A 576,716-nucleotide genomic window follows, 5' to 3' on the forward strand; every position below is an offset into this window, starting at 1 on the left:
CTATCCTTCTGGGTTTTCTAGTGTTGGGGCTTGGGGTGTGGGGTGTGGGGTTTTGGGGTTGTTTTTGGGGCTCCGCATCAGCTCTCCGAAAGGCCAGGCGAGGACCCGGACTGCAGTTAGTGCGTCCTTCTCCACTTAGAACGGTTGGCATGGAAAACTGCATTAGCTCTTCCCTCTCTTTTGGGTGTTATGGGTAGGGACCTAAAGATTGTGAGCCTGAATGTTAGGGGCTTAAATAACCCTGTTAAGCGCTCGGCCATCCTTTCCCTATTGGAGAATGCGGGGTGATGTCTGCCTGCTCCAGGAGACACATCTTCTCTCCAAGGATACTAAGAGGATGAAGGATAAGCATTTCCCCCTACAGCTATGGTCCTCAAGCCTGGTCAAGGAACATAGGGTAGCGATCTTTTTTAGCGCGCACGCACACTGCAAAGTCCTTTCTCAGGTCACTGACATTAAGGGTAGGTTTTTAGCGGTCCGCGTCCAATGGGGGAAGACGCAGCAAACAATAGGGTCACTGTATGCCTCGAATGGACGGCAAGAGCCCTTTTTGAGGATGGCCCTTGCTGAGGTTTTAGCGTCTCCAGATGCATCGATCCTCGTGGGCGGGGATTTGAATATTGTGATGGACAGGTCTGAGTAGAGGTCCTATCAGTCGGGAGCAATGTAGCAGCGGGAGAGGCAGTGGCTTCTTGAGGGAGGGTTGCATGATGTTTGGCGCATCCAGCACCCCCTAATGCACGATTACACCGACTATTCTGCAGCGCATAAGATGTACGCACACTTAGATCACTTCTTTGCCACGTCCTCTCTCCTTTCCCATTTAGCAGCAGCGGATATTACTCCGCACTCGCTTTCAGATCATGCCCTCATTTCAGTTCTTCTCACCTCCCATGGTCAGCGTCCGCCGCCACCCGGCTGGCGCCTCCATGACTCCCTGCTCCATTCGTAATGAGTGGTCACACGAATACGGGATACTATTACCAATTATCTTCCAGATAATGACCTGGAAGGCACATCCCTAGCGTCAGTATGGGAGGCACTGAAGCTAGTGGTGCGGGGGGAGTTTATTGTGCTTGCGGCAACATATGCACGATTACGCAAAGAGAAGCATGCTGAGTTAGAGCGGGAAGTGGGTGCCTTGGAAGCGATACATAAGAGGACGGGGCCCCGAGAGTTCGGAGGGAGTTGGAGACGAAACAACGCATGTTGAAGCACCACGATTTAGATAGAGCAGCACACGCCTTATTGCGTTTGCAACACAAATTTTACCTCAGCAGGGACATGAGGGGAGGATGTTGGCGCATAGATTGCGGGCAGAGGCTCAGTTAACGGCCATACAGGCCATTAGCGATCCTCAGGCAGTTGAACATACCACTGATGCTCTTGTTGTAGATTCCTTTCGACAGTTCTCTCAGGGCCTGTACAGGGGGAGGCAGTGGACACTTTGTGACCCCAATAAAGGTTTTTTCAAATGAAAAGAAGCCAAATTGTGATTAGGTAACCTGTTACCGAATTGCAATTTGGTTTAGCGAGTCTGTATTTGGAAGGGGGATGTTTAGAGCATTCCTTCCTAATACCGAATCACAGTGGTATGCATGAATGTTTTGCAACCAAAATACAACTGCAAAACATTCATATTTTACTGACACCTCGGGGGAGGTTGTATTCATTTGTAAATCGGAAGGTGTCCCCATGGGACCTCTTCCCCTTTCTGAATGTTGATTCTGATGTTTTTTAAGAGCAGGCAGTGGTCCAAAGGACCATTGCCTGCTCTTAAAAAGTGATACTGCCATGTTTCATTTTATTTTTTGTCACACCTCCAGTTTTCTTGTAATGAAAATGGATTGCATTTAAAAAAAAACTGCTCTATCAACAAACAATCACAGATATGGTGGTCTGCTGACCCCAGCAGACCACCATTCCTGTGATGGCTGCTATTCCTGATGGCTCGCAAAGTGCGACCTACCTCATTAATATTAGGAATCACTAAATTAAATTCAAAGAGTTTCATACATCAGGGATATCAATTTCCTAATTACGAATTGCTGAGAATCATAATTAGGAAATCGCTGACCCTAAAATCTGGCCCCCAAGTGTCATAAAGCAGTATCATTTTAAATTAAATGCTGTCAGCCCAAGGTATTTCGGAAAGACGTTTTACAATCACTGGCGTGTTTCATCTTGAGGAATCACACATACATTGAAAGTAATGATAACTTGTGGAAAAGTTATACAAACATTTTCAGTGTTATGGCTACTGTGAAAGCTTTACCCAAAGTTCCCCATGACCAATCATTCATTGTCAACCTTCCAATTAAAATCCAAAACATAGACGCATCCCTCATTTTCACTGAGAATTTCCAAGTTTTTTTGTTTAGTAAAATATGAGCTAATACTTATAACAATGTCATGATCTGAGGTGGAACGATTTGTCAGAGAACTTTCAACGATTGTCTGGTGTTATCCGCAGTATTGTACTCGTGAGAAACTCGCCCTTGGAAGTGAGGCAGAAGTTCGGTAAGAACTCAGGGAGTCAAAAAGTAATTTCCTTTTTAGGTGTCATTTACAGAAAGATCTAGCTGTTTGTCATAGACAGATCTATTGTGATCTAATATTTTAGCGTATACTTATAGTGGGCTTTGGGTCAGCTCAATACAGCCATTGACTTTTTGTCTGTTTGCTCTTCTAGCCCTTTTCTTCAGACATTGTCAGTCTCATCTCAGATACACCCAAAGGCTCACCTCCTTCTATCATCTGATTATGTGCACTTCCGCCTTCTATGGAGTCCTTGCATTCCACTGCATGAGGGACTATTTTTCTCCCTCTGATTAAGGATGCTTCCGTTGCCACCCACCCATCCTCTCTTTCTGCTCCAGCTACTACAGTATCTCTCTTCACTTGATCACATTGCTTGTCTAGTCTTAAAAAAAGGCACCCTCTCTCTCTGTTCTCTGTTGCATCTCTACTCAAAATCTATCGTTCAATCTCAACCCTGTCCTCTGATTATTCTCCTTATCCACCAATATTGGCTGTGTCAATACTTGTATAAATGTATTGGTAAAGCTAATATCAGGGGGCAGCCATCTTTAGAAACACTATTAAAAAATATCCACCATTGGTGAAAGTGAGTTTTGAGAGTTTCATCTTTATTTTAAGGAAACTATAGAAGTCCATGTTGGCGAGGCCAAACCTATCCGCCAAGGCTGAGAAGGGAAGCGGGTCATCATTGGTGTCATATAGATGTCTGATCAATGTAATTCCGCTGGAAGCCTATGTTTGTACAACCTGACTGTCTAGCTCTGTTTTACCTTTAGGGTTATGCCACAAAGAAGCCCATTTAGAATTATGAAGAGGTTCCGGCCGTCTTTTGTCCACCAATTTAAAAGCATTGACAGAGTTTATAAAGATTTGCAGAGAGTGAGACATAGGAGGTTTTAACATTGTAACAATAGAGCAGGGACTAAATGGCGATACCAACACATGTTCTTTGATTGTCCACTTTTGGTCCCATATTGGTGTGCAATCCAGGACAGACTTTCAGAGATGTTTCACTTACCCATAACTTTATGCTTTCCTGTGATAGCTTTAGGTCCCTATGCCTCCAAGAACGCTTTAGGACTCCATGCTAACGAAATGGCTCTTTTCAATCTTCTCCTTACTATTGCAGTGAAATTTATTCTTTTCGAGTGGAAATCATTCAATCATCTTTCTCACCACACTTGGTGGGAATGGGTCTCATACCTTAGAGGGGCGCACTCTCTGCATCCCCATTCACAATCCAGCACTGTTTGGCGCTCTATAGATAGCTTCATTGAGGAGAAAATTCAAGTTGGATAACTTTCACACACTACTGACCTAGGGTCGACCCAAACCCACTCACTTACTCTTGAATAGCTCCCCCCTCCCTCACACTCCCCTCTTCCCCTCAATGGTTTATAATTCCTTCCTACAAGTTTTTTTCTGATATACGTGATACTTTAGGTGAGTCTTGCACTCAATAACGAACATCCTACAATGTGGGAACTCTTCGTTATGCATAACCCTTGCTTTATCTACTCACACCTACGTCTTCGTATTATGGCGGGCTATAATTTTAAGTCCTTTTTCCCTGTATACCTTGATCTATGTGAGAAGGAATCTTTGTAAGGGTTATATGGAATGGGTTACATCTACTTGTAATGTTTGTATTACAGCAAACGTTATACTTGTATCGCATGTCATGTTGCTATATGTCAATACACTCAATAAAATACTTTCAAAAATAAGAAAAATATCCACCGTTGAGTTCACGATGTGCACACTCAGGTGTTCATCTTTGAATGCTTTATGGCAAAGACGATTCAAATTTGACAGCCTGTAAGTGCACAAGTATGCAACAGAGCCAGCTTAGAATGGTTTTTAGTATACTTCAAAAAATGAAACTATACCAAAACAAAGAAGCATTGGAAACGCTTATAGGTCTGCATCCATATATTGAAGGCACAACTGATTTGGTTTGCCAGTGCTCATTTTTTCTTGTGTCAGAAGCACTTGATCCACAAGCTTCCCCACCTCCTCAGTAATGGGATGAACAGGCATTTTCTAAATACTTTTGCAGTTTTTTTGTCGGGTTTAAACCCTGCCCTCAAGGAACAATATGCCATTGTCAGATTGCTTGAAGTCCAACTCTGAGGCCTTCTAATGACTACTGTCTTTGAGCGAGGTGCAACCTAATATTATGGGACTGTTCAGGCTAGGGACTCCTCATCTCCCAAAGTATATTCAGGGTCTGGTTGATCAAATTTTAAAAGAAAGTTCTAATGTATTTGTTGAGTAATGGCCTAATTTCTGTAGACAAAGGCACATAATTCATGGGTATTAGTGTTGCAGTTTGTTGCCAAGCCTGAATTACATTTACAGGTTTCATTATTATTGTCCAGACTTGCCTTCTTGACATGACCTTATGCACCAACAACTGTTTGTCAGTATTGTGGAAATGTTCTTAGAAAGGCTTATTCCTAAGTGGGCAGCTTCTATGTTCTTGTGATAGACTTGCCAACAAGTGTATTTTACTAATAATTGTTGGGAGCTCCGCACCTCGCATTTGCCATTGCTTCATGTACTCCTCTTTGTGGTGTGCAAGACACAGAGCTGGGTGTGGTGCATGCTTGTTGGAGGGCAGCGGTCTTGCTCTGGGGCATTTCTGTCTGCTTGGTACACTTGGGAGATTGGTGATTGGGCTCAGTATGAATCCTGCTTGCACTTGCAAGCTTCCATAGCATCCTGAACTGGCGGGCACCAGCTTGAAAGATCTAATATCTCCCAGTCCAAGATGGTGACCTGTCAGTACTGTTTTACCTTGTCTGCTCAAGCCATCATGGCAGCATTAGCTTCCTGTAGCTGTCCTTTTCCTTCCAGGTCTAATTAATGTTGTATAAGGGGAGAAGTTCCATTCTAACTAGTATTTCCCTAGTATTTCTGTTGAGGTGTTTTTGGGTCCTTTCTACTGAGTCCTGCCCTTAAGGAGTTCTAGTTTGGAGGTATTTTGTGCCATTTGCTTTTTGTCCCCCAGAAGTAGTTTCTTTCTAAAGATATCTCTTCATGCAGGGTGGCTGCTAGAAGGGATCGCCCTTCCTCTTGATTCAAGTTACTCACCTTTCAGAAATCTTTTAATTCAAAGGCTGCTAACAGTTGTGTTAGCCCACCCGATCAGCAACAACATTAATTTTATCTGTCAGTTGAATGATCCTCTCATAAAATCAAACTCTTTTTAGAATGCGACAGCTCTTTGTATATTTACTTCCAACAACCAACAGATCAGTCTTTTTACTTAGTTTGGAAAAGCCTTCTCTGATCTCTCAGCAGTTTCTCGTGGCTTCATGCGAACAGCGACCTAGTTTTCCCCTTGTACGGTCTCACAATTTTGTTCTCCTGGCTTTTTAAAATTTTTGCTTTGAAAAACCAATGGGTCCCTCCATAGAAGACGGTGTTCCCAATGAAATCAAGACTGGAATGGACTCTTGGATGTTTTATAAAACTCCCTCATTACGCATACAGACTTTTGAAGGCGGGAATCCCGGGATAAACCTACCTTGAGAGAACCATTTAAATCAAACTGACATGGTTATGCTTGTGAGATGTGCGTTCCTGCTTTCCTTGTGTGTCCGCCCCATAGAAATTTCCAACAGTGGCCTTTGGTCTGGAAAATTAATTCTGATGTATTTAAAACTTGCAAGCGACTCATCTGGCAGTTTCTCCTGTCCTCCGGTCAAAGGAGGATCATTCAATGTAGGGTGAAACAAACAACAAAACATTAATGCACTATGCCAACATGAGCACTGCAGCAGGCATTTTACCTCTGCAGTAATGTGGTGACTGTTTGTGCATGGGCCAACAAGCATGATCCCTTAATCTATATTGTTCATCTAGTGGTAGCAAAATTTAGACATGTTTTTAACAGACTGATGCCAGCAACTGATGACTGGAAATTGTACCAGGTAATTTGGAATTACATTTTTACCTGTTGGAGGATGCTTGCCTTGGCCCTCGGCACCACGGAAGAACCACAAATGCAACCATTTTTGTCCTAAAGAGTTCGCCTTGACTGAGTCCATAAAGGCACAGGCTTGATTGATGGGATGCTGGTCTACACTAGGCATTCAGTCTAATGCTAGCCTTACCCAAAAGATTAAGACAATCAGGCCGAAGTGGGCTTTTAAATGTGTAATAGCCCGCAGCTGAGCGAGGAAAATGTTTTTTTCTTAAAGTGATGATCTTCTGCCCAATCTAAATTGAGGGGTTCTTCACCCAGACCTATCCACATCCTGTCTTGCGGCTTGAAGCTGAAAGATTCTCCTAACCATACTGGTCTTTGTCATGTCAGAAGAAGTGATTGATATATGGTTGGCAACAAAGCATCCTCCCATAAAAACAGTCTATTCTAATCAGTGAGACAATGTGTTAGCCTGGCATGACTTGCATACCATGTACCCACTTTTGCATGATTTCTCAAGTTCTTCTTTGTCCAAATCACTGGCCAAGTGGAGCATCATATAAGCATGGTGAAGGGCTATCTCGAAATGGAAATAAGGTTCTCTCCATAAACTACCAGATCTGCTGCACAACTTGAAAGGTCAAGAATGATTTTTCTCTGATGTGTTTGTTTTCTAATAGATTTGAATTGCTTTACACTTTTTGATTGGATTGGATTCAAATCTCTAGCCCATGTATTCATTTTCATTGAGGTTGCTTAACCTTAATGTTTATGTTTAGTATGATCACAATGGTGGATAGGAGAGCTACTGGCACTTAGCACTGATACCCCATTTACCTAATGTGTGCCCAGTCAAGTAGTGCTGACAGTTAAGCCCTCCTTCATCCTGAAAGAACTATCTAAATTACATTATGCAAGAACAATTCCTATCCAATCTTTTTCCTGGCCTCTGTGGTGTGGAACAATGTGATAGAACTTACGTGTGTGAGCACATTTCTAGAGATACTTCACCTACAGCAATGGCACCTACCTGGTCCATGGACAATATCACTGGGACATCACAGAGCTGCTATCACAGAATATTTAAAGTTTTCCAGATTCTGTATAATGTTTCACGATTTTTCTAAATACGAAAATTCTCCTGTAAGATAGAGTATTGGTAAGAAAAAAAATTCAGAAGAGTAACTTCCTCTATTTAATTTTAAAAAGACATGCCTTATAGATATTCAAGAGCCTCCGATGGTTTTGTACACATTGGGATTCATCAATGGGATTCAAAAGGCATGTTTCAAGAGTATTGGTACTCGAGGTGGGTGATCGCAAACACTTTCAATGTGATGACAACTAAATGGCGGTACTGTTGGGAGGGGTTGTTGATGGGAGTGGGTGTAAAGGGTAAAAAAGAAAAAGAGTCAACCTGAGGTCCAGCTGCTTGTATCCAGCCGTGAGGGCAACAGCTTTGCAAAACAGTGCTCTCTCCCTGCTGCTGGGGGACGGGCGCGGCCAGCGGCTCCACTATCGTGCCGTGAGGGCAACAGCTATGAAGACTACAATCCCCAGGAGCCCCGGGACCCCCGTCGCACTTCCGATGCCAGCACCAGCGCCCGGAGGGGCTACAAATCGCTGGAGCGGCCGGAGCTCCAGGGGGGGACCAACCTGAGGTCCAGCTGCTTGTATCCAGCCGTGAGGGCAACAGCTTTGCAGAACAGTGCTCTCTCCCTGCTGCTGGGGGACGGGCACGGCCAGCGGCTCCACTATCGTGCCGTGAGGGCAACGGCTACGAAGACTACAATCCCCAGATGCCCCGGGATCCGCGTCGCACTTCCGACGCCAGCACCAGCGCCCGGTGGTGCTACAAATCGCCGGAGCGGCCGGAGCTCCAAGGGGGGGGCCAACCTGAGGTCCAGCTGCTTGTATCCAGCCGTCAGGGCAACGGCTTTGCAGAACAGTGCTCTCTCCCAGCTGCTGGGTGATGGGCGCGGCCAGCGGCTCCACTATCGTGCCGTGAGGGCAACGGCTACGAAGACTACAACCCCCAGGTGCCCCGGGACCCTCGTCGCACTTCCGACGCCAGCACCAGCGCCCGGAGGCGCTACAAATCACCAGAGCGACTCCCGTCCCGCGGGACGCGTGCGGGCAGCGCCGGGCTAAGACCTGGCAAAGGGCGGGCCCTCTGTGGCCCTCAGAGGCCTGAGGAGACTGGGCTGGGCCACAGATCTTGTTTCTGCTGCTAAAGACATCAATTATAAGTGAGACTTCATATGTAAAAAAAAAAAAAAACTTGGATGTTTTTGTAAAAGTGATCTGTAGTATTTCATATTGGTGATTGTTTTAATTCATTATTCTTTACCCAGAGTTTTACATTAAGCAGACGTGATGTCTAGAGGTAAAGTAGATAAACCTACCTCTGGGCTGGGTACCATGCATAATCTCCTAGTTAAAAAGGTCAATCAGATTAATAATGAGAGAAGGGCCTCTTTAGGACTGAGAAGTGCCCCACTACCACAGGATGAGGCGCCTCTCGCTGCAGTGGATACACCTATGCCTGATAATCCTAATATTCCTGCTATCAGTAACAGGGATGCCATAATGACTGTAGCGCAGGTACATGTAGAGACGCAGGAAGACCCTCTTGATACCTCAATTTGTTGTAAATAAAACTGCGATAATGTTAAGCATTCGCTGAAGACATATTGTTGTGTCTTCAGTGTAGTTTCCCACTCTTTCTGTGTTTTGCGGCCAGACTCCATTTTGTTTTCTGGCCTCCATCTTGTAGGCTACATCATGCCATGTGCTCGCCATGAGGCAAGTCCTACCTCACTGACCGTCACCCCTGGAGTTTGCCCAGCAACAAGCTATAAATAGTTCCAGCCTATCTGGCGCATGCTCAGTACGTGTAACATCTGTATCTGCTTAGAGGGGATTGGAATGTGCATTCAGGGGGCTTCATGAACCGTTAACTCCACCCATGTATTGATTGTGTTCAAGAAATGTCCTTATATGGTTGTAAATCATACTTTTGAGCTGTAACCGCCCACTTATGAGCCCCTTCTTTGTGTATAAAAGGGGACCGCGTGTCTGAGTTCTTTGTGCTACCTTGTACAATACTGAAGGGTGTTGTGTGGGTTGTAGTACCACCTTTAAAGGTTTATTAAACTTTGTCTTTGTATTTCCAGTTTCCGTGCCAATTTCTTATATAGTTTGAGGACTTTTTGCGTACAGAAGAGTGAACCTTTCGCATTTGCGGGCCTGGCTGAGGCCTGAACTCATCAATTGGCGCCCGTCACGTGGGGCTCATCGGCGACTCGGATGCTCGAAGGACTGGTCGTGACGAAGAATTGGAACCTTGCCGGGGACGTGATCACTGCCAGCGGCGCCTTTAGTCCTGGCATCCCGAGGTATTCTTCCTTCCCTTCCGATCTGACCGTCTGGGTGGCGCCGGTCCTCGACTGAGACCTCTTCTGTCGGTTTGCCGTGTAGTGGCCGTTTGGGCGAATTCAGAACTTGGCAGTTGGAATCCGGACGCTTTTGATTGGTAAGAATCGTTGTGCGATGCTTGCCCCGAGCCTTTGATAGTCTTGATTGTCAAGGCAGTTTTAGGATACGCTTGCCCCGACTAATTTGTTTGAATTTGAAATTGACTAGTCATTTGTGAATGTGTCTATGATTGTGATATATGAGTTGCAACCCATATAGGTGGGCAATGTTGGGAAATTTCTCCTGACCTATGAATTTGAACGGCGCAACGTTTTAAGTGCCAATTTATTGTAATATTGCATATTCTGCATTATTTTGAGACATGCCCGTTTTTAGCGCACTTCGTAAGTGGTGCTGCTGTTTTGGAAATGACCGGTTGGTACTTGAAGAATCACAGCCGGCTCCCCCGGAGGGGACGCCGAATAGGGATATGTATGTAAAGTTTGGTCTTTCCCCTATAATGTACAGCATGTTGTGGAGGAAATACACCAAGAAGGATCCTGAGTTGCGATGGCCTATGTATGGATCGTTCGATTTGAGGAAAATTGAGTATGTGGAACAGTGTATGTGTAAGCGGAGAGTGCGACAAGATATGTTTGAATGCATACGTATGTGGGTGAAAGAGGTGCGAGAGCGTGAGAAGCATGAGCAAGCACTGATTGAGAAAGAGCAGCGAAAGAGTGAGCGTGAGAAAGCGCAAGAGTTGAAAAAGCGTGAAGCTAAGGAGTTAGAAGAAAAGCAGGAGAAAGAACGGCGGTTGCAAATATCTGGCCAATATTCTGTTCGCCAGCCACTCTATCCTGTCCTTAATAAATCGGATGATGATTTTTTGTTATTAGATCGTTCACCCCCGCCCTACGCTGGCCCGTCTGCCCCGAATGTTATGTTATCGGCCGATCGTATGACTGATCTTCGTAAGATTGCTTATCGGGTCGCCAAAGATACTGTGTCTTTAATTGATGTGTTAACAGAGCTTGAGTCATGGGAGGATAGAGAAAGACTGTATTTTGTTTGTTTCCTTTCCGATGAAGTAGTGACCGCCTTTCGGAAATACTCCGATGTTCTTGAACCAGAGGATGTGGTAGCTGATGCTAAAGAATTACGTAAAGGTCTTTTTCTTTCTTCCCAGGTGCCCAATGCAGTTTGACGACTGTTTGCGTTGCGGGACGAAATGTTTCGACTCCGGGAAGAGGCACGGAAACGGAAGGCCGGCGACGAGTCTTCGGGCCTGTCTGGCGCCGGGAAGCAGTCACCCATCTTTCATTCAGATAAGATCGACACTGTGCCTGTTAAACCGATGCGGGAGGCAGCGCCTTTGTACGTTCCCCCTAAGGGAGCGGGTACCAGTTCGGATAAGGGGTCACCTGATGCTCAAGGGTATTTTATTTATAATTGGGTATATACTCCTTGGAATAGAGCAGATGTCATGGCATTGAAAGCAGCATTACCCGATCCCCGAAAGAATCCCGCAGCTTTTTATGAGGAAGTTGAGGGGGCTCTGAATTCTTGTACTATGACTTTGGCCGATATTGATTTGTTTTTCGGGCTTATTCTGCCACCAGATATGTGAAGGTCGATCCGAAAGGTTGACGATCTTCCGATATTTAAAGCTCGGTGGGCTGATCTTGAGGATGAGGACAGGGAGAGAAAACCAGCACAGAAACCGCCCCAATCGATTTTAGATCTTCCCGTTGCCATAGTCACTTAATTGAAAACGCTTATCCCCCTTAAAAAGATTGATTGGACTATGTTAGCATCCTGTAAACAGAAAGTAGACGAATCCGTGTCGGATTTCTTTACGCGGTTTGAAGAAACGTTTCATGATTTTAGCGGTCAGTCGCTTACAGATGACACGGGTCGACATCTTTTTGTCGATAAATATGTTTCAAATTTATTACCGAGTATAGCAGCTCGATTAAAAGCGAGTGAAAGTTCTTGGACTACCTCGACACCAGCATCCCTCCTGACGATGGCTCAGTATTACGAGCGTCAGGAATTAGAAGCGAAAGGGAGTGAGGAAAAGAAAACTAAGGATTTGAAAATGAAGGTAATGCTAGCACAAGTATATGGGCAACAGCGTAGAGGAAATGAGCGGGGTGGCAAAAACTTTTCTACTCCCTCGCAGGGTCGTACTGATATGGCCCGGGATCAATGTGCATATTGTAAACTGAAGGGCCATTGGGCATGCGATTGCCCGGTGTTATGTACACATCGCCAAGAGCGTGGGCAAGGGTCTGTAAGAGGTAGAGGAAACTTTTTAGGTCCTCGATACACCACGAATGACCGAGCTAGATTTGATTCCAATGTGCGATCCCATGATGGGTCTAATGTTTTTGATCGACGAAACCAATACCAAATGTCTGAATATACACCTCCCGAACAGCATGATTCTCAGTATGCATAGGATTGCGTAGGATGGGGAAAGGAACCAGTTGAAGTGCCAGTAGATCAGAGGGGTCCTTATGTTACAGCACATGTTTTGGGCTCTACTGATAAGTTCCTGGTTGATACAGGAGCTACTCGTAGCGCTTTGTCCAGCAAATTTGGTTCAGAGGGCTCCCCTGTCTGGCTCATCGATTACGTCAATAGGGTTCGATGGAATTCCTTCTGTTAGCCCACTGTCACAACCTCTTGCACTTTATGTTGATTAGTTTGCTGCACCATGTCCATTTCTACTTTCTCCAAACACTCCTGACAACATCGTCGGCCTGGATATGCTCAAGTATTTCCGGGCCACGATACGGTGCTCCCCTGAGGGAGTGCGTGTTATTTTGAATGATAATTATCCATCAATAGAGAGGGTGTACTTGATTACGGTAGAAGCTGCATTGGCCTCTCTGCCTGAATCCTTGTGGGATACATCCGATACCGACGTAGGACAAATGATTATTCCTCCAGTGCACATTAGTGTAAAGGAAGGAGCTGTGTTGCCGCGTCTGCCTCAGTATCGGATTTCACAGGAGGGGGAGGAGGCGCTTATACAAATAGTGCAGGATCTGATTAAAGCCGGAGTGGTTGAAGAAGTCCCTTACAATGTGTGTAACAGTCCTATCCTACCGATTTTGAAAAAAGACACTGACACCAGGGTTTATCGATTTATTATCGATCTGTGTGAAAGTTGAAGAAATCGATGTACATAGACAGCATTCATTCCCCTTCTTCTCCCACTCCTCTCCCTGTGAGCACCATGAATACCGTAAACTATTGACCGCATCACTCTGCCAGTGAGAGCCCATACCCCTATGCATATGTACCGCCATTCTAGGCACCATGGCCTTTCACCCATTGGAATCCCCGGCTTCTCTCCTGCGCGTATCTTAAACCCTCTCTCATGCATAGACCATGAAACCCTCTCCCTCTGCGCGACCCTACTGTGAAAGGCAACTCTCCTGCTTGACCCGCACAAAACCCCCCATTCCTTCTTGAAGAGGCATCCTTCGCCTTAGCTGACGTAGCCCTCCCCAGCTGCACCTGACTGCCCCCGCTCTCTCTTGTACGGGTCATAAGACCTCTCTCTCTCTGTGCGACTCCGACCCTGCGCGCACCCTGACCCCCCCCCCCCCTTTTCTCCTCACATGGGCAAGTCATAAACCTTCTTCTTCTGCAAAGCCCTGTCCTTGAGAGTCACGGCCGCGCCTGACCAACACCTCCTTTCCTTCCATGAATACCCCTCTGTTGACGAGCCTTCCCTCCGCGCTCGATTGTCCACGCAGCATGAATACCACTCCTTTGATGACCCCTTCCCCCGAGTCCGGCTGACCACACGTGTCCGAGGCCATCGCCTAAGCCAGGAGATACCCTTTACGGCCCTTATTGTATGAAGTCACTCCTCTTCAAAGGACCCACTATTGATCCTAGCCACCCCACCCCCTGGGCTATGATCAGGCGTACACATCCTAAACAGTTGACGGAACACTCAGCTGCGTGATTGCCCTCCCCTCTTATCAGCAGGTCAAGGGTCCCTGTTGTGAACACATGTGGGGTAGGATTGACACGAGGATTATAGGGTTATCTTTCCTTCGTTTCACAATGCTGTGACTGTAATGCCAAATGTTTTGTAAGGTATAAAAGCAAGAGTCTCAGCTCACTTGTTAGAGCACCTCCCGAAAGACACTGTGTTTCGTGTCCGAAATGACTGGCTCTCCTCATGAGAATTAAACTCTGTTCTTGATTCCTGCTTCCAGCGCCCGTCTCTTTATTTGGTAACTATTCAACATGGGAACTAAGAGGTGGTTTGCGCCAGCGGCCTGGGCATCGGTAGTAATATGGGCTCATGTTCCACAATTGGCGTCCCAACGCGGGGTCCATCAGTGACATAAGGTTCGGTAAGAGAGATCCAGACGAAGAAGTGAACATCTGAATGATCGGGGCATGCCTGCCTTGAGAGGGCCCTCGCCCGGCTGCCGATCGAAAAGAACTTCACCAATTCTGAACGGACCTCTCTTGAGTGACCTATTGTCCTGACTGGAATCCCACAGGAATGCTACATGGAGTAAGAGAACGATCGGGCGCTGGAGGAGGGAGATGAAGAACTGTCCGTATGGTCCGGTCCGGGTAAGATTAAGTAGGGTGTTTTTACGCCTGATTGGTAGGGTGGTTCTATCCACCTGATTGATTGATTGTTTGTATTGAAATCGGTATTTGTATACTGATATTGTTGGTATTGGTTCATTTAGCTTTGAATGCTACTTGACATATTGGTTCTCTTTTGAGAACGAGACATTCTCTGTTTGTAAACAGCGGCGAATAGGAACGTCGTCCCTCTTTGCAGATAGAGAAGGGTAGGTAATACAGACTTTTGTCCCCGTTGTAATCCGTCATGCCTACTTTTCTCCCCACTGATTGTTTGAAATCGATTAATAATCGATTGTTGCTCTTTGAGATCTTCCCTGTCTACAAACTGAGACGAGTAGAAATATTCTGTCTTCCTTTCTGGATAGCGAAGGGCAGGTAATGCAGACGTTTGTCCCCGTTGTAATCCGTCATGCCTGTTTTTCTCCCCACTGATTGGTTGGTTGCCTGGACATTGTTGTTCCAGGAATTGTTTCGTTTGAGGTATTTTCTGCCTGCAAACAACGTGGAGTAGAAATATTCTATCTAGTCTTTGCAAGCAGTAAAGGGTAGGTTATGCCCCTTTGTGAATTCGTCAGTCCTACCCACTCCCCACTGTTTGGGGGGTAGCTCGCATGGTCCGCCCAGGAGACTACCCTTATGGAGGACATATGCTCCCCGCTCATGGGCCATTTAATGGAAGTAGACCATCTGGTCCGTCCAGGAGGCTACCCTAGTAAGTGGAAGTACATCGCTCGGTCTGTCCAGGATGATACCCTAATGAAGGAATATATGTTCCCCTTTTGATCGATAATCTCGTTCCACCCCGGACCATTTATTGGAGGGAACTCGTCTGGTCCGTCCAGAAGTACCCCCCCTAATGAAAAGGACACATAAAAATATGAAGTGATCACCGTTCCCTACTAACAGAAAGCTTTAGCTCGAAACACGCTAAGGAAGAAAAAGAAAAAGAAAAAGAAATCAGGCTAAGTCAGTAACCCCCTGATGAGCTTTTGACTTCACTAAAAATAAGAAACATTAGAAATAGTTCGTAATAAGAAATATAAAATGGCGAAAAGTTTGACAACAAAAATAGCCACGAGGTAGCTAGGCTTCACTGCCTATTCCTGCTCCCAACATGTCTGCCTCACTGCCCGCCACGCCCAAATAACGGTCACATGAAATAGAAACAACTCAATAGGTACCTACCCCCATTCCGGAAGCTCCCGAAGTGCAACAGGTCCGCGGTTACGCCCATCCGGAAGGCGAGGCCTCGAGGCACGAGGGGCTCGCCTGGCCACGGTCAGTAGGAGATGATGTTGGGCAGGCGGTCTAGAGAATGGCCAGGACCTCTCCATCTCTTCTCTTCTGCTGCCCTGCAGGCCACGGGGGGAGGGAGCTGTCTTGCCTCAGCCGCCGACCACTCCCCACCCCCTCTCTTGCCTGATCTGGCCATCAACGAGGACCGGAGCCAAGGCGAGGTCGGACAACCCTGGGAGTTGCAGATAGTCCCGCCACATGTCGAAGCCCGGACGATTGTAGGTAGTCCCGCCACATGTCAGGAGAAAAAGGGGGGGATGTCTTGCCGCAGCCACCGACCCCCCCCCCCCCCATCTTCAATGGCTGGCACGGCCAATGTCGAAGCGACGGAGCCGAGGAACGGCGCGGGGTCGCTGGAAGGGGGAGGCGGCGCGAACGAGCCTCCCCCACCTCCCTCCAGGTGGAGGCTTCCAGCGACACCCCAATGCTCTTACTTAAAGAGGGTCAACATCAAAAAGCGGTCTTCTGCCCTGGACGGGCACACGCCCCATGTCTGTTCTTCTCCTCAACCTTGAAGATTCTATAAGAGCCGGGGGGCACCCCGATCCCTCCGCATGGGCGCCCCCGCCCCCTTCACTGGGAACCACGACGTCGGTGCAACTCCTGCCGGCGCCAGCCTCGGATTGGAAATGGCTAAAATGCAGCCACGGCATAGACTTGTTCAGTTCCGGTGGAACACCAGAATGACCCGGTAGGAAAATTGTTGCCGCCCTCCCCACTCTTTGACTAATGGTCCATATTGTTAGAACTGTTAACCACATGATTCAAAACTTTTTGAACTTCCAACGGAAGGCTCCGGTCCAATCACGAGTCATTGGAGACATTCTGACTATGCTGGAACTCGCCTGACCCCACCCAAAAATGGCGCCGACACAAAATGAGACGTTTTTGAATAAACTTTGTTGCACCCTGATTGCGCAGCTTTTTGTCCCGAGATATATATGCAGATTTTGGATAATGAAAGTAGATATGAAGGATATTGAGTATGTGCTTGGACAATGAACTGATTTAGGGTGGGTACTGATTATGATTTGGAAAATGAATTGGTGTAATTTAGGTAACGAATGAACTTGGATAATGAATTTATGAATTTATTAAAGATGAATTACTGACATGCATCATGCTTGCTCTGTAGGGAAGTTTAATGCGATTTTATTGCACTGCTGCACTTTATGCAATGAATTACCACAAATTTCGTTCTTCTTGTGTACAGTTTCAATCTGCTTTGTAGCCGGCCCACCGAGTTGCAGGCCTGTATTTGTACATCAACACTTTTTATTAAAAGTATTTTGAAAAAGAAAGCATGGTTGTAGCAGTTGCATTAATGAGTTTTGGATGTCTTACTACTGTGAGCGAAGAATAAGTATGATGAAAGATGTAGATCGAAAGGGATCAGATATTTAGCAGCTACATTGTGTGTCACCGGCAGCCAGAAAAGTGTTTTGGACACCCTTAAAACGACACCACGGAAATGCCACCTGACCGTCACCTTTGCACCCGACGAAGAGGGTTGCGACCAAGTAACTCATGTAGATACGCAGATCGTCAATGATTATCTATCTGACATTACTGGTCTCCTTGGGCTTAAACGCCGAGATGGTAAAGAAAGGCGGTACGTGGAGATAGGTCGAGTAAGAGGTAGGTAAAGGCATTTTCGGACTACTGCATGCTGTCCCCCCATCCCTTCTTCTTCCTCCCTTCTGCAGGTCACGTCAGAACGTCGGCTGAAGTGTGGAAGAGCGATGGTCGAACCACCGACGAAAAGGGAAAGAGGGAATAAGTGTATAGTCCTCATAACGATAAGTTTTAAAAAGACGTAGACTTAAACATGACTGTTCCTCCTTAGAACATAGCGACTGAGAGAATGGACTGACATAGAAACTGGACAGGTATTGAATGACGAAAAAAAAAATTGACTAGAAATGACGTGTTAAATAATGTGACTGGACGTTTGACTAGGTAGGGAAAGGACAAAGAAAAATATACGGGTAAGGGTTGCTACGACACCACCCGTCTAGGAAGTTAGAAATGTTGCTGATGTTCAAAATGCACTGCCCCCCTTTCTCACACTCTTATAGATATAGCCAAGCTGCCCGACTGTTCTCCCGATCAATACTTGCCGTTGCCCCAGCCTGGAGAACTTCCCACCAAAGGAAGGAACTGAAAATGGTTTAAGATCCAACCATGGGTAACTAGCACGACCAGGTTAATTTCTGATCGACCAACCAAGGTGTGAGTATTGGCAATTGGGAACGCTCGCAGACATGACAAGCGAGAAGAAAAAGGAGGGAAGGGTAGAAAGAGCTAAGCACGTAGATAAATAGGATAGTAAAGATACGTAGGACATATAAAACAGATCTTGTTGGCTAACAATTGTTTCCTGTCTTGTCGTGAATGTCTTATATATGTGTAATACATGTGCCGTCTTCCCTGTCTGAGTTTGTGTGTGTGTGATGTACGGATTTATGTCTTCCCTCTGTCTGTATCTTCGTGTTATCTGACCTTTGCTGTTCTGTGTTGTGAGCGCACTAAATGACCTATTTACGTACACGTCTCTCTCTCTCTCTATCTCTATCTCTCTCTCTCTCTCTCTCTCTCTACATGTCATACGTGTACCGAATGGCTCGTTTAGATTGCGGACGACTCTCGCTCTTTATGAGAGTCTCCCTATTTTCTCTCCTTCTTTTTGGTAAAATTGTGCCCCACCGGCACCAGTCTGATTTGATACATATTGAACGCGAAGGCGTTCAGCGAAATTGACCGAAACTAAAATGATTGAATCTCGCCATATTACTGCCTCTCCTTTCTGCAAAAATGAATGAACTTGAATTGGCTGAGAAGGAAAGGACAGGAAGACGACTAAAGTCCCCCAAATCTGGCCAGTTATAGGGGAACTGTATGTCAATGGCGCCTTGTGTCTGTTCTTCAGAGACGAACGCCAACGTCTAGATTGACCCCCAATGCCCAGATTGCCCCATCCCCTTTTGCACCCAAGCGCGAGCGCCCGAAGCATCCCCGCCCCATTTTTAATAGACCCCAGTCGCTGTCCCGAATATAAACATGATGACCATGAGTAACTGTTGACCCTCGAGAAAACCTTGTTTTGCCTGACTCTCGATAATGGCACCCCCGCCCTGTTTGAAAAGGTTAGCCAGTCCTGAAGGGAAATGCTCCGTAATGTTGAATATGATGTAATGCACAATTAATGGGAATATTATTTATCCTCACTTGAGTTATAAATAGGACAATGAATAAACCTGCCATGAACTCAGTAGGAATGCTGACACATGCACTACTTGGTAACGGACCTCTGACTGTGACCAATGAGCGTATCTCCCAAATGCGTAGAATTGAGGGAGGAATTCACATGCGTAGATATCTTCTTCTGCCATTTCTCTAAAACCTTGTCTTGTACCTATTCAAAGATTCACGATCACCGAAGGAGATGGGTCAGATGTGATGTACAGCCCGACTGCGGATCTTGGGACACGTGTGACCCCGACCAAAGGTGGAGCCGCAGAGCAACAGGATACGGGACGAGACCGCAATTTCAACGTGGAAAATGAAAAATGATGGGCCGCCTTGAAGCCCTCCGTCTGCTAACCCGCGTGTGCCAGGAGTCTCCGTCCCCCTTCTTTGGGCCCGATTGATGGGCCTGCCTGCTTGTTATCCTTTGCTCCCTTGGTCCCTTTTGTGTGTCCCAGGAACTCTGACCCAACTCCGCTCTCTCTCTTATCGACTATTTGAACCTCACTCACCCTCTTTTCCACGTGACTTTTTGCCAAAGGAAAGAACGGCATTCCAGTGGGAATGGGGTGTTGCCACGGAAAATGTAGGTGCCGAGCATAAGGCGCCGCCAAACGGATTGCTTAGGGAACAGGACTGTGGTCTAACAGCAGAGGACTGACCGCACCCTGCAACGCGTAAGGATAGAACCGAGCTGGACCTATAGCTCCACCGCCGGTGCTCAACAGCGCCAACGAAAGTACACGGACTAGAGCCTACCAGTGATGGCTCACTGATAAAAAGATACTGTGACGAAGAGATCTTGCGTATTGAACTGAATTCCGCTCTCAACTACCTGGTTAAAACTGTTCATTGGTCACATTTTTAAGTTAGAAAGATTTATGCTATGTAGTGCGTTTAATTGTCAGGAACACAACGAAAATGCAATTTCCTATGTGCTGCATTCTGCCCATCACCTCAACTGTCTATGATTATACGCCAAATGTTAGTATCGACAAAATGCTAATTCATCAGCGATGCCTGTCTGCCTGTAAACCCATCAATTGCAAAAATGACTGCTGTTATGTAAAAAGGGGCGACTGTGAAAGTTGAAGAAATCGATGTACATAGACAGCATTCATTCCCCTTCTTCTCCCACTCCTCTCCCTGTGAGCACCATGAATACCGTAAACTATTGACCGCATCACTCTGCCAGTGAGAGCCCATACCCCTATGCATATGTACCGCCATTCTAGGCACCATGGCCTTTCACCCATTGGAATCCCCGGCTTCTCTCCTGCGCGTATCTTAAACCCTCTCTCATGCATAGACCATGAAACCCTCTCCCTCTGCGCGACCCTACTGTGAAAGGCAACTCTCCTGCTTGACCCGCACAAAACCCCCCATTCCTTCTTGAAGAGGCATCCTTCGCCTTAGCTGACGTAGCCCTCCCCAGCTGCACCTGACTGCCCCCGCTCTCTCTTGTACGGGTCATAAGACCTCTCTCTCTCTGTGCGACTCCGACCCTGCGCGCACCCTGACCCCCCCCCCCCTTTTCTCCTCACATGGGCAAGTCATAAACCTTCTTCTTCTGCAAAGCCCTGTCCTTGAGAGTCACGGCCGCGCCTGACCAACACCTCCTTTCCTTCCATGAATACCCCTCTGTTGACGAGCCTTCCCTCCGCGCTCGATTGTCCACGCAGCATGAATACCACTCCTTTGATGACCCCTTCCCCCGAGTCCGGCTGACCACACGTGTCCGAGGCCATCGCCTAAGCCAGGAGATACCCTTTACGGCCCTTATTGTATGAAGTCACTCCTCTTCAAAGGACCCACTATTGATCCTAGCCACCCCACCCCCTGGGCTATGATCAGGCGTACACATCCTAAACAGTTGACGGAACACTCAGCTGCGTGATTGCCCTCCCCTCTTATCAGCAGGTCAAGGGTCCCTGTTGTGAACACATGTGGGGTAGGATTGACACGAGGATTATAGGGTTATCTTTCCTTCGTTTCACAATGCTGTGACTGTAATGCCAAATGTTTTGTAAGGTATAAAAGCAAGAGTCTCAGCTCACTTGTTAGAGCACCTCCCGAAAGACACTGTGTTTCGTGTCCGAAATGACTGGCTCTCCTCATGAGAATTAAACTCTGTTCTTGATTCCTGCTTCCAGCGCCCGTCTCTTTATTTGGTAACTATTCAACATGGGAACTAAGAGGTGGTTTGCGCCAGCGGCCTGGGCATCGGTAGTAATATGGGCTCATGTTCCACATCTGACTGTGGTTAATAAGATTGTGATACCTCAATATCCTGTGGTCTCGGATATTACGACACTTCTCACTTTGGTCCCACCAACTGCAACAACGTTCTCTGTTATTGACTTGAAGAACGCTTTCTTTTCGATCCCTATTCATCCTGACAGCCGATATCTTTTCGGCTTCACTTTGAATAACAGATCGTATAGATTCTGTAGAGTTCCCCAAGGCTATACTGAAAGTCCCAGTATCTATAGTCAGGCATTGAAACGACAACTAGATTCCTTTGTTTACCTGGCGGTGTGGCGCTTATACAATATGTCGATGACATCTTGTTGGCCGCCGACACCCCGGAGCAATGTGAAACATGCACTCTGGCCTTACTTACATTTTTGGCATCCCACAATCACAAAGTATCGAAAAAGAAACTGCAATATTGTAGACCAAAAGTAACCTACTTAGGTCACCTTTTGTCTAAGGAGGGGCGTGCACTCACGCCAGATCGTATTCAAGCCATTTTAGACACGTCAGTACCCTCCACACAGAAAGAAATTCGAGCCTTTTTGGGTCTCACCTCCTTTTGTAGACAGTGGATATTTGGATTTTCACACATAGTTAAATCACTGTTAGCCCTCTCGACAAAGGATACCCCAGTTCCCCTTCCATGGACAGATGAATGCGAGAATGCTTTTCACCAATTATGTCAAGCCCTTTGTTCAGCACCAGTGTTAGGTACCCCTGATTATACGAAGCTCTTTACGTTGTATGTGCATGAGAGAGATGGATGCGCGTTATCAGTGTTAGTGCAGATGCACGGCGATAAACAGCGCCCTTGTGCATATTTCTCGGCAGTACTTGATCCTGTTGCCCGAGCATTGCCTGGATGTTTTCATTCAGTTGCGGCGACAGCTGTGTCAATACGCCAGAGTGAAGGGATTGTCTTATCACATAAGCTGTTAGTGTTGGTCCCCCATGCTGTTGATGCCCTTTTGAATCAGACAAAGACGCAGCATCTGACTAGTGCTCGTCATACACAGGATATGAGTTGACATGACTGGCTCCCCACATAACTTTGAAACGATGTGCAACACTAAACCCAGCCACATTGTTGCCCTTCCCAACGACCCAGCCTGAGGCACAAGAGACGCATGACTGTGTCTTTGTGACCGAGGAGCAGACAAAGGGTCGCATTGATCTACAGGACACACCCTTTGCAGATGTGGATGGAGAACTGTGGGTGGATGGGTCCTGTTTAAAATTACCAGATGGAACCACTTCTGCAGCATATGCAATTACCACATTACACACGGTAGTGGAGACAGCACGCATACCACAGTAATCAGCTCAGGCAGCCGAACTGATAGCATTGATACGCACTTGCGAGCTTAGCACAGGATTATGTGTGAATATTTATACCGATAGCCGCTATGCTTTCAGAGTAGCGCATGATTTTGGCCTGCTCTGGAAGGAAAGGGGCTTTTTGACATCACACGGAACTCAGATTATGCATGGAGAATTAGTACACCAGCTTCTGACTGCACTGACACTCCCTAGAAGAATAGCCATAGTAAAATGTAATGCGCACAAGAAAGTGACAGACAAAGTGGGACAAGGAAATGCCTTTGTAGATCGAGTGGCACGAGAAACTGCGATGCAGCCTGGTTCCACTTCTATGTATGTTGTCAAGTCACAAGCTGAACGGTGGTATGATGCAAGGGAGAAAGTGCTAGAAATGCAAAAGACCGCTACTGATAAGGAACGAGAGCAATGGTCCAAAGATGGAGAATTGGACGATGAGGGTTGTTGGAGGAATAAGCAGATGGATAGGTGGAAGTTACCTACAGCCTTCGTACAACCTATGGTTCAGATGGCACATGGACTAGCACATGTTGGAGCTTCGGCGATTGTGAAATTGCTTGCACAAGTCTGGGAGCATCCAGATTGCTAGCACGGTTAAAAGAGTAGTACAGACTTGCATGATTTGCCTTAAATAGAATCCAGGAAAAGGGACACGAACTCCGGCAGGAGGATTTGCAACACCCACTGCACCTTTTGAAGTATTGCAAATGGATTATATTCAGTTGGAGCACTGTAATAATCTGAAGTATGTCCTGGTTGTGGTTTGTGCATTCAGTAAATGGATTGAGGCATACCCTACTAAGGACAACACTGCAATGACTACTGCTAAAGTGCTTTTGAAGGAATTCTTTCCTCGATTCGGTGTTTGCAGATTGTTGTGGAGTGATAACGGGCCCCATTTTGTGGCGGACATTATTAAGTATGTCCTGAAGGGATTGGGTATTGTGCAAAAGTTCCACGCAGTATTCCACCCGCAATCAGCAGGACTGGTGGAGAAGTATAACGGAACTTTGAAATTGAAAATTGCAAAAATACAAGCGTCTACTTCTTTGACTTGGCCAGATGCTTTGCCTTTGGCGTTGTTGTCTATCAGATCGGTACCACACTCTCGGACAGGCTTGACACCTTATGAGATCGTCTTCGGGCGCCCCATGAACATATGGGGGGTGCCCAAACCGAGTTCAGTGTATGATGTACCTTGTGTTTTAATGAATGACTATTTGGCTCAATTAACTGATAGTTTGGTTTCTATTCACCAACAGGTTCGAGAAGTACTCCCTGATCAGTCCACAGGAGAAGGTCATAACCTCCGGCCTGGTGATTTTGTCCTTGTGAAGTCCTTTGAGAGGTCGAATAGTCTGGAGCCGAGATGGTGTGGCCCTGAGCAAGTTCTTTTAGCCAAGAGAACAGCAGTGCGAGTGACGAATCGAAAAAATTGGATTCACTCAATCCATTGCCGGAAGGTGCAACCTGACCTGGTGGAGCCTGCTGTACTGACTTACCATCGAGACATCCTGACTACAGAGAAAGGCCGTGCTGTGGGACCTAACAATTCTGAGGAGTTCTTCCCGGACCAAACAACGCCTGCATCGAGTAGATACAATCTGCGACCAAGAAAAGAATCTGCAATTGTGTGAGAAGTTGTCAGAACGGTCCCTAGGTTTGTGAAACGGAGAGCCGATGAGGCAAGGGGGGGGGATCAGCCATGCATTAGAGTAGTGACACCCGTCTTGGCCCGAAGGTGAAGAAAACAACGGCTGCCTAGGGGTAAGAGTTCTGACAACACTTTAGAGACAGGAAGATATTGTGACTTTTTGTTCAAGATGGATAAGAAAAAAGTTTTTGGTTCTGTAGGGTTCATTTTTGTTATAGCAGTCATCGCTACAGTCATGTGGTTTGTTGAGAAGAAAGCTCCTGCCCGTGAACTGTATGTTGTTTCTACTCCAGTTCCTGATGAGCATTTCTTTTATACACTTCCTTACAAAGAACTGAAGCATCGACAGTCTTATTTAAATAACACTTTCATACAGATGTTGCATCATACTCACGTTGCTACAAATGCCACATAGTATTGGATATGTGGGATGATGCCAGCGCACCAAAAGAAAGGGGGAACACCGTTCATACCACTTCCCTTTTCACCCAATGGCTCTTGTAGAGCATGGTATACTCTGCTTTTTGCTACAAGAAAACCTACTGTAGGACGATTGATTTTTAAACTGAATAAAGAATGCCATCAAGATAAAGACGGCTATCCACAAGCAAACGGAACTATATGGGAGTGGGAAGAATATAAACCGGACAATGCATCAACTCCATATATCTTCACGAACATCAGAGACACTGTTGGACAGGAGAAATTTGTAATCTCTGTGGCCCAAGCACAAGCGGATCTATGTGTACAAAGTGTAGGCCATATTCCTGTAGGTGTTAGTGATTGCATTGTCGTGTTGAATATTGACGGTTTGAACAACAGTACTTTCCTTGCTTCACATAACACTTATTTTGTATGTGGGAATAAGGGTTATTATCGATTACCCGCCGGATGGTCTGGAGTATGTTACGTATCATTTTTATTGCCGCCTGTATTTCTGGCACCTGCATCTTATAAGGATTTGAAATTGTTGAGCAATGTAACTGTGAATAGATTTAAGCGAACTTTATCTGTAGATGATGTGGACCAGACAGACACTAGTCTGCAACAGTATATAGATTTCAATTTAGGATTATTCTTTTTTGTGGGACCCGCGCTGAACAGCAGAAAGATACGACGATTAACGCGAGTAGTGGAGGCTGTTACAAATCAAACTGCAGCAGCTATGGGGAACATTACTGAAGAGCTACAGATTACTAGGGTTGTTGCATTACAGAATAGAATGGTCCTTGACATTATGTTAGCAGATAGAGGTGGAGCTTGCAGAATTATCGGAAGTAGTTGTTGTGTTTTTATACCTGATCACACTCCTTCTGTGTACAAAGCTATCAATAAGTTGCTTAAAATTGCAGCAGATATACATCAAGAAAATGGGTCTTGGACGTTTTCCGGGTGGTTTTGGACACTAATCTCTACATGGGGTTGGAAGGTTCTTACTGGACTCTGTATCGTTGTTGCCATACTATTCACCTGTTGTGTGTGTATTCAATGTAGCCCTATGATATGTTTGTTATGCATTTCATTTTGTGTGCCCAATAAACAAACTGTTACGGACGCTGCCCATAAGAAAACTATAACTAGAGAGATAGCGGACATGATGAGCATCGATATAAACGATGAGTATCTAGATTATCCAAAGAAACCGAATGTCTTCAGCAAATGCTGAAAGGGTCGTCTGTTGTAAATAAAACAGCGATAATGTTAAGCATTCGCTGAAGACATATTGTTGTGTCTTCAGTGTAGTTTCCCACTCTTTCTGTGTTTTGCGGCCAGACTCCATTTTGTTTTCTGGCCTCCATCTTGGAGGCTACATCATGCCATGTGCTCGCCACGAGGCAAGTCCTACCTCACTGACCGTCACCCCTGGAGTTTGCCCAGCAACAAGCTATAAATAGTTCCAGCCTATCTGGCGCATGCTCAGTACGTGTAACATCTGTATCTGCTTAGAGGGGATTGGAATGTGCATTCAGGGGGCTTCATGAACCGTTAACTCCACCCATGTATTGATTGTGTTCAAGAAATGTCCTTCTATGGTTGTAAATCATACTTTTGAGCTGTAACCTCCCACTTATGAGCCCCTTCTTTGTGTATAAAAGGGGACCGCGTGTCTGAGTTCTTTGTGCTACCTTGTACAATACTGAAGGGTGTTGTGTGGGTTGTAGTACCACCTTTAAAGGTTTATTAAACTTTGTCTTTGTATTTCCAGTTTCCGTGACAATTTCTTATATAGTCTGAGGACTTCTTGCGTACAGAAGAGCGAACCTTTCGCATTTGCGGGCCTGGCTGAGGCCTGAACTCATCACATTGAGGAAATAGAACTGGTAAAGTCAGCGCCAAGACCGGTGAGAAACTGTAGAACACTACAGCTTAAACGGGGGGGTAAGCATAATAAAAAATGAGCTTAATCAGCTGCATCGGTCAGTAATGGCCCTATTTCAGGCCCTTGTCCTTCTGAGGGAAACGAGGATGGTATCAAAACACAATTTGAACAACTTAGCCTCTTGTTAAGCAACCTAGAAGGAAAAATGGTGGCAAAAATGGAAGAGCTGTTTAGACCCCTGTCTATCAAGCTAGATACCTTAGCCTTAGAGGTAGACAGACTAGGTGGTTTATTGTCAGCACACCTGTCATCGGCCCCGCCTGTTAGACCTAAGGCGGTGGAAACAGGGCAGGGTCCCTTGAGGGAGTCGGCACAACAGGTCTGCCGGCAAGTCATTGCAGCAGATAACGCTCCACCTAATCCCCCACCAAAAACTGTCCTGACTGCACCGACATCAGCAGATCAGGATGGCAGGCCAGATTTCAGACAAGTAAGAAGAAGCTGTTACATTAATCTCCCACCTGACTTCGCACCTTATGTGGCTGTCTTGACTAACGTTCCAAATATAGAAGACCACCTTGCCCAGTCACAAGGGGAATCTCATGATTCACTAAAAAATAAAGCAGTAGCTTGGCTGAACTCCAACTGTGGATTTCCAACTGCATATTCTGATCAAATACTTTCGGTGAGAAGGGTTAACTGGATTGGCCCATCTAGAAAGTCAATCAGTGGGGACTGTATTGTTGTCAACTTCAGACATCCCCAACATGCGGCAACAGTTTTACTAAGAGCATCATCATTATTGGCTGATGCAAATAGCATATGTGTCCGCCCACTTGGATATTTTCGCACTCACCTGCTCAAAGCCCCGCCTACACGCAGGAACTTTAGGCCTCTGTTTCAATCTCAGCCCCTGGCTCCAGCACCACCATACCTGTATAATGTTGTTAATCAAAATAGGAATGGGTTTATGGTGGACACACCGAATAGATTAGATCTTCTCTCAGGCCTTGAGGCATGTGATTGACGGGAGGGGTCTATGGGCCAAGAAAATGTAATCCCTGGTGAAGTGGTTCACATGGAGATTACGCAGGTGAAATCGCATGGAAATAATGTAATCTCCTGGAATATTGCGGGACTGGGCACTAAGATGACAGATTGTAATTGGGTCAGCTACATTAAGCAGTTTCAGATCATTTGTCTGCAGGAGACCTGGTCAGTGAACTGTGACTGTTTTCTTGAGGGGTATAAAGCTTTTTATGTCCCTGCGATAGCATCTAGCAGAGGTAGACCTAAGGGGGGCATGGTAACGTTTATTTCGGTGGCACTCTCTTGTAAAATACGTAGAGTTTTAACAGATAACTCTGGTATCATTGGCCTAGTACTAAGTGGAGATAACTGTCTGGTTGGTCTGGTGAATTTTTACAATGCAGTCAACACTTGTTCAGCTCCTAGTTCTACATTAGCACTAAATGTATTTATTAGTACTTCGATGAAGGAATGTCTCCATAATCTCATGATAATGGGTGATTTCAATGTTCATCCATGCGGGGACCCCCTGTTTAAAAATCTCTCAGATTTGTATTGTGAACGTACAGAGGGATTGCATCTGGAACAGACATCGGAGGGGGAAGCCTTCAATGACCTATTGACCAACTTGGTTTTATCACCGAGAACGGCATTGAGGGATCCTTTTAAGCGCTTTGAGATTCCCACTTTCCAGGGTCATGGGAAGGGTACCTTCATTGACTATGTTTTGCTTTCTGTATCAATGCAGACTTTAGTGGATTCTTTCATCGTTGAACACAGTGATTTCAGTGATCACAACCCATTGACTGTACTTCTGAGGGGTCCCTGGGTGGCCAAGGAAGGTCAGAATTGTACCACTGGTAGGTTGAGCACTACTGACGGCAGAAGACACCTGAAGTGGTCTATGATCTCCCCAGACCGGTTGTATAAAGACATTAAGGATCACTGTACTGAGGAAATTGCAAAATGTACTCAAGAAGAGCCGGAACCACGTCAGGTCCTATGTGCTTTCCAAAGTATTTCAGATAAGTATCTCAGTTGATGTCAGCTCCAGTAAAGCGTTCAGAGACCAGGGGACCAAGGGGACCAAGATGGTTTAATCAGGATTGTTCTAGGGCCTCACGTAATTTAAGGATAGCCCTGACAACAAAACCCGAATAAAAGAGAATATCCCACAGTGTGGAAAAGAATACAAGTCCGTTATTAATAGACGTAAGGAGTTTTTCAGAGAAGAGGCATGGAATGAGATTCTCGAACTCTCTACTTTGAAGTGTAGCTCTAGATTCTGGGCGGTAGTAAAAAGACCTTTTTTGACTCAGGACCCAGGGGATGGACTAGAATGTTGCATAACAAATGAGGAATGGGTAACACACTTCACGCAACTGTATGGTGGCACGTTGAATGTTAACTCCAATTCTCCTTCCTCTATTAGCGGTGACTATATTAGGTTTGATAGAGGAGAGGTCATTGAGGGCATAATGGGACTCACAGCCGGGAAAGCTCCGGGACCTGATGGGATCCCGCCAGACTTATATAAGTCTGATCCCAGTTTTTGGGCACCAATATTAGAATCGGTCTTTAACGCAGCTGCACAGTCATGGGGGGGTATCAACGATTGACCCAGTTTTTAAGAAGGGGGACAAGGGTAGCCCTCTTTGTTATAGACCCATTTCATTAATTGATTCTATGGTCAAAATAGTGGGTAGAATTCTACTGCAGAGGCTTTCTAACTGGGCGCTGGAAAACAGCATTATGTCCATCTCCCAGTACGGCTTCTGCAGTGGACGCTCTACCATCACACAGTGCCTTAACCTCTTTCTAATATTAAGCAAGTACACTGTTGCTGAGGTTCTGTGATTCTGAACTCGTTTCATAAAGGTCGTCGTATTGTGACGATTTTGGTAATAGCAGACCGTAAATGACGAGTGCAGTATGTCATGTTCGAGTGATGGATTCACTATGAAATTAGGGATTTCGTTCTGAACCTTCGGGTTCCATTTTGTGTACGGCAGCCATTTTGTGGTTGCCCTCACATAGGCTGATGACTACGGCCGTATGAGTCTTTGGGACATGTACACCTTTAGCTGACTTCTGTGTGACCTGAGTGAGCTGACTCTGTTGCCCAAAGCTAACTTGTTGAGCCAGTTCCTTGTCCGGCAGCTGGTCAAGATAGAGATCAAAGAGCAGGACATTGCTGAGTTTATGGTACACGCACACACCCTTCTATCTTGCTTCTCATCTGTTTCTGTTCCTTCTTTTATGGCCTGTTTATGGTGTGGGTTGTGGCCCTTTTATTATGGGTTCGCCCAGGCTGTCCGAGCAAGAATTTTGGGGCTTCCCGTGTAATTGATGGTGGGCTGGACGACTGAAAAGTGGGCTTGTCGTTATGTGATACCTTTTTGCAATGTCATCTGTGATTGGATAGTTTGTAAATAATTGGTGCTAGTCAGGAATGTGATTTTTAGCATAAAAGACGATGTCTCGCAATACGAAAAGTGTGCAGTCTCTAGCGAACCACCCGTGTCGTGCTTCGTAGACTTCTGTTCCTGTTTGCAGCCAATAAATTTGATCTTTGACGCCACAAAGAAGTATCCCGTGTCTCTGTATTCTAAGACCGGTGAACCCGAAGACATTGGGCGTGCCCCTGGCTCCGCTTGGTTCTAAAACCCGGTTCTTCAGTTGGCGCCCAACGTCGGGCGACTTTAGTGGTACCGGTCCAAGCCTGAAGATCGTGAGGAGCTTCGTGTGAAAATTCTGGAGGAAGGCCTACCACTTCATCGACCCCTGTATGTCGTCGTGGTCCGAAAGTCTTTGATGCGAGGTTCCCCGCTTTCCGACGGCTATGAAGGACTGCTGCCCTGACTGTCGCCCTGTCTTGGACCCCTTTTTGATGATTTGTAGAGCCAGACGATAGACGGGTCTTCTGGTTACGTCATCGATATTTCAGTTAAGTATGAGTGGAGCGTCTCCCAGTCCTTAGTTTTTGGATATCCTTAGGGATCTTTGATTTGGTACTTGCAAGCTCCAAACCTGAGGGACTCGTGTATTTGCGAGACTATCGAGTTTGATGATCCCTTGAAGTTTGAAGCTAGACTAGTGAGCGAAGATGCCTGGTCTTAGCTGACTTTGAAAGATATTTTGTTGTGGTTGCAATAGGGATTCCCGATTGGAGGATTCATGTCCGATACCTCCGGTTGGAACTCCGACCTATGAGCTCTATTTGAAACATGGTGTGGGCCCCATTACGTATAATGAAGTATGGGTAAGATACACCAGAAAGGATGGTGTTTCAAAATGGCCCCAACATGGTAGCTATAACACGGAGATTTTAGATAATCTGGAAGTTAAACTGTTTAAGAAGAAAGCCCGGCCGGCGATGTTTGACTCTTTCCGCCTCTGGCGAAAGGAAGCCAAACAGAAAGAAATTAAACTAGCGAAGAAAAATAAAAGAGAGAAGGACATATTGATAATGCAGGCTGCTATACAGTTTAAAGATAATGAGGAAGAACAAGCGAGTGAGCAGTTGCACAGGCAATGTAAAATGGCTATCGATAAATGTTATCCAGCTTTGTCAGCTCTTCAGCAGGGTGCAACGAAGGAACTTGAGAAAGATCCTTTGATGTCACATTTGTTGAGTTTGCCACCCCCTTATGTGCAGAGTGCTACAGCACCTCCGCAACCTTTAGTTGCGCAACCTCCAGTTGCTTTGCCTCCTGTTATTGCACAACCGCCAGCTCCTCTTCAGTTGGCTCCTATTCCTTTGGTGCAGCCTTCTCAAGGGCCGCCGACTTTGCCTCCAGTTCCGTCTCCAGTTCCTACGACTTTGTCTCCTGTATTTCTTACTTCCTCTGATTCTCCTTCTGGTACTACTTCTACGTATACTTCGTCTCATTCTGTTTTTCCTCCTGTTCTTGCGACAGCTTCTCCTTCTGTTCGACAGAGAATGAACAATACTGTTACTGGTCTTTTGTCCCCTTTCTTTGGGTCATTGAGTATGACCCCTGTTTCAGCGCGTAAACAGTTGCAAATCCAAATGCCTGGTCCCGAAGAGCGGGAAGTATTGGATCATTTAGCGCGTAAATGGGTTACTAATTCTTCGAGATATGATTTAGAGTCTGTTATGGATGTCTTCCGTCAATGGGAAGCACCAAAGCAGAGGTATGTTTTTGACATGATGTGTACTTTCCTTCGTGAAGAATGGGAAGATGGTGATTTGGGACAGACTCCTTCTGAGTTGTTCCGTGTACAGTCCGAATTTGCGAAAGGTACTATAGTGGGTCTTGATGTTGAAAAGCAGTTGCGGCATTGCTGTCGTTTAGAAATGCATCTCCTTCTCAGCCGTTGTTTGAGCCTGATTCTTCTGTTAGGAGAAGGGTGCGACAATATCCAATGAGAGAGGTTCCTCCGGTGTTGAAAGAGGCAGTTCAGGCTGATGCTAATGCTGGTATTGCTGCTGTGGTTGCTCATTTTCAGCGTGTTTGGGTACATGTTCCGTGGAAGCGAGCTGAAGTCTTGGCTCTTAAGCAGACTTTACCTGACCACTGTAAAAATCCAGCAGGGTACTATAAAGAGTTATCACAGACAGCAGACGCATGTATTATGAATCTAGCCGATATAGACATGTTGTTTGGGAATGTGGTTCCTCAGCCCTTATGGGGAATGATTCGTCACGTGGATCATGCGCAAGAGTTAGGTGATACATGGAATAACATTACTGCTGCCGATGGTCGACAAGGTGGTGGTGCTAAACCTGAGCCTTTAGTTACAGAACTTCCTGGTAGGATTATTAATTATATGAAGACTTTGATGCCCGCTATGCGAGTGAATTTGGATAAATTGTCTGCGTGCAAGCAGAAGAAAGATGAAATTGTGTCTGATTTCTTCACTAGGTTTGAAGAGACGTTTATCGACCATAGTGGTCAAGACATGAGTACGGAAGGTGGCCAACGATTGTTCGTAGATAAGTTTGTGCATAACTTGCTTCCCGAGTTGTGTACAAAGTTGAAGGATTCTGAGAGTTCATGGGCTGTTTCTTCATCGGCGCAGATATTGGCTACTGCACAGTATTACGAGAATAGAGATAAGGATGAGAAAGAGAAAGCGGATAGAAAGACTAAAGATCTGAAGACGAAGGTTCTTTTGCAGCAAGCGTATCCGCCTCGTAATAATCAGCGCGATTATCAGCAACCTCAGCAGTTTCAGTCTTCTCAACCGCGTTTTCCTGTAGGCCCTAATCAATGTGTGTATTGCAAAGAAGAGGGTCACTTTAAGAATAGTTGTCCGGACCTGTTACAGCGCTCGAATGGTGCTTCTGGTGTGAGAGGTATAGGTGTTCAGCAAGCTCCGAGAGGTAGGCGACGTGGTGCGATCCCCCAGAATGCACGTTCCTTTCCTCCACAGAATTCTATGAATTGTTTTGATCAACAGAATGGTGCGTCTGGTAGGACGACTCAGTACTATGCTAACGACTACTATGTCGAAGGTGAGAATATTGATGGTAATAATTACTAGGAGACCCATAGACAAAGAGAGGGAGTTGTGTCAGTTCCAGTAGATCAGAGAGGACCTTATGTTGAAGTGATTGCATCAGGTGTGTTAGAGCCTTTTCTGTTGGATGGTGGTGCTGCGAAGAGTTCTATCATGCACTCTAAACTCCCTGGTGCACCTTTGTCTGGCTTGACGAATGTCTCAGTAGGTTTCTCTGGCGCCCCAGTTTGTAATCCGGTTTCTAGTCCTTTGTTTCTTTCTGTTGGACCTTGTGAATTTGAAGCACCCCTCATTCTAATGACAGGTTGTGGTGAGAATTTGTTGGGACTGGATTTGTTGAAAAGATTGCATGCGACGCTACATTGTTCTCCTTCAGGAATACAGCTTACATTGGGTAAGAGAGTGATCTCTCCGATGTATTTGTCTAAAGATCGACTTCCATTGGAATTGCGTTCTCTCCCTGATACTCTTTGGGCTACTGGTCCTAATGATGTGGGTCTTTTGGAGATTCCACCATATGTTGTGACGTTGAAAGCGAATGTTAGATTGCCACGTATTCCTCAATATCGGATCTCTAGTGATGGTGAAAGAGCGCTTCTAGCGATCATCTATGATCTGATCGATAAGGGTATGATTGAAGAAACGAGAGGTAATGTGTGCAATAGTCCGGTTTTGCCTGTTCTGAAGCGTACTGATTCTTCGCAACCGCCTGTTAATAGGTTTGTGATCGGTCTTCGCAAAGTGAATAAGATTGTAGTTCCGTGATTTCCTGTTGTTCCAGATATTACTGCTTTGTTAACTATGATTCCTGCTTCTGCTACCTGGTTCTCGGTGATTGATTTGAAGAATGCTTTCTTCAGCATCTCGATTGCCGAGGAGAGTAGAGATATTTTTGGCTTCTCTTTAGGAGGCCGAACTTTCCGGTTTAAACGCGCTCCTCAAGGCTATTGTCAGAGTCCTTCGATCTATAGTCAGGCTTTGAAAACACAGCTTGATACAATTGTCTTACCTGATGGTGCTGTTGACGATTTGTTAGTTGCTGCTGATAATGAGGAGATTTGTAAAGAAGCTACTTTGTCATTGTTGCGTCATTTGTCTGACTTCCATCATAAAGTGTCTCTTTGGAAATTGCAGTATTGTCGACAAGAAGTGACCTATTTAGGTCATCTCTTATCGAAGGAGGGAAGAAGATTGACCCCAGAAAGAATTCAAGCAATTGCGAGAATGAGTGTGCCAACCACGCAGAGGGAAGTGCGTGCCTTTTTGGGTATTACTTCATACTGTAGGCAATGGATTCCAAATTTTTCGCCCCTTGCGAAGCCTTTTTTAGCTCTTACTGTTAAGGATAATCCGAATCCTATTCCTTAGACTGACGAATGCCAGAAGAGTTTTTCTGAATTGCGTGATGCGTTGTGTTCGGCTCCTGTGTTGGGTACTCCCGACTACAGCAAGCCTTTTACAATCTATGTTCAGGAGAAAGAGGGATGTGCATTGTCAGTCCTGACACAGCAGTTCGGCGATAAACAACGTCCATGTGCTTCTTTCTCGTCGACTTTGGATCCGGTAGCTAGAGCCTTGCCGAGTTGTTTGAGAGCTACAGCGGCAGCAGCTGTTTCTATCCGACAGTCTGCTGGTTTGGTGATGGATAATACGGTGATTGTGATGGTTCCACATGCAGTGGATACCTTGTTAAACAGGACAAAGACACAGCACTTAACTAGTGCTCGGTTGTCAGGTTATGAGTTGACACTTTTAGTGAGTCACGTGCATATAAAGAGATGCAACACGTTGAATCCAGCTACGTTGTTGCCGATTTCTGTAGAGACAGATGTCTTTGAACAGCATGATTGCTTTCTTAGGACAGAAGAGGAAACGAAAGGGAGAATAGACCTTAGGGACACTCCTCTTCCAAAGTGTGATGGTACCTTATGGGTAGATGGTTCATGCTTCAAGCTTCCAAATGGTGATACGACTGCGGCATATGCTGTTATGACTTTGCATACGATTGTTGAAGCTGCACGTATCCCACATAATTCAGCTCAAGCAGCAGAGTTGATTGCATTAACAAGAGCATGTGTGTTGTCGAAAGGGAAACGAGTGACTGTGTATACCCATAGTCAGTATGCGTTTGGTGTGGCTCACAATTTTGGTCGCTTGTGGAAGGAACGTGGGTTCCTCACGTCTCATGGAACTAAGATTCAGCATGGTCAGTTGGTGAATGAACTTCTTGAGTCACTTACATTACCGTTGCAAGTTGCGATCGTGAAATGCAGTGCACACAAGAAGGTTACTGATGACGTTGGTCGTGGTAATGAGTTTGCAGATGAAGTTGCAAAAGATGTGGCGAAAGATGTGCTGAGTCGAATGTATGTTGTGGGTCCGGCTAGGTGGGTTCCGGATAGAGGAATGTGTGAAGATACGATAGAGAGCGTGAAGTCAATTCAAGCTGAAGCTACAGAAAAAGAATTGAGTGTATGGAGAGAGAGTACGGGTAAATTGGATTCGAATGGTTGTTGGATTGAGTTGTCAGAGCATCAACGATGGTTGTTACCTGATGCGTACGTGCTTGCAGTGGTTACAATGGCTCATGGAATGGCTCATATTAGTGCGAAAGGGATTTGTAAGTTGTTGGCTCCAGTATGGCAAAATGCTGGAATTCCTAAGTGTGCAGAGAACGTGGTCAAGAATTGTATGGTTTGTCTGATGCATAATCCTGGTATGGTAACTCCAACTCCAGCTGGTCATTTTGCACCTCCAGCGTATCCGTTCGAGGTTTTGCAATTAGGTTTCATTCATATGGAGAGGTGTAACAACCTGAAGTATGTAGTTGTGGTTGTTTGTGCCTTTTCGAGATGGGTAGAAGCATATCCCCTGAAAGATAATACTGCTTTGTCCACAGCTAAAGCCTTGATTAAGGAATTTTTCCCTAGGTATGGTTTGCCGAGAATGGTCTGGAGTGACAATGGGAGTGAATTTGTGGGTCAAGTGATGAAGAGAGTATGTGATGGATTAGGTATTCGACAGAAGTTTCACGCTGCAAATCATCCCCAATCAGCTGGTTTAGTTGAGTGCTATAATGGCACCTTGAAGCTGAAGTTAGCCAAGATTCAGGCGAGCTCTGGTCTCCAATGGCCCGATGCTTTGCCATTAGCACTTTTGTCAACTAGGATGACAGTACATTCTCGAGTGGGACTTAGTCCCTACAAGATAGTTTTTGGTCGCCCGGCAAATATATGGGGAGTGCCGACGCCGACTAAATTTAGCGAAATCGAACATCCTGTATTGCTTGACTATCTGTATGATTTGACGGCTAAATTGCGTGTCTTACACCAACAGGTTCATGAAACACTGCCTCAGGCTTCTGAAGATGCGGGACACGCAATCGATCCTGGTTCGTGGGTCCTGGTCAAGAATTTTCAGCGGACAAAGAACGATCAGCCCCACTGGATCGGACCTTACTTGGTGTTATTATCGACGCGATCTACAGTGCGAGTGCACGGGAAAAAGAACTGGATCCACGGCGTACATTGTAAGAGAGCTCCCTTGCCTCTACCGTACGACCGGGGGTTCCAGAAAGGTATTGCCGATTCAGAAAGTGAGACCGTGCCTCGTTTTGTGCCGTTCAGCGATGCAGGTTTAATTGGGACAAGTTCTGAGCGTGAGAACGACGATATCCTGCAAGAAGCTGTGCCTCCATCAGTTCGCTTGGACACTTCCGAACCTGAACTTTTGTTTCGTGAACAGACATTGCCTGATAAAGGCCGCTATAATTTACGACCAAGAGTCGATGGACAAATAAAATAAAGTCTTTCCTTTGCTATTTTCTTTTAAGCTAAGCTCTCACATCTGAGGATCTATTTTGACTGATTTTTGTTTTTTGAACCGCCATCCGGGTTCAGCTGTAGGGTCATGGTATAAAGACTCAGAGCATACGGCCATGTAGACACAAGGTCGACGGTTCTGGTTTGTTCTAGGGCGTTCCCTGGAACATTCAGAGGTACACTGAGCGAATCGAACCAACTACCGCGAACAGCACGGTTAGAGGATGGAGTTTTTCGAGATGGAGAGACCTGTTGAAGAAACGAACTTTAAGACCAAATTTTGTAGAATATTGAGTAGGAAATGTTTTCTAATAATGTGTCTTCTGATGCTACTTAGCATAATGATGTTTTTGATAGGATATGTAACTTTCTCTTTTCAGGTGACGTTTGCACCCACTACACAACCCATACCTTCTTCTACTGTTTCTTCGCATTCTTTTTACCCTTTTCCTGAACATGAGTCCACTAGAAGATTGGAATTTATTAATAATTCCTTTGTTCAACTTTTGCACCAACACCAGCTAGTAGTGAACAACACTAATTGTTGGGTGTGTGGCCTTATGCCTCATACTACCGATAAAGGTATTCCTTACGTGGTCCTGCCTTTCAGTTACAATGGGTCTGTGTGGGCATACAGAACGATGTTCATCTATGCTTGTGAAGTCTACCCCCTGCGTTCTATGAAAGGCAATCCAAAGAATAGTGCTCTAGTCAAGGGTATAGTAGACATGATTAGAGGAATTGACTCGTATGAGACTATCCCGAGAGATGAGACACTAGCGTATATTGGATGGAACGTGACTGAATATGGTGTTAGTCTGAGTGGAAACCAGCGAGCGAAAAGATCGCCTCCGATTTGGATCGTACCCCATCGTGGTCATTTTTGTGTGCAAGGCAATGGCAAGAATCCGAGAGCTCAGTTAGGGAAGAGTATTTGCACTGAGACCTATGTTTTTGCGTCCCAGACTTCCCCATCGTTTTTAGCAGCCAAGGGTACCTATTTTGTCTGTTACGATAGAGCATATACATGGTTGCCCCCTGATTTCTCGGGCACATGTTATGTCTTGTTCCTGTTGCCTCCGAGGTATACAGCTGCGGCAGATTACCATAAGACGAGAGTTTTTAGAGGTGTCTTCAGTAAGGAAGATACCGCTGGACAAGATTTGGGAGATTTTCTGAAGGGTTTTCTGCCGTTTTGGGGACCAATGGTTAACAGCAGGACTATACGGCAATTGACGAGAGTGGTTGAGTCCACCGTAGTTGAGACTGCCGGTGCCCTTAGTAACTTGACTGCTGAGCTCCAGTCGGATCGCCTTATGACTCTTCAGAACAGAGTTGCGTTAGATGTCATACTTGCAGATAGAGGAGGAGTATGTAAATTGATTCAATCGAGCTGCTGAGTTTTCATTCCAGACAACGCTCCGACAGTGTACCAAGCCATTTCCAAGCTTCATAAGATCTCCGAGTCTATACACGTGGACGAAGGAGATTGGTTGTTAATGGGATGGTTTTGGGGATTGTTATCCACTTGGGGATGGAAGATTCTGATGATCATTGGGATGGTTTTAGCTATCCTTTTCCTGTTCTGTCGTTGTGTACAGTGTGCTCCTGCTATATGTGGCCTTTGTGCTACTTCGTGTGTGAGGAGACCTGTCCAGAGAGAGCTACTAAGTAATAGGATGATGCTACAGCAACATCTTAATGATCTGATGAATATAGACCTGGATTCAGACTGACGTGAGTTTAAGTAATTGCCTATGTAAGGGCAAAAGGAGGGTCTGAGGTTCTGTGATTCTGAACCCGTTTCATAAAGGTCGTCGTATCATGACGATTTTGGTAATAGCAGACCGCAAATGACGAGTGCGGTATGTACGAGTATTTTCGTCATGTTCGAGTGATGGATTCACTATGAAATTAGGGATTTTGTTCTGAATCTTCAGGTTCCATTTTGTGTACGGCAGCCATTTTGTGGTTGCCCTCACATAGGCCGATGATTACGGCCAAATGAGTCTTTGGTAGACGTACACCTTTAGCTGACTTCTGTGTGACCTGAGTGAGCTGACTCTGTTGCCCGAAGCTAACTTGTTGAGCCAGTTCCTTGTCCGGTAGCTGGTCAAGATAGAGATCAAAGAGCAGGACATTGCTGAGTTTATGGTACACGCACACACCCTTCTATCTTGCTTTTCATCTGTTTATGTTCCTTCTTTTATGGCCTGTTTATGATTTGGGTTGTGGCCCTTTTATTATGGGTTTGTCCGGCCTGTCCGAGCAAGAATGTTGGGCCTTCCCGTGTTATTGATGGTGGGCTGGGCGACTGAAAAGTGGGCTTGTCGTTATGTGATACCTTTTTGCAATGCCATCTGTGATTGGATAGTTTGTAAATAATTGGTGCTAGTCAGGAATGTGATTTTTAGCATAAAAGACGATGTCTTGCAATACGAAAAAAGTGTGCAGTCTCTAGCGAACCACCCTTGTCGTGCTTCGTAGACTTCTGTTCCTGGTTGCAGCCAATACATTTGATCTTTGACGCCACCGAGAAGTATCCCGTGTCTCTGTATTCTAAGACAGGTGAACCCGAAGACATTGGGCGTGCCCCTGCCGCCGCTGGGTTCTAAAACCCGGTTCTTCATTGCCCAAAAGGGTACTGTCCACCTTGCCTTCATGGATTTGTCCTCAGCTTTCGACTGTGTCAACAGGGGAAAGCTGTGGCAGTCCATGAGGGACAAGGGTGTTGACAGTGGGATTGTCAACTTTCTTGTTGATTTACACAATAATACTAGTGCTAATGTTAGGTACTCTCAAGAGTTATGTGTAACTGATCATTTTAACATTGGGAAGGGTGTGCGTCAAGGCTGCATCCTTGCCCCTTTTCTTTTTAACTTTTATATTAATGAACTAGACAGCGTATTGCAGAATGTAAAGGCTGACTGTCCTAGAGTCGGCAGGCGTGGTATTCCTGTTCTTTTATATGCAGACGATGCAGTTTTAATCTCTAGAACAGAGAGAGGTCTACAAGCTTTATTAAATGCTTTTAATAATTTTATGACTGATAGGGACCTTTTGGTCAACAATTCTAAATCCTTTATTATGCAAGTTAGCCAACAACCAAGAAGGAACTTCTTATTTAAAATAGATAATGTAGCAATACCCATCTCAAAGACATTCACATATCTTGGGGTCTCTTTTGACTCCAAACTTTGCTGGGGCCCACACCTTGACAAAAAGAAAAAGGAATTGGTAAGGGTGAATGCAACTATTTTTAACTTTGCATCAAAACTGGGGAAAAAAACCTAACAATGCCATGCTGAAACTTTATAATGCAAAATCAGTGGCAACTGCCGTTTATGGCAGTGAAATATGGGGTTATGTGGCCGGTGAGCAACTACAGATTGTTGAAAATTCTTTTATGAAACGCCTTTTATGTGTCCCAGCAGGCACATCTAATTTTGTAGTGCAGGAAGAGCTAGGGTCGCAATATCTTTGTGATATTTTTTCACTACACCCGCTGACTTGCTGGTTAAAATTGTGGTTGAATCAAGATATTCCATTGACCCCCCTGATTATGAGAGATTACTTGTCTCAGGATAAGGCAATGGGTACACCCTGGTTAAAATACTTGAAATCAAACTTTTCTAAGCTTGGCCGCCTGGATTTGTTTGAGCACCCGAATGGGATTGTGAAGGGTGATGTGGATGCAGTTAAGCGAGCCTTCTTTTTGGACATAAAGCTTAAAAGGGAAGGTGAGGAGCTCCTGAAACCAAGTGTAAGAAGATTTGTTATGTTAAAAACAGGTGATATGTTGGAGCCTTATTTGATGGGATCGCTGTCTTCCCATGAGAAGTTCCTGCTAACGAGGTTCAGATTAAATATTTTCCATCACTTGCTGTTTAGACCTAAAAATGCTGCTTTTATTAAACCTGCAGCTCCCTGTGGCTGCGACGGTGTGTCTCCACAGGATATGCTGCATTTTATATTTTTATGTAAATTTTATGAATACCCCCGCAAACGCTATCTGGTAGATCTTTTAAAGAAACTCAATTTTAACCAGATCAGACCAGCATTATTGTATCTGCAACTTTTGCACAGTGACAGTATTCTTCAAGTTACTGAATTTTTAAAAATGTCTATCAAGTTGAGAAATTGTTTGGACCAATGATGGTATCTTTGTTAATTTGACTATCTTTACTAATGAATTTGTTATGTATGAAATTTGCTGCACCCTGCACCTTTGTACTATCTACTCAGGTTTTATAATGACTGTGTGTCTCAATATGTTTTAAATTGTTTATACTGTAAATGCACTTTTATGGTTTGAATCAAAACCGAATAAAGCCTTTTGACTTTGACTAAATGATTATTAAAAGAGATCATCTAATGCAGACTGTGTAAGCAACAAGCTACCTCTAATGATTCACTTACTGTTTTAGCTGCCCAAAGCTTCCAGTTGGAACTCACAATACAAAGAGTGGATGTTCCTCTCTGAAGATTTGCATCACGCAATGCCACTGCTTGTGCCTTGGTTCACGAATATGAATAACGTGATACAACAATATTGAGGACTGAAATATCGAAAGGTAAGTGCTCTCCCCCTTTCTATTCAATCTCTTTATAAAGAACTGGGTAACACTCTTGCTAGCTGATGTGTGGATCTGCCACAAGTAAAGAATGGCCCATTCCTTTATGCGGACGCCGCCGCTCTTATTGCGCGCATTAGTTTAGCTCTGCAATGCCATCTTGACAGTTTTACCCTATTAATGGGGAATGTAGTGCTTTGAATCAATACAAATTTGTTATGAAAGTGGACTGGGGTGGAGCCAAATGTCGCAACATTCACTTAAGGAATGAAATTTTACCCCAAAGTAGAACGTTTTTCTACTTGGGTATTGTTGGACCCGGCCCTTTGGGCAGGTTCACCCCGAGACTTTTTGCTTTTTCCTAGCCTGTTTCTGGAACCTGGTGGTGGTGATTTTAGGCCTCTGTGCACTTTTTCACTGTGGTACAGTGTAAAGTGCTTGAGCTCTCTGTGTATGTGTGGTGAGTGACCTGCCCTCCCATAGGAATGAATGGTGAATATGTCCATGGTAGTTCCTGATGTGTGGGGAGTGCAGGGGCGAGTTTGGTATGAGAGAACTCATGAGATTGAATGCTGCTTAATGTATATGCGGCATGAGTGTGTCTAGTCTAGAAGTGCCACTTTTAGAGGTTTAGAAAAGGGGGTGGTGATGAACAGAGTGTCTGAGTTAAACGGACCACTCTTACCCAGTCCAAAGATCAGGGCTTGATCCATCACCGTTATTTATCTCACTTCCCCATCCCAGCTCAGAACCTGGCTATATGCAAATCAGTCTGTCCCTGGCCCAGTGCATCATGGGAACAGGGCAGACTAAACTACCAAGCCAATTCTTCACCAGAAAGGAGACAAGCTACCGGGGACCGGTTTCTGGCATTTCAGCCTTCTTCGGCCCGGCTTGCTTGAATCCTGATGGAGCAGTGAGAAAGGGACTCATGTCTGAGTATACCCTGCCACACCTATAGTGGCCAAAAACGATTTAGAAAAGGGGGTGGTGATGAACAGAGTGTCTGAGTTACACAGACCACTCTTACCCAGTCCAAAGATCAGGGCTTGATCCATCACCGTTATTTATCTCACTTCCCCATCCCAGCTCAGAACCTGGCTATATGCAAATCAGTCTGTCCCTGGCCCAGTGCATCATGGGAACAGGGCAGACTAAACTACCAAGCCAATTCTTCACCAGAAAGGAGACAAGCTACCGGGGACCGGTTTCTGGCATTTCAGCCTTCTTCGGCCCGGCTTGCTTGAATCCTGATGGAGCAGTGAGAAAGGGACTCATGTCTGAGTATACCCTGCCACACCTATAGTGGCCAAAAACGATTTAGAAAAGGGGGTGGTGATGAACAGAGTGTCTGAGTTAAACAGACCACTCTTACCCAGTCCAAAGATCAGGGCTTGATCCATCACCGTTATTTATCTCACTTCCCCATCCCAGCTCAGAACCTGGCTATATGCAAATCAGTCTGTCCCTGGCCCAGTGCATCATGGGAACAGGGCAGACTAAACTACCAAGCCAATTCTTCACCAGAAAGGAGACAAGCTACCGGGGACCGGTTTCTGGCATTTCAGCCTTCTTCGGCCCGGCTTGCTTGAATCCTGATGGAGCAGTGAGAAAGGGACTCATGTCTGAGTATACCCTGCCACACCTATAGTGGCCAAAAACGATTTAGAAAAGGGGGTGGTGATGAACAGAGTGTCTGAGTTAAACAGACCACTCTTACCCAGTCCAAAGATCAGGGCTTGATCCATCACCGTTATTTATCTCACTTCCCCATCCCAGCTCAGAACCTGGCTATATGCAAATCAGTCTGTCCCTGGCCCAGTGCATCATGGGAACAGGGCAGACTAAACTACCAAGCCAATTCTTCACCAGAAAGGAGACAAGCTACCGGGGACCGGTTTCTGGCATTTCAGCCTTCTTCGGCCCGGCTTGCTTGAATCCTGATGGAGCAGTGAGAAAGGGACTCATGTCTGAGTATACCCTGCCACACCTATAGTGGCCAAAAACGATTTAGAAAAGGGGGTGGTGATGAACAGAGTGTCTGAGTTAAACAGACCACTCTTACCCAGTCCAAAGATCAGGGCTTGATCCATCACCGTTATTTATCTCACTTCCCCATCCCAGCTCAGAACCTGGCTATATGCAAATCAGTCTGTCCCTGGCCCAGTGCATCATGGGAACAGGGCAGACTAAACTACCAACCCCAGTGTAAGAATTGGCTTTTGTAGTTTGGTTTGCCCTGTTCCCATCATGCACTGGGACAGGAACAGACTAATTTGCATACAGCCAGGTTCTGAAACTGGGATGGTGCAGTGAGCTAAAAAACGGTGTTGGATCTAGCCCTGATCTCTTGACTGGGTGAGAGTATTCTGTTTAATTCAGAGACTCTGTCCCTCACCACCCCTTGTTGTAAATATTTTTGTCCACCCTAAGCGTGGAAGGGTATACTCAGATGTGAGTCCCTTGCTCATTGCACCATCAGGATTCAAGCAAGCCGGGCCGAAGACGGCTGAAATGCCAGAAACCGGTCCCCGGTAGCTTGTTTCCTTCCCAGTGTAAGAATTGGCTTTTGTAGTTTGGTTTGCCCTGTTCCCATCATGCACTGGGACAGGAACAGACTAATTTGCATACAGCCAGGTTCTGAAACTGGGATGGTGCAGTGAGCTAAAAAACGGTGTTGGATCTAGCCCTGATCTCTTGACTGGGTGAGAGTATTCTGTTTAATTCAGAGACTCTGTCCCTCACCACCCCTTGTTGTAAATATTTTTGTCCACCCTAAGCGTGGAAGGGTATACTCAGATGTGAGTCCCTTGCTCATTGCACCATCAGGATTCAAGCAAGCCGGGCCGAAGACGGCTGAAATGCCAGAAACCGGTCCCCGGTAGCTTGTTTCCTTCCCAGTGTAAGAATTGGCTTTTGTAGTTTGGTTTGCCCTGTTCCCATCATGCACTGGGACAGGAACAGACTAATTTGCATACAGCCAGGTTCTGAAACTGGGATGGTGCAGTGAGCTAAAAAACGGTGTTGGATCTAGCCCTGATCTCTTGACTGGGTGAGAGTATTCTGTTTAATTCAGAGACTCTGTCCCTCACCACCCCTTGTTGTAAATATTTTTGTCCACCCTAAGCGTGGAAGGGTATACTCAGATGTGAGTCCCTTGCTCATTGCACCATCAGGATTCAAGCAAGCCGGGCCGAAGACGGCTGAAATGCCAGAAACCGGTCCCCGGTAGCTTGTTTCCTTCCCAGTGTAAGAATTGGCTTTTGTAGTTTGGTTTGCCCTGTTCCCATCATGCACTGGGACAGGAACAGACTAATTTGCATACAGCCAGGTTCTGAAACTGGGATGGTGCAGTGAGCTAAAAAACGGTGTTGGATCTAGCCCTGATCTCTTGACTGGGTGAGAGTATTCTGTTTAATTCAGAGACTCTGTCCCTCACCACCCCTTGTTGTAAATATTTTTGTCCACCCTAAGCGTGGAAGGGTATACTCAGATGTGAGTCCCTTGCTCATTGCACCATCAGGATTCAAGCAAGCCGGGCCGAAGACGGCTGAAATGCCAGAAACCGGTCCCCGGTAGCTTGTTTCCTTCCCAGTGTAAGAATTGGCTTTTGTAGTTTGGTTTGCCCTGTTCCCATCATGCACTGGGACAGGAACAGACTAATTTGCATACAGCCAGGTTCTGAAACTGGGATGGTGCAGTGAGCTAAAAAACGGTGTTGGATCTAGCCCTGATCTCTTGACTGGGTGAGAGTATTCTGTTTAATTCAGAGACTCTGTCCCTCACCACCCCTTGTTGTAAATACTTTTAGAGGTTGGCATATTTGTGTAATTTGTTGCTGGCGTGTGATTGGCTGGTGAGCCTGGCCCAGAGTGCCTGGGCCTGCTGGTGGATTGACTGTCTGGTTTGAGAATGACAGGGGCTGCAGATCAACCTAGGAGGTTGTCTGAGTCAGCCCGTGGATGAAAGGCAGCATCTGCTGCCAGCGAAGTGGGAGGAGATAGCCCCTGATAGTGAAGGGCTGTGCCTGCCTGACTACAAAGCTGGCTCCACCTCCCGCTGGGCGACTGTCACCTCTATCCCTGATACTGGAAGAATGAAGGAAGCCAGGAAACCCCCAGAGCCCCAGCAACACCCAGAACTGGTTTAGACCAGGCTCAGGGACCACTTGCACAAAAACTTCAAACGACTTCAAAGACGTTTTTCTGTATAAGAAGGGGCTGTGTCCCCTTCCATGTTGTTCTTGTTTCTGACTTGAATCTACCAGCCCCTGGATGCCTGGAGGACTTCTGGTGGACCCCTCTGCCTTGCCTGGGCTGATGGGGGACTTTGCTTTGCCCTAGGATCCCTTTTGGACCTTCTCCCTATCCCCTGGATGACTTTGCTTGTCAATAGAGCTTAGGAGCGCTTTATTTGCCTTTCCTAGCGCTTGGGAGCGCTCTGCCTATTTTCTAGCGCTTTGGAGTGCTTTAATGCCCCCAAGCGCTGGAGAGCGCTTTATTTGTACTTATAGCGCTACTTGGCCCCAAGCGCTTAATAGCGCTTTTATTTTTATTGTTTTTTTATCGAGGGTGCCACCCCTTGGATTGTGATTCCCCGTTTTTATTGGATTATTTAAGGCCGGTGCCCACCCGGCATTGCCCCGTGTTCTCACCGCCGCGGCCGGGGGCCAGACATGGACCAGAAGCTGCCCCACCACTCTGCAAAGCCGTGGAGGCAGGAACGAAGGGGCCGCGACCTGATTGGTCGAGCATCAAAAGGAGCCGCGCTCTGATTGGCCTTTGCCGTAGGCCTGCCCCCGAGAGCCGCGCTCCGATTGGCTGAATGGCCGAAGAGGCTGCACGTCAGCGGGAGGCTCGTCCCGAAGGCCGCGCTGGGATTGGCCCAGCACTCGTGGACGCCTGGAGGAGAAGAGGGTGAGAGCGGTAATGGCCGCCCGGGGCTCCTGTGATCTGGAGTGAGCCCCGGGAAAGAGAGGAGGACGTCGTTTCCACCTCCCCCTGCCGGGGGGAAGCCATGGTGTGCCCGTCCGGTCTCCCGTGAGGAGAGGGAGACCGGAGCTGCTGCGCCGAGAGAGGAAGGCGCCCGGGAAATGGCGGCCGGTGCCACCGGTGCGGGGCTCCCATTACAGAGGGAGAGCCCCGCAGGCACCAGCCAACAGTACGGAGAAGGCGGAGGGGGGCGCGGGGCACATTGCCGGTGCTCGCCCCCGCCACCAGTGAAGGAGCGCCAGAACAGTCCCCGAAGCTGGTGAGTCGAAGCCGGCTGGGAGGGGGAGAGGGGGAGTGAGGAGGCACATTGCCGGTGCCTTCACCCTGAGCAGCCCCACTTCATAGCGGGCCGCTCCAACATGGCGAAAGTTGTGCAGGAAGAGCCCTGAGAGGCTCCATGCCCGTAATATTGCTTTAGAGCCCTGAGAAGGCTTCCGGAGGGGCATGTTGTCTGGAGCCCCGAGAGGCTCCCTGAGGGAAGGTGTGTGTCCCGAGCCCAGATGGCTCCAACAACGGGGCATTCCTTTTGGTCACGAGTCCCCAGAGGGGGGACTCCAACGGTTGGGGGCATATGTTGTCACAGAGCCTGTGTGGCTCCAACGTGCGCAAAGGTCAGAGCCTGTGTAGGCTCCAACAGTGGGCGCAGTTTTGCTTCCTGAGGGGTAGTGAGAGCCCTGCCGCAGTTTTGAAATTCTCCACCTGCCCAGCAATTACTGGGCAGCTGCACCGTTTAGGCGCAATTTCAGGAGAGAGTCCCTGTGTGGGACAGAGAGGGCACAGTGGTGCCAGGCCTTCACAGCTGCGCAGCACTTAATGCCAGCTGCTACGTTTAGGCTTTCTTTTCTTGAGACTGGCGCTGCATGGCAGCGCACCCTGACATTGAGACTCAGGGCGTCTTAGCCCCAACAAGGACAGTTGACCTAGGGACTGCCACAGGTGGTGGCTTATGTGAGTTTTGCGCAATTGTATGGTTATTGTACCTCTGAATGTGTTTTCTTGCATCATGTGTTATTCCTGCACCTCTGAATATTTTTAGACATCATGTGATTTTTGCGCTATTGTATTGTTCTGGCACCTCTGAATGTTTTTAGGCATCATGTGTCTTCCTTTTCTCTGCGCTGCACCTCTGAATGTTTTAGGCATCATGTGTCTTCTTGCGCTGCACCCCTGAATGTATTTTATTGCATCATGTGCTCTGTTCTGAACATCGCTGAATGTGTAGGTTTATGCATCATGTGTTTCTCTTTACTACTCCTCTGAATGTATAATTATGCATCATGGGTAATGTGTTCTTTCCTAGACCCCTAAATGCTGTGTGATACTTAGGTGGTTGTTCTTTTTAGTACAGGTGGTCCTAGTGAGGTCCTGGTCCCCTGCGTGACATGCTCCTAAGGTGTTTAGGGTTGCGTAGGTGGTACTTACCTGTTACCAGTAGATACTTGTTGTGATTTCTAACTGTTACTTTGTGCTACAGTGATTCTATATTCTTTTATTCTAATTTCTGACAGTATTTCATTCCTACTAAGTGCTGATTATGACAGTGGCCCATGTGGCCCTGTCTTGTGAATAATCCCTTGTGAATATTGCCCGTGCCAGTTGGCACAATGTACATGTGTGATTCTATCTGATATGTTTTGACAATACAGAAGCTATTTTTATATAACCTTGTGTGGAGTTCCTTTTGTGGTGTGCCTAGTATGTTGTTGCTGTTGTGTGCTGGCGCAAATGCTTTACACATTGCCTCTGAGTTTAGCCTTACTGCTTGTGCCAAGCTACCAAGGGGGTGAGCAGGGGTTATCTTGGCGTGTGACTTCCTTGCCCTGACTAGAATGGTGGTTTCTGCCTGGCTTTGGCGTCAGCCTTAGCCTACCAGAAATAGCCAGTTATAACAGGTATTTTATTTGATAGTGAAGGTACATTGAAAAGTGCAGTTGAATCTAGAGGATTGCAGTTTTTATGATCTATTTTGGCACTTAGCAATTTTGCCAGAAAATTGGGGAATATCCAACTAAAAGAAATGTTATCTATTTATTATGCAAAATATAAAACAATTGCAATGTATGGCTCGGACATCTGGGGATATGCGAACATTGAATCATTGCAGGCGGTGGAAAATACCTTCTATTAAAACCTTTTAGCACTTCCCTCCAGTTGTTCAAATCATGTATGTCATTCTGAACTGGGGATCATGTAGGTGTCAAAAATATACCGAATCGGAAAATATGAATCGGTAAAAATCCGATTCTGTATTTACCTATTCCATATTTACCGAATCGGTATTTACCTATTCCTCATTTACCGAGTCCTTATTTACCGAATCGGTAATTAAGAAACGGTAAAAAAGGCCCATCGAGATGTAGGAAAGCCCAAAAATACTGAAATTCGGTATTTAAGAGTCGGTATTTACCATGGACTGAAATCAGGTGGTAACCAGGTGCAGGCTATAAAAAAAGGGCCCAGAATGCAACAGTGTTGCAAAAATGGCGGCATTCTATGTGATTGCGAGGCAACAAAGGCTACAGGCAGCAGGAGAGAGGGTCTGGCTAAAGGAGGAACAGGTCTACAGACAGAGGATCACCATATTCCAACTAACTGAGCCTGCGATACTACAGAGGTACAGGCTACACCCCAGGACCATCCTGGACTTAATTAGGGACCTCCACCCATACCTGGATCACACAACACCCAGGGCCCATGCCATCCCACCCCATGTGCAGGTGCTGTGTAGCCTACACCTGCTTGCCTCTGGGAGCTACCAGAGTGTGATTGCTGCAGTTGGTGGTGTACCCCAGAGCTGCCTGTCCGTTTCTTCAGGAAGTTCCTGGATGCCATGACGCAGAGAATGGAACATTTCATCGGGTTCCCTGACACACCTGCGGAACTTTCAAAAACTAAAACTGACTTCTATGGACTGGCACACTTCCCACATGTGATAGGCTGCATAGATGGCACCCATATTCCACTATGCCCACCTGCAGCCACTGAACACATCTACAGAAATCGTAAGTCGACACACTCCATCAATGTGCAGGTGATATGCAATGCTGCCAACATCATCACTGACATAGTGGCCAAATATCCAGGGAGCACGCACGACTCCTACATATTCCATAACAGCGGAATATACACACGTCTTGTCGCTGGAGATTTTGGTGATGGATATCTGCTAGGTAAATAAGTGTAACACACCCTGATATGAATGGCAGATGTATGTGTCATATGTATGTAACTCATGGACCTCTCATTCTCTCCTAGGCGATAGTGCATATGCCCTGCGTTCCTTTGTGCTCACACCATACCTCAATCCAACCAACAGAGCCGAAAGGCGTTACAATGTGGCACAGGTCAACTCGCAATGTAGTGGAGCGCACATTTGGACTCCTCAAGAGCAGGTTCCGCTGCCTCCACAAGAGTGGAGGAGCACGACAGTACACCCCCATCATGTGTAGCAAGATTATAGTGACCTGTGCATGTTGCACAATCTTGCCACCAAAGAAGGCACAGAGGTGGAGGTGACACATCACGAGGACATTGATGATGACCAAGAACATGCAGACCCCCAAGCAGCAGGAGCAGCAGCGACAGATGGAAGATTGAGACGGACAGAGATTACACGTCGGTATTTCTAGGTAATGTATGACACACAGACAGGAATAGAGTTTGAGAATTGTAGTTTAATATTCACTACATCTGAGACATAATAGGAAAGCGATTGTCCTTATATGTCCATCTGCACGACTGCGTGTGCTCAGTTGCTGTGACTGTGAGCAGTCCTGTGCATTCCTGGCAATGTTCAATGCTTACGCCCACGCACTAATAAATAATCGTAAATCATACGTTCTTATATAGCGCCTTTCACTGTAAGGTCTCAAGGCGCTTGCTTTGGGAACCCGTCCTGGCCTTTCTCTGCGAAATTACCCCTACTGGGCATCCCAAGGTGAAGACCAGGCATCCCATCGCGGTGGGGCCGTAGTGGAGATTAAGCAAGCTATTGCCTAGAGTTGCAGAGTGTGAACCCACGATTCGAGTAGGCACCGAGGAGAGAATTATCGAGTCCGTGGACATTTTGAGCTCAAGGCCCTGCCGCACCGGGGATTGAACCCTGGTCCCGGGTTTGACCTCTGCATCAGGGACTGCCTCCTCTAATCGGTGAGCCACACTTCTCCACTACATTCCGGGATTGACGTAACAGGGATTCCAAATCTTGGCTGGGGCCTGACTCAGCATTGCTGCGCCTGCCGCTCCTGCGCACCCCTGGTACAGGTGTGCTGGAGCCACTCCTGCTGGTGGACCCCTCTGTCTCCTCCACACCCATGTCACCAGCATTGCCTGTTTGAGTTGTGACCATCTGCTCCATCGCAGAGGTCACTCTTCCCATGCCCCTTGTCAAGTCTGTGCAGCAGTGCACAATTGCATCCTGCATGGAAATTAAGCGGCGGCACAGTAGGGATGTGGATGCAGCAAATCTGTTTAGTGCCTTGGACTGCTGCCGCATATACTGCCGCTCCCTGCGACGCTCAAGTTGATCCCTGTCCAACTTATCAGACAGTACACCCATGTAGGTAGAGATGTCCAACATCCCCTTGGAAATTGCATCCAAACTACAGGCAATGTGGCCTGTTCCCTTGTCAATGTTTGTCATTTTGTTGTTCATGCTGCGCACCTGCCTATGCACGGCCATCAGTACCTTGGCCTGCACGCGCTGTACTTTGACCATCGTGGCCTCCAGGCCGTGGAATACGCTCCCACCTTCCTGCCCATCGCCAGCCTCACGTGCCCTCCTGCCAAGGACACTGGTGCGCGCAGCGCCAGCAGTGATCTGTGATCTGACCTTGTCAGCCACAGGTGCAAATGTCTGATCTGCAACATCATCATCCTCCTCATCAGAGGTTTGCAGGATCCTCTTAGGGGGCACATCAGCCCAACTTGTCCATCCCTGCATGGTCGACCTGGAAGTTGGTTTGGGTGTAAGTGGTGTGCTTTCCACCTCAGGAGAGCCAAACAATAGAGGTGATAGCGGGACAGGTGTTGAGGCTCGCTCTGGTGTTGAGGCTTCCTGGGTTGTTTTGTTGCCTCCTTCTACAGAGCTATGACCTGTGCTTTGTTTCTCCTTCTCACTTCTCTTAGTTGCTGGTGCCCTCTCCTCCCTTGGTGGTGCGGAACTGCATGAGGACTCTCCTGTGGAATGAAATTGACATAGGGTCAATGTTGTTGTACACCTGTGTGTACTTCTTAAATAAATACTTTACACACCTTTGCCCAGTGTACATTGTGTGTTTGGAGATGTGTGAGGCATGCCTTGCTGAGTCTTGTGGTGTATGCATTGCATGTATGTACTCATGACTACGTCTCCCATGATGCATTGCTGGCCCCAAGTATGAGCTGTTGTGCAGTGTCATGACTCTACACAGTGGGGTACGGGTTCAGGGTAATGGTTGTGGATTAGGGTACAGGCATCTTACCTTTTTTCTTTGTTGCTCTGGCTGTACTGTCCAGGTCTCCAATCCCATGGATGCATTCTGGCTCCAGGGTTGTTTCAACAAGCTCCTCCATCTCAGAAAGTTTTGGTGCTTTGCTCCTACCACCTCCTGACACACCAGCATCTTTTTTTTGGGCAGCAATCTTCTTTTTGGTTATTATGCGCAGGTCATACCATCGCTTTTTAATGTCCTCGATCTCCCGGTGCGTCACACCAATGGCATTGACTTTGCCCTGTATGCCAAGCCATATGTTCCTCTTCACAGACTCTGCAACATGCAGAGACTGTCTTCCAAATATTTGGTTGTAGTGACTTACTATTTCTTCTACAGCCACCTGCAGTTCTGCTGGGCTGAACTTTATCTTTCTTTTGCGCTCCCCACCATCCTTTTGCCCTTCCTGGGACTCCATTCTGTAGCACTGCTTGGATCTGGATGCTCAGCTCCTCTCACCTCAGCTCAATTGTTTGTTCAGTTGCTGTGCACCTGCATGGGTGTGGCCACTCCCAGGCACTGGGGAGGGGTGCTTCATTGTGATTGGTTGGATTCTCTGGGCCTTGGTTGTGGGGTGTGTAGGGTATTCCTGATTGGTTGGCAGGCTCATATGTCGAATTTCAAACTGCTGTTTCGGTATTTTCCGAATCGGTATTTTCCGAATCGGTAAATTCCGATTCAGTAAAAACCGACTCGGTAAAACCCATTCATTCCTATGGGCCTCCTGGCCCATAGGTATGAATGGGCTTTACCGAGTCGGAATTTACCGATTCGGAATTTCGGAATTTACCGATTCGGAAAATACCGAATTCAGATACCGAGTCATTCCGAATCGGTAAATTTTACCGATTTTTTACCTACATACCATTTTCCGATTCTGAATTACCGATTCGGTATGAGTCGGTATTTAAGAATCGGAAAATACAAATTACCTACATCTGGCCCTTGGTGAGGATTCAACCACTCTTGTTATGGCACAAAATATGGACTTCAGAACATATTGACTTGAATCGTGCAATAGTTAAGGATTGCTGTGACTTTGAAATAGCCCTAAAGATTCCCTGGTTAAAGTTTATCAAGAATTGCCTGATAGATATGGGTCCTCCAAAATGTTATGAGCGACCAGAATCCTTGTAAAATATTTCAAGGAAAGGATTAAAAACAGAGTGTCTAAATCATCTAGAGGATTTGCGATTATGTGTGGAACTGCCCAAACCAACTGTGAAACATAACCAAATGGTCCTGACCACCTTTTCCATGCAACCATACCTTTTTAATGTTCTTAATGCTCAACATAGATTCATTTTAACATGTTTTAGTTTTAACACGTTTTAAATATTTTCCACAGCCTGATAAGTTTTCCAAACCCCAACGACTGGTCAAATGATTTACAACGTTGCCCATGTGACAATGTATCCAATCAATCAACCATGCACATTGCACTTTTCACTTTTCCGTAAATTTTATATGGATTTGAGAAGTTCTTTTATTGTACCTTTATTGAAATCACTAAATTTGAAACCGTGCAGGTCAGCTTTTTTTTATACTTGCAACTGCTCCCAAATGTTTACACATGTGTGGTACTTGAAGGTTCTTTAGGGCGACCCATGTAAGAAGAAAAACGATACTAGCAATATGTTGATTCATGAATTCCCGGTTATAATGTGAAATGAAGTTCTGCCCCTCTGATGTTAAAGTATTTTACCTGTTTGTAGCTGTTTTTATGAAATTGTAATCTTTATGTACTCTTTTATGATACACTTTGTGTGAATCGAATGAAGATATATTGATAAGGATGCCACTAGGAAAACAAAAATACATACTAGTAGCTGGAAAAAGAAATCAAAAGGAGGTTTGCAAGCGGGAGCAAAATAAAATGACCAGAAGTTGGCACACAATGAAGAAAGCAGGCATGCACATGTTTGCACGCAGCCTATACATTTAGTATACAATTTACATTCTTATAGTGTAACCATATTCTGCTGAGATTTCGGGGTTTTCTTTATCAATTGTGATAGTTTATAATAAGACTACATTTTGACGTAGCATACTGGAACTATGGCAGGTGCTCATTTAAAAGCTTAAGATTAGAGTGAGGGCTCACAAATCACGTTTCATATTAATATTAACCTAAAACCTGCAATGCATTGTCTCTTTCCATAGGTTAATAATGTGATGCTCAATAGGTCTATTATGGCATTCATTACACCCTAGGTGAGGTGTTTTTTTAAAAATGGTTTTCACTGGTTAAACAACACTGCACGATTACAGGTGTTTCTGGGTTTGTGATTACCACAGCTGGTAATGCTGCATCCTGTAATACCATATCTTTGTTGCCGCGTATTCTACCTACTCAGAGTAGGTGGAATTTGTGAGCTGAAATGGGTCCGAATTCGGGAAGCATGCAGTAGATAGTCCGGTAATACCAGGTTCTATATATTATACCCCATTTGTATCATTATATTTGTAATGACTTTTAAACAGGGTGATAAAACCTCCAGTTAGTGGCAATACCGCACCTGGTATTATCACAAAAGTTAAGTGGTCGACTCACAATAACTCCCCATAAAGGGTGTCATGTCTTGCAGTGAATGTCCCTATCCCTATCTCCTTTGATCATTGTAGATTACCTGTTTTTCTCACACTATTTAACTTTTCAGCTCTATGTGAAGAGTTTATTTAGTTTAAATACTTAATGCTGAGTGTGAGCTAAGATCAAACAATCTAAAATAAAACATGTACGTGGATCCAAAGCGAATTGAATTTATGACAGATACACTTTTTTGACTCTTTTTTTAATTGAGCAGAAAGAACAACCATAAATAACAACACTTAACTTATAAGCAGGGCAGAAAACAGTTTTTGAACAGGATATGATGGCCAACTTGATGAGGAGCAGCTGTCTGAAGCTGAACTCGGACAAGACGCTGCGATTAATTGCCAATCGCTCACTGATACATGATATTGTGTTTTTTCTGCTACCCTAGAAGAGAAAGCAGCTATGTCAGGCTTTCCAGAAAGATCCTGCAGTAATCGATACCAATTTCCGATACCTAGCAATTTGCACTTACCAAGAGTGCTACTAATTGATTGGGGCCCTTGATATTCGTCTTTACAGTGAGTTTGCAAAAATTGTTGGATTTTCTTAATGCTTAAAAAATATTAAATAGATTGCGGGCCACCCCGTTCTATTAGATCTTCCAATTAATTACATTTCACTTGTCTAAAGAAATCTACCAGAGTTGTGAAGCCTAAAGAGTTCCAGAATCTAACCTCCCAATCTGCCAAGGAAAGGCACTGATAGCTTCCCTCCTGCAGCCAAACTAAAAAACTATCAACAGGCGATTTGAAAGATTTACCCAGGACATTCCTCACAAAGAAACTTGTATCTAGTTTTTTTTTTGTAGCTTCGCTATTTTATGAACACTGGTAGACTGATCGTGATCCCCGAATCATCTGCTTGAAAAAAAAAACATATCTAGTGCCCTCTCCCCATTTAAATAACATGAAAGTGCATCCAATTAAGCAGCCTGATAAGAATACGAATATTGGGGCACACCAAGCCTTCTTGTGATTTCTCGAGTTGTAGAACACAAGGCTTAGGGGCGTGGCTACGGCGCCATACAAGATGACCACGTAGCGGTGAAACTCCGCCACACCGGACCTCCTCTTCAGCCTTTCCTATGGTCCCATCTGCGTCTTTCTGCCTATGAAAGACATATTCCTGCACCGCAATGTAGGCTGCCTCTAACGCGCTCCTTTTCAGCATTTTTTTCCAGCGCAACATCGTTCTGACATCCTCGAGTCTCGGAGCTGGTACCATCCGCCATTTTACATCGCAACTTCCCGTCACGAAGCAAAACGTCTCGCTCCTACACGATGGTCTCCTCAGGTTGGCTCCTTCTGAATTTTTTGAACTGTTTTTCGGACATTATATTGTGCAAATGGAGCATCTATCTAAGAATTCTGCAGCAATTTCCCAACATTAAGCCTCATTGTTTTTCTTTCATAAGGCATCATTGGACACTGCTTATCTGAATGAATGAAATGAATGAAAATTGCACTTGTATAGCGCTATCTACCCGGAGGCCTCGTAGCGCTTATGACTGAAAGCTTACTTAGCGCGGGCTCGGGCAGATCAGCAGAATTTAGCATACAAGTGGGTTTTCAGAGCTTTCCTGAAGGAGAGATGATTAGTGGTTCCTCGCAGGGGTAAAGGAAGGGTGTTCCAAAGCTTAGCCGCAGTGTGTGAAAAAGAGCGGCCTCCCCAGCAGGCTTTCCTGATTCTGATCGAGGTAGCCAGTTGGAGGGTACCAGATCGGAGGGCGCGGGACGGGGCGTAGGGAGTGACCAAGGGCTGTAAGATTGCAGGGCCCAGGCGATAGAAGGCTTTGTGTAGAATACACATGGCCTTGAATTGAACTCTAGCCGCTATGGGGAGCCAGTGAAGCTCCCTTAGGGCATTCCTTGCTGACTGCCAGCGAGGAAGATTGTAGAGTAGACGGGCCGCACTGTTTTGGGTGACTTGGAGCTTCTGAGTGACAAAGGATGGGGCTCCCATATAGAGAGCGTTCCCGTAGTCCAGGCGAGATAGTATAAGGGCCTGGACCAGGATCCTCCTTGCCTGAAATGGAAGCAGAGGGAGCACCTTCTGCAGCATCCTCATCAGTCCAAAACAGGAAGCTGCGGTTTTTGTGGCTTGGGCCGAAAAGTTCAAGGCTGTGTCAAACCAGATCCCCAAGCTTTTTATTTGGGGCTTGGGGACAGGGGGCGGGCCCAGACATGGTGGCCAGATGGATGTAAAGACAGAGGGAGAAGGATTACCCAATAAAATGACATCTGTCTTCTCCCCGTTAAGTTTTAAACAGGAAGATTGCATCCATCTGGCAACAGCCTCCAGACAGGGGCCTAAGGTGTTGGACGATCTAGCGTTGTTTATGGATTTTCTATGACTGCACAATGATTTTCAGTGTCTTGATACTGTATCCTCTCCATTTTTATGTATATCTGTCTATTTAAGCATTTTTCTCACTGGAATATGTTTTTTTCCAATGCTCTTCATTCTGATCATCTCCATATACAAGCTGACTCATTGCCAAGCAGTTCTTTTTGTAATTGTTATTTACTTATTGCCTCTTGTGCCATACTTACTGAGCTATAATTTTGCTTTCTGCCTCACGGAACTATTCCTCATTTCTACCATCTCTATTGGGAGGCTGTATCTCAATGTAATTTTGGTTTACTCGCTATATATGCGCCACACTGTTTTTTGGTGTATTTGCCCTTCTTTCAAGTATTTTAGGTGTCAAGGTCTCCTATTTTACTTTCCTTCTCACGCTGCAGTAGTTTTTTCCCGTCTATGGGCAAACTGTGCAAACCAAAGTTCGTTTTTGTCTCTTCTCAGCCTCCTCATGAGGCATCCACCTTAGCCTTCTCCAGTGAGTCTACCAGTGACTCTACAGTTATGGATCAAATGGCTGGTCTAGCTCCACATCGTTCTTCCTCAGCTCAGTCAACATCAAACAAATCTTCTCCTCCTAATGTTTCTTCTAAACGTTTGAAGCACGATCTTCCATCACCAGACAAGCCATCTTCTCCAATTTCTATGGAGTTACTTTTAGAGGAGATACGCGCTCTGCGTCCTTTTGTTGAGGAAACCAACAAAGACATGCAACTTCTGAAAGACAAATGGGCATCTATGGATACCAGGATTACGTCTGTAGAACAACAAGTTTCTGAGGTACAATCCAACTCTCAACGAATCTCTTCTCTGGAGAAGTCGGTCCTTGTCCTCCAGCAAAATACTGAGGATTTAAAAAACAGGAATAGAAGGAAAAATCTTCGCATTTATGGTCTACCAGAATCTTTGGAAGGTGATGACCCTGTGACATTTTTCACCTCTTTCATTCCTAAACTGCTCGACGTGCCTCCTTCCACCTCCCTCAGCATTCAGAGAGCTCATAGACTTGGCCCACATTCATCTGAGTCACCAAAGCCACGAGGAGTTCTTATGCTTTTCTTGAAATTTACAGATCTCCTTTCATTTCTTTCTGCAGCTAGGTCCAAGCGTCAAGTCTCTTTGATGGGCTAGAGAGTGTTCCTCTCCCAGGATGTTTCCAACATCATGGCATCCAGAAGAAAGGAATTTTTGAATCTTCATGCTCCTCTACGATCTACGTTGCTAGATATGGACTGTTTCATCCTTGTATCTTCAAAGTTACCCATCAAAACAGAACATGGACCTTTCAAGACCCTGGAGAACTTAAAAACTTCATTCATCTTCAATCTGGTGGTGCCATGGATACTTCCACCTCTTCCAGTGGCTGAGTGTATCATCTTTCTGATTGGCCTGTGATTGTTTTTCTTCTTATAGGCTGTCTGATGATGTTCTGTTCTCACGTTTACCTTTTAATATTGCATATATATCCTTGTCTCTTCTCTTGTGGTTTACTCTATTTGTTTAATTGTTCTGTCCATTCTGTTGAATATATTATCTTGTATGCTCCTATTGTTATTTCCCAATGGTTAATTGCCTTTACCTAAAAACTTTATTCATCTCCAATCTGATGGTGCCATGGATGCGTCCACCTCTTCGTGAGGCTGATCATCTCATACTCTATACTTGCTTATGTTGGATTTTTTTTCTTGTAGAATTTCTGTTGTTGTTCTATGCTCAGTTTCTCTCTTTAATTGTTTTGGATGCTTTTTTATATTATTAGTAATTCCATGATTATTTACGCATGCTTGTTTTGCATTTTATAGCACTTCTGTTGTTATCGTACGTTTAGATTTACCTTCTGGTTAATTTGTATACTATATTGATCTCCTTCCCATTGTTTTTTTTTTTCGTCCTCTATTCTCATGTTTGTTCACTGAGTATTTTAGAGTGTACGTCCCTATTGTCATTTTCTAATTGTCATTTACCATTTTATATCCTTCGTAGATTCATGAAGCTTTTCCCTTTGTCCCACCTGGCTCCTTCCCTGCAACACAGGTCCCTGGCGTATTTCCTTGAGTCTTCGTAGGTCAACTTGTCAACTTGTCAATTTTCCAATTTGTTTTTGGTCCTGGTGCGATTTGATTGCCTCCCTTTGCAAGTTCCGTCTTGTAGAGTGTTGCCACTTCCCCACCTCCCCGTGTTTATCTCTTCAGGTTTGTTGTTTTCAGTCATCCTTTGGATATGTAGTGTCTCTCCTTCTGCTCTCTTTTTTTCCTCCTTTCTTTCCTCTCCTTTCCCCTCCTCTTTTTTCTTCGATAATGTTTTCTTTTTTTCTGGCTTCTTGTTGTTCCTTTTTTTCGGATTTATGATGTTTTCATACTTTTTCGCAAATCTTAATGTTATTATGTATATCTTGTTTGCAAATTTAGAGTTATCTCGTGGAATGTAAAAGGTTTTAATAACCCCATTAAACAGCTGAGAGTACTTTCTCATTTATCCTCATATGCCCCTGATATTGCCCTTTTACAGGAGACTCACCTTAATGATCTTAAATCCCTTAAGTTAAAAAGGAACTGGGTTGGTTCAGTTTTATTTTCTCCCTCTTCCAATTAAAAAAAAATCAGTTGCTATTTTAATTAATAAGAAATTGAAATGTCAGGTATTATTAGAAGAAAAAGATTCAGAAGGGAGATGGATTTTGGTTAAATTACTGATTAATTCAATTTCTCTAACTGTTTTTAATATTTATGGTCCTACTCAACCTGACTGTTCGTTTTGGCCTTTAATTACTAGTTAATGTATGCAACACAAAGATGATTTTTTTCTTTTAGGAGAAGATTGTAATCAGTTTATAGATCTGTTCCTTGATCACAAATCTACTTTTTGCTTCATCCCTCACAAACCTCACAAGCAATTCTTGAACACTATACATCAAACACATCTCTCCGACTCTTGAAGACTCACGCATCCAGACACTTTGGATTATTCTTTTTTCTCACACCCTCATGCTTCTTCCTCTAGATTAGACTATATCTTTCTCTCTCAATCTCTCATTCAAAATCTTTTATACTCTTCTATTGAGCCTATTTTTATTTCAGATCACGCCCCTATTATAACAGATATTGATTTACTTCCACCTCTTCCCAAGCCTTCTCGCTGGTGCTTTAATTCTGCACTTCTTACTGACCCTATTTTCTCTTCCTCATTTTGAACTTTTACTAATCATAGCTTCCAAATTAACTCTAATCCTAACACTCCTCCTTATATCCTCTAGGATTCCTTTAAGGCTACTGCAAGAGGGTTTATTATTGATTTTGTCTCTAGAAAAAAGAAACAATTTCATCAAAAACGTAAGTCTTCTCTTGCACATATTAAAAAACTAGAACATCAATTCTATACCTCTTCCGATATCTGTATGTCCCCGGATCGTTTGCGTGCGAAGATCTCTTTCAACAAGTTTACCACGGATAATGCTTCTTCTATTCTTCTTCGTAGCACTGCACGTTATTATGGAGGTCGTAACAAATCTGGGAAACTCTTAGCTAATTATCTTAAATCTCGCAAGGAGTGTACTTCCATTGAATCCATCTTTTCTTCTGACAATGTTCTTCTCCATACAGATAAAGATATTCTTGAACAATTCCAACTTTTCTATCAACAGTTGTACACTCCAGAATCCCCTCCTACTTCTTCCATTATTCATTCTTACTTTGAAAAATTACCTAAACCCTCTACATCCCACCTTAATTTTTCAATCCTTGACCTTGGTCTTTCCTTACATGAACTTTCTACGGCTTTATCTTCCCTCACAAGGGTAAAACTCCTGGTCCTGATGGCTTCCCGGTGGAGTTTTATTTGCCTTTTTCTGACCTTTTATTACCCAAACTTTTATTGCTTTTTCAATCCTTTTACTCTTCTGGTAAAGCAGCAGGTATTTTTCAGGATGCCACCATCTGTTTCATTCCGAAAGAAGGTCGTGACCCCAATTTTTTTTCAAAACTATCGCCCCATTTCGCTAGTCAAAGTTGATTATAAGCTTTTTGCTAAATTACTTGCCTTACGTTTGGATTCTTTCATGCCCCATCTTATTGGAAAAGAACAATGCAGTTTTATTAAAGGGAGGCTCACTTCTGACAATTCTCTTTCTAAACGTTTTAACCACATCAGTGCTAAGGCAATTCCCCCCGAGTGCTGTTACTCCAGCATTCCCATTGTTCATGACGAGCTCAGCTCGTCATGAGCACACGACCAGTGTACTGCATGACGAGCTGAGCTTGTCATGAGCAGCGAAGAGATTAAATAAAGCCCCCTCTCTTTCCATTCCTTTGGCTGCTATTTCTGTCAATGCTGAAATTTTTTTTGACAGAGTGGATTGGTCTTTTTTATCTGCCTCACTTAAGTGGCATGGCTTCAGTTCCAAATGTATTTCTTTTATTTCTTTATTATACTCTTCACCCAAAGCTTCTGTCCTTGTGAATGGCCAACTCTCTTCTTCATTCACCCTTCAAAGAGGAGTTCGTCAAGGTTGCCCGCTCTCTCCACTCCTTTTTGTTTTAGCCCTTGAACCTTTTTTGTCCTCTATCCGGCAAAATACTTCCATTTCTGGTTTCCCCTATGGGGACCATCAATTAAAACTTTCTGCATATGCCGATGACATCCTCTTGTTTATTTCAGACCCAGAGTCATCTATGTCTCCTTTGTTATCTGAATTCGAAGCATTCTCCCTCGTTTCTGGTTATAAGATCAATTTGGATAAAACAGAAATTCTCCCCCTGACTAAGTTTTGTCTCCCTCACTTCTTCTCTTTCACTGGTTTTGCCTGGAATAGCACTAAGATTAAATATCTTGGGATTTGGTTTTCCAATTCTATTTCCTCCTCTATTAAATTAAATATGTCCGCTGTTCTCTCTCGAATTGATCAGTTATTTTCTTCTTTGAACCCTCTTTTTCTTTCTTGGTGGGGCGACTTGATTCCATTAGGATGGTGATCGCTCCTATTCTTATCTACGTTCTGTCTATGTTACCTGTGCATATTTCTGCCCTGTATTTCAAACGTATTGATTCCTCTATCTCAAAATTTCTCTGGAAAAATAAAAAGTCTAGAATTTCTCTTCTTTCTCTTCGCAGACCTAAATCGAATGGTGGTGTTCATTTTCCAGACTTTCGCCTCTATCACAAATCCTTTTCCTTCCGTCAACCTTCACGTTGGCTTTCATCAGAATCTTCTCCCTTCTCTCCTCTTTGGGTCTGTATTGAGCAATCCTTTTTATCACCCTTTTCTTTTGAGGAGATAATGCGTTTCTCCTCTAAGTCCCCTTATGATTCGCTTCCCTTGTTTAAGCACACTTCTTCTCTTCCTAAACCTTTATTCTCTTTGTCACTTACTTCGCGCAAATCCTTTCTACATTTATCCATTTGGTATAACTTGCTTATTCTTTTACACAATAGGCCTATTTGTTGGACCTCTTTGAGACTTAAGGGTATCATATGGATCCGTCAGCTTTTCGATGGTGTATAGCCTTGCTCCTTACTCCATTTTCAACTTCAATTTCATTGTCCCCGCTCTTTTCTGCAGAAATATGCTCTTCTTATGGAAATCATTCTTGATCGTTATTATTCTCTTCCTTCCTCAGCCTCCTTTACTAATCCTCCTCATCTTCTTGTACTACTCTCTACTCTTCCTAAAGCATCTCTTATCTATAAATTCTGTTCTTCCCCTAATCCGGACTGTGTCAAGTCCAAATTCGAACTTTCCTGGGAAACAGACCTGGGATGCACTTGGCCCATTACCCTTTGGGATGAACTCTGGTCCAAAATTTAGAAAATTTCCTGATCTGCATCTCTCACTCAATCTCTATTTTTTCTATATCACAGACTTTATCTTTCTCCTCTTTCCCTCTCTCGTTTCACATCTTCCTCTGACTCTAACTGTTGGATTTGTAAAACACCTAATGCTGATCTTCTACATATGTTCTTTTTCTGTCCTACGGTTTCCACTTTTTAGAAACAAGTTTGGTCTTACATTTCCCTTGTTTTCTCACTTTCCATCGCATACTCACTCCCTCTTCTTTTTCTCGGTAGTCTCTCAGAGTCTCTAACTCTTCCCCCACACTCACAGGGTCTCCTTGATCTTATGCTTGCACTCGCATTTCAACAAATATCTTCTAACTGGAAATCCCTTACACATGTTTTCATACAACATTGGTGGAACTCTTTATGTTATTTTCATAGACTTGATTTCTCCTTCGCTTCCTCCTGTAAGCCACCTCGTAATGTAGACCTGTATTGGTTACCCCTTACCACATACCTAGATCATTTAGCTCAATAGAAACCGGTTCTTATCAAATCCGAAAATTTTAAACCGCATTGAAAGATTTTACTCTCTCCTTCTTGTGTATTTCAATACTGTTTTACAGCTTTTCCTTATTGCAATGTTTTGCATATATTTTACAATTATTCCCCTTCCCCCTTAAAATCCCATAAAATGCTTTTAGTTACCTAGTTTGACATTAGCAATGTTGGGACTTTCATTTGATTTGTCTGCTTTATATTCTTCTTTGCTGGTGTCAACTGTTATCATTATTATTCTTAATAAAGCTTTTCAAACATAAGAAAAGAACACCAGGCTTAACACTCATAGATTTGTTGTTCCAAATAAAAATCCTCAGAGCTGAATCTAGTCCCTTGAAAAAAACTATTGGGGATTTTAATTGGAATATTAGGAAATTAAAATATTAACAATGGCAAGAGCAACATTGTTATCATTGAAATGCAGCCTAGTATGGTCAAAGGGAGAAAAGACCACCTATCGAGCAAACCTTTGATTTTACATAGCATTTTTCCGTATTTCAGATAGAGGAGGCTAGGAAAATATTTGTCACAACTTTACCAAGATATCTAATTGGAGACGCCATCCTTGCTCGAGACTGCAGTGAAATTGTGAGGTTGTCAGCTGTCACATTTATCTTGTGCCGTCCAATCCGAGTAAAGTCAGTAATTGTCTGAAAAAATTGCACTATATTATCCTCATCAGGCTGGAGATATAAAATCATATTGTTGGCAAATTTAATCCTCGCCATCCCCTCCATGGGGGGCCTTATATTTTCTAATATTGCAAAGTTGTATTGCCAAGGGTTTGATTAAAAAAAGTGAATAAAATCGGGGAAAGGGAGCACCCATGACGTGTTCCTCGTTTGCTCTTGATTGAACCTGCCATTTTGGAGTTTACCATCAACTTTTCTTGAGCCCCATTATATAAATTCGCTAGCATCAAAATAAACTGAAAAGGAAAACTAAATATTTGAAGACTATAAAACAAGGTATCCCAGTTTACCAGATCAAATGCCTTTCCAGCGTTGATCATCATAAATAAAGCTTTTATATGGTTTACTGAGAAAAAGTCTATTGCTTGAATGAAAAACTGGGTATTTGCACACAGTAATGAATGTGCCACAAAACAACGCTGGTCTACATGTATTAGCTGTTGCACTGCTGGCATTACACAGGCTGGAGCTTCAGCAGCAATTTAAACTGTGTATAAAGAGTCTGATTGGTCTGTATGAATATTCAGATTTTGCATTTTCATCTTTTTTTCAGAAAATAAACTATTGTTGCTTCTTGAAAAGTTGAAGGTGTCTTACCCACTCCTTTAATAAAGTCGAATAGATCAGCTAGTAATGGCATACGTTCACTAGGAAATATTTTAAAGAATTTTAGCCCATAATTTCCACAAACTTTAATATTAGGCATTCTTTTTAATGCTTGTTGAATCTCAGAGTGTGTTATCGGCTTCAACATTGCCTGGGTGAGAGTCTTGGATAGAGATGAGACAAAACAAGTCATGGTACTGTTTGATGAGACTCATTGGCATGTGTATCAAGTTTGACAAATATCAGAAAAGTGCTGAAGTAAAAGTTTAAAAATGTTATCCTGTTCTGTAACTATCTTCCCCATGATTGGATTCTCTAAAGAATTGATCAATCTATACTCATTCTTTATTCTTTTAGACCAGGTGAGAAACTTGCCAATATCCTGATTTTCCTCATAAATTTTATGTTGATAGCTATTTGATTTTTTATTTTTCTTCTAAGGTAAAAAAATCTCTAAGATTTGTATTTTTGCAGAAGCAACTGATCCAGGCTCTATCTCAGTCCTAGCGCTTTGCTTCCTTGCTTGATACCATTTCCCAATGCTGCCTGAAGGCTCACTACCCGTTTGGCATGTTCCTTATTTTGATTCCATTTAAAAGCTATAATCCTCCTCTTTAAAGTTGCTTTAAAAGTCTTCCACATTGAAAATAATGAAGCCTTCTTACAATTGAATAAAATGCTTTGTTCCATCCACCCACTGGAGATTGGAGAGCAGTGATCCTTTGAGTTGTCATCTAGGTATATCCCCAGTCTTTGAGCCAATATCAACTTTTAGGGAAACCAAAGAATGATCAAAAAAGCATTCATACAGATAACTGTCTGCCCCCTGTTTAATGATTTTGATATTTAAAAAAATCTATTTGAGATGCTGTTCTTGTTCTTTAAGAGAAGCATGTATATTGTTTAGCTTCTAGATGGCTTCTCTCCAAGAATCGATTAACTGATAGCTAGACTTAAAAAGCTTCTACTACTTTTTTTGATTTGGGCTTGAGCTGCTTTTTATTGTTGTTTGAGGTGTCTCCAGCCAGAGGTTGGATAAAACAGAAACCCCCTCTGCCCCCCAAATCAAGGGGCCAACAGCTCATCAGGTAATTTCATAGTTCTTTGTGAGAGCATCTGCATCATCACTTATTGGGCCATAATAATTTATGAGATTTAGATTTTGACCATTAATTTTCACTCTGAGTCACAGCCATCTACAATATGGATCTCAAATCACTTCCCAGTCAATACTTCAAAAAGTTTGTGACTCCCCTTACCACCGCATGTGCCGATTCGAAGAATACATGAGAGTTCTTTGAAGGGACTACCAACTTCGGAGTGTTACTCTTCAAATGGTTCTCCTGTAGGTAGTTGACCTCTGGCAAAAAGAGGCTAACCAACCCATCAGACTGCTGTATTTGTAAGGAAAAAAGTCTGAATTTTATTTATTTTCACAAAAGAAGACATCATAAGAACACTCTTAAAATCCCACTAAGCACCGTCCCTTTGCTACTTATCATCCTATCATTGAATATGATGATTGTGTTCTGTCCTCTATGAATCTACTCGTTTTTCAAGCCTAAAATAGGCTCCCCCAACCACCCTGTCTGCGTCCCCCTAGAACCCCTTGTGCACCCCAGAAGAACCCTTGGCGGGAACGGAAGAGCCCGTCTCACTCCCTTCCCCATTGTGTTTGCCCTTGTGTATCTTGGTTTGGTACTTAAGGTCATCACTCCGGTACTGGCTGCCGTGTGCAGAAGTAAAACCCCATCCAAACACCCTATCTTATCTTTAACAATATTAGCGAGTAGATGCATCCTAATACAGAGCTAATTTCCTCAATCTCAGCCCTCATTTTTATGCTGTAAGATTTATTTTGCCTCCTGAACCAACTATAGAATCAGAAAATGCCCTTTAACAAATACTTTTAATGTAGACTGTTGGACTATAGCCGCCTGAAATCCTTGATCCTTAAATTGAGTCAGCATTGATCTGAATTCACTCAGGCTTTTTGCGGCAGTGGGCGACATATCTGCAAAAATGTTAAACTGAAATTTGTGTGATGTCTTGAACCCTTTTGATTTCATGGCTGCTGCTAAAGTCGACTCCTTGATACGAAAGTCTCCAAAATTAACATGGAAAGTTTGTGGATATTTTGCGTTGGTCTATTGGTGAAATGGAACACGGTGGGCTGTCATAATCGAATGGCAATCTTTGTTAGGCAGCTCTCCTGGACTGACGTACCTTTGAATGTGATCTGGTATATATTTGATGGGATCTTAACCAGCTTCTTGCCCCTTCGGGATGCCCATAAAATGCCCATTTGATCTTCTTGACCTATTCTCAAACTCTTTGAGCTTAATCTGAGTTTCTTCCAGCTCTCAATTGTACTTGGCTTGAAAGTGCTGAAAATGTTTCTGGGCATCCTCGAGATCGGAGATTTGCTGCTTGGAGAGGGCCAGCTTTTTATTTAACCACAGTATATTATCATTGATGATCTCCAGCTGGCTCTTCACTTCTATGTGAGCTTTTTCTAGAGCATTTTTTAGCTGCCTTATGTCCAACAAGATTTCTCTCAATGTGTTGTGTGACTGGAAAGTATACGCAGCACCTCCCTCAATAACATTCTTTATCCATTTTCTGCTCCAATTGCAAAGTTATTTCATGTTGCAAGATCGCATTGCGGCTGGCTTTTTGCGATGCAGTCAGCCCTTTTGAAAAATCCTGCACTGCAGTTTCTATACTGAGAACATTGCTTACTCTGGTTGATAGACTTACTAATGGCGAATGTAGTACCTGTTGCGACTCGGATTATCTCTGGGGAGCTCGGTACTACCAATGCTGTTGACTTTGCCCCTTTCAGTCCAAACAATGGGTAGGAGGGTTTTTGCCCAAGGCAATTGCTTTGTATAGTCGCTAGAACTGAGGTTGAATTCTCTGAAATTTCAGGGCAGAATATCTCGCCTTGACCTGTTACTGCCTCCTGCAGAGGTCTTTCCTGTTTTTTTGAGGGCTCATTTGTATGGCCCGGTGAACAGCTTTTCCCCCTAATTCAGGTGAAGTCAGTGGCCATTTTGGGAACCATTTAGATGCATGCTCTCGTTACTCTCCACCATATCCCCTTTTCAATATTCTGGGCTGATTGGTACAACCTAGTTTTTTCCATCCCCGTGCTTTTGAAGCTTTGCACAGTTTTGAGATTTTAGTTGGGGTGCATGTTTTAAGGTCCCATCTTGTGCTGTTAAGTGTTTCATAACCCGTGTTTCAGTAGTTTCACAAGTCTTTTAGTAACAAGAACATACAGCTGGAGCCGGCTTTACAAATGTTGTAAACACCAGAAGATTCAATGCAGGAAAAGGGTGGGGGGAGGGTGTTGCAGACCAAGTGGCAGCAAGCTGCACCCAGTGCCAAGGAGGGTGCCTCTGCTACCACCCTGGCTCGACACCCTGACAAGGGCCTAAAGCACTCCTGGTGCAGTTTTAGAAATACCCCTCTGAACAATTCCCCCTCTTACCTTGGAGTATGCAGCAGGAAGAGGGGACCGAAAGCTCTCTGAATCTGCCCTAATTAACCAGGGCCAGCTGCTTAAAGTATGCAGGACTGCAGGCAAGCATGTAATTATTTTCCACCAAGCTAGCCCGTTTTCTATGTCCCAGTCCGTTTCCTTGAGTTGCGGCGTATCTCTCTGTGGCCCCACAACCTCTGGTCCGTGCGGCAGAATTATGCTCTAAATCCTCATCTAGGTTCTGCTTTCACCCACATACTGCAACTGTTGACTCACTACCTGGTACCGCCCACGAAGCCGAGAAATCAAAATACCAATAGTGATCTGCGGGTAGTGATCAGCGGGAGTCACCAAAGCACAGCACCAACCCTCTGCGAGGCGGTCAGCGACCGGACGTGTCCTCAGCCGAAGAGTATGATGGTACGCTATCCAACCTCCCCTCTGATCACAGAAACACTATTTACCATTTTCTGAACTTGTTTGCTTACAATGAGAGTTAAACAACCCTGCCCTAGAATTTAGGAGGAATATAACGTTTCAAAAACTGGACTATTCTGTTGACATATATAGGGATTTACATTTATGAACCCCATTCCCACAGCTGCAAAGAAACGAAACGTTTATGCATTTGGGCCCTCTGTGTTTTCTTCTGGCAGCTCAGGCCATAGATACATGGCTGCTTCAAGAAGACTCGCTTTATTGGATAATACTCTGAAGTAGGGTCTGCAAAATTCATGTAATTTGCTCTTGCGCAATAACACAAAATGTCAGTAAAAGTTTGCAATGCACAATCTATCAATTCATGCTATTCTTTAGTTCAAAATGTGTCCTTGTGTTAAGTTTTGGCACAAAGATACATTTCGTACAAATAAAAGTGCAAGAAACAAAAGCAGCACAAACCACAACCAGTCGCATTTTGTTGTTTTCACGTACTCACTGTAAATTTTTACTATGAATGGCACGTAATTACGGAAGACATCGTTTACATCGCATGCGATACAACGCATGCCATTACAGCGTGGTCGTTACAATGACCGCATTGTTACATCGCAAACCAATACAATGCAAGTTGTTACAACGACTTGCTGTAGAGGGCAGAAGGTGTTGGATTTAAATCCATTACCTTCCCTACTGTTACATAGACTGGAGTTGGAATAGTGAATTATACTATTCCAACATCCAGCGCCCCCTACAGCAAGTCATTGTAACCACTTGGGTTGTAATGGTATGCGATGTAACAACACGGTCATTATAATAACCGTGTTGTACCGGCATGCGATGTATCGCATGCGTTGTAATGTGCCATATTCGTAATTACACAAGGTGACGTAATGGCACAGTTTTTGGAATTTTGCATAGTGATTATAACATGAAATTCCTGAACTTACGTGAATTATACAGGGATGCAGCCCCAAAGTTAGAATTTAGCCCTCTGCAGGAGAGTTGGCTTCTTCTGTATCTGCATCTAGGAATCATTAATGAAAAAAAAAATTTGGGCAGGGTCAAACAGGCCTATAGGGCAATCAGGCAGTTTCCAACGAACTGGTCTGTCAAGTCATTGTATGGGGACTTTTTCAATGTGTTATGGTCTACTGGGCCGGTTTTTACAGTTAATTTCCATGATATTAAAACAAACATGGCCTCCAGTCAGCTCAAATCCATGCAGTCTTTCCATATCTTGCATAACACCTTTAAAGTATCTCTTCACAAATTTCAAAACTGCTCCAATTTCTAAAAATATGTGACTTTTTTCCACTTCCTAATTCACTAATGGGAGGCCACTTTTATATTAATCCCCGGGCCACTTTTTTCGTCCCAGTCTGACCCTTCCCTATCCCAATTTCTTTCTTTAAGGTTGGAAGCCTTTGTGCATTTCTTGAACTTTTTTTCCTTTGTGCATGTGTTTGTTGGCAAGTAGATCCTTACGCTGAAGCCGCTGTATCCTATGTTGACCACAAGCAAGGTACTTTACTACTTCTTTAAAAAAATATATTTTATTTATACAATGTCATGCTATCCAAGACAGACATAAAATAACAAGGAAAACAATGCATTTTGGGGCATGGTAGAAGTTTCGTATTTTGTCAGTCAGCATGAGGCCCAGGTCGGATTTGCATCCCACTCTAGCTATGGACAGGCCTATCACACAGTATTCTAGGACCTCATAATATTAGTATAGGAATGACCAAATATTTCAGCAAATTAAAATAAACTGTGGTTGGACTATGACATTCCATATCATACTCAATAGTCTGCCAGACAGATTAATTTCACCACTCCCACTTGCAGCTTATCATCTCAGTAGATGCATATTCAGTGTCAACTACAGCTAGCAGTAAAGTGACTCCCTATGCATGCACCATACATACCTCCTCTTACAAGTATTTCGCCTATTAATTTCTTCACTGTAGTGGGAAATCGAGTTCTCTTTTAAGAAGGGGTCTCAATCATGACAAAGGTCATGGTCAGTCTCTTCCAGTCCTTATTAGCCTTCTTCAGCCTGGATAGCTTGACTCCAGTGATGTGGAGAGCCTGGGACTCACGTCTGAGCATACCCAGCCCACTCGTGGTGAAAATTGCAAAAAACACAGTTGATGGACAGAATGCAGAACAATGTCTTACATTTACCCCAGTACAAAGATCTGGGCCTAAATCCATCGTTTTTTTGCACTCCACACCAACCTAGGTCAGACACTGGCTATATGCAAATCAGCCTTGGGTTTCTGGCTATCAGCCTTCTTCAGCCTGGATAGCTTGACTCCAGTTTTCACCCCGAGTTGGCTGGGTATGCTCAGACATGAGTCCCAGGCTCTCCACATCACTGGAGTCAAGCTATCCAGGCTGAAGAAGGCTGATAGCCAGAAACCGGTCCTTGGATGCTTGATTGCGGTCTAGGAAAGACATGGCTTGGCAGTTCGGGCTGGACTGTTCCCATGAGACACAGGGTCAAGGCTGATTTGCATATAGCCAGTGTCTGACCTAGGGTGGTGTGGAGTGCAAAAAACGATGGATTTAGACCCAGATCTTTGTACTGGGGTGAATGTAAGACATTGTTCTGCATTCTGTCCATCAACTGTTTTTTTTGCAATTTTCACCCCGAGTGGGCTGGGTATGCTCAGACGTGAGTCCCAGGCTCTCCACATCATCACTGGAGTCAAGCTATCCAGGCTGAATAAGGCTGATAGCCAGAAACCAGTCCTTGGATGCTTGATTCCGGTCTAGGAAAGACATGGCTTGGTAGTTTGGGCTGGACTGTTCCCATGAGGTACAGGGTCAAGGCTGATTTGCATATAGCCAGTGTCTGACCTAGGGTGGTGTGGAGTGCAAAAAAACTATGGATTTAGGCCCAGATCTTTGTACTGGGGGGAATGTAAGACATTGTTCTGCATTCTGTCCATCAACTTTGTTTTTTGCAATTTTCACCCCGAGTGGGCTGGGTATGCTCAGACGTGAGTCTCAGGCTCTCCACATCACTGGAGTCAAGCTATCCAGGCTGAAGAAGGGTGATAGCCAGAAACCGGTCCTCGGATGCTTGATTCCGGTCTAGGAAAGACATGGCTTGGTAGTTCGGGCTGGACTGTTCCCATGAGGCACAGGGTCAAGGCTGATTTGCATATAGCCAGTGTCTGACCTAGGGTGGTGTGGAGTGCAAAACAACGATGGATTTAGGCCCAGATATTTGTACTGGGGTGAATGTAAGACATTGTTCTGCATTCTGTCCATCAACTGTGTTTTTTCCAATTTTCACCCCGAGTGGGCTGGGTATGCTCAGACGTGAGTCCCAGGCTCTCCACATCATTGAAGTCAAGCTATCCAGGCTGAAGAAGGCTGATAGCCAGAAACCGGTCCTTGGATGCTTGATTCCGGTCTAGGAAAGACATGGCTTGGTAGTTCAGGCTGGACTGTTCCCATGAGACACAGGGTCAAGGCTGATTTGCATATAGCCAGTGCCTGACCTAGGGTGGTGTGGAGTGAAAAAAAACGATAGATTTAGGCCCAGATCTTTGTACTGGGGTGAATTTAAGACATTGTTCGGCATTCTGTCCATCAACTGTGTGTTTTTCGGTAAGGATTCATGTCATTATTTTGCTGTCCATTATCCTCATAAGCAAGGGTCTGTAAAATTAGTAGCCATTCAATCTTTGTTGGGTTTGAGTGGAACAATTATAACTGACTCTGGTAGTGGGGGAAGAGTACAGTCCTTATCATTTACTAATTCCAGGGTTGAAGATGCAGGACACGCAAGTTCAAATATTTCTTATAAAACTCAGCTGTAGGTCCATCCATACCTGGGGTATTCCTGTCTGGCAAAGTGCGTAATACCGGGATGAATTTTGCTAAACACAACTAGTTCAGCGAGAGAGAACCCACAAAGCTATGTGAAGACCAGACCCTCAATTATCTAACCAATCTGGGTACTGGGGAGTGGTTTTGTATTGATATACACTGGAATAGTACTTGGTCAGTATCTCAAGAATAGCAGGGCATATTAATAAGAACCTCGTTAAAATGATCGCCATTTTAGCGGCAGTAAACTGCCGCTAAAACGGCGATAATGGGCTTGCTAATATGCATAATAGAATTCCAATAGAAGCCCAGGTTAGATGTCCTGCACATCTAACCTGGGCTTCTATTGGAATTCTATAATGCATATTAGCAAGCCCATTATCGCCGTTTTAGCAGCAGTGTCCTGCCGCTAAAACAGCGATAATTTTATCGAGGTTATTGCTAATATGCCCCAGCATTATCTTCATGTACTAGAAAAACTCGTGCCAGATGGATACTGAAATTCAATTTCCTTGATCTGTGGATCTTTGTCCCGCTAATCCTGCTGCCAGTGGTCAAGGGAGGACCACAACCACCAGCCTACCCTGCTCTTTCAGGCGCCTAGCGCCCACCAACAGCGTCACCAATTAGCGCCTCGAGGCGCTTTGAAATCGGATGCGGGCTTCCGCAGCGCAGGTCCCGCTAATCCTGCTGCCACCAATCCAAGGAGAACCACAACCACCAGCCTGCCCTGCTCTATCTGGCGCCCATCAACAGCGTAACCAAATAGCACCTGGAGGCGCTTTGAAATCAGACGTGGGCTCCCACAGAAAATGACGCACGCAGGTGTGCCCGGGCAGCACCTGGGCGATGCCAAGGGCAGGCCCCTCTGCACCCGTCAGTGACAGGAAGCAGCAGGGCTGAGCCCCTCCTCTTCGGCTTGGAGTCCACCCACGCAATTGTTACCGTCTGCAGACATACACTGAATTTAACAGCACACATGAGCTTAGTTCACTGCGTGGCCCATTTAAACGCTGTAGCCCAGTTTTACATTTAGATACAGTTGCCTAGCTGTCAAGACAAGTGAACATTTTGTCTCTCTATTTCCTTTTGAGCCTCTTGTATGTGCATTTTTCGAAGTTTAGTATTCAGCATTTTACTCTCTGAATTCATATGGGACATTTTGGACTGTGTTGCAATCGTTCCCCGAACTACTAGAAACGGATTCAGGAGCTATTTCTACTCGGGGCACCAGCTAGAAGGATCGTTGGAGCAGAACATTTTCTTCACTTAACGTTCTGACTGTCCATAAATGGCATGACTTTAATAAATGGTTACACTTGGGGGGACAAGAACTTATAATCAAGTCACTCCTAGTTTTGTACTTTTATAACAAAGGTCGATTGATTAAGTAGTTCACTCGGAAGCCGAAACAAACTTAAATCTCAGGGGTATACTGTAGTGACAATGGGCAAGAAGACGGCCGTAGAGACTGCGACGGTAAAGAAGAAGTTAGCAAAACTCTGTAAGCCAGTTAAGTCAGCAGCAGATAATTGCACCCTAGCAGCAATCGACGATGTAATAGAAGAAGTGGAAACAATCTTAGCTGGCGAGAGGGACTTAACATCTAATGTTACTAAAAAGATATCTTCATATTATAACAAACAGATTAACCAAACACTGATAGGCCTCCCATTGATCCTATTATATGCCATCATGCTAACACTGAGAATGTTGCACATATTTCATCATCTTCCCCGAAACAAACCCAGAGCAAGCTTGTCGGCCCTACTCCCTCTATGTCGAGGTCAGTGGTGCCCGGTCAAGTTAGTATACCAACCTATGAGGTTCCAACAATACCCTGTTCTAACAGATACTCATTGCTAGAAATTAGACAAGAGGACCATCAGGTAATACAAACCTGAGATGCTCCCCATGAGAAAGCTAGTAGTAGGGAAATTGAGACCCAGATCGAGGGCGCAGACATCTACGCACTCATGGTAGCCCTACATCATAGACTAGATATCATACAAGATGAGATAAAAACCCTCAAGGATATAGGTGGACACCACCCACTTTGAACTACCTTTATCCCAAGAGAAGTGAGCAAAACACAAGAGAATAGTAAACCTACAAGGGGGAAAGCCACCTGTAATCAGATTCCAGGAATAGCGGATAGGTGCTTACCTAGATCTCTCTCTCACTCTCTGTCCCTGCCCCAATGGAGGCTGTCTGTAACAAGAACCTTTCAGCTTGTAACAACTTTTGCCACTCCTCACCAGCTAATTATTATAACTTCCCCACTAGCCTGGAGACTCGGCCCAGAATGCCCCCGTTTTTGCGCAATGGGTATTTAATATCAATCCCTCTGGCATTTACATTCAAAAGGGGCTAACCGTAGGGAACAGGAAGGGCTGTGTCAGAATTCCAGACCAGACTGGGAGGTTATAGGCAGCCAATCCCCAAGGGAATCTTATCCATTAACGCAACATATATTTAGACCTAGGGAAAATGTGTATATTATTTCCCTTACAAATGTCCCTATTCTAAACAACAAAACCAGAGAGGATGAAGAGTCCCTAATAAATAAAATTACGCCTTGGATTAGAAACAAACGCCAATGCTGTTTATAAAAAGATTTGAAATGCTAAAAGCCAAACGTCTTCGGCAAGAAACAGGGAATCTGGATGATATAAAACTAACTTTCCATTCCAAAAACATTGTAGACAATCTGATACCTATGAATTTAAGAACACACTCACTCTTCAAATCAAAATATCAGTTTTAGACTAACAAAAACATCAGTTGCAGAGAGAAATAGTTTATCGTCAGCACTTGAGGGGACTCACAATTTAGAATCAGTTGATTGACTATATGCACGGACTAGAGGGACTTCATCTAAGGGAAGCACACATAGGCATATAGATTTGAAGCCCCCGCGATTAGAGCGGGATTTGCATGCTTTACATGATGCCCATTTGCACAAAAACCACCAACAAGATCCGACAACAATCTCTACGAACACAGACAACCATAGACAGAGTACCCTAAGTAGAACCCTCGATAGGCCTTCCTCTGATATAGCTCCAAACACTTTAAAGATGCTGTCTTGGAACATAGCTTGTCTTCACCATACACTTTCCAATCCAGACTGGCAGGACTAAGGTAATAACTTTGACCTGTGCCTCTTCCAGGAAACATGGGCGTTAGAGCCTCTGTCCAAAGTAGGCTATAGAACCTTCCATATAGGGGCCATACCATCAAAGAGAGGAAGACCTTCGGGCGGGCTGATTATGTGGGTAAGAATTACTTTAAAAACCACTATAGAGTTAGTGAACTCTGGTTCCAAGGACATACTGGGGTTAAAGATGAAATTTGAAAATAGGCTACTCATACACCTTTTTACAATATAATGCAGTGGGGGTGTACAGAGGAATCATTGGGCATCCGACAGATTGAGGAAATGGTTGATAGCATTGAGCTGTCCTTGTGGTGGCGACTTTAACTGCTGTTATGAACTGAGGGGCTGGAATGGACATGATTAGGCATGGGGAATTCCTTTACTTGAAATAAACAAAAGGTGGCGTGCTCTACATCAACCCAAATCTTGCACTTTACAATTGAAAGAGGGCTAAGGGCATGCAATGGGAGGTTTCCATCAGACATTGGGTGTTCGAACACTTTTATTAGAGGAAATGCCACCTCCCGTATTGATTATGTGATGGCAAGCATAGCATATTGGAACCATATCCAGGAATTTAGGGTTGACAAAAGATGGGAGAGCGATCAATTCCCATTATGTGGGGAGTTGGTTTGCTAAACACCCATTGGAATTCAACAAACCAGAAAGAAGAGATTAGAAATCCATCAGTAAGTAACAATCGGAGATCTGTCAAATGACCAACAATATTATATCAGGTTGAGCCCCTCACTAACATATATAACAATTTCTGTAAGCTACTAACAGGCTATGCAGAGTCATGCCCAGGGTCCATACTGTTTACTCAAATTCATCAAAAAATGTCTGAGATTATAAAAACACAGCTGACCTAAACTCATAGGAGTATTAATAAACCAAGATCGCGACCAGAGTCTTCGAACCCATGGTTTAATAAGGAATGTGCCAAAGCTAAACGTATACTCTCTGAGGCTCTAACGACATAATCCAGATCAGAATTGAAAGATCTAACTACAGAAAAGTATGTATGACCGCCCTGAGTGCATGGGAGGATGCTAGCTGGGATGATCTTATCAGAGCCGCAAAAACTAGAGACCAATCCAAATACGGGAAATTACTAGCACAGGGGAATAAAATGAGCAAGGTGACCACAGATCACTTTTTGGTTCCCAGTACATGGCATAGACATTTTTCCATGCTCTATACCACACCAGACATACTCGCCACAGACTCACGAGTACTCACAGAGGTGTCCCTGCCTGAAACACATATCACACACCTCTAATTCAGCTTAGAGGATACTGAGCAAGCTATAGCCACCTTAAAGCCAGCAAAGGCGGCTGGTTCAGATAAAATTCCCAGTGATCTTCAGAAACACGCCCCAGATGTTTGGGCTCCATACATGAATCAATTGTGCAACGCAATAGCCAGGGGAGAGCCTATCCCAGAAACTTGAAAGGGGGCAGAGAAGGTCCCGATCCATAAAAAGGGTAGTAGGGACAATTCAGCAAACTATTAGCCCATGAGTATGATAGACACAAAGCTGGGAGGCACCCACATTTGCACCCTTACCTTTGCAGACGATACAATATTGTTGTCGCAAACACCGAGGAGTCTCTAGATAGCCTCGATAACTACTGCAAGAAAAAAAGACTTGAGATAAACCCTAGCAAAACCAAATATATGGCTATCAATCCACATAAAAACTTCCAGTAAAAATTCATATTGAATGGGGTGCTTTTGGAATGTGTCCCCAACTTTGAATATCTATGTGGGACACTTGACACAAAACTTACATGGAAGTCTCAAATAATAAGTCAAATACAATCCTAATGCAGAACTCTTTCCCTATAGTAAAAAAACAGCACTCTACCGTATCAAAGGCTATTACTCCTGCATTAGAAGTTTATAAATATAGAGCACAATCTGATACACTCTATGGATCTGAACTATGGGGGGAGAAAATCTTCAGCCTCTTATCATTGGGGAGAGTAAAATCTTAAGAATGTTTATACCCTGATGATCCCTCTTATATACGATATTGGGATAAAAAGACTAGAACACCTTGCTGTATGGAGGCTATTGGCCTATTGGATTAGAATTTGGACGACTGAGAATTAGAGACTTACAGGCAGACCCTGAGGAAGCTACTGCATCTGGATGTATTTGTTAATCTTCCCTGGTTAGCTCACATCTGTAAAGGGCTCACCGACTTAGGTTTGAGTCGCTATTGGGTAACCCCGAGCTTGCTGACCCCTGACTCAAAGAGAGAGATTAGGTCTATATATTGGGAATGTATGATGCACAAAGTCATTTTAAATCCTGAGTTAGGGAGATTGACTACCCAATTTCTGTCTTTTAAAATGACCCCGAGCTTTGAGCCCCTTGAAGACGAGATTGAACCACAGTTGGCAAAGTCTCGCTACATGAAATTCAGGTATGAGATATTACAAGTCAATGCTTTCACAGCTAAATGGGCAAAGTCCTAATTGACGGCAAGGGTTCCTAAATGCTCACTGTGTACACTAGGTGTTAATGAGGATATTGCGCATGTCCTATTCTTTTGTGCAGCATATGCTACCCCCAGACGTAAGTGGATCAATCCCTTGTGTAGAAGCTTGAACATCAGGAGCTATTTAGAGTCGCTCAGAATCTTAAAATCTGACAGTTCCTAACTTATTGTATTTGGCGCTAGTGCATTTTTGTTGGCTATCAGTTATATAAGATATAGGAATGAGCATACATTTTAAGATTTTTTTTTAAAACAACTTTTAGAACTTCTATATGTTTTTAACCGTTTTTTAAACAATTTTTAAGGTTTTAGATTAAATCACCTAATACTTTTATTGTCATTGGAGCCCAGGTTGGTGCTGCATAGGCTAAATGAGTAGTTATCTTTGTACTGTATTGGCAAGAACTTTAACTAAATCATGTTATTAGAGCCAAGACTAAAAGGAGGAAATTCAAACTGTATATAGGTCTTGTATTTTAGTCCCTTGCAATTGTAATATCTTTTAAATGCCCTTATTAGATGGATGAATATTGCAACACGTACAAAGATTTATTTTGAAATGCTTTGATGATTCTTTGAATCGAATAAAGAATTTTCAATTGATAATAAACTTTCACTGATTCTCTACACCAAGCCCATGGATAGAAACACCTTATTACACTTTGAGAGCAGCCATCCCAGAACACTCAAGGAGAATTTACCATACAAGCAATTAACAGGAAACCACTGAAATTGCTCAAAAAAGGAACACTACTTCCTGAATGGTGGAAATACTGTGCAAAAACGGAAGCAGAGAGGATGCCCTAGAACAATTTTGAGAAATTCCCTGAAATGGGCATGGGTTATGCCTCAGGAGAGTCTATTGACTCAGAAAGAGAGGTATAAAGTTACACCTTTAATATGTGTACTAACATTCTTCCTGACGGCTAACAAAGTTAATAATATTCTAAACTCGAACTTGAAAATACTGAGCACTTTTGACATCCCAAACCCTTATTCACATTCAGGAAAGATAAAAACATACAACAACATTTAGTGAAGATGGCTAGAGCAACAGAAGATAGATCTCAACCATAAATGCTAGGACTTCCACCATGGCTGGGAAAACGGCAGGTGTTTGCTATAGCCAGTCCGGCACTGATTTCCACAACTAGTGGGACACTATAAGTTTAGTAATTGTATGGCATGCAATTTCACCAAAAATAGCAAAGGTTTTACGATCAATTGGGAACATTTGGCACCAGAATGCGTTGTCTAACTGCAATACTAAAAACGTTGTTTATTATATCATGTGTCTATGCCAGAAAGCATACATTGGCCAAACTGCTCAACATGTAAAACACAGGAATTTGCAACACAGGTCCAGATTAAAATGCAAAACACAGGGAACTCCATTGGTCTCTCACTTTGATACAGCAGGCCATACTGAAAATGACATTGAATGGTCAGTTTTATATGTGACATCTAAAGTGTCAAAATAGAATTTTATTGAAATAAATCTGCAATTCTAATACAAAAAGAAACAAAGTATTCATTGAGCATATAATCATAGGTGTGAAATACATATCACCATCAGGAACCAACGTCATAATTATATAACCATATCAGAACATTTTATAAAAAGATCCATAGGTTTAAAACAAATAGGTCAAATATTATTAATAAAGAACAATTCATGGAGGCTTAGGCACTTCTTCAGTTCGAGGATTGTGTACTTGTGATTCACGGGCTGACATATTTGAAAAAGTAGTTATGGTTAGCCATAAGAGATCTCTTTTAATTGCAAGTGTAACTGGATAAACATATGCTCTATCAAGCCTGTGATTGTAACAACCATGCTTGAAACAATACTTGTATCCTTCCAAGATTTTGTGATTTGTTGAAAAGCAAGCACCAGAAGTAAATATACTAGATAAAAATTATTGGACTGAGATGACCAATGGTTGGAAGTACTACCTAGAAAAACATTAATAAAATTAAATGGGACTTGTGTATTAAAAATTATATTTATCTGTTGCCAAACCCTGAGCCAAAATTCATAAATAGGAGGACATTCAAATAGCATGTGTTTAAGATCTGCTGAGGGTTGAGGACAAGACCAGCAATTGAAGGGGACAGCAGAATCTATTTTATGTATTTTAACAGGCGTGATCAAAAGCCAGTTGCGCTAGCTGCTCTAGAAGATTTCCTTATTTCGTTCCAAATCTTATTCAAAATAGGAGTGGGAAAAGTAGTTTTCAAATCGAGTTGCCAAAGAAGCTCTTCCTCTATTGTATTTTTATCTTTGAGGATAAGTGTTAGATGCTTATATAATTGGGATGCAGACAGTAATGCATCGAATAACTTAGAAATAGGAGGAGAAGAACAAGGAGATACATGATCGAAAGATAATTTGTGATAAGAGGTTTGAGCTACCGAGGTGAGTAAATGGTATTTGTCCTCATACAAATGTGGGAATGAAAAAAGCAACTGTACTACCGAAAAGGGCAGACAAGTACCATTATGACAAAACTGAATAATCCATTTAAAACCTTTAGCGTGCCAATCCTTCCAAAAAATTATTCTATTATTTATTTTAATAGAGGTATTAAACTAAACTGATGAGCTTAAAAATGGATCCCTAGGAGTTTTATAAGAAATTAAAATGGGACAAAAAATCTTGCATGTGTTTTTAAAAATTGGAGAAGCTGGGAAAAGGGTCTAGAAGTAAAAGACAAACAATCCATCAGAGAAAAATGGTGCAAAAAGGATTTCTAAAGATCTGTCCATATGGGGTGAGTACAGAATCATTATCCTGTAATAAGAGAGAGGCTTGTTTCAGGCAAAAGGCTAAGTGATGTACATGGAAGTCCGGGAAGTTGACACCCCCTGCATGCTTTGGTCTTTTAAGTTTATGAAGTGACATCCTGGATTTTTTCCCATTCCATAGGAATTTAGATAAAATGGAGTATACCTTTTTGTATCGACATTAGGGGATATTAACAGGCTTATTTGAAATGTAGAATAAAAAAACAGGTACAAGCATTATTTTTATAGTATCAAGACGACTCCACCAAGATAAAAAATATAGGATTCCAACGAGATGTAAGTACAAGTAGGGCTGCTTGCAATGCCTTCAAGCTAAGTATGGGCGGAAAATCCGTTCCGCTCGTGGATTTTGCGGATTTTCGGTAAATTCGCAATCCGCGAGATTCGCGAATTTCCCGCAAAATCCGCAAATCCGCGAGCAGCGGATTTTATGGCTTGCTCGCACTGTTCGCGTGAGTTCGCGGCTTCCCAGTTCAACTTCGCGCCCCGCGAATAAGCGCTAAATTGCAGAAATACGATCTTAGCAAAACTGAAACTACTTACCAGGTTCAAAAGTTCAAGCTCATCATTAGTAGCCATTTCCTGTAGTGCTTCCTGAGGGGCCCCTCCAGAGTTCAGTTACCTACTTGCAACTATTATGTGACCCCGCTCTGACCCTCAGAATAGTTACACATATGCCACGAAGGTCCTGAATTACAGCTAAGGGAGACAAGCAGGAGCCAGGCTGGAAGTTCAAATCCAGTGACACATTAATCAGCCCCTAATTCATTAATGTCAGTTGGGGCAGGGCAGGTGTTGTAACTAATTTTGCAACAATGAAAGCACTTAGCAAGTGCAAAAGATCACTAATCAGGAAGCACTAAGGAAGCAGGTGCCAGCTAAAAAAATATTCTGTGACACATTAATCAGCCCCAAATTAATTCAGGTCACTTGAGGCAGGGAAGGTGTGCTTTGCTTTGCCACAATAATGTACACTGGACAACCAGAGGGTGCTGTGATGAAACAGAGGGTGGCATGGGTGAGCCAGAGGGTGGCATGTGGTGACAGAGGGTGGCAGTGATGAAGAAGAGTGTCCCAAACAGGCTGGACACGTAGAAACAACAAGTTCGCAAAACTTGCGACCCGACAGGTAAGTTCGCGTTTGCGAAATTGTACAAAAACCCTCGCGATCTGGCAGAAACCCGCGCGAACACCTAAAAAATCCGCAAATTCGCGAGAATTCGCGGATTTTGCGGATTGCGAGTTCGCAAATCCGCAAAATTCGCGAACGCGAGATTCGCAAAATTCGCCCATGCTTACTTCAAGCTAAAAGCTATAGAATCTTTAACAGTATTAGAGAACCACAGACCAAGATATTTAGGGCCAGATGCATCAAGCATCCATTTTGCGATTCCTTATTAGCGAAAAATAAGGAATCGCTAATAAGGAATAGCAAAATGGAATGCAACAAGCAATCGCTACAAAAATAGCGATTTCTTAGAATTCCTTAATTGCGACTCGCAAATTGTGAGTCGCAATTAATGAATACCTCCCCATTCATTCCTATGGGCCTAGAGGCCCATAGGAATGAATGGGAAGACAATCTCAATTTGCGAATCGCAATTAGCGATTCGCAAATTGAGATTGCGAGTTCAAGGGTGCAGGGGTGTCCAAAGGACACCCTGTTGCACCCCTGAATTTGATCTGTGCACATATGTTGCACACACACATGCCCTTAGGGCATGCGTGTGCGCAACATGAAACGTTGAAAAATGCACAAAAGTGCATCTTTCAACGTTTTTGCAAATTACCATGAAGTTGTACTTCGTGGTAATTTGCGTGCCCTATTAGCGAATTCGCTATTTTTGAAACTTTCATGCATTGCATTTAAGGAATCTCAATTTGAGATTCCTTAAATGCAAACAATCGCAATTTAGCGAATTCTCTATTAGCGATTTTTGAATTTGGGATGATGCATCCCAAATGCAAAAATACCGGTCGCAAAGGGGCAGATTCTGAGAATCTGCCTCTTTGCGACCGGTTTTTAGCTTGATGCATCTGGCCCTAAATCTTATCTTGATTCCAATGAAAGGAAGATGAACTTTAAATTATTAAAGGGAAGAATTTCATATTTATATGCATTTAATTTATAGCCTGAAACAGACGCAAATTTATCCACTGCTAATAAAAACGCTGGTAAAGATGTCTGTGGGTGAGAAAAAGCAAAATATCGTCCGCATGAACTGAAAACTTAAGATGAGTATCCCTATAAAAAAACGATAATTTGTGGATTAGAACTAATCTTTGTTAAAAAGGGTTCCAAAGTGAGTATAAATATTAAAGAAGAGAGTGGACAACCTTGTTGAATTCCCCTATAAAGAGGAACAAAATGGAGAAATAAGGCCTTCAAGAAAAATTGATTCTGGCAAAAGAGTAAAACAGCGAACATAGTTAATACATTTTGGACCAAAACTGCACCAGGAAAGCACAGAAAAAAATGAAAGACAAATTAACTCTGTCAAATGTTTTTTTCTCATCTAAAGCTGCAGCTGCCAAAGAAAAAGTATAAGATTTGGATTTACTAATAACAATAAATAATAATCGAATATTGTCCGAAAGATGTCTACCTTTAATAAACCCACATTATTCTCTCCCAATTAATTGGGGTAATAACTCATCCAAACAAAGAGCTAATATTTTCACGAACATTTTATAATCTAAGTTAATTAAAGAAATTGGGAAATAATTCTTACGCAATCTATGATCCTTATTGTCCTTGGACAGGAGACATATCAATGATTCTTGAAAAGAACCACCCGGTACTTGAGAGGATATGAAATAAAGAAAAGGTTGGTGTAACTTGGGCAAGAGAAGAGATGAAAATTTTGAATAAAATTCATTGGTGAAACCATCAGGTCCTGGAGCTTTGCCATGTTTAATTAAACAAATAGCATTAGAGATATCAAATATCCTCTTCCAAAATGGAAACATCAATGTCAGGATGTCAAGGAGAGGGGATGGATGACCAATAAAGAAAAGAATCTTGGGGGTCTGATTGAGCTTCTGGGGAATGAAGGGTCTGATAAAACTATGTAAATTCCAAAAGTATATCCTAATTTTTATGGATATACATTTTAGTACGTTCCTTTTTTGATTTTAAGACAATTGGGAAGATGTTTCCCCACTTTATTTTGACACCCATAATACTTTGCACTAACTTTTAATAGATAGGTGATGGCATTTCCTGTAGAAAGTGTATTAAAGTCAAATTTAGCATTCACTTGATCCTTTAAGATGTGTTTAGAGTGTGAATTATAAAAAAAAAATCTAGATGTTTGATACGTGAGCTAAGTACTTTAAATTTAGTGGAAGCCGATTTCCGTTTCTGGGAAATGAAGTTGATTATAAAATCTCTAGAGGCAACCTTGAAAACATCCCAAACAGACTGAGGAGACAGATCAGGAGGTTCATTTCCTTTAATACTGTGTTAGCAAATTGTTCAAAGGTGCATGTAAACTGCAGAAGAGAATTATTAAATCTCCACTGTCTAGTTCCCTGAATATGTGGAAGGAGCTCTAATTCCAAAGTGACTGGTGTGTGATCGGACATCAATATGGAACCTATATCAGAGTTAATAACATGTTGAGCAAGAACATTAGAAATAAAAATATATCCATCCGAGATTGGGAAAATGAACAGAGGAAAAGAAAGTGTATTCTCGAAGTGCATCGACAAGAGATTGTTAGGAAAATGTTGATGTAAATGTATTTGTGAGGGTAAGAATCTAGTTTTGGAATGCCTGTCTAAAATGGGATCAAAGACCATGTTACAATCACCACCAACAATCAAATATTCATCAATATAGGTCATCAAATTAGACAGCATTCCTGGCTAAAAAGAACTATCGGGACTAGTATGTGCTTAAAGATTAACAATAGTTAGAGGGATTTTATCAACCAATAAGGAAACTGAGATCCATCTGCCTTCCCAATCAACATCTTGAGTAAGTATTTGTATAGTGAGGCACTTATGACATAAAATAGCTAGCCCATTTATTTTACTGAGCCCGAAGAAGCAAAAACATTACCAACCCATTGTCTTTTAAGTTTAAATACTTCTTTGTCTGAAATATGTAATTCTTGCAACAAAACAATATCACCCTTTAAATTGGAAATATGAGACAAAACCCTTTGACTTTTTATATGAGAGCCTAAACCTTTAACAAGCCATGAAATACGTCTTAAAACCATCTATATTGCAATAATAAATTCAGAAATAATAAAACAGGTAATAATAACTAGTATTCTGTGAAGACAATATGAATATAATAAAATATAACCCTGAAAGTGTAATAACTTATGAAAATATATTGCATATAAGGTAACCATTCAAGCCAGAAAGAAAGAAGTAGAGGAAGGGAGTATAGACAATAGAGAAACAAAGATAAAAAAGTTTAAAAACAGAAGCAAAGTGAAAAGAATGAATAAAGAAAGATAACATCCTGATAAAAGCTGCAAAAAAGAAAAAAAAAGCCAAAAACCATATATAAAATTTAAAAAATGACATACCAGAAAGAGCACACACAATTCGAGGGTGGTGGAGCCACATAAGGGAAACGGTACATCAACTGGAACTCTTGGAACAGGAAGAAGAAGGTATACCATCAAACGTACAAGGAATCACATGTACGACGTATGCAAAAGATAATACCTTATAAGAGAATAAAAAAAGTTATACAAATATTAAACATATTACTAGGGCAATATTAAATACTGACAAGAGTCATTAAAATAATTTAAACATTAGGTCTAGGGATTTCCATATCCTCCAATCTACAATTGTCCAGAAATTGTTGAAGAAGACAAGGATCCTCATCGGATGTGGTCTTGTTTTTATAAGTAACCTTAAAAAGGCAGGAATGTATAAGACCAAATCTGGCATTGATATTCCATATCGCTAGCCTCATATCCAAACATTTCTTTCTTCTATCTGCAGTCGCATTAGCATAATCCTGGGAAACGTAGAGCCATGCCAGGAGATTCTACTCTTGACCCTGACTGCCTGTAAGACTTTCAAAAGATCTGTGTATTCTAAAAAAATACAAAATAACTCCTCGAGGTTAACTTGATGAAGACGCAGACTGTGGAACATGGTCTACGCGATGGGCCCTCTGGATATTCAATGGAGAAGTCTCAGGAAGGTCAAGACATTTTGGAAGAAAGGATTGAAAAAAGGAGATAGGATTGGGGCCCTCAAGTCCCTCTACTTATGCAATAAATGTGTAAAGTATTACGCCTTTTATGATTTTCAAGGTATTCAATCTGCTTTTGAAGAAGAGAAATCTGAGGCTGCTTAGAGGGAGCCTGACTGGTGGCAGAATGAAAAGACTACACTTTATTCTCTAAATGAACAACCTTGCTCTCCATGTGCAACCAGTTATCATTCAACTGTTGAAGACGAATGTTAGTGTCTTCCATGTATGGTTTAAGTGACCGAATTTCCTCAGTAAGTAGATACATACAAGTTAGAGGAGGAGATATAGATGGTGAAGGCGGGTCTTATTTTACTCTTTTACCAGATGAAAGTACAGATGTGCCAGATAGTTTGGACACAATTTTGGAGGTAGGAAGTGGTATACTTGATAGTGGTACACCTGTTATTAAATCCTGCTCTCAATCCACCATGTTATCTTGGAGAATGCAATACAGATGGAGAGGGAGTGTTGACAGAACGACAAGCAGGTTTGGTTCTCCCCATGCACAGATAGCAAAGAAGCAGAAACCAGCCAAAGTAAAAAGAGAGCCTCACAAGGTTACAGTAATACAGCTTAACTGAAAGAATTCACCTCAAGAACACTGAGGAGGTATAAAATTGATAATCTTTAGTGCAAGAAATGCACCCAACCACTAAAACATCCGGGAAAGCAACAAACAATTACTGCCACATGATAAAAAGGACCTGCAGTTCTTATTTTGAAAAAAACATTCTCGCTGCAAAAACAATATGGCGGACACGAGCCCTGAGGAACTCGCGTCAGCTCAAAGAATTGTAAACTGTGATTTCCCTCTTACTGCAAAAAATGCTTTAACAAGGAAAAACTGATGCTGCCAGCTTCATCCTTCGTTTCGGTTCCTTTCCGCACCGTTTAAGGGAGTCTTTCCGTAGGAGGAGGATTAAAACCACCCGCACCATCACAGAGATCACAGACGAGCGGCCATTCCCGCCGGTGTACAAGCCACGCCCACATATATAACACCTAAAGGAGTCAAAGGGATATCAATTGAAAACCTACTTCTGAGAATAGAAGGTCGTATGATTTAAAAGTTCCGTACCGCTACACAGGGGCTAAATGAACATGGTGAGATGTGGTAGTGAATTAATGTAGAAAAGGTTGCACAAGGATATGTTCTTGTTAACAATGGTGACCTTGGCAAATGTGCCACAGACATAAGATGTGCTGCTTTGTGATCATGATTATTGGAATTTTTTTTTTTGTTGTTGATTATGCCTTATTATTGTGACAGTTTTTTTTTACTGGGCAATACACATATTTGAGCTAAATTAAATGCATGAGCCTTAGACATTTCTTTTTTGAAGTACAAGACAATGATAATGTACATTTGCAAATATGAAGGAAAGGGCTGGACACAATAGATACTACTCAATATATGGGTAACGTCACAGAATAAATTCCTACATCCATATGCCCCTCCGATTGTCCTCACACTGCGAGGTTCAAGGATGATGAACATGCGATAGACCATACACTTAAACGAGTCAGAGAATCACAAGGCTAACTACTTTTTGTATTTAGAAGAATACCTCTATTCTAAATGGGAGATAGCTGACATTTTAAATCAGCCCTATTCCATAGAAGTAACCTTGGTAGAAATGGATACAATGGTCCAGGTCTTTTTTTATCACATGGTCAAAGGTTATGTCCGACTATGCCAAGTCTGCATAAATTAGATTAACTTGACTGTGACACACCCATTCCAGATATTTCCGAAAGAGAAGTGGAGATGCATGCTGAAGCTGAAGAAAGGGACTTGGTAAGACTATGGTGGTACCCACACCAGTAGTTTTTCTGATAAACGGGAGGCAGTATGTAGAAGTATCACATTATTTTCATAGGGCGACAGTTTGGCGCTCACATACCCAATGAGAGTACAGTGAGTATCACCATCTGATCCCATCCCAGCCAGAATAATGCCGGTGGTTGGCAGAACGCTCGGTCCTGGGATCCAGTGTCTTGTCAATCTTTCGTTGGCAGAAGGTCGAGTTCCTCTGGAGTGGAAAAAGGCACTGGTGAGACCGATCCGTAAAAACTCCTCAATCCCTTGGACGGACCTGTCCAACCTCAGACCAATATCCTTGCTTCCTTTTTTTGGAAAAATCACTGAGAAGCATGTGAACAAACATCTCTCGAACTTTATCGAACAGTCAGGTAGCCTGGATTACTCCTACTCCATCTTTAGGCCGAATTACAGAACGGAGTCAGCGCTACTGTCAGTCATGGACGATCTGCACATGTACCAGGACAGGGGTTACTCTGTGGTTCTGGTACTGTTAGACTTATCGGCTGCGTTCGATACTGTATCCCACAACATCTTGCTTAGACGGCTTGCAGAGATTGGTGTGGAGAGCATGGCATTGGCGTGGTTGAGGAGTTTCCTATCTGAACGCACCCAATGTGTCACCATGGGTGCGTTCCGCTCGGCGGAGGTAGAGGTCACTAAGGGGGTGCCACTGGGCTCTTGTTTGAGCCCTACTCTTTTTAATATCTACGTGGCCCCCCTGGCTAGGATCATGAGAGCTTTTGGCTTCATCCCGGTGTCATACGCGGATGATACACAGCTCCTTTTTCCTTTTAAATCTCTCCCCACTGAAGTTAAAACATCTTTCTCCAACGGTATGAAGGCAGTGGCTCAGTGGATGTCATCAAACTTCCTTCAATGTAATGTAGGTAAGACCGAGCTCCTGCTCTTTGGGGGGGGCCAAAATCCTATGGACCCCCGACTGGTGGCCGCAAGATCTAGGCCCAGTCCCTGACCCTAAACAGGTCGTGAAGAACTTGGGGGTACGTTTGGACCAGGAGCTATCCCTAAGCAGCATGGAAATAACATTGTGGGCTCATGCTTCCATGGTATAGGTTTGATTCGGAAAGTATTCCCTCTACTCCCTGATTTTACCAGGAAAACCTTGGTGCAGGCCCTTGTACTTAGTCGTCTTGACTATTGTAATGTGTTGCTTGCTTCGGCCAATGATGGAGTATTAACCAAACTCCAAGTAGTCCAGAATACAGCTGCTAGGCCAGTCCTGAACGCCCCCCCTAGACCTCCATCAAAACCCCTTTTGGACAAACTACACTGGCTATCAGTTCGCCAAAGGGTAAAATTTAAGATCTGCTGTGTAATTCACAAAAGTCTAAATGGATTAGGTCCCTCATACCTAACAGATAAATTTGTCCCCTACTTTCCCGCCCGCTCTCTTAGGTCTAGCAATCAGCTTCTCCTCCGAATGCCTTCTGTAAAAAGGACAAGACAGGGTGGCAAAGCCCTATCAGTGGTTGGCCCTACATTGTGGAATAGGCTCCCCCTGATGCTCAGGCAATGTCCAGAACATCAGATCTTTAGAAAAAGGCTGAAAACCTTCTTGTTCCAGAACTAGCCTCTCTCAGTGTTGATTGTGTTTTCAAACTAGGTTTCTGGTGTTTTGGGCGCAGATACTCCCTCGGGAGTCGATTGAAGCGCAGTATAAACCCATAAATGAATAAATATTAGAAGACATCATTATTTGCTTAGACGAAGGATAGAGAGACTTCGTTTGTTGGTATACAATTGTAAATGCCAGCAGGAGACAGGGCCATTACTGTGGTTGGGGTATGTCAATTTTCTTGTCTTTATCCCTTCACGTTTGCCCTCCTGCACTTGAGCTGACAGCAATGTGCTGAATGAATACTGTTCCCCTTTCTACATAGGATACTTGTATGGTTATAGCAGGGACTTCCTGATACTGACAGCCGACGGGATATTGTACACTGCAGGAGAACCCCACATATAACAAAAAAGTGGAAAAGGAGGAGATTTCAGATTAGGACACTCAAAATAACATGTGACTAGATATTGCAAGCTTAAGAGCAGCACTACCTTGGTCTCTCTTCTTTTTGCACGGTACCTGGGTATTCTTCAGCACGTGAGTGGGAAGTCCCAGGAGAGATGCACAATTCATTACGTACATCTCCTCCATTTCTTAAGGCATGAGAGGCATGTAGTCACATCACCACACTTGTTTAGCTCGGGAATTAAACCCCCTTCTTTCACCTCCGGAACCTTGCGTGTCGATATTCATCCTTGGGCACAAAGGATCATGGCTGTTTTTAACCAACACTTTTGGTATGTTTTTAATAAACACACAATTCTTTTTGGTCACTGCACCAGTATGTGATATATTATCAAATTTAAAATTTGATTGTGTTAATATACACATGATTGTTTTAATAATAACCATACTCATATAGGTTATTGTTTCTTTATGTTTTCAAATTAAGAAATCACTCACCTTGTATAGTCCTGAAGAGGCCAGAAGTTGCTTCGCAGAATCGCATCAACTTCTTCGTAAAGGAGTCCACAACAGATGTATAGGAATATTGATACAAGAAACACAAGTCTAAGCGCAACATTTATAATTTATGGACATTAGACTTGGGTGTAGACTGGCTACACAAGTGGATGACCTACAAGATGGACCCAGCATGAATAACAAGACAAGGGCCGCAATTGTTTTTTGATAAAAAAGTATATCAGGAAAGAGTGTATACTTTTTGGATATCTTTTTGAAAAATATGGATATTTCATCATTTGGAAATAGAGAAATGAAAATAAAAAAAATGATTTACAGCTATCTTGTGTATTCTTTTGATATAACTATTAAAAACGCAAGGTATATCATGCATAAGTGAGGAGAGGCTGTAGCCTTAAGGCTAGAGCGGTCGACCTCGAAGCTGGGTAAACGGGCTTGAGTCTCGGCAATGACACTCAATATCCTGTGATTCTGGCCAAAACACATAATCTCCCCATGCCTAACACAAAAATTAATGTGTCCTTGTGTAACAAAACTTGTGCTCTTGCAAAGCGCTCTGATACCCGATATGTTCGGGTCTAGTTCGAGCTAGCTAAAAAATTAAATAAATTAAGTGGTCAGATAGTAATTAATAGACTATTGTTGATGAAATAATACATGTAATCTATCCTTCATGGCCCAGCAGTATTTTGTTATTATTAATTTGTCCAAGGTCTAGAGGGGGTATTTGGGCTCCCCACCTGTTATACACCGCCAGCTGGATACCAGCTGGATACTAACCACACTGTTACTATGGCTAGAATGTCTGAAAAGCCATGCCAATATCTTACCAGATATTTACCCCCTTCCCATATATCAGGCCCTTGTATTTGAACTAAGAGACATAATTTACCTTTAGTGAAGTCTATGAAGGAATTACGAGAAGTCAGGATTTCTGGTAGAATATTATGGTGATTGGTGGACTCAAAGTCTTTCCCACGTTCAATATTTTACCTTTCCAGTGATTCGGTTATTGGTAATTTAGGCGCTACAATCCTCAGAGATGCACAATCTAATGATGTATTTTTTGGATGTTTCTCAATCTAAGCTTATCAGAATTAATGTTATCATAAAGTATCTATGAAGAACTCTCTGATCTTACACTTGCAACTTACATCTAGCAGCAAATGAGAGCAAAAGTGTCTTCGCTACACCTCAGGAACTCTCAGCATCAATGAAATCTGCAAGTAAGAGGAAAAAGTTTCTGGAAGCATATCTGAATCATTAATAGGTCCAGAAAGTTGGAGAGACCCACACCACCGTGAACATCCAGGTGTTTTATTCAGTATCATGCAGAGGGAATAAGAAGTTTTGGGCCAGAGACATCCTGTTTTTACGTTTAAGCAGCATTTTATGCTTCAAGAGGGAACTAATTTATGTCACATCGAAAAATTGTCCCTAATTAAAGCGACCACGGCTATCAATATATTCCATCTATAAGCGCTAATAGCATCTGACGGCCCTTCAGTTTCACCTCCAAAGAAAATTTAGTATCTCTTTGATTCATACACCGGATCTCTCAGCTCATCTGCTATGATATACTGATTGTCATCATCTCCCTCCTTTTATCTGTTCATCATTTGGATTGTGTTGAACAATATACAGCCAATTCAAGCCTCAGGATAGAAGACAGTGCACTTGTTTGCTATTATGCATTTTACAAGTGGTACTCCGTGAACCTCTTTTTCTCAACCAGTAGGATCCCCCAAGACATCTTTTAGACCAGTTACATACAGTGATTTCTTAGATGGAACCCTGATGAAGGCATTGCCGAAACGCGGGTAGAATAACAACATACCGTCAGTTTGCACATACAGTGTTCATCCATCACCAAATTGTTGAAATGTGATTATGATTTCGATCATTGAATCATATATTGTATATCTCTAGCTCTTTTGTCCTTTGTATAATAAATTGTGCAATATTGATTCATGTAAATATAATACTGAATGATTATAATTGATTACAACATCGAATGATCTATTGGATTATTGATACACACATATATACATAAAAGAAACGTAGACAAATATGTTTTTAAATATGACTTTATTTAATTAATAAATATCTATTTTGAATACACATTTGATTTATCATTATCGTTTTCTGATTGATTTGAAATTGTCATGCCCGCATAAATTGTAATCCACCTTGCCCAGGGGTTCCTTTACCATTTATTGGTAATTCCCTGTCTGGGCACATTTATCCTGAACACAGGGGCCCGGCTCTTTCCCAAATATAGGTCCAGAAAGTTACCTGTAGATCAGCAGTTAGTCTATACAGGATAAGACACCAAGAACAAATCAATACAATATAAACTTCCTGTCAGAACTGTGAGAGTGCTACCAGACATTCACCATGTCTGACATATGCAGGGTCAGCCACAGTTTCTCGAAAACTTAGCTCAGATTGCTAGGATCAAAGTATAAACAATTACTCAAGTGAGTGTTGTGCAAACCAAGTGTAGCAACAATTGGCCAGAAAGTATTAACAAGTAGTAGTACCATGTCACCTATTTTCCCCATTGGAGTCTAAAAATGACAGTCCAGATCAGCTGCAATATCAAAACTCCTAAATATTTCTTTGAGAAATAACGTGATTATTCCTCTATAAGTGAAGTAGAAGTGGCAACCCCATCAGATAGCCTAGAGCAGGGGTCTCCAAACCGGTCCTGGAGGGCCGGATCCATGCCAGATTTTTTGGATATCCCATTGAGATACATGTAGTAATTTTAAAAATCTGGCATGGATCCGGCCCTCCAGGACCGGTTTGGAGACCCCTGGCCTAGAGTATTTTGAAGGCACCAAGATGATGAGACTGGGGAAGAGGAAGTCCAAAGTGGCCAGCACCATAGGAGTGGAAACCATGCTGTGATGATTTCTACCCCACTCCCATATATCCAAACACAACAGTATTGGACAAATGCCCATCCAGGAGTTTGTTGAGTCATTTCAAAGCTGTCCTAGGCCTGTTACCACTCAAGCTTGCCCCAGTGAATCCCACTAGTGGGCTGCCTAGTCTACCCTGCCTCTGGCAAAGACAGATAAACCTGAATCTGTGCAGGGCCTGAACAAGAGAGGTATATCATCAAGAGATACAATGGACAATCAGTGGGCAAATTTGTATGATCTCAAGGAGTTGTTGCTCTCAAGGAGAAAAATCATCTTAGAACTGGAATCTGAAGGAATCAACCCAAACGACTGCTCTAGTGGCATTCAATGATGGCACACCCAGGGACGGCCTTCCATCCTCCTATTCTCAAGGAAGTTTCTCTGAAACATGAATTAGCATGGTATCTTAGAGTGACCAGATGCCCACCCGCACACACAATCACCCACACAAGTGGGCAGATTCATATTATGTGACCTTGCACTGCTCCACATGTTGAACCTGGTGTTTCTGAAAAGAACCATACATAGTAGCTACTTACGTTTTACCTGTTCTATTTAAAAGATGGGCATTGCACTACTCCTGCTGCGACCTGTTGTGTACAAGCCAATTGGGTTTGAAAATAATTGACCTCATATAGCCATGCTGTACGTATGCTTTTTTGTGAAGTTTGGTTTTGCAAACAACAAGCAAAAGGGTGGCATTACCATTGCTTGAGCATTTGACATTTGCACAGCTCTTAACACCATTATTATGACACACTGGAGCTTTCTCAAGCCGGGTGCGTTTTCATGCGGTGCTAGGTAAACCATCAAGCAATTTTCTCCCTTGTTGTTTGGTGTCTAATTGTGTGAAACTAAATGTAAATGTACAGGAATTTATATAGCGCAAATCACCGAGCGGTTTCTAAGCGCTTGCTCAGGGAACCCGTCCTGGTATTCCCCTGTGAGATAACGCCGGCAGGGTATCCGCAAGGTGAAAGCCAGGCATCCCGCCGCGAGGGGCTGTTGTGGAGATTAAGCAAGCTATTGCCCAGAGTCGCAGAGTGTGAACCCGTGAATCGAGTAGGTACGGGAGCGAGAATTGTCGAGTCCATGGACATTTTAGGACTCAAGACCCCGCCGAGCCGGGAATTGAACCCTGGTCCCGGGCTGACCTCTGTTTCCAGGTCTGCCTCCTCTAACCAGTGAGCCACACTTCTCCTCCAAACTAGTAGACAGCTTGTTCAATTTATACATTAGAAATGGTTTGTGAATGTAAAATAAGTTTGATCTTGACAAGATTTTTGTAGTCTTTTATGTGTGTGTATAGAGGTACCAAATAACTTTTCTGTGGCATCAAAAACATGGTATATATGTATAATTATTGCAGAAACAGATATTGTGGAATGGGTAGGCATTATCAGATAGAAAGGGGACACGATGAGGACGTTTATCCAGAAAAGATGCTCAATAATCTCACCAAAACTATACAAAGTTTCCTGCTGCTAGAGATATCGATGTATGTGGAATTCATTTACATGCTTTCACTCTTTCAAATGCTACTGAAACAAGCACATTTAAAAGGTGAGTGCTGACATACATATTGGCTTTGCTGTTGCTTGTTTATTTTTACTTAACCAATTTGAAATGGCCTTCGGCTGTGTAGAAACAGTAAATTAAGAGCTAAAATGGCAGCTGTTGTGTCATGGATGTGCATGCATGCATTGTGACGCTGTTAGTGCATGCCCACACATAGTGACCATCTAGGAATGTTTTTAACGGTTGCAAAATGGCAGAAATGTGCGTGCATGAATCACAATGCATGGTGCACATGCATCAGGAAGCATGGGGTGCGAGTCTTGGGACGCAGGTGCACATGTGTTGTGATGCACAAGCAGACATTTATGCTATTTTGTTTTACTAATTCAACAAGGCCTATGGTCATTTTTAGAATGGTACAGTAAAAATGAAACAAAAATGTGCAGGAGCTTGAAAACTGAAGCAAGCAGTCTAAGTAGTAGTAATGAGATGTTTTGTCATGTAAAAAAATGTATAACGACTAGCAGGATATGGGTGGTGAGCAAGGGGGAGTAATGGAAGCATGGAGGAGGGGCCGAGTGATGAAATAGAAAGCCAAAGAAAAAATTATGAATAATGCCAGTGTACTCCTGTGAAACTAGCAGTTTTTCAGGGTGGTACATCAGGGAAATCCCATGAGCTAGTACTAACACGGATGGACAATCCGTTAGTCATTGTCCAAGTGAAATATAGTAGCCAATGGCTAAAATAAGTGTCCTAAAACCCCTTCCTGTATTTACTTCTGTTTGTATATTGTGTGTTGAGATATGACCATGGCTCCTGTCAAACGACCATAGCTGTATATGCACTAGGCCTAAAAACTAACGTACAACGTGGGATTGGAATGACCTTTGTCAGAAAAGTGTAAGCTCACACATGATCGAAAACATGAGGGCTGGCCAAAACCGTCCTGCGCACTTTATATTGTACTTGAAACTTCCCCCCTGGCCCCTCCTCTGGCCAGCCCAGCCCCACCCACCTGGCCCCACCCCACTCCTAAGCAGAAAGGAAAACTAAAATGATAATAAAATTAGTTAGGCAAGGCTCCTCTGCCTTAGCGGAGGAGCCGCTGCTGCACCTGTTTCAAATGCAAAACAAAGAATCAATAGTTTTTCTAATTCTATTGTGGCTAGCCTGGAGCTGTGCCAAACTGAGATGAATTGCATTCAGCAGGGGGGTCATAATTTTCACAGCTGGTATATTGGACACCGTCTCCTACACAACAATCAGAACAGTGACAACAAATTGTAGAGTTGCGCAGCGTATTGGACTTACTGCTCAGCAGTAATTACTCCGACTGAGGGTCGGTTGCACTGACAGAATTTAGAGGGACCCCAAAAGAATATTATTAGACTTAAAAATCTGAAGCTAACTGTTATGTTTTGAGCATTCTAGTAGCTGGGCGTGGGTATGGGGTGGAGGAAGAGGCGGGGCACGAGCAGAAAAGGGACAGTTAGAGTAGGGACAGGGACGAGGAAGCAGTGTGTGAATAAAGCTTCTTGAACATCAAGTAGTGTCTGTCATTATTGCAAGCACGACACTACAGCTGGCGACGAGGATGGGTTGAAGTAACCTGCCATCCCCACATTGAGGAAACGAGTGCCCTGTCCCTGGGCAGCACCGAGAAGTAGTCGCCGTCGCGACACGTGTGCCCCCAGAGAAGATCGCCGCCTTAGGACCCAGGCCAGCGACAGCTGTGACAGCTCCACGATCCATCGATCGTGTGGAGCGCTGCTAAGTGAGTGCTGTAATAAGTTTGCTGCCGAGAAGTCACTTCGTGCGAAAACGGGAGCTCACCCCAGATGCGTGCAACTTGGCAAGGCGTCGGAAGTGGCAGCGAGTGAAGCGATAGGATTGCGAGCCTACCGTGACCCCTTTGTGAAGAAGCTCCAGAGAAAGCAAGTGGAGTGTGGCTGCTACAGTGCTGCTGACAAGATCGGTGGCCCGGTGAGTCTCAGTAACTGGATCGGAGCGAGGGGAATGAATGAAGTTGAAATCCCGCGGGAGCCGGAATTTTACTAGCGGCGGCCATCTTGAAGTCAGGCAGCCCACAGGACAATCCCTATGTGTAAATGGGAAGCGGCCATTTTGAAGTCAGGCGGCTCAGGGCTCCAGCAAACAAGCATTGGTGAATGAAAAACAAGCACTGGTAAATGCAAAAACAAGCACTGGCAGATGCAAACAAGCATTGGTAAATGTGAAACAAACACTGGTAAATGCAAGGACAAGCACTGGCAAATGCAAAATAAGCCTTGGTAACTGCGAAACAAGCACTGGTAAATGCAAAAGCAAGCATTGGCAAATGAAATAAAATAAGCATTGGTGAAAGATAACAAGCATTGGTAAATGTGAAACAAGCAGTGGTACCTTAAAAACGAGCTTTGACAAAATGACTGTCACCAGTAAAATAAAAGGTGACGTTACCAATCACGCTCAAGGATGTCAAATCCACCACCGCAAGAGAATGGCAACGCTACAGTGGCTACCTCGACTGAGCCTCGAATATCACATTTTCATCCCCCTGAACCACTAATGTTGGTGGCTGGTGGGAGCATGGGCCCTCCATGGCAGGAGTGGCTAGAAGATTTAAGGACTATCTTGAAGGGTCAAAGGTCACTATAGATAGAGAGAAACTCATTGCACTGCGTAATTTAGTTGGCAAAGAAGTCAGCAAAGTGATTAAGGAGCTGCCAGAAGATGACAAAGGGACTTATGCCACAGCAAAAGAAGCGCTGAATAAGAAATTCATACACAAAAGAAATGTGGACTATGAAAGGTATGTTTTTCATCAAGCTCGTCAAGACAAAGAAGAAAAGATGAGCACCTTCATCTCCAGGTTACGACAACTGTTTCAGTACTGCAACTTTGACGAGTTCTCAATGGAAGATGCTATCCAACTGCGAGTGATCGAAGGTTGTCACTCCGAAACACTCCGGAGGAGGTTGCTCAGAAAAAGCCATAATCTTGATGATATAGAAAAAATTAGAAGGGTACATGCTCAGGCGGAGGAACACGCCAAATGCAGGAAGAAGTGAGAGAAAAGAACAAGCCTTCTGGACGCACAGCACCAAGACTCGCAGGAGGTCAGGTGAACAGCAGAGAAGGTCTAGACCGGCCTCTCGTCATCAACACAAAGGACGCAGACGCTATGGGTCTAGCCGGAGAGCCAAAAAGGCCGAACATGCAAAGAAATCGGACAGGTCTAGAAAGTGCTATCGATGTGGGTACGATAATCGCATTCAGACGTCTGTCCAGCGATGGGTCAACAGTGCCACAAGTGTGGGCGAAAGAACCACTTTAAAGCAATGTGTGGCATATATAATAAAGAAAGGAGGGGTGAAACGCACCGGCGGCAGTCTGACCCCAGAAGACACCACACCAAAGCGGTGCAAGACCGGGCGATGTCATCCTCTGGATCATCCCGCTCCAGCCAAGACTCCCGTGAATCTCAGTGGACCAGGAGGTCACCGAAACGGTCACCGTTGAGAGAGTCCAGATCGAAGTCTGCAGAGTCTAATTATACTGATGAATATGTTTGCATGGTATCAGACCCTGATCAACTAAAAAGGTATCCCCCATTGGACATCAAAGTGGGGACTCATGCAACAAAGTTCATGCTTGACAGTGGGGCATCCCTGAACTACATGCCCGTCACAGAATATAACAAAATGAAATCACCACCTCACCTGAGCCCAGCACACGTAAGAGTCTTCACCTGGATGGCGAAGAAACCACTTCCATGCTTGGGCAAATTTTAAACAACTCTCACACATGAAGACAGATCGGTGACAGCCTATATCCATGTCATTGAAGGTCCCGAGGCAGAGTGCCTCCTCAGCCTGCCGACGGCGGAACGTCTCCGCCTTGTGGAGATCCTTTACAGAGTCAGTGATGATCCGGTCATAATTCGCAAGTTCCCTAAATTGTTCATGGGGCTTGGAAAAATGAACAAATGCCAGATCCGTCTCCACATCAATGATCAAGTGCGCCCTGTAGCTCAACACCCTCGACGAGTGCTGTTTCCTCTTCAGCAAGCGGTGGAGGAGAAAATTCAGGAGGTGTTACAAACTGACATTATCAAAAAGACATATGGTCCTACGCCATGGGTGTCTCCTGTTGTCATAGTCCCAAAAAAAGGCACTCCAGAAAAAATGCGTCTATGTGTAGACATGAGACTTCCCAATACTGCCATAGAGAGAGAGCGTCACCCAGGACCCCACCTGAGTGACATGATACCCGCCTTGAATGGAGCCAGAGTATTCTCCAAACTTGATTTGAACAAGGGCTATCACCAGCTGGAACTCCATGAGAAATCAAGATATATAACGACTTTCGCTACACATTTAGGTCTGTTTAGATACAAGTTTTGGCATTTCATCAGCTGCTGAAATCTTTTAAGAAATGATTCGGCAGACCATCAGACACATACCCAACTCGCTGAATTACAGTGATGACATTCTGGTATATGGGTCAAATACGCAGGAGCATGATAAGGCGCTGGATCGAGTATGCCATGCTCTTCTGGAGGCCAACTTGACTCTAAACAAAGATAAGTGTGAGTTCCCCCAATCCACTCTCAAGTTTTTTGGCCATGTGTTTTCGGAAGCTGGCATGAGGCCTGACCCGGAGAAAGTGACTGCACTCTACGCCACCAAGAGTCCTCAAGATGTCAGTGACATTCGTTCATTTCTGGGCATGGCGAGCTATTGTGCCAGATATATCAAAGACTATGCCACCATCAGTCATCCCCTGAGAACTCTCACCAAGCAAGGACAACCTTTTGTGTGGAGTTCCCAATGTGAGAGGGCCTTCCAGGAAATCAACCAGGCCGTTGAGGCTGCGGACAACCTGGCATACTTTAGCCCCAAGAGAAAGACTGAAATAACAGTGGATGCCAGTCCAGTAGGTCTGGGTGCCATCTTGACCCAGTGTGACAAAGACAATGATCAACGGCACATCGTGGCCTACGCCAGTCGCAGTTTGACAGAAAAGGTCTATTCTCAGCCGGAAAAGGAGAGTCTCGCAGTTGTCTGGGCTTGCGAGCATTTTCACCTCTTCATTTATGGTAAATATTTCACCATGATAACAGATCATCAGGCGTTGGTCACCATATTTGGCAACCCCAATGCCAAAATGCCACCTAGGATAGAACGGTTGGGCCTGTGCCTACAGGAATACACATACACAAACCCGGGAGAGGGAAGAATCCTGAAGACTACATGTCCCGACACCCTCAGGAGTCCAAGGCCTTGCCTCCGTCAACTGCTGAAGAATACATCCATTTTGTAGTAGGATCAGCCCGACGTCCGGCCATTCCCTTAGAGGCAATGCAGGAAGCCACTGGCCAAGACGGCATTCTTCAGAAGGTCATGCGCCGACTGCGCACTCATCGATGGAGACACGACAGTGAGGAAGAGAAGAACGATCCTCAGGTCCGCCAAGAAATGCAGGCGTTCAGACACATCTGCAAAGAGCTATCTGCCACCTCGGAGGGGCTCCTCCTGAGAGACCATCGGATTGTCATCCCGAGGCAGTTACGACAAGGAGTTATTAACCTGGCTCATGAAGGTCACCGGGGAGTGGTTGCAACCAAAAGAAATCTCTGTGAGCGAGTCTGGTTCCCCCTGCTTGATTCCATGGTGGAGGCCACCCTCAAAGACTGCCCTCAGTGTCAACTAGTCAGCCATGGAACACCCCCGGCCCCGCTTCAAATGACTAAACTAGCAAATGGAATCTGGCAAGAACTAGCCATGGATTTTTACGGACCCCTTCAATCGGGCAAGTATGTGGTGGCTATCATGGATGAGTACTCAAGGTTTCCGATAGCCCGATTTGTGCCCTCTACTAATGCTTCCTGCACCATCGCAGTACTTGATGAGGTGTTCGCCGCCTGGGGTGTCCCAAAGGAACTCAAAATGGACAATGGTCCTCCTTTCAACGGCCAGGAGTTTCGTGAGTTTGCACGACACCTTAATTTTAGACATCGAAAGGTCACGCCTCTGTGGCCACAGGCTAATGGCACTATTGAGAGATTCATGGCAACTCTGAAGAAAACATTCAAACAGGCCACGCTTGAAAAGAAGGACTTGCAAGTTGCCCTCAACGAAGTCTTGCGAGCCTACCGGACTACCCCACATGCCACCACAGGAAAGTGCCCGGCCACTCTCATACTGGGGCGACCCATCAGGACCAGGATTCCAACATGGGTAGGTGCTCTGCGACCAGTGTCTCCGACACACGTCCACCAAGAGGTGGCTCTTGCTGATCGCACCAATAAGAACAAGATGAAATAATTTGCGGACAATCGACGGCGAGCCAAGTCTCCTTCCTTGCAGATGGGGGACTGCGTGGTGGTCAAACAAGAACAATCCCGAAAGATAGATTGCACGTTCAAAGACGAACCGTTGGATATCACCCAACAAAAAGGCACCATGGTCACAGCGGCATCTGAAAAGAGAAAGATTACCAGAAATGTGTCCCACTTTCAAAAATGCACGCCGGTCCTGAAAGAGGCTCTTGAACAGGATGGAGACATACCGGACACACAAGGACCCAGTCAAGTGGGCACAACCCAAAGACTTGATCAGCAGACTGAGGCTGAAGTGGATGCTGGCTGAATGAGTCTGCGACCGAGAAGAAACATTCACAGACCTCACAGACTGATTGAAGAACTTGAATAAAGTTAGTTTGTTCTTTTGTTAACAAAGGGGGAGATGTTATGTTTTGAGCATTCTAGTAGCTGGGCGTGGGCAGAGTCATGGGGTGGAGGAAGAGGCAGGGCACGAGCAGGAAAGGGACAGTTAGAGTAGGGACAGGGACGAGGAAGGAGTGTGTGAATAAAGCTCCTTGAACATCAAGTAGTGTCTGTCATTTTTGCAAGCACGACACTACACTAACTAAGTTAAAAGAATTAATGTGTGGAAGCGAGTGTTAAAGTACGATACCGACAGTTTCTACTGTGCATGTTAAATATTTGTCAGACTTCCTTAGGGACATGAACACCAATTAACAATTTATGAAAAGTAGGTCTGCTGAAATTCGAAAATTATGTAAGCGTGGAGAATTAGATTTTGTACAATACGTTGCACAATGTTCACCTTTAGGGTGTGCAGATTAACGTTTTCACAATTGATGGAAACAATCATATAGTCATAATACTTTCTAGGCTAGGATAAGAGTTCACACAGAAGAGTTCAGTGAAGTCCAAATTCCCCCCTGCTTGGTAAGGCTGGCCAATTAACAAATTAAAGTGGTGGGGGCGTGGCTTGGACGCCATCAGAGATGGCCGCTCTTCCGTGAGCTGGACTGTTCCCATGAGGCACAGGGTCAGACTGTTTGCATATGGCCATGACTGAACTGGGGTGGTGTGGAGTGCAAAAAAACGATGGATTTGGGCCCAGATCTCTGTACTGGGGTGAATGTATGACATTGTTCTGCATTCTGTCCATCAACTGTGGTTTTTGCATTTGTCACCCCGAGTGGGATGGGTATGCTCAGACGTGAGTCTCATGCTCTCCACACCACTGGATTCAGGCAAGCCGGGCTGAAGACAGCTGGAATGCCAGAAACCGGTCCTTGGAAGCTTGTTTCCAGTCCAGGGAAGGCATGGCTTGGCAGTTCGGGCTGGACTGTTCCCATGAAGACAGCTGGAATGCCAGAAACCGGTCCTTGGAAGCTTGTTTCCAGTCCAGGGAAGGCATGGCTTGGCAGTTCGGGCTGGACTGTTCCCATGAGGCAGAGGGTCAGACTGATTTGCATATGGACATGACTGAACTGGAGTGGTGTGGAGTGCAAAAAAACAATGGATTTGGGCCCATATCTCTGTACTGGGTGAATGTATGACATTGTTCTGCATTCTGTCCATCAACTGTGGTTTTTGCTTTTGTCACCCTGAGTGGGATGGGTATGCTCAGACGTGAGTCTCATGCTCTCCACACCACTGGATTCAGGCAAGCCGGGCTGAAGACGGCTGGAATGCCAGAAACCGGTCTTCGGAAGCTTGTTTCCGGTCCAGGGAAGACATGGCTTGGCAGTTCGGGCTGGACTGTTCCCATGAGGCACAGGGTCAGACTGATTTGCATATTGCCATGACTGAACTGGGGTGGTGTGGAGTGCAAAAAAACGATTGATTTGGGCCCAGATCTCTGTACTGGGGTGAATGTATGACATTGTTCTGCATTCTGTCCATCAACTGTGGTTTTTGCATTGGTCACCCCAAGTGGGATGGGTATGCTCAGACGTGGGTCCCAATATGGATTCAAAGAGGGCCACAGCACGGAAACGACGCTCATCAAGTCCACAGAAGAAATAAGGACTATTCTCGATCAAGGAGGTAGGGCCGCCCTGATCTTGCTGGACCTTTCGACAGCATTTGATACGGTCCATCACGCCTTACTGGTGGACCGACTAGAAGAGATAGGAGTGAAGGGCATGACCCAAAACTCCTTAAATCCTTTCTCTCAGAAAGAACCCAAACAGTCAATTTGGACAAATTTGAGGCTGAAGTATTCTCCTTACCCTGTGGAGTCCCACGGGGTTCCTCACTAAGGGGCCGATTATGATAGCGGATTATACGCATCCTCCGGGCCAGCGGAAGCCACCGCCGGCCCTTGAGGGTGCGGATTATCCGCTGCGGACTGAGAAAAGACCTCCCGCCAGATTAGAATGGCTGGGGTATCTTTTTTCAGTCCGCCGCTTTTCCGCCGCGGTCGGCTTCCGACCGCGGCGGAAAAGCTCTAACATGGCTGGCGGTGTCTATCAGACACCGCCAGCCATATTAGGATGGCGTCGCTCCTATGCCTTTCCACGGCGTCATTTCCGCTGTGAAAAGGCATACAGTGTTTTCTTTGGGGGCCCGTTGCGGGCCCCCAGGGGTGAAGGGGGGTGGGGGGTGCACAAGGGGGGTACCTTCGTGCATGCAAAGGCAAACATGTATTTTTTAATATTGCGGCGTGTGCTGCCTCAAGCAGCACCCGCCGCAATGGTAAAAATACAGGATGTGACCGCCAGGGTGGCGGTCACATCCTAATTAGCACGGAGGGACGCCGCTGCCCCTGCGGACGGTCCCTCCTCCTCTGGGGTGGCGGACAGATGCAGGTCCGTCCCCCATCCTAATAGGCCCCTAAGTCTGATGGTTTTTAACATTTACGTGTCCTCCCTGGCTCCCCTTATTGAATCCTCTAGTTTTTTTTTACATCCTACGCGGATGACACCCAAATTGTGGTAGCGATATGATCTGAGTTGCTGCAGGATACCATGTCCAGACTAAAAGACTGTATGAACGCGATCGGAACTTGGATGGCAGAGAATTGTTTAAAGCTAAACTCCAGCAAAACGGAGGTTGTGCTTTTCGGCAACAATCCTATTTTCTGGACTCCAGACTGTTGGCCAAACTCCCTAGGACCACTCCCCACCCCGACAAGAAAGGTGAAGAACCTGGGAGTATGGATTGATGATACACTTAGTTTCAAGGACCAGGGGAACTCTGTGGACTCTACTACATTGTACATTTTTAGAACATGCAAACAAATACCTTTACTACCCAAAGACTCACAACAGACAGTAGTCACCGCATTAGAAATGTCCAGATTGGATTATTGTAATAGACTCTACCTCAAGCTACAAGAAGGAGCAATGAATAAACTACAAATGCTGCAAAACACAGCGGCCAGACTCCTCACGGGCACTCCTAAGTATACATCGGTCAAAGCAGAGATAAAAAAAAATTCGCTGGCTGCCAGTTAGGAAGCGCACCCAATTCAAGGCCCTATGCCTGGCATTCAAGACCCTTCAGGGAACAGGGCCAGACTTTTTAAAAGAACACTTAGGTGAGTACCAGCGGAAAAGAGCACTCCGGTCCTCAGATGCTAAATTGGTGATGATGCCCCTGATGAAAAAAGCTATCTGGGGCGGTAGAAGTTCAATTGCTAATGCTGCTAAAGCTTGGAATACCCTCCCAGTACATCTGAGACGCATGACTAATCAGATGGCCTTCAGGAAGGCTTTAAAAACTTGGCTTTTCACAAACGAGGTTGCGCAATACACCAATCGTTTGATCCCCCTTGAGATCTTCACCTTAGTGCCAGGACACCTTCGGGTAGCAGCTGCGATCCACAAATGCAAATAACATTAAAATTGCATTCTGACCATTCTATTAAAGCTGGTGTAGTTAGAGAAGTCTTAGGCATGCTCTCATTCCTCTTTGAAGCAGATTCTGGGGCCTTTTGTATGGCCACATAGAAAGCTTGGCTTTTGAAAGAATGCAGAGTCGTTCCTTGAGAGAACAGATATTTCTTTATTAACTTTAACTAAGCTCAACAGCTACTGGTAGGTAACATTAAGGTATTTCTCTGAGGATTGACATATTTAATTAGGAAATAGATATACATATTTATGGTTGAGCCTCGAAAAGTTACTATATTAAGAAATTGTTTCAGGTGGGTCGCTGAAGCAGACTGGAACTCAGGTTGAGGACTTAGAGCCAGTGGAGTCATCAATAGGCCTATGCTGTTAATGACAGAGAAGGCTGTTAAGACAACATGGTACAGTAGTACTAAGAGTATCATGAGAGTGGACAGGAGTTAAGAGGGGAATGGAAGGGATGGTGGTCCAGCCTCTTGATGCGCTCCTCTCCTCTACCCCTTAGTTTTCCAACAAGGCTTGGATTCCGTATTCCCTCTTTCTTTAAAAAAAAAAAAGATAGGCATAAACCTTAGGCACCAAGTAAGCCCTCGTCCAAAATGACTGGATTTCCACATGGCTCTCTGATGCCTGACCTGAAAGATGAAATGATGAGTGCCAACCTACCCACTCTGGTTACCTTTACATCGCTCATTATTGCTCATTCTCACCTCTCTCATGTTCCTTTTGACACTTCCAGGAGATAAACGATAAATGGAAATCATTTGTGGCTCATATTTTGTCACTCACTGCTGCACATTAAGTCTTTTGGAGACTATGCTAGTGTTCAGGCTGGGTCTTGGATGACTGCTGGAGTCAATTTGGGTGAACACATTTCTATTCACGTTACTATTCCATACCTTCTACTCCAATGGGCTAGCGTGTCCCTGTGCATTTCTATTGGGCCCTAAGTTTAAAGCGATCAATAGGTTTATCCCTCAGCTTCCAAGTCAACGAGGAAGTGGGAGGTTCAGCAGTTGGGAGATTGCCCTCTTGCTTGGGTGATAGGCATCCTTGTAGGGGCTTTCTCTTACCGCTGCCAATGATTTGCCACAAAATGAACCTAGGGTATTAAATTGCCCATAGCCCTTAGGATCTCACCAATTATCTCATGCTTGGGAGGGTGAGAGACAGGGGTGAGCACAAATCACCTCTGCAACAGTGTGATGAGACAAAAAGTGACAAGGCACAATTACATTGGTTGGAGACAAAAGTAGGCAAATCAGATAAATAGCCATATGCTAGTACAAGTATCAGTGATTCACTAATGCAGACAACTCAAAATGACTGTTATGTGGGGTGAACATTATTCTTGAACTTTTCAGGCTCAGAAAGCTTTTATGGAAAGTTAAAAACAGATAAAAAGGAAAGAGTAACAATGAGTTACCTGCGTATAGTGATCACTGCTTATGGACTCTGGTTTCCACTGATAGCTTGTGAGCACTAGTGAAAGTATATGCATTACGCACACAGGGCAAAGCATAGGAGAAAATAGAAGCAAAATTGTCCATGTTACCCATCTCCATGCAATGAATGCCCCTCTCCTGCTATGCCCCATGTCTCGCAGTAGGATCAGAGGGTTCTCCGGAGAAGTGCTCATCCTTACACCGGTCTCTCCCACTTTTTCGTGCCACCTACCTATCACACAAAAGTCCAGTACTGAAAACAGCAGCCATAATGACAAGGATGGAGGTGGTCATCCTAACCTGACACGTCAGAGATATGGCTAACAACTTATTCAGTCTCTAGTCTCTGCCTACAAAGTAGGCGTGACTGCATCAGAGTAAAGCACTCACAATTTCTACGAAGATTATGTTCTGTTTTCAGTAGCAGTTCTGTAAGCTGTACTTTAAGATCAGCTGATTCTGTTCCAGTTTGTTTACATAGGTCTTGTTAAGTAGTTGTTACTGTTCATGGGGAAGTTCAGAGTGGAACACTTTTCTTGAAGCCTTGTTGTCACTCAGTCACTTAAGAGAGATAAAAAGAAGGGGGGGGGGGAAGCGCTCTAAAAGGGATGTGACCTTTGAATCATTTCTTAGAAACATCCACAAAATGCAAGACCCGTGTAACTAAGGACGAGATCAACCACATGTGAAACAGAATCATCTGCTTGATGAATTCATAAATAGAGTTTAATTAGGCAAACAATATCCAAAATTCATCAGGCAACAAGGTATTTAACACTTTATGTAGCACCCCTACCCTAGACTTTAACCAATAAAACAGTTGGCAAGTTAAATGTAAAAGTAAGCAGTACCTTGACTGCTTGCTATGACTACCCTTGGAGAGTGAGATTTAAAAAGAGTTATTTATCTGGAATGCAAAAGTATCTTAGGCCCAGGACACCAATGGTAACCAACTGTTGCTCCTTCATCTCCATGTAACAATTGTGAAGTTTCTCATGGGGTCATGGTTCAATGTCTGTAGTTTTTTTTACAGGGCTCATTTCTGCTGGACATGACCCACTTGGGACGCTTCTGCACCCATGGTAGGACATCCGTCTTCCATACAAAGTTTTGACTGCCTATTTAACAGTGCATTATATTGCCTTGTTTATATGCTTCTTTCCGAAGTGGGTCTCTTAAACAGATCAGGGTTCTTTAGAACAGGCAAAGTTCTTGTTGTAGGCTAGGTGGATGGAATGCTGTTGGTCTTTGTTAGTGAGTGATAGCTAAGGTGTGCATCATGCTGGAAGTAGAGTGCATTAAGGCAACACCGTGACCCTTGACCCCACAGCCCACCATCCTAACTCAACCAGAGGCCGAGGTGTTAGCAACCAGCCAGAGACCCCCTATGACAGTGGAGCCAGCTTGCTCACAGACTCTGGATGGTGGCCACCAAGCATTTGCAGCCAATGCGTCTCTTCTAGAAAAGTAAGAGTGCGTCAGACGCATGCTGCATGTTCCTGCCACAGCTAAAACGCAGACAAAACTTCACAATAGTGAAATGAGGACAAATGAAACTAATAATGGTAACTAGCACACAAACTCAATAGAGGGATTACCACTACTCCTCCAGCTCTTGCACTACTGGGTGACTCCTGAATTCTGAGATAGAAGCACAAACACACTAACTCCCTGAGGAGCCTGTGACTACTCATCATCCTTATAAAGAAGAGACATAAAAGGAAGAGCTTCAGTGCATCAGAGACAAATGACCTCAGGCCTCACAGCGGAGACACAGTAGTCCCTGCTTGATCTGAGAACGAACAGGACCTGACAACAGTGTTTGGTGCTGCTTGCGCGTATACATATTTTGGGGATTTGCCTGCTTCTTGTGTTAATGCTATCAAGGCATACATAAATAAAAATATTCATCCTAAACTGATTTTACCTAACTAGCTTGTGTTTATTAAGTTGGTAGGCGTACAGCGTTCAAAATGAATAACCTAATTTATAAAATTGTGCTTAAAACAATTTTGCACAATGCAGCTAGGAAGTAGAGGATTCCATCCGTCAGAAATAGGCATGCAAAGAATTGCTTTAAGAGTGCAAGTGAGTGCTTGCTGATGCCAATGGTGTGCACATAGTCTGTGTTTTGCCTCTAGCAAGACCTACCTTACCTGAATGCTTTTATTAAAAAACAAATACCCAGAATTATCTTGAGTTCTGTTTGTCAGGCTGCTAGAAGAGTGTCAGGAAATACAAGATGAAAGGGTAGGAACTACCACTTGTCTGAAAGGTGTATGCATTTGTGTTCCCCCTATTCTGGTCATGCCACCAACTACTACTTGTAGGGTCATGCACATTTCACACACCAGATATTTGTGTTTCAGTTAACATGCACAAAAAAGACAAACCATCGCAGTTTAAAGCATGGAGTAATGGCTGCTTGAAGATGTTATGTTATGTTAAAAATGCTCTTTTATAGCGCACAGCTACTCCAAGGAGTGTCCCGGCGCTTTGGAAAAGAGCCTAAGGAATAAGGAGAACATAGCACAACAGACACGAAAAGAAAGAAAACAGAAACCAGTTACTGAGTGAAAAGCCAAGGTTGAGTCCTTTTCTAAAGGAAAGCAAATCATCAGTTTTCCTGAGCAAAACAGGCAGGTCATTCCAGCCTTGAGTCGCTAGAAATCGAAAGGAACGTCCTCCGATTCTAGTCAGACGGATAGAGGGAGTCAAGGCTTTGAATAGAGACGCAGATCGTAACGTCCTGCGAGGCACATAAAAAGCTAAGCGTTTCTGAAGGTATTTGGGGCCTATCCGATGAAGGGACTTGTAGGCGAAAGTGAGCGCCTTGAAAGCAATCCTTTTAGCAACTGGAAGCCAGTGCAGTTTCTTTAGCAGCTCTGTGGCTCCAGCTCTGCGCTGGAGGCCAAAAATGGCTCTAGCTGCAGAGTTCTGCACAATCTGCAGTCAGGCCAAAAGATATTTCGGCAGGCCAAGATAGAGAACGTTCGCGTAATCCAGACGCGAACCTATCAAGGCCTGCACGATGATCTTTCTGTGCTTCAGCGAGAGCAGCGGAAGAAATTTCCGCAGCATCTTTAGAAGGCCGAAGCATTTACCAGTCAGTCCAATGATCTGGGGACCAAATGTGACGCCATCATCTACCACAACGCCTATGTTTTTGGCTTTAGAAGAAGCAACATCCGGTAGGAACATGTCTGAAGGCCACCAGGTCTTCCAGCCAGGATCTGGAGGACATCCAAAAAAAAGCAATTCCGATTTATCGGAATTGCATTTTAAACTGTGGCGCTGAAACCAGGCAAAGACAGCTCCCAAACAGTCTCTAATACGTGAACCGTCGAAATCCCTGCCCTTATCAGATGTAAAGAGCAGCTGGGTGTCATCAGCGTAGGTTATGATCTGGGCACCAAAAGATTCCGCAACCGCCGCCAAGGGGGCCATGTAGATGTTAAAAAGCGCAGGGCTCAAAATAGAGCCCTGCGGCACCCCCACCTCCAGCTGCGGCATTTCAGCGGAAAACAGAGGTGCCCAGACCACTTGCCGGCGGCCGGTCAGAAATGACTTAAACCAATTCACCACCGTCCCTCGAAAACCGATCTCCTGGAGTCTTAAAAGGAGACCTTCATGGGGGACGGTGTCGAAAGCTGCCGACAAATCCAGCATAACCAGAATGGCCTTCCCTCCAGTATCCAAAACGTCTCTGATGGCATCGGTGACCTCGAGAAGGGCAGACTCAGTGCTAAAATTTGTGCGAAAGCCCGATTGAGAGTCATGGAGAATGTTATTACTCTCAATAAAGTTAGAAATAGAGCTATGCACGTGCTTCTCGGTCACCTTAGCCAAAGCAGGGAGGAGAGAGATAAGTCCGTAGTTAGCATGGATAAGAGGATCAAGGTTAGTTTTCTTGATCAGTGGAAGAATCATTGCCTGCTTCCACGCTTGAGGGACAACACCCGTGCTCAATGAAGCATTGAGCAGAGGATTAAGCAGCGCATTTAAAGCTGGCGCTACTCTACCTACTCTAAGATGTGTTGCACCAAGGAAATTTATATAGGTATGAATTATGTGCCCCATTGCAAATACCTTGCACATCAAAGGACTGCCATTTGGGGTTATTGCAAAACAGGTGTTTATAATTCTGGGTGAAGGTAGAGCAGTCCAGTTCATTAAGCAGCAATGGAAAATGTGCCACCACACTGTATAATTGATGTGCCACCGATTACTTGTTCTGCATAGGCAGTATCATAGTGAGGAATCAGGACTGTCTAGGTTGAAAGACATCCACTGTGATGCCACTGGTCCTCTCAATTGTGTCAGTTTCCAGAAGATGCAAAGTAGCAAATACTCTAACATTGGGAGGGAGCATAGGCGCATATAACTGGTGATCTGACTGAGCCTCAGTCCCTCTTTTCAGGATGGTGTGGTGAGATCCGATACCTCTTCACGATATTTCATCAAAGTGCAACCCTTTGCATAGATAGCTTCTCTTGTCTTCTCCATCTAATAAGGGAGTCGCACATACCACTTTGCAAAGTTCTGTGTTTCTCCCTATCTAGTTTAATGGTATTAATCAATAAGAACGTATATACAGTTATCCGGACATAAAATGGCACCTCCTCTGGTCGCAGTGGTCCTTATTGAATTTCATCTTTCACCAGGGCCGTATGGGTGGCTCAATTCTCTTGCATGTGTAATCATTAGCTGTATTTTTACTTTGAGGAGTCTATGCCATTTTGCTATTCTTCTGCTGTCAGACCCCATTCGGGGGGCAACAGAGACACAGCTGAGGTTCTTTGCCTCTACTGTTCGGGGTCCTTTCCTGCTATGTCTCTGCAAAACTGGTCTAAGTACAACCCTTTCAGCACTTTACTCTCTGTGGTAGTGCAGTCCAGCAGTTACAGTCTTTCTGGAAGGTTAGTGTGGGCGTACTTGAGCTCAACATTCAACACTACACCCAGAAACCCCATAAGACGATTGTCCAGCCCAGTGCTTCCATTTAGAAAAAGACAAGTAGTTCATTATACCAAAAAGCACAAACTACAGTCATGTTAAAAGCCTGACTTGAAGGTGTGAGTTCTATGTGCTTCAAAGTGGGATGCCAATCAAGGCACTCTACCCGATCGACACCCCACTATCCCTCTGTCAATGAAGCCTTAGGATTCTGGTATCATTGCACAAAGTATGTTGGGCTCTGGGCCTGGATGAGTCTCTCACCGTTCTCTTCTGGTGTGGAGCTTGGTTGTGCTTGTCTTTCCTGCAGGCAGTAGGTACATCAGCAGTGGGCAGAACTAGTGTGCCTGGGGCAGTCCCACAGCAGATATGTGGCTACCAGCTGCGTGGCGAGTGTATGGAGACCCGTGACAGGAGTGGAGTTTTCTGTCATTGACCCTCTTCCAAGCTCCGATGGTTGGGTGTCACATGTGGGTCTCGCCAGTTCAATCACTCAGGTCAGTTTCTGTCAGTCCTGTTGGGTCCCCCTGAGTAGAAGCAGCTGGCAGTCCTCAGCTGTAGGTGTGGGGCACCGGCAGTGATGACACACTTCTTGGTGCTTTGTTGGGGCAGGTTGGAAGTGACTCAGTCAGACACAGAATTCTTCGAATCCACAGCTGCCAGTCATTAACTTCGGAATGAGGTGCATTGAGGTGATTGCTTTGGTCTTCGGAGTAGTACTTCTCCTGGGGCTCTTAGAGGCAGTGCTGGGTACACTAATCACAGGGGCTACCATGGTGGGTTATAGACTATGCTTCTTCAGCAGTTGGGCCACATGGTCCAGGTGTGCAGCAGACTGGGGCCTTCCACACACAGTTGGTGCCATAGTGCTAGATGCTGTCATGGCCACAGCTGCATGATAATCTAGACACAAATACCTTGCCAGTGAAGAAGCTGGCAACACAGGAAGGCTGCTAGCATGCTTTCAAAGTGATGTAACTCCTCCTTTGAATACACATCAGAGATCCTAATCATAGTAATCATACAGTATGCAAGTCTCTGGTGAATTGACCCCTGCACTACAGCCAACTACTTCCAACGGTCAGCTGTTCTGGCAGGGTCAGTGAGCCCTTCTGTCTCCCTATGGCAGGACTCTTGGTTCCCAAACCAAGTCAATAATTCCTCCACCAGATATCCCTTCAAGCAATATCCCCTATTATCTGGGAAGCTGGCTTTCAGGCACCTGGTTGTGCAGTGGCCCTATATACACTCTGGAGAGAACTCCCTCCGTGGTTACAAGAACGTGGAAATGGAACAACAAGTGGGTCAGCAACTCCCACTTTCACACATAGTTAGCAGACAGGACATGTGGATTCTGTCTGCCTTTGCAGAATGCACTTGGGCCTGTTCTCATCTCACATCTCATGTAGCCTTCTAAGGCTGACATCCAAATTCAGCCATTGTAATGAGCGATGCTCTTCACAACAGGGCTGTCCCCAGTTTGCAGCACCAAGAATATAGGCACAAAGAAGCAGGATGAATCTGACCTTTGTGTATCAGCTGCACTGCTTGAGAGTAATCAGGAAGAGAGATGAAGGATTGCTGCCTTTCTAAAGAACCATTGGTACCCTGACACAATTACTATAGTCCTGCTATCCACCAAATGGCAGTCTCAGGAACACTAATCAGCAGCCCTTAGAATAAAAAAGGACCTAATCAAATTTCTAAGAGGAAGACTCTATTTCCCCACTTCAGTGTCTGAGTTCCCTCCCTGCAGTCTCAGGAATGTCAGCAATACACTTCCACTGTCTGGGAAAGCAGGCTCACCTCCATCTTGTGCACATGAACAGGCCAAGGGCTTCCAAAATGAAACTGGCAGGCCTGTGTCACTCTGGTTTACTCAGTCAATCTTGCACTGCATGGCAACTCCACTAGCATCCATGCATATGACCAGGCGCAAAGGATCTTGGCACTAAGATTCCAGGTTCACAGTTAGCAGTGACATTTTCTGTGAATGGGCCAGCAGTATCCCATTCACATGTAAAAGGCTTGGTCAAGCTATAATTACTTCAAAACACGGAATGCTCCCATCACCACGCTACACATGTGGAACCTGCGACAGGTACATACGTCATACTGTTCCTATGTGGACTTGCTTGGTGCAACCCTCTAGATCCAGGAAAATTCCATACACCATTGTTATTCAAGGGTAGACCTAGGCCTTCTTGCACACACTGAATTAGTGTAAGGTGGGGGCCAAAATCCCAAAAACAGGATAATAGATAATTGCAGTTTGGACACACAGAAAAAGAGACATGACTGTATACCTTGTACAGGACATTCCTGTTCCACCATAATCGTGGAGAACTGTGGTTCAATGGTTAGAGCGGCAGACCCTGATGCAGAGGTCCGGTTTGGGACCAGGGTTCAATACCCGCCTTGGCGGGTCTTGGACTCAATATCCTCTGACCTGATAATTCTCACCTTGGTGACTATTCTAATCATGGGTCCCACTCTGCAACTCTGAGCAATAGCTTGCTTAATCTCCACAACGGCCCCAACAGCCCTGGGATGCCTGGATTCACCTTGGGGGTGCCCAGGAGTGGACATTCCACAGGGAAAAACCAGGAAGGGTTCCTAAGCGGTATACGGACAGCGCCGGGACACCTCTGTTGGAGGTAGCTGTGCGCTTTACAAATGGCATTTACATTGTATTGGTGAGTCTATTGTTTTCTTTGCAACACAATGTGCACCCATTTTTAGGCCTGGCTACAGGAATCTTTAGCTGTCTGGCAGCACTCATGTCATCAACAGAATCTGAACATAAAAAGGAATACAAGTAATGAGGCTTTGTGTAAGTCGATTTCAGTGATTAGCTTGTTTGGGTGAGGTCTCTTGAGCTGTGATTATTCCTTTGCATTTTAAACCACCTACAGCAATTCATAGATGTTTAGAATTTTAGAAAACGACTTGCTAACAATATAGTCCCTCATATATTCTGTTTCTGATTTAGAACTCTCAGAATCTTCCCAAGGAGCTGCTGTATGTATAATAAATAGTCACTTCCCAATTACCAGTAAGTGGTGATACCTAGAAGTGGTGCTGTTGTCTTCCCCTGCCTCTTCCATGTCATAGAGAGTGTGTACTCGGGGCCACAAAGCAGTGGCATACTTAATTAACCTACTGAAAGAAAGCAAAAATAATTTGATTAATGTGAATATGCAAAGTTGTGTGTTTAAGTCAGACCCTCTCACATTCACTTTCAACAGGAGGCGATATTTCAGGGGGCCAGCTCTATTCATAAATCTCTGTTATTCTGAGATGGGGCAGTTGTGTTGGTTTTAACTGCTGATGCCTACAGGACCACGAATAATAGCCTAAGGCACTGAAACCTAATACAGCAGGGACCTATGCCTGACTCAATATGTATATCTACCTACAGTGTGTGAAAAACTTTCCAAGGATACAACTTAGGAATAGTTTTGTCAATTAATTTTTGATAGGTGGTTGGTTACATCGGGCAACAACTGTGTGGCACATTTTTTGGATCCCAGCTGCTTCAACTTTACGTAAAGAGCCATTATGGTCAGAATATAGGGAAGTTCTAAGTTTAAGTAACTGATAATAAATATCGGGGTGTACTTACCTGCTTCTTCCCCGGCACATGCTCTCAAAGCTGTGATAATAACTCTCACCATCATAACCTAGCACTAGGATATTTATTTAGCCAACCAATGGAAAAGAAGTAAAATCATTAAACATGTAAATTTGAATATGCAAATGTATGTGTTGAAGCTCCACCCTCTCTGTATCTGCTGTCCACAAAACTAGTTATTTTTTCATTTCTGAATTCTATTTTCAACACAAGGAGCTGTGCACATTTAAAATGTGTGATATTCTTAAATTGAGCAACCGGTCATGTGTGTTTAACCCCTCCCCTGCTGGTAATGGAACCACTCCGTCATCATCCGCGGTCGCGCTGTGCTGATGACGGAGCGGTTCCGTCACGGCCTGCTCGGAACGCCTGCGCAGTGCGGATTCTGCGCCTGCGCTGAACGTTCTATTGAGCGGGCAGGGCTGTGACGGAACCACTCCGTCATGAGCACAGCGCAACCGCGGCTGGTGACGGAGCGGTTCCGTCACCAGCATGCTCCCGCCGCGCGGCTGCCCCACCCCCTTAGCACTGCGGCGGAATAGCCGCCGCAGTGAAGGGGTTAATTGGTAACATATGAGCTCTCTAGTAACTTCCTCATTTACTGCAGCTTGGTACACTAAGAACTTCTAGCTTATAGGGATGCCTAGTTGTAACAACTTACAGTATTGCACCTTTGTTAAAAACTTTTCGAGGACTAGCTAGTGGCAGCTTGGGGCATAGTAGCATTGTGAAAGAATATGCATGGGCTTGTGCCTCACCCAAGAGGGACAGCTTACAGTTTTGTACCTTTATGAAGGAATCACACTACATTGTTGGCATTACATTTTGCATTGGTTATTTGCCGTAGTATCTTTCAGAATTCACACAGGTTCATCTAAGAACATTTTATGAAGCAACTTCTAGCCAGAGATTCTCTGCCCATGATGCAAACTATTTTGTTGATATCCTGGAAGCTTAAAACGGAAAACTGATTTATGTTTAGCACAAGGGCACTTAGTAAGTAGTAGTGATAGCACTACATACTTAAACAATGCCTTCACCTACTTCTCCAGGCCCAGGAGTTGCAATGAAAACTGTGATAATGACTACCAGCATCATAACCCACCATTGCCATATTTTGTAGCCTGCACAAGTGGAGCAAACATCATTAAACTAGAAAAAAGTGAATCTGCAAATGTATGTGATGAAGCTGTATGATTAGCCATGCTCAAAAGTGCAGCTCAGTTTTTTCCATTGTTCGATTACATTTTTATCAAAAAAGGCGTTCACCTTTTTGAAAGACTTCCAAAGAATTGTGCCTGCCTATAGAGTGACATCAGAAACTTCTTCCAGTATTGCACCTTCATACTAGTCAAGGACTTGTGCCGGACTTAAGAGTAACATGTACACACGTCTGTCAGTAATGTATCTTCTGAATACTCCTCAACGACTTGTCTCAGATTTAAGAGAAGCATCTAGTGATGGCAGACTCCAACACTTCTTGAAACACTTCTTTAGCTTATCAAAATATGACTTAGCATGAGTTGGTGATAAACTCTCTGATTAAACTTATTTTTGAACAGTGTTAGAGTGGAAAACGTAATGCGAAGAAGCTACACCACCACAGACATCAGCAGACAGTGTCATGGAGTTATACATGGTGAAAGAGCTGTGCAGGCCCAAGTTTAAAAATGAGGCAAGATAGGAGAAGAGTTCACTAGGTAATAGAGTGCAAGATCAGCAAGGTCTTAGATAAAGTAAAACTCATATTTACAAGCCTAAAATAATTTATGGTCATAGCACAAGAAGCAGGTATTCTGTGTTCTCAGTAAATTGCAAATGTGATTGAAGAATAGGAGCAGGAGATAGAGTTAGCCAAGGGTACACAGAATCTAATAAGAAGTCTTGGGGGGCAGAACAATAAAACACACATGCACACACAAGCATACAAAAGTAGTAAATAAATGGTTTGCTAAGCATTGTTAGAATTACAATAAAGAATGTGCAGAGGAAAAGGTCTAGAGTTTAGAGACACAGGTGATGGGATGTTCTGTAAAAAATATGTAATTATTGAGCAACCTATTATTTGTCCTTTTGTAAGACACATTGGGCCTTATTTATGAGGCTGTGCGTCACTTTTACGCAGCCGGTGCGTCACTTTTTGCAATGCACCAGTGGCGTAAAAAATGCGCCTTGTTGCGCCATATTTACAAAGTGACGCATTTAGGTAGATGCGTCACTTTGTAAACCCCTGCGCCACATTATACCTGCGCCAGGTATAATGTATGCAAGGGGGGCGTTTGGACGCAAGGACGGGTCGCAGAAGTGACGCAGTGAAATCTATGAGATTTCACTGCGTCACTTTTAGGACGCCGTTGCATCAAAATCTTGCGCCTGCTTCACAGCAGGCGTAAGACTGACGCAGGCCCTTTCACATGGTGCTTGCCCCATGTGAAAGGACGCATTGCTGGAGTTGCGTCACTTTTGTGACACACTCCAGTAATGCGTCACTTTTACGCTTACAGATACGTCAGAAACACTGACGTATCTGTAACTCCTTGCGACATGATGCGTCATACATTAAATATGGCACATCAGAGAAGTGACGCATCGCATTTTTCACGCAGCGAAGCGTCATTTCTCATAAATGAGACCCATTGTTCGTATGACCAGCTAAGGGACTGCCTGTGAGCAGCCATTTGAGACCTGCTGCTTACCTGTATGAAGGGCAACAAAAAAGGTTTGGATCCTGTCTCTGACTGGCTTGGACCTCAACTATATTACGAAAATGTTTCTCATGTCTCAATTGATTTGTATAAAGTTTCGTTTTTGGTGTTCCTGAATTTTGAGTATTTATTGTGTACAGTTCCAACACTTGTATATATTGCGCACATTTTTGTCTGAATGTTTACTTGATTGTTTTGATAAATGTGCCTTTGAAAACATACTGATAAGTTAACTTGAACAAAACAAAATAAAAATCTTTTCCAAACAACCCTGTGGATTACTCAGTACAGACAGGCTGGGTTCCTCCAAAATCACTAGAAAAGTAATCCTGACTGGCTAGTTTTTTCTGTTTCGTGATATAGTTGAGGTCCAAGCCAGTCAGAGACAGGACCCAAACCTTTTTTGTTGCCCTTCTTGTCGAGCGGGTGACTGCCCACAAGGTTATTGTTCTGACACTAAATGGTGGTCGAACCTGCCCATTAATTGCATTCAGGTCCACTGCGACCTGGCTACCCAGTATGGCTGAAAAGGACACAATTTCATTCTGCCTCTGTGCCTACCCTGCGTGGATTTCATTCAGCCTTTGGGCCTGCCTGTTGTGACTGGATCCCCGTTCTTGCTGGAGTGCACCTGCGCTATTGACATCTTGAGTGCCTTACCTTCCTTGAAGCGCTACTTCTTGCAGGACCAGCTTCGCGGGTCCCGCTTCGCGGCGCTTATTCTCTGTGGGCGCTAGAGAGCAGGAATCCTTCAAAGACTGTTGTGGGCGGAGAAAAAAGCAGGGCTGCGAGCGTGTCGGTACTCGGACTCCGATTCCCAGGAGTCCCTGCTGCTGACCTGACCCGAGTCACCAGGGCCGCTCTCCCTGTTTGCCACGCCCCCCTTAACTACTTCCCCTATAAATAGCGCACGTCATATCCGCTGCGCGGGAGCGCGCGGGAGCGTCCCGGGAGAAGCCCGGGCAAAGGGCGGGCCCTCTTAGGCCCTCAGAGGCCGAAGTAGGCTGGGCTGGGCCCACTCTTTTTCATTTCACATTGTTATCTCACTGCTTTTAATTTTGTTCATGTATCAGATATTGATTTTTGTTGTTTAGTTTCAGCTTCACATAGTTTATTTTGTTTTATCCGTTTTAGATATTTTTGCACCTGCATTAGGGACTGCCTCTGTTATTATTTTTTCATATTAATCATGACAGCAAAAAAGCTCCGTTCAGGGAGACTTTTGGTAGGAAGGGCTTGTGCTAAAACCAAATCTAACCCTCTTAGAAACAAGGAGGTCCAAAACCTGCAACTAAAGGGCCAGTGTCAATTATTCCAATTATGGGAGAAGCCTAAAGATAAGAATATGTCTACGGATATGGATGAAGCAGGTTCCCGTGTGGGGTCTCACAAGTTGTCACTGGAGGGTCCACATATGGGGAAAAATCAGATATGAGCTCACTGATTTGTGAGGAAATTAATTTAATAAAATCTACTGCTTCCTTTTCTCCTAAATTACTCGCCCGAGAGCCGAGTGTATGTTGCAGAATAATACTCTTTCTATGTCTGGGGTTAACCTGCTTCAAGAACTTGTAGTTAGTTCCAACCAAAGTGAATTGGGAAATGAGGACTCTCAAATGTTGGATATTGATCTGAATCTTTGTGGGCGCTACTTAGTAGATGGATCTTCGAAGCTACTCGAGGCTACTAAAACCCCGCTTGGCACCATTCCCTCAGGTCTCCGACTCTATAGTAGCACCCCTTCTATTAAATCCCAAGATATTACCGCCCTATCTAACAATTCAAATAGCGCTGAGCTGAAAATATCTGGCATCCACACAAATGTCTCTCCTTGCCCAGAGAGACTTGATAAACCGATCTCTGATTCCCTGATTGTTTTGGAACATTTGTTGCCCTCTATATTACTGCTATTGGGTAAATTTGTGGGTAGTAATGATTGTGTTCTGGAATCAGTTACCCAGATATTGAAGGTCCTTTTAAATTGGGAAAAGATACCTAGTATTGATCCTCAATGTGGTTTGGAAGGGCCTAAAACCGGTGGTGTTGTTTCGACTGGAACGGGTCCGTAGACTCCCCTCCTAATTCAACCCAGAACATCCCGCCTGTTTTCGTTGGAAACGAGCTTTTATCAAATGTGCCTTTGTCAGTCCCTAAATCTTCAGCATACAATTGTATTACGAACGTGGCTCTTGAAATTGCAGAAGATACTAGTAAAAGAGTTGATTTAAATTCTGGTAAAGAGTTTTTTCCTATCTTTGCCCAAGAGTCTAAGAAGAAGGGGGAAAAAGAAAAAATGGAAAAACCAGAAAAGCGTTGAGGAAAAAAGAGGAAACCTCTCTGCAGAATCAAAAAAAAGAGGCAGAGACAAATAATCTTTGATGAAGTTTTAGATCAGCATGTCAAGAATGATGATAATGTGTCCTTGCCGGTTATTATTGGAACTGAAGATGTAAGCCCGAAGCAGGGCACCAATAGGCAAAAAGATGAGGCTCTAGTTCCCCCTGCTGAGAACAATGATATTATTTCCAGTTGTACGAATCCTAATCTAGGAAGCCCCACTATCGGATCAGGGAGGTTAACGAACCCTTTTCCGATAGTGAGGATGATAAATTCTGCTCCGGGATTGATATCTGCCCTCAATCCTACTGCACCCCCCTTTTTTGCCCCGATTGAAGATGCAGTCTGCTCCAATAAATCCTCTGGAATCCCAATAGAGGATAGTATAGATACGTTGACACTGGATTTTCTCCCTCTCTTTGACACTGAATTAATAATAAATAGATTTTGGCTCCTTAGATGTTTTAAGGAGATGGAGAGTTTGAAGTTAATCCAAACTAGTAACATTGATCTGGTCTCTATTTTGAATACTGAGGCAGGTTCTTGTACTAGGGTAAGGTTCTATTCCAAACTTATAGTGAACCTCATTTTGAAGCAGGCTGAGAATCTTCAGAGTTGTGGGATAGATGTAATGGCTTTTTTTCCATCACTAGAGTTGATTCCTCTGATAAGAGGTCCTCTGGCTCGAGACAAGCCGGTCCTTCTTTCCCTTTCGAGGACTTAAGGATCAGCTTTTCTAAATTTAAAAGTCTAGTAACACATGTAATCCCTCCCCCTTTATCCTTAAATGAAAATAGAGTAGATGATGGTCAGCAATGGAGCTGGTTACCTGGCGCTTTATCAGGTAAATCTATGGACAATCCCAAACTATTTTCTCATCTTTAGCAGCAGCTTAAAAATTATTTCTTGGAATGCTGCTGGAATCAAGAACAGCCCTGAAAAGATGCAGTTTCTTTATTCCTTGGAGGCTAATGTGATCTGTATCCAGGAGACGTGGTGTGTGGACAAACTGATCGTGGGTAGGGATAATATCGTCCTGGAAGGAGGGGCAGTAGCCTCTAAGAGGGGACACGCTAAAGGGGGAATTGCATGCCTGTTATCCAATCGGATAAAGTGGAAATATTCACACCACTTAGATCCCAGTAACCTTTTCCAGGCTGTGACATTATTTATTTTTGACAATATGGAAAAGAAACACCCCCTGGTATTAATAAATGCATGTATCCCCCCTGATGACTGTTTTAATGGAGTGCTAAAACAAGTTTTTGTTTTTATTAAACAAATTAAGGATACAGTTCCCTCCCCCCATGTAATTTTGCTGGGTGATCTTAACTGTAAGGTTTCTAATTTAAGTATGGATCTATTTAGAAACAGGCTTAAGGAGGAATACTTTCAGATTCCACAAGCTCTGTTTCCAGTAAAAATCAGAACGAATAAGAGAGGGAAATTGCTCCTAAAAGAATTATCCGAAACCGAGGGTATTATAGCTAATGGAAGGCTTCCCTCAGATACACCGGCACTTTTTACACATAAATCCAATAATAGTGAGTCAATATTGGACTACATAATTGTTGATTATTGCTTTTTCTATCTTCTAAGTGATTTAGTGGTCTTACAGACTTCTTTTAGTGACCATAAGGCAATCGTTTTAACTCTCTCTATAACTCCGCCTCAGGCGGACCCTTGGACTCTTAACGGTGACCTGGTCAATTTCGGCGCTAAATCTGGTAGATGTTTCTGGAACTCAAAAGCCATGAAGGGTCTGGAACATGTTCTAGATAAAGCTCTTAGTGATCTCCGTAATTGGCCAGGGGCCGAACTGATGTCTTTTGAGGCTTTTATGAAGGAGGTTGCTTTGGCTGCAAGGAAATCTAATTCAATCGTAAAAAAAAAAACATACTCCCTAGTTCGGTCATTTCCTTAAATAAAGAAATAAATAAATTGGTGAGGGAACAATACTTGTTCAGATCCCCCGAAAGATATCGAAAAATAGCCCTCTTAAAAAGAAGGTGACGAAGGGACAAGCTTAAAATAAAAAAAGATTAAGAGGACTCTCTCTGGATCAATCTGCGTGAGGCAACAGTGAACGGGCACGCTAGATTGTTCTGGTCTATAATTGGGGAGGGCTGTGGAACAAGAGTTAGTCCCCGCCCTATCCATATATGTGGGCACACATGGGTCAATTATATTGTAAATTTATACGCCAGTAACAGGCCCGCGACAGAGAATGTGAGTCTTTTCAATGATAGAGATCCTTTAATAGATTTCCCGTCCGAAAAAACCATTGAATTGGCTATAAAAGAACTCCGTCTTTCAGGTGCAATGGGGCCTGATGAGCTCCCTATATCTGTTCTGAAGCAGGACCCAGTTTCTTGGAGTAAAATTTTGTTCATCATATTTAGATTTTGCTTCCTGAATAAATCTGTCCCTTTGTCCTGGAAAGGGAGCATTTTGGTGCCATTGTTCAAGAAGGGAGATAGGAATGAACCTAAGAACTATCGGCAAATCGCCCTTCTTGATGCAATTGGAAAATTTTTCTCCAAATGTCTTCTATATACTATAAATGACTGGGTGGAGAGGAATCATATTTTGCCTCTCGAACAGACAGGTTTTCGTAAGAGCCATGGTACATTGGACAACCTCACCGCACTGCAGATAATCTCTGATAAATATGTCAGGGTTCGAGGAGGAAGAGTATACGCGGCGTTTATAGATTTCTCCACAGCGTTCGACAAAGTGGATCGGCCGTTGCTGTGGAGAAAACTAGCGGCTTTGGGTATGCCTCCGCTCCTGTTAGAATTGGTTAAGGTCTTGCATTCGGATACTTGGAGTCAAGTCCTGCAAGGGGGGGAAAGGAGGTTATCCCAAATTATTCCAACTATTAACGGATTCAAGCAGGGCTGTCTTTTGGCGCCTCTGCTCTTTTCCTTATATATCTCAGATCTCCCTATGTCCTTATCTGCTTGTGAAGGTATTGCTCCGTCACTAGGGGGATCCCAAATTTCCTGTCTGTTATATGCGGACGATATTCTGATATTGGACCTTACGCCCAAGGGGTTAAATAATCGTCTTCATGCCCTACACCAGTTTGCAGAACTTCATTATTTAAAGATACATACGGCCAAAAGTCAAATTATGATTTTCTCAGGGAGGAAAAAAACAAAATATGAGAACTTTTGTTGGCCCGTAGGAGGTCATAAATTGGAGGTGGTTAAATCTTATGTCTTCCTGGGGAAAATAATATCTGATAACCTAATTGACAAGGTCCACATCGATAATAACTCCCGGAAGGCCTTGTCTCAGGGTAAAAGTTTGAGTGCATTGTACTCTGCCACTGGGAGAAGACATTTTCCACATATGCTAGAGGTTTTTAGGGCAAAAACCCCGTCATCCCTTCTGTACGGTATTGAAATAGTTGATATAGGACAATGGTGTTTCTTACATGTTGCAGAAGGAAACATTTTACGGTTTTTAGCCTCCACTAACACTGCCTGCACAGTGGCATCCCTGAGACTTGAGTTTGGCATCCGTAGTAGTTGGGTGCAGGGCTTCGCAGGGCTGGTGCGTTGGGTAACCTGCCTAGCCAGAGGAGATGTGGGTACTTTGAGATATCTAATGAAGTCGGAACTGTTGGGTACTTTGAGGGAGTTCTTGTAAAGAATATCAGGAAAGCTGTTGCTCTTTTGCAATTGGAGGAGAGCACTCTTTTCACTCTGTCTGCCGTACAGGTAAAATCACTTTTGAAACAGGCCTCGTGGGATCTCAGCTTTCGGCTGGACAGGGAATCTATACTTGCAAAGAAAAGAGTATCCCCCTTTACTGATACGTATGTATTAAAACGCATGCAACCCTATGTCGCCTGGAATATACCCCATGGTATACGGCGTTTCTGGCTTCGTTTGAGGCAGGATCTACTACCTCTTAATAAGCTTATGGCTAAGTGGTATGGTTGCTCTGCAACATGTAATTTTTGTAATTTGTCAATTCAGGACTTTATACATGTTCTTTTTGTATGTCCTCCACTTCGTTTAATTCGTTGAAAGTGGTTTAGACAAATTTGTTTGAAATTGAATATCCTTACAGCTAATTCTTTCTTATGTGCTTTATATAATCCTCCAAATGAAATGTTCTGTTTTAGCATTTTCAATTTTTTTAAATGTTTCTTAGACATCTATTAGAAGGTTTTATTTAACTGTGTTGTGCTGATTATTTAGCATTTTGGTAAAAACTTGTTAATGCTTGTAGTATTTGTATGAGAAATTTTAAATCTTTTATTTCTTTTCTTTATGTGGACCTCCTTGGAGATCCAAAACATAATAAACAAACTATGTAACAAACTATGTATGACACTTTGTCATTCAGCGAGGATCACATCCAGAAGCTCCTCTCTGACCCTACACTTTTTTCTTCAGTCAAACTCAGTAGCACGGCCAAACAGCTGAATGTTGCAGACAAACTTATCAGACTCCAAAAAAAACACGTGAGAACAGAACTCCACGGCCACTTTTTACTTGCTAATCTCAAGGCGGGCACTATTCCATGGGGCCTCCAGATCAAGAACGTCCCTGTGATATTCACAGATGACCCTGTCTATAGGAAGGGCTTCAGTTTCATTAGCACGAAATGCAGCAGAGATCTGATGGTGGATACTGTGGAAACTGCTCAAAGGATTTGTAAAAAGGAAGAAGAGGAAATTGAAGAACAGCTACGAGCCATCAAAGACAACCACACTGAGACCAAAGCCAAAATACTCCTAGATAAGATCGAAAAGGAATTGGCCACATTTAAGGATAACACCATAAATTTCAAAACCTCTAAATTCGAAAAGGACCAGAAGAACTTTAACATCGAGACAGTATATCCGTATCTCAAAGATGAGTTCTATACTAGGTCGGATTCCGCCAGGCACCTCAATACCAACCAGGGCAGATCTAGAAAGAAATTCATAATGTTCTCTGAAACTTCATCTTCGGAGTCCATGGAAGATTCAGATGCCGGCAAAGGTCCTTCGAATAGGAATCCTCAGAACAGAAATCCCCAGAAGAGGCCTTTTTTAGGACAGGGCCAACAACAGAAGCGGACGAGATTCAAACCTCAGTGGGAGATGACAACACGGAAACAACATTACAAGTCGTAAACTCATCTCCCATCATCAATCTTTCTAACAAAACATTATCCCAAGCAGAAAAAGAATTATTGGAACTTGGACTATCTTTTGTTCCAGGGACTGCCATGGACTTCACCAAGATCAAACTGGAGGTCATGGAATTTTTTTAGAAAGGTGCGCCTCAGATGGTTCTTCAGGGAATCGCCTAACCAACTCCAGACCGAGGCCTCAGGCTTGAGGAATAAGTCCACGTTTTGTCCGCCTAACCATAACACCTCGAATAATATCATCGCATTTGAACAATCTGTGATGTCATCCCTTAATGCCCTTGAGAAAAAGCGCCCGTTTGTACCCGCCAACCTGAGTAAAGATCAAAAGGCAGCAATTCGTGAATTAAAGAACCAACAGGATGCCATCATATGACCTGCAGATAAGGGAGGTGCCGTGGTCTTATGGTCCAAAGATCTTTATAGAACAGAAGGACGAAGCCATGTGTACAACCAGGAATGGTATCGCCGCATAACACAAGACCCCACATCACAGATATTGGGAGAAATCTCAGTGTTAGTGAAGGATGCCAGAGACAAAGGAATATTGGAACCCAAGGAGTCAGAATATCTCGTAAAAAAACACCCTCAGACTCCCCATCTTTACTTTCTCCCGAAAGGACACCACAAGATCTCCCGGGCAACCTATTGTGTCCGGCTGCGATTCGGTCCTTGAGCCTATCTCCCAATTCGTGGACATATTCCTGAAACCTCTGATTTCCAGGTTCTATCGTACTTCAGGGACACCATGGACTTTATCAACAAAGTCGAAGGTCTCAAGTTTGATCCATCGATTCAACTGCTGGCCACAATGGATGTGTCTTCTTTGTACACACAAAATCCTCAACAAGATGGTCTTGATGTCATCGAATTATATCTGGAAACTAGACCCCGTCCACAAAGGTTGCCGACTGAACTCATCATCTCCTTAGCCTCACTGGCCCTCAAAAGAAATTTCTTCACTTTCGAGGATGAAATGTTTCTGCAAGTTAAGGGCTCAGCGATGGGCTGCCCTTTTGCGCCCGAAATGGCAATTCTATATATGGGCCAATACGAAGAGAAGTATGTGTATAACAACAATCCCTAACGAGATCACATTGAGCAATGGCTCAGATATATAGATGACGTGTGGTGCGTCTGGAACGGGACACCACAATTGCTAGAGGAGTTTCATGTGTGGCTCAATAACAGAAGTCCTGACATCAAGTTCAGTCTGTGCTACGATTCTAAATCCTTACCATTTCTGGATGTGGAAATTATGGCAACATCTGATGGACTGTCCTGCTCCCTATATCAAAAAAAGGCTGATAAAAACAATGCGTTGCACTATGGGAGCTATCACCCTAGGAGTCTCAAGAACAACCTCCCTTACGGGCAGTTCCTCAGGGTGAGGCGGAACTGCTCCAGAGTCCAGGATTTTGACGTACATGGCCAGGCGCTGACCACCAAATTACAGGAAAGAGGATATCCACGGAAGCTGTTGAAGCATTCTATGAAAAGGGCCAGATGGACGCCAATGGAGCATCTCCTGGAAAAAAGATCCAGATCTCCCACACGACGAATCGTGTGTATCTCCACCTTTGGTCCTCACACCCATCCGCTCCGGAAAATCATTAGGAAGAGTTGGCACCTCGTTGAAGAAATCTTGCCCGATGTTGGTTTACCACTCTTCGCCTTGAAGAAAAATCGAAGTATTGGACAGCTGATAACATCGACACGTCCACCTACCAAAAAGGACACTCAAAGTACCATCTTCGGTGTCAGTCCAGTCAAGGGACACCGCAAATGCTGTACATGTACCGTCTGCAATCTCACAATGGAGGGTACCCTCTTCACAGACGGGACTAAATTCTGGCGTCACGATGAACATACGAACTGCAAAACAAAAAATACAGTGTATGCCATTCAGTGTCCCTGCAATAAGGTGTACATTGGAAAGACCTCACAGGAGGAACGACATAGGATCATTCAACATCGATCGAGAATCAACAACAAAAACATGACAGCACCGCTGGTGTCTCACTTCCTAGAACACAAACATTCAGAAAAAGACATCAGATGGACCGTTTTGGCAGTAATAAAGGGTGGTAGTGGAGATCTGGACACACGCTTGTCCCAGAAAGAGGTCTACCTCATTCTCGAGTTTGATACAGCCAACTCGGGTCTGAACGAACTGTCAGAACTAGGGAACCTGTAACTGTCCATTTCCGGTTAACATCAAAAGCTCTGGGGACAAGAAGCTCCTCCACCCCCCAGTTTGACCTATTCCTGCGACAACTGCAAATCTATATGGCCGTGCTGTCTGCTGTAATTAGTTTCTCCTCACTCCCCAGTCACTGACCCTGTCCGTTTAAGATGAAATCGAACCTCCCCCTCGGTGGCTCTGAACTACAAGTACCAGCCCCAGCGGCACTCCTGAGCTCGATCCGCTTTCCATCTCCACTCTTGGAGTAGTCCCAGTTCCGCTTCCCTTTAAAGAACTCCAGTTGGCCAGCGGCGTTACACATCACACGCGGAGGCCGCGGAATGGATTCAGTCGAGTTCCCGCCAGAGTGAGAACACAAAGGAATTCCACTACTGAATTCTAGCTGCAACATGCCAGCCACTGGCCTTGCACGTTTGGTAACCCCCTGTTTTAACCCTCTTTTCATTCAGTTTCCTATTGAAGGCAAGCAGTGCTCCTCCCTGACCTCTGGACTAATCACCGGGCGACCTAATTCCACAACACGTCTTTTCACTCGTTTTCAAGTTCAGGGAGGATTACACATAGCATCTTCAATTCACTATGCACCCTGTTTGGCCCCGTGTGGCCTTGGAGCCATCATCTCCACATATTATTGCTTTCAGAAACTCCACACCGTGTGAAGCTGCTTCTCAACCTTGCAGCCCCTGCGTGCATTCTGCAGGTACAGTTTTTTCATAATCAATATTCCAGTCAGAGAGGTCACTACTATGTTTTCGCAACACAATATTTAAACCAAATCCCCAATTTTTTTCAGAAATGAATTCACCCAGTGCACGTCCTGAGGAGAACCCATAACTCATCGGTGGTTCGAAACACGTTGACCCCCAACCTGTGACAAGGAAAAAGGGTGCAGCTAGGGAACAAACAATATCACTCTCTCTCTCCCTAGTTGTCCAATCCTAAAAACACCTAATCACAGGCCTATTAAGACAGGCAGGCAGTATCATTGAATCCCTGTGTCCGCCTGTCTTTTGGTTTATAACTTGAAGGACTGGTTCTTTATGTTAAATGTTTCTCATGTCTCAATTGATTTGTATATAGTTTCGTTTTTGGTGTTCCTGAATTTTGAGCATTTATTGTGTACAGTTCCAACACTCGTATATATTGCGCACATTTTTGTCTGAATGTTTACTTGATTGTTTTGATAAATGTGCCTTTGAAAACATACTGATAAGTTAACTTGAACAAAACAAAATAAAAATCTTTTCCAAACAAACCTGTGGATTACTCAGTACAGACAGGCTGGGTTCCTCCAAAATCACTAGAAAAGTAATCCTGACTGGCTAGTTTTTTCTGTTTCGTAATACCTGTATGAAGCTAGCCACTCTCCGTACTGTAACAGTAAACCTGCAAAGTCTTGACTTTTTCTTTATCTCAATTTCCCAGGAACAACAGCAGTACATTGGCCACTCTAAACTCTTTTTTATGCGCTTCAAGAATAGGTGTCCTTTAATATGCTAAAGTGTGCTACAGCATTTGCACATATAATTGGAGATGTGAGCTGAATGCGTAGCACAGTAAAGCCATACATAGTGGTACACCCAGTGAACTCATCAAATCCACCATCTACATTTACAACTGCAGACATTGCCTTATTGTGGCAAATGCTTCGAAGCTGGAGAGCGTAATTATGCATGCATGCCCATCTTTTTGCCATTCTAGACTTGGCGAAAGTTAGCCAATGCATAGGTTTTATATACATTTCCTTCATCTCTTCCCATCCTTTGTGAATCAAGCCCCTGGATGTTGTGAAAATATGATCCGTTAATTCTGCAAACTGAACCTAAACTGCTATGGGACATCCCAAAACATAGTATTATTGTTAACAAGGACTCATGCGGACTAGAAGCAACTGATCCTGTCTAGTCACTCTTTTTTTCCGACTACATTTCACAGATAAAACCAACAGTGTTTGCTGGAAAGACAAGAGAGAGTTTAAAACTAAATGTTCAAATCATAAAGTATGTTTATTGTACCTGTACAAAAAATTCTAACAAACACAATAATAATACTTCAGTTCAAGCCCAAACAATCAAGGTAAATGTATGCTTTGATTCATTGGTTTCCTTCCATTTATCAGTTTCCCAACAACAGTTGCAGATCCTCTACAGCAAAAGCCTACTTAAAAGAGAAACATAGTTTAAACTAGTAAAATGGTAACATTGTCTGTGAGAAACAAAATGCATTCAAAATAATCTGCATTTTCTGATGAAGTTTTCAAAGTAGAGTTTGTTTGGCACTGATGGCTTTAGAGGCACCTGTGTTCTTTTCTTTATCTTGTAGTGTCCATCCGTAGACATTCATACCCTTATAGGCACAGGTAAAATTCATCCTCCATCCATCTATTTCAGAAATACGCCCATCGGTATGGACACTTCTGCTGGATTACTCACACCAGTTCTCCTTTCGTAGAAACAGCAGTGTGTCATTATACCCAGCTTGGAACACAGATTCCATAGTTTCACGATTTGGTGGGAACAAAGCCTGGTTGAACCTGTGCAGGTTTGCTGGAGACAGCTGAAACAGACAGATTAATATGGATATGAGGGCATGTGCTTTACAAATTTTCCATAAAACCCCAAGCACTTAATACATTCAGTAGATTAGTAGTGGCATCATGGCCTCCAAGATGGAGACAGGAGCGCTGACTAACTGACATACTTTCAGGATAACCTCAGACTTGGTATATTAGTTTGACTGAGTTTTCATTGTATGTAAATATATCTTATGTGGCTACCCTGAAATTATAGGCACGGATCTGGCGTCCTGGAACCTACATTAGACACCCTTCATGGCCTAACCAGAAAGATGCTGTTCATTGAACTGGTCAAAAACAACAGGGGTATACCCAAATGTATACCCAAATGACCCTTATATACCTGGGCATAGAACGTAATTATAAGCAAAACAGGTGGTATAAAGGAATAAATACAAAACAGTGTTTTGGTAGTATATATTTAATTTACCCTCAGCGCACTTATTATTCACAGTGAATGTATGAAACAGAGTTAAATCCTAGATGCAGATAATCAATGAAAAACACAAATAAATGACATATATCTCACCATTCTATACATGAACAAGAACAACATGTAAATATAACAAAATAACACTACAAATACATCTTTACTAGTGTCTTCCATACAATTCTGGGCAGACCACTTGGAGGTAGTCCAGGTGACACACTTCAAAGTTAGTCAACTGATCCAATTTATTCTAGTGTAACACCCTATAGTTTTAAAGCATCACTATAGTTCTATTGACTTCTCCTTATCAGTGTCGTAGACGTGACCACGTTTCAGCCTATTATCTTCTTAGGCCTCCGCAGGACAGGGTTAATACATTACTGTACAAAATACACAACCAAAAAATTACTACCATCATACGCCATGCATGGATCAAGCTGGCCGAGAATCTGACGGCAGGTTAAGCAAACAATTTTGACCACAGGTATAGCATTGTTTTTCAAGCCCAAGTTATACCACATGTGAACAGATAATATCAATCGATTTAGTAACCGTTAAATTGCTTGTTGGCTTAAAAAAATTATCTTGTATGAATACTAAGAACCATAATATTAAAGTGCATTTTGTCATATCCTTCTCTCACCAGTTACAACTATTGTAAGACTATTTAAAATGTTGTGTCTCTCTGTATGACCCTTCTAAGCCTCTTTGGAGAACTGAAGGGTTGGTTCAGCAAAGCTCCTGAATCACCATCAATCAATATGTTGATAACTTTAACAGGGTCTGTACATTTTGTATCAGATCTTCGATGTTGGTCAATCAAATTTTTGCAAACCAAATCTTCTTTACAAAGAGTCTTAAGGGAAGCCTTGCCTTTATAAACATATAGACCACATCTCTTGATGATATCCTTGTAATTCTTCCCCCGGGTTTCTCTGATGTTCCCAACTTCCCTTTCAACAATAAAGGAGAGGGTAACCCAGGTGTGCGTCTCCAATGGAGCTCAAACAGCTTGAAACCTATCATTAAGTTAGGAATTAAATTTGCCCCAGATAATTTCACCATAAACTGCCAATTGAATGACCTCCTTAATAACTTAGTTATTGCACTCCACCTACCCATTGGCTTCAGGGTACTAACCTGCTTTTCTCTTGTCCCAATGCCACACACCACTAGATCAGAACTTGCAAACTGGGGATCGTCATCCAACACTAAATACTCCAGCAGCCTTTCCCAACAAAACATGCCTTCCAAGAAGCTAATCACAGAATTGGAGATTACATTCTGAATGATTCTCAACTCTGGTCAATTAGAATAATAATCTTTTTGAACTATAACATGGACAACTCTCTTCACAGGAACATGGAAAGAACTGATCCAAAGCTTTCAACAAGGCTATCCTAGAAAACCCACTGGTAGAGAGTCCGACATGGAAGCTTTGGCAGATCTGTCACGATTAAACACAGCACTGCTGCACCCTTTTTTCGACTATGTTGCCTAACCCCACCCACTAAAAATAATCCCAAATGTTCCTTATAATAAATGACATACCCGGATGCCCTAAAAGGCCATGTTAACAAAGCTACTACTCAAACATAAAGGAAGCATAATCTTTTCTCCTCTCATAAGGATAACACTCACCCACACTAATTCATCCTGGACCTTACCGAAAGATTTCAACTCACGCTGTAACTTCCACTCTTCTGGCCAACCCAAAGGGGTGTACTCTTGACTTTCCTGAAAACAGAGTCCGCTTCCCTAGCACAATCCCAAAGCTATTCCGAAAAAAAATCTGGATGTCTCCTATCGTAAACAGTAAAGGCTACCTCACATTAATAAACCATTCTCATTCACCTATCAAATAGCTAACCTGGAAGTAAAAGTTCCACCCCGGCTAGTAAAAGCATGTTCACTAAGAGTTTGCAGTCTATACAGAGTATTAACTTGGTCTCTCAGAGAAACGTTCTGAAATGCTCAGCTGCCCAGTTCTCTTTGTTTTTTTAACAACTTTATTTAAAGCATAACATGTAAAAGTCATGCATTGCGACATCACAATATGGACCAGCATGCAGCATGTAAATTATACCTATACAAGGTAAAGGCAGTTCATCCTGACTGAGCCTGACAACCTTGACAAATAGATGGGAAGCAGCTGGCAAAGTGCGGTAGTGGGTGTTCACATCTCCCATGGGCAGTCAAAATGGTGATGGAGTTAGAACAGTTGTGTTGTTTGGGATAACTGGCTTTAAGCATGGGAGGCTGACATATTGCAAATGCCAGAAACACGTAGAATCTTTGACAGCATCAAGTGTACGTCTCCCGATTTTTGCAGCCATTTCATATGAGTAATAAATGGGTACCAGCTTTAGTCAAATTTAGAGGCCCTGTAATGAACTAATGCTGTGAGGTTTTGCATTGCAAGAATTGACCACACGGTGCCCTTCCACATATTGAGATAGGGTGCCTGAGGTTGCTTCTACATTTGGGGTATACTCAGATGGGCAGCTAAGAGAAAAATATGAGAACAGCATCCGCATTGGTGTAGTAATGGGATATACTCTTTGGCACCCAGGGCTTCCCAACATCATGAGGTCATGAGGCAGTGTGACCCCCGTAATAGCCTGTATCATTAAAAGGACAACCTCTCAAAAGGACTGGATGCTTGGACAGAACCACTACTCCTGTAAGATTGTGACTCGGCTAATGCAGCCCTTCCAACACGTGGCAGAGCTGCTGAACATCTTGTACAGTCTTATGGGGGTGAGGTACCATCTTGCCATCAGTTTATAAGCATTGTCTTTATAACGCAAACATATAAAAGACTTGGAAGCTCCCAGCCATATAACTTTCCATGTTTCTTACGAGATCTGCACTCCCACTTGGTCACGTGAGCATGTTTTTTAAGAATGTAGTGGTAAAGCCAGGAAATGTGTCTGATATTGCTAGTTAACAACGACTCAACCTGCACTTCTTCCCTCTGAAACACCCTCCTAGCAAGAGTGCTCCCCACCCAATGAAGAGCTTGCGTGAGCTGATGTGTCTCAGTCAGTCAAACTAAAGTCATCAATCAGCGCCTCCCTCGGTCTCAGCTCCTCTTCCCTGTAAAACTCTTTCAAGCAAGGTGGACATCCTTGGTTCTTCAGTAAGAAGCCTGGTTCCGACCTCCCGAATGGGAAATCTGGATTTTTAGTTAGAGTAGTGAGGAGGAATGGGTAGGCCGGGAATACCTGTTACGCACTGTATGCCAATAGGACAGAAACATGGACGTTAAGGGCAGGAGAGGAGGGGCACATGACCAGGCCCTCTCCAGTAACCACAGGAGTTTCTTAAGTGGCATGGGAGAAAATGTTTGTTCCACCTGCACCCATGGTTTACTCGCTGGGTCATGATTCTAATCGAGGGAGGGACCGAGTTGGGTCACTGTTGGGAAGACCCCATCATGTGCGGGATGTGGTAGAGAGGCTAGCGCCACCTGAGAGTATTTCCCCCCAGACAAAGATAAGCATTTTTCAGCGGGGTAATGGGTGAGTGGAGTTTCAAAGGATGAGGGTGTGGGTTTGCAATACATATAAAAGGCGAGGCATAAAGTTCATCTTAAGACTATTGAACTGACCCATCCAAGAGATTTCCAGTTTCCCCAATCTATATAGGTCCTAGAATAGAGTTGTGATCAGTGGTGAGATACTGTATAGTGCCCTGGAATGTCTAGGTATGTTTGGCCCCAGGTAGCGAATAGTGGGTTCTGCCCAGGAATAATCACCCCTTGGATGGGACATCGTAGGTGGCACAGGGGTTGTTGCCACCCCAATACCCAGGGACCAGTTCTCTTTCAATGACTGTAGAGAGATTTTCTGTCTCACATAAACCCCTGGAGTCATGTGCCACTACACACTCTTTCTGCTCATCACACTATTTCAGATTTGCCACAAACCTCAACTGTTGACACCAATCATCACAATACATTGCTTACCCACCACAAAAGGTTTCAGAGACGGTAGATACACAATTTATTCTTTCAGCATTTTGAATATTTCTTTTTTGCTTTAATCCCGCAGAAATATTGCTTTTTTAAGTAATTATATAAAAGGCTTTTCTTCAAAAGAAGCAAAAGAAGAATCAGCAAACATTTGTGCCTAGAATTTGGTGAGCTCCAGGACGAAGAAAACAAGTTACTTACCTGTAACTTTAGTTCCCCAGTATTGGTAACTTTCATAGATTCCCATGCTTTGTATCATTCCCCGTCGTCGGAATGGGAGTCTCGGTAACAAAAATACCATAGCTGTAGGTACAAAAGACAATGGAAAAAGGCCTAGGCCTCATTCCCTTTTGTAGCATATTACTCTCTTTGTATAAAAGAGCCCAAACTTTGGCATCAGCCAATCAGAAGTGCCTCACCACTTAGAACCTTCCTGAAGGAACCTCAGAGCCTCAGATTTTCATAGCCGCTGTGTACTTAGACACCATATCTGTTGTAGGCTGAGCTTTCCCCGGGGAGGCGGGTGGGCGCATGGGAATCTATGAAAGTTACCAATACTGGGGAACTAAAGTTACAGGTAAGTAACTTGTTTTCTTACCCCAGTATTGGAACTTTCATAGATTCCCATGCTTTGTATCAGAGTGACAAGCAGTTGGCAAGATAATCACATTTTGCATCGTAAATTATAGCAATAGGCAACATTACATTAGATACAAAATGTGAAAGACGGAAGGTGGGAAAGAAAGGAAAGCTCACCCTTAGTGGAAGAGGTTCCTCAGGACAGCCTGTCCTACTGCTGCATCATCTTGTTGCAGAGATTCCAAGCAGTAATGCTTGGTAAAGGTGTGAACGCTGCTCCAGGTAGCAGCTCTGCAAATATCCTTAATTTGCACCCCCGCGAAGAGGGCTGTTGAAGAAGCCACAGATCTTGTGGAATGTGCTCGGATCTTTCCAGTCAGAGGTTTTCCTGCAGCCTTGTGACAATGTAGAATGGCACTCGTGATCCATCTCGAAACACCCTGTTTGGATAGCGGAAGGCCCTTACTAGGACCCCCGTAGGCTACAAATAGTTGAGAAGATTTTCGAAAACCTTTAGTACATTCCAAATAGAATTTCAAGCATCGCTGCACATCCAACGAATGCAATGCTTTCTCTGCTGGCGTAGAAGGTTGAGGGAAGAACGCCTTCAGAATGACCGGTTCATTCAAGTGGAAATCCGAGGGAACCTTTGGCATGAACCTAGGATTAGTCCTCATGATCACAGTGTTTCTCTTGAATTGAAGGAAAGGTTCTTGGATGGTCAAAGCCTGTAATTCTACAACACGCCTAGCCGATGTGAGAGCAAGAAGGAGAGCCAATTTCCAAGAAAGATATTTCATGTCAGAACGATGGACTGGTTCAAATGGACCCTTCATGAGTTGAGAAAGGACCAGATTCAAATGCCATGTAGGAGGGGGCAGTCTCACCGGTGGATAGACCCTGAACAAGCCCTTAAGAAATTGCTTGATTATCCTGGAAGACCACAAGAAAGGACCGGATCCTGTCCTTCTGAACCGTGACAAAGCAGCCAAATGGACCTTAATTGATGAATGAGCTAGTCCCGACTTGGCCAAGGACAGCAGGTAAGGTAGGATCTGATGAGGCTTGGAATTGAAAGGATCAATGCTTTGTTTCCTACACCAACAACAAAATCTTTTCCACTTAAGGCGGTAACTCTTGTTCGTTGAAGGAGCCCTTGCTTGGGACAGAACTTCCTTAATCTCCCTTGACAAGGGCAGGTTCACAAACTCTCGCTGCTCAGGAGCCATGCAGTCAGGTGTAACAACTGTGGATCTGGGTGCCAAATTTGTCCGCCGGACATCGTGAGAAGATCCGGCAGAATCCTCAAAGGTAAGGGAGGAGCTATCGACAACAGATGGAGCTCCGTGTACCAAAACTGCCTCGGCCAAGCCGGGGCTATCAGGATCATCCTGCACGGTTCCACCTTGATTTTCCTGATCAGTCGTGTTATCAGAGGAATGGGAGGAAAAGCGTAGACAGATGTCTTCGACCAAGCTATCGAAAGCGCATTTCCCAGTGAATCTCGATGGGGAAGCCTGCTTGCGTAAGACCGGCATTTCTTGTTGGTCGGAGTGGCAAAAAGATCGATGTCCGGCCTGCCCCACAGGCTGAAGACCTGCTCCAAGACTCTCTGATTCAATTCCCATTCGTGGCTGACTGAGGATGACCTGCTCAGTCTGTCGGCGTTTTCGTTTAGGACGCCCGGCAAGTGTTCTGCCTTCAGTGACATGCTGTGAAGGATCGCCCATTCCCAGACGTGCTGAGCTTCTTGCGACAATGGGCGCGATCTGGTTCCTCCTTCCTTGTTCACATAGTGCATGGCCGTGGTGTTGTCCGTCCTGATAAGCACTTGTGAACCTTCCAGGCGAGGAAAAAAAGCTTGTAGAGCCAGTCGTATCGCCCTGAGTTCCAACAGGTTGATGTGGAGGCATTTCTCCTGGGGTGACCAATGACCGCTGACATGTAGGTCTTGCATCACTGCTCCCCAACCCTCTAATGACGCGTCCGTTGTTACCACTTGTGGAGACGGGTCGCTTGCGAAGGATAAACCTTGGGACAAGTTGTTTTGATCTGTCCACCATAAGGCCTCTTCCTTCATCTCTGGAGTGACCATCACCCTGTCCTCGAATGAACCGTGGACCTGTTTCCACTGATTGTCTAGTTGCTCCTGCAAAGGACGCATCTTTAGTCTGCAATGGGGAATTAGTGGGATACACGACGAGATTACTCCCAGTAGAGACTTGTAGCGGCGTACTGAAAGATACTTTCTTGTTTGTAAGTCCTGGGCCATGGTTTGTAATTTCTGCCTCCTTTCCGGAGTAGGGAAGGCTCTTGAGAGCTTCGAATCCAAGATGGCTCCCAGGAAATGAGCTCTTCTGGACGGGACCAGGAAAGACTTCTCGTTGTTCAGAGTGAGTCCCAAGTTCTAAAATAAATTGGTACAAGCTTGAACAGCCTTCAACACTGCTTCTCTGGACGGAGCTTTCAGTAACCAGTCGTCCAGATAGGGGGAAGACCTGAAAATGGTTTTTTCGCAGGAAAGCTGCTATTGGCGCCAGCCCCTTTGTGAAAATTCTTGGGGCTGAGCGGAGTCCAAAGGGTAAAACCCTGAACTGGTAATGGCTCTTGGCTACTGTGAATCGCAGAAACCTTCTGTGCGCTGGGTGAATCGAACGTGGAAATAGGCATCCTCGAGATTGAGCGTGGCCATGAAATTCCCTGGGCTGATCAGCTTCAAGATGTCCTGGAGAGACACCATCCGGAAGGACAGAGAGATGATATAGGTGTTTAGCCCCCTGTGGTCTAAAATGGGGCGCCACTTCTCTAGCGTCTTCCTCAACAAGAAGAACCTGGAATAAAATCCTTGACCCCTTTGGTTTGAGGGGACTGGCTCTATCGTTCCCTTCCGGAGCATCTGTTGAACTTCGAGCCGAAGGAGACGCTGGTGTTTCGATGGAGTGGCTGCCGGGGGCTTGGGTGGAGGGACTTGCGTGAATTCCAAGGTATGCCCTTTCCGAATGATGTTGAGCACCCAACGGTCCGATGTTATCCTGGACCAGTTTTGAAGGTATTTGTTGACCCTGCCTCCAACTGATGATTTCCTGAAGGAGGGTCCAGTAGGAAGAGCCAGGAGGCCGCTATTGGCGCTTGGACGAATCCCTTCCTCGTCCAGCCTGCTTTCCTTTATTGTAAGGCCTGGAGTAGTTGGTAGATCGGCCCTGCCGCTGTTGATAAGGCTGACGGTATTGCTGGGAACCTGAGCCCAGGGTGGAATAGCGTTGCTGTTGGAAGGATCCTCTGTAATTACCACCCCTGCCTTTGGATATCTTGAAAGGAGACTTTCTGTATTGAAGGGTCCCCAAGGACCTGGCAGTCTCTGTGTCCTTCTTTATGTCTTGCAGGGTCTCGTCAATGAGTTTGCCGAACAATGCCTCTCCATCAAAAGGGAGATCCAAGACCTTGTTCTGGATCTCAGGCCGAAACCAAGTAGCCTTAAGCCATCCTTGGCGACGGAGTACTGTCGCTCCAGCCAATGAACGGAATGCCGTTGTTGCAATATCCATTGACAAGTCGATGATTTCCACATACGTCGCCTCTCCTTCCTGTAAAATCTTCTTTGCCTCAGACGTAGATTCCGGAGGCAGCTGGTCAAGGTACGGGGCGACATCGCACCAGAGCTGGCGGTCGTACCTACCCAGGATCGCTAGGGCATTAGCCGCTCGCACCAGCAAACTTGCCATCGATGAGAATCTCTTTCCCACGTTATCCAACCTCCGCCCTTCCTTGTCCGGAGGAGTTGTTAGTGGAGCAGAAGGGTTACGTGATTTTCTCTGCGCCGCCTGCGAGATCACAGAGTCTGGCCTTGGGTGACCTGTTAAAGCCGCAGGAGCATCGTCAGTCGCCTTGTATTTTTTATCCAGGCGCGGTAGCACCGGGACCACCGTCGCTGGGTGTTTCATAGCCTTTATGCCCTCTTTCCATAGGTGATCCACAATAGGAATGGACCTAGTAGTTTTCCAAAAGGGTTCCTTAAAATCATATAAGAAACAATCTGTAGTCACTTTAGGCATGGCCAATTTAAATCTTGCAGCAGCTCTCTCCATCAGCTGATGGACGCACCCAATGTCCGCTGGCGGGGAGTCCGCCGGGTCCGGAACTGGTGACGAGGGATGTTCAATGACAGTAGTCGTCGTCGACGCCCTCGTCGACAAGACCGTCGTCGACGAGACCGTCGCCGTCGACATCGTCGTCGTCGTCATCATCGACGTCAGCACCATCGTCGTCGACACGATTGCAGCCTTCATAGTCGATGGGACCTTCGTCGTCAGTGGCACCTTCGTCATCGATGGCACCTTCGTCGTCGATGGCACCTTTGTCGTCGACGGCACCTTCGTCGTCAACGACTCCGTCGACACCTTTGTCGCCGGCACATTCGTCGTCGGCATCTTCGGTTTCTCCGTCGACGGTGAGGCCTCCGCCGTAGACGGTAGCTTCGTCGACGAACCCCCTGTCAACGGTATCTTCGACGACGTCAAACCTGATTTCGGTGCTTTCGTTGACGGAACTTCTGCCCTCGACGTCTTCGTCGTCGAGGACTTTGAACTCCTCTCAGAAGACTGGGATGAAGGTGTTTTGAAGGCTGAGGCAGTCTTCTCACCTGTAGAAGGCGTAGTTGGTCCTTCCCTCTCCTTTACACTTTTGTGAGGAGATTTGCTGGGACCTGGGCTCTCAGACTCACTGGGGGTCTTTTTTGAGGCCTTTGAAGATCTTTCCAAAGAAGGTGAAGGGGAACCCCTACTCCTCTTCACTGACCTTCTCGTAGAAGACATCGACGCTGCATCCTCACTGTCACTTGAGACAGTCTCCTTCCTGGATTTAAGCTTTTGAAGCCATGTCAAGAGCCTACCCTCACGGTCCCGGAGGGTTTTGGTTGAAAAGGTGCGACAGATCTTACAGTCAGCAGCCTGGTGGTCAGGATAGAGGCAATATATGCAGTCCTTATGCTTATCCTCCACAAAAAGCCTTTTCTTGCCACAGGTGGAACAAGGCTTGAAAAGGGCTTTTTTCTTCTCAATTTCCGACATCCTGGAAGGCAGCAACAATCCTGAAGTGTATCTGAAAGATTCTGAAGAAAATCCTGAAGTAAATCCTTTTGAAGAGTAGAAGTTGAGCAGAGCTCAAAGGAGACTCCCTAAGCACAACATGTGGTAGAAAATCTGAGGCTCTGAGGTTCCTTCAGGAAGGTTCTAAGTGGTGAGGCACTTCTGATTGGCTGATGCCAAAGTTTGGTCTCTTTTATACAAAGATGGTGATATGCTACAAAAGGGAATAAGGCCTAGGCCTTTTTCCATTGTCTTTTGTACCTACAGCTATGGTATTTTTGTTACCGAGACTCCCATTCCGACAACGGGGAATGATACAAAGCATGGGAATCTATGAAAGTTCCAATACTGGGGTAATGTTAGGATCTTAGAGAATTGCTTTGACATTACTCAGTTTTGGCTTTATCCAATATTTGGAAATAGTATGCTCCAAATATTCAACTTTATTATAACAAATTTACATTTTCAAGCTTTAGTGTTAATGCTTTCTATGAGAGTGGTTTGAGACCTGTCTTGGGGATCCCGTCATACAAGTAATGATCCTTCCCAAACATAAGTATGTCGTCCTGAAAAGCAACATAACACTCACTAGGTGAAGAGCTTCAGTTTGTACTGAAACATGCCCCCTGATGTCTCAAGGGACTTCAAGTGTTTTGATCCAGCTTTCAGTACAATTTTATGATAGAAACTTGACAGGTCCACAGTAGAAAAAACAGCGTCTATGGCAATGTGAATATCGTTTCATGCATATTCGAGAATAAGGAATGGTCTGTTCAGATGGCATTATTCAGCCTGTGTAGACTGATACAAAGAGGCAAATCTCCAGAAACTGTTAAGAAAAATTTACTACAGAGGTGACCCAAGAAGACGACTTTATAGACTATGATGCCTCTATGACATGGGTCATTTAGGATCTTCTTGAGTTGTATTCTGTACAACAAAGGACCATATCACATGTGATGTCTTACAAGAATATATTAAGTGGTGCTTACAATTCTTGCACTATCCCAATTCTGTGCTAAGGACACTGTGCACCACATCTTAATTCTGAGGACTATCCATAGTGAGATGGTCTGCTTTTCCACTGCCTTGCCCTTCTTTGCTCAAGAGAACGTCACAAACAGCTGATCGTCCACCCGATGTTTCTTGGTGCAATCAATGTCAAATCTCCAGGCTCGCTTGGCTTCCAAGCAATGGAGTCTCTCCTCCACTTTTGAGGGATGAGGTGCAGAACGAATGCCAGAAGATTGATGGCTTGTCTGACATGAAGGGGCAACCCTCATGGGATACCTAGTTGCTGCTATTTCTCAACCTTACAGCAACTTTAAACAACAGAGCACATTAAAGATAATATTTCCCAAGAGCATTTGTAGAAACACAAGAGCCTTCTGACTTGGGATAAGTTTACCCTTTTCAAGATTGGAACAATATACTCCTTCCTGGACATTTCATAAAAGTTGCAAAACATAGTAAAATGCAGCCTATTGTCACAACCGCAGGGTGAAAGTTTATAGCCCCTGTTTCTGCCCTGAGGAAAAGCTAACAAGAAGGGAAATAAGTGAAATCAGAACCTGGTTAGCAGAAAACGGTCATGCCTATTTTTGACAACTAGAAGTTATGGCTCTGTAGTTGACACCGTCTTTAACATAAAGTAACACCATGCACAGGGCTTAGCTAAAGCAAGCCCTTCTCTGTCCATGGACCTCTGCCTAAAATGTTTTTCTTTCACCCATTTAAAATCTGCTTTGTGTATCTTGTGTGCTAAATAAGCCTTCCATTCCCATATTCTGGTTGGCGACCCTGATGTACTTAAGCCAAGGAATGTGTAGAGGGTGATCGGGAGGTCTTTTAAAATCTCCTTGCTGAGCTTGATGTAGGGTCTTAATAAAATATTCAACCAAAGAGTGAGAGAATGGAAGGCCACAGTGTCCATTAAGTAGTATGCTCCTAATTCCTTGTGTACTGAGAAGACGAGGACCCTTTGGGAAACATAAATGAGCTGCCTCAAAAACATATTTTCCACTGTCTGCAGCGCAACCCGGTTAACGCATCTCCAAAATTCACTCCCGTAGGCCACTTTTGAGATACATTTGGTGCTGTAAAGTTGCAGGAGGGCACTGGGTGGTCTACTGCCCAGCCTTGAGTAAAATCTAAAAACTGCAGCGCTTGTGCATATGAAGTCCTCTTTTTTTGTTCATTAGTGGGTGCCAAGTCAGAACTCCTTCGCTAATTTTATGATGGAGTTAAACCTATGGGTCAATGAGAAGAAATCTTTTGTGATGCTCGTTGGCTCAGGCTCAACTAAATCATCAAAGTGTAACTTAAAATCTTGCACCCGTCCAAAGTCCAAGGCGTTCTTTGACATCAAGTTGGGTTATGATCACTGAAAATGCTCATCGTTATACCAAAATAGGTGATTATTAATAAAAAGTGCAGAAACAAAGACAGAAATCTATTAAAAAAACTCACAAATCTCCCTACAAAAGTTGGATTAAAGTGTTTTCTGATCAGGGTATCTTGTCCATTGTGTGAACTAAATTAAATTAATGAGTTTAGGCTTGAGCCCTGTTGGCTGTGTTCCAGATGTATGCCAGACATTATAAGGCAGCTGGCATTTTGATACCCATTTACCCTTGGATCCCCACACAGGTGAAGGTTCAAATCTCCTACTACCACAATGTGTGCGTTTGACACTTAAAAATCTTTTTGGTTCCTAACAATTGAGCCCAAACTTTGAATGTTTTAGACCTCCTGCGGGAGAGGTTTAGCATTAGAAAAAATTAGGGATGACAACTTATTTGCACCTGAAGAGAATCTTATAGCCTTCAGGGTGGCAGCACCAGGGGAAGACACATTTATCCTTCCCTTAATTGTCAGTGAGACAAAAATATTCATCCCTCCCCGTTTGGTCTGCCCTCCCTGGATTCTAACGCTGGAAGAGAAAACATTATATAACTCTCTAAGAAATAAATGTTCACAGTAACCCACAGCTCCTGGAGGCAACTTACTGCCAATCTAGTAAAGATCAGCCACTTTAAATCATTGAACTTCCCTGCAAATTGGCAATGTTCCAGCTGATAAATTTACAGGCCTTCCCATTACTGGTGTCCATCAAACCTTCATTTAGCGGAGGAGAGGTGGCTGTCTCCACTTCCACCCATTGAGGTTTCAATTGTGCATCCCCAGTCAGTCAATCACAAGCATCCTATGTAGATAAAGGGGCAGAACTGTTCGAAAAACAGTTACGGTGGATTTAAAATCTGACCAGCCCTGGCTGGGGCATACTGACTCGGAATTTGCCTTAATCATACAGAGGAACACCAACCGGTGACTTGTAAAAAAGCCCTATGGTAGTGCCAGAATAGAAGAAACAGGGCCATTCAAAGAGAGGGGCCTGATGGAGGCTAAAATCCTCCCTGCCACATGCGGTCGGTTAAAATGTATAATCACACAGTCTCATTCCAGGGTTTCCTCGCCTTCACCAAGCCAGTTAACCCGGCATGCCGTGTTGATGTAGGCTCCAACGTGTGTCCCAAAAACAGTGTTCATGCCCAGCCAATGCACAACTTTATTCCTTAGTTGATAAAAAAAATGTAAAGCATCAGCCGCATGGGGAGGCACGTTACCCAATATTACAGCATAAGGCTTGGCTTCAGGGGGCAAGTTAGTATTACAGATTTTGATAAGGGGGTTCTCTCTTCCAAGTATCTGCTGCTTGACTTCATAGTGGCAGGCTTTAATCCTTGGGGCTGAATGCATTTCCCACCCTCTGCTTCAGCCCTTGCAACAGCTAATTAAGTTGGGTTAGCCCTAGCCAGACAAATACAATGCCCAGTAATAACAGCTGTGCCATGGGCCCTTCCTAGTTCAAAACCCTTTAACCCATCCTTGGCCCCAACTACATGCTGTGTAAGACACCTCCCAACAGTGGTAGATGAATAAGTGGGGACAGGTGTTGGCATGGGAACTCCCTTGGGTTGCGGTAAATATCTTTGTTTCGAGAGTTCTGCCTCAACTGCGGTTTAATGTTGGCAAATCGGCTCCAGCTTCGCATCCAAGATGCGACTATGGTAGCATCAAAGGAATGCATTAGGGCTTCAAGGTTAACATTCTTCTGAGCTGCAGAGTTAGCGACCCTTGTAATTTGACTCAAATTAGCCCTAGGCCGCTTAGATTTGCCACCGGGCTCCACACTCTTCCTCTTCCCTGCCGCTCTGATGCTCCTTCCCAAGTCTTCGGTAGTAACAGGCCATACCAAATTGTCAAGGTCACCTAGCGCAGCCGAAGAAGAGACTTCTAGGGCTGGGGACACAAATGAGGAATCCTCCCACCTTTTGCTCATTGGAGATGAAGAGGATGTCGACCCAGGGCCCGATCGATGGAAGCGGGCAAGGATACGCTGTGTGGCTCAGAAGACAGGGATGCTACGGGAGACTAGGCTAGCCTTCAAGTGGCTAACTCGATTTCTTTAACAATAATGCCCACCCCCATTGTCAAATAGGGGTCCATAGTGTTGACCGTTCTGGTGCGGGCATTAGGAACACAGGCAGGGGGCTTACGTTTCCCCATGCCAAGCTCCAAAGTTAACACAGGCTTTTCTCACAGGGACTAAAGTGATACCAAATCTCCCAATACGTCCTTTGGCCCGACAAAAGAAAAATTACTAGACCTCACTAGCTCCTTTCTTAAGCGGGGTATTCGCATGGGCCAGGGAAATTTCAATAACCTGTCAATAACCTGGCCACAGTTACACAAGTCACTCAGGGATAAACAAATAGAGCAACCAGGACAAGTAAGACCCAGTTGAAACAGGCAAGATATGGAATAATGAGGGCAAATCTCCTAACGGTTCCCTTAATGCAGGCTGAAGCAGGTGAAACACTGAATCTGCAGCGAAATTCCAATCCTGTTCCACTGTCTGGTTAGTAGTAGGAATGGACCAGCCGAACAGCTTGTAGCAAAATATGCATACGCACTCCAAAACCAGGGGGGGGCATTGCCACTCTTCCAAATGGGACCTCGTAGGTGGCAATGGAGTTTTCCAGCAATGGCTTGTGGGACCAAGATTCCCAGACTGCAGCAAACAGCATCAGCACCAGGGCAAATACCAGCAAACCAAAAAGTCAATTTATTCTCCTAACTCTTCTTTCCTAGAATAAAGTTTGAGACACTCCATCATAGTATTGACTTTATGACCATATCTGATCAAAGATTTCTTAATTCACAAACACATTCAAATTTGTGGCAATCTCCAGGGCAGGTAACAACTTGAAGTCTATAAAATGTTCACCCCAGGCAGTTTTCAAGCAATGCACATTTTGACTGACTGATTATCTGTATTCGATTACAGAAAAATAATCATAAAAGAATAGAAATTGAACAATACATTAGCATTGAATTGTTACATAACTAACTGATCAAATAAGAAACTGGCCATAAAAATCAGATATATCAGCTATTATATGTGCAACCAAGTTTAGGTACAAAACAGATGTTTAAAAAATAAGAGAGTTTAGAACATGCACAAAGCAAGGAATACAAATCAGATAAAATACTCAACCTACAGAATTGTTGGTTTAAAGACAACCTTAGAAAAATATAAAGTGCATTAGTGCTTAAACTCGGACTTAAAGTCAATAGACTTGAGCCAGCGTAGAGCATCTTTCAAAAATCCTCCCACTGTATAACACACAGCATGCAGTGGAAATAAAAATCAGGTTTCTATTGATGGAAACCGTACATTTTAAGAACAGGTATCAAATGTTTACATCTAGCACAGCTGATACACTTTACAAAAGAAAGGAAATTGAACCAGTATTTGGGTAGAGGATTCATCACATGAGCAAAATAACATGAACTTTGAGTCAAACTGACCCTGGGGGTAGCAAAGATAGATTCCGACGATGTTAAAGTGGAATTTGGTCAAGAATGACTGTTCCTAAACATTCTTCATGATGGATAAATATTTTACAGTGCTCATGCCAGTTTGAATTACGGCTAAATCTCTCAGGGCTGGCTTGATCAGCTTTCTACACTCTCTGTTGGCTGCTGCAAAACTCATGTAGAGCCCCCACACCTTAGCAGCATCTCCTCTCGTGATAGATGGTGGTGATGAAAACAGGGCAGGGCTAACCAGGGCTTCAGCAGTTGTCTTTATATAACTTAACCACAGGATCCTAAGCCCGATGTCGCAGGTGAGGCAATCAACAATAATTTTGTGGCTGAATAATGCTTTCTGGTCACTACATTATGAAATGCAGAAGAGGAGTAGAGCAAGCCCCACCTAGTCAACTTCGTAGGCCAGGCCCAGCTACGGGTGCATAAAATAATGTGGACTGCATAAACCTAGGCCCAAAAGGCACCTGATTAAGTGGTTCTCCTCTTGTTGTAACCTAGTGCAATGAAGGAATCCCCACATTGCAGCCCCATGTCAGTACTGGTACACATTTCAATGTATACATTTCTAAAAGAGGTAATACAGGTTTGCTGTCGACTTTTAGGGAGAAATCATACAAAGCCCCAAGAAAATAATTAAAGCGAAGGCAGAAAACTGCAATGGAGTAAAATTCACCCCAAGGTAGGAAAATTCAGTCACTCTTGAAATGTTTTTGCCCTTGATATAAATAGGTCTGACTTTAGTGCTTTGACCCCCAGACACCTTATAGTGAGGTGTGGTTATGTTAGCTTTGTGGTCTAGTATGAACATGAAGACAAAACTCTCAATAAGCCTCTGCAAACCATTTGGCGTATTGGAAAGTAGGACATCATCATCTATGTGAAGCAGTGATGAGAGTGGAGTCAGAATTCACCTTAGTGAGGACTTTCCCACTGGCTCTAAGGAATTAATTCTAGAAAGAATGAATTATATATGCTTATGAAATCAGCAGAATCAGTGTCAGGACACAGCCCTCTTGTACACCTTGGTACAGCCCAAAGTGCACACCCCTCTGTGCCACACCTGAACATTGCAGACATTCCCACAATGCAGTCTGCATAAAAAGATGGACCAAAGGCTGGGACTGGCCCATCTCAATTAAGATAATCCATAGTTTAGATCAAAGCGATACAAAAGGGGACGGTGGACGGAGCGTTTGAGCAAATCAAACACTCCCCCCCAGTCAACTGATCTGGGTTTAATCCATCACCATTCTTTAGCTCACTCCGCCACCCCAGTTCAGACATGGCTATATGCCAATCAGTCTGACCCTGTGCCTCATGGGAACAATCCAGCCCAAACTGCCAAAGCCATGTCTTCCCTGGACCGGGAACAAGCATCCTGGGACCGGTTTCTGGCATTTCAGCCGTCATCAGCCAGGCTAGCTTGAATCCAGTGGCAAAGTGAGCAAGGGACTCACGTCTGAGCATACCCTGCCAACTTAGGGCGAACAAAGCGATACAAAAGGGGTTGATGGACAGAGCGTTTGAGCAAATCAAACACTCACCCCCAGTTAACTGATCTGGGTTTAATCCATTACCATTCTTTAGCTCACTCCACCACCCCAGTTCAGACATGGCCATATGCAAATCAGTCTGACCCTGTGCCTCATGGGAACAGTCCAGCCCAAACTGCCAAAGCCATGTCTTCCCTGGACCGGAAACAAGCATCCAGGGACCGGTTTCTGGCATTTCAGCCGGCATTAGCCAGGCTAGCTTGAATCCAGTGGCAAAGTGAGCAAGGGACTCACATCTGAGCATACCCTGCCAACTTAGGGCGAACAAAGAGATACAAAAGGGTATGATGGACGGAGCCTTTGAGCAAATCAAACACTCTCTCCCAGTCAACTGAGATGGGTTTAATCCATCACCATTCTTTAGCTCACTCCGCCACCCCAGTTCAGACATGGCCATATGCAAATCAGTCTGACCCTGTGCCTCATGGGAACAGTCCAGCCCGAGCTGCCAAAACCATGTCTTCCCTGGACAGGAAACAAGCATCCAGGGACCAATTTCTGGCAATTCAGTCGTCATCAGCCTAGCTAGCTTGAATCCAGTGGCAAAGTGAGCAAGGGACTCACGTCTGAGCATACCCTGCCAACTTAGGGTTCTGCATTCTGTCCATCAACTGTTGTTTTTGCATTTGTCACCCTGAGTGGGAAGGGTATGCTCAGACATGAGTCCTGTGCTCCCACACCACTGGAGTCAAGCTATCCTGACTGTTGACGGCTGATAGCCAGAAACCGGTCCTTGGATGCTTAATTCCAGTCCAGGGAAGACATGGCTTGGCAATTCGGGCTGGACTGTTCCCATGAGGCACAGGGTCAAGACTGATTTGCATATGGCCATGTCTGAACTGGGGTGGTGTGGAGTGCAAAAAAACGATGGATTTAGGCCCAGATCTCTGAACTGGGGTGAATGTATGACATTGTCCTGCATTCTGTCCATCAACTGTTGTTTTCGCATTTGTCACCCCGAGTGGGAAGGGTATGCTTAGACGCGAGTCCCGTGCTCTCCACACCACTGGAGTTAAGCTATCCTGGCTGATGACGGCTGATAGCCAGAAACAGGTCCTAGGATGCTTGATTCCGGTCCAGGGAAGACATTACTTGGCAGTTCGGGCTGGACTGTTCCCATGAGGCAAAGGGTCAAGGCTGATTTGCATATGGCCATGTCTGAACTGGGGTGGTGTGGAGTGCAAAAAAACGAAGGAATTAGGTCCAGATCTCTGTATTGGGGTGAATGTATGACATTGTTCTGTATTTTGTCGATCAAATTTTTTTTGCATTTGTCACCCCGAGTGGGAAGGGTATGCTCAGACGTGAGTCCCGTGCTCTCCACACCACTGGAGTCAAGCTATCCCGGCAGATGACGGCTCATAGCCAGAAACCGGTCCTAGGATGCTTGATTCCGGTCCAGGGAAGACATGGCTTGGCAGTTCGGGCTGGACTGTCCCCATGAGGCACAGGGTCAAGGCTGATTTGCATATTGCCATGTCTGAACTGGGGTGGTGTGGAGTGAAAAAAAACCATGGATTTAGGCCCAGATCTCTGTACTGGGTTAATATATGACATTGTTCTGCATTCTCTCCATCAACTGTTGTTTTTCCATTTGTCACCCCGAGTTGGAAGGGTATGCTCAGACGTGAGTCCCGTGCTCTCCACACCACTGGAGTTAAGCTATCCTGGCTGATGACGGCTGATAGCCAGAAACCGGTCCTAGGATGCTTGATTCCGGTCCAGGGAAGACATGGCTTGGCAGTTTGGCCTGGACTTTTCCCATGAGGCACAGGTTCAAGGCTGATTTGCATATGGCCATGTCTGAACTGGGGTGGTGTGAAGTGCAAAAAAACGATGGATTTAGGGCCAGATCTCTGTAATGGGGTGAATGTATGACATTGTTCTGCATTCTGTCCATCAACTGTTGTTTTTGCATTTGTCACCCCGAGTGGGAAGGGTATGGTCAGACGTGAGTCCCGTGCTCTCCACACCACTGGATTTAAGCTATCCTGGCTGATGACGGCTGATAGCCAGAAACCGGTCCTAGGATGCTTGATTCCGGTCCAGGAAAGACATTACTTGGCAGTTCGGGCTGGACTGCTCCCATGAGGCAAAGGGTCAAGGCTGATTTGCATATGGCCATGTCTGAACTGGGGTGGTGTGGAGTGCAAAGAAACGAAGGAATTAGGTCCAGATCTCTGTATTGGGGTGAATGTATGACATTGTTCTGCATTTTGTCCATCAACTGTTGTTTTTGCATTTGTCACCCCGAGTGGGAAGGGTATGGTCAGACGTGAGTCCCGTGCTCTCCACACCACTGGATTTAAGCTATCCTGGCTGATGACGGCTGATAGCCAGAAACCGGTCCTAGGATGCTTGATTCCGGTCCAGGAAAGACATTACTTGGCAGTTCGGGGTGGACTGCTCCCATGAGGCAAAGGGTCAAGGCTGATTTGCATATGGCCATGTCTGAACTGGGGTGGTGTGGAGTGCATAAAACGAAGGAATTAGGTCCAGATCTCTATATTGGGGTGAATGTATGATATTGTTCTGCATTTTGTCCATCAACTGTTGTTTTTGCATTTGTCACCCCGAGTGGGAAGTGTATGGTCAGACGTGAGTCCCGTGCTCTCCACACCACTGGAGTTAAGCTATCCTGGCTGATGACGGCTGATAGCCAGAAACAGGTCCTAGGATGCTTGATTCCGGTCCAGGGAAGACATTACTTGGCAGTTCGGGCTGGACTGTTCCCATGAGGCAAAGGGTCAAGGCTGATTTGCATATGGCCATGTCTGAACTGGGGTGGTGTGGAGTGCAAAAAAACGAAGGAATTAGGTCCAGATCTCTGTATTGGGGTGAATGTATGACATTGTTCTGTATTTTGTCGATCAAATTTTTTTTGCATTTGTCACCCCGAGTGGGAAGGGTATGCTCAGACGTGAGTCCCGTGCTCTCCACACCACTGGAGTCAAGCTATCCCGGCAGATGACGGCTCATAGCCAGAAACCGGTCCTAGGATGCTTGATTCCGGTCCAGGGAAGACATGGCTTGGCAGTTCGGGCTGGACTGTCCCCATGAGGCACAGGGTCAAGGCTGATTTGCATATTGCCATGTCTGAACTGGGGTGGTGTGGAGTGAAAAAAACCGATGGATTTAGGCCCAGATCTCTGTACTGGGTTAATATATGACATTGTTCTGCATTCTCTCCATCAACTGTTGTTTTTCCATTCGTCACCCCGAGTTGGAAGGGTATGCTCAGACGTGAGTCCCGTGCTCTCCACACCACTGGAGTTAAGCTATCCTGGCTGATGACGGCTGATAGCCAGAAACCGGTCCTAGGATGCTTGATTCCGGTCCAGGGAAGACATGGCTTGGCAGTTTGGCCTGGACTTTTCCCATGAGGCACAGGTTCAAGGCTGATTTGCATATGGCCATGTCTGAACTGGGGTGGTGTGAAGTGCAAAAAAACGATGGATTTAGGGCCAGATCTCTGTAATGGGGTGAATGTATGACATTGTTCTGCATTCTGTCCATCAACTGTTGTTTTTGCATTTGTCACCCCGAGTGGGAAGGGTATGGTCAGACGTGAGTCCCGTGCTCTCCACACCACTGGATTTAAGCTATCCTGGCTGATGACGGCTGATAGCCAGAAACCGGTCCTAGGATGCTTGATTCCGGTCCAGGAAAGACATTACTTGGCAGTTCGGGCTGGACTGCTCCCATGAGGCAAAGGGTCAAGGCTGATTTGCATATGGCCATGTCTGAACTGGGGTGGTGTGGAGTGCAAAGAAACGAAGGAATTAGGTCCAGATCTCTGTATTGGGGTGAATGTATGACATTGTTCTGCATTTTGTCCATCAACTGTTGTTTTTGCATTTGTCACCCCGAGTGGGAAGGGTATGGTCAGACTGGTCAGACGGGAGTCCCGTGCTCTCCACACCACTGGAGTCAAGCTATCCTGACTGTTGACGACTGATAGCCAGAAACCGGTCCTTGGATGCTTAATTCCAGTCCAGGGAAGACATGGCTTGGCAGTTCGGGCTGGTCTGTCCCCATGAGGCACAGGTTCAAGGCTGATTTGCATATTGCCATGTCTGAACTGGGGTGGTGTGGAGTGCAAAAAAACGAAGGAATTAGGTCCAGATCTCTGTATTGGGGTGAATGTATGACATTGTTCTGTATTTTGTCGATCAAATGTTTTTTTGCATTTGTCACCCTGAGTGAGAAGGGTATGCTCAGACGTGAGTCCCGTGCTCTCCACACCACTGGAGTCAAGGTAGCCCGGCAGATGACAGCTGATAGCCAGAAACCGGTCCTAGGATGCTTGATTCCGGTCCAGGGAAGACATGGCTTGGCAGTTCGGGCTGGACTGTCCCCATGAGGCACAGGTTCAAGGCTGATTTGCATATTGCCATGTCTGAACTGGGGTGGTGTGGAGTGAAAAAAAACGATAGATTTAGGCCCAGATCTCTGTACTGGGTTAATATATGACATTTTTCTGCATTCTGTCCATCAACTGTTGTTTTTGCATTCGTCACGCCGAGTTGGAAGGGTATGCTCAGATGTGAGTCCTGTGCTCTCCACACCACTGGAGTCAAGCTATTCTGGCTGATGACGGCTGATAGCCAGAAACCGGTCCTAGTATGCTTGATTCCGGTCCAGGGAAGACATGGCTTGGCAGTTTGGGCTGGACTTTTCCCATGAGGCACAGGTTCAAGGCTGATTTGCATATGGCCATGTCTGAACTGGGGTGGTGTGGAGTGCAAAAAAAGATGGATTTAGGCCCAGATCTCTGTGCTGGGGTTAATGTATGACATTGTTCTGCATTCTGTCCATCAACTGTTGTTTTTGCATAGTTTAGATTAAAGCACACGGTCGAAACCACTATTTAAACCAACGAATGGAATGAAACGAAAAACCCTTCTAGCACTTGTATATTTTCCAATAAATAGCAGAAGGTTTACGCACTGCTCCTTGATCCCCAGACTTCTCTGAAACCATATTGCACCTACTGATGACACCAAAATGATGGGCCAAAGACTACTTCCTATGCAGGATAATCAGGCCAACAACCTTAACCCCTGAGTCCAATAAAGACATTGGTCGGAAACAGAAGGGATCCTGCCTGCTACCTTTCTTAAATATAGAGACTATGACAGCTAACTGCTAGGAAGCGTGAATTCTGCAAAGTACCTTACTGTTTAAAGCACTGGTAATAATGGGGGTCCACAAAGCTATATTTTCCTTGTAAAGGGACATTGGGGCCCCGTTAAGGCGGTTGACTTTCTAGATGTGCTGGAGGAGATGGCAGTCGTCACCTCTTCAACAATCAACCTGCTATTCATGGGAAATTTGGGAGGATCTTCAGTCAAATCCTCACTCTGGTCATGTTTAAAAGAGTAGGTACATTTAATATGAGTACTCCAGCTGTCTGCACTAATGTTGGTCCCTAATCTGTTACTTTTAGTGCCTATTAACCTTCTACCATTCACTATGACTCAAAAACCCTTGGTATCCCTTTCTTTGCAGATTCTTTTCAAGCTTTCCCATGTTTCCTCCTTAAGGGCATGCTTTCTTTATCTTATAGCCTTTGTATAGTCATGCCTAGCTTTAGCTACTGCAGTTCTACCCCTGAGGCTGCATTTAAGGACAAGGTGGAGATATTTATTGGCTGCTTGACGTTCCCTGTCAAACCAGCCTGGCTGGGTAGTTTTACAGTTTTTCCCTGGGCCTGTTAAAAGGTTTTTGATGAAAACATTTAGATCTTTGAAGACTTCGATTATGCCAACTTGAGGGTAATCAGTAATTAGAAAATGATCAAGGTTAGCCATTACAGTAGTCATCAGCAAGGTGGTGATATTCACCACGTGCCACCATAGCCTCAGACCATTATCCTTCGGGGTTAGGTCGGTCCCTCCTTTATACATGAGTGGTTGGAGACTATCCGGTAGGCAAATGCTAGTTCATTGTGGGGGTGGTCACTAAACCTGCTTTTCACTGTGCCCCCTCTTCAGCTACACTCGGTCATACCCTTAGAGATAAAGATATGATCTATATTAGTTCCTTGCCCTCAGCCTACAAAAGTGGGTATTTGTACATGGAGGCCAACCACAATTTCAGCCAGGTTGTAGAGGTCAAACAGCTTTAGATTGTGCAACAGAAGCTAGTCTCTCTGGTCTGCCCTGTGGCCAGACAGAGTATTATCAATAGCCATAAATGGATCACATCAGGCTACATTGTGGCCTATCTTTGTATTAAAATCCCCTGTATGATCAGATACAATTCATAAAATCCCCTGTATGATCACAAACAATTCATTCAAAATGAAACTACCCCTGTTTCTTAGAATGTCCAGAAGATAAAATAAGACCTGGATTTGACAGCACAATTTCGCCACAGGATTGTAGAAATTAATGAGGGAACACTGTCCAGAAAATTTGGATTCCAGGGTGGCTGAGGTCAATTGCAATTACCTTGAACAGCTTAGAAATTCAGACCATTGGAACCAGACCTCCCCCTCCATAGGCTCTGCCCCCAAAAGAATGGGTGACAGATAAAGCAATGCCAAATTTTGAGATATAATTGCACCAGTTTGGATCCCACCACTTTGCTTTTGAACCATCAATGTTCCAACATATCAGATGAGTTTGTGTGTCCTTGATTTGTGGAACCTCGGGGTAAATCGCCATACGTGCTAAGACTCCAGGTTGCAGCAAGCTCAGACTTAACGTACTACATCTGCAGGCAAAGGTCACTCACTGGACAGTCATTCTATGTCCTCTAAACCTGTTAAAGGGATAAATCTGTTGGTGGTGAGGATACTTGTGTGGGCTATTGGTCCAGAATGCCAAGGGGGCGGTACAGTCTTAATGGTCTGGGAGCAGGAAAGTTGTCTGTAAAAATAGCCCATTGGCAGGATAGTAATGGGTGTGTTCAGGGAGGTTCCAATGGGCATGTTGTGCACTGTGTGAAATCAACAAACCAGCTAGATGTTGATTCCTGCAATGTATCACCACAAAGTCCTCCCTATAGTGTTTGGCTAGGGGATCAATCCAATCGATACTCCTAACATGGAGGATCTCTTTATACTCTGAGAGGCTAAAATCAGAGTTGTTGGTTAGCCAATGGAAAGTCTTACTTTTTCAAATCATTATGATTATTTGTCCTAGTTGGAGGCAGACATGGGACATTTGTCAGGTCTGCAAAATAGGGGCAACAGTCAGGTGGAAAAGGAAGACGGAGCTGGTTGTGAGCATTCTCTGTTGAGGACAACTCTCCTGTCTTGATAGCAGGGACAGAGCTCTTAATTTTTAGGGTCTGTTGCTAGAGTTCCCGGCACCCAATAGATGGAATTCTGCCAACAGGAGCGATAGAATCAGTAGACGAGGTGGTCGTTGCAGTAAGTGCAGATCCCTGTACATGGGTCTTCATATGTTCTGCTAAGGCAGGGACATTGTTTACTGCCACCGCCTCCCCCTTACTTGTTCCAGGTTTGCGATTTTCTCCACCACGGTGGAGACACGAATATTGAATTGAGTTTTAAGCTTACCTAGCATCAGGGCCCAATTAAAGTTACTTGATTTCTCCACTGTTTTCCGCAGGGCCCAAGCATGGTTAAGGTTCGATGTAACTTGGCACATAGTTTTATTTTTATTTAATTGCTTACGGGGCCCAGCCATGCCATTACTGACACTCTAACTCTGTTGTTTCGTCTTAACGGAAGGGTCCCCTTCGCTAATGTGTGAGGAATCAGGGTCAGATATATCCTGTTTGGCGGTAGCAACCCTCCTAGTGAATTCACCCTCCACTAAACAATTTGGTTATTTGTGGCACTGAGAGGTTGGGAGGGTGAGGTAGGAGGGGAGATGGTCAATTATTCACTTTGATCCATGGACAGATGCCTTTCTGCCAGATCATTTTCTCTGGAGATAACCTCAACTGCTATGGCCATAAAGGAGTCCAATGTGAAACCTACTGGAACAGTAGAAGGTTTCACTTTATCTACAGCTCCCAGCAACTTCTGTTCCACCATGGTGCGAAAGAAACAAATTGGCATCTATTACGACCAGATTGTACAAAAAGGAGGTTAAGCCTTACATGCAATATCAGTCAGGTGACTCCAGCAGAACACCCATATAAACACTTAAAGGCCATGGATAGATACCTTCTTAATGAATCCATTGCTTTGCTGGTGGTGACCACAAACCCTCAAAGCAGTTTTATCCTCCAGCCAAGAGGGGTTGCTGAGCCCAGCCTCCACTGGGCGATGAATGGTGAAGACGGAAGCTCCTGCGTTTTGCGCAGTGGGGTTAGGGATAGGGCTATATAGTGCCTGTTGACTCTGCCCCTTCCTGCCAAGTCAACCCCTCAGAGTGCACTGGCTCGTGTAGACGTCTGAGACCTGGAGTTCACACCTTAGTCACAGTCCAAACTCCTGCAGCGCATGGCTAGGGGCTGCCCTATATAGCGTATGTTCACTCCACCACTCCTGCTGAATCAATTTCTCAGTCTGCACTGGTTTGCACATTCTGCTGGGACCTGGACTCCCTACTTTAGCCACAGTTCAAACAATCCCATGCAGCGAGGCTAGGGTCAGTGCTACATAGAAAAGTTGACTCCACCCCCCTCCTATAGCATCAATTCTGGGTTCTGGAGTCCTCTCCTTAGCCAGAGTCCAAACTGTGTACTTTTTATTGGTGGTAACCAATCATCTCCTTCTAACACTTCTTCGTATGCTACGAACATTTTGTACCAGATATTCTACTGGATGGGTGGTCCTCCAGGAGAAGAACGGAAAAGGTAGGTGCACAAATACTAGATATTTTAAGTACCTTGAAATAAACATATATGCGACTGATTAATTTGGGATAATTTCATAACAAAAGAAAATAATAAACATAGTCACCATTGTTTTACTGATGAATGGTTTCTAAACGTACTTTTCTCTGGGAGTTGATTAAAGTAAAGCTAGGGATAATTTTAAACCGTCGTATTCCCAACTTTGGAAGTTTGTAAGCATAATATGCCAAACCAGTGAGCAGGGCCAGGTCAGGAAGATTTTGAGATACACCTTTAATTTCTCACAGTATCTGAATGACTAGCTTTACTTCAGTGCCCCCGGGGCGTGTGCTCCTACACTTGGAAGAATCCTGGTTGTAACTGTAGAACTCTGAGGGTAGGAGGCATCATATTCTCCCTTTGCGCACACAGCGGTGTTCTACCAGTACTCTTGCGATACAGCAAAGCAGAAAACTCTAAAGTCACAATGCTGCTTCTCATGTTATTTTGTACTCCACTCATAAAGGATGAATTGTAGCGAAGCAGGAAGTCGGAATGAGTAGGAAGTGAAACCCAAATGTTATACAGATGACCGAATAGGATAGACTAATAGAGAAGTTCTCGATGGGGCAGCAGGTCAAATTGGGGTAAAGTACTGCAGGTTCACTTATATAATAACTCTTTAATGTCTAATAGAGTGGCAGTCTCTGCGGAGTGGCAGCCAAAAATGCTGACCCCTGCTCCTTGCCAGATCATTGACTGTGATTAAAGATTGTTCAGGACTCAAAGCACATTCATAGGAAAAGTTTATTCAAACATTGGAGGAACTGGTAATGAATATCAAAGGAGCAATGAAGGCAAGGTGTGTTGAGTATGGTCACTCACTCCAGCTGTTACCTCCTGTGAAAACCTCCCCAAAATCCATACTACACAACAGTGCTGCAACAAGTAATACATGTCTGTTCCACCCTTCCTAAAAGGTTACAATCCCAGCGGGTGCTAACGCATCCAGAACACCACAAACAGAATAAACTAAAAAGATGTGGAAGGGTCCTATGGATCTCGTAATTGTAATGGGACTGTTAGCTGTCATTATCATCCTAGTCAGAATGAAGAGCCAACTCATAATGATGGCCACTGAGGAGTTCCAGTAAGTCCCTATCTTTTTTCCCTCATGGGCCATGCACATTGTGCAGAAGGCTTTGGGCGTGCTGCTTGTGTCCACCAGGAGCCAGCACGGCACTTTCAGATCTATTTTCATTGTTACAGATACAGTCTGGTTGCTTAATTGTGTAATCTTTGCAAACTGTAGTGAGTTTCTTTGGGAGCTCTTGTCAAATACTCTCAGTGTTTAATTTGACAACATTTCTCACAGCAAGCAGTGACATCCTTTGCTACAATGTTGACTTAACTGCATGAATGAAACATTGCTTTTGAATAGGACTCTCAAACGTTCCTTCCTTGAGATGACTTGGACTATTTTCAGGTTCAGAGGCTAGCCAAATGGCAATGTTTGAACTCTGCCTATCCCAAAAACACGAACATGATCATGGTTATGTCTTTGTTCATGCATAGGATGCAGCCTTTCAGCCAATGAGCTATGTAATGCAGGTGTAAGGTAGGCTTGCTTCTGATCCTGGGTCCAGTTCAAGTCCAAAGTAAATTTGGATACCACAGGCATAAATGTATTAGTGCACTTAAGAAGTTGTCTCATATCTGTGCTTGGAAACACACACAAATACAAAACAGAAGGCAAGAGTGAGTGGCCAGTGTGCATGTCACCTTATGTATAGCATACTACAGCAAACCCAATTTGTGATTTTGGGCTTCAGTTGAGAAGAAAGGGTACAATTCATACCAGGGCAGATCTAGACAGTCTCCCCTCTCTTCCAGTCGTTCAGGAACATGTAGTGGTGCATGGTTGTAGACTGCTTAAGAGTAGAGGTGTATTAGGGTTGATTTCGTATTTGACTCAGAGAGAAGGCGGAAGCCAGGCTACACTCAAATTATACTGGTAATGGCCAGCTTTAAGCTTGGTTGATAGCCAGGATATTTAGGTCTGCTAAGCATTTTCTTAGGAAAGGCCGCAGACATTTACTTTCAAATGAGAAGCGCTTATCGCTTTTTTCATATCTGCTCAATGAGAGTGAAGGAACTGCTTCATTAAAGAGGTAGATCATGGTTTCAATCCTAAATTAAATAATTTTATTTTAAGGGCCATTTTGTGGGCCTTCTATCAATTAGATAGAATACCAGAAATGTAACTGAAGAATCACAAAATGTGAATAATATTTATCTTACCTTGTGCCAGTTTCATTAACTCAACCAAGACGTTATCAGAAACATAAAAACAACGTGGACCTTTGTTAATTCTGACACATATCATACTCGATCTCAGAGGACCAACCTTCTACGAAGTATACCTATCTGGATCTTCTACCCGAAGTTAGGCTCGTTCTTGGAATAACAAAAACAAGAAATATATAGCCTCTTTATCTCCTCTGTAGCTTCTTCTCGGTTTGAGGAAAGCAAAGATCATCATCTACAGTTTCCAATCCGAGCAACATGTTGAATTGTCCAATTAAAATGTAATTAATATGGTGGAGCGCTTATTGACCAACAAGTTTCTGGGATCCAACAGTTTGATCTCACATGAATATATTATTCGCTATATTGTACTGTAACATTTATATATTGCTATGCGCAAATGTTAGGTTACTACGAGTGCTATTACCACGCCGTAGGTTACAACACGGTCGTTACAACGACCGAGTTGTTACCACGCCTGGCTTTACATTGCAAATCGTTTCTACGACTTGCGCTAAATGGCCCGCTGGACTTAGGAATAGTATAAATTACTATTCCTACACCAGTTAGCGCACCAGCAGGGAATGTGTTGGATTTAAAATCCAACACATTCCGTGGTGTTGCATGCCACCTAGAGCAAGTCGTAGAAACGACTTGCGATGTACAGCCACGTGTGGTAACAACGCGGGCGTAGTAACAACCACTTTGTTACCTAACTGCGTGGTAACAGCAGCGTTGTAAACGCTGTTTCCCACTACGTACCCTCTGATTGGCTGTTAAGTGCATAATCGCTCAGCAAGCATGCTACACCAATGAGGAGTGCATGATCAGCAGTGTTGCATATGCTTTGATCCTACGTTGGATGGAAGCATCTTAGTATTTTGCGTGAGAGATCAGATAGATGCTCTTATTCTGTTTTGGGACCCAGCTCCACATATGTGATGGGGGAGGAGGTGTGACAAATAGGCACACAGGGGAAGGAGGCACAGGGAAGTACAAGGTTTTTCTCCCACATAAAGCTGGGAAAGAAGAGGTAGCTCTTACCTGAAAGCACGTTTAAATGCGTGTCTGGTAGGGTGGCGAATGCCACAGTTTCACTTATTTCTTTGTAGTTCACATAGTTCTCTATAGCACTAGTTATGTGCTTTTTCCTGCAGTAGCTTATAATTAATATCTAGGTCCTGAAGAAAGCCGGGTCAGGTGACCAGTACGGCTGAAACATGTCGACCGCATTAGCCATAGCCAGGAGATAGTAATATTTCTCACACTATCAGGTTATTTTAAAACATGGCATTTGGACAATCTCCATTAAACATATTTTTTGTCCAGATAGCCATTTTTAACTTTTTTTTACACACTTGAGCACTGTACTTCACTTGATATAATAGCCTTCCAGGAAACATGGGACCTAGATAATGAATTCTGTTTAGATGGCTTCTCTTCCTTCTGTGTGAAGGCAGTTCCAGGCCGGAGAGGCCGACCAAGGGGAGGCTTGTTACTCCTGGTCTCTTTGGACCTGGTAGGATCTTTTAATAGACTGGAGTTTGCATCTGATAATATATTGATTGTAGAATGGGGGGGTCTAACCCACACCACCATCCTGCTGATCAACTTTTATAATGTCATAGAGAAAGAAGTATGCAACTCTAATTTTATGGCCTTAGAACGTTTTTTAAATGAATATAAAAGTTCACATAGCACTTCTATCGAAATTGTGGTGATGGGAGATTTTAATATTCACCCATGTAGATGGGATTGCCTGGCGGACCAGCAGATGGGCCCTGCTGGATCCCTTGCTGTACATTTTGAACATACCCCACAGGGGGAAGCCCTAGAGGCTCTATTAGCGAGTCTTAACCTCTTTGAGGTAGATGGGTTTAGGGGCGAAGAGAGAATAGTAACATTTAAAACGAGGGAATCCGGCACAGTCATAGACTATATATTTGTCTCAGCTGGTCTGATCCCTGTAGCTACCTCATATACAGTTGAGGATTCTGTATACAGTGATCATAACCCCCTTGTCATGGTGATAGATCTAGGAGATATAACTATTAGACGCAATGCCGGTGGCATAACTAAAGACACCCTGAAACTCAAAGATCAATCCAGAAGACTTAACTGGGCGAAAGTAGTCCCTGACTCATTTATGCTGGATTTACTTTCCAAAGCAGAGACAGACTTTACAGTCTGCCTTGATGAAGCGGCCGATGGTACCAACATTATTGATTCTTTCGTATCTATTTGTAATAAGATCAATGAGGGCCTAAAAACTAAAACTAAATCCTTAGCATCCAACCACCCACGATGGTTTGATGGTAATTGCTCTAAAGCTCATAAGGCTTTACTGCATGCCCTGAAACAGAAACCAAGGAACAGGGAGGCAGTAGTTAGTCTGAGGAGCGCCTATAAGCAAGCCATAGCTTCTAGAAAGAAGGACATTAAAACCACAGCTTGGCATGACCTTAGTTCAACAGATACACTGAAGGATAGTAGTAAATTCTGGGGCATAATTAACCACCCGTATTTTTCCTGTACAGAGAATGCTGTATTAGACTGTGTGATTGCAGATGATTTGTGGGTTGCACACTTCAGTAAGATCTATGACAATGAGGCCACGGATACACTCTCGCCCACTGAATTTACATCTATTAATAGTCCCCGAATGTTACACTTTGAAGTGGCTGATGTTGAAAAGGCAATTGTGGATACATCCAAAAACAAAGCCCCAGGCCCAGATGGGGTGCCAGCTGACCTTTACAGGACAGAACCAACCTTATGGGCTAAGGTGCTCACTAATGTTTTTAACTCAGCTAGTACCAACGGTTTTCCCCCTTCATGGTCTACATTAACCATAATACCGGTGTTTAAAGAAGGCTCGAGATGTGACCCCTCCTGCTACAGACCAATCTCCTTAATCGACTCTGCCGTCAAAATCTTGGGCAGAGTGATTCTTTCAAAACTGGAGGATTGTCTGAAAGACGGAGGGGTTCTCTCTAACCTTCAATATGGTTTCCGTGCTAAAAGAGGTACATTAGATCAATGCCTCAACTTGCAAATGCTCATTAGCAAGTATACCCAGGCGAAAGAAGGCATGCTCTACATGGGGTTTATGGACTTATCATCAGCCTTCGATCTGGTTAATAGGGGGAAACTGTGGGAAATTCTGAAAAACTTGGGAATTGACCCTTGTTTAGTGAATTTTTTGGATACTCTCCACCAAGGACTGAAGGCCAACATTCGTGTTAACAGGGAAGGAGGATGCACCCGCTATTTTGACTCTAAGCGGGGTGTAAGGCAAGGGTGCATCTTGGCCCCTCTACTTTTCACACTTTATATAAATTCCATTGACAAACATTTGATAAAAGCCACTCAGGACATTCCGCTTGTGAGAAACTCTGCAGTCCCGGTCCTGCTCTATGCCGATGACGAGGTATTGTTGGCACGTACAGGAATGGGGCTGCAGAGACTTTTAGACTCCTTTGGTGGCTTCATGGAATCGTTAGATCTGAGTGTGAACAGTAAAAAGTCCCACGTCATGGTGGTAGGAAAGCGCCCAAAAACATATAGAATACAGTCTTTCTCTTGTAATGGTGTTGCCTTGTCAATTGTCCCTGTATTTACGTACCTTGGTGTAATCTTTGATCTAAAGGGAAGCTGGGCCCCTCAAATTAATGCTAAATGCCTTGCGGTTGCCAGATCGTCATCTGCTTTAATGGACTTTGTTAAGCGGTTAGGATCCAGGCCTATGGAGGCACTCTTATCCATCTATAAATCAAAATGTATATCTATTGCACTGTATGGGGCTTCATTATGGGGATATTTGCAACAGGAAAAACTGCAAAACATAGAGAATAAGTTTTTAAGGAATCTCTTAGCAGTTCCCCAATCAACGCCTGTCTATACTATTCATACCGAGTTGGGACTGAGCTTCATTTCCGACCTTATTCACTTAGCCCCTATAGCGTGTTGGGTTAAAACTTGGACCAACAAGGAGATCTCACTGAACCATGCCATCCTAAAAGACGTAATGGCACTTGATAAAGCAAATAAAATACCCTGGCTATGCTATATAAGAGATGTCTTTGCCAAACTGGGACGACCAGAGCTTTTTCATTCCCCGCACTTGTTGCATAAAAATGATTTGAAGTGGGTGAAGACAAACTTTATGAGGATGGTAGAGCTAGAACGAGAACAGCTGGAAATGTGTAAACCCCTTGTGAGAGCAAATTATGTTCTGAAAACTACTTCACAAATAGAACCATACCTCAGAATTGTTTCCATCCCACAGCATAGACATCTCCTGATCAGCTTTAGACTGAGCATTGTTCAATATACTTTGGGTATCTCATGTGTGTGGGGGAAACCAGACCTTACACCTCCTTGTAGCTGTTATAGTGTCTCACCCCAAAGCCTCTTGCACTTTATCATGTTTTGCCAGCACTTTTCGGATATCAGGAAGCAACATCTACTGCCTATACTTAGAGAAGCGGGATTCACCCAGGTTAAACCAGCACTGATGTTCTTACAAATGTTAAGTACACCGAGGGTGATGTTTGGGGTTGCCAGCTTCCTGGTGGCTGCTGTTCGTAATAAGAATAGGAGGTATGCCCTTATGCAATTGGAGATCTGATTACACCCCTTTTTCAATGTACAGATTATATCCCTCTGCTAATGAATTGTGAGATTTTTTACCTGTGGATGACCGCATCACCAACACTTGATTTTATGTCTTTTATCATGTATAATACTGTATACTATGTATGATTACATCTTTTTATGTATTTTTTATCATTACTGTGTGTAATATATTTGTGTGATCGCTTTTATGATTTTTATTAATCGAAATAAAGTGCTATTGACTTGAGTTCACATGGTTTGATACATCCACCTTGGCAAGAGCCTTTAGGAGCGTGAAACAGGTACCCAGTAGATCAAGCTGCCTCAACACAGTGGTCCTAGATCTAGTTCTCCTTGAGCTCCAGATGCCGAACTTCCGCCAATAAGGGTGGGCCGATGGACTCTACATTCTAGCCAGGTGGTGGGCAAACTATTTGAATTGGGTCCCTGCACCTTAGTAGCATTCAGCACTTCTCCGTTCTTTCAATACTGACTAACCACCTCTTATTAGTTGTTTTGGCACAGGGAAGTAGACAAGTGAAAGAGTCAGGGATCTACCTGGATGATCTGCATAATAGGTAGTCTAGCTTGGGGGCAGAAGGAGTAAAAATTGCAAAAAACACAGTTGATGGACAGAATGTAGAACAATGTCATACATTCACCCCAATACAAGGATCTGGGCCTAAATCCATCGTTTTTTTGCACTCCACACCACCCTGGGTTAGACACTGGCTATATGCAAATCAGCTCTGACCCTGTGCCTCATGGGAACAGTCCAGTCCGAACTACCAAGCCATGTCTTTCCCAGACCGGAATCAAGCATCCAAGGACCGGTTTCTGGCTATTAGCCTTCATCAGCCTGGATAGCTTGACTCCAGTGGTGTGGAGAGCCTGGGACTCACGTCTGAGTATACCCAGCACACTCGGGGTAAAAATTGCAAAAAACACAGTTGATGGACAGAATGTAGAACAATGTCATACATTCACCCCAGTACAAGGATCTGGGCCTAAATCCATCGTTTTTTTGCACTCCACACCACCCTGGGTTAGACACTGGCTATATGCAAATCAGCTCTGACCCTGTGCCTCATGGGAACAGTCCAGTCCGAACTACCAAGCCATGTCTTTCCCAGACCGGAATCAAGCATCCAAGGACCGGTTTCTGGCTATCAGCCTTCATCAGCCTGGATAGCTTGACTCCAGTGGTGTGGAGAGCCTGGGACTCACATCTGAGTATACCCAGCACACTCGGGGTGAAAATTGCAAAAAACACAGTTGATGGACAGAATGTAGAACAATGTCATACATTCACCCCAGTACAAGGATCTGGGACTAAATCCATCGTTTGTTTGCCCTCCACACCACCCTGGGTTAGACACTGGCTATATGCAAATCAGCTCTGACCCTGTGCCTCATTGGAACAGTCCAGTCCGAACTACCAAGCCATGTCTTTCCCAGACCGGAATCAAGCATCCAAGGACCGGTTTCTGGCTATCAGCCTTCATCAGCCTGGATAGCTTGACTCCAGTGGTGTGGAGAGCCTGGGACTCACGTCTGAGTATACCCAGCACACTTGGGGTGAAAATTGCAAAAAACACAGTTGATGGACAGAATGTAGAACAATGTCATACATTCACCCCAGTACAAGGATCTGGGCCTAAATCCATCGTTTTTTTGCACTCCACACCACCCTGGGTTAGACACTGGCTATATGCAAATCAGCTCTGACCCTGTGCCTCATGGGAACAGTCCAGTCCGAACTACCAAGCCATGTCTTTCCCAGACCGGAATCAAGCATCCAAGGACCGGTTTCTGGCTATCAGCCTTCATCAGCCTGGATAGCTTGACTCCAGTGGTGTGGAGAGCCTGGGACTCACGTCTGAGTATACCCAGCACACTCGGGTGAAAATTGCAAAAAACACAGTTGATGGACAGAATGTAGAACAATGTCATACATTCACCCCAGTACAAGGATCTGGGCCTAAATCCATCGTTTTTTTGCACTCCACACCACCCTGGGTTAGACACTGGCTATATGCAAATCAGCTCTGACCCTGTGCCTCATGGGAACAGTCCAGTCCGAACTACCAAGCCATGTCTTTCCCAGACCGGAATCAAGCATCCAAGGACCGGTTTCTGGCTATTAGCCTTCATCAGTCTGGATAGCTTGACTCCAGTGGTGTGGAGAGCCTGGGACTCACGTCTGAGTATACCCAGCACACTCGGGGTGAAAATTGCAAAAAACACAGTTGATGGACAGAATGTAGAACAATGTCATACATTCACCCCAGTACAAGGATCTGGGCCTAAATCCATCGTTTGTTTGCACTCCACACCACCCTGGGTTAGACACTGGCTATATGCAAATCTGCTCTGACCCTGTGCCTCATGGGAACAGTCCAGTCCGAACCACCAAGCCATGTCTTTCCCAGACCGGAATCAAGCATCCAAGGACCGGTTTCTGGCTATCAGCCTTCATCAGCCTGGATAGCTTGACTCCAGTGGTGTGGAGAGCCTGGGACTCACGTCTGAGTATACCCAGCACACTCGGGGTGAAAATTGCAAAAAACACAGTTGATAGACAGAATGTAGAACAATGTCATACATTCACCCCAGTACAAGGATCTGGGCCTAAATCCATCGTTTTTTTGCACTCCACACCACCCTGGGTTAGACACTGGCTATATGCAAATCAGCTCTGACCCTGTGCCTCATGGGAACAGTCCAGTCCGAACTACCAAGCCATGTTTTCCCAGACCGGAATCAAGCATCCAAGGACCGGTTTCTGGCTATCTGCCTTCATCAGCCTGGATAGCTTGGCTTGCAATTTTCACCCGATTGTGCTGGGTATACTCAGACGTGAGTCCCAGGCTCTCCACACCACTGGAGTCAAGCTATCCAGGCTGATGAAGGCTGATAGCCAGAAACCGGTCCTTGGATGCTTGATTCCGGTCTGGGAAAGACATGGCTTGGTAGTTCGGACTGGACTGTTCCCATGAGGCACAGGGTCAGAGCTGATTTGCATATAGCCAGTGTCTAACCCAGGGTGGTGTGGAGTGCAAAAAAACCCAAAAAAACGATGGATTTAGGCCCAGATCCTTGTACTGGGGTGAATGTATGACATTGTTCTACATTCTGTCCATCAACTGTGTTTTTTTGCAATTTTCACCCCGAGTGTGCTGGGTATACTCAGACGTGAGTCCCAGGCTCTCCACACCACTGGAGTCAAGCTATCCAGGCTGATGAAGGCTGATAGCCAGAAACCGGTCCTTGGATGCTTGATTCCGGTCTGGGAAAGACATGGCTTGGTAGTTCGGACTGGACTGTTCCCATGAGGCACAGGGTCAGAGCTGATTTGCATATAGCCAGTGTCTAACCCAGGGTGGTGTGGAGTGCAAAAAAATGATGGATTTAGGCCCAGATCCTTGTAATGGGGTGAATGTATGACATTGTTTTACATTCTGTCCATCAACTGTGTTTTTTGCAATTTTCACCCCGAGTGTGCTGGGTATACTCAGACGTGAGTCCCAGGCTCTCCACACCACTGGAGTCAAGCTATCCAGGCTGATGAAGGCTGATAGCCAGAAACCGGTCCTTGGATGCTTGATTCCGGTCTGGGAAAGACATGGCTTGGTAGTTCGAACTGGACTGTTCCTATGAGGCACAGGGTCAGAGCTGATTTGCATATAGCCAGTGTCTAACCCAGGGTGGTGTGGAGTGCAAAAAAACGATGGATTTAGGCCCAGATCCTTGTACTGGGGTGAATGTATGACATTGTTCTACATTCTGTCCATCAACTGTGTTTTTTGGCAGAAGGAGTAAAACATGTAGGCAGCTAGTGTAAATTAAATATAGGTGTGTACCCAAGGAATCTTGGGCAATCAGTATCTGTATCAACAGTGGTTTCTGAAGTCATTTAGTAAATACTACTTTCAAAGATCAAATAATGCCATATAAGACACAGACTATAAAAAGGAACACATTATTTCCAATGAAAGACATGCCGGATATACAGTCCTGTGAATCAGTTTTAATAGTCAGAGCTTCATAAATTGATGCATAGAAGGACTGGGGTAAAGCAGTGCTTGGTTCTCACATATGACACACAACAATTATAAACAATAAGTAACGGTGTAAATAAAAAACGTTGTAAGGTTGACTCCAAATGCCCGGAGAAGAAGGAGTCCTTTTCGACATGTGTCTCCTAATTTCAGAATGCATACATAACCACGAACATACGAAGAAAATGACACATAGAGAGAAAGTCAACAGTGGCGGCAGCTACTAATAAAGGGTGGTGAGGTCGGTGCGTGGGGGGGGTTAATAATATTTTAAAAAACGCACCTGACGCCGCTGGCCGCCTCCTGTGTCGCGTCGCTCCTGCTGGCCTCTTCCTGGGCCCAGCAGCCCTGGGGCATTCTCTCACCCAATCAGCCTGAGCAGGCAGGAAAGATGCCCCGCTGGGGTCATGGAGTCTGTGGGGTTTCTCCAGTCCAGCTGCTGGATGCAGCCAGGCAGGAGAAACCTAAGTTTGTATGTGTGTTTTGATCGGCCTGAGATGGCCGTTTAAACATTTATGCATACTTAGGGAGTGCACAAACACTCCTCCTCCCCCCCCATGCCCCGCCCCTCCAGGCACAAGCTGGCTCAGTGCCGGCAAACAAAAAATAAAACAATGATAGAGCATTGTTATATTTTTCATTTGCTGGCTCTGCGCCAGGCAGTGGGGCAACGATCATCAGGACTGATTTTGTTTTAAAAGCAGAAGAGAACAGTTAAAACGGAAGAACCAAAGAGATAAATTAGGATAAGGTCAGGGGAATTAATGTCAGAATATAAAACTTACTATATCTTGGCTTGGTACTTACATATAGGCCAGAGGTGTTAATGGCCTGAAAGAAATAGAGTAAACAAATCAGCGACTTAGATTTTTTTTTAACCGAGGGTTGAAGCATTCTAATGACGGCGATACAATGTGGTATAGAATGACGCCAAAAGCTCCATTACAAGCATGCTTCAGTCCTCCGTCGTACTAGTTAATAACTCTTTAGCCATATTTGATTATGTCTCCAATTTCCGGCTTTAAGTAAATCTCACATAAGTGCCACAACTTCATGAGAACTCACATTTTGACTTTCTGGTGTGTTCATATAATTCCTTCAGCTCATTAGAATTTTCCTCTCTACATCTTTTGATGGTAAATCGTTTGAGGGGGACTGATCAACGATTTTCACTTAAAACTCCTTAATGGACCAGTTCTAGAGGGTAGCTATATCCAGGCATACCAATCCCATATAATGATATGGGATATTGTCTTTAAAATTGTTTCTTGAGAATGATTGTTTATACAATAACTACTTATTCTTGCATCCAATGTAAGTGGTGTACAATTTTCATCATTCATTCTACTTATGTCATCTAAATTGTGAAGTAGTGTGGCTCACTGGTTAGAGGCGGCAGACCCGAGAGCAGAGGACGGCCCGGGACCAGGGTTCGATTCCCGGCGCGGCAGGTTTCTGGACCAGGGTCAGCGGACTCGATAATTCTCTCCCCTCGGTGCCCACTCTGATCAGCGATCACACTCGGCAACTCTGGGCATTAGCTTGCCTCATCTTCACTAACGGCCCCACCAGACCGCCGGGGATGCCTGGTCTCACCCTGGAGATACCCATTAAGGGACCATCTCTCAGGGAAGCCAGGAAGGGTTTCGCAGCGGTCGAAGCGCCTTGGGACCCTACGGGTAAGTAGTCCGCTATATAAATGCCTATACATACATACATACATAATTTGGTTTGGATAGTTTTTATGATATATTTCCTAATTCTATTGCTATTTAGATATTGTTGCATATGTACCACTAACATTTCTCTGAAGGTTCTAAAGGTGAGAGCCACAGAACAAACTGAATCTATTTACTAATTATAGGCCAGCTTGCTTGGGCTTTGTAGCAGCTCATTACAGCTCAAAGCAAGACTGTGGCATCTCTCTCCCCCCCCCTCTCTCTCTCTCATAGCTTAGCAACCATATTTCCTGCACCAAGTAACTAACTATGAGGTCAAAATGTTAAACTGATTTCCTGGAATAGATGAAATTGAGGTGTTTCCATTTGCTAAACAAATACTGTTTTCACGTTGGAACAGTCAAAGATAGCAGAGAGCAGAACGAGATTCCTAGTCAACTAGTCCAGTAGATTCGACAATCAGTTCACACATGCAGAGGAAGGAGCCCTAACTTTCCAGTAGTAAAGTAATGGGTGCTGAAACATTTGCCCCGGTGCTGTGTGAAGGAATACTTTTATGTTATCACAAAAAGTGATCAGACACACTTGTGCAGTGAGCAGGAGAGCCAGTGGCGGACGGTGACATTTGCAAGTGGTGGGGCGTAAAATGATTGTTCTCTCAGTAGAGGCCTGCTGTTAGATGCCTCTTGGCAGGGAGACCAGCTGCAGGTTTATTTTGTGAGAAAAGACCTGGTGCTGGGAGACTTCCACAGCAGACGCCATTTATCGGATGCTTTAAGAGCCCTTAGTTGTTTGTATAGACCTTCTGCTCCAGCATTTCAATGTTACTTTTTCTGTATTGTATTTGCATTTATATAGCTATTACTAACCCTGACGAGGCGTCAAAGCGCTTTTTTAAAAATTTAACATTCTTCCCACAGTGAGTGCAATGGTGTAACTAGCATTATATCCTTTCTCCTATAGGCTCATAACCAGGGCCACTGGTCTTATAATAAGACAGCTGTGATTTTCGCATAATTATAGATTGGCACAGACATTTGCCACATAAGCCATCATCTGGCGCATAATCTGCAGACTTTAAATAAAGAATGTGTTTCTAGCTCAAACGATTCCAAAGTTACTAAAAATGCATTGATGTGTTGTTGCGCACTAAAAGGCCCAGTGCAAAACTGGACTGGTCACCCTTTTTTATCTTAATGCTATATTTGGGTATTCCCAGTGACAATGCCCATAACTCTGAGCTTTAACGGCCAAGCCGTTGACAGCTGGCTGTAACGCAAAATGCAGTCCTGCTTGTTTTTTGTTTTTTTTTTAAAGCAATAGATAGCGCTGGCACCGCGTGATAACTAAGGCACTGCAATTTTGAGGAATGACTTCCTGCCGTGTGCCTTATGCCCGGGTGCTCTGATAGTGGGTTTTTATTACTGTTAGCAAAGATCTGCTTGGGTTGGTTCTGAGAATCCGCTTCTAGACGAGGTGTGAGATCTTCAAGGACCGCTAACTGCTAATGGAGGGTGCCTTGCTGGAGGCCTACTGACGCACGTACAGTATGAGGCCACTTAAGCAGCGTTTTGTCACCATATATACAGCCCGACATCGGCACCCAGCATCAACCCTTACCCAACTGAGTCTGCATCGGTGTAACAAGGAAAGCCCACGTTGTTTATGCCACAAGGCCGGCCTCAACCGTGCCAAACACCTAGAAGTTTTTATAGAGCAAAGGTCACGTATGGTACATAACTCAGCTGCACGTTCTGTTTTAGCACCTGCTACACGATTAATGCTCCCGGGGCACCATCTTCATCTATACAGCTGATTATTTATTTGATTAAACACTAATGGCTTTGCAGAGTGCACTCTGAAAACATAATTACCTCTTGGCGCTATTTATAGAGTTGCGTTACGAGAGTAAAATGTGCTACCTGCCGTATCTCTCAACTCGAAATGGCGTGCATTAATACATTTTCTGAATGTTCTTCAAGAGTTTGGCTATTGAACAAATCGTGATCCAGCAGGTTTGTTGAGATAAGAGGGGGCGCTCGCACAACACAAATCAACGTTCACGTGAAGCCGTGCACCAGGAAACATTGCACCTAGCCTAGGTCCTAGATGTCCCCCACGCAGTGCCAACTACAAAACCTACACAGCGGCGGCCGAAATAAATACTTGAGAGGTCGGGGGAGGGGGGGGGGGCCACGACCCACGGGTGGAGAATACAAATTTACCAGCATTAAAATTTTTAAAAGTACACGTACCTGAGGGCTAGGTTACCACCTCCGCTCTGGCCTGTTCTGGTGGGCCCGCTACGCTTGTTCCTGCTGCAGCCAGCAGGCAGCTTCCCTCCCCTACGCAACGCAAGGGAAGCAGCGCCGGCCAATCACTGAGTACATGGAGCAGGGCTAATACTGCCCATAATGAGACCCGGCTCCCCCGGGTCTCTGCCTGAGTGGGTGCAAGGAGAGGAGGAGGAGGGAAGGGCCTACTGCGTGGGTGCGCATGCGTGGGCAAGTCATAAAAATGACTTGTCCTAAATGCGCACACACTTCTGCTGCCCCCTGCCCTCCCTGCCACGCTGCTGCCTGCTATCTGCTAGCCCAGCCTGCCGGCTGCCACTCACTACCGCAGGGCAGGCCCGCCCCCCACACCCTTCCGCGATGACGTCACTATAGTTAGTGACTCCGACCGACGGCGACCTCAAGGCAAATGCATCATCATGACTCGGTAATCGTATGTATGCAGTGACGGTCGTACATGGCTAGTGGGGCAACGCCCCAACGACCCCAATGGACGAACCGCCACTGAGGAGAGCGCCATCTCTTCACTGCAGGTAAAGCGCACTTCCTAATGCTTTAAGGGGACTGATATTTGGGCTCTGTTGGACTCACAAGTCATATGGCTTATTTGGTAGATTTGCAATCAAAACCAGGGAAATAGAGCTCCTTTGTGTTTAGTTTACCAGGATAAAGCATGGCTTCAGATATATTGTGATTGCTTCCGGTCTTCAGCCTAGCTGATGAGGGGTAATACCTCGTAACCAGTCCCAGGATGCTTGTTTTCTGGTCCAGGGAGGACCTGACCTGGCAGTTCAGCTGGACTGTTCACATGGTGATTAGGGTCACAACTTATTTGCATATGGCTGGGTCCAAACTGGGGTGGTGTGGTGAGCAAAAAAACTATGGATTTAACCCAGATCTGTGACTGGGGGTGATTGTATGACAATGCTCAGCATTCCATCCTTAATTTTTTGTGTTGCTATAGTTGCCCTAAGTGGGAAGGGTATGCCCAGACATGGGTCCCATGCTCACTATGCCACTGGATCCAAGCTAGCCTGGTAGATAAGGGGTGATTCCCTTCAACCAGTACCTGGACCCTTGTTTTCCGGTCCAGGAATGACCTTGCCTGGCAGTTCCGGCAGGGCTGCTCTCATGGGGAGCAGGGTCATGACTGATTTGATATGGCTGGGTCTAAACTGGGAGAGCATGGTGAGCAAAAAAACGATGTTTTAAACCCAGATTTGTGGCTGAAGGTGAATGTTTGACATTGTTCATCATTCTGTCCGTCATCTTTTTATGTTGCTATAATTGACTTCAGTGGGACAAAATTGGTGTCAAACCCTAGAATCAATATGTGCACACAAATGCATTGTACAGGCTTCAATCCAAACGGAATATAGTCCTCAATTGGGAGTGAGCAGACACATACTTTTGTTTATGGGGAGCTGAGGCCTGAAACTATAGTGAGATAAGTTTTCAAATAACTCCCAAGGTTTTAATTCATTGAAATGGGTAATGGATTGTGGCGGTAGCTGCGACAAATCTGGTGTGTGCAGTCTTCATTACAGAGAGAATCAGAGTGCTGTATCTACAGGTAGGTCAGCACATATAACCATCACACTTAGCCATGAAGAAGGCAGTCACATGAGTTCGTTACAATGTTAAGAACACTGGAAAATTATGCATTCTTAAAGATTCAAAAGGTTTAGCAGTCCGTAGGACTCTTGCTAGGCCGGGTCTGGTGGCTCAGTGGACTAATGCGTCTACTGCAGGGGCCTGTGTTCGACCTCATGGTCACAGGTTCAAATCCCGGCGGGTCCACTCAGCCTTTCATCCATTTGGGGTCGATAAAATGAGTACCATTGAGTTGGGTAACAACAAACATCTGTTATTTCAGCGCCAAGAGGCCCGTAGTGGTGAACGTGCGCTTTACAAATACTCATGTTATGTTATGTTATGTTATGCTATATGAGGTGGTGCATTGCTAGCGGAATGGTCAGGGAAACAGTATTACTCTATTATTCCCATTTCATTCGCTTTGAACATGGGGTCAAGCACAGTTTACTTCTACACTCTCCCCTGCTTCAGTTTTAATGGCCAGGGGCTAGAAACAAGACATTTTTGGCTGTGCTACTTCATGTTTAGAGTAGTATGTTAAGGTAGTGCTTGTTGCAATCACATTTTACCGCTGTATTATGAAAACAGGATTCTGGAGATGGCAATTGTGACAAGAATATTTGTGCACATTTGTTGTGTGACATTTGTTATGGGTGGGTGATATGTTCTGTTATATTTTCTGTGCTGCTATGTTTGTGTGCAGCATTACTGCAATGCAACTTTGTTGTGTTGTACTGGGGTTGTGGCGTTGCATTCTATTTTTACTGCTTTGATGAGGTATGCCATGTCATGTTTTAATTGTGTCTTACATTGATATGTAAATTGTATTTTGTTATATTCAGTTGTTTACTTGAGATATGTCAAAAAATGCTGCTATATTTCAAGCCAAAAGTAGCAAATGCCTTAAAAGTCCCTATAACAAACAACTACTTAGATGGTAAAATAGTGCTGTCGCACCTCTTCAACCATTTAAGACACCAGTTAGTCCAAAACTGTGCACAGACTTAGGGTCACATTTCTGAAGCCCTTGCGTCATGCAAGTGTCACAAAGTAACACAAGGGCTTAAGTAAGATTTACTAAGCCATGCAAAGACACCTTGCATAGCTCTGCATGGCTTAGTAAATCAAGAGTAACACAAGATAGTGCAAATTTCTGCGAAGCGTTACACTGCATTAGGCAGATGTTCAATGAGTTGAGGATGGGTGTTCGGATGCATCCCCCATGGATTTTGACACAATCCCAGATGTACTAAGGGTAGTGAACCGGGGATTGTGTCAAAATGGTACATCTTCCCAACAGAGGCATAACAAGAAGAAATATCTTCTTTTCCTCTCGTTATTTCCTCCTTCTGTTTGTATTGCATTCTGCAACACACATAGAAACAGTAAAATGCCCCTTCCTGCACAAAAACAATCATGCCTGTAATGCAGGCACGCCTGCAACATGGTGTTTGGGCGCATGCATTGGGGCTAGGCAGCACACAGTGTGTCGGCAAAGGCAGGGATCAGGACTGCATCATATATTAGTAGATTAGGAGCATTCCTGCTCTCACCCTATCATGCGCACATCAAGTTGTCTTGCTGCGTTGCATTACATTCCACTAAATCTGACCCTCAGTCATAACTCAACGTCCTAGTGTTTGCTTTATGTGATATGGCCCTAAAAGTCTGTAGTGTTGATTATCACTTCATTATTTTGTCATTTTTACACTTTAGCACTGTCTCAGCAAAGGTTTCACTTCATTAGTACCAGTTTCACATCTCAAAACAGCTGTAAGTAACTGAAAGGTGGCCATTCAACGTTGTGAAGGACCTTTCACTGCACGGAAGCATGTGTTGCACCATTTTTAGTACATTTTAATCTGTTTCAGCTGAAAATAAAATGTGTTTTTTTGTTAAAATCTGCAGAATATGGAGCAGATGATGGATTATCTAGCAAATGCAAAAAAAATGATAGTTATGTTGAAAACGAAGCAGCTATAAAATAGCATAGGTCCCTGGCCACAGAATATCAACAGTGTCCTTGTGTACAGGGAGAGTTAACAGAGATACTGTAAGATGTCAATTTGCTTCTAATTCTCAAAAATTAAAAATACTAGTAAATGAACGGTACACATATTTCAACATACACCAGCAGTTATGGAAGCACAAATGAAGTACATTTTGTTTTATAATTCTGAGGTGTTATCAAAACAAAGATTTTAGTAGGATCAAAACAAATCTAACCCTATGTGTGGCACTGAAGATCTTGCCTACATGGGCAGCAAGCTACACCATATAGGGTGGTGTGTTGTTAGAAGGGTGTTGTCTTTGTTTTGTGAACCAATGTGGCAAGTATTTCTATGTTGTGCGTGGTGACCACCGATGTGCGGTTATAATGTAATGGGATGCAACGTGTAACAGAGTGGTGGATGATGAGGTGTGAGAGACACAGACACACAGTTTATGATTTTCCAGTACAGTGGCAGCTTTGAACAGCCATTATGGAATTGTTTTGCTGTGGCAGCTGAGAGGCCAAGAAATTAATTGGCAGGCCCCAATCTATATCTGACTATTAATAAGTAAACTGTGGCCAGGCCTGAAGCTATCCATCTTGCCTTTATGGACTTACCGTCTGCATTCAACAGGGTCAACCAGGTAAAACTGTGGACTCTGGTACTTACATTGGGGATAGATCCTGACATTGTGCAACTGTTGCGTGACTTACATGCCTCAACCTCAGCCTCGGTCAGATGTTCTCAGGGGGGCCTGCACACGAGCATTTGGCATAGACAGAGGGGTGAAACAAGGTTGCATCCTTGCCCCCTTTCTGCTTATTTTACACATAAATGGTTTGAAACAGGCTCTTCTTTCGGTGGGAGCCGAGTGTGCAGGCCACTACGTGCATTACTTTGTGCAGACGACGCGTTACTGATGGCAAGGACTGCACTGGGGCTACAACTCTCGGTGGATAAGTTTGTTAATTTTATGGTGACTCTGGATTTGGCAGTCAATTTTCGAAAAACACATGTGATAGTTGCGGGCCCCAGAAATACCTGTTTGAAAATATTCAAGGTGGGATCTCATATACTAACTAATGTTTCAACATTTCCGTATCTGGGGTTATTGTTTAACCACCAGAATAAACTGAAACCACTGATGGAATCAAAAATTACTGGAGCTGTTAAAGACATCAGCTGCCATTCAGGGATTAGCCAGTGCTTGTGGTCCTACCCTCCTCAAGTATTAATTTGTTGGATTAAAATATGGTCAGGCAGCAAATTACAGATAAATAAGCTGATCTTGAGAGACTGCCTGTCAATGGTGCATGCTACGAAGATCCCATGGATTGCATACATTAAAGAAGTTCTGAGAAACCCGGGGAGGGAGTACTGATTTCTGGGTCCATGAGTCTTGCTGAGATAACAGGTGCCAAACACACTTTCTTTCAACAAACGGCACTTAGCAGGGAGCACGTGGAGATCTTGAACCCTATGGTTAGAGGCTTCCTGCTCCTTAAAACTGTACCTGGGTTGGAGCCATACTTATGCAACCTGGAGAATGACAAGGAAAGATTCATATAGGCCAGATTTATACTTAATATGATACACCATCTTCTGGCAGTTCCAAAGGGCTGGAGCCGCCTGGACACTGGAGGTCCCTGTGGCTGCAACTTAAAATTTCCTAAGGATACCCTTCATTTTATTCTGTCCGACTGATATTTTACAGGCTTGAGGAATATATATATTAAACCTCTATTGGGAATTTTGAATTTTAAACAAGCATGCCCAGCCCCATTATTTATGAAACTTTTATCTGATATCAATGTTATATTTAATGTGTGATGTTTTCTTAGAGCTGCCACAAGAGCAAGAGACTCCATGTCTGAGTTATAGTGTAATTGCAGCCGTCCCTTTTATATCATGTGAGCTGCTGTGTGACTATGTTCCTTTCCTGTTGTTGGACCATTTGTGCACCATTTACTTATTTTACTCACTTTTATAGAATGTAGTATTTTAGTGTTTTTGTAATTTGTATTTATTAACTGAATTTATTTTGTTTGTGCTTTTATGGTTACAATTGAACCAAATAAAGTCTATCTGAAAAATTGGGATTAGCTGAACTCTCTTTTCACCTTTCACATATGCTATGTCAAATAAAGAATTTGCTGTATGAAGGGATTGCACATCTGTACAGGACATTGTGTCATGTTGTTCTTAAGTCAGTAACTTTCATGACATTTCCTATTGCTGTTATATAAGTGCTTGCCACTACCCAAACTTACCAGTAATCCAGAAGCAATCTTTAATCAGGAAACTCCTGATTCCAATATGGGGACAGTGATTTGATTAGCCTGTTGTGCTAGGGCAGAGTTATCACAAGTCAAGTACGATTTATATTGTATTGACATTGCTCCAGCCTATTGTGAAATATAACCTGGTGAGATATGGTATCTGCTCTACAGACTGTTATTTTGTTTGCAGAAGTCAGATAGTTTGTGTGTTAATGTGCTTGCTGCAGAGGAATGAAAATACACTAACTAGTAGTAGTGTGAAGCTGAAATTACCTGATATATCCTGCCATGTCACAAAGGGATTCAATAATAGGCTATCTTTTAAAAATGTTTTAATATCTAGGGAACCCTGCCAGGGTCAACACACTGAGTATTCATCTATCTAATGCATGATTATAGCAAATGCACTGCTGTTATGAGGTCTTATGTAATTAATTTACTAAATTAATATTATTTGGTGAACATTTGTGGTTGTGGTTTTATTGGAAGAAGTGTGGGAACACTGGATGGCAGGAATGTTATGGATCCTCGCAGATTCTGGTATTTTCCTTCAGAGAAATATGAGGAAAATCTGCGATTTAGGCAAAGTTTGGTGTTTGAAGGGCACTATGGTTAAGAAAAGGTTTTGGGATCCACGCAAACTACACCACCTCCAGACTTCACTAATTGCCTTGTTTTCAGAAATGTCTGGGCCTGGCAGGTTTCCCTCAGTGCAGACTGAGCCCTGGCCTAAATACCACAGCTACCCACATTGCCAGATTTAATCAATTAGCAAGGCAAAATCTAGATCTTTCCTTTTGTCTTAGGGAGCTTTTTCTTTCATGGGCGAAAGGTCAGTCACATAAGCGGGGTACTACTGTTAGCGGGAGAAGTGTAGGAACGCTGTGTGGTAGGACATTTGTGGATTCATACAGAATCCATTAGTGTGATCTGCTTTATTAGTGCCACTATGTAATGTCAGTATGCGCAGTATGCTGCACAAAACAGCAAAATAAAAAAATCAACCTTGGGACTCCTGGGAAGCATTTACCTTGCATGCCGACTTTGACTGTGGAAAAGAAAACGTTTCTTGTGTTTACCTGACACATTTTCCTTTCCAGTACTGTGGATGACCCACTAAAGTCCACCACACTGTGAAAGTAGTATGGTGGATGTCAATGGGTCGTCAACTGCCCTAAAGCAGTTAAAACCCACCCAATCAATGCAGTCTGATGTCCTGTCTAACAAGAATTGACAACAAGCTGCAGGGATATGAAGGTCACATTGCACTAACTTCTTTGTTCCCTGATCGAATGGGACTTCTTCAGTTCCAAGAGGACCCCAGGATCGTAAGCTTCAGGGACTGGGGAGCAGCAAAAAGCATTGTAGTCAAAGAAATGTGGCAGGTGCTGCTCATGGCCATACACAGCCAAGAGAACGTTTCAGTTGTCATACATAGACTATGTAGAAGAGTGCTAGAGAGAGAATACAAAATATTGAGAAGTACAAAGGAGATAAAAGGAAAGCTAGAGACAAGAGGTTCCAAAAAAAGAGAGATTTTGAGAAAGCAGAGTAAATAGAAATTGCATTAGACCAGGAGAGACTGGAATGGGAAGATAGATACAGCAGTAAACAGAAATTGATAGTGAGGAAACGTTTGAGAGAAAAAGCGAGAGCAGAGATTGGGTGTGAATAGAGAAAGTAAGAGAGAGCCTAAATGAGCAAAATTAGATCTAGGTGCCTGCAGATTAATGGTGAGTGGAAGTTTTAAGTAGAATGTTTGGCTTATTTTGGCCAAATCAATTGGCCCAATGTAATTCTAAAGCATAATTGTGCACATTAGGTTCTAAGAGGGATCTTGGGGAAGATCCAAAAATCACTTTGAATAGTGGTCTTTAAACTCCTAATAAGGTCTAATCGTTTTTACTTGATCCAAGTTGCTTTTTGCAAATTACTTAACAATAGAACCCATTTGCTAACTGTTACTATATGCTCTCGATAAGAAGTGCTGATGCTTTCTCTTTTAATACATATCAGCCATGTGTATATTTGCAGGTGTAGTCACTGGAAAGTACAACTTACTGGCTAAGAAGTTAAAGATCTATTAAGGAAGTGATTTGAGTTTGTAATGTACATTTAATTATGGCAGTCTCCTAAATGCTTCATAACATGATGCTTGACTTTTATCTGCACCTGTAGTAATGCATAACAATCCCCCTGCAATACAATAATTCCCATTTCTAGTACACATGGCAAGCGTAAATGTGTTCTACTTTCACCAACTAGAAATGCCCATGCTCATCAAAGCATTATCAGCCACATAGAGGGTGGCACCTTCAGGACTCTAAGCAAGAAGTCTACTGCACCTGAAAAAGTATAAAATGCCCATAATTCTGGAGGTGGAGGACTCTGCACCATCCAAATGGGAGATACCATGGAGATACCATGGAAGAAGCATCAAACAGAGATATTATCACAGAATATGTTCCTAGTTGCAAACTGTGAAATCACCACTCAGGGCATTAGGCAATGCTGCAACTAGTATCCTTAGTCAGGCCAGAGGCCTCAAATGGACCCATCCCAGGCTTGCACAACCATCTATACTTTGTTATGTTATGTTAAAGTATCTAATAAAGCGCACATACACCGATTGGTTTCTTGGCGCTGACTTGAAGTAACGCTGGAGCTCCATATATTTAGTTGCCTGCAGAATCTAGCTATAGGCTTGGGGAAATAGCCAAGTCTTAAGAAGACTACGGAATCTAGGGAATTCGGTGCAGGTTCTGATGTCCAAAGGAGGAGTATTTCTGAACAATTCTGGATATGAATTTTGGGCTATCACCATGCAAGGCCATAAAGATGAGGCAACCAACTTTGAATGCACATCTTTGTGGGACTTTACCATACCTACCTGTCTTGCTGGTCGATTTCTAATGAAGGTCTCCTTCTATACAACACTTTTGGCAAAACCTGCCTGTAACTATGAGGGGTGTATGCCAATGTCAGAGCCTGTTTCAAGCACAAGTAGTTTGATTGGTGTTTTTGATCTAATATAATTGAACTATTCAACTTTTGTAACAATCTTACCATGAAATTAATTGTGGAACCTTCCCAACTTCCAATGGAAAATGGCATTTCATTTTCACCTTTGCCTCATCTCTAAAATGTTTAAAACACACTGTTTGACACTAATTTCTCACCTCTGTGAGGTGATTTTAAATTAGTGGCCAGTCAACTGAAACTTCACTTACAAAATGTTTCGGAATTAGTAAAATCCATGCTTTATGAAGCGGATGAAATTTACTATCTTTAAGTGAGGAAAGGTTTATCTTTTTGGGCTTTCTAGGTGTGATGATTTCCTGATGCAGAATGTCCCAGGTAGGACATATTCAGCAAAATAATTTTAAGTGTGGAGGTTGGACTTTCACCAGCTGTGGGAAGGGGTGTGGGAGGGAGATTTCTGAGCTGAGGCCAGCTTATTTTTTTTAAAGAACAAAAAAAAGAACTTGATAAGTTTTGTATTGCACAAAACGTGCACAGTTTAGAAATTCCACAGAGTTGTGATACAACCTACTTTACATTCTTCTACTTTAAATCCCATTGAACTGATAGGATTTAAAGTTGGATTGTGAAAAGTTGATTAAGTGTGTTTTAATATGTACCTTAGAAAATCCACATATTCCTTCACATAGAATCACACGGTGTTCACCTTAATATTGAACCCAGAATATAGATGGCACAGAACATCAAGGACAAAGTATCAAAAATATTGACAGGTAATTAAGTATAGCTTTCTACACCGTACTCCGCATATATGTACCTATGTGATATATATATATATACTGTCAAGGTATGTAGATGATGAGTTAGGTGTAGTAAATCTATACTTCCCTACAAGCACTTGCCTTTAAATATTCTATCCTCAATGTTCTTGTATCCCAATATTCTGGGGGTTGGTATTTAGTAGTGCAACCAATATTTAGGAAAGAATGCACCTACACATTACAACTTTAACGTTTGCTCATACCTGGGGGCCATTCCCCCCCTACAAATATACTTCTGGCTACAAGCCTATAAGCAGAACGTTATTTCAGTCAGAGAAAGTAAAACAATTTTCTCTGCTAAACCAGATTATTATCCCATAGATTTTGCCTGCAGACATCAGAAACGCCCCCTCCCTGAACACCTTCAGGAAGACCCTCAAGACCTGGATCTTTGGCTAAACAGATCTGCGGAACCCCCCTCCCTCTCAGCGTCTTGAGACCCTCACGGGTGAGTAGCCCGCTTACAATTCCCTGATTGATTGATTGAAAAAGGTAAATGTTTTACACAATGCACCTCTGAAATGTCTGTTTGAACCTGATAGGATGGATATGCTTTGTTCATTAGAGAGAAAACTGCCCGGATGTCAAGTAGGAGAAATAATGACACCTATAAAAAATGCATATGGGTCTGACACATGTGAGAGACCATTCTATAATTAGATAAATTAGTTTCAATGAGTGGACTTGACTGGAGTGCAGCGTGAATAAACACTGGTAAGCACGACTTTAGAGAATCTCCCAAGTTGCTCTGTGAACTATTGCTCTATACTAATCAGCAGGCCACAAGCGTTCTAGGAATTTCGAACTGGTAATGAGCTAGGTTAACATTACAAGAGCACACGTGCCTGATCCACCCTCTGGAGACAGAGATTAAATCTTCAGTAATGAGATACATAAGAGAAATGATTTGAGGCAGCAACCTTGTTTCTAACAAAAGGTTTATCATTTTTACGCTTTTAAATACGAAAATAGGAACATGAGTGCTTTTCACAGTGAAACGTTTTACCTATGGAAACATACAATAAAATCACAGAAACACTGCTTCCTAATATTAAAATAGTCCATATAAAGTACAAATATAATCGATTTAGAAATTACCACTGTAATTATTTTAAGTCTAAATAAACACAGCATTAGCTTATTAGCATAATAATGTCATCCCATGCTTTGCCATTTGTTGCTGCAGCTGCCATTCACATATTGAACTTACTCATTCATCATTAACTCATCAACCCACTCGAATATATGATTCCATTCCGCAAACAAAAATCCCGCATACCATCACTCCGCATTTTTAAGTCCGCAAAAACCATTACTCCTCAAGCCATAATTCCGCAAATTTTTACAACGCATATGACTTCACTACGCATGCAATTACAACGCAAATGCATGTGTGGTGAAGTCATATACTTTGTAAAAGTACTTTATTTTTAAAAATATATATATAAATATTTATATATAAATATATATATATATATATACACATATATATATATATATACACATATATATATATATATATATTTTTAAATAAAATGAAACATTATTTCTTTAAAATTACATTATATTTAGAACTATATTAATATTACACACATATATATATATATATATATATATATATATATATATATATATATATATATATATATATATATATATATATATATATATATATATATATATATATATATATATATATATATATATATATATATATATATATATATATTACCTACTGGCGATAGCCAGTAGGTATATATAGTTAGGATTTTTTCTCTATGGAACTTTTGAAAATTCTATGTCTAATAACTTTGGCGTTTGTGGACGGAATCGGCTGAAATTTTCAGGAAAATGGCACATTTTGTTTCTGAGCAGTCCTTGAAAATTTGGGGGGGTTTCGTCAAGGGGGGGCCGAGAAAAAAGGGGGGTCCCAAAACGCGTTTTTCCCATGTTAATTTCCATAGGGCGGTTGGCCTCACTTTTAGCTCGAACGGCTGAATGGATTTCCACGAAACTTGGCAAAATTGTAGGGACTGTTAGCCCGATGTGCCTTTGCTAGGTCTCAATATATGTGCTTCAGTGGATTTTGAGAAATTAACGTTTAAATCAAGATATATATCTGTAACAGCGCTCCGGGCAGCTATCCGGTTAGCGAACTTTTCGCGTATCGGAACTTTGCGATGCGAAGCTGATTGGCCCTCCGGTGTCTGTCAACATTCTAAACAGTCCGGAGCGGCCGCCATCTTATCTCTCGGTAGGATCGAGAGAGAAGAAGAGGTGAAAAACGAAGGGGGAATTTAATGAAAGGGGGCAAGGTATACCTCTCTTGACCCCCTAGGAATGATGTTGGGGTTATTAAAGGGTCTCGTGGGGAAAAAAAAAATATATATATTTTTCACGGTAGAAGCGCTTCCCGAGCCGCGAACTGGGCCGCAAACTGGTAGCGAAACGGGAATTCGCCATTTTGTGTTTCGTTTTAATTAAATTACTAGGTATAAGGGGGTGCGGGAGACGTATCCTGATCCCTTATGTTTTCCGAATATGTTGATACATGTCTTCCAGCGGCTGTGCGTGAGCTTTTTTTTTTTTTTGTTGCGTGACGTCTGTTAACGTTCGATTCGATGGAAATCAGGAAGTGTTGACCGCCAATTTGTCACTGCGATAAAATATTTTGTTATAAATGAATCCTTATTGATAAACATTGTCTGCGCTATCTTGCCTTTTTTGTCCAATGCCACAATTTTGTCGTGCACGGCAGCCATTTTAGATGCCTTGACCAGGCCCACTCTCTGCACGCTGTCGATTCTCAGCACGGCTCCGCACCCTCGCAAGCATCTCCCCCACGCACTGGTCACCCCCGCTCTCTCTCTCTCATGCATGGGCCATATACTTCCCCCCATCTGCGCTGCTCTTCTCTGAGAATCACACCCTGTGCCCGCCCGACACCTCCCTTTCACCCTATTCACTACCGCACCCTCTGACACTCCTCTTCCTCTGTGTCCGATTGTCCAGGCCGGACCCAGGCTATCACCTAGCCCTGCGGATGTAGTTTATGGCCCCAGCTGTAGAGAATGCAGACATGCCAACCCTCCCGATTCAGGCGTGAGACTACTGATTTCAGTGCTAGTCTTTCGCCTCCCGATTCCTGCAAGGAAAAATCCGGGGGCATATTACCAACAACTAGCGATAATTTTTGTCTCTAACTTGTTTAGAGACAAAAATTATCGCCGCACATCGGCGAATTTTATCGCACATAAACCTTGCTATTAGCAAGGTTTATCGCAAATGCGATAAAAAACGGCCGCAATGCATGAATATCGCTGAAAAGTCAGCGATATTCATGTATTATCGAGCAAATGCTCTTAGCCATGTTATCCACCTCCCATTGGATAACATGGCTAAGAACTGCTCAGGTCAGGTGTTAGCTTTTGGAGATATTCGCGCTTAGCGCGAATATCTCCAAAAGTTGGTAATAGGAGATAGCGATGGTTAGGGACTGTTTCCAGTCGCTAAAATCTTGGCACGCCCACTTTGCATGTCATTAGTGATAAATATCACTGACATGCAAAGCGGGGCCCAAGATGGTCGCTATCTCCTTTTAGCTGTCACTAACTGGTGGTAGCGACAGCTTGGTAATAGGGAGATAATTTTATCTCTTTTTTTTTGGCTTTTAAAGCCAAAAAAGCGGAGATAAACCCCCTTGATAATATGCCCCACGATTCCTTGGGGGTTTCAGCTGACAGGGCTTGGTATTGTGTTACGTGGTAATTTTTCCATGAAACGTCAGAGGGTCGATTCAGGGGTTCTAGAAGAGGTGATAAACCATTTAAGCCTCATGAACAAGCGCATGGTCTTTTAAAGATTTGTGAAGTATTCGGGGCGGCGGTGTGTGTGTGCCCTCTTTCAGGAGCGGGCGGGGGGGCACTGCCAGCAACTTGCCAGGTCAGGTAGTGTTCAACACGTGCATCACCCTTTCTCTGCCTGCTATTGCGCTCCATGCTTCGGAAAGGTAAGAAAAAGAACGTGCATTTGAGTTTGAAATGTCCGATCCTGCAGCAGCACACTTCCAAAGCCCACACATGACAATAACCCGATTCAAGGCCCCATTCACCCGTTTTTAAAAAAATAGATAACACTCCAACAAAGTAAGGTTATAAAACTTTATTAACTACTAACTTTAACGAACGGAACAAAAACTAAAAACATTTAAACATTTCTCAACACAAAAAGCAACAATGGTTAGAAGCTGTCTTTTGTGCGAATAGTCCCAAGGCAGCACAACGTGCAGAGTTCTGGACGGCACCCAGGTGATGTCGCCTGGGTGCCGCACTGGTTTAGGGATCCTACAATGCTGCTCCGAAAATTGGCGTGGGGCGTCCCGGGTGGGGCGGGGGGAGGCCTCGTCAGTAGCGGTCTGTTGTGCGAATAGTCCCAAGGCAGCACAACGTGCAGAGTTCTGGACGGCACCCAGGTGATGTCGCCTGGGTGCCGCACTGGTTTAGGGATCCTACAATGCAGCACAGAAAAACAGCGTGGGGCGTCCCGGGTGGTGCGGGGGGAGGCCTCGTCAGTAGCGGTCTGTGTCCAGTGTCACATGGCTGACACAACATGTACGACAGGCACCCAGGTGATGTCCAGTAAACTGCCGCACTGGTTTTGGTATCCTACAATGCTGCTCCGAAAATTGGCGTGCGGCGGCCCGGGGGGGGGGGCGTGGGGGAGCCGGCGTGAACGGGCCTCCCCAGGTGGCGGCCATGTAGCTGAGTTGCGCTCGCTCTTGCGGCCACAGCGTCTCGCTCACCATGTTGTTGAGTTGCTCCCACTCTTGCAGTGCAGCGATAGGCGGCTGCCACATGGCTCTTAAAATGGCGGACAGCTCCTCGGTTTTAGGCCTGGTCCACTGAAATGGCCCTGGGACACTTTGGAACTCGGACGCTTGCCTGCTAGGGCTTGGGCTCCATTCTCGAAAAGCGTCCCCTCAGCCGTGAAGATTGTATAAAAGTCTTGGGGGCCCCCGACTCCCGCAGGCTTCCGGTGGGGAGCGGCTGCCATGATTGCTCGCGGAATGACCACGACGGAGCCACGAGATGGTGGTGCTCTCATGCTGACGCCAGCTTCAGTCTGAATGATCCAGAAACAAGGTGGGGCTTTCATCGTTTGGGAAAAAAAAATGTTGTAAACCAATGAAAAGTGTTATTTTTAGGTCATATGACCAAGCCTTCCATCTTTAGGAAACCAAAAGTAAAATGAACCAATGAAAAGTTTTATAAAGAAGTCACATGACCTGTTATGCGGCATAGGGCTACAAAAAGCGTAGAAAATCCGTTGGCACGTGAGGCGGCGTCAGTAGCGGACCGATGTGCGAATAGGCCGAAGGCAGCACAACGTGCCGAGATCCGGATGGCACTTGTTGGTGTCGAGCAAGTTGCTGCACTGGTGTGGCCATCCTACAATGCTGCGCTGAAAGACGGCGTGTTCAGCTGAGTTCCGGTCACTCTTCCGGCACAGTGACTCGAACGCGCCGAGATCCGGATGGCACCGAGGTGGTGTCCAGCAAGTGGCCGCACTGGTGTGGCCATCCTACAATGCTGCGCCGAAAGTCGGCGTGGGGTGCCCCGTTGGCTTATGAGGTGATGTCAGTAGTGGACTGATGTGTGAATAGGTCGGAACCAGCACAAGGCGCCAAGATCCGAATGGCAAGTCCTGGATGTTGAGTGCCTCAGTTGAGAGTTCTGAGCAGTGCTTGTAAGACTGTCTGAAGCTTATTTGCACCTGCTGCAGCTTCACTAGGTCCGGCGGAACTTTTTTCCTTTTCCTTTCTGCTTCTTTTCCTACAATGCGTTTCATCTGAAGACACGACCAGGTCCCTGAATGTGTGCAGGGGGACGCTATTGATTGAATGAAAATGGCGGCTTGACACAAAGCTGACTCAAGCGTTACTGTTGGTGCTATACAGACAAAAATTGGTTTTCAGTTTGTACATTCTTCAGGTTTTTTTTTTCCATCCAAGTCTGATTGAGAGTTTGTAGAAAAATGGCTTCAGATTTTCCACATACTACTCTTCAACATTTTTCCTAAATGTAACAATGTGAAACTCACTAGGAGAACGGCTGTTTCTGTTTCCTTTCAAAATGCTGCCACCAATATTTTCTGAATGGAAGACACCATCTTGTAGCATAAAGGGCCGAAAGGGGTTCTGGTCTGGCCGATGGTTGGTGGAGACATTTTGACTATATCTTGGACCTGCCCGGCCTCGCCCAAAATGGCGCCGGTATAAATGGGACTCGTAACTCCTTGCCCGCAAATGTATATCTAGAAAATGTTATTGTAAGTGGCCCTGTCGTATTTTAATTACAAAATGTACGTCCACCGATTCCGCAACTGTTAGACACCTTTGTTCTTGTCACCTAATGGCCCGCTCGTTACGTTCTTCTACAGTGTAAATGTCTCCTCATCATATACGATTTCAGTTTGCTCCGTGGCCGGCCCACGTGGTTATAGGCCCGTATTTGTATACTGACATTTTCATAATAAAGGTTTTTAAAACAAAACACGGTAGTAGTATTTACATTTGTAAAGTTTTTACTTTTAGTGACTGTTTTCGAATCAGTAAAAGGCAAGTGAAATAAAGCAGTCCAATTACATGACGGATAAAAGGTATAATATGTAGGAACGCAGTAAAGATAAATGGTCAAGGGCAGTTGTGTTTTTCATGTCTGCAACATAAAGTGATCGATAAGAATCTGATAATCAGGCGTATCGGCGACTAAGACAGCAGGCCGAATCTCTTTTACTCAACGGCTCCGTCATGGAAGGAAGAAACGCCCTTTTTCTCGAAAAAGGAATATAATTTACTTGCAAGACAGTTGTAAATTTTCCGGGAAAGTACATTAGCCTGGAATATTATAACATATGTTTGAAAAAAAAATATTGTTCGAAAATAATAAAAAGCGTAATTTTTAGGTCATATGACCAAGCTTTTCATCATTAAATTAACAAAAGTAAAATGAACCAATGAAAAGTTTTATTAACAAGTCACATGACCTGTTATGCTTACGTTACGCGCCGCGCCGCGCCTCGGATCACTTCCGGGTGCGCTAACGCGGCGTGTCATAAAACGCATTACGCGACAACGTAGGTCAAGAATATAGTCTAAATGTCTCCACCAACCAGCGTTCAGAACACAACCCCTTTCAGCAGTCCAAAAAGTTCTGTTAAATGACAACAGAGGGGACAGGCAACAAGAACCATCAGTCAAAGAGGGGAGGGCAAGTTCTTCTCTTCCGGGTCATGTTGGGGCGCTACCGGAACTGATCGAATTGGTAGTCTATAGTGTTTCTGGATGTTTCAGACTAAAGCTGGTGTCAGCATGAGACCACTACCATCTCGTAGCTCCGTCGTGGCCATTCCACGAGCAATCATGGCAGCCGCTCCCCACCAGAAGCCTGCGGGAGTCGGAGGCCCCCAAGACTTTTGTAGAATCTTCACGGCTGAGGGGACGCTTTTCGAGAATGGGACCCAAGCCCTAGCAGACAAGCGTCCGAGTTCCAAGGTGTCCCAGGGCCATTTTAGTGGACCAGGCCCAAAACCGAAGAGCCGGCCGCCATTTTGAGAGTCCTGTGGCAGCCGCCTATCGCTACACCGCAAGAGCGGGCGCATCTCAACTACATGGTGAGCGAGACGCTGTAGTCGCAAGAGCGGGCGGTAAACAGCTGAATGGCGGAAGAGGCACAGTGTAGCAAAAGCGGGCGGAATGGCAACTAAAACGATAAAGGGGCGCCCCACTATAGCTTGTCTTCAGGTCAAACGGATTGTGGGACGAGGTCCAGAATTGAAGAGTCATCAAAAGGCAAAAAGTTCCGCCGGACCCCGGGAGCCGGCCGCCTATGTCGGGGGCGATCTCAGGCTACACCAGTGCTATAAGACTTGGGGAGGGTGTCGGAGCCAAGCGTCTTCTCCGAGTCCATGGCCATCACACCGCCCCTCAGGGGCCTCCGTCAAGCTGTTTAGGGAGGTACCATATAACATTATTTTCAAATGCAGTCAGGTCCACAAACGACACTCACTTACTTTGAGAATAGTGAAGCTGCAGTAGGTGGAAATAAGCTTCAGACAGTGTTACAAGCACTGCTCAGAACTCTTAACTATGGCACCCAACATCCAGAACTTATGCTATTTGAGAATGGTAGTGACATCGAAGCATCTCAGGGACCAAAACCATTAACGTACTTTCACGTATGAAAATCTTACTTGGGGAGGGGGCAGGAGCGAAGCGCCCCCTCCCAGTCAGCGCCACCACACCGTATGTTGAAAATCTGAAGCCATCGTTCTACAAAGTCAACCAAACTTGGATTGAAAAATCTAGAAAAATGTACAAACTGAAAACCAGTTTTGGTCTGCATAGCATCAGTAGCAACGCTTGAGTCAGCTTTGTGTCAAGCCGCCATTTTGATTCAACAAAGCACAGGCATTGAAAAAGGCTGAAATTCAGAACTCTAAACTATGGCACCCAACATCCAGGAGCTTGCCATCCGGATCTTGGAGCCTTGTGCTGTTTTCGATCTATTCACACATCGGTCCACTACTGACATCATTTTATAAACCAACGTTATGTAAATAGTTTTTTAATAAAATGTTTTACCCTGTTTCTTTGCTGGTGTGTTGTCTATATTTTTAATATTTGCATAGGGTTTGTCGTTATTTTGTGCGGGATGGGTGATGGAGCCGAGCTGTCTTGCAGCCCTCATGGTGTGGAGCTCAGTTCATCTCACTATTTTCGTATTTCTCATGAAGGGTTGTTCCTAATATTTCTATTTTAGCGAGGTCAAAAAGAGATCCAATTAGTGGCCTACTGATTTTGCTCGATTACTTTTATTTTTTTACACGATTTTTCACTATCTGCAAAGACTAAACAGAGTATTGCGACTTTGTGCTTGTTTGTAAATAGAGAATGATCCAAAGAGAACCAATTCTAAAACAGTAAATGCTTGGACAACAATCAATGAAATGGAGAGACAAGGAGGCACGACGGATTACAACGGGGGTAAAGGCCTGCGTTAACTACCCTTCAGTATCTGCAAAGAGAGAGTACTACTAAGACAAAAGAGGGGAGGGGGGGGGGTGTAGCGTTCAAAGCACATCAGCGTGCATAAATACGAAAATGTTTTTATCTATCACGTACTTGACATTTTAAAGCTTTTCATATTTGCTATTAAAAAAACAATGAAATTCACAGAAAAAACCATAGGTTATAGTGGATATATAGTTAGGAATTTGCATTTACAAAACCTTGAAAATTCAATGAAAAAACCATTGGTTTTAGGCCATATATAGTTAGGAATTAGCATTTACAAAACCTTATTTTACTCGCATAAAACCATTGAAATTCCATATATAGTTAGAAGCGCTAACTATATATCGCGCACCCGCAATCCACTGCTGATGATGTCACATATTACATCATTCATGACATGGTCAGTGACATCACTGATGACATCACTGATGACATCTCAAATGACATCACTGATGACAACTCAAATGACATCACTGATGACATCTCAAATGACATCACTGATGACATCACTGATGACAACTCAAATGACATCACTGATGACATCTCATTTATCATCACTGATCACATCACTCATGTGATAATACAATGAACCTCTTCAGACTCTAATATAACCTTACATACACTCAGTATAAACAGACACTCACAGACTGTCACTCATCCATGGAGTTACTCACACACCTAGTCAGTCATGCAAAGAATCAATCACACCTCCATTTCCTCAACTATAAAGTTATACACATCTTACTTATTCAAACATATAATAACACATATTTATTCTCTTATATAATCCCTGATACAAGCTCACAGTGATCGATACAGCCACTCACACATTCACTGGCTCTTATGTTCAGTTATTTATATATCTCAACTCTCACATGTATTGTGTTTTACATACGTACTTACTTGCACATGTAGCAATGAGAAATCCATTCACTCACCAACACACCCATGCATAGTCAACCGCCCATATAGCTGTTTCCACATGCACTCTTGAACTCATACTCCTAGTGAATCAACTGCTTACACATCAATGCACAGAGTCACGCACCTCCCAGCCACCCACACACACACTCAGCCTCCCATTCAAATACTTGGGCAACCAATCAATAACCCATATGGCCACTCTTATAGCTACTGATCAACACATGCAGCAGCTTACACAACAACAAACATACTGATGCACAAATTAAGACAGTTTAGTCACTAACCCATGCACTCAGTGAGACACATTTAATCACTCACTCATACAGTCAGTCATGCACCTACTAAATTCTTCATCCAGACACTTATACATCCACTCATTCTTCAATATGTGAAACATATTTAAACTTTATAGACACATACAATCACTGGATGTTGTGATCAGTGATGTCATCAGTGATGTCATTTGAGATGTCATCAGTGATGTCATTTGAGTTGTCATCAGTGATGTCATTTGAGATGTCATCAGTGATGTCATCAGTGATGTCACTGACCATGTCATGAATGATGTAATATGTGACATCATCAGCAGTGGATTGCGGGTGCGCGATATATAGTTAGCGCTTCTAACTATATATGGAATTTCAATGGTTTTATGCGAGTAAAATAAGGTTTTGTAAATGCTAATTCCTAACTATATATGGCCTAAAACCAATGGTTTTTTCATTGAATATATATATATATATAAAAACATTTTTAGATATATTTAATTTTTATTAATTAATAATTACCCTATACACCCTAAAAACTAATCCAACCCTAGTCCCTTTAAATACCCCAGCACCCTTAACCACATGGCTGCTAGGCGTTTTCCCGTCCTGCGCTGAAGAACCAAAATGACCATTATTCATGACGAGCTGGCCTTGTCATCCGCGCACGGCAGGTAAGCGCCATGACGAGCCCAGCTCGTCATTAGCTTCGAAGGGGTTAAACACTAACCCATCCTGACCCTAAAAATACCCCTGTACCCCAAAACCCAAAACAACCCCTGAACCCTAAAAATACCCCTGTACCCTAAAAATACCCCTGTACCCCAAAACCCAAAACAACCCCTGAACCCTAAAAATACCCCTGTACCCCAAAACCCAAAACAACCCCTGAGCCCTAAAAATACCCCTGTACCCCAAAACCCAAACCTACCCCTGAACCCTAAAAATACCCCTGTACCCCAAAACCGAAAACAATCCCTGAACCCTAAAAATACCCCTGTACCCCAAAACCCAAACCTACCCCTGAACCCTAAAAATACCCCTGTACCCCAAAACCCAAAACAACCCCTGAACCCTAAAAATACCCCTGTACCCCAAAACCCAAAACAACCCCTGAACCCTAAAAATACCCCTGTACCCCAAAACCCAAACATACCCCTGAACCCTAAAAATACCCCTGTACCCCAAAACACAAAACAACCCCTGAACCCTAAAAATACCCCTGTACCCCAAAACCCAAAACAACCCCTGAACCCTAAAAATACCCCTGTACCCCAAAACTCAAAACAACCCCTGAACCCTAAAAATACCCATGTACCCCAAAACCCAAACCTACCCCTGAACCCTAAAAATACCCCTGTACCCCAAAACCCAAAACAACCCCTGAACCCTAAAAATACCCCTGTACCCCAAAACCCAAACCTACCCCTGAACCCTAAAACTACCCCTGTACCCCAAAACCCAAAACAACCCCTGAACCCTAAAAATACCCCTCTACCCCATAACCCAAACCCAGCCCTGAACCCTAAAAATACCCCTGTACCCCAAAACCCAAAACAACCCCTGAACCCTAAAAATACCCCTGTACCCCAAAACGCAAACCTACCCCTGAACCCTAAAAATACCCCTGTAGCCCTTAACCCTTAAATACCCCTGCACCCCATAACCCAAACCCACCCTTAAAATACCCCTGAACCCAAAAAACATATACTCCAAAACCCCAAACAAAAACCATATACTTACCTTACAACTTACCTTAAAACATATACTTTTACCAATCATGCTTTTACAATGATTTTCGTTGTAAAAGCATGCGTGATAAAAGCATATAATATATGAAGGCATGCGTTGTAAAAAAATGCGGAGTAAAGGTACCTGCGTTATCATGGAATGAGGAGTAAAGGAATGCGGAGTAAAAAATGCGGAGTTACGGTATTTTACCACCCACTCAGTAGCCAATGTATCCGTCTATGCACTTTTTCAGGAACACAACAAGATGATGGGCGGAGTGCTGAAACTTTTTACACCCTCACCCCAGACACAGATCTGGTTTAAATCCATCATTCTTTAGCTCACCATGCCACACCAATTCGGCCACCCAGCCATATGCAAATTAATGTTGACCATGCTCTTCATGGGCACAGTGCAGCTAAAACTGCCAAGCCAGGGCCTCCCTGGACCAAAACAAGCATCCTGGGGCCGGTTTCGGGCTATCACCCCTCACCAGCCATGCTACATTGAATTCAGAGGCATTGTGAGCTGGAACCCATGTCTGGGTATAGCCTGCGCACTTAGTACAAGAAAGCAAAAGATACACAAATGATGTATGGAATGCGGAAAAGATCAAACATTCACCCACAGTAAAGAGATCTGAGTTAAATCCATTGTTTTTTTTCTCACCATTTCACCCCAGTTTAGACCCAGTTATATGCAAATTAGTCTTGACCGTGCTCCCCATGTGAACAGTCCGACTCGAACTGCCAGGCTAGGTCTTACCTGGTCCGGAAACAAGCACCCTGGGACCAGTTTCGGGGTATCACCCGTCATCAGCCAGGCTAGCTTGAATCCGGCGCCACAGCGACCAAGGGACCCACATCTGGGCATACCTTGGCCACTTAGGGCGAACATAGCAACACAACAAGATGATGGGCGAAGTGCCGAAACTTTCAAATATTCACATCCAGTCACAGATCTGGGTTAAATCCATCATTCTTTAGTTCACCGTGCCACCCCATTTCAGATCCAGCCATATACAAATCAATCATGACCCTGCTCCTGATGGGAACAGTCCAACCAAAACTGCCAAGTCAGGTCCTCCCTGGACCAAAAACAAGCATCCTGGGGCCGGTTTCGGGGTATCACCTCTCACCAAGCAAGCTATCTTGAATCTAGTGGCACAATGAGCCTGGGACCTACGTCTGGGTTTACCCGGAGCACTAGGGCAAGAAAGCAAAAGACACACAAATGATGGACAGAATGCGGAACAAATCAAACACTCACCCCAAGTCACAGATCTGGGTTAAACCCATTGTTCTTTTGCTCACCATGCCACCACAGTTCGGACCAAGTCATATGCAAGTCAGACTTGACCCTGCTCCCCATGGGAACAGTCCAGCACGAACTGCCAAACTAGGTCCTCCATGGACCGAACACAAGCATCCTAGGACCGGTTTGGGCGTTTCACCCCTCATCAGCTGGGTCTGAACTGGGGTAACGAAGTGAGCTAAAGAATGATGATGGATTCATCACAGATCTATGACTGGGGGTGAGCGTCGGAAAAGTTTCAGCACTCCGTTCATCATCTCCTTGTGTTTGCTTTGCTCACACTAAGGGGGTCATTAGGATGGTGGACGGACCTGCGTCCGTCCGCCACCCCCGAGGTAGAGGGACCGTCCGCATGGGCAGCAGCGGTCCCTCCATGCAAATTAGGATGTGACTGCCACCCTCGCGGTCACATCCCATATCTTTAACCTTGCGGCGGGGGCTGCTTGAAGCAGCACCCGCCGCAAGGTTAAAAATGCATGTATTTCATTTACACGCACAAAGCGGCAGGCACCGCGCGGTGCCTGCCGCTTTGGTCATGTAAATGCAGGGGGGTACCATAGGCACCCCCCATGTGCACTCCCCACCCCTGACACCTTGGGGGCCCGCAACGGGCCCCCAAACTGAAAAGACCACATGCTTTTCCACAGCGGAAAAGCCGCTGTGTAAAAGCATGTTTCCTGCCCAATCCTAATATGGCTGGCGGTGTCTGATAGACACTGCCACCATATTAGAGATTTTCCGCCGCGGTCGGAAGGCGACCGCGGCGGAAAAGCGGTGGAAGGTTTTCCCGTCCGCCGATGATCACCCAGCCATCCTAATCTGGCGGGGGATCTTTGGAGGCACTGCTGCGGTGATTCCGCATCCTCCGGGCCGGCGGAATACGGAATTACCGCAATCCAAATCGGCCCCTAAGTCAGCAAGGTATGCTCAGACGTGGGTCCCTTTACTCACTTTGCCTCTGCATTCAAGCAAGCCTGACTAATGAGGGGTGTTACCCTGAAACCGGTCCCAGGATGCTTGTTTACAGTCCAGGAAAGACCTGGCTTGGTAGTTTGGGCTGATATGTTCCCGTGAGGAACAGGGTGAATCCTGATTTGCATATGGCTTGGTCTAAACTAGGGTGGCGAAGTGAGCTAAAGAATGATGATGGATTTAACCCTGATCTTTGACTGGGGGTTAGTGTTTGAAAAGTTCCAGTGCTCCATCCATCATCTCCTTGCGTTTAATTTTCTAATTTCACCTAAATATTAAAAGTTACCTTTAATCTGGCTTCAGCTGGGAACCTGGTTTGATGTAACATTTAATGTAATACCTCAGAGTACTATGTTTTGGTGATCCCCAATGGAAGTTAGCAATTAGCGTGTAGGCTAGTATAACTCAATGTTAGCCAATGTGACCACAAGCCTTGCCACGGTGAAAAAGATTTCTCCCTGCCAGGACATGTCAAAGATACAGGAAACATGTCTTCCTTTTTTATATTTAGCACCCTGCTGTGTGGGATGCTAAGACCTGCGGGGACTTATGAATTCTACGTTGAGTTGGCAATTTAAAATCTGCCCAACTTGGTTGAAATAGCAGATCTAGATCCATATTTTCATCTTGTCACTGTAGTGGTGGCACAATAAGTGCTGCAGTCGACTAGGGGCCTTTAGCTTAATATCCCTAGTCATTTTGCATTGTTTCAAGGCCTATTTCTCCCATTGACTAACACTGGGTTACCTTATTACATTTAATAATTGATAACATTGGAGTGGAGCAGATAGAGATATGTTACTTCTGCTCAAATAAATTGTGATTTAAAATGTTCTTTATTGGTAAAATTTGATGTTAAGACTCAATTCTGAAAATGCCACTGTTGGAAATGGCCCTTTCGGCAGGGTTATTTCAAACTTTTTCCCTTCCTCCTCCTCTTTTTTCTGACTTTGCGTTGTTGGCTTTAGGAATCTTGGCACTTTACCACTGCTAACCAGTGCTGAGAGTTCATTAATACCCTTTTAAGCTGTAATTCCTGATTGCAGAGGAGTGGCTGCTTTATGTTTCATATCTGTGGATTGGTAATGACAAATCTTCTTTATTGGAAAAGATGGATTCGGTATTACTAGTTTAGGAATATCAATATTAGAAAGTAGGCAGTTCTATGGTCTTAGCTCTGTGTGTGATTTACAGACTATCTCCAATACACGTATGAGTTGGGTGATGGCTACCCTTTGTGCATTCCCTCTAGACAGCTACGAACACAGGATACTTCAGAGCACCTGCATTCATCTGCATACTGATGGGTCTACTTGGGCAAAAGGGAAGAGAGGAGCGGACACCTACATTTCAATAGGCAATGCCTTGTTCTCACACAAAGCACTGACCGGCCCCCCAGCGGTAGCCTGGCAGACAGGACTGTGCTGAAAGTGCACTTCAAAAAACTTTCCTATGAAGTCACTCCCACTTTAAAGGCACTATTAAGTATAAGTGCCTGGTCTCTGACCCCCTCAAATCAGTTCACATTTGTGTCCTGAGGAGATTCAGCCAAGAGAGTTGTGCGGCAGGAGGGACTGCCACTTTGCAACTTGCTCTGCTATGTTGGCCTGCTGTCTCTTATCTAACAGTTAGAAGGATTGGATCTACTCTCTACAACATTTATCACTGCAAAGTAACTCCAAGGACATGTTGGCTTGCCCCTGGTCATGAAGTCTCAGGGCCATCAAAGACTTCACCTTCCGATCACTGCCATGGGACTCTGACACTCTTCAATGTGGCAGTTCAACTGTGACAAAGACTGAGCGCCCTGTTTTATGAAATATTGAGTGCTTCACTGAGGGACCAGAACCGCCCCGAGCTACAGGTGAGCTCTGTGCTTCGCTGCGGAAAAGGGATGCATTTCCATTTTCAAGCTGCAGACTGAGAAGCAGCTGTTTCCTGAGAGACATGCATGATTTCTCAGTGCACCAGCGAGAATTGCTGTGTTTGCGCTTTTAGACCATGTTCGCCATATCTAAGGGGTTCCTAGCAGCCATGATGCCCAAAAGAAGCCCAACGTCCCTGTCCCCTCACTATGATGAAGGAGGGCCAACTGCACTGTTACTCGGATGTTGGGAGTCTGCTGCAGTAATCCCAACCGCTGTACCTGCATCTAGAGCTGCTCGCCTCTGCACCCACGAGGAAGACATTGCCAACGCGGCCCCTCTCCCAAGCAAAGGTACTGTGCCTCCCCCAGGAGTGGCAAGGTCCCTGTAACTCTACCCTCGATATCAATCAATCAAAGCATTTATATAGCGCACTACTCACCCGGAGGGTCTCAAGGCGCTGGGGGGACGGGGTCCGCTACTGCTCGAACAGCCAGGTCTTGAGCTGCTTCCTGAAGGCGAGGTGGTCTTGGGTCAGGCGGAGGTGGGTCGGAAGGGAGTTCCAAGTCTTGGCTGCCAGGTAGGAGAAGGACCTTCCTCCTGTGGTGGCTCTTCGGATGCGGGGGACGGCGGCGAGGGCGTGGCTGGTCGACCGAAGCTGGCGTTTGGGAGCGTAGAAGTTGAGGCGGCTGTTGAGGTATCCTGGGCCTTGGTTGTGTAGGGCTTTGTGTGCGTGGGTGAGGAGCCGGAAGGTGATTCTCTTGTTGATCGGGAGCCAGTGCAGGTCTCTCAGGTGTCCGGAGATGTGGCTGTGGCGGGGGATGTCCAGGATGCGTCGTGCTGAGGTGTTCTGGATCCGCTGGAGTCTTTTCTGGAGTTTGGCGGTGGTTCCGGCGTAGAGAGAGTTGCCGTAGTCCAGACGGCTGGTGACGAGGGCCTGGGTGACCGTCTTCCTGGTCTCGGTGGGGATCCAACGGAAGATCTTACGTAGCATGCGCAGGATGTTGAAGCATGACGAGGAGACGGCGTTGACTTGTCTGGTCATGGAGAGGGAGGAGTCCAGGATGAAGCCCAGGTTGCGTGCGTGGTCTGTGGGTTTGGGTGCGCTGCCCAGGGCGGGGGGCCACCAGGAGTTGTCCCAGGCGGAGGGTGATGATCCCAGGATGAGGACTTCCGTCTTGTCCGAGTTCAGTTTCAGGCGGCTGTTCGTCATCCACTTGGCTACGTCTGTCATCCCTTCGTGCAGGTTGGTTCTGGCGGTGGCGGGGTCGTTGGTGAGGAAGAGGATCAGCTGGGTGTCGTTGGCGTAGGAGATGATGTTGAGGTTGTGCTGGCGTGCGATGGCTGCGAGGGGGCTCATGTAGACGTTGAAGAGTGTTGGGCTGAGCGAGGAGCCTTGAGGAACGCCGCAGATGACTTCGGTGGCCTCCGATCTGAACGGGGGGAGGCGGACTCTCTGTGTCTTTCCGGCGAGGAAGGAGATGATCCACTCCAGTGCCTTCTCCCGGATTCCGGCGTTGCTCAGGCGCTGTACTAGGGTGCGGTGGCAGACAGTGTCGAAGGCCGCGGAGAGGTCCAGGAGGATGAGGGCCGCTGTTTCTCCGTTGTCGAGCAGGGCTCGGATGTCATCGGTGGCTGCGATCAGGGCGGTCTTGGTGCTGTGGTTGGCCCGGAAGCCGGACTGCGAGAGGTCGAGGGAGCCGTTCGTCTCGAGGAAGGCGGCCAGTTGCTTGTTGACGGTCTTCTCGATGACTTTTGCTGGAAACGGGAGCAGTGAGATGGGGCGGTAGTTCTTGAGGTCGGTGGGGTCGGCTGATGGTTTCTTAAGTAGAGCGCTGAGCTCGGCGTGCTTCCAGCTCTCCGGGAAGGTGGCGGTGTCGAAGGAGGTGTTGATGATGTCCCGCAGGTGGGGTGCGATGACAGCGTCGACCTTGTTGAAGACGTGGTGAGGGCAGGGGTCTGTCGGCGATCCGGAGTGGATGGAGTTCATCGTGCGGACGGTGTCTTCGGTGCTGATCGGGGTCCAGGCGCGGAGGGTGGATGTGGGGGGTGGTGGCTCAGTCGGGACGTGCGTCGGTTGAGTGCTGAAGCTGTTGTGTATGTCCGCGATCTTGTTGTGGAAGTAGGAGGCGAGGGAGTTGCAGAGGTCTTGCGAAGGGGTGATGTCGTTGTTTCCGGCGTTGGGGTTGGAGAGCTCTTTCACGATGTTGAAGAGTTCCTTGCTGTTGTGTGCGTTGTGGTCCAGTCGTTCCTTGAATGCGGTTTTCTTGGTGGTGTGGATCAGTTGGTGGTGTTTTCTGGTGGCGAGCTTGAGGGCAGTCATGTTGTCCGGTGTTGGGTCTCTGCGCCAGGTTTTCTCGAGTGCTCTGCAGTTCTTCTTGGGGCTCTTGAGTTTGTCGTTAAACCATGGGGCTTTCTTGCTGCCTGGTCTGCTCGGCGGGGTCTTCAGAGGGGCGAGGTCGTCTGCGCAGTCGCTGATCCATTTTGTGAGGTTGTTGGCAGCCTGGCTAGGGTTCGCTGTGCAGGTGGGGGGGTGCTGGTTCAGGGAAGTAGCGAGCTGGTCTGCAGTGATCTTGTTCCAGCTTCTTCGGGGAACCTGTTGCTGGTGGTGGTGAATCGTGTTCTTTCTGTAGCTGAAGTGGACGCAGCTGTGGTCCGTCCAGTGGAGTCCCGTGGCGTGGCTGAAGGCGATGTCCTTGCTGGAAGAGAAGACCGGGTCGAGTGTGTGTCCGGCGCAGTGGGTGGGGGTGGTCACCAGTTGCTTGAGTCCGAGGTTGGCGAGGTTGTCCAGCAGGGTGGTGGTGTTGCGGTCGTTGTTGTTCTCCAGGTGGAAGTTGAGGTCCCCGAGGAGGATGTAGTCAGCGGAGAGGAGGGCGTGCGGACTGATGAAGTCGGTGATGTCTTCGCTGAATTGTGTGCGTGGTCCCGGGGGTCTGTAGATAAGGGTGCCTCTGAGGGTGGTCTTGGGGATGACGTGGATCTGGAAGTGCAGGTGTTCGGCGGGTGCGAGGGTATCGGTGGTGTTGGTCCTGATGCGGATGGTGTCCCTGTGGATGATGGCGATGCCTCCTCCGGTCTGGTTGACGCGGTCCCTCCGGATGATCTTGTAGCCGTCCGGGATGGCGATGGCGATGTCGGGAGCTGAGGAGACGTTCATCCAGGTTTCCGTGAGGAAGGCGACGTCTGGGGCTGTGGTGTCGAGCAGGTTCCAGAGCTCGATGGTGTGTTTGTGGACGGAGCGGGTGTTGAGCAGGATGCACTTCAGGTGGGTGCTGCTGGAGTTCGGCTTGGTGGGTGCAGGTGTGGCGTGGGTCCAGTTGCAGGAGAACTTGCAGGAGTGGCAGCTGAAGGGTCTGTGGGTGCGTCTCGGCGTGGATCGGTAGCAGCCGGGTGTTCAGAAGCAAGCGGTCACAGCGTTCTCCACTGACCTGTTCCAGCCTTTCCTGTATGGTGACTTTATAATATACTGTTAACCCGCATATTTATTAGTCGATCCCCTGCTGGGATCTTTTGCCAATTTACATTGGTCCAGCGTGACCAGAATTACCCGACTGAGTACCGGTATTCAATAGGGAATTGCCAACATATTTTGAATGTGCATAACTGAAAATGTATTCATTAGATTTTTGTCATTTTGGTCTTCTTTGGCCTAGTAGAGAGAGTAAAATTTTTCTAAACTGGTGTGGTCTGTTTGTGGTGTTTTCATTGTGTTATTGTTGCAAGTGATGCACAAATACTTTATTTATTTAATGTATTTATTTATAAAGTTTTTTATAGTGCGAACATGACACCGAAGGGTATCAGAGCGCTTCACATTGCGGAACAGGAAAAACATACTACAGGGAAATGGCAAAAGAGGTAACAGGTAAACTTGGTGTGGAAGGGATCACCTATCTACTAAGATGCACGCTCAATTTCCAATGAAACTCCAAGGTTTCTTCACAATCTTCAACTCATTAATGTAGCATCAATCCAACATTCCAAAATCATTTCATTGTTGTTTATTCAAAGTTTTTGATAAGTTCATAATGATATTCTTATGATGCATATCCACAATTTATAACAGTCTTTCGAAATACCCAATGCATTTCGGGTCCATCAAAAGAGACCCTTCCTCAGGGGTCTGTAAAGTAAATAATACAGGACCAAATTAGAAACTCCACTTTGATTTCAACGGTACACTATATACCATTAGTTTACGCGCAGAAAATAAGCTTGAAAGTGTGCACAGCAAAAATATATATATAACGCCTGTCAGTACATACATACGCAGTGTAAAAGATCAAAGGAAACCATCTCAAGTGCGAAGAACAAAGATGAAGAAGGAAAGCAGATGACTCAAAGTTCCCAGAATAAAAAAGTGCTCGTATACACAATGCGTGTTTCCGTGTCTAACATTCAAAGGTGCAATTAGATTACAATCCAAACGTTCTCCGTGATGAAAAAGGAAAAGAAACGAAACCATGAGTGCAAAAATCAAAACATGCTGCTGTACTTAATCTAGAGTTGCAAAAACTTACAACGAAGACCGGGTGAGCCGCGTCTGAGCGTTCTCGTTGATACACAGGTATACGGAAGTGCAACCAGCGTGAACGAATAGGATTTAACGAGAAAACGTAAGGCCCTGATCGAGTGCTAGGGGACATAATGGCTTCAACCCAAAAAGAAACGAGAAATAGAAAAAGGAAAGTCGACGTGTGTACGTCGTATAGAAAATAGCCCATGATAATGTTGTGGAAAAAGCAAAATTCATGCGAGACAGCCATGAAATGTCAATTAAGGCATTATTACCTTAATTGACATTTCATGGCTTGGCAGGGTTGAAGCCATTATGTCCCCTAGCACGTGATCAGGGCCTTACGTTTTCTCGTTAAATCCTATTCGTTCACGCTGGTTGCACTTCCGTATACCTGTGTATCAACAAGAACGATCAGACGCGGCTCACCCGGTCTTCGTTGTAAGTTTTTGCAACTCTAGATTAAGTACAGCAGCATGTTTTGATTTTTGCACTCATGGTTCCGTTTCTTTTCCTTTTTATCACGAAGAACGTTTGGATTGTAATCTAATTGCACCTTTGAATGTTAGACACGGAAACACGCATTGTGTATACAAGCACTTTTTTATTCTGGGAACTTTGAGTCATCTGCTTTCCTTCTTCATCTTTGTTCTTCGCACTTGAGATGGCTTCCTTTGATCTTTTACACTGCGTATGTATGTACTGACAGGCGTTATATATATATTTTTGCTGTGCACACTGTCAAGCTTATTTTCTGCGCGTAAACTAATGGTTTATATTGTACCGTTGAAATCAAAGTGGAGTTTCTAATTTGGTCCTGTAATATTTACTGTACAGACCCCTGAGGAAGGGTCTCTTTTGATGGACCCGAAATGCATTGGGTATTTCGAAAGACTGTTATAAGTTGTGGATATGCATCATAAGAATATCATTATGAAGTTATCAAAAATTTTGAATAAACAACGATGAAATGATTTTGGAATGTTGGATTGATGTTACATTAATGAGTTGAAGATTGTGAAGAAACTTTGGAGTTTCATTGGAAATTGAGCGCGCATCTTAGTGGATAGGTGATCCCTTCCACACCAAGTTTACTTGCTTTTTGATAGGCACGGTCAGACTCTGTGTGTCAGATGTGGCGCCAACAGAAATTCACAGAAAAAACCTTTATTTGAGTGCACTGGGATAACATTGTGTTATAAAGGAGGTAACAGAAAATAACTTATTTAGCTAATACCATAGAGTACCAAGATGCAAACAAACAGTATTTAGTAGGGCATAACAGACAACCCTGAGCTTTACAGTTGATATACCCAAAAGAATGTGGTAAGAGGGTCATTGAGAAAGCAGATGAGCCATGACCAATTAAGGCAAGAACTTGTTCATTAGGATCATTTTTACTTCATGTTTGAAGGCATCTGTGGATGGTATTCTGCGGACGTCAGGTGGGAGAGAGTTCGAGATTCATTGCCTTTAACTTAAGCCTGACTATTCTGTGCCAAGCAACCAGAGGGTGAGCACAAGTTAATTTAAGGTGTATATCTGACTTACCCTGATGAGGATTGTGGTCCCTACTTGGACAGGGTACATACCCCTGCCAACTAGAGGCCCACTTTTTAACAGCCATTATTGTTTTTTTTGTCCTCATCTCATCAATAAGCATCTTCAATTCTTAAAAAGAAGCCGTCGTTCGAGACTGTGCACTCTATGGCTGCTGCATTTGCTTAGGCCAAACCAGACCACCCTCTTTGTTGGGAGCTTGGTGTAATCATAGGACTAGGAGGAACCAAAAAGGAGCTATACCAGACTCAGCTCCCTACCCCAGGACACTAGAGCCTGCCAGATGTTCACACCACTCTCAATATCTCCCCCCTGTTCAAACTGGTATGGCAAAGGCAGCTTTTAACCAGTCCTCACACGTTGGGGGCCGCAGTTCTTTCTACTTTATACAGATTTCTTTTCGGGCTATTACCCGCTTGCGTGTGGCAGGAATTCCAGCGCTGTGCTGGACATTCCAATCGCAGGCGTGGTCGTGACGGAACCATTCTGTCATCAGCACAGCCCAACCATGACTGATGACGGAATGGTTCCGTCACAAGCATCAAAGGGGTTAAAACCAGGTATAACAGCAAGCCTCTATGTTCCTGCTGAAGATTTCTTTCAAGCGCGCCATCGTCCCCAAATATTACCAGGGAGACAATAGCCTTGATTTTAAATTTATAAATGCCACATAAAACATCCCCCACCCCCTCCAAAAAGCTCTGAGTTCGAGGCATTCACAGAAAATATGGATATCATTAGCATTGAGAAGGTTGCATCTGGATATTTGGGGGAGGATAGTGGTGCAAACTTAGAATATTAGCAGGTGTATAGTAAAGCCTATTAATAACAAAGAAATTGTTCTTTTTTAGGCTGGACGGTTTAACATATTTATAAAGAAGCTTCAGGGAGGGTTCATACAGGTCTTCAATATCAGACTCAAAAGGAGACTGATTTCATGTTGCATATCTTCCACCTACAAGATATTTTTATACCAGATAGAAATGTTCTTTCTTTTTAGATGTACTTCTTGCAAAGATTGCTCCGTCCCCCAATCTCCCCTTATGCCCTCCTTTTCTGCTATGAACAAAGAGGCTAGTTGCAAGTATTTAAATCTCGAAAGGCTACTTCCAACCTTCGTTCTTAAAACCTCCCAGGGGTACACTCCTTCTGAGGATATAAGCTCTGACCAGGTAGTAATGCCCGCCCTTTGTATTGGCATTGCAAGGCTATCTTTGAGGCATAACGGGGTCCCTGGGAAGTCCCAGATTGTGGCACAATCCGAACAGTACCCAATCCCCCATCTACATCTGACCTTATACCATAAGCTAAGGGCGGCCCTAAGAACTTTCAAACGCACCTTCTTGAAGAACCTAGGTGCCCCACATTTATACAGAAAGCCTTCTCCTCCACCACCACCCTCTGCCTTCACTATTTCCCCCAATAGCCTCCCCCAGGATATCTCTTCTGGTTTTACAAGTAACATCCGAATCTTTTTAAATTGGAAAGCGACAGAGTACCAGCCAATATCTGGAAGAGCTAGCCCCCCTTTTGGTGAGCCTGCATCTCAGCTTTTTCCACGACACTCTAGTGCCCTTATTTTCCCAGGTGAAACTTCCATTCTTACTTTGGATTTTACAGATATCTTTACTGGGGAAATCAAGAGGGATCACATTAAACAGGCATGTCAACTTAGGTAGAATAACCATTTTTACCAAGTTGACCCTACCGAAAATTCTTATAGGGAGATTTTTCCATCTGGTAAATAGATGGTCCACTTCTTTAATGGTGTTATTCAGATGAATCTGGGGGATTTTATCAAGATCTTTAACGATAGTAATACCCAGGTATTTAAACTCATTACTCATGGTACCCTCCCAGTTGTCAATGTTCCAACACCTCACCTCTGTTTTGGAGGTGTTGGCTAGATAACCTGAAAGGGAGCCAAATTCTTCCAACAGTGCTTCCACGTTTTGTATAACCACCCCAGGATCGTTGGTATAAAGTAACAAATAGTCGGCATACAGAGCCAACTAGCTACTATGTTGCTGAGATTTAAAGGGGGAAATTAGGACATCTGTTTTTATTGCTTGTGCACTATGTAAATATCGTACAACAGGGGAGAGATAGGGCATCCTTGTCTTGTTCCTCTTTGGATGTTGAAGCTAGAGGTTAACATGCCATTTAACAAGATTTTTGCGGAGGCTCCTTGGTAATAGTTTATCAAGAAAAAAGGGAACTACTGGTCTGTGAATGTTAAGACTAGAGGGGGTTGTCAGGGATCTTAGTGGTTATTCAGCAACCGCTAGTGGTGTGTTTTTGCTTACCTGTTGGCTGAGTGGTATACCAGAGTTAGGTGTCGTTGCCTATAATAATTTTTGTACACTGTCTTTACTAACAAATGTGCAGGACAGTTACTAGTATTACACATTTTTCGGTGAGTGTTATTAGGGGAACTCATTTTGAGAACTCTGCAGATTCCTCTTCTCTTTGACCTCTTCATCTGTGTAAGCTTTTGAGGTATGACTGTGGTCAGGGGGCTATTTTAGTCACAAGGTTTATTCATTCTCAAGTTTGTATGTAAGATGGGAGACGGACACACAGGGACAGGACTCTTGTGTGATTGTTGTGTTTACCCACGTTACAGAGCGGGGCCTCATCCACTGAGCAGGTGCCAGGTGAGGTGAGGAGTACTCCCACACAAAGCTGGGTGAGTACAAATACAGATTTTCAAAAATTGTTAACAAATGTACTATTTCATTGTTGGCACCACGGGGCACGATATTGTCTACTTTATTAGACAGTATTCTTGTTAAGGCTATGATCAATATGATTTTCGTCTATCAGGAATTGATGCTAATCAGTCTTACATTTATTTTGTAGGAAAGAAAATTGCACCCCCTGTGATATTCGCAATCAATATTCATCTCCGTATCACAGGCATTGGTAGGGTGTATTGTACCAATTATCCAGTGTTTGTTATTATTATTTTGCACAGTTCTTCATAATATTTGCAGTAGTAGCGCAATCACCATCTGGTCCTGACGAAAGCCTGGTTAATGAAACCTGTGTGGCTGAAACATGTAGACCTATTTTCCTATTGCTCTAGATAGTTATTTTTTCAAACTATCAGTATCTGGTTTTTAATCTTGACACTAAGATAGCGACCAGTAAAATTATTTGTGTCTTAGTAATCAATTTTAACCCTTTTTACACATTTCTTTACACTTTTTGCACTGCAAATCATCTCATCAGCACAACTAATCGAAATACTACTGTGGTCGGATCAATAACTGGTAATGATTGCAGTGTAGCCTTTTTCCCCCTGGATAGGGGTGGGTTACATGAGTCATACAATGTACAACTATTCCCAGATGACGATGCTCCGCCACTGTGGTGGGCTGATGGGATTTATTTCTACTCAGTGAAATTGGGTTTGCATTGATCTTTGATATCACAAATCTTTTTCCTTCTTGTCTTAACGTTCACAGACCGGTAGTTCCCTTTTTTGTTGTTTCAGTTGTGGATTGGGGATAAGATACTGCCTGGTCTTTAAATATTGTTTCCCTAGGACCCCCTTGTGTATAAACTTGTATGTATAACAGTTTATCAAGGCGTGAACAAAAATAGGACCAAATCCCATCTGCCTAAGTACCTCCCAGGGATATACTCAGCAGACTGTATTGAACGCCTTGGCAGAGTCTAGTGCCACTATGGCCAAGGGTTCTGATCGCCCCATAGCCAAGTCGATGTTACCAATTAGCTGGTGCATCTGCTCGTGGATATATCTCCCGGGGATGAAACCTTTTTGGTCGGAATTTATCAGCTGAGGGGCCAGCTTGACCAATTTCCCTGCGAGAACACTCATGAAGATCTTATTATCGGAATTCAGCAGGGAGATTGGTCTATAGGAATCTGCTTTTAAACAGCCATTATTGTTGACATTTTCTTGTCCCAACCATTTTTACCTACTGTCTGTGTCCAGGGTCACATGACTGTGAATGGCTCTGCTGTTAGGGATTTGTGTATTAATTCTTCACAGTGGCAAAAAGGGATTTATGTGTGGAGAGGATGTTTGGGGTGGAGCTGAACCCAGCCCCACTTACATTTCAAAGGGTTTGGGCCATAGCCCACATAAAAGAACCTGACACTAGACTTTCGACACCCAGACTTCTTGCAGCCTTGACAGAGGAAGGGAAGAACTTTCCAGAAAGAGATGTATAGGCAGTATAGGGAATCTCCCTACTTCAAAGGCTTGCACCAGATATATAATGGAAATCCAGATCTACTCATCAGTACTCTCCTGGACCTGTGGAAGACTTCAGAAAGACTGTCTGAATCCACCAGAAGACAATCATGCTGCTACCTGAATACTGACCTGCAGCTTGTCATGCTGTTCGAAGGAGAACTGGACCATTCTTCTTCAACCCAGAAATGCCAGAAGTAACTCCAAGAGGTAATTGACTGGCCTCCTGTGTGAGATACAGGGGTATAACAAGCTTCAGAGACCTTAAATTCTGCCCCTGGCCTCTGCTGGAGTGAGTCCTAACATCCCAAATGGTGCCTCCAAGGCACTGTACTCTTGGACTTGGTGTTAGAGGGGTTGCTCCTGCCTAACCCTAAAACTTAGGACTGAGAACATGTTTCCTAAAAAAGTGCCTTGAGAACCGACTATAGACAGGTACCTACCTGCCAGTGATCTGCCCAAGGTGCATCGCCAGTTTGCCAGCCTTGCGATACCTCTCAATATGTTCTTCTCTGCAGCAACAGTTACTGTTCAGCGGGACCCCTCAGCAAAGGTCCCAGGCCTCGTGAAGCCCTCATTGGTTACAGCCTGCAGTTTTGTCCCGCTAGAGATTTTCAACTTCCCAAAAGGGGAAAGGGTCCAAAGGTAAAAATCTTCAACATAACTCTGCCTAAAAGCTTACGGAAGATGGGGGCTACTCCTTGGACACAGTCTGCTGTCTTGCCCCGCTGAAATCTCCGTTCCCCAAAACTTTTCTTCAAAAAGTTTGAAGGTAGGCTCAGACATGACCCAATCCACCTTGTGTATCTGGCCTCTGCTCCATCTCGATTGGCCTTAACGTTTGACTTTGCCCCGCTCTCGGACAACCAGATACCCAAAGTTGGCACTTTGATCTTTTGAGTGCTATTTTACACTGAAAACTTGCAAACGTAATAACTCCGGTTCTACTGACTGGATTTAATTAGTTTTTGTGTCATTTAATTCATTACATTTTACAAAATGTTTCTAAACTGATTTAGAAGTTGTGTTGTGTTGTGTTTTCACTTTATTACTGTTGTGCAGTCCAGATGCAAGTGGATTGGGCCAGGTCTCGGTTTACCTTCGAACTTAGAAGACATTTCAAAGAAAAATGCCTGAGATGGTGAAGTTCAGTGGGACACGGCTGCCAGGAGTGTTTGAAGAGGAGGAGGCGTTGTCATTAGGGAGCCGCTGGATGAAGTAGCGGTGAAGATTTCTTTGTTGGGACATACACTTTTTGGGAAATCAAAAATCTCCAGCAGGATGAAGATGCAGACTGTATCCGATGAGGGAGCGAGGAGACCGGATAATCTTCCAAAGAGATGTTGCTGAACAGGATTTGTTGTTATGGAGAAGTAGGTAGCAGGAGCTACTGCAAAGTCAGGCCGACCGGCGATGCACCTTGAGCAGATGGGCGAGCAGGTAGGTCTCGGTCTCCTATCGCTTCTCAGAGCACTTTGTGGCACACAACTTTATAAGTCCCAAGTTTTTGATTTTGGCGGTTGGTGCCAGAACCTAATCCCCTTTTTTACTGTCTGGGAGGAATATACAAAGGCCAACTCACATTTGCACCTAGTCATGTGACCCAGGAAAAAGGCTTAAGGCACCAAATAGCTAGGACAAGAAAATTCTAACAAAAAGTGTCACTTACAGAATTGCGACATAAAATCCGAATTTACGATTAAAGAGGGTTTTAAAGTACAGTTCCTTAGAAACCAAACATGCTATTTATACCAGCATCCAAACAAAAGTTATCACTTATTAAATATAATAATGTAACTTAATGTTATCCGATGGGCGAGGTAGCCCTCACAGTAATGAAAAACAAATATGTGAGTTGTTCGCTACCAAGACAAGTAAAACTTGAAAGTACATGACTCACTTTTTAAATACAATGCATCCTGTCCTATGGGCTGTTAAGGGCATACCCTAGGGGTGAATTATAAGTATTAGGAAGTTTATTTTAGGCTTAGCAATAGGAATTAGGCAATTTAAAATGGCAGTTTAAAACTGCTCACAGGCTGCAACAGTTAGTTGATATATTAACTGATACGGTTTTCTGTCATGTTTCAAACTCACTAGAGTTATAAGACAGCTACCAAATGTAACCAACACTTAACTTTAGTGGACTAAAACATAAGGGATACTAATGAATTTTCACAAATCAGGAACCAAAGAGTCAGAAATTCCCCTGTTACAACTAGAAAAAAACTGTAGTCCCACTGCACTGGAATTCCAGTAGGCGGCATTGCTCTTTCAACGGTCAACTACTAGTTTTTAATAACCTGGTATAACCCTCATCTATGTCCTTTCTTCCCTCCTTTTTCTTCCCATTTCTTTATGTTTTTAGTATGATGTTGGTTTTGTATAAAGTTTTTCTCAGGCTTACAGTATTACTGTCCTGATGATGATCCCAGTTACCCCATGAATGGGATCGAAACATTGTCGACCATAAAAAACAGCGTGCACACAAATAACTCTACCTCTATGTGTCACGTTTGTTGCTAAGTATCATGCTTGTCGCATCATGTATAATTTGTATAATTAAGAACAAGCAATCTTTCTGTTTCGCCTGACTGTCTTGAATTTTGTTTTGGCTTTTCTATGATTTTTTGTTAAAATTGTGGGCACCTTTGACAAACCTGCCTTGCTGTTTGGATTGCCCGTGGATTCCTTGCATCTCCACCAACGCCTCGCGGAACCCGCTGCGCGGGTCCCGCTTCGCAGAGGGGCGCTCTCCTTCGTGGGCTGTTAGCTGCTGCTGGGGTAAGACAGGGGCTGAGGGCTGCGAGCAAGAGGGCTGGGACTACATTTCCCAGGAGTCCCAGTAACCCCGCCCGTTCCACCTGGGCTGCTCTCCCTCCCCGCCCCGCCCCCAACGACCGGGTGATCAAATACCGGCTTGCCCTGCACTTCGTGGGACACCTTGACAAACCTGCCTTGCTGTTTGGATTGCCCGTGGATTCCTTGCATCTCCACCAACGCCTCGCGGAACCCGCTGCGCGGGTCCCGCTTCGCAGAGGGGCGCTCTCCTTCGTGGGCTGTTAGCTGCTGCTGGGGTAAGACAGGGGCTGAGGGCTGCGAGCAAGAGGGCTGGGACTACATTTCCCAGGAGTCCCAGTAACCCCGCCCGTTCCACCTGGGCTGCTCTCCCTCCCCGCCCCGCCCCCAACGACCGGGTGATCAAATACCGGCTTGCCCTGCACTTCGTGGGACACCTTGACAAACCTGCCTTGCTGTTTGGATTGCCCGTGGATTCCTTGCATCTCCACCAACGCCTCGCGGAACCCGCTGCGCGGGTCCCGCTTCGCAGAGGGGCGCTCTCCTTCGTGGGCTGTTAGCTGCTGCTGGGGTAAGACAGGGGCTGAGGGCTGCGAGCAAGAGGGCTGGGACTACATTTCCCAGGAGTCCCAGTAACCCCGCCCGTTCCACCTGGGCTGCTCTCCCTCCCCGCCCCGCCCCCAACGACCGGGTGATCAAATACCGGCTTGCCCTGCACTTCGTGGGACACCTTGACAAACCTGCCTTGCTGTTTGGATTGCCCGTGGATTCCTTGCATCTCCACCAACGCCTCGCGGAACCCGCTGCGCGGGTCCCGCTTCGCAGAGGGGCGCTCTCCTTCGTGGGCTGTTAGCTGCTGCTGGGGTAAGACAGGGGCTGAGGGCTGCGAGCAAGAGGGCTGGGACTACATTTCCCAGGAGTCCCAGTAACCCCGCCCGTTCCACCTGGGCTGCTCTCCCTCCTCGCCCCGCCCCCAACGACCGGGTGATCAAATACCGGCTTGCCCTGCACTTCGTGGGACACCTTGACAAACCTGCCTTGCTGTTTGGATTGCCCGTGGATTCCTTGCATCTCCACCAACGCCTCGCGGAACCCGCTACGCGGGTCCCGCTTCGCAGAGGGGCGCTCTCCTTCGTGGGCTGTTAGCTGCTGCTGGGGTAAGACAGGGGCTGAGGGCTGCGAGCAAGAGGGCTGGGACTACATTTCCCAGGAGTCCCAGTAACCCCGCCCGTTCCACCTGGGCTGCTCTCCCTCCCCGCCCCGCCCCCCAACGACCGGTTGATCACCATAAGAGCCATAAATTAACGTGTGAATACTGCTGCGCGGGAGCTCGCCGGGAGAAGCCCGGGACAAGGGCGGGACCGTCTGTGGCCGTCAGGGGCCAAAGGGGGCCGGGCTGGGCCATCCCCCTGACAAGTACTCCACGGTTCCTTCTCCAGTAAGTGAAATCTGATATACTGTATCCTATTGGTGTGAAGTAGGGCAATGTCTGCCTCAACAAGTACTGCCAGCGCCCGTTCGACTACTCCACCGGTTGAGACTGGTCCACTGGCAATTGGCCCTTTGGATAAATTCTTTTTTAATCGTTCATCTTCAATTGACAAAGAGTTATCCTTGGCCGAGAGGCGCGCAGAGCGCAGACTATCAATTGAACTACTTAAAAATTCTACCGACAAGCACCTAACTCTAACGTATCCCACCCTGGTAACTCCATTATCTTCTGTAAATCTTCCAGTTGCCAACGAACAACCTGAAGGACAGGCACAAATAATAAATAAGGAAATTGTTACAGAATTGAACAATTCCAGTGGGAGTTATATTCACCCTACATTGCTCCCTGACTCAGGTGCCCAGGTTATCCTGGCTCAACCTAAGCTTGGGTCCAAAAGGAAAAGAACAGCCCCACCGAGAAAATGTAAAATTGTGGCCAAACCCCCTCAAAAGCATAGGAAGCTACACAAAACTGTGATTACCAGAGAGGCTGTTATTGAAGAAAACCATAGCATAGAAAGTGTTCCGAACGCAAACCTTGCTCCTTCGGATAGCCCAGACTCTCAAGAGAAAATTCGCCCTGAGTCTGCCTTACCAATTAACGATAAGTTGCTATCACTTGCAAATCTGCTCCCTGAGCTAGAAAAATTACTTAGCCTAATACTTACCCCGATAGAGGATAGAATTGCCAAGCTTTCTGATAGGTTAAACCACTTTGAGCAGGCAACATTAGATAACTTTTATTCTACAAAATCTTTGATTAAAGCTAATGCTAGGGTGGATGTAAGTACAAAGCCCCACGGCAATATTAACCTTGTCACTCAAGATAAGGGAAGAAGGCCTCAAAACAACCCCCCTTTACCCTCTAAGTCAAGTAACACCACTGTCAACACAGTTACCAAATCTACTGATTTGGTACACTCAGGCCCTGTTCAACTTCAGCCTAACACTACAAATCCATCTCAGTCTATGGTACTCCAGTCACAAAATTCATCTCCTGTTACTGGTCTAGGGGTTACCGTATGCCCCCTAGCGGGTAAAGTTCCAGTACCTACAAAAGTAACCAACAAGCAGATAGTTCCAAACAATCCTGCGGTCGGGAAAGGGGCTAATGTATGTCCTCCAGCGGGTAAAGTTCTAGTACCAACCCAACCAACTAATAACCAGTTGGTGTTGAAACCTGCACCCCGTCCTGTTCCTACAGTTTCCAAATCAATCCCACCTCCCTTGACAAAGCCACCACACAGAAAACCCCCAGTTAATCTTACTCCGGATTCCTTCCCCTATGTAGCAGTCCTTATAAATGTTCCACCATTACCTATAGGGCAGAGAGAAACCTTCCAGATGCTCAAAAATAAGATCATGCACTGGTTAAGGGAGAATCGACCTCTCCCAGGAGACATCGATGGGTTAATCATAGGGGTAAGGAGAATAGACTGGATAGGATACACACCGAAAAGTCTGGGTGGGGACTGTATTGTGGTCAACTTCCAAGATCCAAGGGTGGCGGGATGGATAACTAGGCAGGGATGGGGTACAAACAAGGGAGGTATTGGAATTGTAGATCTTACCTTTTTCTACCCCCGCCCAACCAGTGTACTGACTAGCCTGCTTAATGAACCCCTAAACCCCCCTACTGTACCATGGCCAATCACTTCCACACCAGCTCCACTATTTGGTCAGAACTATACCACATGTACAAACTATAATCCTCATGCTGGATGGCAGGACCCGGGATGGGGATGTTGACAAATCACTAGAGAGTTGAACAGTAGTAATGGAGGGAACAATAATGAGTCCAAGGGGGCCTGTGAAGATCATGTTGGTACTACTGTTACAATCTTAACTGTTGGTTACACAGAGAAGGGGAGTTTTGTTGCAGAGGGAGGTACTGGGATGGAAAATATAAATGCTAGTACTGTGAAATTACCCTTAACAACAGCTAATATGATTGTTGACCCCACTGATGATCCTGGGAAGGTCGTCAACAACATCGAAAGCCCAATGATTTCCCAAGTGCTCTCTAATATTAACAATCATGATGGGACTGAGTCTAGCTTTGGTACGCTTCTATCCTGGAATGTTGCAGGGTTGGGTAGTAAGTTAGACTCCCAATCTTGGGTGGAATATATCTGTGGGTTTGATGTTTGTTGTTTCCAAGAAACCTGGGCTTGTGACCCCCTCTTTTGTTTCGGTTATTTAAACTTTTCGATACCAGCATCGAAAGGTGGAAGGGGTCGGCCTATGGGAGGCCTTACTGTATGGATAAAACAGGACTTGGACATTACCATCAAAATGTTGGACCTGGGAACTAGCGATTTACAACTGCTAAGAATCTCCACAGATAAGGGTTCGTCAATGGATTTGTACAACGTTTATGTAAGAGGCAGTAATACAACCAATTCTTCCACCTTAGAGCTGTTGTCTGCCTGCTTAGAGACCAAGTCCCAAGATAGCAGGGTAATAATAGCCGGGGATCTTAATAGGACTTTTGAACCTCTAGACTGCACAAATGATCCCTTAGGGAAGGATGAGGACAATCTTTGGGGAGTACCATCTTTATGTTTAAACCCCGTCCCACGGTGGACAAAAGACATCCTATTACTAAATGCTATTTGTATGGAACATGGTCTAAGAGCACTGAACGGGAGAACCCTGGGGGATAAGGAGGGTAGTTGTACCTTTGATAACGGTAACAGCAGGAGCAGAATTGATTATATAATATGTAGTCTCCAGTTGTGGCAGGGGGTTATTGATATGGCCATTAGGCCTAGAGTAGAAAGTGATCATAACCCCCTTTGTGTGACCCATAGGTGGTGGAATGTTGGAGTGGGAAACTTGCACCTTAGGAATGATCAGATTCCAGTCATGAGCAACGACGAACGTAGGCTAAAATGGCCAAGGGTATTGGCTAACGAGGAAACCATGACCTATATCAACCATGAGGTCGATAGTGCAATTACCGCAATGGAGGCGGCAGATCCAATAGTTCCTGGGGCAAGGGATATCACTGATATCCACAACAAGTTATTTTCCCTCCTCAAACCATGTTTTTTGACCAAGAGTAAGAAAGGGAGGAAAACCCAGGATGTTGGAAGGTGGTTCAATCGCCAATGTAGATCTGCACGACTAGAATTGGGACAAGCTATTAGGAACAGGGACCGTGCTGCAATAAAAGAGACAAGGAAACTGTACAAATTGGCCATTTTTCAAGCCAAAAGAAAATGGGACGAAGACCACTGGGCCGAGCTAAAAGAGGCTTCTAGTAATAAGGACTCCAGGACCTTTTGGAAAATTATTAAGTGGGGTAGAGGAGGTGGCCCAGCAAAGCCTGATAATAATGTAGCTGAAGATGCCTGGGTTGACTACTTCAGACCACAATATGCCGAAGTCATGCACCCCGGGGTAGGTGAGGGCATAACGCCAGTCTATGCTATTGACAATTTGTTCTCCCCCAAAGAAGTAGAAATCGCGATTAGTTCCGTGAAATGTGGGAGAGCGCCAGGGCTAGATGGGATACCCCCGGATATCTTCAAGTATGATATGACGAGATGGGTGAGGTATATCTTTTTAGTAGCAAACGCCCTAGCCAAGGGGGGGGTGGTCCCCGACCTTTGGAAAGGTTCAATTATTATTCCCATTCACAAGAAGGGAGATCGCTCACTGCCTGCCAACTATAGGCCCATAAGCCTAATAGCAACCATGCAAAAAGTAGTGGGGAGAATGGTTGCAAACCAGCTTATGGACTGGGTTGACGACAACAACGCCCTTTCCCCATATCAAGCTGGATTTAGGCGAGCAACCAGCACCATTGACCAGGTCTTCCGCTTTACCATACTGCGGTGGAAGACGGTTTTACTAGGAAGAGGCTGCCTGTATGTCGCGTTTGTCGACCTGCGGGCGGCATTTGATCTAGTCCCCAGGTTTAAGCTATGGTTGGTTTTGCAAAAGCTGGGAATTCCTGTTGATTTGCTCACACTAATTATGCGTCTACATGAATCCAATTTCGCAAGAGTACAGTGGGGTGGGAATGGCGAGTCAACTTCGGACTTCCCCGTGGAAAGGGGTGTCCGACAAGGCTGTTCCATGGCTCCCTTACTCTTCTCATTATTTATTAATGGGATTGTCAAGCGAATGTTGGAAGCAAGCGTAGACGCTCCTTCGTTAGCGGACGTCAGGGTCCCGATCCTGATGTTCGCTGACGATACCTTTATCTTGTCTAAAACCCCTGCAGGGCTGCAACGTGCATTAAATATTTTTGATATTTTTTGCACAGAGCACGGGCTTGAAGTAAACGTGGGGAAAACGAAACTAATGGCCTTTACCCCACACCGTAGACTCTATCCCAAGGTAACCCTAAATAATTGCAAGTTAGACACTGTTAAGGAGTTTACATATTTAGGGGTACAGATAGCAGAGGGCGCTGGCTGGTCGCATCATTTGGAAAAAGTGGCCATAAAACATCAACAGCTTTCAGGTGCTTTGAGGGGAGAACACCGCAAATCCAAGACAAAACCGATTAAACCCGCACTTATAGTGTACGATGCAAAGGTCTTAGGTGCCACTTTATATGGTGCGGAGTTATGGGCTTGGGACAATCTTGCGGCCCTACAGACATCTGAGAACAAGTTCCTCAGAGGGATTACAGGACTTCCACAGAGCACCCCCCTAATACCACTGTTCCTGGAGCTGGGTAGACGCCCAATTACCGATAGAGCGCGATTGCGCCCTGTTCTCTACTGGAGACGTCTTTGGACAACTCCAGAGATCAGACAATATGCAGAGGGTTTTCTTTGGATAATTAAGGAAGACATCTTCCACAAGATAAAATGGCTTAAAAATCTAAGGGCCATGCTAATTAACCTGGGGTTTTCCAATCTTTGGAATAACCCAGTGGAAGAGGAGTTCCCAAGCAAAGAAGCCCTCAAATCACATTATTGGGATTGGGTGGGTGGTAATCTGCTGAAAGACGTTAGGTCTGACTCTATGGCTGGTCGTTTCTTGGAGACAAAAATTTTTCCTATCTTAGAAAATTATTGGGATACTATTACGGTACCAATGGATAGGAAGCTAGTCTTCCAGCTAAGATCCGGATCTATTCCCCTAAAAAAACTAACGACAGGTTGGCATAGGTCGACTAGTAGGTTATGCCCAGTTTGTGAAAATGCTGAGGAGAGTGTAGGCCACTTTCTATTTGTATGTAAAGCCTACTCATCACCCAGGAGATTATGGCTCACACCTGTATGCAAAAACCTGGGGACACGTGACAGTGCAGTGGCTTTAAGAATTTTGTGTACAACAACTCATGAATCGATAGTCATTGGGGTAGCTAAATACTTGGGATGGGCCTGGGCAATCAGGCGACGATTTTTGGGGGGGATCAGTTAATCAGGTTTTCCTTTTATCTTTATTGTCTAAAAATGTAAAACTACTTTGTCACATGTAAATTTTTTACGCTAATATTGTATGAGCTGCACAGAATGCCTATATGAATTTCTATTTGTAAATGTTATGTTTTTATTCTGTAATGTTCAATTTTATGCTGTGCTTTTATGAGAAATAATCTCGAATAAAGCTTGTACAACGTTAAAATTGTCACCTTGTCACACTTGTTTGTGTATTGCCTTGGATACAGGATTGTATCCTACTGGATATTGCAACTGTCCCTTGACAGAAAATTCATTTATTTGTATTAAATTTTCTATCCGACTGGACAGATTATATAGAATAGACTTTGTTCTATATTTACTGTTTGTTCTTATTTCGTTACTTCAACAAGGACCACTGTTCTATGTAATAATATTTCAACTGTCAAAGCATTCCTTCCCTTATCAGTCTAGGGAGACACACAGTGGACCAAGAACCGTTTTCCCTGGGGTCTTCCAATTCACTGCATTAAAATACTAAGGTTGACATCAAAATGGTGTTAGGATGTGGAGTTAGGAGTGTGTTCTTACATGAATCATGTGATATTCACTCATTTTGCAGCATGTTACTGAAGTAAAAACTCCTGCATGGGTCAGCCACATTGTTTAAGTGCTTTTAGAGTCTTTTTAATGTGAGGCTTGCACATGCACAATTGCTCTACTGATCGAGAGGAACTTTGGATGCATCCTCCAACCCTTACTGCCTACTTCTGATCTGCTTTAGAACTTCAGCTCAATTTGACCCACTTATTGTGGGTGTGGTAGTTTACTGGGGCTTGATGTTTGATTCCCAAATGTGAGGTATGAAAGTCTCCTATAGCTGAAAATCAATACTGATGAGAGAGTTCTGCAAATAGCTGATTAAGACTTAAGTATTATTATGTTATTGGCTACACTTTGGTAATTGCTGTGAACTGTATTTATAGGCAATTACATAAAATAAACAAACATATATATAATTTGACCTGGCCTATAGCTTCTTCCTATGTTTTTAATCCGTCATATACAGATATGCCCAACTACAGTATATAGCGAATAATAATTAATCAACTGTGGAAATTAGATCTGCCATTTCTTCCTATTAAGGCCTAACAGAACTGAAAAGATTGCTTGCTTGTTTACCAGTATTGAGCTATATGTGCAGTTTTCACTTAAGAGTCGCCCATAATCCAGTTTTTCTGCTCTTCTCTTAATTATCAAAATGATTTTTTGAGTAATTTCCCCCTTTCAGGAAACATCTGGAGAGAATTCAGCAAACTATGGCTTAGCTGCGGGCCTGCTATGATACTAACTGGATCATTCAGACACCCACCCAAACAGTAAATTGTGCAGAAATGAAGCATCCACACATTCTATAATTTATATGGATTCAAGATTTGGCTTATAAACCATATGCAATGTGTTGTTACCCCATCAGTAATGCTTTACGTTTGCAACACAGTACGAGTAAATTGCGTGATCCTACCAACAGCAAATGGCTAGTCGGGCAGGCACAAGGTTGTAAAAAGTAGCAGTAATACTTTACTGTATGTCTCGACCCTTTTTAACATGCAGAACCTAGGCACAGGCAAAAAGAAGCATAATTTACTCTCTCGGGATGTACATCCTGATTTAGAGTTGTGCTCTAAATGAGTGCCTAGGATAACAATTTTCAGAAAAGTTTCACACGGTATCTAGTTACATTAAGCAATACAAAAAGATCTGCTAAGAGGCAGCAAATTACACTTGAAGTCGACTGGCTGAATGCATTTATCAAAAGTTGTGAGGCACAGTTAACATTCAAGAAGGAGGAGAACATTACTGAAATCATGTAAGGCGATGACACAAGGAAGGCGCAGGATAGCTACTCATAAATATTTGCTACGCTTGCACAAGAAGAGTTTCTAAATTGGAGCAGCCGTTTGAAATTTCAAACACATCCTGACGATGCACAAGAGCTACAGGATTCAGAAGAACAATTAGGGTGCAAAACATATGCTGATACTCTTAAACAAGATATATCGAAATTAAAGCTAAGGAGGATCAGTCAGCAATGCAAAAATGTCCTGAGGAAAGGTGTCCTAAGGAAGCACTGATATAAGTGAGCACCTATAGGAAAACCAGATGTAGTGAGGTGGATGTTGAAGAGACGTTCCCAAAATTAAATTTGAGCATCAATTAAAGGTATTGTCTACTATACCCAATAGCATCATACTTGGCAGGATTACACATGCTGCAGTAGGGAATTTGAAAGCAGAAAATGTAAGTCAAGAAATGCAATGGTTTATAAGAATGGTCAAATCTTTAGTAGCATGAAGAGTAGTTATAACTATAAGTAAAGTACGTCAAAAGAGTTGCAAAGAAGAATAAAAAAAAATCCTAGCTATTGTGAAGGAAAGGTTCAATTCTATTAAGGACACAGAGGCAAGGATTATGGTTTACTCTTTCATTTATTAACTCAGCAACCTTAAACATCCATTTGTATCCATAGACTACAAATCCTATCAGTCTTTACATAAAAACCACAGAGACAGTCCCATATATCCAACATCATGAAAAAGCACTTTCTCTTTCTTTGAGCAAAACATCCTAAACTTGACTTTTCTTTCAGAATTCTTGCTTCTGGTCTGATCCTAAAGAAAAACTACAACCTACAAAGAATATTTTCCCAGACCCATCACTTATATCCAAATCCAATCATCAATATCAACAGACTTCGTAGCAACTATATATACAGATTATGCAAAGCATAATAATGGACATTTTTTGGAACTAAATATTGTAAGAGTCTTTGATGAACATTAGAATTGATAACAACCTTCACAACATACTTATCCAACCCCGAAGACTTCTTCAGACACAGGGAAGGCCATAGATTGTTCCCAATCGGGAGAGATCATCCTCGATTCCAAATCCTTAATATAATTGAAAATTCTCTTCACGATAGCTAGGAAATTCTTTATTCTATGTCAGGATCGGAGGCTCAGATCATGCTAGTTTAAAGCTGGTTGTCCACCAGTGAAACCATGTCAGTGATCAGCTTAAAATGAAAGGTCTTAAAAGTTGACTCAGAAGTCAAACCAGCCACTCTGAGTATATCCTCCAGGCGGTTCTCGAGGGAGAAGGCCTTCAACGCCATAGCTCCCCCAGTGGAATGAGCCCCAAAGGAAGACATAGCTATTCCTCCTTCTTGCAGGTCCCATCTAACCCATCAGGTGACAGTCACCGCCGATACTGGTTTGAAAGGTTTCTTGAGGGAAATAAACAATTGCACCATTCCAGCTGGTCTATATATTCCTCAGTCATAGTCTCAAATGCTCTCAAGCAACGGGCAACACACAACTTTGGATGATGCGGAAAAGCTGGGTAGTGAACCACTCTGATATTGGATTTAGTGCATCATGAAATAGTGAATGACACCCCTTCTGGGGTAAACATATGTGCAGTAATATCCAGGGCAGAAACATCAGAAACTCTTTTGCAATAAATCAGACATAACAGGATTGCTAACGTACCTGTTAACTCCTTACAAGATAAATACTGATTATAGAGGACTTTGGGAAGCCCCGGGCTTTTTGTCACGGATTGTCTTGCTTATCAGAAGAGCCAGGGCAGATTCTACCGCTAAGTGATATGGTTCGGCATGGAGGAGATGATCACCCTGGTGTTTGCAAAGGGATCTTGATCCCATGGGGGCAGATATAGTTGGCACTTTGTTGTCTGAATTGATTGACAAGAGATTGGCTTAACGCACTATCAACGCAAGCAGAATGGCAATCCCATTGGGACATATGCCTATTCATGATCACCCACTAATCTGTCGTCTCATAAGGGGTATTAGAATGTAGTTCCCACTGAGCCGTAGTACTTCTCCCTTTTTGGATAATAATCTTGTGCTCAGTATATTGCGCTTGTGGCAGGACAATCCTCCAAATCTTCAGTAGGATTGTCTTCTCCTGAACTAATTGGTGCAAGTTCCCATGAGGGTCTATCAATAGATGAGGAACCTGGGAAGTGGGATTGGAAAATCCATACAAAGTTCCAGAAGAACTGGATACCATACTGGCGATTTCCAAAGCAATGTCACCTGGATCACTTACACCTTTTGTCGCCTGACCTACACTGTGAGTCTGGCTATCATTGAAAATGGGGGAAACGCATATCCCCGAAACTGACTCCAATCTTGCAGGAAGGTGTCCGTCGCCTCTTCTAGAGGATCTGGACGCCAAATGAAGAAATGTGGAAGTTGATGGTTGAGCCTTGGTGCAAAGTGATCTGCCTTGCAAGGGTCCCAATGATCCACAATTCTCTGAAACAGAGATGGATCTAGTTTCCATGCACTGTAGTCCTTCAGGTGTCTGGATTGCCAGTCTACTGACTGATTCCTCAGTGGGAATTCCGCCATCACTGACAACTTGTGTTCAAGACAATTGTTTCAGAAGCTCTTGACCAACTACTCCCAGGCAGTTTATATATTTGACTGCTGATATGTTGTCCATCTTCAACAGGATGGTACAAGACACTTTGTTGGGTGCTAAACTCTTCAACGTGAAAGATCCTGCAAGGAGTTCCGGACAATTGATGTGGAGGGCCTCCTGTTGCTCTGACCACTGTCCTCTTGTACTAATATCTCCACAGCGTGAGCCCCATCCCTGACGACTGGCATCTGAATCGATATTCAGATGGGGGCTGACCCGAAGATGGCTCTGCCATTCCAGGCCTGCATGTGATTGAGCCACCACTAAAGCTCCATCAGGCCTCTGGAGAAAGGGCTATCTCATTGCGCATACGTCAGACCCCTTCAGAGGTGGTGCCCTTTAGGCGTTGCAGAGCCCAGTGGTGCAGTGGACCCAGAAAGATCACCTGGATCAACGACGACAGAAGTCATACAATCCTGGCTTGATGACGTAGGGCGATGTTATTCCTCTCCAATGTTTTGAGCAACTCCCGACGGATCAAGGGCATCTTTTTCTCAGGCTATTGAGGTACTGTCGCACTGTCTTGATCTCAAATTTCAGAAAAGCAATTTGGTGCACCGGGACAAAGTCTGATTTCTGGACGTTCACTATGAATCCCAGTTCTTGTAGTAGAGACCTGGTCATCTGAAGTTGGCAGACTAAAATGGAGTTTTCCTGGTGCATTAGGAGAATGCCATCCAGGTACACTGAATAGTCCGAAGGGCAGGCATGTGAACTCAAAAATCTGGCAATTCCACTCAAACTGTAGAAACCGTCGGTGGAGAGGAAAAATCAGAATGGTGAGGTAGGCATCCTTTAAAACGAGCTGCACCGACCCGACATTGGCAACATAACATCTCGCAGGAGGCGGATGCCCTCCATTTTGAAATAGCGATGTACTACCGATCGATTGAAATCTTTCAAATTTATGACGGACCTGAAACTTTGTCCTTCTGTACCACTAGAAAAATATTGCCCGGGAATCCCCTTCGGTGAAGGACAGAAGGGGTAATAGCTCCTTTTTCAAGAAGCTCTCTCACCTCTTGGTTTACAACCTGTGTCCCTTCTTGTGAGAACCAAGGGACCGGAATTGGAGTGTTGAAGGGGTATGCGGTAAAACTCTATGTGGAAACCTCTCAGGGTCTGAAGTACACACACGTCTCTTGTTATGGACGTCCAACTGTAACTTAACCACTGTAGTCGTCCCTCTACCCCTAGTAGGGAAGAAAGGATATCTCTTAGGGGTGGTGCCACCTGGCAGCTTACTGGCTCCTCTGAAGGCTCCTTTGCCGCCACATAATCTTCCAAGACCTCTTGAGGGGTAGAAACCTCCATATTTCTTGTGGTCTTGCAACTGAATGGGGCGCCTTGTATGGAGTTTATGGGGAGGTTGGACTTATAAGCCCAGAAGGCCCACCAAGAATTTGCTGGTTGAAGACCTTATTGATGCACTTTTGGGCCTTGGCCAAAGTTGAGAAGGTTTCTACAAAGTGCAATAGTGCCTTAATAAAGGGTTCCCCAAAGACCTCCATTCGCCACTAGGCCGGCTTCTGGGGTGGCAAACTCGCCCAACCTGGGTTCAATCTTAATCAGCAAGGAGCGCCCTATGTTCCATCGATAAGGCACAGTTGGCATTGACTAAGAAACATGAAGTCCATTGAGCCCAACTTGATAGCATAATGGGATCGATCATATGACCGGACTCCTTGGCAACTCCGGTAACATCCAATATTTTGGTGACTAGCCTCAACACATCAAAGACCTTATCCTGACAGGATCACCAGAAACAGTCTAGGCTTTTCTTAGGGTCTGTGGCAAATTGTATAATGTACCTTGCCATTATGGCATTGATGTCTGGGGTACTTACCACTTTATTAGCCAATGAGGGTCTGGAGTGCTCAGACCTCAGACCTCTTGGTTCATGGGCTACCTAATGTGGCTAGCACCACTCAGGATGCGAGAACCGATTCCGCAGAGCGGGGATGATAAGTATCTTCCTGGTTCAACATGCCCGGCATCCCTGCAGAGTCCTGCTTGCCTGTGTCTTCTAGCCTGGCTTTCTTAGCGCCGCCCTCCGGTCGCCAGGGTCTGTTCGGGCCTGGTTTATTGCAGAGTCCCCATCAGGGACGTCTGAACCCTACCCGGCATTGTCATCTGTTCCCTTTTGGGAGCAGGAATTGTCATCAAAGGTATATCAAGGCTAGGAATCATCCTGTACATTTTGGGTATCCTGGCACCATTTCAGGAAGGCCAGGCAAAGCCTCAGAAAAACATAAGATGAGGCAGCCGTCGCCCAAATATTGAAGTTCGGTTCGGCTTTACTCTTGCCCTCAGGGTCCTCCCGTTTATCAGAAAGAGGCTCAGGCCTTCCTCCTGGAAGGGAAGTAAACTGCATCTCACTGTCAGTTCATTAATACATTAACTCAGGGGTTCCAGAGCCAAAGAGGCTGTCCTCTCTACACAGTGAAAGAAGTGGGCGGGAACAGCAGGGCACGGCGTGCCCCTACTTCTCTCATTTAACAGATTCCGTTCCCCTACTTTTTTAGTTTAAACGTGCATCCCAGGATGCAAGAAATAGCCAAGATCTATAGATAAGGCTTGGAGTTCGTGGCCGTTCGGGGAGGCGGGACTCACCCCCCCCAGCAGCTGCCCTCTACACACTTTCTTACTCTGCCTCAGGCGCGCAATACCCATTGGCCTCAAAGGTGTGTAGCAGCCCGGGATGAGACACTTCCCGGGCCCGCTCACAGCCGCACCCGAGCACTTTACAGGTTTTAAAAGACCTTGTGCATGTTAATGGGGCTTTGTTGTTGTTTCACCCTTTCTAAGAGCCCCTGCAACTCGACTCTGCTGATTGCCTAAAGATTCACCCCCCTCCCGAAATTTGACTCTAGTTGCGCCTCTGCTCTGCCTCCCTCTCTTTCTGTCTTGCTCCTCCTCACTTATTGACTTCAAACAACAGTTATTACTCCCTCTTTCATCTCCTTTCCTTTATTTGTTTCTCCGTGAAATGGATCCCCCAAAAAAAAATCACTCTGGAAATGACGTCTTTTTGGGCCATTTTTCTATTCCAAAGTGCAGCCTTGTAGGAGAGAAAATAAAGGTTCAAAATGTGGAAAATAACGGAATAAAGTATACAATAATAAAAAAACGATATAGTGGGCTAGAAATCTCTCCTGTGGAAAGGAGCGTGATCAGTGTACTGAGAGTCAAGAGCAGGCCTTTCCTGGTTATGAACAACAAAGGAAAACCCTACCGATCTGTAAATAACACCTTGTTATGGGGAGGAGGGAGGAGGTGTGTTCATTGAGAGGTCATGACGTGTACGAACACAGGCTGCACATATAAATATACCTTCAGACTGCTCTGTCTTGCTGCAGGCCTCAAAGGGTTAGAATACCCTGCTACGAAGCATGCTAAATCTTTGAGGCACACGCATGCTGGACTGTGCAGAGCAGCTGTTGTGCCTTTAGTCCTGCACTGCCCCCACCGCTGTTTGCACTTCCAGACAAAGAGGGGCTTTTGTCTTCTGGGGGGTGTAATATGCTGCCAGAGTAGGGTTACCACATCTTAGGACCCCACAAATGGGAGATTTCACAAAAATAGAGGAAGGCCCACAATTCTAAAATAGCGAAGTGGCATAGAATGACAGCCCTCAGCAGCTCAGAAGACGCGCTGAGAAGACATATATAACATAATTTTTAAAACCAACATCATGCCTGTTCATTAAATTACTTACTTATAAAAGATGTTAACTAAACCTGCTCTGGAACCCCTAAAAAAGTGATTCTCACTGTTTACAGTTGACCCACTCTAAAACCGGGACATGAGCCAAATTTGCTGAAATCTACGGGGACAGCTGTTGAAAAATCGAGACTGTCCCAGCAAATCCGGGACATCTGGTCAGCCTATGCCAGGGTCACAGAGCCTTCATTCCATAGCGCAGTCCTGCTATAGTTGGAACCCACACATACACGCTGTTGTTCCTAGCGGCATAGATACTGACATCAGGGAAGGCTTGCATGACCATCAGGCATGGCTGCGTCCCTGCCTGCTCTCATATTATGCACTCTATCTAGGGGATTAATTAGATTGCCACACAGGAGACAGTGCTGAGGAATGGGCCTGTCAGGTCCTTTTCAGAATTGTAATTGTAGATGCTTTTACATAGCGCTTCCTACTCCTGACGAGTGTGGCAATCAGTCGTGGAGGGAATTTGGCAGCATTACGCCTCCTTGCATCATCTTATACCTCTTTTACTGTTCCAATCCCCCAAAACAAGCCTTTCTAAACCTTTCCCTCTGACTCTTCCCACTACACCTCCCTTTTACTCATTCCAAGCTCCAAAACAAAAAAGATTTCTAAATCCTTTCCTCTTCCATCCCTCCACTATCCTTTTCAACCCAAATAACAGACTAACATATCCACCACTCAAATTAATTTCATTTTTCACTATACTAATTCACCACTAATCCTTTATTGGTTCTAGAGTAGCATGCTACTCGCCGAAAAAGTGCTTCAACACCCCATCAGGGGTAGCAAGCGCTATATAAATGCAAACCTTAAAGCCCTTTTCTATCCTTACACTATCCTCCTTAATCCAAAAAACTGACTAATATATCCACTACTCAAATTACTTTCATGTTTCACTATACTAATTCACCACTAATCCTTTATGGGTTCTGGAGTAGCTTGCTACTCACCTAAAAAGTGCTTTGACGCCTCGTCAGGGGTAGTACATGCTATATAAGGAGTAGTTTCTTTTCTGTAACTCCAGTTCTGTAGTAGGGGTATCTCTGTTATAGTCATAATCTAGTGAATAGTCCCGCCCATGTGCGTGGACCCCGGAGCAATCAAAAATAATCTCTAAAGTGTCGAAAAAATGCAGAACTGCACAGACACTTAAGAGAGAATTTAAAGACATATAATGCAGCCTATAAAAGGCTACACTGTCAAGTACTTCAGCTAGAAATTCCACCAAAAATCCACAAAAACAGCAAAGCCTGTCCAGATTTCCTTTGTCTTCAGTACAAACCCCTCTGGAAGATAGAGAGGAAGGCATGGACAGACAAGCCCCATAGGCTGCCATTATGTGGCTCAGAATAGGATACTGTGCCTTTAAGAGAACTTTCCAGAACTTCACAGTATCCCAGAATGCCTTGCAGGTCTCCCTTACTTTCAGTTCTTTTTGAAGGCGTAACACGCCCGACCTGTAGCATTCTTTACATGAACATCTCTCCACCGGGGAGGAGGGCGGGCGCTTATGACTATAACAGAGATACCCCTACTACAGAACTGGAGTTACAGAAAAGAAACTACTCCTTCTGTAGTAGGGGATCTCTGTGTATAGTCATAATCTAGTGAAAAGAATGGCAAGCCCATCCCCACACCAAAACGGCGGTGGAGAAAAGAAACCAACACCACTATTGTGCGAACAAATTCCGCAGCGAAGCCTGCCCAACCTGAGCATCTGCTCTGGCATCAGCGTCCAGACAGTAATGCTTAGCAAAGGTATGAACCGACTTCCAAGTGGCGGCCTTGCAAATCTCTGCAATCGGCACATTACGGAGCAAGGCTGTCATGGCAGCTTTGCCCCTGGTGGAATGAGCCTTAGGCTTACCCCCTAAGGTCTTATTAGCTTTCTGGTAACATAGTTGTATGCAGGACACAATCCACCTAGAAATGGACTGCTTAGAGGTCGCAAGACCCGTCCTGACTGATCCGTAATTGATAAACAATTGGTCTGACCTACGAATATCTTTAGTCTTATCCAGATAAAATTTCAACACCCTCCGGACATCCAGGGAATGTAAGGACCTTTCCGCTGGAGATGAAGGATTCTGAAAAAACGTAGGCAAAGTTATAGTTTGATTGACATGAAAGTCAGAAATAACCTTGGGAAGAAATCTAGGGTGAGTACGCATAACAACCTTAGCAGCATGAAATACAGTATAAGGTTCATTACAACACAATGCCTGAATTTCACTCACCCTGCGGGCCGATGTAATGGCCACGAGGAACGCCGCCTTCCAGGACAGGTGCTGCAACGAAGCCTTATGAATGGGTTCAAAAGGCTCCTTCATCAAACTGGACAGCACCACATTCAATTCCCATGAAGGCGAAGGAAGCCTGACAGGAGGGAACACTTTCTTCAAGCCTTCCAAAAAGTCTTTGATCACAGGGATCTGAAAGAAGGAAGTCTGTGAAGGGCTTTTCCTGTAGGCAGTCAATGCAGCGAGATGAACCCTAATAGAGTGAACATTAAGGCCAGATCGCGCCAAATGTAGAAGGTAGGGAAGGATGACATCTTCCTTGCACGTCGTAGGATCGAAGTTCCTGGACACACACCAGATACAAAACCTCTTCCACTTGTAAGCGTATGACGTCCGAGTGGAGGGCCTCTTAGACTCCTTCAGTATGTCCATGCAATCGACTGGTAGATTCAAATGGTCATATTGCACTACCTCAGGAGCCATGCCGCCAAACTCAAGGATGAGAGGTTGGGGTGCACCATCTGCCCCCCGAACTTCGTGAGAAGGTCCGGCCTGCACGGCAACCGAATGTGTGGAAGGAGGGACCGGTGTAGAAGGTCCGTGAACCACCACTGTCTGGGCCATTCCGGGGCAATCAGGATCATTCGTGCCCTGGACCGGGACAGCTTGATGAGCACCGCCGGAATCAGAGGGATGGGCGGAAAAGCGTAAACAAAGCTGTTCGACCAGTTGATCCAGAGTGCATTCCCCAGCGTCCCTTGCTGGTAGTACCTGGAGGCGAAGTCTCGGCATTTGCTGTTTTCGGCGGTGGCGAACAGATCTACGTCTGGAGTCCCCCACCTTGCGAAGACTTCTCCTAGCACGTCGTCGTTTATGACCCACTCGTGGTTTTCCTGAATCAGCCTGCTCAGTGCGTCCGCCTGAACATTCTGTACACCTGGCAGATGGGTAGCCGTTATCGTCAATCCTCTTGCCAGAAGCCAGTGCCAGATCGTCTGCGCCTCCCAAGACAGGGTGCGCGATCTCGACCCCCCCTGCTTGTTGAGGTAATACATCGTGGTCGTATTGTCCGTCTGTACAAGCAGAGAATTGGTCCGGAAGGACGGATGAAAGGCCTTCAGCGCCAAGTGAACAGCTCTGAGTTCCAGGAAATTGATGTGATACGTGGACTCCGTCTGAGACCACGTGCCTTGGATCTGTAAGTCCCCCGAATGCGCTCCCCAGCCCTGGAGAGAAGCATCCGTCACGATCGTCTGAGTAGGAATGTCCTTGTGGAAGGGAACTCCTCTGAGGAGATTCTCCGCTGAACACCACCACGTCAGAGACTGAAGAGCATGCAGAGACAGTCGTATCTTGTCGTCCCAAGATCCTCTCCTCTGGTCCCATTGGTCCTCCAGGCACTCCTGCAGAGGTCTCATGTGTAGTCGTGCATGAGGAGTGAGGAAGATACAAGAGGCCATCGACCCCAGTAGAGAAGACACCGTCCTCACTGTTGTAGATGGAGCGGTCATAAGAGCCTGAGCCTTCCGAAGGATCGATCTCCGTCGCTCCTCCGAAGGAGACACGCTTGCTGACAGCGTATTGATGGTGGCCCCCAAGTATTGAATACATTGGACCGGGATCGGGACAGACTTGGACATGTTGATGTGCAACCCCAACTTGTTCAAGAGAACGCACGTCTTCCGGAAGTCCGCTTGGGCTTCTGAGAAGGAGGAGGCCTTGATCAACTAATCGTCCAGGTACGGGTAGACAAACACCTTGCCTTTCCTTAGGTGTGCCGCTACCACTGCCATGCACTTCGAGAATGTCCTGGGTGCAGATTTCAGTCCGAAAGGCAGCACCGTGTATTGGTAATGATTGGTGCCCACTTGGAACCGCAGAAACTTCCTGTGCTTGTGCGCGATGGGCACGTGGAAGTACGCATCTTGAAGGTCTATGGCACAAAGCCAGTCCCCCTGTTGCAACTGAGGATAAATCTGATGCAACAACAGCATGCAAAACTTTTCTCTGCGAATCCACTTGTTTGCCTGCCGCAAGTCCAGAATGGGCCTGAACTCGTTCTTGTCCTTTTTGCGAACCAGAAAGAACCGGGAGTACAGACCTCTTCCTCTTTGAGACAGAGGTACGTCTTCTATCGCCCTTTTCCTTAACAGAATATCGGCCTCCGCCTGGAGCTCGCGTAGTTGATACTGCGAGCTGACCGGAGGGATCGCTGGAGGAGGGCTGATGAACCGAAGACTGTATCCATTGCAAACAATATTCAGCACCCACTTGTCCTGAGTAATTTTTCTCCACTCTGCCAGAAAAGATTGAACGCTTCCCCCCACCGGAGTGGGTAACGGATGACGGGGAAGTAACCGCTCAGGGTCGAGACCCGGCCGGGCCCTTGTTCGCGGTAGAGGGCTGCTGTCCACCTCTACCCCTCTGACGTTTTTGGAAAGGTCTTCGGAACTGCTGCTGTTGTTGCTGCTGCTGCTGTTGTCCCGAAGACTGTCCTCTTCCTTTCCCTTGCGAGCCGAACCGCCGCTGGAACTGGCGGTAGGGTTTCTTGTCCTTGGGCTTCTCCAAGCCCACCGCCGTCAGGGTTTCTGCCTCGGCCTTCATCCGGGCCATCTCGTCATCTGCGTGTTTACCGAAGAGCGTGTCCCCGGAAAACGGCAGGTTGGCCACTCGCTGTTGCGCCTCAGGCTTGAGAGACGTAAGTCTGAGCCATGCATGGCGGCGCTGGTTGATACCATGGCAGTAGCCATGTGCAGCTAACAAGGAGATATCCGCCGCGGCACTGATGGCCTGGTTCGAGACCAGCATCCCCTCCTTGACAATTTCCATGAAGTCCTCCCTCCTGTCACGCGGCACAAGGTCCGCGAACTGCTCCATGGAATCCCAAAGCGCACGGTCATATCGTCCCAGTAATGCCGAGTCGCTGGAAGCCTTCATTGTGGTGGAAGAAGTCCCACATGCCTTCCTTCCCGCCGAATCAATCCAGCGGCTCTCCTTGTCTGGAGGCACGGTGGAGGACGGGGAGGTAGAATGCTGTTTCCTGGCCGCCGTAACTATTACTGAGTCGGGGACCGGGTCCATCCTCAGGAAGTCAGGGTCTGAGTCCGGCGCCCTGTACTTCTTCAAAAGTCTAGACGGGGCGGCCTTCACCACCGCCGGTGTAAGAAAGAGTTCTTGTGCTGGTTCAACCAGTCCCGGAACCAAGGGCAACAGAGGGCGAGACAGGTGCTTCTTGTGCAAAGTCTCGAATATCAAGGACGTCGTAGGTGTAGGAGCCGTCACCGTGATACCCAACTTCGCGGCCCCCTCAGGAGAACCTCCTGGAACGTACCGATGCCATCGATAGGAGACACCCTAGTCTCCGGTGAATCGGACAAAGTAGGGGAATAGGAGCGGGTCCTAGAGGACGTATCGGTCCTGGATCTGTGTCTCCTACGGTGCCGTCTGGAACGGGTGGAGGACCTGTGCCTACTCCTCGATCGTTCCCTCCGTCTGGAGCGAGACTTCGATCTCCTGGGCCTCGGCCGGTCCACCGGCTTCTCCGGGGTGGCCGACTTGGGCTTACGTGGTTCCTTAGACTTCGGAGTCTTCTTAGGAGGGGTCGGGAGATCGGGCAACGAGACCGACCTCGGCGGAACCGGTGGCGGCTTTTCAGGCAGAGGAGGCAAAGGAGGAGGGGTAGGAGTCCTCGGACACGGGCCCCTAGGTAGGGGAGGAGGAGGTGGAACAGACTTCTTTGGGGTATACACCTCCGAGTACACCGATCCCGGTGACCCACCATCCTTCCTGGGCTGCGGGGAGCCCCCCTCAGCCCTAGGCCGCGTAGTACGATCCTTCGGCGCCACCGACCGGTGTTCAGGCGTCGATCGCCGGCCCCTCGACGTCGAGCGACCCTTCGGCGTCGACCGTCTCCTCCTCTTCGGCGTCGAACGGCTGCCGTGTCTCGACGTCGACCCGGACCACCTCGACGACGACCCTCTGCGCCTTGACGGCGATCTCTTGCGCCTCGACGTCGATCGCCTCGACGTCGCCTTGGAGCGTCTCGACGTCGACCTCGACCTCCTACGCCTCGACGGTGAACGCCTCCGTCTCGCCGGCGAGTGCTTCTGCACCGACGGCGGGCTCGACGACGAGGATCCCCTCGACGACGATGACGCCTTGTGTCTTGACGGCGATCGACGGTACCGCCTCGGCGGCGAGCGTCAACGACGACGAAGACAGCGACTATGACAGAGTCTCTGTGTTCGACGGCGGCCTATGCAGGTCCCTCGACGTCGACGGGCGACGTTTTCTCGACCCAGAGCCCTGGGGAGATGGGGAGCCGGCCTTGGACTTCCCCCTCGACGTCTTGGTGGGTGCCACCGACCCAGACGGAGAATGGGGGCGTGTGCTGGGCTTCCTGCCCCCGGGGAGCCCCCCAGGGGCCTCAGCATGGGCAGATGAAGCCCCTCCAGACCCACCTTGCGTCTTCTGTCTTCTTTCTTCTAGTCCCTGAAGCCTGATCTTCAGTCTGTCCTTCAGGGTCCTGCCAGAGAAGCCTTGGCAGATCTCACACTCCTCAGGGACGTGGGAAGAGGGAAGGCAGAGGATACAGACCTCATGGGGGTCTGTCTTGGCCTTCTTCCTGGAGCACTCCGGGCATTTGTCAAATAATGCAGGCATTATGGACAACAAAAGGGTGCAACAAACCAAGAAGAAAGTCACCAAAGTACTTTAAAAGTACACAAAATCGAATTTAGTGAAAAAACACCAACAAAACCCTTGAAAGGGGAGAGCTCAATGCTCCAGGGTCCTGCTTGCAGGAGCCGGAAAAAAGAACTGAAAGTAAGGGAGACCTGCAAGGCATTCTGGGATACTGTGAAGTTCTGGAAAGTTCTCTTAAAGGCACAGTATCCTATTCTGAGCCACATAATGGCAGCCTATGGGGCTTGTCTGTCCATGCCTTCCTCTCTATCTTCCAGAGGGGTTTGTACTGAAGACAAAGGAAATCTGGGCAGGCTTTGCTGTTTTTGTGGATTTTTGGTGGAATTTCTAGCTGAAGTACTGGACAGTGTAGCCTTTTATAGGCTGCATTATATGTCTTTAAATTCTCTCTTAAGTGTCTGTGCAGATCTGCATTTTTTCGACACTTTAGAGATTATTTTTGATTGCTCCGGGGTCCACGCACATGGGCGGGACTATTCACTAGATTATGACTATACACAGAGATCCCCTACTACAGAAATGCAATTACAATACAATAAAAATTAGAGCGGAGTCAAAATGGGCAGATTGATTTTATTCACCCAAACACATTAGAAGCACTTTACTGAGTTTGAAAGTGAAGCGCTGCTTTTGTTTTCTCGTCTTTCTTTGAACAACATTGTTTTCCATGGGTGGAGAAGTGCTTACTGACTCGCGTAGGGGTGTCATGTTCGCAAGTATATTATTTTTGTAAAATCGCATGCTGCCTCCTTCCTGGCCTCCAGCAATTTTCTGTAACAATAAAATTGTACTCATAACTCCGGTGATTAATGTTTTTCTAAGAGATGGATGGAGTTTTGTCAAGTGGAAGATAAGATCCATGGACAGCCACCATAGCTTCAGAAAACTACCAAAGAATTGACTCTTCCTCACATAACCACCATAAGCAAACAGAAATATACAGCATATCCCTCTGTACAAAAGCATTTATTTGTACTATAGATTTATACCTATATATGCATATTGCTTTGTATAAACGTGTAGAATAATTGTTTGTCATTCATGTTTGAACTGCTCTTGTGGAAAAAGGGAGACGTGCTGATGACAGAAACTCCATAGCTCAGAGACCAGTGGCTTGTGATTCCACTTTTAAACGTATTTGGGACATTCTGTGATTAGAAACGAATCCCAATTTGTGAATGTATTTTAATGTCAATAACTCATTAAACCCTAAATACATGTGTATCCATTGTTTGAATTAAATAACATAATAAGTTGCAACTAGGCAGTGAAATGCCAAACAAACACTACAAATTAAAATGATTTGCTCTTTCTGGCCACACCTCTGATTCCGCCCACTGACCCAAGCCTCAGGTTATTCCCGCCCCCTGATCTCCACCCACAGTTCCACTACTTTTTTCCCCCCACTTCGACCACTGTCTCTACGGATGTGTCTATGGCATCCACTAGCTCATCTTGGACAGGGAGAAGCAACTGCTACTCTTCAACGGACTCCCAGTATTCGTCAATGACACCTGCCATGGCTGATCAGGTTACATTTAAGGTCAATAGGCAGAAATAATGAAGTAAAATGTGGTAATAACACTTCCTGGCCAGCCCAGGCAAATTTAGTTTAGCCAATGCTTGTTGACTGCTCACAGAGAAAAACTGTAACCTGGCTCTCTAAATGCTACGAGCCACAAGGGGAAATGCTGTGTGGAGGAAACCGCTTAGCTGGAGAATAAACTAAGGCAGAAATATGTATTGAATGCAGAATCGAAACGTCTTGTGTGTTCGCTATGCTCTTTGCCCATCTCTGACAGAGGAAGGAAGAAAGAACCGCAAGACGCCGAGACACACAGTAAGGAATGTGTGGAATGCGGCAGGGAGAGGCGCGTCTCCTTTTGTAAGAGACGCACACCTTCCAAGCCCCCCTAATGAGGATATCCAGTCACCGCGCAGGTCAAGAATGCAGGCGTGATGCTGGAGGTTGTGTGGGACAGCGAGCCTTCTTCAATGCTGCTGTACACTGCAAGTCTCGCTTTGCAAAGGCGAGATGTGCCAGTAATAAGCAGAGGGAATTGTTTGGAAGGCCGAAGGACCCACATCTTGGAATTCAGGTCCTGAAGTCCCCGGCTGGAATGTTACTCGTCGTACACGCCCCAGTTCAAAGCTGCAGCTATGGCACCGGAGCAGCCAGTTTCAAATAGTGACAGCACAAAACACGCCGCAGTATGAACAATGGTCAACAGTAGTCATTTCACAAGCCATACAATGTAAAACCAACACCCAATATTCCAGACATGAATGAGAAGCACTTATATGGCTGCTGAGTAACAAAGAAAGAGGAAGTGTTTTTCCATGATGTTGGTTTATTATGGGACTGATTCTATGGTTATTATGTTGGGGTTGTTGCAAAGACTCATGGGATTTGTAGTCTTTGGATACAAATGTTTGGTTAAGGCTGCTTAATAAATGAAATAGTAAAGCATAATCCGAGCCTCTGGCCCTGACCATAGAATTCTATCTTGCCCTGATCAGAGTAAAAGAAAAGATTTTAAAGTATGAAAAAATGTATTTTGCAAATCAAGAACTATGGTGCAATATCTGCCAGTCAGGTTAAAAAAAATCACACCTTAATCGAGTCATGATTCACTCTTAAGGGCTAAATACGTGCCATATTAATAACAATTGTGAGGTGCTTTATATTATTATTAACGGCTTTGTAGTACAAAAATGCCAGCCAAATGAGTGTCAACCAGATGTCGGCAACAGCAGACTGGCGGTACTAGAGGGTGTCCATCCAGCTGAAGGGCATACCTTAGATTATTAGATCCAAATAGAATAATTTCAGAACTCTGACATCCTTTAAGTACTCCCACAGAACTAGGAATCTGTGTCCGTTAATTCCAGTACTGCACACAAAGACATGGATAACTGCTAACAGTAGCATTCCTATTGTTTTATTATTCATAATCTGAAGGGAACGGCTAACAAAAGTATTATAACTGCCACCCCCTATATATCTGTTAAGTGTGAGGACTACACTTGAATTAAGGCCAAGCAGTTTGGTATTCCTCTTCAAGCGCGAGGTAAACAAGACAGTTACATATGTAAATGGCACGTCTAGAGTTTTGAGAAATACCAAGACTAACACAGTTCTCTTCCTGCGCATGCAGCCATTTCCCCTTTGGCTACTACTAGGCCCTACTTATGAGGCAAGTCTTTGAAATGGGGTGGGAACACAGGACCTGGCATTACTGGGTGGTATTACCACCAGTCCACTAGTAAAAAATTAGTTTTGGAGTCCAAATGGGGAATAAAGTGCAGCACCATCCCTTTACCAACTGTTTTGTTTTTAATTCTGGGCAGTTTTTCTGACACTTATTAGATTTATACTGAAAGGCTGATGATATTAACAGGTGTATTTTTACATGTATGGAAACACCCCTGTAATATCAAGGGGGATTCAGAGCTGGGTAAAACCTCATTCAGGTTTAAATAAATTTGATCTTTTCAGGGATTTACAGACTTTCCTGAGAAAGATAAGACTCAAATTCTTTTTCTCTGGTCAAGAGAATAATTCTGAAGAATTTAATCGTTCAGGATTGAAACCCAAGTCAGTTTTTACTCCCACCTTAGACCAACTTCCACCTCAGGTGGCAATTTTTGAACGGGTCATATATGACAAGTTCAGTAACCTGACCACATATGTACCTAGAACCACCTTTAACTTATCCTTGAACCAACATAAGGCACTTGAAATGATTAAAATGAACAAAGACATCACAGTAAAAGCATGTGATAAGGGGGGAGGTATTGTGGTGTATGATACATCAAGATACATACAGAAGATGGAAGAGATGTTGAGTGATTCTCGGTTCTACACCCGCATAACTAAAGACTCTACTTCCCAAACCAGAGCCAAGATTAAAAAATTAACAGACAAAGCGCTAAGAGAGGGGGAAATATGTAACAAGGAGTGGCAATACTTAAATATAGACAACCCTAAATTGGCAAGCATTTATGGCATTCCAAAGGTGCACAAAGATATCAATGATCCACCTTTAAGGCCAATAGTTACTACTATTGGTTCAATAACGGAACCTTTGGCAAAGTACATTGATGCCATCTTATGCCCTCACATTGCCCGAATCCCTGGATATGTGCAAGATACCAGACAAATAATAAACCTGGTAGAAAATACCAAATTCTGCAGCACTTCCCAGATACTAGTCACTATGGACATAGAGGCTCTCTACAGTAATATCCCCATCCAAGGAGCTCTAGAAGCCACACATTGGTTTATCCAAAAATACCAAATCCTTTGTCCATCTATTTTTATTCTGGAATGCCTTAAGATCGTACTAACTGATAATATCTTTGAATTTCATGGTAACATCTATAAACAACAGCAAGGAGTCAGTATGGGCGCATCTTGCGCCCCTACGATAGCGAACATATATATGTCCAGATTTGAGGACAAATATATATTCAACGAAATGGCGCCGTTCTGTGAATCTGTGACCAGGTGGTCCAGATTCACAGATGACGTCTTCTTTATCTGGATAGAGAATGAAGATACTTTGGAGGAATTCTTTTTATGGATCAATGAATGTGACACCAACATCAACTTCACCAAACATGTAGATAGAGCACAAGTAGAATACTTGGACGTTACCATTAAACACCAGGAGGGAATCCTTGCAGTCGACTTATTCGTTAAGCCGACGGCAAGGAATACCCTCCTACATTATGATAGTTACCATCCCACTGTGCAAAAGAATAGCGTACCATTTGGTGAATTCTTGCGCCTTAGACGAAATTGTAAGAACATTCTTGATTACGATGAAAAATCCATAATGATGAAGGCTAAATTCCTTGCGCGTGGGTACCCTAAGAAAATCGTAAGAGATTCATTTAAGCGGGCTCGCTTTTATGATCGACAATGTCTCCTTGAACCTAAAACAACTAAAGTGGTCCCGAATTTAATTTTTATAACCAAACACTCAGTCCTTAATGACAGAATAAGACAACTAATGTACGCAAATTGGCATATATTAAATGTGAATCTTTCGAAAACGGAGCAATTACCTAAACCAATCTTTGCTTATAAGAGGAACAAGTCCCTTAAAGATCACATTGTAAGATCGAGAATGCAGACACCCGGTTTACATGAACAACAGTCATCTTTAGACATGCAACCGGTAACAGGAACGTACAGTTGCAGCAATTGCAAGTCGTGTCAAACAGTGAAGCAAGGTCCCAGTCTCACATTTAACAAACAACTGGTAAAACCTAAGGATCTCAACAACTGTAGAACCAGTAATGTCATTTATCTTATTATTTGTCCTTGTCAATTGGGCTATGTGGGCCAAACAGGGAGAGCGCTCAATGTAAGATTGACAGAGCACAGATCAGCCATACGCATGAAGAAGTTAGCAGCCCCCATGGTTACACACTATCTGGAATATAACCATACTCCAGACAGTATGTCTTGGTACATTTTAGAAAGAATTCAAGTAAAGACCGGTTTAGACTTGGAGAAAGTCCGCAAAATGCGGGAAGTCTACTGGATTTTTCTTCTTGGAACAGCAACGAATGGGTTAAATGCGGAAATTCCATGGGAACAAGCACTTATATAAGATATATATGAATAGATAAGTCTGCATCTAGTCTATTTAGGAACTATAAGATCGAGGTGCAAGGACATCCATAGTTTATATCTTGACATTCTAGTGAATAACGTATTTTCAGAAGAAGAAGAAAATGTTTGTCATTATATATTTTACAAATTATGATATGTTTACGAGAAAGTTTATCATGTATTTGGTGCCAATAATAGGTCATCTTGGACTATTTTTCCCTCCTGTTGTTGCATTTATCTGGTTACCCAGCTTTAGCCTTTAAATTTCAATCTTTAAATGTCTGCAGATCGCTATTTGGATTAGACATCAAGCGACACACCATCATATGTTTACGCATTTACAGCCAATTCAGTTTAACTACATAGGTCATTCACCACCCTAAGATGGCCGGGTCCTTCTTGCGAGAAATCAGAGCCTTTTTTAGTTGCAACTACACTCGGTATCCTGTTCATAATTGGATTGATTCTATGGCAAACATACATAATTCAGGATTTGTATCTCTATATACAGAAATGCGGAAGCATAATCACTTTTTAAATATAATCACTGTTTTGGGCCATTTACATACATTAATAATTCAGTTTATTTTTATTCATTAATAGTTGGGTCCATTATCTTTTAGTAAAGTAGTCACTGAAAAACTCAATTTTCATTCCAGTCTTTTAAATGTTAAAGATTGAGAGAGTACTCTCATTATCATGAACACATTTAAAGATGGCGCCCATTCCGCTTTCAATTACCATTTACCTAGACTCCTCTGTCTTGCTATCCCTATCATCGCGATGCCTCCATCGTAGTATGGCACGAAAGCGCGTTCTGTGGGTTTAAATATCCAACATACACACTGGTTAGGTTGTAGCAGTTCGGTGAAGACGGGACTCTGCGACGGCCGGTTTTTAAGTAAGTAAGGACCCTATCCATAGACAGGGGCTCCGGTAGAATAGTTATCCCCTTAGATGCCGTAGGTCCCTTAGCCGAGGGTCTATAGGATTGCACATCTAGATACAAGTGGCGATCACCTAGCGAGTATTGAGCACGCCAGCAACATTTGCAGGATTCTAGTTTTCTAAGATGACCGCTTACATGCTAGACAGATAGGATGGCACCAATATTTCTGCCAGAAGTTTATTTGGGTGGCACAGTTTTAGTATTACTTTTTATCTTCGTTATGAGGATAACATTAGAATGCCGCTTCTGTTTAAGATACGCTTACCTGTCACAGCTGTAGATGATTATGGCAACTATTCTCAGGAACCATTGAGTTCTTACACCTTGTTTATTTCGGTTTTTTCAGGCAGGATTGGTTTCAGTGCGCTTTGCACGAACATAAAGTCAGCCATCATAGCCGATATACACTTAAACCTTGATCACAAGTAGGTACCACTGATTCAACTGCTACATTTTCAATGAATAGTAACATTGAACATTTAGTAAGTGTTATCTCGTTTTTATATTTTGACAGACAATTGTATATTTTGGCAGAACCCTACATCAGGGACATACCGCAAACTATACCTCGATATGTGGTGTTTAATCAAAGGACTGTGGCCCACATGCATCAAACATTTTTGGAGTCGCAAACGGTGCGATTCCTTAAAATCGACCGTTTGCGATTCCAAAAATGCTTTTTGAGATGCATCATGCTTTTTTAGAAATCGCAACTTTTTTGCGATTTCTAAAATTGCGATAGCATTTCAGAAATCGCAATTTTGCGATTTCTAAACTGCTATGCATCATTAGATTTCAAATTGCGAAATTTGAAATTGCAAGTGCAAATTACCACGAAGTTGAACCTCGTGGTAATTTGCGAAATTGTTTAAAAAAGCACAAACATGCATTTTTTAAACTGTAAAGTTATAGACACACATGTCCTTAGGACATGTGTGTATGTAACTTATACTCAAAAGTACATTTCATGGGTGAAGGGGGGGGGGGTCATTTGGACCCCCCTCTCCACCCTTGAAATGCATTGCTGAATTGCGATTTCAAATTGCGAATTCGCAATTCCAATTCATTCCTATGGGCATTTTAGCCCATAGGAATGAATGGGAATTGCGAATTCGCACTTTGTTAATCGCATAATATTTGAGAATCGGTAAAAATTGCGATTTTCACCGATTCTCAAATGTTTTGCGAAAATGTACATGCATCCCATTTTGCATTTCCTAATTTGCGATTCCCTAAAAATCGCAAATTAGGAAGTGCAAAATGAAACAATGATGCATGTGGGCCTGTATTTCTACCAAAATAGATCCTCTCACAGGTACTAATTTTTAAATGAAAGGTTTTGTTCACATTAGATCATTAAACAGACTTCGATGATCCTGTATTTTATTATATACTATTGCTTTAGATTCTAAATCTGTCCAGGACCTTCCCAGCCGTCGCCATCCAGATACTGCTTCCCTTTATCTCGCATAGAATCCTCATTATTATACTTAAGGTAGGATACATTGCGTATAAGCCATTCACAGTCAGTCGCTATCACTGTATTGGGCAACTTCTGCAGACATTTAAAATTAAAACGATCTCTAAATGGGCGCTTAGTTTGAAATTGTCAAAATTAACCCGAAATAATACAAACTCAGAGAATGTTGAATATAAGGATCAGACTAATAAGGTGTGTATATAGATAAAGAATGTATATATGTAAATATTACATGTTTAGGTTTAATGTAAATATGTAGATACTGATGTATATAGATAGAGCTTGTAGTCATCTAGGGTGAGGGTTTCCGGCACTGGGAGAGGGTGCTTTTGAACCATCTACAGAATAGAGAGAACTAGTGTAATATAGGTATAACTACTGTCACATATTGTCTATTATAGATTGTTCCATCTTTGAGAAAAATTAATTGAGTGTTTTCTACTATTTTAGTATCAACTGTAAAGAATACAAAACTCCTGATGAAGGCGATTCGCCGAAACGCGTTGGATCTAGTTTTGTATTGGTCATGAATAATCAGTTGTTGACTTATGTATCAATATATGTATATAAATCATTGTAATCAGATATATATCTATGTTTAGAATTTTGTATGAATTGTGTAAAAGTATATCAATGTTTATTTATGTATATATATAAAAAAATGTGAAAAGGAGAAAAAAATCACATAATCACTTGTGAGAAGTTTAAAAAATAACAATTAAAAAGAAGTTTTATAAATATATAATCCTTGTCACTCCAATCTATTTAATACCAATGTGTGATAGAGTTCATGAAACACACACATAACCCGGTGTATAGGTTAGTTTTCATAAAAATAAAACCTGCAATCGAACAGAACAGCATTTCTACAGAAAAAAGTCCAGGAATACTGCTCTACACAACTCGAATTGAAAGCATGAAGGTGAAACAATCATTTTTGCCAAGTCAAAGCACCCTGTAGGCTTTTGAAGAACTAGAAACATTGGCGGCTCCTCAGCTAAGGCGGAGGAGCGTCGCCCCACTGCTGCTGTACAGCAGTAAAAGAAGGGAAAAATAAAATGATATCGCAATCTTATTATCATTATATTCTTCCCTGCTGGGGCAGCATGAGGGCGGGGCTGCTCTGCTGACAGAGCAGGGGAGGTGTGGTGGGCACACTAAAGTGTGCATGATGTTTTGACCAGCCATCTCGGACTGGCCAAACTATTATGCGCACTTAAGAATGTTCTCCATACAGGCTGCATTAAAGCCTGCACTAGGGAACATGCCCAGGCCCCCAGTCCCTGTCTCAGCGCCAAACCACAGCGCTCACACCAATCACAGCCCTGCATTGCAGCGTTGTGATTGGTTCAGGGGTGCCTGGCTGCTTCACGTTCGGCGGAGGAGATATTACGTGGGACAGAGCGGCGAGGAGGTAAGTGAATTTTTCTTTTTTTTCCCAATTACATCTTCCTACTTCCTTGCCCCCGCCTCACCACCCCATATGTGTGCTGGCTACCATTGACTAGAAAACATTGCTCTGTTTAACTGACTCACCAGTATATCTTGCTTGGCAAATTTAAAATGAAAATCCAACAGTCCCTTGTCTTGTGGGCAGATATCCTGCCGACCACTGAAAGGTGAAATAGTCACAGTTCGGCCAACAGGGAGTACGGGGAGGCAATTGGTAAAACCTCCATCCATCCATTTCTGCAAATACAGAAGATACCTTTTTAGAAATTATTATGCACAACAAAAGCAAAATACCCCAAAAAACTCTGCATAGGATTGCATTTTAAATCACAACTCTTTGGTAGATGCCATTAACTAAGTGACAGATGCAATGGGAGCAAATTACAATTCACTCTTCTGAATGACATAATATTTTAATATAACAATTCAAATCACTCAATCGTTGAATAACTAGCCCATTAACAAATTTTTGCTTACCGCAGGATGCTTGAATGTATTTGTTGCGAGAAAACACTCACACATAGTAACTGTCTATGATTGGTGTCTCTCTTTCGCACTAGTAGAGTGGATATTCCATAATTATTATGTCTCTACTGTTATGTTGTGCACGCACCAATCAATATTGTATGCATTGTAGATGTTTGATTCATAAACTTAGCCTGACAAATTAAACTTCCAATAGGGATACTTCACATGGTTTGGTAGCTCATGTTGGAGCTCAGGTAGTAAACAATGCACATTTCGCACCAGTTATTTATTCTACCTCCGTTACTTTTCACACTGTAATCACAAACATTTTAGGTTTGCAGAATATGTCCCCTAAACCAGCTTATATGCTATATTATACTACATGTTTTATACAGAAAATGTATTACAATTCAAACTATATAGATGAGGAATAAATCCACATGCCTAAATTTAAAGAAATCATGTGTAGCGTGTGTTGACACAATAAGGAATGTGTTAGCATGTGATAGTCAATATGTGGGGAGATGATGCTGGATGTGACCATTTACAATGGTGGATGTTAGATGTATGAATGCAGGTTTATTGGTGTATGAAGGTGGATGTGTGGGTGTATTATGTAGGGTGTGGAGATATGTTTTGTGTGTTAGCTGGCATATGATGTTAATAGTTTTCACATATGATGACAGGTATGCTGGAGTACAATAGTGAGTGTGTTAACTTGTAATGGATTCTGTGGACATAAGATGTTGGTTGTGTTACATATGAGGTTGCTTGTGTAGAAGTAATTACAGAAATAATGAGGCAAGTACACTGGCATTTGATGATGTGTTTTGGCATATAATGGGTTGAGTTGTATGTAAGTGAGTGTAAATTGGTATGTTATATTTTCAGGTGGACATTTGATGGTGGTTGTGTTGGCGTATGATGGTAGATGTGTTAGCATAGGATGTTAGTGGTGTGGATACAGAATGGGGTATGCTGTTCGTTTTGTGTTATTACAATGTTGGGTGTGTTGGGGTATGGTGGTGGGTATAGTGAACAATCTACTTACCTTAAAGTGGATACTCTAACTGCAGATTCCTCATTTTTACAATAACCTCAGAAGCCAGACTGGATCTGGACAGCTGCAACACCAGTGCTCCTCTGCGCCCGTAGGTGGTGTTGTGTGGCTCCGCTTTGGTTCCATACCACCCTGGAAGTGATGGAGCTGCATATAAGCACCACTCCAGCGTCCTGATGTCAGTTTCTTGTCTCCTTCACTTTCTGCACCTTTATACACAGAGTGTAGAACAACTGTTGGCGACAGCATGCTTATCTCTAACTTGGGATATATTTAGATGTTAAAGAGGCCACCCCACAGAGCGAGTAGGAGGGATGCCAGTGAAAATGTGCAGTTAGATAGAGTATCCACCAGAAAGAGCATTAACAAGGGTAAGTAACTTGTTGTTCTGATGTCTATTTCTAACAGCAGATTCATCACCTTTAGATTCAAACAGTTACCAAAGCAGTACCTCCCAAATATGAATTAGAAACCCAGTTGAACTGAGACCAGTAGAAAACCCTCTCAGCAGTACTGTGCAGGAAGTGTTTTCTGGTCACAGTCAGTCCCACTAGATGAGTTCAAAGACAGAGTGGAACACCAAACACATTTTCATAAATGAATAACACACTCAAAATAGCTCTAACAAATAGGGATATACTAAACCAAGGTCTAGTGCATAAAATATGAATGGTAACCAAACAGAATGCAAAAATAAATGCAGCAGTGCCAGACATGGCCAGCAAAATCAACATGAAACTTCTTCACATGGTTAGGAAGATCCTAGACTCCTAACACTCTACGGCTGTTTCTAAGTCTCTGCTAAATTTGAGCAGAAGCTATAAATAGCAAGCACATAAATCGAGTTTCTTAAGATAGATCACACAGCATACCTTCTTTCAGTACAAAATATGTGTTGTGCTGTTTTCTATCTATTTTGCCCGGGAATGATAAGCAGTCCAAGGCTAAAGATAATGTCTCTCTTGCAAATTGGCATGACCTCTGGTGTGATAGTCCTATTGTGAAGCCCCTCTAACATATGGTATGAAACCTGGGTTTTTAAAGAATCTGATCGCCAATTTTATGTTATATTTATAAAATAACAAGTACTTGCAGCAAGCATCATCTAGAGTAAGCGAATATGACAATAAATGTGTCATCTTGATTCACATATAGATGAGATGTTCCTTCAAGTAAAAATGATTTAAAAAACATGTCAGCTAATACAATAAGCAACCACAATGTTATGACAGCATCCCATAACAACAACAAAGAAATGTCAGCCTAGAAATGAAGCAGTCATGATACTAACATGTCTGTGAATCTAAAGCCTAGAAAGGAAGCAGTCATGATACTAACATTTCTGTGCATCTAAAACTTCAAATTTTCTATTAAAAAAGATACAAGAATTCTAAAGCAGGCAAATAATGAAAATGGAAGAAGCCTAAATGGGAATTGTCACAGTGTTCACAGCTATTCAACTTGGGAGTGAACAGTAGTGCTTTGTGAATGTATGTACCAGCATGTGTCGGAACCTGGTGGATATCAAGAATATAAACCCCTTATGCCAATGGCATTGTAGTGGCCTTGGCCCTGGTGGAATGGGCTCTTAGGCCACTGAAGGCTGCTTTTAGGCTAGTTGTAGGAAGGTGGCTACCTGACTATGGTTTCCCCAGATTGTTTGCCTTGTGTTTAGCTGGTTTTCGACTTAGTTGGCCTGGTTCCCTGCTATTCAGGGCCCCAGGCTATCTGCTCTCCCTTAAAATGGACTCCATGTACTTTAGGTACATCACCAATTTGGTACTGGACAACTTGTCAGCCCCTATACAGTGCACCATAGGTGCCAAGGGCATAGGTGCATCCAAGGCCTACCAGGGGCTGCAGCATAGCTTTTGCCACCCCTGGCTGGTTCTTAAATTGACACAACTGGCTGATCACTCAGCTGGGGCAAGTTGGTGTAATCACCCCTTGCTTAGATATAGTATACCTATATATAAACCTATATCTGGACACATGTAAACCTATAAGTCACTCCTATGGCAGGCCTTATCAATCCTGGAGGCAGAGTGCTTGGTTTACGTGAGATGGTGCTCTAGCATGAGCTGAGCCTGTCTGCAGCTGTCGGGAACAACTCCCTTAGCTGTTCCGGGATAATGCCATACCATATACTCCTAAGTGCATTATAATCCATCGCGGTTATGTGCTAACTTTGGTTTGGCTTTATCAAAACATGTTGTGTAAGGTGTCATAAGATTTGGAATACTATCCCCTCGACAGTCCTGTCGACGGGGATAGCATTCCACCCTTCTAGAGGGAGAAGACATGTTACTTTACTAAAACGCGGTTAATCCTAACCAGAGCCTCAGCATCACAAAATGGATGCTGCTGCCACCAACACAAGTCTGACCTCCTGCTGCTGACCGAAACTTGGCAGAGGAGGCCTGAACAAAGGGTTTCCTGTCGCGGGGAGGTGCTACTCCACCCCAGACAGGAGATAGTGTATTGGGGCAGGGAGGGGTGAAAGAAACTAGACAGTGCCTGGGGCGCACAAGGCTTCCCCTTGCATAATCCGGTCAAACCGGTTCTGGGGCACACCAGCCCCAGTCCCAGCGCGACCCTGGACAAAGGGAAAGGGGTGTAACCACCCCCTTCCTGGGTCCCACCCATATTTATTTATTTATTTATTTGCAAACTTGTACCGCGCTGGGAATCGACTCCCGGAGGAGTATCTCCGCGCCTATGGCAGCATCAGAAAGCAAAAGGCCCTATCTTATGTTGTTAAATGCTTAGCCAGACTAATAATTAAACAGGAAAGTTTTTAGTTTTTTCCTGAAGGGAAAATGTTCCTTACATAATCTGATTTCATAAGGAAGTTCATTCCAAAGCTTCGGGCCTGCTACTGATAGAGCCCTTCCCCCTTGTCGTGTCTTCCAGAATCTGGGGACACATAGCAATTCACGGTCTCCAGATCTCAGGGATCTTGAGGGGATGTATGGAATGAATTTCTTGGTTAAATAATCGGGACCTTTACCAGTGAGGCACTTGTGGATGATGCAGCATGTTTTAAACATCACCCTCTGTTTTACAGTGAGCCAATGGAGTTTATTGAGTAGAGGTTTTGAGGGAGTCCGGGCCGGGGCATTGAGAACGAGGCGTGCAGCCGTGTTTTGCACAACTTGTAGTCTGGCAATGATCCCCTCATTGGCGGCTAGCAGTAAACCATTACAGTAATCCAGTCTACTCAACACGAGCGACTGAACTAATGTTTTCCTGGTGATATCAGGTAACAGGGGGAACACCCTTCGGAGAAGCCCAATAACATGGAAACATGAGCTTACCACTTGAGTAGCATGATGTTTAAGGGCGAGCTCTTGATCCAATTTAACTCCTAGATCTTTCACTACCACTTTAGGCTCAGGGACTGGGCCTAGATCTTGAGGCCACCAGTCAGGAGTCCACAGACGTTTGGCTTCCCCAAAGAGCATCACCTCGGTCTTAGAGACGTTACACTGAAGGAAGTTTGCTGCCATCCAATATGCCACTTCTTTCATCCCCTGGGCAAAGGAGTTACGCACTTCAGGAGTCATGATTTTAAACGGAAAGAGGAGTTGTGTATCGTCTGCATACGATACGGGATAAACCCGTGGGATCTCATGATGTTAGCTAGGGGTGCCACGTAGATGTTAAATAACGTTGGGCTCAAGCAGGAGCCCTGTGGCACCCCCTTTGAGATCTCCACCTCCTCTGACTGGTAAGGACCCAGTATGACTCTTTGAGTGCGTTTGGTGAAAAAACTCCTTAACCAGGCCAGCGCCTTGCCTCCCAGGCCGATGTCAACTAGTCTGGCGGTCATGATATCATGTGACACAGTGTCAAACGCCGCTGACAGATCTAAAAGCACCAGGATAACGGAGTAGCCCTTATCCTGAAGCATATGAAGATCGTCAGCGACGGACAGCAAGGCGGTCTCAGTGCTGTGCCTGGGCCTAAAACCCGATTGGGATGGATCTAGTCCCCCCGCACTTTCGATGTATTTGGATAAGTGCCGGTTAACAAACTTCTCAGTGAGCTTCCCTAAAAAAGGGAGGAGAGAGATGGGTCTCAGGTTTGTCAGGTCAGTCCAAGGAATGGAGTTGTTCTTCCGTAGAGGCCTCACCAGAGCATGCTTCCAGTCTAGGGGGACTTCCCCTGTACTCAAGGATAGATTGACTACCCGCCGAATTCCGGACATAGGAGGGACCTAGAAGGTAATCCAGCCCCCTAGATTGGTATAAGAATGGGAGCAGTGCCAACGCACTCAGATTATCCTGACTGAAACTTATGAAATTAAACTCTGGACCCTTCAACATCCTACTCGACGTAGAAGACTGAAGAGTCTCCCTTGTGGTCAAGGAGTGACCACCCTGTGCAAACAGGCACCATCCAGCACCTTGACATTTGCTTTGTTGCAGTTCCCGCCGGAACTCGAGTGACAGAGATCGACAAGACCCAGCGTGCCTGCCTTCTAATAGCCCAATCCACAGTCCATGCAGAGCTGAGACCCGTGGAGGCGACCTGAAGCGTGGGGCCAGCCATCTTGGAAAGACCACGAGGCGCTGACCGTGCAGCTTCCGAGGCTCCCTCGAAGCTGTGCATTGGGGTATGAGAAGCCCCAGCCCTGAGCCACTCTTGCACTGAAGCTCAACCCTCTACACTCACTGAGTGCTGCGTGGGGCCCTTCTGCATCTTTTGGCTCAACGCGTTGGTCCAGTCGCTTGCCCGTTGGCTAGCGGCCCCAGTACCGACGAACCTTTGAATCTAACTTGTGAGTCTGGTTGCTCCAGACTTGCCCTCGCTCCCCTGAAAAGGAGCACCCGCTCTGACCCTTCTGGTCTGAGTAAGAAGCAATCTTTGAATCCTGCGTGGGTTGCACTTGCCAAGGTTTGTTTGCTCCAATACGGAAGCCCACACCGCCGACAGCGAGAGCCTTTGTGGGACAGCTCGTGATCCACTCCTGGACATCCTCGGTGCCCCAGAGTCCACGTGGCAGCCGAGACAAGCTTCACAACATCGACCTGATTGCGCCCGACATTGCCTGGTTCCTTCCTGGTTCCACCCTGGTCACTGCTGAGTGACCCAGACTCTGTCCCCTCTGCTTTCAGGTCATCTACATCTTCGATCCACCCTTGGATCACACCGGACACTTCTCTTCTCGACGCCTGCAGCATCTTCATCTTCAGGCACCATCGACCTGCGTGACGAAACCGACACTACTTTGCACCTGTGCACCCGCTTCCTATGGGTGAGGTAACTCAGCAACGCCGGTGCTCCTGCACTGGTACACACCTCTAGTGTATATGTCTAAAGTTTCGTCCTTCTACGTCAGTCGGAAGATTCCTTTAACAGTAACTTTGTAACTTTTACGCACCATTGACTTTGCATTGGTGCATGTGTGTGCTTTAAGCGCTGCACCCGAATCCCGCTGGCTTTTCCCGACTTCAGCATTGCTAGTCCCGACTGCCCCCAGCGATTCCCCAGGCCCTAGGCCTGACCACTGTTCGATTAGTGATACTTATACCACTTTTTTGATATATGGTTTGAGTGGCCCCTGGGTCTCATCCATAATTGTGCAACTTGTATATGTTTAACTGTGCTTTTGTTTAAACGCTTGTGCTTCTAGACTCATAAAGAGTATAGAGGATTATTCTAGTAATAAATACATATATTTTTATAATATATAACTTGTGTGGTGTCCTTTCATTTGATATTACAGGATTGTGATTGGTAAAACAGCTTGCTTAACACGACCTCTTGAGTTAAGCCTTTAAGGCTGCTTAGTCCATGCTACCCTTAGGATAGCTTGTCTATAAGGTTGACTTACAACCTGACACCATAAGGGATTGTTTGGACTGATAGAAGGTTCCCCCAGAATTGGAGATATCATATATCAGGCCAACTTCTCACATTAGTGCATAGTAGATCTTAATGCAGAGGACTATCTACCTGAACAGGCACTGCGTTGGCCTTCCTTGCTCCTGAAACGTCAATAAAGACTTAATCATCCACCCAATTATCTTTTGTGTATTCGATCTAAAAACTCAACACCCTCTTTGGATGAAGGCAATAGAGGCTCTCCTCCTTTTTCGAACAATGGACAATGCTCCACTCCATCCTGATTGTTGCAATGCCACATGGCAGTAGTGTCTGTGAGAACCTGTACCAGCCTCTCCTTGGCAAATTGAAGGCTTTTAAGGGAAAGCTGATCGCCTGTAGCTCCATCAGGTTGATATGGAGTCGGACTTTCATTGGAGACTAGAGGCCTCTGATCTTCACCTTTCCTAAGTGGCCAGACCAACCTAGCAGTGGTGCATCTGTCACCACCATGAACTCTTGTTGAAGGAGGGTGCTGCAGGTTAGGTGGACATCTGTAAGTCACCCCTGCAAATTCTGAGTCATTGCCTGCAAAATCAGAATGGTGCTAGAGAGTCATCCCTGATGTTAAGTCCTTTTAGACCTAACGTCTTTCTGAGCCATCTATCTTACAGGATGAGGAAGAAGCACAAGGCCAAAAGACCAAGAAGCCTCGAAGCCATTCTCACTAAAGCCTAGGACTGTTTAAAACACTAGGCTCATATCCTGAGTGTAGACTCGCTGTGGTGTGGATAAAGCCTTAAGAGCTCCTGTGTCTAGCACTGCCCTACATAATGGAATCCTCTAACATGGGCTTAGGAGGGATTTCAAACTATTGATGCAGAACCCCAATGATGTCAAACGTTTGGCTGTTGTCTCGAGGTGGTCCACGAATCACTACAGCGAGCCCTCCTTTAGTAACCAGTCATTGAGGTATGAGAAAACATGTACTCCCAACTTCTGAAGATAAGGAGCGACCACTGCCATCACTTTCATGAATATCCATGAGGCTGAAGTAAGGCCGAATGGGAACCCATCAAACTGAAAGTGCTCTTGGCCTACTTTGAACAGCAGCTAATGTCTGTGAGACTGCAGGACGGGGATATAAAAATATGTGTCCCGCAAATATGAGGACAACATCCAGTTCTCGGATCCAGAGCACATAGAATCTGAGCCAGCGTGAGTAAATTTGAATTTGCGCATCCGTAGGAAGCATTCAATGATCGAAAGGTCCAGCATAGGCCACTGTCCTTTTTCAGCACAAGAATGGAGCATGAACAGAATCCCTCACCTTTCTCCAATTCCAGTACCAAATTGATGTAATCCTGGAAGGGTAAAATATGTGCGTACTGCATCAGTATTATCAAGTGCGTCTCCAAAATGCATTCTGGTGTGGAAATTAGCTGGGTTGGAAGAAAGAAATGGTAGGCAGTAACTCCTTTGAACTATCTTAAGAACCATTTGTCTGACGTAATGAATCTACAGCCAGGGAGGAAAGGTTGAATCCTGCCCCACCTGGTCAGGTATGAACTGTTGAGGAGAAGTTAAATTGGTTTTGTAATTGCTACAGAGGAGGAGGAATTACAGGACTCCTGTCCCTGCTGCCCTGTTCGTAGTCTGCCAGCGCCATGTCTGCAGCCCCAAAAGGACCAGACTGTCGACTGTACCACCACCTGGGAAGGCTGATGTTGCCTGTAGGCTAGTCCTAGGCAACATCCTCTGAATTTTGTGAATTGGGGAACTATTTCCCTGACACCAGTAACCTCAAAGTGTGTGCAGTGGCTCGGTTGTCCTTAAATCTCTTTAGCGCAGAGTCAGTTTTTCCCCCTGAGAAGTTTTGACCCATCAAAGGGCATATCCATTAAGGATGGTTGCACATTACTAGAAAATCTGGTCAACCTTACCCATGCCTACTTTCTAAGCATGGCACTGGTGCCAACAGCCCCTCCAAGGCAGTCAGTAGTATCCCAGCTTGTGTGGATTAGATACTTTGCTGCATGCTTTCTATCATGTATTGTCTGAGCTAAAGAAGCTGAGGTCCTCCGGACACACCAGCAAGGTCTAAGATCTGGCTGGCCCTGCCCCACAGAACATATGTGTACCTGCCCAACAAATAAACTGCATTAATGGAAATAAGGGTCGGGCTTACAGAAGAAAACATTATTCTGCCCTGTATGCATTCCTTTTGGATTTCCTAATTGAAGGAGTGGTCGGGAAGGAATTAGGATTGACCTTGTTAGTCAAGACCTGCATAATGAGGCTCTCAGATGCAGGGGGCTTCACAAGGAAGTCTGAACAATAGATGCATGTCTAGGTCACTGGGCTACTGGCAGACTGGCAGGCAGCAAGAATAAGGCTTTGACTATGTGGCCAACAAAGCATCAATGATGGCATAATTAAATGGCACCAAGAGTTCGGATGACACTGGCCCTGATTGGAGATTGTCTGTTAGAATATTTGTTTTGGTTCAATGAAAGGCAAATTCAGATCTAGCACCTCACCTGTCCACTGAATTACCACTGCAAATGAAGCACTTATTTCTGTTGGTGGCGGCCCATGTGGCGAGTCAAGCTCTATTTCAGGGGCGGTGTCTAGCCCACTGGCATTTTGTAAATCCAATATTAGTGAGAGGGGAATAATTGATCACCTTCATCCAGTGCATCAATATCTTGATGGTTTATGCATGTTTCTCACATAGGGTCAGCTTAAAAAGGAAAATGGGTACTATACTGTTAGACCTGACATCATTGGCTTGAGTCTCTCCTCCATTTTTTTCTATTTGCCTCCACTGTTTACGATGTTTTTGCTGGTATACTGCTTTGGGCACTGTGCCACTGCTGATCAGTGCCACAGTGCAAGTGCTCCCTATGTTAAATTACTGTATTGATTGAATTCCATGTTTGGCTTATTTGGTTTACTGTCAGTCCCTAGTCTAGTGCACCAGGAGTGCCAGGGCTTGTAAATACAAATGCTGCTCGTGGGCTTGCAGCACGTGTTGTGCCACCCACAAGAGCGGCCTAGTAAAAGTATGTCTGAAGGTCTGCCATCGCTAGACCTACGTGCAGTCTGGTACTGTCACGCTGACTGCGCACGTACACCTACTTGCAAGTCCCCAAACCTTCCCTTAACTTCATGTTAGTCACCCCTATGGTAGGCCTGAGGGCAGGGTGCATTGTAAGCATAAGGTAGGACAAGCCTGACAAGGTTGGCATGTCCTAATAGTGAATTACAGGCATATTCGTGTTTCACTATTGTAAGGTAACCTGCTCTCCATTAGTTAGAATGGGCTGCCTGGGTTATTAATGCTATAATCCTAGCTGGCTCGGGGAGCATGGTGCAATGTCGAGTTTGGTATCCCTGAACTCGGGGTTTAATCACGCATCCATTTGTGTGGATGGTTTTTGGACTCTGGGTTTGAAAATAGCACTTTTGGAAAGTGGCTATTTTCTTGTCTAACTATTTCTGGTTTCTGCTGGTTTGGTGTGTGTGTGACAGGAGCTGGGTGGCTCCAGAGATCTGCCGAGTCAGTGTGGGATGAGTGGGACATTTGCATTGAGAGTAGGGGGAGAGTAGCTTCTGATAGCCTGCCCTGCCTGATACAATGCTGGCTCCACCTCCTGCCAGGCGACTGATGGCTCTGTGCCTGCCAGGAGGCTGATAGCTCTGCTCCTGCCAGTGACAATACTGGCTCCACCTCCTACTGGGCGGCTGAGGACTCTGCCCTGCACAGTGAATAGGCCAGGTGCCTCTGCCTGGCTACACCCACAACAGACCCAGGATGTTGGGAAATTCCCCTGCATGGACAAAGGGATCAAAGCCAAAAAGGGGTATAAGAGAAGGACCCCTGAACCAAGAATTTAGATCACTTCTGACAAGGAACCCTGAACCAAGGACAAGAAGCCTGCTGATCCAAGGACTTGCCTACCCCTTCTGCCAGAGTGCTGTTTGCTGGGGGGAATCCTGCAGTGCTTCTTTATTTTTGCCAAGGAACCAGGAGAGAGGAACTGAGTGTGTACTCTCAAGCTTTGCTAAAGAAAATCTCCAAGGGCTGGAAGAGTGCCAGCCTCCTGTTGAAGTCACAGGGCTAAAGGACTTCATCTGCTAAAAGTGCTTGTTGCTGGAACTTGAGAATCCAGCACCTCTAAAAGAACCAGCAATCTCGACGTCGACGGACGTCGCCGAATCCAGCTCGACATCGTGAGTAACGGCTCCAGTGTCCCGCTTCCTCAACGCCGGCCGCCAGGCCGGATCGACGCCAGCAGCAACGCCAGTGACTAGTGAGTTCGGCTCCAGCTCCAAGTGACCTCGTGTCTGCACCACTGCTGATCGCACCGACTTCGTGCCCTCTCGACGCCGTGAGCGCTGCTCACTCTTGCAAAATCATCGACGACGCCGCCGTATCCTGCTTCACCTCGTGAGCGCTGCTCCTGCCTGACATCTGTCGACGCCGCTGCAGGTCACCCAGACTCCGAGGCCGGATCGACACCGTAGACGCGACGCCGGACATCTCGACGCCGCTGATCATCGTGTGCTTCACTTTTCCAAGGTACTGTGTTGTGGGGGTCTGTGCGACTCCGGGCTCGACATAGCGCTCCTCGCGGTCAACGCCGAACCTTTGGATTAACTTTGCCTCGACGTCGTGTGACTCCCGTGTGGGTTACATTGTTGCCAAGAACTTTGTTTTAAAGAAGAAGAGTTGCTTTTGATACTAAAGACTTTGTGCTAAGAAGAAACTACACTTGAACTATTATTTTTCCTTCCAAGAGTATTTATTAAGATTGTGATATATTTTTATTGTTATTTGGTCTTGTGCTAAGCCTTATATAAAAATCCTTATTTTTATAATACTACTGTGTCGTGTCCATTTGTAGTGTATTCACTTTATTACTGTATGTGGTCATAAATGCTTAACACACTGCCTCTGAGATAAGCCTGTCTGCTTTGCCAAGCTACCAAGGGGGTGAGCAGGGGTTATCTAAGTGTGTGATCCCCTTGCCCTGACTAGAGGAGGTGAGTCCCTATTTGTCAGAAGTGTAAACCTCTGCCAACTAGAGACAGCCAAGTCTTACATTGGTGGGTCAGCGGTGAGAATTTGAACTTTGCATTTATGACCCATGTGCAGTGATTAGTGTGCGCTACATAGTGAAAGCAGACCATAGCGCAGCCACAATCTAATTTGGAAGGATTCTATTTTTGTTCTCCGCTTTTTTGAAGCTTGATTTTTTGAACACTGCCAGTTTTGACCATGAGTAATGCCGGAAGCACTACCCCTGTTGTTGTGGAGGAATTTGATAGAGCAAAAATCGAGGATTACACGTTAAATCAATTGAAATACTTTTGCAAGCAGCTGAAAGTTCCTACCACAGGCCTCAAAAATAAGCCAAGATATCTCAAAGCATTGCAAGCCTGGTTAGAGGCCAGAGATCCCACTGATCCGGTGGTGGTACCGCCAGTGGAAGGGGATGAGGAGGCGCCAGTGAATGGGCCTGTGTCCTCTCCCGGTAGTAGTGTTTCCTCCAAAGGTCTATCCCCTGAAGAAAGAGAAGAAAGGGCGAAAGAGCGAGAATACAACATTGAAATGGCAAGGCTTAAGATAAATGGGCAGTTGGAGTTAGAAAATGCAAAAGGCAGAAGAGAAGCTGATTTGGAGATCAAAAGGTTAGAATTTGAGAGAGAGAAGTTAGCTTTGGAGCGTGAAACCAGGTTGAGGGAGTTGGAGATCCAAGCTAAGAATTTTAGAATTGAATCCCTCTGGTGGCAGCATCCCATCTGTGCCTGCCGAAAGTAAGTTTTATTTTCCCAAAGATGTGATCAAAGATTTTCAGAAGAATGAGGATATTGGTCAATGGTTTAAAGCATATGAGTTAGCATTGTTGGCTCACCAGGTCCCTGAGAAGAATTGGGGAGCAGGGTTGTGGGGTCGCTTTGTGAATGAGGGGAGAGATACCCTGTTAAGCATGCCTGTCTTATACTCATATGAAAGATGCTTTAATGTTGAGGTATGGCCTAACCCCGGAAAAGTACAAACAAGCTTTTAGAGAATGTAAGAAGTTGCCTGGTACGACGTGGGTTGAATATGTGTCATTTTTTTGCAGAGCCATGGATGGTTGGGTAAAGGGCAGGAAAGTGGAAAGTTATGTAGCTCTTTATGATTTGTTTGCTTGGGAGCACTTGTCTAATAACTGTTTTCCAGAGCTGCGCCAGCACCTTATTGATAGCAAGATATCTAACCCTAGAAAACTTGCTGAGGAGGCGGACCGCTGGGTCAGTACCAGGGTCCACAAGGGTCCAGTGGGAGACTCAGCCAAAGGTGGGCAGGGTCCCCAGCAGAAGAGTGGGGGGGACAAGGGAAAACAGAAGGAGTTCCAGAAAGGGCCCCAAAGTAATCCCCAAGGGAACCAAGGGAAAGGTTCCCAGCCTCCCCCTGTGAAGAAGCCAGGGGCCCCCGACAGGTAAACCTGTTCATAGGGGCCCAATGACCTGCTACGTTTGTGGGCAGGTGGGACACCGGTATTATGATCCCCAGTGTCCCATGAAGAATTCTAATGCACCACCATGTGCACCCCCCCGTCAGTTGGCGAGTGTAGCCCTGGGAGGGGAGGAGATGGTTGACCCTGGTGGGAGGGGTCCCGCAGAGATGTCCCTGGTCTCTTTAGGAGACATGGAAATGGTCCCTCCACCCCCTCTGCCTAGTAACACTAATAAATATACGCAGTGGGTGACCATTAATGGCCATAGAGTGGAAGCTCTCAGAGACACCGGAGCGAGTGTGACAGCTGTCAAATGTCACTTGGTGTCCAGAAAGCAGGTGGTTCCCCACGCATTCTACCCTATGATAGCTGCTGACAACTCCCAGAGAGAGTGTGAGGTAGCTCAGGTTCCCTTTGAATGGGAGGGAGTTTCAGGTACTCTTCAGGTTGCTGTGAGGCCCGCCATGCCTGTTGATTGTCTCCTGGACAATGATTTAGAAGACTCCCCTTGGGCTAAGGTGGAGAGGGAGACACATTTGAAAATGTTGGGTGTGCCAGAGTGGGTGTGTGCGACCACTCGTTCCATGACAGCAAGTAAGGGTGTTGATGGGGTCCCGGAGCCTGAAAGTATGGCCCAGGACCCAGCTGTGAAGAGAAGAGGCAGGAGGCGCGGGAAACCGGGCCCCATAGTTCCAGTGGTCCAGGAGGAGGTAGACCCTGAGGGGGATGCCCTGGAGCCCACAGGGGAACAAGTTGCTGAACTGGGAGACCTGCCCGAGCTGACCCATTGGCAGCAGGATGGTGGTCCCTCCAGGGAAGAATTTTGTGCAGAACAAAAAGTGTGCCCTTCTCTTGTGGGTATGAGGCAGCAGGCCTCAGCCCAAATTTCAGGTGATCAGTCAGGATCACATCTTGTGTACTGGGAGAACGACCTCCTGTATAGCGAGCCTAAGGCTGCTGAGCCTGGGTCAGCCCGTGTGCTGGTGGTACCCCAGCGCTTTAGAGCCTTCCTACTGGGTTTGGCTCATGACGTTCCTTTAGCTGGACATGTGGGGCAGGACAAGACCTATGACAGGCTTGTCACCCATTTTTATTGGCCTCAGATGAGAAGGGATGTAGACATCCATTGTAAAACCTGTCACACTTGCCAGGCAAGTGGGAAAAGCGGAAGGAAGCAGAAGTCTCCCCTCCAACCTTTTCCGGTTGTCAGTACCCCCTTTGACCGGGTGGGGATTGACATTGTTGGGCCCCTGGACCCCAAGACAGCCCTGGGCAACAGGTTCATCCTGGTCTTGGTGGACCATGCCACACGGTACCCGGAAGCCATCCCTCTCAGAACAGTGACGGCCCCCGTGGTGGGACGGGCACTGATGGGTGTTTTCTCCCGCATGGAGTTCCCCAGAGAGGTGGTGTCAGACCGGGGCACCAACTTCATTTCCAACTATATGAAGTCTCTGTGGAAGGAGTGTGGGGTAACCTACAAGTTCACCACTCCTTACCACCCTCAAGGTAATGGGCTGGTTGAGAGATTCAACCGGACCCTTAAAGGCGTGATCATGGGTCTTGAAGAACCAATGAGGCGTAAATGGGACGTCCTCTTGCCATGCCTGCTGTTTGCTTACCGTGAGGTGCCGCAGACGTCTCTAGGGTTCAGCCCCTTTGAGCTTTTGTATGGTCACCCGGTAAGAGGACCTTTGAGTCTGGTCAAAGAAGGCTGGGAGCAATCTCCCAGGAAACCTCCCCAGGATGTATACAGTTACATGCTGGCCTTTAGGAACCAGACTCGGCGCTTCAGAGACCTTGCTCAGGCAAATCTGGAGGCCAGCCAGGAAGAGATGAAGCAGTGGTACGACCGGAATGCCACTCTGGTCGAACTTCAGCCTGGTCAAGAAGTTTGGGTCATGTCCCCTGTGGAACCTTGTGCGCTCAAGGACAGGTGGACTGGACCGTTTAAGGTTGTGGAGAAGAAGAGCGATGTCACCTACTTGGTGGACTTGAAATCTCCCAGGAACCCCTTGAGGGTCCTGCATGTCAACCGTTTGAAGACCCACTTAGAAAGGTCCGAAGTGGGCATGCTCCTAGCTACAGATGCTGGAATGGAGGAGGAGAGTGAGCCTCTTCCTGACCTCCTGTATGCAAAAGAGCAAGATGGGTCAGTGGATGGTGTGGTCCTCTCTGACACACTGACCCTTGAACAGCAGCAAGATTGTCGCCACCTGTTGGAGCAATTTCCTGATCTGTTTTCCTTGGTTCCTGGTGTCACTCATTGGTGTGTCCATGATGTGGACACCGGAGACAGCACTCCTGTCAAGCACAAGGCTTACAGGGTGACTGACAAGGTCAGAGCATACATTAAGGAGGAGGTCCCCAAAATGTTTGCCTTAGGGGTGGTTGAGTCCTCTAGCAGTCCTTGGGCCAGCCCAGTGGTCTTGGTCCCAAAGGCTGCAGCACCTGGTGCTTCACCAGAACTTCGGTTCTGTGTGGATTACCGAGGACTCAATTCAGTCACCAAGACTGATGCGCACCCCATCCCCAGAGCTGATGAGCTCATAGATCGGTTGGGGGCTGCACGGTACCTTAGCACGTTTGATCTAAAGTCTGGGTACTGGCAGATCGCCTTAACTGATGGGGCAAAAGAGAGGTCAGCATTCTCCACACCAGATGGGCTCTACCAGTTCCGGGTGATGCCCTTTGGGATGAAGAATGCCCCTGCCACCTTCCAGAGGTTGGTTAACCAGGTCTTGGCTGGACTGGAGGATTTCAGTGCCGCCTACCTGGACGACATCGCAGTGTTCAGCGCCAGCTGGGAAGAACACTTGCGCCACCTCCAGGAAGTGTTGTTGGCCCTGCGCAGAGCAGGCCTCACAATCAAAGCCTGTAAGTGCCAGATTGGGCAGGGTTCTGTGGTGTACTTGGGGCACCAAGTAGGGAGCGGCAAGGTTGCCACCCTGCGACCCAAGATTGATACCATCCTGGCTTGGGCGCCGCCCAAAACCCAAACACAGGTGAGAGCCTTCCTAGGTCTCACGGGTTACTACAGGAGGTTCATCAAGGATTATGGTAACATTGTGCACCCCTTGACTTCGCTGACTTCCAGGAAGCAGCCACGAAATGTGATCTGGACTGATGCCTGTCAAACGGCCTTTGACACCCTGAAAACTGCAATGTGCACCGCACGTATACTCCAGGCACCCGACTTTTCTAAAGAATTTGTTGTCCAGACGGACGCTTCAGAGCATGGCGTGGGGGCTGTTCTAGCTCAGGTGAATGAAGAGGGCCGAGACTTGCCTGTAGCCTTCATCAGTAGGAGGTTACTTCCCAGGGAACAGAGGTGGAGTGCGATAGAGCGAGAAGCATTTGCTGTGGTCTGGGCGCTGAAGAAGCTAAGACCCTACCTGTTTGGGACTCACTTCCGGGTTGAGACAGACCACATGCCCCTCAGATGGTTGATGCAGATGAGGGGTGAGAATCCAAAACTGTTGAGGTGGTCCATTTCTCTACAGGGGATGGACTTTACGGTGGAACACCGCCCTGGTACAGATCACGCCAATGCTGATGGTCTGTCCAGATTTTTCCGCCTTAGTGATGAGAACTCCCCAGGGGAAGGGTAGTTCTCCCCACATTTCAGCTGGAGGGGACACGTGTTAGACCTGACATCATTGGCTTGAGTCTCTCCTCCATTTTTTTCTATTTGCCTCCACTGTTTACGATGTTTTTGCTGGTATACTGCTTTGGGCACTGTGCCACTGCTGATCAGTGCCACAGTGCAAGTGCTCCCTATGTTAAATTACTGTATTGATTGAATTCCATGTTTGGCTTATTTGGTTTACTGTCAGTCCCTAGTCTAGTGCACCAGGAGTGCCAGGGCTTGTAAATACAAATGCTGCTCGTGGGCTTGCAGCACGTGTTGTGCCACCCACAAGAGCGGCCTAGTAAAAGTATGTCTGAAGGTCTGCCATCGCTAGACCTAAGTGCAGTCTGGTACTGTCACGCTGACTGCGCAAGTAAACCTACTTGCCAGTCCCCAAACCTTCCCTTAACTTCATGTTAGTCACCCCTATGGTAGGCCTGAGGGCAGGGTGCATTGTAAGCATAAGGTAGGACAAGCCTGACAAGGTTGGCATGTCCTAATAGTGAATTACAGCCATATTCGTTTTTCACTATTGTAAGGTAACCTGCTCTCCATTAGTTAGAATGGGCTGCTTGGGTTATTAATGCTATAATCCTAGCTGGCCCGGGGAGCATGGTGTAATGTCGAGTTTGGTATCCCTGAACTCGGGGTTTAATCACGCATCCATTTGTGTGGATGGTTTTTGGACTCTGGGTTTGAAAATAGCACTTTTAGAAAGTGGCTATTTTCTTGTCTAACTATTTCTGGTTTCTGCTGGTTTGGTGTGTGTGTGACAGGAGCTGGGTGGCTCCAGAGATCTGCCGAGTCAGTGTGGGATGAGTGGGACATTTGCATTGAGAGTAGGGGGAGAGTAGCTTCTGATAGCCTGCCCTGCCTGATACAATGCTGGTTCCACCTCCTGCCAGGCGACTGATGGCTCTGTGCCTGCCAGGGACGATCCTGGCCCCACCTCCTCCCGGGAGGCTGATAGCTCTGCTCCTGCCAGTGACAATACTGGCTCCACCTCCTACTGGGCGGCTGAGGACTCTGCCCTGCACAGTGAATAAGCCAGGTGCCTCTGCCTGGCTACACCCACAACAGACCCAGGATGTTGGGAAATTCCCCTGCATGGACAAAGGGATCAAAGCCAAAAAGGGGTATAAGAGAAGGACCCCTGAACCAAGAATTTAGATCACTTCTGACAAGGAACCCTGAACCAAGGACAAGAAGCCTGCTGATCCAAGGACTTGCCTACCCCTTCTGCCAGAGTGCTGTTTGCTGGGGGGAATCCTGCAGTGCTTCTTTATTTTTGCCAAGGAACCAGGAGAGAGGAACTGAGTGTGTACTCTCAAGCTTTGCTAAAGAAAATCTCCAAGGGCTGGAAGAGTGCCAGCCTCCTGTTGAAGTCACAGGGCTAAAGGACTTCATCTGCTAAAAGTGTTTGTTGCTGGAACTTGAGAATCCAGCACCTCTAAAAGAACCAGCAATCTCGACGCCGACGGACGTCGCCGAATCCAGCTCGACATCGTGAGTAACGGCTCCAGTGTCCCGCTTCCTCGACGCCGGCCGCCGGCCCGATCGACGCCAGCAGCAACGCCAGTGAGTAGTGAGTTCGGCTCCAGCTCCAAGTGACCTCGTGTCTGCACCGCTGCTGATCGCACCGACTTCGTGCCCTCTCGACGCCGTGAGCGCTGCTCACACTTGCAACATCATCGACGCCGCCGCCGTATCCTGCTTCACCTCGTGAGCGCTGCTCCTGCCTGACATCTGTCGACGCCGCTGCAGGTCGCCCAGACTCCGAGGCCGGATCGACGCCGAAGACGCGACGCCGGACATCTCGACGCCGCTGATCATCGTGTGCTTCACTTTTCCAAGGTACTGTGTTGTGGGGGTCTGTGCGACTCCGGGCTCGACGTAGCGCTCCTCGCGGTCGACGCCGAACCTTTGGATTAACTTTGCCTCGACGTCGTGTGACTCCCGTGTGGGTTACATTGTTGCCAAGAACTTTGTTTTAAAGAAGAAGAGTTGCTTTTGATACTAAAGACTTTGTGCTAAGAAGAAACTACACTTGAACTATTATTTTTCCTTCCAAGAGTATTTATTAAGATTGTGATATATTTTTATCATTATTTGGTCTTGTGCTAAGCCTTATGTAAAAATCCTTATTTTTATAATACTACTGTGTCGTGTCCATTTGCAGTGTATTCACTTTATTACTGTATGTGGTCATACATGCTTAACGCACTGCCTCTGAGATAAGCCTGTCTGCTTTGCCAAGCTATCAAGGGGGTGAGCAGGGGTTATCTAAGTGTGTGATCCCCTTGCCCTGACTAGAGGAGGTGAGTCCCTATTTGTCAGAAGTGTAAACCTCTGCCAACTAGAGACAGCCAAGTCTAACATATACTGATAGTTGTGATGTGGCAACCTTGAAGCTTGAGTCAGGGGGGCTGAGACTTTGCTCATGCCCACTACCCCAGTGTAGGACTCAAACTCCAGCAATCCACAGTGCCTGAAGGTGATGCAAAGCTTCACGAAAAGGGGATGGGGCCAGAACATCCTCACGCTTTTAGTGCATCCTGGGTTACCGCAGCGCAGCACCCTTTGTGGCAAACTTGAGGCTTGAGTCAGGGGGGCTGAGACTTTGCTCGCATCCACTACACCCAAGCAGGCTCCAATGCCAGCAATCCACAGTGCCTGGAGGCATTGCAATGCTTCACGAGGGGGAGGCAGGGCCAGAACATCCTCTTTCTTTTAGCATGCCCCAGCTTCCTGCAGCATTGGACCCTTTATGGCAAACTTGAAGCTTGAGACAGGGGGTTGAGACTTTGCTTGCACCCACTATCCCTGTGCAGGCTCCAAAACCCGCAATCTAGTGTCTGGAGGAGCTGCAACGCTTGAAGAGGAGGAGACGTGGCCAGAACATCCATGCCCTTTTAGTGTGGCCCAGCCTACAGCAGAGTGGGACATGCGCTGGCCACGCCTCGGCAAAGCTCGGGCCAAGGGTGGCCAGGTCTGCGCCAGTCTTTGGCCGGACGAGGCTGGGCTGGGCCACCCCTCTGATGCGAGTGATCTGATTTAGAGATACAAGCGAGGCATTCTTTGTAACCTCCATATCAGAATGGGCAAGTGCAAGGCAGCTGAAAGCTCTGTATCGTCACATAAATATACACAGAAACCTACAAGTATTTACACTATGTTGGAACGAACGATAGAGGTTGTCTCAAAAGAAACTGCCTTAACGGAACACAGAATATCCTTAGGGCATGAAAGCAGTTTAGGTGGTTCAGCAAACAGCAATGGCCTTAATGCAGCTCAACCCGGCAGCCCAATGGAGGAGGCAGTTGTCAGGACATTGGGGAGACAATGCCCCCCATGGTTCTACCATCGCGCATGGAGCCACAACTGGCATAACTAATTTTGGCACCTGTCTGGCCCCACCGAGGCCCAACAGCCTGAATCCCCCCCCCCCAGAACCAACAATTAAACGTAAACAGACAAGTCCCTGTGTTCCACAGGGGATATCCCTTTCAGATCAAATAGTATCCAGAAGGGGTGCAATTCCAACGACTATGGGTAGTGTCAACATTAAGGAGATCTATAATAGATTTCCAACGATTTTGGAAGCACAGCTAAGACCTATAAAAGAGTGCCTTGATGTAATAAAAACTCATATAGTGACTGTGCTGAGACCTCACAATACATCTAATATTGGGACTAATTGTACTGTGGTTACAGATGAACCTGCTCCTTGCAAATGGCCCCCGGCAGGCATGACTGAAAAATCTGCCCGGAGCCAGGGAATCCTTCAGACTGTTGGCACTGCTTTGCTAGCCACACAAAATGTTATGTCTAACGGCACCTCGGGTCATCCTACTATTAGACACAGTGCAGGGGTTGGTGGCTATAGTCTTGTGCTAACAACAGCTGGTAACCTGAACCAAGCAGGCACGCTAAGCAGAGGAGGTACGCCTATGGATAACAACCTTAGTTCTACGATTTTATACCTACCTCAGCGGCCTCCCCATATTTCTTGATAATGGCAGGTGTGAGGGCCTTGAAGCATAATCAGGTGGAGGCATGGGATGAGCCAAGAAGTAAGGTTACTCATTGGCTTAGTGTGCACAAGAATTTCAGCACTATAGAAAGTTACAAAACCTTAGTGATGCGAAGGGTAGGCTGAATTGGCCCCTCCGGTAAAAACATAGCTGGGGACTGTATTGTTGTCATCCTTAAGAGCCCGCATAGTGTGAGGAAACCTTTGGGCATGTGTACATCGGGGAGAGAAGCTGAAACTAACATTGCTACATTACCCTTGCGATATTTTTACAAGCCACCCAAGAAAACACTATGACAACCTTAATATGATCAATGGTGTCAGCCATACCAAGGCTTCACATGTGACAACTGATATGCAGCTTTAGTAGACTACATTGAGGTTGATTGACAGACAGTCCCTAGGCTGCAGGCAAGGGGTGCATTGAGCACATCTGGATCCCCATTGCAACCTCAAGAGCACTGAAACTGGCACACATCTTATTAGTTGTACCCATAATCGAAGCTGACCTTGATTGTTCAGGTACAAACCCAAAGTCTCCTTGCTTCATCAATATTTTGCCAACTGGACCTACAACAATGTTGGAGTGCTATAAAACAGACCCTGCTAAGAGACCCCAATCGCCAAAACCTTTTAGATAAAAATACTAGGTTGGAACATTTCAGGCCTCCGCTACAAGATATTACACCCTGACTGGTAACTATTTATTAAGTCATATGACATTTTGCTAATGCAGAAAACTTGGGAGACCAACTCTATAGCTTTTGAAGGCTTTACAAGTTTCAGCCTACCGGCTGTTTCGTCCCGCGCAGGTCATGCCTCAGTTAGTTTGACTATCTGGATCAACTTACTACTCAGAAGTCATGCAGAGGCATTGAAAACTCTGGGGAGCTACTAACGAGCCGTCTTTTCAAGGCGGCATTAGCTTTATATCTCATTAATTTTTATTATAATGATTTTTTTAATGTGTCAAATCAACGATTCGCAGGATTATTTGACTATATATCAGCTATTATGGAGAGTAAATCTCATTAACAAATGCATCTTTGCTTGGTGGGAGATATTAATGCTAGATTATGTAGCTCTAGAGCCAGAAACGAGCCAGCAGCTCTCATGATGGAAGATTTGAGAGATAATGAGTTGGAGATCTAGCTTGCCTCCTCTGGTTTGCATGATGTGATAGAGGTGGGCATGGCCAGGTTTGCAGGGGATACCTACTTTCAGGGGAAGGAACAGTTCTTCAGTAATTGATTACATTTTCATTTCCTAGAATTTACCAAATCTCCAGCTATATGGCACCATTCTTAGTACCAACTTCAGCAATCACAATCCAATTGAGATAGGCTTGGAAGTGCCCCCCAGAGAAATTCCTCAAGCTATACCTACTCTCAGCAATCCATTGCCAACCACAAACAACCTTAGATTGCTCTGAAAACTGTTTGAGCCTTCAAAATTCCTGGGAAAAGTGGTAGCTGAGAATAAGAAGATGGTTATGCTGTGTTTAATGGAGAATGCTAAAAATGGGGAAATAGTAACCACTTTTGTGGCATTTTGTCTCTGGGTTAGACAATCTCTCGCAAAACCAAAGCACATCAGGACCCAGGGTGGCTTGATCACGACAGCTCTTTGGGTAACTGCCTTCTGCATCGGGCTCTTAATACGCATCCCTGTGATGGCGTACTCGTGACCACCCTGCGGTAGCATCACAAACTAGATACAAGCAAAAGAAAGAAGGCCATCATTACCCAACAGTGGACTATACTAGCAGATAATACCCAAACTAAAGATAGTAGGACCTTCAGGAGAGCTGTATCAGACATGAGATCGTTAGATCAGGTTGTTACATCTATCAGTTGCCATATAAAAGGTAAGGAATGGGTGGCACACTATGAGAAGATCTACGCAGAGAGCAACTCTAATTGTGGACAGTCAGCCCATAGGGATGCCAACACTTTGTTACATGTCTTCCTGCAGGAATTCATGGTTGCTATTCAGGGAAGTATGATGGGTAACGCACCAGGAACGGATGGTGTCTCCATTTATATAATTAAGTGTAATCCAAACCTTAGGGCCCCACTGCTGACAAACGTTTACAATAGCTTGAGCCACTCCACGATTCCAACCTCCTGGATGACCTCAATTATTGTCCCACATTTTTAAAAATGGAATCATTCTGAACCTAAATGCTACTGCCCTATCTCATTGATTGATATCCCTGCCAAAGTTTTTGGCAGAGTTGTATATAATAGAACATTGGAGTGAGTTAATGATAACATATGGCATGCCACTCAGTTTGGCTTCTGCAGTGGCATAGGCACTGTAGAACAATGCTTCAACCTACACATAATTATTGTGAAGTATACTGTGGCACAAAAGTCTTCCTTATACCTTGCCTTCACAGATTTGTCAATGCATTCGACTTACGTTAATCGATCAAAGCTGTGGCAACTCCTCATTGAACTGGGAATGGATCCAACACTTGTACACTCTTTAATATCTCTGCACTGGGGTTACAGAAGCCTGGGTTAGGTTTGGTAAAAATGGGGAAGTGTCAGATGAATTTAGCAAAGAATGGGTGTTTCACCGAGGGTGCGTGCTACCTCTACTGCTATTAATTTTGTATATAATTAATCTTAGCTCAGAGCTCACTAAGTGCAACCCTTTCTGCACTACTCTAAGCGGATGATGCTGTGTTAATCGCTCACACTTCGAAAACCCTGCGTACCTTTGACCATTTATTTGTGCATTTCATGACGAACCTTGATTTGTCGACCAATTTTGCCAAAACCTTTATAAAGTCCCAAAGGCCCAAAGCACACATAATTTTCATCTATCACAGTGGGTTGGAACACATTACTAAGCACCAGCACTATCTCTTACCTAGGGCTAACTTTAAATTCAACTGGCTCATGGGGTCCCCAAATTTCACAGAGTAGGGCAAGTTATGAAAAGCAGTAGGTTCACTCCTCAGTTTACCATGCCCGTCAGGTGGTAGTGCGCTTGCACCCATGTTACAAAAATATTCCGCCTAGTATGTCTCTATTGCAACTTAGGGGGCAGAAATTTGGGGAATTAGTGACCCAAAGACACTTCAAAGGGAAGAAAAATCACTTTTGCAGGAAAATCCTGACAGTCCCTGTATTGACTGACCATTCATTTTATTTGCCACTAGGAATTGGGCCTAACTTACTTAAGTGACCGAATTCACACTCGCCCAACCCTTCTGTGGTTATCCTTTATGAGTACGGAAGAAGCCTAACTTACAAAAAGCATAATCTCCGCCTGCCCTGTGACAAGTGACTTTCCATCCCTTTGTTGGCATATGTGAAAAAATCTTTGGAAGGGATTGGCCTAACGAATATCTTCTCTATTACAGCCCCATGCACTGCTTCAGGCAGGAAGTATGCGCATGCCCTAATGATAGAACATTGACAAGCCGAGAGGGTAATTGCAGAAGCTGGAAACCAAATGTTGTGAGCTAGCTGCACCTTGATCCTGGGGTTGTTCCCACCAGTTACTTGTGGAACATCAGCAGGAGCTGGGAGCACTCTCTAGTAATCCACTTTTGGGCAGGTACAATGAAATACTCTTTATTTTTTTACCACTTGGGTACCAGTATAAACTGGACTCCAGAGTATTTCCTTGTAACAATTTGTCTAAACATACAATGGTTCATTTTCTTTTTTTGTGATAAGCATAAACTTTATACTAAAAAGTTTTTAGTACTTCTAATGAGGCTTAGAAACTTCCGAAATTGCTTCCAGGCCTACCGCTTTTTACAAGAATGATCAGATAATGAAATTTGCCACTGTGTACGTTTGTTTCTTTGGGCAGCAGTATGTTCTAGGAGCACTATGCACTTTAATTAAACATGTGTATTTGACTTTTAAACTATTTGTATTTATTCATGGGATGATTTTAGATATTTTATCTGTGTTTTTATCGATATGGCGGTCATTGATTGGTTTTATTTTTGTCTGTATTTGTATACTTTTAAGGCTGTTTCTCAGCTGAATAATGCTGATTCTGATAGTCCCCTTGAAGTAAAGGCCCTAGGTTAGAGTCTGCTTGCATAATAACTGGTTGCACTTTTGTGATCTTGTACAGTGACATTGGTGGAGCCTGGGCTGACGTCAGGTCAGGATTCAAAATGGGTGTCAGTGCCATGTATTCTATCGGCACAGATGGAGTTGTTATCGACACTGGTGGAAGGGAACAGTCATGGATATTGGGGCCTGTGTGGAAGTCTGAACTTTAATTGGTACATTCCTGGTGACGGGTTCCTAGGGGTAAGACTGCATCGACGGAGTAAACCCACCTGTAATAGTTAGACTGGAGACCCTTTCAGTTCTCTGGAGCTCGAAGCCATGCCAGAGGGAGTCTGAATCGCACCAAAGATATGCAACAACATGGCCACTATCTGCTGCGGCGGCAAGGGGAACTTGCAAAGCTTCGAGACCAGCTGAGGAATCGGTTCTGGGTGAGATGTATCTTAACACACCTGCACCTCTCTCTTTCGTGCTACAGTAGAGGGACGCGCTTGAGAACAGTCCCAGACTGGGTGGCAAGTGCCCTACATATTCTCATAATGCCTCACATACTGCGCCAGAAAAAAACAAGGATACCTTATTTGCCTTTCTACCTACCATTATTTCCCCCATGCAACAGAGAAGCAAAGCATGGACCCACAGCCTGGTATCATAACAGACAAAATGAGAAATTATACAAAGTAAGGCAAAAATACAAAAGATCTAAAGGAGTTGTGGGAAGTGCGGGAGAGTGAGAATGATTAGCAGTACAAGGGAGATAAACAATGGCTGTAAAGCTATTCCTGCAAGATAGACTGCTTGACAAATAGATGAAAACCAGGAGTTGCAATTACATAATACAGTACATTCAGTGGTGGATGAGGAACTGCTATACAGAACTGGATTAAAGGGTACATAAGAAGATTGTCGGACTTACAACACGTAGGTCAAAAGTGAAGATGCTAGCTATAGAAATTAATAGAGTAGACATAAAACCTTGTTTAAAATTAGAAAACGAAGTGAATTTAGAACTCCCTTAATATTTCAGTTTGGTAAGAAAATTCTGGGCCACACAAGGAAAATTAAAAGAGGCAACAGAGACAGTGGTAAGATGTGAATTAGAAATGACTGGAGAGAACGGCTCTAAAGAGAACAGAATTATGAGAGAAACATTAATGAGACATAATCTGTGCCTGCCGACAATCACAGTGGTGGGATCTATTAAATAGCTCTGCTCTCACATTCTTAATGAAACAATGCATGATGATGAGTATACTTGTAGAGTGCATGAATGCCTGGGGATTCTTGGTGCTGAGAGTACACAAAGAAAATAAAGAGCCCCCTATTTTCAGAACAACCATTTTCTGAAAATGAGAATGACCAAAATAAACTTTGACATCACACACGTAGACAAAAGAAACAAGAGATAACCCAGCAAGGACTAAGGTGTTATGGGATAAAGGAGGTGAAAAGCAGCATGAACCACAACTCTAGAGATAATAAAAAGGGCATTGACAGCTGAACTGGGACTCACTATGGATGATACTGTCATCAGATTTTTAACAAAAAGATCAACACAATCTACTGGGGATCAATGTGACATTGACAGCTGAACTGGGACTCACTATGGAGGGTACTATTATCAGATTTTAATGAAGAAATCAACACAATCTACCGTTTCAATATGGATGTAACAGAAACACAAACATAACCTCATTATAGTGATCCACTCCCCCACTTTACTCACACCCAAGGAGCCCTAATGGCAGAATCACAAGAGAGTAACTCGTTGAGAACTAAAAAAATGGAACATACCCAACTGTCAAAGCTTTGAGAATTTCAGAGGTGCAACCACAGCCACCCAATTTCAAGACTGCCAAACCCTCCTCACAAAAACGATTCCTACAAACCTGTTCTCCAAGGGAATGTTCAGTCCTTTCCAAAGTCCCTCTGAGGGTACCTGATATGATTTTTGTCAAAAGACAATTTTTCTTTAAAAAGACCCATCTCTGGGATTGCCAGTGATCACCTTTTTAATGTGCTACAACTTTTAACCAGCTTTGTGCACTCCTAAAATATTCTCAAAACATTAAAAGTACTACAATAAGACCTGAAAGTTACCTCTCCTTTATACTCTACAGCTCTCATCCCTGCATATAATGGTACATAACTGCTTGCGAGGAGGACCTGCAACATTGAAAAAAGGAAATGTTATCTGTAAAATTAAGACTGTCAGCATACAAATCAAAAAACAGCCAAAGACAATAAAACACGTTTTAAACACAACAAAGAGAAGCTAAACAGAAAAATGAAAAGAAAACAAGCAACGAGTCATTAAGAGCTGTAAAATTGAGAGAAGGAGGCGATAAATAATGGTTGAATGAAATGTTCACACTTTATGGTGACCAAAGTAAGAAACCATGAATTGCAAATAGCCATCATTAAATAATCCCCACATAAATTCTACATTCTTTTCACTGGCATGACCTGTCTGAAGCCCTAAAAGCTAGAGATTCTAGGAAATTCTGGGCCTTGGTCAACAATGGGACGGGGGAACTTAAAACAGCAATCGAACCTAACATCGCCCCCTCGCTGTGGGAGGCCCACTTCGGGGCACTTTACCAAGACACTACTCTATGGCCAGACGGAGTAGTGCCAGTGCCCACAAGCACCTCGGACACGGCCCTGGAATTCTCTCTAGGGGAAGTGGTGACTGCTCTGGAGCGCTTAGCGCTGGGGAAGGCGCCGGGGCTGGATAAGCTACCGGGGGATCTCTTTAGGCATCACCCAGACATCTGGGGTCCGTACCTCCTTGTTCTTTTTAATGCCATCTTAGGAGGTATGGCGGTCCCCGGCTCTTGGCTGGGGGCAGAGATTGTACCGATTCACAAGAAGGGGTCCCCTCTGCTCCCGGCCAACTACAGGCCGATTAGCCTGATAGATGTACCCCAAAAGCTGTTTGCGCGCCTCATTCTCAACCATTTGCTGGATTGGGTGGAGGACAACGACATTATGAGCCCCCTGCAGGCTGGCTTCAGGACGAACACGTCGACCATGGATCAGATTTTCCGCCTCGTCCTCCTATACTGGAAGACGGTGACGTTAGAGGGGGGAAGACTGTACATGGTCTTCGTGGATCTGACGTCAGCCTTTGACCTAGTCCCGCGTAGGAAACTGTGGGAGGTTTTGGAAAAGTTAGGAGTACCCCCTCAACTACTCAGCATCATAACCAGGCTGCATGAGAACAACTATGCACAGGTGAGGTGTGGGAGGGATGGTAAGCTTTCGTCCAGGTTTCCAGTCCGCCGAGGAGTCAGACAGGGCTGTGTCCTGGCACCGACCCTCTTTTGTCTTTTCATTAACAGCGTTATATTACACCTAGATAACGTTAAGGACAATGATGCCCCGCTTTTGGCAGGCAGGAGGGTTCCGGCAATCATGTTTGCTGATGATACCCTCCTGCTTTCCAAATCCCCCATGGGGATCCAGAGGATCGTGAACGGATTTGGTCTTTTCTGTCACCAACACGGGTTGGAGGTGAACACAGAAAAGACCAAGTTCATGATTTTCAATCCTCCTAACAAAGCCAGACCCAACCCCACCTTGGGAACCGTTAGCCTCGAGAGGGTTTCTACCTTTATATATTTAGGGGTAACACTCCAGGAAAACCTCTCATGGGACTGCCAGATCAAGGGTTAAACTGTCCCAGCTATCGGGTGCTATCTTGAAGGTGGCAAATACTTCCACCTTCAAGCCGTTAAGCCCGGCCCTTGAAACATATAGGACTCAAGCTAAGGCAGCAGCCATGTATGGCAGTGAGTTATGGGGGTACAAAGCAGGGAAAGATTTGGCAGGAGTAGAAAACAGTTTTTTAAGGCGCCTACTTGGTCTCCCGCAAGGCACGCCACTTTTGCCACTAAGACTAGACATGGGTCTTCCCTCCATTGCTGAAGAGCTTGTGTCTAAGCCAGTGAAGTTCTGGCACCGGCTTTGGTCCACTGACGAACTACACCATTACAGACAGGACCTAATCCATGTCATGAGCCTGAACCGCAACAGCAAAATCCCCTGGCTCGCTTTCGTAAAGAACGAACTGCTCAGTATGAACTTGTCAGAACTATGGGACGATCCTACTCGAGGTTGCCAAAGGATTTCACGCAAAGCCTTGACCCACTTGTATAAGGACAAGAGCCTGGCACTTATGGTAAATGCTCACAATAGCGGCACCCTCACTGCGCGTTTTATGGAATCCAAAAATTCCTATGTTTTTGAACCTTTTATGGATTTTATTTTTCCTGTACTGGCGAGGAAATTGTTTGTGCAATGGAGGTTTGGCACACTCCCTACTAAAACCTTTACTTGTAAGTGGACTAAAGGGGGTGACAAACTGTGTCCATGCTGCAACACCCATGAGGAAGATGACTTACATATCATGTTTGTATGTCCTGCCTATCGTAGACCCAGGAAATATTGGATAGCACCGCTCTATAGAAACCTGGGGTTCAGGAAGTGCTTACAGGCATACAGAGTTATGAAAACTAGTACTCTGGGCCATGTTGTGTTTGCCATATCCACATTTCTAATGGCAGCATGGATAATCAGAAAGAAAATAGCCCTCCGAACCATGGTATTGTCTTGCATCCTCTATTCCTCGCTGGTCGAGAAGAGACTCTCTATATGTATTTAACATTGTATTTAAATGTATGTATTGTATTTAATTGTATCTTTTATGGTCTATATGGCCGAAATAAAGAATTTTTGGATTGGATTGGATTGGATTAGAAACATATAGCATTATATTTTTTCTCTACAGTTTAGACACAAACAGAACTTGTTAACATCGCAACATGGGCATGGCTACAATGCTTGGTATATTTAATTTCAAGTCACATTTCATGATATATGTTTTTGTCCAGTGATATCAGTGGTTAAATGGAATTAATGAGACAAGAAAGTACAGGCACTCTAATTAAGATTGAACCAGAAAATAATGTAATCAAACGTTAAAATAGAGGTTTGACGCCGCAACAAAATGGCGGATCCTTTTGTAAGCTCCGTACATCGGTGGGACTCATCTCCTGCTACGAGCCGTCCCTGCACTGTTTTTCTTCCCGGAAAAAGCATTTTTTGGACGTTGGAAGATGCAGTCTACATTTTGCAGTTGGTTGCGGCATTCTCCCATGCTGGACGCCTAAGTTGCTGCTATCTCCACATAAAACACGAGCGGCCGCCATTTTAGGACGCCGCGATCGCGTTTCTTCATGAGCCGGTAATTTCTTTGGAACTTTGATTCTCTTGAGGCCCCTATAATCGGCATCATGTTTTTACCTGCTTTTCCTCTGCTCTCTACAGTATTTTCCCTGTAAGTTGCTCACTTCTCCTTAGACTTGTGGATTTTGGTATTTTATCTCTTCAGGAAAGATATGACTGGTTACTATTTTATCTTGCTGCGTATGTTTTCCCTGAGGCATTGTTCTTTTTTCCTGCTATATTTTTCAGGATTTTCTTCATTGCCATCCACTAATTTCAATCAATGAGCGCTCAGGGATCTCTGTACTCTTTGGACTATATTACTATTTTCAAAGTTAAGAGGCCTCATTATTACTCAAGAAATTAAAAGATTTGATTTACTGGTCCCCTGCAACGAGTTGGGTATGCACTGACTTGTCTTTTTGCTTGAGTCTAGCCCTGCTTGCTTTGGTATCCCTTCTCATGCTGAAGATGTGAGCGGCCGCTATTAATAGCCGCTGAGCTCACATTTTTTCTTTTTTTTTTTCTTTTTCATTCGCTTTAATATCACACTGAGTTCTACTGTTTTTTTCTATTTTTTTTCTTCCGTGAGGAATATTTTGTGTGCATTCTTTGGTTTCCTTTTACGCCTGCACTCAGTTCAAATTCTAGTTTTTACTGGATTATTCTGCTGAGTTCTTCACAGAGCTTTCTTGATATTCCTACTATTATGACCAATGACTCACACTCTGCCAGGTCCTCCATCATGGGCACAAAGCCTAAGCGTCATAAAAATGACCCACCATCTTCTATCCATTCCTCTCAAAACCCTGTTCTGGACTCTATTCTGGATGAAGTACGTGGTCGCCAGCCTTTTATGTCTGCAGCGAATGAAAAATTGCAACAGATTGAGGAAAGGTGGATTGTTATGGAGAGTAAGGTACTGGACTTAGAACAACGTGTTAGTGGCCTACAAGATATCTCCACAAAGATTCCGATATTAGAGCAGGAAATTCATAGATTGAAACTCCACACAGAGGATTTGGAAAATCGTAACCGTCATAACAACCTACGCCTTTATGGTTTACCGGAGATTGTTGAGGGCCCAGACATGGTACTTTTTCTTCAAAAATTTCTCCCTGAGCTTCTGGGTCTTCCATTTTCAAATACTCCCATCAACATCCAAAGAGCACATCGCCTAGGTCGTCCTACCTCTAATGCCGCGAAACCACGTGGAATTATTATGCTATTCCTAGAATTTACTGAATTGATGACTGTCCTGAAGGCTGTTAAGCTCAAGCGCCGTCTTACCTGGTCTGGTCATAACATTTTTATTTCACAAGACATCTCCAATGCAACTAACGCACGTCTAAAGGAATTTCTAGCTCTACGACCTCAGATGAGACATCTCAATATTCAATATGGAATACTTCATCCTTGTCTCTGCAAGATTACTCACAATAGCTGCTCACGCTCCTCCGAAGATGCTGAAAAGTTAAAACTTTTTCTTCACTCCTTTTCTTCCGCTGGAATGGACACTAAAAATGATTTTCTGTGTCTTGCTCCCTTCTTTCTATCCGTCTATAATTAGCTTCTCAGCTCTACCTTTTTACATTCTTAGGTTTTTCTTTTATTCAGTATCTCTGAAATATATTGCCTTTATTTTTTGTTTCATTTCTATTCCCTCTTCTCTTACCTTTTCTCCTTCTCTTTTTTACATGCTTTCCCTCTCATTGAGGCTCTCGTTTTCCTATATTCATCTTTATGTGATCCGCTTTGCTCTGCATCACCATGCTCTCCCTTCATTGTTTCTTTTTCTTGTTTCAGGTCTGGCTGTTTTGCCATGATCTGTTTGTTCACTCCCTTCTTTTTTTTCTTTCTCTTTTTCTTTTCCTTTTCTTTTTTTCTGCTCTACTCTTCTTTTTTTGCTTTTCTACTCTTTCTGCTTTTCTTTGGTCAACTTTCGCTTCTGTCTTTGTCTTCCTATTAATGTACCCTGGTAATGTGGGATTTTTTTGTAGTATGTTCTATATGTAATTGTTTCTTGTGGTGTGTTTTTTCTTGTAGTTATACCCTTGAAGTGTATCGACTCTAATTGTGTTATGCCCTTCCATCCCTCTAATATGTGTAACTTTGTTACATGGAACGTCCTTGGTTTTGGGAATACAGTCAAAAGGCAAAAGGTATTGTCTCATTTATCAAAACTCAACTCTCAGATTTCTTTTCTTCAAGAAACTCACTGTACAGATGTTGAATCTCTTAAGTTGAAAAGGCAATGGGTGGGTCAAGTTATTTTTTCGCCTGCTTCCAATAAAAAAATGGGTGTTGCGATATTGTTTCACAAAGCTTTGGCAGTACAAATTTTATCTACAGAAAATGATGATGACAGACGATGGGTAATGGCAAAGATTGTAGTACAGAACAAAACAATAGTCCTATTAAATATTTATGGCCCTGTTACACCTGATCCTGCATTCTGGAATAATATTAAAATTCTTCTCTCTTCAATTGATTGCCCTAATATCATCGTTGCTGGTGACTTTAACCAATGGTTGGATCCTTTCCCTGATAGACTGTCTAAATGTAAATTTCAACCTGACAAAACTCATAAAACCTTTCAATCTGCCATTGCCTCTCTCTCCTTATATGATGTATGGAAAACCTGTAATCATGATTTGCGTAATTTTCTTTTTTTTTCCAATGTTCATCACAGCCGTTCTAGGATTGACTATTTTGGTTAGCAAACCCTTGCTCCCTCCTATCCAACACTCTGAAATTGGATCCATTTTTATTTCGGACCATGCCCCTGTTCATGCTATTTTGGACTTCTCACTCACCTCCTCTCATTTTAGCCGATGGAAACTTAATACTTTTTTGTTATTAGACACGATTTTTATCAAAGAAGCTACCACTTTTATTAATTAATTTTTCACTATCAATAATCCATTGGATACCTCTGCTTCTAATAACTGGGATGCTTTCAAGGCTGCATTTTGTGCCTTCACAATCTCCTATGTCTCGAAAAAGAGGAAATCCGCCAAGAAGAAATACGAAGATCAACTACAAAAACGTAAGGACTTAGAACATGTTTATTTTACTTCTCGATCATCTTCTGCCCTTCATGATTTGATCAAAGCAAAATCTGAACTCAATAAATTAGCAACCAATGAAGCTTGTAATATCTTGCTCAAAATTAAATCTAAATATCATGGGGGTCAGAATAAAGCAGGTAAGATGCTAGCTAACTATTTAAAAATGTAATCTGAACGTAAAAATATTGGCCCTATCCTTAATGAATCTATTAAGCAATTAGTCTCCTCAGACGAAGATATTGATGACGTCTTTCATGAATATTATAAATCTCTTTACTCTGAGGATACTTTTCCCTCCTCTCCCAATTTAACCAACTTTTTTCGGGCCTCCCTGCCCCATCTACCCTCCCTGATGAATTACTTGCACTAGAAAAAGACATCACTCTCCAGGAAATTTCTAATGCTATCAAATCTTTAAAAAAATCAAAGGCTCCAGGCCCCGATGGCTTATCTGTGATGTTATCTTTAGATGCTGAAAAAGCATTTGACCGTATTAATTGGCAATTTATATTCCATACTCTCCAATGGTTTGGTTTTGGGCCCTCTTTTATTTCATACATTAAACTTTTATATTCCTGTCCTCGAGCCAGCATTTCTGTTAATAATCACTTTTCCAATTTTTTTTCCCTCTCCAGAGGCACAAGACAAGGCTGTCCTCTTTCCCCTTTATTATTTATACTATGCCTTGAACCTTTTTTAGAACGCATGCGTACTAATTCTCAAATTACTGGTTTTAAACATAATTCTATTGAAACTAAACTATCTGCTTATGCAGATGATATACTAGTTTATATGTCTAATCCTGTTGAATCTCTTCCACATTTTATGAATGAAGTTCGACTGTACTCTAGTATATCTAGTTACAAACTCAACCTTTCAAAAACAGAAGTCCTACCTTTAAATTCTACATGCTATCAATTTATGTTTAATGACACTAATTTTGCTTTGTGCCCTTTGAAATTTAAATACCTTGGCATTTGGTTCTCATCATCCCTAAATGGCACACGTCAGTTCACGTTTCATGCATTATTAAATAAAATTCAATCGGTACTCCTCTCTTGGTCACCCCTGTATCATTCTTGGTGGGGTAGGTTAGATATCGTTAAAATGATGATTGTACCACGTGTTCTATATACACTCTCTATGCTTCTCGTCAGAATTAAAAATTTATATTTTTCACGTATTAACTCTATTTGTATAAAATTTTTGAGGAATAATAAAAACCCGAGAATTGCTTTAAGCAAACTCATTCGTCCTAAGGATGAGGCCGGTGTACGTTTCCCAAACTTTCAAGCTTATCATCTAGATTTTTTGATTACGCAATCTTTTGCGCTACCTTCCGATTTTTTGTCTACTCCCATCCCAAGATGGATTCTTTTTGAGCGTTTTTTTTTCTTTTAAACAAGTAGTTTTTATGTCAAATTGTACCTTTTTGTCCACTAATCCCGTTTTAAAATATTCCCAATCTTTATTGTGTAATACATTTTCCAAGGACTTTTCCCCACTTCAATGTTTCCTATCCCCTACTTTATGGTATAATAAATTTCTTAAATATAAAGACAAATCTTTTTACTACAAGTATTGGAAAGAGAAGGGTATTATTTTTGTGAATCAGTTGCTTCATAATTACTCTACTGTTCCCTTTCATACTTTGCAAACGATTTATCAATTACCTGACTCTTTTCTCCCTGAAAATAATATTATTGTTAATGCTATACAATCTCATCTAGCCACTTTTTCCCTTCCTTCTCACACACCATCTCTATCACCCACTACCCCTCTATACCCCTTTATACCCCTTATTTTCACTTCATAGACCTAAAGCTGCTCTTCTATATAAGTTATTATTGTCTAATATTGTTGTAAGTGCTAAGTTTCACACTGAGATTACATGGGAAACTGATTTATCCGTTTCCTTTCCTATTACAACTTGGGACAAATTATGGTCGAAAAAATTCAAAGTTTCTACTGCTGCCCGTATAACTCAATCTTTATATTTTATTTACCATAGAGCTCTCATTACCCTAGTTACTATATGTACATTTTCACCAATTTCTTCTCCATTATGCTGGTCTTGTTCTAATGAAATGGGCACGTTAAAACATCTACTTTATGATTGTTCTAATGTTTTATCTTTTTGGAAATCTGTTTGGAATACTTGCATGTCTATTTTTAACTTCAATGTTACTTTAACTTTTCAGAATGTTTTTCTAGGCTCTATATCACCTGAAGTTAATGTTACAGCTACTGTTTTCAGATTATTTGACCTTTTTATTGCATTATCTTTTAAAGTTATTTTATCATCTTGGAAAGATGATTTTAAATTATCTTTATTAACTTGGTGGAATTTTATCTGTGAGGAACACAGGATTTCTACTGTTTCCTTCTCTTCTCTATCTCACAAAATTGCATTTGATCTTCTTTGGCTTCCTTTTACTACATATCATTCTTCTCATTCTTCTTTACATTACCTTCTCTTTATCTCTTTACAGCTTTCTACTCACCTTTTTGATTATTCCCTTTTCTTTTTCTTTTCCCTGTCTTTCTTTCTCCTCTCTTTTTCTTTTTCTCTCTTTCTCTACCTCTTCATAACTTCTTTTCCCTTTCACCCACAATATTGTTATTTCACCATAAGTTACTTGCATGAGTGTTTTATTTTATTACACTGTATCTGTTTTATTATGGCTTATAAATCTTTTCTGTATTTAAAACTCAATAAAAACATCTTAAACAAAAAAAACGTTAAAATGGACTATTGGGGTGCCGTTTTCAAATAAAAGTTTGACGTTTTTATGTAGCAGTTGATTTATACTGCTCCACCACAGCCACTCTGACACATATTTACCGAACACCTAATAAAACAAGGCAGGGAAGAAGCAATTTATTTGCACAAGTTTCCTTCTACCATAGGATTGTCAATTGTGCTCCTCTACGGAATTTTCCGAATTCCATTACTCAATATAAATGCTAAATTAACAGCATTGGAAGACACACCATTTCTTGTCTTGCTCCCCTAAAGTATTTGTTTTGATAAAAGCCCTATTTCCAGCTCAAGAGTGGGGTAAAAGCAGTCAACACATAATTTGGTGTATCTTCGATTGATCATTTGTTAAATGTAAAAATGTCCGAGATGAGACCCTGGGGGCAATGCTAATATATAGACCGTTCAATATGGCATATTCCTTGACACCTTTTATATATTTGGTCCATTATCTTATGAAAGTATGATATGAAATAAATACCATGATTGTGCAATGACAAATACATCATGTCTAACATCCCCATCTGCTTCATGTGGCCCCTTTGTGAAATGTATCAATCAAGATGACTTCGATAGCCACTGATAAATTCATCCCATAACCTTCCTCCAACACTGTAACCTAATTTGGTTTAACAGTAAGGATGAAATTATCGACTCACTTCAATGACAGATGAATCACTAATGTCTGAGAACTGGGGCTACGATAAACATTGGAACAGGAAGTGAGCTACTCAAAAATAGTTTGGCTGCATGTTTACCATACATGTCACTGTATGCAAGAACTAGCTCCTCTCAAACTGGAATTAGAAAAGTGACATATGAGTGATTTTCATAGCGAAAACGACAGTGAAGCCTTGGTAAAAAATCTGTCTTTGATTTATTAGGATGCAATATTGAAAAAAGCCAAAGTAGATTGTCTGTGAAGAGATCTATCTTGAGAGAGACAGATGTATGTACTCCCTGAAAACTGGAAATGTTACTCACTTGGTGCTGGTGGAATACAGGGGCAGGGGTTCTGTCCTAGTTAAGGCCAATATGGTAAGGAAATGCGCCAAATCAACATTGTTACTATAATGTGCACTGTGTGTTTGCAACATCTCAATATCAAATTGCAGTTCTCTTGTTGCTTTTCTGAAATCCATGTCCCTAGGAAAAGGTATCCACTATGTTGATGGTATAGGGATTGGTGACAGAAACACATGTAAAACTGGTAATACTGTTGCATAGTTTATAAGAGGTCAGAAAGCGTAAGGAAGTTCATGTTTTTGTATCAACGGGATTTGTCTGAAACACAGCTTGAAATGAGCTACAATTTGATTCGTTTGACATACCACTTGAAACAGAATGTCATTGCTTTACTAACATAAAACTAAAAAACTTTTGTATAAAGAATTTGGGTGGTGTTCTCTAGTTGACCCCAAATGATTACCATATTGGGTGCAATAGATTTATATTCTAAATAGACTGGATGAACATTGAAGAATTTTATAAATATAAGGGTGAAAAGGGGCGTTCAGGTTCTTGAAGGCAACTGACACCAGTTGCCGAACGCCAGTGTTAAGTGACCTCTACACGTTAAGGAGGTGGCCCATGCATGTTGTGACTCGTCTGACTGGCAGAAGGGATACACAGTCCGGTGCCCAGTTTACATGCCCCCATATTCATCTTTGTCCACTCTGCTAATGATTACACCCGCATCTCCTCCAGGTGAGGGTTGTACTCGCTCTGCATGTATGCTAGATGGTTGCCCTCTGACCTTGTATTAAAGGCAGCACATAAACCAAAGATATGCATCAAATGACTATTTTCCACATTGTATTGTATTGGAAAGCGGCCTTTTTGATGAGTTTAGTAAGAATGACTGATTGTCTGTTGGTCTGTATTTAGCTAGGTCAGCCTTTGTAAGTCACTGTTTCATTAGAACTGGTTTAATGCAAGGAGATTTTAGGGAATTTCTGAATTTGGTAGTTGATAGAACTTGATGGTCCCTCTTTCAGCATGGCAGCTGAATGTTCTAGTAGAAGTTTTTTGAAAATGTTTAGAGGGTATGAAAATACCGATGAGACAGTCATGTATATAACCTTTGATTAATAATTGGTTGCTTTTTCTGTTATAGGGTTGAATGAGGACAGTTCAAGTTGTGTACTCAAGGTAGCTAGATTTGGTGGGGAGTGCACTGTGAATGTGTCACTATTTGCCTTCACAAGAAGTAGCTATAACTTCACCTGCATTTACTGTTTACTGTTCATACTAGTTCTAATAAAATGAGGGAAAAAACGAACACCCTCACAATCCACTCAGAAACTTAACGTTAGATTTTAACTGAAAGTGATTCCAAAAGAAGTGTTGAAAAGTGAAGTGAGGATTTTATTTTTCTTAAAATGTTTTCTTGAGGGCACATGTATTGTACAGAACACCCAGTGTACAACAATAGGGTGTGAAGAATACTCCATCTTACTAGGGAATGAATACTCCGGTCTTGCAGTCCATTTTGCAAAGAATGGTGATCTGGTAGTTTATTTTAATGATTCATTTGAGGTGAAGCACAACTACAACCATACCAGGATTAAGGTGGCAAATTAAATGGTGGAACATTGTTAGTATATATACTGTCAAGGGATGTAGATGGGTAGTTAAGAACAAAACTGCTATGCTTACCTATATATATTTATCTTGATAAAATAATGATAACCAATACTCATGATGAGGTAGAACACCCAGAAACATTCTCCTGACCAAGGTCATAGAAGTGGCGGATATACCAATTCCCATGGTGCTTTATAAAAGCCCTAGGGTGGTTGCCACATTACTCAGAGCCAAGTGCATTCAACTAATAATCTAATTTGGATGAAAATCATCTCATAGATTAGTGCCTTACTGGGCCCATGTCAAAGAGACTACCATGTTCAGCATGAACTTAGAGTCATTGTTGCTTTTGAAAAACCCAATTGTAGGCCTTCCTAGTCTATGGAATACCTCATCTTATTGCCAAAAGCCTCTCTTGCAACATGTCGCTGTTAAACGAGACGCAGCGGTTCATGAAGAAATTTTGAGCTGCTTTGCTTGTGGACCAGCTGGCACAGTGACACGGGTCTCCTGGTATTTCTGATGCAAGGGCTTTTTACCAGTGCCTTCCAGTATTTCCCAGCACTGGAAGGTTTTTCATGTTCATAGACCAAGTTCAAGACTTGAAGTAAGAATTATAGTGGTATCGCCCACATGTGGAGGGCTGGATTGTTAGCACCATTTTCGGTTCTAGGCTAAATGTGGTCACAGACACTGATGTCAGTCAATCGAGCTGGGGGGCGAATCTTAGGGCCATATTAGGGATTGCGGCTACTTCTGCGGCGGTGGTCCAACCGCCCTATTACAAGTAGGGCGGTCAGGCCACCATGGGACCGCTGCTTCTGCCACTGATGCGTTATCCCTGTCGGTCTTGCTGCGGCCCCTAATATGCTGGTGGTGCCGATGTGGCATTGCCAAGCATATTAGGAGTTTCCTCACCACCACAGTTTTCATGACGGTGAGCCTGCCATGAAAAGAAAACACAACAGGTGATGGACCGAATGGGGATCAATGTCACACACTCACCCCAGTCCAAAGATCTGGGCCCAAATCCATCGTTTTTTTGCACTCCACACCACCCTGGGTTAAACAATGGCGATATGCAAATCAGCTCTGACCCTGTGCCCCATGGGAACAGTCCAGTCCGAACTACAAAAGCCATGTCCTTCCCAGAACGGAATCAAGCATCCGAGGACCGGATACATGGGGCACAGGGTCAGAGCTGATTTGCATATCGCCATTGTCTAACCCAGGGTGGTGTGGAGTGCAAAAAAACGATGGATTTGGGCCCAGATCTTTGGACTGGGGTGAGTGTGTGACATTGATCCACATTCGGTCCATCACCTGTTGTGTTTGCATATTCCGCCCTAAGTGCGCTGGGGATGCCCAGACGTGGGTCCCAGGCACTCCACACCACTGGAGTCAAGCTAGCCGGGCTGATGAGAGGTGTTACCTCGAAACCGGTCCGGTCCTCGGATGCTTGATTCCGTTCTGTGTGGACGTATCTTAGGAAGTAAGCATATCTATGAATCTAATTAGAGGGAAGCTATAGGTACCTTTGGAAAGGACGTCAATATTCTCCTGTTGTCTTCACAAGAGACTGGGTAGGGTAGTGGAACTGTATATACTCTGCGATGCAAAATACCACACATCAATGTCATATGAACAGTAGCCCCCTGAATGTATTAAAGGTATATGTACACAGCTCTATTACCTGTGTTGGGGGTTTTCTGAGACTCATAAACAAATCCGGAACTTCAGTAAACTCCGAGTCCCCTAAAGAAATAAAGAGCGGACGCTATATCCCAAATAAACAACTAGGCATTAAAATATAGCCTGGATATCAGATCCTAATCTCGAACCTTGCGCGTAGTAGTAATCACTAACAAATGACAAGCGCTACACAAAACGTCTAGCTTCACAACAGCTAGATGACTCTAAACACCTGACAACAAACGAACAGAAATCGGAGACACAGGAGCACCGATGCCCGAACCCGACAAGGACCGCAACGCCACCACCGTGACCCGGAAGAAAATCAGGACTTCTCTGTACCCGGAAGGAACGCGAAGCGCTCTACTGACAGCGAGGAAGGGTTTTATGCTCGCAGCGCGCATGCGCCAATCTCCGCGCATGCGCTTCGAGTGTCACCAACACTTTGCCAACCAGTGTTGCTGCGCGAAACGCCAACCACGTCCCTGCCGTTTGTGCAGGCACGACAGTGCGTCAGCTGGAGGGTCGGCTTCCTTCGGCACTTGCTGTAGCGAGCTGCGTCGGGCAAAGTAGATAGTCTAACTGCTCCGAACCACTGTGTCTTGCTAGTGCAAGTGAAGGCATACTTATACCTTGAAGGTGTCTAGTTTGACGTAAAGTCTGGCATAATAACATCAGGAAAGAACCCCAAGGGAATAGTAGTTCTTTGTAAAGTACAAGAGTTCTCAGACAAATCAATATTCAAGCAAGGGGCGGTCCCTGACAGCTTAAGCCGATTTCCCAAGAAATCATTGTGACATTTTGGTACGGGTGGAAGTAGCTATGCCTGTATTTGGACTGCATGGGCTATGTCTAAATAAGGGAATGATTTATATGCCTATATTAGGTCATTGTGAATTGTACCTATGTAGGGGCATGAATCAGGAAAATTCACTCGGATCCTAAAACACCATACAGCAGTAGACGGCCTCTTAGCGTCCATGCAGTTCTGAGAAAGATTTAAATGTTCATACTGCACTAGCTCAGTGACGAGAGGTTGGGGTGCACCATCTGCCCTCTGAACTTTGTGAGAAGGTCCGGCCGACACGGAAGTCGAAAATGCGGTAGGAGTGACCGGTGTAGGAGATCGGTGAACCACCACTGCCGAGGCCATTCCGGAGCAATAAGGATCATCCTAGCTCTGGACTGGGACAGCTGATCAACACTGCCGGGATCAGGGGAATAGGCGGAAAAGCGTGGAGAAAGCTGTTTGACCAGTTGATCCACAGTGCATTCCCCAGGGTCCCTAGTTGGTAAAACCTGGAGGTGAAGTCTCAGCATTTGCTTTTTTCTGCGGTGGCAAACTGGTCGATGTCTGGAGAGCCCCACCTTATGAATATGTCTCTTAACACCTTGTCGTTTAAGATCCATTTTTGATTTTCTTGAACGAGCCTGCTGAGTGTGTCTGCCTGAGCATTCTGCACACCTGGCACATCGGTCGCCGTTATCCTCAGTCCCCTGGCCAACAGCCAGTACCAAATCGCTTATGCTTCCTGAGACAGTGTGCGCGATCTCGAGCCCCCTTGCTTGTTGAGGTAATACATTGTTGTTGTGTTGTCCATCTGTACAAGCAGGGAACTGGTCCGAAAGGATGGGTGGAAGGTCTTCAGGGCTAGATGAACATTTCTGAGTTCCAGAAAATTGATGTAATACGTGGAATCCATCTGGGACCACGTGTCTTGTATCTGGAGATGGTCCGAATGCGCTCCCCAGCCGTGGAGAGACGCATCCGTCATAATGGTCTGAGTTGGTATCTCCTTGTGGAACGGAACCCCTTTGAGAAGATTGACTGGTGAACACCACCACTTCAGGGACTGGCCAGCGTGTTGCGACAGTTGGATCCTGTCCTCCCAGCTTCCTCGTTTCTGGTCCCACTGATCCTCCAGACATGCCTGCAGCGGCCTCATATGTAGGTGTGCGTGCAGAGTGAGAAAGATACACAAGGCAATCGACCCCAGGCGAGAGGACACCGTCCTCACCGTTGCCGAAGGAATGGACATCAGAGCCTGAGCCTTCTGAAGGATCGATAAGCGTCTCTCCTCCGAAAGGACATACGCTTGCCCTGAGCGTATCAATGGAGGCTCCCAGGTACTGCAGACACTGAACAGGTGTCGGTACAGATTTGGACATGTTGATGTGGAGACCCAACTGGTACAACAGAACGGCCATCCTGTTGAAATGGAGCTGCGCTTCCTGGAACGTGGATGCTTTGATTAACCAGTCATCCAAGTATGGATAGACGAACACCTTGTTCTTCCTCAGGTGTGCCACAACTACCGCCATGCACTTCTAAAAAGTGTGTGGCGCAGACTTAAGCCCGAGTGGCAGTACTGTATACTGGTAATGGTTCGTGCCGACAAGGAACCACAGGAATTTCCGATGTTTCCTTGCAATGGGTACATAGAAGTACGTGTCCTGCAGATCTATGGCACACAGCCAGCCTCCTTGATGTCACTGAGGATAAATCTGGTGCAGGGACAGCATGCAGAACTTTTCTCTGCGAATCCATTTGTTTGCTTGCCGCAAAATCAGAATGGGCCTGAACTCGTTTTTGTCTTTTTTGCGCACAAGAAAGAACCTGGAGTGCAGTCCTTTTCCCCTTTGAGGGGGAGGGACCAGTTCCATCGCCCTTTTTCTTAACAGGGTATTGGCCTCCACTTGAAGTTTGCGTAACCGGTATTGTGAACGAACTGGTGAAATAGCTGGTGGAGGGCTGACGAAACGTAGACTGTATCCATTGCAAACAATGTTCAGCACCCACTTGTCCTGAGTTATTTTTCTCAACTCTGCCAGGTAGTCCTGAATGCTTCCTCCCACTGGAGTGGGTAACAAATGAGGGGGAAGTAATCCCTCAGGGCTTAGACCCAACCCGGCCCTTATTCCCTGATGGGGACTGTTGGTTGCCTCTGCCCCTTTGACGCCTCTAGTAGGGCTGCCGCTAAAAACTGCTGTTGTTACTGCTGTCCGACCCTGCACTCGTTGGAAACGCTGTGAAGAATAGCGTTGTTGGTAGGGACGGAAAGTCTAGCGCAGTTCTTTAGGCTTCCCCAAGCCAACAGCCTTGAGTGTCTCCACTTCCGCCTTCATGCGAGCCATTTCCTCGTCTGCATGGGCGCCAAAGAGCGTAGAACCTGAAAAGGGCAGGTTAGCAATCCTTTGCTGGGCCTCCGGCTTCAGGGAGGTAAGCCGCAACCATGTGTGACACCGCAGAGGCAAACCATGACAATACTCATGGGCTGCTAGGAGGAAGGTGTCCGCAACCGCACTGACGATCTGGTTTGAAACCATCATCCCCTCATCGAGGACCTCCTGAAAGTCTTCACGCTGGTCCCTAGGGAGGAGTTCAACAAACTTTTGGAGAGACTCCCACAAGGAGCGGTCATAGCGGCCCAAGAGAGCAGTCGAGCTTGCTGCCTTCATTGAAATGGCTGCAGTGCTGCAGACTTTTCTCCCTGCAGAATCCAATCTTCGGCTCTCTTTGTCCGGTGGAACGGTGGATGATGGGGCCGTCGAGTGTTGCTTCTTCGCAGCCACCACAATGACCGAATCTGGAGGAGGATCCACCCTCAGGAATGCCGTGTCCGAGTCCGGGGGTCTGTACTTCTTTTGAAGTCTCGATGGAGCCGACGTCACTGTGGCAGGCGCCAGAAACAGTTTCATAGCCGGTTCCTCCCAACTAGGCACTAAAGGAAGTAGCAGACGAGAGAGTTGCTTCCGTTGCAGCGTCTCAAAAATCACAGACGTGGAAGGGGTAGGCACAGACAGTGCGATACCCAGCTTCTCGCCACCTCTTAACAGCACCTCCTGGAACGTGGCAACGTCATCGATAGGTGACACCCTCCTAGGTGGAGTCTGACAAGGTCGGTGAGTACCGTCCACCACTCGAGGAATCCGTATCCCTAGTGTACCTGGACCGTGACCTCTCGTGGCGATGACGATGGTGAGACCTGGTAAAGGATCTGCACCGGCTGCGAGAGCAATGTCTCGGTCGGGACCGAGATCTCGGCCTTCAGGGCACGTCTGGGACCAGCGGCACAGGCTGAGGCCGCGGAGGTGGAGACGCCGGCAAGCGTGGTGGAGGAGGAGGAGGAGGAGGTGGCAGTGGAGGAGGAGGCGGTGGAGGAGGAGGCGGTGGAGGAGGAGACGGAGGAGGAGGCGTAGGCGTCCTAGGCGGAGCCACGGGTTGGTCTGGCACTGGCGACCTAGATGGTGAATAGGTCCTTGAGTACTCAGAGTCCGATGTAGGAATCACTCTCCTCCTTTTGCGGGCAGGCCTTGCAGAGGGAGGTCTGGAGGCAGTGTCCTGTGACGGCAAATGCCGGTGCCGCAGTGGCCTAGAGCGGTCAGAGGTGGATATGCTGACCACAGAGGGTGAAGAGCCTCTTGAAGACGAGCTCCAACGGCGTCTCAACGTCGAATTCCTTCTCGACGTCGACTTCCTTCTCGACATCGACTTTCTAGATGTCATATCCCCTCTCGACTTTCTCCGTGGCGTCAACGATCTCCTCGTCGACAGCGACTTGCGAGTGGATGTTGACGGCGAACGGAGGTGTCGCCTCGACGGCAAGCGCCGAAGCCTTCGGAACCCAGTTCGACGACGATGATGTGTCGACATCAACCTTGATGTCCTCGATGTCGACTTCGTCCGAGGACTCGACGTCGTTCCCCTCGACGTAGATCTTTGACGCCGTTTAGACCCAGAGCCCTTGGTCGACGGGGAGCATATCGTCGTCATACCAGATTTCGACTTCGTAGTCATCAACGTCAACCGGGACCGGTGCCGTTTCTGGGCCTTCTTCAGACTGGGGAGCCCCCCAGAGGCCGATGCATGGGTTGTGGTAGAGGAAAAACTCTCTCTATGCCCAGAGGTCCCACCTGCAACCTGTTGTCCCCTCTGCTCCAGGACTTGAAGACAGATCTTCTCCCTGTCACGCAGGGTCTTCCTGGAGAATGACTTGCAGATGACACAAGAGTCAGGAACATGAGAATTTGAAAGACAGAGTATGCACACCCTGTAAGAATCCGACTTGGCCTTCTTCCTGGCACATTGAGGGCATTTGTCAAATAAAGCTGGCATTTTGATAAGAAAAAAAAGACAGCAAAGGGAAGAGAAAGGCCCTAGACGTCGAATGAAACTCTTAAACTTAGAAAAAAGCTCACATATTTGAAGAAATACCAATAAAGGTAGAGCTCAATGCTCCAGGGTCCTACTAGCAGGAGCCTAAAAAACTTGCCTTTAGCTGTGCATCATGGGTTACCGAGGGTCTCTGGAGAGTTCCTTAAAGGCACGGTACCCAATTACAGATACATAATGGCAGCCTATGGGGCTTGTCTGTCCAACCCTTCCTCTCTATCATGACAAAGGATTTTTGTGAAGGGGAGTTTCTCTAGGTGTGTAACTAACCAAAATGTTACATTTTGATATTTATGGCTATCCTTTTCACTTCAGAATGAAGTACTGGCCAGTTTAGTCTTGTTAACTTCAGGCTGCATTATTTGTCTTTGATTTTCTCTTAAGTGTCTGCAGGACTGCAGAAGAGGACAACTTAAGAGACTATTTCAATTGCTCTGAGGTCCATGTACATGGGCAGGACTATTCACATCATTATGACTATACACAGAGATCCCCTACTACAGAATGCTCTCTATCAGATGCCTAGGATGATAGCTAGTAGCATGCAGTATGGAGTTACCGGCTGTTTCCTTACGGTGCAATTTGGTTTAAATTCTATTGTTCACAATATAGACCTGTACGTCCAAAAGATTAACTGTTTTCTCACTCACTGTAGCCGTGAAATTGGGATTCATTTCATTGTCATTAATTGTTGATACAAACTCCAAAGCACCTTCCTTTGTACCCTTCAAAACCACAAATAGGTCATCAATAGACCTGAACCAAATCATTACATGCTCATCTAGGATTGCCCCATATGTTGTTCTGAGGACCAGCTCTTCCCACCAGCCCATGTGTAAGCATGCATATATGGGGAGAAGCTGGCCCCCATGGCAACTCCACGCACTTGTTGGTAAATCTGATTCTGAAACATGAACAAATTGTTATTAAGGCAGAAACTCATTATGCTAATTAAGATTCTACTATGTTTCAACAACCAAATTGATCTATTGTTGAGAAAGTATTCAAGTGGTCATACCTGGTTTCGACTTCGTAGCCATCAACGTCAACCGGCATCCTTATGATTGATGCTTGTATAGAACGATGTGACGTCTAATGTCATAAGGAGATTGTAGCGGCCAACTTTCAGGACGGTATGATAGCAATCAGTTCCTGGATGGACCATAACTGTTTAAAATTGAACTCCGACAAGACGGAGGTCATGATATTTGGTAGTCTGACCCCGTCTTGGTCTCCAATATGGTGGCCTTCTGACTTAGGCCTTCCCCCTACCCCGGTCAATAAAGTCAGGAATCTAGGAGTTCTATTTGACAACAAGTTGTCATTTGTAAGCCATGCCAATGCGGTAGTCTCAGCATCTTTTTATACTTTAAAGATGATCAAGAAACTACTACCGTTTTTGCCAGCCAGTGCAGGCCAAACCCTGATGTCAACCTTGGTTCTTTCTAAGGTTGACTACTGTAATGGATTACTCTTAAATGCCCAAGAACAAGTTTTGAACAAGCTACAGCTTGTCCAAAACGCCGCCGCCAGAATTCTGACTAACACTCCAAAATTTCTCTCCATTTCCCCCATTATCCGACAACTGCATTGGCTTCCAATCAGGAGTCGCATCAAATTCAAGGCGTTATGCATCACCTACAAGGCCAGGAATAGCATGAGACCAGAATTTTTTTAATAAGTCTTGTCAGTCAAAACGCCCAAAAGAGCTTTGCGCTCCGCTACAGCCAATCTACTACAAATTCCGCGCACTAAAAAAGTGAACTGGGGTGACAGACGCTTTACGGTCGCGGCCCCTCGGCTATGGAATACTCTTCCCCTCCAAATAAAATCTTGTCCTTCCTTGATGAGTTTCCGGAAACAATTAAAAACATGGCTTTTTATTCAATAGGATCTGATCTCCCCTTGCACATGATCTGTACAGCGCCGAGACACCTCAGGGTATTTGTGCGCTAAATAAATTGCATAAATAAATAAATAAATAAATAAATTCTTGCCAAGTGAAATCACACATTCTCCGAAGGAAGTCACTTGTATCTTGTATGTAGGATGGTAATCTCTTCACGTGTTCTTGCAAACTGTAGTCTACTGGGATGTATTTTCTAATAGACTCTTTCGTGCAGAGATTATTGGTCTACCTGGAGGCTTGGCAAGATTTTTGTGAATTGTTGGTATAAAATAAATCACGGGCATTACTGTATTGTCATTCTTGAGGGCTTTGTGCTCATCCAGACTTATGAGACTGGCACTTATCTATGCTAGTAGCTTCACATAGAACTTATTGTAAGTTACGCGGGCTGCCAGGACACTGCTTTTTTCTAACAGTCCCTATCAATCAACTGAAGCAGAGCCTCTTGCATGTAATCTGGTTTGGGCCAGATGACAATGTTCCCGCCTTTGTCCGAGTTTCGTATTACGATTCGGTTATTTCTCTGTAGCTTGTCAATCAACTGTTGGTATTGGTAGTTTAGTTGGTTAAGTCTTGACCTGGTTCTCTGTATACGGCGATTCAAACTTTTCATTGTCAATGTTACTAGTTCATTAAAAATGTCACTAGAATCCCGAAGCATACTCAGAGACAAATTTAGGGAGGTAACTTGCAGCTATTTTCGCATTAACTGGCTGCCTACTGCAGCCAGGGCAACTGAGTGCAATGTACTGAAGGTGGTGACGTGTGGGGAAGGCCCGTCTAAAGTGGGTGGTATGAGGAAACAATCAGAGAAGGACCTTACGGAGGCAGAGAGCACATTGGCCAGTCTACAAGATAGGGGCTCTGTCATTGAGACGCGCAGTGAAACCTTGCTGCAAATCTAGCGCAGAGTGGGGTAAATATAGGACAGATTAGACAGCCTGTTCTGCCAGGAATACCACCAGCTACTGCACCAAGAAGCTGATAAAAAATCGGGAAAGCTGCTGCCATGGCTCGTCATGTGACAAGGGCCTGCCGATTATATTGACATTAAGTTGGGCAGATCGTGATTTCATCTCCACACAGACGGCCATCAACTCCTTCTTGTGCACCCAATTGGAAACTCTGTATAGGGAGGACAAGGTGTTTAATAGATCTGATATAGGATCATTCCTCGACGATCTGGCACTCCCACACCTCACTAATGGCTTAGGTGATGAGCTAGGGGGTGAAATTCAACTCAAAGACCTCCGGGACGTGGTGCCGAGCATGACACGATGCAAAGCCTCGGGTCCAGATGGTCTCCCGGTGGAGTACTTTCAGATGTTTGCAGACTTATTACTCCCTAGGTTGTTACAGACTCTACATGAGGGCAAGTGAATGGGGGCTCTCCCTTTCTCCATGCCGGAGGCCCAGATAGTTATGCTCCCCAGACCTTGCAAGGATCCAAATCTGCCTGGCTCTTACCGACCCTTATCCATGTTGGGGGTTGACACCAAAATATTGGCTAATGTACGGGCGCTGCGCCTAGGTAGGGTGTTCACACACTTGGTTCAGGAAGATAAATGCAGGTTTATGCCGAGTCGGGTAACCCACATCAATTTGCGGAGACTTCCTCATATATTACACTCCACAGCAGGCATGGATGTGCAGGTGGCTGAGGTCACCTTGGGTATTGAGAAAGCCTTTGATAGCCTGCGGTCGGATAACCTATGGGAGGTTTTAAAAAGAATGGGCCAAGGTACGGATTATATCTCATGGGTTTGTCTACTGTATTGTCAGCCTACGGTTAGAGTGTGCAGTGGTAAAGTGGTTTCTGCACTCATTACTATAGAGCGGGGCACGAGGCAGGGATGCCCGTAGTCCCCACTCCTTTTTGCACTGGTGATGGAGCCACTGGCGATCTGGCTGCAGCAGGACATGGCCCGTTGGGGCGTAACTGTGGATGGTCGTACACATGTCATATCTTTGTGTGCAGATGACGCTCTACTTTATATACATCATCCAGAAATGGCTGTGCCCGCCCTCCTGAACATATTGTCAGAGTGTGTGGCATTGTCGAGGTTGGTTAGCCAGAAGTCTGTTATGTTCCCACTGGCGGCTGTGGTTGGGAAGGAGATCGTGGATCTACCTGCCTCGGCATTTCGGTGGGAGCGTGACCATTTTCGTTACTTAGGTATCCAGTTTGCCCATACAGCTGAGGCCTATTATGCCTTGAATGTGGGAGCAGTCCTTTCAGGTCTGGAAGCATTGATACGCTTCTGGAACTACCTACCTCCATCTGTTATGTGGCGAGTAGCCAGGCAAAAATGGTCCTTCTACCGTGCTGCCTCTACACGCTGAAAAACTTCTTCTGCCGAATCTCCAATGCCACCATTACCACCCTAAACAGCTTTCTCGTCTCCCTAGTGTGGGCCAGAAAATGCAGCCAGGTGAAGCTGAAGATATTAAACTTAGATATGGACCAGGGAGTCCTAGACCTTCCAGACCTTCGCCTTTGTTACTTTGCTGGACTACTTCTATGTGCAGTAATGTGCCTAGGGGCCAAATACAGAGAAGAAACTATTGGCTGGTTGGGGCGCAGAGGCAGACCTTCCAAGATAACTTATGATGGGCTTACGGACCCCCCTGGATTGTCCACTTGTGGTCCATCAGGTTGCCTAAGCATGGGAACACACGGTCAATCTTATAATGCGAAGGGCCCCATATGCCCGGTCACTCCCCCTAAAATTGCTTCACTGCTTCCATCACATGCAAACGGAGATGGACTGGACCAGATGGTTTGACGGTGGCTGTGTGACTGCAGGCGATCTATACCTCAATGGAACTTTTCTCTTCTTTGCGGACGCAAGAGAATGTTATCAAGTCCCTGAGGGACATTTTCTACAATAAGCAAAACTATCATGCACTGCGTGTGAGATATGGACTGCTTTCCCTGAAGAGCCAGAGGAATCTCACACACTAATGACAATCATGGACCCAGGTTCCTCCAGGGGATTGATCTCCCAGCTGTATAAAGCCCTGAAGGCGATCCACAGGGTGGATGTCTTGAGGGTCCAGAGTAGATGGTTGGAGGACCTGCTGACACCTCATACCGAGGGGGAGTGGAAAAGGACGTTTACAAAGGTGCAGGAGATTGCCATAATCGAACCCAATTTCACTACCTGCCCCACACCTGCCTGACCCCACTCCGACTATCGCGCTTTGATCCAGCACGGGCTTCGGTGTGCCCCGGATGTGGAGCAGGACCGGCTAATTTTCCACATATGACCTGGGACTGTCCTCATCTCCAGACTTAATGGATAGAGATCCTTGACTTAATGTGAAATGTTACGAGAATCCCAGTCGAGGCATTGATCAAGCACTGCAACGTATCGCTATACACTGGACACACTCTACAACGCCTCGTCTGGCTAAATGGAATGCGGACATGTGTGAAAGGAGGTAGCGGAGGAGCGACGGCTACGTTCCATTTACCCAAGATGACAAAGCTGATCGTGACATGAAGACGTGGGGTAACATGCCCATGAGTGGCTAATGCCACTCATGGATGATAGGCCCAAACCATTCATAGTTGTCTTCTAACTGAACAGCTCCACCTCCAACGCAGATTCCCAGCATAGTCAAGCTGGGGGGGTCTGTAATATCTCAACCCTTAGGAAAAGTGTCAATTCAGTACACATTTTATACCAGAATGTTTAGATCTCAACGCATGCTGAGTGTGTGTGGAAAAGTGTCCCCTCATCCTTGTTGCACCATATTCAAGTTAGGCCCCGAACTTTATCATTGGAGTACAAACTCTTCAGCCAAAATAGTTCAGTAAGCATGATTCCAGAATATAGTGGTATTTTCACTGTTGCCTTATTTTTCCAGAATATAGCTGTATTTTCACTGTTGCCTTATTTTTCCACCTGTTGTTTTGTTTTGGCACGAACGGCCTTTTCACTAAAGCCTTTGCCATAGTCAATGTGTCATTCCCTTTCCACAACACAGGAAGTCAAGGTACCTGTAAATACCTTAAACCAAACTGTTCAATGGGACAATTGTTTTTTTCTTCAGTGGAGAGTATATCCAGTCAACTGCAACAATCTAATTGACTGGCCAATAATACCTCCATATATAAGGCATGAGGATGTTCCTTATTGTATTATCGGCTGAGTAGACTTTTGAATCCCCAGAGCACGGTCATATACACAACGTCAATCTCTTCAATGTAAAACTTTGAAACTCAGTACAAGATATTTGGGAAAATTAACTAAAATTGTGGGAGGGATATCATTCTAAATCAAGAAGCTCCATGCACCACATATATGAGGAGGGTACCCCAGGGCATAGCATGATCTTCAAAACTCTGCAAAACCACAGTAAAGTTGCATTTTATGGATTGTTCCTTGGTCCTGGAGATCTTCATACCCAATTAGTGAAACTCATCATTGTTTGTTTCAAGGACTTGCAGCGATGTAAGAGAAAGAGCGCCCAGCTGTGACGGCTGTGGGGTGTGTGTGTGCAAGGGCTAGTGAGCAGGAGCACATGTGTCTTGCAGGTTGATGGAAGTTAAGTCGTGGTTGAATTAGGCAGGTCCTTGATCATGTAGGGCTGTGAAGCATGAGTGAGGATCTTGAAATGGCATCTCTTCTGGATGGGGAGCCAGTGGTGGAGGTTTCTGAGGCGGGGGTGTTGTGGGTCGGTTTGGGGAGGTCCAGTATGAGTCTAGCTGCAGTGTTCTGTAGGGTCTGGAGACAACTGAGGACCTGGCTCGAGATGCCGAAGTAGAGTGCGTTGCTGTAGTCGAGGCGGCTGGGGACAAGAGCTTGGGTGACAGTCTTTCTGTTGTGGACTGAGATCCATCTGAACATTTTGCAGAGCGTTCCGAGGGTGTGGAAGCAGGAGGAGGCGTTGTTTCATGATCAATTCGCTGTTGAGGATGATGCCTAGGTTGTGTACATGGTCTGTTGATGCAGGTGTAGGGCCGAGTTCTGCTGGCCACCAGCTGTGGTCCCATATGGATGTTTTTCCTAAAGATCAGTACTTTTGTCTAGTCAGAGTTGAGTTTACGGCAAGTGGCTCTCATCCAGTTTGCTACATTGGTCATGGTGTCGCTGAAGTTTGTTCTGGTTGTGGATGGGTCTTCGGTGAGCGAGAGGATGAGCTGAGTGCCATCTGCGTAGGAAATTATGTTGAGGCTGTAAGATGTAATGATGTCTGCAAGGTGGGTCATGTAGGTGTTGAACAATGTGGGACTGAGGGATGATCCTTGGGGTACGTCACGTATGATGTTATTGGATTCAGAGGTGAAGGGAGGCAGCTGGATGCTCTGAGTCCATCCTGTGAGGAAGAAAAAGATCCATTTGAGGGCTTTATTCTGTATGCCAATAATGTAGACATTCTTTTGATGAGGGGGTGGTGGGATACAGTGTTGAATGCAGCAGAGAGGTCAGGCGATCAGAGCGGCAGTCTCCCCGTGGTCAAGGAGGGTTCCGATGGTGTCTGTGGTAGCGATCAGTATGGTCTCCATGCTGTACTTGGCTGAGAATCCTCATTGGGAGGCGTCAAGCAAGTAGTTTTGTTCCAGTATATTTTGTGAGCTGTTGGTTGATAGCCTTCTCGAGTACGTGGCAGGGTAAGGGAGCAAGGAGGTTGGTTGGGAATTGTTGAGTTCACTGGGGTCAGAGGAGGGTTTCTTTAGGAGGGGTCTGATCCCTGCATGTTTCCATCTGTCCGGGAGGCTGCTGTGGTGATGGAGGTGTTGAAGGAGCTAGTGAGTTCCTTGCTGATTTGGTTGATTCAGAGGTTGCTTTGATGGTGGGGGCAAGGGTCAGTTGTTGCTCTGGAGTGGATGGATGACATGATGGCCACAGTGGTCTGTATGGTGAGTGGAGAACATGTGGTGATCTTTCGGCTGGTGTTCGCAGGTTGGCCGAGGCTGTTGAGGTGGAGAGCAGTGGGTGGGGGGAAGAAGTTGCTGTAAATGGTGGCAATATTGCACTGAAAGTAGTCCGAGAGGGTGTCGAAGAGTTCTTGGGAGGGGTGGATTGTGTGGCTGCCAGGTTGGAGAATTCCTTGACTATTTTTAATAGTTATTTCCTGTGATTGGCTGCTGTGTCGATGCAGGCTGTGATGGCTGCTCCTCTGGTTTCCTTGATGAGCAGGTGAAATTTTCTGAGGGCTGCTTTGTAAGTGCTTCTGTTAGAGGGACTCCTGGTGGAGCGCCATTTCTCGAGTTGATAGCAGTTGCAATTGGTGTTTCTGATCTCCGGGGTGGGGGAGGGGGGGGTGGCTCCAGCCGGCTTGTTTTGAGATTTTATTGGTTTTTGCTGATTTCCTCTGGGGGACTTTGTCAGCGCGTTAGGTGATCCAGGTGGAGACGTTCTGGACGGCCTGTTTTAGGTCAGATGATGTCTCAGGTTCATTGATACTGAGAGCCTGGGTCCACTGTGCCTCTCTTACCTTTCCCCAGCTGCGGCTGGAGGAGATGTGATGCTTGGTGATGGTGTGCTGTGCGCCACAGATGGTGAAGTGAATGATGGCGTGGTCGGACCAAGTGAGTTCTGTGATTTGGCTAAATTTGGTTCTATCACTGAAGGAGAAAATTGGGTTAAGTGTGTTTCCAGCTTTGTGATTGGGCTTAATGACCAGTTGGGTGAGGCCAATGTTGCTTAGATTCTCCAGGAGAGTGCTACAGTTGTCCTTAGGGTCGTTGAAGTGGAAACTAAGATCACAGAGTAGAACGTAGTGGTTGGAGTTGATGGCTGGGGAGTGATGAGTTTGAAGATGGCGTTACAGAAAGCTGGTGGAGGTCCTGGGGGCCTGTATACGAAGGTGCCTCTTATCGCTGTCTTGTTGTCGGTCTGTAGTTGAAAGTTGAGGTGTTCCATGAGAGGTGTAGGGTGGTCGTTGGTGGCGATGCATCGTATAGTTTCCTTCAAGATGATAGCAATGCCTCGACCGTGTTTGTTGGTACAGTCTCAATGTATCATCCTGTAACCATTGTGTGTTGCAGTGGCGATGTTGGAGGTTTGTGGAGGGGCTGAGCCATGTTTTGGTGATGAAGGCAATGGTGGGGGAGAGGATGGTGATGGTGTCCCAGATTTCCGTGGGTGTTCTCAGAGGGCCTAGGCATTCAGCAAGATGCACTCGAGTGGTTCTGGAATGTTCGTGGTCTTCTGGGCGGGTGTGGCGTGGAATCCTAGGTGGACTGGCTGTCCCGTAGAGAAGTGGCAGTTTTGGCAGGTGAAAGGTCCTTTGGTTGCTCGCGGGAGGAGTTGCAGCATTTGCTGTTTTGGTGTCCGGGGTCCAGGGCCAGGAGCTCCTCATCAGTGTAATGATGGGAGGGCCAGGGTTCCTGGTGCTGGGCATGGTCCAGGCGAGGACAGATGCAGACGGGCTTGCTACAAGCCCCATTAAGTTGGCCTGGTGGGGTAGGAGTGCTGGGTGGCAGGGGAAGGAATATGGCGGGGAGAGGGCAAGGAATGCACAGAAAAGGCAGTTCATGAACCCCCCTCGCCCTCCTTACTCCTGCCCTTTCCTGCGAGAAATTCCCCACTTAACCCCTGTCACCACCTCCCCTCGTAATATACACCCAATACCCTACATCCCCCTTCCCCTCCCCCTGGCTCCCTGGCACCATGGCCCCACAGGCTAATATTAGCTAAGTAACACCCAGATATTACGATAAGGCTCATCATAAGTAGACGAAGTTTAACACCGTCCCCTCCCCATGCCTCTACTATACCCTAGGTATGGCCAATGTAACTTTAAAACAGGGCACCCACCCTCCCTCTTACCCCATACTGCAGATGACACATTGCAAAGGCGGTTTCTTTTTTTACATCACCTGCCACACCTCCCTACGGACTTATACGCTCCGGGCATAGCCCCCCAGTGCCTAGGAACCGGCATGGCCCCAACGTAATCAGACACGACATGGCCCCCTATAATATGTTACCGTTGACACGTCAATTCCCCCCCACAGCTCGACACATTTAACAACTGATGCTAAAATAGGCATGTCTCCCACCCTCCTCTCTTACTATCTCTTCTGCCCGCTCTACCATCTTCTTTTTTAATACTTTCTTCAATCTCCAAGGGGCATGCACCACACAATTTTTTGCTGCAATATCTAATGTGGTCATTGCATATGTGTGGCAGATGTTCCTACAATGTTATTTTATTTTAAAATTGCTAATGAAGAATTACAACACAAAAAAAAGTAGGTCTGGGGAGGGACGCTGGATGGCAGGAGAAGAAAGGAGGGAAACAGCAGGAGGAGGGCAAGAAACATGCAGGAAAGGCAAAAAGAAGGCAAGAAATGAGCAGAAGAGGCAAAAGGGCAAGAAATGAGCAGAAAAGGCAGAAAACAGAGCAAGGAACAAGCAAAAAAAGCACATGGAGGATAAAAAACGAGAAGAGAAGGCAGAACACAGAAGGCCACAAACTAGCAGCAGAGGCAAAAGGGGGCAAAAAACAAGCAGAAACTGCAGAAAAGAGAGGGAAAGAACAAGCAGAACAGGCAAAAAGAGGGCAAGAAATGAGCAGGGAAGGCAGAAAACAGAGGGCCAGAAGAGAGCAGAAGAGAGCAGAAGACGCAAAAGAGGGCAAAGAAAGAGCAGTGAAGGCAGAAACAGAGAGCAGCAAGCGATAAAGCAGCAAGAGGGTAGCGGACTGCAGGCAAGCAGGACAGGAGACCTGTTGCAGTGGAAGCTGGCATGAGGACCTGTTCAATGGAGTCGCACTGCGGCCTCAATTTAAGTATGTTAGGGGGAAGGGGCGCTGGGTTGCAGAGGAGGGAAATGGTGGGAAGAGGGCAAGAAACGAGCAGAAGAGGCAAAAAGAGGGCAAGACATGAGCAGAAAAAGCAGAAAGCAGAGGTCAAGAAACAAGCAGAAAAGGCAGAAAACAGAGGGCCAGAAAAGAGCAGTAGAGGAACAAAGAAGGCTAGAAACGAGCAGAAAACAGAACAAGAAACAAGCAGAAAAACAAAAATAGGGCAAGAAACAAGCAAAATAGTCATAAAATAGAGTGCCAGAAATTAGAAGAAGGGGCAAACAAGAGGACAGGAAATGAGCAGAAAAGGCAGAAAACAGAGGGCAAGAAAAAAGCAGAAAAGGCAAAAAGAGGGCAAGAAACGAACTGAAGAAGCAGAAAATCAGAGCAGGAAATGAGCAGGTAAGGTAAGGTAAGAACAAGGCAAGAAATGAACAGTGAAGGCAGCAAGCAACAAAGCAGCAAGAGGGTAGGACTGCAGGCAAGCTGGGCATGAGACCTATAGCAGGGCGAGTTGGCACGAGGACCTGCTCAATGGGGATGAGCTGTGGCCTTCATTAAGTAGGTCGGGGGGTGCTGGGCTGAAGGGAAACGGTGGGAAGAAGCCAAGAAATGAGCAGCAAAGGCATAAAGAGGGCATGAAATGAGCAGAGAACAAAGCAATAAATAAGCAGAAAAGGAAGGCAAGAAGCAAGCAGAAAAAGACAGAAAACAGAGTGCCAGAAATGAGGCAAATAGAGGGCAAGAAACAAGCAGAAAGGCAAAAAGAGGGGCAGAAACGAGCAGGAGAGGAAAAAGAGGGCATGAAATGACCAGAAAAGGCAGAAGACAGAGGGCCAGAAAGGAGCCGAACAGGCAGAAAGAGGGCAGGAAACAAGCCGAAAGGCAAAAAGATCACAAGAAATTAGCAGAAAACAGAGGGCCAGAAACAAGAAGAAGAGACAAGACATGAAACAAGTAGAAAAGGCAGAAACAGAGGGCTAGAAACAAGCAGAAGAACCAAAAAGAGGGCAAGAAATGAGCAGTGAAGGAAGAAACAGAGGGCAGCAAGCAATAAAGAAGCAAGAGGGTAGAGGAATGCGGGCAAGCTGGACAGGAGACATGTCGCAGGGGGAGCTGTCACAAGGACCTACTGAAGTTGGATTATAGCTCCAATTCACAAGGCATAGACAATAGCTTCAGTATTGTGAACCATGGACTGACAATGCACAAAACAATTTCAACAGGATACAGCCAAATGGAATGCAAATCACGTTGGAGGGAGAAAGTAGCAGAGGCTCATCCAGCTTCCTGTTCGTATAGACTAAAATCAAAAAGGGGAATGAACCACTAGTGTCTCTTATGCCAGAGTCTCTAAAAAATATTTCTGAGACCCTAAACCCCTCTGTCACTGCCCGCAGTGTATTTTTTCTGTGCTGGCGTGATCAGGTGAATAGTATCATCATCGGGTCTTTGCCACTTGAGCATCCCATTCTACAAGTGGTAGTGCATCCTACACCAGGAAGGGGACTGTCTGGGTGATGACAGTGGCATGTATTTAAAATTATCTCTTGTCCAATGGAAACGTTTTTCATAAACAATTTGAAAAGGATAAGGTTAAAAACTGGGCAGGGTTGATATGGGCAAACTATGAGACTACAACACCTGGTAATCAGGTTGCCATGTTTCTGCCAATATGAGCCCTAATGTGTCTTGTGGTTTTCATCAGTACCACAATAGTTAAAGACTTCACTGACATGCAAAATGGTGGGCACGTTAAGTCACTTGCCCATTTTCTTCTGGAAGAACACTTTACTCAGGTTATGGAACATTTCTCTATTCGACCTAGAATTGTTAGGGGAATATTGTGGGCTCTGGACATGGGAAACGCTCAGTATGCTGTTAAGCTGGATCGGGCTTTGGGCTGCGGTACTGTTAGTATTGCATCCCCTGCATAATCCAGAAAGCGCAGGGGACGTAGTGTGGAAGCATTATTATCGTTCTGCTGTTTGGGCTGGATTTGACCCGTCCTGCGTACGTTTTGCATCAGGGCCAAAATAGCCAAATAGAGTATTCTTTATCATCTTTCTACCAGAACCCTCTAACCTGGAGATCACTTTTAACCCAGCACATGGTAGGTTCCATCTCTTCTCCCCCTAGTTAATAAAAAATCTGTAAGATAAGGTATTGTGCACCCTAACCATCAGAGGAGGTGCAGTATATGGAAGAGAGATCCATGATATGTACCAAGCTCCAAAGCCCATTATTTGTGTGATTCTAAATAAGAAGCTTTATTCAAGGGGATCAGAGAATAAGTCAATTACTTTCGGTAATGCTTTTTCTAGTGCATACACTATCTAACCATGAAGGTAGCTAGAAAAATAGCCCCTAAGGTAGCCTCGTGTTGCCATTAGATACACCAAATTCATTGCCTATCACATCATTGAGCCAAAACAAGCATGAGGCTATCCAGGTAATCCCTGAGAGTCAAGGACAGAAACTGAAATAAAGAATACAAATGTATACACTGTTTGGGGGATGAATGTAAATAATTTAAAATTATTCTACAGGGAAGTCTGAGCAATCCAAAAATCAATTAGGAACACCTTATATACAGACTCATTTTGATTCCCCTTGTACAGTATTCAGACTAATGAAAATAGTCGTACAAATACCAATCCTTACTTTTAACTTTCTTTCTTAAATTCTTTTACACATTATTTTTTGGCATGTGATATATATAGAGCTTATGGTGATTACAATAAACATGTGACATTTAACAAAAACATCAATTCAAGACACATACAAATAACACAAAATTCCATACAGTAGACGGAACGAAATGAATTGATATGTATGAAGTCCTTATCAAAATGTAAATTGGTAGGGACCAGTACATTGATTTCTGCTGGTTCAATAAAAGGGAAGCCTGTACATTATTCTGATGGACTTTTTTTCAATCAGTCCTTAATTATCGAGCACCCCGTAGCTAAGCTCATTAGTCCATCGCAATAAGAATGGTAGACTTCACTCATACAATGTTGATACGTTTTGGTCTCAGTTTCTTTATTAAGGCCCTGGTAGAGTGTATTTTTATCAAACAACAAAATGACATTCATTACCCATGGGATGGGTTTCTTAAAACAGACTCAAACCAATTGGAAGAATGACTCCGCACTCGAATTTCTTGGTAGTTGTAATTTGCAGGAATGAGGTTTAGGAATGTGGTTGGTGCTGAATGTGAATTCCCTTTCTGAGCCACAGGGTTAAGTATAGATACTGACACGTGTTTCTTGAACATCAAGATTCACATTCACATCTGCACTCTTGTGTCTTTCATACTCGTGGTGGAAAAAATGTTTACTCAATTATGGTTGTCGAATAATCTTCTGTTTGTTAATGTCATTTTAATTCTCATGAAATTATTGTTTCTCATAATATTTCTATTATTCCGAATTATCAATATAATACATCAATTTTTCATGCTGCCCGATGCATTTCGAGTTACACAGCTCTTCCTCAGGGGACTTTTTGTCTGAAAAAAATATATATACGTCTTTTCACTTATGGTGTACCCAATACGATCAAAGCAAATTTCATTACAATGGCATAATCTCATTAATCACGTTCCATGAACACATAGTGCATGCAATAACTGGTATATCGATGTATCACCTTAAAGCCCTTCATTTTCGTGATTCTGTGCATGATTTGTGACTTCGTGTGTAAAAATGCGCGTGTGTCCGATTATCTGTAACACTAACCTGAACCCTTTTCACTCGGCAATGGTCGTGGAGCTGTAATGATAAACGGGGGCTGTTTGTAACAAATTATCTATGCAATAGCTAGTGAAATCTCTTCCCATTTACGATGTTCTATCTGTCTCTTACCGTGTGTAAATCTTCGTTCGATTTTGCTTATCTCGCTGTTGGCGTGCGTCGCTCTAGCTGTGACTGCGAGTCTCTGGTAGTACCAGTCACGGGGTGTATACGTACTGGTTGTCTACGCGCTGGGCGGGACACGCTGTTTTCTATGCCTCCTCTACGCTCGTTGTTCTGTTGCTATGGACGCTCTAAGTGAACGCGCTACTTTCTATCCACGCTGCTCTAAGCTCATTGTTGACCCAATCACGTGTGGTCCATAGAAGGGATGGTGCAGACTGGATTGGAATTGTGCGGACAAAGCCATGGGTGTGTGGTAATGGCCCGGTTGTGTTAGGAACGTGATGGTGTATTGTGTGATCAATATGTCATTAAAGCATGTCCAATGAAAACTACACATATCAAAATAGATCTGATGTGTCGTACTCGACACAGTTAACGCATGTAAAAAATTATTGCACGAAGCAACTGAGTTCATTCCGTTCATTTAACCCTTTCGGGTGTAAAGTACATAGGAAATTGATCCAGAATGTCTCTCTCCTCAATAAATGATTATTATTGTCTCTTCCAGGCAAGATTGCGACTGTTTCTAAGATGCAGAATTTTAGTTGAGACGGGTTATGGTTTGCTTCATTAAAATATGTAGCCACATGTGGAGCGTCCATAGCAACAGAACAACGAGCGTAGAGGAGGCATAGAAAACAGTTTGTCCCGCCCAGCGCGTAGACAACCAGTACGTATACACCCCGTGACTGGTACTACCAGAGACTCACAGTCACAGCTAGAGCGACGCACGCCAACAGCAAGATAAGCAAAATCGAACGAAGATTTACACACGGTAAGAGACAGATAAAACATCGTAAATGGGAAGAGATTTCACTAGCTATTGCATAGATAATTTGTTACAAACAGCCCCCGTTTATCGTTACAGCTCCACGACCATTGCCGAGTGAAAAGGGTTCAGGTTAGTGTTACAGATAATCGGACACACGCGCATTTTTACACACAAAGTCACAAATCATGCACAGAATCACGAAAATGAAGGGCTATAAGGTGATACGTCGATATACCAGTTATTGCATGCACTATGTGTTCATGGAACGTGATTAATGAGATTTGCCATTGTAATGAAATTTGCTTTGATCGTATTGGGTACACCATAAGTGAAAAGACGTATATATATTTTTTTCAGACAAAAAGTCCCCTGAGGAAGAGCTGTGTAGCTCGAAATGCATCGGGCAGCATGAAAAATTGATGTATTATATTGATAATTCGGAATAATGGAAATATTATGAGAAACAATAATTTCATGAGAATTAAAATGAAATTAACAAACTGAAGATTATTCGACAACCATAATTGAGTAAACATTTTTTCCACCACGAGTATGAAAGACACAAGAGTGCAGATGTGAATGTGAATCTTGATGTTCAGGAAACACGTGTCAGTATCTTTCTTAAAACAGAACCAGGTCAGTCCAGCCCAGGGTCTATTGAAATAGTACCATATCAAACATGCGTGTTTGTAAAGACTGGTTAACTATGCAACTCCTGATTTTGACTGTTTGTATTCATTAATAGAGTGCTTCAAAAAAGTTGTACATTCATCTGTTTATTAACCTTCATCATCCCACAGTATAATCATCCAAAGCAAAGATTTCCAATTACACATCTCTGACTGACAAGCATTATGTAACTCAAATACAGGACTTTTAGTCTCCTCTGGAACCCGTCAAAACACTTCCTTTTTTCTGCACAGCCAGCGTAAAATCAGGAACAATGAGCTCTGTTTTTTTCATATATTGGTACTCTCCTTCCTTGCAAATGAAGGATAAAGTAATGATCATGGTATTTGAGAAAACGTGGTATGAAAAGCCAAAGAGGAGGAGCAGATGGAACAGCAACTCTGCAAGCACATTTGTTTATCTTTTGTCTGCTGACAAACTACACCAAACAAATTCTGTAAAACATTTTTCTCCATGTACTAGACTATCTTTATTTCCAGCTACAGTAGCCAAAAGACATAAACTGCTTTGATAAAGTCATAATTGATGAGACATTTGTTGGTTGCTTTCAGAAATTACCTTATTTTAACTGTCATACTTCAGAATAATAATTTGCTCTGTATACCACAGATAACACTTTTTCTCCATGATAGTCTGATTTATATATTGTGTTATGTTATGTTATAAGTTTCGTAGAGCGCATAGCTGGCCCAGCTATGGGGCGTCCCAGCGCTGGCTGTAGCAGATATTGAAAAGGCAACTGATAGAGGGAACACTGGGCCTATACATTAGGAAAATTATGAGCTTTAATGGCTTTATGAAATGAAGTATGATTGTTGATGCTTTGGATACAAACAGGAAGAGAGTTTCAAAGTTTTGGAGCGAGGACGCGGAAAGAGCACCCTCCTGCTCGCACTTTCGTCAACCAGGGGACAACAACAAGATGCTGGCCCATAGATCATAGTTGATGGATGGGTATGTAGAGTGAGAGAAGATTCACCAAAATATCCAGAGAGTAGAGATTCAAGATTTTGTGAGCCATGCAGAGACAAAATCAATGCGTTTCTCCACCGGCAGCCAATATAGTCTGCGGATGGAGTTGGTTATGGGACAGGCTCTAGAAAGGCCAAGTAGGGTCCTGGCAGCCGCATTTTGGGCCCTTTGTTAACGTAGGATCTCAGCCTTATTTGCACCTAGGTAAAGTGAACTGGCATAGTTCAGCCTCAATAGAATAGAGGTCTGTGGGATCAAAGAAGCCCAACAGTGGTTTGAGCCCGCGAGGAGTTCACAGGAGTCCGAAACAGGTCCCAGCTACCATTTTAGTTTGGACCAGAAAGTTAAGGGCAGAGATGACCCATACTCCCAAGTTTTTAACCACCTGTTTAGGGGCGGTGAACATTCCAGAGTTGAAGGCCACCAGCGCTAGCTCCACTGCTTAGTGTCCCTCCCCACTGCAGGATCCCTAATTTGCTTGCATTTAACTGGAGGCAGTTGGCAGTCTTCCACTCTGCAATGACTGTTAGGTCGCTCCTGAACTTGAGGCGTCCTGCTTGGAGTCGTCAGATAATGTCACCACTAGCTGAGTATCGTCAGAATAAGATACCAGTTAGTCCTCTACTTCTGGCTACTGCCGCTAGTGGTTGAAGGTATAGGTTGAATAGAGTTGGGCTCAACGCTGAGCCTGTGAAACCCCTTGTTTGATAGCGTGTGCCTGGGAGCTGAAAGGGGGGCCCGACACCTGGAAGGTTCTCTCAGATAGAAAAAAGGCGATCCAGCCTAGGGCCGGGCCCTCAATGCCAGCCTCCCCCAGACGCTGCAACAGAATCTGTTGCGATACCATGTCAGATCCAATAATATCAGTGCTGACGTTCGCCCGGCATCTAATGCATCCCTCAGATGTTCGGTTACCGCGAGGAGGGCAGTCTCCGTGCTATGACCAGGGCGAAAATCATTCTGAGAAGGGTCAAGCAGAGTGTTATTTTCTAAGAATCCTGCCAGAATGGAGTTGATATAGGCCTTGGTGATCTTGGACACCCACGGCAGGAGTGAGATAGGGAGAAAACTCTCAGGTTTAGATGTATCCAATGTAGGTTTCCTTTAATAAGGTGACCACCATGACCCGTTTCCAGGCCCTGGGTACTACTGCCGTGGACAGGGACATGTGTAACAGCTGTTACAGTTGGTGACAGTAAAACCAGTTCTTTGACCACCCGCAATTAACTGTATCTGTTACCTCTCCAGTGAAGGGTCACTGCAGGCTTAGCTTTTGTGACACAAATTGACTGTGCGTCAACTAGGGGATGTGCGATGTTCTCCTCACAGCCACTGACTGCTGTTTTTAATATCTGTTGTTGTCTTGGTTTAATTTCTCAGCACCCAAAAAAGCACAAAGGATGGGTGTGTCACCTCTTGCAATTTGCACTCCCAATGTGCAAACTTCTAATCAAGCACGGACACCATGCCTTTTCAGGGTGTCTAACCTGGCTTGTCTCAGGATTTGGCTCCAGAGAGTTCATCACAGGAGGAGCATATTTGTGTAACTTAGGTACAACAAAGTTTTGGCTCGGGTGGCTGCTGATAGCCTCAGGGTGACTAGCTCAGAATTCCACACCCTCCTTGTGTAGTCTGAATCACTGAGAGGAGACCGGGTGATGACCCAGAAAATCCAGTCACCAAGTACCCTCAAGCAGACTGTCGACAAATCCTTAACCTGTCCTTAGTCCACATTGAGCCTATAAGTCCTGAGTGACCTTGGACCTAGTATATGGTACAAAAGGAGCATGGGAAAAAGGTCACAGAGATCTGTTGCAAGAAAGGGTTATCAGGATCACAACAGGCTTGGCTGCATGAATCAAGGAGACACGCTTGGTGGAACCAAAACAGCTAATCTCAAAAGGTCCCCAAAAACCCTCTGCCTTGTCAATGGTGCGGGGTTTCACCCAGCAAGAGATAACTATGGAGGACCCCACCTCTCCACGAAATGTGAAATAGCTAGTAAAGTGGTATGGGCAGTTAAGTAATAGGGCAGGCATATCTCCAGAGACAGATGACCAACTAGTGAAGCAAAAAGGCATCTGACAACGGGACCAAGGCACTGTCTCCACCCAGGCCTCAGTCCTACTAATGTCTCACTAAAAACTCTGTTATACTCCTGAGTTAGGCCCATGGAGCGAAGCAGCTTATTTCTTATATTGCCCTTACAAATAACATTTCCAAATGGGACCTTTTGCAAATATTTGCATTCACGACAATGTTGGATTAGTTTCTCTGAAAATAAACTTGTTTTACATCTAGCTTCGCACATTATCACAACGCCCAGAACATCATGTACAAGGTCTCGTTCCACACTACGTGCAAATGACATCACTATCTTCATCTATGTTAAAAGAGCGCGGGGACACACCAGCTGGTGTAACCAGGCGCTTCATAAACACAAACTAAACTAAACTATGTGGCGACAGGGCCATCTATATATCCATAACATCACTAATCTATGCACATATTGCAAGGCTGCTTTCTATTACAAAAGATGACCATCCCGATCAGGCCTCGAAAAATCCCCAGAGCCACTCGAAATTTCGAGTGAAATTTTAGCAGGTCAAGCTATTTTTAGCACTTACTCGACCCTGCTGGTGAGTAAACTTAAGCTGGAAGAAACAGGTGTTTTGTTCCTTCAGCAAGTGAATGAGCAATAAAGAGGCCTTTAAATCTTGTTTTGTCTTGACACATTTGCAGACTGCTCAAGGTCAGAGGTCAAATGTCAGTTGTCTTTTTACTAATTGTTGCTCATGTGTTTCTAGAAAATTAAGTTTACTTTTCTTTCTCTTATTACAGTCAATACTTTTTGTCAAGTGAGCTATCTGACAATTTCAAAACAAAATGCAGTAAAATTTCCTGGTTTTTTCCTCTCTAAAACAACATTTGAAAAGCTTGTAAATGAATAGTGCAAGTTTATGAGGAATTATGAAAGAACTTTTTTTCTGTAATTCAGAAGTGTGATGCAAACAAAGATTTAAATTGGAGGAAACCAGATCAGGACACTTTACTTGGTGATGTGCAAATTACAAATATTAGCAGAAACTTTATTTCCAAACATTGTACACTATATAGTTTTAAAACCACATGTCAGTGACAAATTCTGTGGCCAATGTGTCAATGTAAAATCTGCTGATTGCAAATAACAGTGGGATGCTACTTTATGCTTTAGTTATGTATTTATTAAAAGAGATAGTTTTTAAACATGATGTGAGAGACATTCCTGGCCAAGTCCTGATGACAATGCATTTAATGAACTAAGCCGCAAGTCTGCAGTCAAGTGTATCTTATATGTGGCTAGATTTGCAATCCATATGGAGCTAATGTTTAGTCTATTAAATCAAACTAAAGAGTTTTCTGTACAGCAGACGTGTTGAACTTGCGTATTTGAAAGTGCTCTCATATGTGATAAAGAAGAAAATGGTGTCTCAGTGAATTAAAATACTTGCTCAGGATCACATAATTTGAAACCAGTTTATGGGTCAAGAGCATTATAATTAGGTTGAGTAGATTATTTAAGTCACTAGACCTGAAGGTCTAGTAAAAAGTTCTGGATCTTTTGAGGCCTGCCAATAGATTAGTAGAGGAGGTACTTCCGCTAACACAGAGGGTCCTTGCATGATGAGAAATCACTATGCAGCTGTCTGACATCTTGTAAGGTGGGTCCAGTTCGTGGTCAAGACAGGTTCCTTCACTCTATCCCATCAGGTAATGGGGTTGGATCGTCCCTTGGGGGGATTCTTGTCTCTACACCTACACCCACTCTAGGTACACTTAGAGTAGGGTTCACATAGTAGGAGTACGCTAGATTACTGCCTTGTTTATATGTCATTGTTTAGCACAATGGTAGAACTATGTCTACTATTTACACTTCTGGTGCTTGCAATCATGTTTATCTACTCCTGTGTACTAATCATTGCAGCACATGGAGTTTATGCAAGAATAACATTGGTTCAACAAATATTATTGAAAAAGTCCCACTGTGTGTTCTCTGTATATCACTCAGAGAAGAGTAAGCACAAGTGACTGAGCGAAAGGTTCTATACTGTTTCCAAGATCCCTGAGGGGTCAGGGTTGTCATGTTCAGTGGTTACCAGAAAACCATTCTCTCCCTGGTAGGTCAGGGGGCTTATGGTGGCACCGTGAGCTAGCTGGTCTATATGCCAACATATCCTGCAGGGGTGTCCGGAATCAGTCTTGATACCAAGTCCTTAGTTTATGTTGTCCAAGCTATGCTCAGATTCTACGGATTAGTAGGAACTACACAACAGCTCTGTACCAGGGTCCCTGAAAAACGGACTTACCCTCCCCGCCTCTCCCCTAACCTCTACCAAGAGAAATGGAGCTGGAACAGGCTCCTCCAAAACTCACTCTCTCTCGCTCTCTCAGGGCTCAGCTCTATGGTTCCACCATAGCAGGAGTGGTAGTAGTGGAACCACAGAGCACATTCAGCACATTCTTTGGCACTCTCAGGAACAAGGGAGGAGGCGGCGTAAAAAACAAAGAAGAATTGTGACTGAAGTCTGTGGGTCACTACTGCTATATTCCCCGGTGCAGGATTGCTTGTTTCATGCAGAAGGACTGGTCACAGTTCTACCCAATATAATTTGCAGTGGATATTTAACAGCATGTATGGGACACGTCACACAGTTCTTCTAAAGCAGCCATATTGCAGTACATCAGGTATGGCTCTTCTAATAGTCTGTTACTAACTAGTGTCAAAGGGTTTAGTAGTCGTCCTCCTCTATGGTAAAGAAAATACCACTGGGTCTTGTTCTTGAAGGTTTATTGCTCACAGGGCAAACATGGAAACTCTAAGAGGCAAATAAATGCACTTTAAGCCTGGCATTAATATAAGATATTAAAGTATGCACGTTATGGCCATGAAACAGTAGGGTGGGGATATCACTAGCAGTCAGTCAATTAATTATGAGATGAAAATAGGAGTTTTTGTGACATTTTAATGCTTGACATTTTTGTAAAACAAGAGTGTTGTAGGGCTCAACATGTGCTGCTTCGACTCGACAACGAGGAAAGATTACAGACTGCGAGACCTTTAGCCTGGTAGGGAAAAATAACTTCATCAATCTCGTCCACGAAAATATGAAATAGTATTTGACTTTTTCTACCGACTCTGGCATTTGTATCACACCGGAGTCCACGAGTAGGGTCTGATTATAAATCTCCCGATAAAAGTGATTTGGGCAGAAGCAAGAATTACTTAACATGCACTTCATTTTTGGGGCCCTCTAAAAGAGGCACCTGGTTTCTTAATAATGTCCAATAAATGCCTACCTTTCACAGTAATACAACAATGTTGGTGGTAGCGTTTCTCAGAAAGAGAAAACGTCCGCACCTTCTGTTAACGACTATTTTCAATGATCAAGTTACGTGTGAAAGTTTGAAGCCCATTTTTCTCATGAACTTGTGTCTAAAACTGATGAAAAAGTGGTCAAATAACCAATGTGTAATGCAGAAATATTACTGATTCCAGACTCCACAGAGGGTCCTTGTTGCAACTTGGTTTCTTCTTAAATAAATGCCTACCTTTTAAACTTTCCACCAACACAAGCATAAGAAGCTATTTCTGAAAATTCTTAAGGAATACCTTCTATTACACCAGTCCGTATACATACTGAATATCACAATTAAGCAAAAAACGGCGTTAGCTCTGCTGTGGGCGAAAAGATACACGTTTATACTTAAAAAGCCGAATAAATATTAAATCTTCCTGGGTACTATTTCAGAAGTAGGGGCGCATACAGGAAAAACACAAACAGCATAAAATGCAGGAAAACAGGATTTGTTTTACAATTTAAGATAAATTAAAGTGCTTTGGGGCATTTTTAGAAGGCAATCTAGGACATGTGGGCATGCTATTAAACATGAAATCCAGGCATTCATTTCCATGATCATAGGCTATGTAACTTTATTACCTTAATGAGGTCGTCCCTGGAGGCAAAATTTGAAACCAAGCAATTTTCTCTGCCTTTGGTTCTTGTGATTGATATGTACAGACGATTCTCGGCTATCTTATGAGCATTCGGGGGAAGAATAGACTCTATACCTCCTCTAAAGATAAGAGAAACAAACATTATTCATCTTTAAATATTAAACAGCTACTGAATATTTAGGAGGAAGAGTGCTGAGTTTTATATAGTTAGCACAGAAAACATTCCACAGTCACTGGCTTGATTTTATTTATTCATGTTCTTATGTATAAAATGAGACAACTTGGGACAAATACATCAAAATGTGTACCTTAAACTATTCATAAAATCATAACCTGGCGTTACTGCACCAAAGTTCTGCTTTCTAACTTCCTCTGATAACTTGTATGTAAATTCTTTGCATTCCTGGAGAATAAAAAGAAATACGTTTTTTTAGTCAATGGACTGTAGCGTCCTCTGCGCATGCTCTGGAATAGAACAAAACAAATAATGAAGACATTAATTGGTAGTGCCCAGCCAAATAGATTTGCTTGGCCCTACGAGCTAAAGTCGGAGCTCAGCCATCAAACTGTCTGGCAAGAAAATAGTGCAACAAAGAACCCGGAAAATTACGATCAAGACTCTTGTAACTTCAAAAAAGTTAATTTATTTAATGTGTGGGAACGTTTCACTTTAGTACATTAAAGTGTATCACTATATTGAGTCTAATTTAATACATGTCTATTTTATTAGACTGGTTAGATTCTAAATATGAACTTAGAAGCATTCATAAACTGCCCAGCCCTGACTACGAAGGCAATCAGTTGTCGTTTGTACCTATATGTGCCCAACATTGTGATTATACAGTCACGTCGTACTCCATCAAATCATATATAAGAGACGTTTTGCACTGTGCTAATGTATTCTACTCAAATATAATTATCAAGGAAAAAGAGTCACGCTGTAGTAAAGTAACTGCCTAGTATAGGAAATCAGGTTATTTGGATGAGGGGCTAGGACGCCCCGCTCAGGCACAACCTCAATACTTGGCACGGTGAATCACAAAATTAACCTGTGCTTAACCTTATAGTAACTTGGGTCAAAGCAATCACGCTTAACATAGAGGCAATGTGTAAAGTATTTATGCAGTACAAAAACAGTAATAAAGTGAAAACACACAACAAGAAAAATATGTAACAAATTTATAAAAATTGAGATAATTTGAATACATAAAATGATACCAGGAAGATAAAAATCCAATCAGTAAAACTGGAGATATTGAATTTCAATGTTTTCGGTAAGTATAGTGCCTAAAAGCACCAAGGTCCACTCGCGGTCATCTGGTTGTGCTATACTGGGGGAAAGTCACTAAATCTGGATAACTGCGACATGCAGGCCGTATAAAAAAATCCCTCTGAAACATTTACCTTCTCAAAGTCCTGCACAAAGTGCACAGCTCGCAGTGAAGGAGGCTGTGAGGAGCAGGGAGATGGTGTGGATGCTCGTCGATGTACCGTCAAGGTCCGGTAGGGTGTTGCAGACGGTTGTTGCTGCAGCTTTATGTTGGAGGTCAGCGTGGGTTGTAGATGTAGTAGCACGAAGTGCAGATCTGGAGTTGCCACTCATCACTTGCAGTTTCTGTAGCGCGAAGAGTTGGGTTCATCGGAGCTTCGCACTAGAGCAGAGTATTGACGCTAAAGGGCCTGTTTGGTGTCAAGAGCCCTTAATTTCAGAATTTCCCCTTTTTTTGCAGAGTAGTGCACTCCGAGGCTAGTCAAGGGTCGAGGACCTGGGAGGCAACTCTTAGGAACCAGGCATTCACTCTATCAGAGGCCAGCAGGGCCCAGATAGATCCAGTTGCAGGTCTAGGCAGGTCCAGTTGCAGCAGGTCAGCTGGCCAGTTGCAGGGAGACCTCCGGAGCTTGTTGTGTTCCTGTAGCTCAGGACAGGTCAAGCAACTGACCCTTGGAGTCACTCAGGTTAGCCTTGGATTAGGGGAGAAGATCCAGTCGTCCTTCTCAACGAGCAGGGCAGGCCTTAAGCAGCAGGCCAGTCCTCTGGTAGCAGCAGGGCATTCCTCTGGTAGCAGCAGGGCACTCCTCTGGGGACCTTTTTGGTAAGGTGCCTTTGGCTGCATTGTGGCTGTTGGTATCACAGCGCGCTGCGCTAGCATTATTTTAAAAATTTCCCGTTTTTGCATTTTGGTTAGAATTATTTTGTCTTACCTTGTTTTTAACTTCCATTGTGCTCTGGCCCTATACTTGCACTATAATTGTGCCCCCACCGCGTTTTGGACGGATTACTTCACCTTCTGGTTGCCTGCTTGTGGCGCCGGTCGCCATCTTGGGGGGGGACTTCTCCATCACGTGCCACTTGCCTGAGCGTTCTAGCGCTCTGCAGGAGTTCAGGTGAGCTCCTATTTAAGGCGAGCATTTCCGCTGCTCTGCCTTTGGTAAGGTGCCTTTGGCTGCATTGTGGCTGTTGGTATCACAGCGCGCTGCGCTAGCATTATTTTAAAAATTTCCCGTTTTTGCATTTTGGTTAGAATTATTTTGTCTTACCTTGTTTTTAACTTCCATTGTGCTCTGGCCCTATACTTGCACTATAATTGTGCCCCCACCGCGTTTTGGACGGATTACTTCACCTTCTGGTTGCCTGCTTGTGGCGCCGGTCGCCATCTTGGGGGGGGACTTCTCCATCACGTGCCACTTGCCTGAGCGTTCTAGCGCTCTGCAGGAGTTCAGGTGAGCTCCTATTTAAGGCGAGCATTTCCGCTGCTCTGCCTTTGGTAAGGTGCCTTTGGCTGCATTGTGGCTGTTGGTATCACAGCGCGCTGCGCTAGCATTATTTTAAAAATTTCCCGTTTTTGCATTTTGGTTAGAATTATTTTGTCTTACCTTGTTTTTAACTTCCATTGTGCTCTGGCCCTATACTTGCACTATAATTGTGCCCCCACCGCGTTTTGGACGGATTACTTCACCTTCTGGTTGCCTGCTTGTGGCGCCGGTCGCCATCTTGGGGGGGGACTTCTCCATCACGTGCCACTTGCCTGAGCGTTCTAGCGCTCTGCAGGAGTTCAGGTGAGCTCCTATTTAAAGCTCACCTGACTCGCGCAGCGGTGACGCGCAGCGGTAGCGCCTGACTCGCGCCGGAGTCAAGCCAGAGTCAAGCCAGAGTCAAGCCAGAGTCAAGCCAGAGTCAAGCCAGAGTCAAGCCAGAGTCCTGCCCGTCTGCGCCCGTCCGCGTTCCGGAGGCGTTTTGGCGGCGGGTGGGGCCCGGGCTACCGAGACGGAGTTCTCGGGGCGCCTTTTCGATGCGGTACTCCTCCATGGAGCTGCGCTCCTTGCATGTCAGGGAGAGCTGCTGCCGCACTGTCTTTCCGGCCCGCCATAAGGGCAAGTTGCGTTGTCCGGGTTGTGGCTGGCATCCTACCCGGGTTTTGTCATCTACTCCGCCTATTGACATCGCTGGTGCGGAGTACGCCTGTATGCTGTTAAACACCAGGTCGGCTAGCTGCCATGCGCAACACATTTTTGAGCTCCTCGAGACTGAGAGACCACTCTGCCTTATGTTGACGGAGACTTGGTGGGGCGAAGTGTCTAATCCAGATGTGGCCATGGCCATTCCGCCCGATTATGACATCTTCAGGAAGGACAGAGCAAAGGGCAGGGGTGGCGGGGTTGCACTGATGGTAAAGAAGGGCACACCTTGTACCATCTTGCCCACTGAGGACATCCGCGGCTCTGAATCGCTGGCTTTTTCTATCGCGCTAGCGCCGCACCAATCAGTGAAGGGACTGCTAGTTTACCGCCCCCCCGGTCCGCTTGGGACGTTCTTTGCTGACCTTGATTTGGTGGTGGCGGGTCTAGCCCTGAGAGCAGAACATTGCTTAGTGGCTGGGGACTTTAACATCCGGATGGATGATCCATCGGACCCCGCCGCTATTAAGCTCTTGGAGGCTATGACGCCGCTGGGACTGACCCCACACCTACAGGGTCCGACCCACGAGAAGGGGCATACCCTAGATCAGGTTTTCTCGACTTCTCCGCTGGTAGTGAAAGAGATTCTCCCGGTCCTGTGGTCGGATCATTGGCTTGCCAAATTTGTAATCAGTGGCAAGGTTAGGGCGTTGAACCCTGTCCCACAGCAGAGGGGACGAGCCTGTAGAGCATTTAGCAGGGTGACCCCTGAGATGCTAGCCCAGGCTGCTGTGACTCACCCTTGCCCTCGGTCGGGCGTGCTGGAAAGCGACCTGGAGGCCCTGCAAAAGTGGCTGACGGAGAGGCTGAACGACCTGGCCCCTGCTCTGCCCCCCCGCCCGACATCTAAGCGGGTTTCTGCCCCTTGGTTTACCTCGGCTCTGTGGGCTACGCGGCAGCAGTGCAAGGTAGCCGAAAGGGCCTGGCGGGCACATTACGACAGCAAGGACAGGTCTGCCTACAAGGCTGCGGTTAAAGCTTACCACCGCGACATCCGCCTCGAAAAGAAAGCCTACTTCGCGGGGAGAATCGAAGCAGCTTCGAACTCCAGCAAGGAGATTTTTACGATCGTTCGCGAATTCATCTCACCCCGGACCACCGCTTTGGAAGTGGGCCCTGTAGAATCCTGGGCAGCAGATCTGGCGTGCTTTTTTACAGGCAAGATCAAACTCATCCAGGACTCCTTTCCTTCGAGTGGACCGGTTACGCGGCCGGTGCCAGAGGAGGGTATGCCCCCCTCAGTCATGCAGGGCGCCATATTGGCTGAGTTTCCATCTCTGCCAGCCTCCGCCTCCCTTGCGCTCATGGGCAATTTAAAATCTGGGTCTCCGCTTGACCCCTGCCCAGCTAAGCTTCTGGGTAAATTGGCGGAGGTGGTTAACCCGTTGGCTCACCCTCTTCTCAACCTTTCGTTGAGCTCGGGAGAGGTGCCGCCATCTTGGAAGCAGGCAATGGTGATCCCGTTGCTTAAAAAGCCGGGACTTGATCCGAAAGCCCCTGTTAATTACAGGCCTATTTCGCTGCTGCCGGCTTTTGTAAAAATCTTGGAAAAGCACGTTCAGTCGGTGCTCACCAACTTTTTGGAGTCTCATGAGATCTTGCACGACTCCCAGTCAGGCTTCCGCTCAAACCGCAGCACCGAGACCGCGCTCCTTGAGGTTTCGGAAACCATCAAAGGGGTGCTGGATTCCGGGGGCAAAGTCATGCTGGTGTTGTTGGACCTGTCGGCGGCCTTCGACACCGTCCCCCATGAGGGCCTGCTCGCAAGACTCTTTGAGATCGGCCTGCGGGGGACGGTGCTCAAATGGTTTTCTTCCTTCCTGGCCGGCCGCCGGCAAACGATCTGGACATCATCTGACACCGCTGTAATGCCGCCTTTGGGAGTCGGGGTCCCTCAGGGCTCTATTTTGAGCCCGACCCTTTTTAATATCTATATGACCCCTTTGGCGGCGGTGGCGGAGTCTTTTGGTGCCCGGATCGTGTCGTATGCCGACGACACTCAGCTCCTCTTCTCATGTGAGAGGGGGGCTGACTTTGACGGGGAGAGTATCCAGAATTGCCTTGGGGCTGTGTTCGCATGGTTCCAACTGCACAGCCTCAAGTGCAATTCCGATAAATCGGAGGTTCTCTTCTTCGGGTGCGATTCGGAGCCCAGCTGGCAGGCCTGGTGGCCCATCGACATGTTCCCTCCGTCCGGCTCTTCTCCCATGGCTAAAAACCTGGGGGTTAAGATGGACAAGGGGCTGACGATGAAAGCCCAGATTCTGGGGGTAACTGGCACTTGTTTTGGCTTGCTAAAAATGTTGCGGAAGTTTCTGCCTCTCTTGTCCGAAGATCACAAGAGGCTGACGGTGCAGGCCCTGATAGGCTCCAGGCTGGATTATGCCAACAGTCTGTACCTGGGCCTACCTGAGTATTTGCTGCAGAGGCTTCAAGTGGCACAGAACGCGGCGGCCAGGGCCATTTTTGGCCTAAGTAGACGCACCAGCGCCTCTGGGTTGTTGGTGAAGCTACACTGGCTACCCATCCGCAAACGGATTGCCTTTAAGGTGCTGACCCTGGCCTATAAAGCTCTCCATGCGGTGGGAGCCAAACATCTTCGAAAGAGACTCACTTTCTACCACCCTACGCGCGCGTTGAGATCGGAATCTTTACTTCTTGCGGCTGTTCCGCGTGTGAAGAGGGCTCGCCTAGGTGGCCGCTCCTTCAGTCTTCTGGCCCCACAGATGTGGAATTCTTTACCGCTCCCTTTGCGGGGGGCGACCAGTCTTCTTGAATTTAGGAAAGGCCTCAAAACCTGGCTGTTCTCTCAATAGGTTTGCCTGTAGCCCTGTTTCTTTTGTGGACTTTTAATCTGTTTTTATCTGTGTTGTGTTATTCTGAAACCTGTTTCACCTTACCTAAAGCGCCGGGATTCTCTTTTTGAGTAACCGTTGCGCTATACTAAATAAAAAAATAACATAACATAACATAACATAACTAAGGCAGGCTTCAAGCAGCAGGGTAGTCCTCTGGGGAATAAGGCAGTCCTTCTGTAGTGTTTGAAGGTTCAAGAGCTTACTGCAGTGGTGTTCTGAGAGCCCAATAATAATACCTGGTGCCAGCATTTGAAGATGGGAACATCCTGGGTTATCTTCTCATCTGATTTTGGACAGATCTTCTCTTCCCCTGCCAAGGCTTCATGAAGTAGGGGTGACAAAATGCTGATATCAGGTTCCTTTGTGGGGCCTGGAGGCAAGCTCTTTGAAGTGTAAGTGGGCCAGGGGACAGTTGCCCGCCAAAGCATCCTGGTAGAATGACCTATCCTGCCCACTCCAGTGCCATTTGTCTCACTGTCTCGAAGGAATATACAAACCCCAACAGCAGAGCCATTCACAGTCATGTGACACAGTCTCTTTTCCCCATGCGCCAAACGTTGTTTGCTCACGGGTGCAAACTTAGGACTCTAGATGGAGACCGTGAGACCTCTACTGTGGCCTGGCTAGAGTTGCATTTCTTCTAACTCCAAGACCAAGGCCTATGTTCACGTTCTGTGATCCATGATCTGAAGGGGGTGACGTGAAAAGACAACCAACACCCCCCCCCCGACAGTAAATGCTTCAGCCTTCAGCTGAAGTAAGGCACAAGTCCCCACTCTCCTGTGCTGTGAGGGCAAGACAGCTAAGCAAGTCTTCCTGCCAGGGAGCCTGTTGCCCAGAAAGAAATATAAATGTGTGCAACTCATCAATCTACAAATGTAAAGGGTATCTGGAGGAAGCCAGTATTGGCTTTAATTGTTGGAATTACTTGAAGCTTCCTGATACAGGTTTATTTTATTTGAGAGGTATTTTTGTAAGGGAGTTACCACCAAATATGCAAAGTGTGCTTTTAAAAGACAGTTACCCCCCAAAATTGCTTCCTAATGACTTTTTTTTCTTTTTGATGGGTACTGTAATGGAGCAACCAGCTGTGAAGTGTGTGCAGACAGTTATGAAAAAAACTGCCTTACCTACAGCGTGCAAAAAATCTATATTTTGGAAACTCTTTTTATCTCAAACCTTTTTGTGCATTCTGTAGAAGCCTGTTTTATACTGTGCATCGTTATCTCAAAGTCTGTTATGAAGCTGTGTGGTATATTGAATAAGCAGCTACCCACATTATCATATGCAATCTATTTATTGATGTCATAACTACACTTTCTCAATTGCTTTAATAGTCTTCTTGCTTTCTCAAATTTTCTTGAAAATGCACCATTTGCCCCCTCAATTTTCAAAGTTTTCTCAGGGGAGATAAAATACTAAAATACATCCCTAAGCCCCCACAAAATCTGAACAATTCTGAAAGAGCAGCCGTAAAGAAGCTACAAGAGAATGCAAATATTACTATCAAACCGAGCGGTAAAGCAGGTGGTATAGTAATCATGGATACTGATAATTATACCAACAAAATCCAAGAAATGCTCGAAGTAGAAGAACACTACAAGAAAACCAACAGACGAGCTTTATCCGAGCTCACTAGACAAATAGAACTGACAGTTAACAAAGCATTCGAAGAAGGTTTTATCTGCCAAAAAGAGATGGACTTTCTGATCAAAACTAATGCAGTTACACCAGCAATCTATGGGGTCCCAAGACCCATAAAAACATCCTAGACCCACCACTCAGACATATAGTGGCTTCCATTAACTCCAACAGAGAACCCCTCTCAAAATATTTAGATACTTTCCTATGCCCCCTTACCACTACTTATGACTCTTATGTCAAAGATACTGGTCATATCATCACCATCCTAGAACACGTCACCTTTAATGAGAACACACAACTCTTAGTTACATGCGATCTCTCTATACCAACATTCCCCAGGACCTAGCAATGGAAGCAGTGGCAGCGCTCCTTGCTAGGACACCGGGACAGAGACCAGATACATTCATCTTGCAATGTTTGGAAATAGTTCTCCACAACAACTTCTTTAAATTTAGAGAAAACTTATACCAGCAGATCAAAGGAGTCAGCATGGGGGCGTCTTGTGCCCCCAGCATCGCAAATATATTCATGGGCGAATTCGAATAAAAAAACATCTTTAACGAATTAGCCCCATTCTATGAAAATGTCACAAGATGGCATCGTTTCATAGATGACATTTTTTTCATATGCACGGGGCAGAAGAAATGTTAAAAGAATTTATGGAGTGGCTAAACCTTGCAGATCCGCATTTGAAATTGACGTGCAATTTCTCAGCCAAACAGGTTGAATTCTTGGACATTTGGATCCAAAATACAGAAGGAGAAATTACGGTAAGCCTATACCGTAAGCCCACTGCAAAGAACACCATCTTAGAGCACGGAAGTTATCATCCGCCGTGCCAAAAAGACTCTATCCCCTTTGGGGAATTTCTAAGAATAAAGAGAAATTGTACCAACATCAATGATTTTAGGACACATGCCAACAAACTGCAAGCTCGCCTATTGGATCGAGGCTACCCCAAGAGATTGGTTCTCCAATCATTTAAAAGAGCCAAGTACTATAACAGGGATGCCCTCCTAAACCAGACAAAAAAAGTCCGTAATCAAAATCTTGTCTGTGTCTTGAATCATACCACCTTAAACAATAAAATCAGACAAATTATAAACAAAAATTGGAAAATTTTAAACACCAACGATCATGAGAGAGAATTGAGAAAGCCTCTGATTGCATTCAGGAGGAACTCTAATCTTAGAGACAAATTAATCCACAGTAGGGCGAAACACAAAGACAAATCACTCCAACGTACCATGGATGGAAGACCCTTACCAAAAAAAGGGAACCACAAATGTGGCACCTGCCATGACTGTGATCAAGTCATTTTGGGTAATCTTTGGACCTACAGAAATAAAAGCGGACACTTCAAAGAAATGACAAATTGCAAAACCTCCAACGTAATTTACCTTATTTTATGCCCCTGCCGCCTAGGGTACATAGGAGAGACAGCCAGAGAATTTCGGGTAAGGTTTTCTGAACATAAATCAGCGGTCAGAACCAAAAAAAACAATGCTCCCATGGTAACACATTACATCCAATATGGCCACACAGAAAAGGACATGCGTTGGCACATCCTAGAACGAGTACAGAGTATCCCTGGCAAAGACATGACCAAATACAGGAAACAACGGGAAACCTTCTGGATTTATCATCTAGATACGATGCGTCATGGGCATAATGAAGAAATATGTTGGATCATCATAGACTAACCATCATGTTTCTGGATAGTACTCTGAAACACAGTCCAACTTATAGAGCCACCTGACTAACAATAATGCTGTACCAACGCATAGCACTCTGCGTCAATCACTTTAGCATAGGTCCCAATTCACTATCTCCTATTATCACAGGATCAGCTGCCTTGTTAGCATTTTGAAAGTCCAGGTCACCTATTCAATCGTATATGATAAGATTGTATTATATTCCCATTGTGAAAGCCTATGCACAATCAATTTCTAATAACTACAGTATGCATTAACTACATGCATGACGCTCACACACTGCACAAGATGGATCCAAACCTTCATATTATCCTTCATTACCTCTGTTAGACCATGTAATAAAAGCTGCACTGTCCGAAAACTTTTTTTTATTATCTTTGACTTCGATAATCAGTATTTGTTAGACTCTCCAACCCAACAATAAAAATTAAATGCAGTACATGTCTTGATTAAAGAGAACACCACGACACCAGTATCTCCCCACTATCACTTTATCTTAATAAAAACATCTTATGGCGTAAGTATAGGAACATTTAAACAACTAGACGAAGTCGACACCACGGGCAGTGGGCGCCATATTAGAGTGCCTTAAAACGTACACTGAAGAGTCTCTTATCAGTGTTTACCCTCTAGGATCCTACACAGTCCCACCTCTATGTTAACGGTTGGGACTCGGCAATCAAGATTCCGGTATTGGTCTCAGCTGCATTCAATCAGACGAGATCCTCACCACATAAAACACACTCAGCCAGGCTGCCAGTTGTCAGTGGCAGTGACATCGGCCGGAGGCGCCCCCTGTAAACCGGAATATCTTCGAAGTCAAAGTTAAGAAACTTCGCTTATAGATCATTCTCCTTCTTGCCTAAATGCACTCGAAGGCACACTACTATGGTAAAGTCACAATCTGCCACGAGCTATCTAGCGCTGCTTGTTAGTAATATGCACGGAAAGCATGGACTCCGCAAGCGCCGCGCAGAGTAGTTTAAGATACCCAATTTGAGTATCAGAAAGCCCATAACTGATTGCGGTACCATAAAAAATGACTAAGACAGCTGGGAGGTACATCAGCGTTTTTAACGAGAGCCCGGTCTCATTTAGAATATCTTATCCTGAGGGACATGAAGAACACTTAGAGTCTATCATATGCTAGCCTGACACTTGACTTCTGTCCTTTTTAAGCATAGTCTACCATAAAGGACTCTCTGGATACATAGTGTCGACACACGCATATACGCGTAGCATATGCGTGTTAGACATAACTATAAAAACACTGCCTGCTAGTTATGACATCCACAGTTCAGAGTATTTAACATCTCTAAACCCATACTTTATACCTTCTCTGAGGACAGTTTAGAGCCTGACACGTTTAGCATTGTCTTGCGAATTGAGAATAAGTGAATAAAGTATGACCATCAGGCACATAAGATACATCTTGGTATTCTGTCATTTCTTTTATTACAGGTCCCACAGTCATTAGAGGATACCTATATGGAGCCAGAGAAAGCACTACAGTTATATAATTAAAAAACTGACCACATACAGTGGATCTACAACACCTAGGTATACATCAACCATACATAGCACATACTCCAATACATATAACCTTTGTGTAAAATAACTAATTAGGTTCCTTCGTGCTTTGATTCCAGGTTTGCACATTTGTTCTTATGATCAGAACACTAGCGCCCAGTGATACCACTTTTTCTAAAACGTGTCTATAAAACTCTGACATAGACACAGGTATCTATAACTTGCCATTACTTTTTATTTGACAGTTCACATTAGATCACCTGGCAAGTCTTGCAAGGTTACACATGGAAGCAAGCAAATAAGGACTTAAATCTTCTTTTCATTTTTTTCTGCCAATTGTCCAAACACCCTGGGAAGCACAATATTCTATGTATTCTCTCACAAGCCTCTGCATGACTCTGGGTAATAAGGTATCTAGCTTCCTACTGCACTTCTCCTACCCGACTATATTTTCTAGACGCGGGCACAGGAGAGCAACAAGCACGTTAAAATAAGTAACAAATTGTCGGACTATGCGCTGTTTCAGTGATGCTCAGAAACTAATAATGGTACATATGTTCCCATTACAGATAAAGAGAACCCCTTGGTTTTAAGAGTATGAATGCATCTGTTTTATGTTCAGTCTTTTGTTGGCCCTGAAGAAGGTGAAGTAAAATAACTTTATCACCAAAACGTACGTAGGCCGTACGCACCAGAGACCCTCACACATAAACCAATTCAAACTTTGGAGAAACAAATGAAAGGATCAAAAAAGACCAACAACGCATATACAAAAAAAAAGAATGATCTAAAAATAATTGGTCTCAACGACATCTCGAGGAGTCAACTATAGGACATTTTTTCTTGTTTTTCATTTTCTTTCACTGTTGTGTATTGTGTCAGGTATGTTAGCACCACTAGGATGAAAGTTTGAGTACGTATGAATGTTGGTATGAGTGAAAATAACTGTACATACAAAGTGTAGGGGTTTTTGCTTTGGCATGATTTATTCTTGTATTTTAATTGATTAGTGCATATGTTTCCATGTCACTGTATTGTAATTTTTGATAAAATAATCACAAAAAAATGAGAAAAAACTCAATTGTCTTGAAAATGATAGAAAATAACTGAAAGAAATAAAATATCAAAATCAAGTTTAAGTGAATGTATTCCTGTTTCTTGCAGCATCATGTATGTAATTTTGAAGTAACTTTATTGCTCAAGTATAAAGAAATATAGGTCATCATAGAGGTTTCCCCTTTGTTTACTGTTGGTTTGCCACTCCCTCCTCTAGACCTACATAATTTTAGGGAGTACCCTTTTTTCCCATGTTTGCATCCCCTAGCTCGTCTGTCCAGTCCTGAAATGACTGACACGCCCGTGTCAGAGGGTCCACAGACCCCTCCCAGTCACCCTCACCCTCCATCTCCTGAAAATCAGGTGCAAAGGATGGAGCCGGATCGTAGAAGAATTGCACTTCTGCCGGCGTCAAATGCGGCATCGAGCGGCGCCGGTCCGATGCCAGATCCGGACCAAGGGAAGAACCAGGGACGGCGCTGGGGGCGACACCCTAGGGGTCGACGCCAGCGGGGTCGTAAGGTCAACCAGCGGAGACCCGTATCCTGAACCGGATCCAGCACGGCCCTGCAGCGCCGGGACCGAAGTCGCCGGCGGCGCCGGGCTGAAGCACCCGACGGCGCCGGGGCCGAAGCACCCGGCCCGCTTGGGCTCCCAGTCGGGACCGTGGGGCCCGTAGGCGCCGTGGAACCAGACAGAGGAGAGAGCGACCTCATGGCCATGAGGAAGGCATCGATCTCCTCCGGCGTCGCGTTCGGCCCAGGGACCGGTGGGTATGGAACATGCCGCGACACCTGCGGCTCCGGCGGTGTCGCCCAAACCCCTGGCCGCATCGCACGAGCATCGGGGGAGTCGGAAGAGCGATTTTGCCTCTTCGACTTCTTGTGCCTCTTACCTGAGGACTTGGAGCCCGACGAATGGTGACGACTCGCCGAGCTTTGACGACTGTGGCCCCACGACCGGTCACTCGACCCCCTCCTGGACCGGGACCGTTAGCAGCGCGGGCCGACTACCGGGTCTCGAGGCGTTTACTGGACCGCTCCCACCTAGCCTTCGACGTCAGAGCACGGCAGTCGGGGCACGACTTGTCGTCGTGGTCGGCCCCAAGGCAATAGAGGCACCGGAGGTGGGGATCGGTAAACGACATTAGTCGGTGGCAATCGGTACAGGGCTTGAACCCGGGCATCCCTACCGGCACCGAGAGTCGTAGAGAGATGAAAAAGGTTTGAAAAAAGTTTAGTCAAAAAGTGACTAAAGTACTGCTTTTTCCGGATCTGCGCATGCCAGCACGGAAAAAAGAAGAACGGACGTCTAAGTACTCCGATGACGTCATCACTGCGCCAACGACGCCGACGACAGACGCGAAGCAGCGGACGACGCCTACCGACGCGCAAAGGTACTGCTATGCAAAACTTTCCGGATCCAGTCTGACGCCTGGGGATATTCTAAGGTAAGGAATCTAATACTAACCTGCTTCTTTCAGATATGCAAAGGGAACTCTAACACAGGCACACGAGTGACGTTCGCAATCCCTTATCATAAGTCATTGTAGTGATAATAAGAATGATATATTGACCATTGACTCCATTTGGCATTATTGACTCCATTTTCTGTGCTGACTCCATCTTGTTTAACAGACTCAATTTTCTGTGCTCGCATGCAGCTGCAAAGTGGGGAGAGGATGTTTTCGCTCTTCACTTGTTTTCGCTCCTTACCGATCAGAGTGAACTGGAAAATGTTGTGTGGGATGCGTGCTTGGTAGGTACCTTTCAGGGAATGTGCGGAATGTACAGCTCTGTCTCGGAGTCGAAATACAGGAGCCAGGCCAGCTTCTGTCTTGACCTTGACAAAGACCAGTACGGCAAACTCGGTTTTCGCATCAGAAGAAAAGGGGCAAGGTTTCTAGAACCTTTGCCTTGCAGTGAGTAAAACGTATTAAAGCCGGAGAATGTTGACAAGTAGATTGGAGCTCACTTGCGGAGTAGACGTACTGTCACAAAACAAAAAGAACCTGAGTCCCGGTCGAGAGTCCAAGCCCAGCTGTCAAAGGGCTCTGCAGCTTGATTTGGCAAGGATGTCGAGTGAATGATCAGTGATTGAGGTGTTACTTTGTGTATATAATTTCTACGTTTCTTTGCTCTCTGCTACATGTATATATGCTACGTTATTTTGGTTGTGTGCTTAAGTTACTTGATATTTGTGAGTCTGCATTAACCAATATATGTTGCCTTCCTTTCCAAAATATTGAATTAATTAACATGTGTGTTCATTTTTTTTCCTGCCTTGCCTTAAGAGAGTGCTGGGTCTTGTTTTATCGCCTCGTCTTTTGGGATTGCTGTTTCACTTGACTCCTCTCAGGAGTGCAGGGTTTAGGTGTGTCCTATTGTGTCACATTACAAGCACTACAGTCATGCACACTAATTTTCACAAAGCGTGAAGCCATAGATGGCAGTTGGCCAATGTTTGGAAAGGTTAACCTTCATTAAAAAAAAAAAAAAAAAATACTTGCACAAAGTGACTTTCAATGACCGGACCTTCTACATTTCATTTACATGTGGAATCCAGGAGACAGCTCCACCCATGGTTATCTAAAAAAGTGCCTATACCTTACCTAAAAGGGATCAGTCCAGTGCTTAATTTGTGCCGGTGGTTTCTGGTGCTTAGCACCAGCACTTATTTATCAGGGCCCGGTCTAGACTTGAGGGCGACTGCAAACGTGTATCACATAATAAAATAAGTGTTCACATTCTCACTCTATCTCCGAGTCCCCGTGAAGAGCTGAGCCGATAATAAATCCATGCCTTTAGTCATTGTTGCCACTGAGCAAGCCACTGATTGGGCTGGATTTGGGCATGTGGGGTGCAGCAGCCGAGGCCATGTGTATAATGTTTTTTACATTGCCTGCCGCCGTCCTGCCGCCGTCCGCCTTATGATGAGGACACACAAAGGCACACAAAGACGCACAGGCAGTTCTGCACTATTATTTGAGGCTGTGTGTCATGCATCTGCTGGTGACCATAAGTAACCAACAGTTGATTTTCTTGAGCGTGGTGGTTGGCATGAACGTTACTGTTACAGGATGCAGGATTACAGAGCATGCCTGACAGACTCCTCGCGGCGGGATGCCTGGCTTTCACCTTGTGGATATCCTGCCGGGGTATCTCACAGGGGAATACCAGGACGGGTTCCCTAAGCAAGCGCATAGATGCCTGCGATGTGGGCGATTTGCGCTATATAAATACATGTACATTTACATTTACATTTCACTTCTCGGAAGCAGTGACTTGTTCGGAAATAAAAAGGTGTTGGAAGATCAGATGTTGTTCCATGGCTGGAAAGAAAGCACCCCACTTTGTTTCTTTGCTCTCTGATTTAGGCTTTGTGCGCTGAAGGATCAAATACTACCCTCAGTTCCATTCTCAGTTTTTGCCCTACAGTGTATTGGCACTGCAGTACAGCAGGCACTTGCCCCTTCTGTGCATGTAGTCAAACTGTGGAGTGCTGCAGAATTTTGACATACATTGATATTAACTAGTCCCTGGTACTATATAAAAAAATATATACATTTTGTCAGAAACAAAACCACTCGTTTTTGCAGATTATATTAAAAATAGTAACCCATAATTAATAATTTAACAGTGCTATTGAAGTACGGACATGCTGTTTTGTTAATACCGTTCTTTCGAGTAAATCTCATGCTTTTGAATAAAAAGGCGGCAGGCTGAAACTCGCCCGATGCTGAAATATTTCAGGCCTCGCAGTCAATGTCAAACTGTGGTTAGTCACTTTCTGTTATAGCCGGAGCTATTGAATAATAATAGCTGCGCGTGGTGAGACAAGTGTCCCGGCGCAGTGCCTGGCGCGGGTGTCATGCCTGGCAGGGAGATTTATAGGCAGGGTCGGATTGGGAACACAATTAGACCCGGGCACTCCCAAAAAACTGGTCCACATTCCCGGACCGTCCCTTTCATGAATCACACCATCTAGTAATTCTCATTGGAATCTGGCTGGTTATTTTGTGTTATTGTTCTTGTAGTTTTATATAGCGTGAACTCAGCCCAAAGGCACTGGGGCAGTGTACTTGAGCACCAGTAACATTACACAAGATACAATTTATTTGTCTTTTAGGTGAAATTATTTTATTTTAAGGGAGATTACATGATTTGCCCAGAATCAGAGGAAGCTGACCGGACACCAGGACTTGAACCGTGTTCCAACATCAGCAGCTCTGACTATGAGCTACATCCAATTTATTTTTTGCCCCTGGGAAAGGTGGTCTCACAGCGATGCTAATGAAAGAGCTCCCTATTCCCCCCGTCCCTCCCATACAAGGCCCAAAAGAGGTGACAACACCATGCTCCTAGTGAGGCTAGTTCTCTTACTTACCTCCTCTCCAGCTTAGGGCGATGACCTGAGATGAGTCATGGTCAATAAAAGTACACAGCTGCTGATTCTAAGGTGAGAATGGCCCAAAGGCACAAACCCCCTGCCCCCCCACCCCCCTTAAACCCTTCTGCGAGACCCCTGCATACTCCCACCCTCCCGACACCCGCCATGGCCTAAACGTGATGGCTGAGCGGGGATGGCAGGGAATGTTACACAAAGCTGGTGGGGGGATTGGGGTGCAGTGAGAATGCCCCAAATGCCAAAGCAACATCTGGCCCCCAGGCCCAATTGAAATCATGGCAGGGGAGTGCCTATGATTCTGGGACCACATTACAGTGGCATGGCAGGGTAAGTCTCTTGAGCCAGTTTACAGAGGCCCTAAAAAACGGCCCACAGGTGACCTTGGGGCACCTGCCCATCGGCCAATGCCCAATTGCCTGCCTTCCCAATCTTACCCGGTTCATAGCAGGTCCGGACTGGGAACCCAAAGCAGCCTTGGAAAATTTTGTCTGACCAGCCAACATAGGTTGCGTAGCGAGTGAGCCCGGCCACGAGTAGGGTTTGGGAAGTTTCTCCCCACACGAAAATTTTGGGGAAAATGGTGGATTCTACAACACATTTTTCAATATACATTCAATTGTGTTAGCTTTTAAAGCATAGTAAATGAAAAGCTTACAATGTACTAGGATATCATAGGACAATCTTTAATGGGGCCCTTCAATGGTTCCTTCACTATCAACTTCCAACAGTACCCATCATCTCTCCATAGCCCCTCTCTCATGTATTTAATTTTGTTTTATAGTACTTCTCAGACCAGGTTATGGTGTTGGAGCACGTTACATCAAACACACAGAGACAATGAATAATATATGTGTAAGTCAGTGCATAGAAAATGTTACGTAAGACCAAGGGCACTATGAGGTGTAGGCATTTTTTAAGAGTGCTTGGGCTGGAGAAGCACAAATCTGGAATTCAAAACGTAACACAGTGCTTAGGGTTACATTTATTAATAGGAAATGTACTTCTACCCAAACAAACCCTTTTTAGCAACATTAGGATAATGAAAGACTGGAAAAACATAACTTTCTAACCTGTACCATGTAGTTTACATGTAGCTCTTTGATGGCAGTTCATAGCTCACTGAGGTAGATTACTATTGTAGCATATGAACTGTACAGTAACAAAATGATATTTTGTTACAAAAGCAGTAACCCACAGAGAAATGCACAGAAAATAGATTTATGTGACGTGCATGGTGCACATTCTTTCAGCAGGCATATTAACCCTCTGCGCTACCTTATAGATGAGTTAAAACTGCCACAAGATAAAACTCCAGCTCACTCCAGCAGAAAGACAGATCTCCAGAGATATCTTGACAAGTTTATTGTTGCTTGATATACAAAGAACTCCGTTGCTACTGCTATAAAAAAGCAGGGAGGCTGGAAACGAAAGTGAGTGCTGTGTTATGCTGGTCTGCTGATTTTGTTACTGGGGGCCAACTGTGCAGCACTGCTAAACCGATAGAGCTGGGGCTGGATAGGAGTGGTCTGAAAGGTACCTAGTACGCTGCATGGCCCGACCTACGCTCCTGGGTTCTCCCCAGAGCTCTTGGTCTTCCCAGGGCGAGCCTGATGTTGTTCGTCAGTGATGCCGCTAATGCACTGTCCAAAGCAAATACAGCTAACTCAGAATTTGCCGGTGTTAATGCTTGAGTGAATTCACAGCTCATGAACACTGAGCGCTTATTGCTTCGCATCCTTTGAGCTGTGATCTCTGCAGGTCATGCCCTAACTCCGAGAAATTCCCAGTTAAATGTTTATGCTGTAAAGCGCGCACTCACATGAAACTAGGCTCACAGCTGGGTTATCAGTCAATGAACACCTTCATCAATCAATCAATCAATCAGGGAATTGTAAGTGCAAAGGGCACTACTCAACAGGGAGGGTCTCAAGGTGCAGATCTGTTTAGTCTTGAAGGTTTTCCTGAAGGTGTTCAGGGAGGGGGCGTGTCTTATGTCTCCTGGTAGCTCGTTCCAGGCCTTGGCTGCAATGTGAGAGAACTTTGGCAGTAGTGGGGTCTTTGGTGAGGGAGAGGATGAGCTGGGTGTCGTTGGCGTAGCATACAATGTTGAGGCTGTGTTGTCGCACGATGGATGCGAGGGGGGCCATGTAGATGTTGAAGAGGGTGGGCTCAGGGATCAACCTTGTGGAACTCCACAGGTTATTTTCGTGAGGTCAGAGAGCATGAGCTCCTGTTTTAAATGATTGTCTTTGAGTAGAGTGCAGACATTTAACTCTGAATTTCTCTTTATTAGTGCATGAGCTGCAAAGCTTTGTAAGAGGGATTTTTAATTCAATGTATCTGCTGAGAGTGTTTTCAGAAGATATTGGTTTATTTTGTGCCATCAGATATGTAAAAGTTGCATCTTTGAACTCATGACACACAATTAGACTAGTTAACAACAAGGGGGGACAAAGAATGGGAGGGACTAATATTTATCGGGGTCCAGTGTGCATGTCCCAATAAACTAATCACCAAAAATTTGCACAAAGTTCCCCAGGGAGTGAGATCTATGCGAGAAAGAGTGGAATGGTTCCCCTTCTCTGAAAGTGTGGTTGTATCTGGAAGGCAGGGGCAATCGTCCCTTGTCGGAATTAGGGAAACCTCACACAACCGGCTGGTCCTGTGACTACTGTCGCATTCCCAACCGGCCGCTTCGTATCATCATCGGCTTCCTGCTCCTGCGTCAAGCCGGCACTGCAATGCCTGACGGGCAGCACTTGGTGCTGCACTTTAACGGAGATCTTTTATTCCAGAGCCGATGTTTGAGTGGGGGTGAGGGGCCCTAATTGTGAAGTTGTGAGCGTGTGAAAGTGGTGATTTAAAAAAAGTTAGTACAGTCTACTCTGGGTACTTTTATTCCTGTAGCTGCCTACTTTATTAAAAATAAGAGGGGTATGGGATTTTCTACCAGTCGATGTGTGGGAAGCCCATTTCAACCCTCAATAAGTGCTCTGGTCAACATGTTTCATGCCATCAAGGCAATTCTTCAGGACCAAGAAAGTGCTCATAAACTCAAATCAGCGCCCATAATGGGCTGCGTAGTTAGATAGATACAACCTGGGGGGGTCGGGATCTGGAGCAGGAAGAGTTCCTGTGATATACTCCGCCCCAAGGTCGTTGTAGAGGAGTCTCCCCGGGCTGCCTGGGTAGGACCTACGTGGTCAATAAGTAACCCTCAAAGATGATTGAAGGAGCCGTTACACCTACGTCCATCCGACCGGCAGTCTCAGTCGAGCAGGCAGCCGGTCACAATTAGACTATGCTAAAAATGACAACACAAAGCACCTTTGCACATATCCCAGTATTTTCCTTTCCCCAAATCGGCACATTGAGCTCTGGAACATTTCACGTGTCCCTTTTTAACACATTAGGCATTTTAGCTCTTCATTTCAAAACTGTGCTTTAAATTCACTTTTTTGATTTCATCTTTTTGAAAATGTTACCTAAAAACCTAAACCTTACTTGATGAAGGCTTCCATGCTGAAATTCAGATCGGGTATTATATCTGGCTTTCAGCAGTGCCAGTTGAGGATGTGGGTGGAGCCAACAGAGTAAGTGGGTAAAGCTGGGAAAAGTGGGTGTTGTCCTCTGACAGAAATGTGAGCACCTGGACTTCATATTTCACAATTTAAGCACTGGCTCGTTCAAGGAGTCCAAAACAGTGCTTTAAATGGGAAACAATAAGTGCAGATACCCATTAAAATGAGCTAGAGGTGTAGTGAGGAGGTAGGGCTAGGGACGGGGCTAAGGGCAAACATAATGATACTTAACGACTTCTATAATAGTTGCAGCACACACCAAATTACACGATAAATGTGTTTATATAAACAAAGCAGGTTAACTCATTACACAAAATGAAAGCAAAATTTGATAATATGTTGACATTTCCTTTTTTTGCAATAGTTGCACCTTCTTAATGCCATATTGTTAATTGCTGTTGTTTGGCACAATACTATATATTTTTGAGCACATGAGTAGGAAGAAACTGAAAATATCCCCACTTCGAACCAAAGCTCTTATGGCACCAAGCAAATGAAGCAAATCATCCTGACCCTTCCCTGAAGATATCTCTTGTCTCTTCCATTGATCTTTCCATTCATCCTTTCATCCTACCATTTAGCTGCTGATGTCCACCATTTACCCTTTACATTCTGTCGTCTTTTCAGTTTTTCATCCATCATTCAGTTTTTCACCATTCCGTCTGTCAACCCTTCATATTCAAACCTATCCATCCATCTTTAAACCTATCCATTCATCCATCTCTTTATCCACCCTTTCACTCATCCATCAATCCTTTCGCTCGTCTATCCATCAACACTTTCACTCCTTTATGCCATGGCTTTTTTAATTGCCACTGCCAGGGAACTGCCATGATTCCTGTGTTTGCACAAATGCAGAGGATTGTGTGAATGTGGTTGACAGCACAGGGTCCGAATGGCCAAACCACAAACTCTTCTCCGCAGGGGCGTAACAAACACCCCCGCAGCCCCCGCAGTGCGGGGGGCCCCCACTCTCTTCAGTAAATGAAGGGGGCCCCGGGCCCCTCAGCACTTCAGAGAGCTGTGAGAGAGGCTTGCACTGAAGCAAGCCTCTCTCCCTCTAAAGCAGGTGCAGGCTGTCTGCAGCCTGCTCCGAGCCCCGAGCCCCGAGCCCCCTCCCTCTAACTGAAGAGAAACAAAGTAACAAGTTGCAATGTTTCTCTTCAGTCAGAGCTAGCAAGGCCCAGAAGGAGGATGGGGTGGGTGGGGGCCCCCCAGCAGGAGGCAGCACAGAGCAATTAGGACGCAGAACAAGTCATGAGGTCAGGTCTACCTAGTTGTGAGAGGGGAAATGGAGATGGTGTTCTTGCGGCAGGTTTTGAAGGCACATACCACACTCATGACAAGAGTATGGATGCAAATATACATGTTATTCATGAACTGGTTGCCATTTCCTAATGAAGAATGGGCACACGGGTAACAAGCTGTCCCACACACTTGCAAGACTATGTTTTGAATTAATGGTTTCAAGATCCTATCTTCTCAATGTTGTCAAATATTGTACTACTATTTCACAACTTTGGTTCTCATGTAACAACGCACCTTTAGCTGCAGCTCTCCACTGTGAAGTATTTTAAACAATAGCTTGATTCCTATAGGAAATCTTTGGGTTGGATATTTTCGAGCTTTCTGGTGAGGGTGGTGTGGAAAGTTTGTATTCTTTAGTGAATTTGCCTCTATAACATCAGTATATTGTTTCTCTGAATTGAAACTGTGAGAAAGGTGGAGTATGTCTTGAGTCGGTATCCCCTTTGGGAGTGGGGGCCCTCAGAGTCAGACTGTCAGCATTCTCAAGGGGCAAAGCTCATATGAGAAGGGATGAGGCAGCTAAATGGTGCCCTCAGGTAAGCGCTCTTGTTAGAAGCACCATGTGGGCATCCGGAGGAGGGTTCGTAAGGGGGGGACGAGAAGGGTGCAAGGCAGAGGGGAGAAGGGTGCAAGGCAGAGAGGAGATGGGTTCCAGGTTTGTGAGAAGGGTGCAAGGGGGAGGGGAGAAGGGTGCAAGGTAGAGAGGAGAAGGGTGCAAGGCAGAGAGGAGATGGGTGCAAGGCGGAGGGGAGAAGGGTGCAAGGCGGAGGGGAGAAGGGTGCAAGGCAGAGAGGAGATGGGTGCAAGGCGGAGGGGAGAAGGGTGCAAGGCAGAGAGGAGATGGGTTCCAGGTCTTGTGAGAAGGGTGCAAGGGGAGGGGAGAAGGGTGCAAGGTAGAGAGGAGAAGGGTGCAAGCCAGAGAGGAGATGGGTGCAAGGCGGAGGGGAGAAGGGTGCAAGGGGGAGGGGAGAAGGGTGCAAGGCAGAGAGGAGATGGGTGCAAGGCGGAGGGGAGAAGGGTGCAAGGCGGAGGGGAGAAGGGTGCAAGGTAGAGAGGAGAAGGGTGCAAGGCAGAGAGGAGATGGGTGCAAGGCGGAGGGGAGAAGGGTGCAAGGCAGAGAGGAGATGGGTTCCAGGTCTTGTGAGAAGGGTGCAAGGGGAGGGGAGAAGGGTGCAAGGTAGAGAGGAGAAGGGTGCAAGCCAGAGAGGAGATGGGTGCAAGGCGGAGGGGAGAAGGGTGCAAGGGGGAGGGGAGAAGGGTGCAAGGTAGAGAGGAGAAGGGTGCAAGGCAAAGAGGAGATGGGTGCAAGGCGGAGGGGAGAAGGGTGCAAGGCGGAGGGGAGAAGGGTGCAAGGCGGAGGGGAGAAGGGTGCAAGGCGGAGGGGAGAAGGGTGCAAGGCGGAGGGGAGAAGGGTGCAAGGCGGAGGGGAGAAGGGTCCAAGGCGGAGGGGAGAAGGGTGCAAGGTGGAGTGGAGAAGGGAGCAAGGCGGAGAGGAGATGGGTTCCAGGTCTTGTGAGCAGGGTGCAAGGGGGGTGGGAGAAGGGTGCAAGGTAGAGAGGAGAAGGGTGCAAGGCAGAGAGGAGATGGGTGCAAGGCAGAGGGGAGAAGGGTGCAAGGGGGAGGGGAGAAGTGTGCAAGGTAGAGAGGAGAAGGGTGCAAGGCAGAGAGGAGATGGGTGCAAGGTGGAGGTGAGAAGGGTGCAAGGGGGAGGGGAGAAGGGTGCAAGGGGAAGGGGAGAAGGGTGCAAGGTAGAGAGGAGAAGGGTGCAAGGCAGAGAGGAGATGGGTGCAAGGCGGAGGGGAGAAGGGTGCAAGGCGGAGGGGAGAAGGGTGCAAGGCGGAGGGGAGAAGGGTGCAAGGTGGAGGGGAAAAGGGTGCAAGGCGGAGGGGAGAAGGGTGTAAGGCGGAGGAGAGAAGGGTGCAGGGCGGACAGGAGATGGGTGCAAGGCAAAGGGGAAATGGGTGCAAGGTAGAGAGGAGAAGGGTGCAAGGCAGAGGGGAGAAGAGTGCAAGGCGGAGAGGAGATGGGTGCAAGGCAGAGGGGTGAAGGGCACAAGGTAGAGAGGAGAAGGGTGCAAGGCAGAGGGGAGAAGAGTGCAAGGGGGAGGGGAGAAGGGTTCAAGGCAGAGGGGAGAAGGGTGCAAGGCAGAAAGGAGAAAGGTGCAAGGCAGAGGGGAGACGAGTGCAAGGCAGAGGGGAGAAGGGTGCAAGGCAGAGGGGAGAAGGGTGCAAGGCAGAGAGGAGAAGGGTGCAAGGTGGAGGGGAGAAGGGTGCAAGGCAGAGGGGAGAAGGGTGCAAGGCATAGGGGAGATGGGTGCAAGGTAGAGGGGAGATGGGTGCAAGGCAGAGGGGAGAAGGGTGCAAGGCAGAGAGAAGGGTGCAAATCGGAGGGGAGAAGGGTGCAAGGGGGAGGGGAGAAGGGTGCAAGGCAGAGGGGAGAAGGGTGCAAGGCAGAGAGGAGAAGGGTGCAAGGTAGAGGGGAGAAGGGTGCAAAGCAGAGGGGAGAACGGCGCAAGGCAGAGGGGAGATGGGTGCAAGGTAGAGAGAAGATGGGTGCAAGGCAAAGGGGAGAAGGGTGTAAGGCAGAGAGGAGAAGGGTGCAAAGCGGAGGGGAGAAGGGTGCAAGGCAGAGGGGAGAAGGGGAGCAGGGTGCAAGGCAGACGGGAGCAGGATACAAGGCAAAGGGGAGCAGGGTGCAAGGCAGAGGGGAGAAAGGTGCAAGGCAGAGGGGATAAGGGCACAAGGTGGAGGGGAGAAGGGTGCAAGGCAGAGGAGAGAAGGGTGCAAGGTAGAGAGGAGAAGGGTGCAAGGCAGAGGGGAGAAGAGTGCAAGGGGAGGGGAGAAGGGTACAAGGCAGAGGGGAGAAGGGTGCATGGCAGAGGGGAGAATGGTGCAAGGCAGAGGGGAAAATGGTGCAAAGTAGAAAAGGGTTCAAGGCGGAGGGGGAGAAGGGTGCAAGGGGAAGGGGGAGAAGGGTGCAAGGCAGAGGGGAGAAGGGTGGAAGGGGGATGGTGATGAAGTTAAAAATGTGCCCCCCCCCTCGGAAATATTTCTGCGTACGCCCATGCAATACACACTACTTTGTGAGAGAGAGTGGGAGAGAGAGTGGAGTGAGAGAGAGTTGAGAGAGAATGGAGAGAGAGAGTGGAGAGAGATAGAGTGTAGAGAGAGTGGAGAGAGACAGTGGAGAGAGAGAGAGAGTAGAGAAAGAGGGTGGAGAGAGACAGTGGGGAGAGAGACAGTGGAGAGAGAGTGGAGAAAGAGTGGAGAGAGAGAGTGTAGGGAGACAGTGGAGAGAGAGTGTGGAGAGTGGAGAGGGAGAGAGTGGAAAGAGAGAGAGTAGAGAGAGAGAGAGAGTAGAGAAAGAGACAGTGGAGAGAGAGTGGTGAGAGAGTAGAAAGAGAGTGGAGGGAGAGAGTGGAGAAAGTGTGGAGAGAGTAGAGAGAGACAGTGGAGAGAGAGAGAGTGGAGGGAGAGAGAGAGTGAATAGAGAGTGGAGAGAGAGTGGAGAGATAGAGTGGAGGGAGACAGTGGAGAGAGAGAATAGAGAGTGGAGAGAGAGTGGAGGGAGACAGTGGAGAGAGAGTGGAGAGAGAGAGAGGGAGAGTGTGAGGGTGGAGAGAGAATAGAGAGAGAAAGTGGAGAGAGAGACAGTGGAGAGACAGTGGAGAGAGAGAGAGAGTAGAGATAGAGTTGACTAAGTTGAGAGATAGTATGGAGAGAGAGAAAGTGGAGAGAGAGTAGAAACTGACTGACTCAGAGACTGAAGACTGACTGACTGAGAGACTGACTGGCTGAGAAACTGAGAGAGAGAGAGAGAGAGAGAGAGAGAGAGAGAGAGAGAGAGAGAGAGAGAGAGAGAGAGAGAGAGAGAGACTGACTGACAGAGAGAGAGAGAGAGAGACTGACTGACTGACAGAAAGAGAGAGAGAGACTGGCAGACTGACTGACTGACAGACTGACTGACTGAGAGAGACTGACTGACTGAGAGACTGAATGACAGAGAGAGAGAGAGAGACTGACTGACTGAGAGAGAGAGACTGACTCACTGAGAGAGAGACTGTGATGGAATTGGGGTCAAGGTATGTATGAAGCTATGCAATGCCTCTTATGATTGCTATTGTCTACTAATAAAAATGTATTATCAAAATTTGCTTTTTGTAGTTACATCTGCTTTTGAAATACTGCATTGTCGCATTGTCTAATGTTTTAAAACGGAAATGAAAAGGAGTAGTGGATGCACTTTTGTCAAAACTGAACGATGAGTGGGCCCGATGTTGTATATTATGACTGGAGTCTGCATCAGGAAACCCACCAGGAATTGGTCAAACTTCCCCGGCGTACTGATGGCAGGGACCCTGTAATGAATGAACCACCACCTATGATAGCCTGCTGGCAGACTAAGCCCAACCTTTGACTCCACCATCCAGTGTTACTTATAACGGCTGGATTAGTTACAGTGGTGTAACAATAGCCCCACATCCCCCACAGTATGGCGGGTCGCTGGCCTGAGAGCTCTAGACTGGCACGGAGGATGGGAGGAGGGCCCCCTCCATGTAGTTTGCAGGGGGGCCCCCTCAAGTTTCGTTACGCCACTGCTTCTCCGGAAAAAAGAGAAATGAAGGAGTTGGCGCAAAAGCCGCGCTGCTACCGTGCTTTCACCAGGCCCGACTGGCCATAGCGGGCACCGGGCAATCCCCCGCAAGGGTGGGGCCGTTTTTGAGCCCCTGGGGGCCGATTTTGTTACAGAGCCGTTTTTGCATCAGCCTAGCAACGCGCACGGCGGCACCTCCAACCCCCCCCCCCCACCCCTCCCCATTGGGGGGGGGCTGGCCGAGCACTTTGCCAGGACCTGTTTTGGTTCCCAGTCCGGCCCTGGCTTTCACCCCTACACTCTCCGTGGGAATGTTCTGGCTTAGCGACCTCCATGTCTCTGTCTCTGACAAACACTTCTACAGCAGGGTTCGGTTCGCCTCCCCAGACATCAGTCCTTTCTTTTTTTTTTATCAAGAGCAATCTCGAGCCGCTATTCACTCGGCACATTAAGTAAAAGAAAACCTCGATTTGACACACTTTGTGCTAAACCATGTTGTCCCGCAGGATAGTTCAATACAAAAGTAGTCGAAAAAGAATCCATTCTCATTTACAAATTCGTATGAATGGCAGAAATATCAAGGAGAGAATAAAGTCTTTGTTTTTATAACACAAACTCGAACAGACGTACGTCAACAAACAAAAAAACATGCATAATCAGCCTATCTGCCTCTTTCTTCTTCCACAGCATCTCGGATTGTTCCTCTGCATAATGCCTCGCGTACTTTATCTGTAAAGTATGCTATTAGATACCTCTATCTTTTCTGGCACTGTTGAGACAACGGCGGCGACCAGGGATCCGGCGGAGGCTCCAGCAAATGCCTTTACAATTTTCAGCATGCTCTGTCCATGGCTACAGAGAGCCGATGCTGCCCCCAAGTGGTAGATACCCAGAAAGCCGCAGCCGGAAAAGGACACATTTAGATGGTTCATGCTTTTCACTGAAAAGAATGACAATAAACATAAAAATATGCCAATGAGTGACTTCCTTCAAACACCTGTCAAAACAACGATTACACTCTGATGCATGAGAGTTTTACATTTCAAGCTTTTGCTAATGGTACGTTTTACTTTTCTGGGCCTATTCAAAACACAACTATAATACATTCTTGAATTTAGGTATGTGTACAACGATTTTCGGCACTTTTGCTCATTTTATTGGTAATATGTGTCTCAAATACTCTTTGTTTCACAGATTACTGCAGAGGTCGAGTAATGCAAACAGAGAAATGTAGCGATCATAATTTAGTAAGACCGAGGAGTGCAATACATAGGAGGAATGGTGCATATTAAACGAGCAGAAAAATAGAAACTATTAAGAATGCTAAGAAGGCACAGAGAAATAGTCAAATACCATTGACAGAATGGCAAACACTAATCACAAAGCAGCATATGTTAAAAAAAAAACAGACGCGCCTCTTTATTACAACGAATATCATCATATATGTTAGAGTGAACAGAGGGGATCCAATTTACACAATCAGCATAACCCACATAATTGGAAAACGTGGAACTCACGTTTTAAATGGTTTCTCCAGAGAACATTTTCTCAAAGGATTCTCGCTTTCAATTAAAATCGAGAGCTGCGGAGCGAGAATACGGAAAATTAATAGCTAGCAATTCAAATCACTGTTTAAAACATTGCCTGTGTTCATTTTGTGAACAACAGCTGTACTTCATTTCCAGCAGCAGGCTTGTAAGAGCATTAGTGAAATTTCTTTCATTAAACGGAAGAATACATGTACCGAAAACTTAGCAACTAACAAAACAAACATTGGCAAAGCCAATAAGTCTTGCCTATGCAAGAGCTACTGACTTTGCCGATGTGTTTTAGCCATGTTGTACACCAGCATGGCTTCTGTTCAGCATGTGTAAAGGTTAGTGGCATAGAGGAGAGGAGTGTTGCAAAGAGTGGAGCAGAGTGGCGAAGTGTGTTGTAGAGTGTCGGGAGAGGAGTAGAGTGTAGGGGCGTACATTGGAGGGGTGAACAGTGGAGGTGCATAGAGTGGAGCGACAGAGTGCTGTAGAGGGCCAAAGAGTGGAGCAGAGTCATAGAGTAGAGTAGAGTCGTGGAGTGGTGTAGAAAGGAGTGGCATTGAGTGTCGTAGAGGGGGAACATCCTTTTCAACGCAACTTTTACGACGCAAGCCTTTACATCGCAAGTTTTACAACGCATGTCATTACAACGCATTGCGCTGGGGGGCGCTCTAGGATAGGGAATAGATTTAATTTACTATCCAACACCTTGCCTACTATCCACGGGGACTGGAGTTGCAATAGTAAATTAAACAATTCACTATCCAGCACCCCTCAACACTATGTGTTGTAACAGCATGCGTTGTAAAACTTGCGATGTAAAGGCGTGCGTAGTAAAAGCATGCGTTGTAATGTCATACAACAGTAGTAGAGTCGTGTATGGTGAAGTGGCATTAGGTGGAGTGGTGTATAGTGGAATAGAATGGAGTAGACTGGAGTGTAAGGAAGTGTCGTGTAGGGGTGGAGGAGCGTAGTCTGCAATAAAGTGTTGTAGAGTGGAGTTCGGGTCTGGTGGCTCAGTGGACTAATGCATTCACTGCAGGGGCCAGCGTTTGACCTCATGGTCACAGGTTCAAATCCTGGAGGCCCACTCAGCCTTTCATCCATCTGAGGTTGATAAATGAGTACCATTGAGTTGGGTAACATAAACATCTGTTATTCAGCACCAGGATACCTACGGGTGAAGGTGCTCTTTACAAATACAAATGTTATGTTATGTTATGGAGTGGCATACAGTAGTGTCATGGAGTGTGATAGAGTCATAGTGTAGTAGAGTCGTAGAGTGAAGTGCCATACAGTGGAATGGTGAGTGGAGAGGTCTAAAGTGAAGTGGCGTTGATGGGAGTGTGGAGTGGAGTAGAGTCAAGAAGCTTAAAGAGTCGTAGAGTGCAGTGGTGTAGAGGGGAGTAAAGTATAGTGTTATAGAGTGGAGGGGCGTAGAGTGGATTAAAGTGTTGTAGAATGGAGTGCCGTAGAGTGTAGTGGAGTAGAGTGGTGTGGCATTAAGTGTTAGAGTGGTGTAGAGTGGAGTAGAGTGGCACAGAGTGTCGTAGATTGGCGTGGAGTGTTGTAGAGATGAGAGTCACAGAGTGGCATGGAATGGCGTAGAGTGGAGTGGCATAGAGTGGGCTCGAGTGGAGTGTGGTGGATTGGAGTGTGGTAGAGTGCAATAGTGTGTTGTGGCATAAAGTGTTGTGGCACACGATGGAGTATGCATGTAATGGTAGTGCACTGTCATTACATACAACACATTTCCAATTGAAATTACCATTAACTACATTTGTACATACAGTTTTACTGATAAAACAATACAGCACACAAACGATCATGCGTAGAAAAAGCATCACCTAGTGTCCTAATTTATTTTGGTCATATTAAAATATTTGTTTCCACCACACTTAACAGAATACAAAAACATTTGCTTTATTTGTGCTTTCCGATTTCTGATATATTCTGAAATATTGGAATGCAAAAACCTAGGGCAACTCACATATATTCAACATTGACATAATATACATTTACATAAACATATAGGGACAGCAATACCATATTATAAACAAATACAAATATTATTTTATTCAAGCAATACAATATAAATATTGAATTATGGAATTTATAGACACAGTTCAATCATATCTGCATTCACTCTAAAACCATTCTACAAAATAAGAACAAGGTACACAGACAAGACAATGACAACGAAGTTATGATGAACTGATAATATCTCGCGTTTCGTAGTATATGATAAACACTTCATGAAAGTCGAAAGATGCTGGTCTATAACACAAGAGATAATATAATCATATAGCAATCAGTGGTTGGAACACAAATTTCTTTCTTCGAACGTTTCAGTATAAAAGTGCTGTTTTTCAGGAAATTGGATTCAAGCAAGCCGGGCTGAAGACGGCTGGAATGCCAGAAACCGGTCCTCGGAAGCTTGTTTCCGGTCCAGGGAAGGCATGACTTGGCAGTTCGGGCTGGACTGTTCCCATGAGGCACAGGGTCAGACTGATTTGCATATAGCCATGTCTGAACTGGGGTGGTGTGGAGTGCAAAAAAACAATGGATTTGGGCCCAGATCTCTGTACTGGGGTGAATGTATGACATTGTTCTGCATTCTGTCCATCAACTGTGGTTTTTGCATTTTTTCAGGAAAAGCCTCAAAAGACACATACGTGGTATCTGAAAATGTTAAAAAATATATATATAGTCCCAACAACAATTCAATGGATACAAATGAGAATTTAATGCTTTGTGTCTATGGATTAGAAAATATATAAATGTATTCATGAAAACTAAAGAATCTCAAGGTTATAGTTATGGCTATGCAATGTGTTTTGTTATGCTGGTGTAATCTCACAAATTGTTTGTTACACGAGCTGTGCAAATCGTTTCGCGTAATTTGAAAGGCAGAGTGAAAATTTGCCAAGGAAGATGGGCTTGTGTGGGAAATGTCTTGTCTATACCTATTTTGGCTCCAAACCAGTATACTGTGAGTGCATCTTGAGGCTTTTCTTTGCATGGTCCACCCATAGTGTGCAGGCTAAAACAAACACTGCAATGTAACCACTTATGTGGCCAGGACTATACTCGGAACGGAACGTGTTCTTCTACACATAATTTAAAATTAGCTCATATTACGAGATAGTGAGTCCAATGAATCCAGCAAGGTTTGTGGTAATTATCAAACAGAGGCAAAATTTTGAGCAATTAGAAAAAACACACATAAGCTTTCATATGGACTAACCAACCACACCAAAATGACAAAGACTGAGTAATAAACAAACACATGGGAACTTAAACAGTTGGAAATGTGATTTACTGTACAATTAATAAAGTTTGCATTAACAATTACAGTACATAATTTGCCCTCCATCTTAAAAATGCGTTATGCATTTAGCTCCTCCAACTTACTATGGCTTCCATCTGTCTCACCCTGCTGAGATGGCCTTACATGCAGTGTTTAATGACATTCTTCATGTTCCCCATCAGACACCACCCTGCATTCTACCTCTTCTGGATCTATCTGTTTCTTTTGACAGAGAAGACCCCCTTTCCCTGATATCTGCTCTTCACTCTCTGGGTACCCCAGTTTCTAATCTTTCTTGAATTTATTCATGTCTATTAAGTTGCTAATTTTCTGCATACTTGAAACTTCTTTGTTAAGATATACATTTTTTGCAGAATGGAAATTACCAGGCACAGAGTTTGATCATCTACTCTTTACACTTTTCCATTGTCTTCTTCTATTTGTTCATTTGGCTTTAGGCGAAACTACATGCCGACATCAATCAGAGTGATAGTGCAAGATTCTGGGGGACAATAAATCGACGTACTTGTCCTGCACACGAGGGAATATCATCCAACAAATCAGAAGAAGTTTGGGCAACTTACTTCGGAGACCATTTTCATCAAAATTACAATTCACAGCTTCGGGACCAAGGTCCACAGCAATTCCGGGAAGAGCCTCCCCCGAGACCAGGCAGAAAGAAGGGAGCGCCATAGTACCCTAGCAGCAGAGGGCAATGTGCCAGGTACCCCAAACACAAGTGACTACACTAAAGAAATTAAACAGCAAATAGGAAAGGGAATGAGAGAAGGGGCCCGGCCCCAACAGTATCCTGCCAGTCCTTTCCAAACAAGATGCTGATTACTGGGCTAATGGACTCAGCCCTCTCTTTACCGAAATAAGAGAGACAGGCCTACTACCACCCTCCTGGAGGGCCTCAGTAATTTCCCCAATCCTTAAGTCAGGAGATAAAACCCTACCAAACAATTACTGCTTAGTAGCTCTCTTGGACAATGAGGAAAAAGTTTTTGCAGGAATAATTCTAGAAGAGTTCCAATCCTGGTCTGAAGGAAAATCAATTTTCCCCCTAAATCAGACTGGCATTTCAAAATATGTTGAAACGGTGACAAATATCATAACCATGGCCATGTTGATAGACAAGGCGGAAACAACACAAATGCCAATACACCTATGCTTTATTGACTATAGGGCCGCTTTTGACAATGTAAATCGAAAGAGACTGTGGGCAAAATCGTCCAACTGGGGAATACCACAGCCACTGTTGAACTTGATAATCAACCTGCACACAGACACATGGATCCAATTAAAGCTGGGAGATGGATCGTTCCTGTGAAGGTGAATACCAACATCAAAGGGGCTCAAGCAAGGTTGTGTATTGGCTCCGACTTAGGAACCAGTTCCTAGCAGACCTCGTTCCGGCACTAAATGCGAGCAACAGCTCACACGCTCCAAAATTAGGGGGCTTAGCACTACCATGCCCTCTCTACGTGGACAACTTAGTCTTAATCAGCCAGAAGCAGGAGGGATTACAACATCTTCTAACCACCGCACAGGAATACTCTGAAGCCAACCGCCTAAGTACTAATTTGGAAAAAAACAAGACTATGACAATCAAGAAGAACTCAAAGAAGTCACCAGCCTGGTTCTGGGGGAACATACGCATTGAAACTGTACCTGAATACAAATACTTAGGAATGGTCATTGACAAAGGTGGCCACTTCACTATCCAAAAGACCTCAAACAAAAGAAAAGACATTGCCCTGGCAGTTTCACTAAGACATCTTAACTCCAAATCGAGTGGCCCGTCGCTTCTTCCCCTAGCCCAAGTCATACATGCAAAACTTCTACCGACAATAACCTATGGCAGTGAGGCACAGAGGGGCTGGGATTCTAAACTACTTGACAGTACAGTCCGTACCAAATTTTCTTCGACCTACAAAAACATACCTCACATGCAAAGATCAGGTTACAGTTTGGTGTCCAAAAACAGACCCTGGCAAGGCAAGGAGCATATATCATCTTTTGGGAAAAAGTCTGGACATCTGCATCAGGAACTCTCATCGTCACTTGTGGTTAGAACTACAACAGTAAACTTCATCACCTGCCACAAGCTAGTATGGAAAGCAGTTAAGCTCCTATCATGGATAAAGGACAAAGCTTCCTATCAAAACGGGCTCACAACTGGATGACTCTGAACACATACTCGACCCCTGCTGCTCAAAAATATCTAGCCTTGGGGTACGCTAAATCTATCAAAATTCCATTTTTTAAATATTGACTAGGCCTGCTACCCTGCACAAAGCACTTTCCGCATTGGCTGAAGGCTCAAACTGACTCCACATGCTTCTTATGTGGCACAGGAGGACATGTTGCACTTACTTTGCACTTTTAAGGACCTCAATAATGAACAGAAACAACTTTTAAAACAATTTTTTAACCGACGAGGCATTCGCACCCGGAGACAACTATGTTGGCATGCTTCGCACCTGAATCCCCACAACTGAATTGCTGCTTGGTGGAGTTCCTGAGACAGGCGGGGAAAAAATTGCCAGAGTCCTTGGAGGAGGCCCGAGCCCCACATTGCATCATCCTCCACATCGTGACTGCATAGCAATAAAATCAGCCTAAACAAAAAGGCTCTAAACAGACGGTCAGTGAATGCACTTACAATTACAAACTGAAATAGAAAAGAACTACTTATCTTAATTAAATTCCTTTAAATATTTATTAACAATATATAACTTTTAAAGAAAAAAAAACATTTTTATTTATGTGTCTGAAGCAATGGTTTTAAGTAACTATGCTAATAAAATAAACTTAAACTCATTTGGCTTTCATAAGAAATTTTATGCAGATAATACAGAAGTCTATTTCTCCTTGCTTAGGTTCACATGTGCTTCACATCTTCGCCTTCCTGCTTGTCTATCTGCCTTCAAAAAATGATATTCATCTCGTTTTCCCTACTTAAATACCTGGAAAACATAAATATTTGTAGGTCTCACCTAGGCAGCACTTGCGCTGTCTCTTTGAGACATGCTGTATTCAGGATATGGGCATAAAGCTCCACCCACTTTCTGCCCATCTTTTTAATTGTCTCCTGTCCCTCTCTTTTATAAATGGTGGCATTTCATTGGTCAATAGGCTTAGTAGTTTTTCCTTAGTACCGCCTTGTCTCTTCTTGTAACCTTCCATGATGACACACCCCTGTTACATGGGTTGTTACTCCCTAGGTTTTAATTACAGTCTCAAGGCACTATTTTCTTAAAAGGCTTCAGGTAGGACACAAACTTGGTTCTAATCTAGGCAGGCAGTGGTTACTTTGCTCACTAGAACATCTCACATTTATATGAAACCGTCGATAAATGTCCCTTCATCAACGCCACACAGAGTACAACGTAATCCGAAATTAATGTAATAATTCTTTGTCACTTTTCAAAGCTACTAAATGTATATATGGACATAGCTATCTGAATGTACTGGTAGTACTGTCTTGCATGCAAAACATTTTAGGAAGGTGGATTTACCATATCTTCTGCAGGTTGCAGTACCATATGTGACAACAGGAGGTCCGCAGTGCTGGTGCCTTGCTCACTAGGGACTTTTAGGAGCAGTTTGTGGTACTGCACTGAGACATGTGGTTGTGGTGCTTTGCTCACTAGGTACCTCTAGGAGCAGCTTACGATACTGCACCGAGACATGCAGTGCTGGTGCCTTGCTCACTAGGGACCTCAAGGAGCAGCTTGCGGTACTGCACCGAGACATACAATGCTGGTGCCTTGCACACTAGGGACCCCTAGGAGCAGCTTGCAGTACTGCATTGAGACATACAATGCTGGTTCCTGGCTCACTACGCAAGCATTTGCAATGCACTAGGTCTCGCACTACTGAAAGTATGAGCTATTGGCGTTGCATTATTATTTGAAACGCCAATACCTTAAACTATCAGTAATGCGAGATCTATTGCATTGCAAATGCTTGTTCTTTCCTGCTATTGTTTGCAACCCTTTTTTCTTTTGATTTCAACCTTTTTTTTATTTAGATGTCCTTCCCTCCGCCGTCTATTGTTCCCACAGAAAGATCTCGGATTGTTAGCATAATCCTTAATTCTCATTTTACCTTTCAATAAAAAAACTTCTTAGGATTTACATACATATGGCCTCGCTTTCCATTGTATAACATTATGAAAATCTGTGCTATTCTTCTTTTCCCATCTGCTAAGCTTCTTATTCCATTTTTCGTGTTGTCTTCCCTTCATGACTCTTCACTTTATGTAGACCTTCCACAGTATGCTCAACTTCCACTTCAATCTAACCTCCACTCTTCTGTTTGCATTTTATTTGGGATCAGGAGTGCTGGTCATATTCCACCTTATCTATCTAATTGGCATTGGTAGCACGTTCCAGCTCTTTTTCAATTCCATTAAGTGTATATTGTAGTGAAATGTACTGAAAGTCTTACTCCTTCCATTCTCATTCACTTTATTTTCATCAACCTACCTAACATTTACGCTCTGACGTCCAGATTTCCTAATTTGTATTCTGTCTCCGAATTCTACCTCCTTTTTTAAGTCCCTTGAAATGATCTTCACAACGACTGACAGTGTTTAAAATGTCCTTAAAAAAACATTTCTGTTGGGTTTTTTCCTTTTAATATAGTTTTCGTTCATTTTTGTGACGTGCTTGATTTTAATGGCTTTATTAAATTATCTTCACTGAAATCATGTACCTGATTTGTTTGTAACAGTACTTCTGATAAAATAATTATATACATTTAAATAAATTAATACATTTTTGGGGGAGCATTTAGCATATGATTATTTTGAACTGCACATATACAATTATTTCTCATGAAGTAAAGAATTAATGTTAAAAATGCAGTGCTCGTCGAGTTTATAATGCACACTGAAAGTAGGTATCTATAAAGTAAATGACCTCGTTGATAAATAATGACAAAATACACTTGTTGGAAAGCGTGGAGTGATATCACATTTGGTAAAACAATTATAAAATGTTAAATAGGCAATTATGTATACCCTTGAGGTAATAAATTAGGTAATTAATCACCTGGTATGATGAATTCAAGATGAATAAATAATTTATGAAATCATTAATTAGACGAATTGTTGTTTAGGCAATACATAAAGCAAAGGAAGTTAACTTATTGGACACATTTTTTTCAGCGTTAACTGTGCTGCATTTTTGTGAGGTGGTCATATTGTAGGAAGTTTCATAGACAATGCCGTGCTTAAAATGTAAAAAAATGTAACAAAAATAACAAGCACAGACTGCTGTGAAGGCTTCTCCACTAAGGCGGAGAAGCGTCTCCCCACTGCTTTTCTGCAATAAGAACTCAATATTATTATCATTTCGTTTTTTCCTGTTGGGGGCTTAACAGCTTTGCGAGCCTGGGCGGGGCTGCCCTGCTGATAGAGTAGGGGAGGAGCAGTTGTCACTCCGTAAGTGCTCATGAATGTTTGGCCAGCACACCTAGCATATTCTCCACACAGGCTGCATTACAGCCTGGGTGAATAACATGACCAGGCCCCCAGTCCCCGCCTGAGAGCTGATCCATGGCACTCAGACCAAATCACAATTGCAGCATTGTGATTGGCTCAGGGGAGCCTGAGTGCTTCCTCTTCAGGTGGAGGGACACAGAGTATAGACGCGACGAGGAGGACGCAGCGTGCAGCGAGAAGGTAAGTTTAATTTAATTTATGTACCCCCTTTTCTCCCTACCCGCCACACCCGATCTGTGCCAGCCGCCAGTGAAAGACTAGAGGCTAAAGTATTACTGAGGAGCCCACCCGGCATGAGCTCTGGAAAGCCAAGCTTGATGAATACCAAAATTATCTACTCTTTATTCCAAATTATGGCTCTTTCTTCAACCATCTTTACATTTCTGTCTCTTTAATTAACTTTTGCAGGTTCTTTCTTCTCTGTTCTCTACCTTTGGCACTGATTTCCTATCTTTCTCTCCCTGCTCCCTTCTCCCTTTTCTCCCTTTCTTCCTCTTGCTCTGTGTCAAAGTTCAGATTGACAAATTGGTGTCTGTGACCACTGTCTAAAATTACTAGCGCAAACTAAGCACTTAATGTAATTTTATCGAACTTCCATTCACGGTACGGTGTAGGGGATGATACAAAAAATACATACCTATGAGTTAAAAGCAATGTACGTGACAGAACCAGTGGTTGCTAGACAAGGGGAATTTGTGTGATGACCCGGGAGGCCTCAATGAAACAAGTTAACATTTCAGCAGGCCTAAGCAGCGTTTACTTATGGATTTGACATTACTCTTTGAAGTTCATTAAAACTACCTTGAACAATAGTATAAAGAAGAACTGAGTGATAAATGTAGGGAGCTCCAGGGCCTGATTACTAGTTTTGGCCGTGTTGGTTGCAGGCGACACGGCACCGACAGGCTCCCGTACAGTCAAAACTCACCACCAACCACCTACCAGACTGCAAGTATTTTTGTGGTCTAGCAGGTGGGTAGCGAGGCGGTCCTGCAGCAGTGCAGTTTAAAGACTATATAGTGAGCTTTAAATTGCAATGCCGTGGGACAGCGAGTGCACGTTCTTGCACAGTAAGAAATGCATCATGTCGTTCATGACTTCCTGTGTAGGGACTGGGGTGCAAAACTACAGGGAGGTACAATATGTGCTCCCCTGAATGCGCCCCGCGCACCGGGGTAGGAGGGCCTTCTTTCTTACCTCTCCGCCAGCAGTTTAATGGAGGAAGAACCTCCATGAGACTGCTGGTAGTGAAGAAAGTCGAATAATGCTTGGCTGTGACTCCGGGCACCATTAAGCAGATTGCGGCCCACAGACCGACCGCGCCACTGCCATGGATCTCTGATCACTGGTGATTACGGATGTATATTGGCGGTCCCACCACATTAGTAATAATAGGGCGGTAGAAAGACATCACCATGAGTTTGGCTGTCCATGGACCGCTAGGGCTCATAATCAGGCCCCTAGTCTCCATTTACCTTCATGAGCCAACATTTCCAAGCAACATAAGTGGGCACTAAACCACGTTTTTATACCTTTTAAAGCTTTTTGGTCTGTCTAAACCATGCAATAATAAAGGTTACTATCACCCAGCGAAATAGTAGCTAATTTTATTAGGTTTGGAAAGGTGAATAGCTGGGTTATACTAGGGGAATGGAAACGAATGATTAGCAGATGTTAAACATAAGCAACTAGCTGGCAAGGCAGCAGTGGGAGAGTGACTAGTCAAAGAGTAGCATGCTCAGTCAATCACCCACACCCTTTACTGCCAAATGGCTTGTAGAGAGAGGCAGGTCAAAAATATTCTTAAAGTTCCCCTTGCCTCACATGATGGAGGGCCTGGAACAAACCTAGAAGTCTCAAAGTCTCCAGAGGTGCTGGGCAATCCAGAAAGCAATATTTCACAAATGCAATATAGTTAAAAGACTAGGAGCCAGATGTACGAAGGCTTTTGAGGTCACAAAGGGTCAGACTGGCAAAATCAGACCTTTTGCGACAGCAAAAAGGCCTTTTGGTATGCACCAAACATAAATTGTGAATCAATAACGCATTAGAGTCACAATTTGTCTTTGTGACTACTTAACGAATCACTATTTGGAGGGGCTGCTTTAAAACCCCTCTCCCATAAGTAAGATTAATAATACGCAGCTCAAAAAGCTGTTCCTTGCTAGAAGACAAGCGTTGTGCGAAGAAACTGAATTTAAAAAAATCTTCATTAAGAGCTATGTCCCAATTGAGACGACAATGCTTGTTGAAACTTACCTCGTCATGGGAATGGGAGTTTGGGAAAGTGGTTGACATTTAGACCTCATACCATATAACAGCTACTTTCTTTGTCTCTTGGCCAATTTAGCACTGAGTGTGTTTATGTTTGCCCACGTACTGAGTTCTGTACCTAAACTGCTTTATATATTGTCTAGTAAATTTTATGTCTTTTTTAACCAAAATATTTTTGATTCCGGTGCTGAAAAAAAATATAATACCCACTCTTATAGACCTGCATTGTGCTTTCTCCAAATGTTGCATGATTTGGAAGCTAAGGGCCAAATGTACGACGCTTGCATTTTGCAAGTCGCAAAAATTGTGTCAAATTGCGACTTGCAATTTGCGACGCAAAATTCAATGCACAACAGTGTATCAGACACTGCTTGCGATTTCCAATGGGGTCGCACATTGCATGCCTCATCAAAATTCATGATGCAAGCACAATTTGCAACCCTATTGGGAATGGCTAGGACTCACATGGATGGTGGTTTGCTGGGGTAAGCAGAACACCATGTCTGTGACTGCTTTTTAAATAAAGCAGTTTTTTTAAAAATGCAGGCCGTTTTCCTTAAAGAAAAACGGGATGCATTTAAAAAAGAAAAATTAAACTTCAGTTTCATTTTTTAAGGGCAGGCAGGGGTCCATGGGACCACTGCCTGCTCTTAAAAAATATTTAAGCACCCATTCACAAAGGAGAGGGAGTACCCTGGGGACTCCTTTCAGTTTGAGAGTGGCTTACCACTCTTTTGAAAAGGGTGGTAAACTGCGAGTGTTTTGTGACCACAAATGTGGTCGCAAAACAATCATACATTGGTGTGAGACTCGCTATTAGGAAGGGACGCCCTTGGCATACCCCTTCCTAATCGCGAGTCGCAAACCATAGTTTGCGAGTCGCTAATAGGTTAGCGACTCGCAAAATATAGTTTGTACATGGGGTTGACCTATTTTGCAGTCGCAAACGGGCCAAATTTCCATTTTGGACCGCAAAAACCCATTGTACATCTGCTCCTAATTCTGCTGTAACAAACTTTTTTTTTGTCAAACTTTCTTTATTGAGTTTTAACAATGTATTTACAAGTAGATTGACAGCAAATCAATAAGTGTGGGCCATAACAGTCATTGAGAATCGTAGGATAAAACACAGTTACATCACGATAGCAGTCTTTCACAAACAAAAAAAGAAGCATAAGTAGAACAACACTGTCACAATCTGCAGAGAAGTCTACTAGATTCATTGCCCAACTAAATCCCCCTCACACCAAATAGTGCAAAAAGAATTAACGTGAGTGAGTTATATGAAGCAATTGAAAGAGTGGGAAGAACAAGAGCATCTAAAAGTGGGGAGAGCAAGGGAGAAAAGGACAGATTCACCAAAAGGTGGCAGAAGTCCCCTACCATCAGATCTGAAAAAGGTAGAGGCTCTAGTACAGGTGGGGCAGGAGAACAGCAGGAGGCCAATCAAAGGAAACCTCACCAGGGGCCCCAAATATATTCAAAATGTTCATAGTTATCTTAAAAAAACATCTGTCATCCTTTTTACGGTTATGGCTTACCAAAGCTGCATATGCCACTGGGACATTGAGGATGCCTCACTACTCTTCCAGGCCGCAGTCAACATGGCACTCCAAGGCACAACCACAAGATCGAACAATCTTGAGAGGTCTGATATTTGAGGGTCTCATCTATTACCCCCAATAGAGCAATAGCAGGAGTGGTTGGTACTAGATATCCTAGCACAACCTAAATCTGAGCCAGTATTTCGGATGAAAAGGTCTAAATGACTTGTGGTAATGGAGAAAAAAGGAAAGGGGCTAGGCCAATAGAGGGTCCAAGATGTCATACATCCCCTCTGTAAAGGAGAGCGCGTACTCCTCATACATTGTGTGCCCGAAAAAAAAAGCAGAAAAGCCAAATTTCATCCCCAAACTCTGCTTATAACAAATGAGGACAAAAAAAAAGAACTGAATGACAGAAAAATCCAATCCTACCAGATGTGTATAAAGGCCTCAGGAAACCTGCAGCCCATCCAACACAAATCAAAAGTGGATGGAAAAATCTTTTTAAGTTTAGTAGGGTAAAGGTGTCAATCAAGGAGCACTTTGTAATGTGCATCTCTCATTCCCATAGAGTGAGTAAATCTGGGGATATGCCTCCATACCTTGCGCCACTGCCCATCAGTAATCGTATTTCCAAGGGTCCGTTCCCAGAATGACATGTGGCGATGCCTGGCTGTGGGAGTTGTAGTAATCAGTTGTGAGTATAAAAACGAAACATAGCCCTGTGATCAACCCAAGCTTTTTACAAACTTTTCTATGGGTGAGAGTTCCCTAATGCCAGCTAGCTTCATCTCTGGTTGGCGTATCCAATGCTTTAATTGTTTGTAGCAGTCTCTCTCTGTGTCTGGAAGACCAAAATCTAGTTTACCATTTTTGAAAGCTAAGATGTCCCACCCATGCAATAATTTTTTTTAGTACTGAAGGCTAGAACACCCTGACCCTGTGATCCATTCAATGCTTTCAATAAGAAGCTTTAGAGGGCAGAAACAAGCCAGATCACCCTCCAATCAACATCTATTCATACAGCAACGACCTGGCATGAGCAGGCACTCTCCCAATTATATATTGTTTGTAGCATTACAGCGAGGAAGATATTTTTATCTATACCCACGGCCTGCTAATCATTAGCACACTACGGCCAAATCCTCCATGCCCACTGATTTTAAAACAATTACGAAAAAAGAGAAAAGAGAAAACATGACAGAAGACGGTCAGTCAGTTCACTCAAAGCATAACATACCCTATCTAATTAAGTGCATGTGTGCTAGTAAAATGTGTGAAGAGTAGAGAAAGTATCTTACGTGCGCACCACCAGAGGAGCTACTGGTCGGTTTTCACCAGCTTGCCCATGTTTTTAAAATCATCAATCACTTTCTCCAAAATCAAATGTGATGCGTCTAGTGAAAGAAAACAGCGTGTAAAAAGAAGAGATCAAGACCCCGTGAAAAAAATGAGACTGAAGATGTCTCTATTAAAATTGGGCTAGACTCACATTCAGCCTTGTCACTTTTATTCCAAACTAGGAGTCTGCACAAAGTTAAAAACACAGCATGTTGTAGACCACTTTGGCCATCCTTGAAGTGGTTTACTACATGCTGTGTTTTTAACTTTGTGCAAACTCATAGTTCGGAATAAAAGCGCAAGTCCTTGCCTCTACTAAATAGGACCAAGAACTATTTTTATCAAAGAGAATTCCTAAATAGGAAAAAATGGCACATAGGACAATTTTTCATTGTTTACGAAGCAGGTCTTTAAGCTCTTGGGGAATTTACCCACCACCATAATGTGATATTTCACAACATTAATTTTTGAGCCAAGATCATTCATAAAATTATTAAAACTGGATAAAAGCCTCTGTAGGCCCATCCCCGTTCTATACAGTAAAACACAATCATCAGCATATAATAATGCTGGTAATGTCCTTCGATCTATCAGGGGAGCATCGACAATCCCATTTTTAATGTGACTCTCTAGATCATTTATATATAAACAAAATAAGAAAGGGTCAAAAACGCAGCCCTGTCGTACCCCACGATCCATTTTTGTTGGGGCAGTGAGTTCACCACTAGCTCCATTTCTGACTCTCCCAGTCACTCCCTGATGCATTGCTGCTAAAAAATGCACAATAGGTTGTTCAATGCCCAAGGTCAACATCCTCTCCCAGAGCCCTCATCTATGCACCCAGTCAAAAGCAGATGTCAACTCCATGAACCCAAGATAAAGGGATCCAGGCTTGGCTATGGTGTACTTGTACTTTGACAATAGTGATTCAAAAAATATTCCTGCAAGGATTATGATAAAAATGACAACCAGCGTAAGTTTTCCCAGCTAATAAATGACATGCAGACTGTTTTGAAAGGGGGCATAGTATACAGTTAAAATCGCCTCCCAAAAGCACTATGAAATCCATATTTATCTCCTCATGTGTCTCGATAATGCAATTTCCAGTTCATGCGCAATACTAGTGTTTGAGGTGTTAAGGTTGTTATGATAAAAATTTACAAAACCAATGTCACATTGTTCCTGTATATAATGTTAATGAGCTGGAACTGTGGTGACACAAGCTGGATTTTTCCTAGTCTATCACTCAGTGTCGTTAAGACCAGAGTTAATAATCCTCCTATGTTATGTCCTCCTAAGGAGACTTTGGCTGGAGTTTGAATAGAGTAAAAACCATTTATGTGTACAATATCTTGCATCCAAGTTTCCTGTAGGCATACTATGCTGTATTTTCCAATGCAGGCAACCCAATCTTCTGATCCCAATTTATTCGGCAATCCAGCAATATTCCACAAAAGGCTGCCGTGACTGATTGATTTTTTATGCGTGATGTACTCTCTCTATATCACACTTGAAACTGAAACACAGCCATCTAGGGGATTCGACTCACCTGAAGCAGTGGGGCTAACTATCTTATACATAATAGGAGGAATTAAATTATCCAGGCCGCAAGCATGGACAGAAGGTAAATCTCCTTGCATCTTGACATTGAAAGTTGATAAAGGGTTCACTGTAGTTATTTGCACCACTGTACTCAGGAAGAGGAAAAGATGTTCGATTATACACCCCCATGCCTGAGCATGAGGCGGTGTATATGTTAAATCTAAATTCTTTTTGGCAAGAGCACCTAAGGCCTGAAAATTTAGTCAGACCACCTGCTGTAAGGGCAAAAAGTATTAAAATTTGGAATAGCAAAAACAGGCATCATTTGTTTAAGTAAGGAGACAGGCCCACAGCCTCTATTTCTCAGTGGCTTATAAAAGAAAACAAGTAGTACTGCTACAATAGTGCCCCTCAAGTTGTTATTCCAGGAGGGCCTTTCCAGAGGAGAACACTGATGTGCTCACAGCGCAATTTGAGTTGGATTGTTGCCAGGGGCTGGAAGGCTTCACAATGGAATTGTTAAACGCTTGGTTGCCCCTAACATGGTACAAAGCCTCTTTTACTTCCCTTTAGCGATTTTACAGGGAGCAGAGTTAATACAGAGAACTTTCTACTTATCAATTTCTTCCAACACTTCATTAATATTGTGTTTATGGATGATTTTGTTGAGCAGACTAATTTGTATGCAGAAAAGCATTTTAGGGACATCAGTGACATACTTAAGACCCATTCTAGAGCTACCCAGTGGACTGCTCCATTAGATGAAGTAGTTCTGGGGTTTAACATTTTGGATGGGACTGCCAAGAAGCTATTATTGTCTCTATATAGGTCTTCTAGTCCTTTGATGGCAAGTTATATTTGTCCAGCAACCATGAGTTGAGATAAGTGTTTGATTTTGCAGCAGATGCTGCATTTTGTGGAAAATGCTACAGTGTTGCCACAAGATCACTCTGACTGTGACAGTCATTTCACAGTTTTGCCTACCTTGACCATTTTGTTGATACTTTTTAGTGATCTATATTCAGGGTCAAGATATATCTGTGGACAAGTCTCTGGTCCTGTTCAAGGGCCATTTGGTTTTCTGACAGTACATACCAAGCAAGAGAGCGTTTATATGATTTTAATCTGGATATGTTGAGTGAAAGTGTAGAGTATATATGGAAGGAATTCTTCATTTGTACCCCCCTGGAAGTCCTTACACTTTTGGAGTCAGTGAAAAAATTGTGAGGTAACTTGGCAGAGCACTTTTTCCACAATGGTCGCCATTTATATGTGGACAATTTGGAATTTGTTCAAGGTGGCCCAGTGGCATGTGGCACAATCTGCTCTACTGTAATGGTAGCCCTAAAGAGCTTGCATGTAAGAAATTTCAATGGGGAAAGAGCAGTGCCTTGCGTAGTAATGAAACACTAGTGCTGAATTGTTTAGACAGAATCAATGTCCAAATGCTCAGAAATATTCAAGATGAAAGTACTGCATTTGCGGCTGTTGTAGTCTACAATGCACACAAACCAGTGTGCATTGTAGACTACAACAGGCACATGGGAGGTGTAGATAGAGTAGATCAAATGTTGTAGCATTAGAATTCTGCTAGAAAGTGCTACATTTGGCACACGAAGTTGCCTGTTCTTTGTTTCATTTACCCTCCTTCAGGCCTTATATTGTTATCAAAGATCATTCTCCAGATTCCAAGATCAGTTTTTTACAGTTTCAGCAGTTTGTAATAGGCAGCCTTGTTGCATTAAAAGAAGTAAGCGTTCCTAAAATCTGAGTGGTTGAGGATGTGCCTATACTGAAAGATCGTCACTTTCCTGAATACATTCCTCCCACAGCTAAAAAAGACTTTCTTTGTCAGAGATGTAGATCTGTGCCAGAAGAGCAATACAAAAGAGGACTACTATGTACTGCCCCAAATGTCCTTCTAATTCTGCCTTATCGGTGCCCACATGTGTTAAACTGCATCATATGCAACTCAAGTTTTGGGACCAACCATAAGAGCAAAAGGCACCTGACCATGGTCTGTGTTGCTATATATTTTCTGATTAGACACCAGGTTGCAAATATGTGATGGTTTTAGTTATGCCTGCTGTGCAGGAAATCATAGCTTTGGTTTGTCTTTTTGCTAATAGGTGCATTCATTTTAAATTTGAAAAAAAAACGAAACCTAATTTGCTGTTTTTAGTTAGATGTTTTATTATTTTCTGTACTTTATGTGTGTAATCTGTTCATTCTGGGAGTGTTTTAAAAACGAAAGTAGCATGGTGTTTCATGATGATGTTTGACTAGTGTTTGGCTGGTGGTGTGTGTGGACTGGCAGTAAGCTGGCGGTGTGTGTGTAGTGGTGGTTGACTGATGTGTGTAGTGGCAGTTGTCTGGCACTGTATGTGTAGTGATTTGCTGCTGGCATGTCTGTAAGTTGGTTGATGTCTGGGTGATTGGTCTTTTGATTGGTGTGTCAGTCCCGGGGGCAAATGTAAGTTGAGTCCCTTGAAAGGCATCATTTGTTGATGTCAGTGTGTGTCAGGCCTGCAGCTGGCGGTGTGAATGGTGTTCTGCGTGTGATGCAAGAGTGAATGGCCTGTAAACTTGTTGGTGCCTTGTCGTGGCTTTGTAGCTCATGAACTACGCCACATGCTCAGGTTAAGTATTGCGAAATTTCAATAATCGTATTAACAGTGATTTCTGTGTTTTCCTTTTCAAGAAATAATTAATTAATAACATTCACATTTGTAACTTTTCACTCACCCTTGTGTGTGTGTATAATTGAGTAGTGGTTGTGTGTGCAGTACTATTTGTCCGTTCTGGCTTTCACTGCCAGGACGTACATTGTCTTTAGAAAAAACCTAACAACCCCAGATATTTTTGTAAACTAGACACCAGGGTTTTCCACGGCGGTGTGCTTTGCACAGGTCCCACAAAGGTTTCTTAGCCAGAAGCCTTGCAAACCTTAAACATTTGCTAAAAACGTAATATGGCGACATAAAAAAAGAAGTAGCTGTGGTTTTTGGGCCTGGGCTAGGTAGTCAACAACAGATACTTACCAAACCTAGACATTTCACAAAACTAGACACCCAAGGGAGTCCAAGGTGATGTGCCTCATGTGGATGCCGCAATGTTATTTTACCCACGATGCCCAGCAAACTTTCAACTTAAACTTAAATCATGCATTTTCCCTAAATTTCGGTAACATAAACTTCTGGAAACTTCAGGTATCCACAAAATTCTGACCACTCAGTGTTAACCAACTTGTCCTGATAAAAACACTACCCCACTTGGGAGGATGGGCCTAGGGCCTGCGGCAGGGATGAATAATCCCCTGGAGTCTGTGATTGTTTATGCAGATATAGGACCAATAGCAATATCAAAGCACACTTCTGTAATGGCTAAATTAAATCTGGGCTTGAGGTAGAGAAGGGCACAGCACTGGCAAATGCACCCTACTACTGTTGAAAACCCAATCTTTTGAGAAAAAAAATATGACTAGACTGAAGAATATTATTCCATAAATGATAATGTAGAGGTCTCTCTATGGAGTCTGGGATGCCTTTAAGGCAGCCCTATTGCAACTTTATAAGCTTAGAGCTTTGGAAAGTTAGAAATTAGAACAAGAGCAGAAGGGCAAGGAAGGGAAGTATAGAGATAAACTCACTGTTACTAAGATGCATATATCCATAAATGTTAGAGGGAAGCTGAGGGCTGAATCCATTTTTATATGACATGGGACAATGGCGAGACAGCTGAGGGGTAGAAGAGAGGAAATACATAATAGAAATTAAATCTAATAAGGCAGATACTAAAAACACTGAGAAATAATAAAGCTACAGTGTAGACTATTTATTAGGCAACTTCTTAAAACCTATGAGACTTTGTTGCTCAAAGTCCTTTTTAAACACATGGACGATCATGACACAGTAAACCCCTCTGTGAGAGAAGCTGTAAAACTGATGACACTCAAATCGTGAAGAGACCATTTACTCTGCACCTTGTACAGGCGTATAGCCCTACTCAACACTGATGCTTAGATACACTCTAAAGCAGGGGTCCCCAAACCGGTCCTGGAATGCCGGATCCATGCCAGATTTTTTGGATATCCCCATTGAGATACATGTAGTAATTTAAAAAATCTGGCATGGATCCGGCCCTCCAGGACCGGTTTCGAGAACCCTGCTCTAAAGCCTTGGCCAACATGCTGGAGAAGATATTGGTAAGCCTGATCCACACAGACAAGAGAGGTTTCATTTCCTCTAGATATGCACACCATAATATCAGACGCAAACTTTACCTGCAAAAAAGCGTAGATAAATCCTGGCAATATTGGCATCCTTGGATACCAAAAAAGCTTTTGACAGGGTGGTCTGGACCTCTTGATATAATCCATGAAAATTATGGGTTTTGGGCCGCAGTTTATCTCCATGGCAATGACAATATATGTCCAAACATCAACTAAACGTATATGAAAAACAATCACGACTTTCACATGGGGCAAAAACAGACCCCGGGTTCCCCTGTGACTCCTGCAGCAAAGAAAAGCTAGAGAAGGCCTCATTCTCCAAGACTTACATAGATATTACTGTTGATACAGCTAATAATATCTGAGAGTGCTTTGGCATTTACGGACAACGCCACAGTGAGACAACCTATATGGAATATCAGTTGTCTACATGAAAATGAGAGATCCTCAAGCGCATATATCAGCATACTGGTCAATACCACCCTATCGAAGTGACATTAGAAGCTGGAGCTTACTGCTTTTCCCTTTTTGTATGCACCGAGCCACTTTAACAGCAGCTTTACCCCACCATTACTACCTAGTCCCTTAATACATCAGGAAGAGGAAGATTGAAGATGCTTGCTGTTCTCTTCCAGAATGACACTAAAAAAATCCTTCCAACAATGTAAGTCTGAGTTTCACTTAGTTGAGACAGAAAAACTTCACTATTCTCAGATCCACCATTGGAATATACACCGGCATGTGAAAAAAGGGGTGACAAAGGTTGAAACCACCTTTGATAGTGTAGTCAGAAGATGATTGTGACAAAAGGAATAATATCTAAACTGAGCATATTATAAATGGAGGTTCTCTCTTTTGACGTTGGGTTGGTCATAAGCAAATGGGAAATGGCCTAGGCCAACCAATAATCCCCTGGGAAAGGAGTTAACTAAAAAACAGATATTCATAATAGCAGTGTATGCTTTACAAATCGAGATCTACATTACAAAATAGTTTACAACTGGCAATACACCTCTGTCAAGCGTCACCAAATGTTCCTAGAATTTTCCGGTTTGTGTTGGTGGGATGCAGGAAAGTTGGGAGCACACTATATTTCAGCACCAGGACACCGGTTGGTAACAGAGCTTTATAAATGATATAAATAAATATATTTCCAGTAGGGGTGGCTTGTGCTCCTCTCATTCTGACAGATGTGGCTAAAGCGCTTGTAGTGGTGTTCCGCTTCCCCCTTCTCTTTGTCCCAGGAGTATTTATGCTAAGCCTCAGGCCAGGGCTATATATACACCTCAAAAATCCATTGCTGTGTCTTGGGACAGCTAAGCTTGCAATTCTCTTATTGAGGAAGAAAAGGAATAATACATTGCAGTCTATCTTGATCATGGAGAAGCTCACGTGAAATCTCGAAGGGACTCTCCTCTTTTTAAATGGCAGTGGAAACCATTGCTACTGTACTGGCACTCCTGTGCTAGCGCTACTTCCAAGGTTGAGATTCCAAGGTGGGGTTTCTCTGTCAATACGATTGGAAAAGATTGGAAAAGAGAGTTCTCAGGGTAATCAAGATTCAAAGCTCATACACCAATTAAAGATATGGGTTACATTTGTGGGCACTGTCAATAGAGTGCTGTCTCGCGACTTGTCATGCACACCGGAGGTTTGCCTTCTGGATCCCTTTCGGAGGCCCAAATCTCGCAGAATGGGGCATAGGTTCACAGATTTGGCTCTTCTTTTGGCCAAGAGGAGGATAGCCCTTAGCTGGAAATCGCAACACTCACCACTGGTGGTAAGGGAGTAAGAGGGGACTAACATATTCAGGCACCCAAAGCAGAGAAATGTATATATAGGCCTGAAGATCATATGAGGAGATCTGCGGGTGAGTTGCAGTGGAAAAATTGTACGTTTAGTGGTGCGTCTAGTCTTGGCCAATGCTACCGACCCCAAGAGCGTAGAACTCTAATTATCAGTGATTTCTCCCAAAATTACCCTCCATACTAAGCAATGTTTCATGAAAGGTCTTCATCAACAAATGTGGGTCACTTTTTCTTTCGGCGCCCCGGCCTAATTGTGTTCCCAATCTGACCCTGGTGTTAGTGGCTCACATTTGAAGATGGGAGGGAACGGCAAAGGGGGAAAACTTGAGGGCTGATTAAGAGAGCTGATTTTGACTGCTGTAACTTCTACTAGCTAATTTGTATGCTGATGGATAATGCATCCTCTATGTTAACCCCTTCCATGCTGATGACGAACCCCAGCCGTCATGCACTACGGTGCTCGTGTGCTGATGACGGCTGGGGTTCGTCACGGCCCGCCCCTGTTCGTGCTGTTTACAGCACACCAGGGGAATCGTGGCCGCATGGAAAGGGTTAAAAGTAAAAGGATTGCAAAAACAGTGGGCCACTGACAGGGCAGAAGATTCAAAGTAAATAAAGAAGGGGTGGAAAATGCTCAAATAGGGATTTGCTAGTTGCAAGGTTGAAAAGCATATTGATCAGCACAACAGGGAGTTGGAGTGTCACAGGTCAGATAGGTCAAGCTTGGTTAGGAGTTGGTAAAAAAAAATAAAGGGTGGAGGGAGAGGTTAAAAGGGGAGCTGCAGAAAGGCCTTTGACAGGATTGAAGGATGGGGTACCGGACTTGACAAAGGAAACAGAGTAGTGTTGTGTCGAATGGTTTTGTTGCAGGGAGGATTAAGGGTTGGGAGATGTTCGAAATGTTATTTACTAGTGAGGTTGGATAATGGTTAGCTGTAATGACTGTTGCCTAGCAAAATGTATGCAGACCTGTTTTATTAAAGCGTATTTAACACTAAATGGCTCTGCTCTGTGGTTATAGTGCACTGCCTTGCCTGAAGGTTTGCAATGGAATACACAATTCAGAACTCAGTTGGCATACACTAGCACCAGAGCTTGCTCTAGCCTGTGTGTGAAAATGGCCACACACCCTCTCCTCTAAAAAATAATGATTATTCCTTCCCGGTCATGCATTTTCTTCCTGTCACTATGAAGATTCTAGTGTGAGTTACATTTTATTCCCTCAGGTAAACTATGCCCATGAGCAGGGGCCCCGACCTGCTCCACAACAATAACTGATTGGAGGAGCTGAATTTTGACAAACTCAGAACATACCCTTTATCGTGCTGAATCCTTCCAGGGGCTCAGGGGATCCTACCCCTCAAACAAAGGAGACAGAGCACTATTGATGGGCTGCAGCCAGCCCCTCCGCAGGCCCCTCAGCTGAAAAGGAAGCAGCATGAGTTGGAGGGGTCCTACATTTTGCCTTGGTCAAAAAGCCATTATTTACTTCATCTAATAATATTTGAAAGGGCACCAGAGGTCACAAAACTAGTCGAGATGCCAGGCCACACAACACTGTCACAAAGACAGAAATATTGTAATTAGGAGCATGTGGCCTAACGGCTAGGGTGGCGACCTCAAATCTTGGGAACAGGGTTCAAGTCTCGGCAACCATGCTCAACATCCTGTGATTCTGTGCAAATCACTTAATCGCCATGTGCCTAACAAAAATGAATGTGTCCTTGTGTAACACAACTGGTGCTCATGTAAAACTCTCCTATACCTGATACCTTCGGGGCAAGTTTGCACTATATAAAACTCCGGGGAAAAAGGCAGATTAAAATAGATAGCAGCTGGACACCTGGAGAATAAACACAAAAGGTTCCCATTCGATGACTAAAGTCAGACCCAATAGCATAACTCATTACTCAGCAGAGTTTGGCACTACCTCCTAACTGCTTAGTGATGCAACAGCTCAGGAACTGGAGCTAGGGGATCCAGGTTGTGACTGCAGTCTAATTGAACTTCTTCAGCAGAACCATCAATCCTGCAAAGGTCCTAGAGAAGAAGTGACTTCCCTTCTCTGAAACAGAGAAACTAGTACCATAAGCTGTCCAATTAATAGATAATGAGCACCGGTAGCGATACTGGCCCTGCTGTGGCCTATCCGGTGTGCACAACCATGGGACAGAGGCACACACAAAAGGTGCCCACGTCACAAGGAGAAACACATTGGAGTCCCTGGGATTCCTACTGTGGCCACGGCTGTGATAAGCCTACTAGGTGGACCTGGAGCCTCTCGGACAGCAGAGTGAGTTGTAAGGATAAAGAGGGACCAGGAGCTAGACTATAAATAGGTCAGAGACTTGGGGTTCTCTGACACAAGCAGGGTGGAGATGGGAGACAGTACCTGAAGCAGCGTCTCAATTCTCTGCCAACTCACAGAGGGGAGTGTGCCGATCTGTAGGTCGATGGCAATCCCAGGCAGCAGCAAATAAGATGTTACATGGGACCACTGTGATTTGAGGCTTGAAGAGGGCCTGAGAGTGGACATTGATGCGCCCAGTGATCCAACTGAGGCCATAAGATCAGTTCGGGGTGCTGCAGCAAGGGTACACTGGTTATTTCTCCCTCTGTCTCCAATTTTTTTAAAGGAATGGAAAAGAAGAAGAAAATTGGACACTAATTAATGGTAAACACCTGGTTATGGGGTTGAATTGGCAAGTACCTTAAGCAAGCACACCGACCCCCTTGACTGAAGGGGCAAACTCTCTATGAAAGAGAAAGATATCACATCAAGCAAGTTAGGCAAAGATAAATAGTTTAGTAATTTACACAACCAAGCCTCACAGCAGCTATTGCTGATCATAAAGAAATAGCAGGCAAAACAATTAGGAAGACAGATGAAAAGCATCCCAATATATTACTCAATCCCAACCGCACTGGCCTGGCTTAAGTCCTTTCTGAGTGACAGGACCTTCCAAGTTTTTGAAGGAGACTCTGTCTCTTCAAGTAAACCCCTGGGCTGTGGGGTACCGCAGGGCTCATCGCTGAGCCCTACGCTATTCAACGTGTACATGAGACCGCTGACTGAGATCGTTCGTCCATATGGTATTAAGATCATTACATATGCGGACGATACTCAGGTGGTGGTCTCGCTCGTGCAAAAGAATTGCCAGCAAGCACAGGTTAACCTGACGACTTGCATGGAAGAAGTCAAATGCTGGATGACTTCGTCATGTCTCAAGCTTAACGGTAACAAAACCAAGCTTATGCTCCTCGGCCCCCCAGCTTTATCCACCATTGGCCTCTTATGGCCCATCAGCTTGGGTGCGCCGCCAACTCCTAAAGACAATAGAAAAAGTCTTGGGGTCTGGCTAGACAAATCCCTGACCCTTAACACCCAAGCAACCAAGCTATCAGCAACCTGCTTTGGACTCATCAGGCTGTTGAAGAAAATCCTTCCGCTTTTACCTTTCGAAGCCAAGCAAATTGTTATACAAGGCCTAATTCAATTCAGCAATGCCTTGTATCTAGGGGCACCTGAATATGTTTTGCAAAAACTTCAGTGGATCCAGAACTGTGCTGCACGCACGTTGCTCTAGCTCCCGCGCAGAACTTCAATGGAACCCAGGCTGAGGACTCTACACTGGCTCCCTGTTAGGGAGAGAATTACATTTAAGTCCATGTGCATTTCCCACCAAGCTTTCTGGAAATCCGGCCCCAAGATCAATTACCCTCTGCTCCTCCCCTACTGCCCCAATAAACAACTGCGTTCCAATCATGCCCTCCTTGCCACAGTTCCTCGCGTCAGGAGATCCAGAGCAGGAGGCAGGTCATTTTCCTATAACGCAGCTAAGCTGTGGAACTCTCTCCCTCTCCACCTAAGATCTAATCCTGACATGCCCTCCTTTCACAAGCAGCTCAAAACCTTTCTCTTCACTAAACACGACTAACTCTTAAGCTGACTGTATTATGAGGTACTATCCCTGTTCCCCAGCGCTTGGACGACCCAGGGTAGCAGCCGCGCTTAACAAAACTCCTATTCATTCATTTCATTCATTTCACTATGGAGAGTGACCAAACCTTCTAATGCCTGCAACAGTAAGTTAATACTACAAGGAATGAGGTACAGTCTTAGACATTGAGGATTATATGACAACTAGGAATAAAAAGAGTCTCAAGATGGAAAAAGTACTTGTGATAATATGCTCCAAAAATCAGGCCCTGAGGACTGGTTTTAGACGATATAACATAAGATGTACAGTACTCCTGAGTCCACCAATACAGGGAACGTAGAAATCTTTGTTGAGACACTGTTGACTAATCTGTTTGGATGGAGCAGTTTCTCCTCTGCCTCTATACAGGAGCGGGCACATAAATCCTTAGAGCTTAGGCCAGTAGCTAGGGCCCTCCTGAGACCTATCGATGTCTGGCTCTTAAACTATAGAGATAATGATATATTATTGAGATGAGCTCAAGAGAAAAGCGATCTAAACTTTACCCATATCTTCCATATCGCTATGTCTAGCTTTCACAATTGCTCTATAGTAGGCATGTTGCTTTTCACCACTGTCCCAAAAATCTCTGTTCCTGAACACTGCATATGGCCTGATATATCCAGCCCAAGAAAGATTCATTATTGAGGACATATGTCATGTCTTCGCAGACTGACAGCTAGGCACTAGGATCCTCATAAAGCACATGGAGGAGAGAGAGGGAACATCTGCCCACAGAACTCAGGAGGGACTAGATAAGAGTTGAACGACAATGAATATGGTCGTTGGAAGTTTCCTTGCTTGTTTTCCACTTTGACAGTTTTAATTTTTACATGTTATTTAAAATATAATGTTTAGAGAAGTGGGGTGCTATGATCAGACTGTATACTAAAGCACAGCCACCATCTACTATGGAAGTGGGAGATGCGATTGGCTTGCTTAGACCCTGAGCATGACTAGTTTTCCTGGCAGACAGTGGCATATAAAACGTTTGATGTTAATGGAAGAGGGTGGGATGACTTCACTGTCATTTGGAAAGGCAGTGTGGGTGCGATAATGGTGGTTTAACGAGGCTCGCAGTGGTGACTTTACACACTTCTGCACTAGAGGTCTGGACTAAAGACACAAACTACACAGTATGAACTAGTGATAATAAAATGTTACCATTCATAAAAAAAGTATCGCTAACGCACAACAATTAAAAAAATAAAAATAACAAAAAGACTGGGCCCCGGGAGATGGGGTACCCAGTGCCGAAATTGGCCCAGAGAAGGGGGTCACGTGGTGGCACCAGAAATAAAAAGGCTGTGCCCCAGGCGATGAGGTCCCCAAGGCCAAATTGAGCTCAGGAGTGGGCCACATGCCCCCCCTCTCCTAATAAATACACACAAAAAATCTGCCCGACAAGTCGCTTGGACCCCGCCCCCTTACTTCCCTACTCTGCAAACGCGCGTTTTGGTGCACTACTGGTTGGGAGATGAAGTCTCTTGGATGCTGAGGGTCTTTAGGGGACATAAAGCCCTCCTGTTACCCCCAGTAAGTCCTAAAAAGTGGAATTGTCGATAGGTATTTGGAGGCCACGGTAACTTTCTCCACCACTCTGTAAACGCGCCTTCTGGAACACTACTGTTTGGGGGATGTAGTCCCCTTGGGTGCTGTGTGTCCTTTGGGGCAAACAAGCCCTCCTGTTACCTCCAGTAAGTCCTAAACAGCTGGATTGCTGAGAGGTCGTCGGACCCCTACTGTAAAAAAGAAAAACCTTTGACTCTCTCCAATGCACTGCCCTATATTTTACCCTGTACCTCTCTCTGTATATCCACTATATCCACTCTTTGACTCATCCCAAACCTCATTCTACTACTGTGATGTCCAATATAACGCTTTCTAGACTCTTCCCTCTTTGGATGACCCCAAAACTCAATTTACTACTATGACCCCCTAATCCATTTCTAGAGATTCTTCCCTTTTCCATTTCTCCTTATACTCTTCCCAAACATTATCTTACTACTATGATCTCCAAATATACACTTTCTAAACTCTTCCCTCTTCTATCCCCCATTATCCTTTTCAATCTAACTAGCAGATTCACATGCCTGTCGTTCAAATTAGCTCCCATTTCACTGTACTAATCCACCACAAATGCTTTTTGGGTTCTGGAGTAGCGTGCTACTCGCCAAAAAGCCCTTCAACACCTCATCTGGGGTAATAAGCGCTATTTAAATACAATTGTTAACATACTTCTGTAACATCAGGAAAGTTTCAACATACCTCCAGAGATATATGAAAGGCATAGCTTTCAATCAGTAAACACACTTCTCCCCACAAAGAGTAAACCAGAACACATAAGTAGAGAGTCTGTTGCTTATATGCCTCTTTACACTGCACATGTCAGTGGTGTGTTAATCTGCATAAACAGAGGCTTTCCCTTTAGCATCTTAAGAACAATATCTGATCCAGATAGCAGATCTGTGATGTCTGGGGAACTGAAGGACTGACAATAACATGCATAAATGAATATGGTACGAACATAAATTGGTCAGAGGTTTATATAAACCTGCACCAGAAATATTGAGGTTAGGACGCTCTGTCACAATTTGGATAGGGACGTCAACTGTATCCTACGTTACAGACTTAGGTCCTGGGGAGCATTCATGGGCATTGTCTTGCACAGCCAAAGATGTGTGTCACATCATGAACTATGAACGAACAAAAAAAGCGAAGTATGGAAACATAAACACCATATGTTAGAGATTGGGTCTCTAATTGGCACAGGTATGCACCCCGTCGAAGTTGGGACCACAATCCTATTTAGGGTAAGTAAGATAATCGCTGAAAGTTAACCTTTGCTTACCCTCTGGTGGGTTGACAATGAGCTACATGTAAGAGGTAATGTGTAAATTATTTTTGCAACCCAACACACAGTAACACAATGAAAACACCACAAAAGGACTACACACCAGGTTAGGAAATAGACAAAAATGTTATAAATAAATGAAGATCAAAATGAAACAAATCCAATGAGTAGAAGTCGAGATATTAATTTTTAAAGAATAAAAGTAAAAATAGAGCCTAGAAGCAAAAAGCGCCTATGAGGATTATCTGGTCTTGCTGGACCGGGGCAAAGTCAAGAGTTCAGGCCGACTGCGTTGAAGCGCAGGCCGGATACAGGAGCCATGCACACCCACTAAACACAGTACCTTGATCCTGGTCACAACAGCGAGTTGCAGGAGGCACTTGAGGTGATACGTCGATTTTCTTCCTGCATGCAGTGGCAGCGATCCGGCGGTTCCCTCGACGATGCGCTGAGTCGATGGATCCGTAGACAATGCACCAGGATTCTCCACGCAGTTGAGAGGATGAGTCGATCTTCCCACACTGCAGCAACGGCGATGCATTGGCTCCAATGTGTTGGTTCTTTAAGGTGATGAACTGGTTCTGACTGCGATGCGCCAATTCTGCTTCTGCAACAGGGTGGAAGCGCTGGTTCTGCTACACGTTGGCTGGAAATTTCACTGGAGCAAGCACCTGGGTCCACTTTCAATGAACCAGGCACAGGAGCAGGTGATGAGACTTTGATATCCCTGAGTCTCAAGCAACAGGAGGCAAGTCAACATGCCCTTGGAGAACAATCTGGGTTCAAGTCAGGGTCCAACTCTCCCTAAGCAGGGTCCGAAAGCAGCAGGCAGTGGGGCAGCAAACCAGAAAAGTAGTTCTTCGACAGCAGCAGCCCAGCAGAGTGACAGTCCTTGTAGCAGCACAGCAGTTCGTCTGACAGAGGTTTCTTACAGGTCCAGAAGCGTCTAATTTGGTGGGGTAACAGACCCAGTACTTATACCCAGCTGTGCTTCTGAAGTGGGAGTGACTTCGAAGAAGGGTTTTTGAAGTACACAGAGGTCCTTTCTTTCTATCCCTTACTCCAAACTCACTACAGGGGGGGTGATCAACCCTTTGTGTGGGGACAGGGCACTGCCTATTCAGGTGTAAGTGTCATCTCCTCTCTCCCAATCTGTGCAGGATGAGCTATCAGGAAACAGATGGGCACTCAGACACACATTACCTTCCTTTGTATGTGGCTGGCTAGAGGGAAAGTACAAAGTCAAGCTGTCACCCACCCCAGACATATATTGGAGACAGGCTGCCGGCACACAGCTTTAAGAGCAGAGAAATGTCCATTTTCTAAAAGTGGCATTTCTAACATAATAAAGTCAAATCCAACTTTACCAGTAAAGAGAATTTGTCATTACCATTCTAAAGACACAAAATATGACAGGGCTACTAATTTCTAATCAGGAATTACAGCCTAAAAGTGTATGAAGTAATTCCCAATGTTAACCTATGAGAGGAGTAGGCCCCACAGTAGTAAACAAGCATTTGCAATGCAATCGGTCTCGCCTTTGGGACCTTATATGTATTTAGTTTTGCAGCACATTAGCCTGGGTGCTGAAACATCTACTGTTCTTTAATATGGAGGGAAAGTAATCACCAAACTGCGTGACACGCCAGGTATGGGAACACATGGAGAGAAATATTGACTTTCAGCAGGATATGGTATAGTCCAAAGCTCTGTTTTTAATATAAAATCAGGGCCTTCTGTGGTCCTATCGCTGAAAATACAAGATTTGAAAAGAATATTGTCTACAGGTGCTCATGGAAGACAATTTCTATGGACTGGAATCTAGAGAATGCTAAACTGATTCTGGTATTTTACTAACCTCTGCTGGTCGTTTTCTATCTAGAAAGTTAAATAGAGGCAGTTGCCAGAAAGATTTCAAAAGGAAAGTCCCTCAGCAGATAAGAATTCTGGCATCTTACTAACCTTTACTGGTGGTTTTCTATCAAGACAGTTAAACAGAGGCAGCTGAACAAGCAGAAAGCAAATCTGGTATTTTCCTGTGTCTGCACGTCCTCTCAGTGTTATGTTCTCCCTTCTTCGGTTTTGGGTTTCCTTCGATAAAGCGCCGGGATACTCCGTGGAGTGGCCGTGCGCTATAGAAGTATAAAAATAACATAACATAACATAACATACTGACCTCTACTGGTCATTTTATAGCAAGACAGTTAAATAGAGGCAGTTGAACAGAAAGAAAAGTCCCTAAGCGGAAGCAGACAAGTCCGAGAGCTGATCTCCAGAGCCCACAAAGTACATACACATATAAGTATATACCAAAGTATATACAAGAGGTCTCCAATGCTCGACCTAATAATGAATTTAGGTGTTGTTCACTACAAGGACATGTAAAATATAAAAGTGCATGTCCTGCATTTTACCTACACAGCACCTTGCCATTTGGGCTACCTAGGGGCTACCTTATGGGTGACTTATGTGTAATAAAAGGGATGTTTAAGGCTTGGCAAAGGGTTTTAAATGCCAAGTAGAAATGGTAGTAAAACTGCACACACAGGCTTTGCAGTGGGAGGCCTGAGACATGTTTAAATGGTTACTTATGTGGGTGGTACAATCAGTGTTGCTGGCCCACAAGTAGGATTTTTTTCCAGGCCCTGGGCACAGGTAGTGCACTATACTAGGGACTTACAGATAACTTAAATATTCCAATTGTGGATATAACAACTGTAACCATATATAGGAGGGAAGCGCATGCACTTCAGCTCTAGTCAGTAATGGTTAAGTGCTCAGAGTCCCAAGTCCAGCAAAAAGAGAAATTAAGCAGGAAAAAAGTCTGGGGGAAGACCACCCTAAGGCTGACAGGTCTAACACGGTACCACTACGGAGTTTACATACTACTCCACATTGCAGGATATGTATTCTCTTATTGATTACAGGTTTGTCATACAAGATGTCATTACATGAGTAAGGGGGACGCTGACATCAAGTGTGCACATACTTTGAACATGAAACAATCACTATTTGGCTGAAGCAGACAAAGAAGGCATTTCAGACCTGCAGTTACTAGACTCAGTGTTTAATGCTGAAGTGGGTGAGGCAATTACGGAATACTTTTGTATACAAGTGTAGGCTCAGTAACTGATTAAACTACAGTATAGGATACATTTAAACCATATAGCCAAGGGGTATGTATCGCCAAAAAATCTAGTACACTCATATCCATCCAAAGCAGCTTAGACAGGCTGGAGGTGGAAATTAGTGGGCTTGACATTCTACACTCTTGCTCAGGGATGATGTCACTTAAAGATATTAATTTGAAAAGTTTTATAAAGCGCGAACAAGACCCAGACAGGTATTAGAGTGCTGTACAAAATAACTAACATTGACATGAGAAAACAGCATGAGTACAATACAATAGGGAGACATCCGAGTTACCAGAAACATAAAAAGTAAATGGGGGTGCAGTGGGAAGATGAAGTAGCAAGTGGTCAACAGGTAACAGCCCTACTAGAAGATATTCACACTAAGCTGAGTGAGTACAATGAAGAAATGACATAAAGTAATATATTTTCAGAAATAGACAGTCACCAGAGCTTATGCACAGGGAGAGAGCCCCTGTAGAGCCCTGGCAAAAATACTTATGCCCAGAAGCGCACCAGGAAATATTATCAACATAGAAACTACAGAAGGACAAACGGTTCATGAGAACCCAAAGATAATAAAGTGTTTCAGAGAGTACTATGAATTGTTATACTCATCCCGAATACACAATGCAGAGCTAGATAGGCTCACAATGGCATGGATAGAAAACTCAGATAAAAAGATCGCTTTGATGCCTCTCTCAATTAAAGAAATACAAAACGCTATCAAACCATGCCAAATGGCACTCAACATGTGTGTCCAGATTCATAGTTAACTTTTCTAAAGAATACTGAGGGCGGTTCCGCACACCTTATCACCGTAACTGCCACACCGTGCAGTGATTTTCAGGGGGCATGGGACGGATGGGGGCCCTGCTAGGGGCTCCCAAAGCCACTTTCCAACAGGCTTTCCATGTCGGAAAGCCATACATGGAAAGCCTGTAGGAAAGCGACATCATAATCCCGACTGTGAAAATGCCATCCATAAGAGATTATGTGCGGCATTCGACTGGCCGACAGGTTCCTTGAGTCCGTCGGAAGCCAGTCGGTCTGACCAGTCGGTTTAAACTCCGACTGCCTTCATTGTAATAAGGCGGTTGGAGTTTAAACCTTGGATGTCGGTTGGAAAGCCTCCGACCACAATCAACCCCTAAGTGTACTCCATCTCTTTAAATGGTTCAAGGGTAAAAACTAGCATGGGCCGGTAAACAGCCTACGATAAGCTGGACCACTCTAACCCTTCCATACGACTGCAGCCATCTATTTGCATCTGACTTCAAATTGTATTTACATGCAGAATACGCACAGTTTGCACATTTCCAGCTCTTTGTTTCGCTACACCTTCTGCACTTTCCAGCTGAGAGGGAGACTGTGGTGTCTCTTGTTCTGGGAATGGCTATGCTTCTCTCTACAGGGTGGCTGAGCTTTTGCCTAGATCCAGAAAGAGGTACCAGATTCTCCTGGATTAGAATGAATCACCGAAGGAATCAATAAAAGTCTTCTCTAGTCCTTAAGGGGCATGGTGCATTAATGCACCTGGCTACCACCATCGTCAGAAAAATATGCAGGTTAACATTTGACAGAGCTGGCAACTTCATGCCTGGAGAATCTATTCGCAAATGGTATCTAACTCTTGATCATTATAGGGTTGCTGCAGGCATCTTACCATTTTTTTATATCCTCCTTTATAACAGAATACACAACACATTAAAATTGCATTCCCAGACTACCCAACAGAACCGATTCCCTAAAAGCACCAATCCGGGGAGGGTTGGAGCCAACTCTCAGTGAGAATACCACCCAGGCACAAGATGAGTAGATCTGCTGGATTGTAACTGGAGAAGAGCTTCATGCTGAATATTACAATCAAGGTCATCACACTGGTATTCACTGTATGGGGAGCTGGGGCTAGGGTCATACTTTAACAAATGTTTGGACATAGCATTTTGATTGGATTGTTTCTTGGAGGTGAATTCATTGTAATTCTTAATCAAAACGTCACTGTAAGAAATTGGGTTGTTAGTTGAGAGGGGCGAGAGTCCCAGTCAAGTAATAAACACATTCCAGGGTGAACCACAAATGTCACCAAATAAACCTCTGCTTAACCCTCTGGTAGCTTGGTACAAAAGCAGTCAGGTTTAACTTTGAAACAATGTGTATTTACGTAGCCTTCTAACAGTAATAAAGTTGAACCAAAACACAAAAGAAATCCTAAATCAATTTAGAACAATAGAGTAAATGTTACTAAATAAAATAACACCAAAACAACAAAAACCCAGTAAGCAGAACCAGAGATATGAATTTTTAACGTTTTCAGTAGAAAAAGCACCTAAAAACACTTTTTATTTTTTTTCAGAGTTTTATATAGCGCAAACTAGACCCGAAGGTATCAGAGCACTTTACATGAGCACCAGCTGCCTTACAGATGGTTACATTAATTTTGTTAGGCACGGGGAGGTTATGTGATCTGCCCAGAATCACAGGATGCTGAGCGTCCCTGCCGAAACTCGATCCTCGTCCCCCAGTTTCGAGGTCGACCGATGTAGCCAATAGGCCATATCCACTCACCCAGCACTAAGCACCAATTGAAGTTATCTGATCGTGCTACACTGGGTCAAAGTAAAAAGTTAAGGCCTACCGCAATGGAGTGCAGGTCAGATATAAGGATCAGGTTTGCCCTCATAGAAAGTTTACCTTCTAACATAGTCCAGTTTTCTCGTAAGAAGTACTCGTCGATGAAGTCGTCATCGGTCGGTTTGTAAGCTGGATCTTGGGAGGTACTCTTTAATAGTAGGTTGCTGAAGACTCAGGCCTCGTTCAAAACTTCGTGTTAGTGTTGTAGTCATCATCGATACAAAGAGCTGGTTGATGCCCTGCACTTAATGTTGGTGGGAAAGGCGAGGCAGTCGTTGTTGATGCAAAGAGTTCTGGGGTGAGGTCCAGAGTCTGTATTCAGGAAGGCCTCATCTGCAGTTAAATGCAGGACCTGCGCTGGCCTCAGTGAAGTCTGCTCATATTAGCGAGGACACCCAGGGCAGTTCTTTTCGACCCAAAATTGCCCAGAACCTCTGTTTTTTCACCTGGAATCTAGTTCTTGCATTTGGGCGTTGGAGGAGTACACTTTAACACCAGCTAAGGGTCCAAGAGCTGGGGGGCATCTATTGGGGTTAGGAGTCACTCCATCAGGGGCTACGAGCAGCGTTCAGGCATGTCCAGTTGGTACTAGTCAGCTGAGCAGTTACAGGGAAGGCCTCTGGATGCTCGTGGAATTACTGTAGCTTAAACAGGAGGTCAGTCAACTGAACATTGGAGTCACTTCTGGGGTCCTGGGTTCATAGCAAGAAGGTCCAGTCTTCCTTCAGGCTTCAGACACCACAGCAGTCCTTCTTCTGAGCCTCTACATGTCCTGGAGTGTTCTGATGAGAGGTTCTAAGGGTGCCGCATATATACCCTGTGCCAGGCTTTGTGTGGGGGACACCCCCTTTGTCTAATGCCACACTGGTTGAGGCAGTTCTTCCCTTTTCCTTGGGTTTGGCTCCAATCTGTCTAGGGGAGCAAAGGGCAGACAAGCCCATATGTGCACTACATTTGCCCGTTACATGGCAGGCCTCTTCTGAAGTCAGGAAGGGCGTGGACACAGCACTCAGGCTACTCTTCGAAGCTCAGGAAGGGCTGGGTAGAGCCCCCCACCCGGGCAACCTGTTCAGAAGAGGAACACCCTTCCTCTCACCCAAGAGCCTTTTGTCCCTATCTGGCAGGAATACACATAAACCCACAGGACACTCATTAACAGTCATGTGACCTTGAACACTGGTAGAAATGCATATTTGGTTTAGGCAGAAACATCACAACTTTCTAAAAGAGGCTTTTTTCAAATTGTAATTCAAAGTGCAACTTTTCCATTTAAAAGGAGTCTAAATTACAATTCAAATGAGTGGAAGAAGTATTTCTCTAGCTGTTCACAAATAAAAGATTTCACTAATTAAGTGTAATAAGGTAACCCAGTGTTAGTCCGTGATCGAGCTAGTCTTGCTGCTGTGAAAAACGACATTTTCACTGGAAAGACATGTAAGGCTTTTATACACATGTCCTACTTTTTAAATACTATGCACAGTGCCCTAAAAGCCTTTAGGGCCTAACTTAGGCGTGACCTATGCATTTTAAAATAGCAAGTTCAAACCAGGTATGAGGTTTGTTTTCCCAGGTCAAAATGGCAGTTTTAAAACTGTACTAGAAGCTGCAGTGGCATGCCTGAGATGTGCTTTTCAGTGCTACTTTAGTAGGTGGCACAATGAGTGCTGCAGCGCACTAGTGCACTTAATTTACAGGCCCTGGGTAAATGTAGTGCCATTTACTAAGGACTTATAAGTAAATTAAATATGCCAATTAAGGGTATACCATTGTTACCATGTTTAAGGAAGAGCACAAGCACTTTACCACTGATTAGCAGGAGTAAAGTGTGCAGAGTCCTAATACCAGCTGAAACGGGTTCAGAAAAAAAGGGTAGTGACTGCAACAATCTGGGGGAAGACCACATACAAGATGGTCCTATCCAACAGTCACACTGCTTCTTATTAAACAGTGATGCTGTGTTGCACTGCCTGATAATAAATACAAGAAGCCCACTTTACTAGAATTATTTCATAGCAGTTGATTTTGGAAACCTAAAAAATAACATCTGTCTCAAACAAACTAGTCTATGTTTTGAAACTACATTGTATAGCACCTCCTATACCTCTCTCGGCACAAAAAAAGCAATTTGTAGCATCAGTTGCAGACAGGTAGCATACTACTTTATGAGAGTGCCATATGTGAAAGTGTGTCTCACAAGGCTTATACAGGTTTTATTTAAGAATTGTGTTGGAAACACAGTTGTACTTCTATCTTGTTATAGTTGTTGTACTTATAAATAAAGTTGAAGCCTGGTGTGACATGCTTTAAAGGAGCAAACAATAGGCTGACCTGAATGGCCAGATGTGTTCCTTTGAACCTTACTGAATATGCAGGGTGGATACTGTGGGCATCCTTTTTGAAACTACAGACTCAAATCCTGCTGGAGTTTCAAATCCTGCTTGATAGGTTTCTAGGTTTACATATGAGACTTGGGGTGCACTTGAAATATAGAGCACAAGATGCCAAGACAATTCTTGTGTACCCACTGTCTGTTTGCTGAAGAACCCTGACTTTGTCCTACTGAATGTCTATATCTGGGTTCATTTTGGCTACAGGGGCTGCTTCAAACTGTATTTAGTGTTAGATGTAGGAGGACACTAGGATTACCAAGGTACATTGTGCCCACACTCCCCCAGCCCTCATAGCCCAAGCTTATTGGGCTTGAAGACTTTCAGCATCTAAAGAATGCTCAGAGTAGGTAGGATTGGCACCAGGAATGTCTAACCCATTGTTTAATGCATGTCTAAGAAACACTCCCACCCACAAGCTCATGTCAGGCATAAATGTGGCATCTCCAGGCACCCATTTCAGAACACTGCTACAGAACACTGCTGGACCCAATGAAGAATAGAAGAGGACTGAACCTGCTGTCTTTGATCTCAGAGGAATGCTGAAGCATTGGACCTGCTCCCTCTTATACCAAGAAAGAAAAATGGGCTCCAGGGTTCATAAGGCTGACCCCCTGTTCAAGCTACAGGCATTCAACAGGCTTCAAGAGGCTTTTCTTGCAACTGCCCAGCTGACCAGTGCAAATGGACCTCGACTGGACCATGCGGACAGCCTCTCCCTGAAACCCTATGAGTCTTAAAATGCGTCCCTTAAGGTCTTGGGGCTTTAGAAGTGTACTTCTCTGGTGGATTCGGACCTAAATGACTAACATCAGAAGTTTAAATATTTGACCAGGATGAACCTGCTTGGTGTATTCAACCCATGCTCTATTACAGTCAGCGTCAAATTGCACCTACGTCCCAATCTACCACAACCATTGACTATCAATGGCACTTTGTGCTTCTTGGCACTAATTCTACTTAAACCTTTAACAATTAATTTCTCTGGTTTCTCTCATTCGATTGTTGTCGTTTTATTTCAAAGAAAAGGACACTATTTTTCTAATACGGTTTGGGAATTTTATTGTACGCATTTTGTTATTGTTTTGGTATTGTATAAATAGTTTGTTTGTACATTGCCTTAAATTAAACCTGTGTTCTCTGTGCCACAGCTATGATGGGGTTGAGCTCAGGTTAATTTAGTGAATTTGTGGGTTCATCCTGACAAGGGTTGTAACTACTCCTTGAGATGGGTAGCCAACCACCCCTAATAATAATCCAATTTCTTAAACAATATCCATGGCTTCGAAGATTATCCTCTGACAAACCGGAAACCAATGTAATTGATTCAAAACTAAGAGATATGTTGGTATTGAGCAACTCTGCAAACCAGTCAAGCGGCCGAGTTTGCATCAATCAAAGTGTTTTCAAAGATTTTTGGAGAGCTGATAACATAAAGGTATTCCCATTATCAATCAGGGGGGGCTATCAGCCAGGCTCGCATCAAGATAGATTCCCAGATTGCGAACTGCATTATAAAGAGATGGGCCCATAAATGAAAGCAACAACAGTGAATCAGAACATACAGAAGTGGCAGGCACGACCATCAGTTTAGTCTTTGAAGGGTTCAGTGTCAGAAAGATCTGAGAATCCCACCAGTGAACCTGATGCAAGGTATGGTCAAAAAAAGAAGTAATATAAAGGTCTTGTGTGAGCCCAGGGGTACAAATAACCCTTTGAACATTACTCACTAGCAAAGAAGTGCAGGCGATGTTCTTCAAGACACAAGTACAGGAAGTAATAAAGGGCTAGGTTTGCAGTGAAAATAAGAACAGGTTTATGGTGCTTGAGAAAATGGACGAGGCATTAAGCAGTGGTCGGTCGAGGGAAGCGCAACAAATCTGCTCCTTCCAGAGTGCTGGTGGGGGTAGGGAGGAGAGGCTTTACATTTCAAGCTGGACAGAGGAAATAAAAGAGCAGCAACATCATCCTATGCAGATGGTACACAAATAAAATGGACTGTGCTGTGCAAAGAAAGGATTCTAAAATCTGCAATTCATGAGAAATATAAAAAGTCATGTAAATTGTAAACAGATGCTCCAAGCCCCACACACTACTGTGATCATGGGACTCAGTGTAGACCATCGGTAACCACACCAATGCAATTGTAACTTCTGGCTAAAGACCCTTGCTTCAAGGTAACCAAATCTGTAGCTTATTAACACACAAAGTGCCAAACAACAGTTTGCGATGTCCCATTACATAATAAGACTACCTTGTTCCCCATATACTCCCCCTCCCACTACTGTCAAAACACTCCTCCCTCCCGCTATCAAGGCAAACAGAACTGAACAGCAGATAGGCACATCCTCCTGAGCACAATCCCTTGTTGTTGTTCTTACCATATTCATTTACTTTCCATAAAGGAAGGGAGCCCTGGCATGACCTGTTAGTGGAGATAGAAGGAAGAGAACAGTCCACTACCCAGTTATTTTTGCTTACATACACAAATTCCACCATCTTGACATGCAGCCAATAAAGCAAACCGTCAAGCTTTAATTGGCTCCACTAATGCCTGGTGAGGGCAGAGGTGGCATGGCCGATTGGTACTACCCACCAACAATGTCTGCGGAACACTTGGCATATAAACTAGACAGGCTTTCAGTCAAGGAAGAGACTAGAGCTCATAGCAGTAATTATACTTCTCTACATAGCCTGGCAGCTGAATGTCTCAGTCTTGACACTACAGGTAGGATTTAGATGTCTATAAACTAGGAGACCGATGATTGGGACATAACCAAATCACATTTTGCAACAGGAGAGGGGGAGCTGGGTTGCAGCGGTGGAGCTTGAAATGGGAGTTGGGGTTGAAAAATGTAAAAAGAAGAAAAAAGCAGAATGGGGAGTTAAGGAAGAAGGAACAAACGTGCTGTGAGGGATAGGTGAGCAAAACAGAGAGTACAGTGAAGGTGGTAAGGACTTAAGCGAGGAAGCAGCGCACAAGGAAACACATTTACTTGTTGTATAGCATTTTAGGACCCTACTGTAATTTTCCCGATTCATGCCCTTATATAGGTATAAAATCACCATATCCTTATATAGGCATAGAAATCATAACCATATTTAGACATAGCTCATTCAGTCCAAATACGGCGGGGCTACTTCCACTAGTTCTGAAAATCCACAACGATTTCTTTGAAAACTCGGCTTCAGCATTTAGGGACTTCCCCTTGCTTGAATACTGACTTGTCCAAGAACTCCTGGAGTTTTCAAAGAACTGAGACTCTTTGATGACGTTATTATGTCCACCTTTACGTCAATCTCAGCACTTTCAAGGGATAAATATGCCCACACTTGCCTTAGCAAACACACAGTGGTTTGGAGCAGTTCCACGATCTACTTGCCCGACGCATCCTGCTACAGCAAGTGCCGAAGGAAGCCGACCCTCCAGCAGACAGACTGAGAGAGATGCTGTCTTTTCTCTTGCCGAGAAATCCAGCTCCAGTGTTTCCAAGCTACCCTTGCGGGTCGTTGGGAAATCGAGTCCTGAGCCTGACCTTCTTCATTTTAAGTCAAGGTACGGAGCTGATTAGACCCTTAGAGAAATCTTGGATAGATTCTTGGCAAAGAATACTACATTTGTGCTACACCTCACTTACTCCTTCCCTCGTACTAGGCTTAGGTTAGGTACATCGGGGTAGGCGTATTTTAGACGTACCAGTTGAGTACTTTTTAGCCTCTGTTATTTATGTATGTATTTATCTATGGTCTAGGAACCATACAATGCTCTTACAGTATTATTTTATCCTACTCTTTTCACTGTACGCATTATACTTTGCAACCAGTATTACGATTGTAGGAGTTAATTTCTTCTGCTTGAGAAAGAAGACTGTTCAATAAATACCTTTTATTGAAAACACCAGTCTATCTACTTCTCTGCAAACTCTGGTGAAACGAAGCATGCACAAATTACTAGGTAAAATATCTATCTATTGTTTCCACGACTCTGAAGATCAGTTTTATCTTGGGGAAACAAAGTTGTCATGTTTATGCGGTTGACAGAAACAAAATCCCTTCTTGTGAACTCGATAAAGATTCTAGTGACCTCTGAGCTAGCTGGCACTCACAATTAAGTTTAATATATTTCGATAGAGACCTAGTAGACATAAGTCCTACGTCACATCTATAGGATATATTATTCCAATGCGCAGAGTCTATTGGGAATATAGGAACTACACTACATGGCGCCCAACGTTTGATAAGGCACTAATTTAACGCTAGATACTAGAGTAACTCAGTCGTACTTTTCACAGAGACCCCTTTATCCAGTAAAATACTCCAATAGACGTCTGGAATGGGTTAAAGGATAAAATATCTGCCATAACTGAGTAGGACGAAAATCCAATTTATTAGTTTTTGGTTTTGTTCAACGTTGAAGGATACAGTGTTCCAAAATATTGTGCACCTTATCTTTATTTCCTTGAAACTTGTGCTGCAAGACATTCAAACAAAATGTCGGATACTAGAGAGGATAAGCCCAGGGAAAGTGGAAGTGCAGTAAATGCAAACCAACCAGGTCTTGACGTTACGGGTTTCCGACATGATGACCCGGAAGCTATAAACATCGCGGAAAATGTGCGGAAAACAATAGCAATAAAGCTCATAGAAAATGGCCTATCAGCAAGAGGTGGTAGGGTAATTTTCGTCATAGAGGCACATGAATATTGGCAGACAGAGGTATTCTATTCATGGGTTATCTTTCCACAAGCAAATCCAACAACACATGTGTTCCACTTCTATAAGATAGAGGAACATCCAGTGGAATACGCTCCTTTCGAGGACATTGAAATTCCACTAACTTACCAAGAGCATCAGCTCTGGTTCAAAGGTGCCCTACAACATCAAAATCACATTACCAGACTAGGTCCACTAGGTAGACCAGGAGAAACATGGCTGGTACTAGCTAGCTATACACCACACCCTGCCATTGAACAAATGACAGGTTCAGAACTATTAGCTCAGCTAAAACAATTAATTAAAATCCAAAGACAATTGGTGCAATATGTCATGCAGACTAACAGTCCAACCTGCTATATGAATTTCACAGCACACCCCTCATCAGGGAAACACAAACAAAATTACACCACAGACTATACAATCAGTCATCGGTAAATGACCCACAAAGAGGGAACAAATTCCATTCTGGTTAGCTCAAAAATTACTCAGATCGAGGCAGTATTTCCTGATAGTACACCCCATGAAAAACACAGGAATCCTACAATCTGTTTACCAATGGGGATTGCACCACACCTGGAAGACTGTGACACGCTCTCACCGCCACAATTTCTGGCCCCTCTCTGATTCCTTTGCCCAGATATACAGAGAAGACTTCCAAACTGCTTTATCCACCATGAAGAGTGGTTCCCCCAATGATCCAGCACCCATGTATATTCTACAGCATGTGGGACCTACCATCTCCCCCTTGGCTACGGATCTCATTAACGCCTCGTTTGATCAAGGGGTGGTTCCCCCTGGTTGGAAGCAGGCAGTAGTAAAGGCGCTACTAAAAAAAACAGAGCTTGATCCCCTAGACTTTGCCAACCTCCAACCAATTTCTCTGCTGCCAGGGCTTAGCAAGATCGCAGAGAAAATTGCAAATCAGCAACTCTCCGCTTTCTTGGAAACCAATAGGCTGCTTCGCACTTCTCAAACTGGTTTCCGCCCTGGCCAGGGCACTGAGACCGCTCTATTAGCAGTGGTCGAGGAGGCAAGGTGCATCTTGGATTCGGGAGGATCGTCCGTGCTGATCCTCCTGGATCTAAGTGCAGCATTTGATACTGTGGACCATAAGATCTTAGTCCAGCGCCTCTTCAATCTAGGGGTAAGGGGCACAGAATTGCTGTGGTTTACATCCTTTCTGAAGAACAGAACCTTCCAGGTCTGGGAAGGAAGCGCGCGTTCCAAGCCATTTCCCCTCCAGTGTGGGGTGCCTCAGGGCTCATCACTGAGCCCCACTTTATTTAATATTCATATGGCCCCCCTGGAGGATGTGGTCACTCCCTTTGGGATTAAAGTCATTACGTATGCAGACGACACCCAACTGGTCGTCTCGCTTTCCCTGGAGAAGGGTAACTCAGAAAACCTGCATAACTGCCTTTCCGAAATTTACGCATGGATGTGTGACTCTCAACTTAAATTGAACGGCACAAAGACAGAACTCATGCTTCTGGTCCAGCAAATGACATCTCTTCCTACCTCCATCTGGCCCTTGTGCCTGGGGCATCTCCCTACACCGAAGAAGGAACTTAAAAGCTTAGGGGTGGGGCTTGAGCAGGACCTATCCGTCAAGAAACAGGCCAAAAAGACTGCTGGCACCTGTGTGGGCTTACTCCGTTCAGCCCGTAAGATTCTCCCCCTACTTCCGGCACAATCCAGAAAGTTGCTTATTCAGGGTCTAATCCTATCCAGATTAGATTATAGCAATGCCCTTTTTTTGGCCGCTCCAGAATCAACTATCAACATCCTTCAGCGCGTCCAGAACTCAGCGGCCAGGCTGCTGATAGGCACCCCCCGGAGATCATCGGCTAAACCGGCACTCAAGGCCCTCCACTGGTTGCCAGTCCGGGAAAGGATCAAATTTAAGTCCTTGTGTATCACCCATAAATCCCTTCAGGGTAAAGGGCCCCCTATCCTGGGAAACATGCTCTATCCCTACAAAGCCACCAGGACTCTGCGCTCCTCCCATGGTAACTTGGCCACAGTTCAAAGAGTTAGGAAGGCCCGAACTGGAGGGCGCCGCTTTTCGGTCAATGCCGCGACCCTTTGGAACTCCCTTCCGATTAGTCTTCGATCCGAACCGAGCTACCTGAAATTTCGTAAACTCCTGAAAACACTCCTGTTCCCACAGGATCCATAATAAAACCCTATGCCCCCCCCCCAGTTCTCCTCGGCTATCCTCTGTACTCCAGCTCTGGGACGCTCCCGGGCAGCCATGCGCTTTATAAATCCTTTTTCATTTCATTCATTTCATTTCATTCACACTTGGGGTACAGTCTTTGCTGCAATCTAAACCAAAACACATGGTGTTCCGTCCTTGGCGGTAATACCAGACGTCCTGAAACAGATTCAAAATGAATACGGGGCAGAGCCTGCTTTAAATCTCGTTATGAAGTTACTGATGGATTTCAAACAGGTCTCAGCTATAATATTAGCTAATATTAAAGGTGAAGCAGCATCAGTGGCAATCCGCCAAAAACTAAAATAACTTGATGTAACTGAGCAACCATATGAACTGGCCAGAATAATAGAAAAATCCTATGAAGAACTAGGAAGAGATAGTTTAGGAGGGAAACCGGTAAAACCCGAACTAACAGAAAATCCTGAAAAAGTTTTTATCAAAAACACACTAACTACTCCTAAAAAGAAGTGAGAAAATACTAGACAGACACTTCTTAAAGAGAAGGGTTCTCAATCCAGAGGTAGGTCTCCTCAAAAGGAGCCCTCTGAAAAGAGGTATAACCTCAGAAACAGGGATAATTTGAGAAAACCTGATAGATATCACGATACTGATACACGTTCCTCTCGTACCTTTCAGACTTCCTCGCAGAAATCCGAAAGAAGAGGACAATCAGAACACAAGGAAGAACGCGTGAAGTTCAAAGATGATCAACACGTTCCGAACAAATCAGAAAACTTAATTCACCAAAAAGAAGGTAGCAAGTCTAAAAATCAGACATGCCGAGGATCTTAAGGACACAACTCAAGAACGGGGAGTGGGTCCAGACAATGTGTATGAATCACGTGAGTCTTTTGTAGTTCTTTCTGTAAAAGAACTACTTGTTCCCAAAGCATTTTATGCTTGATTGTGCAGCCTTTTGCATCTTTGAAACCGTTCTGAACCCAGTTCTGCAAGTATTCATTGTAAGATTGGATGTAGTAATACGAATCGCACGCTATAAGTGTGGGGAATTTGCGGTCCGTATTTTCAAGCGCCATCTTGAAAGCTTGTAGTTCAGCTCGCTGAGCTGTACAGTCTCCGATAGATTGAGTTTTTGTGACCATAGGTCTGAATTTACTATTGCCCCAGCCACCTTTAACAATCGCGCACGCAGCACTATAAGCTTGTTTACCCCCAATTGCAGGCTGTGCTGATCCGTCTGTGTATATTATACATCCGTAATGTTCTAGAGGCAGAATATCAGTGGGCAGAGGACATTCTTGTTCGTATTGGAGAAATTCTTGTGTCTTCAAGTAGGGGTCAAAACGTATTCAACGTCTGTCACAGAAAGAGAATTAACCCATTGTATCCATCTTGGATGTAGGGCTTTTGCATTTGGAATGCTTGCCTTTGTCACTTCCTCTAAGGCAGGTACAGGAGTAACGACTTTTATGCGTTTACCCTGTGCGTGGGCTCCCTCTTTTGCTACTGCAGTTTGAACCGCTGTCAGAATTTTTTCTGTTGAAGTGGATTTCATTTCAGCTTGTGTGTGCAAGTGTGATTTGTAAGCTATTGGTACCTTTTCACCTTCATTAAAGGTTAGGTATGTGAATCTGCATCTACCTGGGATGATTCGGATTACAAGATTGCGTTTGTTTACACGTGTCTTTAAATGTGTTGTTGCTATCATGTCTTTTTGCACTGAACGCAAAATTTCTGTGTGTTTTTGAGTCCAATTAGTAGGTTTGAAATCAGGTTTGATTAGTTCGTAGAGAGGTTTAACCCTTTCTGCGTAATTTAGAATGTAAGTTCTTCTGAAACTCAGGAATCCTAGAACGGACTGTAAGTTTTTCAGCGTTTTTAGCGGTTGGAGCAGCGCACATTTTTCTAAAAAGTTTGCTGCCAGGCTTTTGCCTTCACTTGAAAGTTCATATCCTAAGAATAGGACACTGAGGTGGGCAATTCTTGATTTTTCAAAGTTGAATTTATACCCTTCAGAAGCAAATCCAAGTATTATGGTGTTAAATTACGCAGAAAGGGTTAAACCTCTCTACGAATTAATCAAACCTGATTTCAAACCTACTAATTGGACTAAAAAACACACAGAAATTTTGCGTTCAGTGCAAACAGACATGATAGCAACAACACATTTACAGACACGTGTAAACAAATGCAATCTTGTAATCCGAATCATCCCAGGTAGATGCAGATTCACATACCGAACCTTTAATAAAGGTAAAAAGGTACCAATAGCTTACAAATCACACTTGCACACACAAGCTGAAATGAAATCCACTTCAACAGAAACAATTCTGACAGCGGTTCAAACTGCAGTAGCAAAAGAGAGAGCCCAAGCACAGGGTAAACGCATAAAAGTTGTTACTCCTGTACCTGCCTTAGAGGCAGTGAGAAAGGCAAGCATTCCAAATGCAAAAGCCCTACATCCAAGATGGATACAATGGGTTAATTCTCTTGCTGCGACAGACGTTGAATACGTTTTGACCCCTACTTGAAGACACAAGAATTTCTCCAATACGAACAAGAATGTCCTCTGCCCACTGAAATTCTGCCTCTAGAACATTACGGATGTATAATATACACAGATGGATCAGCACAGCCCGCAATTGGGGGTAAACAAGCTTATAGTGCTGCGTGCGCGATTGTTAAACGTCGCTGCCGCAATGGTAAACTCCGACCTATGGTCACAAAAACTCAATCTCTCGGAGACTGTACAGCTCGGCGAGCTGAACTACAAGCTTTCATGATGGCGCTTGAAAATACAGACCGAGAATTCCCCACACTCATAGCGTGCGATTCGTATTACTACGTCCAATCTTACAATGAATACTTGCAGAACTGGGTTCGGAACGGTTTCAAAGATGCAAAAGGTTGCATAATCAAGCATAAAATGCTTTGGGAACAAATAGTTCTTTTACAGAAAAAACTACAAAAGACTCACGTGATTCATACACTGAGTCATCAGGGTGATGGCGTTCATGTTGAAGGGAATTCATTGGCTGATGAAGCTGCGAAGGCAGCTGTGCAAATGGCTTCTGTAGCTGCAATCACTCTTCAAAAACAAAAATAGACAGCGAAATAATGCAAGCCGTCACTGCTTCAATAAAAGATAGTGGTAAAACATTACAAAAAAAGCTTTCCACTCAAGTACTCATATATAACTGATGCAAATAATGTTCCTTTTGCTCGAATCCCTGGAGTGGGGGATAGAGTAATCCCAAACATGGAACATAGATTAGGACTGATCTTAGCAGCACATGAAGAGCTAGCCTCTACACATGCAGGTGTTTTTGCCCCAGTGTCATCATTAAAGCAAAGATACTGATGGCAGCGCATGAGGAAACAGACCCGAAACTATGTTTTGTAATGTGAAATCTGCCAGAAAATGAAAGTTTCAACAGTGAAACGCCCAGCGCAGAAGCCCCTTCTAATTTCAGATAAACCATTAGCATGTGTTTACCTGGACCACTGTGGTCCCCTACAAAGGGATGGTAACTATAAATACATAATGGTCGCAGTGGATTCAAGCTCAAGATTAATTTGGATATGGCCTCAGCGCTCGGCTGGCGCTTGCACTGTTATAAAAGATTTGCGAGTCTTTATCGGCACATACGCAATCGGAACGCTACATTCTGACCAGGGTCCTGCTTTTAGCTTTCGGGCTTACAAGGAGGCAATGGCCAGCTTGAGTGTTGCATTGCGGTACTCAAGTCCATTCCATCCTGAGGTAAATTCGGTTGTGGAAAGAAAAAACCGTGACATAAAGCAATCTATAACAGCTAAGGTATTAGGTTCGGGTGACGGGTGGGTTAAACATCTAATAAGTGTCCAACGTAGTATTAATAACCTGCCAAGAAATTCTCTGGGTGGAATCACTCCATATGAAATCCTTTTTGGTACTAGAATGATGGTCGAAGACCTCGATCGTCATACTTCAGTGGTGGAACAAAAACCCTTTGATATCAAAGATCGTTTGGCTGTTTTGCAGGACTTAAACGAAACAAGAAGAAGTCTAAGCAACACCATACAAAAGCCAACGACCACTGAAGAAAAACCACCTGTCCCAGCAAGACCAGTCTGGATTCCAAAGATTGGGGATCTGGTCAGAGAGAAAATAGTGGTTAAGAAGGAATTTGGGCCTTCTTATAGAAAACCAATACCTGTACTAGCAGTCCCCGGATCAAGAACAGTGTTACTGCCGCCCCTTGCTGGAAGAAAGGAGAACCGGTCCATATCAATTGACCTGGAAAAACCCCACCATGTGGCCGATAATAAGTAGTAGGCCCAGTGGACTCCAAAGATGTAGCAGACGACCAAATCTTGCTACCATCCAAGAGGTTCAAACTGAAAGGCTTGTCACTTTGAAGAATCTGCAGTGAAATAAGATGGACTATGCAATAAAGCCATGAAACTTGTGCCTCTTGAAACCCAAATAACAGTTCGTCAAGAAACTCCCGTCTACAATGATGTTGCATCTGACTATACTAACATGTCAAGGGAACAAGCAGCCCCAGCGATTTCAGATAATCCGGAAGCAATACCAACAATTGACAGAACTGCATCTGGCTATTTCATCAACTTCGATACCTTTTCTGAGGATCCTAGTGAACCTGAAAATACTCCAACAAACAAAAATTTCAAGGAACAAGTAAGAACTTGGTCACCAGCTTGCAACTACATATCTGACTTCACCATGGGTTGAATTTTGGATTGTTTTAGGTGTACCTTTTCTCCTACTATGGCTCATTCTTGTTTTAAGTTTGGGAAAGCTGATAGATGGAAAATATAGTAAAATGGACACAGCAAGTAAGAACATCAACTTGCTCCTGAAGCCACACAAATCATCTTATTGTGAACAATGAGACCTGTCATCAGTGAACATCACAGCCCAGGTAGAGGAACGGCTGTGATACACGTAATAGGCTCATGGAGCATTATAATCAATATCAAAAAGTAATACAATCGCTTTCCTGTTTTTCTCCCTCCCCACGTCACAGGAATGCAAAAAACAAATACGTGTGTTTTTAATATTACATGTGTGTATTGTCCAGTCTTTGCCACTTTGCTTTACAGGGTGCACGATCACTTAAGGCATAATATATGTATGTAGAAATCGGCAACCCAGGGATGTGGAATTCCTATAGCCCGACGCCCAGGACATATTGTTTGGGGTCAAGGGCAACAAGTTTTAATGTGTATTTTGTCCTTGGGACAAGTAGACCCAACCACCTGCAGCACAAACCCTTTGGCTGCCAGTTTGCAGTGCCACATTAATGGTCAGGGAAGGGCACTGCCTGCAGTTAAGTTAATTTTTGTGTGTATTTGTTAAAGCTGTTAAAACTTGTATTTATGGTTCATTAATTTAAAGCCTTTATTATTAGGATGAGCGCTCTAGTAAATGTAAATTCTGACTGCAATACTGACAGTGGTTCCAGTATAGAAGTGTGTACACAAGGTTTCAAAGTTTAGCAATGTGAGGCTATGCATAATGCTGCCAGAAAGCTCTCTGATTAGATGCAAATATTTGCAGAAGCTTGAAAGAAAGATTAATGATCCTTTGCTTTCAATATAAAATGTTCCTAAAAGTAGGGGAAAAAAACATTTTGCTAAACTACTGTAAATTTTCAGGTACCATTTCTTTGCAGCATCATTTAGTAAAATGTGTTGATGCATGCTAGTATTTACCAAAACTATTCATATTGGGAAATCAGTGTAACCAGTTTCAATAAGATTATGGGAAACATAAAAATAAACAAGCATTGGCAAAGCCAGTAGGTCTGAAAGTAGGTCTGATATTGGTGGTCAGCTTTTTAGTTTTGGCAATGCGGGACTTGTTTTGGCATGGTATTTGTAAAACCTTATTGACGTGAGATCTGCCGGGCCCTCACCATTATAACAAAGATTGGCAAAAGCAAAAATTGTTTTTTGGTCTCAAAAAAGCACACACTGCCAAATTAGTTATTGGCGCTGAACAAAACTACTTTGTGTGCTGATATGCTCCTTGTGAAAGGTGCAGCATGCTGTCACTCACAGTGAAGCCAGTCGATACAGAGAGAGAGAGAATTTTAATAAACACAAAAGGTCATGGTTAACGCCAGACCAAATTAGTGGCCCAATTATTTAGGAAAGTCTCAAAAATGCACCCTTGTTATATGTCCTTGAAATAAGTGCAGCTATATGGCTTTCGTGAATTCACAAGAATTTACAGTAGTAGGGCAAGAAATTGTACTCCTAGAAAATGTATGTGAACTGAATTTAAGCATGAGCAAATATGCATGTGTAGATTTGCTCATGCGAAAACCTGATTGTTTGCAAGTTCATTTTCCCTCCAACCACTGTTTCCTCAACTCTAGAAGAAGGTTTACGCTTGCCATTATCGGGAGTACATTTCCAACATTTCTCAGTGTGGGGAAATATTAGAGAAGAGTTGCTGAACACCCTTAAAACATGCAAGTTAGTAGGTTTGCACAGACTCAAAAGGTCATTCCATCCCTGGAACTATTGCTTACCACAACCTTCAGTCCCAGTATGTAGATCTGCCGAAACTTGGCAACATAAAGGGATTGCTAGTATTCAAACACTACTATGGTATGAGCCCTGGCATAATCCAAGAGGCTATACAAGAGTTCTTATATAATGAGATTGCTGCCATAATTTGTCATCAAACTACATAGCACTAAAGGGACAAGTGGATTTTGTTACAGGACAAGTAGATTTATGAAGAAACCAGCCCATGGACAAGTAGATATTTGAATAAATTCCACACCCCTGGCAACCCTTCACTTTTTTCTAAGGTCACAGCAACCTGCAAGATAGTTATAGATTATTATGAGAATAGTATCTAATGTGCTTTTTCTCCCTCTAGGTCTTTAATATACGTCAATTGGGCGATGAGAGACTACAATTTTGAACTACAAACTAGGTACATATCACCTATAGTTAACTTCCTTTTTGTATAATACACTTTTACATTTACATTCATGTGAATAAGGTGGGGATCTTTGTGCAAACCCCGTCCCGAAGAAGGAGTTTTTCACTCCGAAACATGTTCATGTAGACGCACATATGAGGTTGATGTACATAATTATACACTAACAACCTCTCACTGAATCCCTTTTAATGATACCAGCCGGGGACTTAATAAAAGTTTATTTTTTCACCCCACGAGCCAGGTATTTTTTAACCATCACTTAACCCACCACTCACGTACATTCATTACCCCACACACATCCACACATAGTCCAATAATAGTGCTCCCGCGTAGTCGTCGGTCGCAGCACGCCGCATCCCAGAGAGGGGTGCGAAGACCCCGATGATGAAGCATGACACCATGGGGTCTATTGGTGTGTGAGGGGTATTTTAACCCCTTCCACGCTGATGACGAGCTGGGCTTGTCATGGCGTAGCCTCCTCGCACGCTGATGACGAGCCCAGCTCGTCATGAAACAATGTAAAATAGCAATTTCCAGCACAGGTGGGGAATTGCCTTAGCAGCCATGGAGTTAACAACACTGAGTGCTCCCCACCACAGTAGGGATCACCACCACCATCCAAGTGGATTCCACTTTGTTTATGAAAGATCCAATTTTTAGGCAGCTTTCCAATGGAAGCTACATAATGCTGAATGATCACAGCTGTTGTGGAATGATGCCAGGGACAGCCTATCACGTTAGTGTGTCAGCCAGGGTCACTTGTTGTATGCAAGTATTGTTTCCAAAAACTAAGACAGACGGGGAGTCGCCACTATGGCCTTCACTGAACATGTCTTCTATACAAATTGATACTTTAAGCAGAATGAAAGTCATTCTTTTACAAAAAACTGTGCCACTGACCTCGTCCAGAGAGACGTATGATCTGCAAGTTGCAAGGTCCTCTGCGGTGATACATGCATTATTATCAACAAACTGCCCCATACATTTCGCAGGGATACTAATTTTATTCCTTCTGCTTCGTTATGGCGAGCCCAGTCACCAGCAATACCCAAATTACCATGGAGAATGCTCTTCTGGCAATGCAGTATCGTGAACGCATAACACAGATCCTTGGCTTGGCTCGTTTGAGAGATCTGAATACCACATGGTTCTTGTCATTCAGACCAATCTGGCAAGATTGCATCTTACCTGTTCTACGATGCCTGCTTTTTGGAGAGGAATGCATGTTAGATATCTGTCTAACTCTCCCATCAGCAATGCCAACGGATGTTGACGCTTTACTTGGTCCGGTAACGGCTCATGTATTGTGTTGCCCCCAAAGGCTACCAATTCTGATGACGGATTTCATTGAGATCTCATCGACAATTCCAGCTGTAGGTGTGATACACGGACAAACAGGCACACAGGTACCATCAACTACGAACATTGCTAATGCGACTGACGCTGACGGCGATGCTTCTCATCTGTGTACGATTGATCTACTTAATGAAGTGGTTCAACTTTTATCTACTGTGGTAGACGATTTCTTTGCCAGCATAGACAAATTAATGTTTTCTCCTGACACAGAGAATAACTTTTGAAATAAGCACACAGCGTTCTATGAACTCTGAATTCGACCTTCACTTTTCAAAACAAACACTTCTAGCTTTGGAACTCTATTTTTCTACGATTTGAATTGACTTTTTTCCAAAACTGAACTTTGGCACAAAGCAATCTCCTTAAAGTAGAACTATTCTCAGAGAACAAGAATTCTTTGAATACTTCCTAGAAACAATATTGACATTATCCAGAAATCGAAAACACTTTATATATGGGATGGTCTCGACTTTTCTTCTGTAACTAAGAGCCATTTCATAAATGTAATTTGGAGATTCATTTGGTTAGCATTGCCAATATTGTATTATATGCTTACAATGAAATCATTGCTTTTTAATGCGTTCAATACAAATTCTCATTTTTCGTGTGCAACCATTTCAAATGCATTTTTTATGTATTTTTGGGTGGGATTATAATCACATGCTTTAGCATATGTTTTAACGCTTGAACTTAGTAATGTTGAACATAATAAACTTGGAGTGTGTTGTATTTGTATAGCGCGTATGCGTAAGCACATATGTTTTAACGCTTGAACTTAGTAATGTTGAACATAATAAACTTGGAGTGGGTGTTGTATAGCATTTTAGGACCCTACTGTAATTTTCCAGATTCATGCCCTTATATAGGTATAAATCACCATATCCTTATATAGGCATAGAAATCATAACCATATTTAGACATACCTCATGCAGTCCAAATACGGCAGGGCTACTTCAACTAGTTCCGAAAATCCACGATTTCTTGGAAAACTCGGCTTCAGCAGTTAGTGACATTCCCTTGCTTGAATACTGACTTGTACAAGAACTCATGGAATTTCCTAAGAACTGAGACTCTTTGATGATGTTATTATGTCCACCTTTACGTCAATCTCGGCACTTTCAAGGTATAAATATGCCCACACTTGCCTTAGCAAACACACAGTGGTTTGGAGCAGTTCGACTATCTACTTGCCTGACGCATCCTGCTACAGCAAGTGCCGAAGGAAGCCTACCCTCCAGCAGACGCACTGAGAGAGACGCTGTCTTTTCTCTTGCCGAGAAATCCAGCCCCAGTGTTTCCAAGCTACCCTTGTGGGTTGTTTGGAAATCGAGTCCTGAGCCTAACCTTCTTCATTCTAAACCAAGGTACGGAGCTGATTAGACCCTTAGAGAAATCTTGGATAGATTCTTGGCAAAGAATACTACATTTATGCTACACCTCACTTACTCCTTCCCTCGCACTAGGCTTAGGTTAGGTACATCGGGGCAGGCGTATTTTAGAGGCACCAGTTGAGTACTTTTTAGCCTCTGTTATTTATGTATGTATTTATCTATGGTCTGGGAACCATACAATGCTCTTACAGTATTATTTTATCCTACTCTTTTTACTGTACGCATTATACTTTGCAGCCTGCATTACGATTGTAGCAGTTCACTTTACTTGCATGAGAAAGAAGACTGTTCAATAAATCCTTTTATTGAAAACGCCCGTCTCTCTATTTCTCTGCACCTCTGTTGAAACGAAGATTGCACGATTTACTGAGTGAAATTCTTATCTGTTGTTTCCAGGACTTCAGAGATACAATTCTTATTCTTGGGAAACAAAGTAGTCATGTTTATGCAGTGGTCAGAAACTAAATCCCTTCTTGTGAACTCGAGAAAGTTTCTAGTGACCTCTGAGCTAGCTGGCACTCACAATTAAGTCTAATATATTTCGATAGAGACCTAGTAGACATAATGCGCTGAGCCTATTGGGAATATGGGAACTACACTACATACTCACATGGAGTGTTGAAAGAAAAAAAAGTAGTTCCCTGATTGTAAGATGCCAGGGAACTGTCATAGGATGGAAATTATGCTAAAGAAGCTATTTTCCTAGGGAGAGACAAGCACAAGGAAGGAAAGCCAGTGCATAAGGAGCAGGTAAATGAGATTTCCAACTAAGCCAATCTAAGTGAAGCAGCGGGCTGACCTAAAGCCAACAGTAAGTATTGAGATAACACACAACAGGTCTAACCATTAGGTGACCAGACGTCCCGGATTTGCCTAAACAGTCAAGGTTTTGAAGGACTGTCCCAGCGTCCCAACACTTTCTTCTAAAATGAAACAAATGTCTCATTTTTTAAGGGAGGGCCAAGTGAACCTGCACATTTATCACAGAAATTCCCTTGTTTAGACTCCCTTGCTGTGCTGCCTCGACTCATCAGGCAGCACAGCAGGATTTATTGATGTGTGGACAGGGCTGCAGAGCCAGTATGGCAAGGCCAGGCCCATCAGAAGGAGGACGCTGGAGCTTTTCACAGAACGGGTAGGGAATGTGAAATATATATTTGACTTATCCTGGTTGTTCCCTTGTGTCTGGACAAAGCTATACCTCTCTGAAGAGCTCTAATTAGAGCAAAAGACATGTAAGAGATTGCTTTTATTGATTTCAGATTGGCTTCGCTGGTATTGTACCGATTCAAAGCAGTAATACTGTGCCTGGAGTGGTAAAAGGCTTTTGTCATTTTACAGCTCGACATGGATGGCACTGTGCTAGTTCTATGCTTAAAAGCTTTGCTGTAGAAATGGAAAAAGCCTTTCACTCGTTCTATCTCGGTGTGGATGGCACTATGCTAATCCTATGCTTAAAGACTTTGATAGAAAAGCGGACATTTGAGGTGAGAAAATTTAGAGTGTCGCTGACGTTGAGGGTGCTCTATACAGGAGCTGCTTTCCACCTTAACTTGTGAACTACCCAGAATTCTCCACTTCTTTATTTGCATAATTTATACGTCATTCTGTACCTTAAAGGATATTGTTTAGATTTACACTGGGTGCTCCCTTGCGTCTGAAAAAAGCTATGCCTCTCTGAAGAGCTCTAATGAGAACAAAACGAGTGCCAGTGGTTACTTTTACTCATTTCAGGTTGGTTTGGTTGGCAATTTACCAATTCAAAGCTGTAATACTGTGCCAGGAGTTGTAAAAGGCTTTTGTCATTTTACAGTTCGGCATGAATGGCACTGAGCTAGTTCTATGCCTAAAAGCTTTGCAGTAGAAATGGGAAAAGACTTTGTCCCTTTCTATCTCGGAGTGGATGGCACTGTGCTAATCCTATGCTTAAAGGCTTTGATAGAAAAGCTGACATTTGAGGTGAGAAAATGTAGATTGTCGCTGGTGTTGAGGGTGCTCTATACAGGAGCAGCTTTCCACCTAAACTAGAGAACTACCCAGAGTTCTCTGCTTCTTTCTTGCATTACCTACTGGCGGTTGCCAGTAGGTAGTTATAGTTATGACCTACTTTCCATAGAAAAAGTGTTTTTTAATTTGTAAATAACTGTCGCTGTTTGACAAATCTTTCAAAACTAATGGAGTGGTCACGTCAGCAGCTGTCTTGCAAATTTCAGAGTGATCTATCAAGCAGGGGCCGAGAAAAAGGGAGGGTCCCTAAATGCTTTTTATCCATGTTAATTTCCATCGGAAACTTTAGACACGGCTACAGCCCGAACTGCTGAACAGAATTACACCAAATTTGACCAAATATTTTTTAGCTCTTGGCCAGAAATCACTCCTTTTGTTAAATGATGTAAATACGTTCAGTAGTTGTTGAGAAATTTAAAGAGCTCTGCAGTTGTACGTCTGGGGACGCCATGGATCTGCGACCCCTCCCGATCTCTTGCCTGAGATATGATTGCTCCAACACTTCAAACCATGCTACCGAGCCTCCCTTTCCAAAAAAACCTCTGGCAAGTCGCTGGATGCCACCACCACTCTGCAAACAAGCCTCCTGGAGCAATGGTAGTTGGGGAATAAAGTCCCCTTGAATTCTGCGGGTCTCTGGGATCCAGCAAGCCGTCTTGTTACCTCCAGTAGGTCTCAGAGACCAAGATTGCAGAGAGGACTTGAAGGCCTCGCCCCCTTTACTGAAGGTAACAGGAGCGGTAATAGCCCCAAAGGACATCCTTGAGGGCCAACTACCCCTCCTGCTACCTTCAGTAAGTCCCACACAGAGGGATTTGCTAAGAGGTACTTGGAGGCCACGCCCCTTTCTCTACCACTCTGTAAACATGGCTCAGCTTGTGGTGCACTACTGCTTAGGGGATGAAGTCCACTTTAGTCCTGAGGGTCCTTAGGGGCCAAGAAGCCCTCCTGCTACCTACTGTAAGTCCTACACAGCAGGATTCCTAAGAGCTGGTTGGAGGTCCAGCCCCTTTCTCCACAACATGATCACAAGTTGAAAAAACCTTAGAAATTCACTGAAAAAAACAAAGGTTGCAGGGACATTATAGTTAGGAATTAGCATTTAAAAAACCTTAGAAATTCACTGAAAAAAACAAAGGTTACATGGACAATTTAGTAAGCATGATATTTCACTCATACAAAACCAGAGAAATTCAGCAGTTATAGTTAGCTGAGCTAACTAAAACTCATACCCCCGCAATGCACTACTTATGACCTCATATATTACATCACTCATGACATGGTCAGTGAAATCATTGATGACATCACCGATGACATCATCCGGTGACTATGAGTGTTTCTAAAAAGTTTATGAGTGTTAACCCCTTCCATTCTCATGACGGAATGGTTGCGTCATGAGCACAAGTTCAAGTTTGCTCAAGACGGAACCATTCCGTCATGAGTACAGTCAAAGAAAATGCCTCTGCTGCAGGTAGCAGAGGGATTTCCGTTTTTTTGCCTTGGGAGGTGGGATAGAGCTTCCCCAACCTCTTGAGGCCTGTTAGGAGTTTTCATTGCAATGACGATCGCGCGCATGGCCCGCTGTCATCATTACAATGAAAAAGAAACTGAAACTTAGTTTCAGTTTCACAGTTTCAGTACTAGTGGGGCTATCTCAGCCCGCGAGCACCAAAACACATGGGAGAGGTATTGTTGGAAAGTGGGGGAACCTCCCCTTTCCAATGTTACCCTTTCCTAGTGGATTCCTGCTTGGGAACACCCCAGGAGGGCGATCTCCAAGCAGGGATCTACCCACTTGCACCAGGGAGGGGGGAGCGGCCCCTTGGGGAAGGGCCTTTGCTCTCCCATAGACTTTTGCCAGAGACAGTCTTTCGACCGCCCTGGAGTGCAGATGGGGGCAGTATGCCCCAATCTGCCCCCCAGGGGGGCAGAAAGCACCCTAGACGCCAGGGATTCTTTTTTTATTGGCCAGGTGTGGGGGCTGACCAGAATGGGCATCCCAATGCCCCCACCCTACCCCTGCAAAGAAGGCAAAATACTTTCTGACCCCCCCCCCCCCCAGGACGCAGATGGAGGCAATAGCCCCTGATCTGCCCCCCCCGGGGGCAGAAAGCCCACTCGGCATTAGGGATTTTTTTTTTTTATATGTACGGGTGGAGCCTGCCCAGAATAAGCATGCCAATGCCCCCACATAATAAAATGGTACAGTCTTTCTGCACACCCCGGAGCAGATGGGGCAATAGCCCCTGATCTGCCCCGGGGGGCATAAAGCCCAATAGGCAACAGGGATTTCTTTGTTTTTTTCATACGTAGGGGTGACTCGGGAGACTGAGGGGGAACGCTGTGGGGTAGGACATTTGTGCCGGCATGGTGATCCCACACAAAACTATTTGGAAAATGTGTTTTTTTCAGCTATATTTGAGGTTTGCAGGGGATTCTGGATAAGAAAACGTTGGGGCATCCACGTAAACCATACCTCACTGTACTCACCCGGGTGTCTAGTTTTCAGAAATGTGTGGGTTTGGTAGTTTCCCAAGATGGCCGCCGAGCCTAGGGCCAAAAACCCAGGTGACCTCCTTGCAAAACCAGGTTGTTTTGTGATAGGTAATTTTTATGTCTCCTCTATACGTTTTGGGCCCTTGCTTGTTGCTGGCACTTGACCCACCCACGCGAGCGAGGTACCATTTTTATCAGGAGACCTGGGGGAACACTCAGTGGTAGGTAATTTGTGGATGCATGCAGGTTCCAGAACTGTCGCACACAGAAATTTGAGAGAAACTAAATTTGAGGTTTGCAGGGGATTCTGGGTAGGAAAACGTTGGAGGATCCACACAAGCCATACCTCGCTGGACTCCCCTGGATGTCTAGTTTTCAGAAATGTGTGGGTTTGGTAGGTTTCCCTAAATGGCTGCCAAGCCCGGGACCATCATTGCTTTCATACCCATGTTTACCATTAACTGGAAGGAGGTTCAAAGCACAAAAAATAGCAAAAATAGACTATGTCCCAGAAAAATGTCAAAACTGTAAAAAATGTTGGTTTTCTGACAAATGTCTGCTTGGCTCTGAAAGCTGAGATGATGGTGATTTCAGCACTACAACCCCTTTGTTGATACCATTTACAGGGGAAAAAACAGACCCTTTCATCTGTAGCCCTTTTTCCCATTTTTAAAACAAAAACAAAAACATTTAGCTATATTTTGGCAATTTCTGGGTCCCCTCCAGGGAAATCAACAAACCCTGGGTACCTTTAAAATCCCCATGATGGTGGAAAAAAGGACGCAAATTTGGCATGGATACCTTATGTGTGCAAAAAGTTACAGGGGACTAAGCGCAAACTCCCCCAAATAGCCAAAAAAAAGGCTTAGCACAGGGGGGGGAAAGGCCTAGCAGCGAAGGGGTTAAATCAAATCAAATGACATCACTGATAACATCATCCACAGAATCTCTTATGCACTCATTCACACCCCAATATAACCTTTCATACACCGACTCCAGCTTCCACACTACCATTCTCAAAACCATTGATACTACCATACAATTCACTGATTCATAGGTCTATGCACACATCCACTCAGTCACTCATACAGCCACTCATACAGCAATTCACTCACTAATACAGCCACTGATATATCCACTCATACACCCATATAGCCACTCACACACTGTTATTCACCCATAGAGTTACTCACATACCTACTCAGGCACCCATAGAGTCAATTACACAGCCACTTACTCACATATACAGTTATATACACACCCACTCACGTATTCATTCAAATGCTAACACATACTTACTCACCCATAGAGTCACTCACACAAACACAAACTCACCCTTACAGCCACTATCACAATCCCTCACTCACACATACAATCATTCATATACTCCAACCACTCTCCTATACTGCATTTCACATATACAGTTACTCACCAATATATCACGAGTAAATCCATTCACTCACTGACACACCCATACACATTACACCAAATTCGGCAGAATGGTAGGTCTTGGTTCAGAAGGTGCCTGTTCTGTTATTTAGTGTAAATCCGTTCAGGAGTTTTGGAGATAGTAAAATAAATCCAAATTTGTGTATATAGTGGCGCAGAGCCTCCGAGCATCCGACAGTCCCCATGTCTGATTAGTTGATAACACTTCAACCAGTAAGTGTTGGCAGCCATCTTGGGACTCAACCGAGTCCCACAAATGAAAATGGGGCAGGGTAGGAATACCTTAAAACCCTAGCCCTGGGGTCCCTTAGGGACCCTGCCAGGGCAGAAAAGCATTTTTTGTTTCATTGTAGGTTTTATTCTTAGTGTGAAATCGTGAACCCAGGACAAAAGTTTTTTTTTTTATGTAGGCTACCACGCTTGTTCATAATGTATCTCCGGTGGGCCAGATCCAGGGGACATGTGGCAAAAAAGGAGGAGGGAGCACGGATCCCCCTTCCTAGGGCTCTATTGAGCCACGGGAATCTCCACCTCCCCGGGGCTTTATTATAACAATGGAGGGGCGCCACACAGACCGCTATCCAAGGACTCAAGGGAGACCCAGGTACCACCACCTCTCTGGGGGCTTTATTTTTAAAATGGAGGTCGGGGTGCGCAGACCTCAGCCTCATGGGGCTGTCTGAAGCCCCGGGGACCATCACTGTCCCAGGGCAAAATAAAAACAATATATTGTTTTCCCTGGGGACCATTACCTCCCCGGGCTGGCTAATGCTAATTAAAGTTGGGGGCCACACTGCTCCCCTCTTGGAGCCATTATTGGGCATGGGACATCCTCCAGAGCCAGATCCCTGGTTCCTGGGGTGCCCACCCCTGGGACATAGCTGTTTGCTTTTGCTTGCCAAGCAAGAGCAAACACTAACTGCACTCCCAGCAAGCAGGAGCTTTCAAACTGCTCCCGCTTGCTGGGAGCGGAGTTTTCATTTGTTTCCCTGTCTCCTGTCATGCAAGCAGGTAAACAGATGAAAGACTGCTCCCGCACACGGAGAGCTGCATATTTAGCAGCTCCCTGCGTGCAGGAGCAATGCCGTCTCTTGCAGAAGGTGAGGAGCCGGCAGAGAGCGTAGGGACATTGAAGCTCCTCCCACAGTCACCATCATAGCAAACTGAGTGCCCAGGGTGGGCTCTGGGGCACCCAGGAAGTTGTGGCTGGGCCCTGGGGAATTGGGCCCCGGAACAAAATTAGCCTGGGGACGGGGGCAGCACAACCCCCTCCCTTTGTTTAAACAACAAAGGATCCTAAATTCTTGGGCTTGGGGAAGGCAAAGCAAATGTGTTTCCTCTCATATTCCATGTTGAAATACAATCTGAAATAATTAATGGAAGCAACTGCATCCTTGATCTACTGGAGCTCAATTTGATCTGGGGTGACTGTGAAGAGTGATTTATTTCTCGTCATCTCCTGGTGAGAGCAGAGTCGATGATCCTTCCTTTCTTTTAATTACCTTGAGTATGCAAATACACAAAGTCATCTTCAAGCACAGCCTATTTGGCCATGCCCGTTTTCCTTAGTAGTATGTAAAAGTCTTCCCATGTTGATGGACAACCTAACAAAAGGCCCTGCAGCGTGTTTCCTGAAGATTTTGGTGACACGTTGAAGATGCAGCGGAATACAAGGAAATCTTTACCAAACAAAGAAGCACTTACTTCATTTAGTTAAGGTGAAGTACCTCTGTTTGGTGGAGCTTCACCTCTTTGTAATCTTGTGGTCTTCTCTTGACAAGTATTCATGTTGGCACAGATTTGTGGATGAAGATGCTTGAGGAATAATAACATTGCCGAAATTACATGCACATCTCATGGTCCTTTACGCAGCTGTAGTGTAGAATATGCATGCAACATTTACTCAACGAGGTAGCACTTACTAATTAGCCACATGAAAGTACTCTAGTTGGGTAGATGTTTTCGGCAAAACAGTGGACTCATCTTGGAAAAATGAGCTTCGATTCTTTCCATGGTGCTGATTACACAGCAATTAAACCTCAACAGGAAGCACTTACAAATATAAACATAGCAGGTGACCCAGTTGAAGCTCTGCTTCAGTAAAGCCCAAACAATCCTAACTTCTTGGGCTTGGTGAATACAAAGCAAGTGTGTTTCCTCTCATATTCCACGTGGAAAAACTCTATACAATCCTTAATAAAGGAAAATTCATCACTGATATACTGCAGTACAATCTGATGTATACTAACTGTGATGAGTGATTTCTTTCGTGTTGTCCCCTGGTGAGAGCAGAGTCCTTGGTTCTCTTTTTTAAGTACCCTAAGTATGCAAATAACCGTAATCCGTAGCACCACTCACATATCCATCCACAGACCCAAAAAGGGCATTCCCAGACCCACTCAGACTCACACACCCACTCACACAGGCACTCACAAACCTGCTCTCAAAGATGACAGGTTACAGTTAGGTTGAAAACGTTTAAAAGACATAGACAATCACTGAAGAAATCAAAGGTTACAGGAAAGTTATAGTTAGGGAATAGAATTTAAAAAACCCGAGAAATTTAGTAACAAAACCAAAGTTTACATGGACATTATACTTAGGCTCACATTTCACTTGTACAAAATCATCGAAATTCAGCGGGTATGGTTACCTGAGCTAACAACAACTTATGCCCCCCGCAATGCACTGCTTATGACCTCACATATTACATCACTCATGTCTTGGTGTGTGACATCACCTTTGATATCATCCACTGAACCACTCAGGAACCCACTCACACCCCCATACCTCTCTTACTTCCACTCAAACACCTACACAACCACTTACATGCCCATTCACAAACCCATTCAGCAACTCAAACACCCCCACTCACTCACTCATACAGCCACTAACACAGCCAAATCACCCACCCATACTGCCACTTGCACACCCACTCACTCACCCATACAGCCATTCACACTAGCATTCACTCATCCATGGAGCCACTCACTCGCTAATAGTCACACATACACACAACCACGCACTCACCAACAGAGCCACTCACTCACCCATACAGCTACTCACAAAGCCACTAACTTTCCCATACAGCTACTCACACATCTATTCACTGATACAGTTAACAACTTACATACCCATTCACACATCCATACAAACAATCCCACACCCACTTACTTGCCTCTACAGCCAGTCAACACACACTTACTGTGCAAAACAGCCACTCACACACACTCCCTTGCCCATACATCCATTCAAACAGCCACTAACTTACCCATACAGACACTAACATACCCACTGACTCACCCATAGAGCCACTCACACAGTAGAGCCACTCAGTCACCAAAACAGCCACTCACACACTCCCCTGTCCATATAGTCACTAAGGCAGCCAATCACTCACCCATATAGCCAATCACACTCAATCACCAATGAAGCCACTTACGCAGCCACTTACAAACCCATACAGCTACTCAAACACCCCCTTATTCACCTATACATTCACTCACACATTCACTCACACAATCAGCACTCAGTCACCCACACTGATACAAATAGTCAAACACGAACTCAGACAATAGTATCACTCATTACTAGTTTAGAATGAATATTAATTTAATTTATGTAGGTGCTTACTATATATCTTTAAGTCTCAGAAACATTTACGAAACACTTTCCCTCACTTGATGATGTCATCAGTGATGTTGTTTGAGATGTCAACAGTGATGTCACTGACCATGTCTGCAGAGACATTTGTTATAGTTAGCTCAGATAACTAGAACTGCTGAATTTCAATGGTTTTATGCAAATGAAATCTGAGCGTAACTGTAAGGTCCCAGTAACCCTTGATTTTTTTTCTATGAGCATGTGTGATGACCCTACTCAGTGACGACCGCCTGTAGGAGATAATTGTGCAATCTCTTTCCTACAACAAGCATTGGCATAGCCAATAGGTCTCGCTTTTGGGACCTTATAAGTGTTTAGTTATCCAGCACAATATCTGTGTTGCAACAACATCAAGTGCTGCATGGCTAAACACTTATGAGGTCCCAAAGGCAAGACCTATTGGCTGTGTCAATGCTTGTTTGGGGTAGGGACGGGATGAATACTTATTGCAAATTCACCAACTCTGCCCTAAATTAGCCTGTGGTGAGGGGACCGGAAAAAAAGCTGTAATGTCACCACACATAATGCAATAGGTTCACTGTGCGCACAACAGTGTAACATTTTCTGACAGTCTTTATTGTGATTTGTTCATTACATTCAGCATAAGATCTATTGTCCTGTTAGAAGAACACGGTTTCCAAAGATATATTTTATAAAGTGCATTGGAGGTTTCTGCCCCTATCAGAGTCAATTTTGTTTTCAGACAGCTAACATTTTAGAACGGGGCGTGATCTAACATTTAAAATATGTTACGTCATCCCAAGTGCATTTGTATGGCCCGAAAGAAGGGTGGCTATGCCAAGGAATGGCTTCAGGCTCTAACTCCCTCATGCATTTCAGATTGTAAATGCAGCCCATAAACGAGTAGGGTGGCATCAGTATCCAACTTACTGGAGCCTAATGGCGTGGGCAAAGACTCTTCTGTACTTATTGCATATGATTTACAAATGTTGTTCTTTGGCAGGTATTTGAAGGGGGAGCAGCACACGACAGAGACAGCAAGAAAACACACACTCTCATGGCGTGCTTAAAAAAGAAGAAAAAAAGTAGTTCCCTGAATGTGTGCAGTGAAAGGATACAAGTCATCTAATGAAAAGGAATATAAGGAAGATATGATCCAGAGGACAGACAAAAACAAGAAGGAAAACCATCAAATAGGGAGCAAGCAACTGAGCGTGACAATAAAACCAACTGTCGGTAAGCAGTGGGCTGGCTCTTCGGTCACTGTAAGATTTTGGTATGGTCCACAAAAGGTTTTTTGACAACTGACAGCTAAAAGCTGTCTGTGGGCAAAACCTAATAAGGATGTCGTAAAAGGTGTTATATATAAGTCTCATAATGTAACTTTGGGCACACTCATGCCTTGCATCCGTGGGCATTACATAGCAATAAACATGTGTGATTTTAGTACTTTTCTTTGAGACAACTGTCTTCTAATCACTGAGCAACTACCGCATTACAAATAACTAACACAACACCACAATTTTAACCACTGATGCGGAGCATCATCTAAGTGGCTCGAATAATATTTCAGATCTATTATCAGATTAGGGTTAGAGTATGTGCATGCAAAGAACAATCGCATTGTATTATTTCTACACTGTAGGTAGTACTCCTGCATCAACCATCCAATCTCTCAATAAAGATTGCGCATACCTGCTGCATGCAAATATAAAATGGTATTAAATAATCATAAATTAGTCTGAAAATTATAAGCCAACCAAAGATCCACTCAAGATGATGTTCACATGGAAAAAAGCCCACTTATTGTTTTAGCCTCAGCAAACAAGAAGCAAATAAAATCACGGTTTAATCATTAGGGCTGAATGAGTCCAAGAGTCTGGTCAGACATGATGGAGACGAGGCGGTTAAATGCCAAGGCGAGGAAGAAGAAGCATGTTTAGGAGCAGCCAGAGTGATTGAAAAAAGATACCTGTAAACGGCACAAGGTAGGGAGAGCTTTTCACCCTCTTCATGGGGATTATTTTAACCTCAGAAACAGAGCGCGCTGCGAGTCGTGCTTCAGCTGCTGTAAACAGAAACACGTAGATGTGCATGATGGAGAAAAAACACACAGGAACATGAAACTAGCGAGCAATCCTGTTGGGAAACGAGAAATGACAATCACAGGAAATTTCATGTACAAAAGCAGCCCAGAGGGATGAAGTCATTCTTAACCCCTTCAGCGCTGCGCGAATTTCGCTGCGGTGCTGAAGGTTCTAAAGAACCAATGGAACCATGACGGAACAGTTCCGTCATAAGCACAGGCCAACCGACGCTCATGACGGAACCATTCTGTCATGAGCATGGAAGGGGTTAAAAAGCATTGGCAGCGCAACCCACCTGGGAGTTGTGTGTGCGAGCAGGCGCGCAAGACAGGAAAAAGTGCTGTGCACGTCGCAGGCGCCTGTGTGCATGATAGTAAGCTGGTAGCCAGGAAAGTAGCACTTTTCAAAGCAGCTACTAAATGTCTCGGCCAGACCAACTCATGCGCTGGATCAGACCGAGACCTAAAAATGCGCTCTCCCTTTGACCAAAAGTTGTGCTTCCACGCTCTGGACTACCCAGCCCAGAAAACCCTAAGGCCACGCCCTCAGCGATGCCCGTATAAAATCAAGCAAGGAGTCAGTTTATAAAGTAGTGCGCGGGACGAGAGTGACTTATTCTAATAATCGATTCTATATAATCTATATATTTCTATATAATAATATTATTCTATATAATAATATTCTAATAATTGATTTTAAAGCAGGAGTTGTTTGAGAAGTGCATATGAATGTAAACACCACGAACTCTCTGTTACTTTTGAAATGCCAAAAAGAGCCCTGTAAGACGTAACAAGTAAAAGATAAGTGTGCAAGGAAATACGGCAGTTTCACTTGCCGTTATTTTCTAAATGCACGTTAAAAAGGCTAATAGCATAATTAGGAACGTTCCGCAAGCGCCAAGCCCCTATCTTGCCTGTGGACTCTCACCTGCGCCCCAGCCTCCGATGTTACTAATATCTCGGAACGAGGGTTGCCAAGCTGTCAATTTCGAAAAACGAAAGCTTTGTCTCACACTCAACGCGGAAGTGGAACAATACTGCAGAGCTGGCAGCCATCTTAGAGTAGTGACCTATCGTGCTGCAGTTGGAGCCAAATACATTAATTATTGCGCCCTTCCATTTACACCTAAAGAACATCCGCAATTCGCTCAATGTAACTATATTTTGTGAATTGTAGAGACCTGCTCTAGCTATCTTATATCAAAATTCGTATTTGATAATATTTCAATTCATACTGTGAAATTCGTATGCTCTTGAAATTAAGATATGCTTTTAAAAAGGTATGCTAGCATTCCGTTTTCTAACAGTTACATTTATAGCTGGAATTTATTTGGTGGTGTTATTGCACTTAACGAGAAACGCTTCAGTTGATAATGGATGACGGTCTCTTTTAAAAAGTGGTAAGGCAAGGGCGAAACTAGAAGTGGAAATATCTTGGCTTACATTGTCTACGACTACGACGAGCATTTGGTTGGTCTCAGTGTCCGCAACAATTACCTGTGCTTCAATAGTAGTCAATGCGGTAGTACATTCTCCCGAATTTTTTTCTAGTTCTTCTAGTTCAAAAAACGGTGGCAATGTATGCAATGCATTTCAGCTACTTAATTGTTCTTTTTTCCCTGCAGCTTTTCCACTTTTTTGTAACGCCTTCATATCCAAATGTAATTGTTGCTGACACTGAGACCATTCATTTCAGGCGGGAGACAGCCAAAATAAAGCCATGTTGCGCTTCGGAAATCGGGAGTCTCCCGTCTGAATCGGATCTTATGGCATAAGGCAATGAGAGATGTGGAAAACATGCAAACGAATGATATACATTTTTCACCACATTGTGGTGAAATGTATAAAAGTGCAATGTGTTTTTACCTGTCATATCTACTACTACCTACTACTGCTGATCTCATTTACTTGCAAAGCAATCTGATTCTCAAGGACTTTGTTTGAGATACATTAAAACATTTGGGGGCACATGCATCAACCTATTTAGGAAGTGCAAACGGTGCGAATCGGTAAATTCGGCCGTTTGCACTTCCTAAATATGTGTTTGGGATGCATCAAGCATTTTTGAGTAATTCGGTATTTTTACCGAATTCCAAAAATGCGATTGCTTTTAAGGAATTGCAAATTTGCGATTCCTTAAAAGCTATGCATCATTTAAAAAAAAATTGCGATTATTCAAATTGGAAGTGCAAATTACCACGAGGTTCAACCTCGTGGTAATTTGCGAAATTGTTTAAAAATGCTTAAAAATGCATTTTTTAAACTGTCCAGTTACAGACACACATGTCCTTAGGACATGTGTGTGTGAAACATGCACTTTCAAATGCATTTCAGGGGTGCGGGGGGGGTCCTTTGGACCCCCCCCTGCACCCATGAAATTTTCTAAGTGCCACTCGCAATTTGCTACTGCCTTCCAATTGACTACATTGATTCCTATGGGCCTCTAGGCCCATAGGAATCAATGTAATGCCATTCCTTAATTGCACTTCGCAATTAAGGAATCGCAATTTCCGAAAATTAAGAAATCCTAAAAACTTTTAGGATTTCTTGATGCATAGCATTTTGCATTTCCTAAATAGCGATTCCTTAATTTTCGCTATTTAAGAAATGCAAAATCCTAGATTGATGCATGTGGGGGTAAGTAACCAAATAAACAACCATCATGGCCAGCTGCTGATTGCTGCAATTGCCCTTTTAAAAAGTGGCAATGTTGTCAATACTTTTTAAACATCCTTTTTTGATGGACTGAGGATGTGCTTTTGTCTGAAACAAGACATGAAAACCTTACCTTTGTATATGTAATTTAGCGACGATATTTAGAATGGCTTCTTTGTTGTAATATATTTTTTTATCTCACCATCACTACAGACTCATGTTTACAAATATTGTCACAAAACTGTTATTTTAACAGATCAACCAGAGACCTATTTCTTTTACTAATAGGCAGTTGGAGGTTTTGGAGGTGATTCACAAAGGCATGTAAGGGTGCATAAAAGAGTATTCCAGTGCTACTCTTTATGGACTGATAAATACTTTTGTGAATCTATCCCTAGGACTTTGGAGAAATCACAAGTATGTTGAATCTCTTTTTATGGTCCTATGTCTTGAATCCTAAAAGTCTTTTCAGAGAGTGGAATCAGAATTACTATAAAACGTACTACATTGTTCTGCAGAACTGTTTTAAGGTCTCGGTCTAGGCAGCGCATGCGCTGTCTCGTCGAGAGATGCTGTATGCAGTATAGATGGGGAAGCCCCGCCCACTTTCCGGCTATCTTTTTAATTGGCTTGTGGATTTGTTTTTTTCTAAATGCTGCCTTCTGATTGGTTTAGAGGCTGCTAGTCCCGCCTTATCACTGCCATGTCTCCTTCCATGGCTATTGGCCCCTTTACTGCGTGTTTGCTGAGCACTACTTTGTGCCTGTGCCACCCCTCCTGCTGTCCCTGCCTTCTCTCCCGCCCCCCCACACATCTCACCGTGAGATCACCACCACAGGCCCGGGGATTCCTGTGCCACCCCTCCCGCTGTCCGAGTCTTCTCTCCCGCCCCCCACATCTCATCGTGAGATCACCGCCACGGGACCGGGGGATTGCCTCTGCTTGTGTGGGAACTGTGAGGGAACTGGCGTGTTATCACCACCGCCGGCTTGTGTTCACGCCATTTAAACTTTTAAACATTTAAGCCAGCTCAGGAGCCTCGGGAACCCTGTGTGCTGCACCCCTTACATCAGGGAAGAGCCGCGCTGGGATTGGTGCCCGCCTGGGGGTTGCCAGGCAACAAAGGGCTCGTCCCGGAGAGGAGCTGCTGGAAATTCCAGGAAGAGCAAGGCGTCGCCAAGCAACCCAACCTCCTCCCCCATTCAACTTGGCGAGGGGGCAAGAATCTGGGTGAGTCGGCTCTCAGACATTGGCAGTGAGAGCCGGCTCGTAGGAGCTTGTTTTCACAGCAGTCATTTATCAATGAAAACAGGAACGGGTAAAGCAAGAGCTCCCGCTCTCAGCATACCATAAAAGCTGCTTTTCACAACACACCCCGTCGTTCCTCGTGGGGAGTCCAGGCTGGGAGGGGGCGGTGCGGCTCTGTGTTTACCTCGCGCCTGCACAGGCAGATATGTACGTGCCACCGTGTCACTGCTGGCTTATGTTAAGAAGGATGGTAGGCAATGCTTAGTTATTATTCAAATTTTAATTGTATTATGAAATACAACACACCAGCAAAGCAGAAGTGATCGGTACTGGCTGCAGGCTGAATCTATATCGCGAACTGTCAACTGTCAAACTCAACTGTCAGCTGGCATTCTAGAATGCCAGCTGATGTCATGCTTAGCAAACGTGAGGGCAGGGACGAGCGCGGCGAGGACGGAGGCTTAAAGGGGACAATGGGGAGCAAAGGTAGTTGCCCAACACAACACATCTCCTTATGGAGGGAAACAAATTTGTGGTTCGTAATTAAGAGAAGGAGGAGAACCACAGACATAGTATGTTAGTCACAAACAAAGTCTTTGTACTTGCTGGGCTTCACAATACTTCAGCCACGTCTACTGATACATCCTGCTTCCTTCGCTTTGTCTCCTTCTTTTTCCTGTTCTTCTTCTGACTCAATGGTGCTCTCTGTACCAGTAAAACCCTCAGCATTGCTAATGACGGGTTCTACTTCTTTTGCAATAACTTCCTCAGGATCCTCTTCCTCCTCTGACTGGCAATCACTCACCCGCCGGGCGACTCGGCCGAACTGCTAGTGCTAACGTCTCTGTATTGCAGATGGACTCAATGTGCGCCTGGTCAGTACCAACCACATTGCCATTGGTTTGGGATAATGCGGGTGTGCAGTTCCCTTCTCCATCCGACTCTGATTCCTCATTGATCAACCAGTCAAAGTTGTCCTTATTACTAGTGTCCTCCTGTTCCTCATGTTGTGGCGATCCAGCAGTGCTCAGATCATTCGTTCTGTCGTCTCTTTCTCCCTCTGTAGATGTACAAGCTGATAGCGCGGATGCATGCCACACTTTCCCATTGTTAAGGAGGGCAGAATTGCAGAAGACTTTCTCCACTACTAACAGTTTAGAAAATCTATTTTGACCCTTTTCAACAAAACCACTTTTCTTCATTCTCACTCTGTCTCCGTCTTTGATAATGATTTATTTGCTCTTATGTTTTTTTATCATATCTTTCCTTACATGCACATTGTTTCCTTTGGATCCTCTCCTTTGCCGATGCACTCGACCACTCTGCTCTCCTTGCTGTTTTGAGCCATCAAACCTTGTCCTTTGGAAAAGGTGTCTTTCCTCTCATAAACTCGAAAAGGCTGATGTGTGTGCTCTCTCCTGGTGCAATCCTGTATGCCCAGATCATTTTGTACACTTCTTTCATCCAACACAGTCCATTGTTGTTAGCAAGTTGTATTGTACCTTTTATTACTCTATTGAAGCGTTCAACTGCACCGTTTCCTGTGGAATGATACACAGAAGTTATTTTATGTTTAATTCCATTCCTTTCCATTAACTTTTTAAACCCCCCTAATGTGAATTGGCTTCCGTTGTCACTAACAACAGTTTTTGGTATGCCTTCCCTCGTGAAAACTCTATCCAGGAATGTGACTATATCCTGTGTCTCAACTTTATGGCATTTCTTAAACTCAGGCCATTTAAACATTGGTCCACCATGACCACAATGTGTACATATTCTTCCTTTTACCTTATGGGTCCCATAATGTCTATGCCCACTCTTTCCCATGGCATTTTAGGACATTGTAATGATGATTGCAGAGGGGGTTTCATCCTAACCTGAGATTTGTCCGAATTTTTACACTGGATGCAGTTTCTCACAGCACGTTTAATTTCTAAGTCGCAGCCCGGCCACCAATACCAGCTCCTAATCCTGTGGGTTTTTTTTTATTCCCAGGTGTCCTTCATGGCATATGTCTAATATTCATTTCCTTAGTGCGACAGGTGGTATAACCTTGCCTTGTCTCAAAATGAGCTCACCTTCTCTGGACAATTCATTTCTGAGTTCCCAGAATGGTCTAAGCTCATTTCTCATACTCTTCGTGCTGGCCCAGCCACTAACAATGAGTTTGTGCACTTCTTGAAGTGTCTCATCTTTTAGGTATGCCTTATTCCAGTCATCATTTTGTATGCTGGGAAACTCTTCATTGATGCTTGCCACACAAAATTCCTCTTCCCTTTCCCCTGGCTCCTCTTGGCCTAGTAGGGGTAGTCTGCTTAGGAAATCAGCAACTCTGTTTTTTGCACCAAGCAGGTACTGCACATTATAGTTGTAATCTAGCAGACTCACAGACGGACGTGCCAGTCTGGGTGATGCATTATATAATCCGTTTACAGTAAGCACTTTTGTGAGCGGTTTATGGTCGCACCGTAAGGTGACCTTTTCCCCCCAGATAAACTGCCGAAAGTGTTCCAGTCCCCAAACATAAGCCAATGCTTCCCTCTCAATTACTGAGTATTTTTCCTCTGTTTCTGTGAGTGAGCAGGATGCGAAGGGTATAGTAGCTTCTTTTCCTTCACTGACTGCCTGTGTGAGGACTGCACCTCTACCACTGGCATCAGTAGTGACAATGCTGCTAAGGTTAGTGTCAAAGCCTTGCAGGGGTGGTGCCTCGCAAATATCCTGTTTGAGGGTATTAAAACTATTGTTGCAACCTTGAGACCATTCAAACTTGTTCCTAGACTTTAACAGTTGTCTAATGCTATAAGTCTTTGTGGCAAAGTTCCTCACGAACTTCGAATAAAATTCCACCAGTCCCTGAAATGCTCTGAGTTCATCTTTCTTCTTAGGAACTGGTGCCTCTCTGATTGCCCTGAGTAGCTCTTTCTTGGGCTTTATTCCCTCCGGTGTTACTTCGTGCCCCAGGTACGTTACTGTTTTTTCTGCAAACTTGCACTTTCTTTGCTCTGCAGTCATTCCACACCTTTCCAGTATATTTAATAGATGTACCAATTTCTGATCGTGGTCCTCCTGGTCTTTGCCCATTACAAGAATGGGCAAGACAAGAAATATGAGTACTTTTTTTATTCCTCTAAAAACTTCATGCATGAGCCTCTGGAATAGTGCTGCTGCCGAAGCTAATCCAAAAGGTACCCTCTTGAATCTGTAATACCCAAAAGGTGAAATAAAGATGGTAAGATGCCTGCTTTCGGGGTGCAGAGGGACCTGATGGTATGCCGCAGCAAGGTCTATTGTTAGGAAAACCTTCATGTTTTTAGTGAGGGAAAGTATCTAATTTATTTTTGGCAGTGGATACTGGTCCACCAGGATACTTTTGTGAGGTCGCGCAGGTCGATGCACAACCTCAGTTTGCCGTTGGGCTTCCTTGCAATGACCAAGGGTGCGACCCATTCCAATGATTCCATTGGTTCTATTATGCCCGCCTCTTGTAAATGATCAATTTGCATCTTCACTTCTTCTCTTAGTGAAAACGGAATGTGTCTCACCTTGTGAATGCTCGGGATAACGTTTTCTTTTAGTTTTCTTATATGTTGAAATCCTTTCAACATTCCTATGGTGCCGTTGAATACTTTCGGGAACCTAGCCGGAATTTTTGACTCACATACTTTGTCCATTTGTAAGACCATTACGGGATACGAACTGTTTTGATTAAGCGTGATCCCCAATATTCCTTGGTCCTTCCATCCCAGTACAGATGGACCCGTGGCAGAAATATATAATTTGCTGGTGGTAGTTCTGTCCTTGAAAATAAACTCAAGCTCTCTACATCCCATCAGCTGAATGGGTTCACCCGTGAATGTTCTTAGGGTAATATCTGCTGATTCCAATACCTTCCCTAGTTTATGTTGGAATTTCTCCTTCCATACGTTTCTATTGACAATAGTACCTACTGACCCTGAATCAGCTACTATCTCAATGCTCACTCCTCCTATGTTAACCACGCACACAGGTTTTTTCTTTTTACCTTTCTCTTGAGTGTCATTTTTAGATTATTCAGTTATATTAGTACACACAAGTTATACTCTGACTCATCAGATGAATCCACTTTGTTTTCATCATTCTCCTCCACTGACTTCACTCTTGCTTTTATTTTCCCATTTGAAAATGCCCCACTAGTCCACTATGTGTACATTTACTGTTCCTTGCAGGACATTTCCGGTCATTCGCTAAATGTCTGTTGCTACCGCAGCGATAGCATTTAAGTTGTCCAAAATTTCTTGTTCCCCCTTTATATTCAGTTTCTTCAGTAACTTTACCTTTGTTAACTTTGTGTTAACTTTGTGCTTTCTTGCTGCTACTTATTTTCACCACCACACTGGGTTAATCCTGTTTGCCTTTACCTTCATTTAGCCAGCTTTTGTACAACATCCTGTCATTTCTGCTTTTTTAACTATCTCGATCACTTCTTGGAGGGGTTTCTCACCTTTGGCCCACAAAGCATCCTTGTTGGACCTGGCCCTTTTGGCAGGTTGACCCCAAAACTTTTTTTGCTTTTTCCTAGCCTATTTCTGTAACCTGATGTTCGTGATTTTAGGTCTCTGCGCACTTTTTCACTGTGGTTCAGTGTAAAGTGCGTGTGCTCTCTGTGTGTATGGTGAGAGTGACCTGCCCTCCCATAGGAATGCATGGGGAATATGTGTGACCATGGTAGTTCCTGATGTGTGGGGTGTGCAGAGTCGAGTTTGGTATGTGCGAACTCGTGAGATTGAATGCTGCACAATGATTTTTGTGGCTTTATTGTATCTGGTGTGGAAGTACCACTTCTAGAAGTTGCAATGTCCGTGCAGTGAATGTGAATTGGCTGTCTGGCTTGTGATTGGCTGGAGCTGGCTGGTGTGCCTTGCTCCAGGAGTCAGGATGGGTCTGCCCCAGTGGTGAATGGAGAGATATGCATGTTGATGGCAGGGAGGAGTTGCACCTGGGACCTGAATAGGGCTGGGCCTTCCCTCTATAATGCTGGCTCCCCCCCTGTGGTGCGTCTGATGTCCCTAGCCTGTCCAGTGAAAGGGAGAGAGGGGCAGGGCAAAACAAAGTGCTCAGGAGTTCCCCATAACCAGTTGTAGCTTGTTCTCCCATTGCCTGCACCCTGCTAGACAAAGGATTTTGCTGTATAAAAGGGGGCTGTGGCCCCATGGAAATGTTCTTGTTTTTCCTAACTTGAAACAACCAGGGGCGTGCTGCTGCTGGGGCCCAGGGGAAGGCTTGCCTCTCTGGGCCCTGCCCAGCCCCTGGCTGCCCTGGATGCTGGAGGACTTTTCTGTGCTGTAAGCTGTTTTGCTCCACCTTTGTTCTTCCAGGACTGTTGGGACCCTTCTTGCTCTAGGGGTCATTCCTGGGGCCTTTTGGGATTTTAATGCCCCCCCCAGCGCCTCGTGGGTGCTTTATTTTTGTACTTTATGGCAGAGTGCTGTTTATATCCCAGGGGGAAGCGCTCCTGCCTTACATTTGCAGCACCAGGCTGCCATTTTTCTTTGGGGGGATCCCCCCCTGCAGCTGGTGCCTCGCAGGAGCCCACCCTGCGTCGGTGAATTAATTATTTATATCACGGGTGCCCACCCCGTTTTTATGAGTGCCAAAGCGGGTGCCCACCCCGCGTTATATTGTGAGTTATAGAGGGAGCCTACCCCTCGTTTTGAACCTCGAAGAATCACCGCCGTGGGCCCGATCAGCCCCACAGGAAGTCAGGCAGCCCTTTGCCTGGCGGTGGGCGGGTCTTCCCGTTTGACAGGAAGTCCCACGCACGCCGCGCCAGGAGAGGAAGGCTTCGAGGGAGGAGGTCGGGAGCCCACCCCGCCTCCTCGAGTGCCAGCAAGAAGGGGCCCGGGTGAAGTAGGAAGGCGGCCGAGGCCGCCGATGGCAGCACGGGGTTCCCATGATTGAAAGGGAAGCCCCGCGCCGTAAGAGAAGCTCGCAAGGGGTCGCATGGAATTAGTGATGGCGGAGGCTAGAGGGACATTGTCGGTGCCTGCCCCGCCACATGTGGACCGTGAAAGCTGTTCAAGCCCAATCCCAGCCGGATGACCTACACAACCGGAGAGAAGCGGAGATGCCGGAGTCCCCCAGCGAGGAGGAGACCAGAGGAGCCACCGCCCACACAGCAGCCTGGTGAGTGGGGAGGCCGCTGGGTGTGTTGTGGTTGGTGCCCCAGGGCACCCGGGCAGTGTTGCTAAGTCTCGGGCAGCCCCGCCATGGCGGGCTGCTCCCACGTGGGGCACAGAGTCAGGGCGGCCCCGGTTGCACAGTGGGCCGCCCCAACGTGGCCACATTTGGTCTAGAGGGTCCCGAGGCCCCGTGGCAGTCAAGAGCGGCCCCGTCTAGCAGCAGGCCGCTCCAACGTTTTGGGCATCGTTATGCAGAGCAGGATGGCTCCCACGATTGGGGCCATGACTATTTGCGGAGCCAGTGCGCTCCATGGGCGCAGAGTATTTCCTGAGCCTGAGTGGCTCCTAGGGGACCAGTTCTGTTAAAACACCAGTATTTGGGGGCATGATTTTAGGAGCCAGGGTGCTCCAGGGTTCTAGTTCATTTTCAGGGCTCCAATGTGTGCAGTGTTAGTTCTAGAGCCAGAGGGCTCCAACGCTGGGTGCAGTATGCATTTTCAGAAGCCTGGTGTGGCTGTACCACTTACCTAGTTGTTCTTAGAGCCAGAGGGCTCCAACATTTTGGCCGCAATCTTCTGAAGGGCCAGTGATGGCCCTGTTGCAGTTTTGAGTCTCCAGCTGCCCAGCAAGTAGTGGGCAGCTGCACCATTTAGGTACAATTTGAGAGCCCCTGAGAGGGGCAGAAGTGGCACAGAGGTGCCAGGCCTTCCACAGCTGCGCAGCACTTAGCGCCAGCTGCAACGTTTAGGCCCTGTTACTGTTCTCAGCTGCCCAGCAAGTAGTGGGTAGCTGCAATGTTTAGGCTTGCGCCGGTGGCGCACCCCTGACAGACGCTGCGTTGGCAGCGCGCCCTGACATTCTGGACACAGGGCATTTGAGCCCCTTCTTGGATGGCCAGTTGGCCCTGGGGGCTGGTATATGGATAGGGCACAAGGCCCTAATGTGATTTTTGCACAATGTGATTACTTACTATATTTGTGATGATAATTGCCTAATGTGATATATGTGCTAAAGGTGATATGTGCTTTAAATGTGGTGCTAGGAAATATAATGCATCTAGTATGTTTTACACACCCTGTATTGATACCTCTAGAGATGGTTTTACCTGTAGAGGTTTGTGTTAGTGAGATTGTGCTTCACTATGATTTACACCCCTAAATGTGAGTTATGCTTATGGGGTAGGGTCTAATGTGTTTAGACTAGTGAGTAGATTGCCTACTGTATTTATACTAGTTAGGCCTAATGTGAATTATGCGTAATGTGCAAAGCCTTTATGCCTGTGATACCTCTAGATGTGCTTTCATGCTTCGGAGGTTGTTTTGCCTAGTATAGTTTATACTAGAGAGGTTTTGTGTCCATGTGTGATCTATGCCTATGGTTATTAGTATTGCGTAGTGTGTACCTACCTGTTACCAGAGGTTACTGGTTGTGGTCTATAATTGTTATTTGGTTTTAGATTATTCTAAGTGCTACTTCTAATAAGTGCTGATTATGAAAGTGGTCCACGTGGCACTGTCCTGTGTAAATAATCCCTTGTGAATATTGCCCCTGCCAGTTGGCACAATGTATATTGTGTGATTACTATCTGATGTGTTTTGACAATACAAAAGTTATTTTTATATAACCTTGTGTGAAGTTCCTTTTGTGTGATGTGCCTAGTATGTTGTTGCTGTTGTGTACGCGCGCAAATGCTTTACACATTGCCTCCGATATAAGCCTGACTGCTCGTGCCAAGCTACCAAGGGGGTGAGCAGGGGTTATCTTGGCGTGTGACTCCCTTGCCCTGATTAGAATGGTGGTTTCTGCCTGGCTTTGGCGTAAGCCTTAGCCAACCAGAAATCTCAGTTCTAACATTGGTGATCAGCGGTGAGGATGAGGACTTGTGTTTGCGCAGTACCACAGCTGCAACTGGCTATGTTACCAAACTCTGCATTCTAGATAGTCACATGTTGGGGATTATTGTTTGTGATTTTGTTTTTCCTCAAAAGTGTCATTTTCAAATGGTGTTTCATGCGCTTTTATGTTTAGTGGCAGAAGAGAGTAAATGACAGGGTGGGACGCCAGTAGAGGGGGAGGTTCCCCTAGATAAGGAACCCCTTGCTGGGTCCAGTGACCAATCCCTGTTCCTGTCCCCAGAGGTGTGGGTAGATGGAAGAGAGGGAGTGTGGAGGAGAAAAGGCTAGCTCGGGAGGGTGGTTATTCCCTGAGTGTAGTGTGTGTGTCTGGATTCCCCAGTATGGTAGTATCCAGTGGTGGCAGCTAAAATGTGTCCAGTGCATGAAATTCCATTCCCAGTTCCCAGAGTATGGTGCCTGGTGCTCAGTAAGAGGGGTACAGGTTGAGAGTCAGGGGCAGTGAGGAACTGCCTCACCAGTCTGGAGGGAGAGTGTGTGGATGAGTGGTGTGTTGAACTGGAGGAGTTGGTGTGAGTTTTGTTTTGGTGATAAAAGGAGCTTGCACAGGAGGTGTACTATGGTGGTGTGCAGGAGGTCCTGCAAAGGCACTGGACGAGAAAGTGGACATCTGGCAGTGTGCTAGAGGTTTTGCGGAGGCATTGGGGAGTGATTCCAAAAGGAGTGACTTGTGTATCTGATGATCCTGTGTAGGGGAAGAGGTTCATGTGTAGCCCAGCTAGGTCCCAGTAGAATGGGAGGGGTGTAGGGGCCCACGTCCTGTCTCAGTGGAGGCGGAGTGAGTGTGGGACGGTGTGTCCCACGGTGGCCCGAAACCCTGTCTCAGGGCCTGGAGGGTTCCCTAAGGGAGCGCCAGGTCAGGGGCCTAAGCTGTACTTACAGGTCATTTGAGGAGGATCTTCCTTTGTCTAGAGGACGGAGAGTGTCTGTAACCAGAAATCCGGCGGTCCTGGTGTTGGGCAGTACCGCTCCTAAGTGGAGGGTGCAGAAGTCCTGGTTGAGGCATGAGAGGGGGAAAGAGTCCCCAGTGGAAGAACCAGTGGGTCAGGGGCCAGCCAGGAGGGCTGGGCCACCAGTGAGTGACCATGGTGATGCAATTTCTGTCCTGGGGATCCCTCCGCTCTGTCAGGTGGACAGGTTGTCGCGAGGTTAGAGCCAGGCATGCTGTCACACGACACAGTAATTGTGTGTCACCCTCAGGAGGGGCATGCGTGCTCCCCGTGAAGTCCTGGTTCGCTGGACATTTTACCATCTAGAGTGCTTGACCAATTGTGGGGCCTCTGGAGGTCGTTCCCCAAGGAGGGGGGAGGCCAGGTTCAGGTTCAGCTTGACCTGGAGGGAAGGGCATCTGTAATCAGTGTCCTAACCAGTTTTGCTTCTCACTGTTTATCTATTATTGTGCTTGCCTATCTGCTTGCGCTCACCCGCATCGCCCCCTCATTACTTTGTATGGGCTTGACTGTCTGCCGATAATGAATTGTAGCGTATCGCGGTATCATTTGTGGAAGCGTAGCGCGCCATTGCTGTAGTGACATCGCAGCGCCTACGAGCATTATTCCAATTACAGCTGCCCGTCTGCATTATTCACTGCTCGTAGCGCTTGAGCTTGTTAAGGCGCTTTAGAACCTGTCTACTGCATAGTGAAATAATTAGCGTCGCGCCACTCTCTGAAAGCGCGCAGCCAGGAGGATTGTCTTGTGCTTGGCTACATCTGATTATATTGGTGCAAAAGTGCAATTGTGCATAGCGTCCTTTTCAGGCTGTGCCTCCATTTCAGTTTCGTTTACTGTCCTGCTGCCATTTTGTGCTTTGTTGTTGTCCCTCCCTGCCCGGACCTCCGCCCCGCCTCCCAGCTCACCCTCCCTCGCCCCTCCCCCTCCACTATCCATATATGACAGATGCTATTGCGCGTAGCGTTAACGCGCAGCGGATGCGCCCCATGCGCGCCGAAGGTGCGCCAAAGGTAAGCCCTTCTACGCCCGTCCGCGCCTGGACCGCGCCCAGCGCCAGACCCCCTGGTCCTCGCAAACCGCACCCCTCCCGCATAACGTATGCCGCCTCCACCCTCCTAGCCCTCAACCCTGGACGCACCCCACAATGTTGCGTTGCGGCCCCAGGACACACCCACGGGCCTTTCGCCTGCCACTCCTGCAAGTTCGCCTGCATCAGGTCCCTCACCAAACCCTCTAACCCCAAACACAGCCCCGATTCTAACCACCTGAAATGTATCTTGCTGAACACCCGCTCGGTCCACAGACACGCCACTGAACTCTGGGACCTACTCGACACTGCATCACCGGACGTCACCTTCCTTACAGAAACCTGGATGAATGCTTCATCAGCGCCCGACATCGCCATAGCCATCCCGGACGCTTACAAGATCATCCGAAAAGACCGCATCAACCAAACTGGAGGAGGCATCGCCATCGTCCATAAGAACAGCGTCCGAATCACGACCTGCTCCGACGATAACCTCCCGACCGCCGAACACCTCCACTTCCAGATCCACACCGACCCCAGGACCACACTTAGAGGCACCCTCATCTACAGGCCACCAGGAGCCCGTAATCAATTCAGCGAAGACATCACCGACTTCATCAGCCCACATGCCCTCGCCTCCGAGAACTACATTCTACTGGGAGACCTCAACTTCCACCTGGAAATGATAAACAACAGCAACACCACCACCCTTCTGGACAACCTGGCCAATCTCGGACTCAGACAACTGGTTGACACCCCCACCCACCTTGCCGGACACATGCTCGACCCTATCTTCACCTCCAGCAAACACATCTACTTCAATCACACCACAACTCTCCATTGGATGGACCACAGCTGCGTTCACTTCAGCTACAAAACTACCACGATCCACAACCCCCCACAACCTATTCCTCGTAGAAACTGGAACAAAATCACCACTGACCAACTCCTCACCTCGCTCAACCAAAACCCTCCCGCCCTTCCTTCGGACCCAAACCAGGCTGCCACCAAACTCAAACAATGGATCACTCACAGCATTGACGAATTAGCACCCTTGAAAAACTGCCAGACCAAACAAGGTAACAAAAAGGCCCCCTGGTTCAACAATGACCTTAAAAAATCAAAGAAACTATGCCGTACTCTCGAAAAAACATGGAGAAAAAACCCTACCACTGACAACCTGACCACCTTCAAGGCTGCCACCCGCAAACACCACCAATTGATCCGATCCACCAAGAAATCAGCATTCAAGGATCGACTCGACAACAACGCCCATAACAGCAAGGAACTATTCAACATCGTCAAAGAATTTACCAACCCCACTGCAGCCTCAAACAACATCACTCCCTCCCAAGTCCTCTGCGATTCGTTATACTCCTTCTTCTACAACAAAATAGCCGACATACAAAACAGCTTTGAGAACACTTCAAAAGAACAGTCCACTCCACCCACCTCCGAACCTAAATCGCCCTTTAACAACCTTAGCGCCTGGAACCCAATCTCCACTGAAGACACCATCCGCCTAATGAACTCCATCCATTCTGGTTCACCTACCGACCACTGTCCTCACCACATCTTCAACAAAGCAGACTCCATCATCGCACCTCAACTCCGCTACCTTCCCAGAAAGCTGGAAACACGCCGAACTCAGCGCCCTCCTGAAGAAACCTACAGCAGACCCCTCTGAACTCAAGAACTACCGACCCATCTCCCTCCTCCCATTCCCTGCCAAAGTCATCGAGAAAGCCGTCAATAACCAGCTCGCCGCCTTCCTTGAATCCAACAATTCCCTCGACTAATCTCAATCTGGCTTTCGAGCCAAACACAGCACCGAAACCGCCCTCATTGCAGCGACAGACGACATCCGAACACTACTGGACAACGGGGAAACAGTTGCCCTCATCCTACTAGACCTCTCCGCCGCCTTCGACACAGTCTGTCATAGCACCCTCATACAACGCCTCAGTAACTCCGGCATACAAGGAAAAGCCTTGGACTGGATCATCTCGTTCCTCGCCGGGAGAACCCAGAGAGTCCGACTTCCTCCATTCAAATCAGAGGCCACCGAAATCATCTGCGGAGTACCACAAGGCTCATCTCTCAGTCCCACCCTCTTCAACGTCTACATGAGTCCACTCGCATTCCATCGCTCGACAACACAACCTTAACATCATCTCTTACGCTGACGACACCCAGCTGATACTTTCCCTTACCAAAGACCCTAACACCGCCAAAACCAACCTTCACGAAGGCATGAAAGAAGTAGCAGAATGGATGAAAAACAGCCGCCTAAAACTTAACTCTGACAAAACGGAAGTCCTCATACTAGGATCATCTCCATCCGCCTGGGACGACTCATGGTGGCCATCGGCCCTGGGCACTGCACCCATACCCACAGACCACACACGTAACCTAGGTTTCATCCTAGACTCTTCACTCTCGATAACCAGACAAGTCAACGCAGTCTCATCCTCTTGCTTCAACGTACTTCGCATGCTCAAAAAAATCTTCCGTTGGATCCCCTTCGAGACTAGAAAGACTGTCACCCACGCACTGGTCACCAGCCGACTGGACTATGGAAACACCCTCTACGCCGGAATCACGGCCAAAAAAACTGCAACGCATCCAAAACGCTTCAGCCAGACTCATTTTGGACATCCCTCGCCAAGATCACATTACCGATCACCTGAAAGACCTCCACTGGCTCCCCGTCAACAAGAGAATAACGTTCTGTCTCCTCACCCACGCACACAAGGCCCTCTACAAACTAGGACCCGAATGCCTCAACACACGACTGTCCTTCTACATACCCAACCGCCAACTAAGATCCTCGAATCAAGCCCTCGCCGCAGTTCCACACATCCACAGATCCACCATGGGAGGAAGATCTTTCTCCTACCTGGCGGCCAAGACCTGGAATTCTCTCCCCACCCACCTCCGCCTTACACAGAACCACATCTCCTTCAGAAAGGAACTTAAAACATGGCTTTTCGATAAATAATGCACCCCCTCCCACAAGCGCCTTGAGACCCTCTGGGTGAGTAGTGCGCTATACAAATTCCTGAACTTGAACTTGGGGTACCGCTCCAAGGTGGGAGGGTGCAGAACTCTGGAAGGGGGTGCAGAGGGAGGGCGTCCTTGCCTCTGACCCCAGTGCAGCCTGAGGGTTCAGACCCTAGGTTGGGAGATTAGGAAACTTCCAGGTCAAGAAGGAATCTCTGCCAAAGTAGATCAGCTGAAGAGACTGAGGGGGCTACCCTTGCTGTGTGTTCTGGGGCTCACCTGCAGTTTCTTGTTTCCACTAAGGTAGATGAAAGGGGGCTTTGCTGTGTGCTGTGTCCCTCCACCGGCTTGAAGAGCGACTGTGCTGTGTGCTTTGTACCTCCAAAGTGAAATAGCTTCCAGATCCCAGGTCGTAGACCAGTTGATGGAGAGAGGTCCTGAACTGGTGGGAGAGTTGTGTTCTGGTGGGTGCTTCCCTGGGGGTGTGCGGAACCCCAGAAGTAGAGGTAGGTTGAGGCATTCTTGCCCGTGACCTCTGGTCAGCCTGAGGGTATGGTCCCTAGGTTGAAGGATCAGTGGTAGTTGTAGCTACACTGAGAGGGAGAGTGGAGACTGGCTATTTTGTGCCAGGGGTTACTGCCCCCCACTCTGTGGATTGGTCAGGAACTGTGACATCTGGATGGCCTCGGGCCTGGTCCTGGCCATGGACAACTAGAGAGTGCCAGTGGGGTATCCTAGTTGGGCCAGAGAGCTCTTGTTGAGAGTAAACCATGTGTGTTCAGAGTGGTGTAGAACCGGAGGGTGTCCATGCCGTGCGTTCCCGTGTCCGTGTTTTGTCGCCCAAAGCAGGGAAGACCATCAAGGGAGTGATTGGTCTACCCTGCGTTTTGGCTGGAAGGGGGTTGTGTTGGACCTGGCCCTTTTGGCAGGTTCACCCCAAAACTTTTTTTGCTGTTTCCTAGCCTATTTCTCTAACCTGGTGTTGGTGATTTTAGGTCTCTGCGCACTTTTTGACTGTGGTCCAGTGTAAAGTGCGTGCGCTCTCTGTGTGTATGGTGACAGTGACCTCCCTCCCATAGGAATGCATGGGGAATATGTGTGACCATGGTAGTTCCTGATGTATGAGGTGTGGAGGGTCGAGTTTGGTATGTGCAAACTCGTGAGATTGAATGCTGCGCAATGATGTGTGCGGCTTTATTGTATCTGGTGTGAAAGTGCCACTTGTAGAAGTTGGCATGTCTGTGCAGTGAATGTGAATTGGCTGGCTGGCTTGTGATTGGCTGAAGCTGGCTGGTGTGCCTGGCTCCAGGAGTCAGGATGGGTCTGCCCCAGTGGTGAGTGGAGAGATATGCATGTTGATGGCAGGGAGGAGTTGCACCTGGGACCTGAACAGGGCTGGGTCTTCCCTCCACAATGCTGGCTCCACCCCCTGTGGTGCGTCTGATGTCCCTAGCCTGGGAAGTGAAAGGGAGAGAGGGGCAGGGCAAAACAAAGTGCTCAGGAGTTACCCATAACCAGTTGTAGCTGGTTCTCCCATTGCCAGCACCCTGCTAGACAAAGGATTTTGCTGTATAAAAAGGGGGCTGTGACCCCATGGAAATGTTCTTGTTTTTCCTAACTTGAAACAACCAGGAGCGTGCTGCTGCTGGGGCCCAGGGGAAGGCTTGCCTCTCTGGGCCCTGCCCAGCCCCTGGCTGCCCTGGATGCTGGGGGACTTTTCTGTGCTGTAAGCTGTTTTGCTCTACCTTTGTTCTTCCAGGACTGCTGGGACCCTTCTTGCTCTAGGGGTCATTCCTGGGGCCTTTTGGGAAATTAATGCCCCCCTCAGCGCCTCGTGGGTGCTTTATTTTTGTACTTTCTGGCAGAGTGCTGTTTTTAACCCAGGGGAAGCGCTCCTGCCTTACATTCGCAGCACCAGGCTGTCATTTCTCTTTGGGGGGATCCCCCCCCTGCAGCTGGTGCCTTGCAGGAGCCCACCCTGCGTCGTTGAATTAATTATTTATATTACAGGTGCCCACTCCATTTTTATGAGTGCCAAAGCGGGTGCCCACCCCCGATATATTGTGAGTTATAGAGGGAGCCTACCCCTTGTTTTGAACCTTGAAGAATCACCGCCGCGGGCCCTATCGACCCGCCAGGAAGTCAGGCAGCCCATTGCCTGGCGGCGGGCGGGACTTCCGGTTTGACAGGAAGTCCCGCGCATTGTCGGTGCCTGCCCCCGCCGCATGTGGACCGTGAAAGCTGTTCAAGCCCCATTCCGGCCGGAAGACCTACACAACTGGAGAGAAGCGGAGATGCTGGAGTCCCCCAGTGAGGAGGAGACCGTAGGAGCCCCCGCCCACACAACAGTCTGGTGAGTGAGAGGCCTCTGGGCGTGTTGTGGTTGATGCCCCAGTTCACCCGGGCAGTGTTGCTAAGTCTCGAACGGTTGCACAGTGGGCTGCCCCATTGTGGCCAGATTGGGTCTAGAGGGTCCAGAGGCCCTGTGGCAGCCAAGAGCGGCCCCGTCTAGCAGCAAGCCACTTCAACCTTTTGGGCATCTTTATGCAGAGCCAGATGGCTCCCACGATTGGGCCATGACTATTTGCGGAGCCAGTGCACTCCATGGGCGCAGAGTATTTCCAGAGCCTGAGTGGCTCCTAGGGGGCCCAGTTCTGTTCAAGCACCAGTGTTTGGGGGCATGATTTTAGGAGTCAGGGTGCTCCAGAGTTCTGGCTCATTTTCAGGGCTCCAATGTGCGCAGTGTTAGTTCGAGAGCCAGAGGGCTCCAATGCGGGGCGCAGTATGCATTTTCAGAAGCCCGGTGTGGCTGTTCCACTTGCCTAGTTGTTCTTAGAGCCAGAGGGCTCCAACGTTTTGGGTGCAATGTTCTGAAGGGCCAGAGAGGGCCCTGTTCCAGGTTTGAGTTTCCAGCTGCCCAGCAAGTAGTGGGCAGCTGACCGTTTAGGCGCAATTTGAGAGCCCCTGAGAGGGGCAGAAGTGGCACAGAGGTGCCAGGCCTTCCACAGCTGCCCAGCACTTAGTGCCAGCTGCAAGGTTTAGGCCCTGTTACTGTTCTCAGCTGCCCAGAAAGTATTGGGCAGCTGCAACGTTTAGGCTTGCGCTAGTGGCGCACCCTTGACTGGCGCTGCGTTAGCAGCGCGCCCTGACATTCTGGACAGGGCATTTGAGCCCCTTCTTGGATGGCCATTTGGCTAGGGGGGTCTGGTATATGGATAGGGCGCAAGTCCCTAATGTGATTTTTGCACAGTGTGATTACTTACTATATTTGTGATGATAATTGCCTAATGTGATATATTTGCTAAAGGTGATATGTCCTTTAAATGTGGTGCTAGGAAATGTAATTCATCTAGTATGTTTTACGCACCCTGTATTGATAGCTCTAGAGATGGTTTTACCTGTGCAGGTTTGTGTTAGTGAGATTGTGCTTCACTATGATTTACGCCCCTAAATGTGAGTTATGCTTGGGGGTAGGGTCCAATGTGTTTAGACTATGAGGAGATTGTCTACTGTATTTATACTAGTTAGGCCTAATGCGAATTATGCGTAATGTGCAATGCCTTTATGCCTGTGATACCTCGAGATGTGCTTTCATGCTTGGGAGGTTGTTTTGCCTACTATAGTTTATACTAGAGAGGTTATGTGTCCATGCATGATCTATGCCTTTGGTTATTAGTATTGCGTAGTGTGTACCTACCAGTTACCAGAGGTTACTGGTTGTGTGGTCTATAATTGTTATTTGGTTTTACAGTTATTCTAAGTGCTAGTTCTACTAAGAGCTGATTCTGACAGTGGCCCACGTGGCCCTGTCCTGTGTAAATAATCCCTTGCGAATATTGCCCGTGCCAGTTGGCACAATGTATATTGTGTGATTACTATCTGATGTGTTTTGACAATACAAAAGTTATTTTTATATAACCTTGTGTGGAGTTCCTTTTGTAGTGTGCCTAGGATGTTGTTGCTGTTGTGTGCGTGCGCAAATGCTTTACACATTGCCTCCGAGATAAGCCTGGCTGCTCGTGCCAAGCTATCAAGGGGGTGAGCAGGGGTTAACTTGGCGTGTGACTCCCTTGCCCAGACTAGAATGGTGGTTTCTGCCTGGCTTTGGCGTAAGCCTTGGCCTACCAGAAATCCCAGTTCTAACAATCATGTATACTGGGATTTGCTGCACACTTCACTATCTGGTCCCTTATCAAATCATCATATATGTTTTCAAATTTACATGCAATGGCCAAATATTTTAATGCAGAGACAAAGTCCTCAATACTCTCCTCTTTTCCCTGCTTACGTCTGTAAAATTTATATCTGTTTTCCACTACACACACAGTGGGCTTATAATAAATGTCTAAGTCTTCCATGGCATTTTCAAATATGTCTCCCTGTTCTCCTTCGCGTACCTTTTTGTTTATGCTGTTATACACTCTTAATCCGCCTGCTCCCAAGCAGTGCAGCAGTATCTTTTTTTTTTCCACCGCTGGTAGGGGTTCATCTGGCTTATCGAATGTATATATTGAGATTTTAAAAAACTCATGCCATTCTTCCCACTTTATTTGCGGTTCCCCTGTTCTAGTTAAAAACGATTGTGGGGGTGATAAGTTGTAAATGTTCCCAGATGCCATGTTGTGTGTGTTAATGCTGACACTACAACTCCTTTATATTAGAACATTTTCAATCTATTTATAGTCTTTTTATGACTTAATATGGGTATCTTAAGCTTGTGTACTTTATGAGTGTTCAAAAGCAAATTTGACATATCCCCTCAAGAAGGTTTAAATCTCCTTTTATTTCAGTGGTTAATGTCCCACTTGTTTTGTTTCTCCGAAGTTCCCAGTGCCCTGCTCCGCTGCCTCCAGCTGTGTTATTTCTTTATACAATGGCTCCGCAGGGCGAGCGTCGTGAGACGTCTCCCCCTGCGGATTTCGCGCAGAATGGTAGGGTCCAGGAGCGCGTTAGAGGGAGCGTCAGGGCAGATAGCATTGCGTAGTTGCTGAGGAGATTAGGCGTAGGGAGTTTAGAGAGGGGGTTTATTCTTTCTTAGCGGAATCCCACCCACCCTCCCAAAAAAAAAAAAAAAAAGCAGGTATTGGTGTATTGGCCTATATAGATATAATTATATAGATAGTTTGCCACTTCAGGATGCGTTTCCCATAACAGATGGCTTGAGGCGAAAAATCCCGAGGGAGGAGGAGTCTAGAGCGGGCTCTTCCAGTTATTAGTTAGATAGGGGGAATTATACAGAACAATCGAGGGGAAAAAATGGAAAGAAAATGTTGGGGAAGTCATGATGATTTCAATACAAGAAAAGAGATTATTTGATGGTTTTGGTATAAAGTCTAAATTTATAATGAAATGAAATAAAGAAATAAAGAAATGGTTTCGGTTCAACTGCCAAATTTACATGTTGATGATCTGTTAGGAAATTTATGAATAGACATATCCTGAATAAAGTGGCCTTTTCTGCTATAAGAAAGCGAGTGGTCTCAATTTGTGGGCGATGGCTCCGCAGGGCGAGCGTCGCGAGACGTCTCCCCCTGCGGATTTCGCGCAGAATGGTAGGGTCCAGGAGCGCGTTAGAGGGAGCGTCAGGGCAGATAGCATTGCGTAGTTGCTGAGGAGATTAGGCGTAGGGAGTTTAGAGAGGGGGTTTATTCTTTCTTAGCGGAATCCCACCCACCCTCCCAAAAAAAAAAAAAAAAAAGCAGGTATTGGTGTATTGGCCTATATAGATATAATTATATAGATAGTTTGCCACTTCAGGATGCGTTTCCCATAACAGATGGCTTGAGGCGCAAAATCCCCAGGGAGGAGGAGTCTAGAGCGGGCTCTTCCAGTTATTAGTTAGATAGGGGGAATTATACAGAACAATCGAGGGGAAAAAATGGAAAGAAAATGTTGGGGAAGTTATGATGATTTCAATACAAGAAAAGAGATTATTTGATGGTTTTGGTATAAAGTCTAAATTTATAATGAAATGAAATAAAGAAATAAAGAAATGGTTTTGGTTCAACTGCCAAATTTACATGTTGATGATCTGTTAGGAAATTTATGAATAGACATATCCTGAATAAAGTGGCCTTTTCTGCTATAAGAAAGCGAGTGGTCTCAATTTGTGGGCGATGGCTCCGCAGGGCGAGCGTCGCGAGACGTCTCCCCCTGCGGATTTCGCGCAGAATGGTAGGGTCCAGGAGCGCGTTAGAGGGAGCGTCAGGGCAGATAGCATTGCGTAGTTGCTGAGGAGATTAGGCGTAGGGAGTTTAGAGAGGGGGTTTATTCTTTCTTAGCGGAATCCCACCCACCCTCCCCCCCCCAAAAAAAAAAAGCAGGTATTGGTGTATTGGCCTATATAGATATAATTATATAGATAGTTTGCCACTTCAGGATGCGTTTCCCATAACAGATGGCTTGAGGCGAAAAATCCCCAGGGAGGAGGAGTCTAGAGCGGGCTCCTCCAGTTATTAGTTAGATAGGGGGAATTATACAGAACAATCGAGGGGAAAAAATGGAAAGAAAATGTTGGGGAAGTTATGATGATTTCAATACAAGAAAAGAGATTATTTGATGGTTTCGGTATAAAGTCTAAATTTATAATGAAATGAAATAAATAAATAAATAAATGGTTTTGGTTCAACTGCCAAATTTACATGTTGATGATCTGTTGGGAAATTTATGAATAGACATATCCTGAATAAAGTGGCCTTTTCTGCTATAAGAAAGCGAGTGGTCTCAATTTGTGGGCGATACAGTTTTTTTTTTCAAAATAGCTGCACGCACGTTTCCTGTGCGTCAAGAGATAGACTAGAATGCTGCTTTTCTTCTTTCAAAACGGTGCATCTATGTGTGCTGCGCAATCACGTTGCTTTGTCTATCTGCGTTCTCGAGTGCTGAGGAGATTACAACTTTTCCTCACGCATCAATTTCAATTTCACTTTGCCTCAGTAAAGTTCAATATGCGCCTGCACGCGCTGTAGTTTTCCCTCCTCCTCTGTTTTTTTTTACAGTTATTCTCACGCGTTCCCTTTTTAATCCTTACCGGTGCTGTTTTCGAACAGTAAAAGAAGTCTTTTAAAGTATGCCGATTATCTTAAATCTTCTCAGTTTTTTGTTCTTATGCGCAAGATCACACCAGTGGTCCGCTTCTTATTGCTGATTCACCAGATCTTATTTCTGTGATGCTAATTCTTCCTGCTTTTTTTCCAATGGAGAAGTAACGGCCCTGTAAGCCCCCTGTTGTTGGTAGGTGAAACCTGCCATCCAGTACGCCTGGCGATTTTTGCTTGTGTTTTTTTAAACCAGCAGGCATGCCTTATGTTAAACAGCTTCCAACAAGGAAAAGGAGCGGCATGACACAAGGGGCCATTGCGTAGCTGAAGCATTTTATTTGTTTTTACCAAACACACACATGCTTTATCTTTAACACCGCGCCTGCTTTTTTAAAAACATTTTATTTTACCCAGGACACCCTTAGTGCTTCATTTATAACACAGGTGCACACCAGAAGCGTGGGTAAACAAAAATTTTGAAGCCATGCCGCCATTCTTTTGCAAGGCGCTTCATGTTCTTTGAAGCTGTTTTTGCTTCCCCAGCCACCCCTGCTTCGCATTATGAGCCATCCCCCACCCTATGAGCATAAACTGAACCTTTCTATTCCCTGGTCTGCCCGACCCCCTCCTACACTCCCAACACCCCACCACACCCGCACTAATATTAATTGCTTATTCCACTTGTTGTGTTTATGTATTTAAAAATTAACGTAATTAATACATTTTTAAAAAAGCAGTTTATGGCTCTTGTGCAGTGGATACATGGAGAAGAGTGGTCAAAAGGTGTCCTGTGAGCTCAGGGTTTTGGGGGGGTTTATGATGGGGCTGATTGAGAGCTCTGGAGCTAAAGCTGAAGAGAGGATGAGTTTCCAACACTGCACACCAGTGGGCTCAGAAAGAAGGACAGACTACAGATGCATCCAATGCTTGGTCTCTGTGTAGAGCGAGCAAGGTGCTGCTCACATACATGACCACTGTAACTGTGGGAAAATGTGTGCGGAAGTCCACAGCTGTCCGAGAATGTACAGTATTGTTCTAAAAGAAAGCCTAGTGCTGACAGATATGTACGTGGTGTTTGTGTGTGCGTGCACCTGTGTGTGTGTGTGTTGAGGGGGAGTGAAGTGGAGAACATGAAACTGATCCTGAAGGAGAGTAAGAAAATATCAGTTAACAGGAAACTGATGAGACTTGTGAGATATGCAGATGGAGGAATTCTGAAGTTCGTGGGGGGAGAAAAAGGGGGGAGAGAAAAAGTGTGTAAGTGCCCGAACAGGGACTGACTGCAGAAGAAACCTGTTTGAGGGAGGACACGAGTGAGTAAGACACACTCCAGACCACTACCCTTTCCACAGACCTTAGTAATCCTTAGCTACATTTTACATTTTCAAAGTTTAACTTTTCATTTATTTGATTTGACTAACAAGCAATGTGAAAACCAATGACGGTATTTAATTTTAGGCATATGTTTGTTGTATGACATGTTTGGCGGCAATACCGTTCAGGTGGCACGTTGTGTCACTCACATGATTTTAATTTCTGTCTTTTAAGACACGCCCTTAATTACCTATGCTCATTTCACAGAAATTATTTTTAGTTGCGCTTCTTGAGCCTTGGCCTTTTTAAAGACCTCTGACTTCTTTCATTCCACTTCAAGACCTGGGTGAAACTGAGTTAAACATTAGGACCTGTTTGTCACTGTTTTTACTCACACATTGTTGCCATCTGCTTTGTGCATTAAGGCTGTGATTTGGCTGCACCTCATAGTATACCCCTACGTCAGAGAAAGTGGAATTTTCAACAGTAAATGTTGCTGTACCCACAATAATGTGCTGCATGGGTAAATTCACATAAGGTCCCAAAGGCGAGACCAATTGCATTGAAAATGCTTGTTTTTCATTGGAAAGGGTGTGCAGGGTTTCTGCACAAATTGATCTTTCTTGCTGTATAATGTAGTCAACTTTGCCACCTAATGTAGATTTTCTTAATAATTTATGTTTGGAAAGTCTTAATTTTATTAAAGACACAAAGGCAAGTATTATGCTTTCTTTTCTTGTATTTATTCAAATAGCAGCCAAGAAAAGATACCAAAACTACAGTTCCCAGAAGGCCAAGCAAACAACCGGCCAATGGGAACCCACTAAAACCAAAACATCATAACCAATCAGGTAGAGAAAGTAGGTATAACGTCATAACTGACTGCGAACAGTCCTCCTTTTTCTGGCGAGAAGATCAGGTAGAGTCAATTAAAAATTGAACAATGGAGAACTCAATTCAAAGGGCCAAAGTCCAGGAACAAAATTCTTGACCAACATCCAACCAGAATAGTCGAACCACAGGAGTCACGGAGGAGGAAGCCAAACTGGAAGAAGAGGCGTCATAAAGAGGCGCAGAGCACACTTGCGGAATATGAATTCCATGATGAAGATGCAGGAGGCAACGCTGGAGTCGCTATAGGGAGGGAGAAAGAACACAAATTAGTAGTGTTGAGGCGGGATAATACTCGCCTCCGTGTCTTTAATAAAATTAAGACTTTCCGACATAAATTATTAGGAAAATCTACATTTTATGGCAAGACCGGAGGCTCCTATTATGCTTGTTCAAAGCATATCAACAACCAAAGAAACAGCAGAGACTACTGGTTTGGAATAAAACGTACGGAATACATTATCATTAGTCCAATCCGCATATCTTAGAATGTCCTCCAGACGAGAGTATGCCCAAAAAGCTTTGGAGGCCATAGCTCGACTGGTGGAATGGACCCCAAAACCTGGGACGTCAATGCCCGCAAGGGACATGACGCAACAAACCCAACGGGCTAAGGGAGCAGAAGAAACGGGAAGGTGGGGCTTGCGAAAGGAAATGATAAGCTGGGAATGAGAGGACGTTCTGAGATCAACAGTTCTTTGTTCATAAACCTTGAGGCATTGACCTACACATAGTTTAGGATGGGAAGGGAAATAAGGATAAAACACAGAGTACAAATTAGTCTTGGTACGTTTATTAACTTGAAACAAAACTTCAGTAGGGGAGAACTGGCGAGCGGAAACATCCAATGCTTTAACATCGGAAACCTGTTTGATTGAAACAAGACAAAGTAGCATGTTAAGCTTAGCAGAGATCATTTTCAGAGAAAGGGCGGAGTTATCTGGCCAATCAGAAAATAACCTAAGAACCAAATTAACGTCCCATAAATTAAAATACTTAGCCAACGTAGGTTTGGAAAATTGAACTCCTCGTAGAAGGCAGCAAATGACAGGATGCACCCCGACAGGCTTCCCATTGATAGGACAGTGATTACGGGAAATGGCTGATCTATACAAGTTGACCATTCTATAGGACTTACCTTCACTGGCTTTAGAAGCCAAGAAATTGACCACAAAGTTTAGAGGGGCTGAAAAGGGGTCAATATGCCTCTCCATACACCAGCTTGACCATAGAGACCAATCAGACTTGTAAATGTAAATTTAAATGTATAGGCATTTATATAGCGCACTACTTACCCGGAGGGTCCCAAGGCGCTTTGACCGCTGCGAAACCCTTCCTGGCTTCCCTGAGAGATGGTCCCTTAATGGGTATCTCCAGGGTGAGACCAGGCATCCCCAGCGGTCTGGTGGGGCCGTTAGTGAAGATGAGGCAAGCTAATGCCCAGAGTTGCCGAGTGTGATCGCTGATCAGAGTGGGCACCGAGGCGAGAATTATCGAGTCCGCTGACCCTGGTCCAGAAACCTGCCGCGCCGGGAATCGAACCCTGGTCCCGGGCCGTCCTCTGCTCTTGGGTCTGCCGCCTCTAACCAGTGAGCCACACTACTTCACTTGTAGGCTTTGGAGGTACCTGGAGCCAAGGCTTTGCTGATAAAGACAAAAGCTTCTTGCGAAATGAGGAGGTCAGGAGGGACAGGCTGGAGACCTTCCAAGCGGACAGGATCAAGAGTTGTCCAGGATGAGACTGGGAGGAAAACCCAAGGGGTTCAAAAGCAGATCGTTGCAGACAGGAAGTAGAACTGGAAAGTCTACCGCCATCTCCAAAAGAGACGGGAAACAGATTTACGATTGCCAAAAAGGGGCCACTAAGACAAGGGAGGTCAATTGGCGGGGAACCTGAGAAAGTACTCGATTGATCATGAGGAAAGGAGGGAAAGCGTAATTGAGATGAAGGGACCAGTCTTGGAGAAACACATCTGTCACTAATGCTAGGGGGTCCGGCCTCCAACTGAAGAAGCGAGGTAATTGGGCATTGAGGCGAGAAGCAAAGAGATTGATATGAAAAGGTCCCCATTTTTGAGAAAGAGATCGGAAAACAGATGGAAGAAGCTTCCAATCGCTGGAGTCTCGAAGGTAACGAGAATGCCAATCTGCTATGGAGTTGCTATCTCCAGGAAGATACTCTGCTTTGAGAGAAAGTTTGTTTGATAGGCAATACTCCCAAAGACTCTTCGCCAGTTCTGCGAGGGGTTTGGACTTGGTGCCACAGAGAGGGTTTATGTAACACACCGCAGAAACATTTTCCATTTGAAGGTGAATGGAGCAGTGAACTCTGTTATTCGTGAGGCTTTGGATTGCAAAGGAGCCTGTCAGCATCTGTAAACAATTGATGTGCAATTTCGACTCCTCGCGAGACCATGTACCGCCAGTCGATATTGGACCACAACGGGGGCCCCAACCCGATTGGCTTGCATTGGATTCTAATACAAGATCTGGGGCCGAAACGAGGATAGTCCGCCCATTCCAGGCATCTAAATGGTCGATCCACCATTGGAGCTCGGGACGAGACTCCGGATCCCAAGAGATGAGGTCGGAATAGGCCAAACTTTTGTGGAGGTGACAAATCTTTAGACTGTGAAGGGCTCACCATCTGTGTTATTTAGTCTGTAAGCAATATTTTCTTTAGTGAGTCTTGTCTTACTGCAGACACAATGTGCTGCTATGCGCGCTTTCACTTTCCAAGCAGCCGGGACAATGGCGGACGTTTCTTTGCAATGCCATAGGTCTCACGTTTAGGAGAGTTTGAGCTATTGGCATTGTAAATGACAATAGCTTAAACTCTCGCAAATGCGAGACCTATTGCTTTACAAATATTTTTGGGGCGTTGTTTCCAAGTACACCATGCCGCGCTTGCACTTAATAGAGGCCACACCCCTTGCTTTAGACAAAGCTTGTCCAAAGATAGGGGCGTGGCCTCTATTAAGTGCAAGCATGGCGCGCATGGAAACACAATATTTGTAATTCAATAGATATCGCATTTTCGAGAGTTTAAGCTATTGACATTTACAGTGCCAATAGCCCAAAGTCTCATAAATGCAAGACCAATTGCATTGCAAATGCTTGTTTTATTCAAGATACGGAGGCGAGTATTATGCTTTATAATCTTGCCTTTAATATATTTATAGCAATCAAGAACAGTGGAACTACAAATGCCAAGAGGCTTAGCAACAGACAAGCCAATGGGATAGAAACATGTAAGTATAGTAAGTACCAATCAGATACCAGTAACCTGTATAAACCCTCACTGGACTGTGAACAGCCCTCTTTTCTCATACGAGGAGTTCAAAAGACCCACAAAGCAAAGGAAATATAGTTAACACAATAAAATAAGCTAAATTAAACGTAAAACGTTCTTGGCAAAAGTTCAGAGCAAGGAAACTCCTAGAAGATTCCCATCGAAAAGGAGGATGAACACCCTGGAGATTTGTATGCGTATTCGATGAAGTTGAGAAACTAGCAGGTACAGTGACGTCCTTCAGAGGAAGCAGGTGGCAATGCCGGAGCTGTTGTCAGGGAGGGAAAGAAACACTAATCACTCGCCTCCTTGTCTTTAATAAAATTTGGACTTTCATTCGTAAAGTACTAGGAATATATATATTTCATGGCTAGACCGGCGGCTCCTATTATGCTTTCTTATCTTGCTTTATTTGAGTAGCGGCAGTCAATATAAAAGAACAAGTCCAAGTCCCATTAAGTGAAGCGGAAGATAGTCAATGGGATGAAAAAATTTAAGATGTACAATAACCAATGGAATGGTAGCACTATGTATAATACCTAACTTGACTGCAAACAGTCCTTTTTTCTTGCTGCTCACAGGCAAGATAAGTGTTATACTTTTCTGCTTCATATTAAAATATCAGTTTGCCTTAATATTTATTAATGTATGCCCTCATACACTTTATTTTTAAAGTTTGTTTTCTTTCATTGGTGTTATCTCCCCGTTTACAGTGGTGTCGGCACGTTGCTGCATTCCTCACACGCGCTGCTCTACTTATGCGCTACACGACTCGACCCGCATTCGCCATTTCCCTGGTGCAGTTGGACTCGCATGGACGCTTTGCATTGCCTCCCAGTCTTCCTCGCATCACAGAGCCTCTCTCACCTTCAATAATTGTGTTTTTTCCCCAATAACGCTCCGGTGAGGTCCGCTGTTTTTATTTCCCATCCGACTCACTCAGAGCCAGTTTCTCCTCCATCTTAAGGCCGGGCCTCAATTTTTACATGCCCCTTTTTTCTCCTCACACCGGGTTTGGCCTTTACCTGGTGCACTTCCTCTGGCCTGCCCATAACAGTGAACTGTTTTTGCATCACATATTAACCCCCTCCGTGCTGGTTTCCAGATATTTTCTGGTTTTTAAGCATGAAAATAAATAGGTCTCCACTATTACATCAGGAGAATGAGGAAAAAATGTATTAATGATGGTTTGAGTGACTTTATATAGTCTTCTGTGGAACAGGCTGTCACATCCTGAATGGACAAAGTGACCACAAATATTGAGAATTTGGTCATTAACCTTATGTCAAAAAGATTTTGGCCCATTCTGTTGGGGAAAGCACAAAGTGATGGGTTATCCTTTACCATCTTTTGTTAACAACTCGTGTCTTGCTTTCTCTTCAGAACACCTGAGCAAGACTTCAAAACACAAGGATACAATGTGAACACTCTTCAGAATAGAATAGGACTCTACACCCCTTTAGAGTACCAAATTACAACATAAACAAAAGCCCAACACTCATTTGCCAAGTAAAGTGGAATATTTATTACAAAAAGTTCCCATATACCAAATAGCACTAATACACATGTAAAATAAATGCATATAGTAAATGTAGATACCCACAAATAAATGCATAGAAAGATAGCTGCATGTACACAACAATAACGTAATTAAAACTTGGAATACATCACTGGTTGTCTTTCTTGCATCATCCTGCCAGCATGACTGGTGATCATGTTGATGGACTCCACAGAAGCTCTTCAGCTGGGAAAGGCCTCTAGGCAGTGCGTCTATGCCTAAACAGAGTTCCTAACAAACCACCAAGAGGTGTCTTTTATGCTCTTACTTTATACTCTTATTAACACAGAGGGAGGTTTCTAGACGCTCCTCCTCCCTTCATCTGCACTGTAGGCGCTGGCTGCCCTCTCTGCATCGAGGTCACTCAACAGAACTGGTCATGCTCCGATGAGAGCTGAGGGAGATTTCTTCACTTTCTCATCCTTGGGTTACACAGCCTACACTGTCTGCTCTAGCAGTGTATCTCTCCTGCTTTGTGAAGTGAAAAACATAAACATTTCTGTGTGAGTCCAAGTAACCTTGGGGCCTGCCTGCATTCACAGCTGAAAGGGAGGGTCAGACAGACATACGATGAAACTGTGCTCACAAATTGCAAAATAAAGCTGCATGGAGTTAATGGTAAACACATGTTCTCAAAATATATATATATAAATGCCTGTAGCATTACACTCCACTCCTTGACCATTAACTAATAATTAGAAAGGTCATAGTTCTAGGATGAAACAAAGATATAATGTTAGGCACACATTGCAACCAGCAGCAAATAGATATCAAAGTACAAAGTATAATGAAAATGACACTTAAAATATAACAAAGTTGCCCAAAACGAGGCAACCATCCAATTAACCAATACCACCACCCCTTGTCCACATCCCACTTTACTCCTTTGACGAATGAATGAAAAGGCATTAAGATGCAAAAGGATGGATGTGGAATGGTAAGACAAATTGAAACAGCATAAACCTTCAAAGTCTGCACAGCCATGGTTATGTTTTTAAAAACAAATAATAAATAGCAGCCCTATTTTGTAAAGCAGCTTTTCTATTTTATTTCTATTTAAAAGATTTGTAGAGCGCGACAGCTGCCCCAGCCAAGAGGTGTCCCAGCGCTAACAGCAAATAGGCAACCACAACACAAGGGGAAACCAGAGCGACCTACACAGTGGGAGAGAGAAAAGTTTTGATAGCTTTTCTGAATTCGAGGAAGTTGCTGAGGCCTCGAATATGGAGGGGCAGTGAGTTCCAGAGAATAGCTGCTCTGTACCGGAAGGAGCGCCCGATGTTGAAGGGAAGCTGACGGGAGGGGACGTAAAAAGAAAGCAAATCAGGCAAAATGTTAGGGGAGGCAAGCTTCAAGATTTTAAAGGCTGTGAAAAGAGCCTTGAACTCAATCCGTTGAGCCACAGGCAGCCAATGAAGGCATCAGATTGTGTTAGTCGCCAAACAGACTCTGCGCAGACCCAGAATAGCTCTTGCTGCTCCGTTCTGTACTCTCTGTAGCCTGTTTACTTCCACCTTGTTAGCCCCCAGATACAGAGAGTTTGCGTGATCAAGCCTAGATGTAATCAAGGTCTGAATGATGGTCTGTCTGGTCGGGGCATCAAAGAAACCCAAAATAGGTGTAAGTCCGTGCAACAAACCGAAACAGGTGCCCGCCACCTTCTTCGTTTGGGTCTGGAAACTGAGAGAGGTGTCCATCCAAACCCCCAATTCTTTACAACCTGCTTAGGAGAGGGAGTGCCTAGATTCTTGGGCCACCAATACTCATTCCATAACCCATGATCCCTACCCACCAGCAACACCTTGTTCCCTGAACATCTAATAGCAATTCAGCTACTGCATGAGAAGTTTCATTTATATATTTCCTTTTACCATTAAACATGCAAGCTTGTTTATTATCCTAGTATTGTACACAGCTAACACAGGAACGCCAACTATGGATGTAGCTAGACTAATATATTCAGTTTTGGATAACAAGGTAATTTCAGAATCACAGTCTTTAGACAATTGAAATGCATCTCTAGCACAGAGAATGTAAAGCTGAATGCAAAGGAAACATCATTATTCCTAACTGTGTTAGGGCACGTGGTCCCCCAGACAGGTTTGCTGGAATGTGGATGTATGACGTTTTGCCACACAAAAAGAGCCATCCTTTGGGCAATTTAACATGCATTTGATGCTGGCCATTGAGTCCCATGGCTGTGGGTCCCCTCTGTACACTCCTGAACACTGTCCATACAGAGAAACATCCCATGCTGTGATCTAGAAGAACAGAGAACAAACAAGTATTATTTATTCTCGCAAATAATATTTATCAGCAGGCACATGTTCCCCTTTCTCCTCTGAAGGTCTCATTTCGACAAAGATGTTGTCTTTGCCAGTAGTTATAATTTCCACGAGTGCAGGGGGGTTTATTGGGGGATTCAATCCATACTTTGGCTCCTGGGTTTTTACTAGTGGAACCAAACCCTTCCTTTCCCCATATAGTAAGAAGTGCTGAGCCAGTCCCTTCCAAACGATTCCTCCATAAACTGGCATGATGACAATCTGAGCAACTCGATCTCCACGTTGTGGTTGCACTAATAAATCAGTGTCTCCACTATTCAACAGTATCAGTGTTATCTCTTCTTGGTAATCAGACTATTACCTCTCCCAAAACTTAGATGCCTTTCTAGGCAAGCCCAGAATGAGGGGCAATCAATCCAAAATGCCCCGGGAAAATCTGAATTCCAATCCCGGTTTCAATTAAAGCTATATCTCTGGGTTTCAGTCTGTGCATCTGTAAAGCATGTAAGTCAAGACCTGCAGGCTCTGGGAGTTGTCTCTAAGTAAAAGCTTGTGTTGGTGGCCACGTGAGGCTGAATCTGCCAAACTGGTGGCAACATTTGCATTGTTGGAGTCTCTGCATTTGTCAAAGGCCTGTTGCTTGAAATTAACAATTCATTGTGCAAGTTATCTCTCCAACCTTTTAATGACCCATCTGACAATTCTTTCTATCCACTCTATGTTGTGCTGTAGACAATAACCCCGAACTGATGTGTCTTTAAAATGAGAAGCATTGTCACTTTGAATTTGCAATGGAATACCATGATACAAAATGTAATGTAATGTAAGTGAACATTTATAAAGCGCAACTGTTGCTCCGGAAGGAGCCTCCTGGTGCTATGTGGAGAGATGGAAAGTCTTGCTCGCTGAGGCCTTAAATTAAAGATAGGCATAGGCTGTCGGTTACTCTGAAAATCCATGTTTTGAGGGACTTTCTAAAAAGGATTTCAGACTTAAGTTGCCTTAAGTCGGATGGCAGTTGGTTCCAGGCCTTGGGGCCTAGGACACTGATGGTTTTGCCTCCTCTTGTTTTATATTTATATTTTGGCTACCTGAGGAGGTTAGCACCAGAGGACCTCAATGTTCTGTTCGGGCATAATGAATGAATCTTTTTGCCAAATATTTGGGACCAATATTGTTCATGCCTCTGAAAGTAATTAATAAAATTTTAAAAAGAATCCTTGAGCTGGAGCCAGTGTAGGCTTTTCAGGGCAGGTGAAGCCGATGTTCTTCGAGGCAGTTTTAAAACTAGGCATACTGCTGCATGCTGCACTGATTGTATTTTTTTCAGTGTTTGCTTTTTTATGCCTGCGAGGATTCTGTTACAATAATCTAATCGGGAAATAATTAGTGCCACTGTCACTGTCTTTCTTGTGGCCACCGGAAGGAAATCAAAAATGTTTTTTAATGATTGAAAATCAGTAAGTTCAATGTTTTCAAAGTATTCTGCTGGGTGGCACGTTTACATGGAAAGGCTATCAAGTAGCCAGAGTAAGTATCCACCACCGTACATGCATACTGACACCACAGACTAATTGTCATTGGCCCAATCTAGTCGCTCTACCATTTCAGTCCTGGTAGCTTTCCCCTACCTAGCTGACCTCTCACCACCTGTGAGACTGGTCCGTGTTGTGTATGCTGAGAAATTGGACATTACATAATCGCAGTTGTGATCAAATCTAGGAGAATATGAATCCCTCTATTCTCTGCCCACATGTTAATGGCTTTCTCTGGCAGATGTCCACATTTATGGTGTGCCAACTTATTCCTTCATACCAAATCACAATCCTGTTTCACCACCTCAGCATCCAAAATGTTGGCTTTTTAATCTGCCAAGGAATTACACCACCATTCTAATGAGTCTGGTGGGCAGTGGGCATCTAAGTTATATACAGTAACTGTGCTTTGTGGTAACATCATTTCCCAGATCTCTTGCCACAACTCCTTACCTCGCATCCCAGAGGACTCTTGCATGTCAAGCACATCCTGTAACAACTCTATCTTCCACTGGGGTCTGCGCCTCCTGCTGGGTGCAACACTGCTGTTCCTTTGGGACCTACTCGGGCCCTGTGTTGTATGTACCACTTCCACTTGATTATGCTAGCTTCCTTCACATGCCCTATTCTATGGGTCTTGGAGGAACTCATCACTTATTGCATTATAGGAATCTCAGGTCTCAAAATCATATTGTGCCCCAGAGTCAACTGCTCAGTGTCCACCATCGCCCCATAACATGCATGCAACTGCTTTTTAAATGGAGTGTATTGCTCTACATCATTTGGTAATTTCTTTGCCCAAAATCCAAAAGGCACCCTCTTCTTTCTTTGCTTCAGCCACAAATTCCAGTTAGCATACTGCCCTTGGACTGTCACATTTAGTTCAACATCCACCTCTCGTACTGGCCATAATTCCAAGGCACGCTCTATTGCCTATTTTGATGCGTTAAATGCATTCTGTTGCTGCTCTCCCCACCCAAACTAATTTTTCTTTTGCGTACTCTTGTACAAAGAGGCCAAAATCTTTATCTTATTTTGCACTAATGTATTTAGCAATTCATTCATCAAATCATAAGAAACACCTATGAAAATTGCAATCTTTATCATATCCTCTTTCATTCTCTGCATTGCATTCCTCAGTGCAAACCAAGGTTAATCAGTTGGCGGCCAAACTGACTCAGTTGGGTACAACATAAGCAAAAGCCCAACACTCATTTGCCAAGTAAAGAGGAATCTTTATGACAGCAAGTTCCAATATATCAAATAGCAAAAATGCACATGTAAAATAAATGCATACAGTAAATGTAGATACCCAAGAATAAATGTGTAGAAAGGTAACTGCATGTACACAAGAATAAGGTAATTAAAACTTGGAATAAATCACCGGTTGACTGTCTTACTTAATCCTTCCAGTATGACTGTGGAGCCTGTTGACAGTCTCGGCAGAAGCTCTTCAACTGGGAAAGGTCTCTAGGCATTGCTTCCACCCCTAAAGAGAGATCCTGATAAAACACCAAGAGGTCTCCGTATTTATACTCTTACTAACACAGAGAGAGGCTTTGAGAATCTCCTCCTCCCTTCATCAGCCCTGTAGGTGCTGGCTGCACTCTTTGTGTTAAGATTACTCAACAGAGCTGAGCTGGCAGGCTCCGATGAGAGCTGAGGCAGATTTTTTCCCTTTCTCATCCCTGGGCTGCGCAGCTCACACGGTCTCTTCTAGCAGCTTATCTCACCGCTCAGTGAAGTGAAAAACATAAACATTTCTGTGTGTGCCCTAGTAACCTGAGGGCCTGCCTGTGTTTGCAGCTGAAAGGCAGGGCCAGACAGACATAAGATGAAACAGTGCTCACAAAATGAAAAATAAAGCAGCATGGAGTCAACGGTCAACACATGATCTCAAAATGTGTATATACATGCCTGTAGCGTAACACCATGTCAAAATCTAATGTTGCGTTAGTGAGCAGTGAAGTTCCCTCACACTCGGCAGAGGACATGGTTTCTCCCAGGCCTCCTACCAAGGAGGGGAATAACAATAATAATTTCTCCAATAACAAGTTACTCGAACCACATCTAAATGTAAAGCTAAAACAAAAAATATTAAGGGCCTTATTACAATGTTGGTGTGATGACATTGTTGCGGAAAGGAACCGCCTGACCTCAGTTTGGCAGTTTTGATCGCCGTATTTTGATACGACCGCCCATAGGGCTGTTGTAAGCCTTCATTTCTCCCAACATGGATTGGTTGTCGGAATCCGACATCATATTCCAGACTTTCACAAAGGACAAGGGAGACCCTACTCACAAGGAACCAGGGCGTTTACTTATATCAAAAACATTGGTTCCAGTGGCATATTCTGAATTAATAACTATTAATTGTTGTGCTCAATGGCAATGATTATTACAACTGAGGATTAAGAATGGCGGAAAGAAGTGCACTCACAATTATATTGTATACTTTAAACTTTATAGACTCTTACTGAGGACAATTTTTATCATACATAATGATTCATAGGAAAAACACAAACAGTACATAAAGGTGCAGTGTGTCCCAAGTGGGTAAAAAAACACAACAACCAAACTCACAGTACATAAAACATGAAAGCTCCAAAGGCACAGTGGTTTCTAACTAAATATATATATTGGAAAAAGACCCAGAAAAATTACAACAAATGTAATGAGTGAATCTACACAGTCATAGGCACTCTCTTATAAGGGTTCTTTTTCACGTGGGCGTCGACGGCGTTTCGACCCTATGGGATTGGGGTCTCGTCAGGACAGGAAATTATAGGACATCTGGTCTTTATTCCTATGAACACCCATGCGTGGTGAAAGGAAAAAGATTCAAACACTTACAAGTGACCCAGCCGGGCACACATGTAGTGGTCGGGAAAGCGCAGTATGTGGCGCGCAGTAATAGGGTTTAAAACGTATGATGATGTGGGTAACACCTGCAATGGGTGTACCATATATGAGATATCTCAAGGATATCCAATTCCGTGTTGCAGATTATATATCAGATTTGGTCCGTTTACAATTTTAGCAAGGGTGATACCTTGTTGCTGTAGAGCCCAGTCGCGTCTAACAGCTTCCCGCTTCCGTGTTACACGGCTCCTGGTGCCGTGTAACACGGAAGCGGGAAGCTGTTAGACGCGACTGGGCTCTACAGCAACAAGGTATCACCCTTGCTAAAATTGTAAACGGACCAAATCTGATATATAATCTGCAACACGGAATTGGATATCCTTGAGATATCTCATATATGGTACACCCATTGCAGGTGTTACCCACATCATCATACGTTTTAAACCCTATTACTGCGCGCCACATACTGCGCTTTCCCGACCACTACATGTGTGCCCGGCTGGGTCACTTGTAAGTGTTTGAATCTTTTTCCTTTCACCACGCATGGGTGTTCATAGGAATAAAGACCAGATGTCCTATAATTTCCTGTCCTGACGAGACCCCAATCCCATAGGGTCGAAACGCCGTCGACGCCCACGTGAAAAAGAACCCTTATAAGAGAGTGCCTATGACTGTGTAGATTCACTCATTACATTTGTTGTAATTTTTCTGGGTCTTTTTCCAATATATATATTTAGTTAGAAACCACTGTGCCTTTGGAGCTTTCATGTTTTATGTACTGTGAGTTTGGTTGTTGTGTTTTTTTACCCACTTGGGACACACTGCACCTTTATGTACTGTTTGTGTTTTTCCTATGAATCATTATGTATGATAAAAATTGTCCTCAGTAAGAGTCTATAAAGTTTAAAGTATACAATATAATTGTGAGTGCACTTCTTTCCGCCATTCTTAATCCTCAGTTGTAATAATCATTGCCATTGAGCACAACAATTAATAGTTATTAATTCAGAATATGCCACTGGAACCAATGTTTTTGATATCATATTCCAGACAGCAGAACCAAGCCCGGATTCGCGTAGTCATTTTAAGGATTACTATTCTGTTTCTGTTCCGACGGGCTCACAAAGCCTGTCGGAAGAGAGGCAGAATCTCCCCGCTGGTTTCCTTCTGACCGTCCTCATCGAAATTTGTCGGTCGGAGGTAAACCCAGGATGTAGAGTAGAGAGCTTCCGACCACTGGTCGGAGGCTTTCCATCCAACATCCCTATCTGGCCCTAGGTTGGTGTAATCTCCTATAAAAATTTCCCACATGAATGGCACAGATGATGACATGGGGGACATAGATTCTGAAAATGACAATAATAATGTGAGACTTTGATTCCCGTTCAAGTCTTCCTCACGGAAAAGCTAAAGGTTCTCTGTATAAGGATCCTTTTGCTGCTGTTACCAGTTTGGACTCTGATGGTTCACCTTTGTTTTATCCGAGTTTAATTCATCACCCTAACCCCACAGACTGGTTCCTGGCTGACGATGTGAGTGAGTACATAGCTGTTAGGCTCCGTTTGCCTCTTGATAAAATAACTAGGGTATTAGCTTAAGTCAGAATACCCCAGACCATACCCTCCCTAAAAAAATTCCCTTACTCCTACCATAGACCCTACTATGATCTCCTTGTTCTCAGTATTTGGCAAGGTCTCACGCATAAAGGTCAACTGGAACGGATATTTGATTTGGCTAGGTTTGCCAGATCGGATATGTTTTCTATAGATCAGGCAGTTCTATCTTTTTGGGTACAAAGAGCATTTTCCTTGTTAAGCAATGCCCATTCTGCCTTAACTCATGAACACAGAAAAGGTTTACTGCTCAAATTAGATCCAAAACTGGTTAACCTTGCCACCTCAGACACCAAATTTAAAGTGGAAGGCTCCTCTTGGGGGATTCTTCTGTCAAGGAACTGAGTAAAGAGGTATCTCCTTTCTCTTTGCTTGAAAAGGCCAACCAGTCTCTCACTATTTTTTTTCGCAACATGTTTTTGCCAGGACTGGTAGAGGCAGAAGCTGCTTTTCTGGCTGTAACTACCAACATCAGGGATCCAGAGGCTCCTACAATGTCTCCCATCAGGAATACATGACACAAATATTACCCACAAAGAGGCTACCATGGCAGAGGCCAGAAAAGTTCAAGATACAGTTCCCAAACTAGTATGTCTTTCTTCTGGCCTTCCTTCTATAGGAGGCCTTAATCTTCCATTACTTTCAAAATGGCAGTCCATAGCTTCCTATCCCTAAGTTTTAAACACTGTCCAAGGTAATGCAAGAGAACTTTACTGGTCTCCTTATCAAAAAGGAGTTTCCTCCTCCTCCAAAATTTTCCACAGAGATGTCCAACTTCATTTCCTTCTCACCAAACAGGCAATTCAGATAACTTCTCCCATCCCCTTGGTGTATTTCAGTTCTCTCTTTTTGGTTCAAAAGAACAAAAAGATGAGATCTGTGATCAACTTCAAACAATTTGTAGTTTACTGTCACTTCAAGATAGAAACCATTGTCCATCTCAGGGACTCCTAGCAACAACATGACTGGAGGGTCTACCTGGACCTTCAAGATGCCTATCTATTTGTTCCCATTCTACCAGATCACAGAACATTCCTCCAATTTCAATGGCAGGGTCAGACCTATCATTTCTCCTATCTTCCTTTTGGCCTTTCATCAGCCCCATGGTGTTTTACAAAAGAAATTTAATCAGATGTAGCATTCCTCAGAACTCAAGGCATCATGTTAATCATATACATAGACAACATTCTCATAATGAGTCAATCCATTCTTTCTCTTCAGTTACAAATTCAAACCACATGCCCTAGGTTTTCCAATCAATTCAGAAAAGTACAGGCTAATCCCATCACAACAAAGTTGGGTCTTCTTATAAATTCTTCTTCAGCCACTCACCATCATCCCTCAGCAAAAATAAAGACCACAAAATCAGAAAATATCCGAATTCTTTGAACGTCTGTCATCTCTCTCTGATCCTTAGCAAGGTTCATGGGTCTTCTCTTATTGTCCGTTCAAGCAATATTTCTAGGCCCTCTACACTATCGCGCCTTGCAAAGACTAAAGACCCGTCATTTACACAGAGGTCTAGCCTATTCATATCGCATATCGCACCAAGCCTTCCAGAGAGCGAGCCCTGAGATCAATCACTCACTTCTCTCCCCTTACTGTCCCGGTAAATCCCTTCGATCCACAAATGCATTTCTCGCTGCAGTCCCCAGAATCAAAAGGTCCAGAGCAGGAGGCAGGTCCTTCTCGCTCAACGCTGCTAAGCTCTGGAACTCTCTTCCCCTCTCACTAAGGTCTAACCCTACTCTCCCGCTCTTCCGCAAAGAACAGAAAACATTCCTATTTAGAAATTAACCCCCTCCTCATCCTCCTCTTCCCCCCCCTCAGAGCTCCTTTTCTACTATCAGCGCTTGGACGCCCTCGGGCAGCAGTCGCGCTCTACAAAACCCCTTCACTTCACTTCACTTCACTTCACATTCAGATTCAATACATCTGTTTCTTCACCTACTCGTGCTCATTGGGTTAAGTGGGTTATGTCCCTTGCGGATATTGTTACTGCCTCTTTTGGTGCCCATTCAGCACGGGGAGCCATGGCTTCCAAAGCTTTTTGGGCTGGTTCTAGTCTAGAGGATGTTCTGATATCAGCTGATTGGTCTAATAATTAGGCCTGGGAGGAGTTTGTGGAGATTTGCGAGTGACTAAAATGCTCCTCCATGCTAAGCGGAGCTCTGCAAGCAGTGGAGTGTGGTACATTGCACTGTTATTGCTGATTTGTAGCACCAAGCGTTTGTCCCATGCTATAAAATCAGCATTGGCCGCTCCACGCACAGTGCAAGAGGTTGCTGCTTCTTTCTGCCACGCCAGTAGATATTCGACGTGAGCAGTATTGACCATCTGCGACTGCCCACATGTAGAAATGTCGCCGGGAGGTGGTAAGGAGTGAAGTTTTATTGCTCAGGCTTAGCAACTTAACATTGGCGACGGCGAGCGAGGAAATAATTATGCTCCTCTCCGCTGAGTTTTCCGGATCTCCGTGCTCTGCACAGAGTGGGAAAAAGACAAACGGAGCGGAATTTCCTAACCAGGCTGAGTCTGTTTTTTGCACTTTCTATCGTAAACCTGTTGAAACTGCTTTTTCTATTAATATGCTTTGAACAATCATAATAGTAGAACTTGAATAATTTACTAGAAAGCCCAGAAATTCTATCCGTTGAGTGGAAATCATAATTGATTTTTCTGTATTTAAAAGGAAAACAAGCTCTGAAAGAAGGGAACAGGTGAGAGGAAGGTGGACGCAAAGAGTCTGTATGTTTTGACTCATAAATAGAACGGCGTCCAAGTAAATTATCAGTCTGGTGCCCAGAGAACAGAGGTAAACCACTGCAGGTTTCATTACCTTTGTAAAGCACCATGGTTTCCAAGAGAGACCGAAGCGAAGAGAGTAAAACTGGTAAGTTTATCCCTGCCATCGGAATTGAAGGAATTTTCTGTGGGAACGATGAATGGAAATAGTAAGGTAGGCATTCTTGCATGTCTAGCCCTACCATCCAGCAGTGTTCACGTAAAGAGTCTATAAGGTGAATTATAGTCTCTATTTTGAAGTGGTCGTACACCACAAACTGATTGAAGAGTCTGAGGTTCATAACCAACCTCATCTTTTTGTTTTTCTTCAGGACCAAGAACGGGGAACTGAAAAACCCATCTGAACGGGAAACCTGAATTGCCTGTTTTTGTGAAAGAGATTGAATTTCTGAGTAAATTAGGTTAGACATGTCTGTTGAAAACCTTGGAAGAGCGGGAAATGCACTTTGGAAAGGTGGTGCATAAAACTCTATAAGATAACCTTGTATTGTATTTAGAACCCAAGGATCCACAGTTAGTGTTTACCACTTTATAACTGAATACTGAAGACGGCCCCCACAGGCCAGAAGATATACTCACCTTGTTGATTATTGTTTCTGAAATTCTTTTGTCCGTGACCTCTGTAACCTCTACCTCTTTGGGGGTTGAACTCTGGTGTGTAGTCTTGGTAGGTGTAGCTTGAATTAAAGGAGCCTTTGGATCTCTGATTACATTAGGAATGTCACTTTAAGTGTCTCCTGCCTCTACCGGCCAGTGCAAAAACAAGCTTCAAAAACACCTTTTTTAACAACTGTTAGGCTTTGTAAATTGATGAAAAGGGAGTAACACCTTTGCGACGATCTTTGCCAAATTTTGAAAAGAAGGTGGACAAAGACTGGTAAATTGTTGAAGTGGAGGTAATGTTGGAGGAAAGTGAAGACCAAGACACTTGGATTTTAGTTTACTCCTAGTTTGCTTGTTTATGTGTGTATGCAACCTGGAAGATATAGAATCTCCCACATGGGCAGCGGGGAAACACTCCATTGAGTTTGAATGGTGAATAAGATTGGGATCGAACAAAGATGTTCCTTCTGCGTCTAGAACTGTTTTGGCTAAAAAGGATTCAGGTTCAGACTTTTTCGAAGGAGGAGGGTAAGTAGAAGGATCTTTGACCCCAAAAATATCTGTATTGTCATCTGCATCCCCTATGTCATCATAAGAATCCATAATATTAGAAATAACTCTTTGTTGGGGAGCATCCTAAATTTATTTTGACTCATTCTTACACTTAACATGCGTTTTTGTATTCCCCGCCTTAGAAGCATGCCTGGGAGGAACGACGTCCTCAGTCTGGTGTGAGAAAAGCTCACTGCTCAGAAGTGCAAAATCAAGACTGGGGGTCATGGCATTTTTCTTTTTGATAGATAAACACAGCATTTCTCATTTTCTGCTTTACCCCGCAGAACGGACCAATAACATCTTAGACATCATGCTCCTCATAGAATTTTCCATATTTGTTTACATCTTTTTCATAGAAGCCACAAAGAGCCTGTTCAACTGAGGAATACATTAATTAATTCAAGATATTTTTAAATGCTTCCCTATCATCATTGTCTTCATTAAGCAAAGGGGTGCCGTTTATTTCCATTTTTGTAAATATGGCAGAAAATAAGATTACAGGAGGCAACACCAGCGAGGGCAAATACAGGGGCCTACTGCCAAACAGGCCACAGAAAGAGCTGAAGGAAAGCAGAGCGATAGACTGCACCCTTCCAATTACAGAAAGGGCAAACAAAGGTGGGAGAAAGAACAAGAGGCAATATGTGATCGCGCAAACCAACCACTTGCAGCACAGAGTCACAGGGGCCACGCAATACAAAAATGGCACAAGCGCAAGCATCCTAAAATGGCGGACGCCACTGTGAAGAGAAGCACAGAACAGTGGGGCATATTACCAACGAGTAGCGATATTTATCGCTAACTAGGCTTAGCAACGATTTTTTTATCGCTAAGCATCGCCGGAAATAATCGCTGAGATAACGTGCTATTAGCAACGTTTATCTCCAAAGCGATAATTTTTCCGGCGATAGCGTGAATATATTGCAGAGAATAGAGCGATATTCACGCATTAGCGACGAAATGCTCTTAGCCATGTTATCCACCTCCCATTGGATAACATGGCTAAGAAGTGGTATGAGCAGGCGTTAGTTTTTGGCGATAGCGGGAATATTTCCATCGCTACGCCCGCCTTGCTAATAGGCGATAGCGACGTTAGCGACTGCTTTCAGTCGCTAACAGGTTGAGTACACCCATTTTGCATGTCATTAGCGATAAATATTCCTGACATGCAAAGCGGGCCCCAACCCGCTCGGTATCGCCTAAAATCTGTCGCTAACATCAGTTAGCGACAGCTTGCTAATATAGCGATAAAATTATCGCCGCTTAGCGGCCGAAACGGACGCTAAACCGGCGATAATTGCCTATCGCCCCCCTTGGTAAGATGCCCCAGTGCGCGCTGCAAAAGGAAAGCAATAAAATATCTTGCATATTTCAGATATACTAGAATGCCATAAATATAATGACCAGAATAGTTAGGAGGGTACACATCTTGACTGCAAGCAACAAGAAAAGAGGGCTGTTCACAGTCAAGTGAGGGGTTATACAGTTTACTGGTATCTGATTGGTGCTTACTATACTTATGTGTGTTTATCCAATTGCCTAGTCTGTTGCTAAGCCTCTTCTTGTAGGTCCACTGTTCTCACCTGCTGCTATTATATGGTGTTGAGCTCCACAACTCATTTCCTTCTGGTGCAAAAAAACCTTCTGTGCACTAGACTGGATCAATAGTGCAAATTTGAATTTTCCGTCTGTCCCGCCTCTTTTCTACCCCAAAATATCACAGCGCAAACATTGACCTCTTGCGGGGCGTTGTGTTTGTAAGTGTATAATAGTTTTAAAAGCACCTTCAGCCAGCGTTCCTAGCCTCTAGCAATTATCAGCCGTCAATAAAAATTTCAAGATAACTGTGATTAACTTTCTTCCTACACAAAGATCAGAGGTTTGTCTAGTGGAAGCTTTGAGTCATGGTAGGGTCAGGGTAGCGCATATGGTTTATACGCCTACTGCAAAGAAGCAGCAGATCACAAAGTGCATATAATTTAAATAGATCAGTGGGCCATTGCTTTTGTCTGAGAGATCCTTTTACTACTTGCAGTTAATAAGTTAACATCCTAGCATAGAACAGTGAGGTATTAACTGTCACTAAAGAGTTGCATGCAATAGATGAGAGTGTTACGATTTTTCCCTCGTCTTTCATTATTCCAATGTTGGAAAAAGGATTCATTTGGGTATCAACCGATTCTGATTATGAAAAAGAACCCCCAACTACGGTGTTACGTTTTAAATTCTGAGTTTGTGCTTCTCTACACCAAGCACTATTAAACTATACTGTCTACCAGTGTGGATGACATGTGACTCCTACCCCTTGTAGTCCTCTGTCTTCTGTAACTTTTCCTATACACTGATTTGCACACCTGTGATTAATTGTCTCTGTGTAGTCTGTGTGCGATGTAAAGTGTTCCGACACCCTACACTGGTATAAGTGGCGCTATACAACTAATTAAATGAATCTTAGAGAAGGAGTGGTGGTTATGGAGACCAGAAGGACACTGTTAAAGGGTGGTAGTGAGGGAATCCATGGCAGAGGTGGTCACTGGGGGAGAGGGGGCAACAACCATTGTCGCACTGGGCGCCACCAGCGCTAAAGCCGGCCCTGACCACTAGTTTACCTAGAAATGTTCAGTTAGGGAATAAAACGTTTCGAAAAAAAGTCACAGTGCCATGTAAAATATTTGCTCTGCATTTAAATAACGCATAGTCGTTGAATTTCGCAGTGCTGAAGAGCGTAAAATTCACATGCCATAAAAATGTAGTTGTTTACGCCCAAGATTGATGACCCTAACGTTTCATATTGTTGCTCACCACAAGTGAATAATGCAGCTTGGATCCAGAGTACTGCATACTGAAACGTGGTTTTTGTTCACACACCAGGGGGCACTCTTCCACCAAAAAACAACCTTCCCCAATCTTCAGTCGGCTACAGTCTTGAGGTAACCGTATATGCATTTGTTTTTTACCGCATTTGTTTGTTCTTGGAAATTAGAGTTTGCAGCTCTATACAAACTTCGTACCCCTAAACCAAAAAGGAAACTTTGTTTTCTATTAGGAACTATGTGCACTGTGTGTTGATTCTCGTGGGAAAATCCAGAAACCGTAGCAGTTGGCCAACTGGCCACTCAGATTTGAAGTGCACCCAGTCGTTTGGGGAAAACCATTTATTCAAAGGTGCATGTTTTCTGTAGCTGTTGAACCGCTTTTATGCTGCCAGTTCGTAAAAGTGCACAGTCAGGCTAGTTTTTCTGAAGGTCTTTGGTATCTGTTAATGTCCACTGCTTGTTTTTCTTGGAGCCAGGCCTCTGAGCTAACCAGGAAATGTTGCTTCTGTCAGATTAGATTTCATAATAATGTGGTTGTTTGAGTCCTGAACTGTTTCCCCAAATTTCATATTGTTGCACACATGAAACTACTACACTCTGGAGGAGTGAGAATACTGAAGTGCAGAAACGTGATTTCTTTTTTTAGCACCAGTGGGCACTATTCAACAAGAAAACAGCCTTTCCATGTCTGCAGTCAGCTGCTGTGAAATCACGACAAATCCATTTGGCAAACTTTAATCTCAAGAATTTCTTCTTGGAAGTTAGTGCAGCACTTAATGTCACATGCTTTCCAAAGCCTAAAAAATGAAATATTATTTTCTATTTTGTGCACTGTATGCTTACTTCCAGTGTCAGTTTATATCCAGAAACATTGGCCCCAAGCAAACTGATCACTGTGATTCAAAGCGTCCCCAGCCATTGCGAGGAAACCAAAAGTGCTTCTTTCCGGTAGGTTTTGTGCAATTGCATGGCAACTGGGTGCACTATCACTCTAGTTTCCCTAAGGATGGTAGACATCCCATGATGTCCATTGCTTGTGTTTACTGGAGCCAAGCAACCTACTAGCCAATCAAAGCTATTGTGGGACTTTTGCTTCTTGCCAAGTTAGGCCACAGAATAATGGGATTGGGCTGGTAGATCATTTGTAATTTGTTTAGGTTGTTGCAATGGTCCGGCCTTTAGCCATAGTACTTTCTCAGATGTCTCCTCTCTGAATCCAGAAGTTGACCTGCTGATTGTTTTAGAGTGCTGTACACTGTTGTAGAGTGGAGTTGCATAAAGTGGAGTGGAATGTTGTCAAGTGGAGTGTCTTCGAGTGGCGTAGAGTTAGAACAGTGTTGTAGGGTGGAGTGGTATAGAGTGGAGTGGTGTACAATACAATGCAGGAGATTGTCATAGAGTGGAGTGTTGTACTGTGGAGTGTCGAACAATGGACTCTTTTAGAGTTGAGTTTTGTAAACTGTGGTAGAGTGGAGGAGAGTGTTGTAGAGTATCGCAGAGTGGCGTGGCGTTGGGCCGTGGTGTGGTGTTTATTTCAGGGCACTACCTCCTTATGTGTGACTGACTCCAGGGCGCACATTAATTCACCCGTTTAATATACAACAACTATGTCCTCAGCTGCACCAACCAGTGACAAGAACCACAAATCAATCAATCAATCAGCAAAATTCGTAAAGCGCACTCCTCACCCGCTAGTTTCTCAAGGCGCTGGGGAGGGGGAGTCGCTACTGATCGAACAGCCAGGTCTTGAGTTGTTTCCTGAAGGAGAGATGGTCCTGGGTCAGCCGTAGGTGGGTGGGGAGGGAGTTCCATGTCTTGGCTGCCAGGTAGGAGAAGATTCTTCCTCCGGCGGTGGATTTGCGAATTCGTGGCACGGAGGCGAGGGCGAGGCTGGCGGATCGGAGTTGGCGGGTGGGCGTGTAGAAAGTGAGGCAACTGTTGAGGTACGCGGACAAAGACAAGCTGAGCAGATGGCATCTCAGTGGACAGCAGTGACATTCAAAATGACCTGCATTTATACATTCAGGGGAGCACCATTTAATCCAAGAGCAGTCTTGCCGGCCTGGCCCTCACCCTGAAATCAACTCAGCACAGAGTCTGCAGCCCAGTGGCCCCCGGTATGGCCACCCACTTCAAAGACACTCTTTGCTGGCTGAGCATGACAGTAATGTTTTTGATCAGGGGAGTCCAGTGGAGCACTGGGGACTGCAATTGGGGTAATATCAGAGTGTGAAGGAAGGTACAATGAGTTGGCTGAAAAAGTTGGCCTTTCACCTTCAGGTACCTGCATATAAAATAACACAGCAAACACCTTAAAATGAAAGATAAAATGAAGTAAAGTAATCAATGGGAAATGCACTCTAACATTATGAAGCATCATAGGTTAATGTTATCAATGCAGAAACAATTGAATCATGGCTGTGTGAGGTAAAGCCAACTTCTATATTTGTCCTGCCTCCTTACTTACTGTTTAACATCATGATACCACAATTGTTTTTTAGTAGGATGATCATCCTTGAAAGAGATAGTATGTTACTGACCTATTTAGGGTGTACGCAGCAGTTTTAATATCATTTTAGAGCTTCCCAATTGGTCAAAGGGGTGTCATTTCAGATATTTACCTTTTTCCATGGACTTCATTGCTTGGGTTTACTCATGAGAAAATGTCACTCTAGGTGTCACACATTTGATTGTCGAATGTCACTCATAAGTACACTGAAACCATGAAAAGGATACACATACGCTGCCTGAAAACATGGCAGCTATGCTTTTGTCACCCCCGGACTGCTTGGAGCCATTACAGGGTAGTGGAAGAACGTTCCGGAAACAGAGGTGGGGTAGTTTAGGGAATCCCTCCACTTCAAAGGCTGGCACTAGGTATACATATTGGACCTCTAGATCCACTCTTCAGTGCACTTCAAGACCTGTGGATATTATAAGAAGGAGGGCTCCCTTGTTCCCCAGAGGACTGCCATACCGCTTGAAGGCCTGCCATGTCCCCAGTAGGACTGTCCTACTCACTGAGAAGGAAGACTGCACCTACTCCCTTCATGAAAGGCCACACAAGTGACTCCAAGGGTCAGTTGACCTACCTCCTGTTCTGCACTACAGGGACAAATCAACCTCCAGAGGCCTCTCTGCAGCTGCCCAGCTGACCTGCTGCACTTGACGTGCTTGAACCTGCAATTAGACCTGCCTGAGCCCTGACGGCCTCAACTAGAGTGAGTCCCTGATCCCCGAGAGGTGTCACCCCAGGTCCTCGACCATTAGCTGTCATCAGAGTGCACTCCTCTACAAGAAAGGATAGAATCCTGAAGTTTTGGGCTTTTTGTGGCTACAAAGGAGTCCATCTGCACATTGACCCTGCCGCCTACGGCGACCACCAATGCAACGCTCTGGAGAATGCAAATGTTTGTGCACCACTTCGTGCTACAGCAACAACAGACCATGGTGACCACCAACGCAAAGCTCGGGCAATGAACGTCTGCAATGCTTGCCTGGATTTTTGCAGTTCAGCGACGACCTTCCGTGAAGCTAGGCCTGCTCTTCACACTAAAGAAATGACCAACCAAGGCGCTGCTTTACTCTCCGAGAGCTCTTCCACTGTGAATGGAACTCTTCGCACCAGACTTTGAGAAGGTAACTTTTTTAGCCGGGCTAACCTGTATCCAGCCCGCGCTCCATTGTGGTGCGTCTGAATTTGTGACGTTCCCCTGGTCCAGCACAATCAGATGACCGTGAGTAGCACTTTGTACTTGTAGGAGTTATATCTACTTAAAACTTTAGAATTGCATATCTCCTGTCTGCCTATTGGATTTTTGTTGTTCTGGTATCATTTTACTTATTAAAATTTTCTCTATTTTCTAAATCATTTCGGGAATTTTCTTGGGATATGCTGTCACTTTACTGCTTGTGTGCTGCATAAATACTTTACACTTTGCCTGTAAGTTAAGCCTGACTGCATTGTGCTAAGCTACCAGAGGGTTAAGCACAGGGTAATTTACTGACTTTTGTGGTTCACCCGGACATGGCTTCCAACCCCCAATAAAAAAACCTATCTTATAATAGTTAGTTCAATCAGTGCGTAGCTTTCCCATGTTGTTTGCCTAGTGTAAAAATAATATTTTGTTGCTTTAAAAAAATTCCAATAAAGTTTCCTTACCATTTGTATGTACTTCAATCAATCAATAAATCAATCAGCCAATCAAATTCTTTATTTGAATGTCACAGACAATCATAAAAGATTCTTTTAAAGTATCTATATATTTAAAATTACATTTATATCCCAAAAAACAGCCAGAATATGACCCCACTCATAGATCAAGACATTTACAATAGTACACTATTTATTTAAAAAACTACCAATCTAAAACATATCTCAGCAATGGGTACAAATTGCACCGAAAGAAAGGGCAACTCTGCATTGCTTAAAATTGTTTATCCTTAAAAGAGGTACTAATGATCGTGAACTAAAAGTTTTATAACATTTACAAAATAATTTAAAGGGCAGTAGAATTTGGGATGAAATATCCTCACAAATATGTATTTTTTCCAGATCACCAAATATCCAGTGGGAACACAACAAATGACAGATGGTGCCTGCTCTAAATCTCAACAGCAGAGCTCTGTCCCAATTGATGCATACATAAGACAATTATGACTCTGGATCTATATTGGTTTAAAGGCCAGCATAGTTCCTAAATAAGGGCTTTCTTAGATCCAAAATGTCCCATAGTGCACAGCGTCTGTTCATAAATAAATGTTTCACAGAATTCTTAGCATTTTTACATATAATCAGAGGATTATCAAATAAGGAGGATTTTCCCAGATTAACAACATTCTGCTTAACATATTCATGCAGGGGAATGTTCAAGCCCTGCTCACATCGAATACAATCATCAATTATATTTTTGCTAAAAGTTGCCCGAGGGTTGATCCACACTGAAAGGAAGCCATAACAAAAAAAGGCATATCTTAATAAGATTTGCAAGATAAGGAAAGGCCAATTCTTTGTTGCAAAAGCAATGGGGAGATGGGGCGTTTCTACTTGCAATGCCTGACAGTATGCGAAACTCCATATTCCACTACCATAATTAGTGGTAGGTACACATAGTTTAATGTATATACCTAAAAGAGTAGAGATTGGCTTGCATCTCACAGCATTGCAAACATTGTAAAGTGAACCTAAAGCTTGCATACACTTGGCAGTCCTATACCTTACATTTTCTGCCCATGACCCATGAGAATCAGGTACGAGACCTAGATATGGAAATCTGGACACGCTCTCTAAGCTATTCCCATTGATACAGACAGTGTTTAACAAATAGTGCTGTTTAGGGCCACAATCCATGGTGTGGGATTTAGGAAAGTTGGTTGACCAGTCTAGATTCGCAAAAAGCGCTTACCAAGCTATGTGGGGCATTTGGAGTTCGGTCAAGAAACACTGCATCATCAGCATATAAAAATACCAGTACTGGAACTGAATTGGCATAGGAGACATCTTGAGTTTATTTATTTTTATTTATTTAAGCTTTTATCGCGCACAGCTACCCACAGTGGGTTTCCCGGCGCCAGGGATAGACTGTAGAAGAAAGGACGGTGCAGCACCTGACTTGAGGCCATAACCAACTATTGGCTACGCTTAGTGAAAAGTAGAGTCTTCAGAGCCCTACGGAAGCGAAGTAGGTTGGTCTCTAACTTTAGTGCCAGTGGGAGGGAGTTCCAATATTTAGGGCCCAGAATAGAAAAGGAGTGGCCTCCCATTTTTGCCAGCTTACATCTTGGCACTGTGAAATTGCCAGTGTCCGATGACCTTAGTGAGCGCAAGGGTCTGTAAGGTTTTACCAACCCTTGAATGTAAGCTGGAGCGCTGCCCTGCTTGGCCTTGAACATGTAACAGAGTGCCTTGAATTTAACACGTTCGGGGACGCTCAGCCAATGAAGGTCACGCAAGGCGGCAGCGGCTGAAGTGCGTCTAGGGACGTTCTTTAACAGGCGCGCAGCCGCATTTTGTACAACCTGAAGCACATGTATGGTAGCTTTATCTGCGCCCAGGTAGAGAATATTGCCATAGTCCAGGCGTGATGTTACAAGTGCCTGGACTACGGTTCTGCGAGAGGAGAGGGGGAGCATCCACAAAATCTTGTGAAGCCACCGTAGCGTTGAGAAGCAAATGGCTGCAACCTTAGTAGCCTGTTGCTTCATAGTTAGCCTGTCGTCAATAATGACGCCCAGGTTACGAACTGCAGTGGATGGTGTAGGCGCATTTCCCAGTTCAATGGGCCAATGACGGGGGCCCCAGAGATGTTTGTTCCGACCCAGAATGACCACCTCGGTCTTCTCCCCATTCAGCTTGAGACAATTTCTCCGCATCCAGTCGGCCACAAGGATGAGGCCAGACTTGAGTGCGGAGGTATTGTTCTCGTCTCTCCCTGATAGGGAGAAGACAATCTGGGTGTCATCTGCATAGGAGAACAAGGTTAGCCCAGCCTGTTCAACTATGGACGCCAAGGGTTTAACATAAATATTAAATAATAAAGGGCTAAGGATTGAACCTTGGGGAACACCGCGGGTAGATGGACAGATGGTGGAAGCTGCTTTAGGGGAAAACACTTGAAAGGTTCATGCGCTAAGGAACGACACCACCCAGGCCAGGGCCTGGCCTGCCACACCTAGAGATTTCAGAGAGTCAATAAGGATGGAATGCGACACGGTGTCGAAGGCTGTGCTCAAATCCAGCAGGATGAGAGAGAGTTACAGCATTCAAAGAAATAATTGAGTTTATTGATTTGTAATATAAACAATATGGGGCTAGCACATACCCTTGTCTCACACCACAATGCAAGGTAAAAGGATCAGAAAGTTCACCATTTGGTCCAAATCTGGCCTTAGCAGACATATTCGGATGCAAATAGGCCAGAAAATTAAAAATGACAGAAACGATTCCCAACTCTAAAAAAATTGCCCATAGCGTAGCACAAATTACCTTATCAAAAGGGGAAGACAAGTCCATGAAAGCCAGTACAATAGATTCCTTTTAGCGATAGTGTATATACCTACTAACAAGCGGATATTCAGACACTGCCCTTCTCTGAACCACTATTGGCAGGGAGATTATACATTATTGTAGTGTATTCAAGCGCTTAATCAATTAAAATAACACTACCCATTATTTTAACAGTGGAATCAATTGAAGAGATGGGTGTATAATATTAGGATCAGTATGATTCTCTTTTTTAAAAAATAGAACAATTGTGAGCTTGACCAGGAAGAAAGGAGGTCAGTTAGATCTAATGTAATAAAGATGATAGTAAGTAAAGAAGCCCAAAAGTCTCTCCTGCATTTTAATATATCAGTGGGCACCCCATCTGGCCCCAGAGCTTTACTAGGGGAGCTTTGATTAAGGGCAACATTCAATTTATCTTTAGAGAAATGGAGCCTCACAATACTATTACTATAACAAATTAAATCAGCAGAGACACCACAATCAGAAGTTCTGCAATATATATTGCTAAAATGTGCCACCCATTGGTCTCCCGCGATATGACTACTCATAATGGAGGGTAATGTATTTTGTGCTCTTAGATCATTAACCTCTCTCCATAACACACTTGGGTTCTTAGAAGAGGCTGCGAAAGCTAGACGAACACAATTATCCCTTTGGATTTCAATCTTTCTTTTAGGCAAGAACTCTTTCTAAAGTGCCTAAGCCTTTGCAACTCCAGTGAAATTCCTGGGAGTAATGGCTAAGGTTCTCTGCAAATTCCTAATAGCATAAGAGCAAGATCTAGCCAATCAACGAGTAACTATAGGTGCAGGCTTAAGTAATGATCTATTTATTAATTCACATAAAACTTTATACTGACCACATAATTTGCACCCTAGACTATTTTCAGATAAACACATCATAAAAGTGTCTAAATTACATTTATTGAGCTGCTCAAAAAGTGAATAGGATCAGGCAGGCGCCAAACTTACCTAAGCCCATAATGTTGGGGCAACAGTTGTATAACAGCACAGCTTTTTCTGTGCCTCTCAAAAAACCCATGGTAATGTAAATGTAGCTACCAGGGTATTATGATCCCCAAAACTTGCGTCCGATGTGTCATACTTTACTGGATACTGTAACATCCCAAAGGTTATGAACATTTAATTAATTATAGAGGCGCACCATCTTCCGAGGAAGGTAGGAATCCTTGGCACAATATTGTTATCGATCTTATGAATATTTATAAGCTCTTGCGCCAATATAATGGCCTAGTTTGGCATCACTGCTGTCAGAGTGGTCATGCATGATAAATAAATACTCAGATTTGTAGAGCACAGATAATCACCCGTGAGGTTATCCAGACCATGTCCATTGTCATGGGGAGATTAACTGATTTGCCCAAGAATCCCAGGATGTTTAGCCAACGCCGAGACTCAAACCTGGATCCCCAGCTTTAAAGTCGGTAGCTCTGGCTGCTACATCAAATCATAAGTATCGGAAAAAGGTATAATGGTGCCTAACTCAATAGTTGGGATAGTAAATTCAGCGTTAAAATACCCACAAAGCAAAATAATAAGTTCTGATAATGAAGAACTATGCTTAGACACAAGTTTATCAAATATCCTAAATATAGAGATAAAATAATTGTTATTGGCGGAACTAGAAAAGTAATTTTTATGAAAGTTTCTGATGATCAGATTAAAACTGGGTGAACCAGCCATCTTTATTACTTAAATCTCAGTACTGTTAAAATCTAGGGGAATAATTTCACCTTAACCTCAAGCGTAGCTCAAATAGATAAAGCTCAATTTGGGAGCCTGGATATAGAAGGAGTTGCTGGGATGGAATGGCATAAGTAACGTTACATACAAGAGGAATAGTAACTGAGGTTTCTTGAATAATAACAGAATCATACTGATCAATCAAGGACATCCATTTTTTCTGGGCCAATTTGCTGTGGAACCTCTGCAACATTCCAAGACAAGAACCTAAAAACAGAAAAACTCCCCTTAGGTTTAGTAAGTGTAATATTACCAATAAATTCACATCCTGCCTATTTAAACTAGCTCAATATAAAAAATCTATTTCTGCAGATTTGATAATTGGACATATGGTGACAATAGGAATCCCCTTCAGGCACTGAATTCTTGATCACGCCCTCTATACGAAGGCTTAGCCCCAGATGGGTCAAGAAGTCCATCTCACCCAGGCATGATTTCCAAAGCCACAAATCTGTTAGCAAGAGGAAATACATCAGGGTCAAACACAGGGTGCAACAGATTAAGCCTGGAGGTGGGGGAAACAGTCAGACTGGATATAAAAACAGTTATAATATAAGGGGGCTTACAGAAATAGCCAAGCGGGAGGGGGAATATTTAAGAATGCCAATCTGGGATGGGCTAGGAGACTGTGCACTTTATTAAGATCTTTAAAATTCGTAACATGACAATCTCCGGTCAATACTTTGTAGATGGCCCAACCCAATTACACTCCTGACCATAAGTATTTAATTATTAAACATGGTGCTAAACATCATACGCTTGCATACCCAGTGTAACACCCCCTCAACCAATAACCCAACTTCTTACAGTAATATTTTCAATGTATTGTTCACCCACTGTGCTCGAAAATTATAATTTATTGCTTTAAAAAAAAGATCTCCAATAAAGTTTCCTTAATTTTTGCATATACTTACCATCAATGTCACCTGGACACAAAAGAGCGCTATACCCTGTAACATAAAGTAAAGATCATAGAACGGATACTCATCTGACATATAAGAATTCACATTGAAAAAAGGGAGTTAATTTTAGGAATGATAAGCGTTTTATATAAATGTGTTTTTGGCCCGTATGAAAGAGACCAAGTTATCCGCCATTATTACACCACTAAATAGAAGATACCAGTTTGCAGAGTTCATATTCACCCCAGCAGAGATCTCTTGACACTAGTGACAGAGAACAGATGTTCCATTGACCTCTAAAAGATAAAAGGCTGAGTGGAGAACCTACCAATATTCAGATCTACGACTATCAAGCCAAAACATAATAACCCTGGAGGGGTTCCATCCATGCAGCTGCTAGACTTACCTAAAGACTTACATAGGCTTGGAGCATGACAGGAAAGTAAAGGGTGTGCAACTGAAGAAGGGTGAACAGAATTTAAGAAGGAATCCTCACAGAGAAAATGCTCCTTTTGGTATTCTTCAAAAGAGAGGTGGTGTCTTCTTAAGAGCTACACTTTCAGCCACACACCACAACCAGCTCTTGATGGAAGAGTAAATGTTAGCAGGTGAGGTGATATTATTTGATCAAATTTGGAACCCAGATTGGCATACATTTCAAGTTCATAGACAATCGATGGCCTGCCCCTACTAACTATGGGGTCGGGGACCCCTAGTTGTTAATATGTTAATCAACTAAACAGAGGGTATACTGCCACCTTCTATCTGTGTGTTCTAATTATAGTCACAATTTAGAAAATAAGAAAAAACTGTAAAACAAGGTGTGTGTATGATTAAAACCCACGTGTTTAACCCACACCTCACTGCACCTTTTCTTCTGTGAAAAAAGGGGGAGGGGGGTTGGCAGTGCCTCACGTGAGCAACACCCGGGGGAGGATATGGCAGACTGGTACTCGCCTGGTTCCTCACGTTCTCATCATCAGCAACTGCCAACCGAAAAGAATGGGAATAAATACTGTGCGTGAAAAGAAAAGACTAAATGTGTTCTAAATGTTAGTGACCCACTGTGATATACCAAACCTCCTGTGCTCGAGATCTGGTCCCATCACCATAAAAAGAGCTGAGCTACCCTGGCAACTCCAACTTTATTCTGTGCCTTGTGCCTGCTCTAATTAAAAACAACCAACATGTTTCATCGCCAAATTCCTTTTACCGGCAATTTCATCAGGGTTATTGGGTCAGCGTGAATCCTGCACGTCTTAATTCTCCCTTTATTGTACCTGTGGTAACACATGGGATAAAATCACACACACACATACATTTACTCACTGTGTCTCGCTGGAATTGCAAACTGGCAACTGAACATTTAGCCATGCTTGTATCATTCATACATTACCAGGTGGCCTTATGCAGTTGAGCCTACCAGGCTCCCGTAGAAGAATCTGGGGTGGTTGGACCCTTTAGCACATAATAGGTTCCATGGCCCGCCCTTTGGTCGGTATCTAAAAAGATGGATACGGTTAGATAAAACGAGCATGATCAATTCGTCATTTAGATATCCCGCTCATGCACCCTAAGCGTTAATCGTTATGCGCTGCAGCCACTGTGCCCATATCATTGTATGCTGCAAGTCTCTGTGCAGCATCCAGACTGGCCAATCTTGCCAATTGCTATGTCCCCTATGTTGTTTAAATGATTGACTGGTGGGACCATTTCATAGTGTGCTGCCGGCTTCAGTAAGTTTCTGCCCGACTCATCTAGCCTGGTCAAGACTGCCGACTATAATGTCCCATTACATTGTTGACACATTTAGCTCTTACGACGTGTGCACCGTATTGTGCTGAGTTCTATTCAGAAAGGGCAGCGCCCAGTCGTTTAGCAACACGCCTGCCACTGAAGGACTATCCTGCCCTCGTGATTCCGTCCTCGTCTCTGTCTAATCTAATACGTGCCGAAATCGTAAGCAAAGCCCCGGGAAAGTGTAAAGTAGTTTCCTTACCGGTTGCGCGTACAGGTGTGGCCTCTGCTCACCCTTCGTCTTCGCGACTAACGCCGGTGTATATGTTTTAAACACGGCACAATGGTCACGTGTTAATCACGTGGGTCAGCCCAACCAATCGTCATGATCGGCACTGGGATTTTAACCGGCGGCCATCTTAGATCGGGGTAAAGTTCAAGAATGTCTTTACAATAGCTCGATGACGGCGCAATCTACATTCTGCAGCCTATCATGCTACAGTATCGCAACTTCTGACATATCTTGGCTTTATATGTGTGCTGGAATTCTTACAACCAGAATTCATTCTCAGTTGATAAATGAGCCTAAGGGGCGTTTTTAGTAACCGGGGGAGGGGGCATTATTAAAAAGCTGAATTTTATGAATGCCATCCGTGAGTGATGATACTGCCCCACATCTCTCAGTAACTATATTGGATTTTACACGGCGGCCATTTTAGACCGGGGTAATATTCTAGCTGTGTCTTTGAAATAGCTCGATTACAGCCTGTTTTAACTTATAGTGAAATTTGGCTGTAAGAATTCCCGAGCACACACATACAGTCAGGACATCTCAGAATGTGCAGTATTGTAGAATGAGAGGCTGCAGTATATAGATCGCGCTGTAATCGAGCTATTTCAAAGACACAGCTAGAATATTACCCCGGTCTAAGATGGCCGCCGTGTAAAATCCAATATAGTTACTGAGAGATGTGGGGCGGTATTATCACTCACATCTCTTAGATTTATAATTGCTGTACTAAAAATCAGAGTGCTATGTGGTAATCCCACTTGAAAAGCTGCACTTGAATTTCAATTGATACTATCTGATCCCCTGGTGGGATGTGCAATTCCAGGTCCAAAGGTAAAAATGGGGATTTAAACTGACAACATTAAATGTCCAAATGTGTCTAGAAATTTAACCATGTATTTGGCCTGAGCTGTATGTGGTACCTTGTGATATCAATGTATCCCTGAAGTCATAGTGGAAACAAATATACCCAATTCACTGTAAAAGACAAATTAAATGGGAAGTACAGTGTGAAAGATACATGGGGGTCTTACTATGAAAAGTGTTCCAACATCTGATAATACAGTTGTACCAGTGTCCTATACCCCGGAGGCAGGGTGCTTTTACTTAAGGCTCAACACAGATTTATCATAAAACTGCACAGGAAATACATAAGTGTATTATCAAAATACTTTATTTGGCTGATTTAACTATCAAAGTGTCCAATAAAATATCAAAATGATATATTAAAATCAATTAGTATAAATATAAAAGCATATAGTCGTAAAATCAAATTCTCGTTATATTATTCATCATGTAGGACTTCACAGTGCATAGTCACAGTGAAGCACAAAACAAGAAAGTAACTACTAAATTTCTCTGTATATGTGTATAGTGATCCTCGTAGAATTTAAGATCAGATCAGATTGACTAGTTAAGAATATAACGTGGCAGGCCCAAGTAAAGCGCAAAATTCATAAAATGCAGAGGTATCAAAGAATAAGCTTGACCCAAGAGTTCAAACAAGATGGACAATGTACCAATGTAACACAGCATGGTACAGAAATTGATCAAAATAGGCACTTGCAAACATTTTTTTAGAATCTGATTTTGGTACATTTAAAAGAGATCACAGCAGTCAGTGGACCGGCTGGGTCAAGTGGTCTACAACTTGAGAACGAATCGGGTTTTGGAGCATGCTACTGTTAACAAGTGAGAATCAGAGATTCAGGGTTCGGTAGGGTGGCTTATTTTTTAAATACCACAGATTCAAAACCGGTTAGGTCAGGAGCGTCCCTCGTTTGAAATAGACATTTAATATGAAGCGGGTTACCGAAAATACCATTGGACTGAAAGTGTCAGTTTTTAAAATTCGCTGAGCAACTGAATAAAGGATAATCCGCACGTTCAGGCATATCAGGTGTATCCACTTCCGGTGGGAGCCGCAATACCCTGAGCAGAAGAACAAAGTGTGTTCCTCTGTTTCAGCGGCAGGGGCGGCTGGTGACATTTCAAAGTGGTGTGGCGTAAATACTGCACTGTGGCTAGCGAACCAGCCCGAACCACTCATGGGGGTTCCGGGGGTCTCCCCCTAGAAAATTTTGAAAAAAGAGTGGGCAAATGTTGTAAATTTGAGAAAGAAAATAGGTGGCTTGGCGAACACATCTCTAGGAGTAGCCAGACAAGTCTCTTTGCACTTGCACAGATACCTCTCTCTCCCTGCATTCACATAGGCACAGTCACCCTGCACTCATACCCCCACATGCATCAATCTAGGATTTTGCATTTCTTAAATAGCGAAAATTAGGGAATCGCTATTTAGGAAATGCAAAATCCTATGCATCAAGAAATCCTAAAAGTTTTTAGGATTTCTTAATTTTCGGAAATTGCGATTCTTTAATTGCGAATTGCAATTAAGGAATGGCATTACATTGATTCCTATGGGCCTAGAGGCCCATAGGAATCAATGCGGTTTTGCATTTTTTTTGTTTTGCACTCGCAATTTGTTGATGCATTTCAAGGGTGCAGAGGGGGGTCCAAAGGACCCCCCCCTGCACCCCTGAAATGTATTTTCAAGTGCATGTTTCACACACACATGTCCTAAGGACATGTGTGTCTGTAACATGCATGTTTAAAAAATGCATTTTTTTGCTTTTTTTTCAATTTTCGCAAATTAACACGAGGTTCAACCTCGTGTTAATTTGCACCTCCTATTTTAGAATTCGCATTTCTTAAAAAAATCATGCATTGCATTTAAGGAATCGCACACATGCGATTCCTTAAATGCAAACGCTTTTTTTAGAAGTGCAAAATATTCCGAAAAGTTTCATGCATAGCAAAAAGTGATTTTGGAATCGCAAACGGCCGATTATTCCGATTCGCACCGTTTGCGAGTCCAAAATCCTTTGATGCATGTGGGGGATAGACCCTTTACTCACCCTTCTCTGACAGATCACTAAGCCAGCGTTCACCCATCCGCATCACTCACCCTGGACTCACACAGGCACATCGCTCACCCTGGACTCACACAGGCACATCACTCACCCTGGACTCACACAGGCACACTGCTCAACCTGCACTCACACAGACATCACTCACCCTGGACTCACACAGGCAAATCGCTCACCCTGGACTCACACAGGCACATCACTCACCCTGGACTCACACAGGCACACTGCTCAACCTGCACTCACACAGACATCACTCACCCTGGACTCACACAGGCACATCGCTCACCCAGGACTCACACAGGCATATCACTCAGCCTGGACTCACACAGGCACATCACTCAGCCTGGACTCACACAGGCACATCACTCACCCTGGACTCACACAGGCACATCGCTCACCCTGGGCTCACACAGGCACATCACTCACCCTGGACTCAAACAGGCACACTGCTCAACCTGCACTCACACAGACATCACTCACCCTTCGCTGCACTGCACTCAATAGGTTTAATTTATCACAGCCTGTCTAAGTATTTGTGATACTATTTAAAAAAGTTTAAATAATCCATTTTAACAATAATATACAGAGAATTCCTTCAAGTACATTGCTCACGGTGACCATAATATGCCATATAGACAAAGCATTAAATAACAGTGGAAATCATAACACCCTTATAGCATTCTGATTCGGTCCTGTAAAAATTGAGTCATTCAAATGTTTGTTTTATGGAAAATAATTATAAAAAAAAAAAAACTTATGTGAAACAGGAAACAGACAAAAATTAAATTATGTCTCTGATGAGCCCAAATAGCATGGCGGCGGCCCACTTGACCCTTCCCCGGAGCAGCCTATGATGGGAGGCAGAGTTCGGTTTGGCGTGATGGATTTATTTTCGCCCCGTGGACAGTAACAGTCTGCGCCCCGACTACTGTAGGAAATTGATGCAAGATGGATGGCTCTCCGGGCCGAGGTGCCGTGGGTGACTTACAATTAGTGCGGGACATCTGACCTCCTTGAGATGAGGAGCCCTGTCGGCCTGTTTATATTATGACTTAATTTAAAAAATAAAGAGAATTTTGAGAAAAAAAAATAATCTTAAGTTATCTGAATCTGGGGAAGAAACTACTGTAGTGCCACCCTAATTGCTCTTAACTTCAAAAAGCTGATGTGAGGTGTTTTTCCTGTTGAGACCAAAGACCGTTGTAGGTTATGCATCTCGCATTCGTTTTCCATCCCCAGAAAGATGTATCTGTTACAGATGTTGCCTAAAGCCAGGGCAAGTAGAATAATTCCGCTTGAAAATGATTGACAGCAAGTCCACCAGTCCAGAATTAGCAACAGGCAAGATGGAATTTTCAATCTAAATAGATAGATGCCCAAAGTACTGATTCCACTTACTCCACTGAAGGGGTTTCATAAATTAGAGAACCCAGGGTCCAGTTAAATAAATGATGCCTTAAGCCCCAAAAAGTTCAATAAAGCCTTCGTTAGTTTTTTAGTTTTTTTTTTTAGAGTTCTATATAACGCGAATTAGACCCGAGACATTGGGTATCAGAGCGCTTTACATGGTGGCACCAGTTTCGTTAAAGATGGACACATTCATTTTTTGTGAGGCACAGGGAGATTAACAACAACAACAAGATGTCTTTATTTAGATATAAAACAAATATCTTTAAAAGCAAAAATTTCCGATTCATGTCGATTACAAATATTAAAACAGTACAGACAGTCAAATACACAGCAGAGATATGCATAATCATCTTCCTTGCTCTCTTAGTTGCAAATATCATTTAAACTGGTCCCCTAATCTATGATACATACATAAAACAAATCATGGTCCTAAAATGCTGTTTAGCTTTTCTTGTCTCTAATTACCTAATAATTTTAGGATTATTTGTTTTAAAAGCGTTAAAAAAAAAAAAAAAAACGGGTTAGGGGAAGCTGTCGCTGGTCACTTTTGTTTAAAATTGCGATATGCCTGCTGGATAAGGTTTGTCAGTCTTATGTTTAGATCTGTGTTGTCTGGGCTCAACGCCGCAATAATGGCTTGCCTACAGGACCGAACACCCAGCCGATTCCATTCCCCCCTCAGCTTAAACCTGCGTTGGAGACCAAAAGCTGGGCATATGCAAACCACGTGCAGTAGCGTTTCTGCTGCTTCGCCGCACCCTCTACATAATGTATCCTCCTCAGTACGGCGCCAGGCGGGTAAATTATGCAAGAATCGGCAGTCGCCCATTCTAATTGCTGTGAAACTGCGTTTTAGGTACAGTGAGTAAGGGCTGGAGAGGTAGGAAGCAGGGGTTAGGCGATTATAAGAATTAATAACTGCCCATGAATGGCTTCGTTTTGCAAACAGTGCTTTGTCACTGATGAGTGATAGCGTTCTTACACTTTTTTTAATAGCGAGCTTAAAAGCTGACTGACTGGGGTTAAGGGCCCAGAGGCCGTCTGCTGACATTTGTTGAATGTAGTCCTTAAAAAGACGGCCAAATGTACCTCCTGGGTTTTTCACACTTATTTCTTGCCAGACTAAGGCCTCTAGTGTGCCTGGGTTAGATTGTCTTAGTTTATGGCACAGGTTAAGTAATACCCCAATACAGGGAGATTAGGTGATTTGCCCAGAATCAATAAATGTCGAGTGTCATTGCCGTTGCTGAACAAACGGCTGTCTGTCACTTGGCATATTTCGATTAGGGCCTGGCTCATCGTTATATGATGTCTTCACAGTCACGCTGCAGCTACCGATAACCCCAGAATGTTCCCTTCAGCCAAAGAGTACACAAAAGTCTGGCGAGTCATGACAGACCTTTGATCAAATACTTGTATCAAAACATACCAATTAGGAATATGTGCTAAAACAATATGAAAGACGTAACAATACATGACAATGATTTCCAGATATTTCACCATGGTGGAAACACTGACGAAGTCTAGCCAAGGATGTTTGCCCCGTGGTTATTGCACCGCGTTGTTTTTTGTTTACGAGGGCCCCTCGCACCCTGGCTCCCCGGCTTCCGACCCTCCGGACAGCCCTTTTGCCACCTACATCTGCCCAGTCACAGCTCGTGGGCGGTGGGGGGTCGCAGCTCGCAGGGGGGGTGGACAGGGAATTAATATAAATAAAACTAAACACTTACCTGACCTGCTCCCCTTGGCGCCTTCACAACGGGACAGGAGCGGACTGGCAGCCCCTCTCAGCCAATCCTGGCGCTGCTAGGGCTTAGGGCAAGGCTACTTTTTGCCCCCTTCACGCCCATTAGGAGACCGAGGGGCTCCTAATGGGCATGTGCAAACCAGTTAAAACACAAGTGCGCATGAGTGGGCACGGTGCGAAAATTCGCCCTCCGTCCCCACTCATGCGCACTTGTGTTGTGCTGCTGCCTGCCCCTGGTGACGGTCTGACAATCATGCCAGTCAACATGACGTGGACCGCCCACCCCCTTCAGCCTCTGAAGGGGGTGGGCGGTCCGACGTCATGCTGACTGACATGATTGTCAGTGCTCCCTCGGCGTCTTTGAACTTAAGTAAACTGAGTCCGTTTATTTAAGTTCAGAAACGCCGAGGGAGCTGCGGGCGAGGGGGCGTAGCCCCCACGCCCCAATGGAGGCACTGTGCCTGTTCAGAGGTCAAATTGCAGGCTGGGTACGAATCGGAAATCTGGCCTTTTTCCAGTTGCTACTGAATAACTTCAAGGGCAAGCTGCCTAGGCGGAACCTCACATGTAAACGTTTGGCAAAGGGTGGTGTAATGGTGCACTTGAATATTTGAAAATGCTGATTTATTTTAAAATCAAGAAACTGTTTAGTTAACTGCCCTTTTGTCCCCCTTGTGGCTTGCTGGTATACATGTAAGCTCAGGTGGTTGATTTTAAGTGGGTAATCTCAGACTTGCAGTATTCCCCTGAGTCCTCCCACAGATTGAGTAGGCCTACCTTCATGAACCAGCTAGAAACAAAGCGCAGCCAGTGAACCCTCAAGGCGCTGCCCATTTTCATCAAGTCTCCTAAGGAGTCCCTATATTATAGTAGCTTATGAGTTGACCAGATGTAAATCCAGTATGTTACTGATTTCAGCTGTGCCGCATCCGAAATATGTTTTATAACTAGATCAAGGAAAAGTAGAAAAAGAGGAGTGCTGGTCGGACCCAGGATTAATAATCTTACAAAGTTATTCTCTGCTATAGCCAGCTTCTGGGTGTCCATGTAACCCCAGACTTCAGCTCCAAAGAGGGCTGTTTTTTTAACTTTGATGAGAAACTGTATAGGGTTGGGCCCTTAATCAGTGAAGCTAGGCCCTCTATAACAACTAATAACACCAGAAGTGCCAGTACCGATATCAATTCATGCCTTCATTCATACGCCAAGATCACACAATTCAATTGTCAGCAGTTATCAATACATCTCGTTTTACACTCATTGCTCTACAATATCAGGACTACTTGACTGAACGATTAGGTCAGTCTAATGACGATGGATGTTCAAATTTACTCATTCCATTTTCCTCTTCGGTGCAGGTTCTATGCTACACTACTATTTTTTGGTAACTTCTTTCTTTCACTTTCTCTAGGGTAGAGTATGATATGGACTCATATTTATATCGCTCATGCCTGCTTTACTACTTTTCTTCCCTTGTCATTCTTAATAGGGGAGTGCACAATAGGAACTCACCTTTACAATGCTAGCGGCAATTCTTCTACTTTACTGCACTTGGCTGATATACCACAATTTGATTGCAAGAGGCATAGACATGACTCTTTTTTTCTTCCTGGAGATTGATCACAATACAATGCTATAAGCATAAAAGGTATACATAAGATACGTATATCCACATACTGTTGCAGGTTGACTTATATTCTTTGTATATATGTGATTGCAGCCTTGAAAAAGTCACTTTTGTGACGAAACATGTGTCAACTCATTTCTGGATTTAACGCAAGCTGCATTGAAACATTTGGCTCCTGACTTTTGATTTTGATTACTTTGGAATAAGATGTAGTTGATTGTTGATTGTTGATTGAGTACTTTGGTACATCAATTTCTCATAGAAGCACAGAGGTGTGAAACCAGTGTGTTATGTGCATATAGGGTAATCAGATGCATTAGTACCATATAGCACCACACCAAAAATAATTTTTCGCGACTCTCTCTACAAAGATATTAACACATGCCAAACAGAGGTGCAGTTAATAAACCACCAAAATCCTCTCTAGTTTTGCACTGTGTATGCCTGGGTGTGTCAGTGTCTTCATTAGTAAGATTCTGGGTGTCTCAGTGTGTGCATCAATGTGTGCCTTGGTGTCTTATTGGATGCATTTGTGTTTGGAGGAGTTTGTCATTGTCTGCATTGCTGTATGCCTGAGTGTGTCCGTGTCTGGATTCTAAGTCTCTTGGTGTGTCAGTATATGCATCACTGTGTGCCTGGGTGTGTAAGTGTTTGAGTCAGTGTGTGCCTGGGTGTATTAATGCATGCATCAGTATGTGCCTGGGTGTGTTAGCATATGCATCAGTGTGAGCCTGAGTATTTCAGTGAATGCATCAATGTGTGTCTGTATGCTATGGTGTGGCAGTGTCTCTATTGGCATCTCCCTGGGTATGACCGTGTATTCCTGGGTGTCTTATTGGATACATTAGTGTTTGGATGGGTGTGGCAGTGTCTGCATTGCTATATGCCTGTGTGTGTCAATGTCTGCATAGCTAAGTATCTGGGTGTCACAGTGTGATTGTCAGTGTGTGCATGGGTGAGTTAGTGGATATATTAAGGTTTGACTGGAAGTCTCAGAGTCTGCTCTGCTGTATGCCAGGGTGTGCCAGTGTCTGTAATGGAAACTTCTGAGTGTATCAGTGTGTGCCTCAGTGTGTTATTGGTTGCATTAATGTTTGACTAGCTGTCTGGGTTTCAGCATTGCTGTATGCCTGGGTTTGTCAGTGTCTGCATTGATAAGTCTCTGGTGTCTCAATGTGTGCATCAGTGTGTGCCCGGTTGTCTTTTTGGATGCATTAGTGTTTGGATGGGTGTGTGGATGTCCGCATTGCTGTATGCCTGGGTGTGTCAGTGTCTACATTAGTAAGTCTATGGGTGTCTCAGTGTGTGCGTCAGTTTGTGCCAGGGTGTGGTATTGGATGCATTAGTGTTTGGCTGGGAGTGTCAATGTCCACATTGCTATATGGCTGGACATGTCAGTGTCTGCATTGTTAACTCTCTGGGTGTCTCAGTGTCTGCATCAATGTGTGCCTGGGTGTGTTACTGGATGCATTAATGTTTGATTAGCTGTCTCAGAGTCTGCATTACTGTATGCCTGGTTTTATCAGTGTCTGCATTGGTATGTCTCTGGGTGTCTCAATGTGTGCATCAATGTGTGCCTAGGTGTCTTATTGAATGCATTAGTGTTTGAATGGGTGTGTTAAAGTCTGCATTGCAGTATGCCTAGGTGTGTCAGTGTCTGAATTGGTAAGTCTGTGGGTGTCACAGTGAGTATGTCAGTGTGAGCATGGGTGTGGTATTGGATGCAATAATGTTTGACTGGCAGGGTCAATGTCTGCATTGCTGTAATCCTGGGTGTCCCAGTGTCTGCAATTGTAAGTTTCTGGCTGTCTCTGTGTGTGAATCAGTGTGTGCCTGGGTGTCTTATTGGATGTATTTGTGTTTGGATGGGTTTGGCATTGTCTGCATTGCTGTATGCCTGGGTGTGTCAGTGTGTGCATTGTAAGTCTCTCTGTGTGTCAGAATATGCATCAGTGTGTGGCTGGGTGTGTCAGTGGTTGTGTCAGGGTGTGCCCGGGTGCATTAAGGTATGCATCAGTATGTGCCAGGGTGGGCTTGCAGATGCATAATTGTGAGTCTGGTTATGTCAGTGTATACATCAATGTGTGCCTGGGTGTGGTTTTGGATGCATTACTGCATGCTTGGGTGTGCCATTTTCTCTATTGGTATGTCCCTGGGTGTGTCAGTGAATGTGTCCGTGTGTGCCTGGGTGTCTTATTGGATGCATTATTCTTTTGATGGGTGTGTTGGTTCCTGTATTGCTATCTGCCTGGGTGTGTCAATGTCTGCATTGCGAAGTCTCTGGGCGTCACAGTGTTTATGTCAGTGTGTGCATGGGTGTGTTATTGGATGCATTAATATTTCACTGGCTGTCTCAGTTTGTGCATTGCTGTATGCTTGGGTGTGTCGGTGTCTGCATTGGTAAGTTTCTGGGTATCTCAATGTGTGCATCAAGGTCTGCCTGGGTTTTTTATTGGATGTGTTAATGTTTACATAGCTTCCTGAGTGTCCGTACTGCTGTGTGACTGGGTTTGTCAATGTCTGCATTGGTAAGCGACCTTTGACCCTGCTTGCAGGCAGGCCGCCCCCACACCGCCACTCATCACCTGTTGGCCGGCGGATTGCTGATTCCTGTGCCCCTTGCTGTGGCCTCCTGGTTCCTGGGCTTCCCTCGCCCTGCGCACCAGTTTTCCCCCCCACCCCCTACCGCTCCCATCCCGGCCTTCCCACTGCTGCCTCCCTGCGGCCCCGCCCCCCAGCACACCCATTGGCCTCCCCGCTCCCGCCTCCCAGCTGCTCCTCCCTCCAAGGCCTCCTCAAATACAGGCCGAGTGACAGTAGCGGAAGCAACCTTTGACCCTGCTTGCATGCAGGTCACCCCCACACCGCCACTGGTCACCTGTTGGCAGGCAGATTGCTGACTCCTGTGCCCCTTGCTGCCGCCTCCTGGTTCCTGGGCTTCCCTCACCCTGTGCACCAGTTTTCCCCCCTGCCCGCCACCGCCACCGCTCCCGTCCAGGCCTCCCGCCGCTGCCTCCCTGCGACCCCGCCCCCAGCACACCCATTTGCCTCCCCGCTGCCGCCTCCCAGCTGCTCCTCCCTCCCAAGCCTCCTCATATGCAGGCTGAGAAGCGGGCCCGCCGCTGGCGCGCCGAAGGCACGACAAAGGTAAACCCGTCTGCGCCCATCCCCGCCTGGACCGCGCCCAGCGCCAGACCCCCTGGACCCAGCGAACGCCACGACACCAGAATCCACTACGACGGCAGCACCATCCACACACTCAACGCCGGCCGAAACCACACCTGCTTCCAGGCCGCCACAAAACGGACCCACAAACCCTTCTCCTGCTGCACCTGCAGCTTCACCTGCGAGAGAACCACCAAACCTCCAAGGACTAGACCCAACCACCTCCGCTGCATACTCCTCAACACCCGCACGCAAACACGCCATCGAGCTCTGGGATCCGCTCGACACCTCCGCCCCAGACGTGGCCTTCCTGACCGAGACCTGGTGGAACGAGTCCTTGGCGCCCGACATCGCCATAGCCATCCCGGACAGCTACAAAATCCCCCGCAGGGATCGCGCCAACGGAATCGGAGGAGGAATAGCCATCACCCACAAGTCAAACCTCAAAGTCGCCACCCACGTAGACGACACCCTCAACAACGCCGAACACTTGCTCTTCCGGATCCACACCGACCCCAAAACCACCCTCAGAGGAACACTCATCTACAGACCCCCCGGACTCCGGGCTCAGTTCAGTGACTCCATCCCCGACCTCGCCAACACCCACGCACTCGCCTCCACAGACTACATCCTCCTCGGTGAGCTGAACTTCCACTTCAAGAACAACAATGTCGCCAACTCCGCCACCCTGATCGACAACCTCGCCAACCTCGGCCTCAGACAACTCGTCACCACACCCACCCACACCTCCGGCCACACACTTGACCCCATCTTCTCCACAGGCGACTACGTCGCCTTCGATCACACCACTGAACTCCACTGGACCGACCACCACTGCATCCACTTCACCTACAAGAAACCAACCACGCACCATCACACCCAACAGCTGCCTCGCCGCTGCTGGAGCAAAGTCACAGAAGACCAGCTGCTCACCTCCCTCGCCAAGAACCCTGCCACTGACCCCACCAACTCTGACGCTGCAGCCCACAACCTCAGACAGTGGATCAACGACTGTGCCAAAACCCTCACCCTGCTCAAGAAACCCTCCAACAGCCACACCAACAAGAGAGCCACATGGTTCACCAACGAGCTCCAAACGCGCATGCCGAAAACTGGAGAAGACATGGCTACACGAACGCACACCGGACAACCACGCAGCCCACAAGGACGCCACCCGCAGACACAACCACCTCATCAGACTAGCCAAGAGATCCTCCTTCAAAGACCGCTTGGACAACAACGCGCACAACAGCAAAGAGCTCTTCAGCATCATAAAGGAACTCTCCAACCCCAGCGCCAACGACATCCCGCCCTCACAAGAACTGTGCGACTCACTAGCTATCTTCTTCCACCGCAAGATCGCTGACATCCACGACAGCTTTAACACCATGACCGCCCGACTACGCCAGACTCCACCCCCCTGTGAACACCACTACCGCCAACCGCCTGACCTCCTCGTCCAACGTCAACGACGACGAGACACGCAAAGTCATGAACTCCATCCACTCAGGATCTCCGTCTGACCCGTGCCCACACCACGTATTCAACAAAGCAGACGCAGCCATCGCACCCCAACTACGGAAGGTCATCAACATCTCCTTTAAAACAGCGACATTCCCGGAAAGCTGGAAGCACGCCGAAATCAACGCCCTCCTCAAGAAGCCCAAAGCAGACCCCAAGGAACTCAAGAACTTCCGGCCCATCTCCCTGCTCCTGTTCCTGGCAAAGGTCATCGAGAAAATCGTCAACATGCAACTGACCCGCCACCTGGAAGACAATAACATCTTGGACCCGTCCCAGTCCGGATTCAGACGAAACCACAGCACCGAGACAGCCCTCATCGCCGCCACAGACGACATCAGGCGCCAACTAGACAATGGCGAAACATCAGCCCTCATCCTCCTGGACCTGTCAGCCGCTTTCGACACAGTCTGCCATCGCACTCTACAGACATGCCTCCTAGAAGCCGGAATCCAAGAGAAGGCCCTCGACTGGACCGCGTCCTTCCTCACCGGCAGAACCCAGAGCGTCCGCCTCCCACCCTTCCGATCCGAAGTCACCGACATCATCTGCGTTGTCCCCCAGGGCTCATCCCTCAGCCCGAAGCTGTTCAACGTCTACATGGCCCCCCTTGCACTTGTGGCCCGCCATCATGACCTCAACATCATCTCATACACCAACGACACCCAGCTCATCCTCTCCCTCACCAAGGACCCACACACCGCCAAAACCAACCTCCATGAGGGAATGAAGGCCTTCGCTGACTGGATGAGGAGCAGCCGTCTGAATCTGAACTCAGACAAGTCGGAGGTCCTCATCCTCGGATCCACACCCTCAGCCTGGGACGACTCCTGGTGGCCGACCATATATGGAACAGCACCAACACCCACCGACCATGCACGCAATCTAGGATTCATCCTCGACTCCTCCCTCTCCATGTCTAAGCAGGTCAACACGGTCTCCTCCTCCTGCTACAACACCCTCCGCATGCTCCGCAGGATCTACAAGCGGATTCCAACCGAAACAAGAAGAACGGTGACACAGGCCCTCGTCAGCAGCAGACTGGACTACGGAAACGCATTTTACGCAGGAATCCCAGCCAAACACCTACGACAACTACAACGCATCCAAAACACCTCCGCCCCCCTGATCCTCAACATCCCTCGTCGCAGCCACATCACCGCCCACCTAGGAAACCTGCACTGGCTCCCCATCAACAAGAGGATCACCTTCAAGCTCCTCACCCACGCACACAAAGCACTCCACAATTCCGGACCAGCCTACTCAGCTTCCACACCCCCACCCGCCAGCTCCTCTCCTCCAGCCTCGCCCTCGCCGCTGTCCCCTGCATCCAACGAATGACCTCCTGCAGCAGATCCTTCTCCTACCTCGCCGCCAAGACCTGGAACACCCTCCCTACCCACATACGGCAGACCCAAGATCTACTCACCTTCAGAAGACTCCTCAAGACCTGGCCCTTCGAGCGGTAGTAGCACCCCCTCCCCCCCCCCCCCCCTTCTAGCGCCTTGAGACCCTCACGGGTAAGTAGCACGCCCTACAAGTACATTGATTGATTGATTGTAAGTCTCTGGGTGTCTCAGTGAGTGTGTCTCAGGGTGTAGTATTGGATGCATTAGTGTTTTCCTGGGAGAGTCAGTGTTTACATAGCTGTGTACCTGGCCATGTCAGTCTCTGCATTGGTAAGTCTCTGAGTGTCTCAGTGTGTACATCAGTGTGTGGCTGGATGTGGTATTGAATGCATTAATGTTTGATTAACCGTCTCAGTGTCTGCATTGCTGTTGAAGGCCAAGTTTATCAGAGTCTACATTGGTAAGTCTCTGTGTGCCTCAATGCGGGCATCACTTTGTGTATGGGTGTCCTATTGGATGCATTAGTGTTTAAGTAAGTGTGTTGATGTCTGCATTGCTGTATGCCTACGTGTGTCAGTGTCTGCATTGGTAAGTCTCTGGGTGTCTCAGTGTGTGCATCAATGTGTGCTTGGTTGTGTAATTAGAGGCATAAGTGTGTGGCTAGGAGTGTCAGTGTCTACATTGCTGTATGTCTGGGTGTGTCAATGTCTGCATTGGTAAGTCTCTGGGTGTTTCAGTGTGTGTCAGTGTGTGCCCGGGTGTCTTATTGGATGCATTTGTGTATGCCTGGGTGTGTCAGTGTCTGTATTGTAAGTCTCTCCTTGTGTCAGTATATGCATCAGTGTGTACCTTGGTGTCAGTGTTTACGTCAGTGTGTGCCTGTGTGTGTTAGCATATGCAGCAGTGTGAGCCTCGGTATGTCAGTGTATGCATCAGTGTTTGCCTGGGTGTGTTTATGAATGCATTGCTATATGCTTGGGTGTGTCAGTGTCTGTTCTGGTATGTTTCTGGGTGTGTCAGTGTATTTGTCAGTGTGTGCCTGGGTGTCTTATTGGATGCATTAGTGTTTGGATGGGTGTATTGTGGTATGCATGGGTTTGTCAGCGTCTGCATCTGTAAATCTCTGGGTGTCTCAGGGTGTGTGTCAGTGGGTGCAAGGGTGTGGTTTTGGATGCATTTATGTTTGGCTGGGAGTGTCAGTGTCTACATTGTTATATGCCTGGACGTGTCAGTGTCTGCATTGGTTAGTCTCTGGGTGTCTCAGTGTGTGCGTCAGTGTGTGCCTGGGTATCTTATTGGATGTATTAGTGTTTGGATGGGTGTGTCGTTGTCTGCATTGCTGTATGCCTGGGTGTGTCAGTGTCCACATTGGTAAGTCTCTGGATGTCTCAGTGCATTTGTCAGTGTGTGCCTGGGTATCGTATTGGATGCATTCGTGTTTGGATGGGTCTGTCATTATCTGCATTGCTGTATGCCTGGGTGTGTCAGTGTCTGCATTGGTAAGTCTCTGGGTGTCTCAGTGTGTGCGTGAGTGTGTGACCTTTTGTCTTATTGGATGCATTCATGTGTGGATGGGTTTGTCATTGTCTGCAGTGCTGTACAACTGGGTGTGCCAGTGTCTGCAGTCTAAGTCTCTCCATGTGTTAGTACATGCATCAGTGTGTGCGTGGGTGTATTAATGTATGCATCAGTATGTGCCTGGGTGTGTTAGCATATGCAGAAGTGTGAGCCTGGTTGAGTCAGTGTATGCATCAGTGCCTGGGTGTGTTTTTGGATGCATTGCTGTATGCTTGGGTGTGTCAGTGTCTGTTTTGGTATGTCCCTGGGTATGCCAGTGTATGAGACACTGTATGGATAGTTGTCCTATTGCATGCATTAATGTTTGGTTGGACGTCTCAGTGTCTGCATTGCTGTATGCATGGGTTTGTCAGTGTTTGTATTGGTAAGTCTCTGGGTGTCACAGTGAGTATGTAAGTATGAGCATGGGTGTGTTATTGGATGCATTCATGTTTCACTGGCTGTGTCACTGTCTGCATACCTGTATTCCTGGGTTTGCCAGTGTCTGCAATGGTAAGTTTCTGGGTGTCACAGTGAGTATGTTAGTGTGAGCATAGATGTGCTATTGGATGCATTATTGTTTGACTGGGTGTGTCAGTGTCTGCATTGATGCATGCCTCGGTGTGTCAGTGTCTGCATTGGTAATTTTCCGGGTGTCTCAGAGCGTGCATCAGTGTGTGCTTAGGTGTGTTATTGGATGCATTTATTTTTGGCTGGTTTTGTCATTGTCCGCACAGTTGTATGCCTGGGTGTGTCATTGTGTGTCTGCATTGTTAGTCTCTCTGGGTGTCAGTATATGCATCAGTGTTTGCCTGAGTGTGTTATTGGATACATTAATATTTGACTAGCTGTCTGAATGTCTGAATTGCTGTATGCCTGGGTTTGTCATTGTGTGCATTGGTAGGTCACTGGGTTTCTCAATGGGTGCATCAGTGTGTGCCCGGGTGTCTTATTGGATGTATAAGTGTTTGGATGGCCGTGTTGATGTCTGCATTGCTATATGCCTGTTTGTGTCAGTTTCTGCATTGGTAAGTCTCTGGGTGTCTCAGTGTGTGTGCCAGGGTGTGTTATTGCATGCATTTGTGTTTGGATGGGTGTGTAATTTTCTGCATTGCTGTATGCATGGGTGGGTCATTGTCTGCATTGGTAAGTCTCTGTTTGTCTCAGTGTGTGCATCAGTGTCTGTCTGGGTGTCGAATTGGATGCATTCATGTTTGGATGGGTTTTTCATTGTCTGCATTGCTGTACGCCTGGGTGTGTCAGTGTCTGCATTGTAAGTCACTTGGTGTGTCAGTAAATGCATCAGTGTGTGCCTGGGTGTGTCAGTGTTTACATCAGTGTGTGCCTGGGTGTATTAATATATGCACCAGTATGTGCCTGGGTGCATATGCAGCAGTGTGAGCCTAGGTATGTCTGTGTATGCATCAGTGTGTGCCTGTATGTGTTAGCATATGCATCAGTGTGAGCCTGGCTATGCCAGTGTATGTTTCATTGTGTGCCTGTGTGTGTTACTGAATGCATTATTGTTTTGCTGGATGACGCTATGAATGCATTGCTGTATGCCTTCATGTGTCATTCATTCATTCGGAATTAAACGGAAGGACGTTCCGTAGGGAAATTAAAACCTGGCCTTTTTATCCAACAATAACCTGTGAATGTGTTGTATTCTGTCCACTTTTCACTAGCGCCTGGACGCCTCGGCGGCAGTGCGCTTTACAAATATTTTCATTCATTCATTCATTCATTGTCGGTATTGCTATGTCCCTGGGTATGTAAGTGTATTTGTCAGTGTAGTACTGGGTGTCTCATTGGATGCATTAGTGTTTGGATTGCTGTATGCCAGGGTTTGTCAGTGTCTGCATTGCTAAGTTTCTGGGTGTTTCAGTGTGTGCATCTGTCTGTGCTTGGTATGTTATTGGATGCTTTATTGTTTGGCTAGCTGTGTCAGTGTCTGCATTGCTATATGCCTGGATTTGTCAGTGTCTGTACTGGTAAGTCCCTGGGTGTCTCACAGTGTGTGTTAGTGTGTGCCTGCATGTGTTATTGGATGCATTATTGTTTGGCTGGGAGTGTCAGTGTCTGCATTGCCGTTTGACTGTGTGTGGCAGTGTCTGTAATGGTAAGTCTCTGTGTGTCTCAGTGTGTGTGTCAGTGCCTGCCTGGGTATGCTATTGGATGCTTTAGAGTTTGGCTGGGTGTATCAGTGTCTGCATTTTAAGTCTCTGGGTGTATCACTGTATGCATCACTGTGTGTCTGGGTCTGTTAGTATATGCATTAGTGCGTGCCTGAGTGTGTTAGTGTATACATTAGTATGTGCCTGGGTGTGTTAGCAAGTGCATCACTGTGAGCCTGGGCGCGTCAGTGTATGCATCATAATGTGCCTGGGTGAGTTATTGGATGCATTAATGCTTGGCTGCGTGTGTTGGTGTTTGCACTGCTGTATGCCTTGGTGTGTCATTGTTTGTGTTGGTATGTCCATGGGTGATTCAGTGTATACATCTGTGTGTGCCTGGGTGTGTTTTAGTGTACGCATTAGTGTGTGCCTTGGTGTGTTAGTATATGCATCAATGTGTGTCTTGGTGTATGTAAGATTGTGCATATGAGTGTGTTAGTGTATACATGGATATGTGCCTGTGTGTGTTAGCATATGCATCAGTGTGAGCCTGGGTATGTCAGTGTATGCATCCGCATGTGCCTGTGTTTATTAATGGATGCATTATTGTTTTGGTGGGTATGACTATGTCTGCATTACTGTATGCCTGGGTGTGTCCATGTCTGCATCTCTAAGTTTCTGGTTGTCTCAGTGTGTGCCTCTTTCTGTGCTTGGGTGTGTTATTGGATGCTTTATTGTTTGGCTAACTGTATCAGTGTCTGCATTGCAATATGCCTGGATTTGTCAGTGGCTGCACTGGTAAGTCCCTGGGTGTCTCAGTGTGTGTGTTGGTGTGTGCCTGCATGTGTTATTGGATGCATTATTGTTTGGCTGGGAGTGTCAGTGTCTGCATTGCTGTATGCCTGGGTGTGTCTTTGTTTGTATAGGTATGTCCATGGGTGATTCAGTGTATAATTCTGTGTGTGCCTGGGTGTGTTTAGGTGTACGCATTAGTGTGTGCCTAGGTGTGTTAGTATATGCATCAATGTGTGCCTTGGTGTTTTGGTGTATGCAAGAATGTGCACAAGTGTTAGTGCATACATGGATATGTGTCTGTGTGTGTTAGCATATGCATCAGTGTGAGCCTGGGTATGTCAATGTATGCATCAGTTTGTGCCTGCGTTTGTTAATGGATGCATTATTGTTTTTTCGGATATGTCTATGTCTGCATTACTGTATGCCTGGGTGTGTCCATGTCTGTAATGATATGTCCCTGGGTGTGTCAGTATATGTGTCAGGGCATGCCTGAGTGTCTTAATGGATTCATTAGTGTGAGGATGGGTGTGTCAGTGTCTGCATTGTTGTATGCCATGGTGTGTCAGTGTTTGCATTGGCAAGTTTCTGGGTGTTTCAGTGTGTGCATGAATGTGTGCCTGGTCGTGTTATTGGATGCTTTATTGTTTGACCAGCTGTGTCAGTGTCTGCATTGCTATATGCCTGCGTTTTTCAGTTACTGTATTGGTAAATCACTGGGTGTCTCATTGTGTGCATCAGTGTGTGCCTGTATGTGTTATTGAATGCATTAGTGTTTGGCTGGGTGTCTCAGTGTTTGCATTGCTGTATGCTTGGGTGTGCCAGAGTCTGCATTGAAAGTCGCCTGGTGTCTCAGTGTGTGCCTGGGTGTGCTATTGGATGCATTAGAGTGTGACTGTGTGTCAGTGTCTGCATTGCTCTATGCTTGCGTGTATCAGTGTCTGCACTGTAAGTCTATGAATGAGTAAGTGTATGAATCAGTATGTGCCTGGGTGTGTTAGTGTATCCATAAGTGCGTCCCTGGTTATGTCAGTGTATGCGCCAGAGTGTACCTGGGTGTGTTATTGAATGCATTACTGCTTGGCCTGGTGGGTCGGTGCTTGCATTGCTTTATGCCTGGGTGTGTCAGTGTCTGTATTGGTATGTTACTGAGTGTGTCAATTTATGCATCAGTGTGTACCTGGTTGCGTCAGTGTATACATCAGAGTGTGTCAGCGTGTGTTAGTGTATGCATTAGTGTGTGCCTTGGTGTGTTAGTGCATGCAAAAATGTGCACCTGAGTGTGAGTGTGTATGTGAGTGTGTGCCTGGGTGTGTTAGCATATCCATCAGTGTGAGCCTGGGTATGTCAGTGTATGCATCTGTGTGTACCTGAGTGTGTTATTGGATGAATTATTTTTTCACTTTTTGTGTCTTATCTGCATTACTATTTGCCTGCTCTGTCAGAGACTACATTGATATGTCCTTGGGTGTGTCAGTGTATGTGTCAGTGTACACCTGTGTGTCTTATTGGATGCATTAGTATTTGGATGGGAGTGTTGGTGTCTGCATTGTTCTATCCTTGGGTGTGTCATTATCTGCTTTGGCAAGTTTCTAGGTGTCTCAGTGTGAGCATCTCTGTGCGACTGGGTATGTTTTTGGATGCTTTATTGTTTGACTGGCTGTGGCAGTGTCTGCACTGTGGTATGCCTGGATGTGTCAGTGTCTGCAATGCTAAGTTTCTGGGTGTCTCAGTGTATGCAACACTGTGTGCCTGGGTGTGTTATTGGATGAATTCATGTTTGAATAGTTGTCTGAGTGTCTGCATTGCTGTATGCCTGGGTGTGTCACTGTTTGATTTGGTAAGTCTCTGGGTGTCTCAGAGAGTGCATCAGTGTGTCCCAGGGTATGGTAATGGATGCATTTGTATTTGGCTGGGAGTGTCAGTGGGTATATCAGTGTGAGCATCAGTGTGTTATTGGATGCATTAATGTTTGGCTGTGTCAGTGTCTGCATTGCTGCATACCTGGGTGTGCCAGTGTCTGCATCGGTAAGTGTCTTGGTGTCACAGTGAGTATTTCAGTGCGAGCATGGGTGTGTTATCGGACGCATTAATGGTTGACTGGCTTTGTCACTGTCTGCATTGCTGTCTGCCTAGGTGTGTCAGTGCCTGCATTGGTAAGTCTCTGGTTGTCACAGTGAGTATATCAGTGTGAGCATGGGAGTGTTATTGGATGCATTGTTTGACTATCTGTGTCAATGTCTGCATTGCTGTATGTCTGGGTTTATCAGTGTCTGCATTGGTAAATCTCTTTGTGTCTCAATGTGTGCATCAGTGTGTGCCTGGATGTCTTGATGGATGCATTAGTGTTTGGATGTGTGTGTCGATGTCTGTGTTACTGTATGCCGAGGTGTCTGCATTGGTAAGTTTCTGGGTGTCACAGTTAGTATGTCAGTGTAAGTATCGGTGTGTTATTGGGTGCATTAATATTTGACTGGCTGTATCAGTGTCTGCATTTCTGTAGACCAGGGTGTGTCAGTGTCTGCATTGGTAAGTGTCTGGATGTCACAGTAAGTATGTCAGTGTGAGAATGGGTGTATTATCAGATGCATTAATGTTTGAGTGGCTGTGTTACTGTCTGCATTGCTGTCTGCCTGGGTGTGTCAGTGTCTGCATTGGTAAGTCTATGGGTGTCTCAGTATGTCAGTGTGAGCATGGGTGTGGTATTGGAATTATTGCTTGACTACCTGTTTCAGTGTCTACATTGCTCTATGCCTGGGTTCCTCAGTGTCTGCATTGGTCAGTCTCTGGGTGTCTCAATGTGTGCACAAGTGTGTGCCTGGCTGTCTTACTTGATGCATTAGTGTTTGGATGTGTGTGTTGGTGTCTGCATTGCTGTATGCCTAGGTGTGTCAGTGTATGTATTGGTGAGTCTCTGGGTGGCACAGTGAGTATGTCAGTGACCATAATAGTGTAACCGTCGAACTATTGGGCTGGGGAACCAAAAGGAACACCTATGGTCAACCAATCCAGGACATTGCAGCAGAAAGACCTAATGGGATGAGGGTGAAATGGATAAAAGTTGACCCCACTCAATTTGTAGCCAACGTGATCACAAATTGTTGCAGAGAGGTTGAGTACTGCTTGTCCTCTAATCCATGCCCACGAACCTTGTTATCCAACTTCCTAAACATAACAAAAATGATTGAGAAATCCTTGACACACAAAGCTCGGAAATTAAGGAAGGTCAAGGCGGTGTGGTTTGATGACCATTGTGCTCAGTCACTAAAAAGGCTGAAAACTTCACTTGATGCTACACCAAGAGACGCTAGCAAGATCAGGGAAGAGCGTCACAACTACAAAACTGCACTCTCCACCAGGAAGAAGGAATTGCAGGACGAGGTATGGGCAAAATTAGATTTGGCTGCAGATACCAAAGATCACAAACTTTTTTGGGGCACTGTAAATAGTCCGTTCCTGGAGAACGATAACATTCCTGAACTAACTTCGCATGTCAGTTGCCGGGCTTGGATAGCACACTTCACAGGGATTTTTAACTCTGATTTTACCTCTGGTTTTACTTCTGATTTTAATTCCAATGTTTTAACTGACACACCAACCTGTTTTAAATGGGAGAAAATATTGTTTTCTGTGACATTAAGCGAGGTGATTGAGGCAATCGAGAAGAGCAAGGGGGGGAAAGCCCCGGGACCGGATGGGGTCCCTATGGACTTTTACAAATTTGAGATTACCCTATGGGCCCCCATTTTGACCCGTTACTTTAATGCTGCAATTGAAGATAAGTTACCGACTTCATGGGGACAATCAATTATAGTGCCACTTTTTAAAAAGGGCTCCAGGGCAGAAGCACGAAATTACCGCCCAATTTCACTTTTGGACTCGTCGTTAAAGATTCTGAGTCGTGTACTCTTGGTGAGACTAGAGTCCTGGGTGGAAGACAATAACATTCTTTCACCTATCCAGTACGGGTTCTGAAGGGGTCTAGGAACTATGGAGCAGTGCGTGAACCTGGAACTTATTATCGGCAAGTACACGAAAGCCAAGGAAGGGAATTTGTTTATGTGCTTTGCCGATTTAAGTTCGGCATTTGACTTGGTGGAACACGCACTGCTCTGGCCAACACTACTTGCCATGGGCGCACCACCCGAAATCATCCACCTCCTGGCTAGAATGTACAGTAGTCTCTCAAGCAAGGTTAGATTCGGAACAGACGGTGAATGTACCCCCTTTTTTAAAATTGGCAGAGGGATCCGACAAGGGTGCGTGCTAGCCCCTCTTTTATTCTCCCTTTTTATCAATCAGGTTGACCAATTTTTACAAGAATCTTATGCTGATGCCCCTATTATTAATGGAAAGCAAATACCCGTCCTTTTATATGCGGACGACGCGGTCCTGATTTCCAGGACCGCGAATGGGCTGCAAAAGTTAATCGAGAAGTTCCATATTTTTATTCAGGGCAGAAAGCTCAAAATCAACAAGGGCAAGACAATGACTATGACCTGTGGAAAGAAAATGAAGAAAAACAAGACATTCTTTTTAGATGGGGATAAACTCGAGGCTTTCCAATACTTCTGTTATTTAGGTATTACCTTTTCAGGAGATGGGAGATGGGTAAACGAACAATCTTGTGTTGACCTGAAAATGACCAGAAATGTAAATTGCATCTTCAGATTTGCCTCAAAACTGGGGGGCCGTAGAATCCGAGAGATGATCTCCATCTATAATTCAAGGTGTATGTCCTCTGCCCTGTATGGAGCAGGGATATGGGGATATAATCCTCAGATTGCCCTGTCCATCCAGCAGGAGGAAAACAAGTACCTAAAACGACTATTATGCCTCCCCGTTTCTGCTTCAAATGAGATTACTCACAGAGAGTTAGGCATAAATTACGTTACAGATTTGATTGCATTGCGTCCTCTGTCCCCATGGCGGTCCATATGGGCTAAAGAAGAAACCAGGTTTACCCAGGAAGTAATTATGGATTGTATTAAACTTGATCGTCACTCGAAAATCCCCTGGCTAAAACACATTCAATTTTGGTATAAGTCCCTCTTTGGTCAGGACATTTTTAAAGATATATTAACAGAATCAGTTTTAACAAAGCGTGACCTCAAATCCACTTACCTGGACCATGTAAAAGGGACCAGAATGAAGGAGTATGCAATGCAAAGTACGTTCAAATTATACATGGAATACAATCTTAGCACAGGTCTCTCCTCCTATCTCACATTTGTCAGTATAATTCCCATCGCTTTGTTCTAGCTCGCCTGAGGCTGGGAATAGTTCACCATTTAGTGGCTTTCCCTACAGCAAAAAAAACCGGGATATGTCTGTGTCCATGCGATGGGAAATCTAAACAGAGCATCTGCCACTTTTTACTTTTTTGTAATTTCTATACTGGTTTTAGAAAGTTTTATCTGAAGCAATTATTCTTAGATCATAGCATGTGCAATACAAGAGCCGCAATGCAATTGATGTTTGACTTGGCCTCCCTGGATGTGTGTTATCGTGTGGCCACTTATATCCTAAAATGTATGTGGCAAAGGAAATCAATTATAATATGACTTCTTTCCCCCCGAATACCCCCCTGGCTGCTACATTTTATGTCACAAATGTGTCCTATCCTGTCTATGATTTATTGTTCGAGTTACATTGTTTGCACATGTATCTATTTGCAATGCACTTTATACTGCATATTTGCACCTGCCGAAAGTACCTTATGGTACTGATTGTCTCCCGGTTTTTGCACTTTGCACTGGCGTTTTGCACAAACCTTTATCGTGAACAAATTGCTGCTAAAATGTTTAAAGTGATCAAACAGATTTCGCACTTTATTCTTAATTCTGCATATTTGCACATGTCAATAGCACTTTATGCATATAATAGGTCTCTTGAATTTTGCACTTTAGATTTGCGTCTTTTGCACTAACTCTTTCCATAATAACTGCTGCTAAAACGTATATAGTGACCAAATTTAACTTTGTACTCAAATGAGACACACCTTGTATTACAATTGAACTAAAACAAGACTGGTGTATGGATATTGATGTAATTTTAACTGTTTCATTATCTATAACTCACATAAATATGAATTTGAAACTGTATTTATGTATGGTGCTACATGGTTGTACTTGTACAAACCGAATAAATTATTTTGAAACTGAAACTGAAACTGAGTATGTCAGTGTGAGCATGGGTGTGTTATTTGATGTATTAATGTTTCACTAGCTATGTCAGTGGCTGCATTGCTGTATGCCTGTGAGTTTCAGTGCCTACATTGGTAAGTTTCTGGGTGTCTCAATGTGGCATCAGTGTGTGCCTGGGTGTCTTATTGGATGCATTTGTGTTTGGATGGGTTTGTCATTGTCTGCAATGCTGTATGCCTGGGTGTGTCAGTACCTACATTGTAATTCTCCCGGTGTGTCACTATATGCATCAGTGTGAGCCTGGGTATGTCAGTGTATTCATCAGTGTGTGCCTGGGAGTGTTTTCGGATGCATTACTGTATGCTAGGGTGTGGCAGTGTCTCTATTGGTATGTTTCTGTGTGTGACATTGTATGTGTCAGTGTATGCCAGGGTGTCTTATTGGATGCATTAGTGTTTGGATGGGTGGTTCCATGTCTGCATTGCTATATGCCTGGGTGTGTCAGTGTCTGCATTGCTAATTCTCTGGGTGCCACAGTGTGTATGTCAGTGCGTACATGGATGCTTTTTTGGATACATTAAGGTTTGACTGACGGTCTCATTGTCTGCATTGCTGCGTGCCTGGATGTGTCAGTGTCTGCATTGATACATTTCTGGATGTATCAGTGTGTGCATCAGTGTGTGCCTGGGTGTTTTGTTGGATGCATTATTGTTTGGCAGCTGTGTCAGTGTCTGCATTGCTGTATGCTTGTGTTTGTCAGTGTCTGCATTGGTTAGTCTCAGGGTGTCTCAGTGTGTGTGTCAGTGTGTGCCTTGGTATATTATTGGATGCATTAGTGTTTTGCTTGGGGTGTTTATGTCTGCATTGCTGTATGCCTGGTTGTGTCAGTGTCTGCATTGGTAATTCGCTGGTATGTCAGTTGTGTATCAGTGTGTGCCTGGGTATGTTATTTGATGCATTAGTGGTTGGCTGGGTGTGTCACTGTTTGCTTCAGTGGCTGCACTGGTAGGTCTATAGGTGTGTCACTCAGAGTGTCAGTGAGTGTGTTATTGGATGCATTAGGTTCGCTGTGTCGGTGTCTCCATTACTGTATGCCTCGGTGTGTCAGTGTCTGCATTGGTAGGACGCTGGGTACCTTAGTGTGTGTATCAGTGTGTGCCTGCATGCGTTATTGGGTGCATTTTTGTTTGACTGGCTGTGTCATTGTCTGCATTGCTGTATGCCTGGGTTCATCAGTGTCTGCATTGTAAGTCTCTGGGTATCTCAGTGTGTGCATCAGTGAGTGCCTGGGTGTCGCATTGGATGCATTAGTGTTTGGATGGGTGTGTGGATGTTTGCATTTCTGTATACCTGGGTGTATCTGTGTCCGTATTTGTAATTTCCTGTGTATGCCAATGTGAGCCTGTGTGTGTTATATGATGCATTATTGTTTGACTGGGTGTTTCAGTGCCTCCATTGCTGTATACATGGGCGTGTCAGTGTCTCCATTGATAAGTCTCTGAGTGTGTCAGTGTGTGCTTCAGTCAGTGTGCCTCGGTGTAGTATTGGATGCATAGTGATTGTCTGGCTGTGTCAGTGTCTGCATTGCAGTATGCCTGGGTGTTTTAGTTTCTGTATTGTTAATTTCCTAGGTGTCTCAGTGTGTTCATCTATGTGTGCCTGGATGTGTTATTGGATGCATTATTTTTTTGTCTGGGTGTCTCAGTGTCTGCATTGTTCTAGGCCTGAGAGTACCAGTGTCTGTAATGGTAATTCTCTTGGTTTCTCCATCTGTGCATCAGTATGTGCCTGGGTGTGTTATTGGAAGAATTGGTTTTTGGCTAGGTGTCTCAGTGTCTGAATTTCTGTGTGTCATATTGTGTCAGTATATGCATTTTAAGTCTCTGTGTGTGTCATTGTATGCATCAGAGTGTACCTGGGTGTGTCACTGTTTGTGTCAGTGTGTTCCTGGTTGTGTTAGTGTAGGCATCAGAATGTGATTGGGTGTGTTAGCATATGCATCAGTGTGCACATGGGTATGTCAGTGTATGCATAAATGTGTACCTGGCTATGTCATTGGATACATATTTTTGGGCTGGGTGTGTCTTTGTCTGCAATGCTGTATGTCTGGGTGTGTCAGTGTCTGTATTCTTATGTCCCTGGGTGTGTCAGTGTATGCATAAGTGTGTAACTGGGTATGTCGGGGTATACACCAGTTTGTGCCTGGGTGTGTTAGTGTATGTGCAGGTGTGTGCCTGGGTGTGTTAGTGTATGCATCAATATGTGACTGGGTGTGTTAGCAATGCATTAGTGTGAGCCTGGGTATGTCAGTGTATGCATTAGTGTGTTCCTAAGTATGTTATTGGATGTATTACTGTGTGGCTAGGTGTATCTCCATTGCTGAATGCCTGGGTGTTTCAGTGTCTGTACTGGTATGTTCCTGATTGTGTCTGTGTATGCATCAATGTATGCCTGGGTGTCTTATTAGATGCATTAGTGTTTGGATGGGTGTGTCGATGTCTGTATTGCTGTATGCCTGAGTGAGTCAGTGTCTGCATTGTTAAGTCTGTGGGTGTCTCAGTGTGTGCATCAGTGTGTGCCTGGGTGTGTTATTAAATGCATTAGTGTTTGGCTTGGTGTATAAGTATCTGTATTGCTCAATGCCTGAATGTGCCAGTGTCTGCTTTGCTAAGTCTCTAAGTGACTCAGTTTGTACGGCAGTGTGTGCATTGGTGTGTTATTGGATGCATTAATCTTTGGATGGCTTTGTTAGTGTCTGTCTTGCTGCATACCTGGGTGTGTCAGTGTCTGCATTTGTAAGTCTCTGGGCATCTCAGTGTGTGCATCAGTGAGGGCCTGGCTGTATTAGTGGATGCATCACTGTTTGACCGGATGCGTCAGTGTCTGCATTGCTGTATGCCAGGGTAGGTGAGTGTCTACATTGGTAAGTTCCTGGGTAAGTCAGAGTCTGCCTGGGTGTGTTATTGGATGCATGTGTCAGTGGCTTTATCGGTGTGTAGTTGGATGTGTCAGTGACTGTATCGATGTTTGTGTAGGTGTGTCATTGGCTGTATCAGTGTGAGCCTTTGTGTGTGAGTACCTCTATCTGTAGTACCTAGGTGTACTGATGTGTGCCTTGTTGTGTTACTAACAATAACTGTCCTTGGGTGTGCATCCTTAAAACGTTATGACACTGCTCTGCAAGAACTAATTAGTAAAGTACATTTACCCAATAGATGGTGCGAATCAAATGCATTAAAAGAAAAAACTGAAATATATATCAGTTTTACAATTAATAGAATAACAAAAGTAACTTACAATTTCAACAATGCATAAAGACATAATTCTGAGAAATAACTAGATCTTTCTCATAGTAGAAAGGTATATAATAATATAAATAAGCATTTCATTTTTCCTATTTTACTGTTCTGTTTCTTTACTCATACACCATAACAATGTACTTTTTAAACAGTCATCATTGAAGAGTGGGGAAAAAAGAACCATAAAGATTGTGGAGGGAAAACTGCACACTATCTCATTGCAATTAAGGAACACTGTGCATTCCACTCACTACAAATAAACAAATAAACATAGCACAACTCATTTAACTATTTAGTAACATAGTTATATGCGCAATCACTTTAAACACATGCAGGTATATCTTTACACCATCAAGCACAAAAGAAAGTGATTTCACTATACCTTCAGGGGAAAAGACTTCAGCTAAATATGTGTAGTGTAATATTTGTGGCTTACATTTACCAAGCAGCACTGCCAAGAAGTATTCCCTTGGAACAAGTGCCAAAAGGAACCACTTAAAAAACAATTCATGAAAGGGTTGTTTTTTTAAGGGTTTTTATTACAGTGTGTTTGTACACTGTAATCTATGCATTTTATTACCTTGTAATGATTGTAAGTAATCATACAATAATCTTGACATTAACACTTAAAAACAATTCATGAAAGGGTGTAAAACTGAATGAAGCAGGAGATACTAGGTGCTGCCGAATATTCCACCTCTACAGCCCTCTAGGGAGACCTTCGTCAGCTGCAGCCATCATAATACCTTTACAAACAAGAACGGTCGTTAATGTATAGAGATCAAAACAAGGCGATGCAAATTATAGACAACAATCTTGTGATGGTTTTACCACTTTAACCAAAGTAAGATAGATAGAGACTAGGCTTATGGCCTTGGATTGAGACACGGTTCTCTATAAATGAGTCAGTATTGGCATTTTCATTCTGCTGTTCAAATACCAATTGCAATTGTCTCTGTCCCTCTGCCAACTGGGTTATCATATCCTGTACTGTTACAGGTTGTGTCATCTTGTTTCAGACGACAGTTATCCCACTTCTGACACCACTGTGATGGTTTTACCACTTTAACTAAAGTAAGATAGATAGAGACTAGGCTTATGGCCTTGCATTGAGACACGCTTCTCTATAAATGAGTCAGTATTGGCTATTTATTTCAGAACAGACAGTTGGAGTGCAGCAATGTTCACCACGAAGAATAAACTACTTAATCCAGTAGTATCCTTTTTAAGTACCAGTCTTTCAGGATGAGCTAATTCCGCCGTCCATGCTGCTTCCTCTCTGCTACTCAGGCCGGTACTTCCCAAGGGCAAGGCAAACCGAGAAAAGAAAGGACACTACAGTCACTTATCTGTCCTAGTTACTTATATTGTCTAAGGTGCTCCCCTTCACCAGTTTTCTAGGATCACCACAAGTGAGTTAAGGAAGGTAGTAGGTTGAATGGATGGAGGTAACAAGGAGGGTGAGAATCATTCCATGCACTTATTTACGCCAAAACCCCCACCACCCCTTTGCCTCCAACCTCTGTTTCCACCCTTCTTTCCCCGTCACTCGCCTGGGGCTACGGTCCCTGGTGACCGTAGCAGTCGGTATCTCGGCGTCCTGTGCCTTCAGGGAAATACCGGATACTAGCGCGGTGTATATTGGGGTTCTTTTCGTCTCCTCCCGCGTCTGGGGACCCTCCGACGTCTCCTTCTTCGTTCTCCTCACTTCGTCCGCCTCCTCTGTTGCTTCCCGCGCTCCACCTGATGATCCCGATCTCCTCCACCTGAGATAACCGGCGTTACCTCTCTCGTCCTCCTGAAACGCTAGAGTGCTGAGTGTTGCGTTGTCGGGCGCCCAGACGGGTATTTGCCAATAACCTTTGGTCAAGTCGATAGTAGACATGACCCTAGCCGTTCCTAATCTCTCTATTAATTCATCTACTCTGGGCATGGGATAATTATCGAATTTAGAGTTAGCATTCACTTGGCGGAAGTCTATGCAAAACCGGATGCTTCCATCCGGTTTGGGCACTAACACAATGGGAGAACGCCACTTACTCTTGGATGGTTCGATTATACCCGCTTGTAACATCTTTTCCACTTCCTGTTCTACTGCCTCTCTTCTAGCCTCAGGAATACGGTTCGGTTTGATATTCACCACCTTTCCAGGCGGTGTGATGATGTCATGAGTGACTAAACATGTCAATACCGGGTAGCCTGAACTAAGCCCTTGGTATTGGTTCAACAGTTGTTCTAACTGCTGTTTTTGCTCAACAGACAGCTTAGGTCCCATGGTCGGTTTATCGTCTTTCCCAATAACTTCAAAGCTTTGCGGTAAGTCTAGCTTTTTATGAATGGTCACCTGACTGATTGTTTGGACTGGTCTCTGGTCCGTATTGATAACATCGGGTTCTTCCCATTTCTTGAGTATGTTAATGTGATAAGTTTGCCCTATTGTATTGGTATGAGGGACAGCAACCCTGTAGGAAACTGGAGTTACTTTCTGGACTACAGTATAGGGTCCCTGCCATGTTGCCAACAATTTCTTATCTGAGGAGGGAAGAAGTATTTGAACTTTGTCCCCTACTGCTAGTTCTCTCATGCGGGCAGAGCGGTCGTACTGAGTTTTCTGTCTATCTTGTGCCTTTTCCATGTTCTGGTGAACTGTGTCCCACAGTGTAGCTAAGGTCTCTTTCAAAGTTTGTATGTAACCCAATAGAGGTTTGCCCTCATCTTCCTCCTCTGTCCACTGTTCTGCTGCCATATCTAATAGCGTGCAGGGTTTTCTCCCAAACAAGAGTTCAAACGGGGAAAAACCAGTGGACTTTTGTTCATGTGTTCGAATTGCAAATAACACTAAGGGCAACTTTCGGTCCCAATCTTTTCCTGATTCTCCTATTAGCTTATTGAGTATAGTTTTAATAGTCTTATTGTACCTTTCTACTAGCCCATCTGTCTGGGGGTGATATACCGCCGTCCGAATTTGCTGAATGCCTTGAACCTTACATACCTCCTTCATTAGCTTGGCCATAAAAGGAGTACCCTGGTCTGTCAACAACTCCGCAGGAAATCCTACTTGTGAAAAGAAAGACACCATAGCTTGGGCGACTGCCATCGTAGTCATACTTGTGAGAGGAATGGCCTCAGGGTATCTTGTGGCGTAGTCTACCAGGACTAGTATATATTGGTGTCCCCTAGCAGATGGAAGTAGAGGTCCCACTAGATCCATCCCGACCCGTTGAAATGTAACATCAATAATGGGTAATGGTTGTAAAGGCACTCTTTTGTCTGTGGAGGGGTTGACTAACTGGCATTGGGGACAAGTGGCACAAAATTTTGCGGTCTCTCGATACACCCCTGGAAAATAGAACTTCTCTAACAGGTACCTCAATGTCATCTCCTTTTCATAGTGTCCTCCCCCTGCCTGGTTATGAGCTAACTGCAGTACCTGTTCTCTGAAGGCCATGGGCACCAGTAACTGCTACGTCTTAACTCCTTTTCCTTCACTGACTCTGTACAACAATCCGCTTTTTACAAAGAAATATGGTCCTACCTTTTCTGCTTCAAACTCCTGCACTTGACTCCAGGCATTCGTGAGAGTACTGTCATCCTTCTGGTCTGCACGAAAAATCGGAGCCGGAGTATTTCCATGTTCTGGAGAAGAGAGCAGACATGAGGCAAAATTTTGACAGGCAGAAGTATATCTTTCTTTGTCTCTTCTCTTTTCATTTTTAGATTTCTTTTCCCTATCTTGAGGACTAGTTATATTTTCACTTGAAAACGGAGCTTCCTGCAACCACTCCGTTCCTACCTCTTGATTGGATACCGCCGTCAAATGCTCATCAAACTTGGGTAGGTCAGTACCTAACAGAATAGTTTTGGGTAATGTGGGAACCACTCCTACCTTCCTTACTTGGGGATCTCCATCTATTTCCAACAATACCTCTGCTAAAGGATACTCTTTAACGTCTCCATGTACGCAAGAAACTAAAACGGTTTCCTCCTCACAAATAGATTGTAAGGGTACTAAATCTTGCACTACTACGGTTTGATGGCAACCGGTGTCCAATAGGGCTTCAATGGTTTTACCATTAAGACAAATGGTCTTTTTGTATCTTCTTCTAGGGACCTCAGTGACTAGTACTCTACCTCGGGCCCACCCCAACTCCATGGGTTCGGTACCGTCATTATTCAAAGGACAGTTACGTGAAATGTGCCCCCACTCGGTACATCTGAAACATTGGGGACTCATGTTAACAGGATTATTGACTTTTGGAAAGGGTTTTGGACTAATTTTGGATGTAAAAATGGGACGTTTCTCTCCGCTCTCAGTGGAGGCTCTCGGGGTAGGTTTGGGAAAAGCAATAGTTACTCTGCCTGGGGGAGCCTTAAAATCTGGGGATCGATGATATGCACAAGCCAGCTCAATGGCTGATTGAGTTGTCAGTCCTGGATGCTGCTTTAGCCACGCTCTGGTATTAGTGGGCAAAGCTTCCAGATATTGCTCGAGGTAGATGTGTTCAGTGACCTCCTCCATTGAGGAAGCATGAGGTTTCAACCACCGATTTCCCAGGTCTCGGACTCGATAATACAAGGCTCGGGGATTATCTCCGGTAACCCACTTTTCCTTTCGAAAGCGGGACAGATAATACTCATGGTCACAACCCAATCTTTGTAATATTGCTTTCTTTATGTCCTGATAGGGGGTCACTCCAGCCGGGTTAGCCGCTTGATATGCTGCTTGTAATTCTCCCGAAAGGAGGGGTGCTATATATTGGCCCTACCGCTCAGGGGGCCACGTAGCAGTGGCAGCTACCCACTCAAAGTTAGTGAAGAAGAAATCAGGATCTTCTCCTTCCTGAAACTTCTGTTACACACTCCCGGGTATGTTGGGTTGTACGCGTGTATTAGAAATGACATCCGTGAGTCGTAGAATGGCTGTATCTTGAACTTTCTGATTATTAGTCAGTAGAGCAGCGTGTTCTTTCATCGCGGTTTGAAAAGACTCTTTCTTTTCGGGCATTTTCATTCTGCTGTTCAAATACCAATTGCAATTGTCTCTGTCCCTCTGCCAACTGGGTTATCATATCCTGTACTGTTACAGGTTGTGTCATCTTGTTTCAGACGACAGTTATCCCACTTCTGACACCAATGTGATGGTTTTACCACTTTAACCAAAGTAAGATAGATAGAGACTAGGCTTATGGCTTTGCATTGAGACACGCTTCTCTATAAATGAGTCAGTATTGGCTATTTATTTCAGAACAGACAGTTGGAGTGCAGCAATGTTCACCACGAAGAATAAACTACTTAATCCAGTAGTATCCTTTTTAAGTAACAGTCTTTCAGGATGAGCTAATTCCGCCGTCCATGCTGCTTCCTCTCTGCTACTCAGGCCGGTACTTCCCAATGGCAAGGCAAACCGAGAAAAGAAAGGACACTACAGTCACTTATCTGTCCTAGTTACTTATATTCTCTAAGGTGCTCCCCTTCACCAGTTTTCTAGGATCACCACAAGTGAGGTAAGGAAGGTAGTAGGTTGAGTGGATGGAGGTAACAAGGAGGGTGAGAATCATTCCATGCACTTATTTACGCCAAAACCCCCACCACCCCTTTGCCTCCAACCTCTGTTTCCACCCTTCTTTCCCCGTCACTCGCCTGGGGCTACGGTCCCTGGTGACCATAGCAGTCGGTATCTCGGCGTCCTGTGCCTTCAGGGAACTACCAGATACTAGCACGGTGTATATTGGGGTTCTTTTCGCCTCCCCCCGCGTCTGGGGACCCTCCGACGTCTTCTCCTTCGTTCTCCTCACTTCGTCCGGCACCTCCGTTGCTTCCCGCGCTCCACCTGATGATCCCGATCTCCTCCACCTGAGATAACCGTCGTTCCCTCTCTCGTCCTCCTGAAACGCTAGACCGCTGAGTGTTGTGTTGTCGGGCACCCAGCCGGGCGCCATCTTGGAGTTCTCAGCGCAATCTATATCACAAATCTGTCCTATAAGAAAAAAGTGTCCAGCCGGACACTGATTTAATCAATGTAGACGCATATAGACAAATGAAGTGAACAGTAATACAGTGGGATACAGTCCTGTATCCGGTACATAAAACAAATACAACACGACATGGGGTAAGAAGTTGCAGGCAATTGGTAAAAGGAGGAGCTAGTTACAAGTGGAATTCCTCTAGCTAACCTCATGTAGTATACACATTTAGGTTTATATATTAGCATTTTATGTGTCACTACATAGACTGTCAACGGCGTTTCGATCCTACAATTAATAAGGGCTCATCATGAGGACAAGAAATGTATTGCCAAATCATACAAGCCTGTAGAGAAGGGAGGCAAGGGAACAAGGGACAAGTTTTAGCCCTTTGGCCTGCATAGCATTGCATTTGCTTGTGGACCATGCCATACTTAACGTGAAATCTTTCACACGTGCATGAAATGCTGTTTGTGTCACACAATCTGCCAACAAAATTGTGTGAATTTTGTGAAAAACCATAGGGGAGTGCATGATAGTGTCAATAGGGTAATCGCCATCGGGGCATGGGCTGTGGGTAACGGTGTGATCCGAGGTAAGGGATCTCACCTATGAACTGCTTGTAGCGGAGATTGTCAGGGTATAACCTGTGGTATACGCTTCCTAGGGCGGAGGTAGCGGCCTATGGGCATCAAGCATCTCGTTTAAGGAACCTGTGGGAAGGTTAATCAATTATCCAGGGTCAGGAGAACGGAGCATGCTAATGGTTAAGGGTGCTCGTTCGCATTTTTACCTGTATTGGAAGTAAGCAGAGCGCAGCAGTGGCGGTCTGGGTAGGGTTACCACTGGAGTGGGTACTCAGGGAACCGGACATCAATCTGTATATTAAACAAGGGATTGCATAAGCTACACGACTAGCCCAAGGGTGGTGTGGCTAGAATTTCAGGCCGAACGAGTCTTACCAGGTATTTTTAAGTGAGTTGAGTATATGGACAATTCCTCTCAGCTACGGGAGTCTGTTCTTGGACCGCATTAACGGCCTGTGTGTGTCAATTGCCACGTGATTGAACCTGTGGGATAGGCAACCAAGGAGGTATCAGGGGTGAGGAAAACAAATCTTGCCTGTGAATTAGGGCGCAAGAACGCCTTTTTACCTGTTAAGAAAACCGCAACAGTGGCGGTTGTGATTTTATTGCCGCTGTGGTTGATGGGAAGGGAACCAGAACATCAATCTGGACATTGTACAGGAATTTATATAGCGCAAATCACCGAGCGGTTTCTAAGCGCATGCTTAGGGAACCCGTCCTGGTATTCCCCTGTGAGATAACCCCGGCAGGGTATCCACAAGGAGAAAGCCAGGCATCCCGCCGCGTGGGCCGTTGTGGAGATTAAGCAAGCTATTGCCCAGAGTCGCAGAGTGTGAACCCGTGATTCGAGTAGGCACCGGAGCGAGAATTGTCAAGTCCATGGACATTTTAGGACTCAAGACCCCGCCGAGCCGGGAATTGAACCCTGGTCCCGGGCTGACCTCTGCTTCCAGGTCTGCCTCCTCTAACCAGTGAGCCACACTTCTCCACATTGATCAAGGGATAGAGTGAGCTGCACAATTGAGGCAAGATGGCGTGGCTAGAAGGAGGCTAAACAAGTGGGAGCCTTACCGGTTAACAATTAATTAATTAGCGGGTTACGAGAGTTCCTCAGCCAGGGTGGCGATATGTCTCAGTTTCAGTCTACCCGCCTAGTAACCTAGAGAGAAAGAATTGGGTTTGAGCCAACAGTCCGTATGTTAGAAGTAGCGGACTTGGAATGAGATTAAAAACAATTTGCTGCAAGGGCGCTAGCTTACCTAAGTGTCAATGATGGGACAGCCTGGGGTACTTCTGGCTCGATGGCGCGATGCGGGTGAGTGGCTGTTGCTCGTGTGAATGATTGAACAATGGGAGCGGCCATCTTGGTTGTGAACGCGTAGCACGATTTAGCGTGCGTGGCTAGATACGGCGGCCATCTTGAGAGTGGCAGGTAATCGAGCGGAAGGCAATTGCATGGCCAGTGGTCTAAATTATTGTTTTGTTCGGAAAAACAGTTTGGCGATAGTGAAAGGACCAGTGGCTGCCATGATAGGGCGGAGTGGTCAACAAGAGTCATGGTAACATTTGTATACCAATGGGTGACCTGAATCAGAAAGGGTACTACTGTGAATGGGCAAGGTTTCAAGGAGTAAACCCACCACCAAGGAGAGTATGTTCTGCCAGTGGAATAAAACATGTGATATATACATTAATTCAAGGGGGGACAAAAACTATGAGAAAAAATAAAATATTATATAAAACAAATGTCATTCCTAGACTTATTATGTTGATACTGAGTTAATGAGGGAAAATTCAACTGTTCACAGCAAGGAAGTCCAATCCCCATTCGGTTGAGTCCAGTTTTGATGCTGTCCATGAGTATTATCATTTTTAACTCTTCTTTGTTGAGTAGAAGAGACATGTCACCTCCACGTGGAGGCAATTTGAGAGCTTTAAGCACAGTCCATTTGATGTCATTTTCTGAATGACCTTCTTGCACGTAGTGATCGACCAGAGGCGCATTTGGGGTTTTGCAGCGTACCCTGCTCCGATGTTGCCCAAGCCTTGTCTTGATCTTTTGTTTAGTCTGTCCAATATATATGTGTGGGCATGGGCATTGGATCAGATAAATAACATCACTTGTGTTGCAGTTGCTAAAAGATTGGCATTTGATTTCAACATTATTAAACATGAAGGATTTGCCTTCCACCGTGTAATCACACACATTACATGAACCACACTTAGCATGTCCTACAAGGGGTGCTGTATTCCAATGTGAGTCTAATGTGAGGCGTGTGGGAGGATTGGGAAGGCTGCCCTCACCAGATGATCTTTAAGGTTAGAACTTTTGCGAAAGGCAAATATCGGGCGCTCAATCTTTAGTGTGCCAGCATTCAATAGGGACCAATGTTTCAAAATTGACTTTCTTAGAGAGTTAGAGGCCGGTGAGAAGGTTGTCTCGCAAGCAATCTTTGTGCTGGAATCCTTTTGTTTTGGACAAAGGAGGGCCTCTCTTGGACAGTACCAAGCCCTTTTTGCAGCCCTGCGGACAATTTTGTTAGGGTAACCTCTGTCTTTAAGTTTGGTGGACAGTACAGAAACTTCCTTAAAGTAGTCCTCTTTGGCATAGCAATTCCTGATAATTCTGAGGAATTGTCCCTCAAAGATTACTAGAATAACTGAACAAAGTGTTACGTTCTGGTGGTTTTCGGTAAAGTCTGGTGTGGAGGCAACCTTCAGAATAATAAATGGTAAGATCAAGGAAGGAAATTGAAGAGCTGTCTACTGTGCTGGTGAATGTCAAGCCTGAGCAATTATTGTTAAACCAAGGAATAAATAGTTGCAAAGTGACAAGGTCCTGATTCCAAATAAGGAAAATGTCATCAATATATCGTCTCCAAATGGAGATAGCATATGAAAATGGGTTGGAGGAGTCAAGTATAGTATGCGTCTCAATGTAATCCATAAACAGTATGGCTAGATTTGTGGCAAGAATAGCACCCATGGATGTACCCTTTACTTGTTGGTAAAATTACTGGTCAAAGGTAAACAAGTTTTTAGTGAGACATATCTCCAGAAGTTGCAAGATGAAAAGCGAAGGACCTCGATGTGGTCTAGGTCTAGAGTCAAGAATGCTTTGTATCACTAGCATGGCATCAATCTGAGGTATATTCGTGTATAACGACTCAACGTCTAGTGTACACAACAATTGATTACCGTCAGAAAATGGAAATTCTTCAATAAGGTTGACCATCGCCATACTATCTCTCACATAGCATTGGGTGACGATCACAAAATCTTTTATGAAATAATTGACAAAGTGACCCAGGGGTTCCAAAATAGAGCCACAACCAGACACTATAGGTCTTCCTGGAGGATTGGTGACACTTTTATGGACTTTTGGGAGGGTATAAATGACAGGAGTTCTTGGTGACTTAACATTGAGAAAAGAAAATTCTTTTTGACTGATGAAACCAGACTTCAGGGCCTCTGTCGTTATTTTGGAAATCATGCCCTGTAGTTCCTTAGTGGGGTTGTTGGGTAGTCTTTTTTTTTAACTTTGTTTATTGATTTTTGTCATATGAGGTACAAAACAATTCAATATATGAACAATCACACAGTACGGCAGAGACATAAGGAATAACAGTCATTATAGTGTGCAGTAATTAGAGGCCGCTACAGGCACGCATCCATACTCCGTCACGTTAGAGAGGCACCCTGCATGGCCCACCCACAATACACTCTTCTTGGGCAGTACATGGGCATATATCACATTTTAACCTCGCAATGTACTGTTACAGCATATATTACCAATCTATGGGGACAGCGCAGTAAGTGAACCAAAATGGAGCGCTGAAACAGCTAGTGAGGACATATTCCGCAGTGTGTGTGCTACCCGTTTGTGCTAGGCATTAGAGTGCCGATTAGTTTTTCCCCATGGATCCCAACATATCTATGATGACCCACCCTGTCTAGTCTCAAAAAGCAAGTAGGACTCTGTACAGTGATCTCTGAGTGTTCAAGCAGCAAGTGTCTACAGGGTGTCTGTGTCTGTGCGCGTAAGTAAGTAGCATGTCAAGGGCACCCAGAAATCTGTCGGTCTCGAGGTAGGTGGTAGCAACTCGGCATATGTCGCCAGTTCCTGACAATAAACAAGATCATTTAACCTATCCTTAAATGTAGGAGCCCTCCCTCTACCCCATCTACACGCCACACGTCGTTTAGCCAGGAGGAGCGCAAGCGCAATATATTTATGGTGCACAGCCTGGATTGGCTCCACATATCCCAGTAGTGCTAGAGCCGGGGAGGGGGCAATCTCTTTATTAATCATGTCTGATAATGCCGCAAAAACATGCACCCAGTAGTTCTGTACCTCTACCAAGACCATGCTAAATGTAGAAAATCAGCTCCTGGAGCATGGCATCAATCGCAAGTGTCCGAGTCTCTCAGGTGGTGCCGATGCATGCACGCAGGGGTGAAGTACAGCCGGTGAAGATACTTATAGTGGATAATTCTAAGCCTGCTGCTCGCTGAAATGCGCTCTGTTTGGTGTGTGCAAAAGTTCCATTGCCTGTCCGTCAATTCGATCCCCAGTTCCTGGCTCCAGTTCGCCCTAGCCCTTGGGGGGTAAAATTCCCGCAACCCTTGGTCGGCTTTATAGATAATCAACACTAATTTCCTGGCTGTCCCGCCTAGCAAGATCCTGTGCAGTGGCGTAAAAATAGGAGGTTCATTGGGAAAGTCTGCTGTGAGTGCTCTAAGGCCTTGTCGCAGCCGAATATATAAAAAGATATCTAACGGAGAGTGCGGTATACCCATGAACATTTGCTCCCGGGATTTAAACGCACCTTCATGGTAAAGGTCCCCCCACGTCTTGATCTTGGTGCGATCCGACAGTCTGTGAAAACCGCCTACTGTAGCAGAGGGATGGCAGGATGGTAGACCAGTGGTAGAAGAGGCGAGTACAGCAAGTTCGTACCTAACATGCCACATATGGGAGACCAAGCGTTGTTTGTGCTCATCACCGTGGACAATGACCTATCTCTGCCCGGTAGTGGGACATACAGTACGCCCTCTATGGGGACTGGATGCGCTAGCCAATGCTCTGCCGTAAATTGAGGCATTTATCAGGGCTGATGTACCCAAAAAAATGCATAGTGTGCTTGCGCACTATAATAGTAGAGCTCGAAGTCGGGAACTCCAAACCCTCCCTGCGCATATGGTCGCGCAAGTACCTCCCATTTCAGTCTCGGGTTTTTGCCACCCCAAACTAGTCGAATCAATTCTGACTTTAATCTTTGAAAAAAATATCTTCCAGGATAAAAAGGGATGTTAAGGAATAGGTATAGCAGCTTTGGTACCATTTTTATCAGTGAGTCTCTGCCCGCCATATAAAGAGGCAAAGCGATCCAGCGCGTAACCGTGTCCGAGATGTGGACCATAGTCGTCCCATAATTGGCTCTCATCAGTTCTTCTCTGTCCTTGGTTATACGAATCCCCAGGTATTTAAACTCATCGGTACTCAGGGTATAGGGTAATCCATAGGGAACTTAGCTGTCGCCGTTGTAAGGGGAAAACAGCACGATTTGCTCCAATTTATTTGAACTCCAGAGAGTCTACAGAATGTTATGAATACCCTAAGGATGGGGTTCATGTTCTGCTGGGGGTCTCGGACATACAGTGTGATGTCGTCCGCGTACATAGAGACTAGAATTTGTTGTAAATTGCACTGCAGAGCCGTGTCGTTATGACGCTGCTTCAGTTCGGCCGCCAATGGTTCCACTGCGATCGCAAAAAGTAGGGGTGACAGTGGACACCCCTGTCTAGTGCCTCTCATTATGTGTATATCCTGCGACAATTTCCCGTTAATAGCCACCTTGGCCGCGGGTGATTCATACAATAGCCTGATCCTGGCAAGAAAGATAGGGGGGAATCCCATGCGTTCCATGACTGCAAACACATAATCCAATTCTAGGGAGTCAAATGCTTTTGTAGCATGGAGGAATATGGCCGCCATGGGTAACTCTTCAGAAACAGTATTCAAAACCGAAAAAAAGTCCTCAAATTATGCGACGTTGCACGGCCAGGCACAAAGCCTGATTGGTCAGGCGATATTAGGTTCTCCATGAGGAGATTGAGACGCGTGGCTATAAGTTTAGCTAGGATTTTGACATCGGTGGTAAGCAGCAACAAAGGCATGTAGGAATCTCATTGCTGCTGCGCTTTCCCTGGCTTTAGAAGCAATGTTATAATGGCCATTCTCATAGAAGGGGGTAGGTGGCCCATTTCAAGGGTGTCTTCATAAACTTCGTGCAGCACGGGGGCCATAAAATCAATATACGTTTTATAGAATTCTATGGGGATAACATCCGATCCGGTGGCCTTGCCCGATTGCATATGCATTATAGCATCTCTCACCTCGTCTAACTCGAATGGGGTGCTTAGGAAACGCTGTTGTGTGTCACTCAACCATGCCAACGACAAGTCTGCCAGATATTCAGTGAGGTCTAGTTTGGCTGTTCTAGTGGAGGTGTATAATTTAGCGTAGTGAGCAGTGAAGGCATTCATGATATGCGTCGTATCCCGATATAGTCTCCCATCCTCCCCATCTATTTCAAGCACTACGTTCACCGGCCTCATCATTTTTATCGTTGCTGCTAGTGCTTTGCCAGGGCGTTCGCCATCCCCATATGTACGTGCCGACCAGTATCGGCCTTTGAATTTTGATTCTCTAATCGCTTCATCTTTATATTCCGTGAGCTTCTCCCTGATTTGGGCGCGCATTGTTGCAGTGGGGTGCAATGCCAGGGACCTCTCCAATCGCTTCAATTCGTGTTCGAGAGTGGTGAGAGTGTGCTGTATGCTTTTTAGGACTCCCGCACCCTTCAAAAATCAGATCCCTCTCAGAGTTACTTTAAAAGCTTCCCAAATCACCTTGATACTGTCTATGGACCCTTTGTTGCGCTGGAAAAAATCTAACACTTCTTCCCGGAGCTCCTCCTGGAAACATGTATCAGGTAGCATTGTGGGTTACAATCTCCAGGGTTTTTTTTGGGGACCTAGGTTATCTGCAGCTAGGGTTAGTTTCACTGGGGCGTGATCTGAATAGGTTCTGGCTAAGTGCTGCACTTTGACAATCATTGGACATAGTTCTCTTGACATAAATATGTAATCCAATCGTGCCCATGACGCGGCTTGTGCAGTGGTGTGTGTACCTTCCTGTATGTCAGGGTGCAGATGTCTCCAGGTGTCTACCAGCTCGTATTCTTGCAATATCGCTCGCAGCTCGGTGTGTGACTTGGTGTAGTGATGTGGGGCAGGATGTGATCTATCCATCGCTGGATCGTATGTCACGTTAAAATCTCCTCCCCAGATGATGCGATCTGGGCTTGTGACTAAGATTGTGGCCCAAAAGTCCGTAAAGAAGCAAGGGTCATCCACATTGGGGCCGTAGCAGCTGACAAAGGTTAGTGAGATGTGTCCCATTCGTCCCCATGTTATGCAATATCTCCCAGACGGGTCACTGTTGCTTCCTGCTACCTTAAACTGTGCACCTCTTTTTACTACTATCGCCGTACCTGTAGAATAGGAAGAGTACGATGCAAATACCCTGTGTTCTGCCCATCGCCGAGCAAATGCATTGTCGACGTTTGGTTTAGAGTGAGTTTCCTGTAGGCAGGCCACATGTATGTTATGCCTGTTTAGATACGCCAGTACTTGGCGTTTCTTACGTGGGTCCCCAAGCCCTCGCACATTCCAGGTGATAATGTTTAGCTCAGTCAAGCCCATTGCGGGGACCGAGTGCTGCTGCTAAATTGTATGTGAGTTAGGCTCCTTAGAACAGCCCCTCCCAGTCACCAAAAAAGCAGATTTAGAGTCTTGTAACATGGAGCGTACCTTGCCCGGCCCCCCACCTGCACTTCAGCGAACGTTCTCTGACCAACGCATACATGTTGTATGCATACAGAACAGTGTACCTCATAACAACCCCCTCCCCTCCCTTTCCCATTGCTTCTCGTGATTTGAGTGAGTCAACATCCATACTAGAGTTACTGATAAGCAAAGAGTTCCTGACAAATGATACCACAAAATGAGTGTCCCCATTCATCTGCCCCCAATTCCCTCCCCCCACCCACTGAAGCATCCCCAACTTGCCAGTACGAACCCCCCCCCTCCCTCAACCTTTCGGAACAATCCCATGAACTCCCAAAAACACAAACCATAATGGGGGAACTCCCGCAGGGGTACAGCCAGAGGGAGCTTCACTGTCACCTCCCGCACCTCAAGCCCCACTACCTGGGTGACCCTTGGGCTCCGTGTGAGGCGGGGAAGTGGGCCTAGAATACATTACCACCGGCAGAGTTCATGAAGCGGTCTGCGGCCTATAAGGTTCCAATTTGGGGTATCAGGCCTCCTCGTCCATTTCTTGGGCATCATTTTGCTGTGAAGGGCTTCCACCCTCGGCATTCTGTGATAATCTTCTTATAGCGCGCAGATAGTCTTTCACCTGCTGTGGATTGGTGAAAACTCGCTGTCGTCCTTGGTGTGTTACTCGCAGTCGTGCAGGGTACAACAGGGCATAATCAATTTGGGCTGCGCGTAGTTTCTTTTTCACGTCAATAAACTTGCGCTGATCTTCCTGTACCATCGGCGTGAAGTCCGGATATATTGAGAAGGAGACTCCATCGTATGACAAGCTCTTTCGGGTGCGCGCTGCTTTCAGGGCTACCCCACGATCTCGATAGTTCAACAGTCGTGCAATAATGGGCCACGGTGGGGCTCCAGGCTTGGGCCGCGGTCCAAGGGATCGGTGGGCTCTCTCAACTATAAACTGCGAGGAGAATGCCTCTGTACCAATCGCAGTAAGCAGACGTTTTTCTATATATTCCTCCATGCGCCCAGTGTTTGTGGATTCTGGAATGTCCGTTACGCGGATGTTATTGCGCCGGCTGCGAGCTTCCAGGTCCTCATTTTTAGCTGTGATCAAGTGTAGGAGGTTGTTCATTCGCGCCAACTGTGTCGAGTGGGATGCTGTGACATCATCATTGTCAGAGATTTGTCGTTCTGCCTCTGTGATTCTCTCATCGTGGAGGTCAAGCTTGCGGGCAATGGCGTCCATCCTAGAAGAAATACGGTCTACTTTATCCACAACTGTGGCAAACCCCTGACGTATTTCCAATAATATCTGCTGCATGTCCATGTCAGGTGTCACTGGATTGTCCCCTGCTGTTTCCGCTCTGGTCGATCCCCCAGCACTCGTCGTTGGTTTCGGGCCTCTTTTCCCTGTGGTGTCAAAGCTGAGCTTTGGTTGGTGGGCATCTAGTTTACCCATGGCGTCGCCGCTGTCTGTGACCAATCAATAATAAGTAGGTTAGTAGCCCTTCTTATCGCTGGCCTAACTGCCTTCCCACCGCGGAAAGCTGCTGCGGCCATCCAAAGCACAGATATCACTGCGTGTGCCCTCGGCGCCGTCCAGGTTCCAGATGCCGTTGAGTTGGTGTGCATGGGCACAGTCGGAGGGTGCCTGAGGCGTAATGCGCTCAGTTTGCAGATCGCTCAAAGCCTCCCACCACAGTGGCGCCCGCCATCATCAGTCAGCTAGATAAATGACAATATGCCCCTCCACTTTCCCCAGGTGTATATCTGCGGCTAGACGGTGCTAAGGGGGCGCCTCCCAAGTCTTTTTAAGCAGAGTTCCTAACGGTCCCTAGACAGCCGCGAGGGGGGGTCATGGTTTTGTAGCCCCCGTCGCCTGAGCATGCACCAGTCATTTGCCTGTCAATCGCGCAGTGCGGGGGGGGGGGGCTCTTCGGTGCTCTCCCGAGTTCGATCACGGCAGATTCATGCCAGAGTGGAAATGCTCGGTTCTTATCCGTCCCCACCTCCCGTGTACCTTCTTTCCACCCTCGATGCTCCTGATCTGGGGAACACAGCGAGAGGCACTCGCGAGCAGGGCCGGCGCCGATGGGAAGTTCAAGGCCCTTCGCGTCCGTTCCAATTCCGCTCCGCAAAAGGTGAGGAGGGCCCACACTTATTCACGCTTCTGGAAGGTTGTTGCTGTCTCAGCCTTCAAGTGCCGTTAAGTGTGGCCTTGTAAGTTGCACCGTAACGGATCACGGAGCTGCTCTTGGCTCTGTGGCCGGGTCTGATACAGCCTGTACCCCTCGTGGTGAGCCGCGGTCTCTCATAGCCGCAGTGCGCCGCCTCCCTCGCCTCGCCCAACTTCAGCCAGGGCTCGGTTGCAGCTTCCGGACCTCACTAGCGCTCGCCTCTGCAATGGATCGCCTTCAAACTTTCACAGAGGCCGGGGAATATATTAGTGCATGTCGTGCCGAGTTTACAGCAATCTCAGTTAATAAGGATAAATTAAGCATATATTATCCAGGCTGCAGGAGCCTCACTGCAGGGCGGCCATACTGCGTGTGCCCCCTCTAGCGCCCCCCGGGTTGTTGGGTAGTCTTGTGTAATGGTCAGTATTGGCTAGCTGTCGCAAAATTTCATTAGAATATGCTTCTTTATCTTGGAGGACAATGCCGCCACCCTTATCGGCACTCTTGATGATGAGTGTATCGGCTGTTTTTAGGGTTTTTATCGCTTTTTTCTCTTCCAGTGGCAAATTATGAGGAATATATTTCCTTGTTTCCTTAAGGGATGTAAGGTCTTTAGTAACCATTTTCTCAAATGTAATTACTTCGGGTGGAACCATACCCGCTATCGGAGAAAAGGTCGAAGGGGGCCTAAATGGTGTGTTAGAGATGGTCATTGGTGCGGGATTTATTTGGAAAAAGGCCTCTAGTCTTATCCTTCAAAAAAATCTAAGGATCTCAGTATGCAAATCCAGAAAATTAGTGGGTATAGTAGGTACAAAAGAAAGACCCTTTTTGAGAAGAGATGTTTCAGACTCAGAAAGATTATATTTGGACAGATTAAAAATGGGAACAATCTGTTAATTAGAGGGATTGTTAGTAGGGTGTTTTAACATTGGTAACATTTCTGGCGGGTCTGCCGCTCTCCTGGTGGGTTGTACCAGCAGGGTACTCGCTTCACTCTCTCACGAGTTGGCGGTTCTGATTGGCCTCTGGCTAAAAAATTACTCTTGTTTGGGCCTTGATTTCTACCTGAGGTACCAGGATTTTCTGAGGAATCAGAATTGTCTGAGGAATCAGAATTGTCTGAAGAGTCAATGGAGGAGTCAGAGAAGCCTACCAATGTTTGGCCTTGATTTAAACGCCCCCACGGTCTACTGTTACGAGGGTTATAGTATGACCTGTTGGTATAGAAATCTTTCTGAAGATAAGGATAAGTTGTCTCAATATGATAAGATTTAATGTCTTTTTTTACTTTGTTTGTCTTTTTATTTTGTTCTATCCTGTAAAACTCTTCTACAGTCTTTTGGACTTTGTCAAGTAGTATTTTGGCATCAGGGACTAGGTTAGTCTCTTGGATTTTTTTCTCAATGGTATCAATTTCTATTGCTAGGGATGTTAGGGTCTCTGTGGCAATTTCAATACCCAACACGAGCCAATGTCTGGAACAAGTGGTGCCAATAGTACTGAATTTATGAATGTATTTGGAATTGTCCGTAAATACCCCTGGGATATTTCGAATTTGCAGACCAACCGGTATTATATCTGCTTTTAAATATTGCCTCAGCATCAAAGTCATTAACTCAAGGCGAACTTGCTTTTTCCGTAGTTTTTCTAACTGGTCTGGGAGTGGAGAAGTGATGATGGAAGGGGTTGTGTCAGTGGAATCAGAGAAAAGGGAGGGACCTTCACAAATCTTTCTTATGTATTCATCTGAATACAACGGGACAGAGTCAGACATGCTATACTAGCAGGGGAGGGATTGACGTACAAGGGTATACAGAGGAGAACAGGTTATATATACAGAAGTACAGAAGGACCCACTTGGAAAGGAGAGGTGGGATGGGAACTAATCCCTTGCAATCCGGCAATTGCGCAACATACAGTATATAAGCAACAAGGGAACCCTTAAGGTAATCAAGGACCTGGGGTAATAGTTTTACAAACAACAACAGTCCTTAATGTATAGAGATCAAAACAAGGTGATGCAAATTATAGACAATAATCTGTACTATAAGAAAAAAGTGTCCAGCCGGACACTGATTTAATCAATGTAGACTTATATAGACAAATGAAGTGAACAGTAACACAGTGGGATACAGTCCTGTATCCGGTACATACAACAAATACAACACGACATGGGGTAAGAAGTTGCAGGCAATTGGTAAAAGGAGGAGCTAGTTACAAGTGGAATTCCTCTAGCTAACCTCATGTAGTATACACATTTAGGTTTATATATTAGCAATTTATGTGTCACTACATAGACTGTCGACGGCGTTTCGATCCTACAATTAATAAACGATCATCATCAGGACAAGAAATGTATCGCCAAATCATACAAGCCTGTAGAGAAGGGAGGCAAGGGAACAAGGGACAAGTTTTAGCCCTATGGCCTGCAACGTATTGCATTTGCTTGTAGACCATGCCATACTTAACGTGAAATCTTTCACACGTGCGTGAAGTGCTGTTTGTGTCACCCAATCTGCCAACAACATTGTGTGAATTTTGTGAAGAACCATAGGGGAGTGCATGATAGTGTCAATAGGGTAATCGCCATTGGGGCGTGGGCTGTAGGTAATGGTGTGATCCGAGGCAAGGGATCTCACCTATGAACTGCTTGTAGTGGAGATTGTCAGGGTATGACCTGTGGTATACGCATTCTAGGGCGGAGGTAGCGGCCTGTGGGCGTCAAGCACCTCGTTTAAGGTGCCTGTGGGAAGGTTAATCAATAATCCAGGGTGAGGAGAACGGAGCATGCTAATGGTTAAGGGTGCTCGTTCGCATTTTTACCTATATTGGAAGTAAGCAGAGCGCAGCAGTGGCGGTCCGGGTAGGGTTACCACTGGGGTGGGTACTCAGGAAACCGGACATCAATCTGTATATTAAACAAGGGATTGCATAAGCTACACGACTAGCCCAAGGGTGGTGTGGCTAGAATTTAAGGCCGAACGAGTCTTACCAGGTATTTTTAAGTGAGTTGAGTATATGGACAATTCCTCTAAGCTACGGGAGTCTGTTCTCGGACCGCATTAACGGCCTGTGTGCGTCAATTGCCACGTGATTGAACCTGTGGGATAGGCAACCAAGGGGGTATCAGGGGTGAGGAAAACGAATCTTGCCTGTGAATTAGGGTGCAAGAACGCCTTTTTACCTGTTAAAAGAACCGGCAGAGCGCAACAGTGGCGGTTGCGATTGGATTGCCGCTATGGTTGATGGGAAGGGAACCACCTAAAAAACAATTCATGAAAGGGTTGTTTTTTTTAAGGGTTTTTATTACAGTGTTCTTCTACACTGTAATCAATGCATGTTATTACCTTGTTATGATTTTAAGTAATCATACAATAATCTTGACATTAACACTTAAAAACAATTCATGAAAGGGTGTAAAACTGAATGAAGCAGGAGATACTAGGTGCTGCCGAATATTCCACCTCTACAGCCCTCTGGGGAGACCTTCGTCAGCTGCAGCCATCATAATACCAGCAGCCTGTGAAGATTTGAGTGAGAGTTAATCACTGTGCAAAATGTCAAATGTTTGTCACTGTAAAAATGTGTTCTGTGGGTCTGTTAGAAATGGGATTTCTGGTTGGCTAAGGCTTGCGCCAAAGCAAGGCAGAAACTACTACTCTAGTCAGGGCAAGGAAGTTACACGCCAAAGATAACCCCTGCTCACCCCCTTGGTAGCTTAGCACGAGCAGTCAGGCTTATCCCATGGCCATGTGTAAAGCATTTGCGCACGCACACAGCAACAACATCCCAGACACACTACAATAGGAACTCCACACAAGGTTATATAAAAAATAGCCTTTGTATTCACATAACACATTAGAATAGTAAACACATAATATACATGGTGCCACCTGGCACTGGGTCATATCTACAAGGGATTATATACACCTGACAGGGCCCACTGGGCCACTGTCAGAACTATCACAAAGCATACTTAACAAAAGTAAAACAGATTATAAACATACAACCAGTAACCACTGGTAATCACTGTTCTTAACATCAGCCTGTAATGTAAACTACATTATGCACAGTAACACATCAGGCACGAATTACATTCTGCGTCAACCTCACCAGCATAAACACATTATGTAATCCTCTCACAAGTCTAAACACATTAGACACTAACCTCCTAAGCATAACTCACATTAGGGGCATAAATCACAGAGAACATAATCTCACTAGCATAAACCATAGTATGCAAACCAACCTCATAATTATAAAAACCAGTTAGAGGTATCAAACAGGGTGCATAAAACATACTACATACATTACATTTCCTAGCATCGCAAGTATATGTTTGCCTGTGTAAATACATCTGTCACTGACTGTACCCATTTTTGAGTGCGTGTTTGATAGTTTGTGAGTGTGTCAGTACCTGTGTGAAGGACTGTATAGGACCAGAGTATACGTGTGTGAGTATATTTATGAGTTAATAATAAATATATTTATAACTTTGCAAGTACCTTTTATTAACATATTAGAATACCATTTAAACAAAACAACCAACAATCATAACATACCTTATTTAACTATCGACAAATACAGAAACAGACTGAAACCTGAACTTTTGATTAACTACTGTAGGAACTCACCCTTATACATACACTGCTTCTGCCTATGTACTTTATCTCTCTAAATTTATAATGGAGGAGTAAACCAGGTTAAAAGTAATGTTTTTAAATAAAAACAGGCTAAACCAATGTAAAGAAATATGAATAAGAATGAGTAGAAGTTGAGTAATACAGACCCAAAAATCTTGATACTAAACAGAATGAAAACACTGGCTAAAACAGTGTTGTCTATGAAGAAAAAAAAGAAAAATAGCCATAGTGATAAAAGTTACTTTTGCAAATGGAATCGTACGTCTACTATTGAGCCCTACTTTAATGAAGAAATCTACTTACAAGATAATGAATCAATGTATGCAGTTGAAAGAACTGGCCGATTTTATGAAGTAAAAGACAGTAGTTGCATTGCAAAGGAAGAGATGGTTCCTAGAAATGTAAAAGAAGAGATAGGTGAAGAGGTACAAGGAAGGTGTAGACATGCTACTGTTTATAAATGGGAGTGCAGTAGTATTTTTAGCATTTGCCAGGAATAAATTGATACATGAGGACCCCACCCATGTACTTCCAGTGCTGCTATTTACTTTACATATGCAAATATTGAAACAAATCTGTACTGGTATCGTCGTCATGTTGAGCTTAAGTGCATGTTGTGAAATGTAGGTGCATCAAATTGGTTTCTAACCCTGAGTTGTACAGAACATCCATGGAATCCCTTACATTACTTTCTGAGGGAAGCAAACTCTAACAGTAGAGGTATCATCTACTGAGCTCAAGAAAGGGCTGAGAGGTACAGTTGTGTATTTTTCCTTAAATTTCAAATACAATATTGAAACTGTGGGTGTAGAGAGAGATTTGGAAAAACCGCTTGTTATTCTAGTGAATAGTGTGCCCAAGAAAAACAAAACAATATGGCAGGAACTAATGGATGTAAATAAGGTGAAGAAAACTACATAATATATTAAAGACAATAACACGTACTATAAAGATATACACATGGCAGTTGCATAGAGAAAGAAATGTCACCTTCAAGTGGACAGTTTAAAAAACTGCATGGAAGTAGATATATGGGCATAACAGTATCCACCCACTACATTCAAAAGAGGTTATTGGGGATACTATTGAACTGCATCAGATGAAACAAGTTAAAAGAACTCCAATGAGTGTCTGGAGAAAAGTTTAGAGGCTTAATATTTTCCTCAACTATTTCAAACTGAACTAGATGGACGGTATGATGACCACCCTGTACAAATACCAGCAGCAGAGTACAAGTCAACAAGATTATATTCTGAGGAGATTTTATATGCCATATGTATCCCATCTGTTGTTTGAAACAAGTTGATTCTTCTCAGTTCTTTTTTGGAAAAAAAGAAAGAGTAGATAACTGCTAGAAACGCCTTCTTAAAAAACATCAGCACTTTTAACAAACATTTCAAAAGTACCCCACACAATCCTCCCAGCAGTAGCCAGCAGGAGTGACACCGTTTCTGACTAACTCTGAATTTTAATCTACACTCCTCTGAGGTTAATTTATATTTACTGACAAGGGCCTTCTTTATAGTGGGGCACCTCACCCTCTTCCCCTTCTGTAGAGCCAATTCATTGTCCCTCCCCTCAGCATGAATATTACTACAAAAGCACCTTTGCAATCTCCCTCAGACTTCGACTGTACCTCTACAGCTACGTCTTATGTCAGAAATAACCTGTTTGTATCAACCCCTCCTTAAAGTCAGGCACCAAGTCTCTGAATATATGAACTCTTTCTTCTGCACTGGACACAGTAGTGGTGCTCACACCATTTTTTCCGGACTTTAACAGCTATTTGTCCTTCAAGTGCACCTCCTTGATGCTCCAGTCAACAAGACCCTTTTCACCTCTAAGGCTCTCTTAGCCTCGCCTTTTCTCTGCTCTGCACCCAGCTGAGCCAGATGCAGTCTCAGGTCCCACAGGGCCTGTCTATCCTTAATGTCTTCATGGGACTGGGTTCAGGAGGAGATAGTACTTCCTCCACCACATTTAATAGAGAAGTATCTCTCCAGTGGCTCCCCTCTCTCCTCTGAAGACTTTACCCACGTATTTCTCCACTCTTCTCCCTCCTTCTAAAACCCACTACCCTTTGGTGTCCTTATTCTGAGGTCAACTACAATCAGGGTGCTTCCATTTCAAGAGTGCTGGGGTAGTCCTCTTCAAACTCTTCTTGTGGTGCAGATTGCATTCTGCAGATGCCCCTAGGTTCTAAGTGCAAACTAGTACTCAAACTTGGACGCACACTTGAGTAAATTGGTATGTGAAAGGTCTTTTAGGTGTGTGTGAGAGTGCTTTTGTGAGAATATAACTGGGTCTGCAAGTGCCTCCCTGAGTGTGTGTATGTGTGCAAATTAAAAACTTTTAAATGGCATTCTATAAGCGAACATCCACTTCTAAATTTAAATGCATTCATTCATACTGGCATAATGAAATTATTATACATTCAGTATAACAATTCCTCTTTCTCCTTTTCTGCTCACTGTGTTTAGTTAATATCCTCATTTAAGCAACCTTCTATTTTCTCTTCTAGGATACTGTCTAGAAGATACACACTTTCTATCACCTTACATACACTCCCAATCTGTTTTCTAAATATACTTCTATGTACTTAAACAAGCCGCGGCCTGGGCAGGTAAGAGCTTTGGAGAGGTGGGGCCAGGAAGGGGGATATTTCGACACTTGACGATGAAGGAAAATTAGTTATTTAATTTTCCTTCATGGTTGTCTGTCGAATCCCCCCCAACATGGCCCCACTGCTCTTACCTGCATGGGCAGCCGCTGACTTCAACCTAATTAACATACCCGCAAAACCTCTTTGCTGTTCTCTCAGTTTTATTTCTATTTCTGGTAATATCTGTTTTAATTTGAATTCTCCAGTCAGAACTCCTGTAAACCATCACCTCTCTCAGTAACAAACCTGGTAAAATGGCTACACCTCACCATGTGCACCTACTTATGTTGCTCTAGTTAGCGAATCACAGGCTTCCTTTATCTTTTTTTTATACCATTTCTAAATGGTCAGTATTTCTTTAACCCTTTCGATGTTTCCTGCAAAGAAGACCAATTTGGTTGAGTTTTTTCATGACTCTGTGGATCTACCGTGACACCTCGTGTCACTTTGCAGAAAGTTTTGCGTATTTACACGGGGGTCGTGCTGGCGCCCACGATGGCTCTGCGGATCTCATAAGTGACCAAAAAATGTATTCAGGCATTCTACTGCCCATTGAACATGCTTTAACCTCATTTATAACATACACAAAGGGTCAGAAAACCTTACACCGGCACCTTCATTAATATGCAAGTATCTTTTCATTGTTTTTCTGCTCACCACGCCACACTAGAGTGGACCCAGCCATATATAAATGAGTCTTGACCCTGCTCCCCATGGGAACAGGTCAGCCTGAACTGCCAGGCTAGGTCCTCCTTGGACCAAAAACAATCATCCAGGGATCGGTTTTGGGGTATCACCCCCTCATCAGCCAGGCTACCTTGAATCAGCTGAGCACTTTTTTTTTATTTAATGAAACTTCGTCAAACAGTGCCAAAGTTATAGCCTAACCAAAAACCGCTTTTCCTATGGATAATAGGTACTAACTATAACTACCTACTGGTGACTGCCAGTAGGTAAAATATATATATATATATATATATATATATATATATATATATATATATATATATATATATATATATATTACCTACTGGCGGTCGCCAGTAGGTATATATAGTTAGGATTTTTTCTCTATGGGATTTTTGAAAATTCTATGTCTAATAACTTTGGCGTTTGTGGACGGAATTGGCTGAAATTTTCAGGAAAATGGAACATTTTGTTTCTGAGCAGCCCCTGACAATTTGGGGGGGTTTCATCAAGGGGGGGGCTGAGAAAAAAGGGGGGTCCCAAAACGCATTTTTCCCATGTTAATTTCCATAGGGCGGTTGGCCTCACTTTTAGCTCGAACGGCTGAATGGATTTGCACGAAACTTGGCAAAATTATAGGGACTGTTAGCCTGATGTGCCTTTGCTAGGTCTCAATATATGTGCTCCAGTGGATTTTGAGTAATTTAGGTTCAAAAAAATATATATATCTGGGCGGAGCCTAACCACACATCTGATCTGATTGGCTGTCAGCACTTCATCCAAGAAGTGTTGGCAGCCATCTTGAGACCAATATACATGATAGCACCTCATTAAAAAGCATTGTAGTTAATAGAGGGTTTTAGGACTTTAGTTACATTATAAATCATTTGTTGATGGCACCATACTCGTTTTAGGAATTGTGGTGGGTTCTAAGGTGATTTTACCATGTGAAAAAACCTTCTGCTGTGATATCATGAATATTGTTTGAAAGAAAACTAATATCTCATGATTTTCCCACAGTGGTTTGGAAGGGGATCTATAAGCTAAACTGAAAGCATATTTTCTGTAAATTCACATTATCTTTCTCAGTCATGTGAAAATGAAGTCTGACATTCTCAGTAAAACATGTACATCCAACAAGGACAGAGACTGTCAGTTGATTCCTTTGTGTTCTACTGCAGCCTCCTAGAGTGTTCTAAAGAACAACTAGAGCGCTAACAGTCCTACTTATTACAAAGGTATGGCACACCTGAAGCCATCTTGATTGGAATAAAGTGGTAACTCTTAAAACATTTAATTTAAAAAGAAACAACATGAAGGGGTATATTTTGCCATAGAAAGTATGATTCGTGCTGCAGAATGAAAAATTAGGGCACATTTTGAGTGACTTCTCAAATCCTTTTCTATTTCATTAAAACATTCTGACATGCAGTCTCCCAAAATGGCCACCAGAGACAAAAGAGCCCAAATGTAGCCCAAATATCACCCAGATGTAGCCCAAGTATAGCCCAATGACAGAATGTCCCAGAGTGTTCTAAAGAACAACTAGAGCGCTAACAGTCCTACTTATTACAAAGGTATGGTACACCTGAAGCCATCTTGATTGGAATAAAGTGGTAACTCTTAAAACATTTAATTTAAAAAGAAACAACATGAGGGGGTATATTTTGCCATAGAAAGTATGATTAGTGCTGCAGAATGAAAAATTAGGGCACATTTTGAGTGACTTCTCAAATCCTTTTCTATTTCATTAAAACATTCTGACATGCAGTCTCCCAAAATGGCCACCAGAGACAAAGGAGCCCAAATGTAGCCCAAATATCACCCAGATGTAGCCCAAGTATAGCCCAATGACAGAATGTCCCAGAGTGTTCTAAAGAACAACTAGAGCGCTAACAGTCCTACTTATTACAAAGGTATAGCACACCTGGAGCCATCGTGATGGGAATAAAGTGGTAACTCTTAAGACATTTAATTTAAAAAGGAACAAAATGAGGGGGTATATTATGCAATAGAAGGTATTATTAGTGCTGCAAAAAGAAAAATTAGGGCACATTTTGAGTGACTTTTCAAATCCTCTTCTATTTCATTAAAAAATTCTGACATGCAGTCTCCCAAAATGGCCACCAGAGACAAAAGAGCCCAAATGTAGCCCAAATATCACCCAGATGTAGCCCAAGTATAGCCCAATGACAGAATGTCCCAGAGTGTTCTAAAGAACAACTAGAGCGCTAACAGTCCTACTTATTACAAAGGTATGGCACACCTGAAGCCATCTTGATTGGAATAAAGTGGTAACTCTTAAAACATTTAATTTAAAAAGGAACAACATGAGGGGGTATATTTTGCCATATGAATTATGATTAGTGCTGCAGAAAGAAAAATTAGGGCACATTTTGAGTGACTTCTCAAACCCTCTTCAATTTCATTAAAAAATTCTGACATAGTCTCGCAAGATGGCCACCAGAGACAAAAGAGCCTAAATGTAGCCCAAATATCACCCAGATGTACCCCAAGTATAGCCCAATGACAGAATGTATCAGAGTGTTCTAAAGAACAACTAGAGCGCTAACAGTCTTACTTATGACAAAAGTATGGCACACCAGAAGCCATCTTGATTGGAATGAAGTGGTAAGTCTGAAAACACTCAATTTAAAAAGGAACAACATGAGGGGGTTAATTTTGCCATAGAAAGTATGATTAGTGCTTCAGAAAGAAAAATTAGGGATCATTTTGAGTGACTTCTCAAATCCTCTTCTATTTCATTAAAAAAATTCTGACATGCAGACTGAAACATGCACTTTGAATACCAGCAGCAGACGTCCCTGGTGAGCAGTAGCTTTACTACAGTGATCTAATGTGCAACTAGAGTGCTAACATTCAGAATTTATGGCAAATGTGTGACACATCTGAATGCCTTCTTGATGGAACCAAAGTAAACAAGCATTGAAAATGCAATAGATCTCGCCCTCATTTAAGTTAAAGCCATTCTGTTTGTAATGAGGTGGCTTTTTAGCTTTGCTTTTATTAGTGTTTTTTCAACTTTCATGTAAATAACGCACCGTTTTCACCAAATCGACTTTGCCCAAGCACACCCTTCCCTTCGGCCAACAAATCCCAAAAATTCGGCACACCTGCCGATCCACTCTCCCTACAGCTCACCCAAGCCCCGTCCCTCTAGCGCAACTGGAACATCCCAAATTCACCTTCTCCATGCGCACCAAAAACTCCCATTGAATAACATGACAATTCGCTACTCCGCACAAAAATTGCTCTTTAAAGCACTTCCACTGCTCCGATCCGCTTCAAACTCGGCTGGACACTAGTTCCAGCGATTCCCTAACGTCTCACCAAAAATCAGCTCAATCCATTCACTGGAACGGGGACGAATTTCAACCCGAATACGCGCCCCCCGCAAACACAAAAAAAAGCCATAAAACGGCCAAATCTCGACCAAAAACCGCCAAAATCCCTCAAAACCTTGCCAACACCAATACGCACGAAACTGAACCGGCCCCTCAGCCCTAGGCTCCGGGAACCCTACTTAATTGACCCAAAAGCCCTAAAAAAGCAACATAATACACACGAAAACGCCCTAACAACCCTAAAATGCATATAAGTATATGTATGCATGCATTTATGTTTGCATTTATATGTAGATATACAGATGATATATGTTTATATATGTATGTATATATATATATTCACTGAAAAAACCATAGGCTATAGACCATATATAGTTAGGAATTAGCATTTACAAAACCTTGAAAATTCACTGAAAAAACCGTAGGTTATAGACCATATATAGTTAGGAATTAGCATTTACAAAACCTTGAAAATTCACTGAAAAAACCATAGGTTATAGACCATATATAGTTAGGAATTCGCATTTACAAAACCTTATTTTACTCACACAAAACCATTGAAATTCCATATATAGTTAGTTGCACTAACTATATATCGCGCACCCGCAATCCACTGCTGATGATGTCACATATTACATCATTCATGACATGGTCAGTGACATCACTGATGACATCACTGATGACATCTCAAATGACATCACTGATGACATCACTGATGACAACATCCAGTGACTGTATGATTCTGTAAAGTTAAAATATGTCTTACATATTGAAGAATGAGTGGATGTATAAGTGTCTGGATGAAGGATTTAGTAGGTGCATGACTGACTGTATGAGTGAGTGATTAAATGTGTCTCACTGAGTGCATGGGTTAGTGACTAAACTGTCTTAATTTGTGCATCATTATGTCTGTTGTTCTGTAAACTGTTGCATGTGTTGATAAGTAGCTATATGAGTAACTATATGGGTTATTGATTGGTTGCCCAAGTATTTGTATGGGATACTGAGTGTGTGTGTGGGTGGCTGGGAGGTGTATGACTCTGTGCATAGATGTGTGAGCAGTTGATTCACTAGATGTATGGTTTCAAAAGTGCATGTGGAAACAGCTGTATGGGCGGTTGACTGTGTGCATGAGTGTATTGGTGAGTGAATGGATATCTCAGTGCTACATGTCAAAGTAAGTACATATGTAAAACACAGTACATGTGAGAGTTGACATATATAAATAACTGTGCATAAGAGCCAGTGAATGTGTGAGTGGCTGTATGGATCATTGTGAACTTGTATCAGGGATTGTATAAGAGAGTTAATATGTGTTAGTATATGTTTGAATAAGTAAAGTTTGTATAACTGTGTAGTTGAGGAAATGGAGGTGTGATTGATTCTTTGATTGACTGACTAGGTGTGTGAGTAACTCCATGGATGAGTGACAGTCTGTGAGTGTCTGTTTACACTGATTGTATCTAAGGTTATATTAGAGTCTGAAGAGGTTCATCGTATTATCACATGAATGATATCATCAGTGATGTGATCAGTAATGTCAAATGAGATGTCATCAGTGATGTCATCAGTGATGTCATTTGAGATGTCATCAGTGATGTCATCAGTGATGTCACTGACCATGTCATGAATGATGTAATATGTGACATCATCAGCAGTGGATTGCGGGTGCGCGATATATAGTTAGTGCAACTAACTATATATGGAATTTCAATGGTTTTGTGTGAGTAAAATAAGGTTTTGTAAATGCGAATTCCTAACTATATATGGTCTATAACCTATGGTTTTTTCAGTGAATATATATATATATATATATATATATATATATATATATATATATATATATATATATATATATATATATATATATATATATATATATATATATGTATATATATATATATATATATATATATCCAACAAAGTTTGCCCTGAAGCATGAAGACGCTACTCCACAAAAGAAAGTTCATCAGAACTATTTATTTTTCAAACTGGGTTGCACATCCAGATTATTTCAATCCCTTTCAGTCCCTTACGCGTTTCAGAGCTCCTGCTCTTTCATCAGAGGGGGAAAGCCACAGTCTCCGGTCTCTGCATGCTGCACTTGTACTCATTTGCATATTCCTTAATTGGCCCACCTGGGAGCCTCATGAGTGTGCCTCCTGGGTTTTGTAGTTCGTGCTGCAGAGCCTCTCCCATTGACTGCCTGCTGGCTATTATGAATGTTTTGAGCCCTCCAGTGGGCCTCCGAGTGTGAGCCCAGTTCGTGCTTTTAATTCCTTTGTGCTGCTGATAGGAATTCTAGTAGTTAGAAGCCTGCAGACCTTTGGTTCTTAGGCGGTGCATCTTCCACGGCCAGGCTGCCGTGTAAAAATCCAACAAAGTTTGCCCTGAAGCATGAAGACGCTACTCCACAAAAGAAAGTTCATCAGAACTATTTATCTTTCAAACTGGGTTGCACATCCAGATTATTTCAATCCCTTTCAGTCCCTTACGCGTTTCAGAGCTCCTGCTCTTTCATCAGAGGGGGAAAGCCACAGTCTCCGGTCTCTGCATGCTGCACTTGTACTCATTTGCATATTCCTTAATTGGCCCACCTGGGAGCCTCATGAGTGTGCCTCCTGGGTTTTGTAGTTCGTGCTGCAGAGCCTCTCCCATTGACTGCCTGCTGGCTATTATGAATGTTTTGAGCCCTCCAGTGGGCCTCCGAGTGTGAGCCCAGTTCGTGCTTTTAATTCCTTTGTGCTGCTGATAGGAATTCTAGTAGTTAGAAGCCTGCAGACCTTTGGTTCTTAGGCGGTGCATCTTCCACGGCCAGGCTGCCGTGTAAAAATCCAACAAAGTTTGCCCTGAAGCATGAAGACGCTACTCCACAAAAGAAAGTTCATCAGAACTATTTATTTTTCAAACTGGGTTGCACATCCAGATTATTTCAATCCCTTTCAGTCCCTTACGCGTTTCAGAGCTCCTGCTCTTTCATCAGAGGGGGAAAGCCACAGTCTCCGGTCTCTGCATGCTGCACTTGTACTCATTTGCATATTCCTTAATTGGCCCACCTGGGAGCCTCATGAGTGTGCCTCCTGGGTTTTGTAGTTCGTGCTGCAGAGCCTCTCCCATTGACTGCCTGCTGGCTATTATGAATGTTTTGAGCCCTCCAGTGGGCCTCCGAGTGTGAGCCCAGTTCGTGCTTTTAATTCCTTTGTGCTGCTGATAGGAATTCTAGTAGTTAGAAGCCTGCAGACCTTTGGTTCTTAGGCAGTGCATCTTCCACGGTCAGGCTGCCGTGTAAAAATCCAACAAGGTTTGCCCTGAAGCATGAAGACGCTACTCCACAAAAGAAAGTTCATCAGAACTATTTATTTTTCAAACTGGGTTGCACATCCAGATTATTTCAATCCCTTTCAGTCCCTTACGCGTTTCAGAGCTCCTGCTCTTTCATCAGAGGGGGAAAGCCACAGTCTCCGGTCTCTGCATGCTGCACTTGTACTCATTTGCATATTCCTTAATTGGCCCACCTGGGAGCCTCATGAGTGTGCCTCCTGGGTTTTGTAGTTCGTGCTGCAGAGCCTCTCCCATTGACTGCCTGCTGGCTATTATGAATGTTTTGAGCCCTCCAGTGGGCCTCCGAGTGTGAGCCCAGTTCGTGCTTTTAATTCCTTTGTGCTGCTGATAGGAATTCTAGTAGTTAGAAGCCTGCAGACCTTTGGTTCTTAGGCGGTGCATCTTCCACGGCCAGGCTGCCGTGTAAAAATCCAACAAAGTTTGCCCTGAAGCATGAAGACGCTACTCCACAAAAGAAAGTTCATCAGAACTATTTATTTTTCAAACTGGGTTGCACATCCAGATTATTTCAATCCCTTTCAGTCCCTTACGCGTTTCAGAGCTCCTGCTCTTTCATCAGAGGGGGAAAGCCACAGTCTCCGGTCTCTGCATGCTGCACTTGTACTCATTTGCATATTCCTTAATTGGCCCACCTGGGAGCCTCATGAGTGTGCCTCCTGGGTTTTGTAGTTCGTGCTGCAGAGCCTCTCCCATTGACTGCCTGCTGGCTATTATGAATGTTTTGAGCCCTCCAGTGGGCCTCCGAGTGTGAGCCCAGTTCGTGCTTTTAATTCCTTTGTGCTGCTGATAGGAATTCTAGTAGTTAGAAGCCTGCAGACCTTTGGTTCTTAGGCGGTGCATCTTCCACGGCCAGGCTGCCGTGTAAAAATCCAACAAAGTTTGCCCTGAAGCATGAAGACGCTACTCCACAAAAGAAAGTTCATCAGAACTATTTATTTTTCAAACTGGGTTGCACATCCAGATTATTTCAATCCCTTTCAGTCCCTTACGCGTTTCAGAGCTCCTGCTCTTTCATCAGAGGGGGAAAGCCACAGTCTCCGGTCTCTGCATGCTGCACTTGTACTCATTTGCATATTCCTTAATTGGCCCACCTGGGAGCCTCATGAGTGTGCCTCCTGGGATTTGTAGTTCGTGCTGCAGAGCCTCTCCCATTGACTGCCTGCTGGCTATTATGAATGTTTTGAGCCCTCCAGTGGGCCTCCGAGTGTGAGCCCAGTTCGTGCTTTTAATTCCTTTGTGCTGCTGATAGGAATTCTAGTAGTTAGAAGCCTGCAGACCTTTGGTTCTTAGGCGGTGCATCTTCCACGGCCAGGCTGCCGTGTAAAAATCCAACAAAGTTTGCCCTGAAGCATGAAGACGCTACTCCACAAAAGAAAGTTCATCAGAACTATTTATTTTTCAAACTGGGTTGCACATCCAGATTATTTCAATCCCTTTCAGTCCCTTACGCGTTTCAGAGCTCCTGCTCTTTCATCAGAGGGGGAAAGCCACAGTCTCCGGTCTCTGCATGCTGCACTTGTACTCATTTGCATATTCCTTAATTGGCCCACCTGGGAGCCTCATGAGTGTGCCTCCTGGGTTTTGTAGTTCGTGCTGCAGAGCCTCTCCCATTGACTGCCTGCTGGCTATTATGAATGTTTTGAGCCCTCCAGTGGGCCTCCGAGTGTGAGCCCAGTTCGTGCTTTTAATTCCTTTGTGCTGCTGATAGGAATTCTAGTAGTTAGAAGCCTGCAGACCTTTGGTTCTTAGGCGGTGCATCTTCCACGGCCAGGCTGCCGTGTAAAAATCCAACAAAGTTTGCCCTGAAGCATGAAGACGCTACTCCACAAAAGAAAGTTCATCAGAACTATTTATTTTTCAAACTGGGTTGCACATCCAGATTATTTCAATCCCTTTCAGTCCCTTACGCGTTTCAGAGCTCCTGCTCTTTCATCAGAGGGGGAAAGCCACAGTCTCCGGTCTCTGCATGCTGCACTTGTACTCATTTGCATATTCCTTAATTGGCCCACCTGGGAGCCTCATGAGTGTGCCTCCTGGGTTTTGTAGTTCGTGCTGCAGAGCCTCTCCCATTGACTGCCTGCTGGCTATTATGAATGTTTTGAGCCCTCCAGTGGGCCTCCGAGTGTGAGCCCAGTTCGTGCTTTTAATTCCTTTGTGCTGCTGATAGGAATTCTAGTAGTTAGAAGCCTGCAGACCTTTGGTTCTTAGGCGGTGCATCTTCCACGGCCAGGCTGCCGTGTAAAAATCCAACAAAGTTTGCCCTGAAGCATGAAGACGCTACTCCACAAAAGAAAGTTCATCAGAACTATTTATTTTTCAAACTGGGTTGCACATCCAGATTATTTCAATCCCTTTCAGTCCCTTACGTGTTTCAGAGCTCCTGCTCTTTCATCAGAGGGGGAAAGCCACAGTCTCCGGTCTCTGCATGCTGCACTTGTACTCATTTGCATATTCCTTAATTGGCCCACCTGGGAGCCTCATGAGTGTGCCTCCTGGGTTTTGTAGTTTGTGCTGCAGAGCCTCTCCCATTGACTGCCTGCTGGCTATTATGAATGTTTTGAGCCCTCCAGTGGGCCTCCGAGTGTGAGCCCAGTTCGTGCTTTTAATTCCTTTGTGCTGCTGATAGGAATTCTAGTAGTTAGAAGCCTGCAGACCTTTGGTTCTTAGGCGGTGCATCTTCCACGGCCAGGCTGCCGTGTAAAAATCCAACAAAGTTTGCCCTGAAGCATGAAGACGCTACTCCACAAAAGAAAGTTCATCAGAACTATTTATTTTTCAAACTGGGTTGCACATCCAGATTATTTCAATCCCTTTCAGTCCCTTACGCGTTTCAGAGCTCCTGCTCTTTCATCAGAGGGGGAAAGCCACAGTCTCCGGTCTCTGCATGCTGCACTTGTACTCATTTGCATATTCCTTAATTGGCCCACCTGGGAGCCTCATGAGTGTGCCTCCTGGGTTTTGTAGTTCGTGCTGCAGAGCCTCTCCCATTGACTGCCTGCTGGCTATTATGAATGTTTTGAGCCCTCCAGTGGGCCTCCGAGTGTGAGCCCAGTTCGTGCTTTTAATTCCTTTGTGCTGCTGATAGGAATTCTAGTAGTTAGAAGCCTGCAGACCTTTGGTTCTTAGGCGGTGCATCTTCCACGGCCAGGCTGCCGTGTAAAAATCCAACAAAGTTTGCCCTGAAGCATGAAGACGCTACTCCACAAAAGAAAGTTCATCAGAACTATTTATTTTTCAAACTGGGTTGCACATCCAGATTATTTCAATCCCTTTCAGTCCCTTACGTGTTTCAGAGCTCCTGCTCTTTCATCAGAGGGGGAAAGCCACAGTCTCCGGTCTCTGCATGCTGCACTTGTACTCATTTGCATATTCCTTAATTGGCCCACCTGGGAGCCTCATGAGTGTGCCTCCTGGGTTTTGTAGTTTGTGCTGCAGAGCCTCTCCCATTGACTGCCTGCTGGCTATTATGAATGTTTTGAGCCCTCCAGTGGGCCTCCGAGTGTGAGCCCAGTTCGTGCTTTTAATTCCTTTGTGCTGCTGATAGGAATTCTAGTAGTTAGAAGCCTGCAGACCTTTGGTTCTTAGGCGGTGCATCTTCCACGGCCAGGCTGCCGTGTAAAAATCCAACAAAGTTTGCCCTGAAGCATGAAGACGCTACTCCACAAAAGAAAGTTCATCAGAACTATTTATTTTTCAAACTGGGTTGCACATCCAGATTATTTCAATCCCTTTCAGTCCCTTACGCGTTTCAGAGCTCCTGCTCTTTCATCAGAGGGGGAAAGCCACAGTCTCCGGTCTCTGCATGCTGCACTTGTACTCATTTGCATATTCCTTAATTGGCCCACCTGGGAGCCTCATGAGTGTGCCTCCTGGGTTTTGTAGTTCGTGCTGCAGAGCCTCTCCCATTGACTGCCTGCTGGCTATTATGAATGTTTTGAGCCCTCCAGTGGGCCTCCGAGTGTGAGCCCAGTTCGTGCTTTTAATTCCTTTGTGCTGCTGATAGGAATTCTAGTAGTTAGAAGCCTGCAGACCTTTGGTTCTTAGGCGGTGCATCTTCCACGGCCAGGCTGCCGTGTAAAAATCCAACAAAGTTTGCCCTGAAGCATGAAGACGCTACTCCACAAAAGAAAGTTCATCAGAACTATTTATTTTTCAAACTGGGTTGCACATCCAGATTATTTCAATCCCTTTCAGTCCCTTACGCGTTTCAGAGCTCCTGCTCTTTCATCAGAGGGGGAAAGCCACAGTCTCCGGTCTCTGCATGCTGCACTTGTACTCATTTGCATATTCCTTAATTGGCCCACCTGGGAGCCTCATGAGTGTGCCTCCTGGGTTTTGTAGTTCGTGCTGCAGAGCCTCTCCCATTGACTGCCTGCTGGCTATTATGAATGTTTTGAGCCCTCCAGTGGGCCTCAGAGTGTGAGCCCAGTTCGTGCTTTTAATTCCTTTGTGCTGCAGGCTTCTAACTACTAGAATTCCTATCAGCAGCACAAAGGAATTAAAAGCACGAACTGGGCTCACACTCGGAGGCCCACTGGAGGGCTCAAAACATTCATAATAGCCAGCAGGCAGTCAATGGGAGAGGCTCTGCAGCACGAACTACAAAACCCAGGAGGCACACTCATGAGGCTCCCAGGTGGGCCAATTAAGGAATATGCAAATGAGTACAAGTGCAGCATGCAGAGACCGGAGACTGTGGCTTTCCCCCTCTGATGAAAGAGCAGGAGCTCTGAAACGCGTAAGGGACTGAAAGGGATTGAAATAATCTGGATGTGCAACCCAGTTTGAAAAATAAATAGTTCTGATGAACTTTCTTTTGTGGAGTAGCGTCTTCATGCTTCAGGGCAAACTTTGTTGGATTTTTACACGGCAGCCTGGCCGTGGAAGATGCACCGCCTAAGAACCAAAGGTCTGCAGGCTTCTAACTACTAGAATTCCTATCAGCAGCACAAAGGAATTAAAAGCACGAACTGGGCTCACACTCGGAGGCCCACTGGAGGGCTCAAAACATTCATAATAGCCAGCAGGCAGTCAATGGGAGAGGCTCTGCAGCACGAACTACAAAACCCAGGAGGCACACTCATGAGGCTCCCAGGTGGGCCAATTAAGGAATATGCAAATGAGTACAAGTGCAGCATGCAGAGACCGGAGACTGTGGCTTTCCCCCTCTGATGAAAGAGCAGGAGCTCTGAAACGCGTAAGAGACTGAAAGGGATTGAAATAATCTGGATGTGCAACCCAGTTTGAAAAATAAATAGTTCTGATGAACTTTCTTTTGTGGAGTAGCGTCTTCATGCTTCAGGGCAAACTTTGTTGGATTTTTACACGGCAGCCTGGCCGTGGAAGATGCACCGCCTAAGAACCAAAGGTCTGCAGGCTTCTAACTACTAGAATTCCTATCAGCAGCACAAAGGAATTAAAAGCACGAACTGGGCTCACACTCGGAGGCCCACTGGAGGGCTCAAAACATTCATAATAGCCAGCAGGCAGTCAATGGGAGAGGCTCTGCAGCACGAACTACAAAACCCAGGAGGCACACTCATGAGGCTCCCAGGTGGGGCAATTAAGGAATATGCAAATGAGTACAAGTGCAGCATGCAGAGACCGGAGACTGTGGCTTTCCCCCTCTGATGAAAGAGCAGGAGCTCTGAAACGCGTAAGGGACTGAAAGGGATTGAAATAATCTGGATGTGCAACCCAGTTTGAAAAATAAATAGTTCTGATGAATTTTCTTTTGTGGAGTAGCGTCTTCATGCTTCAGGGCAAACTTTGTTGGATATATATATATATATATATATATATATATATATATATATATATATATATATATTCACAGAAAAAACCATAGGTTATAGTGGATATATAGTTAGGAATTTGCATTTACAAAACCTTGAAAATTCAATGAAAAAACCATAGGTTATAGGCCATATATAGTTAGGAATTAGCATTTACAAAACCTTATTTTACTCGCATAAAACCATTGAAATTCCATATATAGTTAGCTAACTATAAGCGCTAACTATATATCGCGCACCCGCAATCCACTGCTGATGATGTCACATATTACATCATTCATGACATGGTCAGTGACATCACTGATGACATCACTGATCACAACATCCAGTGATTGTATGTGTCTGTAAAGTTTAAATATGTTTCACATATTGAAGAATGAGTGGATGTATAAGTGTCTGGATGAAGAATTTAGTAGGTGCATGACTGACTGTATGAGTGAGTGATTAAATGTGTCTCACTGAGTACATGGGTTAGTGACTAAACTGTCTTAATTCGTGCATCAGTATGTTTGATGTTGTGTAAGCTGCTGCATGTGTTGATCAGTAGCTATAAGAGTGGCCATATGGGTTATTGATTGGTTGCCCAAATATTTGAATGGGAGGCTGAGTGTGTGTGTGGGTGGCTGGGAGGTGCGTGACTCTGTGCATAGATGTGTAAGCAGTTGATTCACTAGGAGTATGAGTTCAAGAGTGCATGTGGAAACAGCTATATGGGCGGTTGACTGTGCATGGGTGTGTTGGTGAGTGAATGGATTTCTCATTGCTACATGTGCAAGTAAGTACGTATGTAAAACACAATACATGTGAGAGTTGAGATATATAAATAACTGAACATAAGAGCCAGTGAATGTGTGAGTGGCTGTATCGATCACTGTGAGCTTGTATCAGGGATTATATAAGAGAGTAAATATGTGTTATTATATGTTTGAATAAGTAAGATGTGTATAACTGTATAGTTGAGGAAATGGAGGTGTGATTGATTCTTTGCATGACTGACTAGGTGTGTGAGTAACTCCATGGATGAGTGACAGTCTGTGAGTGTCTGTTTATACTGAGTGTATGTAAGGTTATATTAGAGTCTGAAGAGGTTCATTGTATTATCACATGAGTGATGTGATCAGTGATGACAAATGAGATGTCATCAGTGATGTCATTTGAGTTGTCATCAGTAATGTCATCAGTGATGTCATTTGAGATGTCATCATTGATATCATTTGAGTTGTCATCAGTGATGTCATTTGAGATGTCATCAGTGATGTCATCAGTGATGTCACTGACCATGTCATGAATGATGTAATATGTGACATCATCAGCAGTGGATTGCGGGTGCGCGATATATAGTTAGCGCTTATAGTTAGCTAACTATATATGGAATTTCAATGGTTTTATGCGAGTAAAATAAGGTTTTGTAAATGCTAATTCCTAACTATATATGGCCTATAACCTATGGTTTTTTCATTGAATTTTCAAGGTTTTGTAAATGCAAATTCCTAACTATATATCCACTATAACCTATGGTTTTTTCTGTGAATTTCATTGGTTTTTTAATAGCAAATATGAAAAGCTTTAAAATGTCAAGTACGTGATAGATAAAAACATTTTCGTATTTATGCACGCTGATGTGCTTTGAACGCTGCCCCCCCCCCCTCCCCTCTTTTGCCTTAGTAGTACTCTCTCTTTGCAGATACTGAAGGGTAGTTAACGCAGGCCTTTACCCCCGTTGTAATCCGTCGTGCCTCCTTGTCTCTCCATTTGATTGATTGTTGTCCAAGCATTTACTGTTTTAGAATTGGTTCTCTTTGGATCATTCTCTATTTACAAACAAGCACAAAGTCGCAATACTCTGTTTAGTCTTTGCAGATAGTGAAAAATCGTGTAAAAAAATAAAAGTAATCGAGCAAAATCAGTAGGCCACTAATTGGATCTCTTTTTGACCTCGCTAAAATAGAAATATTAGGAACAACCCTTCTTGAGAAATACGAAAATAGTGAGATGAACTGAGCTCCACACCATGAGGGCTGCAAGACAGCTCGGCTCCATCACCCATCCCGCACAAAATAATGACAAACCCTATGCAAATATTAAAAATATAGACAACACACCAGCAAAGAAACAGGGTAAAACATTTTATTAAAAAACTATTTACATAACGTTGGTTTATAAGATGATGTCAGTAGTGGACCGATGTGTGAATAGATCGAAAACAGCACAAGGCTCCAAGATCCGGATAGCAAGCTCCTGGATGTTGGGTGCCATAGTTTAGAGTTCTGAATTTCAGCCTTTTTCAATGCCTGTGCTTTGTTGAATCAAAATGGCGGCTTGACACAAAGCTGACTCAAGCGTTGTTACTGATGCTATGCAGACCAAAACTGGTTTTCAGTTTGTACATTTTTCTAGATTTTTCAATCCAAGTTTGGTTGACTTTGTAGAACGATGGCTTCAGATTTTCAACATACGGTGTGGTGGCGCTGACTGGGAGGGGGCGCTTCGCTCCTGCCCCCTCCCCAAGTAAGATTTTCATACGTGAAAGTACGTTAATGGTTTTGGTCCCTGAGATGCTTCGATGTCACTACCATTCTCAAATAGCATAAGTTCTGGATGTTGGGTGCCATAGTTAAGAGTTCTGAGCAGCGCTTGTAACACTGTCTGAAGCTTATTTCCACCTACTGCAGCTTCACTATTCTCAAAGTAAGTGAGTGTCGTTTGTGGACCTGACTGCATTAGAAAACAATGTGATATGTTACCTTCCTAAACAGCTTGACGGAGGCCCCTGAGGGGCGGTGTGATGGCCATGGACTCGGAGAAGACGCTTGGCTCCGACACCCTCCCCAAGTCTTATAGCACTGGTGTAGCCTGAGATCGCCCCCGACATAGGCGGCCGGCTCCCGGGGTCCGGCGGAACTTTTTGCCTTTTGATGACTCTTCAATTCTGGACCTTGTCCCACAATCCGTTTGACCTGAAGACAAGCTGTAGTGGGGCGCCCCTTTATCGTTTTAGTTGCCATTCCGCCCGCTTTTGCTACACTGTGCCTCTTCCGCCATTCAGCTGTTTTCCGCGTCTCGCTCACCATGTAGTTGAGATGCGCCCGCTCTTGCGGTGCAGCGATAGGCGGCTGCCACAGGACTCTCAAAATGGCGGCCGGCTCTTCGGTTTTGGGCCTGGTCCACTAAAATGGCCCTGGGACACCTTGGAACTCGGACGCTTGTCTGCTAGGGCTTGGGTCCCATTCTCGAAAAGCGTCCCCTCAGCCGTGAAGATTCTACAAAAGTCTTGGGGGCCTCCGACTCCCGCAGGCTTCTGGTGGGGAGCGGCTGCCATGATTGCTCGTGGAATGGCCACGACGGAGCTACGAGATGGTAGTGGTCTCATGCTGACGCCAGCTTTAGTCTGAAACATCCAGAAACACTGTAGACTACCAATTCGATCAGTTCCGGTAGCGCCCCAACATGACCCGGAAGAGAAGAACTTGCCCTCCCCTCTTTGACTGATGGTTCTTGTTGCCTGTCCCCTCTGTTGTCATTTAACAGAACTTTTTGGACTGCTGAAAGGGGTTGTGTTCTGAACGGTGGTTGGTGGAGACATTTAGACTATATTCTTGACCTACGTTGTCGCGTAATGCGTTTTATGACACGCCGCGTTAGCGCACCCGGAAGTGATCCGAGGCGCGGCGCGCAGCGCGTAACGTAAGCATAACAGGTCATGTGACTTGTTAATAAAACTTTTCATTGGTTCATTTTACTTTTGTTAATTTAATGATGAAAAGCTTGGTCATATGACCTAAAAATTACGCTTTTTATTATTTTCGAACAATATTTTTTTTTCAAACATATGTTATAATATTCCAGGCTAATGTACTTTCCCGGAAAATTTACAACTGTCTTGCAAGTAAAATATATTCCTTTTTCGAGAAAAAGGGCGTTTCTTCCTTCCATGACGGAGCCGTTGAGTAAAAGAGATTCGGCCTGCTGTCTTAGTCGCCGATACGCCTGATTATCAGATTCTTATCGATCACTTTATGTTGCAGACATGAAAAACACAACTGCCCTTGACCATTTATCTTTACTGCGTTCCTACATATTATACCTTTTATCCGTCATGTAATTGGACTGCTTTATTTCACTTGCCTTTTACTGATTCGAAAACAGTCACTAAAAGTAAAAACTTTACAAATGAAAATACTACTACCGTGTTTTGTTTTAAAAACCTTTATTGTGAAAATGTCAGTATACAAATACGGGCCTATAACCACGTGGGCCGGCCACGGAGCAAACTGAAATCGTATATGATGAGGAGACATTTACACTGTAGAAGAACGTAACGAGCGGGCCATTAGGTGACAAGAACAAAGGTGTCTAACAGTTGCGGAATCGGTGGACGTACATTTTGTAATTAAAATACGACAGGGCCACTTACAATAACATTTTCTAGATATACATTTGCGGGCAAAGAGTTACGAGTCCCATTTACACCGGCGCCATTTTGGGCGAGGCCGGGCAGGTCCAAGATATAGTCAAAATGTCTCCACCAACCATCGGCCAGACCAGAACCCCTTTCGGCCCTTTATGCTACAAGATGGTGTCTTCCATTCAGAAAATATTGGTGGCAGCATTTTGAAAGGAAACAGAAACAGCCGTTCTCCTAGTGAGTTTCACATTGTTACATTTAGGAAGAATGTTGAAGAGTAGTATGTGGAAAATCTGAAGCCATTTTTCTACAAACTCTCAATCAGACTTGGATGGAAAAAAAAAACCTGAAGAATGTACAAACTGAAAACCAATTTTTGTCTGTATAGCACCAACAGTAACGCTTGAGTCAGCTTTGTGTCAAGCCGCCATTTTCATTCAATCAATAGCGTCCCCCTGCACACATTCAGGGACCTGGTCGTGTCTTCAGATGAAACGCATTGTAGGAAAAGAAGCAGAAAGGAAAAGGAAAAAAGTTCCGCCGGACCTAGTGAAGCTGCAGCAGGTGCAAATAAGCTTCAGACAGTCTTACAAGCACTGCTCAGAACTCTCAACTGAGGCACTCAACATCCAGGACTTGCCATTCGGATCTTGGCGCCTTGTATTTTTGTTTTGTTTTTGATGGAGGGGAAACAACAAAAATCAGACATTGAAAAAGGCTCAACAGTGCAGGGCGCCTTGTGCTGGTTCCGACCTATTCACACATCGGTCCGCTACTGACATCACCTCATAAACCAACGGGGCACCCCACGCCGACTTTCGGCGCAGCATTGTAGGATGGCCACACCAGTGCGGCAATTTGCTGGACACCACCTCGGTGCCATCCAGATCTCGGCGCGTTCATTCAATCAATAGCGTCCCCCTGCACACATTCAGGGACCTGGTCGTGTCTTCAGAAGAAACGCATTGTAGGAAAAGAAGCAGAAAGGAAAAGGCAAAAAGTTCCGCCGGACCTAGTGAAGCTGCAGCAGGTGCAAATAAGCTTCAGACAGTCCTACAAGCACTGCTCAGAAATCTCAACTGAGGCACTCAACATCCAGGACTTGCCATTCGGATCTTGGCGCCTTGTGCTGGTTCCGACCTATTCACACATCAGTCCACTACTGACATCACCTCATAAGCCAACGGGGCACCCCACGCCGACTTCCGGCGCAGCATTGTAGGATGGCCACACCAGTGCAGCCACTTGCTGGACACCACCTCGGTGCCATCCGGATCTCAGCGCGTTCGAGTCACTGTGCCGGAAGAGTGACCGGAACTCAGCTGAACACGCCGTCTTTCGGCGCAGCATTGTAGGATGGCCACACCAGTACGGCAATTTGCTGGACACCACCTCGGCGCCATCCGGATCTCGGCGCGTTCGAGTCACTGTACCGCAACAGTGACCGCAATTCAGCTGGACACGCCGTCTTTCGGCGCAGCATTGTAGGATGGCCACACCAGTGCGGCAATTTGCTGGACACCACCTCGGTGCCATCCGGATCTCGGCGCGTTGTGCTGCCTTCGGCCTATTCGCACATCGGTCCGCTACTGACGCCGCCTCACGTGCCAACGGATTTTCTACGCTTTTTGTAGCCCTATGTCGCATAACAGGTCATGTGACTTGTTTATAAAACTTTTCATTGGTTCATTTTACTTTTGGTTTCCTAAAGATGGAAGGCTTGGTCATATGACCTAAAAATAACACTTTTCATTGGTTTAGAACATTTTTTTTTCCCAAACGATGAAAGCCCCACCTTGTTTCTGGATCATTCAGACTGAAGCTGGCGTCAGCATGAGAGCACCACCATCTCGTGGCTCCGTCGTGGTCATTCCGCGAGCAATCATGGCAGCCGCTCCCCACCGGAAGTCTGCGGGAGTCGGGGGCCCCCAAGACTTTTATACAATCTTCACGGCTGAGGGGACGCTTTTCGAGAATGGAGCCCAAGCCCTAGCAGGCAAGCGTCCGAGTTCCAAAGTGTCCCAGGGCCATTTCAGTGGACCAGGCCCAAAACCGAGGAGCCGTCCGCCATTTTAAGAGCCATGTGGCAGCCGCCTATCGCTGCACTGCAAGAGTGGGAGCAACTCAACAACATGGTGAGCGAGACGCTGTGGCCGCAAGAGCGAGCGCAACTCAGCTAGATGGCCGCCACCTGGGGAGGCCCGTTCACGCCGGCTCCCCCACGCCCCCCCCGGGCCGCCGCACGCCAATTTTCGGAGCAGCATTGTAGGATACCAAAACCAGTGCGGCAGTTTACTGGACATCACCTGGGTGCCTGTCGTACATGTTGTGTCAGCCATGTGACACTGGACACAGACCGCTACTGACGAGGCCTCCCCCCGCACCACCCGGGACGCCCCACGCTGTTTTTCTGTGCTGCATTGTAGGATCCCTAAACCAGTGCGGCACCCAGGCGACATCACCTGGGTGCCGTCCAGAACTCTGCACGTTGTGCTGCCTTGGGACTATTCGCACAACAGACCGCTACTGACGAGGCCTCCTCCCGCCCCACCCGGGACGCCCCACGCCAATTTTCGGAGCAGCATTGTAGGATCCCTAAACCAGTGCGGCACCCAGGCGACATCACCTGGGTGCCGTCCAGAACTCTGCACGTTGTGCTGCCTTGGGACTATTCGCACAAAAGACCGCTTCTAACCATTGTTGCTTTTTGTGTGGAGAAATGTTTAAATGTTTTTAGTTTTTGTTCCGTTTGTTAAAGTTAGTAGTTAATAAAGTTTTATAACCTTACTTTGTTGGAGTGTTATCTATTTTTTTTAAAACGGGTGAATGGGGCCTTGATTCGGGTTATTGTCATGTGTGGGCTTTGGAAGTGTGCTGCTGCAGGATCGGACATTTCAAACTCAAATGCACGTTCTTTTTCTTACCTTTCCGAAGCATGGAGCGCAATAGCAGGCAGAGAAAGGGTGATGCACGTGTTGAACACTACCTGACCTGGCAAGTTGCTGGCAGTGCCCCCCCGCCCGCTCCTGAAAGAGGGCACACACACACCGCCGCCCCGAGTACTTCACAAATCTTTAAAAGACCATGCGCTTGTTCATGAGGCTTAAATGGTTTATCACCTCTTCTAGAACCCCTACATCGACCCTCTGACGTTTCATGGAAAAATTACCATGTAACACAATACCAAGCCCTGTCAGCTGAAACCCCCAAGGAATCGTGGGGCATATTATCAAGGGGGTTTATCTCCGCTTTTTTGGCTTTAAAAACCATGAAAGCGGAGATAAAATTATTTCCCTATTATCAAGCTGTCGCTAACACCAGTTAGTGACAGCTAAAAGGAGATAGCGACCATCTTGGGCCCCGCTTTGCATGTCAGTGATACTTATCACTAATGACATGCAAAGTGGCGTGCCAAGATGTTAGCGACTGGAAACAGTCCCTAACATCGCTATCTCCTATTACCAACTTTTGGAGATATTCGCGCTAAGCGCGAATATCTCCAAAATCTAACACCTGCCCTGAGCAGTTCTTAGCCATGTTATCCAATGGGAGGTGGATAACATGGCTAAGAGCATTAGGTCGATAATACATGAATATCGCTGACTTTTCTGCGATAATAGCAAGGTTTATCTGCGATAAAAATCGCCGATGTGCGGCGATAATTTTTGTCTCTAAACAAGTTATAGACAAAAATTATCGCTAGTTGTTCGTAATATGCCCCCGGGTTTTTGCTTGCAGAAATCGGGAGGCGGGAGACTAGCACTGAAATCAGTACTCACACGCCTGAATCAGGAGGATTGGCATGTCTGAATTCTCTACAGCTGGGGCCATAAACTACATCCGCAGGGTTAGGTGATAGCCTGGAACCAGCCTGGCATCTAAAATGGCTGCCGTGCACGACAAAATTGTGGCATTCGAAAAAAGGCAAGATGGCGCAGCCGCTGGAAGAGATATATCAACATATATCAGCCTCCTCAGCCACCCTCAGGAAACATAGGGGATTAGGATATGTCTCCCGCACCCCCTTATACCTAGTACTTTAATTAACGAAGCACAAAATGGCGAATTCCCGTTTCGCTACCAGTTTGCGGCCCAGTTCGCGGCCCGTGAAGCGCTTCTACCGTGAAAAATCATTTTTTTTTTATTTTCCCCACGGGACCCTTTAATAACCCCAACAACATTCCTAGGGGGTCAAGAGGGGGATACCTTGCCCCCTTTCATTAAATTCCCCCTTAGTTTTTCACCTTTTCTTCTCTCTCGATCCTACCGAGAGACAAGATGGCGGCCGCTCCGGACTGTCACGCAGCAAAAAAAAAAAAAAAGCTCACGCACAGCCGCTGGAAGAGATGTATCAACATATATCAGCCTCCTCACCCACCCTCAGGAAACATAGGGGATTAGGATACGTCTCCCGCACCCACTTATAACTAGTAATTTAATTTACGAAGCACAAAATGGCGAATTCCCGTTTCGCTACCAGTTCGCGGCCGCGCTTCTACCGTGAAAAATCATTTTTTTTTTATTTTCCCCACGGGACCCTTTAATAACCCCAACAACATTCCTAGGGGGTCAAGAGGGGGATACCTTGCCCCCTTTCATTAAATTCCCCCTTCGTTTTCCACCTCTTCTTCTCTCTCGATCCTACCGAGAGACAAGATGGCGTCCGCTCCGGACTGTTTAGAATGTTGACAGACACCGGAGAGCCAATCAGCTTTCTGCGCGCAAAGTTCCGATAAGCGAAAAGTAAGCGGACCGGATCGCTGCCCGGAGCGCTGTTACAGATATATATCTTGATTTAAACGTTAATTTCTCAAAAACTACTGGAGCACATATATTGAGACCTAGCAAAGGCACATCGGGCTAACAGTCCCTACAATTTTGCCAAGTTTCGTGCAAATCCATTCAGCCGTTCGAGCTAAAAGTGAGTCCAACCGCCCTATGGAAAACTCAATGCAAAAAACGCGTTTTGGGACCCCCCTTTTTTCTCAGCCCCCCCTTGACGAAACCCCACCAAATTTTCAGGGGCTGCTCAGAAACAAAATGTGCCATTTTCCTGAAAATTTCAGCCGATTCCGTCCACAAACGCCAAAGTTATTAGACATAGAATTTTCAAAGTCCCATAGGGAAAAAATTCTAACTATATATACCTACTGGCGATAGCCAGTAGGTAATATATATATATATATATATATATATATATATATATATATATATATATATATATATACATATATATATATATATATATATATTAACTAGTAGGTAGTTATAGTTAGGATTTTTTTCAATGTTAAATCTCAAAATTCTATTTGGAATAACTTTGGCGCCGGTTGACGAATCTGCCTGAAAATGGCCTCGCGGCGCCCCGGTCCTTCCCTGAAAGTTTGGGGGGGATTCGTCAAGCGGGGGCCGAGATAAAAGGGGGTCCCAAAACGCGTTTTCCCCATGTTAATTTCCATAGGGCGGTCGATTTCACTTTTAGCCCGAACGGCTGAATGGATTTACACCAAACTTGGCAAAATTGTAGGGACTGGTAGCCCGATGTGCCTTTGCTATGTCTCAAGATATGTGCTCCAATGGATTTTGAGTAATTTTGGTTAAAAAAAATATATATATCTATAGGCGCGCTCACACGACTTGCGCGCGGAAAGCTGATTGGCTCACGGGTGTCCGTAAACATTCTAAACAGTCTGGAGTGGCCGCCATCTTGTGTCTCGGTAAAATCGAGACACAAGAGGTGGCAAAAACAAAGGGGCAAATGACCATAAGGGGGCAGAGTAGACCCCCTCTGACCCCCTAGGTTTGATGTGGGGGCTAAAATAGGGTCCTGCGGAGCATTTAGAAAAAAAAAAAATTCGATTTGCGCGGGGGGGAGCGCCCGGTACGCGCACCGGGGAGCGAAGTCCGGGGAAAATCCAGGACCATATTTATGAAGGCCTTGTGCTGTCAGTTTTGCGCCGCCTGTGCGTCACTTTTTGTGACGCACCAGCGGTGTAAAAAATGCGCCTCGTTACGCTATATTTAAAAAGTGACGCTGGTGCGATGAGTCACTTTTCTGTGCGCACTCCTTATGACATTCCAGATGTGTCATATTTAATGTATGACGAATCATGTCGCAAGGAGTTACAGATACGTCAGTATTTCTGACATATCTGTAAACATAAAAGTGACGCGAGGCTGGCGCAAGATTTTGACGCAACAGCATCCTAAAAGTGACGCCGTGAAATCTCATAGATTTCACTGCGTCGTTATTACCAAGCTTTTTGCGGGGGAATGCCCCCTCTGCATACATTATACCTGACGCAGATATAATGTGGCGCAGTGTTTTAAAAAGTGACCCATGTACCTAGATGCGTCACTTTTTAAAAATAGTGCAACGAGGCGCATTTTTTTACACCGCTGGTGCGATGCGTCACTTTTCTGTGCGCACTCCTTACGACATTCCAGATGTGACATATTTAATGTATGACGAATCATGTCGCAAGGAGTAACAGATACGTCAGTATTTCTGACATAAAAGTAAACATAAAAGTGACGCATTGCTGGAGTGCGTCACAAAAGTGACGCAACTCCAGTAATGCGTCCTTTCACAAGGGGAAAGCACCATCGCACCAGCAGTGTAAAAAAATGCGCCTCGTTGCGCTATATTTAAATAGTGACGCATCTAGGTAGATGGGTCACTTTTTAAAGCCACATTATATCTGCGTCAGGTATAATGTATGCAGAGGGGGCGTTCCCCCGCAAAAAGCTTGGTAATAGCGACGCAATGAAATATATGAGATTTCACTGCGTCACTTTTAGGATGCTGTTGCGTCAAAATCTTGCGCCTGACTCACAGCAGGTGTAAGACTGATGCAAGACCTTTCACATGGTGCTTTTCCCATGTGAAAGGACGCATTACTGGAGTTGCGTCACTTTTGTGACGCACTCCAGCAATGCGTCACTTTTGTGTTTACAGATACGTCAGAAATACTGACGTATCTGTAACTCCTTGTGATATGATTCGTCATACATTAAATATGACACATCTGGAATGTCGTAAGGAGTGCGCACAGAAAAGTGACGCATCGCACCAGCGGTGTAAAAAAATGCGCCTCATTGCGCTATATTTAAAAAGTGACGCATCTAGGTAGATGGGTCACTTTTTAAAGCCCTGCGCCACATTATATCTGCGTCAGGTATAATGTATGCAGAGGGGGCGTTCCCCCGCAAAAAGCTTGGCAATAGCGACGCAGTGAAATATATGAGATTTCACTGCGTCACTTTTAGGATGCTGTTGCGTCAAAATCTTGTGCCTGCCTCACAGCAGGTGTAAGACTGACGCAAGACCTTTCACATGGTGCTTTCCCCATGTGAAAGGACGCATTACTGGAGTTGCGTCACTTTTGTGACGCACTCCAGCAATGCGTCACTTTTGTGTTTACAGATACGTCAGAAATACTGACGTATCTGTAACTCCTTGCGACATGATTCCTCATACAATAAATATGACACATCTGGAATGTCGTAAGGAGTGCGCACAGAAAAGTGACGCATCGCACCAGCGGTGTAAAAAAATGCGCCTCGTTGTGCTATATTCAAAAAGTGACGCATCTAGGTAGATGGGTCACTTTTTAAAACCCTGCGCCACATTATATCTGCGTCAGGTATAACGTATGCAGAGGGGGCGTTCCCCCGCAAAAAGCTTGGTAATAGCGACGCAGTGAAATATATGAGATTTCACTGCGTCACTTTTAGGATGCTGTTGCGTCAAAATCTTGCTCCTGCCTCACAGCAGGTGTAAGACTGACGCAAGACCTTTCACATGGTGCTTTCCCCATGTGAAAGGACGCATTACTGGAGTTGCGTCACTTTTGTGACGCACTCCAGCAATGCGTCACTTTTGTGTTTACAGATACGTCAGAAATACAGACGTATCTGTAACTCCTTGCGACATGATTCCTCATACATTAAATATGACACATCTGGAATGTCGTAAGGAGTGCGCACAGAAAAGTGACGCATCGCACCAGCGGTGTAAAAAAATGCGCCTCGTCGCGCTATATTTAAAAAGTGACGTATCTAGGTAGATGGGTCACTTTTTAAAACCCTGCGCCACATTTTATCTGCGTCAGTTATAATGTATGCAGAGGGGGCGTTCCCCCGCAAAAAGCTTGGTAATAGCGACGCAGTGAAATATATGAGATTCACTGCGTCACTTTTAGGATGCTGTTGCGTCAAAATCTTGCGCCTGCCTCACAGCAGCTGTAAGACTGATGCAAGACCTTTCACATGGTGCTTTCCCCATGTGAAAGGATGCATTACTGGAGTTGCGTCACTTTTGTGACGCACTCTAGCAATGCGTTACTTTTGTGTTTACAGATACGTCAGAAATACTGACGTATCTGTAACTCCTTGCGAATTGATTAGTCATAAATTAAATATGACATATCTGGAATGTCATAAGGAGTGCGCCCAGAAAAGTGATGCATTGCTGTTTTCACGTAGCGATGCGTCACTTTTCAGAAATGAGGCCTCCAGTTTATTCACTGTGTCACCTCTACAACCCTTTCTTGTGTCAATACGTCCCTTTTGCATACATTACACCTGACGTAGGAATAATGTGGCACAGGGGTTTACAAAGTGATGTATTTACCAAGAAACGCCACTTTGTAAATATGAATAAATAAGGTGCATTTTTTATTGGAATGTTGTGTCTCAAAAAGTGATGCTTTGGTGGCGTTAAAGTGACGCATGGCTTCATAAATGAGGCCTTCTACCTTCAACTCCAGCAATGCATCTTTTCTTATCCTTCAACACTCCTGTTCTTTTTCAACATTTTCATTGAATAACAACATTCCCCATATTCACTCTTCTTCTTATAACTTTCTTTCCTAACACTCACCTTCTTTCAGTCCTCCTACTTCACTTCTTTTTTCCTCTCATACCTTTCTGTTCTTTCTTACTCATTCTCCTTTCAATTATCAATGCACTCTATTTCACTTACTCTTTTTCATTTTTTTAAGAATATAGCTCTTTGATGAGAATTGGAGGTAGTTCTGAAAAGAACTTTTGGTTTTCTTCTTTTTTCAAAACAGGAACAAAAACAGGGAATGGAAACTGCTCAACAGGAGCAAAATAAAACAAAAAAAATTAGGGGTGGGAAGGGCAGCGATGGTTCTCCAATGCTCGAACCATGAGCTGGACACTTTGCTCCCCAAAGGTGAGGAGTTAATTGCAGTATCTGCATCTGACGACCCCATGGTTAAATGCAGGTTGAATGTTTGGCACCTGGTCCTGTGATTGCCCCCTCCCAGAAGAAGTTGCTCCTCCGGTTGATGTAGAGGCCCCATCACTGGGAACCCCTTGTGCAAGAGCCCTGACACTTTCCCGGGCAAAATTCTGGGGGTGCTTCCTCTCCACATGCCGGATCATTGTGAAGTTCCCAAAATAGTACTTTTTCAAAGGGTTTCCTCATGACAGCTCTTCTTTGCAGATCTTGCACTGCACTTTTGGAGCATTTACCTTTTTTAGTCCAGGTGGGATTATAAAAAATTTCCAAATGAAATGTTCCTTAACTTTTCGTTGAGGAGGCTCTTCATTGATGAATTCATTGGAGTCATCCTCACTGCTGGATTGTCTGGCAGCCATTGAAAAACCAAGAAATATCCTGGACCAAAAAGGCAGGTCTTTCAGTCACAAAAGTGAAAGAAGAAGTGAAGGAAATGGGTGGGGATTTCATTCTTTGTAAAAAAACTGTTAGCAACCAATGAAAAGTGTTATTTTGAGGTCACATGACCCGACGCGCTTACGCTGCGCCCCCGGAGCGCTTCCGGGTGCGTTTACGCGGCGCGAAGGTAGGCGCTTCCGGGGCGCAAACGTGGCGCGAACGTAGGCGCTTCCGGATGCGTTTACGCGGCGCGAACGTAGGAGCTTCCGAGGGCACTTACGTTGCGCGCCGAAGTGACGTCATCAAACTTTTACGGAAATGCATAATCATTTTCCTTATAAAATAAAACTGATTTTATTTGTATGGTACGTAATGTTTTGCATTATTATTAACTTTTCATTCATATTTTTTTTCACGAACGAAAGTAGCGCTCTGGGTGCGCTTTCAGGTGAGCTCACCGGTTAGCTTACCGGAAAGCTTACTGGAGAGCTTACCGGAGAGCTTACCGGAGCGCGCACCCAAAGCGCAAAAGAAAAAAATTATATATAAAAAAAAATGAATACTTACACAAAACAGCAAATTGTAAAAAAAAAAAAAGGTTAGAAACTCGATATAGAAAGGAATTAGCATTTAAAAAACCTATGAAATTCACTGAAAAAACCATAGGTTTCACACCAGTTATAGTTAGGAATTAGCATTTAAAAAACCTATTAAATTCACAAAAAAAACCATAGGTTTCACATCAGTTATAGTTAGCTGGAAATTTTACTGACATAAAACCAATGAAATTCCACGTTATAGTTAGTTGGACTCACTATAACTTGCGCGTGTAATGCACTGCTGATGACATCACATATTACATCACTCATGACATGGTCAGTTACATCACTCATGACATCACTGATGACACCATCCAGTGAATGTGTGTCTTTCTGAAAAATAAATATGTTTTATATATGTATATGTAAAAGTTGATTGAAGAATAAATGTTTAAATAAGTGTCTAAATGGATTTTTTTTTTAATTGATTGGTTAACTGGCTTATTAAGTGTATCTCAGTGAATACATATATTAGCGAATAATGTTTAAAAATTTAAATATATGTATCAGTGTTTCGTTTTGTGTATAAGTGGCTGCATGGGTTGCTGAGTAGCTACATGTGTGTGTATATGGGTTATTAGATGGTTTTTTTAGTATCAGTATGAGTGTCTGTATGGTTTGGTGGGGGTGTTACTTAGCACATAGATGTATCAATGACTGATTCACTGTTTGTATGTTTTTTGAAAACAGCATATGTGCAGGACTGTATGAGTGGATGAGTGTGTATATGTGTGTGTTAGTGATTGAATGCCTATCTCACTAGTGTGTTTATCAGTAACAAGATATATTTTAATCTAGTATATGTGAGTATTGATGTATATAAGTCAGTATATGTGAAAGTGAGAGATTGTAAGAGTTCCTGTTTAAATAAGTATGTGTTTTTATATGTGATTGTTTAAAAGAGTACATATGTGTAAGTTACCTTAGAAGTAAGGTGGTAGTGTGTGTATATCTGTATATGCAAATAAATGGATGTTTATTAGTTTATTTGCATATGTGAGTATATGTGTGAGTAACTTTTTGATGACTGTCGGTGTGTAACAGGATGAATAGGTGTATCACTACATATGATGAGTGAGTATATGTATGAGTGACTATATAAAACTGTTGGTGAATGTGTGAATGTGTACATAGATGGTGAAATTACTGAATTGGTTGTTGTAACTGGTATGGATATATCCACTTTTTTAAAAATGTTAGTTTCTATTTTTGAATATGTGTTTCAAATGTTACTTTACAGTGAGAGGAGGTCTGTCACTGTGTCACAAGGATGGTGTCATCAGTGATGTCATGAGTGATGTAACTGACCATGTCATGAGTGATGTAATATGTGATGTCATCAGCAGTGCATTACACGCGCAAGTTATAGTGAGTCCAACTAACTATAACGGGGAATTTCATTGGTTTTATGTCAGTAAAATTTCCAGCTAACTATAACTGATGTGAAACCTATGTTTTTTTTTGTGTATTTAATAGGTTTTTTAAATGCTAATTCCTAACTATAACTGGTGTGAAACCTATGGTTTTTTCAGTGAATATATATATATATATGAATAAAATGTTGTTTTTGAGATGTTAGCATTGGAAATAGACGGTGGCAGTGGCGTAACGAAACTTGAGGGGGCCCACCTGCAAGGTACATGGAGGGGACCCTGCTCTGGATTTAATCAAGAGCTTTCAGGCCAGAGTACTGTGCTGAAAGGCCCCCTTGCAGCTCAGGGATCCATGCCGCTTATGGTCTCCCTGCAGCTTGGGGGGACCGCTGCCCCATGGGTATTCGGGAACCTGTGTTATGCCACTGGATGGTAGATGGATCTGAACAAGTTAGTACTTTTCTATAAATCATTGGTTTAATTTGTGATTTTGGAATGTCAAAATTTCTGTTATTCTAATTTGAATGTGACTTTTTTATTAAAAAAATCTTTTTTATTGTCTGCTATGTAAACAACTGTGATTTTGGTCAAAAACACGAGTTTAGTCTTGGAGAAAATTGATTATAAATACTGTAACTAATTGGCAGCACTATGAGTGGAACCAAACCCCAGAGGAATGCTATTGAGCACATGCATATTGGGAATCAAAATTGGAGCAAATAAAACATTTGCCTTAGTTAAATCATGGTTGTTCCGAAAATTCCAATCACCTAGGCACCATTTTGTACTTTTAAACATGCACAGTTTTGCTAATATCATAATTTTCTGAAAAATCACCAATTCCATGTCATGAGTTTCAATTCCTTTTTTTAATTTTTAAATTGTTTTTTTGTATTCCTCATATACCAATAATGGGTAATGGCTAATGGCTAAGCCTAGAAGGGTTCCCTTCTCCTCCTCTCCTTTAGACTCAACATCACGATGTTCCAATGTTAAGAATTAGGTCCCAAATGAGAGAGGAGATGGGAACCCTTCTAGGCTTAGCTGTTTGCTTTATCCACTCCAAACCTTTTTAAACTGGGAAGCCATTGGTGAGGTTGGAGACCAAGCGCCAACAGTACCCAGGTGAAATCATTGGAATACTCTCATCTGTTCCGCCATGCCACGAGGACCGCCCAGATCTTATCTTGGCTAGAGTTATCACACACTATATCGGACTCACTAATGTATATGATATATTTCAGGCAGTCGGAAAGAATAGGAGCATTCTCTGACTTCCAGGCCTTACATATTTCCCGTCTAGCTAAAATCATTACGTAAAAAATGAACTTGGTCCTCATATCATTACGATGATACTCTACGTCCAGACCGAAAACAATCATCCTCGGTGTAATCACTAGATGTATACCTAAAACTTCTCCTATGAATTCTACAATTTTAGACCAAAAGGGTATCAATCTTCGGCACTCTAAAAACATGTGCAGATCATCGGCTGCGGGAGTCTTGCAGCGTGGACAGCAATATTCAAGACTCGTGACCTTTACCAATTTCTTTGGAGTTATATACGCTCTATACAAAGTGAACAAATGGTTCCCTTTTAGGGGAGCCGACTTCACTACTGCATTTAGCATATTAAAGGAATCTCCCCATAGAGTCGATAGGTTATCACATTGCAGACCTTCAGCTCCTCCCCACAGCTTATTGAGTTCTAGTTTTGTAACTTCATCTTTCTCATTTAGGGCCTCATACCTGAAGGAGATTTCTTTTTTCCAGCCCCCCTTTCTCTTTAACAAATCAAACTTAGGGTTAACTGTTAAGTCCTAAGATATGGTAGTCCACCAGCCAGATAGCTGGTAATATTTGAACCTGGTGAGCGTTCCATCTGTCAGCCTAAAAAGGGGATCCCACCCCAATAGCTGTGAGTTATCGAGTAAGTCCTGCCACTGCATGATACCAGCGGCTTTGAGGGGAAGCGATAATTGGTCCTTGAGACATTCTGGTGTCCCTGGTGAATCCCATATAGGGGCCTGAGGTGTGTAATACGGGATTCCTAACTTTTTTCTTATGAATACCCAATTTCTTAGAGCTGCACCTAACACCTTTAATCTAACCTTCTTGTAAAATCTAGGGTCCCCGAATTTAAATAGGAAGAATTCATGTCCTTGGGGAAACCATGTAATAATGCCTGAAATAGATGGCCCAAACAAGACGTATCAGCTTTATCAGCCATTTGTCTGAAGGTTTTAAAATGAAATGAATGGCAATAGTGAAGTATGTCTGGCATAGCAAGTCCACCTGTTTTCAATTTTCTCATCAGTTTTCTCAAGGAGATTCTGGGCGATTTTGAATTTCAGATGAAAGATCCAATTTTCCCCTGTAATCAGGCTATATCTTTTGGACTGAATGTCAGGGGTATTGAATTAAACAAGAAAGTGACCTTCGGCAAAATAACCATCTTTACTTGGTTCACTCTCCCAAAGATGTTTAGTGACAGTCCAGACCAACGATGCAAGAGCCCACAGATGTCTTTGTAGACTCTATCCAGATTTACTTTAGATGTCTCTGAGATGTTCTGAACCAGATGTATTCCGAGGTATCTCATCCGTTGCTTCGTTTCGGGGAATAAAATCTCCTGATTCCACTGCATGATTTCAGTTTTTTCTTTATTAATTCTATATCCCGAGACCTCTCCAAAAGCTTCTGCTTGATCAAAAAGTCGGGGGTAGCTACCTCTGGATTAGATGTGAACATTAAAAGATCATCCGCGTATAAGGCAAATTTTAGATCTAATTCAGTTATGGAAAAAGGTTTAATTAAAACATCAGATCTTAACTGGAGAACTAAAGGTTCTATGTATAAATTAAACAATAAGGGGGAGGGGGGACAACCCTGTCTAGTGCCGCGTGATATTTGAACCCAATCAGTGAGTAACCTATTAACAAGAATCTTGGCCTTAGGATTATGGTAAAGTGTTTTTATAGATGTTAAAAAATTTGTTGGAATACCAAATCTCGATAGTGCTTCCCACAGATATAGCCAATTAACTTGGTCGAAGGCCTTGGCGGCGTCGATTGCTACAATAGTTAAGGGGAATTTCCCATCTGTAGCAAAATCGATTGCAGCAATGGCCTGGAAAGTCTGCTCGTTCAACTGCCTACCTGGCATGAACCCCCTCTGATCCTCGTGCAAAACAGACTTGATTACTTTGGCCAATCTCGCCGACAGAACCCCTGCAAAGATTTTTTAATCAGTATTTTGCAGCGAGATTGGCCTATAGGACTCGACGATCAGAGGGTCCTTATTGGGCTTCAAAACCAGCATAACTGTGGCCTCCAACCAAGTTTGTGGGATAGGCTCACCAGCCTGATGTATTTTATTGAATAAAGATGTGAGGACAGGGACAACGATATCTGAGCCTATATGATACACTTCCACGGGGAGCCCGTCTGGGCCGGCTGCTTTTCCTTTAGCCATTCTTTTCAACTGATTGTGGACCTCCCCCTCTTTAATGGCTGAACCCAAAAATACACTGTCCACCTCAGATAGCTGTGGAAGACAGAGCCCCTCTAGCCAATTAGCTGCACCTCAGGTTGTTTTATGGAGGTGCGATCCAAACTTAAATCAAATACTAAGTTAAAATCACCGCCTAGAATAATAGGTGCATTCAAGTCAAGAAAACTAGTTTTTAGGCTTATCAGGGCCTCTGGAGAATCCTGACTTGGCCCATATTATGTTGCACACGTCAGCCGTGTATTTTTTATGACTAAGGATGCAGTCAGCCATCTGCCTGTATGATCGGTATCATATTTCTCGACTCTTATTCGACTATTAACTCGGATAATTATAGCCACTCCTCTGGTGCTACCACTTTGTTTAGAGCAAAGGAGATCCTGAATCCACTTTTGGTTCTTGAAAGCAGCCTTACATTCTTGCTGCTCAAGGTGGGTTTCTTCCAGAAGTAAAATATGGGCCCCTGATTTATTCAAAAATTCGCTAATTCTATTCAGCTTTCTACCCTCCCTCAACTCGTTGACATTCCAACTTATTATTTTTATTTTATTAGCAATATTGGTCATAATGGAGGAAAGGGTGTTTAATAAACAGTTTGGCCCCAAACCTTATGTGTATTCTATTTAAAACTTGATTCATGACTGTCTCAGACTTTATGGATACATGAGGAAACTTTTTTCTCTTTAACAACCCCGCCCTCCCCCCTTGAGGAACCCCCCCTTTTGAACCTTGGCGATTGTATCGCCATTTGAGGGCCCTATCCCTAATCTGGATTCCGCCCCTAGTAAGTGTCAGCTATATGGTATAATGTACCTGCACCCATGTTTCATCTTCTATTTTGTGTTTTTTTTTCCCTCTTTTTTTTTTTTACACACCTATATTTATATATGTGTATATATGCTATATATGCTATATATACTGTATATGTGCTATGCACCAATCATATTTACCCAGTGTATTTTCAAAATCTAATTTTTACTATATATCCTACTCTCATACGGTTTATTGTGACAAGTGTCTAACGTTGAGCTTCTTTCAAACTAATAAGAAAGCTGTCGACTTCCTGGGTGGATGCAAAATTGTATGTTTATTCCTCCACACCACCTGTAGTGACGCTGGGAATTTCATCATAACCTGTGCTACCAGGCTTCTTAGTTCCTGCATCCGGGACCCCAACTCCCACTGCCTTTGTGCTGTAACTCTGCCTACGTCAGAGCGTATTAAATACTTAGAGGAGTCAATCTGGAATGATGAATCAACGAGAGCCCTGCTTATAATCAGTTATTTCACTGAATATGAGAGGAAATTTACCAACATTTTCCTCGGGGCACTCCTATCAGGGTGACGTCGAAAGGGATCTCTATGTGACCATTGGATCTCGTTCTCAAGGTTGATATCCGGTCTATCTTTTAAGACTCCTTCTCTTAACAACTTACAGACAAGGGAATTCGCATCACCATTTTCTGCTCCTTCGGGAATTTTCAGGATTTTCAAAATATTCCTTCTGGCATGGATCTCCAAACGTTCCATATCGAGTTGTAGAGACCTATTCTGTGCTTTCAACTCAGATATCGTTTTTGAGTGAGCTTTCGAGACCCTAGAAAGAGTAGCAACTTTGCCCTCTAAGACCTCTGTTCTTGTGCAGATGTCGTCTAGTTTACTCTCAAGGCTAGTGCATTTCTCCGTAATTTCCTTCTGATTTCCTTCAGATATTTCAAACTTAGGTAGTAGTTTCGCCAGAAGATCTTCGCGTAGAGATCGAAGTAGGCTCTCCATAGTTTCATTCCCCTCTCATTGTTGTTGTTGGTGTTCCACCCTTGAAACACCTACCACTGAGGAATCTACAGCATCAGCTGAAGAATCACCAACAGTGCTAGCTGGTAATTGTAATGTGGTTCCCGGCAAAAGCACTACGGCAGCCTGAGCGGTGGGGTTCTCCCGCCTATTTTCATGCATATTATCCTGCGAATCAATACTGGACGTGGGATCTCCCAGGTCTGTCTCTGGCTCAAACAACAATAGAGTATACTTATTTTGAGACAACACAAGGGGCCTGGAGCACGCAGCAAAAACCGGGACAATAGGAATCTTCTGTGTATCCGTCCGTGATACAACCTGCTTGCTCACCACGTCTAAGCTGGATACTGCTTTCTCCATTATTTTAAAATATGATTTTAGGGAGGGGGCAGGTTTTAATATACAGGAACTTTTTTTTTGCTTTTTCACTTCCCCAGGTTTATTTCTCTCCCTCCTTTCTCTCTTTTTTTTGCCGCGGAGTCAGGGGACAGGAACCGGGACCAAGCAATCAGCTTGAATTAAAGATGCATGTAAAGCTTCCCTCTCAGGCAGAGAGCGGAGGAGATATCTATTTCCTGTTGCCGGGGGGGGGGGGCTAAGACAGCTATTCCTGATACACTCGGTATCACCTCCGTCTCTCTACTGTCAATTCCTCCCCTCTGATTCTCCTGCTGTTGGGGGGGTCTGAATGAAGTCAATATCAGTATCTGTGTCCATTCCTTTGGGACCTGTACATGCGCTACAGATAATCTGTGGTTATGACCTTAAACACTCCCCTTTCGCAGTATTGCAATACCCACCAGGCTTTCTATTTGCACCATACATGTAACAGACACAGGGCGAGTTACCCCCCTCCTCTCTGGCCCAGGAACGATACCCGCTCAGCGCCGTGATCCCGCGTCGAGGGTAGACTCTAGCCACTGCTGCCCGAATATCGCACCATACTCTGGCCCGGCTCACAACTCAAGTCTCTCTTCCTTCGCCACGGGCTCCAACTTCGTTACGTTCTACGTCTGACCTGGTATCCACGCCCATCTGGTCACCCAGGTCCTAGTGCACCACAATCGGTACGATCTCTGATTGAGTCTCGATGAAGAGAAAAAAAAGGGGGAGAACGTAACCGGTTAGTGAAGAGAGACGTTTTGAGGGAAAAGGGGCATTTTCTCGTGCTCACCGCTTAATTCCTGATGTTAGTCTCGCTATCGAGGGTGCAGGTACTCCAATACATCTGAGCATCTTCTGATTAGGGACGGAGCTCTCACGGCCGGCGTCAACCCGCCGCCATCTTCCTCCACGAGTTTCAATTCTGATCATTAATTAAAAATATATATATATTGAAGACTATGGTTGGTTAATGGCCTTTGTAGACCATGCAGCTAACCCTTGCTTCATGTGGCTGAAGGTCATCCAGTTTATCATAATAAAACAGAAACTATGATTCATTGAACACAAATTCTGGAAACTGAAATTCATTAGTTATGGTGAATTTCAGGTGATTGTTTGGGTTTGCTTTTCTAAATCATAACAAACTTTTAACTATGTTTTTCAATACTGTTAAAAATTGGGTTTCTGGTTGGAAGCGGTATGCACCCTGTCCAAGGAGGAACCACAATCCTAGTCAGGGCAATTCACATACACACTCAAAGATAACCTGGAGTCACTCTCTGGTAGCTCTGCACAGACCAGTCAGGCTTATCTAAAGAGGCAATTTGTTTTGTTCACCCCAAGTTGGCAGGATAAGCCTAGACGTGATTCCCTTACTCACTTTTCCATTGGACTCAAGCTAGCCTGGCTGATGAGGGGTGTTACCCCGAAACCAGTCCTAGCATGTTTGTTTCCTGTCAAGAGAATACCTGGCTTGGCAGTTCAGGCTGGACTATTCCCATGAAGAACAAGATTAGGACTGATTTGCATAAGCTGGGTCTGAACTGGGGTGGTGAAGTAAGCTAAAGAATGATGATGAATTCAATACAAATCTGTAACTCGTGTTGAGTGTCTGAAAAGTTTCGGTGCTCCGTCCATCATCTCCTTGTGTTTGCTTTGTTCGCCCTAAGTTGGCAGGTTATGCCCAGACAAGGGTCCCTTGCTCACTTTGCCACTGGATTCAATCTAGCCTGGCTGATGAGGGGTGTTACCCTGAAACTGGTTCCAGTATGCTTGTTCCCGGTCCAGGGAAGACCTGGCTTGGCAGTTTGGGCTGGCCTGTTCCCTTAAGGAACCGGGTCAAGAATGATTTGCATATGGCTGTGTCTGAACTGGGCTAGTGAAGTGAGCTAAGGAACGATGAAAAATTCAATCCAGATCTGTGACTTGGGTGACTGTCTGAAAAGTATCAGTGCTCGGTCCATCATCTCCTTGTGTTTGCTCAGCACTTATGCTTAGCTGTGCCTTTGAAATGGGGGCGAATTCAAAGAAGGATCTTTGAAGAGCACAGAGGTTCTTCTTTTCAGCCCTTGCTCCAGACTATCATTAGGGGGTAATCAGCCCTTGAGTGAGGGCAGGACACTGCCTATTCAGGTATAAATGCCAGCTTCTCTCTCCTGCCCAGGGAGAGCCATCAGACTGTAGATGGGCACTCGGACACCTAAACGTCCTCTGTTTGTGGCTGTCCAGAGGATAAGTACAAAAAGATGCTGCCACCCTCCCCAGAAATGTATTGGAGACCGGCTGGTCCCATAATGCATGTTTCCGGTCCAGGGAACACCTGTCTTGGCAGTTCGGGCTGGACTATTCCCTCGAGGAACTGGGTCAAGACTGATTTGCATATGGATGGGTCTGAACTGGGGCGGTAAAGTGAGCTAAAGAATGATGATGGATTCAACCCAAATCTGTGACTGGGGGTGAGTGTCTGGAAATTTTCATCGCTCTTTCCATCATCTCCTTTTGTTTGGTTTGTTCGTCCCAAGTTGGCAGGGTATGCCTAGACATGGGTCCCTTGCTCACTTTGCCACTGGACTCAATCTAGCCTGGCTGATGAGGGGTGTTTCCCCAAAACGGGCCCATGTATGCTTGTTTCCGGCCCAAGGAAGACCTGGCTTGGCAGTTTGGGCTGGACTGTTCCATTGAGGAACAGGGTCAAAACTGACTTCATGTGGCTGTGTCTGAACAGGGGTAGTGAATTGAGCTGTAGAACTATGATGGATTCAATCCAGATCTGTGACTGGGGTGAGTTTCTGAAAAGTTTCAGCTCTCGGTCCATCATCTCCTAGTGTTTACTCAGCACTTATACACAGCTGTGCCTTTGAAATGGGGGTGATTTCAAAGAAGGGTCTTTGAAGAGCACAGAGGTTCTTTCTTCTCAGTCCTCTCTCCAGACTATCAGTGGGGGTAATCAGCCCTATGTGTGAGGGCAGGACACTGCCTGTTCAGGTTGAAGTGTCAGCTCCTCCTTCTGTTCCTGCCTAGGGAGAGCCATCAGAATGCAGATGGGCACTCATACACACCTAAACGTTCTGTGTTTGTGGCTGTCTAGAGGGAAAGCACAAAGTGATGCTGTCACCCTCCCGAGATGTGTATCATTGCCATTCCAAATATGTAAAACATGGTTCAGCTACTCCTTTCCAATCAGGATCTACAGCCTAAAAGTGTAATAAGGAATTCCCGATGTCAACCAATGAGAGGAGCAGGCCCCACAGTAGTGGAAAACCAATTTAGGTGTTTTTAATACCAGTACATTCAAAACTTAAAAGTGCAGGTCCTATCTTTCGTTTACACAGCATCCTGCCCTATGGGCTACCCATGGACTACCTTAGGGGTGACGTATATGTAATAAAAGGGTAGTTTAAGGTTTGGGGACGGGTTTTAAATGACAAGTCAAAGTGGCAGTAAAACTGCACACACAGGCTCTTCAGTGGCAGGACTGAGGCATGTTTCAAGGGCTACCTGTGTGGGTGGCACAATTAGTACTACAGGCCCACTAGTAGCATTTAATTCAGGGGCCCTGGGTATATGGTACAGCACTTTACAAGGGACTTACTAGTAAATTAAATATACACCAATGTTACTATGTTAATGGGAGAAGCACATGCACTTTAGCACTGGTCAGCAGTGATAAGGTGCTCAGATTCTCAAGGCCAAAGAAAAGAATCAGCAAAAAGAGGAGGTAAGCAGGCAAAAAGTTAGGGGGAAAACCACCCTAACGGGTTTTTCACCATTTACAATTGTAAAGTTACTCAAAAGTTTAGACTAGCATTCTTTACCCCTTGAAATAGTGGGTGGAGCCCATAAAAATGTCATATATGACAGTGAAGTTACTACTATTAGGGACTATGCAGCCATATTTGACGTTCCACACATTTGGTGGATACTACGCAAGCAGGGTGGATGCCGCTAAATTTTAAAGTATAGTGATCAGATAAAGTGCAAAAGTTTATTAAACTTTTCAAAAAATTGAAAAATATTGTATGTCAATTAATATATATAATTCTAAGCATCAGCAGTAATGCCTATTTGTTTTTAACTGTGTTGGGTATCTACAACACTAGCGCAGGTACATTGTGTTACATGTCATCTTGTGCTATGATTTGTTACTTTCATAGCATACATGTACTGACTGCGAATTTATTATGCACTTTGGGCACTTGAGCACTTTAGTTTTGATAAACACAAATGGGGGTCTTGTATTATGCTTGTTGGACATGCCATAATAATTTTTTGCACATATGTACTGATTGTTATAAAATGTAAAATGAAATTGTATTTTCTCTATTGGCATCAATGTATATACCTTGTAAATAATTTTACTAGATATTGCACTAGCACTTTATTCAGTTTCATGATTTATCTGAATTATTGTGATGCACATTGAGTTTTTGTATTTGTACATATGTGATAGGCAGTAGTAATTTTTCTATGTCCACGACCCCGTAAGCCGCTGTTATCATTTCTACCTCTATGTTTTCACAGTATTTAAACACCCCCATTGGTAATTTGAGGCCATGTGATCAAGGCCGTTTTTGACGGCCGAAACGCGTCATGCCGATGGCGAGGGAAAAATAAAGCCACAACTTTGAAATCTACTCTTGGTGTTTCGTGAGATCTGTTCCGTGGTGGTGCGAGAAGACGCATTACAGGACTTTTGTTTTGATACAATTCAGGCAGAATACGGCTGTTTCTGTCTCAACGGATCCTCTCACCTGCAAAGAGTTGCTGTGCTGATACGGCCGACACCGCGTATGCGGACTGTTTTTTTGACCCGGAAGGAGTAATCTTGGCAGCAGCTCCCCGTGCAACCTGGAGAACTACGCGACGAGCACTTCCAGCGATAACGCGGCGTTTCCAAGTAATACCGTTGGTGAGTCAAAGGACCCCCGAGGGATTACAGGACTCGTGCGGTAAACTGGTGAGTGCGTGTCGCCGCTTATTCAAGTGAAAAGTTGCATTGTACGGGTGGTGAGATATTTCAAACACCATTCATTTGTGCCCTCATTTTCGGGAATAGACTTCGTCTTTGAAGGGCTGTGGCAAAAAGAATTATTCTTCCCTCCCAAACATGTCTTCGTCGGCGGAGGCAATGAAAAGCCGGGAGGCATTAGCTGATGCCATGTTCGTAAATCTGCCAACAGTCAGACCAGTTGCGGATAACAGGAGCAACAGTAACCCCAATGTTGACCTTAAGGGGAAATTGAACAAATTGGAGAAACTCTTAAAGACCGAGATCACGAAGTGGTGGGAAAAGCGTTCCCTTGAGAAATATCTGGAAGTGGGAAGAGTCCCGAGGGGGTTAAGGGTACTTATAGCACCTTCATTTGAAAACCCTAACCCTCTCATGTTAAAAGAATGGGCTACTAACAACCTGGAGGCATCCAAAAATATGATTTGTATTCTGATTAAATATGCAGAAATCGACAGAATTGACATTCTTAAAGAAATTGAAACACTCAATAATGAACTGGATGCTCACAAAGAAACTGAATACATTAAAAAATATCGTGAAGAAATTGATACTCGTCTCAACAAACACCAAGAAACCATTAGCTTGCGCAAACAATACAAATTCGCCAGAGATAAACAAGATTATGAAACTGGGAGAATTTTCACGTTTGCGAGAAAATATGACACCATGAAAAGACAAGCAATGACACCGAAAGCCGTTCCCCCAGCAATTAATGAAAGTGGTGAAACAGTGGTGTCAGAACAAGAATTAAGTTCTAATGCTAGCAGTGGTGGCTCAGACGATGAACAATCAGCGGGTGTTTCTGTAGCAGTACCCACTCATTATGCACCATCAGAAGAATTGGGTTTTTTAATCGAGGACAGGTTGAAAACTCTGCGACCAAAAACCCAACAGCAGCGGAACAAAAACGCAAATACAAAAACCGCAAGTGCCACGAAAGAAGGAAATGCCGCAGGGAGAGGTTTCGCAAAAAGAGGGAGGGGCAAGAAATGGTAACTGTGTCAGAAACCAATAATGCCGTTCTGCCTACAAACCATGAATCCGGCAATACAGATAACATGGATAGTGAACCTACCACCGGGCTTGATAACACAGTCATCAATTTATCTGATGAAGTTCTTTCCAAAGCAGAGACACAACTTTTGTCCTTGGGCCTATCCTTTTGTCCTAAGAATGGTTACAACTATGTACAAACCAGGATTGATGTATTCAAATGTATCCGTAAATTGAAGTTAAAAAAGCATTTTAAACTTGCAAATGCCCAGGAAAAAGCCACTACCATCAGTAGCTCCTTACATCCTTCTTCAGTGTTCCAAGTGGCGGATATGGGGGCACTGCAAACAGCCCATGAATTGGCACTAGATGAGAGTTTTTCTAGCATCTGTACCCAAACTAAATGTGACAGAATGGGGGTGAGTATCAATGCACCGAGTGAAACCCCATTTAAACCTAAATCCACATTTATGCCCCTGATGCCGAAGGATGCTATTGACACTTTTAATGACATGATCACGGAGGATCTTAAGGCTTTGCAAATTAATAATTCCAGAAAAAACAAAAGACTTAAATATATGGAAAAACAATACTTCAAGTTAATGAAAAAACTAAGGAACAATTCAAATTTGATTATCAATAAGGCTGATAAGGGAGGCAATATTGTCATCTGGCCAAAGGACCAATACTTGGTTGAAGCTAATAGCCACCTTTCAAATCCATCTTGTTATCGAAAAGCGAACTTTGGGGATGTACGTAACTTAAAAGAAAGGATCCATAAAGAACTTAATCAATGGAAGAGGGAAGGTCTTTTAACTAAGCAAGAATTGGGGTATTTGAAAGTTGATCACCCTTTGACCCCAACCATGTATTTAATACCCAAAATTCACAAACAAGTGTCACCGGTCCCAGGCCGACCTATAATTTCGGCCCAAGGAAGTCTTATGGAACCAATGTCAAAATATGTTGATTTCTTTTTACAAAATTTTGTTGTTAATTTACCTTCCTACATCAAGGACACTGGGCACTTTTTGTCTAAACTCAAAGAGGTGGAATGGAGAGAAGGCTACAGTTTGGTGGCTCTCGATATTAGTTCCCTTTACACCAGTATTAAACATACTGATGGTCTTAACGCTGTACAACATTACCTTAATCAACGTAATCTTGTGTATAAAAAACATAATGAAATGTTGATTGCTATGATTGGGTTGTGTCTTATGAACAACTACTTCTTATTTAATAAGGAGATTTACCAGCAGTTAAGAGGAGTAGCCATGGGGGCATGCTTCTCTCCAACCTATGCATGCTTGCATGTAGGGTGGTGGGAGGAGCATGTCCTCAGGCGTCTCCCAGATTTCGTCGATAGTGTCGTCCATTACTGGAGATTTATCGACGATATTTGTATGATTTGGAAAGGGGATGAGAAATCTGCCACTGAATTTGTTGAAATCATTAACAACAATAATTTGAACCTTTCATTTACTAGCCAGATCAGCAAAACCAATATTCAGTTTTTGGATGTTGATATTTACATTCTGAACAACACCTTAGCCACCAGACTCCACCGAAAAAATACGGCGGGTAATTCAATTCTGCACGCCTCAAGTGCGCACCCAAAACATCTCATAAAAAGTATCCCTTATGGGGAATTTATACGGATGCGCAGAATTTGTAGTTTAGAGTCTGATCTGAATACCTGTCAGGAAGAGGCAATTCAGAGGTTTGTAAAACGAGGTTATTTGTTGAATGATCTACTAACGGCTAGAGACAAAGCCAACAGAACCAGTATTGGTAATGTTGGAGGAGAGGGCTCTGAGAATGAGAACGAGGATGTAGATAATGCCCCCAAACATGACATCAACACGGTCAGTTTAATTACCACCTTCAATACTGAGGAGAGAAAAATAAGGGGCATCCTTAAGAAACACTGGCCCATTCTCCACACCGACATTAGTCTGTCACCATTGTTGCCCATTGAACCCTCCATCATATTTAGGAGAGGACCCTCGATGAGAGATTGCCTAGTAAAGACCAGCCCAGAAGTAAGTGATAACAAAGTTAAAATTTCTAACAAAAAGGGTTTCCATAAATGCATTTCATGCAGAGCGTGCAAGTTTGGGGTAAACACGGTGGAATTTCAATCCCCATTCAACCCCATGCCTACACTCATTAAAGATCTATATACATGCCGTACAGATCACGCTGTATATGTTTTGGAGTGTACGTGCAAACTTAAATATGTGGGAAGCACCAAGTTACAGGTGTTTAACCGCATATTGCAACATCTTAGGGCAATAGTGAATTCTGATTCCAATTATCCTGTTGCCCGTCATTTTGAACTTGTACACGCCAAAAATTTGAACCACCTTACCTACTTTGTTATTGACTCCGTCCCCAAAAACATCCGGGGGGGAGATCGGGAAAGGATTCTGAGGCAATTAGAAAGTAAATATATTGTCTTATTAAACACCAGAATACCTAATGGGCTCAACAGGGGGGAAGATTTACAAGTTTTCCTGTAAATATACCAGCAATCAACCCCCTGGGAGCAATCTAGATTTAGACAGCCTATGTAAATATCGTTTTCCCATTGTAGTACGTGAACTCTGTTCTTTGATTGTCCTCCAATTGTTTCATTTATGTATAGCACAGTGATTATGAGTTTAAAACTACTTGCAAAGCATAACCCTTTGCAATTTACTGTTGCTTTTATACATTGGTCTGGGTTCTTACCATTATATTTAGTCACTATGGCTATAGTGAATTCTAAGCATCAGCAGTAATGCCTATTTGTTTTTAACTGTGGTGGGTATCTACAACACTAGCGCAGGTACATTGTGTTACATGTCATCTTGTGCTATGATTTGTTACTTTCATAGCATACATGTACTGACTGCGAATTTATTATGCACTTTGGGCACTTGAGCACTTTAGTTTTGATAAACACAAATGGGGGTCTTGTATTATGCTTGTTGGACATGCCATAATAATTTTTTGCACATATGTACTGATTGTTATAAAATGTAAAATGAAATTGTATTTTCTCTATTGGCATCAATGTATATACCTTGTAAATAATTTTACTAGATATTGCACTAGCACTTTATTCAGTTTCATGATTTATCTGAATTATTGTGATGCACATTGAGTTTTTGTATTTGTACATATGTGATAGGCAGTAGTAATTTTTCTATGTCCATGACCCCGTAAGCCGCTGTTATCATTTCTACCTCTATGTTTTCACAGTATTTAAACACCCCATTGGTAATTTGAGGCCATGTGATCAAGGCCGTTTTTGACGGCCGAAACGCGTCATGCCGATGGTGAGGGAAAAATAAAGCCACAACTTTGAAATCTACTCTTGGTGTTTCGTGAGATCTGTTCCGTGGTGGTGCGAGAAGACGCATTACAGGACTTTTGTTTTGATATATATATATATATATATATATATATATATATATGTTTCAAATATATGACAATATATAGTTACAGCATAAATAACTTAATTTTAAATTAAGCATTTAGTTATTTAGAATATATTAAATTCAAACTAAAGTATTTTTCTGGAATGTAAATATAAAAAAATCCCATCTATTTAAAAAAATAGATATTTTTGTTATGTAGGTAAAAATATTAAATTGATGTATAGAAATTAATGAGAAAAAATGTAGTGTTTAATAAAAAATAATGTTATGTTCATTTTTAAAATTGAAAAATATCAATGAATTTGTAAAATTAACTAATACATGTGTCTTATTTAGAGTTTGTTAAACAATCAATTAAAAGTATTTATATTTTTAAATAGTTTAAATAATTAAACTGAATTTGACATTAATTTCTATGGGGTTTAATTTTAGGTCCTTACCTCCAAGATTTTCTATGGGAGGGTGTTGCAGTAACAGTGGTGGGCAATAGTGGTGCTGGACTTACTAAAGCTCTGAGATGGAGTGCATTTACCATTGTTTTGGGTCTTTTTTGGCTATAGTAACTATAAAAATGCAGTTTGTGAATAGCAATGAGCTCCTCTTTTATGGGTAGAAGTATGTCTCTCCATAATCCCCAATGGCGGCTCATCCGCTATGACGGAGGAGCGTCGCCACACTGCTTCTAAGCAGAGCAAAGTAGAAACATAAAATGATATTAACCTTGAGTTATTATCAATTTATGCTTGTGCTGCTTTGTGGGCGGGTGGGTGAGCAAGGCAGCTCTGCTCTCGGATCAGGGGAGGAATGGTTTGTCAACTCCTAAGTGCACGTGACTGTTTGGCTGGCCCTCTCAGGCTTCCCAAAACAGTCATGCATACTTTCCCTGTTCTCCATGCAGGCTGCATTACAGCCTGATTAGAGAACATACCCAGGCCCCTATTCCCTGGCTGAGCGTCGAACCAGGACACTCAGACCAATCACAACACTGCATTTCAGCTTTGTGATTAGTTAGGGGAGCCTGGGTGCTTGCCAACCACATCAGCGTTGTGATTGGTCAGTGGGGCCTGGTTGTGCTCCCTGTTCCTCGAGTTCTTAGGAGGAGAGCAGGAGCAGAGACGCAGCATTCGGCAGCAAGGTAAGTTTATCTATTTATTTATTTATTTATTTATATTGAGCATCCACCTACCCTCCCCACGCCCGCCCTTCTACCCGCACTGCCACCCGCGAGGCATGCCGGCCGCCACTGCTAATCCCCTCCTTTAACCGCTTCCTACACCTCCCTTAACCCCTTCATTTAAGTTATAAATAATACCCAATTTCAGTCACTCTCCTTTGTCCCTCTCTCAAATACTAGTGAAACATATACTTATGTATGCAAAGCTCTCCAGTTGAGGTGATATCTCTGCAAGTAAGTCAGGAAAGGAGGAGGCATAGATGTCAGCATGTAGGTATGTGAATAGGATTTTATAGAACATTAGTAGTACTATTGTAGCACTACTAAACGTACTACAAAATACAGTTTGTGACTATACCTCAATGTATTCAAGTATTCGTCGAGAATGAAACATGTGAATAAAGGGCAGTATATTTCACTGATAAAGGTTACTCCGGTCATCTGAAGTATATGCATCATATTGTTCAAAATCCTAAATTTACTCATGGAGGTGGGAAAGCCAAGGAATAGATCAAGCCTGGCTTGGGTTGAAAGCCTGGCTCAGGCTTGACCCTAATTATATGGGCACCAGAGAGCCAAAACAGAGCTGAGTGAAGCATCCGAGGCAACAACCTTTTCTCTTTCTACTACAGTTTTAAAAGATAAAAAAACACCTGAAGTAGGACATCTGAGTTCACAACATTTTAAAATGGTGCTTTTCTGAAATTGTCATGTGTGTCAGTGAAGACCAATGAGAAGTAATTTTTGTTTAGGTAATCAATGTACATACCGTCAATGAGGTGCTGACACTCTGCCTCTTTATTGTATCTTAAGTAAGGAGAAGGCACTGATATGGACTTAAAAATAGGCTCCTGCCTCTATTTACTTCTGTAATCTAAAGAATCAGGCATGCAATACTTTTGAATATAGTATATTAATTTCGGTCTTGATTTAATTATGCACAGAAACATGAGCTAAGTGTATAGAAGGATATTGTTATCACAAACCCTGCAATACGCAGAATCACTGGGTTTGTGACTGCAAAATGGCTTCTTCTACTGTAAAATGTTCATTTTGTGAGTATGCATAGTATTTCTGACTGATAAAAGGTGTTTTACCGAATTGCATAAACAATTTTGAAAAAATATGCCATTTTGTGGTTTTCTTGTGAGCTGCATGAAGCATCACACATAAAAGTGACAAAATGGCATTTTAGGATTGTTTATGTGCAGGAAGGGACACCTTTCTACACATAAACAATCCTCCCTTGCGCACAGACACCCTTGCACTATGGTGCAAAGGTGCCTTTGTTGGCACTACACTGCTAAGTGTTGCCAGTGTAGGGGGAAACGCAAGGCTGCACCATATCCTTGTAAATATGATGCAGCCTTACGTTTCTGAAGTGGCGGCGTGAGGCGTTAAACCATGACAGCTTACGCCTCACTCTGCCACTTCCTCGTACATATGCCCCTCAGGTAGTAAAAATGCCTTTTGGGTGGTAAAGGGACAGAGACTGATATATATTTCCAGAAGCTGAATTGCGTAGAGTGTAACTGGGAAAGTTGGTTCAAATCCCAGTTTTTCCTCTTAGCCAAATTCTGTGACCCTACGTAGAAAGCTTTATTTAATTGTGTGTCATTTAATTATGACTACAAAATTTGAGACCGTCTGAAGAAATTTAGGGCCTTATTTATGAAGGCCTGCATCACTTTTGCGCTGCATTTTCTGTCACTTTTAGTGGCACAGTGATGGGGTAAATATTGCGCCATGTTGTGCCATATTTATGAAGTGACCATCTAGGCAGATGCGTCACTTCTTAAACCCCTGCGCTACATTATACCTGTGTCAGATATAATATATGCAGGGTGGACGTACCCCCGCAAGAAAAGGTCGTAGGAATGACGCAGTGAAATCTATGAGATTTTGCTGCGCCACTTCTAGGACACCAACCCGTCAAAACCTTACGCCTGCCTTATGGCAGGCGTAAGGGTGACGCAGGTCCTTTCACAAGGGGCTTGCCCCATGTGAAAGGAAAATTGCTGGAGTTGAGTCGCGCTTGCCACACAACTCCAGCAATGCGCCACTTTTGCACAGACAAATATGTCAGTAATACTGAATTATCTGTTATTCCTTGCGACATGATGGGTCATACAGTAAATAAGGCGCATCGTTTGTGTTGCAAGGAGGGCGCACTGAGAAGGGTCACATTGCTGCTTTCACACAGGGATGTAACACTTCTAATAAATGAGGCCCTCAGTATCAGACGTGTGCCTCTTTTACCTATGGTATAATAAACAATAACGTTGTTCCACACAGGACATAAGTATTGGCCCTATAACAGTGCACATGACATGCTGACTTCTCTACGTTCATTCATGGCATTGTTGTCAGGGTATTGCAGGTGGAGAAAATGTCATGTTTCTAAACTATTATTTTTACAGATGTCATGTCAATGCCTTGATATAATTTAATGCACTGAATTGAAGCAAGGGCATTCCATAAAGAATTTTTTTTTTATCTGAAATGGTTTTTTGAACATTTTACAAAACGTTTACTGCATAATTTTACAGACATGCCTGGAGGGGCACGCGGGTGGGCCAGCAGGCGTGCAGCTGAGTCACCAGCGCCACCTGGTCCCACTCGAACAACGCCACTGATACCGAGACAACAAAGATAACGCATCGTCACGTCAGCCTTCGATTTACAGTTCAGCAGGGAGGCGGGACGCTCGTGGTTTTTCCCTGCATGATCTTGCGTGGGAGCGTGTCTCCTGATTGTTGTAAAATTGTAAAGTTGTTCCGTTATTTCGAGTGGGAGGACTGCTAGCCAAGAAGCTTAAGACATGCATCACAATTTGGCAAATGGCATTTATCATGTTCTAATTAAATATAGTGATAATGCAGGAAACTGTCCAGCTGGCATGAGTACTCAGTGCGCCTGCGCAGTAGCAACTGCAGCCTGCTGATCAGCTCAAAATGAAGTCACAGCAGCGAGTTAATGACTAAATGCCATATGCTGTCATATTTTGCACCAGTAAAAAATATGGAACAAAGAGTTTTTTGTACTGGAGAACAAGCTCAGCACAGGCACTGTAATTGTGTCATATGTACATCGTGGAATCTCTTAGATCAATAGAACTTTTTGAAACCTACCACTCACCCTGTAGTGAAAGAATGGAAATTAATTCCTGTCAAGTGATAATATGTGAGGTGCCTTGCATACTTTGCAACTCTAAAACCCTTTGTCAAATGCACTCCATTTAAGGATTCCAAAAAGGTTTTTCGAATTGTTAAATGGATTTAGGAAGGAGAGTGTTATGGGTGTCTCTTCCAAATACAGATTCCATAGGGATTGGATAAATGTGTTGTGACTGAAATCTGGCCAGAAAATATTAATATTTTATCCAGACCTCATAGGAGATGGTAACCCATTCCGAAAAATGTGAAGTGGTCCGTGCTCATAAAAAATGTTTATGAAAATCTCTTTTTTTTCAAATGCATCCCATTTTTCTTTTAGGAAAACAGGCTGCATTCAAACAAAAAATCAGCTTTAGTTAAAAGCAATCACAGACATGGTGATCTGCTGACCCCAGCAGGCTGACATTTATGCAATTGAAGCACAGTGTTTGCAACTAACACATAGGTCAGTTTTATGAAATCAGAATTGATTTGGTAAAAGTTGGAGTGTAATATGCAGCCACTTTTACCGAGAGGATTTTTAGTACATTAGGCCCTAAGTGACAGGGCCCAAAGTTATTCTCAAAAGATTCCACCTCAGGCCTCTTTCATCCACCAGTATACACTGTCTGCTCCTTCATCTTGCTCTTATAGGTTCATTGTCATCCCCTTGTCACTTTTTTCTGCCATTCTCTCTCTTGCTCTAAGTCGAAGAGAAGTATACTAAAGAGAAATACTGAGCACGAGAGGGATATTTGGGGTGAGCGCATGGGGTAGAGAAGGAGAGAGTGAGAAAACACATGCAATCTCATAGAGTGCTTAACCAACTAAGGGGCCGATTAGGATGGTGGTGAATCCGCATCCTCCGGGTCGGCGGAAGCCACCACCGGCCTGGAGGATGCGGATTCACCGCCGTGGACATTGGAAACACCCACCGCCACATTAGGATGTCGGTGGGATCAGCGGCGGACGGCAAGTCCGTCGGCCGCTGATCCGCAGTGTATGCAGGCAAATATGGTGGCGGTGTCTGCAAGACACCGCCAGCCATATTAGGATGCAGGCTGGAACATGCTTTTCCACGGCGGGGAAAAGCATGTGGTCTTTTGTGTTTGGGGGCCCGTTGAGGGCCCCCAGGGTGTCGGGGGTGGGGTGTGCACATGGGGGGTACCTATGGTACCCCCCGACATTTACATGCACAAAGCGGCAGGCACCGCGCGGTGCCTGCCGCTTTGTGCATGTAAATGCAAAGCATGCATTTTTAACCTTGCCGTGGGTGCTGCTTCAAGCAGCACCCGCCGCAAGGTTAAAGATAAGGGATGTGATCGCCAGGGTGGCGGTCACATCCTAATTGGTATGTAGGGACCGCTGCTGCCCCTGCGGATGGTCACTCCACCTCGGGGGTGGCGGACGGACGCAGGTCCGCCCGCCATCCTAATAGAACTCTAAGTGCGGAGGTTGACCTGTTGACACTTCTTTACTACATTCACGGTGCAGAGGATGTCTACTGGTCATCCTCTGTACCTGAATAGAAAGTGCAACTGGTGAAATCACCAGAAGCTATTTCTTTTCAGAAATCAAACTCAGAATGCAACAGAAGAGCTTCTCTTCTGTCCCAAGATTGTTTTTTGTTTTACTCCAACTTCAGCAAAACACAAGTGAAATTACACTGCACGCAGTGTGATTGCACTAAGATTGATACCAAGGGGCCTATCGCTACCCCAGATCACCGATCAATTTGGGAGGGGCAGCTTTGGAAAGGGGACAATATCGTTTTCCAGCATTGTCTCTCTCTAGGGAAATCCTGCTCGGGGATTGCACTTGATAACCAATCCCCAGAGGGCCATAGTCACCGGTGCATTTGAGGGACAAGCCAGCCCTTATTAATCTCCCCCCCCCCCAATTTGACTGAGGCAGCTGGCAGATTATTTATCACAAACTCAGTTTCAATTCAATTTATCTAAACAACTCCATTCACATTTGAATGCATACAGTCTAATCGTAAAAAAACATGCTGAATTTCAGAAGTTGAATGAGCAATACAAATGCTTTTTAAATCTTGTTACACTTGCTGCGCTTTCAAAGACAGGGGTTAAATGATCGCCTATGTCTTCTGACAAATTGCTGCTTGTTCTTTTAATGTTCAGATGTTTAGTTTTCTTCCTCTAATTGCAAAGTGAGAAGATTGTGTAAAGTAGACTATGTTGATAATTTCACTAGGGTACAGGCAGGGTCGCTTGAATTATGTAGTAGCGGAGGCCTAAATTATGACGCAAGCTTGACTAAAGTATGCGGCAAGAACACAAATTATGCAGCATAATGTGTCACTTTTTGTGATAGTATTGCTTCGTTATTTTATCATGTTTACCTGTTAGCACTGTCTTGGCAAAGTTTCACTTCATTAGTATCAGCTAAATACACAAATACAGATATAAGTAACTGAAAGTTGGCCAGTCAACCTTTGCGGTGTACCTTCCAGTCTGCAACTGTACGTGTTTTAGCGTTTTTAGTAACATTTGCTCCATTTGGGCTAGAAACCAATGTTTTGGTTAAAATCTGCAGATTATGGGGAAAATGATGGATTATGTGGTAAATGCAGAAAATTCTTAATTATGCAGAAAAATTGCAGAATTGCATACATCTAGTGCTCTGTATACAAGGAGTGAGAAAAGAAATATTAGTACGATGCCAATTTGTTTCTAATACACAAAACATGTAAATACCTGTAAATGCACTGTACACGTTTTTTTAAATATATTAGCGGTTATGAAAGTGCATATGAAGCACATTTTGTTTGGTAATTCTTAGGTGTAATGGAAACAACATTTTTAATAGGATAAAAAAACTTGCTAATGCACAAATTATAAATATTGTAATGTTTTAGATTACAGCATTCGTATAGAACTTACTGCCTCTGTGTAGCAATGACGCGCTTACGTACATGGGCCGCAAGCTACGCCACATTGGGTGATGTGTGCTTAAAAGGATGTTGTCTTTGTTTTGTGATCCTATTTAGGAAGTGATTCCATTTTGTGCATGATGACCATAGACCTGCTGTTATCATGTTTTGGGACCCAGGCGCGTGTGATAGACACAGATGCTCAGTTTATAGTTTTTCAGTATGCTGGTAGCTTTTAACAGGTCTGCAGGTCAGTTTATTGTATTTCGTATAATTATAGTCTGCTTAGCTGGTTACTGTACTGGGTTGCCCAATCAGGCATTTTGTGTATAGCTATGGGCCTTAGTTGGCATGGTTGGAGGGAGAGAAAGTTTGAGGCATCTGCTGGGATGTGCATTGTTACTATCATTCCATATATGAGTGCCATTGTAAGATGTAAAGAAGCAGCCATAGTGTACAAATATTTAGGACCTACAGTCATGGACTAGATTAACATCCTCCGATTCACCAGCAGCGTATGACCGACAAGTGGTGCAAGCCTGGAGCATAGTGTCCTGTTTGGTGTCTATTGCTTGAATTTAGCTTTTGATTGGTTTCAAGGGGCATAACTCTACCGCTGATCAATGTTGGAGGGACATTCAAAAGGGGACAATATCTGTTGAAGTTCAGGTGAATAAGCAATAAAAATGCCTTTTTTATCTTATTACATTTGCTTCGCTTTCAAAGACAGAGGTTAAATGTCATGCTATATCTTCTTACAAATCGCTGCTTATTCTTTTAACCTGTTAAGTGTGCCCGTCGGCCAACGGCCATCGCAAGCACTACCTCGGTAGTGATGCGCACGTCCATGGTGTGTAAACGCGGTGTAATGTGATATTGGTATCAGCTGGGTCCCTTCCGTTTTGCACCATGAACTTTGGAGCTCAGTTCATCTGTGAGGTGAGCAGAGATGGCACTCTATTCTTGGGCACAGAGTACGGTACGATCTGTTTTGCACACCAAATGGCATTTTATAACCGCACCTTAGGAATGCACGCTCACTCAGAGTAAGCACTTTGAAGTACAGGATGGAATGTCACCAAAGGTTTTGATTTTAACCTAAACCATTCCCAAAGGAGCAAACACTGTTTGCAGAACGAGCCCAAGTCTGCAGAGAAATTAATTTTATGTCACCCTGGCCGGGCCCTACCTCCGACCTGGAGCTGCATTAATATGGTCAGGATTGTAATGTGTACAGATTTGCATTTTTTTAATTAATAAGAAAAACTTGTTTTTATGTAGTGCTTTGTAAAATAATGTGCTGCTTCTAAGCCAGAGGTCTTCAAACTTTTGGGTGCCAAGACCCCCCTGTCAACATTTTCAGTCGTAAGGACCCCCTCCTGACAAACATTTCTAAACCTGTAGGCAGGGCTTCTGGAATTAAGAGGCAGGTGAGGATCAAATTACACGAAAGGCTTGACTAAATTGTTTGAGAGGAAAATGTAAATAATGTTATGTGATGCCACGTTATTTTGGGATAGAATTGCATCATTATTTTGACATTTTTTACACACAATAACACAGAGGAAACATTTCACCCCATCAGTACCTAGGCGTGATGAAGGTTGGAGACCTTTCTCAGGGCCTTTGGTTCAAATCCCTACAGATACTGTTTCTGGGTAAAACGCTCCACATCCAACTCCACATCCAATAATGTTTTTATATGTAGGCCCAAATAAGAACAATACAAGGGTATATTAATTGGTCAAACATCTAGTCCTCTAAGGGGATAGGTAAAGATCTGTTAAGAGGGAATAGAGCTAATCTTTCGCTTAGATTTTGGTATCAGGCACTGAGCCCAGCCCCTACATGGTTAATGAAAGCAGCAAAGAGTAAAAGGATGCAGCGTGCAGGGGTTGATATCAGTGACCAACAATGGGAGAGGCACTTCAGTCTCAGTTTCACTTGTTAGAGGGTTCCGAACTTCCAAAGCATGGCTTTCTTTAACAGATGGATGCTATATCTAAATCACAGACTCGGAATAAAATGTTTTCTTTAGTATCTGAAAGGAGCCCAAAAGGTCATTCTGAGAGAGATTGGTTACATATATCTTGGTCCAGCAATTTCCTCAAACTTTTTTGGGAAAGAGAATTCAATGCAGTAACTTGAACCATTCAAGAAACTGTCAATTCCTCAGCGAGGACTATGAACTAGTGACTAACGTCATTAGACCCTGCCCACACTACCTGTAGCAGAAATCCATCTGCCTGTGTAAACTACAAATTTGCTGATACTTATATATTATTTCAAATTTTAAATTTTAATTTTGGAAAATCATTTCACAATTTCTAAATCTTAAACATACTGAGTATGCATTTTGAATGAACAATCAATCTTACATTGTCCTATTCTAAACATCAATTTTACTGTCTAAAAAAAAAGAAGAATACATTGAAATAAACAAATAATCCAGTCCCAATGCATTTCGGGAATATTTCCCTTCGTCAGGGGTGCTGAAAAAAATGAATGAACATACATAACTTGTATGAAAACGACATTCAGCACTTACATTTCAGTTTAAGTTTATACAGATGTTCGTACACCATTCAAAAAAGCTATACATTTAAACCTATAAATGTACTTGATGCGTAAACATTAACTAGCTAAACAAACAGATAATGGAAAAAAGTGAGACTGACATATAAATGAATATTACTGAAAGTGAAAAAAGCACTCGTAAAGTAAGGATTCTAATGTGCCAGTATTTCATATACTCAAATAAAGAATAACCAGTTGCTGAATGATATACCCTAGAGAACCTTAATTTGGAAAAAATAAACTGAACTATTAAGTAGATCCTTACCAGAAATTCGCTGGCCAAAACTGATACAAATGCCTATAATCCGAGAAGAAGGGTGTGCTGGAGAAATATCTAAGGAATAAGAAGAAACAGTACATTTGTATTTGACTCTACTATAGTCAAGATTAGAACAATGACCATAATTACGAATATCATACCTTAGATTTGACTGTGTAAATACTGTAGATTATAAACGACTACGAGGGAACTGAACGCTGAGTCACTCCACTGGTGATTCTTCGTTGGAAGACTGCTGTGCAGCAATATAAAAAATGAAAACTTAATTTTAATGTTGAACCCTCTGCATTTGCGATAATGACTGGTTAATTTAAATTAACTGAGGAGTAGTAGATAATTCATACCTACAGCTTCAAAACTAGAAGGACGTCAGAGGTTTATTTCAGATTGTAAATCACTCTCGGTTTAAAAGCAGGTAAGTCGGCTCGGTCACTGAAACGTAAACATTGAAAGAATCCGAATTTTTTCAAAGCAAACCGCGTTTAAGGACTATACGTCTATACTGACTTCAAACATTAAAAAGAGAATGGTCATACCTTTGTGAATACACAAATGAAATAAAGCCGAACGCTTTCCCGTGGTATATTTGCGATGAGGCGAAGAACTGTATTAGAGGAATCAGATACTGAAAAATAATAAAGAGAGCGGGGAAATTTTTAGAAAAATGCTCTGTTGGGAATCACCATTCCTTAAGATGAGTAATAGCACGTACCTCTAGGAAAAGAGTAAAGTTAATCCACTGGCGTCTTGCGCTATCGTAAGTCTGTGTAGTTGCCCGCATGTAAGCGCGAGCCGACAATACATAACGGACTGCGAAAGTGACGTATATATTGCTAATACCGCGAGATTGATAGATATGAATGACAGACTGCGCTGAATTAAACGGGTAAACTATGCCTGATCCAAAAATAAATTATAAATAATTTCAAACATTGTGTTTAGCGACGGTCTCCAATTACTTGAAGTTCAAAAATAGTCTTTGTATAGATTTCAAAGATTGAAACCCTTTGTATGAATATCTGAAGGAACATCAACGAGATCAAAAATGGACTAGAAAACGGACTATACGGTAGCTGAGCTGTGCTATCCGCCATGTTGGAGATGTAACTGCTACATTGAAATCCCTTAGTACTGGCAAACTATAAAAGCATGCTCGGAAAAGAATGAGTGAATGGTAAAGAAAAAACATGTGACATTTAAAACGAACCAAAGAAAATACCAACATATATATCTGCGATCATGTGATGGGTGTGACATAAACATATACCATCTTCAACAAGAATTCATATACATTGAACCTGTGAGAAATAACATGTGTGATATTCTGTACTCACTTTCAACTTAAACCTACATGAATTTGGACGTAATCACTAACGTTAGAAAACATTAACTCTACATGTCCTATCTAATACTTCAAATCTCAAAATACAAATGCTCTGAAAAAGTATATTTCCCATGAATGCTTAGTTACTCATAAAAGTAACGTTTCTGTGCACTGATATGCTTATTAAAAAACTCTATTAATCCAATGACAACCATAGTATTCCAAACTAAAAATATTGGTTGGAATTGTCGAGATCTAAAGGAAACATGACATATCTATTTTGTCATTCAGACCCTTAGGTGTCTGAGTTTGTAAAAAATCTATCCACCATATCTCGCTCTGAGACAACCATTTTTCGTTGTTTCGGTCTGGCAGAATTTGGATCTGTTCTAGGACCTGGAATCTGAGTTGCGGGATAGTATGTTTCATCTCTGTCCAGTGTACAACTAAGCTGGACGTTAAAGTTTTATTCCTTATTCGACTTTTGTGTCCTGTTATCCTTACGTTCACTTTGTGTTCCGTTTTTCCTACGTACAGCTTGCCACACGGGCATTTGATACTGTAAATAACATGTGATGAATTACAATTAGTTTGTTGTCTGAGTTTGATCTTTTTGCCGCTTTGGGGATGTAATAAAGAAGATCCTTCTGTAACATTATTTCAGTGAGTGCAATTGTAAAAAAATGTCATGCTTGGATTAGGGTGAAGTTGGCCTGGTTCTTTTTTTGTGCGAGTAACCAGCTTGTGAAAATTCAAACTTCTAGTATGCGCAAAAAGTGGTTTATTCGCAAAAATTCCTTGAAAATCCTCCTCTTGTTGTAATAGTTCCCATTGTGTATTGATGATTTTTTTGATTTGTTTTGTTTGTGTTGAAAATTTGCTAACAAACACTTGTCTGTCTTTTCTTGACTTAACTTTAGTCTGTATCAATTCTTCTCTTGATAATGTTGAAATGTTGTCTTCCGCTGTTTGTACAACCCCGCAAGGATACCCACAAGCTTCAAATCGTTGTCTTTGTCGTATTATTTCTGAGGTGAGTGTCTGTTTGCTTGACGAGATCCGTTTGATTCGTATTAGTTGAGAATATGGTAGGTTGCGCAAAAGATTCTTAGGATGAAAACTATTGTAGGCCAAAGTATTATTACCATCTGTTGGTTTATGGTAAACTGCAGACTCTATCTTGTTGTTTTGCAATTGCACAAGTACATCAAGGTATGGTACCTCTTGACTATTGGTGGTAAAAGTACATTGAATCTGCGGATTTCTTGTATTTAGTTCTTGTATTTTCTCGATCAACAATGAGTGTGAACCCTTCCAGAGTAAAAATATGTCATCAATTAACCGTTTATAAAAAACGGTGTATGTTTTCCAGATGTTTTCAGTAAGGATAAAATCGTGTTCAAATTTGGCCATGAAGGTATTGGCAAAAGATGGGGCGCCCGAAAACCCCATGGAGGTACCACTGATTTGTAAAAAGTAGTCATCTTTCCATTTGAAATAAGAATGTCGTAAACAGAATTGAAGTAGTTCCAGTATGAAAACTTTGTTTGCTTCAATTTGTGGCGTTTGTAACAGTGCCCACTCACAAGCTTCCAATCCTTCAGCTAAAGGAATCGAGGTGTTTAATGAGGTTACGTCAATCGTACATAACGTGGTTATGATCATCCAAATTCACTGTTTGTAAAAATTGTAAAAAGTGAGCTGTGTCTCTCACATACGATATCCATCCTTGCAAACAAATTTGCAGAAACTCATCAATATATTTTCCTAAAGGTTCAAACACAGACCCACAGCCACTGACTATAGGTCTCATTGGTGGATCAGTAGAGTTTTTGTGGATTTTAGGGAGCATGTAAAGTTCCGGGCATCATGAATGTTTGGTGGTCAAGAATTTTTTGGTGTTTTCATTGATCCAACCCATTTCCAAAGCTCTGTTCAAGATCCCTTCCAAGGCTTTAACTATCTCTTGAATAGGGTTGTGGGGTAGTTTCAAATATGTTGTTTCATCTTGAATATGAGCCTCTACCCTGGAATCATAAAAATAGGTATCCATAATAACTAGAGCTCCTCCCTTGTCAGCTTTTTTTTATTGTAATCGTGGGATCCTCTGCCAATTTTTTAAGTGTGTTGAATTCATTTTTGTTCAAATTGGATCTGTGGTGTTGATGCCAGTTGATTTTTTGTAAGTCTTGTTTCACTAGGTTTTCAAAAGTGTCTAGAATTTTGTGAGGTGTTGGTGCCATGTATGTACTGGGTTCTTTGAATTATTTATATTCAGGTTTCTCTTTTTGTTGAAAGAATTCCGGCATATTAGGTATAACATTTTCAAAGAAATGTCTTAATCGCAGTACTCGCATGAATTTAAATAGAGACACTTCTGTTTCTAGTGTGTTGCTTTGATAAGTTGGTACAAATCCGGTACCCTTTTCCAAGATCTTTAGTTGTTGTTTTTGCAATTTGTTTGAGGAAATGTTTATTGCTAAACTCTGTTTTTGCTCCTCAAGGTTTGACTGATTGTGTCCTTGTCCACGGCGAGTCTTGCGTTGTCTGATGTTTCCGGAGGTTTTCCTGCAGAAGGACCCTTGTCTAAAAAACTTTGTTGTTTAGGTGTTGTGCTTGTTGATGCTTGTTCTCCTTCAGCTGTAGTTACTAAAACGGGTAAAGCAACCGGTTGCGAGATGCAGACAAATCTTTATCAGAAACTACGCTTTCTTGTGATGATGATACAAACTTTGGAGGTGGTTTTCTTCTAGCATACACTTCTGCCCAAGTGTAAACTTCATTGAGTTTGTAATCAATAGTATCTCTTTTGAATTTACGAAGTTTAATCTCTTGGATATCCTTTCCGTGTTTGTCCAATTTATCATTTAAATCTTTCAGAGTCACTGTTAATTCATCTTGTGCCATTTGTTTGGAGATTTCTTCTTTCAGAACATACATTTCTTTTTCAAGCTCTTTAATTGTTTTAGCCAATTCCTTAACCAATAATAAAATAAAATCTAGTGAACATTTATGATGAATGGAATACCATTTGTCCATGAAATGTTTATTGTACTGGAACTTGTAGAGCATTGGTTTGATTGAAAGTCTTAATCCACGTGGAATTCTTTGGACTTTGTGGTACTGTATTAGAGTAGATGCGTGGAGCTTTTGGTTTAACACGCGCCTAGAAATGAATGCTAGTTGTCTTAAGGACTGGGTGACTGAACCTCTTCTTGTGCTGAATGTACGTATGTCTGTAATTAATGAATAGATATCTGATGCTTGAGCCGAGGTGTAAGTTTTGGTTTCTGCCTTGTTGTCCGTAATGTTTGAAATCAAATCAAATGACATTTTGAACTTTGTGGGTGCTACTACACTTGTGGCAAAATTGTGTTGAGTTCAAATGTGGGTTGCATAGTGCACTCCTTTATCACCTATTGTCATTGAGCTACTTTTCTCCTGGGTTTCAAAGGGGTGGGCTGGGTGGGAAGGAGGAGCCACCCTCCTCTGAACTTAGAATGGACTATGAACTAGTGACTAACGTCATTAGACCCTGCCTGCACTACCTGTGGCAGAAATCCATCTGCCTGTGTAAACTACAAATTTGCTGATGCTTATATATTATTTCAAATTTTAAATTTTAATTTTGGTAAATCATTTCACAATTTCTAAACCTTAAACATATTGAGTATGCATTTTGAATGAACAAACAATTTTACATTGTCCTATTCTAAACATCAATTTTACTGAATGAACATACATAACTTGTATGAAAACGACATTCAGCACTTACATTTCAGTTTAAGGTTATACATATGTTCGTACATCATTCAAAAAAGCTATACATTTAGACCTATAAATGTACTTGATGCGTAAACCATAACTAGCTAAACAAACAGATTATGGAAAAAAGTGAGACTGACATATAAATGAATATTACTGAAAGTGAAAAAAGCACCAGTAAAGTAAGGATTCTAATGTGCCAGTATTTCATATACTCAAATAGAGAATAACCAGTTGCTGAATGATATACCCTAGAAAACCTTAATTTGGAAAAAATGAATTGAACTATTAAGTAGATCCTTACCAGAAATTTGCTGGCGAAAACTGATACAAATGCCTATAATCCGAGAAGAAGGGTGTGCTGGAAAAATATCTAAGGAATAAGAAGGAACAGTACATTTGTATCTGACCCTACTATAGTGAAGATTAGAACAATGACCATAATTACGAATATCATACCTTAGATTTGACTGTGTAAACACTTAGATTATAAATGACTACGAGGGAACTGAACGCTGAGTCACTCCACTGGTGATTCTTCGTTGGAAGACTGCTGTGCAGCAAAATAAAAAATTAAAACTTGATTTTAATGTTGAACCCTCTGCATTTGCGATAATGACTGGTTAATTTAAACTAACTGAGGAGTAGTAGATAATTCATACCTACAGCTTCAAAACTAGATGGACGTCAGAGGTTTATTTCAGTTTGTAAATCACTCTCAGTTTAAAAGCAGGTAAGCCGGCTTGGTCACTGAAATGTAAACATTGATAGAATCCGAATTTTTTCAAAGCAAACCGCATTTAAGGACTATACATCTATACCGACTTCAAACATTAAAAAGAGAATGGTCATACCTTTGTGAAAACACAAATGAAATAAAGCCGACCGCTTTCCCGGGGTATATTTGCGATGAGGCGAAGAACTGTATTAGAGGAATCAGATACAGAAAAATAATAAAGAGAGCGGGGAAATTTTTAGAAAAATGCGCTGTTGGGGATCACCATTCCTTAAGCTGAGTAATAGCACGTACCTCTAGGAAAAGAGTAGAGTTAATCCATTGGCGTCTTGCCCTGTCATTCGGTAAACGAAAGTCTGTGTAGTTGCCCGCATGGAAGCGCGAGCCGATAACAGATAACGGACTGCGGAAGCGACCTATATATTGCTAATACCGCAAGATTGATAGATATGAATGACAGACTGCGCTGAATTAAATGGGTAAACTATGCTTGAGCTGGATACTCGCACAAAAAAAGAACCAGGCCAACTTCACCAGGCATGAACATTTTTTACAATTGCACTCACTGCAATAATGTTACGGAAGGATCTTCTTTATTACATCCCCAAAGCGGCAAAAAGATCAAACTCAGACAACAAACTAATTGTAATTCATCACATGTTATTTACAGTATTAAATGTCCGTGTGGCAAACTGTACGTAGGTAAAACGGGACGCAAAGTGAAAGTAAGGATTACAGAACACAAAAGTCGAATAAGGAATAAAACTTTAACGTCCAGCTTAGTTGTACACTGGACAGAGATGAAACATACTATCCCGCAACTCAGATTCCAGGCCCTAGAACAGATCCAAATTCTGCCAGACTGAAACAATGAAAAATGGTTGTCTCAGAGATAGATATGGTGGATAGATTTTTTACAAACTCAGACACCTAAGGGTCTCAATGACAAAATAGATATGTCATGTTTCCTTTAGATCTCGACAATTCCAACCAATATTTTTAGTTTGGAATACTATGGTTGTCATCTGATTAATAGAGTTTTTTAATAAGCATATCAGTGCACAGAAACCTTACTTTTATGAGTAACTAAGCATCCATGGGAAATATACTTTTTCAGAGCATTTGTATTTTGAGATTTGAAGTATTAAATAGGACATTTAGAGTTAAGGTTTTCTAACGTTAGTGATTACGTCCAAACTCATGTAGGTTTAAGTTGAAAGTGAGTACAGAATATCACACATGTTATTTCTCCCAGGTTCAATGTATATGAATTCTTGTCGAAGATGGTATATGTTCATGTCACACCCATCACATGATCGCAGATATATATGTTGGTATTTTCTTTGGTTCGTTTTAAATGTCACACGTTTTTTTTTTACCATTCACTCATTCTTTTCGGAGCACGCTTTTATAGTTTGCCAGTACTAAGGGATTTCAATGTAGCAGTTATACATCTCCAACATGGCGAATAGCACAGCTCAGCTACCGTATAGTCCATTTTCTATTTCATTTTTGATCTCGTTGATGTTCCTTCATACAAAGTGTTTCAATCTTTGAAATCTATACAAAGTCTATTTTTAAACCTAAAGTAATTGGAGACCGTCGCTAAACACAATGTTTGAAATTATTTATAATTTATTTTTGGATCAGGCATAGTTTACCCGTTTAATTCAGCGCAGTCTGTCATTCATATCTATCAATCTTGCGGTATTAGCAATATATAGGTCACTTCCGCAGTCCGTTATCTATTGTCGGCTCGCGCTTCCATGCGGGCAACTACAAAGACTTTCATTTACCGAACGTCAGGGCAAGACGCCAATGGATTAACTCTACTCTTTTCCTAGAGGTACTTGCCATTACTCAGCTTAACCACATCGCTGCTGCGTCGATTTTCGCGCTGTGCGGCAATTTTAAAATTATTGCGATACATGACGAGCTCAGCTCATCATCAGCACACGCCACCCGTGGGTGATGACGAGCTGAGCTCGTCATCAGCATAGAAGGGGTTAAGGAATGGTGATTCCCAACAGCGCATTTTTCTAAAAATGTCCCCGCTCTCTTTATTAGTTTTTCAGAATCTGATTCCTTTAATATAGTTCTTCGCCTCATCGCAAATATACCCCGGGAAAGCGTTCGGCTTTATTTCATTTGTGTATTCACAAAGGTATGACCATTCTCTTTTTAATGTTTGAAGTTGGTATAGATGTATAGTCCTTAAACGCGGTTTGCTTTGAAAAACTTCGGATTCTTTCACTGTTTACTTTTCAGTGACCGAGCCGGCTTACCTGCTTTTAAACCGAGAGTGATTTACAAACTGAAATAAACCTCTGACGTCCTTCTAGTTTTGAAGCTGTAGGTATGAATTATCTACTACTCCTCAGTTAGTTTAAATTAACCAGTCATTATCGCAAATGCAGAGGGTTCAACATTAAAATTAAGTTTTCATTTTTTATATTGCTGCACAGCAGTCTTCCAATGAAGAATCACCAGTGGAGTGACTCAGCGTTCAGTTCCCTCGTAGTCGTTTATAATCTGCAGTGTTTACACAGTCAAATCTAAGGTATGATATTCATAATTATGGTCATTGTTCTAATCTTGACTATAGTAGGGTCAGATACAAATGTACTGTTCCTTCTTATTCCTTAGATAGTTTTTCCAGCACACCCTTCTTCTTGGATTATAGGCATTTGTATCAGTTTTCGCCAGCAGATTTCTGGTAAGGATCTACTTAATAGTTCAATTCATTTTTTCCAAATTAAGGTTCTCTAGGGTATATCATTCAGCAACTGGTTATTCTTTATTTGAGTATATGAAATACTGGCACATTAGAATCCTTACTTTACAGGTGCTTTTTTCACTTTCAGTAATATTCATTTATATGTCAGTCTCACTTTTTTCCATTATCTGTTTGTTTAGCTAGTTATGGTTTACGCATCAAGTACATTTATAGGTTTAAATGTATAGCTTTTTTGAATGGTGTACGAACATATTTATAAACTTAAACTGAAATGTAAGTGTTGAATGTCGTTTTCATACAAGTTATGTATGTTCATTCATTTTTGTCAGCGCCCCTGACGAAGGGAAATATTCCCGCAATGCATTGGGACTGGATTATTTGTTCATTTCAATGTATTCTTTTTGTTTAGACAGTAAAATTGATGTTTAGAGTAGGACAATGTAAGATTGATTGTTCATTCAAAATGCATACTCAGTATGTTTAAGATTTAGAAATTGTGAAATGATTTGCCAAAATTTAAATTTAAAATTTGGAATAATATATAAGTATCAGCAAATTTGTAGTTTACACAGGCAGATGGATTTCTGCCACAGGTAGTGCGGGCAGGGTCTAATGACGTTAGTCACTAGTTCATAGTCCATTCTAAGTTCAGCGGAGGGTGGCTCCTCCTTCCCACCCAGCACACCCCTTTGAAACCCAGGAGAAAAGTAGCTCAAGGACAATAGGTGATAAAGGAGTGCACTAAGCAACCCACATTTGAACTCAATTCCTCAGCGAGAGCAGCTCTTTTAGGCCTGGTGGATTGGCACTTCCACAAAACCTTGAAAGCTGGGAACATTATTTTGATCGCAGGGGCGTAGCTAGAGCTTGTGGCGCCCGGGGCTATCCCTCAGATTGCCGCCCCTGATGAGGAGGCGGAAGGGTACTAGGGAAAAAGGACCGAGAGACACATAGTATTGCCACTAATAGTTATCTTGATCA

At 44.3% G+C, this 576,716-nt stretch overlaps 1 protein-coding gene across 3 annotated transcripts; it reads right to left on the reverse strand.

The window, feature by feature from the left end:
* Window positions 1-129,461: 129,461 nt before the first annotated feature.
* On the reverse strand, window positions 129,462-404,395 carry PNPLA4 (patatin like domain 4, phospholipase and triacylglycerol lipase). Of its 3 annotated transcripts, none has more exons than XM_086934663.1 (9): window positions 404,313-404,395; window positions 403,271-403,366; window positions 338,542-338,606; window positions 337,777-337,964; window positions 311,185-311,279; window positions 310,860-310,995; window positions 269,441-269,506; window positions 241,846-241,998; window positions 129,462-130,030 (listed from the first exon to the last, which is right to left on the reverse strand). In XM_086934663.1, the coding sequence occupies exons 4-9, from the start codon at window positions 337,954-337,956 to the stop codon at window positions 129,899-129,901; spliced, it is 762 nt and encodes a 253-aa protein (XP_086790789.1). In that variant the 5' UTR covers window positions 337,957-337,964; window positions 338,542-338,606; window positions 403,271-403,366; window positions 404,313-404,395; the 3' UTR covers window positions 129,462-129,898. The 3 variants fall into 3 exon arrangements, with proteins under 3 accessions (XP_086790789.1, XP_086790788.1, XP_086790787.1); XM_086934662.1 differs by lacking the exon at window positions 403,271-403,366 and adding an exon at window positions 399,379-399,489 and having other exon boundaries at window positions 404,313-404,381; XM_086934661.1 differs by lacking the exon at window positions 403,271-403,366.
* Window positions 404,396-576,716: the final 172,321 nt, after the last annotated feature.

The sequence above is a fragment of the Lissotriton vulgaris genome, chromosome 8 (assembly GCF_964263255.1).
Source record: "Lissotriton vulgaris chromosome 8, aLisVul1.2, whole genome shotgun sequence".
In the NCBI taxonomy this organism is placed as follows: domain Eukaryota; kingdom Metazoa; phylum Chordata; class Amphibia; order Caudata; family Salamandridae; genus Lissotriton; species Lissotriton vulgaris.

What these genes read in the sequence shown, in the direction of transcription:
- PNPLA4 (XM_086934661.1), bottom strand. Translation starts at nt 337,956, where the DNA reads ATGAACCATCTAAATGTGTCCTTTTCCGGCTGCGGCTTTCTGGGTATC. An exon ending in GATTTTATGAATAGTTTAAG is followed by an intron (nt 310,996 to 311,184) that starts GTACACATTTTG and finishes TCTTATCTTTAG; the next exon opens with AGGAGGTATAGAGTCTATTC. An exon ending in CTGTAGAGTATAAAGGAGAG is followed by an intron (nt 241,999 to 269,440) that starts GTAACTTTCAGG and finishes CTGTATTTGCAG; the next exon opens with AAATGGATGGATGGAGGTTT.